General features: G+C 37.2%; 23 protein-coding genes, 3 long non-coding RNA genes and 8 pseudogenes across 39 annotated transcripts in view; 21 read left to right on the forward strand and 13 right to left on the reverse strand.

Moving 5' to 3' along the window:
* The first annotated feature begins 9,235 nt into the window (after positions 1–9,235).
* LOC136998554 (uncharacterized) lies at positions 9,236–10,964 on the forward strand (annotated as a pseudogene).
* Positions 10,965–11,412: 448 nt separating this feature from the next.
* On the forward strand, positions 11,413–17,270 carry LOC136998562 (uncharacterized). Its single transcript, XR_010889142.1, has 2 exons — positions 11,413–15,603; positions 15,683–17,270. It is a non-coding gene; the product is annotated as an uncharacterized lncRNA (long non-coding RNA).
* A 5,305-nt stretch (positions 17,271–22,575) lies between these two features.
* Positions 22,576–23,594, forward strand: LOC136999049 (uncharacterized). 2 transcript variants are annotated; one of them, XR_010889460.1, is made up of 4 exons: positions 22,576–22,773; positions 22,850–23,074; positions 23,150–23,231; positions 23,328–23,594. It is a non-coding gene; the product is annotated as an uncharacterized lncRNA (long non-coding RNA). The 2 variants fall into 2 exon arrangements; XR_010889459.1 differs by having other exon boundaries at positions 22,576–23,074.
* Positions 23,595–28,546: 4,952 nt separating this feature from the next.
* Positions 28,547–30,728, forward strand: LOC136999048 (uncharacterized). Its single transcript, XM_067352446.1, has one exon. The coding sequence runs from the start codon at positions 28,843–28,845 to the stop codon at positions 29,683–29,685; it is 843 nt and encodes a 280-aa protein (XP_067208547.1). The 5' UTR covers positions 28,547–28,842; the 3' UTR covers positions 29,686–30,728.
* Positions 30,729–31,649: 921 nt separating this feature from the next.
* Positions 31,650–33,627, reverse strand: LOC136998965 (uncharacterized). The gene has a single exon (XM_067352351.1). The coding sequence runs from the start codon at positions 33,108–33,110 to the stop codon at positions 31,650–31,652; it is 1,461 nt and encodes a 486-aa protein (XP_067208452.1). The 5' UTR covers positions 33,111–33,627.
* A 2,077-nt stretch (positions 33,628–35,704) lies between these two features.
* On the reverse strand, positions 35,705–42,138 carry LOC105668938 (uncharacterized). Its single transcript, XM_067352352.1, has 6 exons — positions 41,293–42,138; positions 39,626–41,144; positions 39,089–39,431; positions 38,362–38,976; positions 37,181–37,599; positions 35,705–36,189 (listed from the first exon to the last, which is right to left on the reverse strand). The coding sequence occupies exons 1-6, from the start codon at positions 42,136–42,138 to the stop codon at positions 35,705–35,707; spliced, it is 4,227 nt and encodes a 1,408-aa protein (XP_067208453.1).
* A 1,282-nt stretch (positions 42,139–43,420) lies between these two features.
* LOC105668945 (uncharacterized) lies at positions 43,421–48,316 on the forward strand. Its single transcript, XM_012361659.2, has 4 exons — positions 43,421–44,812; positions 45,044–45,434; positions 45,513–45,586; positions 45,662–48,316. Exons 1-4 carry the CDS (start codon positions 43,447–43,449, stop codon positions 45,994–45,996), a joined length of 2,166 nt encoding a protein of 721 aa, XP_012217082.2. The 5' UTR covers positions 43,421–43,446; the 3' UTR covers positions 45,997–48,316.
* Positions 48,317–49,854: 1,538 nt separating this feature from the next.
* On the reverse strand, positions 49,855–50,640 carry LOC136998966 (uncharacterized). Its single transcript, XM_067352353.1, has one exon. It carries the CDS (start codon positions 50,638–50,640, stop codon positions 49,855–49,857), a length of 786 nt encoding a protein of 261 aa, XP_067208454.1.
* Positions 50,641–72,520: 21,880 nt separating this feature from the next.
* LOC136998967 (uncharacterized) lies at positions 72,521–77,677 on the reverse strand. The gene has a single exon (XM_067352354.1). The coding sequence runs from the start codon at positions 77,675–77,677 to the stop codon at positions 72,521–72,523; it is 5,157 nt and encodes a 1,718-aa protein (XP_067208455.1).
* A 2,858-nt stretch (positions 77,678–80,535) lies between these two features.
* On the forward strand, positions 80,536–81,651 carry LOC136998510 (uncharacterized; annotated as a pseudogene).
* Positions 81,652–81,653: 2 nt separating this feature from the next.
* On the forward strand, positions 81,654–83,154 carry LOC136998511 (uncharacterized). The gene is made up of 2 exons (XR_010889078.1): positions 81,654–82,702; positions 82,780–83,154. It is a non-coding gene; the product is annotated as an uncharacterized lncRNA (long non-coding RNA).
* A 9,671-nt stretch (positions 83,155–92,825) lies between these two features.
* On the reverse strand, positions 92,826–98,527 carry LOC105680064 (uncharacterized). Its single transcript, XM_012380494.2, has 2 exons — positions 97,439–98,527; positions 92,826–97,365 (listed from the first exon to the last, which is right to left on the reverse strand). Exons 1-2 carry the CDS (start codon positions 97,567–97,569, stop codon positions 96,738–96,740), a joined length of 759 nt encoding a protein of 252 aa, XP_012235917.1. The 5' UTR covers positions 97,570–98,527; the 3' UTR covers positions 92,826–96,737.
* Positions 98,528–102,265: 3,738 nt separating this feature from the next.
* LOC105680063 (transmembrane protein 8B-like) lies at positions 102,266–333,120 on the reverse strand. Of its 5 annotated transcripts, none has more exons than XM_067352077.1 (13): positions 333,002–333,120; positions 325,183–325,354; positions 300,719–300,932; positions 265,070–265,197; positions 264,583–264,866; positions 247,594–247,847; positions 243,590–243,718; positions 181,366–181,568; positions 170,821–170,978; positions 140,476–140,699; positions 132,197–132,391; positions 112,202–112,336; positions 102,266–102,517 (listed from the first exon to the last, which is right to left on the reverse strand). In XM_067352077.1, the coding sequence occupies exons 1-13, from the start codon at positions 333,009–333,011 to the stop codon at positions 102,392–102,394; spliced, it is 2,232 nt and encodes a 743-aa protein (XP_067208178.1). In that variant the 5' UTR covers positions 333,012–333,120; the 3' UTR covers positions 102,266–102,391. The 5 variants fall into 5 exon arrangements, with proteins under 5 accessions (XP_067208178.1, XP_067208177.1, XP_067208179.1 ...); XM_067352076.1 differs by lacking the exon at positions 333,002–333,120 and adding an exon at positions 332,314–332,647; XM_067352078.1 differs by lacking the exons at positions 112,202–112,336; positions 333,002–333,120 and adding an exon at positions 332,314–332,649.
* On the forward strand, positions 191,775–194,494 carry LOC136998824 (general transcription factor II-I repeat domain-containing protein 2A-like; annotated as a pseudogene).
* Positions 244,413–246,815, forward strand: LOC136998827 (uncharacterized; annotated as a pseudogene).
* Positions 292,511–295,519, forward strand: LOC136996852 (translation machinery-associated protein 7 homolog). Of its 4 annotated transcripts, none has more exons than XM_067352085.1 (5): positions 293,425–293,703; positions 294,097–294,171; positions 294,306–294,376; positions 294,477–294,540; positions 294,740–295,519. In XM_067352085.1, the coding sequence occupies exon 5, from the start codon at positions 294,741–294,743 to the stop codon at positions 294,933–294,935; it is 195 nt and encodes a 64-aa protein (XP_067208186.1). In that variant the 5' UTR covers positions 293,425–293,703; positions 294,097–294,171; positions 294,306–294,376; positions 294,477–294,540; position 294,740; the 3' UTR covers positions 294,936–295,519. The 4 variants fall into 4 exon arrangements, with proteins under 4 accessions (XP_067208183.1, XP_067208184.1, XP_067208186.1 ...); XM_067352084.1 differs by having other exon boundaries at positions 293,426–293,703; positions 294,451–294,540; XM_067352082.1 differs by lacking the exon at positions 294,740–295,519 and having other exon boundaries at positions 292,511–293,703; positions 294,451–294,540.
* LOC136998826 (uncharacterized) lies at positions 312,229–313,664 on the forward strand (annotated as a pseudogene).
* A 4,443-nt stretch (positions 333,121–337,563) lies between the features above and the next one.
* On the forward strand, positions 337,564–344,576 carry crim (QVR superfamily protein crim). The gene is made up of 3 exons (XM_012368337.2): positions 337,564–337,784; positions 337,873–338,010; positions 338,135–344,576. Exons 1-3 carry the CDS (start codon positions 337,733–337,735, stop codon positions 338,413–338,415), a joined length of 471 nt encoding a protein of 156 aa, XP_012223760.1. The 5' UTR covers positions 337,564–337,732; the 3' UTR covers positions 338,416–344,576.
* Positions 344,577–354,975: 10,399 nt separating this feature from the next.
* Positions 354,976–359,637, forward strand: LOC136998825 (uncharacterized). The gene is made up of 9 exons (XM_067352081.1): positions 354,976–354,981; positions 355,280–355,388; positions 356,132–356,211; positions 356,375–356,915; positions 356,988–357,178; positions 357,680–357,712; positions 358,275–358,413; positions 358,536–358,695; positions 358,933–359,637. Exons 4-9 carry the CDS (start codon positions 356,769–356,771, stop codon positions 359,172–359,174), a joined length of 912 nt encoding a protein of 303 aa, XP_067208182.1. The 5' UTR covers positions 354,976–354,981; positions 355,280–355,388; positions 356,132–356,211; positions 356,375–356,768; the 3' UTR covers positions 359,175–359,637.
* Positions 359,638–377,841: 18,204 nt separating this feature from the next.
* On the forward strand, positions 377,842–386,077 carry LOC105672721 (putative nuclease HARBI1). Of its 4 annotated transcripts, XM_067352069.1 has the most exons (10): positions 377,842–378,321; positions 378,491–378,649; positions 378,871–378,891; positions 379,059–379,263; positions 379,339–379,432; positions 380,041–380,231; positions 380,317–380,452; positions 380,597–380,741; positions 380,839–381,028; positions 381,108–382,754. In XM_067352069.1, the coding sequence occupies exons 4-10, from the start codon at positions 379,094–379,096 to the stop codon at positions 381,292–381,294; spliced, it is 1,113 nt and encodes a 370-aa protein (XP_067208170.1). In that variant the 5' UTR covers positions 377,842–378,321; positions 378,491–378,649; positions 378,871–378,891; positions 379,059–379,093; the 3' UTR covers positions 381,295–382,754. The 4 variants fall into 4 exon arrangements, 3 of the variants coding, with proteins under 3 accessions (XP_067208170.1, XP_067208171.1, XP_067208172.1); XR_010889364.1 differs by lacking the exon at positions 381,108–382,754 and adding an exon at positions 382,761–383,381 and having other exon boundaries at positions 377,845–378,321; positions 378,871–379,263; positions 380,005–380,231; XM_067352070.1 differs by lacking the exon at positions 381,108–382,754 and adding an exon at positions 385,914–386,077 and having other exon boundaries at positions 377,848–378,321; positions 378,871–379,263.
* Positions 383,370–385,962, reverse strand: LOC105674175 (myb/SANT-like DNA-binding domain-containing protein 4). The gene is made up of 7 exons (XM_067352074.1): positions 385,711–385,962; positions 385,071–385,541; positions 384,920–385,000; positions 384,610–384,813; positions 384,418–384,535; positions 384,155–384,340; positions 383,370–384,077 (listed from the first exon to the last, which is right to left on the reverse strand). Exons 2-7 carry the CDS (start codon positions 385,176–385,178, stop codon positions 383,764–383,766), a joined length of 1,011 nt encoding a protein of 336 aa, XP_067208175.1. The 5' UTR covers positions 385,179–385,541; positions 385,711–385,962; the 3' UTR covers positions 383,370–383,763.
* Positions 386,078–387,836: 1,759 nt separating the features above from the next.
* Positions 387,837–426,634, forward strand: Papss (PAPS synthetase). 3 transcript variants are annotated; one of them, XM_067352066.1, is made up of 6 exons: positions 387,837–388,313; positions 398,320–399,123; positions 407,300–407,734; positions 414,331–414,540; positions 414,890–415,172; positions 415,277–416,941. In XM_067352066.1, the coding sequence occupies exons 1-6, from the start codon at positions 388,260–388,262 to the stop codon at positions 415,390–415,392; spliced, it is 1,902 nt and encodes a 633-aa protein (XP_067208167.1). In that variant the 5' UTR covers positions 387,837–388,259; the 3' UTR covers positions 415,393–416,941. The 3 variants fall into 3 exon arrangements, with proteins under 3 accessions (XP_067208167.1, XP_067208168.1, XP_012214841.1); XM_012359418.2 differs by lacking the exon at positions 415,277–416,941 and adding an exon at positions 426,519–426,634 and having other exon boundaries at positions 388,053–388,313; XM_067352067.1 differs by lacking the exon at positions 415,277–416,941 and having other exon boundaries at positions 387,840–388,313; positions 414,331–414,521; positions 414,890–415,055.
* On the reverse strand, positions 391,353–398,172 carry LOC136998662 (uncharacterized; annotated as a pseudogene).
* Positions 407,748–414,324, forward strand: LOC136998823 (histone-lysine N-methyltransferase SETMAR-like; annotated as a pseudogene).
* A 2,331-nt stretch (positions 426,635–428,965) lies between the features above and the next one.
* LOC105667570 (uncharacterized protein PF3D7_1120000-like) lies at positions 428,966–429,931 on the forward strand. Its single transcript, XM_067352355.1, has one exon. It carries the CDS (start codon positions 428,966–428,968, stop codon positions 429,929–429,931), a length of 966 nt encoding a protein of 321 aa, XP_067208456.1.
* Positions 429,932–430,518: 587 nt separating this feature from the next.
* LOC136998968 (uncharacterized) lies at positions 430,519–443,576 on the forward strand. The gene is made up of 4 exons (XM_067352356.1): positions 430,519–431,902; positions 432,008–432,239; positions 443,105–443,150; positions 443,268–443,576. The coding sequence occupies exons 1-4, from the start codon at positions 430,519–430,521 to the stop codon at positions 443,574–443,576; spliced, it is 1,971 nt and encodes a 656-aa protein (XP_067208457.1).
* A 7,136-nt stretch (positions 443,577–450,712) lies between these two features.
* On the reverse strand, positions 450,713–453,651 carry LOC136998969 (uncharacterized). The gene is made up of 3 exons (XM_067352357.1): positions 453,528–453,651; positions 451,376–451,939; positions 450,713–450,756 (listed from the first exon to the last, which is right to left on the reverse strand). Exons 1-3 carry the CDS (start codon positions 453,649–453,651, stop codon positions 450,713–450,715), a joined length of 732 nt encoding a protein of 243 aa, XP_067208458.1.
* LOC136998820 (uncharacterized) lies at positions 452,724–456,269 on the forward strand. Its single transcript, XM_067352073.1, has one exon. It carries the CDS (start codon positions 455,174–455,176, stop codon positions 456,266–456,268), a length of 1,095 nt encoding a protein of 364 aa, XP_067208174.1. The 5' UTR covers positions 452,724–455,173; the 3' UTR covers position 456,269.
* Positions 456,270–460,597: 4,328 nt separating this feature from the next.
* Positions 460,598–461,999, reverse strand: LOC105669052 (uncharacterized). Its single transcript, XM_012361791.2, has one exon. The coding sequence runs from the start codon at positions 461,697–461,699 to the stop codon at positions 460,626–460,628; it is 1,074 nt and encodes a 357-aa protein (XP_012217214.2). The 5' UTR covers positions 461,700–461,999; the 3' UTR covers positions 460,598–460,625.
* A 40,756-nt stretch (positions 462,000–502,755) lies between these two features.
* Positions 502,756–506,468, forward strand: LOC136998822 (uncharacterized). The gene is made up of 2 exons (XM_067352075.1): positions 502,756–505,048; positions 505,131–506,468. Exons 1-2 carry the CDS (start codon positions 504,936–504,938, stop codon positions 505,705–505,707), a joined length of 690 nt encoding a protein of 229 aa, XP_067208176.1. The 5' UTR covers positions 502,756–504,935; the 3' UTR covers positions 505,708–506,468.
* A 5,545-nt stretch (positions 506,469–512,013) lies between these two features.
* Positions 512,014–515,523, forward strand: LOC136998819 (uncharacterized). Its single transcript, XM_067352072.1, has one exon. It carries the CDS (start codon positions 512,962–512,964, stop codon positions 514,069–514,071), a length of 1,110 nt encoding a protein of 369 aa, XP_067208173.1. The 5' UTR covers positions 512,014–512,961; the 3' UTR covers positions 514,072–515,523.
* Positions 515,524–515,688: 165 nt separating this feature from the next.
* On the reverse strand, positions 515,689–517,623 carry LOC136998818 (uncharacterized). The gene has a single exon (XM_067352068.1). The coding sequence runs from the start codon at positions 517,160–517,162 to the stop codon at positions 515,807–515,809; it is 1,356 nt and encodes a 451-aa protein (XP_067208169.1). The 5' UTR covers positions 517,163–517,623; the 3' UTR covers positions 515,689–515,806.
* Positions 517,624–518,135: 512 nt separating this feature from the next.
* LOC136998821 (uncharacterized) lies at positions 518,136–519,182 on the reverse strand (annotated as a pseudogene).
* Positions 519,183–575,931: 56,749 nt separating this feature from the next.
* LOC136998970 (uncharacterized) overlaps positions 575,932–576,716 on the reverse strand; it is a 3,539-nt gene continuing 2,754 nt past the window's right edge. The window contains exon 7 of the mRNA XM_067352358.1: positions 575,932–576,716. This exon is cut by the window's right edge and continues 40 nt beyond it. Coding sequence (XP_067208459.1) covers positions 575,932–576,716 — 785 coding nt within the window.

Consider the following 576,716-nt stretch of genomic DNA (forward strand, 5'->3'; position numbering starts at 1 on the left):
TGATGTTAAAAAGAACTTATTGTAAATTAAGCTTTAACATAAAAATAAATAATGACATGTGCATGTTTTTTTATTGAAAATTTATTTTATATTGTCACGTCCCGGCACGGTGGCGGTAACACGTAGTGTTCGCACCTTTACACGAGACTCAATCGGTAAGATTCACAAACCGATGAAAAAAAGTAAAAGATCAGAGAAGAATGTGAAACACAATTGTTGTGTTTAATATAAAAATCGTAACCAAAACCCCTTTCTAATGGATAGCGAAATTGAATGAGAGATGGTAAGGGAAGCAGTATCGCATCAATATTTTGTTGCTCCTTACACGAACAGCGTATATGAACGATAATTAGGACCGTATTCTAATGAATAATAGATTCAAATAATAAATCGTAAGAAAAGCAGTATCGCATTGATATTTTGTTGCTCCTTACGCGAACAGCGTATATGAACGATAATTAGGACCGTATTCTAATGAATAATAGATTCAAATAATAAATCGTAAGGAAAGCAGTATCGCATTAATATTTTGTTGCGACTCTGCAAAACAACGTGTATAGTAATAATTAGGACTATATTTTAATGAATAATAAATTTAAATAAAGACGAATAATGAATCCGAGTAAGACCACAAGAATATGAATATGATAATAATACAGCAACGTAGTAAGAAATAGTAATCAACCATTGTGACTGACGTGTAATTATTTAAGTCTTATTATCACGCAGTTGAAATGAAAGAATCGCCTAATACCATTAGAATGCATCAAATATATGTTGACCGAAAATTTAAGAGAGTAACATTGGGTTTCGCTAATCATAAAAACTTTCTCCGTTTTCAGCGAGATTTTGCATATAATTAAGGTACCTGTCTTCGCATTCGTGACATTCGGAAATCGGTTGAATCAACGCGAGGTAGCGATGGCAAATAATGCAATGTAATCTTGGGCGGCAACGCCCGACGGATGCGTAATGCCTATCATTTAAAACTACAAATAAACTTTTATATTCAATCGGCTCGCTAGCGATGCATTTGTTGCAAAGACGTTCTTTTGCCGTAGGATTCACGAAGCTGGTTTCACGAACGCAACTAGCTAAGGAGTACCTATAAAGATATTCCAATCGAGGCGACCGACAAGCGTAACGTTTCCCCACACACATATCAATTATTTAGGGTTCGATTAATCAGACGGTTGATTTAATAAGCTGGTTATAACTAACGTACGTATTCCCGGGCCTCCGCCAAGTAGCACGCTGGTAGAATCGGGAAGATTAACAACACTTCGTCCTTCTCGAGTTAATTGATTTGTTAGGCTTATAAAATGATTGAGACACGCAAGACAGTGACGCACTGGAAAAGGTTGAGATACGTTCTGGCCACAAACATGACACTTTGCTAATGGAACTATAGAACCGATATTCAAATGATGTCCGAGGACGTGTTCGAAATCATTGCGCGTTGGTTCTGATAAGTCGTGATAACAATTGAGGCACAATATTGTGCCAGTATTTCTATTCAAGCACGCGTTATCCAAAATACAGTACACGAAACGACAATTACAATTCGAGTCTGAACGCGAAGATGTTACTTCGGTATCTGGCATTTTCTCTTGTTCAGATTTTGACTTTAAACCTTCCCATGCAAATGAATTTGGAACGGACTCACCAGTGTCGGCTTGTATGGTACCTGAAGCCAGTGATAACTCAATATAATTGTAAGGCGCCCGATCGGTTCCAGGATCGATCTTCCAATAGCAGGCTGATAGTCGTGTAGAGATGAATCTTTAGATGCGTCATTGTTGCTGGTTATCTTGCGGTCGAGGAATCACTGCACTAGAGTTATTTCGGCGCGACACGTCTTTACCTTTTATTGTTCGTTGGAATTTAAGGATCGCACGCTAAGTTGGAATAATGTTTAAGGATTTGAAATTAAAGATAAAATTCTCAAAGCAACCAAATAAATGTAATTATAAATGAAAATAAGAGTACATTGTTTAATAAATGAAATTACACTCAAATGAACTTATAAAATAAGAATTCTTACAAACATATAAGCACTTATGTTCTAGAAATGGAACGCGCAGTTCGCGGATTAAGTACTTGAACGTATAAAATTGATAAACCGAACTTAAACTAACCGTATTGATCTAGGACGAAACTAGAACTAGAATTAGACCGAGACTGAGTCAGAATTGAAACTGCGACTGCAAAAACTAACAACTTGACCGAAACTGATTCTCTGACTGAATATTGACGGCTTACTGAAAAATTGAATACTGACTGACTCGGCGGCCTCGCAGGGCCCGTATTTATACTCCTCTGGATCTTCAGAGACAAAGGTTTGTCCTATGCAATAGGACCGCACATGGATGTAATCACGCTTTTGAATATCGAATGTTCGAGGCATGGTTTATATAAAACTGCAGACGATACCCGAACCTAAGTTTTGAAAGTGGTATGGTTAACATAACCGTAGGTGATATCCGGACCTAAGTTTTGAGAGTGACGACAGATAATTTACAGTCGTACGCTCTGAAACGCAACAAGGGGTTTACGTTACGCAAAAGGTTTCGTGTTGCGCCTTTCTGGCGACATGTGTCGGGCGCTATTGATACAGCGAGCGATAATTCCAAGAGGTGATAAACTAGAAAGTTTAAAACAAAAATTTACGAGTGGAAATCTACTCGCTAAAATATGGGGACGTTACAATATACATCAATGTTACCCTACTAGCTCTGTGTTACCGACACTTTGTGCACATAGCATGGAACAGAACCAAACATTGTGCACATAGCATGGAACAGAACCAAACATTATGCACATAGCATGTTACCCACTAAAAAGTATCGTGTACATGGCTCAGTAGTTCAATGTGCACGTTTTGTGCACATAGAGGCGTCTTGAATTGTGGTTGCAGCTAAATCGGGGAGATGACCGCTCTCAGGCTTCTCTCTGCTTATACTGTGGCATTGAGCTCTATAACATACTGGAAACAGCCTTGAAGAAGTGGAGATGGTTCCATTAGACAAAAGAAAGAGCTATATTGCCGGGAGGATATATTGTCTGTCTTCGTCACAACGTTTTTGATTGGCTAGCAATTACAATACAGATTATTTGTATTATAAAACACAAACTAAAAACATTCTCTGAAAAATTCTATTTTTTTCTAAACTCGCACAGAATTTTTAATTATAAATATGAGATCTCTAAAAATTTAAATAAATAATATATAATACTATTACTACCATCAACCTTTTTAACGAATGAGATCACGGACAGCCATTAACTGCTACTAAGGCAAACGTTTTTAATAACGGTAGTAAACGTACAAGAAGACAGATGTACTTCAACTACTATTGTTATCCTTGTATCAAAAACTATACATTGACTCTTATAGGAAGGTTTTTTTCAGTACGTTATAAAGTTCAATGGTCGGTAGTGAGCCGGTAACAATACGGTAAGGGCCTATCCAGACAAACTTGCATAATCGCGTAAACATATGCATAAGGAAATTGAGTGGTCTATAAGCAAATGCATAAGGAAATGGACCAATCAATTTCCTTATGCATATGTTTATGCGACTATGCAAGTTTGTCTGGATAAGCCCTAACTCTTGAATCTGAATATAACAATACGGCAATGTCTGGTAACGTATGGAACAATGAGATAACTGGGCGCCACGCGCTGATATTCGCGCCATACGATAAAATCATATCATCGAATATACGGCTGCGATATACTCGGCAATTTTTCAATAATCGCTTGGTAAAGGAGCACGTTCTTTCTTTTACTTTGCAGCAACTTAAAAAGAGAAGAAAGTCATAATTAATTTAGACACCATTTAAAATAATACTTAATAATTAATATATTCTATGTAGAAGTAACAAGAATAGATAATATAAGATGTAGTATGAAATTGGAATCAAGTACAATATAATAATCAGTGCGAATTGACGACGGAATAAATGTAATAACTCGAGTTAAGAATATGAGGTTCTATCCTGGATGGGCACTGGTCTTGTATTTTAGATATTGCTGATCACGCAAGTACAGATAGATAATATGACAAGAAGAACATAGTGAAATTCTGTAATCGCGGTAACAAACCGTATTCGGTATATTGCGCGAAATAATCGCAGTATTTAAATAATGATTTACAAAACGTTACCGGGCACAATGTCAGCCATGGTACAATCGTCGTAGGATAATCTAAATAGTGTATAAATACAACCGTTATTATACCGAATCAATACAATTTCAAATATTATTGTTAACAATCCGCAATCTTAACGGTAACTCACGTCGATACGAATGATAACTACAGTAATTTCATAAGACATACAAAATCCGGTGGAGAAACGACAGTTTAGCAATACAACTCAAATTCGGAATCTTGATCAGAAATGATAGCTCATGCAAATTTCGTAATTACACACACAAAATAAAAAAATACGCAATATTTCCAATATTATATTTTAATATTTTATTACAAAACCAATTTTAAGCACGTTAATAATAATAATTGTGACTGTCGACGGTAGCTTTCCGGAGAGGACTCTAGAAAATCGAAATCCAGAGCCGGCTGGCCTCGCGCGGAAACGTCTTATCAAAAAACGGTGTTTGTAATTCCGTATTTTATTCGTATCCAAAATCTCATGCAAAATCGATAATTACAAAATTCGATCTCCAAATGTTTGAAGTATCTTCACAAGTAACAATTCGCGGATGCGCTTTTGAGACAACATTCTTAACCTTATTATCTACGTAGTTACCCGAGTGGTGACCTTACAGAAGTTCATTGCTCCAGATCCGTCGGGATTCTCCAATTAGGGCTGTACCTCTCGGTTAACTAGCTCGTCAAACAGTGAGTGTTCGGAGACCCACAGGAAGCATGTCGAGTCCTCACGCATAGATACGTGTATTCGGCTTATGAATTTCGTTAGATATCTGGCCCGCTTTGTTCGATCTTTCTATTGATTGCTAAAAGCGCCGATCTCCTCTTACGTCAATTCTCAAAATTATGTTTACCAACAATCGGTATCTTCTAGATTGTGATTCTTGTTGTATTTGGTCTAGTTTACCTGACTGGCCGGGCCGTGGTCAAACTGTCCGTTGTGGATTCGGCAAAGGTGGCAAGGTAGTTTACACTTAGCTATAACGGTTACGTTTCCTTTGGTATTGATTTCGAGACGTTCCTCTGACTTCGGTCCTCCGTTCCCATGTAACTGCAATAATTCAGGATTTATAGTCTGTTTCAATTGTTGCGATAACGTAGTGAGAAATTTAATACGTGACCTGCTCTTTGTTAAGTAGTTCTGGAGCCTCTTCTCATCGTCTTAGAGTATACGAAGTCCCCGGATATCTGTTCCTTACTTTCGGCAATTTAATACAGTATACGATGTTGACCGCACATTCTGGCGTTATCTTGTCTTATATCATTCATATTTGTGCTTTAAATACTCTAATAACGATACTTAATTTTCACTAGACTCAAATATCAAGATAAACACAAAACGAAATGCAAATCCGTCGAGGTGGAGAAATCGCTCCCTCTCAGAACCGAGGGTGCAATCCCATATTAACCCTTTTTGCTATTGCCTTTATGATGAGCGACGACGCGACGGAAAAGCGTCACGTCACAGTACCATTAGATATCGATCTGCTTTTAAATACAGATATAGTTTTACGCACAATAAAAAATAAAAACAGATCAATATCTGAAGATATCTTTATTATTGTGTAATATGTGCTTAAGCGCGTGATTTTGAAACAACTGAAGAAGATGCTGAAGTGACGGGCGAACTCCGATGCGAAAGCGCCATCATTTCGATGGTACTAAAAATGAAAATGACATAATTGGCGTAGCCTACAGACCTACGCCGCGTAGGTCCGTGTATACGCATTTGTTTGTAGTGGTAACTCACTACACTGACGTGTGGTCTGTATACGTGTGTTATCGGAAATTTGTAAACAAACGATGCTTGCGCTTGTTTTTTCGACTGAAATTTCCTCGCAAGGCTGCAATATAATGTCCGAGAAGACATAGGCGTATACAAGGTGTCAAATAAATACAAACTAAATATGACAAAATAATAAATGAAAAATATACATATAATACTATATATCACTGAAGAAAAATGTCATATACTTTTCTTATTTTTATCCTTATGTAGTAAATACAAAATAACTAATTAATCAATTAATTAATATATACATATACACATATATTGAATAAATAGTTATCTTTATTTTGTATTTTATATGATAATGACTGAAATAATGAGAGTATGTATCATTTTAGTTATATAAAATACAAAATAAAGATAACTATATTCAATATGTATATGTATGTATTAAATAATTAATTAACCAGTTGAGTGGTAGACTTTTCCGAAAGATTTGTGCCAAAAGTGGTATTCAGCCCAAATACTTATTTTATCTAGTAAATAATATTCCCAAAAAATGGAGGAGGTCGCCTCTCACTATATTTATTAAAAATTGTCAGCTCACAATAGATCGCCTCTGACAATATTTCTTACAATTTGCCAGCTCACAAATAAATCGTCTTTAGCTCTCTTTTTTCTAAACTGTCAGCTGACGTTAGATCGCCTCTGGCTTGTCTTATTCTATATTGCCAATCCACGAGAAAACTGCTTCTGGCTTGAAGACAAGAATAAGAATTCTCTAATGCTAGTCCACGAGAAAACCGCCTCTGGTTTGTCTTATTCTATATTGCCAGTCCACGGAAAACCGCCTCTGGCTTGAAGACAAGAATAAGAATTCTCTAATGCCAGTCCACGAGAAAACCGCCTCTGGCTTTTCTAATTCTAAATTGCCAGCCCACGAGAAAACCGCCTCTGGTTTTTGTAATGCTAAATTGCCAGCCCACGAGAAAACCGCCTCTGGCTTTTCTAATTCTAAATTGCCAGCCCACGAAAAAACCGCCTCTGGTTTGTCTTATTCTTTATTGTAAGATACTTTTATTACGTCATATGCTTTATACATATACAGGGTGTCCCATTATAAAACATCCACGCAAATTACTCCGAAGATAAGAGTGATAGCAAAAAATGACCTTAACAAACGTTGTAGGATTAAAAGGGGGCCAACTGAGGGTGACCTTGACTTTGACCTCGCAGTTTATTTTCAAGGTCATTTGAAAGTCAAAGTAATTTTTTAAATGGAAACCCCTATTTTTGATACCGGATTCAAAAAGAGCGGAAAATTTTACGTTAGAAATGATATTTAAAATTTTTTTGTGTGACCTTGAAAAGGTCAAATGAGGGTCAAATATTGAAAAACTGCTTGCTGATTGTTTATTTAAATTTATAGGCGAAATAAACGTTATAAAAGTACCTTAAACATACCAGTACTCTCAAATGTAGTCTCATCACTAAAAAGAACATCGTTGAAGAAATTTTCATCATCAGTAATTTGTTGCGTTGCCCATTGGCAAAATGTTATTCTCCGTCGATGATCTTCCTCAGTTAAAGCTTGATTTAAAGAAATGTGATAAGGATGATAACGCGCAAGTCGTAAATATCTACTGGCCGTAGATCTTGGAATGCCGATTGTTAACTCGATTTCGCGTAAACTGACGTGAACATTTAAATGTACCATGGCTAGAACAGCAATAAAGCGAGGATTATTTTCATAATCGTGTTCATTCAGTGTCCTCTTTCTTTGAACAAAAATTCCTTGTCGACCGCGTAGTTCAATGTCACGTATTATTGTATGATTAGGATGTTGTTTTTGAGGGAATTGAGCACGATATAGTCTTGCTGCCTCTCGATAGTTTTGTCGACATTCTCCTAAAATAAGAAGAATGTCAATAATTTTATTAGCAGTGTAGTCAGGCATTTTTTTAACGATAATAACGATCGCAAAAAAGAGTTTCAAATGTATGAGAACATTTGTCAACATACGACAAAATAAATTAGATGTCATTATATGTACATACTATCAAGCGACGGTCAATATTGGACGGTATTGGACGGTCAGGACAAGAATAAGAATAAGAGATTTCAGACTTACATATACACAACACATGTAAGTGAGGTACAATTTTTTAACAAGAAAAAATTTAATTTTTGTTGCCGGTATAAGTATGTACAATTTAAAAACAATTTTAAGAACGTTTATCAGTTAATCGATTTGCGCTCAAAATGCTTTAAACTCTTAAAATTTACGTCGGATACACCACTTTGAACTTCGATAATTCAAAAACGGCAATTGCTAATAATCCTTGTTTCTTTAAATGTTATTTCTAGCATTATCCTGCACTGTATCCTAGTTTTTTAAAAAAATCGAGCAAGTATTATTGTCGCTACGAATTGATAAATCACTTGAGCACACGTTTTTCCTATATCTTACGTGTTAAAAGCTATAACTTTAAAAATTGATGACTTAAATTCGGTATTGCTATTACCCTTATTTTCGGAGTAATTTGCGTGGTGGTTTTAAAGCTAAAGTAAGGTTAGCACATGTAAGCAACAGCTTTTGAGTGCTTGTTGAATATTTAATCTTGAATTGATCTATTCAAGGTCACACCAACAAACTTTAAAATATTTTTTTTGACGTAAAATTTTCCGCTCTTTTCGAATCTGGTGTCAAAAATAAGGGTTTATAAAAATCTCTCTGACCTTTAAATGACCTTGAAAATTGACCTCAAGGTCAAAATGGTCACGATCGTTGGCACATTTGAGCTTGATCTACCTGCTAAAAATACTTTTATAACGTTTATTTTGCCTATAAATTTAAATAAACAATCAGCAAGCAGTTTTTCAACATTTAACCCTCATTTGACCTTCTCAAGGTCACACAAAAAAAATTTAAATTATCATTTCTGACGTAAAATTTTCCGCTTTTTTTGAATCCGGTATCAAAAATAGGGGTTTCCATTTAAAAAATTTACTCTGACCTTCAAATGACCTTAAAAATCAACTGCGAGGTCAAAGTCAAGGTCACCCTAAGTTGGTCCCCTTTTAATCCTACAACGTTTGTTAAGGTCATTTTTTGCTATCACTCTTATCTTCGGAGTAATTTGCGTAGATGTTTTATAATGGGACACCCTGTATATACAGGGTGTCCCATTTAACTTGAGATAACTAAATATTTCGAAAAATAAGCATTGTACGAAAAAATGTCTCAAATAAACTTTTAATATTATCAAGTGGGACGTCTGCCTGTGTAAAAATTAACCCGCCCCCACCGCCCCTTGAAGGTGGGACGGGTGGCAACTTTGAAATTTCAAATAGGAACCTCTATTTTTTATTGCAGATTCGGATTCCTTAAAAAAAAATACGTAGGTTTTGTCCGAGACATTTTTTCGAATCGTGATAAATGGCGCTGTAATCAGTAAAAATTAGTTTTTGCCATTTTCTCTCACCATCGGGGTGCTTTATTTCGGTGAGTCCCCTCGCCTCTCACTATTCAATTACAATAAATGCTCGAAATGATGACCTTCCATTTCGATGCATTTATTAACTCGAGCTTGGAATGCTTGTACACATGTAGAAAGTGTATCTGGCGTTATTTGTGCGCAAGCATATCTAATACGTTCCACCATGTTTTCTCGAGTATTTGGTACTTCTGTATACACTTTTTCTTTAAGGTAACATAAAATTATTTCAACTTTCAAAATTATTTCAACTTTCTCCTCTAAAGATAAATAATCCATTATTTATTTGCTGAAATAAAGAACGCGTCCGTAAAAAAACAAGTAGCTAGCGTACGTATTACTGAAATTTACTTGACTTGAAATTTAAAGAATCCAGTTATTGAAGAATTGTTCTGACTTAATTTCTTTCATTTATTTTGTTTCTCCTTTTCAGTATTTTCAGTATTTCAGAAATTTACTACATATGTAGATGCCTCATAGTTTTGGTACGCTAGCTACTTGTTTTTTTACGGACGCGTTCTTTATTTCAGCAAATAAATAATGGATTATTTATCTTTAGAGGAGAAAGTTGAAATAATTTTGATTTATGGTGAGTCTGGAAGAAATATCGACGAAGCTGTTACCCTCTATGCTGACCGTTTCCCTGATAGGCCACGATCACGTGCTACTTTTTTTCGTTTGGTTAAACAATTTACTACCGAAGGAAATGTAACAGTTAAAAAAAAACCCGTAGAGCGACTGCCACGGGGGAAAACAATCAAATTGCTGTGCTAGCTGCAGTAGCCCATAACTCCCATGTCAGTCTTCGAGAGGTAATTCAGGAATTTCTCGTACTAGTGTTTCGAGAATCCTGATGCATCACAAATTCCATCCCTATCATATCTCAATGCATCAGGAACTTTATGGCGATGATTTTAATAATCGAGTGGTGTTTTGCAATTGGGCACTCACACTCAAATACAAAGAGACCCACAATTTTTTTATCGAGTAATGTTCTCCGACGAATCAACTTTCACGAACCATGGCAATGTTAATCGTCACAACATGCATTACTGGAGTGTGGAAAACCCACACTGGTTACGTGAAGTTGAGCATCAGCGTCCTTGGTTCGTTAACGTTTAGTACGGAATCATAGGTGACAAACTAATCGGTCCCGTATTTATTGAAGGTAAACATTGAACGGAGAAAAATACCGTAACTTATTGCAAGATGAACTACCGATTCTGTTGGAAGATGTACCTCTCGAAGTGCGACAGAACATGTGGTTCCAGTATGATGATTGTCCAGCACATTATTCAGCAATAGTACGAGAAGTGTTAAATCGTAATTACAATGATTGCTGAATCGGTAGAGGTGGTCCGGTAAATTGGCCTGCCAGATCGCCAGATTTACGTCACCAGATTTCTTTTTGTGGGGTTACCTTAAAGAAAAAGTGTATACAGAAGTACCAAATACTCGAGAAAACATGGTGGAACGTATTAGATATGCTTGCGCACAAATAACGCCAGATACACTTTCTACATGTGTACAAGCATTCCAAGCTCGAGTTAATAAATGCATCGAAATGGAAGGTCATCATTTCGAGCATTTATTGTAATTGAATAGTGAGAGGTGAGGGGACTCACCGAAATAAAGCACCCCGATGGTGAGAGAAAATGACAAAAACTAATTTTTACTGATTACAGCGCCATCTATCACGATTCGAAAAAATGTCTCGGACAAAACTTACGTATTTTTTTCCAAGGAATCCGAATCTGCAATAAAAAATGAGAGTTCCCATTTGAAATTTCAAAGTTGCTACCCGTCCCACCTCCAAGGGGCGGTGGGGGCGGGTTAATTTTTACACAGGCAGACGTCCCACTTGATAATATTAAAAGTTTATTTGGGACATTTTTTCGTACAATGCTTATTTTTCGAAATATTTAGTTGTCTCAAGTTAAATGGGACACCCTGTATATATATATATATATATATATATATATATATAAAATAGTTTGCTACTTACAAGTCCGATACAACGGACAGGCAGGGACGGTGCAATGCGTCATGAGACGATAGTAAACACTTGACAGTCTCATTATACGTTGCGCGTCCCTGCCTGCCCGTTGTACCGAACTCGTAAGTTGCTACCTATTTTCAATTATAACTCGAAAACTAAGCTTCGGAGAAAATTTTGTAAAAGGAAAAAGCGTCTCAGAATTCGCTCAAGAATATGGCATTGCAAGGACATCAGGTTATTTTGAATCATCCTGTATATATATATATATATATATATACAATATATATAATATATCCCACACAGCACACTTTATCCGGAAGATATCCCAAATTGTCCTAGATTTCCAAATGCAATCCCAGAGACAACTCAGTAAGTAATATCCAGGATATTTCAATAAAATATCGTGAGATGTTTTATTCAAAGCCAAGGAATATGGTAGAATATCCTTGCACTTATATATACATGCATCCTATTCCTATAGAAGAGACGTAGAAAAGACGTCCAGAGGTCATCCAGAGGACATTTTACGTTAGAGATATAAACATTATTTTCTAATTATTTAATAATTATATATTTTAATATCCATTAGTTATCACAGATAATAATTACTGATTGCTCATACAACTGTTATGTCGGCTGAATGCGCCCAATAGTATACGTAACGTAAACAATAAATTTTCAGTACTCTCAGGGCGATTTAAGCCACTAAATTGGTATGACTGCGAATTGATATGATGTTACTGAGCAAATACGACCGAGAAGAAAGCCTTGTGCAAAGAGACGAGCATTGGATATTGTGCGGATTAGTATAGTTTTGTTGTTAAGTGATATACAATTAGGGATAAGGAAGTTAAGGGATAGACGATCAAGCAGGTCAGGATTATTCGGACTGTTTTCGAAAGAAGTATTCTGTCCGTGCTTGTGAACAACGGCTAAAGCGATCCTTGTATACACGTGGCATACGGTAAGATTTCTATTACGTAGTACAGCGGCCATTTTATGCATTATTTGTTCTTGAATAAGCTCGTTTTCTTATTGTAATAACTTTTGTGATTTGTTATTTCTTACAAGGAAAGAGACCCAAGTGTCCTCCTTCAATTTTAACAAGCTTTAAATATATTGTAAAGTAGCTCAAAATAAGAAACACGTATTTTTTTTATGTGCTTTCTCGTACGTTTAGGGTTGAAACAATCCCTACAAGCTAAAACGGTTTTTTTGGTTTTGACTGAATATTGTCAAAACTGTAAGAGATATTGTTGCGACACCTTCGAAATTATCGAAACACTTCTTATTTTTTTGTTTCGCCGGAGCGGGTTTCTGGGGATGGTGTTGTAACGGTGCAGCCTGCAAGCTGCATCGTTACGGCTACGGACCGTCCATCGTCCGTAGCCCACCAAGGGCGCATCGCGCGCCGATAAAACTCTTGTCAAAACAACGGCGGTCAATCGCCGAAAACTCCCCACACCCGACCGTTCCGAAATTTCCGTTTTGTGGGGGGCTCGACGCCGAAACTGCCGATGCTTGCCGATTCGAGTCAGTCGGCTGCCAGTCGGGTATAAAACAGGCCCGGCTGTACGTCTTCTCACCAGATCCCGTTTGCTGCTAGACAGCGAACATCACTCTACGAGCGTCCTCGTCCAAACCGAGCATACTCGGATTCTATGCCTTTTCCAGCACACGAGTATCCTCGTGTACCGCCGAGCGTCCTTGGTATTCTTGCTCCTGCATACGAGTATATTCGTATACCCGCCGAGCGTACTTGGCTCCTCTAGGCCACCGAACTTCGTATTGCGGGCATTCCCGCGTACCTAACCGGGTCGCCGTTCTAAACTCCGCCTTCGTACGAGCGTTCTCGTACTCCCGCCGAGCGTAATCGGCAGCCTAAATCCTTATATCGCGTTTATTCGCCGGGACTTCAAACCGTAATCCGTCCGGCAGGCAAAACCACGTCGACCAATCCGCGCCGCCGAATAATCCGCATCGATCTACGATCGAACGGACTCGCGATACTCTACGAACGCACTCACCGACAAGCGCTCCGTCTTGTACCAATCGTTGCGACACGATCGCCCGCGCTTGCGCTCTCGCCGACCGCACCAGGACGCCTCATGTCATACTTTATAGTTTCGCATAAATAATTGTTCCACCGATGCCTAATGAATTATTTCACCGTCGCCTTGTAGTTGTTTCACCGTCGCCTTGTAGTTGTTTCACCGTCGCTTTTACATTTATTCCACGCTGTTTAAATAATTCTTTCGCCGTCACTTTCAATTTATTTACCATCGTCTTTATATTTATTTTCACGCCGCTTGTATACTTATTTCACGCCGCTTCAAGAGTTATTTCGCTGTCGCTTATTAATTATTTCACCGTAGTTATTCTACCGACCGCACCGATACTTTGTTACTATTTCACCGTCGCTATACTGATTTCACCGATACTTTTATATTTCTTTCACGCTGCTCAAATAATTATTCAGCCGTTGCTTAATAATCATTTCTCCATCTCTTGTATATTCTTTCGCATCACAATTTCACATCGCATGTACACACACAGTCATCAAACATACTTAATTGAATAAACACGTCTTCTGATTTATCATTAACCAAACGCATATTTTCTTTGACACACCCCCAACCGACCGAACCTGGATTCCGACGAGCTATACCGCGCTCGAAAAGCTCACACGGTTTCATGTTAAGAAAGAGTAATTCCACTGGACTGGCTTAACTGTTTTATTCACGCACACACCTTACACACCGAACCGTGGCTAGAAGGCTCTAATGAGTAATAGTCAGGCGGGGCTCGAAAATCGTGGTCTTCCCCTCCTAAATCACGTAATGCCCGCGCGCTTGATCACATGGCAGTGAAACGTTTGTAAACGAACTTGTGATTGGTCTTATGTGTGTCCAATATACTTGCCGGTTAGACGCAGCGTGATCACCGCCAAATTGTGCGAACACCTACCCGTGCCCGAACATACCGCCCGCCTCGTATCCGGAACGGTACGATAGGTATCGGAGAGTAGACACAGCATAAGCAGAGGCTCCAAGAAGCGAGATCACAATAAAGGTTCATATGAAGCGGAGCCTCGCGTTACCAATGGTTCACGCGGAGTCACAGTCCACAGGGAGACGACAAACCTGGGCGATAGGTTGCATGAATATCGAGTCCTTGGTCCTCACGCGCACCACGCGAATATATCCGTCACCACCCGGGTCAGCCGCAACAACTCTACCTAGGCTCCATTTGGAGGGCGGTAGCAAATTGTTGCGTAAGAGAACAAGCTCTCCGGGTTTAATAGTAGTATAGCAATGATGATTCTAACTCAGGGATCTGAGGGGGTGCGCGGGTGAAGAGGGGAGGGAAGAGGGGTATCAGATAACAGTGGAGGGGGTAATAACGTCATCGTTTTTGGAGGAGAGGGGGTAAATGTGGAGTGGTAGGGGTATCAGATTACAATAATTCCCGGAAGATAAGGATTGTTAATACAAATCGCAAGATAAGGATTCCCGGAAAAGATAAGGATTGTTTATTGGAAAGAGAACTGTTTATTGGTGCAGGTTTTTTTTTCTACACATCAAAGTAGAGCGCCATGTTGTCGGAATCATTATGTTTATAGTATGCAGGTTTGTGCAGATTTACGGATTGCGTCATTGCTGTATTTTAGAACAAAGAGGCAGCATTTGAGCGCCGTTTCTTAGAGGGTGTGATAATGATTGTTAATACAAATTGTAGGCATCGCCATGTTGCTAGATGCGTCATCGTGTTTGGAGGAGAGGAGGTAATTTTGGAATGGTGGGGAGTATCAGATCACAATAATTCTCGGAAGAGATAAGATAAGGATTGTTAATGCAAATATGAACCATCGATAGTTTTAATCAATGTCGTGTGCAACAAGCGGGTATATAAGGCCCGCGAAGAACGAGTGGTATAACAGTCAAAATGTTCATCGCACTCTCGGATGAACGCGATATTCTCAATTTAACAGCAGCGGAGTTAGAATTTGTGCCAAAGGTGATTTTATTAAGCAAGTTTGCTCGGTTCGTGGACCAAGTGTGGGAGAAACTTCCGGAACACGTAAGAGTGGACCCGGAAGTGCAGGGTTACCGTCGGTGCAAGAAACATCACAATCAACCGTGGCAGCGCGACCACATCGACGGACCCGCGCCATACGTTAAAGATTGCACTCTGTGCGAATTAGGTGAGAAAAATATCTCTAAAAATAGAAAGTGAGAAATATTCAGCGAGTAGATATTTAGGTGTATTGTAAAATGTTTCAGGATCACCACGATGCGACAGCCGAGGAGTCTCGTCGAACTCGCCAGGAAGGTCATAAACCAGAACGTCGCAAGCAGATACCTATTGAGTGATCTACCGCTTCCGGAGAAGTATATTCGACAATTGTATCAGACGTATGGTCGGGATCGCTTCGAAAAATTGTTATCAAAATGTAAGACGCAAATCGAGTACTTAGGCATCGTACAGTTGATGTGTTGTGTCGATGCCGACGAAATGTCGGAAATGTTTGTATGCGAATATTGAAATAAAAAATTTTTATATTTAAAATGTAAGTTTTTTTTTTTTATCATCATCCCGCTGTAGTAATATAAGAGAACGCGTCGATTGTACCGACTTATCGCGAGTCAAGTTACACCGTTGTAGCGGACCATTTAAATAAACAATTTCAAAAGTTTTATTAAAATAAACTTATTCATATTAAATAAAAATAATTTAAATTATTATATTCCTGTGCCTCATCTTATTCACTGACCTATCCTACCGCGAGATAAGCGACAGATCATATGTCACGAGGATCGTATAACTGAGGTGGAATAAAAGTCGTACGATATAAATCATTTTTTTCTTTTATTTACGACGAATGATATAGAGTGAAATAATTAAGTTATACATTTATTCTAAACACCAATAATATACTTCAAGTTTTCTTTTTAAGAGGATGCTGAAGTGACGGGCGAACTCCGACGCGAAAGCGCCATCATTTCGATGGTACTAAAAATGAAATGACATTATCGGCGCAGCCTACGGACCTATGCCGCGTAGGTCCGTGTGTACGCATTTGTTTGTAGTGGTGACTCACTACACTGACGTGTGGTCTGTGTACGTGTGTCATCGGAAGTTTGTAAACAAACGATGCTTGCGCTTGTTTCCTCGACTGAAATTTCGTCGCAAAGCTGCAATATAATGTCCGAGAAAACATAAGCGTATACAAGGTGTCAAATAAATACAAACTAAATATGACAAAATAATAAATAAAAAATATACATATAATACTATATATATCATTGAAGAAAAATGTCATATACTTTTCTTACTTTTATCCTTATGTAGTAAATACTAAATAACTAATTAATCAATTAATTAATATATACATATACACATATATTCAATAAATAGTTATCTTTATTTTGTATTTTATATGATAATGACTAAAATAATGAAAGTATATATTATTTCAGTTATATAAAATACAAAATAAAGATAACTATATTCAATATGTATATGTATGTATTCAATAATTAATTAACTTATTTATTTATTTTGTATTTGTTACATAAGAATAAAAATAGGAAAAGCATATAACATATTTTTCCAATTAGACATATAGTATTATACATACATTTTTCAAATAAAATATTTTATCATATCTAACTTATATCTATTAGACACCTTGTATAAGTCTATTTTGTCTCGTATGTACATCATTCAGCCATACGATAGAATTTCAATTGCGAGAAAAAAGGTTAAATGACCTTATAAATTATCTGATAAAATATAAACAGACCACACGTGCAGTAAATTGCTAACTAAAATAAATACGTATTTCTTCAAATCTGTCAGCTGACGTTAGATCGCCTATGACAATATTTCTTAAAATCTGCCAGTTCACGAATAAATTGTCTTTAGCTCTCTTTTTTCTAAACTGTCAGCTGACGTTAGATCGCCTCTGACTATATTTATTAAAAATTGTCAGCTCACGATAGATCGCCTCTGACAATATTTCTTACAATTTGCCAGTTCACGAATAAATCGTCTTTAGCTCTCTTTTTTCTAAACTGTCAGCTGACGTTAGATCGTCTGTGACAATATTTATTTAAAATTGTCAGCTCACGATAGATCGCCTCTGACAATATTTCTTACAATTTGCCAGTTCACGAATAAATCGTTTTTAGCTCTCTTTTTTCTAAACTGTCAGCTAACGTTAGATCGCCTCTGACTATATTTATTAAAAATTGTCAGCTCACGATAGATCGCCTCTGACAATATTTCTTACAATTTGCCAGTTCACGAATAAATCGTCTTTAGCTCTCTTTTTTCTAAACTGTCAGCTGACGTTAGATCGTCTGTGACAATATTTATTTAAAATTGTCAGCTCACGATAGATCGCCTCTGACAATATTTCTTACAATTTGCCAGTTCACGAATAAATCGTTTTTAGCTCTCTTTTTTCTAAACTGTCAGCTAACGTTAGATCGCCTCTGACTATATTTATTAAAAATTGTCAGCTCACGATAGATCGCCTCTGACAATATTTCTTACAATTTGCCAGTTCACGAATAAATCGTCTTTAGCTCTCTTTTTTCTAAACTGTCAGCTGACGTTAGATCGTCTGTGACAATATTTATTTAAAATTGTCAGCTCACGATAGATCGCCTCTGACAATATTTCTTACAATTTGCCAGTTCACGAATAAATCGTTTTTAGCTCTCTTTTTTCTAAACTGTCAGCTAACGTTAGATCGCCTCTGACTATATTTATTAAAAATTGTCAGCTCACAATAGATCGCCTCTGACAATATTTCTTACAATTTGCCAGTTCACGAATAAATCGTCTTTAGCTCTCTTTTTTCTAAACTGTCAGCTAACGTTAGATCGCCTGTGACAATATTTATTTAAAATTGTCAGCTCACGATAGATCGCCTCTGACAATATTTCTTACAATTTGCCAGTTCACGAATAAATCGTTTTTAGCTCTCTTTTTTCTAAACTGTCAGCTGACGTTAGATCGCCTCTGACTATATTTATTAAAAATTGTCAGCTCACGATAGATCGCCTCTGACAATATTTCTTACAATTTGCCAGTTCACGAATAAATCGTTTTTAGCTCTCTTTTTTCTAAACTGTCAGCTGACGTTAGATCGCCTCTGACTATATTTATTAAAAATTGTCAGCTCACAATAGATCGCCTTTGACAATATTTCTTACAATTTGCCAGTTCACGAATAAATCGTCTTTAGCTCTCTTTTTTCTAAACTGTCAGCTGACGTTAGATCGTCTGTGACAATATTTATTTAAAATTGTCAGCTCACGATAGATCGCCTCTGACAATATTTCTAACAATTTGCCAGTTCACGAATAAATCGTTTTTAGCTCTCTTTTTTCTAAACTGTCAGCTGACGTTAGATCGCCTCTGACTATATTTATTAAAAATTGTCAGCTCACAATAGATCGCTTCTGACAATATTTCTTACAATTTGCCAGTTCACGAATAAATCGTCTTTAGCTCTCTTTTTTCTAAACTGTCAGCTGACGTTAGATCGTCTGTGACAATATTTATTTAAAATTGTCAGCTCACGATAGATCGCCTCTGACAATATTTCTTACAATTTGCCAGTTCACGAATAAATCGCCTTTAGCTCTCTTTCTTCTAAACTGTCAGCTGACGTTAGATCGCCTCTGATTATATTTATTTAAAATTGTCAGCTCACGAAAGATCTCCTCTGGCTTGTCTTATTCTATATTGCCAGTCCACGACAAAGCCGCCTCTGGCTTGAAGACAAGAATAAGAATTTTCTTCTAATGCCAGTCCACGAGAAAACCGCCTCTGGCTTGTCTTATTCTATATTGCCAGTCCACGAGAAAACCGCCTTTGGCTTGTCTTATTCTATATTGCCAGTCCACGAGGAAACCGCCTCTGGCTTGAAGACAAGAATAAGAGTTTTCTAATGCCAGTCCACGAGAAAACCGCCTCTGGCTTGTCTTATTATATATTGCCAGTCCACGAGGAAACCGCCTCTGGCTTGAAGACAAGAATAAGAATTTTCTAATGCCAGTCCACGAGAAAACCGCCTCTGGCTTGTCTTATTATATATTGCCAGTCCACGAGGAAACCGCCTCTGGCTTGTCTTATTCTTTATTGTAAGATACTTTTATTACGTCATATGCTTTATGTATATATATATATATAATGTATATTATATGCTCCACATTATCTATATTTATATCAAAATATTTTTCTAAGAAATTGACATCATTTTGTATACTCTTTTTACAATAAATGTATATGATATATGCCATATTTTTTATTTCTAAAGCATGAAATATAAAGATATTTTTATTTTTTTGTGTCTATCATTTGTAAAAAAATTTTGATAAAAGAAACAACATTAATTTTGCGACTTGCAATAATCTGTTTCATTATATGCTTCTTTTAAATACTTACACTTAGCCTTATTTTATGTGATTAACTTGGTATTTAAAATACGTATCAAAATCGAAAATGTATTTCTATTACAGTAGAAACGAAACATTCTTGTCTTACAACAGAGAGAAATGGCAAAATATAATATTGTCTAAAGTACAGTCCAATAAAAACTGTTAAAATTGAACATTTTATAAAACCACTGTGATTCATGAAAAATCAGAATTATTATTTCAAAAATATAGATATATTTCGACTGTGTGTTTTAAACTGCACTACACATTCAAAATTCACAGAATAAATTTATTTCTGCAAAGTTGTGTATAATGTCAGTGGAAAAGTGATTTATTTGTTATTACATATACATGATATTTTACCATTCCTTTCTGGTGTAAGACTACAATGTTTTTTTTCTACTGAACTAGAAATTAATTTTATATTTTGATGTGTATTTTAGATACCAAGGAAAACGCATAAAATAAGGCTAGTTGTAAGTATTTAAAAGAAGTATATATTGAAACAGATAATTGCAAGTCACAAAATTAATGTTTTTTTTATCAAGATTTTTTTACAAATGATACATACAAGAAACTAAAAATACCTTTATATTTCATGCTTTATAAATAAGTTATATGACATATACATTTATTATAAAAATATATACAATATACAAAATGATATTCATATAAATGATATACAATATACAAGATGATATAAAAAGTTAATTTTACATAGATACTTTGATGTGAATATACATAATATGGAGCACAGAATATACATAATATATACACATAAAGCACATGAATAAAAGTATTTTGTAGAAATTAGAATATGAATGTATGTAATTAAATAATATAAATGTTTGCAAAAATGTTGCAAAATTTATGTATAATACATACACTTTTTTATCCTTCAGAGTGCCTTCAACCCATTTTTTTCAGCCGGGTTTCGTAGCACATAACACAAACACACACACACGCACAACTAACACACACATAACTAACCTAAAAGATTCTGTATATGACAGATAGCACTGAGAACTGTATAGCGCCTCTATCCCAAAATCTCGGAACTAATCTATAGCTCTTTTTTACCTTATTCTTTCTATATTGCACACATGCTTTACATAAATCTGGAAAAGGGTGGCGTTTTGAAAATAAGTCTCTAAGCTCTATTTTTTTGGTTTTCCATTATTGTTTCATACGCTCTTCTTCGGCACATGGTCTTGTTTTGCAGATTGAAGCAGTATAATTTTGATATAAAAGATATAATTCTTTGAGGTGACATTGTCGGTAAATTTTCAAAAATTTTTTTTATTTTTTGGTTTAAATTTGACCAACTGCCGAAAGATTAGCATATGTACTTTATTTACACCAAAGGATTTGTAATTCTATTAAAGCAATAAAAAACGCCACCCTTTTTAGAAAATTGAAGTTTCGGTCGGTAACAATATGACTTCAGCATCCTCTTAATACGAATTATCCGCGGTAAAATATAAATTTAATAGGAACTCTAATCTAAGCTTAATATGTAATTTAAGGATGGGAGGTGAAAGGAGAAAAAATCGCAATAAGATTAATATTAGCAAATTTTATTCATAATTTTGTAAAAGATGTTACATAGATAAAAAAAAAATTGTTTCAACTGAGCCTCTAACGCCTTTCACGATTACGAGGGGGAACGGGGGGAGGCGCTTGAGTCGTCCTCGGACGAGGCTCAACCACAGCTATCGGCTTGTGGTACACTCCGCAATCTTTACACTTCTCGTATTCGGAAGTTTTTCTATTCTGATCACGCTCCATTTTCTATACTTTTTTCTCCACCGCGTGCACACTTTGAACTGATAAATTTCTCTCTTCCGCACACCTTATATACAGCTCGACGCAAAAACGTCAATTTTGCTGTAGTAATAAACGTTAAAAGACGTTTGATAGATGTTAAAAGTGGTTTAAGTAATGTTGAAAAGATGTACAAAAGATGTTAAAAGTTGTACGTAAGACGTTCAACAATACGTTAAAAGATGTACGATAGACGTTCGATAGAGGTTCAAAGACGTACGATAGACGTTGAATAAATGGAAATATGATACGCTGGCCTATCGTCTATCGTCCTAGCGAAACCTTAGATCCACGATTACTGTTCCTCGAAAAGGAAATGCTACTGTCGAGCGAGTTATCTCGTCTTCGACATATTATTGTAAACTATAGTGGATATCGATACGAATGTTAGCTATCTGTGAACATAATTAGATTATAATAAGATTTAGCGGCATCTTTGATGTAAGGGTATATAAGCCGGGATTAATTATTGCATCGACGTATTAACTTCTCAAGGCTCGAGTGGAACGTAGGAAATCATCCGGGAGCTGGTTATTCGTTTTAAAAATGTCTAGTTTGCGGAAAATTATTGATTCGTGTTTGCGATTGGCGTGTAACTTAAACGGGCTATGCATCGATAATTATTTATCATCGTTATCCGACAACGACGATAATAATTATGCGGTATTCGCAAAGTTTGCGGGTGCGTGCCCTAGTGCGGTGCTCGCGATTTTATTCCGTTTGGGACATTTTTCGATTTATCTGCAGCTCTTGATTATTGCTGGCGAAATAATCGAGACAAGGCGAGCGTTCAACGACAACGAGGAAGAGGATGCGGGAGGCTATATCATCAGGCTGTCGAATTGCTATCATGGTGCGGTAAAAAATGGTAAGTTTCTATTTTTTGTATTATGAATATTAAAACAAAGTTTTAAAAAATTAAAATCATTTTTTTTTTTAGGAACGCTGCAACATTCAACACCTAAAAAAACCATGGTGGTGGAGGGTGTGGTGCGTGGTACGCGTCAAAACCGTGACGAGCGAGCTACTCGACGTCTCGGGGTAAGACGTCGAGCAGATACCTCGCCTGAGGCCGGACCCTCGTATAAGTCGCTGTATACATTATTTATATGAAATAACAGCATTGATTTTATATTAGGAAATTTTACAAAAAAAAATTTAATGTTTCAGCTCGCGCTCGAATTGTTCTAACGCCTGAGCTCGTCGATCTCGCGAGCGACGAATCGACGAGCTCACTTCGCGAGGAGGAGGAAGAGCAGGAAGAAGAATTACAGACTGAGGAAGAGGAATTACAGACTGAGGAAGAGGAATTACAGACTGAGGAAGAGGAGAGGTATTATGAAGGAGGGGATGAAGAAGGCTACGCGCAAGACGGATGGGGAATGGGTGACAGAGGTAAAAAAGATTGAAAATTTTTACAGTTACTTTTATGCTCAAATTTTATTTTTTTAAACAATAAAATTTTCACAGGATACAGCTCCCCTGTGATTTCTTACTCTCCCGATTACAATTATCAAACGGGGGAGTAAAGTAAAAAGAAGAAAATCGAGAGGTGAGTTGATTTAACACTACAAATTTTTCGATTTTATATTTTCATACTCAAATTTTTTTAATTAATTCATTAATTTTTAATTTTGACTTTTTGCAGTTCAAACAGGTGGTGGTGGAGAAAAAGAGTCGGAGGAAAACTTGGTCGGGCGAGGTTCCTGCGGCGCGCTTTCGAAGTCGTCGGTTTCGCCAGTCGATTCCTCGCGAGGAAAGAACGGAGGAAACAAGGCAAGCGGAGGGATATCGATGCGGCGGTGGTGGAAAGGCGTCGGAAGAACATTTTTATGCAATTGAAAAAATTCTGTTTGCTCAAATGTACATATATTTTTTTTTAGTTTTTTAATAAATATTATTTATATTAAATAAATTAATTTTTCATTTTTTTTACCAGACTCTTTCCCCATCCTATTCAACGTCCTATTTTACTGCGAGATAAGCGATAGACCATATTATATGGTGGATTATGTGATGGGTAAAAGGTGGAATAAAAGTCATACGAGTGTGATACACATCATTTTATTAGCATAAATCATAGTTGTTTTACACGTTTGTTACGCTCAAACCACCACTTGTACAATTTGCAAACATTCCGCATAGCGCAATGTCTCGTGTGATACGCGCAGCGCAAGGTTCCGATTACATCCAAGTTCGTCAGGCGTGCGATATCTTCGTAATCCGCATCTATTGTTTCAATCTCTACATCATCTTCCAAAATCTCGCACAACCACTTTTTCTTCTCGAGTCCTTTCACGTATATCAGAGACGGTTCCGTACCAATGGCATTGTTGATAAGACTTTTCATCTGACTGTACGAGACGTGTCCATCTTCCCATCGGAAACCGTGGTGGTGTATCCGTAACCAACACGCCAGCGATTTTTCCGATTTTGTCAACAGATACCACGGTACGTGTTCACGAAATACGTAATGAGATAGCGTTTCGCCATCTCGAAGTACCGCTACCTCTTTCACGATAAAAATGTTGTTGAACGCGTAACCTTGCAAGTCGACGAAAATTGGTACGTTCGACATCGTCGTCGACCGTCGGAAAACTGACGTTCCCATTCGCACACGTCTAATTTATAACTTTTCACACGAGTCTGCGCACAATGTTGTTCAGTGGATTATATTCGACCATTCGATCGTGTATAATGAGACAATAGGCGGTGGTGTTGGCCGGTATATTTTCCTTACAATCAAATTCTATTCGCACGTCAACGGTGGCGCTCTTGACAGAGTCGTTTTGTCGCGAACAATCTATGACTACGAACGGACCGGCTTTCGAGAATTCATCGATGTCCAAATACGTATCGTCCTGTCCATAATAGGCTTTGCGGAAACGTGCATACATATTGTACAGTATAGCGTATCGACTCTTGTCGAAATCCAAATTCATGTCGTCGTACGGATAAAAATCTGAATTCAGATGCAGTCTCACATTGGTGAGTTTACAAGCGTCAAATTGCGTAGCGTTTTCAGACAGTACGTTTTTTCGACCGGTTTGGAGAGCAAAGATTACGTATCGCGGTTTTTCCAATTGCGTCGCAGCTTTGACCGCCCAGGAATGCTTCGTTGTATTCTGCAGCAGAGGAAACTCGTACAGATCCCACGAACGGAAGCACACGCTCAGATATCTTCCGCTTTCCAAAGTTCGAAGAAGAGACAGCTTGTTGACTTCGCTCAGAGATACATGCGGCATTCGCCACTGTATCTTGAGTAGTTCGATCGTTGGATTCGTACCGACTCGTCCAACGAGAGAATTATTATCGTTGCGCGATCGTATCAATACAAGTTCGTGACGAGCGTTGATTACAATCCGTTTGTAGTCCTCGCAGAATCCTAAAAGAGTATTGAGCGGAACGCAAAAATTAAAGTTTCCATCGAGCAACGGATTTCCATCCGGATTCCACGATGCGTATTTCAGCGTCTTGCTCTTCTCCGTCGTCAGCGATACATAGTTTTTGATCGTGCTCGTTATTCCAACGTTTCTGTTACGATCGATTTCAACTTCGTCGAGCTCGTATCGCATTTCATCAAACATGAACGCGACACAATTATTTCCCATTATACACACGTTATCTCTATTCTCATCGACAGAAGTAACGAGTTTTCCTTCAACGTAGAGAAAACTCTCACACGGTAACGTGTACAAATCCTGTTGCTGTATCGGTATTCGTATCTCGTCGCTGTGTCCCAACGTCGTGTTAGCGTACGGATTGTACGTGTGCATCTCATATTTCACGATACGCTCGTCGAAGACGGGCTCGTCAGCGATGTCGAGTATATCCATCTCTTTAAACGTTTCTCACAACGAATCCCAACGATTTTAAAAAGTTTACGTTCGTCGTACTGAGCCTCTTGAATGGCGATGTTTTCCCAATTTTCGTTGTTCTCTCAATCACTCGCTGTTCGTTCAACACGAGCATTTCCTCGCACCACGTCGCCGCAAGTGCAGTCTGATGGTAATCTCCTCTCCGCGAAAATCGATCAATCGTCCGTCTTGATCCACCACACGCAAGGTGATATCGGTAACGCTCCTCGCGATGACCGGAAGGTAAATGATTTGCGCCGGTGTTTCCGAGACTTTATATCCCGGAGGCACGTTCGGTGAAAATTCGTGTATCGTGTGCACCGACCTGTCGTTGGCGTACGCACCCGTGGTTATGCTGCATTCCACTCGAATAATGTTTACGTTGACGATGTTTACCGAGGAATCTGATTCGTGCAACTTTCTCGGTTCCAGTATACGACCCGTCGAAAATCCAAACAGCGGTCCGATGGTATTCGGTTTGGCGAAATTTATTCGAAAAGCGCACATGATTTCACTCTTCATGGTATTAACGTTGGGACGAAGTGACAATGGATAATCTTGCTCTTCACTTTTTCCTCGTTTTTGCAGTTTCGCGCGTTTCAGATAAGAAGCAATGGCGTCCAATTCGTACGATCCTTCGGGAATTGTAATTTCTTCGTCATTGTCGTCGAAATAAAATTTATTGTTCGCTACCGTCACGTTCGGAATCGTGTTGTAGGTCTCCATCGTAGTTAGGCCGAGCTCGTAGTCCCCATCGCTCAAGTCTATCGGTGGAAAATAATCCACCGTGAGAACGCTGCTTTTACCGCTTAGAGTGAGCGTCAGCGACATTGCCGAGATTCCATCGACGACTGATGTCGATCGATGGCGGATCGATTTTTATATCTATTTTCTGGAGGAACAGGAGGCACAATTGTCCGCAGATCGTTTGATCGTACGTCTGGTAGACCGTGCGATTGTACGTTATCGTTGTATCGGTGTCTCCGAGGTAGCGTGTAAGCTCCTTCGGCGGTTGCAAATTGCCAAAGCTGTCAAAGTATACGGCGCGATCGCCTCTCTTGGCGTACGCCACCCAATGCGTGCCCGGCCCGTCGACATCGTCCAAATTCACGATACCGCTCTCATTTTTATGTATCTTGTCGGGTAAAGCGTTACGCATGTAGACACCTCGGAAATACGGTATTCGCATACGCTTCGCTATTTGTAACAACTGTAGATTGGTGGTGGCACCCGCGGGCATCTCTATCGTTTTTTCGACGTTTTTTTTTTCTCTTCAATCCTTTGCCCCGCTTGTACGGAGCGAGATAAATCCCCCGTCCTTCCATTGCTTTATTGTGACGTTTCGTCTCTTCGAGTTGTTGTCGCGCGGCCTTAGAGTCGTTCACCGCCTTTGCAACACCCGCCGCTCCACCGGCAAGCGAACCGATGACTCCCAAGAGCGGTAACAACGGTAACATACCACCGCGTTTCGCCGTCGGAAGCGTTCTCCTCTTGGTCTTCTTCTTCTTTCTCTTTGTCATACCTATCCCCAATTTCGTCTTTGCTTTCATAGCAGCCCATACGGCGGTAGCAGCAGCCCTCTCACCGAGAGTCGCGTCCGCAGCGGTGATCCGCACCAGTGTTCCGATTAGGGACCGGTTGTATGCGCATGTGCAGCTCTGCGCATGTGCGGTAATGGAGATCCAGTGCCGTTATATGTTGTGTGTTGACCGTATGACGGGACGTTTTGACATGAGGAGGTTAGGTGACTACAAATAAGTAATATTTATATATTTACAAGCATGGAATCTACGGAGCCAGCAGCTAAAAAACCAAGAAGTAGAAAATTTCAATCAATTTCAAAAAATTTTGAAATATTTTAAATGTAGGGGGGTAACGGTGCCTTGTTTAACTTGTATGAGACACTGTACTGACGCCGTATTGCCGCACATGCGTATACAACCGGTCCCTAATCGGAACACTGATCCGCACCCGCGCTTTATCGGCGAGAACGCGATCGGCTGCGTGGCGGTCCGCTGATTCGCGGTTTTGCGAGTACGCGATGTCGTGATCGCGACACGTCGCGTCCAACGGATTAATACCTCGATCCCCTCGCGCGAGTCGTTTCCGCAGACGAGTCCCCGGCCCGCAAAATTGGTAGCCGGGTATATGCAGCTCCAACGGTAGTCGATTTATCACACTGTTCAGTAAACCGGCACCCTTGTATCGTTTCATAGAGCGCGAATTCTAATGTATCGCGTGTAAATCATATTTCCAACTGAGGTGTGTTTCGACAGCGCTCACCTATAAATAGGAGGCGCGTATCGATCATTAACCAGTAGAATATCAAAGTTTGTCGGACGACAAAGTACAATGAATAACCGGGATAATAAGAAGGAACGGAAGGAGGTGAATGTCGCAAACGTGTATCGCTAATCGTGTGTTTGAAACAATATTTTTTTTTTCAGGATAATGTCTGAATCATGTATGGAAATAGAGATATTTTAGATCTAGCGACAAATATCCGAGCACCGCTCTTTCCAACAACCGATGCTGCGCACTCGTCGCGTAATAACAAGGATGAGAAAGAGTCTGGTAAAAAAAAATGAAATTTGTACAACAACCGTACACGATCCGTGTGAAAAACATGGATGATAAGACGCAAGGGGTTTGTGAGAAGGCGTGCAGACACGGTAAAATGCTGCCAAACACGATACGCGGTATCATTTACGGTCCCTCGAATTGCGGTAAAACCAATGTAATGATTAGTCTGCTGGAAAGTCCGAACGGTGTACGTTTCGAAAACGTGTACGTGTACTCGAAATCGTTGAATCAACCAAAGTATCGATATCTCGAAAGATTGCTCGGATCGATCGATGAAATCGGCTACTTTACATTCTTGGACAACAACACAATTGTACCGCACAGCGAGGCGTTACCGAATTCCGTATTCGTCTTCGACGATATAGCGTGCGACAAGCAGAATGCGATACGTGAGTACTTTGCTGTGGGTCAACATTCGAAGGTCGATTGTTTTTATCTATGCCAAACGTATGCAAAAATACCGAAACATCTCGTGCGCGACAACGCGAATTTACTCGTAATATTCAAGCAGGATGGAACAAACCTTAAGCACGTCTACAACGATCATGTGAATACGGACATGACGTACGAAGATTTCGGTACATTGTGTCACGCATGTTGGCAGCACAAGTACGGATTTTTAGTGATAGACAAGGATAGTGCGATTAACGATGGACGTTACAGACGTGGTTTTAACGAGTTTGCGGTACCGCGGAATGGTTAGTTGTTCTCGAGACGTTGACGATGACGCTCGACACGAAAGATATCGACGAGAGGGAGAAGATCGCGAAGGAAATCGCTCGTACGAGCGAGTCGATTCGCAAGAAGCATCGGACGTTGAAGACGGGTAGAGTGGAGCAAGAGGTGCAATTGGAGAAACGGTTGAAACCGATCGTAGAGCCGTTGAAACGAATCGTCGAGAACATCAAGGGTGACGATGATTCGGTTGACGATCTCGAGATTAAAAACGAACCGGACATCAAACGAAAGCGGACAAGCTCTGAGAAGAAGAAAATCAAGCGTACCTCGTTGACGACACCGATACAGACCCCATTGACGCCACCGATACAAGCCTCGACTCCGTTCCAGCAGCAAAAATTGGTGTTTGAAGCGCCGATAAATTTACCGATCGAAAACGTGTTCGAAACCACGGACCCGTCTTTCGCGACATCCGTGAGACAGACGATGCAAACGTCCGATGGTCGGGAAGCGCTGTACGGTCAAATGGGTCCGCTGGGCCAAGAGTACATCGGGGAGCTCTTGAGCGGTGACAAGAAGAGAGGGATCGACAACGTGTACGGCGTATACTTCAACGATGCGGGAACGTTTCTCGGAGACAAGGCCTTCGACATTGATAGAGACGACAATGTGATCGTGGACGGTGTGAAATACGCTGGCACACCCGGCCTGTTTGAATTAATATTCAAAAGACTTCCCGACGATACGCTGTGTACGGAGGCTGACAAACAAAAGTACAAGAGCATACTACTCGCTACTAACGCTCACAGACGCGGTCATAACGCGCATTTACCTGTTTTGGGAAACAAAGGACAAATACAAACATATCATCACACCTCTGATATCTAAGAAAGGTGGAGGTGTTGCACATCTCGACAAGAAAGGTGCGGGTCGCACGTTACCCAAGTGTAACGTACCACAGACCATGACTGTGACCGACAACGCGGTCGATTACGTGCACTGGGATGATCCGAACGAATTGGTGGATCGCCTTCGATTGCTGGACGCCTCCCGTCAGGCGGGAAACAACGCGCACGACAACGAGTTTCTCTCGATTATCGAGGAACTGCGCGAAGCTGGTCTGATTATAAATTGATCACAGCTTTTCAACTATCGCCAGTATTGCTCGTGTGATGCTACAGGAATGTCTATCAACAAATTCGGACTACAGCTAGGAGGAGGAAGCGCCAGGGTGACGAGACAGAGCGGCGGAGTCTCGAAGAATTACGTGCGCGAGAATTGTCTCTGCAAGGATGGTGAGGTTTTCAACGCCAAGTCGCGCGTGATCAGACATCTCGCCGACCCTGAAGCGGACACCGACGCCGTCAACAAGCTGCATCTGGATCATCACCTCAAGCTTATGAGCGATCGTGAGAATCGAAATCGTATGCTCTGTGAAAATTTTAAGCGAGAAGTACTTTCGAGACTCGAAGATTCGGAGAATACCGAGCGGACCTGGAAGAGAGACCACGACGATTACATCGAGACCAGATACGTGGCGTTGGAACGACAGATTCACGATCTGAGAGGTCTCCTCGACGAGAGTGTAGCGCGACTCGATGGAAAACTCGTCGATCGCGAGCGAGAGACGAAGAGTCTTGTCGAGCGAGAGATTCACAATCTTCGTAGAGCTGTGAGAAAAAATTTCATCGAATACTACGATGAGGCGATGAAGAAGAAGCAAAACGAATCGCAATGAGCGAGAAGGAAGCGGTGAGCCTGGAGAGGAGATCGCTCGTGGACGAGCTCCACGCACCGGCGAGAAGAAACTTTACGCGTAGGCCAGTCGTCGTGAAAGGATACGACGATTTGTGGCAGGCTGACATTGTCGAGATGAGACCGTACTCGCGATCCAACGGCGGCTGCAACTACATTCTAACCGTTATCGATGTGTTGAGCAAGTACGCGTGGGCTATGCCCTTAAAGACCAAAGGTGGAATCGAAACGTCCAAAGCATTTTCCGCGATATTTAGAGAGAGAATTCCGAAAAATTTGCAGACTGACCATGGAAAAGAATTTTACAACAGAGATTTCCAAAATCTTGTCAAGAAACACGGTATCAATCATTATTCGACATACTCGGTTATGAAGGCTTCGGTGGTGGAACGATTCAATCGCACGTTGAAGAACGAAATGTGGAAGTTTTTCACGCTCACGGGATCGTACAGGTGGATCGACGATTTACCGCGATTGGTCTCGGAATACAACGGTCGTAAACATCGTACGATCGGTATGCGCCCGATCGATGTCACTCCCGAGATCGCAAAGGAACTCTTGAGCACCGTGTACGGTAATATAAAAATTGCCGCGCCGGCGAAATTCAGGGTGGGTGATTCGGTGCGCGTGAGCAAATTCAAAACTGTATTCGAGAAAGGATACACACCGAATTGGTCGACGGAGGTGTTTAAGATCGCCACGGTGCAACGTACCAATCCTGTGACGTATCTGATTAAAGATTATCGCGGAGATCCGGTCGCGGGAGGCTTTTACGAGTACGAATTGCTCAAGACCGCACAACCCGACGTTTATCTCGTGGAGAAGGTGTTGCGCCGAAAGGACGATAAGGTGTTTGTAAAGTGGTTGGGATTCGACAATTCACATAATTCTTGGATAAATAAAGACGATGTATTGTAATAAACTATGTATATTTTACACTGTATTATAATAAACTATTATACATTTATATACAAAGGTGTTCTTTATTACTACTACTACAATATGTTACAATATATACATTTAAAACTAACAATGATAATAATACATAAAATATTAAACTATATAAATTAAACACTATGTATATTACTAAGCATTATTTACAATTGTATCTTGCGATGTCCCCATGGTAGAGTGTCGGTGGAACCGGATACGACGTGCCGCTTATCGTCGTACGGACTGAGAGTGAGCTTTGACTCCAACACGGTGTACACCTCGTGCATCTTTGAGCGGATGCACGATTGACGTCGCGTCAACTCGATTTCGGCGTTGAGGCACCGAGTGTAATCGTCGAACGTTATCGTTCTAGCGAAAACACTCTTTTTTACACCTTTAACCTTTTTGGTGTCTTTTTGACCGGTGACTCTCAACGCGTAAATCTTCGCTCTCAATCCGACAAATTCCGTCATGATCGCGCCGTTGTTCTCGTCTTTCATCAGACCGGGTACTTTCTTGTTGGCGCGCGGCATACCGTAAACGTTGTCCTCGGAGTAGTCGCTCGTGTCGAATTTGGATATATCGCGTTTCATATCCCGATACGCGTCCTCGCAGTGCAGAAGGTATATCAGACTGTCGGTATCGGTATACATAATTTTGCAATTGTCGCGGTAGAGAGGCGCCATGTACTCGTAGTGAAACTCGTACAAGCAGGTTTTGGATATGTCGAGGATGCACATACCCACGTAGATCGGCTTGTCGAATTTCACTTCGAGTTTTCGCAACTCTACGGCCATCAGATCCTCCGAGAACACGCTTCGGCTGTAAAAATTCGGTTTCGCGATCATAGCCTCCGCTCCGTACCGACCCTCCCACTGTGTAACGAGCCGTACATCCGTGTGATTTCGCACATTCTCCATGGTTTTGCCGAAAACCGCGTTGTTCATCAATTTGTACAAATTTTTTTCGAAATCATTTTTCGCCCGTGTCCGAAACTGTGTATTCAGTTCTATGTATCCGCGGAGCCATGGAGATTGCGCGAATTGCAGTACGCGGTGAATCTTTGCAATTCGCAGACCATGTCGCACGCATTGCTGTAGATTACGGTAGTGAATGACATAACGCTGCTTATCGTACAGCGTTGCGAGTAACTTGAGCTCCCGCTTGCCGGGCGGCTTATCGCGCGTCGGGCAGAACGGCAGGTCGGCGTGCGCGTCGTGAAGATTCACCGAATACTCGAGATCGATTTCCAGCACATAACCGGTAGCCGAATCGGATGCAACGGACATTACGTTAAAGTTTTCGACATCATCGACCCATCGAAATTTGGCGTAGGGCAACGGTTGACACATTGCCCAGCCGTACAAGTTGTTTACATCAAAGTACATTAAGTACGATGACGGTTCCGATGGGTCGTAGGATGGCATGTATTTGTTGTTGGCGGCGGCGTATCGGTTGGAGCATTGGCTGAGACCGCCGCGTATACCGCGCTCGACAAACAGTACCATATCGATGTCCGTGAGCAACTCGAATTTTACACGCGTGTACTTCATCATAGCGTCCCACGTGTATCCCGGTAGAGTGTAGTAATGAGCGGGATCTAAACCGTAACTTTTAATACACATGTTTCGGAAATTTTCGAAAATATCCGCCAACAAAAGAACGTCTGTTTTCAAATACAAATCGCTGTATTGACCTAGATCTTCGATCGAAAAAGTTTGCCAGACGTTTGTCGCGTGCGCGTAATCGCTCTCGGATACCGTTTCTCCGGTGAGCGAGCTGTAAAACGATTCGCGCGATGGTTTGTGTCCCGGAGCTTGTCGACGCTGTCGACGTACTCGTAGGGAAACACGCCTTTCCGAGTAAGCAGATTGAAATTTTCCGCGGATAAATGTTTGAATTCCGATCGTGAAATTTTTAATTCATCTACAGTTAAATAAGATGCCAATTTGTCGAGACTCGTACTGAGAAATCTGAACGAATCGATGAATCGTAATTTAATGCAAATTTTGGAATTTTGATCCTCGGTATCTTTAACATTTTTTGTAAATGAAATGTAACGTTCTTTCGTCAGCGGTAACAATTCGACGTAGCCTTCGAAAGCATTGGCAACGTCTTTGATTATAAAATGCGCGTCGTAACCGGATAAATTGTGAAATATCACCGGGATAACGTCGGAGTCTATGTAATTTAGATTGCACGACAAGTGCGCGGCACCGCGGTAACGCCCGATCAGATGACAATGATCGCGCACCCGCGTGTCATACGCTGTTAAGGGTTTCTCGCACACGTGACACGTTACGGCGCTACGGAATTTCTCCGATTCCTCCCGCGTAAGATCCGCCATGGGGACGACGGTGGTGCGGATCGCTTTCACGCGGTGCGTCAAATCGTGCAGTTCGTTGACGAACCACGCTGTGTAATCCTCACCGCGATATGACTTAAAACTAGAGAGTAAATTATCGTAAGCGCAACTTACATAATATCCTACGCTAAAGGCTCTGTGATGTTGGTAGGCGTAAGTAGTACCGTCCTGATCCTCCTTTTTCTCGAGCGTACATTCGAGATCGGCGTACACTACGAACGGAACCCGCTCCTTCCGATTGTAATTCCAGAACGTCAGCCACTTGTCCTCGCCGGGGAGAACGACGGCGCAGTCGTTCATTTTCCCGCAGTCGACGCTGTGGACTGACAACTTCTCCCGTGTATAAAAGTAGTGTAGACACCTGTAATAATTTATTTGATTAAAACTATGAAAAAAAAAAAAAATATTGATTTATTTTATACGCATCTTTTTACTTACCGATCGCAAATGTACTTTTTATTTGCGTGCTTGCTCAGTTGCGAGTTCACCAACCGCGACAAGTTTTTGATGCATACAAAGTGTGCATCGTTGTTTTTACACACGTAGAGCAGGTTGACGTGCTTCTCCTTTTTGTCATCGGCGAGCCGCAGAGAGACGATTTTTGAGTCTTCGGTGGTGAAGACGTTGACGGAGATGGCGTTTAGTTTCTCGAATTTTGTTATTTGCGGAAGCGTCATGGGGAACTCGATATCGCACAGGTTGAGCACCGTCGAGTAATGTGGGTATTCGATTGTTCTGTCTGAATTTTTTTCCGCAGGATACAAGGCTGCTACCACCGCCCACGCAAAGCACGCATTATCGTTTGATTTAACATTGACCACCGCCCTTTTTAGCATAATTTGCCACGGTAACTCGATGTGGCATCCCACGTGCAGAGGATTGAACTTGTTCACATTGACGGTGAGATTCAGGATACGCGACAACGCCCATCCGCTATCGCGTTCCTGAAACTCCTCCAGAGCCGCCAGAATATCATCCTCCACGTGCCGCGTGTACCACTCGTTGAGATCGGATGTGGGAAACAACTCGCAATTTTTGGTGGCGATGATCTTCACAGCAGTCTTGTCGCCCGCGACGAATTCCCCGTTGAACGCGGTGTTAATCTTGACGCTGTTGTGTTCCGCCATGACGCCCTGGATCCGCTCGATAACCGTATTTTTTACATTTTCAAAAAATTCACGAGGATCTATATAGTTTTGATTGATAATCGCACCGGTCAGCACACGGTTCCTAAACGCCGTCTCGATCTCCTTCCACGTGTAGCCCTTCTTCTCGTATCCACCGTATCCGGCACCGACGGGCACGAAACGCTCGTGTAGGGCGTCCCTCACACCCTCCAGACGCACAATTTGCGCCACCAGAGAGTTGACTACTCCGGTGCGTTGCCTCTTGCAACATTGTTCCTTGAGAGAATCGAGGTACTCGTTGCACTCGTAGTCCCATGGAAGGAACTCTCCCGTCGTTTTTATATTCGCTGCTCGTACGGTAAGATCGCGCTCCTTCTCCATTTTGAACAACTGTGATTAGTCGTTTTTTTCTCACTCGCTTTATATATACCCGTTTGTTGCACACGACACCAACTATAAGCATAACGATGATGCATTCCGACAACATGGCGCTGTCTACAATTTGTATTAACAATCCTTATCTTTTCTCTTCCGGGAATTATTGTAATATGATATCCTCACCACTCCGAATTTACCCCCTCTCCTCCAAACATGATGACGCAATTTAAACAGGCGCTCTACTTTGATGCGCGCGTTGTAGGATAAGTCGGTATAGCGGATAAGATGGCACGGAAAAATAATAAAAAATTTTAATTACAGTTGAAATAATATTTATTAATATGTATTGTTACAACTCCGCAAAGACCTGAGTCACCAGTTCACAATCAATTATATTATTCTTATCGAATAAATCGCTTTTGCGAATCGCCACGTGATCGGGGTCTTTCGCATTCCTCGCGATTTCTGAAAAGTGTGCGAACTTGACATCAACTGTACCGGTGATGTTGTTCAACGAATGATTGATACAGTCTACGCAATATTCAAGTGCAAACATGTTACACACGGTTCGGTTTGACATGATTAAACATAATGCTGATGTTGCCAGGCGCATTACTTTTAGGTTGTTCATTTTTCCAAAACTTAACGTGCAGTGTCCAACGGTCTGAGACGGTGCTTCGTCCGCATCATTCTTAAAGAAGCTGGCGATGATGCTCCGTTGATTCATGAGTTCTTTCCATACGTCGTATGATAGACGTAGCTCCTTGCCATGGTTGTCACCGAGAGCGATTTCCACACGGCTCGGCGTTGATTCCGATGTCGAGATATTTGTAACTGGTTTTTGTCAACGGGTATCTTCTAACCAAGATCCTAGATAATTCTTTTTCCATCTTTGACATATTACTTTTTTGTTTTCTGTGAAAAAATAAATTGTTAGTTTAAAAGTATAACAATTAAGTTTAAAGATGTAGCTAAAGAAACGACATACTCGTTGGGTAATTGCAGCTTCTTCGCACTCTGCTGTTTGTTGATCTGATTATTCACGGTTGACATGGTGCAAAACATCGTTGCTAGTAAACGTCACAGCGAACTAGTGATTTTCTCAATGATTTCGAACGACTGATGGTTCCTATTCTTTTTCACTTGCTTTATATACCCGCTTGTTGCATACAAAATTGATTAAAAATATCGATGGTTCATATTTGCATTAACAATCCTTATCTTATCTCTTCCGGGAATTATTGTGATCTGATACCCCCCACCATTCCAAAATTACCTCCTCTCCTCCAAACACGATGACGCATCTAGCAACATGGCGATGCCTACAATTTGTATTAACAATCATTATCACACCCTCTAAGAAACGGCGCTCAAATGCTGCCTCTTTGTTCTAAAATACAGCGATGACGCAATCCGTAAATCTGCACGAACCTGCATACTATAAACATAATAATTCCGACAACATGGCGCTCTACTTTGATGTGTAGAAAAAAAAACCTGCACCAATAAACAGTTCTCTTTCCAATAAACAATCCTTATCTTTTCCGGGAATCCTTATCTTGCGATTTGTATTAACAGTCCTTATCTTCCGAGAATTATTGTAATCTGATACCCCTACCACTCCACATTTATCCCCTCTCCTCCAAAAACGATGGCGTTATTACCCCCTCCACTGTTATCTGATACCCCTCTTCCCCTCTTCACCCGCGCACCCCCTCAGATCCCTGAGTTAGAATCATCATTGCTATACTACTTTTAATTTCAGGGTGCGCTCGAGTCCATTTTGTCCGTTGCTGAAAAGTGTGTAGATAATCACGGGACCAACTCTGCCAGAAGTGCTCGAGCATCGCTTGTACCCGTTGATATCTCGACAATCGATTCTCCTGGAGCTCGAGCACTGACTCCTCGGGAACGGCTGCCAATGGAGCTCCAATCAGGAAGTGTCCAGGGATCAACGTCGCGAAGTCTTCTAGATCAGCCGTGAGGGCGGAAATGGGTCTCGAGTTGAGACATGCCTCTATTTGGCAGAGAAGCGTCGCGAACTCGTCCGACGAGAGTGTATGATTACCGACAACCCGACGTAGGTGGTGTTTCATACTCTTTACGCCCGCCTCCCAAATACCACCGAAGTGAGGCGCCGCGGGGGGAATAAAGTGCCACGAAGTGCCATCGGTGGCTAATTGCGTTCCCAAATCTGAACTGTTGCGATACGGCGAAATGTCGTCGATAATTCTTTCTCTGTTCCTTGAAAATTGGTTCCATTATCGGAGTAGAGGTCGCTCGGAATGCCACGACGAGAGGCAAATCGCTTAAAGGCGGCAAGAAATGATTCCGTCGACAGATCGGTCGACTAATTCCAAATGAACGGCGCGTGTCGAGAGGCAAACAAAAACGGCGATGTAAGCCTTGTAGGCTTTCTGCCCTCGACCTTTGCGCGTAATAATGGCAAACGGGCCGGCATAATCGACACCCGTATGCAAAAACGGACGCGATGGCGAGATGCAAGACACCGGAAGATTGCCCATCAGTTGAATCGGGATAACTGCTCGCTGACGAATGCATGGAACGCAACGGTGTATCATCGATTTCACGAGGTTCCTCGCACCGACGATCCAATAATTTTGTCGAATGACGCGGAGAGTCAATTGGGGGCCTCCGTGTAGTATTTGCGCGTGAGCGTGACTGATAATCAACTCGCTGATTCGGTGTCGGGGTAGAATTACTGGGTGCTTCTCTGTGAAGGCAAGAAACGAGTTTTCCAGCCGCCCGCCTAGGCGTAACGTACCCTTATTATCAAGAAATGGCGTGAATTTGAGAAGTGGGCTCCTCGACGAAATCGGTCGGCCTCGTTCGAGCGCGTTTATTTCGGAAGCAAATGAATCGGCCTGGGCCTGTTTGCACCAGAAGTCTTTCGCAGCGTTAATTTCGGTGGCCGTAAGGCGGGAACTAGTCCCCGCTGTCAATATTGATCTTATCCGCACGCGGGCACTGAATCGGAGCACATACGCCGTAACTCGTAGTAAGCGAGTCCACGATGACATTCGATTAGGGAGATCGTTAAGCGCGAGTAGATTCGGCCTAACTTCGGCGTGCGTCACGACAGCTTTGCGATGTTCGGCCGCTATTTTGCGATCCAGCTCGCCCATCTCCTCGTGGATACGGCATGCTGAGATCGGCCATGATGTAGGTGATTCTCGCAGCCAGGTGGGGCCGGTCCACCACTTATCGAGAGATGGAAGTTCATTGGGAGCGATGCCGCGTGACGCAATATCTGCGGGATTTGAGCTTGTCGGTACGTGCTTCCATTCCGCCGCGGGGAGCGCGGTTTGAATTTCCGCAACCCGATTGGCCACAAATGTCGTCCACGTGGATGGGTGTTTCTTCAGCCACTCGAGAACGATAGTGGAGTCTGTCCAACAATATGTCGGAACGTTGATTAGTGGCATAGTCTTGGTAACGTAACGGAAGAGTCTGACGAGAAGCACGGCCGCGTTCAACTCCAATCTCGGGATGCTAAAGGTTTTAATAGGCGCTACCTTTGATTTCGCCGCAATGAGGACTACCTTAACGTCGGCGTTAAAGTAAGTAAGTAGTTCGCATATAAGCGACAGCTCCCATGGCCTTGAGTGAAGCGTCGGAAAAGCTATGTAGTTCTGTACTCGTCACTTGTCCAGTCCAGCGAGGAATTCGGATTTCGGCAAGAGTCGCGAGAGATCTGCAATAATTCTCCCACCTTTCGTTGAGGTCTTCGCGAAGATGATCGTCCCAGTCACATTTTCGTATCCATAGCTCCTGCATCAGTATTTTTGCGACGATGACTACAGGCGTAGCCCACCCTAGGAGATCGAAGACTCGTGCGATTGTAGAAAGCACGGACCGTTTAGTCGAAGCCGCAGAGGGCGGGAGCGAGACCTTGAATTTAAACGAGTCGTTTCGCGGGGACCACGAAATGCCGAGAACCTTGATGCTGGATTCCTCTTCTAGAGGGTACTTGCTTGTCACAGCTCGATCCTCCTGTGGTACGTCTTCGAGCATTGCGTCGTGGTTAGCGGCCCACTTCCGAAGACGGAAACCGCCTGCCGCGAGCAAATTGATTAATTGAACTCGCGTAGCATTCGCGGTTTCTATATCGTTCGCGCCAAAAAGTATGTCATCAACATAAGTCTCGTTGAGCAGAATCGAACGTGCGAAAGGAAAACGATCGCCCTCATCCCTGGCCAGTTGATGAAGTACCCTTATCGCGAGATAGGGCGCTGGAGCGGTACCGTACGTAACCGTACGTAAACGGTACGACTGAATTGCAGATTGCGGAGAAGATCTCCAGGTATTCGTTGATAATCCCTGTCCGCGGGGTGCATGAATATTTGGCGAAACATCTTCACGATGTCCAAAATGTAGACGAATTTATGTTGCCGCCATCTCATCAAGATGGTCGGTAAATTGGTCTGGAGTTTGGGTCCAACGAACAAGTGGTCGTTCAGCGACGTTTGGTTTGACGTGTTGCATGAAGCATTAAATACGACCCTGATTTTAGTCGTCAGGCCGTCCTTCTTCCTTACCGGGTAATGCGGAAGGTAGACAACGGAGGAGCATGATAGTTCCGTCGCGGGGATGAGCTCCATGTGGCCTAAATCTCGATATTTTTGGAGGAACGAGTTGTATTCAAGGACGAGATACGGGTCGCGAGAAAGTCGTCTTTCAAGTTTGCCGTAAAGGCACGAAGCGATTGACAATGATTCTCCGATCGGCGGAGGCGACTGCTTAAACGGAAAGCGGACGATATAGCGTCCACTCTCCTCCCGACTGTGAGTCGTGCGAAAATGCGTTTCGCAGCTTTCTTCATCGGCCGTGAGAATTGATTTCGAGGGAACCTCTTCTGTTTCCCAAAAACGCACGAGGAGTTTATCAAGATCCACAGACGTGCTGTTTACGGAGGCAGCACAAACTGACGCTTGCGCGTCTGTCTCGTTAACGGGACCGGTAACAATCCATCCGAAAATTGTGCATTGCGCAGTAGGACTGCCCAGTGGACCCTTGCGGAGTCCTTCTAATAATACAGCTCCGTATATGTCCGCTCCAATGAGAAGTTGAATCGACGAACGATCAGCGAGATCGCGTAAATGCGGCCACTTCGAGACGGAGCTTCTCTTAGAGGTACTGTATGAGGTGATTTTATTGAATACGTAGGCTGTCACCGGAAGCGATGGGTCATTCGATTTACACGACTCGACAGCGAGGTTGACCATGGATTTTGCGGTGCCCGAATATTGCTCTCCGAAGCACGTCACAGGCAGTGCCATACGTTGACGGGGCGTGCGGAGATTTTGGGCTAATGTTTCCGAGATGAACAAATGCGTTGATCCCTGATTGAGCAGAGCACGCACTCGTACCGTTCGGTCGTCGGGGGTACGCAATTTCACCCAGGCGGTGGCGAGTAATACCGTGGCATAATTCCTCGGCGCTCCTGTCGACGCAGTGAGAACCGATGGACCAGCAATTGGCTTGTTTACATCGGCAGTATTCGCGGAATTGTCCTCGGAATTCGCATTGGTTTCGAAACGCTTATTATCGCGGTGCAAAGACGTGTGGTGTGGCTTATCACATTTATAACATTTGCGCGAATTTGTACAAGCAGTGGTCGCATGACCAAGACGCAAACAATTGACGCAACATTTCAACTTCTTGACGAGAGCGAAACGCTGATCCGCATTCAAGGGAAAGAATTGTTTACACCGGAAGAGCAAATGGCTCTCAGAACAAGCAGGGCATTTTCGTGATTCATCGATCAGCTGTTTATTAGAAGTATGAACTCTCGCATTCAAACTACGCGATTTCACGGCTACGCTTTCGCTCGCGCCAAGAGGGCTCTCGTTATCGAGTTCTCGTATTCGCCTTGATATGAATTTCGAGAACGCGTCGTAAGTGGGAGGTTCATACGTGTCTCCTAACTCCATCTGCCACTCTTGACGTGTTCGAGTAGATTCGAGATTTCTTGACGAGAATGAATATCAGGAGATCATCCCACTTGTCGACCGGACGGCCTAAATTCGAGAGTGCATCTACCGACGATTTCACCACGTTGCGTAAATTGCGAAGCGCGCTAGCCGTCTCGTTCTTGAGAATTGGCAATTCCGCAATCGCGTGTAAGTGTGAATTGATTATCAAACGCGTCTTCGCAAATTCATCGGTTAATGCTTTCCACGCGGACTCGAAGTTACTCTCGGTTATTTTGAAATGGCGCAATAAAAGAGCAGCATTGCCTTTGAGACTCGCCTTTAAATGGTGTAATCGCATGACATTAGTTAATGACAGGTCATTTATAACCAACGATTCGAACATGTCGCGAAAATGCTCCCAGTCTAGTCGATCGCCGGAAAATTCGAGAAGCTCGATTCTGCGGAGTCTAGTCGCGGAGATATTTGCTATAGTCGAATTAATTGCACTAGCGTCTCCGGAGATGGTCCGAGAAGAAACTGCATGGTCCAGGGATCCGATGGCCTCGGTCATGTAATCGGAAGCCTCGAGGTATATTTCTTCCGCTCGGAAGAAAACATTGCGCGTGAAGTATTCGAGCTGCCCCTTATCCTCCTCGGAGGCAAAATGGAGTAGCTGGAAGTTGGTGTCCCGCAGCTCTCCCCACACCTTCTCCAAAGCAGCAAGCCGATTCTTCACCTTGGAAATCGTGAAATTGTTCACTCCAAGTTTTTTCAAATTGGGCAGGGCACGGGAAAGTTGCACGATGTTGGCGTCTTGCCTGGTGAGCAGATCGTCGAGCGACGACATTGTACCTAACTGCGTGAGAGTCGATAAGTGGTAGAATAATCAGGAGCAGCAATGTACACCCGGTACATTCACACGCGTGAATTGCCGGACTCCGTTTTGCGCGCGCAAGAGGAGAGGATCACGCGATCGGCAAGCACCGTTCTATTGATGGCTGATGTGCGTCGGCCCGATGTAAACACAGTTCAAGGCCGTGTTAATGTTAGAAAACGAAGAAGGCGATATCCCAAGACAACGAGCTGAATCCACTCTCGTATCAATGTTTGACGCGTGGCAAAAGGAATTTCACTTAATCACGCACGCACAAATAGTGGCACTGGAATTACGCCCTGAAATTATTAGAACGACTGCGATTAATATCGAGGTGTTAATTGTACTTGTTTCACTAATTTGTCCTTGTGTAATCCGCCCGCGATCCGGCTCGAAGGACCATAAAGTCGCGACACCTTCGAAATTATCGAAACACTTCTTATTTTTTTGTTTTGCCGGAGCGGGTTTCTGGGGATGGTGTTAAGAAAGAGTAATTCCACTGGACTGGCTTAACTGTTTTATTCACGCACACACCTTACACACCGAACCGTGGCTAGAAGGCTCTAATGAGTAAGGTAAATGTCCTTATTTGTGACCATGTCTCTATTTGTGACCACTCGTGGATTTTTATTAAAATAATTAGAAGTTTTAAGTAATTCATCCTTGAAAAGAATATTTATTATGTTTGGCGATTAATAAACTACAATTTGATATGGTTTCGTGATATTTCATCAATAAATATTCGTAAAAATATGAAATAAGGTGCTAGTGTCGCCATCGCAGTGACAGTCGAGTGTAAGTTGGTTGACACGTTAGTAGGTGAAGTGCTTGTCACAATACAGCGACAGCTTTGTTTACATCGTTGAAAAGAAATATTGAAGAACAATTTTGTGTAAGTATCACAGTGAATAATTAATAAATGTTGTACTATTAGTATATTTCGAAAAAGGTTAGTAGTTTTGAGTATATAAGCGAACATTACAAATAGGAACAATAAAACACGCATGTCTTTATTTGTGACCAGACTCAAGAAAACTAATTATAACAGTAGGTTAGGTTAGGTTACTTAGGGCCGACTTCTTTTTAGAACATCGGGATATGTTTTATATTGATTTGTAATGACTTACTTATTCAATTACTTAAGTATTAAGTAAATAATTTGTAATGTTTTTTATTATTTTGTGTGGAAATTATAATGAAATGTTTTTTTTCTATATTCGAATTTTAATGACATTAATGAGATTTTGAGTTTTTATTTTTAGATTGAAGTTTCCATTCAGCATGGGTAAAATTCGAAAAAAATGGTCAGACACACAACTCGAAAAAGCACTCGTTGACGTTCGTTCTGGAAAGTCAATAAATGCTATTAGTAAATCAAGTGGTATCCCTAAATCAACGCTAATAGCAAAATTAAAAGGACATCGACCAATTGGAAAGAGAACAGGTCCTCCAACTGTACTATCTGCTGAAGAAGAGGCAATAATAGTGCGTTGGATGCTTTATCTCAGTAAACGAGGCTTCCCAGTCACAAAAACACAACTGCTTTGTAATGTTGCTTGTTTAATCAAACAATTGGGTCGAGAAACACCGTTTGCTAATGGACAACCAGGACGTCACTGGTACGAAGCGTTTTTACGTCGGCATCAAGAAATTTCTATTCGCATAGCTCAAAACTTGCCTAAAAGTCGAGCGTCAGTAACAGAAGATATTCTGCGCGGTTGGTTCAAAGAAATCGAACAGCATTTAGTTAAGAACCAATTAATAGACATCGATGGAGCTCGGATATTTAATTGCGACGAATCTGCTTTCTATCTTTGTCCGAAAGGGGAACGTGTGCTGGTCAGAAAAGGAGATAAGGCAGTTTACAATTTCACACAAAACGACGAGAAGGAATGCTTGACAGTACTATTTATGACAAACGCTACGGGCGCATTGGTTTCTCCAATGATAGTTTTTCCATATGAGAGAATTCCTTATAGTGTTTCGCAAAGTGTACCAATTGATTGGAGTATTGGGAAGTCGGAAAACGGATGGATAACGGCCGAAATCTTCTATGAATACATAAGTAACATTTTTGAACCATGGTTGACAGCACATAACATCGAGAGACCGGTTATTCTGTATGTCGATGGGCACTTTTCTCACATGACGTTACCGGTTTCTCAGTTTTGTATGGATCATCAAATAGAACTTATTGCATTGTTCCCAAACGCAACACACCTTATTCAGCCGCTTGACGTTGCTCTGTTTCGGACGCTTAAATCGAGCTGGAGAGACTGCATAAATGATTGGCGAGTGCAAAATGAAAGGAATTTACGAAGAGAAGACTTTGGCCCACTCCTCAAAATCGCTATTGAACGCATAGAACTTCCAAAGGTGATGAGCAATGGTTTCAGGAAGTGTGGCCTTTTCCCGTTTTCAGCCGATGCACTTCAATACAATCAACTGTTGCAGAAAAAAAAGAATGACGCGATAGTAACTTCGACATCAGAACACAATGCTGAAAATCATTTATTATTTATTGAGAGTCACATTGATGAAAATTTATTGGGTATATTCAAATACGCTAATGAAATTGGAATCTATAACGGCACAGATGAAAACCTTGGCCTTTTCTATTTTTGGCAAAAAATTTTGAAATTAACAAGTAATTATTTTTAATTTTTAATTTAACTTTTTTTTTAACTTTTTAAATATACACGTATATTTTACTTTATACATCTTTATATATATTATCTTTACACACACACACACACACACACACACACACGCGCGCGCGCGCGCGCGCGCAAATTTAGTTAATCGCGTCTATCAGATTTCACTTTGAAATAAATTTATTTTTTAATTGTATTTTGCACTGTATTTTAAATTGCTTTAGAAGGAGGTCATTCTAGTATTCTAAATACTGAAGATTTCAATTCTACGGATGAAATTGGCATTCTTATCATGGGTGACCCAAATCAGAATCTTGATCTCAGCATTAATCATGAAACTTGTGCCTTACAATCTAGTTTCAATGTTGCATCCTATCAAATAGATAATTCAGAGCATCAAAGTCTGAAAGAAAAAGAAAATATTTTACCGCTAAAGAATCCTGAAGATAATTCGACGGACGAAGTACTTTTTCAAGAACATCCCAGGCTGACAGTTGATTTGACTGACAAAGCAAATGCGAGCCCGAACAATCTTCCGCAGATCGTAATGCAAAATGAAACGGTCACTGCAGGATGTTCACAATTCAACATTAATGAAGATACGACAATAAACAAGTAAATTTTATCAACTTTTTAGAACAATTATTTTCAATTGTTACATTCAATTAAAATAAAATCGTTCTATTTTTTCAGAGCAATTAATGCTAATGTTAATACCACTGGAGATATCCAATCAGTTTCAATGTCTGCTGTTGTTAATGACAATGGTACATATAAATACATATTAAGTATATTTTATTAAAAAATAGAATAGGAATTGTCTAATCTCTATTATTTTTCAGATTTCTTAGACGTTCCTTCTGATATCCCAGATGTTTTTAAAAAGGCTATATTTTGGCCCCGCAAAAACAATTCAGCAACGAAAAAACGTGCTGTAAAAGTCAAAATACCTTCAGTGGCCACTTCGTTGGCTTGGCAAGAATATCACCGAGAGAAAGAAATGGAGAAATGTCGACGTCAAAATGCAATCGAAGAGAGAAAAAGAAAACGGCAAGAAACAGCTGAGAAGAAAAGACAAGAAACAGAAGAGAAAAAAAGACAAAAAGTGTTGCAACAAGCTGAAAAAGCTGCCAAAAAAAATAATAGCTTAAACAGAAAAAATAAACGTGGGAAATAATGTGTGTGACGGCCGCCTGCGTAAAACAACACCTCCACAATGTGCATTATATTTAATATTAATATTAATATTGTTTTACAACAAATAAAAATAATTTCTTTGATACTTTATTTCATTAATGATGTTCTTCTCCAATTTATCTCTAAATGACGAGAAAATTAATCTGCCAGTCACTAAATGGTTAATAACCGGTACATTCAATTTGACGCACCGGTTAATGACCGGTACATGCGATCTAACGCACCGGTTAATAACCGGTACATTCGATCTGATGCACCGGTTACTAACCGGGACAGATGGCGGTCACTAATAAGGCCAAATTTAAATCATGCGGTCACTAATGCGTACATTTACATAGTCTGCAATTTTTTTTTTAATAAGTTTATTAAATTATATTTAGAGTTCGAGTAAAAGATTTTTCGATACAAAAATGATTATAATCTTGAGTTCGGTATAATTGTTTTTTATTTAAATTACTCTAGAGTACTTTTCTTTCTTATTAACTCATATGAAAATCTTACATGGTCACAAATAGGGACATTTACCTTATATTAAAAAAAAGTTTTTCTCACAAAAAACCTTTCCAAAAAAATTGTACTTTTAAAAAAAGTTATATATATTAAATAAAAATTTGCTACATATTCTGTCTATAAAAGAGGTGATATCAGAAAATGACGCCAAGTTTAAATAAAGAACCTTTCAAAAAAAGTTGCATGTATATCTAATTATTTATTTTAAAATGATATTTATGTTTATATCTAGTTAATTTTTCTTAAGTATACTTTTTAAAATAATTGCATCTGTATCTAGTTATTTTTTTTATATCTGTATCTAGTTAAATAAAAAAATTTTTCAAATTTAATTAAAATAAAAAAATATTACAAAATTTCGCAAAAAACTTGGCGCTGCTATAAAATAGCCTTAAAATATTATTATACATCTTAAAATATTATAGAGCAATGAAGGCTATTAAAATATTATTATACATCTTAAAATATTATAGAGCAATGAAGGCTATTTTATAGCAGCGCCAAGTTTTTTGCGAAATTTTGTAATATTTTTTTATTTTGATTAAATTTGAAAAATTTTTTTATTTAACTAGATACAGATATAAAAAAAATAACTAGATACAGATGCAATTATTTTAAAAAGTATACTTAAGAAGAATTAACTAGATATAAACATAAATATCATTTTTAAATAAATAATTAGATATACATGCAACTTTTTTTGAAAGGTTCTTTATTTAAACTTGGCGTCATTTTCTGATATCACCTCTTTTATAGACAGAATATGTAGCAAATTTTTATTTAATATATACAACTTTTTTTAAAAGTACAATTTTTTTGGAAAGGTTTTTTGTGAGAAAAACTTTTTTTTAATATAATATATTTTTGAAAGTACAGTTCTTTGAAAAGGTTTTTTATGAGAAAAACTTTTTTTAAAAAAACAATTTTTTGGAAAGATTTTTTTATGAGGAAAACTTTTTTTTAATATTTTATCTTGACCTCAATTGTATATATAAAATCACTAAGATGTATAATTATTTAGATAAAAAGGAACACTGAAGATGGTTGAATGATCAGCCGAAACGTTTGTTCAAACATTGGTTTAATAAAAAATATATATCAAGAAATACAATCTACTTGGGCTTGAGATCCTCCCACCACTATATCTATTTGAAAATTACAAGCCTAAACTTCAAGTTTATTAAATAAATAAAAATTATGAACTTGAACTAAAATTTCTTTATTCCAAATCAGCAGAACAGAATTTAATATTTGCAACGTCCATGAAAGATCAACAGAATGTGTATTTATTCAAATGTGTATTTATTAAAAAATATTGATTAGATACAATTATAATTGTATTTAATGGACGTTACAAATATTGATTTTTGTAATGTTTTTAAAATAACATTATTGCGATGTTTTAATTATATAATTAATATAAAATGTAACGTTCCAGATTTGCCATATGAACGTTACGGCAACAATGTTACATTTGAAACGTTTCTCGGACGCCGCATCTAGGTTCCTTAAACGTTTCAGGAACGTCGCAAATGTAACATCCCATATGTAACGTAAATGATGTAGGACATTTTGGGTTACCGACATGTTTCGTAGATGTTTCTGAGATATACCGGCAAACGTTACACTGCCACAATGTGACATTGTTGTAACATTTCTGAAACGTAATTTTGTTTAGTGGATTAATTACATAATGTCAATTAATCATGCTAATTATTACATTATTACTCATTTTCGTTGTTTCATAATACCGTAGGTGTAAAGGGGCGGAGGGGTGGTGGAGCCTCTCGACGGGGGGAAAGAAAGGGGGAAATGGCGTGAAGGGGTTACGCTAGGGGGGGGGGGGAGGGAGGGCTAGAAGGGGATGAATGAAGTCCGTTGGCAACGCCAAGTGTTTTTTGTATTTCTTATTAAATATTTTGTTATTTTAATTAAATTTTTAAAAATTTTGTATGTGCACTAAAAATAACATATCACTTACTTTCTAGAATCAAATTTTGATCAGTTTTATTTATACATTTTATGTATATTTTATGTACGTTTATTTTGAATTTGCACCTTGAATAATATATCAGTTACTTTTCATGTTGATAATATATTAAAAATTTAGATAATAATTAAAATATAAACATTTTGGAATGTCTTTTTTGGAACTTGGCCAGACTTTATCATTTATGAATTTTTGTGCTATATATATTATTATTATTTTTCCTCCTTATTTTTCCTCTCATCCTAAAAATATCATTTTATTGCTAAGAAAAGTAATTATTCGGCTTACTTTTCTTTTTTAAGTAACAATTATCTTTAATAAAGAATATTTTCTTGATAATAGTGTAACGGTTCGCCTTTCTCGACGCCGCGGATCTGCTCGCCGGAGTCAGGATTCGAGAGAAGGAGGGAAGCTTGATCGATCACTCCATGAAATATATTAAAGCTGCGTTTATTCAGTCAATTGTGGTGAAGAATACAAAGTGCGCTTCTGCGCGGACGTTCCCTCTTAAGGTCTATGGCGTTCACTTACACTAACGTTAACTACACTCTATATAATACAACCGCGTACCGGGAGAACCCTGGTTTTAGGAGAGGGAGCACCCGTCTCCTTTAGGACGGCCTAGCGCGCCGCGAGCCGGGAGAACCCTGGCTTCAGGGCGGGAGCACCCGGCCCTGTCGGTGGGACGTCGGAGAGACCGAACGCCGGGAGAGCCCTGGCAGCAGAGCGGGAGAACCCGGCCCTGTCGGCGGAAAATCGGAGATACCGAATACCGGGAGAAACCCTGGCAGCAGAGCGGGAGAACCCGGCCCTGTCGGCGGAAAGTCGGAGAGACCGAACGCCGGGAGAAACCCTGGCAGCAGAGCGGGAGAACCCGGCCCTGTCGGCGGAAAATCGGAGAGACCGAACGCCGGGAGAAACCCTGGCAGCAGAGCGGGAGAACCCGGCCCTGTCGGCGGAAAGTCGGAGCAGGTATATCTCGGGAGCACCCAGAGATGTGGTCTGGTCGGACACCGGATCGGGACAGGTCTCGTTATGCTGGCCGAGCCGGCTTATATACCCGGCTCGGGCCTCCCACCCGCGAGTATCGGTCGCGCAGTGGGAGCGGTCCCCACGCTGGGGCGTCGCATGGGCGCGAGCGCTCGTGGGCGTCATAGGCGTCGAGCCTACGTCTGGTCGGTCGCTAGGGACGATGAGTGGTAGGCGCATCGTCACATCACCCCCCCTCTTAGACTAACGCAAGAAATAGACTCTGGCTTAATGACTTGAATTTTCTGTGTTTATTATTTATATTTTTTTTTCTTAACCTAGGCTTACAATGTATTCCTTAACCTATGCTTAACCTAAGCGCTGTACGCTACGGGGACGGCCACGGCGGTCGAACCGGATGATCCACCGTCCGGTCGCGGTGAGGATCCGGTACTTCCGGCCGAGGATGGCGGTGAGGAACGGGACCTCGACCTCGGTGCCGTCGCCCAGTGTCACGGTCACCACTTGGGGCCCAGGTTGCCGGGGTCCCAGTCCGATAGACCTGGCGAGCGCGGGTTGGCCGGAACTGGCTGGTGGCAGGTCGGGCATGGCTGGCCCGGGCGTTGAGGCTGGTCTGGCCGGGACGGGGCGCCTGATGAGCCTGGGCGGAGGCCGACTGGGGCCGGTGGCGACGGGCGATGCGCCGGGCGTGGTAGACCCGGGTGCCGGAACGGCGGCCTTATCGGGGCCGGCAACAAAGGCCGGCGGTGAGTCGGGCGTGGCTGGCCCTGGCGGGTTACCTGGGCTGGCTTCGGTGGACGGCCGGGTGGGTTGTCGGCTGCGAACGGCGGTCGCGACGCACGACCGTCGCCTGGGCTTTGGCGGTGGTAGCGGGGCGAGGAGCAGGATCGCTTTTCGGCGGTTCTCCCGGTCCGAGCGTTGTACTGACGTCCCGGGTCGAGGCGGCCGAGAAACAGGTCGCTTCGGGGCATCGGGCGGCTTGGCTGCTGGCTCCGCCGTTGGCTGGGGGCTCGGGGTTGGTCGAGGCCCTGGCGTCGGCTGGGAATCCGGTGTGGTCTCGGTCTGACCGGACTCGCTCGCGCTGTCGGAGATTTCCCCGAATAGGGCGTCCGCTATTTGCTGTGCGTCGGACATAGCGAAGGATTACTAAAAGCTCTATTTCCGGGCGGCTTTATATAGGCAAGCTCGAAGGGGCCGGAGTGGGGATGGAATGCGGCACGTGTCGGTTCTCGGCCGGCGTGCCGACGCTGGGAAAGCGGCCGGGAGTGGGAGTCAGGAATGCGGGCAGTAGTTCGTCCGTACGGCAAGCGCGCCGGAGTCGGTACGGGGACTGTGTCCCTGACAGTGGTCGTGCCGTAGGGCGGGCGCGTCGGTCGGCGTGCTCGGCTATTCCCCCTCTCCGTCGGACGGTTCTTCCTCGTCTGTGGGCCCGGTTTTGAGGTCCTGCACGTGGACGTGACGGTACCATTTGCCCTGTGCGCCCCGCAGGTCGACGATAACGGGTGATAGGATCCTCCGTACCTCTAGGGGCCCGATGAACTTGGGCGCTAGCTTAGCGTTAAACGCTTCGCTTCGGTTGGAGAGCGGGCGGTCCCGCTTCCACACCCGGTCGCCCAGCTTTGGCCGCCAGTCGCGACGCCGGAGATTATAGTGGCGCTCCTGTCGCTGGAAGGCGCGGGCCAAGTGGATCCTGGCGACTTCGAAGGCCTCGTCGAGTTGTCGGCAGACGTCCTCCGGGCTCCTGGAGTTGGTCGGTATCCGGCGGTCGCGCGGATCCGGCCTGGCCAGTTCTCGGCCATGAGTAAGGAAGGCGGGCGTATATCCGGTGGCCTCGTGCCGCGCGGTGTTTACGGCGAATTGTAGAGCGTCGACATGTTCGTCCCAGTTTCGGTGCCGTTCCTGGACGTACTGCGCGATCATGGTCTTGATCGTCCGGTTGGCTCGTTCCACCGGATTGCAGTGCGGTGCGTACACCGGCGCGGTCTGGTGTCGTATCCCGAAGGAGTCGAGCATGGTCCGGAATTGTCGCGATGTGAATTGCGTTCCATTGTCTGATATGATGCGTTGCGGGCACCCGTGCCGGTAGATGACTCGCCTTGTAATTTCGCGGGCGAGAGTGGGAGCCGTGGCCTGTCGCAGGGGTACTAGCTCTATCCACTTGCTGAAACGGTCTTGGGCCGTCAGTAGCCAGGTGTGCCCTTTCGCAGACCGGGGTAGAGGACCCACCAAATCTACGGACACCTGTTGCCACGGCTCGGTGACGGGGGTGGCGTGTAGCCGTCCGGCTGGTCGTTGCTGCGGTGGCTTGTATGCCAAACAGGTGGGGCAGCGGCGGACATATCGCGCGACCTCCCGGAACATTCTCGGCCAATAATAGAGCGACGCGACGCGGGCGACTGTCTTGGCTACGCCCAGGTGTCCGGCCGTGGGATCATCGTGTAGGCGCCGCAGGAGGTCCTCCCTCTGGTCTCGGGGGACGCATTGTTTCCACTGGTCGGCGGCGGGTGCGTCGTGGAAATCCAGGCTGTGTAGCACGTGCCGGTACAGCTGTCCGTCGCGTATATCGTAATCAGGGTATTCTGCGGGCTGACTCTGCACCCGCAAGAGGAGTCGTCGGTACCACGGGCAGGCGGAACGTGGAGTAATTGCGCTGACCTGCGGCTCGCGTGACAGGGCGTCGGCCACCTGGTTCTGCGTCCCGCGCCGGTATCGTATACAGAAATCGAACTGCTGCAGTTCGAACAGCCAGCGGCCCAGTCGGCCGGTCGGGGCCTCTAATTGTTGCAGCCACTTGAGGGCCTGGTGGTCCGTGATGACGACGAACCGGTATCCCTCCAGGTATCCACGCATTCGACGAATGCCCCAAACTACGGCCAGGCACTCGAGCTCGGTGGCGCTGTAGTTACGCTCGGCGCCATTGAGAGTGCGGCTAGCGTAGGCAATCACCCGTTCTCCCTCTGCCAGCTGTTGGGTCAGAACGGCCCCGAGGCCGTGTGAGCTGGCGTCAGTTTGCAGTAGGAACGGTTTCGAGAAGTCGGGGCAGGCTAGCACGGGAGACGAAGTCAGCGCTGCCTTGAGCCGTCCGAACGCGAGGTCTTCCTCGGGCCCCCAAGACCATCGTACATTCTTCTTGGTGAGATGGGTCAGTGGTGCGGCGACCGTCGAGAAGTCCGGTATGAATCGCCGATACCACGAGGCCATCCCCAGAAACTGGCGGACCTTGCGGACTGTGGTGGGGGCAGGCCATCCGGTTATGGCGGCCACCTTGATCGGATCGGTGCGGACTCCATTTCGGTCGATGATATGACCAAGATAGCGCAGGCTCTCCCGTCCGAAGTGGCACTTGGCGGGATTAAGGCGGAGCTTGGCCTGGCGTAGGCGCCGGAAAACTTCGGCCAGGTGTTGTAGATGTTCCTCGAAGGTCCGGCTTGCGATCACGATGTCGTCCAAGTACACCAAGACGTGTGGTTCCAATTCCGGACCTAGGACGGAGTCGAGTAGCCGTTGGAAAGTAGCCGGTGCGGAGTGCAGGCCAAATGGCATAACTCGGAACTGGAACAATCCTTTTCCCGGGACCGTGAACGCGGTTGCTGGTCGGCTCTCTGGCGTGAGTGGAATCTGCCAGTACCCGCTCTTTAGATCTAGTGTGGACAGATACCGGGCCCCACGGAGTTTGTCCAGTGTTGCGGCAATATGTGGCAGCGGGTAGGCGTCTTTTACTGATGCGGCGTTGAGCTTGCGGAAATCGATGCAGAATCGGTGGGATCCGTCCCGCTTCCGTACGACCACAACCGGAGAGCTCCACGGGCTGTTGGACGGCTCAATTATGCCTTCGGCAAGCATGCTTTCGACCTCCCGATCGATAATAGCTTGCATGGCCGGGTTTCGGGGGCGATATCGCTGCTTGATGGGCGTCACGGGCTTGAGCCGTATATGGTGGGCCCCGCGATCGGTCGGCCCCTTGATGGCCTCAAAGCTCGGTAACTCGCGTTCTAGAAAGGTTCTCAGACGCGCCTCTTCTGATGGCGAGGCGTGGGTGCTGGCGGCCACCAGGCTGGTTGCTGCCGTGGTCGATGTCTCGGTTCGCGGAGGAGGAGGCAGAGTGATGCCCAGTTTTGCCCACAGATCGACACCGATCAGCATCGGACTACCCAGGCGGGGTAGTACCGCAAAGCGGTGAGTGTATGTGTTTCCTTGCACGGAGATGGGCAGGACTATAGTTTCGGTGATAGGGACGCTGGTCCCGTCGGCGAGATCGACCCGATCGGTCGCGGCTTCTAGGTGGTACGGGCTGCCTTCGCACAGGCGTACCGTTGCCTGATCGACGAACGAGAGTTCGGAACCTGAGTCCAGCAGCGCCCAGCGCGTATGTTGTAGAATCCGAACTCGGAGGTGCGGTCGGGGCTGGTACCTCATTCGGAGGCGGGCTGGGCGGCGGCCGCAACGTCCCCGGCCCGGCTGGCGTTTCCCGACGGTGGGTGACAATCGCGAGTCAGGACGCCATCCTTCCCGCAACGGGAACAAAACTTCTTAGCCGGCCGTCGGCAGTCCTGACGTGTATGCCCACGCTGCTTGCACCGCCAGCAACATTCATCCCGGCTGTAAGCGGCAGCCGCGGCGGTCTTGCAGCCGGGAGTTCCGGTCCGCTCGGTCCGACGGTGGTTTATGGCCTCCAACTGGGCGGCTCTGGTGCTTAGCTCGCCCACTGTGGTAGCGTCGGTCAGCTGAACGTACAGCTGGTACTCCGGGCCCATGTTTTCATGTAGTTGCTCTACTTGATCTCGCGCGGTGTAGCCCCCAGCCCGGCGCATCATGGTCAACAACGCCGTGGCGTAGGCCTGAAATGGCTCGTCCGGCCGTTGATAACGGCCTTGTATGTCCCGCCGGAGCCGGCGCTGGTAGCCCGGCGGCAAATAATGCCCGCGGAGCTGGTCGCAGAACTCCCTCCATGTGGTCCAGGTATCGCGGTTATTTCGATACCACAAGAGGGCGTCGCCTTTTAGCATTTCGGGCAACCCCAGCAACAGCTGATCGTCTCGGCACCCGTATCCTTGCCGCAACTCGTCTACGCGCTCGAGGAAGGCCAGCGGGTCCTTTCCGTCGAAGTGGAGCCCCCATTTCCTTATCTGGTTCATGACCTTTGCCGGGTCGGCCATGGGTGTTTCTACGACGGTGGACGGGCCGGGGTTTGTGCTAGCGGTGTCTAGCGGCATATTCCCGGATCCCGTGGCAACGCGGTTCTCAAACAGTGAGGGGTTCTGTGCCACAAATCGCCGCAGCCGCTTTCGCAATTCGTCGAGAGTTCCCTCGGTCGATAGTCCTTGCGCGGCTAGCTCCTCGATGGCCTCTCGCTTGGAGATATAGTCGATCCACCGTGGCATGGAGTCTTATGCCGATCGTAGCTTCCTCTAGTCAGGTCCCTGTTCGGGCGCCATGTAACGGTTCGCCTTTCTCGACGCCGCGGATCTGCTCGCCGGAGTCAGGATTCGAGAGAAGGAGGGAAGCTTGATCGATCACTCCATGAAATATATTAAAGCTGCGTTTATTCAGTCAATTGTGGTGAAGAATACAAAGTGCGCTTCTGCGCGGACGTTCCCTCTTAAGGTCTATGGCGTTCACTTACACTAACGTTAACTACACTCTATATAATACAACCGCGTACCGGGAGAACCCTGGTTTTAGGAGAGGGAGCACCCGTCTCCTTTAGGACGGCCTAGCGCGCCGCGAGCCGGGAGAACCCTGGCTTCAGGGCGGGAGCACCCGGCCCTGTCGGTGGGACGTCGGAGAGACCGAACGCCGGGAGAGCCCTGGCAGCAGAGCGGGAGAACCCGGCCCTGTCGGCGGAAAATCGGAGATACCGAATACCGGGAGAAACCCTGGCAGCAGAGCGGGAGAACCCGGCCCTGTCGGCGGAAAGTCGGAGAGACCGAACGCCGGGAGAAACCCTGGCAGCAGAGCGGGAGAACCCGGCCCTGTCGGCGGAAAATCGGAGAGACCGAACGCCGGGAGAAACCCTGGCAGCAGAGCGGGAGAACCCGGCCCTGTCGGCGGAAAGTCGGAGCAGGTATATCTCGGGAGCACCCAGAGATGTGGTCTGGTCGGACACCGGATCGGGACAGGTCTCGTTATGCTGGCCGAGCCGGCTTATATACCCGGCTCGGGCCTCCCACCCGCGAGTATCGGTCGCGCAGTGGGAGCGGTCCCCACGCTGGGGCGTCGCATGGGCGCGAGCGCTCGTGGGCGTCATAGGCGTCGAGCCTACGTCTGGTCGGTCGCTAGGGACGATGAGTGGTAGGCGCATCGTCACAATAGTCTTAAAAATATACTCATTACAAATTTTTGATAAACTCATTATCATACACTCAAAAGAAGTACCTAATTATTTTTTGGTGAAGAATATTATAAAATTGTATCGAAGAAAAGTCAGATTTGGTTAATTTAATAAGCAAATAGAATTTTTTTTTTAATTTAATATTCTTGATTAAAGTATTAAACTTACTGGGATCAAAATATATTTTGAATAAATTTGATGCTTATGATGAACTTACGATAGATTTGCGGATATATGAATTTATAAAATACTTGAAACAAGTAATATTTACTTAGATACAGTATGTATTTTTCTGTGTGTACATATTAAGCTTAGATTTAAAGTCATTATTATAATTTTTAATAATTCTTTTAATGTAACTCATTACATTTTATCACAGCTAATTTAAAATATATATTTCAAATGAATTTTTTTATAAAATATATTATAGCGCTTTTTCACCTTTCTCCCATCTTTAAGTTAGAAATAAATTTATGGTATACTATAGACAGTTAAAGATGTATAAAATGAAATCGTTAGGAATTATTCACCGAACTTAGGAGCGACTGCTCCAGCGGTAACTTGATGCGCGCGTTGTAGGATAAGTCAATATAGTGGATAAGATGAGACAGGAAAATAAAAAAGAAATTTTAATTACAATTGAAATAATATTTATTAATATGTAATACACAATTGTTACAACTCCGCAAAGACCCAAGTCACCAGTTCACAATTAATTATATTATTCTTATCGAATAAATCGTTTTTGCAAATTGCCACGTGATCGGGGTCCTTCGCATTTCTCGCGATTTCTGAAAAGTGTGCGAACTTGACATCAACCATACCGGTGACGTTGTTCAACGAATAATTGATGCAGTCTACACAATATTCAAGTGCAAACATGTTACACGCGGTTCGGCTTGACATAATTAAACATAATGCTGATGTTGCCAGGCGCATTACTTTTAAGTTGTTAATTTGTCCAAAACTTAACGTGCAGTGTCCAACGGTCTGAGACGATGCTTCGTCCACATCATTCTTAAAGAAGCTGGCGATGATGCCCCGTTGATTCATGAGTTCTTTCCATACGCCGCACAGTGGGGCGAAACCTTCAAAAATCGGTCAATGGGCGGAAAAAAAAAGTTACATAAATTTTTATTTTTAACATATTTTTATATTCTTTACACTTTAATCTATCTAAAAATATGTTTAGAGCATTTATTTTTATTGATATTTGTACTAATAATATTTAATGAATTTAGTATTTTGAAGAAATAGTGAATTTACTGTAGATTGTAGCTTGAGTTTAAGAACTCTCAGATTGAAAATAGACGAAAACTCTTGTCAAATTTCTATTACAACAAAATAAATATGTTCCAAAGATAACATAAATATTATTTTTATGTTGTCAAATAATTTATTATACATAATATATATATTTCAATACATGTAGTTAAAGAGAATTGAATTCAAATGTTTAAAGTACCAAAAAGTTTACGGTCCAAAACGGTCCAGACTGAAATATACGTTAATCTACAGGGCAAAGTATGTAATTTCTTAGCATATACGTTTTGTATCCCCCTTCATCCCCCTTTTGCAAAAAATTTCTAATTAATGTTAGTTCGATGCGGCTAGTAGCGCCTAACTGGTTCATTTTCTTTTAATGTTTTCAAATTTAATCGCGAAATTTGATGCAAATTACACTTTGTTTTAAATCATTGTTATGACTAACAATTTTATATTAAAAAAATAATAGAGAAAACAAAAGTTATTAATTTTTAAATAAATTTTTTTATAAAGTAAAAAAATTGTAAACTAATTGTACTGCATCAAATTTTTCTTTACGATAAAAATAATCATTTGTTGATTACTTCTCAACTCCTGCATTTTTTTTTATGTCTTCCATTGAGATTTTGAAATTTTCGGTCTAATAGACGGCATGCGCGATGATCTAAGAATTCAGTATCTCATCTGAATGAAAAAGAGAATTTCTTATTCAACCATGTTTCATCATTTTTATAGAACTTTTCAAAATGATATCTGCTTACTGTCTATTTTGATTGTAAATGTTTCAAGAAATTTAAAAATTTATATAGTAATTTAAATCGTAAAATTCTCCAAAACGTATGACATACACAAAACTTTATGTTTGGCTGTATCCATGGTATTATATCTCAGTAACAGTGCACAAATGGTTGATTCATGGAAGCGCTATAATAAAATATGCAATTGTACCAATAGATCAATTATCTGAAGATGCCCAAGAAGCGAATCACAAATATTTTCGAAATTATAGAGAAAATTATTCTCGAAAAATGTCTCGAAAAATGAATAACGAAGATATATTTACGAATCTGTTAATTGCTTCAGACTCAGTTGTTTCACATTTAAGGCGAATAATTGAACACAAAAAAAAGAACTATGTGACGATGCTAAGAATTTTTTAGATTTGACGAATTAGATTGTTATGAGTAAAATAATAAAGACACTTGACGGATACTCAGAAATGAAATTGATCATATACAATATTAGCCTTACTTAGTTATTCGGTTTCTTTTTCTTTTTTAAACATTGCTATTGTATTGTATTTTGTATATTGCTATTGTAAATTTTTGTGATTATTGTGATTTTATTTTATTTTATTGCAGTGCAAAATATTTGACTTATTATTAAATGTCAACTGCATGATTATTTAATTTGACAATAATAATTAAGTTATTATTAAATTATTTGATATTTTAGGAAGATTAAGTTGTTCAGAGATTGTTATTTTTCAACAAAAAAATTAATTACACTGTAATAAATTCTTTTTTTTTTTTTATTTAAGTGAAGGAATTTTGCTATATGTCGATAAAGCATTTATTAACTGTATAAATTATTTTAAGTGGGGCGAATACCTCTTTTCGCGGTCATTGACGTATAGTTTTAATATTTTTCAATTAAAAAACTTGAAATTTGGCATATATTAACTAAGAATAATATACTTCAAGTATGTAAACTAAAAAATCGATTTAATTATAATTAAAATAATTTATACAGTTAATAAATGCTTTATCGACATATAGCAAAATTCCTTCACTTAAATAAAAAAAAAAAAAGAATTTATTACAGTGTAATTAATTTTTTTTGTTGAAAAATAACAATCTCTGAACAACTTAATCTTCCTAAAATATCAAATAATTTAATAATAACTTAATTATTATTGTCAAATTAAATAATCATGCAGTTGACATTTAATAATAAGTCAAATATTTTGCACTGCAATAAAATAAAATAAAATCACAATAATCACAAAAATTTACAATAGCAATATACAAAATACAATACAATAGCAATGTTTAAAAAAGAAAAAGAAACCGAATAACTAAGTAAGGCTAATATTGTATATGATCAATTTCATTTCTGAGTATCCGTCAAGTGTCTTTATTATTTTACTCATAACAATCTAATTCGTCAAATCTAAAAAAATTCTTAGCATCGTCACATAGTTCTTTTTTTTGTGTTCAATTATTCGCCTTAAATGTGAAACAACTGAGTCTGAAGCAATTAACAGATTCGTAAATATATCTTCGTTATTCATTTTTCGAGATATTTTTCGAGAATAATTTTCTCTATAATTTCGAAAATATTTGTGATTCGCTTCTTGGGCATCTTCAGATAATTGATCTATTGGTACAATTGCATATTTTATTATAGCGCTTCCATGAATCAACCATTTGTGCACTGTTACTGAGATATAATACCATGGATACAGCCAAACATAAAGTTTTGTGTATGTCATACGTTTTGGAGAATTTTACGATTTAAATTACTACATAAATTTTTAAATTTCTTGAAACATTTACAATCAAAATAGACAGTAAGCAGATATCATTTTGAAAAGTTCTATAAAAATGATGAAACATGGTTGAATAAGAAATTCTCTTTTTCATTCAGATGAGATACTGAATTCTTAGATCATCGCGCATGCCGTCTATTAGACCGAAAATTTCAAAATCTCAATGGAAGACATAAAAAAAAATGCAGGAGTTGAGAAGTAATCAACAAATGATTATTTTTATCGTAAAGAAAAATTTGATGCAGTACAATTAGTTTACAATTTTTTTACTTTATAAAAAAATTTATTTAAAAATTAATAACTTTTGTTTTCTCTATTATTTTTTTAATATAAAATTGTTAGTCATAACAATGATTTAAAACAAAGTGTAATTTGCATCAAATTTCGCGATTAAATTTGAAAACATTAAAAGAAAATGAACCAGTTAGGCGCTACTAGCCGCATCGAACTAACATTAATTAGAAATTTTTTGCAAAAGGGGGATGAAGGGGGATACAAAACGTATATGCTAAGAAATTACATACTTTGCCCTGTAGATTAACGTATATTTCAGTCTGGACCGTTTTGGACCGTAAACTTTTTGGTACTTTAAACATTTGAATTCAATTCTCTTTAACTACATGTATTGAAATATATATATTATGTATAATAAATTATTTGACAACATAAAAATAATATTTATGTTATCTTTGGAACATATTTATTTTGTTGTAATAGAAATTTGACAAGAGTTTTCGTCTATTTTCAATCTGAGAGTTCTTAAACTCAAGCTACAATCTACAGTAAATTCACTATTTCTTCAAAATACTAAATTCATTAAATATTATTAGTACAAATATCAATAAAAATAAATGCTCTAAACATATTTTTAGATAGATTAAAGTGTAAAGAATATAAAAATATGTTAAAAATAAAAATTTATGTAACTTTTTTTTTCCGCCCATTGACCGATTTTTGAAGGTTTCGCCCCACTGTGCGGCGTTGAGACGTTGATTCCGATGTCGAGATACTTGTATCCAGTCTTCGTCAAATAGTATCTTCTACCCAAGATCCTAGATGATTCTTTTTCCACCTTTGGTGAATTACTTTTTTGTTTTCTGTGAAAAAAGAAATTGTGAGTTTAAAAGTATAACAATTAAGTTTAAAGATGTAGCTTAAGAAACAAGTCGACTTACTCATTGGATAATTTCAGCTTCTTCGCACCCTGCTGTTTGTTGATCTGATTATTCACGGTTGACATGGTGTAAAACATCGTTGCTAATAAACGTCACAGCGAACTAGTGATTATCTCAATGATTTCGAATGACTGATGGTTCCTATTCTTTTTCACTTGCTTTATATACCCGCACACGGCACTAAAAATAGCGATGACGGCTGCCTGTTGCTAAGGGCTTTTGTTCTAAAAATAGCGATGAGTAATCTGATACCAAACATTACCCCCTCCAATTCTAAAAAAAATAATTACCGCCTTTGTGTAACCTGATACTCCCCCTGTAACCTGACACCAAACATTACCCCCTCCAATTCTAAGAAAACATTACCCCTTCTCCTCCAAAACGACCCTCACCACTCAAAAATTACCCCCTCTCCTCCAAAACGATGACGTCATTACCTCCTCTCCTCCAAAATTATTCCCTCCCCCTCAAACTCTTTCCCTTTTCACTCGCACCCCCCTCATTGTTCGTGGGTTAGAACCCCCCTAGTATATCTACTTACAGTTCTTTGCTGAAACTCGACAGGCGCTTCACAAAAATCAAACGGTAATCGTACTGTTGGAAATATTCAGGAATTTTGTATAGAGAGAGGCGTGGTTCACTTAATGTAAAACGCAATAGTGCTTTTGTAAAAGTAAGTTTATTCTGCTCCAGAGAGAAGTTCACGCACTTCTTCTAGGCAGTAGAAAGAATAGAACAACAATATAATTGGATCCAGCGCTAGAAAGCGGTGGATCTTACGCGCAAAACCACTGCTTTACACTTATCTGTTTAATTACGGCTCGCTTGCAGCTGCAGTGCCTATGTACGCTCGGTTTTCCTATATGTATTCGCTGGTGCGCACACCTCGGCGGTCGATACGGAAAAGAGGTAGAGCGAACGCACTAAACGCTCCGAGTTTCGCTCCGAATCAACAGCGCCGCGAGTGGCTGCTAAGTTCAGTGCCGGCTAACCAAGGCGGAAATTACTTGATCTTTATATTCTAGTTCTGTATATTTCAGAACTTTATGTATATTTTGACATTTCCCTCTAATTTCTGCACTGGTTTGCCAGTAGCTGTTCTTTGAATTTGTTAAATTTGACGTTATTTAGTGGCTTTGTGAAGATGTCGGATAATTGTTTATTCGTAGGATAATATTTCAACTTCACTATGCCATTTTTGACTAGTTCATGTATGAACCTGAATTTAACATTGATTTGCTTTGATCGCTTGTTTATGACGCCGTTTTTTATTAACGCAATCGCACTCTGATTGTCTATATTTAATTCTATTGAGATTGTTTCATTTAGTAATTCTTCTAGCAGGGATTTTAGGTATAACAGTTCTTTACAGCACTCTGCTGCTGCAATATATTCAGCCTCGGTGCTCGACAGTGCAATCACGGGTTATTTCCTTGAGCATCAACCAATTGGTCCGCCTGCATACATTATAACGTAACCACTCGTGCTTTTTTCGGTGTCTCTAGCAAAGTCCGCATCACAGAACGCTTCCAGCAAATTGATTTTTTCTGTGTTTTTGTACATGATTCCTTGTTCAGTACTTCCTTTCAGGTATTTCAGTATATGCTTCAGGTCGGTAATGCGTTCTTGTGTCGGTTCTTCCACGTATCTGCTGCAGAAACCAACGTTGTACGCAATGTCTGGTCTCGTTTTAGTTGAGATGTATAGCAAGCTTCCTATTGTTTCTCTGTATGGGTATTCTTTGGTTTTGGGCTCCGTATTTTCTCTGTCTCCTTGTTGCATTGGTATTTTTGTTGGCTTGGCATTGTCCAGTCCACGTTGGAGAAGTACCTTTTTGATATATTCCTTCTGTGTCAGTTCTATCTTGTTTTTGTCTGTTGTGATTTCGAAGCCTACAAAAGCGGTAGGCTCTTCCATGACCGAGATCTTGAACTCCCTTTTGAGGTTTTTCAGTATTCCTTGGATTTCTGACGAGTCGTTTCCAATTATTATTCCGTCGTCAACGTAAATTCCTAGTGTCACTTCGCTGTTTCTTTTTGTGAAAATGCATTGTTCGCTTTTCATTTGTTGAAACTCTTCCTTCTTCAAGAAATCAGTGAATCTGACATTCCATCGAAGGGGCGCCTGTTTGAGGCCATACAGCGCTTTTTTTAGTTTAAATATCTTGTTTTTACAATTACACCCTTCTGGAGGGTACATATAGACTTTGTCTGTCAGGTCTCCATACAAGAAAACAGCTTTTATGTCAAAGGTCACCATTTTACAATTTTTCATAATTGCTACTGCGAACAGGCTTCTTAATGCAGTCGAGCTTATCACCGGACTATATGTTTCTAGGTAGTCTATTCCGTATTTCTGCTTGCATCCTTTTACCACGAGTCTTATTTTGTATCCATCTTGTTTAATTTTGAAGACCCATTTGCTATGCAGTGGTTTTTCGTTTTTTATTTTCCGAATGTCAAGTACATCCCAAGTTTTTTCACTCAGCGACTCCTTTTCTTCTTTTATCGCTTGTGACCACTTCGCCTTCTCTGTATCTGTGATTGCTTCTTTATACGTCAAATATACATAGTCACCGAACCTATCTCTTCTTACGTTACGGCTTCTTACGCAATCTTTTTGACCTTCTTGATGTGTTCTTCGCTTCTTTTTTTTGTTTCGCTTTCTTGGTCATCTTCTGTCAGAGTATTTTCTTCTGCATCTGTGTACTCTTCCTCTTCAGCAGTCTGCTCTGCGTTCTCTTCTATCTTGCTCTCTGTTTCATCGATGTCTTCTTCTTCGGTTTTCGGCAAGTTCAACGATCTTTTGTTTTTTGTTTGCAGCTCTCTTACTGTTTTTTTCCTTAAAGTTTACGTCTCTTGCTATTACTATTTTTCTTTTTTCTTTATCCCATAGTCTATATCCTACGGGCGCATATCCAACGAATATGTAATTTTTGCTTCTTTCTTCTAATTTTCTTAATGGCTTTAGTATTTTTGCAAAGGTTTCACATCCAAACAGTTGCAGATATTTCAAATTTGGTTCCTTGCCTTCCCACATTTCATATGGCGTAACTTCAAGTGAGTCAGTCGAGGATCGATTAAGTAAGTAGACTGCCGTGTAAAATGCTTCTCCCCACAGCTCCTTCTTCAGACCCGAGTCAAAGAGTAGAGCTCTTATTTTATCCATTAGTGTTCGGTTGAGCCTTTCCGCTTTCTCGTTTAATTGCGGTGTATACGGTACTGTTGTATTTAATTCGATCCCTTTACTTTCACACCAGGCATTTACTTTACTGTTAATGTATTTCTTCTCGTTGTCACATCTTAATTTGGAAACGCGCGAGTTCCAGCGCGCTTCCACCCTTTCTACGTATGCTTTTATTCTGTCGGATGCTTCGTCCTTAGTTTTTATTCGGAATGCCATGGTGTAATGTGTAAAGTCGTCCAGAAAAGTAATCACATATTTATTACCGTCCCAGGTCGGTGGATCAATCGGACCGCACAGATTCGTGTGAATAATCTGCAGCGGCCTGTCTGCCTTTCCTCTCGTGTTCTTAAATTTCTTTCTAGTTTGTTTTGCCTTTTGACAGGTTTCGCAAATTTTTTCCAGATCCTTATAATCCGTTGACTTCAGGTTGATTTCTTTGCTTATCTTTTGAAGCGTTTTCAGTCCATTGTCGCTGATATGTCCGAGTTTTCGATGCCATTGCATCACTGCACCGTTTGAACTTTTTGATAGGTACGATTAATTTTTGCTTGCTGTCCTCAGTTTCACCTTGTAAAGCCCATTCTCGGTTTTTTGTCCCTTTATTACTGTTTTGTCCTTGTAGCTAATTATCACTTTGTTTTTTTCAAACTGTACTTTTCCTCCACTTTCCGTGATAGCGTTCACTGACAATAGATTTGTGCTGAGTTCTGGAACGTACATCACTTCTTTGAGTTTGCAGTTTTCAAACTCTATAGATCCAGTTCCTTTTGCTATCATCGTCTTATTAGCTTTCGCTACTCTTATTGTAGTTTGTTTTTTTAATGTTTTTAAAGTACTCTTCACGATTGGTCATATTTGAAGTAGAACCTGAATCCACTATCCACACTTTTTCTGCCTGAGGTTCGGCTGCCATGAATGCTACCTTTGCTGTTTTTTCATTCTTGCTTTCTTTCTAAAAAAACAGTCTTTCTTCTCGTGATTGGTTTTTTTGCAGATGTCACATCTCTCTGTTTTAGAATTTTCGCTGCACGTTTTGGCAAAATATTTCTTTTTGTTGAACTTGAAGCAACGGGCTTCCTTTTCATTTTGGTGTGTCTTTGTTCTGCAGTCTTTTGCCGTGTGTTCTTGTTTGTTGCATTTGTGACACTTCCTGCTCGTGACCTTAAACGCAACCGCTTTTTCTTTCGAATGACTATCTTTGTTCCTCATCTCCTCCGCGATCAATCGGGCGGTCAAATTCTCTAAGGTTTTCTTTCCCAGCGGAGTCGAATCCCATGCGCTTGTAAAGTGTTTATATTCAGCAGGCAGAGTTGCTAGAATTTTACAGATAATTATTTGATCTTCGATTTTTGTGTCCATAGTATTGAATCTGAAAGTTATGTTTTTGAGTTTACTTATATATGACACTATATCAGTATTTTTGTCGCATGTCATACCGTAGAATGTCTGTAGCAGGCTGCACTTCTGTTGCTCGTTGTCCCTTTCGTATATTGTACAGATTTTCATCCACATCACATGTGTTGTTTTACAATTCATTATATGTTGCGTCCGCGTGTCAAAATCGACAGTCCGTGATCGCCCGAATAATAATAACTCGCACAAGAACGGAACACAATTATAATAGTAAAACACTTTAATAATCAAACAATGAAACACAACAACGTAACAATGTAACAAGAATTCGAGTATAATATGCCGGAGCTATCAGGTACGCGTCCGCACAATCTGACAGCTTGCATAAATCTGACAGTCCAAGAAAATCAATAATTTTATAAATATTAGCCAGCTTCCATGGTAACATAAACATTAATTTGTTTCTATGGTAATATTGACATAAAACATTTAATTTATTATAACTCTTTTATAAACTATCAAATAGTTTGTTAATCGATATTACTATAGCAACACGGCAAAGATAAACGGCACATAATTTAGGATACGCAACAATATGTAACAACGGTTTTCTGTCCACGGTAGTAGCTATTATCTTCTGTGCTTATGCATCTTTTTTTTCCATGCGTTGGTCCGTAGATTTTCTTCAGTCGCCGTATCTATTACTTCGAACAATTCGCTGGCCCGCAGCAATATGCCGATCTGAAATTTCCAGATTTGAAAGTTTTCTGTATTGGCCAATTTTTCTATATTGGCCGTGTCTTCCGTCACTGCTCTTGCCATTTTTACCTTTTTTAAGAAATTTTATTTTTTTCTATTCTTCTGATACAATTTACAATATGAGCTAAAGAAATAAATTTAGTACACAACAATACATTTATCAAAGGCAAATAAGGTTTCAATACACAGCTGATTATAAAAAAGGACAATAGGTTTCAATATACTATCCTTTTCAGAAAAAAAACAAATTAATTCCTTGAGACTATTTATTTAGTAAGTGCAGATAGAATTTCGATATATATCACTTGTTCAGCGGGAGAAAAGAAAGGACAATTCAGTATTTTAATGTTGTGGCGACTCACCGCCACACCGCTACACTGACGCGGCATAATACGCCGCGGCGCCGCTACGCGCCGCAGGCCTTCTACCGAGTTAAGAGTTTGCGGATACACCGCCAGGTTGCGCAGGCGGTGAAAAGCTTTCTCGCGATCAAGCATCGATCGAAGCGGTATAAAAGAGCTTCTCCGCAGATTTTTCTTCACTCACTCGCTTCAAGGCGAGCTCTTACTAAGGGCCCTTGAACGGAGTTACAGCTCTGCTTCGAAGAGCGCAACCAGCAAGTCTTCTCGACTTTTCACAGTGCCTGGGAAGGCACGGAAGCGAGAGACTCAGTCTCAGCTCTGACAGCACACCTCACGTAGGATGTGCATCTACGGTCAGCTGACGCACCAGCATCGCCGTCGCCACCACAGACTCTACAGCGGAAAACAATTCCCTTAGAGTTCTGTGCCCGGTTGATTCGGCCCCCACGGGACACTCACGTTCCAGGAGACATCCGAATGCGAAGGCCTCTCCCGCCTCGGCTCGCAGACTCACTGGCGCCACCGAGAGCCGGACGGTCGCAGCGCATGGCACAACGGAGACATACTCCACCGCAACGCAAACCTCGCCGCCTAGGGCTTACTCACAGAGCAACTACCATGCAGAGGACCGCTTCCCGTACGGAATACTTCCGACACATGGGAAAGGGATGCAACATGCACCCTCGCATGAATCGTTCTTTTGGGGACCCGATTCCAATCACGCAGACGCGGCCGGTAATATATTACCGCGCCTATCAACTTTTATTCAAAACTCGCGGCCTTACACTTTGCCGCGAATGCGCCGCTGGCGCACTCAAGCTACAAACACACCTGTACATACAGATAGCTCTCTGACAAAGAAATAAACACATTTCTACACAATTGATTCTATCTCACTTCTCACCAGTTCGAACACATCCTTTGGGCAATACACCCATAAATGTATTTATATTAGTTCAAGCATATAGCTTATTTCAATTAGAAGATAAATTCTCAACGAATAAATTTTCAGTAAATAAGTAGGAGCAAAACAACAACTAGGCAGTGAGTCGTTGATCGTCTAATGTTTTCCTTTCTCAGTCTATCCTCTTACTGACTTGTTTATTATATGACCTCTGGTTTTATGTACAGAACGCACGCAGAGTCACCGAGTCGTTACACTCGATTTTACTTTTACAATTTTGTATGTGGCTTTATATTCGAAATTCTATATTTTTGGGGTTTACTATCTTCTAAAGAAATTAAAAAGACTTATTTCCTTGTTCTTATTTGATTTATTACCCTTTTTTAATTATAGAATCGCTCAGAACATTCTGTCTCCTCCTTTTTATTCTTTTTCCAAATTCACTTTTCAGTTGCACAGTACGCAAGTGTTTAATCGCACGATTATTTCTTTTTAGTTTTACTAGTGTGCACTACTTTTATACTTCAACGACCGTTTTATCCTCGAGAAACTTTACTTTTAATTTTTTTAGTTTTCTTAATGTATTTCGCCGCGCACGACCTTGTGCTTTCTTAACCGTTTTTACTTTTAGTATCTGGTCGTTTTCCGTTTATCTTACTTGCACTTTTCACGTGTTACATTCGTGAGTACGCCTCTTTTATCTTTGTCAGACTAATAAATTTTTACTTATCTATTATAAACACACTGGGTCCATAACCTGTTGGAAATATTCAGGAATTTCGTGTAGAGAGGTATGGTTCACTTAATGTAAAACGCGATAATGCTTTTGTAAAAGTAAGTTTATTTTGTTCCAGAGAGAAGTTCACGCACTTCTTCTGGGCAGTAGAAAGAATAAAACAACAATATAATTGGATCCAGCGCTAGAAGGCGGTGGATCTAACGCGCAAAACTACTGCTTTACACTTATCTGTTTAATTACGGCTCGCTTGCAGCTGCAGTGCCTATGTACGCTCGGTTTTCCTATATGTATTCGCTGGTGTGCACACCTCGGCGGTCGGTACGGAAAAGAGGTAGAGCAAGCGGCTAAACGCTCCGAGATTCGCTCCGAATCAACAGCGCCGCGAGTGGCCGCTAATTTCAGTGTCGGCTAACCAAGGCAGAAATTACTTGATCTTTATATTCTAGCAGTTCTGTATATTTTAGAACTTTATGTATATTTTAATACGTACGAATTCATATTGATCATTTGGGGTCGCAAAAGAAAAAAATTTTGTATGCTTCGAGTGGATTTTGATGTGATGGAATCCATCCTTTAGATCCAATAAAGTAAAGACAGTTTTGTCAACTAACTTGGCCAGACAATCCTCGATGAGCGGAAAAGGAAACTTTTGTTTAATGACACAAACGTGATCATTGAGAGGACGCAAATCGACGCAAAAAAACGCATGGTTCCATTCTTTTTGCGGACGGGGACGACTTGCGCGCAATAAGAAGAAGTGCTTATTTTAACAATTTTTCGAGCTAACAAATTGTCGATTATCTCCCGAATTTGCAAACACTCCGATCACGCAAAACGTCGCGGTGCATACGCGTATGTCGACTCGTCTTTCAGCGCTACCTTAACAAAATAACGTCATTTACAAGAGGAATAGCCATATTTTCAACTTCTTTGCTGACGCCAATTTTGTTGATTTGCACCGAAATCCGTTTTAATATCGGATAACTCAGTGTCTTTTGCCGAGGACTCATCTTCGAGGACATCTGCCGACGCTACTTTATTAAATAACATTAACCTGCCGTCCAAATTTTTATTACATGGATTATAACAAAGATATTATTTTTTGCAATGAAATCACGACCAATAATAAAGTCGGCAAAGTGAGTATCGTTTTGAAAAACAAGCAAATCAGATAGATAGATAGATATTTATTTTGTTCCCCTCAGGGTTACAATCTTCTTTTCCTCTTCTATATACATTCAACCTACTTCTAACTTATTTTTAACTTAATCTAACTTACTCTAACTTATTCTATTTACACACTAACCTTAACCTATATCACGGGTATTCACGAGTATCTCATGCCTACCCCCTGTACACACACACACACGCATTATGGACTTCCGTTTCCTTTTGCATCTTTTACATCATTACATACTCTCTCTCTCTCTCTCTCTCTCTCTCTCTCTCTCTCTCTCTCTCTCTCTCTCTCTCTCTCTCTCTCTCTCTCTCTCTCTCTCTCTCTCTCTCTCTCTCTCTCTCTCTCTCTCTCTCTCTCTCTCTCTCTCTCTCTCTCTCTCTCTCTCTCTCTCTCTCTCTCTCTCTCTCTCTCTCTCTCTCTCTCTCTCTCTCTCTCTCTCTCTCTCTCTCTCTCTCTCTCTCTCTCTCTCTCTCTCTCTCTCTCTCTCTCTCTCTCTCTCTCTCTCTCTCTCTCTCTCTCTCTCTCTCTCTCTCTCTCTCTCTCTCTCTCTCTCTCTCTCTCTCTCTCTCTCTCTCTCTCTCTCTCTCTCTCTCTCTCTCTCTCTCTCTCTCTCTCTCTCTCTCCCTCTCTCCCCCCCTCTCCTTCTCTTCTCCTCCCTTTTCTCTTTCCTCTTCCCTTCCACCTCTCACTCTGTCCTTTTCTATCTCTCACATCCACCATTCCCCTTCTTCTTCCTCTCCCAGTATTCTTTCTACTACTTCCTGCCAACTTCTCGCTCCTTCCTCCCATTCTCTACATTCCTCCCAAATGTGCTCCCACAATTCTATCCCTCCTTCACATAACCTACACCTCCTTTTTTCCTCCTCCTCCCAATACTTCCCTTCTCTCGCCTCACTCCCCAATCTAAATCTCGCCACTCTCTTCCATCTACTTTCCCTCCACCCTTTTTTTAAATACCCCGATATTTCCTCCCCTTTTACCACTCCATACCACCTATTATACCTTGATTTTTCTATTCTTTCCCATCTTTCCTGTCTGTCTCTCTTTTTCCCTTCTTCTATTATCTCTTTCTCTTATTCCTCTCCCATATCTCTCTTTCTTTCCACTTCTTTCACCCCCATCCCCTTTTTCTCAAAATATTCCTTTCTTTCTCCCTCCCAATTTGATCCTATTTTTCCTTCCTTACTTCTCTGCTTTATTTCCTCCCAACATCTCGCTAACTCTCCTCCCTTACCTTCCCTCAATCTTCTCTCATACCTCCATGCTCTTATCCCGGCTCTTTTCCTCAACTTTTTTCTTTGCATTTCCTCCCTCACCATATACCCCGGCGTCCTACTCTCCACTCCTAATATCCATCTTAAATATCTTTGTCCTAATTTCTTCACTTCCTCCCTCTCTTTCCATCCTCAAATCTCCACCCCATATCCCATCACCATCCACACTAGCTTATCAAAATGCCATATCCTTCTTCCCCAGTCCCTTCCAAATCTTCTTTTCCCTATTCCCCACACCTGCCTCATAACCACCGCTGTTCTTCTCATCCTTTCTCTTATTTGTGCTTCCTGCCCCCCATTTCTCTGTATCATATATCCCAAGTATCTATATTCCTTTACCTCTCCTAGCTTTTTCCCTTTCCACCTCCAATCCTTTTTCCCTATTCTTCCTCTCCTCCTCCTAAACCTTAGGATTTTTGTCTTTTCTGTGTTCAGCACCAAATTTTTCCTGTCCAGATAACTTTCTAACCTCCCTATCATGCTTCTCATTTCATCTTCATTCTCCGCCAATAACACCATATCATCCGCGTACGACATTGTAAACACCCTACTATCTCCTAATCTTACCCCACCCCATTTCACCTTGCTCATCTCCTCCTCTAAATCTGCCATCAATATATTAAATAATAAGGGACTTAGCGGGCACTCCTGCCTCACCCCTTTCGCCGTCCAAAAGCATTCTCCTGTTCTCTCTCCTACCCTTACCCTGCTTTTAGTTTCTTCCATACCTTCCATAATTCTCTCTATTATCCCCTTTTCCTTCTTCTTTCCATATCCCCTCTCAGTACTTCTCTATCCACAGTATCAAACGCTGCTTTCAAATCCACAAACAATGCTACCATTTTCTCTCCTTTCCTTTCCAGCTGCCTATTTATTAAATAATTCAGTACATATAGATGATAATAACCTTATAGATTCGAAGATATTAAGGTGCTAATAGTTATTGAGACGCCCTGTATATTATCTATCGTTCCCATTCCTTTCCTGAAACCCGCTTGATTCGATGTTAAACTTTCCTTGTCTTTCATTTCCTCCCTTAACCTTTCTGCCAATATCACCATATATACTTTATATGCTGTTGGCATTAACGTCACTCCCCTGTAATCCTCTACTCTCACTCTCTCCCCTTTCTTAATTATCGGAATTATTTCTCTTTCTTTCCATACCTCCGGCCATCCTTCCCCTTTCCATATTCTCCTGCAAACACCCCATAGCCACTCCTCTACCTCCTCTCCTCCATATTTCCATACCTCTCCCGGTATTCCGTCCTTTCCTACCTCCTTCTTCTCCTTCAGATTTCTTATCGTCCTTTTCACCTCCTCTCTACTCAACTCTTCTCCTCCCCTCTCCTCTATCTCTTCCCTCTTCCTACCTCTTCCCTTCACCCTGCTTTCCACTCCTCCTAACATACCTTTTGATCGCGAGAGGACAATTAGCGAGAGAGTGAGGGACTGTTAGGATCGGAACTCCGAGACAAGCTCTGTCGACTGCCCGACAAAGAATCGAGATTCGTAAGAGCGACTACTACTGCGCGCTCCGTTCGCGCGCCTTATAAGCCTTGGCCCTTCCCTTGGTCTTCGAAAGGAATCTGTTAATTAAACAGAAGATAGCAATAACAGCGAGTATTGTTCTCGCTGTTTGCTCCAGCTCGAGCATGTTTACGCTCGCCGCTGTGTTATCGCAATGCGAAGGCCGGCTCTAGTTCTCATCGCGCGCGCGTCGGTTCGCAACGAGAGCGGGAAAGAGAGACACGGCCTCGCGCTCTATCTCCGTCGCTTGCTTTATCCCGAACATCCCGCCCGCCTCGCCCGAGTCGTTCCTTGGGCGACATGCTCATTCAACCGCTAACAGAAATAAACGAGATTTTATTAATTACATAGGGCAAATTAATATATAGACAGATATATACATAGTTGAGGAGACCGCTTGAAACGCTATTCAAGCGGTTCCTCGTCTACCTGGTCGTCGCAGACCGGTAGCAAGACAATTTTTACTATCGGCCGCTTGAATGTCGACGCTGCAGTCCGAACGGTGACCACGCGAATATGCCCATCCTCTCCGGGATGAATTTGCACGATGCGCGCGAGCGGCCAGCGCGTCGGCGGCGTATTCTCGTTCCGGATGAGGCACAGGCGTCCAACTCGGTAGTCGGCCACCCCCTTCAACCACTTCGGACGATGGACGAGGGAATGCAGGTATTCGCGTGACCAGCGCTCCCAGAAGTGATCGCGCATCCGCTGCAGAAGCTGCCAACGAGTCAGACGGTTGACAGGCAGCTCCGTCAGCGACGGCTCAGGCATGGCCGTCAACGGTCCGCCCACCAGAAAGTGGCCGGGCGTCAAAGCCGACAAGTCCTCAGGATCGTCGGACAACGCTTGGAGCGGACGAGAATTGAGGCAGGCTTCCACCTGAGCGAGGAGGGTGCTCATTTCCTCGAAGGTCAAAGTAGAGTCACCCAGGACTCGCCGCAGATGGTGCTTTAAGGATTTTACCGCGGCTTCCCAAATGCCGCCGAAGTGCGGCGCAGACGGAGGGTTAAATCTCCAACGAATTTGCTCCGTCGCCAGTTGTCCGACGATCCGGCGCAGTTCCTGGCTGCCCTCAGCGAAGAAGGCCCGCAACCGGGCGTCGGCACCGACAAAGTTTGTCCCGCAGTCACTTCGGATCGTGTGACACAGACCACGACGCGCCATAAATCGCCGCAAGGCCGCCAGGAACGCGTCGGTGGTGTAGTCCGACACCGCTTCGAGGTGGACCGCCCTGGTGGACAGACAAATAAAAACGGCAATAAATGCCTTGTAGGAGCGCTGGCCACGCCCCTTGCTTGTTCGCAGTTGAATGGGGCCGGCGTAGTCCACGCCAGTGTTGAGGAAAGGCTGTGCAGGAGTCACTCGATCCCGCGGCAGACTCCCCATCAGCTGTTGCGGAACGGCCGCCCGCCATCGCACACAGGTCACGCAACGGCGCAAACACCGCTTGACGACGGCTCTGCCGCGTGGAATCCAGTAGCGCTGACGGATCGCTCCAAGTGTCATCTGGACCCCGCCATGCAGTGAGCAGCGGTGGCTGGACTCCACCATCAGACGGACCAAGTGAGAGTCGCCAGGAAGGATGACCGGGTGTCGCTCATCGTAGGCCAGGAGCGAGTGCTTCAATCGGCCACCCACACGCATTAGGCCTTCAGCATCTAGAAAAGGACTCAAACGTAAGAGGGAGCTGGAAGTGGGCAGAGGTAAGTGTTGCAGAAGAGCTTTTAGGTCGGCCTTGTAAGCCCCAGCCTGGACTAGACGGATCCAGGTCAGCCTAGCCTCTTCCAGCTCATCGACAGTCAGTTCGCGTCCGGCGGCAGGTCTTCGATGAAGCCATCGACGACACCAGGCCGTCACTCGTAACAGCCGACGGAGCGACGAGAATCGTAGGAGCTCGTCAGGTTCCTCCACGGGAGCGGGCGCAGTCCTGGCCGCGTGGATTAAAGTTTTCGCCTCCGGCCAGCTGTCCTCGTCGGGCGTCGCCACGTCACAGGGCCATGTCGATGGAGCCGTCCGGAGCCACGGCGGCCCCTGCCACCAGAGAGGATGTTTCACCAGCTCTCCGGGCGACAATCCGCGAGAGGCGCAGTCGGCAGGATTCTCGAGTCCGGGCACGTGATGCCACAGCGCGTCCGGGACTCTGGTTTGGATATCCGCTACACGGTTGGCTACGAAGGTCTTCCATCGAGTTGGATGACCGCGTATCCATCCCAGAGCGACCGTGGAATCCGACCACAGGTGGATCGGAATCCGATTCAGGCCGAGCGTGGCACAGACTTGAGAGGTGAGCTTTGCCAGGAGAGAGGCGGCGCACAGCTCCAGCCGCGGCAGAGACACCGTCTTCAAAGGAGCGACCTTGGTCTTGGCTGATATCAAGCTCGTCCGCCAAGAGTCGCCGCAGCCGATCCTGATGTAGAGCACCGCAGCGTAGGCACGCTCGGATGCGTCGGCGAAGCCGTGCACCTCCGCATCGTCGACTGACGATGCGACGTCCAGCCAGCGCGGAACTCGAAGACACTCGAGTTGAGGGAGCTCCTCCGCGTAGGCATGCCACTGTCGTCCGGCAGCCTCGTCCAGCGGATCGTCCCAGTTCAGTCCCAGCAACCAAGTAGCCTGAAAGGAGATTTTGGCTCTCACGACCACAGGTGCCAGCCAGCCAAGAGGATCAAAGAGGCGTGCCGTGAACGAGAGCACCGATCTCTTTGTGACGTCGACCAGCGTAGCTTCCGGGACGGCGAAGGAAAACTCGTCAGTGGCTGGGTGCCACCGCAGACCGAGCGTTCCCTGAGTCTCGTGCGGTCGCCAATCCCGCAGTTCAAGCTGCATCCGATGCTCAGCAGGGACGCCAGCCAAAAGAACAGAATTGTTAGACGACCATTTGCGCAGGGGGAAGCCGCCCGTCATGCACAATCTGGCCAGCTGTCGCTGCAGCTCGCACGCCTCCTCCAAGGTAGAGGCGCCGGTCAAGACATCGTCCATGTAGACTTCCCCTCGAAGAGCTCGAGCTCCCAGGGGATAATTCTCCGCCTCGTCGTCGGCCAGCTGGCGGAGAGTGCGCATCGCCAGGAAGGGAGCGCACGCCAAACCGTATGTCACGGTATTTAGACGATATTCCGTCACCTCGTCTAAGGGATGGTATCGCCACAAGACTCGCTGAAGATCCCGGTCCTCAGGATGGACCAGAATTTGGCGATACATCTTTTCTACGTCCGAGGCCAAGACGTAGCGATGAAGTCGCCATTTCAAGAGAACGTCGGCGAGGGGAGGCAGCAGGTTCTGGCCCACCAGTAGACTCCGGTTGAGAGAATCGCCGGACGGAAGCGCAGTCGAGCCATTGAACACCACGCGAAGCTTCGTGGTGGAACTAGCCTCCCGCAGGACTCCGTGGTGAGGCAGGTAGCTCACACGATCTCCGGCAGCTATGTCAGCTCGCACCGGTGTCATGTGACCCAAGTCTTCATACTGCCTCATGAAGTCTACGTACATTTGACGCAGTCGGTCGTCTCGCGCAAATCGCTTTTCCGTGCCCGTCAGGACGCGGGAAGCGGCGCGCTTAGTAGCTGCTAAGTCGGGCAGAGGAGCAACTACTGGTAGCCGCACGATGTAACGACCGTCCGCTTGTCGTCTGTGTGAGCGTCGGAAGATATCCTCACACTCCTGCTCGGTGGGAGTGAGAGGAACAGGACCGGTTGGCAGTTCCTCCAGCTGCCAGAAGTTCCTCACCAGGCTGGCAAGGTCCTCTTCGATCCGGCATTGCATAGTCCGCGTGCGGTCGGGAGAATCAGCAGGGCCGACTGGCCCGGAGATTACCCATCCTAACGCAGTCTGTTGTGCTGCAGGCTGATCAGGCTCGCTCGTCCTCGCGCCAGTTCGGAGGAGGGAGCCGTAAATGTCGACTCCTAGGAGGATGTCTACAGACCCGGCTTCTAAGAAATCTGGGTCGGCGAGTGTGATGCCGTTCAGGTGTGGCCAGGCGGTCGGATCCGCTCGGAAACCGCTCTCGTACAACGTTATTCGCGGCAAGATCAACGCAGAGACCGACAACGACAAATCGCCTTCTCGAGGTGAGATCTGCAGGTCGACAAAACCGCGCGATACCCCGTTCCTCCTGCCGCAGACTCCGAAGACCGCGAAAGCCGACCGCGAGCGAGGCAATCGCAGACGCTGAATCAGTGACTCCGTCACCAACGACGTTTCCGATCCCGCGTCGACCAGTGCCCGCACGACGTGGTCGACACCGTGGCGATCTTTCACTCGAACGCGAGCAGTCTGCAGCAGCATTGACATTGCGATCTTCTTCGTTCTCACGAGATGAGTTTTTACAACCGCGACTGAGGCGTAGGCGTCGTGCAAGGTCGAATGATGACGCTCGTTGCACGACAGGCACGATTTTCGCGACGGACATTCGGTAAGCTTGTGCTTACCGAGGCAGTTCACGCACAATTCATTAGACGACGCGAATTGCTTTCGTTCGGCAGCCGTCTTGCTGAGATACGAATCGCACTGACGCACGTAGTGATCCTGGTTGCAGAGAAAGCAGCGGCCTCGCTGGCTTTCCTGCTTGCGCACCTGTAACGCGTTTTTCTGACGAGGAGTACTCGAGTTCGCTTTAGCTGAGCCAGCGTTGCTCTTCGGGGTAGTCAGCGACTCGAGGGTCCGCATCCTCTGGCCAACGAATACGAGCAGCTCGTCGAGGGACGGCGGTTCCATCGTCTTACTAAGCTGCGTTTCCCATTCCCGGCGTGACACCGAATCGAGAAGTTCCGTGATCAATTGGACACAAAGATCGTCACTACGCGTCAAGGGGCGACCGATCCCCTCTAAAGACCCGACGGTTGTCTGTACGCAATGATAGATTTTGCGGAGCTCAGCGGCTGACTCACCCTTCATTTTTGGCAGCGACAGGAGCCGCGAGATGTATGACCTCGCTAGGAGCCTCTTGTTCTCGTAATGCGTCTTCAATGCCCGCCAGGTACGCTCGAAGTTGGCGTCAGTCGTTGGCAGTTGGCGAGTAACCTGCTCCGCTTCCTCCTTCAGGCTGATTTTCAAATAGTGGAGCTTCTCAACCGGCGTGGCTGAACTGTTGCTAATCACCAGCGAAGAGAAGAGGTCACGAAATGCGGGCCAGTCCTCGTACTGGCCGGAGAACTGTGGTATGGAGATGCGAGGCAACTTCGGAGCGGCGGGAGCCGCTGCCGCGACGGCGGCAGCGGGCGCGACGTCGGCAGCGGGCGCGGCGACCGCCGCTTGGCCTGGACCACGCATCGCGCGGATATCGTCCAGATATTTGCCCTTTTGCGTGTGGTACGACATGTCGGCCTTGAACATCAAGTCCTTCGTCACATATTCGTGCTCGTAGAGGTCGTCTCCGTACTCCTGGAGCAGCCGCTCATGGCGAGTGACGAACTTGCTCCAGTAGCCCTCCAATGTCTGGAGGCGGGCTTCCAGGAGCCCGAGTGTTATGTTGGCTTCTCCAGACTTCCTCATGTTGTCGTAGGATCGAGAGAGAAGTCCAAAAAGGTCGTGCTGAGCCTGCACGAGGTCGTCCGACGGGCTACTCATGCCTATCTGGCAGGTGCGCTCACCGAAAGATCGTCGACGAACGTCACAGTCACGTCACCGCACTCACTCAAATTTTACCGGCACCGGCGACGCGGATATCCGGCTCGAAGGACCAGCTAATGATCGCGAGAGGACAATTAGCGAGAGAGTGAGGGACTGTTAGGATCGGAACTCCGAGACAAGCTCTGTCGACTGCCCGACAAAGAATCGAGATTCGTAAGAGCGACTACTACTGCGCGCTCCGTTCGCGCGCCTTATAAGCCTTGGCCCTTCCCTTGGTCTTCGAAAGGAATCTGTTAATTAAACAGAAGATAGCAATAACAGCGAGTATTGTTCTCGCTGTTTGCTCCAGCTCGAGCATGTTTACGCTCGCCGCTGTGTTATCGCAATGCGAAGGCCGGCTCTAGTTCTCATCGCGCGCGCGTCGGTTCGCAACGAGAGCGGGAAAGAGAGACACGGCCTCGCGCTCTATCTCCGTCGCTTGCTTTATCCCGAACACCTTTGAAATATTCTTCCCACTCCTCCATTTCTATCTCCTCGTTCACTCCCTTCCTTCTCTTTCTCTCTTTATTTATTATCTCCCATACATCCCCCTCTTTTTTTGCCTCCATCGCTCTTTTCTCCCACCTCCTATTTTCTTCTCTCTTCTTCTCTTCACACAATTCTTTGTAGTAACAAGCAAATCAATATTTCCGTTAAAATTCGGAAGAGATTCTAAGCAAATCTGTGTATTAATTGAACTGAGAATAGGAATTGGGTTACCGGAAACCGATTGGTAAGAAATAACAGGTTTAGTTAAAACAACACTTGAAAAATTAATTGGCAAGATTGGCGCTTATTGGCAAAATTATTATAACTTTTTTTCTACAGCACCTACAGTAAAAACAAGCATACTTTTCTTATGTAATTTGGGTATACGCTATCGATTGAGCCTATTATCAACTCAATCGGCCCAGCCGTTATTGAGATCCGATAATCTCGGCTCGTTTCAACTTTCGGACTCGCGTAAAGAGACACGGTCGGTCTTGCGCCTGCGTTGCGCGCTGCGCGTGAACTTGGCGTGAGACACTACCGTGTCTCTTGATCTGGGTGTACCACTCTATATGATTTCTACATTGCCATGCGCGATCTGAAATTTGAAGATAGAGATAAAATAGCTACACCATTACAATTAGCGATAAAGAAATATCCTGAAAAAGAAGCCTTTGGTCACATTTTTTAGACGGTAATCAGCGAGTGGTACACCTACAACTACGCCGATCAGACATATAAAGTATGTCATTCATGTGTCATGAAACATCGGGGAAGAACCAGATTGTGCATTACGAAAAAAAAACCGTTACAGATATGATTTACTAGTGCATGCAAAAAATCCGAACAAGTGGTGTCGCCTGTGTCTCTGTGCACAGCTGTTTTGGATCGACAAATGCGTTCACAGAGAAAACATTAACAAGCAAATTGAATTTGTGTTAGAAGTAAAAGATGATGAAATTTATTATTCCAACGAGTATATCACATGGTCAAAAGAATATGAATTAAAATAAACTGTTGAATTTATAAATAAATTTCATATATTTAGATGTAAATGTTACTGTTGTAAAACTGCTGAAATGTATAGAAATGAAAGATATTATAAATATTTAGGGTGTGAAGAAATGAGTAACACATCTAATAATTATGATATAAATAATTAATAAATATTATTTATCATTAAATTATTTTTTATTATTATTCTATCTTTCCTGTGCCTCGTCTTATTCACTGACCTATTCTACTGCGAGATAAGCGTGCGTCAGGTTATTACCGTTAATGATAGAAGAAAACGAGCGAATCAGTAACTATCATTCTCTCTTTTAATCGCAGTGAATAATACTTAGTAGTTTTATTATAGGTTCATAAATCTTTTAATCTTTTTCCTAATATACTTTATGTTTTCCTAATAACCGCGGTAATATATAAAATCAATAAAAAAAACTCTAATTTAAATCTAAATTTAATGTTTAAAATAAGAATGGGAGGAAGGTAAAAAAGCGTTATAATATATTTTATAAAAAATTTATTTGGAATATACTTTAAATTAGCTGTGGTAAAATGTAATGAGTTATATTAAAAGAATTATTAAACAAATTAAAAATTATAATAATGACTTTAAATTTAAGCTTAATATGTATTTTCAGAATGAGAGGAGGAAGAATAAATTGTAATAATATATAATTTAATACATAAAATTTATTCATGTTTCTTTTTCTAATACAAAGTGTGTGCGCGCGCGTGTGTGTGCGTGCGTGTGCGTATGTGTGTATACGCGCGTGCGTGTGCGTGTGCGTGATGTATAACAAAAAATAATATAAAAAATCTACAAGAAATAATATAATGTAAGCTTTTTATGATTTGTCGCTTACGTTGTCAGGAGGCATCACAGGGCGAAAATGTCTAAGAGCAGCAGTTATAAAAATGGAGTCTTTAAGGTAAATGTCCCAGTGGTTGAACGCATCCTAGTGTTTGAACGATGCAATAAATATTTATAATTATTAAGCTTTCTATACATAGTTACTAAATATATTAATATTTAAAATTTGCATTTTTTTAATATTTATTGAAAAGAACGAAGATTCAAAGAGAAAAAAAAAATTATAAGTAAGGAAAAAAATTATTTTTACTATGACTGTCTACTTTTATTCATGCTGTCAGCGATTTCTTAATAACTTAGCTAAGATATGCCGTTTACAATTTAAGCGTATATTTTCTATATAAATTATGCTTTTATCAAAAATTAAAGCTATTTCGATTCGTAAAACAATTTACTATTAAAGTAAACTTTTTATTTTATTAAATAAATTTATTTAAATATAATAAATTTAGTGTTTATTTACTAGTACTCAAAAATTTAATTTTGCCCAGTTATTGATCATTCGTTTATTTATCGGTACGATTACGTTAGAAACACTTGTACCAGTAGAATAGACGACAGCACACGTAAAAATAAGAGTGCTTACTTTTTGTTTTTATTGTAATTTTTCCGTAAGTATTTTTATTTTTTAAATAATCTATAATTAATTCAATAGTAAAACTTAATGACTAATATGTATTTATATCGTAATAATGAATGTATATGTAAAATATCATGATGACACACAAATAACCTCAAAATTGTATGTCAACATTCGTTTCATTTTTCGTTAACTTTTCTTATATTTAGATAATTTTGGAAGAATGCCGAAAGAAAAGAAAAAGAGACTTGAATATGGACAAGCAGATGTCAATGCTGCTTTAGAAGCAATAAAGACCGGTATGTCATTAGGAGTTGCTAGCATAAAATTCGGTGTGCCTAAAAGCACACTTTACATAAAAAATAAGGAAAAAGTCCCAGTTAAAGCTAAAATGGGTCCATCAACGTATTTAACAAATGAAGAAGAAAGTGGATTAGTTGATTAGATTTTTTTTTTGCTGAACGTGGATTTCCAATAACAAAAAACCAATTATTGGATAGTGTTCGACAACTTATTATTAAACTGGAAAGAAAAACACCTTTTACTAATGATAGACCCGGTAGACACTGGTACGAAGGATTTCTTCGTCGTCATCCTGAAATAACAACAAGAGTTGCTCAAAATTTAACACATACTCGCGCTTCAGTAACAGAAAAAGAATTACGTAATTGGTTCAATGAAGTCCATTCACACTTGATTAAATTAAATTTATTGAATATCCATCCTTCTAGAGTGTTCAACTGCGATGAAAGTGCATTTTTTTTATGTCCAAAAGCAGACCAGGTCATCGTTAAAAAAGGATCTAAATCTGTGTACAAGGTAATCAATGCAGACGAAAAAGAAAATCTTACTACTCTATTTATGGTAAATGCAGCAGGATCTATGGTTCCACCTATGATAATGTATTAGTATAAAAGAGTACCATACAGTGTATCCAGTGAGTTTCCAAAAGGCTGGCACATTGGATTATCAGAAAAAGGATGGATGACTGCAGAATCGTTTTATGAATACATTTTAAATTATTTTCATCCATGGCTTATAAAAAATAATATAGAATTTCCAGTCATTTTGTACGTCGACGGACATTCATCCCATTTGACGTTGCCAGTGGTTGAATTTTGTCGAAAAGCAAGAATCGAATTAATTGCATTATATCCTAATGCCACTCATATTTTACAACCATTAGATGTCGCTGCATTTTATCCACTTAAAAATGCATGGAAAGAAGCAATTAATAATTGGCGATTAGAAAATGGAGGTAAACGTTTGAGAAAAGAAAAATTTGTTCCATTGTTAAAAAAAGTACTAGATTCTATGAATTTAACAGAAACTATAAAAAATGGTTTTAAAGCTTGTTGTTTACTACCGTTTTCGGCTAACGCAGTAAACTATATTTTGAACAAAAATAAAAAAAATACACTGGACGAACAAGAAAGCAATGTCACAATTACTACTCTGAATAATGATCAAAAAGAATACCAAACACATTTACAATTTTTTGAACGGAATTTAGATAATAAAATATTACAAAGTTTCAAGACAGCGCTATTAAATGAATTAAACAATGTTGAAATTCAAAATGAAGGTCTTTTTTTATACTGGATAGCATTGAAAAATAAATCTGGTATATCTTAAGATTTTTCTATTATTAGAAATTTTATTTAGTAACTTTAATTAATATTTGATTAAATTTTTATACATTATTATTAAGTATATAAGATTGTAAATATGGTATCTTTATAATTAACTTAATATTCCTTTCAAAACTAATCAATTTAGGAGAAGAAATTATTATTGAAGAATATAAGGAAGCAGAAAATGTAGATTCTGGTTTAGGAAATAATAATGATATATTAATAGATTCAGATAGAGATATTAACTTTAGATATAATCATGCAACCAGACATAGGTTCTGAAACATTATTAAATGAAATTGGTGATATTTCTAATTTACATAATGAAGAAAATATAGAAACTTTCTCAGCACAAGCAATAAAAATTACTAATACTGATGTCTCGATAAATTGCGTACAAGGTTTGTAAATTTAAATTATATTATGTTATTTGGACTAATATATAGTAAGCATTTTTATCCACGTATTATTCTTTTAGAAATTCAGAACAATGGCGATTTAAATGACTCTATTAACAATATCAATATTAATTTTAATAATCATGATTCTACGCTTGATATTACTCCAGGATTAATTGAAAGTGAATCTGCTGTGCCAAGAGATATTCCATCTCCATTTAAAAATACTTTATTTTGGCCGAAATTGACTGAAAAGAAAAAAAATTGAAAGAAAAAATTCCAACGGTTGCCACTTCCGAGGAATGGTTACAATACCATTTGTATAAGGAAAATGAAAAAACCAAAAAGCAACAAGATATAGAAGAAAGGCGCAAGAAAAGAGAAGAAATAAGAGAGAAAAAAAAACAAGAAAGAGAACTAAAAAAGAACATTAAAAAAGCGAAAGAAAAAATAAATACAGAAAAAATTTATTATTAATTATAATGTTTTTATGCTAATTAGAATATATGTAATTGTAATAGGTTAAAAATAAATTTCTTTCAATATGTGCTCATAAAAAAGTCTTAATAATCATTTCTACAGTTATAATCTCATAATGTTCAAACATTGGGACAGCTTCGTTTAATAATAAGGACAAATGTGTTTTTACCGTCTAAACATTGGGACTTTTACATAGCTTAACATTTTATTATATTTTTGTATGATAAAATTAATTAAAACAATTGTTTCAATACTTTTTAAACAGTAAAGATATCAATTTACAAGATAAATAAAAATTCTTAAGAAAATTTCTTATTTTTGTATATTGAAAATATTAATAAGTGGATTAGTATTCTTAATCGTTCAATCACTGGAACATTTACCTTAATATCTCTTAAGTAAAACGACACGCGGTGTTCCTTGAATACAAAATGGCACACGTTGATCGACGAATATCGAATACCGTACAGCGGGCAAACGCACGAGAACAACATGCCTAAGTAGATGACCAATAATTGGTCCGAATTGCGAAAAGCGATCAGAGAAAGTTTTCTACTACTGACTCAAATGAACACCAAGTGCATTCTCTGCGAATACGCATTCATTTCTTTTTCTCTCGCGATATTCTAAACGCGAGACATCTATTACGCGAGCGCGCGTCGCTTCGGATACGCGTTGCTCCGAAGGCGCTGACGGCGTAGGTAGCGCTCTCAGCTGGAGCCGCACAATATACAGAGACCAAAAGGCTTACAATAACATGTAATAATATAGTAAAAGATATAATAAAAGATACATAATGATATAATACAATAAAAAAAAATCCGCTCGGCATCATCTGTAACAAAAAAGATTCTATTAATAATCTGTAAAATTAATTTTAAATGTGATACTCACTGGAAAAGATCGTCCACCGAAAGCGCATCCTGCACCACCATCATAAGTTGCGCAGTGCACGACGCCTCCTGTTGTAATTGTTGGAATAACGTCGTCAGGGTATTTATCCGGTGTAAAACCATCGCTAAGTTGTTGCGGACATCCCCTCTGAAAATAAAATATTTTATTTTAATATCTATAATAAACGTTGTTTTGAAATGTCAGAAAATAATGACTTGGAGGACAATCAGTCTATGTTTATCTTACAGAAAATATGTGGAAAGAAAAGAGTCAAAATTTGAAATTAAATATAAAATATGTACTGTTGCGCTTACTTCGGTGGCGGTAGGCGCTGCGTAAAGATTCGGGATTCGCCGTGCTGGTCAAGGGGGCTTTGGCTCGGAAAGTTTAGAATAATTATGCACTTCTGAATAGATAGAATAACTTTTATTCGATATCTTGTTATTACACTTGTCACCTCACTCACTCGGCGACCGTACTACTGCGATTACGCGTGTACGCGACGTGTCGTGCTTCGTCCGGAACCTTGCTGATAAAAACCCGCGGCGCCTTGTGTGCCGCCTTTATTTATACGGATCAGTATTCGAAACACAATGAGACTTGAACAATACCGGTCCATTGTATTACCAAAATGCTGATCTGTTTAACCTACTTTAGATGCAAGTGACACTCGGGCTTCTAAGAACGAGTGCTCGCGTCAGCGCCTAATTGTTTAATAATTAAATAATTTTTGTCACATGGTTCTCGAGAAGTGGCCTCGATTAATGGCCTTCTAAATGTTTATTATTGTTATTGCCTAATTAACCTATAATTATTACGTTGTGGTCTTTCGACACACAACAGTACTTACAAGGAGTATCGCATGGCTCCATGGCCCTCTCCCTCCACGTTGTAATGTATCTGGAATGATCCAGGCACATTACACTGCATCTCCTGCAGCGCCGATGTAAAGGCATGCATCGCTGTATCAAGCTGGATAGCCCTTTGATGGAGAATAAACAATAAATCATAGATTTCGTGCACCTCAACTTCGTATAACTATGCCATTGTAAAACTTCTTGAAACTGTTACACATCAACAGCACTGTATAGTCACGAGAAGACTTGTGACCATCCCAGCCTTCGACGCATTTTTTTATAATACAATACATCCCATAGATGTGTTGCAAATCTATGTGGCTACCTTACGGGGGTTATCTATTCAAAACTCATAATTTTTAATCTCGAAATATGATTCTTCTATAGAGGAGATATTCCATCATATCTAATGTGATAAAACTAATCTAATGTGTAAATTGTTTAAAGTTGTTCGATAGACGTGCCAAAGATGTATGATAGATGTTTGACAGATGTTTCATAGATCATAAACATTTGAGTAATAAAAATTTTTACTCATCCTATTGCGGATAAGCGGTAAATCATATGTCACGAGGAGAATCATGCAACGGCTAAAGATGAAATAGAAGTCATACGATATACATCATAATGATTCGATAAGTGTTTAAAGACGTTCAATAGTCGTTCAAAAGTTGTTTGATATATGTACAACAATGGTTCAATAGACGATCGATAGATGTTCGAAAGACGTGGAAAGTTGTTCGATAGATGTTCGAAAGACGTGGAAAGTTGTTCGATAGATGTTCAAAAATTGTTCGAAAGATGTTTAAAGTTGTTCGATAATGGTTCGATAGGTGTTCAAAGACGTACGATGGATGTTCAATAATTGTTCGAAAGATGTTTAAAGTCGTTCGATAATGGTTCGATAGACGATCGATAGACCATAGATGCATCTTTATCGTTTTTTCGACATTTTTTTTCCTCTGCGATACTCCTGTGCCTTGTTTGTACGGATCGAGATAAAGTCCGCATTCTTCCATAGCACGATTGTGACGTTTCATCTCTTCGAGTTGTCACTGCACAACCTTGGCGTCATTCATCGCCTTGGCGACACCCGCCGCTCCACCGGGCAGCGAGCCGATAACACCGAGAAGCGGTAACAGCGGTAGGATATCACCGCGTTTCACTACCGGGAACCGTCTCTTTTTCACCTTTTTCTTTATTTTTCCCTTCGCCATTTTCCATGCCCAATTTCGTCTTTGTTTTCATTATCGCCCAAACAGCGGTAGCAGCGGCCCTCTCTCCGAGAGTCGAGTTCTCAGCGGTGATACGTTTCCGCACTCTATCGGCAAGAACGTGATTGGTGACGTGTCGGTCTTTTAGTTTGCCGCTACACGAGTACGCAATGTCGTACGAGGACACGGCACACCGCGTCCTGCGGATTGATTCCTCGATCCCCTCGCACAAGTCGTTTCCGCAGACGAGTTCCCAGACCGCAAAATTGATAGTCGGGTATGTACACTTCGAACGAAAACGCGCTTATCGTGCGATTCAAAAATCCTCCACCCGCGAATTGCATAAAGCGCAATCTTTAACATATGGCGGGCCCGTCGATGTGGTCGCGCTGCCACGGTTGATTGTAATGCTTGAGATACGAACGATAACCTCGCACCTCCGGATCCGCTTTTAAATGTTCCGGAAGTTTCTCCCACAGACGTTCAACGCACTGACAAAAGTTTTGTAGAAGAATCACTTTCGGTATAAATCGCAGCTCCTCGGTTGATAAACGTAAAATATCGTCTGTCAGTACGAAAAACATTTTTCTAACTGAAGGATGTTCGAGCCGCACACACCTATAAATAGCATGCAAGCATCGAACGTTAAAGTAAAAATGAAGTTTGTCCGACAACTAAACACGATTTGTGTAAAAAACATGGACGATAAGACGCGGGTGGGAGAAGCTTGCGCATCCAAACACGGTCGAATGCTGCCAAGCATGATACGCGGTATCACTTGCGGCCCCTCGAATTGCGGTAAAACAAACGTAATGTTGAGTCTGTTGAAAAGTGTGTGTTTCGAAAACATGTACATGTATGTACTCGAAATCGTTATATCAGTCGAAATATCGATATCTCGAAAGATTGCTCGGACCGATCGAAGACATCAGTTACTTTACATTTTTGAATAATTGCTCCGTGATACCTCCGAGCGAGATGCTACCAAATTCTATATTTATTTTTGACAATATAACCTGCGACAAACAGGATGCGATTTGAGAGTGTTGAAAATATTCAAAGATTTCGAATAAAGAGGTATGGTTCACTGAATATAAAACGCGATAGTGCTTAAGAAAAGAGAATTTATTCTGCTCCAGAGAAAGTTTGCAGCTATAATATTTGGACAGAAAAATGAATTAAAATAACTTAATTACATCCAACAGTACAAGGCGGTGGAACCTTCATGCAAAAACGCTTTGTTTAACTTATCTGATATTTTACGGCTCGCTGGCAGCTGCAATGCCTAGAAACGCTCGCTTTTTATCGCTTGTATTCCTATCGGAATCGCTGTGTGCACACCTCGACGGTTGGTACGGAAAAGAGGCAGACTGTGCGGCTACACGTCCCGAGATTCGCTCCGATTCTCGCGAGAAGCCCCTAATTTCAGTGCCGGCTAACCAGGCGGAAATTACTCATTCTTTATGTATATTTTAACGATTTATGTATATTTTTAACAGAGAGTACTTTGCGATGGGTCGACATTCCAGAATCGATTGTTTCTATCTGTGTCAGACGTACGCGAAAATACCTAAACATCTTATACGCGACAACGCGAACCTGTTAATTTTATTCAAGCAGGATGGTACCAATTTTAAACATGTCTACAACGATTACGTAAATACGGACATAACGTACGAAGATTTTTGTACATTGTGTCGTGCATGTTGACAGCACAAATACGGTTTTATTGTAATAGACAAGGATAGTGCGATTGACGATAGACGTTACAGACATGGTTTTAACGAGTTTGCGATACCACGAAATGGTTAGTTGTTCTCGAACCGTCGACGATGATGCTTGACACGAAAGATATCGAAGAGCGTGAGAAGTTGGCGAAGGAGATTGCTCGTACGAGCGAATCGATTCGCAAGAAACATCGGACGTTGAAGACTGGAAGGATAGAGGAAATAGATTTGGAGAAGCATTTCAAGCCAGTCGTCGAACCGTTGAAACGAATCGTCGAGAACATCAAAGGTGACGATGATTCAGTTGTCATTGACGATCTCGAGATTAAAAACAAACCGGACATCAAACGAAAGCGGTCGAGCTCCGAGAAGAAAGTCAAGCGTACTTCGTTGACGACACCGATACAGACCCCGTTGACGTCACCGATACAGGTCTCGACTCCGCTCCAGCCGCAAAAATTGACGTTTAAAGCGGCAACAAATTTGCCGACCGAAAACGTGTTCGAAACCACGGACCCGTATTTCGTAACATTCGTGAGACAGACGATGCAAACGTCCGATGGTCGGGAAGCGCTACACAACCATTTAGTCCCGCTCGGGCGAGTGTACATCGGAGCCCTCTTGAGCGGTGATAACAATATTGATAATGTTTACAAAGTGTACTACAACGACAGGGGAACGTTGCTAGGAGACAAGCGTTTTGACATCGATAAAAATGATAACATAATTGTGAACAACCTTAAATACACTGGTACGCCGGTCTGTATGAATTAATATTCAAAAGACATTTCGATGATGGGGTGTACGGAGGATAATAAACAGAAATACAAGAGCATATTCTTGACGACAAACGCTCACAGACGCGATCATAATGTGCCTTAAAAATTTACCTGTTTGGAAAATAAAGAGCACAAATATAAAAATATTATTGCCTCTAATGAATCTCAACAAGAGAGGTGGAGGTGTAATGACTCGCGTTACCCAAGTGTAGCACGAGACGAAACGTGACACCGCAGACCAGGACCGTGACCAACAACGCGGTCGATTACGTGCACTGGGACGATCCGAACGATTATTGGATGCCTCCCATCAGGCGGGAAACAACGCGCACGACGAGTTTTTGTGGATAATCGAGGAACTGCGAGAAGCGGGTCTGATTATGAATTGATCACTGCTTTTTAATTATTGTCAGTACCGCTTGCGCAACACTACAGGAATGTCCATCAATAAGTTTGGAATACAGCTTGTAAAAAGCGATGCGAAGAGAGAAGAAGCGCGGTGGAGCGGTGGAGTCTCTAGAAATTACGTGCGAGAAAATAGTCTCTGCGTGGATGGTCAAGTTTTCAACGCCAAGTTGCGTATAATCAGACGTCCCGTCAGCCCCGAAGCCGACAGCGATGCCGTCAACAAGTTACACTTGGATCGTCGCTTCAAGACTATTATTGAAGACATGGAAATCGCATAAATGGAAATCGTTTACTTTGCGAAAATTGCAAACAGGAAGTGCGTTCGGCAATTCAAAATTTGGAGAATTGGAAAAAAGATATCAACGTTTACTTTGAAACTCAATTTGCAACGTTGCAAAAGAAAATTAATGATGTGAGGGTTCTCCTCAACGAGGATATATCGCAAATAAACAGAAAAATTGCTAAGGATAATGAGCAATTGATGAATCAAATAAAGCAAATGGTCGAGCAACAGATTATAGATGTTCATACCACTTTTTTTGCACAGTAATATTACGTAACTTTGTGAAATAAACGGAAAGAATGAAAAACGAGCTTGGAGAAAAGATTGCTTGTGAATAAACTTTACACACAAGCGAGAAGAAACTTTAAACGCAGACCTGTTGTTGTAAAAGAATACGACTTGTGGCAAGCCAACATAGTCGAGATGAGACCGTACTTGCGATCCAACAACGGCTACAACCACGTTCTAACCGTTATCGATGTGCTGAGCAAGTACGCATGGGCCATTCCGTTAAAAACCAAAGGCGGAATCGAAGCAAGCCAAGCGTTTTCCACGATATTTCGAGATAACGAGAGAACTCCGAAAAATTTGCAAACCGATCAAGGAAAAGAATTTTACAACGAAGATTTTCGGAAACTTGTCGAAAAACACGACATCAATCATTACTCAACGTATTCGATTATAAAGGCCGCGGTGGTGGAGCGATTCAACCGCACGCTAAAGAACGAGATGTGGAAATTTTTTACGCTTAATGGATCGTACAGATGAATCGACGATTTACAGCGATTAGTCTCATAATACAACAATCGTAACCATCGAACAATCGATATGCGGCCGATCAATGTCACTTCCGAGATCGCGAAGAGACTCTTGGCCACGATGTACAGCAGAGTAAAAATTGCCGCGCTAGCGAAATTCAAGGTGGACAATCCGGTGCGTGTCAGCAAATTCAAGACTATATTCGAGAAAGGCTACACGCCAAATTGATCTACAGAGGTATTTAAGATTGTCGCGGTGCAACGAACCAATCCCGTGACATATCTGATTAAGGATTTTCGCGGAAATCCAATCTCCGGGGGCTTTTACGAACACGAATTGCTCAAGACCACTCAACCCGATGTTTATCTCGTGGAGAAAGTGTTGCGTCAAAAGGATAATAAAGTGTTTGTAAAGTGGTTGGGATTCGATAATTCGCATAATTCGTGGATAAATAAAGACAATGTATTGTTAAAAAAAATTTATTACACGATAAACAATTATATATATACAATGGTGTTCTTTATTAAATATATAACATAAATACTAACACTAGTGTATAAACAATATATATGTACAATATAAATAATATATAAACTACACATAAACAATATAATAAATAATACTATGATAAATGAACAATACATAAATACTAACACTACATTTGTATCTTGTGCCCCCACGGCATAGTGTCAGTGGAATCGGATACGACGTACCGCTTATCATCGTACGGACTGAGCGCGAGCTTCGACTCCGACACGGTTTACACTTCGTGCATCTTTGAGCGGATATACGATTGACGCCGCGTTAGCTTGATTTCGTCGTTGAGACACCGAGTGTAATCGTCGAACATTATCGTTCTAGCGACTACAATTTTTTTTACACTTTTCACCTTTTTGGTGTCTGTTTGGTCGGTGACTCTTAACACGTACATTTTCGCCCTCAGTCCGACAAATTCCGTCATGATCGCGCCGTTGTTCTCATCCTTCACCAGACCCGGTACCTTTTTGTTCGCGCGCGGTATACCGTAAACGTTGTTCTCGGGGTAATCGCTCGTGTCAAATTTTGAAATGTTGCGTTTCACGTCGTGATATATGTTCCCGCATTATATAAAGTATATCCGACTGTCCGTGTCCGTGTACATAATTTTGCAGTTGTTACGATACAGAGGTGCCATGTACTCGTGAATGTACGTGAATGTACGTAGTTAAATTCGTACAAGCAGGTCTTGGATATGTCGAGGATACACATACCCACGTAGATCGGCTTGTCGAATTTCACTTCAAATTTCCGCAATTCTACGGCGATTAAATTCTCCAAGAACACGCTTCGACTGAAAGTTTGGACTGGCGATCATAGCCTCCGCTCCGTACCGACCCTCCCATCGCGTAATGAGCCGTACATCCGTATGATTTCGCACATTCTCCATAGTTTTGCCGAAAACCGCGTTGTTCATTAATTTGTACAAATTCTTCTCAAAATCGTTGATCGCGCATGTTCGAAATTTTATATTTAGTTCGATGTATCCTCGAAGCCATGGAGATTGCGCGAATTGCAGTACGCGGTAAATCTTTGTAATCTGCAAGCCGGGTTGAATACATTGCTGCAGGTAGTGGATGACGTATCGCTGCTTATCGCACAGCGTGGCGAGTAATTTGATCTCCCGCTTGCCGGGCGGCTTATCGCGCGTCGTAAAGATTCACCGGATACGTAAGACCGACTTCCAGCATATAACCGGTAGCCGAATCGGATGTTATGGACATTACGTCGAAATTCGCGACATCATCGACCCATGGAAATTTAGCGTAGGGCAAGATTGACACATTGCTTAGCCGTACAAGTTATTGACATTGAAGTACATAAGGTACGATGATGGTTTTGATAGATTGTAAAAGGGCATATATTTGTTGTTGGCGCGAGCGTATCTGTTGGAGCATTGGCTAAGACCACCGCGTATACCGCGCTCAACAAACAGAACCATGTCGATGTCTGTGAGCAACTCGAACTTTACGCGCTTTAACATAGCGTTTCATGTATATCCCGGTAAAGTGTAATACTGCGCGGGATCTAAACCGTAACTCTTTATAAATATGTTTTGGAAATTTTGAAAAATATCCGCCAACAAAAGAACATCCGTTTTTAGATACAAATCGCTGTACTGTCCAAGAGTATCGATCGAAAAAGTTTGCCAGACGTTTGTCGCGTGCACGTAATCGCTCTCGGATACTGTGTCACCGGTCAGCGAGCTGTAAAACGATTTGCGCGGTGGCAGGCGTGTCTCCCGAAGGATGTCGACGTTGTCGATGTACTCGTAGAGAAACACATCTTTCCGCGTAAGCAGATTAAAATTTTCTACGGATAAATTTGGAACGCGAAATTTTTAATTTGTCCGTTGTCAGATATGATGTCAATTTTTCCAGACTGGTGCCGAGAAATTTAAACGAATCTATAAACCGCAATTTGACGCAAATTTTGGAATTTTGATCTTCTGTATCTCTAACGTTTTTGGTGAATGAAATATATATTAAAAAAAAGTTTTCCTCATAAAAAAACCTTTCCAAAAAATTGTTTTTTTAAAAAAAGTTTTCCTCATAAAAAACCTTTTCAAAGAACTGTACTTTCAAAAATATATTATATTAAAAAAAAGTTTTTTTCACAAAAAACCTTTCCAAAAAAATTGTACTTTTAAAAAAAGTTGTATATATTAAATAAAAATTTGCTACATATTCTGTCTATAAAAGAGGTGATATCAGAAAATGACGCCAAGTTTAAATAAAGAACCTTTCAAAAAAAGTTGCATGTATATCTAATTATTTATTTAAAAATGATATTTATGTTTATATCTAGTTAATTCTTCTTAAGTATACTTTTTAAAATAATTGCATCTGTATCTAGTTATTTTTTTTATATCTGTATCTAGTTAAATAAAAAAATTTTTCAAATTTAATTAAAATAAAAAAATATTACAAAATTTCGCAAAAAACTTGGCGCTGCTATAAAATAGCCTTAAAATATTATTATACATCTTAAAATATTATAGAGCAATGAAGGCTATTTTATAGCAGCGCCAAGTTTTTTGCGAAATTTTGTAATATTTTTTTATTTTAATTAAATTTGAAAAATTTTTTTATTTAACTAGATACAGATATAAAAAAAATAACTAGATACAGATGCAATTATTTTAAAAAGTATACTTAAGAAGAATTAACTAGATATAAACATAAATATCATTTTTAAATAAATAATTAGATATACATGCAACTTTTTTTGAAAGGTTCTTTATTTAAACTTGGCGTCATTTTCTGATATCACCTCTTTTATAGACAGAATATGTAGCAAATTTTTATTTAATATATACAACTTTTTTTAAAAGTACAATTTTTTTGGAAAGGTTTTTTGTGAAAAAAACTTTTTTTTAATATAATATATTTTTGAAAGTACAGTTCTTTGAAAAGGTTTTTTATGAGGAAAACTTTTTTTAAAAAAACAATTTTTTGGAAAGGTTTTTTTATGAGGAAAACTTTTTTTTAATATAACAAGGCGTGTACTTGGCGCCCTTTTTTTACCTTTTTTTAAAAAAAAGGTTTTTTTGTGAGATATTTCTTTTTTTTAGTAAAAATAATTTTAATAAATATGATTCTTTTTTTTTTAGTAAAAATAATGGTAATAATATCCCACCATCACTCCCGTCATATTTTCAATACGACGATCCTCTTTTTGATTATAGAAATCTTAATTTATACAAACCTAATAATTTTTTTTTATATTTTACAACATGTTTTATAAGAAAATTATTAGTGATCATAAAAAGGGTATAAAAAACCATCTGTATTTCTAAGTTATTGCGTTTTTTTCATATATAAAAACAGATTACTTTTGATCAAATTTCTGTAAGAATGACAAAAACATCTTTAGCACCTCTAGGCTATTGTCTTTTTTTAATTAGCGTATCGTCAGCTTCAATCCAAGTGTTAGACATTTCTTCTCTATAAACATTACATACCTGCCGATTCCACCAATGTGCACAAAGTACACTTTCTGTCCACTAACTACAGAATACTAACAAGGGAACGTTCACAAGTGTCCCCTCCCCCGATTTGATTCTCCTTGAAATATGTTGTAAAACATACAATTTGAGGAGACACGTATTTTTTTATAGCGGCCCTAACTCAAATTTAAGGGATCAAACACTCCTTTGAAAAAAAAACGGTTTTTTTCTTTGTGTGTAACTATCGCCAAAACCGTAGGAGATAAAAAAATATTTCAAATAGAAGTTGTATGGCTTGTAATGGACTTTATAACTGTGTAGTTAAATTTTCAAAAAATGAAATTTTTTTAATTTATCCCCACCCCTTGTTATTATTTTTTCGAATTTCAAAATTTTTGTAATGACAAAAGTTGTAGCATTTTTTACGCTGAATTCAACCATATATGATTTTATTATGTTTTGAAATCACATCTTTCAAAAATGAGTCATCAGTATCACATTATATGCGTCGCGCTGCATGACCGTTTATACCGCACTTGTGTTGTGCATAGTCGCAAAATAAATATAAAAATGACATGTTATTATATATTTGAGAAAGAAAAGTTAACTAAAATTGTTGCTAAAGCATCTCTTTCACATTACACTCTTATAGATAATCGCTGCATTTCGTGCGCAGCGCGTTGTTATATGCAAGTTAGCTATCAGCGCATATTACACTTTGAAGTTTTGCTTGCAGTGACCACGGGAAAATAATTTATGAAGCGAAAACAGTGAATGAATCAATCTATTCAACATATATCTACCCTGACTCTACCTTCTTGGCCCGACTTGACTGAGAATGAAATAAAATATAAAATTCTGTACAGTTTACTCTTTTTCAATAATTTTAATATACTGTGATTCTACATGCTATTACATTCCACTAAATTACTACGATTTTTTTAAACTATGGTATATAAAATGTATATTATAAGTATAATTATAATATATATAAATAAGCTTATATATATATAAAAGCTTATTTATTGTATCAATATATTATAATTATACTTATAATATACATTTTATATTTCAAGATTTTATATACCATAGTTTAAAAAAATCGTAATAATTTAATAGAATGTAATAGTATGTAGAATATATCGCAGTATATTAAAATTATTGAAAAAGAGTATGTACAGAATTTTATTCATTGTCAGTCAAGTCGGGCCAAGAGAGTAGAGTCAGGGTGGATATATGTTGAATAGATTGATTCATTCACTGTTTTCGTTTCATAAATTATTTTCCCGTGGTCACTGCAAGCAAAACTTCAAAGTGTAATATGCGCTGATAGCTAACTTGTATATGACAACGCGTCGCATACGAAATGCAGCGATTATCTATAAGAGTGTAATGTGGAAGGGATGCTTTAGCAACAATTTTAGTTAACTTTTCTTCCTTAAATATATGATAACATGTCATTTTTATATTTATTTAACGACTATTGCGCAACACAAGTGCGGTATAAACAATGCGTCATGCAGCGCGACGCATATAATATGATACTGATGACTTATTTTTGAAAGATGCAATTTCGGAACATAATAAAATCATATATGGTTGAATTCAGCGTAAAAAATGCTACAACTTTTGTCATTACAAAAATTTTGAAATTCGAAAAAATAATACCAAGGGGTAAGAGTAAATAAAAAAAAATTACATTTTTTGAAAATCCAACTACACAGTTATAAAGCCCATTACAAGCCATACAACTTTTACTTGAAACATTTTTTTATATCTCCTACGGTTTTGGCGATAGTTACACACAAAGAAAAAACTTGTTTTTTTCAAAAGGGTGTTTCACCCTTTAAATTTGAGTTAGGGCCGCTATAAAAAAATACGTGTCTTCTCAAATTGTATGTTTTACAACATATTTCAAGGAGAATCAAATCGGGAGGGGACACTTGTGAACGTTCCCTTTAAGAGTGTTGTCAGCATGTGTGTTGCTACACTTCTGCACTTCAAGACGAGAAAAATTTTTTTTATAAAGAATACTATTATTTTGATATACACTATCTCTATTCGTCTCCACAACACGTTACATATACATTTTACGACCGATATTAATTATATCAATGTGATTAGTATCATCAAAGCTGCGAGCTGACAGGTCTGAGCGCCGCCATGTTGGAAAAGGACAGACATCTTTTAGAAAAAGAAAGGAAAGAAAAAAGACGCTCTTATGCGGGAATTGACATTTCACGGGATGTAGAAAAGGACAACCATGTCGCATTTTGATGCTTCTAGTTGACAAAGGAAAAACTTATATATTAGAGAAGGATGACGAACAGACGACGACGACCAAGACTTACATAGATTTCGGCATATTTCGACTTTGGCAAACTTTGGCAATTAATATATTTTTTTAGAAAGCATGTACAAAAAAAGTAAAGATACTTTTCTTATATAATTTGGGTATGCGCTATCGATTGAGCCTATTATAAATTCGATCGGTCCACGCATTATTGAGATATGAAAATCTCGACTCCTATCAGCTCATGTGCTCGCGTAAAGATACACGGTCGGTCTTGCGCTGCGCGTGAACTTGGCGCGAGACACTACCGTGTCTCTTGATATCGTTCTTTTGTTAACGGTAACAATTCGACGTTGCCTTCAGGCATTGACAACGTCTTTGATGATGAAATGCGCGTCGTACCCGGATAAATTGTGAAAAATTACTGGGATAATGTGGGAATCTTTGTAATTTAAATTACACGACGAGTGCGCGGGACCTCGGTAGCGCCCGGTGAGATGACAATGATCACGCACCCGCATATCCTCCGGTGTAAACGGTTTCTCGCACACGTGACAATTTACGGCGCTACGGAATTTCTCCGATTCCTTCCGTGTAAGATCCACCATGGGAACAGCGGTAAGGATCGCTTTCACGCAGCGTGCCAAATCGTGAAGTTCATTAACAAACCACGCTATGCAATCCTCACCGCGATAAGACTTAAAACTAAATAACGAGTTATCGTAAGCGCAACTTACATAGTATCCTACGCTAAACGCCTTGTGATGTTGGTAGGCATATGTGGTACGGTTTTGTCTCTCTTCCTTCTCCAGCGTGCATTCTAAATCGGCATACACCACAAACGGGAGCCGCTCCTTCCGGTTGTAGTTGCGGAATGTCAGCCATTTGTTGTCTTCGTTGGGAAGAATGACTGCGCATTCGTTCATCTTCCCGCAGTCGACGCTGTGGACCGACAATTTCTCCCTTGTATAAAAATAGTGTAGACACCTGTAATGATTTGTATGATTAAAACTATGAATAAAAATATTGATTTATTCTATACATGCGTTTTTTTACTTACCGATCGCAAATGTACTTTTTCTGTTTGTGCTTGCTCAATTGTGTGCCCACCAGCCGAGAAAGACCCTTGATGCACACAAAGTGTGCCTTGTTGTTTCTAGGCACGTACAGCAAGTTGACGTGCTTCTCCATCTTGTTGTCGGCGAGGCGCAGAGGGACGATCGAACGGCCTTTGGTGGTAAAGACATTGACGGAGATGGAGTTTAATTTTTCGAGCGTAAAGAGCCACAATGTAGGTTATTCGTGCGAAGGTTACAGCATATTCGTTTAAAATTATTATACATAATATACATTTACATTTACAAACTGCCTTACATCAGGCCTTCTTCAGTGTATGATAAGAAACGAAAAAATCGTAACATGTTGATTAAAAAGACAATATAATGTAGAAGAAATTTTCACAATCCATTTTAACAAAAGTGTTGTTCAGTACATAAAGACGTTAGGACTGTAATCAATATAATAAAATCCAATAAAAATTAATGTTATAAAAAGTAAGCTGACCGGAGATTGAAATGATTTATACATACTTGTAATGAAAACATGTAGAACGTAAGCTCATCCACGCAGAAGGAGCGAGGTGGAAGAGTAAAAAGATGTTAGACTTAAACAGTGTAATAGTTGAGATCTTAATGATCAGAATTAACTAAAGAAATTCCGCGTGATGATAGAAAAGTGAGGGGGAGGGGGAAGGAAAGGTATGGTGAAATGGAGGGGATAAAGGAATTAGTAAAGGAAAGGGAAAGCAATACATTTATAGAGGAAGAAATAAATTAATAATGGGGACATAAGCATCCGGTAAATGTTCTGTGTCATTTTGATTGTTAAGACCTGCATTTTGTCTTTTGATATAATAAAAACCATTTCAGAGATCATTCTTTTGCCATAAGAAAGTTCCCCGTCCAAAATCTTTACATTATCCCAGTCGAAATCATGGGAGGAATCAATTCTATGTTTAGAAATAACCAAAGGGGAATAGCTCTTTTTATTAATGTTGTTCTTATGTTCTTTAATTCTGATATTAAGCTGTCTTTTGGTCTGTCCCACATAAGTCTTATTGCAATCTCGACACGGAATCATATACACTACTTGACAATGGGAAAGTTTGTTTAAATTAATGTTGCCTGTTTTTATAAAGTGTGTTAAATTGTTCGGGATTGAGCAGGCTAATTTAAAGTTGAAGCTTCTAGCAATGGAGTTAAAATCTCTGTATATCAATGAAATGTAAGGAATAGTTAGAAAAGTCTTACAATCATTATTGTCAGAATCATTATTAAATTTGGTTTCTGTTAAATTATTGTCACTTATTTTGTTATGAATTAAAAACTTTAGCCTTTTTTGTATAATCGAGAAAATAAAACTTAATGGATAACAATTATTTAATAAGATATTAATTGCCGATATAAAATTTTTATTGTGGAATTTTGGGTGGAAGAGTAAAAAAATCCTATCGGTCAAACTTATAACGGTCACTTTTTTGTGCGAAATAGGATGGTGGGAATGAAAATTTAAATATCTTCCTGATGAAGTAGGTTTTTGAAACCAGTCAAAAATAATTCTGTTGTTTTCCAAGATCATGGTTACGTCAAGGAAGTTAATGCGATTATTTAATCCAATTTCAACTGTAAATTTTAGTCTATCATGATAAAAATTAAAAACGTCTATAGTGTGTGTTTGTGCTGGCGAAAAAAGATAAGAGCTTGTTCTGAGAAATATATTTATTTCTTCGTCAGAGTCTATGTACAGTTTTATTTGTGATTTAAGTGCGCCAATGGCGTGCTCACGGCAAAATGTAAGGTCGTGAGTTAGAATAAAAATTGGTGGGACTGGTAGGTGATTACCGGCCGCGACTTGGTGTAGAGCACAGGTCCTAAAAAGGACGGCTCAAACGAGGGTGCACGTTGCAACCCTTTCCCAAGCATCGGAGGTACTCCGTTTGGAAAGTGATCCTCTGTATGGCAACTGCTCTCCGAGCAAGCCCTAGGCGGCGAGGTTTGAGTGGCAATGGAGCGTGTCTCCGATGCGTGTCTCCTTGCACTGTGGCGGTCTCAGTTCTCGGTGGCGCAGTGCGTTCTGCGAACCGAGGAGAGAGAAGTCTCCGTACTCGGATGTCCCCTGGTGCGAGAGTGTCCCGTGGAGGCCGAGTCAACCGGATGCAGAACTCCAAGGGAATGAGTTTCCACTGTGGAGCCTGCAGCGGCAACGGCAATGCTGGTATGTCAGCGGGCCGCAGAGGAATATTCCTCGGTGAAGTGTGCGGCCGGAGCTGGGATTAGTTCCTTCGCTTTCGTGCCTTCCTAGGCACTGTGAGAAAGCTAAGAAAACTTGTAGCGAACTAATCGCTGGTTACGCTCTTTCGAAACAGAGCTACTACTCAAGTCAAGAGCCTTTGTGTAAAGCTCGCCTTGCAGCGAGTGAGTGAGGAAAGAATTGAATCGACGCTCTTTTATAGTGAGTCGATCGATTCTTTGCGAGATAGTTTTACACTGCCTGCATTATCTGGCGGTGTAGCCGTAAGCGTTGTGACGTGACGCTTTTCGAGCGCCGTTACAAGGGCGATAGCCCGGCCGAAGGAGCAAAGAGTCCTGGTGTTGCTCCTCGCGTGGAGAGAGCAACCCGCGAGACTTCACAACCTTTACGCGTTGTTTTATATGTCGTTCCCGTTTTATCTTGTTATTATCGTTTAAGTTGTAAGGCGAGACCCCGTGCGGGCGGCGTTGCGTATTTTGTGCCTTAGGGCGAAGATTCAGCATCGCCATGGAGACCGGACGCCGGAGGATCATCGACGGGTGTCACGCGTTAGTGACCCCACAGCAAAAGGTCAGGTACCGCGATTCCGTCGCCTCCGCCATTCAAACCCTATCGACTAACTCCGCTTTGGTTTTAGCCACAAACTCAGAGAAACTCAAGGAAACGCAGCAACGGACCTCGCCCGGCTGCAGACGGCTTCGAGGGCCCCGAAGATGCTGCACCCGGAAGGACCGGAGTATGGCTCGGCCAGCTTAACCAGTCTCTTCCGGGAATATCGAATCATCAACCCAATACCGACCGGATAATTTGAAGAAACCACAGAAAGCGGGGGGGGGGGGGGCTGGATGAACTGTGGGCGGTTCTCAGGGGCCCCCCTTTTTGGAAAATCGGCAGGATGCGCAAGAAGGCGATGCGGATTTGGAAGGACCTACGTGCAGAGCCGAGAGGAGTCACTGTTCGGTGTGCCGCAAGTGAGTGAGGACCAGCGCCAGGACTCAGCCCAACGACGCCGAAGACGCCGACTCGATGTAAGCCGCCTCTCGGGTAGCCGTAGAGTTCCGTCCGGTTATGGCTGGTAGCGTGAATCTGTTTTGTATTTAGTGTCTCTCACACGACTAACCGAGATTTTGATACCGTGAGCGCGTATTGACGCTCAATTACCGCATGTCCAGCTGGCTCCGGATATCGCGTAAAAGTCTCTTCGTCTTGCGTGAATTAAGCACCGACAGTTTCTTTCTCGTTGCCGTTTCGTTTGCCGTTTCGTTTCGTTACCGTACCGTCTTTCCGTTACCGTTTCTTTTTGTAGATACTGATTATTTGCTACCGTCTTTCTTACGATACCGTTTTGTTACCGTTTTGTCGCGTTATCACCGTACCGGAAGTACCGTGGGTGAATGTCCGCGGACGGATTTTGCTCGGGAACGTTCTCCGCGAGACCGCTGTTACCGCCAAGTTAACGTCTCGGCGAGAAACGTGAAAGCCCGCGAAAATAGCCGTTCCGCGACATCTCATTTCTGGCCGTTAGGCTACCGTCGTTCAAAGCGTATTTATTTGGCCTTCACCGGCCGTGTCGGATGGTCGTAATACAAGTCATTTGTTTTGCTGAATATCGTCGGATCAGCTGCGAATTATCGTGATCGCGTTTCCGAAATTTCATGTAGTTATCGAAATTTGTTCTTTTTACCGATTCATTGGGCGAATTGCCTTACTACCGCCGTATTAAACTATTTCCGCCGTATCGGCTCAGGCCGAACGATCTACTCATCTTTACCAAATCGTTGAAATACATTATTGTTAAATCTTACTTATTGAGTTGTCCTTGTGTTCACCTCTCACTCCAGATATCTAACGTCAAATAAAAGAACTGCGCCCCTCTGCCATATACTGAGCGGGGAGCGGCCGAGCGTTTTAGAGAACTGTTGAAGTTACCGATAGCCACCGACGCGGTGCAATTACTCGCACCTGGCGCCCATTTCCGGTTACCGATATCGCGTGAGTTACCTTGCTCCCGAATTTTGCGGAGTACCGCGAGTTACCGAATCAAGCATCTATTTCCGATACCGCGAGTTACCGAGTCGTGCATTTATTGCCGACGCCGCGTAGGTTATCTAACTCCCGAAAATCGTGGAGTACCGCGGCTACCGATTTCCATTGGGCGTGCTCCCTCGGATCTGGCGTGATTCCGAGGCTAGTTCACGTCGCAGCGTAGAGCTTGGCTGATGGCCTGCGGCGCGTAGCGGCGTCGCGGTGTACTACACCGCTTCGGTGCAGAGTTTATAAACATCATATTTCATGTAGTTTGGTATATATATGTAAAATTAACTAGTTAATAATTCTCTTTTTGAATGTTGTAATTTTAACTACAGATTTGTATTTTACAATTTCAAAAACACTAAAATGAGCATGAAACATTTAAAGTGTTATTACCCTTTCCCTCTCTCTACTCCTCTTCTCTTTTTTTCTCTTTTTTTTCCTCTCTCTCTTTTCCCTCCTCTTTTCTTCTTCTTTCCTCTCCCACTCTCGCTCATTTATTAAAGTAAATCCAAATGGGCAATATTTTTTGAATAATATAAAGAAGTTTTGAATATAAGTACGTCGGAGACGTTATATACGTATTTATTTATAATACAATATTTAACTAGGAGTAGAAGTTTTCCTGATCAATTATCGTAAACATAGTAATTTCATGTGATTCTTTCCAAGTCTATGCAAATGATGCACTATCAACATTGCATGAAGTACTTCTCAGTGATGTTTGTTTCGATCTTGTTAATGGCAGCAAAAATATTAATGATATTGCCATGACAATATGCCATATGCTGTGAACGTACTGTAACAAAATAAATGAAAAATAAGAATAGTAAAAAAAATTAAGCAAAAAGACATGTCAAAATGAAATAAAGCAGAAAATATGATTCGTTCGGAATCACTTTAATTTGAGAATTATTTATAAAGGATAATTCATGAACTGAATTAACATTAAAAGGATCCCAGAGTCGTTTGTTTTATTAAAAATACTATATTTTTTGGGCACAGTAATCTTTTTTTTGGTTATACAGAATTATATATTCTTTTCCAAGATTCTAAGTATATACATTAATATAATCTGCAAGGTATAAATTTTAAGCCAAGGAGGAAAAGAAATTAAAAATGTATATTTTTATTAACCAACTCTTACAAGGGGAGGACGCGGACTTCAGGTCACCGATTTCAAAGAAATTTTTATATGGTATAGTACTCTATCAGAAGAGTACTTTAGTAAAAGGATAGGGCGCAACGCTTAGCCGTTTTCGAGAAAAATCGATTTGAAGTTTATGGCGTCCCTTATATTCCGGTCCTGTTGGATCGGTTGTCGAGATGGCGGCGTAGCTCGGACACTTAGGCCCTAGGCTATCACGCTGTCGACCTGGGTTCGATCCCTGCCTATTATACTTTTTTTTTTATTTATTTTATTTATTCTAGCGAATATTTATTCATTATATTATTATAATTAAATAAAATTATTTTAATTAACAATTTTGGTTTTTTTTAATTTGCACTTTCACTACTATCATTTTAAAAAATAAAGTAAAAAAAACGTCTACGATTTAAATAATATTATAATTATTATTTAATACCGGAAATATTTTATTAATCATAATTTAATTTGGTATGTAGGAATATACGTTACAGAAGGGAAGTAGTCTGAAGGGGAGCTAAAAACTGTTAGCAGTTACCTGTTGTGAGAACATTAGGTATACAAATATTATGGTTGGAGCAATAAGTAACTCAACGAAGTTGAGTGAAAAATTACATACCAAATTAAATTATGATTAATAAAATATTTCCGGTATTAAATAATAATTATAATATTATTTAAATCGTAGACGTTTTTTTTACTTTATTTTTTATATGATAAAAGTAGTGAAAGTGCAAATTAAAAAAAAAACAAAATTGTTAATTAATATAAATTTATTTCATTATAATAATATAATGAACAAATATTCGCTAAAATAAATAAAATAAATAAAAAAAAAAAGTATAATAGGCAGGGATCGAATTCAGGTCGACAGCGTGATAACCCAGAGCCTAAGTGCCCGAGCTACACCGCCATCTCGGTAATCGACCCAACAGGACCGGAATATAAGGGACGCCATGAACTTCAAATCGATTTTTCTCGAAAACGGCTGAGCGTTGCGCCCTATCCTTTTACTAAAGTACTCTTCTGATAGAGTACTATACCATATAAAAATTTCTTTGAAATCGGTGACCCGAAGTCCGCGTCCTCTCCTTGTTAGTTCAATATAAAATTATTAGTTTGAACATACAAAACGGAGATGTTTACTAATACTAGATTATAAGAATGACATCAAACCTTTAGAATTGAGTTTAGATGTTTAGTATAAAAGATTACTATGTTTGAAAATTTACGGATATATGTGCATGCAAATTGAAGTAATAAGATAAAACAGAGTAATAGATTATTTGACAAATATAGCCATATAGGCACTGTACTAGAATATATGTTAGAAATAGTTGATATTTAATGTAACATTAACACTGTTCGTAAAGCTCTAACCTGTACATCGTACAGTGTACGTTACTTTGTATGTGTGCATGTGTGTGAAAATATATATTGTTTTATGTGCTGTGCAGTAGAAAAATAATGGGATAAAAAACTTGTCCCTCTTAAACTTGCAAAGAAAACATAGGTAAAGAAGTTAGTTGTTTTTTGATATTTGAAGGAATCGTTTCAAAAAAATATTAATTGATATTACTTTCTAATTGTCACCGAAATTCCTCCATTATCAATATGATTTTGAAACAATTCTCAAACAAATAAAGCTAGAGGCGATTTATTGTGAGCTAATAATTTTTAATAAATATAGTCAGAGACGATTTAATTTAAGCTGATCATTTTTAATGAATAATGCCAAAAGCGATCTAACCTGAGCTGGTCACTTTTAATAAATATATGCAGAGGCGATTTATCCGTAGGCTGGTATTTTTAATAAATATAGTCAGAGGCTCATAGACATTACATCGATGATATCAGTCTGATTTTTAGTTTTATCTAATAAATAGTGGCACTTTCACGTTGGAGTTCGTCACTCCAGGATCCCCTTAAGATAATTATTTACATGATGTCTATCACAATACTTTTTTGCACAATAAAGGATCTTACATGATTCTTATGAGGAAACTTTATGTTAGGTCAAATTGTCTGAATTTTTTATATGTTACAGTTTTTATGTCTCTAATCAAAAAATATGCCTTAATGGCAAAACCCTTTTACAATTTTTTAGTTTTAGACATTTAAAAATTTTTTCCGTAACATCCGTCTGCATGCTAACCTACGCAAGTTTGTCGTGCATACTCGTCTGTGCATACATATTTTTGTGTACATAGATGACTACGTTTGTGCATGTATGCTACTTTTATTAATGGAAGTTGGTACAATTACAATCGACCATCCCATTCCAGAGATGCCAACGTTACGGCATTGTTATTTGCGATGCTCAGCTGCTAGCTGGCACCATTGAGCTATATAACATACTGGAGAGAGCCTTGAAAGAGTGGGGTTCCACTGTGGAAAGAGAGAGTTTAATATTGCCGGATCTGTCTCATCCCCACCAATACACGATGTAGATGTGGAAAAAATACAGACATCCCCCGGCTATTATTGTTGTCCTTGGTCCGAAAACTACATATTGGCATATTGGCTCTTATAGAAAGGCTCTCTCCAGAGTATGTTACAGAGCTCAATAGCTAGCACCTTGTAACGACCAGTCGTAGAGTAGGTAAAAGAAAGTATTACTAATCATCCGGAAGTCATTATTTTCAGACAAAACATATGAGCTCCTTATTTCCCAAGTGGTGTAAATTCAATTTCTAAATTGCTGGGAAATCAATGTTTTGTGTTTGGGCTGCCAATTTGTTATTGTTTACTCCTCCAATTTTGTTCTGCTCCTAGCAGCTTATTCATGAAGTTGACATAAATGTGATCTTTAATTAATCCCAAATTATATCAAACACTAATTTATTATTAGTATATAATAAGTATAAAGTTTTACCAAAAAATCCGATGGTTTTATGGAAATTTCAGTGTATGTATAGTGTGAATGTGAGGAAATGTGTTGTATGATTCTGTTACGTCCTACATCCTACACGGTTCTTCTTTGCGCAACTTTCTCACGATCAGTCGGTAAAACTCAAAGAGATCCCCAATGGAAATTTGTCCGTTACATATCTTATAAAAAAAAAATATATATATATACAGGGTGTCAATTAAGTCCCGGGACGGCTAAATATTTTCTCATGTAAGGTATTTTTGAAAAAGGTCAAGGTCATTTCTGAAGTAATTTTCAACGAGGAATTCAACGGTGACCTTCAATTTGACCTTGAGCTTGACCTTCAAGGTCATTTCAAGGTTAGATTAGGTTTTTTAAATAAAAACCCCTATTTTTGATTCCAAAATCTAATAGCTGGTGTCAAGAGCTTTTCAAAACACTATAATGAAGTTATTTTTCATTAAGTACTTTTCGAGTTATGAGGCTTGTAAATTACAGTATTTTGACATAAAATACAAAATATCTTGTAAAACATTTAATTTTTGAGAATCTTACCTTAATACTTTTATGCATAAAATAATAAGACGAATCAATTGGTATAAAGAAAACACATAGTTGCTTTCACCTTGAAGGTCAAGCTCAAGGTCAAATTGAAGGTCACCGTTGAATTCCTCGTTGAAAATTACTTCAGAAATGACCTTGACCTTTTTCAAAAATACCTTACATGAGAAAATATTCAGCCGTCCCGGAACTTAATTGACACCCTGTATATCTTAATGAAAATTTGGCCTTTACAAGTAAAAATAAAACCATAAAACTCACTAAGATTATTTGAGACACATATCGAAATTTCCGATAAGATAAATTGTCCTTTGAGTTTCCGGCGATGATCACGTCCGCACCGATAAAATTTTATAGCGTCTACACTAAATACCACCACCAGGTATCTCGCCTTATTCCCGCCTATCCTTAAGTTCGATTTCCTATTGGAAATCTATCTTTATTACTTTCTTCCACCCTAAGATTTCCTCAAGGATCCAAAATCTTAAGGAATATCTCCCTTCCAAAACCAAAAAATCTGAGTATAAAAGGAAGGGACCCAGCAAGAGTCAGGCAGAGAGTTTTTAGCTAGAGAGCCAGCCAGTTAGTAGAGAGAGACTTTTAGTATTACCCGAACAGTTTGAATATTGGGACTTAGAAATAATTCATAACATTTTTTAAGTGACTGTAAGTGTTTGTAACAAAATAGATTTAGTAAAGTGTCTGTTAAAACAATTCGATCTCTTTTTTCGTGTACAACCTACACCCTACCTAACACCCAACCACCCAGTTATCTCTCTGAATCAGCACTCAGAACTATTTGCTCCGGTGCGGACCACCGCACGTTGTACTTGGTTTCTGTATCCCCGCTAAGCGTGGTGCGGACCACCGCACGCTTTTAGCCTGGAATTTTCGGATTGACAATATTATCCTTCATGCCCAAATCTAAGACGCGACGTGGGGGAGTAAAATACCGTGCGCGCCAATTACTTCTCCAGTACACGAGACCGGTTACGGAAGACAATTCAGAATACATCGGTGTTCAAAGAAATTATTTTGACTACGAATACGAGGATCTGTGCAACGCCTCCGATCAGTTTTCTCGGCGCGAAGGATATAACGCTCATCGGCCGTGGCCCTTCACTCTCATCCCTTTCAGCTGCAATCAGTCTCCGATCGACCCAGTGCGGATACCACTAACTGACCCCAGGAGAATCAAGTACACCTCAAGGCCGACTACACCTGGACTTTAGAATTGGAGATCTAAATACATTTCGAAGACATCCAAGTAGTAAGTCTAGTTTTCACAATCATCTCTCTCTCTCTCTCTCTCTCTCTCTCTCTCTCTCTCTCTCTCTCTCTCTCTCTCTCTAACACCTCTCCTTTTGAAAATTGCACGAGGTTCCGCCCTTCATAAAAAGAGTTAATTCTCTTGACCAGAAAAGGGGACCACAAACGATTGGTTGAGGCCTCTAACAGCGTAATATCGATCCTTACGATCGTTGACCTGTTCTCAGCCAAGGGAAATCGTTCGGCTCGCGCGGTCGCCTCCTCTTATACCGACCAGCGAGCAAACACCACAAATTCATACTTTTATTGTTGCATCCGTCCGTATACCTGACTCCGCCCCTTTCCCTCCAGGTTCTGACGTAACAATTCGTATGAATACAGTATATAAATGTGAGCGTGCAGCGCGAGAATGTATAATGCGAATGTGTGTGGTGATACGTCGGCGCAAACGTGTGCATGCGAGACGCTAGTGTTACAGCGCATGCATGCTGCATCGTTACAAACAAATTCCCTGACGATGTCTCCGATTTTGATAATATCTCAATTTTGACAAACGCAACTACAATAGAATATATACAGGGTGGTTATAAAGTAACTTTGCTATTTTTAAATAATTTCTAAATAGCTCATACGATTCTAATAAAATTTATCAGAAGTGTTCAGGGCACTAATAAGTTTTGTTTGAAATTAAAAAAAAAATTTTTTTTAATTTTCAAAAAATGTCATTTTTGAGCTATAATTATCGCTTTTTATTTGGCTTCTACGAATTCTGTGCTCTAATTCCAGATTGTATTTTTGCGACATTTTTATGTGACTTGTAAGATATTTTAATCTCTTTTTTCCTAAAAATAATTATTTTTATCAAGTTAACGTTATTTTTAACATGTAAAAGTTAACTTTTACGTTAAAAAACTTTTTTTTATTAGTTCTAACCAATTTGATAAGAGTTCTGAGTAGCGTTCCAAGAATTCTACAGAACAGTCTTATGACTTTTTTCTCTAAAACAATTGTTTTTCAAGTGAACGCTATTTTTAACTTTCAAAAGTCAACTTTTAAGAAAAAAATTTTTTTATAAGTTCTAGCCGATCTGATAAGAGTTCCGAGTAGTGTTCCCAGAGTTCTACAGAAAAGTCTTATGACTTTTTCCTGTAAAGTAATTATTTTTCAAGCTAACGCTATTTTTAACTTCCGAAAGTCAACTTTTAAGTAAAAAAGAATTTTTTTACTAGTTCTAGCCGATCTGATAATAGTTCTGAGTAGCGTTCCCAAAATTCTACAAAAAAGTCTTATGACTTTTTTTTCTAAAATAATTATTTTTCAAGCTAACGCTATTTTTAACTTTCAAAAATTAACTTTGGGGTAAAAAAAATTTTTTATTAGCTCTAGCCAATCTGATAAGAGTTCTGAATAGCATTCTTAGAGTTCTACAGAAAAGTCTTATGACTTTTTCCTGTAAAATAATTATTTTTCAATCTAACGCTATTTTCAACTTCCAAAGGTCAACTTTTAAGTAAAAAAGAATTTTTTATCAGTTCTCACCGATCTGATAAGAGTTCTGACTACCTCTGTGAAGTTGGCCCCCCATTTTTCAAAATTGAAAAAAATGATAAGAGTTCTGGATGCCCCCCGAGGAGTTCTAGAGTTCTCAGACCATTTTAGAAAGAGTTCTGCCATTTAAAGCAGTGCTCGGAATTAGTCTGAACATTTCAGCCGATTTCCGTGATATACGCCTCCTTTCCTCTCCTTACCGCGCGCGCCGCAGCCGCTAGGGCCAGCGCCGCCGAGCGTTAGGAGCGACACTATCTGATTATGAGTGGGTTCTTTTCCCTATTTATTAAAATTTTAAAAAATGTATTAAAATTTATTAAAAATAAATTTTTTATTTTTAAATTTATTAAGTGGAAATATTTCAATAGATTTCCACGTCACCCATGAGATACTAATGCTGACGCGTTTTTTTTTAAATGGTTTCCCCCGTAGACCTATTCCACTAAAGATAAAAATAAATTCTTAATTTAAAAAAAAATATATATGTAAAAGAGATTTTCTTAATTAGATTTTCTTAGCCTTTTATGTGAGAATGAACAATTGATGCAATAATGTAGATAAAAACCACTTTTTGAAAAACGTGTCAGTATTAGTACCTCATGGGTGACGTAGAAATCTATTGAAATATTTCCACTTAATAAATTTAAAAAAAAATTTATTTTTAATAAATTTTAATAAATTTTTTTAAATTTTAATAAATAGGGAGAAGAACCTACTCATAGAACCTAATCAGATAGTGCCGCTCCTAACGCTCGGCGGCGCTGGCCCTAGCGGCTGCGGCGCGCGCGGTAAGGAGAGGAAAGGAGGCGTATACCACGGAAATCGGCTGAAATGTTCAGACTAATTCCGAGCACTGATTTAAAGTAAAGAAAACATCATTTGAAAAACGGGTGGGCTAACTTCACGACACCCCCCATTATGTAAAAAATCCAAATTTTTTTATAGTTCTGAGTAGATTTCAAATAGTTCTATAGTTCTAGATAAGTTTCAAAAATAGTTCTGCTCGAAATACTACGTAAATTAAATTTGAAATTCTCGACTTAGAAAACGAAAAATAGCGAGAACTTGTTCAATTTTGATTTTAACGTTTCGAGCCTTAAGGATAATCATTAGAACTCGTGAGGGGCTATACAGAACTCTCAACAGAACTGCCGATTACCGAAAAAAAATTTTTTTTTCTTTAGGACTTAGAAATTTTTCGAATCCGAAACTTCAACCATCGAGAACTTTTTTATTTTGCCTCTGAGCGCTTCGAGTGTTAATAATTAACAATTTCTAACAAAAATTTTTCTCGATAACCGGCAGTTTTGTTGAGAGTTCTGGACGCCCCCCGAAGAGTTCTAGCGATAATTATTAACATTCGAAGCGCTCAGAGGCGAAATAAAAAAGTTCTCGATGATTGAAGTTTCGGATTCAAAAAATTTCTAACAAAAATTTTTCTCGATAACCGGCAGTTCTGTTGAGAGTTTTGGACGCCACCCCAAGAGTTCTAGCGATAATTATTAACAAAATACTGTAATTTACAAGCTTTATAACTCAAAAAGTACTTAATGAAAAATAACTTCATTATAATGTTTTGAAAAGCTCTTGACACCAGCTATTAGATTTTGGAATCAAAAATAGGGTGTTCTATTTAAAAAAACAAAGTTGACCTCCATATGACCTTGGCATGTATACCCTAAGTTAAACTAATGTCATCATCGGATGTCCCTCTCCAAACCCAACAACTTTGGTCTAAATCATTTTTCTTGAAAATGTCTCTTTGAAAAGTTATTCACGTGGGGTTTTTAAAATGGGACACCCTATATATCACTTTTTAATCAGCTTGACGAGAGTGTTCAATTAATGCAATTTTTAAATCATAAATTAAGGTACGAGATTTGGGGAACATTGTCTATGAGGACTTGGCGTTAGCCTTTATCTGAAAATGGCGGAGCCAATCAGTAATAGCACTATGTATTAGCAATAATCTTTTATCTACTCTAACCAGTCGTAAATGTACCAATTTGCCTTAATAAATAAAAGTAGCATACACGCACAAACATTCACAAAAGCATAAGGACATCTACAAACATGCATGTACATAAAAATACGCATATAGATGATCATAAAAGAATGGTAGAGTTTCACAGACGTATTTTCTGTATTTCTTACCTTATACAGTCATGACATCTCTTAATCGGAAGTGGATAATGTTCACATTTGATGTGCGTAATTCAAAGTTCCTCTATTTACACACCTTTGCTCACTCGGCACACATCCAAGCAATAGTCTAATTCTTGTCAGACTCAATCGAGCATGTTCAGTATGATGGCATCCACAGCACGGGTGATCCTTTCCTGAAGATCCCGGAATGATCGGAGCATTGAGGGTAAATTATGTCTTTCACGTACAGGATGTCTTTCACCCCACAGGAAGAAGTCACATGACGTTATGTCCAGGGACCGGGATGGTTACCATATGACAATTCTGACAGGAATTAGACTACCGCTTTGATGTGTGCCGGGTGACCAAAGTTACGCACATAGAGAGACTTTGAGTTACGCACATCAAACTTGGACATTTGCACTTCCGATTGTCAAACGTCATGACTGTATAAGATAAGAAATACAAAAAATATATGTCTGTGAAACTTCACCATTCTTTTATAAAGAATAACATCTTGTACAGACAGGTATGCACGACAAACTCACGTAGGCTTAGCATGCGAACAGATTTTATGAAAAAGACTTTTATATGCCTAAAATTTAAAAACTATACATACAAAAGTTTTGCCCATTAAGTTTTTTGATTAGAGACACAAGAACTATAACATATAAAAAATTCTGATAATTTGACCGACACTGTTTCCCCATAAAAATTGTGTGGTGTCCTATCTTACACTTTTATAAGATATACATATTTACATATTAAAATATTGGCATTTGTTATATGATTTTAAAAAAAATGTCTTTTTTCAATTCAAACCATGCAATTTTTGCATAGATTATTTTTTTATACCACTATTTTCACTCTACTACTTATTAGCTATTTAGATGGTTGTACTAAAATTGGACATTCTAAGTATATGACACAAATATACGTACGTAATAGTTTTCTTTTGTTTCAATAAAGGAATACAATAATATTCCTGCAATAGCAAAGAGCAAGCCTAATAATGTTTTTTGACTTGGTTTCTTACATTTTTTTAATCGAAAAATACGACAGACATGCGTGATAATCTGTAACAGAAAATTTTACCATTATCTCATCAATGAAATATTTTGTAAAGGATGGGTAGTAATAAGACCCCAAATCGGCTCCAAAATACTACTTTTTCTTAAATATGTGAAATTAATTTTCTTTCATATCTTGTTAGTAAATATAGAAGATATGGAGTCTTTGGAAATATCATACAAAAATATTTTTTTATTATATTTTAATACCATCTATTCAATATACGTCCTGAACTTAAGTCTGACCGTCAAAAACCACGAAAAATCATATTTTTTAAGTATTCGGTCGCAATTATTTTATACAGCGCATTCGTGTACCACAAAGATTTTTACACATGTAGTGCATAATTACATAAGACACAACATACGTAAAATTGATTGTAGTACTGCAATGCGTGGGTAGTAAAAGATAAACTTAAACAAAATCTACCCCACACTTACAGCACAAAATACGGTCTGTTTTATGTTTCTTTTTGCGAGTAATATTTGAAGAGAAAAGCTATCTTATTTACTTGGACGTCATTATTTAGTTATTTTATTGGTGTATCAACAATATTCCACTAGTGCAGTCTTGTTTAAGTAGTTACTTAAGGACAGAAAATGTCTAAATCATACTTTTGTTGCTGTTCAATCTCGTAAAACTGGTAAGCAATTAAAATCTTTAAGTGAAGTGCTTGAATATTTGACAATGCAAAATCCTGATTTTATGTTAATAACCGAATTTGTGGCAAATGTTATACAGAAGGTGTTAGAAATAAAAGAAAAAATACATCTTCATTCTAAGACACAGACGAAACCTGAAAAAGATTCTGCAGGGAGTTCTACCGAAAGTGTAGATGCTTATAAAGCCTATTGTAATTACTATTGTAATACTATAATACTAAACTTCATTATTTTTGTTTCAATATAATCTTTGAATCACCTTTTAATTCTTCTTTATTATATTTATAATATTGCCTAATAGAAATCACCATTATCACTGGTTGCTAAATATTTCAATACAACTTATACATTTATTAATGTTACTAGTAGTAATATCAATTTATAATAAAAACAACTGAGGCCGATTGAGACCCTTATCGTCACCCTTCTTTTAAGAAAGATTTCTAGTTTGGAAATTTCAAAAAATCGATTTTTTTTTTGCATTTTCTGAATCTTCTATGTATCTAATATATGTGTGTAAAGGAATTTTTCGAAATTTGAAAAATTTTTAGAAATACACGCTATTCAATGGATTAATAAAGGTAAAATCCGTGCGCTCGGAACTTTAAAACGCGATTTTCTCGAAACCATGTTTTCAGAACTGGTGGGCATAATATTTCTGAAAGTCAACCAATTCACTTTGGTTTTGTTTTGTTGTAAAGTAGATAGTTTGTGCTAATGCATGAAATTACCATTTTTTAATAGATTTATAACAACGAAAAAAGGACAAAAAATTGAATTCCAACTTTAAAGTGCTACCATTTTGTGAATTTTTAGCTTTTTTTTTAATTTTTTAAGTTCATGCACTAGATACTTTTATTAATTTTAAGAATATCTTTGGTTTTTTGTTTTGGAATCAATAATTATGGCCAACACGCCCATCGATTAACCAATTTCATTGAACGCTATTTTAGACAATCTGCGCGTCACACTTTTTTATAAAAATTGACTAACAAAATTTTTTTTTTATTAACACAATTTATAATATATTTCAATATATTATTTATAATATATTGTATATGAAATAAGTCGCAATTTGATGTTTCCTTTTATTTTTTTTTTTAATTCCCAAAAATTATTTATTTTTTGACTTTCTAATTTAAAAATCCTTCTTAAAAAATATTTCTGTATACACATACATATAATTATAATGTTTTTGGTAAATCTTCGAAAAACCCACCTATATGAAATAATGGATAAGAATACCCAATTCCTACGTATTTTGGACTCCTGAATACAAATCTGAAAAAATTTTTTGTCGATCGGATATATTTAGACCGCCATCTTGAAAAATACTTGTTTTTTATCGATATTTCCTAAAATATTAATTGTACAAAAAAAGTTGTCAGACAAAATATGAAGCTCGTGATACTGTATATAAAAAAGATCCTATACATAATAAATGTAAATTTAATACTTTAATCGCCATATTTAAAACTGATAAACAGGCCGGCTGAATCGGTCGATTGAAGCTCGCTTTGCGTGGAAAATTGTAAACCCATGTGGAACGCGTGGAAAGTGTATGCGTAGAGGCAGTGTGTTCTGTCCCCCTGCGGGGGGCACCACTATAATAAAAACCTAACCTAACCCTACTTACCTACCCTACTCTTGAGTTAATCTAATTGTAAGATTAGGTTAACCCAAGGATAGGGGTAAGTAAGTAGGTAGGGTTAGGTTAGATTTTTATTATAGTGGTGCCCCCCGCAGGGGGACGGAACACACTGCCTCCACGCATACACTTTCCACGCGTTCCACATAGGTTTACAATTTTCCACGCAAAGCGAGATTCAATCGACCGATTCAGGCGGCTTGTTTATTAGTTTTTTAAAATATGGTGACTAAAGTATTGTATTTACGTTTATTACGTATAGGGTCTTTTGTGTATACAATATCACGAGCTTCATATTTTGTCTGACTTTTTTTTGTACAATCAATATTTTAGAAAATATCGATAAAAAACAAGATTTTTTGCGTTTTTTTCGACTTACAAGTCCGAGCGCTATTTTTAAATTTTATATCTGTGTTTAGCAGGCAAAAATACGTAGGAATTGGGTATTCTTACCCATTATTTCATATAGGTGGATTTTCCGAAGGTTTACCAAAATTAAATAGTATTTATTCATAAAATTAAAAAACCATAAACATGAATGTTATAGAAAATATTAAGATTTAAAGTATAAGAAAAATTTGAATATTATGTAGAAAATTAATAAATGTGAAAGCAAAAGAAGATAAACAGTTGGTTATTAATCATAATTAGAGGTCAGACAAAAAATTAACAAACATATATGTTCGAATAATTCCAAACAGAAAAATGAGCTTTTAGTTCGGACAGTTCGAACATAAGCAGTACTATCGATCTGTACTATCAATTCGTAATATCGTAATTCGAAAGATTCGAATACATTAATGCCAATGTTACATAATATGTACATATCGATATTACCAAAGAGATTGAAAGAAGAGATGGTAGATAGGAATCTACTGCCATAGAGCCAGACGGAATTTAGTAAATAGGTAAGTGCAGTAGACAATATACAGGGTGAGGCATCGAAAACAAGCCACCTGAATAACTCGCCTGCTTTTGGCGATAGAAAACAATGCATCAGACCAATCTTGCTTGATTTTAAGACATAATTTTATGTCAATAGTTTTTTTGTGGATGGAAGTGTAAAAGTCAATTTTGTTTTTTTAAATAAAATGATATCTTTTTTACTTAGCTTCTAATAAAGCGTTTCAAGACGCATACAATGCCATGCGATACGGCCAACTTCAATAATTAATTAATTATTAACAGCGCTACAACTTTAATTGACATACGTCAATCTCTAACGCACGAGTCAGAAGTTGGCCATATTACAGGGCCGAAGTGAAAAGGTAGACGTCACCCGCAATATTTCAAGCCGATAAAACTCGTATAATATGTAAAATATTATACTTACATTAAATCATACATCGTTGTATTCTTTTCAAACAGCGCTACAACTTTTTTTACATCAAAATATCCACATTATTATAAAAAATTTATGCATACCTCTCCGTTTGTTAACACGGATAACTTTTGTAAGCAAAATATTATGCGCACAATAGAGTTCAGTTTGAACCATTTAATTTAATTTTGATATATATTTGTTATGGTCTTTTTTAATTTTAAAGATAAAAGGGGGTGACCATTTTTGGTGGGACACCCTATTTATATAAAACTTTGACCGTTTTGAGGCGAGAGAAGATGTTGTCCAATTTCGCTCAAATTTTACATATAGTTGCATATTCTGATTATGAGAGGCAACTTTTCCCCAAATTGTAAAGCGATATCTCAAAATTCGCTTTTTTTGCTCCACTCTAATATATTATACATGCGTTTCCTACTTTCTTTATTTGTATGTGATGTACTTCTGCCGTGAATGTATGTTACAAAAAAGAATCATCTTCTTTTACTGGCTTTAGTTTTTGCTAGTCATAATCCCTATTCGTCGTCTATTAATCTTTATCTTATCGTGCAATCCGTTCTTTGAGTAATGTTGCACGTTTTCAGTCGATTCTTATATTTTATTATTGCGCGTACATTGAGTTTTTTTGTTTACTTTAGAACTTTAACACGTTGAATGCCATTGGGGTCACTGATAACCGGCACTCGACTTGCCTGTGACGCCATGGAGGTTATCGGTAAGCGGTGATATCAGAATTAATTCAATACTAAAATAAAATGAAGATAATGTAAGATTTTTAATACTAATAATGTTATAACAATAATGTAAAGTAATAAATGCATCACGGAGCATTTAAACCAGCGCTCGGAATTAGTTGCACATTTCGGGCCGATTCCCGAGACGACGCCTCCTGTTCCCCCACTACCGCTCGGCCGTTGGCGGCCGAGCCGCCGATAGCTCTGGCGCAGGAGCGTTTTATATAAGAAATAGGCTGGGTTGTTGAGGCACCTCTCAGAAAATAGTAATATTTTCTTTGCTACATAAATAATGTTTATTTTCATTAATAATTAAATATATATACATTATGTATTAATAAAAATAAACATTATTTATGTAGTGAAAAAAATGTTACGATTTCCCGAAAGATGCCTAAACAATCCAGCCTATTTCTAATATAAAACGCTCCTGAGCCAGAGCTATCGGCGGCTCGGCCGCCAGCGGCCGAGCGGTAGTGGTGGAACAGGAGGCGTTGTCTCGGAAATCGGTCCGAAATGTGCAACTAATTCTGAGCGCTGATTTAAACAATTTTATTTTATATATGTATATACAGGTGCGGCAAAATTAAGTCCCCGATGTTGTTTTTTAATTTAAAGTTTTTAAATAGAAAATATTTTTAAAATTTTGTGAAAATTATTTACTGAGTCCGTTACAATTGTATTGGTCTAAGTTCGAAAGGTGATATCGGGCAAATAATCACCGCGAGCATTGATGCATTGTTCAGCTCTTTTCTGGTCCAACGTGGGTGGGCCGAACGTAAGGGTTCGGCGTTTGTACGCCAATGTCGTGCAGTCGGTGTCCCTTTACGGGGCACCGGTATGGGCCGATAAAGTCCTGGTCAGTCGGCGAATCCAAGCGATGGTTCATCGCCAACAGCGCCGGCTGGCCTCAAGGATCATTCGGTCCTACTGCACGACGTCGTTTATGGCGGCCACGGCCCTGGCGGGCCTCCTCCCGGTCGAGTTCTTAGCGAACTCGTACGCCGAGGTTTATCGGCGTACGAGGGACCCTGATCGCACCGGGAGTGCCCGTCTAAGACCAGGGGCCGTGGAAAAAATCAGGAGGAATGCCCGTCGCAGAGCTATATCCCAATAGCAGGAGGCCATTGCGGATTCTGCGACGGGTAGATGGACTACCCACGCCATCCAGCCCTGTCTGCCGGAATGGGTAGACAGGCGAGGACGAGGACTCGAGTTCCACCTGACACAGGTACTCACCGGGCATGGTTGCTTCAGTGACTACCTGTGCAGGATTGGTAGGGAGCATACGACGGGATGCCACAACTGTGCGGCCGGTCGGGACTCGGCGCAGCACACCCTCACCGAGTGTGAGGCTTGGACGGAGGAGCGCCGAGCCCTGACCGCAGTGGTGGGAGAGGACCTCTCCCTTCCGGCATTGGTTCAAGCAATGCTGAAGGGAGAGGATAAGTGGAAGGCCGCCTCCGATTTCTGCGGCGCTGTAATGCTGCAAAAAGAGGAGGCGGAACGAATCAGAAGAGGGGAGGCGGTGGAGGTGGACAGCACTCCACCATCCTCCCCACCTCCCCCCCCTTCGCAGAGAAGAACGGGAGGTAACGGCGGCGGGGGTACTCCCCCGACCGCAACGCGGCGGAGAAGAAGAATAATCTCCCGTCGCCGTATACCAGCCCTACGCAGGGACTGATAGGAGTAGGGGTCTCTCAGAAAGTGGTAAGGAAACTTGCCACCACCACCATCACAATCTGAGAGACCCCTGGGGACTTACATCCCAAGAAAGGGATATCCCCATGCATGCATAGAGAGGCTGGGTGAATTCCCCCCTCTCCCCCCCAGCGGGGGCCAACCGTGAGCGGGGGTCCCGGCCCCCCACACACAAACCAGGGAGGGCGGGGGGAGACTGAGGTAGCCCAGTCTTCCCCACTAATAATAATAAGAGATGAAACAGAGGGGTGGGAGAGAGAAGTTATCTCTCTCCCCCCTGGGAAGAGACCGAACAACGGTCAAACCCGAGAGGGGGTGAGATGAATGCCGCTGGCGATGCCTCACCCCCTCTCAATACGGGTTAGGATGGCTACCGGCGGGGGTTTTAGTGAGTATACCCAGGGACACCTTCCCTGGGAACTCCCACATAACCCTCGGGTTCTCCCCCGAAGCCTGAGGGTATCCATAAAGGGTTCCCCCGCCTTACCAAAAAAAAAAAAAAAAAAAAGAAAGCTCTTCTCTGGTCATTTTCCATGACTTTGCGCAGCGTCTCAATGGTAATTTGTGCAATTTCTGCACAAATGTTGACTTTCAAGGCGTCAAGAGTGCGTGGGCAATTGATGTACACTTTACTTTTTAGATAGCCCCACAAAAAGAAGTCTCGTGCAGTCAAATCCGGCGATCTGGGCGGCTACGCAATATCACCATTTTTCGAGATGGATATATATATATATATATATATATATATATATATATATATATATATATATATATATATATATATATATACACCCAGTCAGCAAAGTTTGTTTAAATAGATATTACCAAAATCTGCTACAAATTTTTGTTAGCAGAAAAACTGCAGATTGTATACAAAACCTGTTACATTAGATGATGATAGCAGAATGTCAGCAGGAATGTTACAAAACTTGCTGACATAATTTGACAGCAGATCAGTAGCAGAAACCGAATAGGATTTGCTCGGAATTATTACAGCAGATTGGTGGCAGAAACCGAGCAGGATCTGCGCAGTGCAATTTGATATTGTTTGCCGCTATGCGGCGTGTTTCTTCATATATAAATTCGTACTCAAAATTCATCTACAGTGCATATAAAGTGTGGCCAGTGGCTTAATGAAGCTTATCAGTTTAATACAATAATCTGATACAATCCCCATAAGAGATTCAGAATATTAAACTGATTTTTGAAATTGAAAATGCGCTGCGAGTTGACCCGATATTGCAGTAATTTCGGGATTTCGCCTAATAAATTTATTAAAACATAAGTATTTTTTTTTGTCCCAATAAAACAAATATATATTATATACTTTGCATACCTCATTTACTACTTTTAATAAGTGAAACAAGAAATGTAAAATTGTAATGAAGCATTTAAATGTCGCTATTCTATTTAAATTGTGACGGCAGGTTCTGCTCGATTTCTGTCGCCAATCTGCTGTCAACCTATGTCGACAGATTCTGCCGACAAAACACGAGCTTAATGCGGACACAGATGGCATCGTATTTGCTGCCAAGTTCTGAGCAAATCTGCTCGCAAACTGCCAGCAGGCTGTTAACATTTTGTTGACTGGGCATATACTCAGTTTTAATCATGGACTCTACGAATTGCAAAAATTTTCCACTAACTATTTTGTCACTTGGTGGATGAAAAAATTTCTTAATCTCTGACTCTTCCATGGTTTTACTTTTCTGGACTTAAAGATTCTTCTTGTAACAAGTATGTATAAAAATTCAACTAATCACAATCTATCACAACTAATCTATTACAAGTAACCACAATCAATACTAATCACAATTGTACTAATTACACTGAGAGAAAAGTATTTGGTATTTGCGACTATAATTGCATAGTAAAATAATTATAGTTGGAATTCTTATTTTTATAGTTATTATTGCTATAATACCTTAAAAATAACCTAATATTCATGGTTCTGGCAATTAACGTAACAATTTTACTATAAATTATAATAATTTGAAATGTTAATATAGTAAAATTGAAACGGTACGTTGGTTTACGCGGAATAACTCGTCGGAGTCAGGAGTTCGGTCGGTTGGGGGCACGCAAAAGAATGCTCGGATGAAATGATAAGAACAAAATAATAAAATAAAAGAAGGTTTATTTCTCAAATGATAAAGTCTATGATATACAACCGTGTGGATACGGAACGTTTAATATGTCTGTTTGAACGAGTGTTATAATTTATCTCGGCGGTGTGAACGATGTGTAACGGTGGTCGTACAGTGACGAGAAAGCGTCAGCGCAAGCGCGGGGGCCGCAGTTGTCTCTAGACGACTGCGAGCGCGTAGATCGATACGTTCGAGCGGCGTCGGTGATCGATCGACTGATCGATAGCTCGGGCGCGTGCGCGGTGATTCGATGATCGCTGTCGATTCGATTGTTCGCGATTGCCTGCCGGATATGAGGACCCGATTTGAAAGGATGAAGACGGGAGCGAGGACGCGCGTATTGCTCGCGCCCTGCAATGACTGGTGATCTGACGTGGAGCCGAGTATTCCCGGCGGTATACGGGTATGCCCGTATGTAAGAACGAAGCCGAGTGCGCTCGGTAATATACGAGTATGCTCGTATGCGAGGATCGAGGCCGAGTACTCTCGGTAACGTGCGAGTATGCTCGCACGAACGAACGGAGGACGGTTCCTGATGGCCGAGTATGCTCGGCAGGAATACGAGTATTCTCGTATCGAGATCTAGAGCTGAGTATGCTCAGCGGGGATACGGGTGTGCCCGTAACGTGTGGAAGCGGTTCCTGGGGCCGAGTATGCTCGGTCGGTGCACGAGTATGCTCGTGCTCGTGGGGCTGCTGGTCATAGACTTCGAGTATTCTCGAAGGATTACGAGTGCTCTCGCAATAGGATGTTCACTGGCGAGCAGTGAACGGGATCTGGTAAGAAAGCGTACAGCAGGGCCTCTTTTATACCCGGCTGTCGCCCGACTGGCGAAGGATCGGCAAACATCGGCGGTTTAGCCGGCGGACCCCCACCTGGTAAATTTCGAAACGGTCGGGTGTGGGGGACCGTCCGGCGATTGACCGTCGGTGTTTACATGATACGTTTTATCGGCGCGCGATGCGCCCTTTTTGGCTACGGACGATGTTCGGTCCGTAGCCGTGACGATGCATGCTGCATCGTTACAAAATATTAAGTAACAAATAGAAATAAAATAACTATTTTATGTAATAATCGCAATCACAATTATGGTAAATATGACTATTCTCTTCACATCCGCTTTACTATTTATTGGTAATAATAAAAGTAATTAAACAAAAATAATAATAAGTAACTAAAAATAGTAATAATAAGTAACTAAAAAATAAGTAAGAAAAGATTATTAAAAGCATAGTATAGTAGCATAATATAGTAAACTATATTAATGGCTTGTTTGACTATATTTCTAACTACACATTTACTAAAAATATATAAAAGCATACAAGAAATAGCTATAAATTATTTATGCACAGTGCATTCAACCATAGTGACAGTATATTTTACTATATTTATAAATAACCATTTACTAATTGTATTATTATATTTGCTACATTTATAAATTATCATTTTCCTGAAAAAAACTGAAAAAGATAAGAATCATCAAATTATCTATAAATTATCAAAAAAGTTACACATTTAAAATATTAAATTAATTAATAATTTAAAATATATTATTATACACTTATTGTTAGAATAAAAATTATAGGATTAAGATTTTCCAGTTTAAAAATTCACGAATTTTACACAAACAGTCGTAACTTTCCGAAAAATCGTAGACTAATGTTTTAGTTCTTCTTAAAGTCTCAACTTTATGCTTATATGATAATCATCCTCAAAGATAATTTATTACTGAGTGGCAGTGCATTCTTTAAATGAGAATTTGTTTATTTCTGTTGAATTTCATAATTAATATCTATACGGTTATCCGTCTATTTATTTAAATATCAAATCTACACTTAATATGACAAATCCCATGACAATTTTGTTCCTTTCCTTATGCATATGTTTATGCGACTATGCAAGTTTGTCTGGATAGGCCCTAATTCTTACAATTAATACAACCGTATATAGAACATTAAATTAACTGTTAAATTAGTTACTAGTTACCATAAATATGTAACTAAGTTAAGTTACAGTTATAGATGAAGAAAAAGGAACGAAGTTAAGTTAGAGTTACCGAAAAAAAATAACTGTAACTGTAACTTTGTTACAAGTAACTAGTTACTTCCCAACCCTGTATAAAAGTACAATGTCAAATTTTGTTGAAGAAAAATTAGAAGCATGAGGTCTTCCAGAATACATTGATAAATTTAAAGGTTATTATTTTATTTTTATCAATATAAGACATAATGATATTATGTTGTATTTTTACTTGTTTAGATGAACAAATTGATGAGGAAGCTTTTTTACATATGCCTGAATCTATGGTAAAGGAGTTAATTCCTACAATCGGAAAACGGTTTTGTTTCCTTCAAAATCAAAAATATTGCTTCAAAGAAAAAATTGCTTTAAAGTAAAATTGAAAATTCAGATTTGGTAAGATAATTAACAAATTTTTTAAAACATTGCAGAATTAAGTAAAAATGTATTTGTTATGTTTTATATTTTATAATTAATAAACAATTCAACAATTCTTATATTTACTTTAAAAATCCTAAAAAAACTTCTGAAATACTAAATTATTTTTTCTATATTTTACTAGGTTAAATTGAATTGAATATTTTCTTTTTAACATATTATAAATTTTTTATTTTTTATTTAATTTATTGAAATATTTCTGAATATTATTTTATTATTTTATTATTTTAGGAAATCGCAAATAAATTGGAAAGAAATAAATCTGAGGATGCGATTAGTACAGCGAGTAGTTCTTCGATAAGCTCATATCAAGATTATGGAAAGGTATATATTTTATATAAATTTTGTAGTAATATTCTTTTCATTTTTATATGTTTTTGAGTAAGCTGATTTATATAAAAATGGATACTTTTTTTAACTATTTGTGAATCTAAGAACTGAATTATAAGACATTAAAGTTAGAGTATAAAAGGATTTTTTATTCTACATAGCCAAAAAAAGTATAGTACTTTTAAATGAAATCGGTAAAACAGACGACTCCAGCATTTTCTTAATTTCGATAAAAAAAAAAAAACGAGCGTATGAAGTACAATTTATGTGAAGATACATTAGAAAACTTTTTAAACAAAAGAGTTTTTTAATGTAGGTATTTTATTTTATAATTTATCTTTAAATATAACATTCAGTTTTGTAAATTTTTTTCTTTTATGTTCCATAAACAGTTATAAAGGATATTTTAGAAATTATGTTTTACAAACTATAGTTCTATTTAATTTATTTTTTAAATACTATAACAAAAAATATATTGAAGGATATATATGAAAAAAGAAATATATTTTGTGTGTAAACATAAAATACATAAATGCTCATCAAAAAAATGACTTACTTATTTTTACATTCTTCCCCACATTATATTATTATGTGTATAATAAAATAACCATATCATATGAATGGTTATTTTATTGTACATAACAATAGTCTCAATTAGTTATTAGGAAATTGTTTTAACTATAATAATATCTTATTGTTTTAACTATATTAATATGATCGAATCTTTCTCAATAAAATATGTGAATGAACACTTTTTCTATAATTGAGTAAACTTTATAAATTACAATTGTTGGAACCATATGCAATGTAGATCTAATTACATATAAAAAGTTTAATACTACTATTAATATAAGTGCGATTTATTACTATGACATATGGTTTCTTGAACTTTCAATTATGGTCGCAATTATCATATTTATAACACGACTTACTATATAAAAATTACAGGTTATAGTGTATACAACCATGTATATGGTTGCATGAATGCATATTAAAGTTATGACAACAATAATATAGTATTGAGTCAGCTATAATTCGCATTGTTAAAATAACTATAAAAATGTGGTTGTCACCTTTACAGACTATAAATTATAGTGAAATTATGGTAATTGTAACTATTTTGTTCTCTCAGTGGCACAATCGGTATTATACTTATACGGTTTAAATGTTTACAGTGCTAACTAACAATGGTGAAATAAAAAAATATTTTTTGGAGATTACTTCACGTTAGGAACATTTTGCGTATATCATATTCTTCCTTTGTAAAGCGTATCGACACATTGTTAAACGTTATTATATTTATTTTGTAATTGACATTGATGAAAGCCTAATATATGTAGATCGAAACGTTTGTGTCTATTGAGTTTATGATAAAATATATTTGCTATAACAACTAGTAACGGTTCTTTTTGGCTTATTCACCTAATATGAAAAGAATTTAGTCTCCAACAACTCTTTATAACTTTCACCGGTAACGGTCCCTTCAAAAAATTGCAGATAGACTCCTTTTACAGAAATTGTAGTCCACGCGAAGACTTTTTGGAGGTAAAGAGGAACGGCAATCGACACTTTCGAATTTTTTTTTTATGTCTACGATCATTCAAAGTGTCATACATACTAAAATTATTAATAATCCTGCAAAAAAATATCAAAAAATGAGTAAAATCTCAGATCATCAGCATAATGTGTAGGGTAAATTAGGTTATGACGCAATTCCAGGGAGAAAGCATATCTTCTGAGTATAATTTCGCTTGAAACTTTTTTAGATCAATATTTACTACGGAATTCACGATACGCCTCAATATAGTTTTTGCCTCTACTATAGAAACACTCGATAAGAAACACTTTTTCTTCGATGCTTAGCGCGTTCATTCTGATATTTATAAACTGGCTTGTACAATGGCTCAAATAAAATCGACGGGTCTCAAGTACCAGAATCTAATTAGTTAAATGACCGCCGAAATTGAGGAGGAGAAATATAAAAAATATCGAAATGAGGAGTTTACTTTCAACACAATCCTAATGGTAATCCTGTATAACAAAATTTTATGGAGATCTGATTGGTAAGACATATAAAGTTTGCGAGGCATTCAACGTGTTAATAAAGTTTTTTCATTGTGTGACTTTTTTACTAAAAACTTTCTCCTATCACGCAATCTTGCTCAAGAAGGAGAAATAAAAGAAAAATGGTTAAAAATTGCAAGGTTTAAATTAAAAACATATTATATAATAAGAGAGCAGATACCGAAAAAGAACAAAAGTAATGCAGGCTATGTGGAAACAAGATTAAATCGTAACAGCACGTATAGAAGGAATGCAAGAACTGGAAACGAGAAAAAGATCGCTAGCAAAAGAGGGTATATAACATGCTAAGTGAAGAAGAAAGAGAGTTTATTAAGGGAATTAAAAAAATTGAAGATATTAAAAAAAATCAAGCAAAGAAGAATCAAGAAAAGGCGTATACATAAAAAAAAATACAAGAGGAGAACAAGAGAAAAAAAGAATTATGTGAAAAAGGGATGCGTACGCGCGCACGCATAGCGTTTTATTTTAATTTTTGAATTAAAGTATCTGCAAAACAAAACTTTTCATAAATAGATGTTGTAAATAAATGCTATAGGATTTCAAATGAGCTACTCAATGCTATCATTTTTAACTTATTCAAGAACTGATAATTTAGCTGAAAAGTCAATTTTTTTTAAATAGATCATAGTACTTTTCATTGCAGATCGTTTTATCAACATTTCCATCGCAAACTACATAAAATCCTTATCTTCGAAAATATTATACAGGCTCAGATAGCAAATTGTGGACAAGCTGTAACTCCAGATTTACTCCGTGATGCGTAGAACAGTATAATTAATAATTAATAATTTCTCAATTTTTGATTAAATATAAACTTATAATAAATGAAAAATTAATAAAAACTACTCAAATTCGCAATTATTGATCAAAATAAATGGAATCTAAAATCTTAATTATCAATAACAATATTTTATGCGGACATATCTCGAGCAATTAATTGCCTTATAACATATAGAAATTAATTTCTCAAATACATATATATTAGTTGTACTTGTTAAATTATAACATTTTGAAAGATGAAAAGGTAATTCTAATTATGAACCTTTTCGATCTAAAAAACTATTTTTGTCTATATTTACTCAATAAATGCTGGCTTTGTAAACTTCACTATATGTAATTACGTATGACGATTGTGACACAGTGCTTGTAGTTCGAGCCGTGTTGTAAATGAACAATTTATAAAGTTCAACAGTCTAAAAATTTATTAATATAAGCATATTTCAAAACAAGGTTCCAAAAAGATATTTCTTTTGGAGGAAAGCTGATGCATGTAAAAGAAACGAATGCAATATAAGATAGATACACAAGAAAACGGACACAAAGTTCGAAATGTCTTGCCATGTGTGTAAATAACAATCCTAAATGAAATAATATAATACAATTATAAATCTCATTTTGCTCTTAAAGCACTGGTCGATATGAAACTTTGCTTTGCGTGAAAAGTTGAATAATTTGGACTGTGTCCATTTCTAACTTCCACGTGTCCGTTTTCTCATGTGTCTCACTTACACTGTATTCATTTCGTTCACATTGTTGTGTTAAATTCTATGCGGACCCTCCTTTCTTTTTTTAAATATCAATTATATAACAAATTAAAGAGAAAAGATTAATTAAAGAGAGAAAGAATTTTTTTTCTTCAATTGTCTCATAACTAATACAGAATTGAGATATTCATATCTTATATTACACTGATTAATTATAAAGCTGCAGAGATTAATTGTAGTATAATTGGTTTAATAATTTCAGCCTAATGTTCCCACCACTTCTCGGATAAACGATCGTCATTTCTTGTCATTTGAGGATCCAAACAATGATTTTTCAAGGTCTATTCAAGTGTCGTTTGAGGGCCAAAATCGACACTTTTTTAATACCCTCCTTTGCGCAATCAGACATGTACATCACCAAGGTTGGGAAAGTTATTTTATAAAAGTAACTCGTTACCGTTACCGTTCTTTTTTCTAAAAAGTAACTCGTTATCGTTGCTCGTTACTAATTTTAAAAAGGAACTCGTTACCGTTACCGTTACTCAAAAAGTAACGAATCGTTACAATTTCCGTTACTTTTTTTATATACAATACAAATTTTATGCACAATTTTTCTAATACGAGATTAAATTAAACATTACAAATTTATAGTAAACATTAAAAATTTTTAAACATTATTTTTCATTAAAATAACAAAAATAATATAATTTTAATAATGATATTGCTATTAATATAAAGTGTAATAATTTTAATAATATATAATAAAAGTAATAATTTTGATAATAAGATATTTTAAATAACAAAAAATTTTTAATAAGTTGTAAACAAGCTTTCTTAAAAATTTTTAGATGCTATAAATATAAATTAAAAAGTTTTCTTATTGTTAGTTTTTCTATAAATTCGTAGATATATAAAGTAAATTTGAAAAATGTAACGATAAAAGTAACTGTTAAATTCGTTACTCGTTATCGAAAAATGTAACAAAGTTACTTTTTTCGTTACAAAAAAAAATTTGTAACGCCGTTACCGTTACAATTACCAAAAAAAAGTAATTGTAACGGTAATGGCGTTACAAGTAACGCGTTACTTCCCAACCCTGTAACATCACATAGTAATGAAGGTATCTTCGTATATCAATTTGTTTTTATTTTTAATTGTACACACGGGGACAGGAATATCTTCTCACATGAAGTTACATGTGTCTCGTTGGACATGTCAGGCATACCGGACATGCGTGCTTCACCTCTCAATATTCGTGCATTATAACTGTAGATATTCGAAAAACGGCAACGCCGTCTCAGAGCGGGAAAATGTAATTGACAGTTCATAGTTTGACGTATCCGTTTTCCGAATATCTACAGTTGTAATGCACGAATATTGAGAGGTGAAGCACGCATGGTCCGGTATGCCTGACATGTCCGACGAGACGCGTATAATTTCATGTGAGAAGACATTCCTGTCCCCGGAATAAAGTTCCGAATAGGTGAAACGCCCGATTTTTTTGAAACTGCACTATTTTATGTATTTTGGTGCGCTGATTACGAATATGATAATAAAAATTGCCGACAAGGTCATTTTCAAGGTCAAAACTCCAAAAAAAGTGAAAAAATATCACTTTTTTGAGATTATTTTGAGAAATATTGATGTAACAAAAAAATGTCTCAAATAAAAGTTGTAGTTCTTGTAAAAATACATTATTTATGTTCTATGCATTTTTTGTGTAAAACTGATAATTTTCGAGAAAATTGACGTTAAAGATTAAAAACTTTGGTAAACAGGTAGGTTTTAGCTTGCATGCGCATGCCATTCAAGAATGTAGCGGCGTGTGTGCGTATACAATTTATGTATATTTATTAAATCTTTGCCTTGCTAAAAATCTAATGAGTCTACAATATACTAAAAATACTAGATACTGAAAAGATTAGCAAGACCCCAACGCAAGGTGTGTGCGCGCAGAAAATTTATATGAATTAAATCTTTACCTTACTAAAAGTATGATGAGTCTACTAAATATACTAAAAATTTTAAATACAGGAAAGATTAGCAAGACCCCTACGCAAGGTAGAGAGCATATTGTGTTTGAAAGTTATTTTCAACTTCTATAATAGACACTAGCTATGTAATAGGCGGGGAAAGAGGCTCCGCCCCTCCCCCCTGCACCCCTCTCTCCGCCTACACCTATTTCCCCTTCGGGGGGCTCCGCCCCCCGAACCCCCCGTGTTTCATCCTACTTACCAAAGTTTTTAATCTTTAACGTCAATTTTCTCGAAAACTATCAGTTTTACACAAAAAATGCATAGGACATAAATGATGTATTTTTACAAAAACTACAACTTTTATTTGAAACTTTTTTTTGTTACATCAATATTTCTTGAAATAATCTCAAAAAAGTGATATTTTTTCACTTTTTCTGACCTTGTTTTGACCTTGAAAATGACCTAGTCGGCGATTTTCATTATCATATTCGTAATCAGCGCACCAAACTACATAAAATAGTGGAGTTTCAAAACAATCGGGCGTTTTACCTATTCGGAACTGCACCCTACTATACAATATACCGTGCCCGAGCGAACAAATTTGAAGCAATTTGAATGATCTTTAAAAAAACTTTTTATTTTAAAACTATTATAACCTTGACATTTTAATATTAGAATTTTCATCTCATAATTATCTCAAAAATGTGTCACTACCATACAGTGCGTTTGATATGAAACACCCTTATAATAAATTTCATAGTGAGTAAGTTTTGAAAATTATTTGAACGGATAATTTTTATAATAATAAATTGCTTGAAGAATTTTTAAAAACACTATTCACTGCCATTTTTTATTATAAAAAATTGACTTCTAATTTAGATTGTTAGTTTTTAGTTCAAATATGAAATTAAAATGGTACTATTGATACTCTCTTATAAAATAAGAAAACTTGTACTTTTTATTTGAAATATTTTATTGCGGGACACCTTGTTTTGCAGATATTTTGACTCAAAAGTTAAAATAAGACACTTTGTGTATACATGCATATTTATTTTTCTTATTTTCTTATCCCTTTTGAAAAGGTTTTGTGATATTAAAAAACAAAATATAAGTATTAATAGCCATATACTGTATACGACCAGCATTATTGATTGTAAGATTAGTGAACATTATAAATATTATAAATATTATAAATTAAATTAGCTAAACACAAATAACACATATAATAGGAAAGGCTCATATATGATAACCAGGGTTCGGAAAGTTATTATGTAAAAGTATCTAGTTAAAGTTACAGTTCTTTTCACTGAAAAAGAACTAGTTACAGTTACAAGTTACCGACTCTGAAAAGTAACACGTTACAGTTATAGTTACTCAAAAAGTAACGAGTCGTTACTTTTTAGTTACTTTTTTGCAATAAATGTGCACTACTATTTTAAATATAAGAATCTTACATTTCAAGATTTATTAACTTATTATATACTATATAGGTACTTAATTTTGTGTCATATTATTTTATATGTCATAAATCACAATTGTTTTAAACTTAAAATAAAAATACATTTAAAATATTAAATTAATAAATCATTTAAAATAAATCATTATACACTTAGAATAAAAATAATAGGATTAAGATTTTTTAGTTTAAAAATTCTCGAATTTCACACAAACAGTCGTAACTTTCCGAAAAATCGTAGACTAATGTTTCAGTTCTTCTTAAAATCTCAACTTTATGCTTATATGATAATAATCCTCAAAGATAATTTATTACTGGGTGGCAGTGCATTCTTTAAATGAAAATTTGTTTATTTTTGTTGAATTTCATAATTATATCTATACGTTTATCCGTCTATTTATTTAACAAATATCGAATCTACACTTAATTATGACACTTTAATATGACAAATTCTATGACAATTTTGTTCCTTTCCTTATGCATATGTTTATGCGACTATGCAAGTTTGTCTAGATAGGCCCTAATTCTTACAATTAATACAACCGTATATAGAATATTAAATTAACTGTTAAATTAGTTACTAGTTACCATAAATGTGTAACTAAGTTAAGTTACAGTTATAGATAAAGAAAAAGGAACGAAGTTAAGTTATAGTTACCAAAAAAAAATAACTGTAACTGTAACTTCGTTACAAGTAACGAGTTACTTCCCAACCCTGATGATAACTATCAAATAATATAATAGAAAGGCATTGAGAGCCGTCGCGGGATGTTAGTGCGAAATTATTTAATTTTTCTTAAAGAAATTAATTTATTAGTCTACGTGAGACAGTTAAATTTGTACACCGATCTCTGATTCGAGATACTTAGAGTGTTTAGTACGAAAAGTTAAGTACATTGTTCTCACATATGGAGAATCATTATGTACTGATAGGAATTATTGGAAAGAAAGGAAGAGAGAGAAAAAATATCAGGGCGCGAGTGGCTAAGCCGGGAATTGAACCCGGGTCTTCCGCTTGCCGGGCGAATGTTCTGACCACTAAACTACTAAATTAGCTAACTTTTAATCTATACGGTGCGCTAATTAAATAACGAGACTGCATGTGTCCTGTATCTAGTATTAACGTAAAAGGTCAAAATAGTACATGATTAGATCTGCTAAAGTGTACTCTTTTCAAAAAGTGTAAAATGAAACTTCCAATCAATAGTTTGTGCTTTACAGAAAAAGTAATAGTAGTTTTGTGCATGTTGTCAGAAAATTGAAAGTGGAGCAAAAAGTAATTATCAAATTTTATTATAAATTGAGAAAAAGTGCTACAGAAACAGTTATGAGAAAGTTTTATGAGGAGGTTTTGAAGAGGTTGTGGGATTAAATTCATCGGATACGACGCAAAATGCAATTGTTCGTTATTGTTCAATGAACCCGCACATTTTGCCGTAAACATCAAACACTTTTTAACAAAAATATCGATTTCAATCATCGAATATCTCTCATATTCTCCGGATTTGGCTCTCGTAGTTTACTTATGTTCTCCAAAATAAAAAAAACTATGAAAGGAACGCGATGTGGGACGATAAAGGACATATAAGATGCAATGACCAACCAGCTAAAAGCGATACTAAAAGAGAGGTTCCAGCAGTGTTTTGAAAGAAAACTTGTATTAAAGATGTAAACAGTGTGTAATTATTAGAAATGATTATTTCAAAAATATATAATCATATTTTACTGTTTGATAACATTCCTTTGTAGTAGCGTCAGTCTTGTTAATTAATTAGCACACCGTGTATGTAAATTTATTGGTACGGCATTTATCAAAATTTTAAAAGTTATATTATGATCTTACCGGTATAACAACACCCATCAATAGCGGTATCAATATACTGATCAAACCTGTTCTATCAATTTGCACACTAATAGTGATTACAAACACTCCCATTATGTGGCATAATGGTATAAAATCAGTCGATAACTCCGCCATTGCTACTAACGTCATCCAAAATGCCAAAATACTGGAGAAAAAGTCACTGTACTGCAAGATCTATAGGAAAGAAAAATATTATATTAAAAAGAAGTCATAATATGTTGTAAAAAATTAATCACCAATTTTATTAATTAAATAATTTATGTTAATATTAAATTGTCATAATTTTTTTAATCAAAAACTTTAATATAATATTTAGATAATTATTAATAATTATGCAGTCAGGTTTAATTATTTTGATCTTGACATATATGTATGTTATTAAAGTCATAATCCTGAGTAGCAAAAAAATATTTTAGCCATCGCTCATTGTTTATTAAAATGTTATTAATAAATAAAATAAGCAAATTAATTAATTAATTATTCCTGTTATTTTTCTTGTTTAGGAATTTTGAAGGAAAATCGTCATACTGTTGTAATGTGGCTTGCTGTTCTTAAACATAGATGCAGGCATATCTCTGAAAAGTTATTTATTCCGAATAATGCTTTATCAGATTAGTTTTTTTTTGAAAAAAAGACCTTCGCTCACGCTTTTAATTAATTTATTTATTTGAATTGCTAATTTTACTTGTTAATAACATTTTAATAAACAATGAACGCGCGCAACAGCTGAAATCTTTTCTTTGTTACTTAAAATTATGACTTTGATAACATATCAAGAACAAGACAATTAGATCTAACTGTGTAATTCTAAATTAATTACCAAAACTTGGTATTAATTTCTATATTATAATTTATATAACAAAATTAATTTTGATTTAATAAAATGAACTTATTGTTAATATTAAAATTTAAATTTTATGTGGAATATTAGTATACAGGATGGATCACGCAACTGGGCCGCAGTCCTAACACCTATTCTGTTAAAGAAAAACGATAGAGGCAAAAGTGAAAAATGACATAACAAAACATATTTTTCTATCAATTCATTTTTTTCGTAAATGCCACAATACACCGAAAAAGTGCAATTGCATTTTTTAAATAAAATTATATTTTTTTGCATAAATAAGTTTTTCAAAATTTCTGTGTATAAAAATATTAGCTTAAAAAATAAATATTTGACACAATATTTTAAATTTTTAAATGAGGTTATGCTTTATTCAAGGTGATATTCAAATTGTAATGTTTCATCGTGTGTAACATAACAAACATTTTGTGATTAATTCCTTTATGCTGTTTATTACAGCATCAAAATGATCACTATTTACATTTAAACAATTTATTATCTCAAAGATAAAGTATATTTATATCCGTTTATTTCCATTGATGATTAAAAGAACAATTAGACTAAATTATTTAAACGTAAATAGTAATCATCTTGATGCTGCGATAAAGAGCATTAAAAAATAGATCACAAAATGTTTTGTTGTATAAAACCAATATGTTCTTTATTAATTTGACACAATGTACTGAATTTACTGAACTTTATTTTTTTTTGCCTGGATTATACGTGTACATGAACCTTCCTTTTGTCATAGAGTAAAAGAAAAAGTAGAAATGTGTAAAAAACTAAAAGTTATAATAAAAATAATGGTGCTCTTCGGAGAGCTCATCTATTTTACTGACTGTTTTAATTCAAATGTAAAAAATAAAACAAAGAACAAATCACTAATCATATTCAACATGTTTGTTATGTCACGGTGGAACATTTGAATAAAAAAAATCACCTTAAATAAAAAATATATTTTACTCAAAAATTTTTAATATCTCGTGAAATATTAATTTTTCAAGCACTTTACTCTAATACACAGAATATTTAAAAGAACATATTTATGCAAAAAAATATACAATTTTATTTTCAAAAAAGATGCAATTGCACTTTTCCGGTACAATACTGCACTTACAAAAAAAAAAAAATTGATAAAAAAAAAATAAGTCTTTTTATGTCATTCAACTTTTACTTCTACCATTTTTTTCTATTCCCAATAAAACAAAAATTCAATAAAAGTGCTAGAACCCGGCTCAGTTACCCAATGGATCACTCTGTACACCAGGGCTCGGAATTATTTCATCTTTTCGGCCGATTCTCATGGTATACGCTTCCTTTCCTCTCCTTACCGCGCGCGCGGCAGCCGCTAGCAGTGTAGCCAGATTTGGCCCGGTTTTTCGCACATGCGCGACGTGACAAACGCAGTGAGTGCTTGAATGTAGTAAAAAGGTATGCTATATGGTACCCGTTCATTCTAAAAAATTATTTTCAGAAAAATCAATAAAAAAATTAAGTATATTTACATATATTTATATTTACATATCTCTATATGTTAAAAATGCAATTATAAAATGTAGAATAATTATGTGTAATATATTTTAAAAGATAAGCTAAGATATATATGAAAAATGGAAACTAAAAAAAGGGTAGAGGATATTAAAATAATAATTTTAACACATTTTTATATAAATAAAAATAAATATTTTATTTAGCACAATTTGTAAAGAATGCCAACATTTGTTGCAAGGGTAAGGAAAAGTGCTCAAAATCTTATCAGTATTCATGAAACAAAATATATTTTAGAGAATTTACAAACAATATCTAATAATATAAAATTATGACAAAAAATATATTAATGCATTTATAAACATTTATAAACTAAAAATATTACTAATATTCTAAAATTTAAAAGAAACTTTGCTTAATGCATTTTATAATAAAATTAAAATAAAACATTTTTTTAAATAATTTCAATTTCAAACAATAAGTAACCTAGATAATTTTCACAGAACATAATAATACAACAAAAATATTTTATCATAAAAATAAATTATAAATATAATTAAACATAAATACAAGAATATATCTTATATAGTATTATATGCAAACATTATATATTGTATACAGAGTGTCCCGCGAGACTTGTCTCACCGGAAACAGGGAGGTAGATGGGATCGAAATAAATATAAAAGTCCTTTACTGTTTTACGATATTTGCAATAATAAACAAGATATTAATTTTTACATTTGGACTAATGAGAGCGCGTCGAGAGAAGCGCTCCAGCCGCTCGAGGTCTAGCCCGGCCTAGTCTATCATACATTGGCTGCGAGCGGTGCGTTGGAGAGGCAAGAGGGGAAACGCGCTGTGGCTCGGCGCCCGACTCACGTCTTGCCGCACCGCGTTAAGCGTTTCGCGTCTATGCCGCTACGCACAATGTATGATAGATTAAGCCGGGCTAGACTTCGAGCGGCTGGAGCGCTTCTCTCGACGCGCTCTCATTAGTCCAAATGTAAAAATTAATATCTCGTTTATTATTGCGAATATCGTAAAACGGTAAAGGACTTTTATATTTATTTCGATTCCATCAACCTCCCTGTTCCCGGTGGAACAAGTCTCGCGGGACACTCTGTATATATATATACAGGGTATCCGACAATTGCTGAATCACCTCTCGGGTGTAGGTAGAGCGGGTTAAATCGAGTAGAAAAGTCCTCTACCGTTTTGCAATTTTCGCAATAATTAATGAGAAATTAATTAAAGAAGATCGGCCAATTTCCGCGAGTCTAAGCGCGCAGAGAGAAGAGACAACCCACTGTTACGTGGTCGCTAGGACGCAAGGATCTAGCGTTCAGCACCGCTCGTATGTTGCCGTTGTCAATTGTACAGCGCTCCTCCCAACGCTTCATCGCGTGCCTAGTAACCAAATAACAGTGGACTGTTACAGATAACTGTACCGCCACGGGTATCTTCTCGTTGCGCACTTAAACTCGCGCGAATTGGCCGATATTTTTTAACTAATTCCCCATTAATTATTGCGAAAATCGCAAAATGGTAGAGGACTTTTCTACTCGGTTTAACCCGCTCTACCTATACCCGAGAGGTGATTCAGCAATTGTCGGACACCCTGTATATATACAAGGTGTTTTATTTAAATCTAGCCAGGCGAATATTTCAAACGCTGTTGAGTTTAGAGAAAAATGTTTCAGACAAAAGTTGTAAGGTTCGGAAGGGGTCACAAGATGGTGGACTTGAGTTTTTGATGAAGGTAAAATTGAAGGTCATATGAAGGTCAACTTTGTTTTTTTTAACTAAATGTAGTATTTTTCATTGCATATTCTGAAAGAACATAAAATTCTGCATTAAAATTGTTTGACACGTTTTTCATGAAAATCCATAATTTTTGAGGAAATTTAGCAAATTTAGCAACCCCGAAAGTGAGAGGCAAGGGGACTCACGTAAATCAAGCACCCCGATGGAATCAGATTTTCGTCACGTCCACGCCGTTGATTCCGGGTAACTCTAAGAACGAGAAATGTTCATGAACATGTACAAATTGATGCATGATTCTCTTTACAAAAAACAAACGTTTTTTCTTTAATTGCTAATATTCCTCAAAAATTATGGATTTTCATGAAAAACGTGTCAGACAATTTTAATGCAGAATTTTATGTTTTTTCAGAATATGCAATAAAAAATACTACATTTCATTTAAAAAAACAAAGTTGACCTTTATATGACCTTCAATTTTACCTTCATCAAAAACTCAAGCTCACCATCTTGTGTCCCCCTCCAAACCCTACAACTTTTGTCTGAAACATTTTTCTCTAAACTCAACAGCGTTTGAAATATTCGCCTGGCTAGATTAAAATGAAACACTCTGTATATACCATATACAGGGTGGGCCATTTTAATCCATCCACGCAAATAATTCCGTAAGTAAGCCAAATACAAAAAAATGGTTCAGACAAAAGTTGTTCAGGACAATGGGAGTCACCTATTTGTGCTAATGACTTTGACCTTGAAGTCAATTTTCAAGGTTATTTGAAGGTCAGAGTTATTTTTTTAAATGGAAACCCCTATTTTTGATTCCAAAATCTAATAGCTGGTGTCAAGAGCTTTTCAAAACACTATAATAAAGTTATTTTTTATTAAGTACTTTTCGAGTTATAAGGCTTGTAAATTACAGTATTTTGACATAAAATACAAAATATCTTGTAAAACATTCAATTTTTGGGAATCTTACCTTAATATTTTTATGCATAAAATAATGTGACGAATCAATTGGTATAAAGAAAACACATTGGTTTTAAAAAAAAGTATGCAGCTGCATGTTGCAAACTACATATTTTTTCTTGAAAGCAACTATGTGTTTTCTTTATACCAATTGATTCGTCTCATTATTTTATGCATAAAAGTATTAAGGTAAGATTCCCAAAAATTAAATGTTTTACAAAATATTTTGTATTTTATGTCAAAATACTGTAATTTACAAGCCTCATAACTCGAAAAGTACTTAATAAAAAATAACTTTATTTTAGTGTTTTGAAAAGCTCTTGACACCAGCTATTAGATTTTGGAATCAAAAATAGGGGTTTTCATTTAAAAAAATAACTGTGACCTTTAAATAACCTTGAAAATTGACTTTAAGGTCAAAATCACTAGCACAAATAGGTGACCCCCATTGTCCTGAACAACTTTTGTCTGAACTATTTTATGTATTTGGCTTACTTACGGAGTTATTTGCGTGGATGGATTAAAATAGCCCAATATATACAGGGTGTTTTATAATGTCCGTGCCAACGCTCGTGTACGAATAGAGTGCGGTAAACTGAATAGAAAAGTCCTTTACCGTTTTGCAATTTTCGCAATAGTAATTGAGATATTAATTAAAAGGAATTGACGAATAATCGCGCGTTGATCGCGGCTAGATCGTAGGCTGTACGCTCTAGGCGTGACAGCAATGAGAATCGCATGGCAACAAAAAATAACAACGCATATCACTCCTGCTCTCGCTACGTGTTATTTTTCGTTGCCATGCGATCCTCGTTGTTATCACGTTTAGAGTGTACAGCCCACGATCTAGCTACGCGCAACGCGCGATTATTCGTCAATCCCTTTTAATTAATATCTCAATTATTATTGCGAAAATTGCAAAACGGTAAAGGACTTTTTTATTCAGTTTACCGCACTCTATTCGCACACGAGCGTTGGCACGAACATTATGAAACACCCTGTATATATATACAATATATATACATACAAGGTGTCCCAGACTTACCGTATTACCCGTTAATGGCAGATTCCTGAGGTCATTTGGAGACGAAAATCTTAATACCAAAATGTCGAGGCTACTATAGTATTTGAATGGGAAAGGTTTAAAGTTTACCAATCAGCTTGTCAGAATTGGGAAGCTAATTGGTAAACTTTAAACCTTTCCCATTCAAATACTATAGTAGCCTCGACATTTTGGTATTAAGATTTTCGTCTCCAAATGACCTCAGGAATCTGCCATTAACGGGTAATACGGTAAGTCTGGGACACCCTGTATATATATATATATATATATATGTATTTGACGAATTAATTGCTGATTGTTAATAAATAATTTATAAATTAATATTTTACGTGACTGAAACAGCGCATTAAAATAATTGAAAAAATTCAATGAGTATTTTAAAAATAACAAATAGGCCTTAATCGAATCATTATTTAATTGCGTTAAAATAATTTCTGCCGATTATAAATTATCTCCGACTACAGCTAACATAAAATAACTTCTTAAAACCTCCCAGTTATCCAGAAGTCTTGTAACACATTTATGTAATATAAGTCATCGCGTGTTGGATAATTTAAGTATTTTATTTCTTTCAACATTAAAAAAATCTTGAAATTTACTTAATATTGCGCATTTCTTTGCACTGCCCGAAACATAAGTAGCAACTCCTCTAATTAAATTTTTGCAACATTGCGGTAATTTTTCACAGGCTTTACTAGCAATAATCGCGGATGTGTGACATATGCAATTTAATAAAACTACATTAGATATTTCAGATTTTAAATGCGAGAAAAAGGAATTATTGCATCCTGTCATTACTGATGCATTGTCGCTTGATATACCAACAATATTTTTTAATGGAATTTCTTTATTTTCCAAAAACGTTTTAAAAGTTTTGAAAATGTTATTCGCAGTACAATCTGTGCCATCTAATGATAATAATTCTAATAACTGCGTTTTTACTTTTTTATTTAAGGGCGAAAAATATTGAACAAGTACACACATTAGTTTCGTATCAGAAACATCTGTACTTTCGTCGATTAAAATAGAAAATGCACGCGTTTGCAAAATTTGAACAATTTTTTCAACTTTGCGTTTGGCAAGGACTTCTTTTACGATGTTAATGCACTTAGTTCGACCCAGTGAAAGATGTTGCACAATTTCAGGCTCAATACATCAGGCTACATACATCTTTTAATAAAGGAATTAAATGATCAACTGTATTAAAAGCGACATTATGCTCCGCAAAAAATGCTGCTAATTTTATCTCCGCGTGTTTTACTTTATCTTTATGGCAAATTTCTACGGGTGTTACTACATTTGATTTGAGGCTTTGACTTTGACGATTGACTTTTTCAATATGTAAGTTTGTTTTGCAAGATCTGATGGTCTTGTTACATGCAATACAAAAAGCCTTGTTCTTTTCCGAATGGGAAGCCAACCATCCTTTAAAAATATTTTCCTTTAACCAAGCAAAATTAAAATTTTTTCCCGTTTTTTAATGGCTTCTTTTCCACTATCTACGTCCATATTGCACAAATTATTGCACAAATAATATTATAACTTACCTGTTTATTGCAATACGTCCCAATTAATTTTAACGATGCTAACCTATACTGGTCACTGATGTCAAGCTGCAGACGGGGCTCATACTGATGTCTGCCCGCCAAAATTTTGGCGCCCTTTACGTTGCGCATGTGTGTATACATCCTTGTATTTTCGCCGCACCTCGCATGCTCGAAAAACCGGGCCAAATTTGGCTGCACTGGCCGCTAGGACCAGCGCCGCCGAGCGTTAGGAGTGGCACTATCCGATAAATGTTGAGTTCTTCTCCCTTGATCGTTAAAAGTTAAAAAAATTTATTAAAAATATTTTTTTTATTTTTAAATTTATTATGTAGAAATATTTCAATAGATTTCCACGTCACCCATGAAGTACTATTGCTATTGAAGAAAAAATATTTTTAATTAATTTTTTTAATATTAATCGGATAGCGCCGCTCCTAACGGTCGGCGGCGCTGGCCCTAGCGGCTGCTGCACGCGCGGTAAGGAGAGCGAAGAGGCGTATACCACTAGAATCGGCCGAAAAGATGAAATAATTCCGAGCTGTACACAATACAGATTTATTTAAAAATAAAGAAAATTTCAATGACGTACTTCATACTTTACAATGCAGAATTGTCCATTTTGATCACAAGCATGATAAAGGGATGAAATCAACATGGTAGTTAAATACACCAATCCTTCTGCATACAATTTTCGTTTTATGGTCATACATATAGCTGGTATGAAAAAAGCATTGCTAAAAATGAGGAATATGGTGCTCATGAAAGAGAAAATGGCAGGACTAGTAACATCAGTGCAATCCCATCCTGTGTAACCTGAGTAATTAGAATGTGAACAATTTGAAAAGTTGTAAATTTTATAACTTTACTCAAGTATCAAAGTCTCTACAATAATAAATTTGAAAAAAAACGGAGTAGCGTGTTTTATTCTAAAAATAAAAATTTTCTTAGTATTCAAAATAAATTTAATTGCTAATTTATGTAAATTATATTAACTTTTAAAATGTTTTTTATGTTAATCTTTGTGATATCGATAAAGAAAATTGTGCCAACAACAAAAAATTATCTTATCAAGAAATTATTATAAGTATCGCCTTTCGATTTTGATTGCAAAAGAGTTGCAGGGCAACTAAAAATAAAAAATACATGTTTTCTTCAATATACTTTTTTGCACGTTTAAAGATTGTGGTAAAAATAAAGCAAAAACATAATTTCCATATTCATTTATTAATTCATTTATTAATAAAAAAAATGATGCTATTTATTGTGCTGATTAAAAATGCTTCCGCGGTATTTATCAGGTAATATTTTTGACATGTATTCCAATTAGATGAATTCATAGTCGCAGTAAGTATAGACTGCTTATGTCGTTCGGAGAGTGTCGCACTGACAAAAATGTTCTGTTCGATTCAACAAATTGTCTATTCAATTTTCGACGAAACAGACAGATTCAATCTATCAGATTCTAGTTGAATCTACCAGAATCTTATTGCATTAATAGAAATTCTGGTAGATTCAACCAGAATTTGTTTTGTTGAAAATCGAACAGATGGTTTGTTGAGTCAAACAGAACATTCTCATTGTCAGTGTGAGAATTTAGAAAAAGAAAGGAAGCTTTGAACAGAATCGTTTTCTCCCTCACATATAAAAAGAAGGTGGTAATATAAGAAAGTAATAGGGGTAAAGTAATGGAATAAATACGTGTATGTGGATAGTAGTCATGCTCCCTCACCTCTATATGTTACCCCTCTTAACCGAGTTGAAAAAAGATAGCGATTTTGTTGAAATATTGCATTCTCTTTCTAAATTTGTACGCCTATCGCCTAGGCGTAGAAATAAGGAATGAGCAGTTTATACTTATTACGTTTATGGATGAATCGATTGCCAATCAATTTTTCAAAGCTCTCTCGCTCGCAAACCACCCAAGAAATGTGTATTTCTCTCTCAAGTTATAAAATACAAAAACATTTTTTTTTACATATTACAGTAGTACTCGTTTGGATATTGTCAAGTAAGGACGTGCTCCGCTCCGCTCCGCAAGATAATAACAGAGTCAAAAGAAAAACATTTACACCGCGTGTGTATGTATATCTTACGTACAGCGTGCGGTGTAAATTAATACGTGTGATGGACAATGTTAACAGTAAGACAACATCTCAAAAAAAGATGACGCAATTCTTGATATCGACAACTTTAGTTGAGCAGCAGCTAATGCACCAAAACCTCTTTGCTGAAAATGCACAGAGATCTCAAAACAAACAAGCATTGTACAATGCGTGGTTCCAGTCAGAAAATGCAAGGAAGAATTTTGAAACAACAGTTAAGCTGTTGCAAAGTGAAATCTTTGCTCTTAAAATACAAATAACCAATCTAAACTCGAACACGAAAGATAACACTGCTGCTATTACATACGAAACAGACGAAAAAGAATTCGCCCGCGAAACAGAATGGGTACGCGTGAAACAAAGCGAGAAAAAGTCAAAGCGCGTGGGCGCTCCGAAACCCACGCACTCATCAGAAAAACAGTCAGCATTCAGCCGGATGCATGATAAAGTGTTGCCAAATCCCTCACAAGTACAACATAAAAATGTGAGTAAACCACCGCCAATCATAATAGAAAATATGACGAATTATCTACAGATGCTCAATGCATTTGCAAATGCAAATATCCCAGTAGATTGCTATCAGAGTAAGATATTTAACAATAGCAAAATTAAAATAAATGCAACCAATGCAGAAGTATACCGCACAATCACCGCACTCCTAAATAAGTGTGATGCCCAATGGCACTCGTTCAAAGATAAACAAACACGAGACATTAGAGTAATGATCAAAGACTTGCATCATTCTTTCGATCCAATCGACATCATAAACCACCTCAACCAAAGAGGATTGAAAGCAAAAAATGCCACAAACAAACAAAAATGGTTCACGGCAGAACAGAAACAGGATTGTAAAGTTAAAGGACTGCAGGAAGTGGTCCCACTAAACATGTTCATCGTGTCATTCGACCGAGAAACGGACATTGGTAAAATATATGACATCAAATCAATGATGAACTGTAAGGTGCAAATAGTACCATTGCAAAAAAATAAAAGTATACCACAGTGTAAACGTTGCCAAGAATACGGCCACACTCACAACTTCTGTCACAAAACACCAAGGTGTGTGAAGTGCAGAAAACAACATCTCACGCGGGACTGCAATAAACGGACACACGCTGAACCAAAATGAATGCACTGCGGAGAAAACCACCCTGCAAGCTATCGCAGTTGCGCAGTCTACAAAGATCTTCTAAAATTCAGAAATAATTCTGGCAAGATTCAAACGCAATCAGTGCTTCAAACTCGTCAGAAAAAAAAACAAGGTAAACTCATCCTCACAGCCGAACATGTTCTCAAAACAAGCAGCAAATACAAACAAAGCAACAGCTTCAAAGTCAAACCGACAGACATATAGTCAGATAACAGCGGGAAACAACCAAACTCGATCGAAACGATGTTGCAGCAGATAATGCAGCGACTCTACAGACTTGAAACTAACATCACTAATGCCTGATTTCTTACGCATTATGAAATGGAATGCGAACGGATTGCTGCAACACAAGGATGAGTTGCAAGCAATTTTAAGCACTGAAAACATCGACATCTGTCTGATATCCAAAACCCACTTTACAAGTGAATCACATATTAAATTTCGAAACTATGTAATATATCACATCATTAATCCTCTGCCAATGCGGGTCGCGGTGGAAGTGCTGTTATAATTAGAGTGTGATGTCCCGACAATGGTAAAATTCAAAAAACAGAACATTATTAAAGAAATCTGTACAAGTCCATCTAAAATTCATCCAAAGAGCAAGATTGAAGTTATGATTAGTGTTAACTGTATTATTAGTTATAAAAATATTAATTATACTATAGCTATAAGAATACTGCATAATTGAACAATGCATTGAACAAATAAGTGAAGAGATAAGAATAAAATAAGCAAAGGTTACCAGACACCCATCTTATCCGTCGGCTATCTTCTATAAACGAAAACGAGCTGCATATCAACTTCCAGCCAAACGATATTCCAACGTATCAAGAAGCCGATGTGACGATTAAAAATCTATGCGATACTCTCGAGGGCCTACTCCCCACCACAAGAGGACCAACGTACACCATCGCTCGTGAGACAGTTCTCTTCCAGCAGACTCACTGTTAGGTCATATTAAATTCTACATACTATTTTTCTCTGCATTGTTCAGTTGAAAACACTGAGTTATTTGGTTTATATTTAGCAGTGTTTTATCTGCATTATTAAGACGTATCTATAAGGCTTTGTTCCTAATTAAAATTAGGTAAGCTAATTTAATCTATTTTATTTAATTTTATTCATATCCTTTTCATACGATAGATTGTTACCTCCTGTATCCCTAGTAAACTCGGTGAATGCAGGGTGACTAAAAAATAAGGAGACATTTCAAATTTCGCGCTAATAGTCGATATTACAGAATTCTCTACACACGTCTAGTGACCAGACGTAACAGAGACAACATAAAACACTATGAAGAAGAAAAGTTTGCGACTCGTGATCAAGCCACATCCGTAACGATTGTGACAAACACTTACTGTAAGTGCAATATACTGCCCACCGCGTTATAACATCTACGCAGATCAGTACTTAGAACTCTTCGAGAAATTAAATGGTCGATTCATCATTGGGGGTAATTTTAACACGAAACACACTCACAGGGGGATCTAAACTAATCACGTCAAAAGGGCACCAGCTGTATCAAGCTGCTATGGACTATGGGTGTGACTTCGTGTCTACTGATAAGCCCACATACTGGCCAACCGACCCAAACAAGATGCCAGACCTGATTGACTTCTTTGTCGTCAAAAACGTCTCAGCAAATTACATAAAAATTAATGAAGGTTACGATCTGAACTCTGATTCACCAATTTTACTAACGATCAGTGACCATATTATAATAAAAGACCAGAATCCTGTTCTGATAAATAAGCACACGGACTGGGAATACTACAACTTTCTTCTGGAGAATAACATTAACTTGAGTGTCCCACTCAAAACAATCGATCAATTAGAAGATGAAGTGTACAAATTCACTACAGCCATTCAGGATGCAGCGTGGAAAAGTACATCTATCATAAAAAGAAAACTCAAAGGACTCAACTTCCTAAAAGAAATCAAAGATATATGATTGCTAAAAAACGCAAACTAAGAAGGCGCTGGCACCAATCACGTGCGCCACAAGACAAAACAAACCTAAATAGGATCACACAACAACTAACTAAAGAGATTAGAGCATTGAAAAATTCCTCAATCAACAACTTTCTTACCGATTTGACTGCAGATAACAGTACGGAATACTCTCTGTGGAAAGCAACGAAGCATCTGAAACGCCCTATCACACAGGTACTTCCGATCCAAAAAGCCGATAGAATGTGGGCTCGCAACAACGATAAAGCAGAAACTTTCGCGGAACACCTCTAATGCAGGTTCCAACCTAATCCAGATTCAGACGAACTACCTGAACTCAGATCAAACGACTACGAGGACACAATTCCACTGGTCACACCAAAAGAAGTTGCTGAAGAAATTCGCACAAACCTCAATCAGAAGAAAGCACCTGGCTTTGATATGAGCACAGGTACAATACTCAAGAAAATCCAAAGAAAAGCTTTAGTAAAACTAACTACGCTAATTAATGCTTCAATCCGATTAAAACACGTACCAGCATCCTGGAAAGTATCAGAAGTAATCATGATACCAAAACCTGGTAAAAATCACAGCGAAGTAGACATGTATAGGCCCTAATCATATCGGCCAATTGCACTTCTACCAATCATGTCGAAGTTATTTGAGAAACTGTTTTTAAAGCGTCTCAAGCTAGTCATCGAAAAATATCAACTCGTGTCATCTCACCAGTTTGGATTTTGCAACAAGCATTCAACTATTGACCAGGTTCACAGAATAATCGATGTCATAGAAAAATCTCTCAAACATAAAAAAAGTATGCTCTGCAATCTTCTTGGACATAACACAGGCGTTCGACCGAGTGTGGCATGATGGCCTGCTGCACAAATTAAAGTTAATCCTCCTTGATCCGTATTATCAAGTTCTCAAGTCGTACTTAAATGAGCAAAAATTTCATATTAAACACGAAGATGCGCACTCAGAACTAAAAGAAATCCGAGCCGGTGTACCACAGGAAAGTGTTTTGGGACCGGTCCTGTATTTACTTTATATCAATGACGTACCAAAAACACCAAACTGTACGATTGCTACATTTGCTGACGACACCGCTATGATGACAGCAGGAAACTCAATCAAAGAATCAACAACAAAACTGCAACGAACGTTGATAATATCGCCACCTGGACACGTAAATGGCGCATCAAACTCAATAAAACGAAATCTACGTACATCAATTTCACCAACAAAAAGATTGATCAGCGACCAATCTTTATCAATGGTGTACGGATACAGCCTGCCAATACAGCAAAGCACCTCGGAATGACACTTGATGCCAAACTTTGATGGAAGGCACACATCAAAAAGAAACAAGAGGAACTGCAACTGAAATTTCGAAAAATGTACTGGCTGCTCGGACGTCGATCTGAATTGTCAATGTACAACAAGCTGCTTCCGTATAAACAAGTATTGCGACCTGTATGGACATATGGTGTCCAATTATGGAGATATGCTAAAAAATGCAACATTGATGTAATCCAGCGCTTTCAGAACAAAGTGTTAAGATGCATGGTCAATGCGTCATAGTATGCACGCAACAACGACATCCATCGTGAACTTGGTATGGAAACAATCGCATCCATCATTGCGAGATATGCTATCTCACACGAAAATCGCCTTCAGCATCATGTCAACGAAAAAGCGTCCAGGCTCCTGAATGTGCGAAATTTAACTAGACGACTGAAGCGGACTAAACCGTTCGAGCTAGCCAAGCTGTCCGACAACTAAGAAATCCAATGGGAGAAACTTAGCTTTACACGATTCTTAATATCTTACTGTCAAATTAAAACAGATCGTTAGTTCATATGAACTAGTATTTGTACCAGGAAGTGCTACAAATAAAGCATTTATTAAAAAAAATTTCAATAAATTTCAATGAAAAATAAATGTGTGAAAAATTGGAAAGCCGTAATCAACCAATTTTTAATTTATTTAAGTTAATTTCAATTTTAGTTCCAATCTCTTTTTTAATACATTACTGACTCACGGATTCTACACTATAAATGATATCTGATTCAATTTATGGTTAAGATGATAGATGCGCAACTTACCCTCCTTTATCAACTGAACATATTGGTTATACTGTGATAATAATTTCACGCGCACGAATCAATAGTGTGGTGCAAGGTGTAAGAAATGTGTCAGCTGAGAAGTCACATGCAGAAATATTATATAAGCAAGCTAAAAAATAAAGAACAAGTAAGATGGGCATCAATAAATGCGCGAATTGAGAAGCTTATAGTAAGAAAGAATTATCCCAGCAAACACAGACTATAGCCATTATATGACATAGGTCCGTTTCTACCAACTTTATCTAAACGATAGTTTAGCAAACCCTCGGTTAAACCTGAATCCGAGTTTAAACCAAAGTTAATGCTGATTGGTTTCTATCACGATTACATCGAGAACGATTAATTAAACCTATATTATATGTCTCATAACTCTGAAATTATTTAAAGACAAAACGCTGATTGGTTTAATATTAGAAACCCTAAAACTAGAATCTTCAATCTAATATTGATTCTTATCTCTATCAAAAGTATGAAACTATTGATATTATTGACATTAAATTGACTTCTATTATTGACTATTATTGAGTTCTTAAATCACGTTGCTGGCAACGGCCAAGTACAAGTTATTTTGAGCATATAAAATAATATTTTAACTTTAATAATGAGTAATATAAGTAATAAACGTAAACGAGTGTTAAATTTTTCAACAGCATAAAAAAATATTTTGATCGATTTAATTTTCAAATATAAAAATGTGATAGAAAACAAGAAGTCTGACATAGTAACTTCAAAAGACAAAGAAAAATATTAGAAAATAATAGAAAATTTGTTTAATAGTATGTCCTCAACCGAGTTTAGAACATCAGAGAGTTTAAAAAATTGCTGGGACAATGTAAAAAACAATCAGAAAATTTTTTGCGGATGAAAAAATTCGGTTGTATAAATGTATGATGCACAGGTAATACTTTTATCTTATGCCTTTTGTGGAATATTACACATTATCTGTTATAAACATAATTTGAGTAATGCTAAATAGTTATATAATATTATGCTACGTTTTAATTTCAATATTTTTTTAATTAATATTCAAATAATAATTCTGATAATATAATTTAATTGTTATTTAATCAAATATCAAAATATATTTCTTAATATAATTGTTATAAGAAATGATCCAATAGCATAAATACGTAGTGTTAATAATAATTGCTTCATAGGAAATACTGCATTATTTCTAAGAAATATACAGGGTGTTTCAGATCAAACGCAGGTCCTTGAAGGGGTGGATAGATCTCGATAACGTGAGTAAAAAATGTCTGTACAAGAAAATTGTAAGGTCAATAGTTTTTGAATAAAATGCATTTGAAGTTAACCAATCACGGGGTTCGCATTTCGCGCTGTCAGGAGCAGCGCGGCATGAATCATTTTCGTTTGCAATACATTCTGCCACATCAATTACATATTGTTTAGAAATTATTATTAACACTATCATATTAGTAAACATTAAAATAAAACTCAATTGTTTTAAACAATCGCTTGTGTATAAGAAATAAATTCTCCTGACGGCGCGAAATGCGAACCCCGTGATTAGTTAACTTCAAATGCATTTTATTTAAAAACTATTGACCTCATAATTTTCTTGTACGGACATTTTTTACTCATGTTATCGAGATCTATTCACCCCTTCAAGGACCTGCGTTTGATCTGAAACACCCTGTATATATATATATATATATATATATAATATAACTTCTAATTATAATTATAAAATAATACTAAAGAATTTACTTATTTGTCAAAAATTCTAACTCTTCTCTAATGTTGAAAATTCATGTTTCCATCCGTAATTTATTGCTTAATAGATGGCTTTTATCTTCCCTTCTTCTTGTAACTTTTCCTTCTTTTGTTTTAACACGCTTTCTGTAAGTGCGTGCGCTCAAATATCCGCTATCTACGTTGTTTGCTTTTCTGTATTCTGAGTTGTTTTTTTTATGTACTTCTTATGTTTATATTCAAATATATACTCATTATTCGTATCTCTTAGTCAATATCAACCTTTTACCAAACAAATCCAAACAGATTATAAGACTTAGGTGCTCATTAAGAAACAATTAGAGACGCGTAGTATTTTGAGGTTAAGAGGATTAACGACGGTAGTCTAACAAAACACAAAAATGACCGACAAAAATTCATTGAAAGATATTCGAGTAACTAAGCTTACAAAAGCAACGTATGGTCGTTGGAAAATCGAAATCCGTGATGTTCTTGAGAGTTATCGAATTTGGGATATCACTACTGGAAAAACGATGAAGCCAAGCGAAGTGAGATCTGAGGATGATATCGTTACCAATGTGAGAGAAATTGATGACTGGAAGGCAAAGGACAGCAAGGCACGGTCTGTTATTCGATCGACTCTAGACGACACTACATTTGATCAGGCATGCGACTGTGAGACGTAATGAAAAGACATAACGCAGACATAATGAAAAGAATCAAAGCGTTCTATGAACCGAAGACATTAAATGCTTTACTGGAATTGCTACGTGAGTTCTTTATTTATTCGCAGAAATCTGATGATACGGTTGGTACGTTTGCGACAGGACTAAAAGTTATCGCACGTAAAATTGAAGCTCTAGAACCAGAAAATTTTGGAAATAAGTTTAATAAAAAACTTTTAATGACAAAGATTCTAGGTTGCCTACCGAAGGATTTCGACAGTTTCGTGACAAGCTGGTCCATTTTATGGGAGAATCCCAGTTGCGCACAGAATAAATCGGACACAGCAAATTAATGAATCGGACACAGTGTCAATTAGACACAATAGAAGACGGACATAAGATGGTTGCATTCGGACACATAACAATCGGACACAATAGAAGACGGACATAAGATGGTTGCATTCGGACACATAACAATCGGACACAATAGGAAACAGACACAGTAACAATCGGACACATTGAAAATTGGACACAGTGCCAATCGGACACAGTAACAAATGGACACATGATGGTTGCTATCTTACAAAGTGCCAATCGGACACAGTAACAAATGGACACACGATAATGGTAATCGGACACGTAACAATTGGACACAATAAGAAACGGACACACTGTAGTTGGAATCGGACACAGTGCCAATCGGACACAATGGTAATCGGGCACAATGGCAATCGGACATATTGAAAATCGGACACAATAGAAAATGGCCACACGATGGTTGCAATTGGACACATGATAATCGGACACAACAGGAAACAGACACACGGTAGTTGCAATCGGACACATGCTCCATGACAGTTTTCCTAACTCTAAAAACGTTACTATAACGACTTTAATTTGTTGATTTTTCGCTTTCTTTCTATATAATATGTTGTGGGTCCAGAGAACCACAACCAATTATTAATTAATAAAATATATATATTAATAAAATATAATTATATAAGAATAGTTATTACATATCTGATTACGATATCAGATAAGAACGCTGATGATTCAGTGTGTTTCCGGCCCATGCGAGACACCGGAGAATCGCGCAGCGTAAATGAAAACCAAATTCGTTCTTAACGCGACAATGCTGACAAACTATTGGATTTCGTCAGCAAGTTCGATCAAAAAGACTTTCAAAACTGCAATCAATTGCAGTTTCGCGACTATAAAATCGCCGTCGTGATCTCGCGACGGCGGGTCGAAAACTAACAGTTAAACGGAACGGACGTATGTCCGTCGGGACCACAAATTAAGAAGATCGCGAATTATAACGAATCGCTAAAGCGAATAAGAGTAACTTGAGGCTCCGTGATACTAAACTAAGGCAAGGATTCCTGACGGAACTTAGTTTATCTATTAGCAAGGGAACTTGTAATAAATTAAGAGACCAATAAATATACGTAAGATTGTTTTTATTAAAAAGAACAACTAAGAATTATTTCCCGGCCTAACTCCTCGGCAGATCCCGAACCCGTGCCCTATTACCAAGGGCACAACAAATATTTCTGTATATAAAATCTTCTCTGTTTTAAGAATCTAATAAAATTAAATAAACATAGTTGAATATCATCGAATCATGTATTTGATTCATAAACATTATACTTAGTGTTACTCTGCGCTAAATTTGAACATTGGATTTGCATTAAACCTCGCTTTGTGTAGAAACCCGTAAACCCATGTTGAACCTCGCTTTGTTTGAAATTTCACGCGTAGGCGGCGGAGGACTTCACTCCTACGGGGCGAAGCCTCTCCCCCGCGTAAAGCAAATAACAAATCCTCCTCAGGTTATACCTAACAAGGTAAACCTAACAAGGTTAACCAAGGTTCACAAATAAGTCGTAAACTCATGTGGAACCTCGCTTTGCGTGAAAAGTGTATGCATAGAAAGAAAGAAAGCGAAAAATCAAAAGATTAAAGTCGTTGTAGTAACGTTTTTAGGGTTAGGAAAACTGTCACGGAGCATGTGTCCGATTGCAACTACCGTGTGTCTGTTTCCTGTTGTGTCCGATTATCATGTGTCCAATTGCAACCATCGTGTGTCCATTTGTTATTGTGTCCGATTGGAACTGTGTCCGATTTTCAATGTGTCCGATTGTTACTGTGTCCGTTTCCTATTGTGTCCGATTGCAACCATCTTGTGTCCGATTGACACTGTGTCCGATTCATTCAATTTGCTGTGTCAGACTTATTCTGTGCGCAACTGGGACTCACTCCATTTTATCGGATCAAATGTCCCTAGAACTTTTCTTGGAGAAACTTGCTAATGCAGAAAGAAACATTGAAGGACGATTGGATGACGTATCAAATGAAGCTTTCAAATCGCAGTCTAAGTCAACGTATGATCAAGCAATGAAGACTGTTGGAAAGAAATTTAAAGGCAAGTGTCATAAGTATGGTAAGATGGGACATATGAAGCGAGATTGTAAGTCGAAATCAGACAAGTCGGAGAAACTGGAAAAATCAGATTCACGGAAAGGATCTAAAGAATCGAAAGATGTAGAAGCTGAACAAGGATTATCCGTATTATCTGTTTTTAAATCAAAGAATGATGGATGTATCATCGCAGATTCTGGCGCAAGTGTTCATCTTACTGGTAATATTGAATAATTCTCGTCACTTCGAAAGGTTAGTGTGCCAGTAATATTGAATATTGCCGATGATAAAACGTTGAAAGCGACTCATGTTGGTAATATCCAAATTGAAAAGTCAGTTAATGGCAGAGAGTGGGAGAAACGAATGTGGGAATCCGTATACTACTGCGAAAATATGAGTAGCAAATCACTTTTCTCAACGACGTTTATGAAGAAAACGAAAAGTTATGGATTTTACCATGGAACTGGAATTATGCGACTAATGGATGGACAAAAAACGGTACTTGGTGGCAGGAGAATCAACAACCAGTATGTTCCTTTTATTCGTGTTGTGCACCATCAGCTTCTGTAAAGATTGCTCGATCGATTGAATTATGGTACCAGCGTCTTGGTCAGTGACAACGTAATACAAGCAATGGCGAAGAATAACCTCGTTGATGGCCTGGAAGTAATTCTAAAGAAAAGAGATGATTGTGATTCTTGTTATTTAGAAAAACAGACAATCAGTCCACATCTCACTCGAGAAAAACGTGAATGCTTAGCCGGTCAACGTTTTCATTCAGATGTTTGTCATGTTGGAGTCATATCGTGGAATAAATGCAAGTACTTTCTGACATTAAAAGACGAGGCATCTGGTTATCGCAGAGTTTTCTTTATGAAATCAAAGGAAGTCTCGAAAATTCTAAAGAAATTTTTTCTAGAAGCAAAAAAAAACTGGAAGGAAAGCTATTTCATTGAAAACTGATAATGGAACTGAATACATAAATGATAAGGTAAAGGAAGTTCTCAAGGAAATGGGAATTACACACGAGTTGTCGCCACCCAACGTGAAACAATGTAATGGTATGGCTGAACGAGAGAATCGTACACTATGTGATACTGCTCGATTTCTATTATTTAACACTGACATCTCAAAGATAGATCGTCATTTGTTATGGACAGAAGCCGTCAGAACGGCAGCATATCTTCGTAATCGTGTGCCAAATCGAAGAATTACTCTTACAACTCCGTATGTGAATGGTATGGAAAGAAACCAAATGTAACTCACTTGAGAGTCTTTGAAGCAAAAGCTTTTGTTCGTATTCCCGATTCAATGAGACACAAGATAGATCCCAAGGCAAAAAAGACGATATTTGTTGGATATGATTGTTATATTAACAAGGTATATCGAGTTTTTGACCTTGAGAAGAAGATTATGGAAAGAGTAGCAGATGTCACAATAAAAGATGTAACGAATACAATTAAAGAAGTTCTTTTTTCTTTACCGTCTGAAGAGCAAGAGAGGGAACTTAAAGAATCACTTAATAAAAAGTATCAAGTCAAAGATGGTACAACAGAATCTAAAAATGATTTTATGGACGCAGAATTTGATGATGATTTGGACGAGGAAGAGGATGTAATTCAAATTTCACCTGAGTCACAGAAAAAAAGAGGACGACCACCAGGGTCACGATGCTATCAAAAGTCAGTTCCCCCAACGGATCGAGTGTTACGAGATAGGTCGAACGGCTCATATTGCTGCAATGAAAGTGTCATTGGATCCAGTTTCATATAAAGATGCAGTTTTAAAAGATAATTCTGTTCTCTGGAAGCAAGCAATGAACGATGAGATGTCGTCTTTACTTCAGAATCGAACATGGAAATTTTAAATCTTTACCAGATGGACATCCTGTAGTTTTGGGTTTTTAAATCAAAGTTGCAGTCGGATGGTACAATCAAGCGTCACAAGGCAAGACTGGTTGCTCGAAGTTTCAGTCAAACTCAGGGTATAGATTACTTTGAGACTTTTTCGCCTGTGGTACGTTACGAGTCGGTGAGAGCAATTTTAGCTGTAGTTGCTAAACACGACATGGAACTGACGCAATTTGATATAAAGACAGCTTTCCTGAATAGTCCTCTTGAACAAGATATCTACATGCAGCAACCGGAAGGATATGAAGATGGATCAAATCGTATTTGCTATTTGAAGGGCCTTTATGGGCTTAAACAAACACCCCGAAACTGGAATAGTAGATTCAACGAGTTTGTCACATCTCATGGTCTTAGACAATCAGAAGCCGACCCATGTGTCTTTGTGAAAGGTACTAACACAAATGATTGGATAATACTATTTTTATATGTTGATGACGGTCTAATAGCATGCAAACGAAAGGAAACAATGAATACTTTTGTTTCCTCGCTGATTTCGGAATTTGAAGTTACGTGTTATACATCGACGTGCTACGTTAAAATGGAAATAACTCGAAATCGAAAGACAGGAACGCTCTGCATCAATCAACAGGAATATATTTCTCGTATGTTGCATCGTTTTGGAATGGAGGACTGCAAACCTGTGAAGTCCCCAATGGATTCGTCTATTGAGTTGACTGAATTCAATGAAGAGAAAAGTAAGGAGAAAAGTTTCCCTTTGAGAAGCAATCGGCTGTTTAAATTACATTGCCACAATATCAAGACCAGATATTTCATATGCCGTAAGCATGCTTGTTCGATATTCAAATAATCCACAAGAACTTCATTGGAAGGCAGCAAAGCGTGTCATGAAGTATCTTAAAGGCACGATGGATGTTTCATTATACTTTCATTGGAAGTCATCAGATGAATTGATTGGATTTTGTAATTCCGATTATGCTGGTGAACTAAAAGAGAGAAAATCAACATCTGGATATATATTCCTGCTCCATGGTGGACCGATCGTTTGGTCATCGAGTCTGCAACGAAATACTGCTCTCTCGTCATCGGAGACAGAATACATGTCGATTTCAGAAGCGTTGAAGGAACTTCTCTGGCTACGATCACTCTTTAAATCCTTCGGCTTGAAGCAGATGAAACCAACTGAGTTGAAAGTAGACAACCAAGCTGCCATAACAATGTCAAAGAATCCTGAGTTCCATAAGAGAACTAAACATATCGGAGTTCGATTTCATCAGATCAGACAATATCAGATCAGGCAAATAGAGATGACGTCGAGAACAAGAGGAAGTGTTGAAAATTCATGTTTTCCTCCGTAATCTATTGCTTAATAGATGGCTTTGTTCTTCCCTTCTTCTTGTAACTTTTCCTTCTTTTGTTTTAACACGCTCTCTGTAAGTGCGTGCGCTCAGATATCCGCTATCTACGTTTTTTGCTTTTCTGTATTCTGAGTTGTTCTTTTTATGTACTTCTTATGTTTATATTTAAATATATACTCATTATTCATATCTCTTAGTCAATATCAATCTTTCACCAAACAAATCCAAACATCTAATATGTTCCAATATTAATTATACCAAACCTTTACTTAATCTAAATCGCATTTTAAATTTGACGTCATCTAATGTTTCAAAATAATTAACTCGTTGTTTAAATCTTTTTCTTCTTCGTTCAAATTGTTCAATATTTTCATCATCAGAATCTGAGGACCACAAAGGATTAAAATACGCTATCATATCAACAAAATAATAAATATTATTTTTTACAATTATTTTTAACGTATCTGTAACGTGTCAAACACTGTCAATGAGTGTTGAGTTTGAGTTTTGACAAGATAATATCCAATAAAGGTCAGGATACATATTTGATGATATGATATATAGAAATAAAAATAGAGTATTGCTAGTAACATTTCTTAAAACCGACGTTTAACTCAAACTCGGTTTATAGATATCTAAACGCCGTTAAATAATTGGTAGAAACCAATATTCAGGTTAAGTTAAAATAACCGAATGTCACTAAGTTTTAATTTCTTAAACCACGTTGGTTGAAACGGCCCATAGGAGTAACATCTGTAACTTTGTGATATAACAGATGTTACACCCTATTTATGTTGTATTTATATAATCTATCTTTATTTATACAATGTAGTGTAATTTTATAATTATTATATTGCTTCCTTATTCATTAGTTATAATAAAATGATTACAATATGATTTCAATATATCATTTTTCGCGGCAGCTATAATCTTCGATTAAATGAGCGGAGATGACGCTGTGTTACCTAAAAAAAGCGAAGGAAGAGTAATTCGTTAGTTGCCATGATTAGTTGCTCGCAGTTGGTGCAAGAATCGTATGTGATAACTTTTCTTATCACTGTGCAATAAATATGTGTATAATATAACTACAAATGTGCATTTGTGGATAATCTCAAGTCATTCATCATCTCAATGTATTGTGTGTATTGTGTGTTAATCAAACAAACGTCCGAAATACTGAAAAAAGACAGCAATCGAAAAAAAGATCGTATTAAACCGCGTAAGTATTTTAATTGTAAAAAGCCGGAATATTTTGTCGTTAAGTGTCATGCCAAAAACAAATTTAAAGAATCGGATATCGTTGATACTAATTGTAAGCCTAAAACAGTTTCAGCGCTTCCAGTGATATAAATAAAGCAGACTGGTACATAAATTTTTGTGCTTCTACACACATAAAAAAATAGTCATTCCATGTTTATTAAAAAATTATTAACCAAAGAAATTACCAAAATAGAACATATTTTTTGGACACCATGTACATTTGGTAGAATTTTTTTTTTTTGGGTGGTTTTTCGAGTATAAGGGTGTCTTCCGACGCATGTATCAGATCGATCTCTTTTGTATGTCGTGTGAGGGCCTCGGAACTTTCTCTGTGCAGAAGGAAAAGAGCGACAAATCATTTTTAACTTGGCGAGAATTGTTTAAGTGATTTTGAGGGTGGTTTTTCGGGTATAAGGGTGTCTTCCGACGCATGTATCGGATTGGTCTTTTTTGAACTTTGTTTGTGGGTCTCGAAACTTCCTCCCTGCAAAAGGAGAAGAGCGACAAATCATTTTTTAAAAATTGCTCCAGGAACGTTCCAAACTTCAACCAGCTATTTTTGAGTTATGTCATTATTGCAGTAAATGAGCGATATGTCAAGCTCAAGATGATCAAACCTGACTGTGTTATTCTAAACATTTACCGAAACAATATAGATATGGGGATAGAATTGAATCTTGGAAACATATGTAGAAGAAATGCAAAAACTGAAAGTGGAGAAAAACAAGTGACAGAAGAGGATAAATAAAATTTTAAGTAAAAATGGGAATAAGAAAGATAGAGTTAAAAAAGAAGTTTGGAGTAATTAAAGGAAATAAAAAATTATAAAATAAATCAAAATACAAAAAAAATTTTTTTTTAATACCAAAAAAGGGAAGAAAAACAAGGGAAAAGGGGGAGGGAGTGAAAGAAAGAATGTGTAAAAAAAATAAAAAAGAAAATGATAAAAAACAATGAGAGCTAAAAACATACAATAATAGCGAGTGAGTGAACAAGAGAGAAAGAGAGAAAGCGGAAAAAAAAGAGGTAAAAAGAAGTAAAGGGAAGGGAGAGAAAGAAATAGGTAGCGACAGAAGAGAGAAAAGGACAAAAAGAGGATGGAGAAAGGTGATTGGAGCAATATCGTGCGGTTCAAGCGTGATTTACAATTAGATGCATGTAGTGCGAATTTGCGACTTAATTTTCAAAAATAAGATTTCAATATTATACATATATATGAATAAATTTAAGATAAAAAATACTTTTTAATTTTTATCATTACAAAGATTCTGAAATTTGCAAAATAATAATAAATAGTGAGAACATACTGGGGTATAGAATATATAAAATATAACATTCTTGGAGAATTTAGATGTATCCTGTAGAAACAGCATCAAATATCATAAAACTTTTATTTAAAATATTTTTTATGCACTTCATATTTTTAATAAAGTTTGCACAAAATACATTGCATCCAGTTGGAAAGTTTTGACCTCTAAACGTGCGTAAAAGCAAACTTAAAAAAATACGTTTCTTATTTTTAGTTACTCTACAAATCTATTTAAAATTTGATGAGATCAGAAAATGACATTAAATGTCGTCTATATTTTAGGAAAACGCGTTCTAATATAATACTAAAGATCGCCGAATAAGAGCATATCCGCCCAGCCTACCGCCGAACACAAGCGCGCGGCGAGGTATGTACAACCGCCTAGCGATCACGGTCGCTAGGCGCGCGTGGAGTTGTTTACTACAAGCGGCAAAGCCCGTTCTAAGATATGATTGTTTCCCGTTTTTTTATTGTATCTCGCCGCGCGCTTGCATTCGGCGGTAGGCTGGGCGGATATGCGCTTATTCGGCGATCTTTAATAATTAATAACTCGTTAACTGTTGCCAAAATTGCAAAATGGTACAGGACTTTTCGACTCAATTTAGTCTGTTCTACCTGCTCACGAGCGCTTTGTCAAAATTTTAGGGACACCTTGTACATACAGGGTGTATAAAAAGTACCGAAACCCCAGAATATCTCGAAAAATATAAGTTTTATAAAAAAATGTTTTAGATAAAAGTTGTAGGATTTAAAAAGATCTATTTACTGATCTTATCAGTTTGACCTTAGGTGGAGACACTTCGGAGATTTGAAAGTCATCTTCATTTTTTAAATAGAACCATCCTAATTTTTTTATATAAATTGATTCCTCTCAATATTCGGCGTAAAAAGTTATAGGAGTAAGATGGCCAAAAATTGAATAGTTTACGAGATATTTTATACTTTAATTTGACATAATTTTACATAAACTATGAAATATCTCGTTAAATATTCATTTTTCAATTATTTTACCTTAACACTTTAATGCACAAAATAATGAGAGGAATCAATTGATGTGAAAAAAACACATAGTTGTCTTTCAGAAAAAATATGTAGCTAAAGTGTTCATATCATATTTTTTCTTAAAGATAACTAACAAGGGAAGGACGCGGACTTCGGGTCACCGATTTCAAAGAAATTTTTATATGGTATAGTACTCTATCAGAAGAGTACTTCAGTGAAAGGATAGGGCGCAACGCTTAGCCGTTTTCGAGAAAAATCGATTTGAAGTTTATGGCGTCCCTTATATTTCGGTCCTGTTGGATCGTTTGTCGAGATGGCGGCGTAGCTCGGGCACTTAGGCCCTAGGTTATCACGCTGTCGACCTGGGTTCGATCCCTGCCTATTATACTTTTTTTTTCATTTATTTTATTTATTCTAGCGAATATTTATTCATTATATTATTATAATTAAATAAAATTATTTTAATTAACAATTTTGTTTTTTTTTTAATTTGCACTTTCACTATTATCATATAAAAAATAAAGTAAAAAAAACGTCTACGATTTAAATAATATTATAATTATTATTTAATACCAGAAATATTTTATTAATCATAATTTAATTTGATGTGTAGGAATATACGTTACAGAAGGGAAGTAGTCTGAAGGGGAGCTAAAAACTGTTAGCAGTTACCTGATGTGACAACATTAGGTATACAAATATTATGGTGGGAGTAATAAGTAACTCAACGAAGTTGAGGGAAAATTTCATACCAAATTAAATTATGATTAATAAAATATTTCTGGTATTAAATAATAATTATAATATTATTTAAATCGTAGATGTTTTTTTTACTTTATTTTTTATATGATAGAAGTAGTAAAAGTGCAAATTAAAAAAAAAACAAAATTGTTAATTAAAATAAATTAATTTTATTATAATAATATAATGAATAAATATTCGCTAGAATAAATAAAATAAATGAAAAAAAAAGTAAAATAGGCAGGGATCGAACCCAGGTCGACAGCGTGATAGCCCAGAGCCTAAGTGCCCGAGCTACGCCGCCATCTCGACAATCAATCCAACAGGACCGAAATATAAGGGACGCCATAAACTTCAAATTTTTCTCGAAAACGGCTGAACGTTGCGCCCTATCCTTTTACTAAAGTACTCTTCTGATAGAGTACTATATCATATAAAAATTTCTTTAAAATCGGTGACCCGAAGTCCGCGTTCTCCCCTTGTAAGTGTTTTTTTTACACTAATTGATTTCTTTCATTATTTTGTGCATAAAAGTGTTGAAGTAAGATAATTAAAATATGAATATTTAACGACTTTCATAGTTTGTGTAAAATTATATCTAATTAAAGTATAAAATATATATATCTCGTAAACTATTCAATTTTTGGCCATCCTACCTTTATAACTTTTTATGTCAAATATTGCGAGAAATTGGTTTATATAAAAAATTAGGATAATTTCATTTTAAAAAATAAAAATAACCTTCAAATTTTTAAAACGTCTTCACTTAAAGTCAAACTAATAAGATCAGTAAATAGATTTCTTTAAATCCTACAACTTTTATCTGAAACATTTTTTTATAAAACTTATATTTTTCGAGATATTCTGGAGTTTCGGTACTTTTTATACACTCTGTATATACAAGGTATTTGCTGAATCACCGCTCGGGTACAGGTACAGCGGGTTAAACCGAGTAGAAAAGTCCCCTACTGTTTTGCAATTTTCACAATAATTAATGAGAAATTAATTAAAGAAGATCGGCCACTTTGCGCATTTCTAAGCGCGCGATGAGAAGAGATAGCCCACTGTTACGTGGTTGCTAGGACGTAAGAATCTAGCGTTATGCACCGCTCGTATGTTGCCGTTGTCATTTGTAGAGCGCTCTTCTTAACACTTCATTGCGCGCCTAGTAACCAAATAACAGTGGGCTGTACCGCCACGAGTCTCTTTTCGCCGCGTTCTTAAACTCGCGTGAATTGGCCGATATTTTTTAACTAATTCCTCATTAATTATTGCAAAAATCGCAAAATGATAGAGGACTTTTCTTTTCGGTTTAACCCGCTCTATCTACCTACCTACCAGGGTTGGGAAGTAACTCGTTACTTGTAACGAAATTACAGTTACAGTTTTTTTTTTCGGTAACTATAATTTAACTTCGTTCCTTTTTCTTCATCTATAACTGTAACTTAACTTAGTTACACATTTATGGTAACTAGTAACTAATTTAACAGTTAATTTAATATTCTATATACGGTTGTATTAATTGTAAGAATTAGGGCCTATCCAGACAAACTTGCATAGTCGCATAAACATATGCATAAGGAAAGGAACAAAACTGTCATAGAATTTGTCATATTAAGTGTAGATTCGATATTTGTTAAATAAATAGACGGATAAACGTATAGATATAATTATAAAATTTAACAAAAATAAACAAATTTTCATTTAAAAAATGCACTGTCACCCAGTAATAAATTATCTTTGAGGATTATTATCATATAAGCATAAAGTTGAGATTTTAAGAAGAACTGAAACATTAGTCTACGATTTTTCGAAAAGTTACGACTGTTTGTGTGAAATTCGTGAATTTTTAAACTAAAAAATCTTAATCCTATTATTTTTATTCTAAGTGTATAATAATTTATTTTAAATGATTTATTAATTTAATATTTTAAATGTATTTTTATTTTAAGTTTAAAACAATTGTGATTTATGACATATAAAATAATATAACACAAAATTAAGTACCTATATAGTATATAATAAGTTAAGAAATCTTGAAATGTAAGATTTTTATATTTAAAATAGTAGTGCACATTTATTGCAAAAAAGTAACTGAAAAATAACGACTCGTTACTTTTTGAGTAACTATAACTGTAACGTGTTACTTTTCAGAGTCGGTAACTTGTAACTGTAACTAGTTGTTTTTTTAGTGAAAAGAACTGTAACTTTAACTAGATACTTTTACAAAATAACTTTCCCAACCCTGCTACCTACCTACACCCGAGAGGTAATTCAGCAATTACCGGACATCCTATGTATACAGTACCGTCAGAAAGTTTATATTATATTATAAATTAATAAAAAAGTATTATACAAATGTAAATTTTGTGTTCCTACATTAGTATTAAGAATTTTTGTATTATATTAATTAATTGTATTGTATTAATTATAATATATTAATTTAATACTAATATATTATATAGCATTAAATTAGTATATTATAAACAAAATAACGAAAATAATGACGATTTCTTAGTTTTTGAGTAACGGTAACGATAACGAGTTACTTTTTAAAATCGGTAATGAATAACGGTAACGAGTTACTTTTCAGAGGAAGTAACGGTAACGGTAACGAGTTACTTTATAAAATAACGTTGCCAACTTTGGTTCTATCTATCTGCGATAATAAAGGATCATGATAGCTATTTTCAAGAAAATAAAATATAAGTTTTTTTATTTATACAGTGATACAAAAATATATTTTTCAAATTTTTTATAGTTTATTCACTTGTTATAAACTTATGTATTACAGAAAATAGAATATTTTTAGTTTTTTTGCAATATCGTGTTTTTTTTACCTTGTTCAAAAACTTTTCGACGGTATACTGCAATATTGCATATACCGCAATATTGCATATACCGGATAATTCATTTTAATCTTAATAGGCAAATATTTCGAAAATATGCAATTTTACAAAAAAATTTTTGGGTGAAAGTTGTATGTTATAGAGGGGGACGTACAATGGTGACCCTGATTTGACCTTGTGACGTCTACTCAAGGTTAGGTCAAGGTCAATCTAATTTTTTCAAATAAAAACCCCTATTTTTTATTGCAAATTTATTTACAAATTGAGCTAATCCAAATGAACATTATGGGCGTAATGCCTTAAGGATGTGTTCGAACTGGTGAGAAACTTGTGAGAACCAATTTGTCGGAAAATATATATTTTATTTTCTTCGTCAGAGAAGTATGTACAGTTGTGTTTGGAGCTTGAGTGCACCAGTGGCGCATTCGCGGCAAAGTGTAAGGCCGCGAGTTTAGAATACAAATTGACGGGCGCGGTAAGATATTACCGGCCGCGTCTGCGTGATTTGAATCGGGTCCTAAAAAGGACGATTCTTGCGAGGGTGTATGTTGCATCCCTTTCCCATGTGTCGGAAGTATTCCGTGCGGGAAGTGATCCTCTGCATGGTAGTTGCTCTGTGAGCAAGCCTTAGGCGGCGAGGTTTGCGTTGCGATGGAGTATGTCTCCGATGTGCCATGCGCTGCGACCATCCGGCTCTCGGCGGCGCAAGAGGGTCTGCGAGCCGAGAAGAGAGAGGCCTTCGTATTCGCATGTCCCCTGGTACGTGAGTGTCCTGTGGGGGCCGAGTCAACCGGGCACAGAACTCTAGGAGAATTCATTTCCACTGTAGAGTCTGTGGTGCCGACGGCGATACTGGTGCGTCAGCTGACCGTAGATGCACATCCCTCCGTGAGGTGTGCGGTCGGAGCTGGAACTGAATCTTTCGCTTCCGTGCCTTCCCAGGCACTGTGAAAAGTCGAGAAGACTTGCTGGTTGCGCTCTTTGAAGCAGAGTTGTGACTCCGTTCAAGGGCCCTTTGTTAAGAGCTCGCCTTGAAGCGAGTGAGTGACGAAAAGCTTGTGTCGACGCTCTTTTATATTGCGTTGCTCGATTCTCGATCGCGAGAGAGCCTTACACCGCCTGCGCAACCTGGTGGTGTATCTGCAGGCTCAGAACACGGCAGAGGCCCTGCGGCGCGTAGCGGCGCCGCGGCGTACTAGGCCGCTTCAGTGCAGCGGTGTAGCGGTATGCCGCCACAAACATTTTTGGTATGTAATAATTTTTTATAAAATCAATAATTTTTTAGATATTTGGATTCAAAAAATAAAAAATTATACAATCGACTCTTGACTGTGTAAACCGCTCTTGACGCTATCCAGGATCAACGACGTGAACGTGGCGGTAATTTGATCCCTTTTCGGATGTTTGATTTTCCTTGCCTTTTACGTTGGGCTTCGCCTTCTACATTACACTTGTTTGATTCTGCCTGAAATTTTTTTAACAATGTTTTATTTTGCGACGAATCAACTTTTCAGAACATCGGAGAATTGAATCGTCACAATTGTCATTATTATTCAGATGTTAATCCGTTTTGGGTTCATTGATTCTGGATACCGCCAACAGACACAGTGCAGTTTTCCATTTTTTGAACTCGAGTGTCTCGAAAACTATTGATTTTATAAAAAAATAATCAAAACATCAAAAATGTTTATTTAGATTAGCTCAATCTGCAAATGCAATGAAAAATAAGAGTTTCTATTTAAAAAAATTAAATTAACCTTGACCTGACCTTGAATAGACGTTACAAGGTCAAACTAGGGTATCATCATTGTACGTTCCCCTCTATAACATATAACTTTCATCCAAAAAGTTTTTTTCTTTAAATTACATATTTTCGAAATATTTACCTGTTAAGATTAAAATAAATCATCTGGTATAATAGTTTAGAGATTTGTAGAAATATTTGTTTTATTTTACAAGCTTTACAATTATACGAGGGTTGGATATAAAGTAGTGGCAACACTGTCACCACTTTGCGTATGAGCAAGTGAGGGCAATTCTGTTTTTAATACTAGTAGTGTGAAATTGTTGCTGTTTCACATATAAAATTACAACTGTATACGTCTTAGAAAGGAACGAGTACAAAGCGATAAAATAATGTTGTCAAATCGTCCTAAAGAAATATTTTTTAAGGTAGAACAAAGTGTATCAAACGTGGGTCGAGGCGCATGGAAGGAACTCTACAGAATATTCATCACGATCAATGATTGAATCAACTCGATGTGATGATCTTGGGTATCAGGCCGACTTGAACATGCTGCATCCTCCACTCTATCGCGACCTCGGCGAAATTCTGTCACTCATAGTGCCACCGTTCAATATGGTAATACTTGATCACCACATGCTTCCTGAAGATCTTTATAACATTCTGTAGCGTTCCCTCTACGCGCCACCTCAATTTTGATCCATGCACGTTGTTCTACCTTCGAAAACATCTTTTTAGGGCGGTCTTGTTCGACATCGCTATTTTATCGCTTTACTCGTTCGTTTCTAAGATGTGCACAATTGCAACTTTGTACATAAAACAGCAACAACTTCATGCTACAACCCAGTAAACATTCGATATCCTATGTATATATGAAATATCCATGTGAAAAAAACGTACTGTATATACTATGTACATACATATGATATACGCTGATATAGATACATTTGTGGATATACATAAGATATCTTATAGATATACATTGAATGTATATTCGACCGAGATCGCTGCCTGTATATACATAGAATATACCTCGTGTACATTTCATGTATATACATTGTGACGTGACGCTTTTGGAGCGCCGTCACAAGGGCAATAGCCCGGCCGAGGGAGCAAAGGGTCCTGGAGTTGCTCCTCGCTTTGAAAGAGCAATTTGCGAGACTCCACTCTTTCGCCTGTATTATTTCGCATTTCGTTTCCGTTATGTCGATATCGTTATTTAAGTTGTAAAGCGAGACCCCGTGTGGGCGGCGTTGCGTATTTTGTGCCTCAGGGCGAAGATGACACCAACCGAAAGACCGGACGCCGGGGGATCGTCAACGAGTGTCACACGCTAGTGACCCCGCAGCAGAAAAGGTCAAGTACCGCAACCTCGTCGCCTCCGCCATCCCAAGACATAAAGACTAACTCCGAATTGCTTTCAGCCGCCAACAACAACGTAACGCAGCAGCGGACCTCGCCCAGCTGCAGACGGCGCCAAAAACTCCGCGGATGCTGCATCCGGAAGGGCCGGAGTATGGCCCGGCCAGCCTAACCAGTTCTTTCCGGAATTATCAATGCGATACGAACCGGCTGACTTGAAGAAACCGCAGAAAGCGAGGGGGGGGGGGCGCCCTGGATGAACTGTGGGCGGTTCTCAGGGGCCCCCCTTTTTGGAAAATCGGCAGGATGCGCGGAAAGGCGACGCGGGATTCGAGAGACCAACGGACAGAGCAGAGAAGATTCACTGTTCGGTGTGTCGTGCATTAGTGAGGACCAGCTCCAGAGCGCTCCCGACGACGCCGACGACGCCGAAGACGCCGAAGACTGTAAGCCGCCTCTCGGGTAGCCGTAGAGTTCCGTCCGGTTATGGCTGGTAGCGTGAGTCCAAACTCTGTGTAAAGTCTCTCACACGACTAACCGCGACTTTGCTACCGTGAGCGCACTTTTGGCTCTCAGTTACCGCATATCCAGCCGGCTCCGGATATCGCGTTCGAGGTCTCTCTATCTTGCACGAGTTAACACCGACAGTCTCTCTTTTGTTTGTTACCGTTTCAAGTATCGTTCCGTCTCGTTACCGTATTACCGTACCGGCTTTCTGTTACCGTCTTGTTTTTTTAGTACCGTCTGTTGCTACTGTTTCTTAACGTTACCGTCTCTTGCCGTTTTTGCAGTAATTGAATGCTAAGAATTATCGCGATTCCACGTCTGCAAACGGATTTTGCGCGGGAACGTTCTCCGCGAGACTGCTGTTACCGCCACTTTAGCGTCTTTGCGAGAAACGAACAAAATCCGCGAAAATAGCCGCTCCGCGACATAGCATTTCTGACTGGTAGATAACCGTCGTTTTGAATCATATTTATTTGGCCTTCTTCGACCTCGTTGAGTGGCCGTTGTATGTACGGTCGATTGTGCTGAGTATCGTCGGGTCAGCTGCCGTTTTCCGTTCGCGTTTCGAAGTTCCGTACCGTATCAAAGTTTATTTTATCTTACGTTACCGACTTACGAGCGAATTACCTTACTACCGCCGTACTAACTATCTCTGCCGTATTGGTTCAGGCCAAATCATAGCTATTCATCTTTTACCCTTGTTAACTAATTTTGAAATACATTATTGTTAAATCTTGATTATTGAGTTGTCCTTGTGTTCGCCTGTCACTCCAGACTCTCAACGTAAAGTAAAAAAACTACGCCCCTCTGCCATATACTGAGCGGGGAGCGGTCGGACATATTATAAGAATTATCTAAGTTACCGTTACCGCGGTGCGATTACACGCACCTGGCGCCCATTTCCGGTTACCGATATCGCGTGAGTTACCTTGCTCCCGAATTGCATGGAGTACCGCGAGTTACCGAAATCGTGCATTTATTGCCGATATTGCGTGAGTTATCTTGCTCCCGAATTGCGTGGAGTACCGCGAGTTACCGAATCGTGCAGTTATTGCCGATACCGCGCGAGTTACCTAGCTCTCGAATTACGTGGAGTATCGCGAGTTACCGAATCGAGCATTATTTGCCGATACCGCGAGTTACCGAGTCGTGCGTTTACCGCCGACAACGCGTAAGTTACCTAGCTCCCGAAGAACGTGGAGTACCGCGGGCTACCGACTTTCATTGGGCGTGCTCCCTCGGATCTTGCGTGATTCCGAGGCTAGTTCACGTCGCAACATCAAACGTATATTGTACATACGATATACGCTGAAGTAGATACATTTATGGATATACATAGGATATCGTATGGATATACATACAATGTATATTCGAACGAGATCGCTGCCTGTATATACATAGAATATACCTCGTGTACATTCCATGTATATACATGGAACCAAGGTTGGGAAAGTTACTTTATAAAAGTAACTCGTTACCGTTACCGTTCTTTTTTCTAAAAAGCAACTCCTTATCGTTACTCCTTACCAATTTTAAAAAGGAACTCGTTACCGTTGCCGTTACTCAAAAAGTAACGAATTGTTACAATTTCCGTTACTTTTTTTATATATAATACAAATTTTATGCACAATTTTTCTAATACAAGATTAAATTAAACACTACAAATTTACAGTAAACATTAAAAATTTTTAAACACTTTTTCATTAAAGTAACAAAAATGATATAATTTTAATAATGATATCGCTATTAATATAAAGTGTAATAATTTTAATAATATATAATAAAAGTAATAATTTTGATAATAAGATATTTTAAATAAGAAAAATTTTTAAAATAAGTTGTAAACCAGCTTTTTTAAAAATTTTTAGATGCTGTAAATATAAATTAAAAAGTTTTCTTATTGTTAGTTTTTCTATAAATTCGTAGATATATAGAATAAATTTGAAAAATGTAACGATAAAAATAACTTTAAATTCGTTACTTGTTACCGAAAAATGTAAAAAAGTTACTTTTTTCGTTACAAAAAAAATTTGTAACGCCGTTACCGTTACAGTTACCGAAAAAAAGTAATTATAACGGTAACGGCGTTACAAGTAACGCGTTACTTCCCAACCCTGCATGTAACATACATATGTATATACGATATACGCTGATGTAGGTACATATATGGATATACATAGAATGTATATTTGAACGAGATCGCTGCTTGTACATACATAGAATATACCTCGTGTACATTCCATGTGTATATAATACATGTAACGTACATACATATGATATACGCTGATATAGGTACATTTATGGATGTACATAAGATATCGTATGGATATACATAGAATCAATCATTAGTTCGTTCGCTTGCCGCTATGTGACGCATTATACGCTATCTATCTCGTATTTAAGTTTTAATCATGAAAACTATATAAAACTTGCAAAAGGCGGGTAATAATATTGAAGTCTTCAATTTGAAGATGTAATAACTTTTTCTATCAGTTTAATATCTGAATCCCAACACAGAGAATTTAGATAAACTGATTGTTCAAAAATTGGGTACATAAATATCCAAATGAATGAAAATTGTTTATTATTAAAAAACGTACTGTATATACTATGTACATACATAGAATGTACCTCATGTACATGCCACGAATGTGTATTGCACATCCTCGGAATATATCCTATGTACATACTGCGAACGTGCACTGCACATCCTCGGAATATACCCCATGTATATACCACGAATGTACACTGCATATCTTTGGAATATACCTATGTATGTACTATGGACATCCTATGTACATACATGTGGTAATTATTTCACATACATAGGATATGCGCTTTATATACTTTTCACATTCTCTGTATATACATAGAATATACAATATACATATATGTATATACATAGGACGTACATAGAATGTCCTAATGTTCATTGGGCTTTGTGTGACTCGGCGATTTCATCGAAACTTTGCACACTTGTAGAGTAGGCAAAAATAATAGACACGTATTTTTTTATATTGGCAATGGTGCAACTTTAAGGGTGAAAACTACCCCTAAAAGAAGTGAAAAATTATCGTTTCTTGTAACATTATGTTAATAAATATTGATGTAACAAAGAAATGTTTCGAATAAAAGTTATAACTCTTGAAAAAATATATCATTTATGTTCTATGCATTTTTTGCATAGAACCAATATTTTTTGAAAAAAAAATAAGATAATGCATTATAAAGTGTATGCGTGGAGGCATTGTGTTCCGTCCTCCTGCGGCGGCTCCACCATCAAAAACCTATACACATAGATTTGGGTTGAAACCTCGCTTTGCGTGGAAAGTTGCAAATCCATGTAGAGCCTCGCTTCCCGTTGTAAAGTGTATATGTGGATGCTGTGAGTTCCCCTTCCGGAGGTAGAGGGGGGAACCCACTGCATAGTGCGGAAAGAGTGTTTTTTTTATTATCTTATGTTTTTCCAAAAATATTAGTTTTATGCAAAAAATGCATAGGACATAACTAATGTATTTTTTTCAAGAGCTATAACTTTTATTCGAAACATTTCTTTGTTACATCAATATTTATAAAGATAATGTTACAAAAAACGATAATTTTTCACTTCTTTTAGGGGTAGTTTTCACCCTTAAAGTTGCATCATTGCCGATATAAAAAAATACGTGTCTATTATTTTTGCCTACTCTACAAGTGTGCAAAGTTTCGATGAAATCGGCGAGTCACACAAAGGTAGGGTTACTCGTAAGTAATTCCGCACAAAAATTCAAATGGGGAATTTAAGAGATATAACAAATTAAAGTTTCACAATAAAGTTTGTATACGCTGTAATAATCTGTTATTATTTGATTAAAAAAGTTTGTTTACAACTTTCATGCGTAGAAAGCCCCTGCACTCCCACCCCCAAAAACTCTAACCTAAACCAAATCTAATTCTGATTAGTTAATTAAAATTAGGGTTAAGTTAGAGAGAGAGAGAGAGAGAGAGAGAGGTTAGGTTAGGTTAGATTAAAATTTGTGGAGGGGTGCAGGAGAAGGGGCTTCTCAGATTAAAGCAAAGTACCCTAACAGCAGAGACAGAAATCTCTATTACTTTAATTGTGGGCAAGCAGGGCATAGGATAGGACCGTATCCCAATAAAGTCCACTGCCCTGTATGTCAGGATTGGGATCTGCCCTCAGACCACTTTATGATGACCCGGCTTGCCCTCCCGCCCCCTTTACGAGTCCCTCTGTTGAGGTACAGCTGCGCCCCTCCATCGTCCACGCGTAAAAGTTGTAAACAGAAAATCTAATAACTTATTGATCTACTTATTGACTATCCTCAACAAGGCTTAGAAACTCGTGTAGTCGAAAGCTGTTAACAAACTACGAGAAATACGTAAAACCGACTGTTAATAAAATATCTATGACTGTGACTGTCTTTTAAAAAACAAAAATTTTTTGTTTACATTCTTTAGCAGATTAGTACGGCGTACACAAACTTTTATTCGTAATAGCAGTTTATAACACCTAAAGAGCATTAAAATTGTGAAATTTTAATTTGTTATATCTTTCAAACCAATGCCGTCTCTCACTTGGGAAAAAATTGGTGAAGTTTGACCTAATATGCATATTTACCAAAGATAAAATTAGTAGCATTATATTTATTTAGCAGTATCACATATAAAAGCTTATACAAGATATACTATTTTAATTTTTTTGCACAATTATTTGCGTAATTAAAAATCATCCAAAAAATTAAAATTTAAATCAAAATTACGCTATACTATTTATAAAAACATTAAGTTATATTAATGATATTACCTTCAAAACAGTTGCACGTTGCATAATGAAGAATGTTCTTCTGAATTTCTTGGCACACACCATGATTACCGCAAAGATTATGGTTAAAAAGCATACACTTTCCGGTACTTATTTTCAGTAGTATTGAAATTTCCTTGAGATGGCAGTGAACAGGTTTACTATATTAAACATACAATCAAATTCTTCTAAAATTCTTCAAATTATTTCATCAGAGGTAAGCAAAATCTTATTTGTTATTATTAAACTTTTTTTTTATTTTATTATTTTTAATAGTGTGTGTAATAATTCTGCACATGTGCAGAATAAGTCTTTTACACCAAATTAGTTTAAAAATAAGAACATAATAAACAAAAAGTATCATGGTTTATTAAACCTTTTAACATTTTTTAAATTATTAAACAATTAATATTTTTAAAATTCTTAAAATTTGATATTTTTTATTTTTTTTTTTTGCATTTTTCTTAAATAGTTCGTCTTATTTTGAGAAGCACAAAAAAATTACAAAATTTATAGAGTTTATGAAATTTATAGAATTATATGTATATTTCATAAATCTTTTTTTAAATGTTCTTAAATGTATCTGAATATTGTTCATATAAAAACGAATTTATATATTCAGCAATTCAATTTTTGGTCACTGTTCACACTAGATTACATCTCACTGATTTTTCTGCCGCTGAGATGTTGTAGAGAAGATTTCTGTGAATAAATTTCTGCAAGAACTTTGAGAGGAACGACGCTGGTTGCAGAGATGTAATAAAATAAAGATTCTAATTGAAAGTATCATAAATATTAAGAACAATTAAGTTTGTGTACGCTATTCTAATCTGTTTATCGTCTTCTAACCAGAAAGTTTTTATTTACAACCACAACATTTTAATCACCACGTAGGCGAGGGATATAACAAATTAAATTTTGACAGTTTAATGTTTTCTCCTAGGTATACAATACATGCGTTTACACATTTTTCAATCACCACATGAGCGAAAGAAGAGTGAAACCTTTCTTTCTGCAACTCCATCCCGAAAGGATTAACCTAATCCAACCCATCTCCGAGAAGTGCGGTATCAATCGAAATAAATAACTGATAACACAAGGTAGCGGTGACCCTGCCTTGTCACAATAGAGCAAGATAAGACCAGGGCCAGATGGGCCCTGGATTGAGGTGCCTGGTCATCGCAGGCGCAGGCGGACCAGGGGTGTCCGGGAAATAATACTGAGTAGTTCCTTGAACACCCCCACAAGGCCAAGGAAGGTCACCGGTGGGGTCTTAGTGGGTGGCCGTCCGAGACGGTAAGATCAAAATCTTTAAGTCGAATGCACAAGACCATAAAACTGCGAGATACAAAAATAATAAACAGTACAGGAACATTAAGGAGCTGGAAAACGCTGTAAGACATGAATGGAATAAAATCGGTACTAGAACATTACAAAAATTAGTTTGTAGTGTGGAGAACAGAATATTTAAGGTGATTAAGCGTAATGGTGGAAGTACTAAGTACTAATATTACAATTGTTATATTTTTTATAATAATTTAATAGACTGTTCCTATGCAAATTTCGTCACTTTCTTTGTATATTTAACTACTATGTTTTCTTTATAAAAAATAAAACGATTTCTCTTGTACTTAATATTCCCGGACAAATCCCACATAATCCGCGGTTCTCCCCCCGGGAACCGTGGGTATCTTTGGAAGATTTCCCCATCTAAAAAAAAATTCCTTTTCTCGGGTGCTCCGGCGGGAGGAATAACCCCAGGACAACAAAGGACCGTAGAGATAATTCGTCGGCAAGCCCGGAATCGAGCACTCAGGGCCTGGCAGATCCATCTGACCCGAATACTTCGGGCTGAAGGACCATCGAGGCCATCCAGCCCTGTCTGCCCGAATGGATAGACAGAGGGAGAGGCGGACTAACATTCCGCCTGACACAAGTGTTCACCGGGCATGACTGCTTCGGCGAGTACCTGTGCAGGATAGGAAAAGAGCGCACGGCACAGTGCTACCACTGTACGGCTGGTCGGGACTCGGCGCAGCATACCCTAAAGGTATGCCCTGCCTGAGAAGAAGAGCGCCGAGCCCTGACCGTAGTGGTGAGAAGGGACCTCTCCTTTCCAACATTGGTCGCAACCATGCTTGGTGGAAAAAAATTATTGAAAAGCTGCCTCCTCCTTTTGCGAGTATCTCTAAAAAAGAGGAGGTAGAAAGGGAGAGAAGAGGTGAGATAATCCCCCTTCTGAAGATAGGGAGGGGGAGGTGCCTCTGTCATGCAAAAAACCGAAGCATCTCTCAGCGCATTTGCACATATCATAACGTCAATAGAGGGGAAGCGGGCAAGTTTGCCACTCCCCTCCTAAAACGAAGGTATGGATGAAGGAATCAGCAATCCCTCATCCCACAGAAGAGTCTCGGAGGGAGGATATTCCTCCCTCCTTGAGGCTGGGGGGTTGAGGTCTCACAATCAGACGGGAGTCTGGACGGGGGTCTCAAATGGAGGGAGCTCTCAACACAAGTTGGGAAGTGGGTGCACCCACTTGTGCACCAAGGGAGATCTATTGGTGAGCCTGGGGTGTTCGCGAAGAATACTGTTGGCTGTTCCTTGAACACCCCAACTAAAGGCTCGGGTTTGGTCATTGGTGGGGTTTTAGAATAGTCGGTAGAAATCCCACATAATCTATGGACCCTCCCCCGTGTTGCGCCTGTGCTTTTCTCCGCTGATGCTGTGTGTTACAGCTGACGGACCGATCGATATTATCGATCGGTCCAATGCCATATGGCATTTGTAAATAACAAAAGTTTTTCTTATTTGTTGTCAAGACGATATCGATTAACGGTTTAAAGGGTCTCTATGACAGTTTGTAAACAAGCTGTCATATGTCAGATCTTCGGTAGCTGTCTGCTCGGGCGGACGTATACGACAGCTCCGATCTTTCAATCTTATTTTCGGTTATTTATTGTATGAGTTACTGTTGAGTTACTGTTTATAATTAAAGTGTTCTCTCTTATAAAGTGTTGTGTTGTTTAACTTATTTTCCGCGAGTTCCGTTGACGCGTGTGATTCCGTTCTGCAGGTGCAACACCCGGGAATCCATAGGTACTTTTTAAAGGTTTCCTAATCTATAAAAAAAAAGGTTCCTTCCCTCAGGTATAGCGCAGATGTGCTACGCAGATGACACATTGGTGTTCACCTGGGGAAGTAATTGACAAGAGGTGATTCTCCACAACCGAGACCTTATGGTTCCACGGGCCTCGGCGGAAAGACAAACCACCCCAGTCCTGGATAAAGGTGGATGAGTCCTGGGTCTGGGTAAGCGACTGGATTAAGTATCTGGAGCTCAGTATCCTGGACTGTTGCTAGCTCTTTAGAGAGCACTTCGACCGCTTGACTCCTCGGTAAAAAAAACGGCGAATACGTTGGGTCATCTCATCCCAAATATAGGGGGGGGCCAAAAGACAGGGTCCGCCGCTTGTACCGGGGGGTGGTCCATTCCATGGCCCTATACGGGACCCGATGTTGGCGGGCGACCTGATGACTGACTGCCACAACAGGTAGTTGCTGCGGAGCGTGATGAAGCGGTTATCTATTAGAGTTGCCAAGGAATACAGGACCATCTCTTACGAGGCAGTGAGTATTCTGGTGGGGATGCTTCCCCCGTATCTCCTAGCGAAGATGTATGCGACCAGCGCAGGAATCTCCGTCAGGGCGGAGAGAGCGTGGAGAATCTCGCTAGGAAAACCGAGGTATTGAGACGCCTGGCCCGGCAATCCTTATTGCTGCGTTGGCAGCAGAAGCTGGTGAAACTTCCATCCAGCTCGGAGCAACGAATTGTCGGAACTGTTCTGCCATGCTTCAAAGCATGGAAGCCCACCTACCGCTTGACGCAGGTGTTCACTGGGTACGATTGCTTCGGTGAGTACCTGTGTCAAATTGGGAGGGAGCGGAAGATCATCTGTCATCACTGCGGAAGGGGTCCGGACTCGGTACAACATACCCTAAAGGTGTACCCAGCTTAGGCCAATAAGCGCCGTGTCCTGAATGAGATAATCGGAGGGGACCTCTCTCTGCCCACTGTTGTATGGGCGATGCTCGAAGGAAAGAAGCCCTGGAAAACAGTTGCCTCATTCTGTGAGAAAGTCATGTCGCAGAAGCAAACAGCGATGAGGGACAAACAGCGAGGAATGAATCCCTCCCGGATCTCTAGTCGCAGAATAGAAGAGAGAACCTGCGGGGGGTGAGAGCCCGGGAATCTTTTTCAGAACGGTTTGGAGAGGGGAATGGTGGAAGGTGTACTATCTCTCCCATTCCCTTCTCACGGTACGGACGGGAGAGACCGCTCGCACCACTCTATTATTAGGTAAGAAAGGCTAGGGTGGTTCAAGCCACACCGAGCCACCTGGGTGTTTGAGGCCGCTGAGGCAGCAGCAAACATCTGCTGTTGGCCCAGGGTAGGAGGTGGCTGTGTGTTGTGGCTGCATCCCAACACCCGAAAGATGATATACAGGATGATTCAAAATAACCTGATGTCCTTGCAATGCCATATTCTTAAGCAAATTCTGAGACGATTTTTCCTTTTACAAAATTTTGTCTAAAGCTTAGTTTTCGAGTTATAATTGAAAATAGTTTGCTACTTACGAGTCCAATACAACGGACAGGCAGGGACGGGCAATGCGTCATAAGACGACAGTAAACACTTGACAGTCTCATTATACATTGCGCGTCCCTGCCTGCCCGTTGTACCGAACTCGTAAGTTGCTACCTATTTTCAATTATAACTCGAAAACTAAGCTTCGGACAAAATTTTGTAAAAGGAAAAATCGTCTCAGAATTCGCTCACGAATATGGCATTGCAAGGACATCAGGTTATTTTGAATCAACCTGTAGAGAGAGAATAAAATAAAATTCTCTTTTCTCTTTCGAGGATGGCTTTGACGTAGAAGGGACACTGGTCGATTTCTTACTTAGTACCGAGTATCCAGTGTCCTTTCTTAAGACACGCCAAGAGAGGCCACGACGGGGTTTTAGTGGGTAAGAATCCCACACTCCCTCGGGGAATCCTGAGCTTTGATTGAGCCGAATAGCGGCCTCATCCGAATAGAGGCCCAGGACGATGATCCGGAGGACTTTTTGAAGGTTTCCCCGTCTCAAAAAAAAGGTTTGGTTAAGTTAATCCTTTCGGGGTGGAGACTCTGCATCTCCCCCGCCCATGCGGTGATTAATAAATGTGTATGTACTATATACTGTAGGTTCAATTCAAAATAAATTTAATTTGTTATATTTCTGCAACCAATACTGTCCTTCACAAAGTTCTTGCGAGGATTTACTCAGAAAAACTTCCTCTACGTATACATATTTTAGCATATTTCAACAGCAGAAGAAACGGTGAGATGTAACCTAATGTGAATAATTACCCAATTTTTTTCAGTTTACTTTTGACTTGCTTGTAGTTAAATATATTTGCTTATAGCTAAATGTAACTTATATTATTTTGTTAATTTTATACAGGGTGACCCACATCGTACAAAAATGGCACATTCTTGATTTATTTTGACATGAAAATCCTAACCAAAATGTCGATGCTATAATAGGTTTTAACAGAGAAGCATTTAAGAAAATGCTGGAGTCTGACAAACTTTGACGCGAAAGCGCCATCATTTCGATAGAACTAAAAATGAGATTGATATTATCGACGTAGCGGACCTACACCACGTAAGTTTATAAAAAATTACCAGCCTACGGATAAATCGCCTCTGGCATTATTTATTCTAAATTGTCAGCTCACGTTAGATCGCCTCTGACTTCATTTATAAAAAATTGTCAGCTTACGGATAAATCGCCTCTGGCATTATTTATTCTAAATTGTCAGCTTACGTTAGATCGTCTCTGACTTCACTTATAAAAATTTGCCAGCTGACGTTAGATCTCGCCTCTGACTATATTTATTAAAACTTCAGTCCACGAGTAGATTGCCTTTGGCTTTACTTATTTGGCAATTGTTTCAAAATCATATTGATAATAAAGACTCTTATTGATAAATAGAAAGTAATATTAATTGAAAACAATTTTAACACATATAAAGGAATGGCTCAAATGATAACAATCAATTAATATAATAGAAAGGCATAGAGAGCCGTCGCGGGATGTTAGTGCGAAATTATAATTTTTCTTAAAGAAATTAATTTGTTAGTCTACGTGAGACAGTTAAATTTGTACACCGATCTCTGGTTCGAGATACTTAAAGTGTACGAAAATTTTAGTACATTGTTCTCACATATGGAGAATCAGTATGTACTGATAGGAATTATTAGATATTAACTGACATTGAAACAATTCCAAAATTACAAAAAACAATAACTGACCTTTTTAGCATTTTTAGTGTCTGTTGACATATATACTGCACAGCACAAACACTGGACACTATATAAATATTTTCATATAAAAGCACATGCGCAAAAAAAAACGTACACTGTATAAAAAAAGTGTACTACGGAAAATGTCTTTTTTTTATTAGAGTATTTTACGTGCTATTAACCGTATTATTATTTTTCAGTTTTTTTGACAGATACGGAAAGTGTCAACGTTACAACAGGTTAAACGGCAAACGCGGCTTATACGCATACAGTTGAGTATTCGTGTATGTATGCTATGTAGCGCCTCTTTGATATTATCCGGGAACTAATTTCTTGCTGTTTTTTCGTCTGTTATACCGATACCGGACGCGCACGTATATAGATAATCGGACAGAAATATCTTTTACATTAGACTTTTCAGCCCAATTTTAATGGTTCCATGACATTCTATTCTGCAATCCGCAATTTGGGATGTACTTATTCAGCGTCTTAAAATTGCTGAATTTTTATAAAAAACGAAAATAGATAGCCCTATATAATATGTTATCCTAAGAGCAGAATAGAAATTAATTTTGTAATTAATTTTTTTCCGAATAAAGTCGAGCACTCCGATTTTGTGTACACTTTAATCCTGCAAGAAGATTTACAATTCTATGCAACCAACAAAAAGATATTTTTGTGCAAAAAAATATAATATTTGGCCGGTAAAACAGACCACTCTAGCATTCTTTTTAAATTTGCCAATTAAGAGGATGCTGAAGTACTACTTTACCGACCTGTTTTTTCAATTTTCTAAAAAATATTGCTTTTTTTATTGCTTTGATAGAATTACAAATTCTTTTGTGTAAATAAAGTACACATGCTAATCTTTTGGCTGCTGGTCAAATTTAAAAAAAAAAAAAAAAAATTTTTAAATTTACTTACAATCTCACCTCAAAGAATTATACCTTTTATATCAAAATTATACTGCTTTAATCTGCAAAACAAGACCAGGAGCTGAAGAAAAACGTAATAATGGAAACAATGAAACAATAATGGAAAACCAAAAAAATAGAGCTTAGAGACTTATTTTTAAAAAGCCATACTTTTTCAGATTTATGCAAAGCATGCGTGCAATATAGAAAGAATAAGATAAAAAAGAGCTATAGATTAGTTCCGGGATTTTGGGATAGAGGCGCTATACAGTTCTCAGTGCTATCTGTCATATACATCAGAATCTTTTAGGTTAGTTATGTGTGTGTTAGTTGTGTGTGTGTGTGTGTGTATGTGTTATGTGCTACAAAACCTGGCTGAAAAAATGGGTTGAAGGCACTCTGAAGGATAAAAAAGTGTATGTATTATACATAAATTTTGCAATATTTTTGCAAACATTTACATTATTTAGTTACATACATTCATATTCTAATTTCTGTAAAATACTTTTATTCATGTGCTTCATGTGTATATATTATGTATATTATGTGCTTCATATTATGTATGTATATTCACATCAAAGTATCTATGTAAAAAGTTAATACCATTTTGTATATTGTATATATTTTTATAATAAATGTATATGTCATATGTCATATAACTTCCCAGTAAGCAAGAAACATTAAATCAATGTTTTAAAATATTAATTTTATGTAAATTTTTATAATATTTAGATATAATGTATACATATTTTAAATATATTATTTTATAATATAGTTTTCTTAAATATCAGAGAAATATTTTTAAAACATTATTTAAAATTTTGTTTACAATGTTATTTTAACACTTCTATTTGCTGCAAGTTCAACATAGTTACAATAGTTTTAATTTGATGAAATCTTATGTTTAAAATAACATTATAATGATAAAGATTTTGTGTTGTTATAATGTTTTTTTTATATTATTTTAATATTAAATTTATAAGAAAGAAATATTATAAAACTATTTTATAGAATTATATAAAGTGAAAATAATCGATATTAATATTTATGTAACTAACATTAAGTTTGCAGATAAATAATGTCAAAATTCTTTGCGAGAGAAAGCCTTATTATATATAACTATTTCTATCCTCAATGGGAGCTTTCCATGGGTGTTTTCCAACAAGTCACACAGATGACACAGTGTGACACTGTGTTCAACACGAACTATTCCAACAGTGACACCATGTTACACTGCTCGACACAATAAAAAGCTAAGTACAAGCGTGTAAAATGTCCCAGTGTTACCAACATTTTAAGAAATCTTATAATTTTAAATGATGGTAATACTTTTGATTATAACCTATAAATGTAATAATACAACGATACGAGAGAGCGAGAATACAAGATTGCAAATTGTGAAACTCTATCTCTATAGATTTAATCTCAATAGATCATATTTTGGAAGTTAATGGTAAAATAAAACATTAAAAAATACAATAAAAAATATGCAATACAAATTTTATTACTTATTATTATCAATAAAACATTTGTTACATATTTTATTATATTTTTCAGAATTCACGTGCAAACATTGTAACAACGCAATTGCTTCATTGGATCATTTTGCTAACATTACTGCTTATTGAAGTATCACTATCACTATCACTTATCTCAGCAGTTCCAGTCAAAGTAAATATAACCTTACGATTCATCATCTGCAATTCACATAAAAGTAAAATTAAAACAAAATTTAATCAAAATATATCCTCATTCAAAATTTGGTTAACTATAAAAATTAATTACAATAATTTTTTGTTATTACAATAATGTCAATCTCTTCTAATTTCGTTGTTACAATAATTACAATAAAGTCAATCCCTCCTAGTAATAAAAATAGAGAATTATAATGCCCTTTACTGAGATTTTCAGAAATTAGATTTACACTTTATCGGTCCAACAAAAGTTTCACACGGTGTAACACAGTGCAATTTAGCGTGTTATAGTTGGAAAACACCCCATCATCAGGAGACACAGATCGACTGTGTGACACGGTCAAACACCGTGCTTAGATACTTGATGGAACGCGTTTAGTTCTAAACTAGACCGCTAAAGTCTGCTTATGTCTTCCCATGATATCTAGTAAGTTCATTTAATTGAAAAATTGGCGTACCAGGAGCATATTGGCATATTTAAAGTACGTACAAATCAACATAACCATCATTTATTATTGTTTACGATCGCGATAAGTATAAATATATTTTGCAAATGGATAAAATGAAAATTCTCTAGAATACCATCCCAAAAATTGGCAGCCATGAACTAGACTCTGTGTTCAACTATGCTCTTCTGCTGTGTCGAACCGTGCCGTGGCGTGTCATTGTTGGAAAGCACCGTGTCTGACACCGTGTCGATGTGTGTCGCCTAAATGCGACAAAAAATGTATTAAAATTTATTAAAAATAAATTTTTTATTTTTAAATTTATTAAGTGGAAATATTTCAATAGATTTCTATGTCACCCATGAGGTACTAATACTGACACGTTTTTCAAAAAGTGGTTTTTATCTACATTATTGCATCAATTGTTCATTCTCATAAAAGGCCAAGAAAATCTAATTAAGAAAATCTCTTTTATATATATTTTTTTTTAAATTAAGAATTTATTTTTATCTTTAGTGGAATAGGTCTACGGGGGAAACCACTTAAAAAAAAAACGCGTCAGCATTAGTATCTCATGGGTGACGTGGAAATCTATTGAAATATTTCCACTTAATAAATTTAAAAATAAAAAATTTATTTTTAATAAATTTTAATACATTTTTTTTAATTTTAATAAATAGGGAGAAGAACCCACTCATAATCAGATAGTGTCGCTCCTAACGCTCGGCGGCGCTGGCCCTAGCGGCTGCGGCGCGCGCGGTAAGGAGAGGAAAGGAGGCGTATACCACGGAAATCGGCTGAAATGTTCAGACTAATTCCGAGCACTGTTCTATATAATATTGTGCCTAAGCGCGCGAATTTGGAGCAATTTAATTTTTTATTTAAAAACTATTATACCCGCAAAATTGAATATTAGGATTATTATCTCAAAATGATCTCAAGAATATACTATTTCAGTACAATATAACATTTACATTTGATCTAAAATACCCTATACATAACTTACGATTAGATATAATTATAATATAAATAATAGAAGTGCACAATAAATATGAAATAGCAGAGAAAAAAGTTATTTCTATATTTTATCATATGCATTTTACGTTTAAAACTTTTAGAGTTGCAAGAGAGTTATATTACTTACCCATCATAATAACAAGTCGCATAAGTAATAATATACCATGTATCCGGTTGAGGATACGCTATTAATAATTTTGCATTGTGTTTGTCTAACGAAGACAAGTTCATCGACAGAGTTCCGTTTTGACAAGAATGATGATTTCTCAATTTGGGTATACGCCCTTTCTGAATGCACAATGTTACCAAAATCGATTGTTTCGAAGGCAGCTAAAGATTATAAAGAAAAGTGCATGTTAATAAAATGTCTCACAATCAGTTTACTCAAATTGTTTTTTTTTTTTTTTTTTTTCATCAAATATGAATTTTTGAACCTGATCTAAAAAATTTTAATTATTGAATTGCTCATGCCCTTTCAGATAGTCTTTTTTTTATTTTTAATGTAAACTAAAACTATAATCAAAGAAATCCAATTTTTTCATAAAATATATTTTTATTGCAAATTTTAATTCTATGTAAAAATTAAAAAATTTTAATATAAAGCACTTGTATCCTAGAATTATATATATTATATATTTTATCTTTAAAATGACCTACAAGTTTATAAATGATATAAACTTTACTTCTTTCTCCTAAAAATAATTCTCAAGCACTAAAAACAAATTTTATTTATTACAAGATACATACGAAACTGTATGCTCTTTTGAATGGTTTATGTTTATTTTTAACTTCCGGTCAAGATCTAAAATAAGCTCTAAACTAAAAATCGATATTTTTTAAATAAAATGCAAAATATTTGTTGCAGATTCGGATTATATACAAAAAATGAAGCTTATAAGTACATTTATTTTTAAACGTGCGATAAAGCATAAAAAAATGTGTTTCTTATTTTTAGTTGTTTTACAACATATTCAAATTCCATCAAAATCGAAGGAAAACACAGTTAGTTATTAAATAACTTTTTTGTTAAATATAAATATCCTATATCAAAATTTCTTAATTTTTTACATAGAATCAGAATCTGCAGTAAAAATATTTTATTTAAAATACTTAATTTCTGATCACATTTTCAATTTACATAAAAAGTTAAGAATGACACTATTTAAAAAGCGCAAATAATTTAATAGTCTAAATTTTTTAATCAGATTCAAAAGTTTATATACAAAAAAAAAAGAAGTAATTTAGATGGTTTCGGGCAATCTATATGGGTATCCCACAGGGTGTCCCATTTTATTTTAAACAGTCTAATATCTGGAAATCACGGGATTTTAGAAAAAAATGTTTTGTACAAAAGTTTTATGATTTCGAGAGGAACATAAGGGTGCCATTGGTTTGTCCTTAAATAGTCGTTTGAAAACGTGCAGGTCACCTTCAATTTCTTAAATGGAAACCATTTTTCATTGCATATATTTGTAGATTACCTCCAGAGCTTTTCAAAATACTATGATAAAATATTTTTTTATTAAGCACTTTTCGAGTTATGAGGCTTGAAATTTACAGTATCGCCGGCATTGGGTCACTTGGATGCAACATTCCAGAATCGGTGGATTGGTCGCAGAGGTCCGGTCTCCTGACCTTCTAATGCCCGATTCCACCAACGTAGATTAACTTTATTCTCGGTTCAAGTTACTCTTCATCTTTTTCTAGTTTCAAGAATTAGAAAAAGGTGAAGAGTAAGTTGAACCGAGATTAAAGTTAATTTACATTGGTGAAAATGGGCATAAGTCATCTAATTTGATCTCCCCAGACTCTTTTCTGTGGGGATTTCTCAAAGACGTTGTCTACCGCGAACGACCAACGACGACGGCCAACATGATGAACCGCATCGTGGCTGAAGAAGAATTTCTGCATATACTCTGCAGAATACAGAGCCGAATTTTAACAGGCGAGTTCGATTCTATATCGAGCAGAACAGCAATAACTTCGAACAGTTGCTGTAAGATACGCGGTTAAAGAGCAGTTTGGAGTCAAAAAATATTGCAGAAGTGACGAGCCTTGAAGTCCGCGTCTCCATCTGCGGACGAACGCGACACACATGCACGCACGCACGCACACACAATACAGCACAGTGGGATAGGAGACCCGAAAAACTGGCCAAAAGTCGAGTTTAAAATTTACTTCAAACAATGTTTCTATGTCATAAGAATACCTCAGAGAACATATAAATGAACTGTGTAATAAGGTTCCGGTTTCAAAGAACAGCCGCTTGATTACAAAAAGCAGATGATAACTTCAGACCTGTCTTTAAAATAAAAACATTAAAACTAGTAATATATACTTTATAAATTAAATGTTTAAAAATGGAATTGGTTTTAAAAATAAACAAATAATAATGCTATACATTTATTCACTCTAAATATTTGCACTACTTTGTGTGGTGGAACTATTTACGCGAATATTTCTGATTTATATGATATATTATAACAGTACCGAAAAAAATTAATTCCGAGACCGCACGAGCCGGCACGATGGATTTTTATTGATTAAAACTCAATAAAAATCCATCGTGCCGGCTCGTGCGGTCTCGGAATTAATTTTTTTCGGTACTGTTTTGTTTGTATGAATGTGATTAATGAGAGCAAATTGCTACATTTTGCTACTTTTGCTCGTTACTAAAAATACGTACTTGTTTTCCCGCTACTAGCGCGCTTCATGTTGTCGTACCTCATGAACTCCTTTTGAACATGATGAGAATAATTGGGTATAATTTTCTTTGCCGGTAGGAGTGTAAGAATTAAAACTTTTAGATAACAAGAACACAATATTGCTTGATAAAAAAAAAAAAAAATTTATTTATGGATACGAGAAATCGAATACTCGGCGAAGGATCGCGTTGATGGTAAAGGCTTTTGCACTTCGCTGACCGCTCGATAGATTCCCATGTGGGAATTTTATACATCAGACTAGTATTAGATACTGGTGAGATACAGATCCAGTACCGAAAAACGAGTTTTACGTTTCGGTACTGGCATAGTACAAAACCAGTATTAAAATAACAATGGTTTAGTACTAACCCATTATCTAAATCAGTATTGAATAATGGTACTGAAATGGTACACTGCCAGTAAATTTACGGTACTGTATCTGTACAAAAATTAGTAAAAGAAAATGTCAAATTACAGTACCGAAACGGTATACTGCCGGTAAATTCAAGGTACTGTGCCCGTACTGGAATTGGCAAAAGAAGAGCGTTGAATGCCAGTACCGAAATGGTACAATGCCGGTAAATTTTTTAGCACTAAAATTGGCAAAAGAAGAACATCGAATACTTAGTATACATCATAGGAGGCAGTGTCAAAGAGTATAACCGTTGTATATTTTAATGTGACAGAAAGTGAAACTATATAATACTGTTACTATATTTAATACTGTTACTGTATTGGGGATTGGTATTGATTTTTAGTACTGTTATGTTGAGAATCGGTACTGATTTAATACCGTAACAATAATGGAAATCGGTACTGCAGCAATACTGGAATTCTGTACCAAAGTAGTACTGTAATTCGAGTCTTGGTTCAATTTTATTATCCCAGTATTTCTCTAGTATCACATCAGTACTGGCATCTAGTGACGCGCCAATACTCAGTACCAGAAATCGGTACTGGGCCATTATCTCGCCGGTAGTCATTTCCCACATGGGTTGTCACGCTGCACGGAAGTTTTTTGATGATCAGCATTAACTATTAACAAATCTGCACATCAATGTTCACTAAGTCGTCTCTTTTTTCTACTGAAAGTAATTTCAAAATAATTCATAATGAATTAAATTGAAAAATTTAATAATCGCGAAATACTGAATATTCTGAGCAGATGCGGTTCCTGAAACTGATGATGTTTAGGAAGTTATCACCTATATATTGGGGAAATTGAATGTACAAGAATATGATGTGGATATTAAATGGATAAATCAGGTAAAAACTGTAATAAGGCTGCAAAAAAACATCCTCGATTCGTGAGGGTAAGGCAAAGAGCGGTAGTAATTTTTTACAAGTTGGAATTTTTTCTCAAAATTTTATCGAATGTTTACTTTCAAGTTAGTCATATTGGATCCATCGTCTGTAATTTCAAAAATGGTTATATCAAATTCGTAATCAGCGACCCCGAAAACCTTATATCGATAAATAATTTCACAGTTTTAAACAAAATTAACTTTTGACGGACTCTTGACCAGTTCTTCGGGACTCTTATCCCACTGTGCACAGATGTAAATCAGACCGTGCAACCTCCATGCGGTACACCTTGGGTAATGCTAATGCCGGCGGTACTGTAAACTTCAAGTCTCATAACTCGAAAAGTGTTTAATGAAAAAATACTTTATCATAATGTTTTGAAAAGCTTTCAAGGTAAGCTACAAGAATATGCAATGAAAAATGAGGGTTTTTATTTAAAAAATTAAAAGTGACCTTTACGTGATCTTCAAACGACTATCCAAGAACAAATCAATGGCATCATCTTATGTCCACCTCGAAGTCATAAAACTTTTGTACGAAACATTTTTTTTAAATCCCGAGATTTCCAGATATTTAACTGTTTAAAATAAAATAGGACATCCTGTATAACATATTTTTATACATTTTACATAAAATAAAATACAAAGTCGTGAAATAAAAGACTAAGAGTCACAGTAAAATGTACGTGACAATATACAATGTCATTATTAAATTGTTTAAACGTTTTGATTTGGCATCAGACCATCCTCAGTGAACTTTAACGATACTAAGACAAATAAGCGCTAAGTAAAAATAACTTACAGACAATTTGCATTCTCTCCGTTGTTATAAGTATAAATGTTACTTAACGTAAAAAACTGAACTTAAAACTGAAAAAAAATATAAAGAAAAAAAACACTGATGTAAAACGCAAAAATTAGTAATTAAAATAAAATAAATTATAATAATATACATACATAACCGTGAACAGAATCTTATTATCTTTTCAACAGCAAATCATGTCGAGGAGCTGTCACCTCTTTTATTATTAAAAACAGAAAGGACATATGTCGAAAGATAGACCCAAGAAACTTATTCGCTCATATAAGAAGGGAAGGAAAAGAAGACAAAATTGGTACGTAAACTACTACAAAGTAAGAAACAAATGAAGAACCGGAACGTATGCATCTGTATCACAGAAATCTCTGCTTACTTAATGCAGAAGTTTGACGCTAAATATGCATTATTTTTAAGATAATTTCCTTTCCGTAAGACGGTTTTTCGTCTAAAATTGTTATGTTTTTCCAATCAAATTTGTGATTGGAGTCTAAGCGGTGGCTGGATGGAGACACAAATCTTTTATTAATTAATTAAGATATTACAATTTTTCGACTCGAATTATTCAAAATAAATAATGACAAACAAGCTTCAGAGTCAGAGCTAGTTAGACATGCTCTATTTATTACTTTATATCACATAACCAATAATTAGACGTTTCGACCATTCGGATGTGGTCATCTTCAGTACAATACTAAGTATTGTATTTCTTTTATTAATGTCAGCACGATGTCCTTTAATTCTGGTTTTAAGTTATCTCTTAGTTTGTCCCACATATGTAACCTGATAAATCTTATAAACTACATCACAATGGGACATCTTGTCAAGTTGATCTTTACCTGTTTTTATATATTTTCTGAGAGAACGAGAACTGGAATACGCCATTCTAAAATCATGCTTTCCAATCAACCTTGAGAACTTCTAAGAAACGGATTTTACATAAGAAATCATGAAAATTTATAATTTGTTTTTTTTTTTTTTTTTTGAGTGCTGGAAAGTAATTCTTGTGCCAATATAAAACACACTTGTCGGAAAAATGAGGGCACAAATTATTAGAACATGTGATTGCGACGATCATACATATGTCTCATGTAGATGCGCGTTGGCGATTGATGGCTCTCTCTGTTGTATGCGACCGTGGTGAGCTCATCGGCAAAGGAATAAAAAATCGTACAGATATACAAAAAGCTAACTGCAATAGAATTAATTACCCTGATAGCCACCTGTCTGTGTTGTTGCTGCCACGTTGCTGAAAACAAAGGGCATTAGTTTTCAGCAAATTTAGAACAAGGTGTGTGAGTCATTTGCCTCTGGTATAATATCACATGAATTCAGCATGTGTTGCTGTCAAGTTGCTATGTGTTTGCTGTCAATGGTTTATCGTTGTACATAAATAGCAAAATGACAGCAAGTTGCCAACAACATATGCCGAGTCATAAATTTCAGCAAAAATTCAACAGCGTGTCGAAAACAGTTAAATATATTTTTTGCATCCTTACTCTTTTCAAACATATAAAATAATAAGTAAATAAATCCTCCCATACAGCACACAAAGATTGCATACACATTGCATCAATCTTTCATCGCAATGTTACAATATTGCAAATTTACTGCAAAATATTGTTGCATCATTGCTGTGGGATTGCAGCAACGTTAAAATATCCGCCTTTAGGAAGATTGTAACGAAATATTACAGTAATATTGCAATGTAATAAATTTGCAATAATGCATTGTTATTGCAATCTTAGAATAATGTTGTATATATTTTTATTTATTCGGATATTTTATTTGTCCGATTTCTGAACAATCAGTTCAATATCTGAATTCCCTGTGTTAGGGTCGTATCAGAAAAATTTTACTGCTAAAAATAGTTACTAAGGTCTTTGATCTTACTAGCCACTCTTTGGAAGTTTTATATCATCATGACTAAAACTTAAATACGAGATAGATTTTACAACGCGCGTCGCATAGCGGTAAACGAACGAACTACCCAGAGAGAAATACAGGTCGAAGAAACGTCTAAGAGACATCGTCTACAGACATCTATTAGATGTCTATTAGACGTTTCTTCGACCTGTATTTCTCCCTGAGTAGCGATTACCGAATATTGCTCTTGTAATGTTTTTGCAATGTTGCTGTCACATTCTCATGAAATATTACAATTCAATGTTCCAATAATCTCTCAACAATATTACATTGCAACTTGTAAGATTGTAACATTGCTGTAATGTAAATGCAATGTTTTGTGCTGTATGGGTTTCTTTTTGTTATCACCAGAAAGAAGAATTTACTTATTTATTATTTTACATATCTATTATATATATATACAGGGTATCCCATTTAACTTAAGACAACTAAATATTTCGAAAAATAAGCATTGTACGAAAAAATGTCCCAAATAAACTTTTAATATTATCAAGGGGGACGTCTGCCTGTGTAAAAATTAATCCGCCCCCACCGCCTTTTGGGGGTGGGGCGGGTGGCAACTTTGAAATTTCAAATGGGAACCTCCATTTTTTATTGCAGATTCGGATTTCTTGGAAAAAAATACGTAAGTTTTGTCCGAGACATTTTTTCGAATCGTGATAGATGGCGCTGTAAGTAAAAATTAGTTTTTGTCATTTTCTCTCACTATCGGGGTGCTTTATTTCGGTGAGTCCCCTCGCCTCTCACTATTCAATTACAATAAATGCTCGAAATGATGACCTTCCATTTCGATGCATTTATTAACTCGAGCTTGGAATGCTTGTACACATGTAGAAAGTGTATCTGGCGTTATTTGTGCGCAAGCATATCTAATACGTTCCACCATGTTTTCTCGAGTATTTGGTACTTCTGTATACACTTTTTTTTTAAGGTAACATAAAATTATTTCAACTTTCAAAATTATTTCAACTTTCTCCTCTAAAGATAAATAATCCATTATTTATTTGCTGAAATAAAGAACGCGTCCGTAAAAAAACAAGTAGCTAGCATACGTATTACTGAAATTTACTTGACTTGAAATTTACAGAATCCAGTTATTGAAGAATTGTTCTGACTTAGATACACTTTCTACATGTGTACAAGCATTCTAAGCTCGAGTTAATAAATGCATCGAAATGGAAGGTCATCATTTCGAGCATTTATTGTAGCTGAATAGTGAGAGGCGAGGGGATTCACCGAAATAAAGCACCCCGATGGTGAGAGAAAATGGCAAAAACTAATTTTCACTGATTACAGCGCCATCTATCACGATTCGAAAAAATGTCTCGGACAAAACTTACGTATTTTTTTCCAAAGAATCCAAATCTGCAATAAAAAAATGGAGGTTCTCATTTGAAATTTCAAAGTTGCCACCCGCCCCACCTCCAAGGGGCGGTGGGGGCGGGTTAATTTTTACACAGGCAGACGTTCCCCTTGATAATATTAAAAGTTTATTTGGGACATTTTTTCGTACAATGCTTATTTTTCGAAATATTTAGTTGTCTCAAGTTAAATGGGACACCCTGTATATACCTTGCCGCAAATATTTATAGGTAAAGCTGTGTTAATTTGCCACAAGTATCGTCGATGTATCACTTATTTATTTATTAAATTGCACGCACTCGCGCAAACACACATACACACATACACAAAGATAGGCCATTTCGACATTTTATATTGGTTACAAGACACAATTAACATATTTAAATAGTTTTTAACAAATTAATATATTTAAATAGTTTTTAACAAATATACGACAAAAGCACAGACATCATTATCTTTTTCTATCACCGTCATGTTACTCTTATGTTGTCGAGAATGAATGACAAAGCAAAATGTTTTCCATGAATAGAAGTCATTTTGTTGGCAACAAAATGAGCAACAGTTGTTCTCCGTCTGCTCTGAATCTGCTGACACGAAATGTTTCAAATCTGCTCCCGTGTTGTTGAATACGTATGACTATGCATTACGTTTTTAACAAATATACAGCAACTAGTCGAAAATTCATGCTCAGCATTAAGTTGCATGATTTTGCAAAACATGCTTGGCTATCAGGGTAGTTATAGAATTAATTTAACGAATTCTAATTTGATCGCAAGCACGTAGTTTATTTCTTTTTTCCTTTTTATAATAATCATTATTTCTTTGCAAAAGCTCAGAGTCAGAATAACATTTTTATTTGTACAGAGACATGTCTTGTGTGTGATGTCGACACACCAGTTTAGCAGTTTTGTTTTCTTTAAAAATAAAATTACTTGTTTATTTACTAAAATACTGCGACTAATTTATTTTCTAACATTGAGTTGTCTTCACTCTCTCATTCTCATTTCTATAAAAGAACCGTCTCAGTCGACTATTAATGATGTTAATGAAAAAAAATGAAGGACGAAAGATACTCATTAAAATAACCTGAATAATAAATTCAAAATTCTTCTGATAAAACTGAGAATGTGAAATGGATAGAATTCTGTTTACCAATCCGAAAATGGTACCTCGTTTCTGAGATACTGGATGATAAGAATGAAAGGTCAAATATCTTTTGGAGAATGTACGTTTATGGAACCAGTCAAAGATAAAATTGTCTTATTTAACAATATCCGTGACACCGAGAAAGTTAAGTCAATCCGCACAATTTGTATTGTAAACTGTAATCTATTGTGGAAAGAATTAAACACCTCAAGTGTGTGATTGAATTGCTTAAAAGGAGTAGCTAGAATGTCATCTACATATCTGAAATAAAAAGGTAAAATAAAAGATAACATTTTAATTGCTCTCTCTTTTATGTCTTACAATACTAAATCAGCAATGACTAGGGATAATGAGGAGCCCATAAAAGTTTCAAAGACTTGTTCATATTTGCGATTTGTTGAGAAATATATTCCATTTATAGTCTCCATTCTCACTTGTTTCTTTGGCGCGTTTACACATACATGCTTTACTTTTATTCAATGGTGTAAGATTTCGATCGAATCTCGCGGAATTGTCCTCAACTTCGACTCGACTTTGTGTAATTTCTTTAATTAATAAATTGTCTTGAAAGAAATGTATCAACAGCTTATTAATTCAAACGAAAACTACCGTTAAAACGAAATGACCTTGTTAACTAACTGTGTGTAAATAGTAGTTGATCGTTACGGCCCGATTTAATAAATAGTTCGACAGGATGAAACTTCAAATAAAGTTTAACACTGAGTTTAAGAAAACTGATAACTTTATAATTTCAACTATTGAGTACAGATCACAAGAAATTAGACTAAGTTCAAATGCGTTTAATATCGACCCGATTGTCTCTCTATGTTTAATCGGAATTGCGACTTGTTCTGTTGGTTCGGCGATAGAGAGTGATTTTTGGTTCACTCTCATCGATAAGCTGAGCTTTTTGGAACTTTCTCGAAATAATGGGAAAGCTCCCCGCTTTCTATAATCGCAGAGCGGGAGCGCGCCCGCGCAGAATCGATTCTCGCTCCCGTCAGCTGACGGTCGAAATTCGGCAGCCACGAGCTGGCGCCGCCTGACGGTCGATCTCGGCGCAATCTTACAATGGCTTACGTGGCGTCTTTCGTTACGTCCCACCATATCTCATTGTCAGTCTAAAAACAGATAGCACGGCGACATCTTTTATATCGTTCACAAATAAAACATAACCTATCCTATTCGCACTTAATTGTTTTAGCTGTGTTATAAAACCCCTACACCAGAGGTGCGCAACTGGCGGCCCGCGAGCCGGATCCGGCCCGCCAAGCTTTCGATTCCGGCCCGCGACGTTCCAGGTTGATCAACAATTGCATTAAGGACAAACGAATTTTTTTACCAAAATATTAATCTTATTTAAAATACTTTAATTATGAAATGTAACTGTAAACAAAAATTAAATAACTGAAAATGTTTTTAAATCTTCAGAAATCGATGATAATTTGATCTAAACAAATTTAGGCTTTTTATTGTTTCCTTGATTCAATTAAAACAGTGCTTGGATTTAGTTGTACATTTCGGGCCGATTCCCGAGACAACGCCTTGTGTTCCTTCACTACCGCCCGGTCGCTGGCGATCAAGCTGCCGATAACCCCCTCCTCGCCAGCGGCTGGGCGGTAATGAAGGGCGAGGAGGGAGCTATCGGCAGCTCGATCGCCAGCGACCGGGCGGTAGTGGGAGAACACGAAGTATTATCTCAGGAATTGGCCCGAAATGTGTGACTCTTTGAAATGATAGTTTAAGCAGTTTGAAATTCCCAATATAGGTAATGGGCTGCATTTAAAATTTACTGATCAGAATAAACTGAATTATTAGTGCATCGAGCGAAATAGGTTTCTCATTTGTAAAAATAATTTTGGATTTTAATTTGGTCTTCAATAAAAAACAACTGACTTTGTCTTTTTTTACGATGTCTTAACCAAAGCGCCGAAAAGTCGATTCCGAAAACAGGGTGTTTCAAACTAAATGGACAGAAAAATTTTTTTTTTTTTTTTTTCCCATAGTAATGCAAAACCAACATGTTTGATTTGCAACGAGACAGTTGCTGTGTGCAAGGCAACAAATATAAGTCGCCATTATGAAACAAAGCATTTAAAAAAATATGAAAAAAATTTTCCAAAAGGTTCTTCTCTTAGAAATAAAAAAATTAATGTCCTTCGTAAATCATTTGAGGGCTCTCAAAATGTAATAAAAAGCTTAATATCTGAACAGGAAAAATGTGTTGAAGCATCTCTGCGAGTAGCATGGAAATTGGCTAAATATATGGTACCCTTTTTACATTCTGAGATAGTCAAAGAATGCTTAATAGAAGTTGCAGATACTTTTTTTGAAAGTAAAAAAGAAGTTGCGGAGAAGTTTCGTAAAATTCCTTTGTCTCGTGACACTACGACTCGTAAGACCGAAATTTGCGCAAAACCAGTGAAAATATATTGGCCGATTTGGCTGAAGCCGAATTTTTCTCGCTCGCTATGGACGAATCTACAGATATATCTGATGTAGCGCAAATATCTATTTTTGTTCGTTATGTTGTGAATAACAGTTATAAAGAGGAACTCTTGACATTATTGCCATTGCATGATCGCACAACTGGTCAAATACTGTTTGAACGTTTTCAAGAATTTATGAATAAGAATAATCTCTCATATCAAAAACTTCTTTCTGTAGCCACCGATGGTGCGCCATCAATGATTGGAAAAATAAACGGTTTTGTAACACTTTTAAAGAAAATTAATCCTAAAATAATAACATTGCACTGCATAATTCACCAAAGGGTTCTTTGCGCAAAACTTTCGGGTGACTTTAAAGATATCATAAATACAGTTATGAAAATTGTCAATTATTTGAGATCTCACTCAACATTACAACATTGTTTACTCCGAACTTTTCTCGAAGAATGCAATTCAGAATATACAGACCTTCTTTTGCATAACGATGTTCGCTGGTTAAGCAAAGGAAATGTAATTAAAAGATTATTAACTCTGCTAAGTGAAGTTACAGATTTCCTTGAAAGTAGAAATACAAAAACTGCTATCGAACATTTTGAGTTTCTTCGCAATACGAATAATATTGCTACGTTATGCTTTTTGGGCGAGATATTCTCACACATCAATGATCTTAATCTAGCCTCACAAGGAAAAGAAAAACTAATTTGTAATATGTGGGAAAAAATCAAAGCATTTCAAAGAAAGTTGAAATTATTTGAGGATGACTTAAATTCTAGCGAGCTGATTCATTTTTCCTTATTAAAAGCACATTTTAATAACAGTTCTAAAGAAAGTCAACAGTTGGAGATATATCAGCGCTTTATGAAAGATTTACAAATCGAATTTACTTCCAGGTTTACTGACTTTCATCAAATTGACGACTTATTAAGAGCAATGCAGAGTCCATTCAGTCTTGAAACAAATGGTAATTGGGTTAATGTGGCAGCTCAACAGTTCGATGTTGAAAAGGCAAAATTTCAATTGGAAATGATTGAATTTCAAGAAAATAATTTTCTGCGAGAAAAATTCGCTGAAACTAATATTGCAAAATTTTGGACAGAGATACTACCTGAACAATCTTATCCAACTCTCAAAAGAATGGGATACTTCACTATGCACATTGTTTGGATCGACATATGTTTGTGAAACAGCATTTTCTAAAATGAATATAATAAAAAACAAATTTCGAAGTCGAATGAGTGATGATCACCTCCAAGAATGTATGCTAGCAGCTAATACGAGTTACCTACCTGATTTCAAAAAACCTGCTAAAGTTGGAAAAGCGCAATTTTCACATTAAAAATACATTTAATAACTAAAACAACTAGCCTCAACTTTTCGATCTTGGCTTTATTAAAAATAACAAAAAATAATAAACAAAGATAACAAAAAATTAAAAAAGCAAATAAAAATTTAAAAAAGAAAAAAATAAAAAAAAATAAAAAATTAAAAATTAAAAATAAAAAAAAATTAAAAATAAAAAAAAGCAAAAAAGGGGTTCAATTCTACCTCACCTCCACGCGGTGATCCCTGGGTAAAGCAAAGAAGGCAAAAAAATAAACTTTAATTTTATAGAGCTGTGGCCCGCGAGTTATTCTCAAATTTCAAATTTGGCTCGCTGTAAAATTTAGTTGCGCATCCCTGCCCTACACGATTATTGAATTTAAGTAAAAAAAAAAGTAGAGCTTAATACAAGCTGGATATCTATTAAAAATTCTTCTCTTGGAATAGAAGTAGAAAAATAGTTCTATCTTCTTGAAATGCTGTAGATTTCATTATTATTCTAGTTGCTGTTTCTAGTTGCAGTTCAATAACATACTTGAATGTTTAACTTTTTCTACAATACATTACAATAGATTACAGTTTACAATAGAAATTGGTGAGGATAATTGACTTAACTTCTTTGATGTCATGATATTATTAAACAAGACAATTTTATCTTCGACTATAATTCTATAAACCTAAATTCTCCAGAAAATATTTGAATTTTATATATTTTATTTATATTTGAATTTTTATATCATCCAGTATCTCAGAAACGAGACATCATGTTTGGATTAGTAAACAGAATTCTGTTCACTTGTTATCCTCAGTTTCATCAAAAAAATTTCGAATTTATCATTCTTTTGAATAATGGATATCCTTTGTCCTTCATTTTTTTATCATTAATAATAGACTGAGAGATTCTTTTATAGAAATAAGAATAAGAGTGAAGACAATTCAAAAAAGCAAATAAATTTTTCATGGTTCTCTATGTGAAATCCGTTTTTCAGAAATTCTGAAGGGTGGTTGGAAAGTATAATTTTGAAATGACGCAATCCAATTCTCATTTAGGAAATTTATAAAAACAGATAAAGATCAACTTGACAAGATATTCCATTGTGATATGGTTTATAAGATTTGTGAGGTTACATATGTGTAGGACAAACTAAAAAATAACTTAAAAGCATAATTAAAGGACATTGTGCTGATAATAATAAAAGATTTGTGTCTCTATCTAATCACCGCTTAGACTCCAATCATGAATTTGGTTGGAAAAACATAACAATTTGGAACCGTTCTACGGAAAAAAAATTACCTCCGAAATGGTGCATATTAAGCGTCAAAACTCTGCATTAAATAAGCAGAAAGCTCTGTAGTACAGAACTTTTATTATCCAGTTGGCAAAATGCTAGCAATATGACAGCAGTATGCTAGTAGATCTAATCATAAATTTACAGCAGATTCAGCCTTACTGCGTCCTCATTAAGCTTTGTTTCTGCCAGCACGATGTATTAACACAATGTAACAGCAGACACGCAACAGAATTCGAGCATGATCTGCCATCACAACGGAACAGCAAAAACGCAGCAAAAATCGAACATAATCTGCCGTTACGATATGTCAGCAGAAACATGGTAAAAACGAAGCAGGGCCTGCTATAGCAAAAATTAATAAAATGTTTTAAAATGTAAGCCGGAGATCAAACTCGGATCTTTCGCTTGCCAGGCAAATGTTCTTATCACTAAGCTATTTATACTTAAAAACTAATATTAGTATGCGTTCTTAAGAGGGGTAACTACTTTACAGGATCGAAAAAAGTCGATTTTTTTTTCATAAATCGATAGTACTATTCGAGAATATGTTCCTAAAATTTTAGAGCGAAATTCGAAGTCCTTCGGTGGATTCAGCACTTATAACGGGAGCGCGGCGCACAGGTATACGGGTACACCGAAAACTTTAAACGGTTTTTCTCGAAATCTGTTTTTTGCATTTTCTTCAATTTTGTGTACACGATTAAAAAAAATTATTTGACCAATCGACTTTTTATAAAGCTCGTTAGTTAAATAATGGCCAACTCTCCTCGATGAACCTAAAAAGTTAAAAAAAAAATCAATATTAACAATTTCTTTTTTGCATAAACAAATGGACGCTACCTACCTACCTAAAAATCGTAACTTTTTTTTCAAAGTTGCACAAAATTTTAATTTTTATATTTTTTTTTAATTTTATAGGTTTATTTAGGATAAAATTACATGAAAATTTTTTTTCTATTTCTGGCCAGAATTAAAGTCCCGACGATGTACATAAAACGGTAACTCCGATGGCGAAGCGCAAAATTAAATGTTTATTTATTTATCATTAATAATACATTTTTGTATACAAAAAATTTAAATAAACTCTTTAATAGTTGTATTAAAATGTGCAAAAAGTTTTAAAACGATAAACATTATTCTTCCTTTTAAAAAAAATTACAAAAAATCACCTTTTTTTGGCCTCATAAAGTAGGTTCCCCCTTAAGACGTTTACGTTATTTATCGTTTAAATATCATACCAGGCTGCGTTCCAATACTCTACTCTAGTCAACTCACAGAACCCGCAGTGATGGGAGGTAGAGTAAGCCAAAGTAAGTTACTTTTCTGAACAGATTTAGAACGGAAAAGATAATAACATGATATTTGGTGCGAGTACAATTGTGTTTTTCAGAGTTCAAAAAAATAAAAGTTACAATTCTATTAAACAACGTGAATCATGAAATATTAAAAAGTGCCTTAGATATACTGTGCAATAGATATACTGCATTTTATAATAAATATTTTATTTTATAATTAGAATGATGAAAGTAAATACGTTTAATTACAAGTTACATATATTTGTATAAATATACATAAAATTAATATTTCTACCAGCCGCACACAGATATGAAAAAATAAAATTTCATGAAATGTATTATTAATATATTAATTAATACTGCTAAAACAAGAGAGTAAATTAATACAAGCTAACATTTTGCTTATTAACATCTATAACCAAATATTAAAATACAATTACAATATTACAATTACTATATTAAACGCAACATTTTAAAATACTGTTGAAAATATTATTTTCACAAATTTGGCTGGTGGAAATATTAATTTTATGTATATGTATATAGATACTTGTACTAGTTACTTGTAATTAAATGTATTTACTTTTATCTTCCTAATTCTGAAATAAAATATTTATTATAAAATACATAAAAAATATTTATTGATAATAAATACATTTATTTTACTTAATAAATATTGTATTAAAATGTTTTAAATAATTCCTTTATTAAATTATTAAATATTTTTTGCTATTTTCCATATAGCACAAAACGTCCTGGAGATATCTTATGGATATCCCGATGTCCTGAAAATTGTCTCAAAATATCCTGAGAATATCTAGGATGTCCCCAAGACGTTTTGTGTTATGTGGATTATGTGACATGTTCTATTACTCAGAGAGAAATACAGGTCGAAGAAACGTCTATTAGATGTCTATTAGATATTTCTTCGACCTTTATTTCTACCTGGGTATTATTTGTTAATATACATTATATTATATATTAATTTAGAAATTTTGCAATTTCTTGTTTTATTTTTTATTTTTTGTATTACATTAATAACAATTTGTTTTGCATAATTTCTATTAAATCTTATTTATTTTAGATTTAGCAATACGTTGAAAAAATAGAAAAAACGAAGCAAAGGAGCAAGAGTGAGAAGAAAGTTCAAATGGCAATACTGTATGTACACTGCCCGACAATGATTCGTCTCCATTTCCTCGAGGCGGAGGGGGGGGGCGTAGGATGTGGGGACTTGTGACTTAATTCCGTGTCCCACTTTCTATAGACGTGTCGGGATAGAGATCGAAGCACTCGTGGTCAAGAACAACTTATTTATTACGTTGACTGTACAGGACGAAAGTCAAGATTGTAGTCATAGTGATTGTGTGTTTTCTCGCTTGGTAGAGCTGCGCTCATGGCGTACAAATATGGCGGACATAAATTCCCCATATACTCCCCCCCCCCCCTCCCCGAGTGTCAACGAGTTTTAGAGAAATTATGTTAATACATGCTTGATGTTTCTACAGCTATGGTTACACATGTTTTTCTTAATACTAGGTATACATGCATTTTTAACGGAATAGTCTTATAATTGACTTATAGTAATGATATACTTAAATACTAGGAATATAATTTTCTTTGGTTTAATATTATAAAGCAAATGTGACCTTTTTTGGTCGCGCGTAGGTTTTTAACGCTGCATGAGGATCTTTGGACGGAATAGACGCTGAGGTTTTATCCGCTAATAAGTCGCTGAAGTTATCAGGTACAAAGTACGCTGGTTTTAAATTCTCTACAGATACACTTCGTTTGGTGCCGTTTACATCTATATCAAAAATGCGGTCGGAAACGCGCTCAATGACACGATGCGGACCAGTGTAGGGGCGTTCAAGCGATTTTTTTGTACCTCCTACACGAAGGAATACATGCGTACACGTGTGCATGTCTTTGAAAAAGAATGCACGCTTTTTGTGTTTGTGGTGTACTGGTACAGGTTTTACTTTGCGCATGTGTTCGCGAAATTCTTCAATGAATACATGAGAGTCAGGAGTGAAATCGTCGGAAAGAACAAATTCCCCCGGAACACGTAGAGTTGTCCCGTAAATGTATTCGGCCGGGGATGCGCCGGTATCAAGACGGACTTGAGTGCGTAGACCTAATAACATAGTCAAAAGCACTCGTGACCCAAGATCTGTAGAGAGAAGGTTACCTCAGGCAAACCGGTTGTGGGCGAGGGACGATGAAGTAAGGGGGGAGCTAGAAACAGCTTGTGGGCGAGGGGCGACGAAGGAAGGGGAGAGCATGATGATCTCATCGGCTAACAGTAGCTGTCTCTCTCGCACGCTTTAGTGTTTTCACTCTCGCTCCTTTAATATAGAAATGCTTTGAGTTTTTATCGAAAAAATACTTTTATTTTGTAAAATATTGATAGCACTGGAAATTGCGTAATAAAAATTGAAAAGTAAATTAGAAAGGCGCTATAAATTACATATATTGCAAATTATAGCGCTAGATATTTAACGTTTATAATGTTAAATATCGCTGCAACAGATGCATTTGTGATACAAATTGCTTTGTACTCGTATTTAGACTGTAATATCAATGAAAATAAAATATAATTTGGGGATATACACAAAACACATCATTTGTAAAGTAGTAAAATAAAAGAAAAAATAGTACATATTTAAAAATTATTTTTAAAATAATATTTACTGTTTATATGCATTATTTACAAAAGAAATACTATAAAGAAATTTATTTTTTATATTTAATTGTGAAAACCTCAAAAATTGTCAAGAAATTGTAACTGAAATTCATAAATATAAGTACAATTCTAGGATAATATAAAAAGCACCATACACAACTTTATTATGACACAAACTTAAATAATGAAATTGTAATATATGTTTTAATATTGCAAATGTGAATATTTATATGATAAAATTTACAAAGTGTTAACAATTTTCAAATATTTGCTAATAAAATATTATTGAAATGTTTCTGTTGAAATCTTAAAATAATTCTTTAAAACAAATATGATGGGGTATATATTAGGGATCATTAAATATGCGGCAACATTGTGATTATAAAATTTTATAAGTATCTATAATAAGTATAATAAATATAATAAGTATATAAGTATAATAATAAAATTTTTATAAGTATCTATAATAATAAAAATACATATATATATATGTTGTATTAATCTGTTAATATAAAAAAATTATTAATTAATTTAACGCAAATAAATTTCTTTATATTAACAGATTAATACAACATATATATATATGTATTTTTATTATTATAAATACTTATAAAAATTTTATTATTATACTTATATACTTATTATATTTATTATACTTATTATAGATACTTATAAAATTTTATAATCACAATGTTGCCGCATATTTAATGATCCCTAATATATACCCCATCATATTTGTTTTAAAGAATTATTTTAAGATTTCAACAGAAACATTTCAATAATATTTTATTAGCAAATATTTGAAAATTGTTAACACTTTGTAAATTTTATCATATAAATATTCACATTTGCAATATTAAAACATATATTACAATTTCATTATTTAAGTTTGTGTCATAATAAAGTTGTGTATGATGCTTTTTATATTATCCTAGAATTGTACTTATATTTATGAATTTCAGTTACAATTTCTTGACAATTTTTGAGGTTTTCACAATTAAATATAAAAAATAAATTTCTTTATAGTATTTCTTTTGTAAATAATGCATATAAACAGTAAATATTATTTTAAAAATAATTTTTAAATATGTACTATTTTTTCTTTTATTTTACTACTTTACAAATGATGTTTTTTGTGTATATCCCCAAATTATATTTTATTTTCATTGATATTACAGTCTAAATACGAGTACAAAGCAATTTGTATCACAAATGCATCTGTTGCAGCGATATTTAACATTATAAACGTTAAATATCTAGCGCTATAATTTGCAATATATGTAATTTATAGCGCCTTTCTAATTTACTTTTCAATTTTTATTACGCAATTTCCAGTGCTATCAATATTTTACAAAATAAAAGTATTTTTTCGATAAAAACTCAAAGCATTTCTATATTAAAGGAGCGAGAGAGAAAACACTAAAGCGTGCGAGAGAGACAGCTACTGTTAGCCGATGAGATCATCATTGCCCCTCTTGCCGCGCGTCCCTCTTTGCGCGTGAGGTAACCTTCTCTCTATAGATCTTGCTCGTGACCAATCTGCGTCTGTGTGACACATAATTGCGGCTTTAAGACTTCGATGCCACCGTTCGATCATGCCATTAGAGGCAAGGTGGTAGTGCGAATTCGCTGACAGCCAATAAACTGGAGAAGTGCTGTGAAGAGTTGCGATTCAAATTGGCTCCCTTGATCGGTGGTTAAAGTTTTTGGAGCTCCGAAATTTGCGATCCAATTATCGTAGAACGCTCGCGCGATTGATACGGCGTCGATTTCTTTTAACGGAATTGCTACAGGCTAACGCGAAAATCGATCGATGAGAGTTAAGCAGTATTTGTAGCTGTTTGAGATTGGTAGCGGGCTTATGATGTCCATATGGACATGCTCGAAACGACCGTCTGGCGTGACAAATTGTTCAGGAGTGAGTTGAACGTGACGCGAGATTTTCGATTGTTGACAATCTAAACAATTTATGCACCATTTTGCGATGTCGCGATGCATGTTAGGCCATACGTAGCGTTGGCGTATAACACGATCTGTGACTTTGGCATTCGGATGAGCCGCGTCGTGAAACATGTGAAAAACGCGTTTGCGTAAGGATACGGGAATGTAAAGACGGATTGTCTCTCCGGTTATTTCGCAATGAAGGGTGGTGTGCGTAGGGCTGCATTGGATGCGTTTTAAAACAAGTGGATAATTCGGAGTTTCACGTATGGTTTGAAGTTTGTCGTCGCGCTCTTGCTGTTCTGCAAGTTCATTTAACTCGATTTCTACGGGTAAACGGATGGTTTTGACGCGGGACAGTGAGTCGGCTACCACATTCTCGTTTCCCGAAAGATATGCGATACATGTTGTGAATTGCAAGATGAATGAGAGTTGTTTTTGCTGGCGAGGCGAGGCTTTCTCAGAGCGCTGCATGAACGCATAAATAAACGGTTTATGATCCGTCAAGATTTTAAAGCTGCGACCATCCAGAAAGTATCGAAAATATTTTATAGCTTTTATAAATCACGGTTAGTTCCCGATCATAAGCGCTGTAATTCGTTGTGACGGGCTAAATTTGCGTGAAAAGAACGCGAGGGGTTTCCAAGCATTATCGAGATGCTGCTCGAGAGCTGCTCCCATAGCGAAGTCAGAAGCATCAGTGACTAGGCGTGTTTCAGCCGTGTCATCTGGATGGGAAAGCATGGTCGCCTTGGCGAGATCTTTTTTACATTTTTGGAATGCCTCTTCGGCGATTGGTGTCCATGTGATAACGCGTCTGTCATTTTTTCGCGACTTGTGGAGATACTCGTTGAGTGGTGCTTGCACGCTGGCTGCCTCACGCCGGCTTTAACGATAGAAATTGACGAGACCTAATAAACGGCGCAATTCAATAACTACGCGATCGGGGAAATACGGAGATGGCTTTGATCTTGTCAGAATCAGGTTGGCATCCTTCACTATTAACTGTATGACCGAGGAATTGTAGTTCCGATTTGCCGAAAAGACACTTGTCGATGTTAAGGCGCAGATGAGATTCTTTTAGTCGCTGAAATACTGTACGTAGATGTTTTTCGTGCTTTTTTAGTGTTGTCGACGCAATGAGAATGTCGTCGATAAACGCGAACACAAATTCTAGATCGCCCAGTACGCGAAAAATCTGTCGTTGAAAGGTTTGACTAGCATTTCTGAGGCCAAAGGTCATGAATTTATACTCAAAGAGTCCGAATGGCGTAATGACAGCCGTCTTAGAGATATCTTCGGGCGCAACTGGAATTTGATGGTAAGCTTGATAGAGCTTAGAGAAGATAGTTTTTCCACAAAGTTGGAAGCGCAATCGTGTACGTGTGGCACAGGAAACTTGTCCGGAACCGTTACCGCGTTTAGTCGACGATAATCGCCGCAAATTTTGTACGATCCATCTTTTTTAGGAACCATGTGGATTGGACCACGGACTGCATGGTCTGTAAATACAGAGTTCAACTAATCGCTTAAATTCGGCTTTGGCCGCTTTTAATTTATCGAGCGCTAGTCTTCTGGGACGCTCTGCCACCGGTGGGCCTGTCGTGATAATGTGATAATACACATCGCTTTTACCGATCGGGACCATTTGTTCAAGACCTGTGATTTCTGGGAATTTGGTTAAAATATGCGCGAATTGTGTGGCAGGTTTGATTACGCTAACAGCGAATACTGGAACTGGTTTGACGGTTCCTGTGGTGAAGGTGTTAAATTGTGAATCAATAAGTCTCTGATTTCTAAGATCGGGTAAGAGACCATAATGCTTGATCAGATCGGCCCCGATGATTGGGTACGGAACTGACGCTACACAAAAATTCCACGTAAGTGAACGAATGCCGAGGTGCGTTTGGAACGATTCACCGTAAGTGTTAATTCGCGTGTCATTCGCCGCGTAAAGTTTGAGATTACTGGGTGGCTTGCTTGCTGCGTTGCCTATTGACAGTAATACAATGTCCGCACCGGTGTCAATGAGAAACGTTTCCGCCGTGACGCGATCACGAACGTGGAGGCGAACGCTTGATTGCCGACCTGCTACACTCGCCTCCATGGTAGCAGATCGCTCTACCCCCCCCCCCCCACCCCCCGAGGCGGCATTGGTTTTAGACCACGAACAGGAAAATTTGTCGGTGCCTTTGCATGCTCGCGCTTTGTCGCCGAAAGTTCGATGCGACCAACACACATTCGGACGTCTACTCGTAGAGCGCTTACGGCTCCTGTCCGGTCCGAATCTCTATCTTGCGATCTACTTGATCGTTTAATGACCGAGAGAGCCGCGAGCTCCGTAGCGAGTTTTTTCTTGATTTTGCTCTCAAAGTCAGAGGAATGTGATTCTTTAGTGGTGGCGACGGCTAAGCATCTCGAAGAATCATCTACTGTCTCGGCTACCTTGTCGGCCATTTTGGCAAGCTTGTTTAAGTCCGTAATCTCTGAAGTCGCGAGGATGCTTCTAGTCTGCTACGGTAGATATTCAAAAAAGATTGCCTTTAAAACTGTCATCGCAGCGTTTATCGGGATTTAGATTACGTAATCTACTAAGAATTTGCGAGGGTTTTTCGGACGTCAAGACTTGTCCTTTTAGTAATTTACGAAGTTGGCTCTCGGCCGATGCTGAAAAATTCTCAATTATTCTCTCCTTGAGCTTGTAACGTGACATTTTTGAGGTCCGTCACAAGGGCGAGAAAGCTCGATCGAGGAGGGAAATTTGAGGTCGGAAACCCCACCGCGGGGGGCGACGACCTCTCCCTCTTAATTCTCTTTTTGAGCGTTGTAGCGAATTGCGCGAGTCGTGGTGAGTGGCCAAACTCCCATATTGTGATTGAGGTGGAGCAGCCTTCGTGGGACCTGCGAGGGACTCAGCAGGCAGGACGACGGAGGCCCGGACGGCGTGCAGACAAATCCAGAATAAGGGCAAGTAGAAATACCCTTGCTTGTATAATTCGATTCCAGACACAGTCGCTACCGCAGATACCGTTTCAGATTCGGAGCATATCGAGGCCGGTGAACGCACCGAGAGAGATGACGCCCGAGAGGGAAGCGCGCTCTCACACGCCAAAGACCCGGGGTGGAGTACCCGAAAAAGGAGTTGTCGTAACGAGCCAGGAAAGCAGAATCAGGTCGGAACCTGGCCAGTTCCCGGCCGATTCAGAGAAGGTTCGGATCCGGAAACGGAAAAGGCCGCGAAGGACGTTAACGGCAGCTGCCAGAAGAGAGAGACCGGGGTCACCTCGGAAAAGCGTCACCGAGGGCCGATATATCGAGGAGCGACGCGAGCATCGAGAGATCTAGGAAACATCGAAGGATCAAGAATCGCTAATCGATAGCGAGGATCTACATGCGCAGGACGATGCGCGGAATGTCACCGCTGTCCGGCGAGCCTCGCGGTCGTCACTGTTCGGCGAGTCGGCAACCTGATAGGAACCTCGAGGACCACAACGGGCGTACCGACGATTTGTAAGGCCACCACTTCGACTTCGCGGTAAGAGCGGTATCAGTAGGCGGCCCGAGCCTCGCAGAAATAAGAACCCGCATATTTGGCGTAAAGGGTATAGCATATACCGAGATGTCTCGCGGTATCGTGCGAGGTTAGATTTAGGCCGGGCCCCGCTGACTACCGCTTTTGTAGAATAAGATTTCACCATACTTTTTCCCCTCGGGAATGCCGAGCCGACAGTCGTTTTGCGTTAAGTAATGCCTTTCGTGCGTAATAATTTCGCGTCGATTCATGTAATAGTGTACCGAGCGTAAGAGCTCCTTGAAGTTAGCCTGTCGCGTATCTCTCACCTCGACCTTTTGTCGAGCGTTAATATTAAGAACAGTTAAGAATCGTGTAAGGGAAGAATTGCGTTGTATGCTAACTATTATAAAGAGAGATTAAAGTAGAGTGAATTGTAACGACCGTACCTAATGAGAAGTATAGAACTTGTACGTCGAATATATTATACCGCGTGAGACAGAAGTACGCGGATTTCCGCGAGTCAAATATCAAAATCATAGCGCCTCACCGAGGTAATTTATGTCTCCGCTCCGCGGGATTGTTAAGACGCCTATCACCCGGCGTCAACCTCACTTGATTATTCAATTATCAACATCACCTAATTACACTAATTAAATGTTATTTGTTACCAATTAATGTGTTCTTAATAACCATCTATTTCAGACTCCTCTCTCCAAATCGGTATTTAGCATCTCTAAAGAACCCCTCTGCCATTTGTAGAGCGGGCTAGTCGCGCTTATCGCCGTTACTCATTAATAAAAATATGAACTCTAACGTATTCGTTTGTGCGGCGCGTTAATCCGCGCCTGGCGCCCAACTATAAGTATTGCAGTAATTATTAAAATCCATTAAATAGAGCAACGAGGTTTGACACGCTTATCGGCGGGTGAACTTCTGCCCGACGGAAAAATCGTCGCAAGCTTTGTGTGTGGTTCGGACGGGTCGGGTTCTGCAATGAGATCACGGCAACACGCTATCGCTTCCGCATCCAATGACATAATTACATAATGGGCTTTTGTTTTTTCATCTGTTATGCGTGCGGTTGCAAAAGTCGCTTCGACTTGAATGAACCATGTCATGGGATCGCTAATGAGAAATGGCGGAATTTTCGAAACCCGGTACGAATCTACATGCGCGACGTTTACGCTGGCCTGGCTTTGCGCTTTTTGCAATTCCGTCTGTAAATTGGCCAGTTGCTCTTGCAACTGTTCTACCGTGGGAGATTCCATGTTACCTTAGTTTTAACACCATAACAATAGCGCACGCACGCGGACACTAACACTGTGTCGATTCTTACTTAAGCCGCGTTCGTATGAAGCGAGTACGCGCTGGCTGTGGAACGAGCCTTAACGCCGTAGAACTGCACTTTCTTTGCTACGCGATAGTGAAAAACGAACGATTTCCAAATGGCGTTAATGCGCAAAAATGTCCGGTAAACGATCTGTTCGCTGCCGATCGGTGTACTTGAAACGCTCTTTGCCGATGCCGATGCCCCGGTGACGATGCTCTAGGCACCGGTGGCGTGGAATTCTTGTATCGCTGTCCTTGGCCCCGCGTGCTGGACGCCTCCTCCAGGGAAGTCCTTGGCTAAGTCTTTCAGCACCGTCGCGCTGTGCGCTTGGTGCCAGGAATGCCGGTGTCCAGATGCTTACAATGGCCGTGATTACGGTGAAGCTGCGTGTCCTTTATTTGACCCACGAGCTGGATCGCTTGAATCTTGCAAACTTCTCGCCCCGAATCACATCGGGGTCAATGTGGGGACTTGTGACTTAATTCTGTGTCCCACTTTCTATAGACGTGTCGGGATAGAGATCGAAGCACTTGTGGTCAAGAACAACTTATTTATTACGTTGACTGTACAGAACGAAAGTCAAGATCGTAGTCGTAATGATTGTGTATTTTCTCGCTTGGTAGAACTGCGCTCATGGCGTACAAATATGGCGGACAGAAATTCCCCACAAGGAGTTTGCCCATGGCGCCATCAAACGGTAGCGGCCGACTGGCGCGGGCTTATCGACCTAATTATCGATCACCGAAATATACTATGTTAAATAAGCAATAAAGAACAACGCGCGCACCATTTATCACAAAGTTCATTAAAAGTAATATGAAATTAAAAATAACATTTAAATAATATTGAATTACAGAATATAGTATTTACTTAAAATACTATGCTAAATTTTATGTACTTTTTTCTCTTATTGCATATATAATTATAAATTCACGATTATATATAAATATTTTTAATTTTAAGAGATAATCCATTCGTTTATCTCTTCCCATCTCCTTATATTGAACTATTTACTTTTGTTATGTTTGCACATTTCTATGAATAATACAATTGAATATGTAAATGTGTATTATATCTACTATATACTCCAGAACTCGGCGTTAGTTGCACATTTCGGCTCGATTCTTGAGACGACGCCTCCCGCTCTCCCACTACCACCCGGCCGCTGGCAGCCAAGCCGCCGATAGCTCTGGCTCAGAAGCGTTTTATATTAGAAATAGGCTGGATTGTTTAGGCATCTCTCAGGAAATCGTAACATTTTCTTCACTACATAAATAATGTTTATTTTCATTAATGATTAAATTTATATATTGTTGCGCCCGTACTTTTCGCCGCTGATGCTGTGTGTTCGGTCACTAGAAAGTTGAAGCTAAATGGCATATGTTAATAATCTTTCTTATATTCGTTGTCAAGACAACGAATATTGATTAGCGGTTTAAAGGGTCTCTATGACAGTTTATAAACAAACAGTCATATGTCAGATCTTGGATAGCTGTCTGCTTGGGCGGACGTTTATGACAGCTCCGATCTTTGAATTGTATTATCAGTTACTTATTATTGAGTTCTGTGTTTATTATTAAAGTGTTTATTTTCATAAAAAGTGTTGGTTTATTTGTGCAAACTATGCGACTCGTTTCGGAAACGTAACATTTTGGGGGCTCGTCCGGGATAGCTCGTCCCTAAAAAATGATTTCGAGATCGGAAAGTGGAGTGGAAACGGGAAGAGTGACGCCAATGTCGAAAAGGATGACAAGGAGCATGACAAAGGACAAAAATCCCAACCAGCAAACAATAATGAGACAAAGGAAACTGTGGCAGCGCACGTAGCAACGGAAAGGCCTGTACAGCGTATATTGCCCACGGCAATAGTAATGATCACTGGCAAGGATGGACAAACGCATCGATGCAGTACTCTTTTAGATTCTGGCTCTCAATCCAATTTCATGACGATGAACTTATGCAATAAATTGGGTCTCCACACCGTTAAGACCGATATAATAGTTGCTGGTTTGAATCAATCAAAGACTAAGGTTTTAGAAACCGCGACAGCAACGATTGAATCGATACACACTGAGACTACGGTCAATGACTCCGCTTTGTCCTTTGGGAGAGACGACTTCCTCAGAAGCAACAGCGTTACAGATCGCCTTGCGAGAAATTAAACATCTACACGCCGAGCGCTTGCGACAGGAGGAGGGATACCGCACTGAACGCTTGCAACAGCAGGAAGAATTCCAGGAACAGCTACTACGACGTGAAGAGATGTTGCACAGAATGGAAGAACAGCTGAGGAATATCCAGGAATCTCAGCTAAGTCGTACAGATATAAGAGATACTAGTAGTAGAAATTTAGATAGGGCAACGGGTAGTAATGAAAGTAATTTAGAAAATTCAATCGCAAAAGAGTTAGGGTTTAAGTTAAAACCGGATAATTTTGACGGGACGGTACCGTTACGTGAATTTTTTTCTCAATTTGATTTGATCGCGAGTGCTAATCGATGGACAGATTCGGCTAAGACAGTTGCATTAGTGTCATGTTTACGTGAAAAAACTCGTTCGGTTTTGGAATGTGTCACTGATATAGAAAATTTGGAATTTAATGAATTAAAATCGAGATTGGAGCTTCGCTTTGGAGAAAGTCAACTCGCACAATCGTATTATTCGCAATTTACAAACCGTCGGCAGAAATTCGGTGAAGATGAAGCAACTTTGGGGTCTGATATCGAACGATTGTCACAATTAGTTTATCCGGAATGTACTCATCAAGTTCGCGAAAAGATTGCATGTGCCCAATTTATTTCTGTCGTCTTTATCAGTCTTTATCAGTCGTCTATATCAGATCGTTTTATTAAACGAACATTACAATTGGAGGGAGTTTCTTCATTAGAAGTTGCAATTCAAAAAGCTAAAGCGGTAAAAAAAATTCAGGAAAACAGTTTTAATAGACAAGAGTGGAATTTAAACAAAAAGAAATTTCAGAAAAAAAAGCAATTTAATTCTGAAAAGAAAGATGACCAGGAAAGAAAAAATTTTAGATTTCAAAAAGATAAAGTTAAAAAGGACTGCTGGCAATGTGGTAGTATAGGACATTTTCGTGCGAACTGCTCCGCGCTAAAACAGAAGTCCGAGGAAAACTAGGCTTACAAGGGGAGGACGCGGACTTCGGGTCACCGATTTCAAAGAAATTTTTATATGGTATAGTACTCTATCAGAAGAGTACTTCAGTAAAAGGATAGGGCGCAACGCTCAGCCGTTTTTGAGAAAAATCGATTTGAAGTTTATGGCGTATCTTATATTCCGGTCCTGTTGGATTAATTGTCGAGATGGCGGCGTAGCTCGGACACTTAGGCTCTGAGCTATCACGCTGTCGACCTGGGTTCGATCCCTGTCTATTATACTTTTTTTTCATTTATTTTATTTATTCTAGCGAATATTTATTCATTATATTATTATAATGAAATAAATTAATTTTAATTAACAATTTTGTTTTTTTTTTAATTTGCACTTTCACTACTTCTATCATATAAAAAATAAAGTAAAAAAAACGTCTACGATTTAAATAATATTATAATTATTATTTAATACCAGAAATATTTTATTAATTATAATTTAATTTGGTATGTAATTTTTCACTCAACTTCGTTGAGTTACTTATTGCTCCAACCATAATATTTGTATACCTAATGTTTTCACATCAGGTAACTGCTAACAGTTTTTAGCTCTCCTTCAGACTACTTCTCTTCTGTAACGTATATTCCTACACACCAAATTAAATTATGATTAATAAAATATTTCTGGTATTAAATAATAATTATAATATTATTTAAATCGTAGACGTTTTTTTTACTTTATTTTTTATATGATAGTAGTAAAAGTGCAAATTAAAAAAAAAACAAAATTGTTAATTAAAATAATTTTATTTAATTATAATAATATAATGAATAAATATTCGCTAGAATAAATAAAATAAATGAAAAAAAAAAGTATAATAGGCAGGGATCGAACCCAGGTCGACAGCGTGATAGCCCAGGACCTAAGTGCCCGAGCTACGCCGCCATCTCGACAACCAATCTAACAGGACCGGAATATAAGGGACGCCATAAACTTCAAATCGATTTTTCTCGAAAACGGCTAAGCGTTGCGCCCTATCCTTTTACTCAAGTATTCTTCTGATAGAGTACTATACCATATAAAAATTTCTTTGAAATCGGTGACCCGAAGTCCGCGTCCTCCCCTTGTTAGTCGAATTAGTCGGGGCGAATTCGACAAAGAGATACGGGGCCCCAAAAGGATTAAATATTTTAAGTTGTATAAATTGTAAAAAGGATGAATATAAAAACAAAATGTTTTGTGTAAAAGGATTTGTTAATAAGAAAAATTGCATTTTTAAAATTGATACAGGCTCTGATGTGACATTGATTAAAGAAAATTTTGTTAATTTTCCTGTTCAACGGGTTTTAACTAAAACTTCATTGAACTTAAGGTATCCTACGGGAGAAAAAGTTCCTGTTAAAGAAAAAGTAGAAATTTTGGTTGAAATAGGGGGTTTTTCAATAAAATTGTCTGCTTTTGTTGTTGTAGATATGGTTGAGGATTGTTTGTTAGGAATCGATTTTCTATCGGAGATTAAATTTGACACATTTTGTGATTCTTTCTTTAAAAATTTTCCTTGTAAAGAAAAAAAGACTCTAGTTTGTTCTCGTGTTGCAGATTTTATGATGGAAATTCCTTCTTTCTTGAGAGAGCTTTTTGAAAAAAAGACAGAAGAATTAGAGAAAGTAAAAAAAAATCAATTTGCTCAATTTTTAGTGGAATTTCAGGAAGTTTTCGCAGAAGATATTGTCGCGGGAAATTGTAATGAAGTTGAACATAAGATTGAAGTGAAAGATTCCAATTCTATTAAACAAGTTCCTCGGCGTATTCTTTTTCATTTTCGTAGGAAAGTTGATAAGATTATTAAAGAAATGAAACAACAGGGAGTTATAGAAGAATCACAAAGTCCGTGGGTTTCTCCCGCGGTCTTAGTAAAAAAAAAAAATGGTTCGATTAGATTTTGTGTTGATTATAGGAAGTTGAATGCAGTAATTGTCAAAGATTCTTTTCCTTTGCCTCGAATAGATGATATACTAGATCGGTTGTCTGGAAATTCATAGTTTTCCACTTTGGACCTTAAAAGTGGATATTGGCAAGTAAAAATACGTCCTGAGGACAAAGAGAAAACAGCTTTTTCGGTAGGAAATAAATTGTGGCAATTCAGAGTAATGCCTTTCGGTCTTTGCAATGCTCCGGCAACTTTTGAACGTCTTATGGAAAGTGTGTTTCGTCAATTAATAAATAAAGATTGTTTAGTTTATTTAGATGACGTAATTATTTTCAGTCAAGATTTCGATGGATTACTTGGACGATTAAAAAAGATTTTTCTTCGACTTCGCTCTTCTAATTTAAAATTAAATCCTAAAAAATGTTCTTTCTTGAAGAAAGAAATTAAGTATTTAGGAGATGTTGTTTCCGAAAAAGGGATTTCGACTGATGAAGAAAAGATATCTTCTGTAAAAAATTGGCCTATTCCTCGAACTAAGAAACAAATCAGGAGTTTTCTTGGATTTTGTTCTTATTACAAAAAGTTCGTCAAAGGATTTTCTTTAGTAGCTAAACCATTATTTGTATTAACGGAAAATTCATCAACATTTATTTGGACTTTATTTGAACGTTTAGTCACTTCTCCTATTCTTTCTTTTCCAAATGAGGTTGGACAATTCATTCTTGATTCAGATGCTTCTAATCACGGTATTGGTGCGGTTTTATCTCAAATTCAAGATGAAAAAGAGAAGGTTATAGCTTATTTTAGTAAGGTTTTAAGTAAATTTGAAAGAAATTATTGTGTTACACGGAGAGAATTACTCGCTGTTGTTGATTCACTTAAATCTTTTCATCATTATTTATATGGTAAGAAATTTATTATCAGAACTAACTATATTTCTTTACGATGGCTTTTGTCTTTTAAGAATTTGGAAGGACAATTAGCGCGTTGGTTAGAACAAATGCAGCAATATGATTTTGAGATTATTCATCGAAAAGGAAATTTGCATGGAAATGCTGATGGGTTGTCTAGACGGCCTTGTGAAAAAATTAATTGTAATTATTGTTTCAAAACAGAGATTAGAGAAGAAAAAGAAGTTGGGCGAATTATTTTTGAATCTGAAACAATAAATTGGAGAGAAGAACAATTAAAAGATTCAGCTATAGTTAAGATACTTTGTGGAAAGGAAGAAGATCGTCGACCTCTTTTGCAAGAAATTGTTTCTGAAGATTCTTCAGCCAAGGTCTATTGGACTCAATGGAATTCTCTTTTAGTTAAAAATGGAATTTTATATAGAAATTAGAAGACGCCTATTTGAAAAATTCTGTTTTGCAAATGATTGTTCCCCGAGTAAAGATTGGTCAAATTTTGAAAGAAGCTCACGATTCTTTTTCAGGAGGACATTTTGGAATAAATAAAACCCTTGATAGAATTAGAAAACGATTTTATTGGGCAACATGTAAGGCTGATGTCAAAAATTGGTGTAGGACTCGTAAGATTTGCGTGTCAAAAAGAGGCCCTTCGGAAAAAGGAAAGTCGGAATTTCAGATTTATAACACTGGTTCTCCGTTTGAAAGACTTCAAATGGACATTCTTGGTCCATTTCCGTCTTCTTCTTTAGGGAATAAATATCTATTGGTTGTAGTTGATTGCTTTATTGGATGGGTAGAAGCTTTTCCTTTAAAAAATTTCAGGACTAGAACTGTTGCTGAGGTTTTTGTAAATCAATTTGTTTCTAGATTCGGTGTGCCTTCAGAACTTCATACTGATCAGGGAAGAAATTTTGATTCTCGTCTTTTCTTTGAATTATCTCAATTATTAGGAATTAAGAAGACAAGAACTACTCCATTGCATCCGCAATCTAATGGAATGGTAGAGCGTCAGCATCAAACAATTTTAAATTATTTAGCAAAATTTGTTTCAACAAATCAACGTGATTGGGATCAATGGATAGGAATGTGTTTATTGGCTCTTAGATCAGCCAGACATGAGTCTGTTAAAATTTCTCCAGCAGAAATGTGTTTCGGTAGAGACTTAAAGTTACCATTAGATCTTCTTCGTGGAAATCCTCCCCAAGAGTCTATATATTCCAGAGAAAATTATGTTTCTCAATTAAAAGAAAAATTGAATTGTATTCACAAAGAAACTAGAGGACATTTAGATATTAGGTCTGCTAAAATTAAAGCTCTTTATGATCAAAATGCTCGTCAATTATCGTTTGATGTAGGACAGAAAGTTTGGTTGTACAATCCTCAAAGATTTTTAGGAAGAACACCTAAATTACAAAGCAATTGGGAGAGACCTTATAAAGTTGTAAAAAAATTAAATAATGTAGTCTATTGTATTAGAAAATCCAGTAAATATAAAAATAAAGTAGTTCATCTAGATAGATTAGCTCCCTATTATGAAAGACAAATTTTGGAATAAATAAATTTTTATAATTTTGAGTCTAAAGTTAACAATTTTCTTTCTATTTTCAAGTTACTCGTTTTATTTTGTGTTCAGTTACAGTGAACATAGAAGATTCTTGAAGGAAGGAATTAAGAACACCAGAAAAGCATGGCGGTGAATTTTGTTCTCAATGAAGATTGCCTCGTTCACGATTTTTGACCGTGGTTTTCCCGTGGGACGGAGGGCAAATGCCGAGGCAAAGACTTAAGGAGTCCTCAGAGACGTTGGGTCCACGGAAGTTATTCCCCCCCTTGTCTGAAAATTAAGAAGTCGATGGGAAGTCAAGCCCGGTAACTTGCATGAAGTGCGAGGTAGAGCGAGGAAACATTCCCTGGAATCGACAGCTTGAGGATTGGAGATATTCGTTCGGAAAATCTGTTGCAGCAGCTCAGAGAAGAACAAAGGAATATCTCAGTCCTAAAGAAAAAGATTCAAGAATGATTGTCGGGACGACAATCTTGAAGAAGAGGAGCAGTGTTGCGCCCGTACTTTTCGTCGCTGATGCTGTGTGTTCGGTCACTAGAAAGTTGAAGCTAAATGGCATAGACAACGAATATTGATTAGCGGTTTAAAGAGTCTCTATGACAGTTTATAAACAAACTGTCATATGTCAGATCTTGGATAGCTGTCTGTTCGGGCGGACGTTTATGACAGCTCCGATCTTTGAATTGTATTATCGGTTACTTATTATTGAGTTCTGTGTTTATTATTAAAGTGTTTATTTTCATAAAAAGTGTTGGTTTATTTGTGCAAACTGTGCGACGCGTTTCGGAAACGTAACAATATATTATGTATTAATGGCGTCGTGAAGGTCATGTCAAGGTCGACTTAAATTTTTTAAATGGGAACCCTTACTTTTTATTTCTTATTCTTATAACTGACGTCAAGGCGTTTTCGAAACACTGGTTACAAACCCTTTTTAGTTGAGATCTTTCTGAGTTATGAGACTTCAAAATTTAAATACCGCTGGCGTTAGCATTACCCAAGATGTACCGCGTGGAGATCGCACGGTCGGATTTACATGGACAAGGGGACTCACTTTCATCAAACTCCCTTGTGTACTTATAACTGCAACAGATTTATAAATAATAAGGTCTGGTCAAGTTCCAAAAAAGACACTCCAATATGTTTATATTTTAATAATTATCTAAATTTTTAATATATTACCAACATGAAAAGTAACTGATATATTATTCAAGATGCAAATTCAAAATAAACATACATAAAATATACATAAAATGTATAAATAAAACTGATCAAAATTTGATTCTAGAAAGTAAGTGATATGTTATTTTTAGTGCATATACAAAATTTTTAAAAATTTAATTAAAATAAAATATTTATTAAAAAATTCAAAAAAACTTGGCGCTGCCAACGGGTTTCGCCCATCCCCTTCGAGCCCCCCTGTCCCCAGTGCAGCCCTTCGCGCCATCTCCCCCCCCCCCCTCCGTCGAGGGACTTCATCACTCCTCCGCCCCTCTTTACACCTCAAAGTATTATGAAACAATGAAAATGAGTAATAATGTAATAATTAGCATGATTAATTGACATCATGTAATTAATTGACATTATGTAAGTTAACATGTTGTTCGGTGTAGCTTTGGTTCGACTGCCCCATTGATATAAAGCCATGGATAGCTGATATGAAATATCTTTAGCTTCATATCACAGTTTCGTTAAAATTTTTACAAAATATGCGAAATAAAATAATGATATCAAATCAAAGATATGTTAAACATAAAATAATTTAGTTAGAACATTTGAAATGACACTTATTATGTTTCACATAACGTAACTGATATCAAACGCAAGACTTATGTAATTAGTTATTTTCTAATATTACCAATAAAACATCTGTTTCACATGACGTAAATGCAATATAAAACACAAGACATGTTATAAAATAATTTAGTTAATATGTTTTTTTAATATGTAATTAAGTTAATATAAAAATGTACAGAAATATACGGAATTAATTATGTGACAAAATTTAAATTATTTTTCAATTATTTTTCTACATTTCGGATGTAACATTTATATTAATTTAATAACATATTAACTAAATTATTTTACATTATAAGTTTTGCGACTGGATCGACGTCGACGTCGATGAGAGGTTCTTCGTTCATTAATACCAATAAAATTTTATTACATGGCAGTTTATTTGTTAATAAAATATTAACAAAGATATAAAGGATATAATTTTCTTTTTCATACTTTTTCACACTTTTCGAGTTATTTTATACCTTAATCTGACATATTTCGATATAAAATATAAAATATCTCTGAAAATATTAAGTTATGGATAATCTTACCGTCCCAATAAATATTAGGACATTTTATGTACATCCTATGTATATACATATATGTATATACATATGTATATACATAATGGATGTACATAAGGATGTACATAAAATGTCCTAATATTTATTGGGACGGTAAGATTATCCATAACTTAATATTTTCAGAGATATTTTATATTTTATATCGAAATATGTCAGATTAAGGTATAAAATAACTCGAAAAGTGTGAAAAAGTATGAAAAAGAAAATTACATATATATATGTACGTATATATGTACATATATATATGTACGTGAGCCGTATATTATGAGGACCGACACTAACACATATATTTTTTCGAATACATAGGTATACATCAACATGTAGATGAGTGTATCACTGGAATTTTATATATACATATTTAGTTTTTCGAAATATTAAGCATTTTTGTCTTCATACAGTGATCGTATAAACCGAGGACCGATAGTTTATTTTATTATAAAACACAATTATGTTTCCCAATTTAAAATATTCCTCTATACATAGTATCTTTAGTACAAATTAGTGCTTCTGACTACAAAATTAACTAAATGTACATTATTACAAGTAAAATATCGTCAAAAGTATAAAAATTTTACATAATGTTTATTGTGAGGTCCAACATATTATCACTATATTCATTTTAACTATTTTCCAATCACATTTATGATAATCCACGTAAGTATGATATCATCCCATTCTGCGTATAACCTTTTATGCTTTCTTTACTCTTCTCTATTTTACCTGTAATCTTTTATTTTTCCTTCTTGCCTATTCTTTTAGTCTGCTACCTTTATTCTACTCTCTCTTTTCACTGTGCTATGTTATTATTGGCGTCTATATAATATATTTCTATAGTTATTGATACTCGTAAAATATACAATTTCCATACATACATGAGCATACTTTATTGCTTCCCCTGCCCTACTTTGTTCTGAATTTCATATGTTTTATTTTTCACCACATTTCGGCATGTCGCAAATGTGAAAATAATAAAAGAGAAATCTAAAGAAATAAAAAACTTGAAAATAAATATAAATTCAAGTAAATTCGCAAAATTTGGAAATTTGCAAAACTAATATTCTAACTTTATTAATTCAATCCATAACTCGATAACCGGGAGTACTTCCAAAAAAGTATCACCTCCAATTTGGCTGATATTCAACCTAAATACTTATTTTATCTAGTAAATAATATTCCCAAATGGATTTTTGGTGCAAATACCCCCTCCGCCCCCCATACCCGTCTCAAAGGTAAAACTGTGTTTGTTAATTATTTTAAAAAGTATTCATTGTTTATTGTCAAAAAAATGAAGCTCATAAAAAGCTCTACAAATAAGATCCTATTTTATATACATATAATATAATACATATTTTACCTAACTCCAATATTTTAGTCGTTATTATCAAAAAACGTAGAAATTTGTAAACCCATGTGGAAACCTCGCTTCGCGTGTATGCGTGGAGGCAGTGGATCCATCCCCCCCCCCCCTTCGGAGATTTTTACAAGTTTTTTTGATAATAACGACTAAAATATTGGAGTTAGGTAAAATATGTATAGGACCTTATTTGTAGAACTCTGTGTTCAGAAAAAGTGTTCAGACAAGATAATTGAAAAATGAATTTAACGAGATTTAACGAGATATTTCATAGTTTGTGTAAAATTATGTCTAATTAAACGTATAAAATATCTCGTGAACTATTCAATTTTTAGCTATCTTTATAACTTTTTACGCCGAATATTGCGAGGAATCGATTTATATAAAAAAATTAGGGTGGTTCCATTTAAAAAAATAAAGATGACCTTTAAATCTCAGAAGCGTCTCCACTTAAGATTAAACTAATAGGATCAATAAATAGATATTTTTAAATCATACAACTTTTATCTGAAATATTTTTTTATAAAACTTATATTTTTCGAAATATTCTGGGGTTCCGGTACTTTTTATACACTCTGTATATCGGCCTATCGTAAGAGGACCGGGAGATTTTTTAATTTTGCGTTAGAACGATGATAGATAACGATTCGCAGTATAAGACCTTTCGATAAGCAAACTTGTCGAACTGTGGAAAAAATACTATCAATAATTAATTAAATAAATCGTTATCTCAAGCCATTTAGGCGTAAATTAGGAAAAGAACTATATTTTAATATATATCAATCTATCGTATAGTAAGAGGACTAATATGTTTTTTTGTATTTTGCAGTAAAATTATGACATATTGCGATTTGCAGGATAAGATCATTCAATTGGAAATTCTTCAAACTATCAAAAAAAGTTTATCGTATAAATCGTTGTCTCAAACCGATTAGGTATGAATTAGCAAAAGAACAATATTTTAATATATGTATATTTATTTACCGTATGATAAGAGGACCGGTATGTTTTTTTTTGCACTTTGCAGTAAAATGATGGCAGATTGCGATTCGCAAAATAAGATCATTCAACTGGAAATTTCTCAAATTATAAAAAAAATATATCTTTTAAATCGCTATCTCAAGCCGTTTAGGCATGAATTAGAAAAAAAAACTGTATTTTAACATACAGGATGTCCCATTTTGAACTAGCCAGTCGAATATCTCGAAAACTGAACCCGGCAGACAAAAATGTTTTAGATAAAATTTATAGAGTTTTGAGGGAGAAAAAAGAGAGATGGTGACCATGAATTTTAACTACGGTCATTCGTCAAGGTCATATATAAAGGTCATCTTTATTTTTTAAAATAGATTACCCTGATTTTTTTATATAAATCGATTCTTTGCAATATTCGGCGTAAAAAGTTATAAGTGTAGAATGGCCAAAAATTGAATACTTTACGAGATATTTTATACTTTAATTTGACATAATTTTACAAACTATGAAATATTTCGTTAAATATTCATTCTTAGATTGTAAGATAATTGAAAAATGAATATTTAACGAGATATTTCATAGTTTGTAAAATTATGTCAAATTAAAGTATAAAATATCTCGTAAAGTATTCAAATTTTGGCCATTCTACACTTATAACTTTTTACGCCGAATATTGCAAAGAATCGATTTATAAAAAAATCAGGGTAATCCATTTTAAAAAATAAAGATGACCTTTATATGACCTTGACGAATGACCGTAGTTAAAATTCATGGTCACCATCTCTCTTTTTTCTCCCTCAAAACTCTATAAATTTTATGTAAAACATTTTTGTCTGCCGGGCTCAGTTTTCAAGATATTTGACTGGCTAATTCAAAATGGGCCACCCTGTATATCGCATCATAAGATAATCGATATATTTTTTTACATTTTGCATTTCGATCGATAATTTCTACAGCTATGAACGGGGTATTATTCCGGAAATTTCAAGTCGTAAATTAAAAGAAAAAACTATACTTTAATATACAGGGTGTCCCATTTTAAAAACCCCACGTGAATAACTTTTCAGAGAGACATTTTCAAGAAAAATAATTTAAACCAAAGTTGTAGGGGTCATTGGGGGCCATAATGATGGTGATTTTGAGTTTGACCTTGGAGTCGGTTTTGAAGATTATTTGGGGGTCAACTTGAGTTTTTTAAATGGAACACCCTATTTTTGATTCCAAAATCTAATAGCTGCTGTCAAGAGCTTTTCAAAACACTATAATGAAGTTATTTTTTATTAAATACTTTTCGAGTTGAGGCTTGTAAATTACAATATTTTGACATAAAATATAAAATATCTTGTAAAACATTCAGTTTTTGAGTATGTTGCCTCAATACTTTTATGCACCAAATAATGAGACAAATGAATTGGTATAAAGAAAACACATTGGTTTTAAAAAAAAAGTATGCAGTTGCATGTTGCAAATTACATATTATTTCTTGAAAGCAACTATGTATTTTCTTTATACCAATTGATTTGTCTCATTATTTTATGCACAAAAGTATTAAGATAAGATTCCCGAAAATTGAATGTTTTACAAGATATTTTGTATTTTATGTCAAAATGCTGTAACTTTCAAGCCTCATAACTTAATGAAAAACTTAATAAAAAGTACTTAATGAAAAATAACTTTATTATAGTGTTTTGAAAAGCTCTTGACACCAGCTATTAGATTTCGGAATCAAAAATAGGGTGTTCCATTTAAAAAACTCAAGTTGACCCCCAAATAACCTTCAAAATCGACTCCAAGTTCAAACTCAAAGTCACCAACTTATGGCCCCCAATGACCCCTACAACTTTGGTCTAAATTATTTTTCTTGAAAATGTCTCTCTGAAAAGTTATTCACGTGGGGTTTTTAAAATGGGACACCCTGTATATTGACACAAATCATAAGAAATTTAATTAGATGTGTGTGTGTGTGCGTGTGTGTGTGTGTGTGTGTGTGTGTGGTCCTCACAATATACAGAACATATAAATTAAGAGGTCCTCATAATGCATGTTTCGTATAATTACAAGGATGGTACTCATAATGTACGAAAGTCGGTATAGAAATTATGAGATCCGGTCTACATAATATACGTTGCGTATAAAATATTAGGACGACCATCCTCATAATGACGTTTGGTCTACATCAGCGCTCGGAATTAGTTGCACATTTCGGGCCGATTCTGGAGACGACGCCTCCTGTCCCCCCACCACCGGCCGGCCGCTGGCGGCCGAGCCGCCGATAGCTCTGGTTCAGGAGCGTTTTATATTAGAAATAGGCTGGATTGTTTAGGCATTTCTCAGGAAATCGTAACATTTTCTTCACTACATAAATAATGTTTATTTTCATTAATACATAATATATATATATTTAATTATTAATGAAAATAAACATTATTTATGTAGCAAAGAAAATATTACTATTTTTTGAGAGGTGCCTCAACAACCGAGCCTATTTCTTATATAAAACGCTCCTGCGCCAGAGCTATCGGCGGCTCGACCGCCAGCGGCCGGGCGGTAGTGGGGGAACAGGAGGCGTCGTCTCTTAAATTGGCCCGAAATGTGCAACTAATTCCGAGCGCTGGTCTACATAATGTACAGTTCTTCAATGAAAATGTCCTCACAATATACGTTCCACATACATATATTGTATATTCTATGTATATACAGAGAATGTGAAAAGTATATAAAGCGCATATCCTATGTATGTGAAATAATTACCACATGTATGTACATAGGATGTCCATAGTACATACATAGGTATATTCCAAAGATATGCAGTGTACATTCGTGATATATACATGGGGTATATTCCGAGGATGTGCAGTGCATGTTTGCAATATGTACATAGGATATATTCCGAGGATGTGCAATACACATTCGTGGCATGTACATGAGGTACATTCTATGTATGTACATAGTATATACAGTACGTTTTTTAATAATAAACAATTTTCATTCATTCGGATATTTATCTACCCAATTTTTGAACAATCAGTTTATCTAAATTCCCTGTGTTGGGATTCAGATATTAAACTGATAGGAAAAGTTATTACATCTTCAAATTAAAGACTTCAATATTATTACCCGCCTTTTGCAAGTTTTATATAGTTTTTATGATTAAAACTTAAATACGAGATAGATAGCGTATAATGCGTCACATAGCGGCAAGCGAACGAACTAATGACTGATTCTATGTATATCCACACGATATCTTACGTATATCCATAAATGTACCTATATCAGCGTATATTGTATATATGTATGTTACATGCAGGGTTGGGAAGTGATGCGTTACTTGTAACGCCGTTACCGTTACAATTACTTTTTTTGGGTAACTGTAACGGTAACGGCGTTACAAATTTTTTTTGTAACGAAAAAAGTAACTTTGTTACATTTTTCGGTAACGAGTAGCAAATTTAACAGTTATTTTTATCGTTACATTTTTCAAATTTACTCTATATATCTACAAATTTATAGAAAACTATAAATAAGAAACTAACAATAAGAAAACTTTTTAATTTATATTTACAGCATCTAAAAATTTTTAAAAAAGCTGGTTTACAACTTATTAAAAATTTTTCTTATTTTAAATATCTTATTATCAAAATTATTACTTTTATTATATATTATTAAAATTATTACACTTTATATTAATAGCGATATCATTATTAAAATTATATCATTTTTGTTACTTTAATGAAAAATAATGTTCAAAAATTTTTAATGTTTACTGTAAATTTGTAGTGTTTAATTTAATCTTGTATTAGAAAAATTATGCATAAAATTTGTATTATATATATAAAAGTAACGGAAATTGTAACTATTCGTTACTTTTTGAGTAACGGTAACGAGTGTCTTTTTAAAATTGGTAACGAGTAACGATAACGAGTTACTTTTATAAAGTAACTTTCCCAACCTTGGTTACATGTATATACATAGAATGTACACGAGGTATATTCTATGTATATACAGGCAGCGATCTCGTTCGAATATACTGTTGCGCCCGCGAACGGTGTTTCTGTCTCAATCGGCACGCACGAAAAAAAAAACACTTCTTAAAACACAACAGAAACTTTATTTCACTCAACACTGAACAGAATAACACAGAACAATCCCGTTTAAACCGTACACCACTGAGCTAGCAGAAACGCGTCCACACTTTTCTGCAGCTCCCGAAAATCTGACATCTGTCTCCTTGTTTACATTCTTTTAGCAACAACTTGTTTATTTATAATATCCTAGTAACTGTTAAACATTTACTATTTCTTAGCAACTATCCTCTTTTATTAATTCCGTAAATCAATATATCGATCGCGGTTCTATCAGCTGTCAAACGCGATATCGGGCGACAAAAATCAAAACCGCGAGGACGCAACAATACATTGTATGTATATCCATACGATATCCTATGTATATCCATAAATGTATCTACCTCAATGTATATCGTATGTATGTACGTTACATGTATATACATGGAATGTACACGAGGTATATTCTATGTATATACAGGCAGCGATCTCGTACGAATATACATTCTATGTATATCTATAAGATATCTTATGTATATCCACAAATGTATCTACATCAGCATATATCATATGTATGTACATAGTATATACAGTACATTTTTTTCACATTATGGATATTTCATGTATATACATAGGATATCGAATGTTTACTGGTAATACTTTTATGAATAGAATAATGAGAATCAAGTGGTATAAAGAAAACGCATAATTGTAAAAAAAAGTACATTGTAAATTATATACATTTTCTTAAAAATAATAATGCGTTTTTTTTACACAAATTGATTCGTTTCATTATTCTGCGCATAAAAATTACGGTAAGATTATTGATAACTAAATATTTAAAGAGATTTTAGATTTTATATCAATATATGTCCCCCCCCCTCTCTCTCTCTCTCTCTCTCTCTCTCTCTCTCTCTCTCTCTCTCTCTCTCTCTCCCTCTCTCTCTCCCTCTCTTTTTCTCTCTCTCTCTCGTGTTTACGAAAGGAGGATGTTAAATATAGGTCGATTTTGGCCCATGGTGTGGAACCAAAACTACAAATGATTTCTTATAGATTTCATACCGTAGAATCACGTGGTAAAGTTTGTTTTCCTCTAGACACCGGGAAAAGTACGGAAAAATTAAAAAAAGACCATGAAAAATGAAATTTCCCGAGCTGGTTGAAGCTTGGAACATTCCTGCAGCGATTTTAAAAAAATAATTTGTCGCTCTTGTCCTTTTGCAGGGAGGAAGTTCTGAGGTCCTCACATGACATACAAAAAAGACCGATCTGATATATGCGTCGGAAGACACCCTTTTCCCCGAAAAACCACCCCCAAAATCACTTAAACGATTCTCGCCAAGCTAGAAATGATTTGTCGCTCTTCTCCTTTTGCATAGAGGAAGTTCTGAGGCCTTCACATGACATACAAAAAAGACCGATCCGATACATGCGTCGGAAGACACCCTTAGCTTGGCGAGAATCGTTTAAGTGATTTTGGGGGTGGTTTTTCGGGTATAACGGTGTCTTCCAACGCATGTATCGGATTGGTTTTTTTGTATGTCATGTGAGGGCCTCAAAACTTCCTCTATGCAAAAGGAGAAGAACGACAAATCATTTCTAGCTTGGCGAGAATCGTTTAAGTGATTTTGAGGATGGTTTTTCGGGTATAAGGGTGTCTTCCGACGCATATATCGGATCGGTCTTTTTTGTATGTCATGTGAGGGCCTCAGAACTTCCTCCCTGCAAAAGGACAAGAGCGACAAATCATTTTTTTTAAATCGCTGCAAAAATGTTCCAAGCTTCAACTAACTCGGGAAATTCCTTTTTTCATGGTCTTTTTTCAATTTTTCCGTACTTTCCTCAGTGTCTAGAGGAAAACAAACTTTACCACGTGATTCTACGGTATGAAATCTATAAGAAATCATTTGTAGTTTTGGTTCCACACCATGGACCAAAATCGACCTATATTTAACATCCTCCTTTCCGTAGTGCAACTTAAGAAAGTCGAATTCGTCGACTCTTGGCACCTGGTGCGAAAAATTCCCGTAGCACAACTCCCGAAAGTCGAATTCGTCGACCCTTGGTACCTAGTGCGAGAAATTCACGTAGCGCAACTCGGGGTAGTCGAATTCGTCGACTCTTGGAATCTGGTGCGAAAAATTCCCGTAGTGCAACTCCCGAAAGTCGAATTCGTCGACCTTTGGCACCTGGTGCGAAAAATTCCCGTAGCGCAACTCGCGAAAGTCGAATTCGTCGACCCTTGACACCTGGCGCAAAGAATTCCCGTAGCGCAACTCGGGAAAGTCGAAATCGTCGACTCTTGGCACCTGGTGCGAGAAATTTTCGTAAATTTTAATGATAATGATAATACCCTGGGCCTCACAAATTCTTTATCCGCCCCTGCAGACAGAGGAGAAGAATAACGACGTTTCTTAATTTTTGCATTACCTACATCACTTTTTGACCGCTTGTATCTCCGAAACGGCTGGACCACAATTTTAATTTTTTTTGGTTCAAATTACTCGTGGCGATGCCACCTTTAAGGATATGCTATGTGTTTTTTTTTTAATTTTTTATATTTTAGTTGCTACAAACCCCCGAAAAGTCGACTTTGAGGGCGCAGGATAAGAGACTTAGTGTCATTTTTTATACTTGGCCGGAGACACTTCTCCTGACTTACAAGTAACACTACCCAAATGTAAATCACCGATTTTGATAATTTTTGAATATGTTGTAGTAGACGTAAAAATAAGACATACGTTTTTTTTTTATCGGCGGAAAACCATATTTACACCCCTTTACACCCCTTTAAATTTATGGGTATCGATTTAATTGTTTTGTATATAAGGATTTAGTATTTTTGGCCCGAACCAAATAAAATAGTTGCATCATCAAGAGATATGAAAAATGGAAAATTTTCGACTCGGTTCGATCATTTTTAGGGGGTAAACCACCCCCTGTATTTGAAACAAAAATTTTAAAAATGCCCAGATAATTGCAAATTTTATTCAAAAATTTTGAAAAAAATATATGTTACACTCGCATCCAAAACAAAAGTGAGACTGTTTGAGGATTTAAGAGTGATCACCCTTTTATCGAATTTCTTACGTAACATTTAAATTTATTCCGAAATAATGGTAAACAGTTTCATTTATCGTCAAATTAATTAATATTTACAAATTATAGTCTGATCAACCCTTCAATTCTATAAGGGGTGAGGAAAAACCTACCCTTAATAAGAGTAAGAAACCAGGATCGCGGCTCTTAGCATTACCCAGGATCACGACGGGGACGTGGCCGCGTGGATCCCATTTTATTTTATTTTTTTGGTTTTTTTGGTTTTTTGTTTTTTTTATTTGTTTATTGTTTTGTAATTTTTTTGTGTTTTTATTTGTATGTTGTTTTTTAATTTTTATATTTGCATTTTAACAATTAAAAAAAATTAAATTAATTAAACGTTACATTATAACTAACTTTAGTAATATTAATTAATGGCTATTCTTTATAGTCTTTACAATAATGAGGGACGCTTTGATTGCTGGGATCAAAAAAATGAGTAAAACATATATAATGTGTACACCAAGCGCACCTAATTAAAGCATTATCTTCACAATACTTGCAAGATGTATCACAATTTTCAAAACAGTATCGGACAGGAGTCTTGCATTTAGGTGGTTTTTCTTGAATATACCCACTTTTATACCATGCATATTTAAACATGTTTACAAACCTGGCTGAAGAAAACTGGTTATGAATCAGCGACTGAAGTTTTAATACATTGTTTCTTGCATGTAAATTGACATCAAAGCCATACAAAATTACCAGATCTGAAAAATGTTTTAAAAAATTTTTCCATGGTCTGAATCCATAAACATCTAGGGGTTGAATCATACCAGTTGTCCCAGCAGGAATTGTAAAAATATTGACATCTTTGCCTTCTAGACAAACGTTGTCAAAATTTTTCTTTGTTTGTCCTGTCCACGAATCTAAACATAAAACCGATTGTTTATCAACCACAGATAAGTAAATATCTTTGTACCATTGAACTGCCAGGTCAGATGATAATTTCCCAGATTTTGAAGGTACTACGACAATATTTTCTGCTTTATATATGTTCATTTCAACAACAGGTCCAAACTGCCCACCCGTTTCTTGTAAAACAATAAATAAAGGCGACTTGAGTAATCCACTAGCTGATACAATCGGTTGTATGGTATAGCTATGTGTTAATGAATTCTTCGATTGTGTTAAACATTCAACTTTTGCTGTTCCTTTGAAAGATAATGTTCGTCCTGCATGTGATTCATAATTAAAACCAGACTGATCTGAATTATAAACATTGTCAGCTCCTAATAATGAGATTTGCTCCCTAATTTTGGATACAAATTGATTTGCTTCTTGTACTAAATCATCTTTCTTTGATAAGAGCGTTTGGGTAGTGAATTTATTAATTTTTCTGGATACGATTCCGTGTTTTATTTTAAAATTGTGAATCCACTTTGATGAAGCCGAGAAACTTTCTTCTTTGAAATATGAATGCCTCCGTCGCCAGGCGAGCGCTCCTCACTCCTTAGCTCGCGGCTTTTGTTTACATGAGATGCTCCGGGGCCCATTTCTCACATTCACATTCACATCCTGCAGTCCATATTTCAAAGAAGAAAGTTTCTCGGACAATCGCGTTGATCGTTAAGGGTTTCAACGGTGTTCTAATCTCGATTAAATTAATTTAAAAATCAGTAAACACCTTAAGCTCACCAATTACGTATTTTTATACCGAATACGTATACAAAAAAATGACGATGAATGTAAGAAACATTTTAAAATTGTTACAAGAAGCTTTTAATTATTCACAATATAATATTGATTCAGCTATTAATGATGATGAGAGAGCTTTTGCGTCACAATTGGAGAATATAATTAAAGACTCCATTGATTTTGCCTTGATATTTGAAAGTTATACTACTTTATGTTACGAAGATAATACTGCGCTTCCTGAAATCCATGCAATTGAAGAAGATTTCCAAGATGATTATAACGCTATTATTAATGATAATAAAAAAGTTAAAAACATGATAGATTTCGAATATAAAGAAAAAGCTGTTCAATATTGGCATTCTGGTACATAAAAAAATTTAAAATTTGAATGTGTACAAAGTAAATTTAAAAAAGTTCAAAATATTACAATGTTATATAGATGGGAAAAGCAAGTAAAAGAAGGTGGCACAAGAAACGAGAAATTATTGGAAATTAGCAAATATGTCATGAAACAGTTTCAAAATGCACATTTGAAGTCAATACCAATTCATGATATTGATATTAAGAGATGGGCTTTAAATGCAAGAAATGAAGTACAACTACCTCGAGAATTTTTCACGGCTTCATCAAAGTGGATTCACAATTTTAAAATAAAACACGGAATCGTATCCAGAAAAATTAATAAATTCACTACCCAAACGCTCTTATCAAAGAAAGATGATTTAGTACAAGAAGCAAATCAATTTGTATCCAAAATTAGGGAGCAAATCTCATTATTAGGAGCTGACAATGTTTATAATTCAGATCAGTCTGGTTTTAATTATGAATCACATGCAGGACGAACATTATCTTTCAAAGGAACAGCAAAAGTTGAATGTTTAACACAATCGAAGAATTCATTAACACATAGCTATACCATACAACCGATTGTATCAGCTAGTGGATTACTCAAGTCGCCTTTATTTATTGTTTTACAAGAAACGGGTGGGCAGTTTGGACCTGTTGTTGAAATGAACATATATAAAGCAGAAAATATTGTCGTAGTACCTTCAAAATCTGGGAAATTATCATCTGACCTGGCAGTTCAATGGTACAAAGATATTTACTTATCTGTGGTTGATAAACAATCGGTTTTATGTTTAGATTCGTGGACAGGACAAACAAAGAAAAATTTTGACAACGTTTGTCTAGAAGGCAAAGATGTCAATATTTTTACAATTCCTGCTGGGACAACTGGTATGATTCAACCCCTAGATGTTTATGGATTCAGACCATGGAAAAATTTTTTAAAACATTTTTCAGATCTGGTAATTTTGTATGGCTTTGATGTCAATTTACATGCAAGAAACAATGTATTAAAACTTCAGTCGCTGATTCATAACCAGTTTTCTTCAGCCAGGTTTGTAAACATGTTTAAATATGCATGGTATAAAAGTGGGTATATTCAAGAAAAACCACCTAAATGCAAGACTCCTGTCCGATACTGTTTTGAAAATTGTGATACATCTTGCAAGTATTGTGAAGATAATGCTTTAATTAGGTGCGCTTGGTGTACACATTATATATGTTTTACTCATTTTTTTGATCCCAGCAATCAAAGCGTCCCTCATTATTGTAAAGACTATAAAGAATAGCCATTAATTAATATTACTAAAGTTAGTTATAATGTAACGTTTAATTAATTTAATTTTTTTTAATTGTTAAAATGCAAATATAAAAATTAAAAAACAACATACAAATAAAAACACAAAAAAATTACAAAACAATAAACAAATAAAAAAAACAAAAAACCAAAAAAACCAAAAAAATAAAATAAAATGGGATCCACGCGGCCACGTCCCCGTCGTGATCCTGGGTAATGCTAAGAGCCGCGATCCTGGTTTCTTACTCTTATTAAGGGTAGGTTTTTCCTCACCCCTTATAGAATTGAAGGGTTGATCAGACTATAATTTGTAAATATTAATTAATTTGACGATAAATGAAACTGTTTACCATTATTTCGGAATAAATTTAAATGTTACGTAAGAAATTCGATAAAAGGGTGATCACTCTTAAATCCTCAAACAGTCTCACTTTTGTTTTGGATGCGAGTGTAACATATATTTTTTTTCAAAATTTTTGAATAAAATTTGCAATTATCTGGGCATTTTTAAAATTTTTGTTTCAAATACAGGGGGTGGTTTACCCCCTAAAAATGATCGAACCGAGTCGAAAATTTTCCATTTTTCATATCTCTTGATGATGCAACTATTTTATTTGGTTCGGGCCAAAAATACTAAATCCTTATATACAAAACAATTAAATCGATACCCATAAATTTAAAGGGGTGTAAAGGGGTGTAAATATGGTTTTCCGCCGATAAAAAAAAATACGTATGTCTTATTTTTACGTCTACTACAACATATTCAAAAATTATCAAAATCGGTGATTTACATTTGGGTAGTGTTACTTGTTAGTAGTGTCATTTTTTGAACTTGGCCCGAGACACTACCGCGTCTCCTGATATACAGTGGCGTACAAAAATTTTGAACCAAATTGTCTTTTTAAGATATATTATAAGATACTGAATTGCTCTAAAAATTAATCATGTAAAATAGTTGACATAACAATTATACGAATAGTAATGCAGTAAAAAAATTTTTAAATTACATATTTTCTATTTATTTCTTCAAATATAATATTGATTTGCGTTCAAAAGTATTGAGCCACATTCTTGTTGCGATCTTATAAGCGCGGTATCTTATAAGAAATATAAACAAACCGCATTTGCTTTACCTATATTTCAGTCTATTGCCTACCGCGATGCCGAAACACACAAACCTTCAGTCACGCGAAGTCGTAATTAACCTTTCTCAACAAGGAAAGGTTTTTCGCGAAATTGCTAATTCTTTATTAATTGATAAAAGAACAGTGAATAGGATTATTGCTAAATATAAGTTGACGAACTCTCTAGCTGATAAACCACGAAGCGGTAGACCTCGTAAAACTACAAAGCGCGTTGATAAAATGGTTAAAAGAAAGTCGATAGCAGATGTTAAAAAAACTGCTATGGATATTTCTTGAGAACTACGAGAAGAAAATCTTGCTGATGTTAGTCGGAGTACAGTATCTCGACGTCTGAAGGAAGTGGGACTTATAGGACGAGCTGGTGTTAAAAAACAATTAATTAGTACAAAAAATAAAAAGGCTCAATTAGATTTTGCAAGAAAATATGAACATTGGACTGAAGTTGATTGGCGAAAAGTACTTTTTTCTGACGAGTCAAAGTTTCAGTTATTCGGAAGTGACGGTAGAAAGTACGTACGACGTCCGACAGACACAAGATACAACTCAAGAAATCAAATTCCTACCGTAAAATATGGTGGAGGTAACGTGATTAAAATGTTTGGCTCAAAACTTTTGCACGCCACTGTGTATATATATATGGGGCATTCTGTATGAAGTGATCCAACTAAATTTTCAAAGTTTTATCATTTGGTTCGTCACGTCCAACTTTAAACATCGATAAATTTTAGTAAATTGCTCCGATTTTAAGAAGTAAATAGTGGTTTTAAAAGATCTTTTTACGCCCTTCAAGTTTATAAAGTCAGCTTTTTCAAAAAGTTAAAATTTATTTAAAATTTTTGAAGAACAAAATAAAAATTGTTTTTTCTCAAATTTCGACATCTTCGATTTTTTTCAAAATATCTTTAAAAAAAAGTAGAAATCTTCCGCTTTAAAACGAGACCAAGTTCAAAATGGGCAGATTTTTTGTTCTTAAGATATAATCCGTTTAGGACCAAGCGCGTCATCCATGGTGCAGCTCACGCGCTGTTGCAACTTTCGTAACTAAGGAGCGCAATATTATTTATTTTTTCTATTTCATTTGTTTATAATAAAATGTCGTGCTCCTTAGTTTTTACAAAAGTTGCAACTAAATGATAGCACTGCAAAAAAATTGAATACTGCATTAAATTAGTGGAATATCATATTATAATTATTAGTGACTGATTTTCTGATTTGATTTATGTGATCTCTTTGAGTATTATATTAGGAGTTCTTTGATTACATTGTAAGTTTAGCATTTACTTTCGGTTCCACTCCACTTTGAATTTCGACTTGAATTAATTTGATTTTTATTTTAGCACGTCCTTGGATTCTGAGTTTTATACATTTTTGTTAAATAAGTCATAGTCATAGTCATAGTCAGTCATAGTCATAGTCATAGTATAAGTCATTTACTAACCAAAACAAAAGAGTCAAAATATATCGTTAATAAAAACAAGGTGGAATTTAAAAAACAAGAATTATATTAATTAACTTATATTTGCTTTTGATTTTTACATTTTTTTTTTACCTTTATTTTAGGAAAAGCATCATTCTCTGTTGCTGAGGAATATCTTTTAAATTTGAGCGTTTTGTCATCAGCAGGAATAACACTGTGATATTTTTGTGTCTGTGGCACTGTCATTGCTTTCGTAAATCTATTTTTCAGCACTTCAGCTGTCACCAATTGATCTGCTTTAGAACTAAAAAAAATGATAGTTTTATTCAAATTTTTTTTTGCCCATTGACATAAAGCTTTAGGAGTTAAAATAAGATTTTTTGCTGATACTTGTAGACTAGCTCGTGCGGCAAGTCTTTTTAAGTTTCTATCCATCTATTCTATCACATGGACCTTTGCCGTGAGCTGTGGCATGAAAATGCCATTCTGCAGCAATATCAAAATTGTTTTTGTGTGAAAGTAGATTAATAAAATTGTACTTGTTTTTAAAATGTTGAGCAGCACCGTCTGTAAAGTAAAATATTTTTGTTGGAGTAAAGTTTTCCTTTAAATAAGTAATAATTATTTTTTGAAACTCATAGACAGCGGTCGTATCGTGCTTTAAACTGTCGGACAAAATGGCAATACTGCGGTGTTTTAGCTCTTTCTGTTCTTTATAATACAAGACTACGGTGAAAATTGAGCACTGATTGTTGTTCCAGTGAAATGATTGCGCTGCATTCTAAACGACAAATGCATAATTTTCCGCAAAGTCAAACTGCACTATAAACTAATTTTCTATTAAATTTTTTTTTAATTTAGTTAGAAATGATGACTGTGCTTTTGCCACAAAATCATGCGGTTTAAGTTTTATCAAAAAATTACAGAATTGTTCAAGAAAATCTTCAATGTCAGCTACTTCAGTTTTCAAAGTACTTCTGTCCGTTTGCTGCCAAACTTGAAACTCCACTTTTTCAATAAAATGGTCTTCTAACATTATTTTCAAATAATTTTTAATATTTTCTTCATTAGGACATAATTCACATTCTCCAAGGTGGCATGAAGAAGAAGGGACATTGCACATAATACATTTTAGACAGTCGTAATAAGTTTTTAAAGGTAGTTTGGTATTCTTAGTTATTTTCTCTAGTTTGATCGCATCCAACATGAGATTAACGTTCTCATGGTGCACACACACACAAACAGTATGTGTTCCGCTGCTTCCAGCAAGTACACACTGACGTGGCCTAAGTTCAGCGAATTTTGAAAAGCCAATTTTTATATCAGAATATTGCATCTTAAATTTTGCATATAATTCAGAAATATTGCATAGCACTAGTCTCTTTTGAATGCGTTCACAGGATCCGTCTTCTTTCTTCACTGAAACGAAATCTTTCATTCCAGGCAGTAGCCTACTGTTTTCATCGTCTTCATAAAATGCTTTAACAATAGATTCTGTTTCAACAGATAGTTTTCTTCCTCCTATTTTTGAATTTGGTAAAGTTAAAATTCCATGTTTAGATACTAATTCTTTCGTTTTTCGAGCCTGACGTTCAGAAGTGCCAAATTTGATTGCTAATTTCTTTCGGCTCCATGATGTGGGTGCAAGAGTGAGAAGTAACAGTTTCTCCGAACTACTTGCAGATTTCCGAAACTTATTCTTAAGTTGCTCCAGGATTTGAACAGCTGTTATATGATACTTGTTGTCACATTGCAAATTTGGTTTTTTTAATGCTGGAGGTAACGAAAAATCTAAATCAAAATCTTTTACATCTTCTGTATTATCAATGAAATCGAAAGCTTTATGCAAAATATCGTGGTTGTCAATATCAATGTTCACAGCTTGTGTATGATTCACTGATTGTAAGACAGGGAGTTTTTGAAACGTCTGTAATTCTTTTCTACAAGATGTGCACAATTTTGCATTTACTGGATCATTGCCTGGAAGCTTTAAGAGAGAAGGTTTAGAAATGTTTCTTAAATCTCAGATCCTTTTCCATAACCTTTTTTTTTAAAGGATTAAAGCATTGATCAGCCCAGGCTTTTATCTGTGTTGCCATAATTGCACTATGACTTATTTAACAAAAATGTATAAAACTCAGAATCCAAGGACGTGCTAAAATAAAAATCAAATTAATTCAAGTCGAAATTCAAAGTGGAGTGGAACCGAAAGTAAATGCTAAACTTACAATGTAATCAAAGAACTCCTAATATAATACTCAAAGAGATCACATAAATCAAATCAGAAAATCAGTCACTAATAATTATAATATGATATTCCACTAATTTAATGCAGTATTCATTTTTATAGCAGTGCTATCATTTAGTTGCAACTTTTGTAAAAACTAAGGAGCACGACATTTTATTATAAACAAATGAAATAGAAAAAATAAATAATATTGCGCTCCTTAGTTACGAAAGTTGCAACAGCGCGTGAGCTGCACTATGGATGACGCGCTTAGTCCTAAAACGGATTATATCTTAAGAACAAAAAATCTGCCCATTTTGAACTTGGTCTCGTTTTAAAGCGGAAGATTTCTACTTTTTTTTAGATATTTTGAAAAAAATCTAAGATGTCGAAATTTGAGAAGAAACCATTTTTATTTTGTTTTTCAAACATTTTAAATAAATTTTAACTTTTTGAAAAAGCTGACTTTATAAACTTAAAGGGCGTAAAAAGATCTTTTAAAACCACTATTTACTTCTTAAAATCGGAGCAATTTACTAAAATTTATCGATGTTTAAAGTTGGACGTGACGAACCAAATGATAAAACTTTGAAAATTTAGTTGGATCACTTCATACAGAATGCCCCATATATATATATATGAGAAAACACATAGTTGTAAGAAAAAATATGTAATTTGCAACATGCAACTGCATACTTTTTTTTTAAACCAATGTGTTTTCTTTATACCAATTCATTTGTCTCGTTATTTTATGCATAAAAGTATTAAGGTAACATTCTCAAAAACTGAATGTTTTACAAGATATTTAATATTTTATGTCAAAATACTGTAATTTACAAGCCTCATAACTCGAAAAGTACTTAATGAAAAATAACTTCATTATAGTGTTTTGAAAAGCTCTTGACACCAGCTATTAGATTTTGGAATCAAAAACAGAATGTTCCATTTAAAAAAACAAAGTTGACCTCCATATGACCTTGGCATGTACACTCTAGGTTAAACCAATGTCATCATCGGATGTCTCCCTCCAAACCCAACAACTTTTGTCTGGGTCATTTTCTTTGAAAATCACTTCCTTCAAAGTTATTCGGGGTGCCCACTTAAAATGGGACATCCTGTATTGTAGGGATGAAAATGACAATAGACACAGGTTTTTAGGAATATATATATATATATCTTTAATCGTTCGCAGGGTACTAGGATCTTTCTTCGACTGACTTTGCGCTCGTCGAGAGTCTTTGTTATATACGCGTGCATCAAAGTTTCCGCCGAATCTAATAATAATCACTATCAACAACCGATAGCTAACATAATAGTCCTTTATAATATGCCGACAACGAAAACAACTCGCGCGGTAGACTTTCGTGTGGCGTTTGTATCTCTTTTCAAAAGAAAATCCTACAGCTCGTCCATCTTAACGCAATGACCGTCTCGGTCATATAAGGTAAATGTCCCTATTTGTGACCATGTAAGATTTTCATATGAGTTAATAAGAAAGAAAAGTACTTTAGAGTAATTTAAATAAAAAAAACAATTATACCGAACTCAAGATTAATCATTTTTGTATCGAAAAATCTTTTACTCGAACTCTAAATATAATTTAATAAACTTATTAAAAAAAAAATTGCAGACTATGTAAATGTACGCACTAGTGACCGCATGATTTAAATTTGGCCTTATTAGTAACCGCCATCTGTCCCGGTTAGTAACCGGTGCATCAGATCGAATGTACCGGTTATTAACCGGTGCGTTAGATCGCATGTACCGGTCATTAACCGGTGCGTCAAATTGAATGTACCGGTTATTAACCATTTAGTGACTGGCAGATTAATTTTCTTGAGTCTGGTCACAAATAAAGACATGCGTGTTTTATTGTTCCTATTTGTAATGTTCGCTTATATATTCAAAACTACTAACCTTTTTCGAAATATACTAATAGTACAACATTTATTAATCATTTACTGTGATACTTACACAAAATTGTTCTTCAATATTTCTTTTTAACGACGTAAACAAAGCTGTCGCTGTATTGTGACAAGCACTTCACCTACTAACGTGTCAACCAACTTGCACTCGATTGCCACTGCGATGGCGACACTAGCACCTTATTTCATATTTTTACGAATATTTATTGATCAAATATCACGAAACCATATCAAATTGTAGCTTATTAATCGCCAAACATAATAAATATTCTTTTCAAGGATGAATTACTTAAAACTTCTAATTATTTTAATAAAAATCCACGAGTGGTCACAAATAGAGACATGGTCACAAATAAGGACATTTACCTTATGTACTTAATTCTAGATTATAAACTAAACGTAAACTAGAGGTTACATACGCTTACAATTATTCTTTACATTATAATGGACAAACTTAGGACTAATCGCGTATCTAGGCTTTCATTCGGTCGGTAGGCACTATACCATTGTACGGTGTCTGTGTAACTTGGAAGCCGGAAATATCAACTACGACATAGCGATCCGTATCTAAAACTAGGCGTACAATATAGGGCGCATTTAACTTAGGAATCAGTTTTTTATTAGTTCTAATATTGGTATTCACTATCATTTTATAATTGCCAATATCATATGTTGTTGCTTTCTTACGAGATCGATCGTAAGCCTTCTCGCTCGCAGCCTGATTTTTCATAATTCCGTAATCTTATTGCTGAAGAAACATCGCCCACCGTGCTATTCGCGGATTGACAATTTGTTTACTGAGGGTAAGGCGAAAACTATCGCAATGTGTGATGATTTTAAATTTAATACCTAACAAGTACACATAAAATCTTTTAATCGCGTATACGACTACAGCTAAGCACTTTAGCTCGAAGCTGTGGTATTTTGATTCGGCGGACGTCGTCCGATGGCTAAAATATGCTACCGGCCTAAACTGTCCTCCATCTTGTCTTTGCAACAAGATAGCGCCAAACCCGCTTGCATCACAATGCAATTCTGTCGTCACGGTAGGGCAATAAATAGCTAATATTGGCTTATTGGACAAATGAGCTTTCAACATCTCATACGCGTTATTTTCTTCCGCACCGAATTTAAACACGGCGTTTTTCTTCAACAATTCGTATAAAGGTTTAACTACAATTGAGAATCTTGAAATAAACCTTCGGAAATAGCTTGGAAGTCCTATGAAACGCTGAACTTCTTTTGTATTACGCGAAATGGAATAATTAATAACAGATTCGACATTTTCCGTACTCGGTTGAATACCGTCTTCGCTAATTAAATAGCCAAGATATGTAATCTGGTTGCGTAAAAATAAACATTTGTCTGTAGGAATCTGAGTTTATGCTTCTGTGCGATTTTAAAAACTTCTCGCAAAATATCAAGATGTTCCTTCATTTTCTCGGTGGCTACAAGAATATTATCCATGTATATTAAAACTTTACCTTTTATTGAAACCGTGTCAGCTTTTCGGGCGCGGTATAGCTCGCCGGAATCCAGGATCGTTCGGTTGGAGGTACGCCAAGAAGAACTCGAGTTTGTGAGAGATGATAATAAATTAATGTGTTTATTGAAAGAATAAGCTTAATGACTGTGTGTGCATGCGATGTGTGATTGGTACAAATGTAGTATGCAAATTGTATGATTGCGGTGCGAAATTTGTATAAATGTACTGTGTATACAAATGCGTGAGTGAATAAAGGCGACGTATGATTGGCACAAATGTAGTATGCAAAGTGTATAATTGCTGGAAGATATAACGGTGATGTATGATTCGTTTATGCGTGACGTGAGCGTCTTGGTGCGATCGGCGGAACGATTAGCGCAGGCGCGTACGATCGAGTCGTAACGGTTGGTACGACGGAGCGCCTTTCGGCGGGTGCGTTCGTAGAAGTGTCGCGAGTCCGTTCGATAGCCGATCGATACGGGTCGCTCGGCGGCGCGGATTGGTTGACGCGGTTTTGCCTGCCGGATGGATTTTAACTTGAAATCCCGGCGCACGGAAACGCGATATTAGGATTGGGAAGCCGAATACGCTCGGCGGGTACACGAGAACGCTCGTATCAGAGGCTTGAAGCCGAGTACGCTCGGCGGGAGTACGAGAACGCTCATACGAAGGCGGATTCAGAGCAGCGATCCGGCTGGGTACATGGGAATGCCCGTGCACGAAGATCGGTGCCTGGAGGAACCGAGTACGCTCGGCAGGAGTACGAGAACGCTTGTACGCAAAGGAAAGATTACCGAGAACGCTCGGCGGTACATGAGAACGCTCGTGTGTCTGGAAAAAGGCATAGAAGCCGAGTGTGCTCGGCGGACTACAAGAACGCTCGCAGAAGGATGTTCGCTGTCTAGCAACGAACAGGATCTGGTGAATAGACGTACAGCCGGGCCTCTTTTATACCCGGCTGGCGGCCGATTGACTTCGGATCGGTAAGCATCGGCGGTTTCGGCGGCGGGCCCCCACTAAACGGAATTTCGGAACGGTCGGATGTGGAGGTCCGTTCGGCGATTGACCGCCGTTGTTTATGTCAAAGTTTTATCGGCGCTCGATGCGCCCTTGGTGGGCTACGGACGATGGACGGTCCATAGCCGATCCATGCAGCTTGCGGGCTGCACCGTTACACCATTATCATAGGCTTATCTATAGTTAAATCTAATCTTGTAGTCGTATCGATATTTAAATCTAACCCGTCAAACAATCGGTCGGCGCAATCTATATGCATGATTTGATCGATGAAATCATTCGCGTTTTTCGATGAGTCGGTCTGGTTCTGCAAAATTTTAAGTGTTTGTTCAATTACTACCTTTACCGCCGGATCGGAAGTAAAATCTCTGCCTAATAACGCAGTACCGTTTATCGTCCTATCTGGCACAACGAAAAATTGAATCCTGATATCAACGTTGTTTACTTTAATGTCTTTTTCGAAAATACCTAATATTTCGATTTGAATCATTGATGCCATTAAATCGGAAGTCATCTTTCGCGACGGGAGTGCGACAATTAACAGGCACGTAGTCCGGTTTGATTAAGCTTATCGGTGACCTGGTATCGATAATCACTGTACAAGAAAATAGGTCCGTATTACCTTTGTTATGCAAAACAGTATAAGATACGGGTACCGTAAATGGCTCGATTCCGACAGACGGTTGAGTGAGATTCATTTCAACCGACGCCTTACTTGATTCTTCCGCCGAGTCACTAGCTCGATCGTCCACAACTTTGTTCGTAGCACCACGCGGTTTCGTACAATTTGCCATACGATGTCCCTTCTCCTTGCAGTTGAAACACCTCAATCCTCTCGACGTTAGGTTCAGTTCGGTACGCTCAGATGTAGCCAGTTTCGTCTCTTTCTTAGGCCTCTGCTGGCTGGTTCCCACGGAATTTCGTTCGGTTTTCATCTGGCTTCTCAAAGTAACGTTCTCGAACGCTTCTACTAAGTCAGCCGCATCTTTGAATCGTTGTAGCCTTGCTTGGTCACGTAACCATGGATCGGGTACTCCGTCGATAACTGTTACGTGACGCTTTTCGAGCGCCGTCACAAGGGCGATAGCCCGGCCGAGGGAGCAAAGAGTCCTGGTGTTGCTCCTCGCGTGGAGACAGCAACCCGCGAGACTCCACAATCTTTGCGCGTTGTTTGTATTGTCATTCCCGTTTTATGTCGTTAATATCGTTTTTTAAGTTGTAAGGCGAGACCCCGTGCGGGCGGCGTTGCGTGTTTTGTGCCTCAGGGCGAAGATGCAGCATCGCCAGGAAGACCGGACGCCGGGGGATCATCGACGGGTGTCACGCGTTAGTGACCCCACAGCAAAAGGTCAGGTACCGCGATTCCGTCGCCTCCGCCATCCAAGCCCTATCTAACTCCGCTCTGGTTTTAGCCAAAATCAAAGAAGCGCAGAGACACGCAGCAGCGGACCTTGCCCGGCTGCAGACGGCTTCGAGGGCCCCGAAGATGCTGCACTCGGAAGGACCGGAGTATGGCCCGGCCAGCCTAACCAGTCTCTTCCGGAAACATCGACTCATCGACACGCTAGCGGCCGAAGGATTTGAGAAAACCACAGTGAGCGGGGGGGGGGGGCGCCCTGGATGAACTGTGGGCGGTTCTCAGAGGCCCCCCTTTTCGGAAAATCGGCAGGATGCGCAGGAAGGCGACGCGGATTTGGAAAGGACCTAGATGCAGAGCCGAGAAGAGCCACTGTTCGGTGTACCGCAAGTGCGCGAGGACGACATCCAGGACTCAGCCCGACGACACCGAAGACGCCGAAGACGTCCACTCATTGTAAGCCGCCTCTCGGGTAGCCGTAGAGTTCCGTCCGGTGATGGCTGGTAGCGTGAGTTCGTTTTATATGTAGTGTCTCTCACACCATTAACCGTAGTTTTTGATACCGTGAGCGCTTAATTACGCTCAATTACCGCATGTCCAGCCGGCTCCGGATATCGCGTAACAGTCTCTCCGTCTTGCGAGAATTAAGCGCCGACAGTCTCTTCTCGTTGCCGTTTCGTTTGCCGTTCGTTTTGTTACCGTACCGTCCTACCGTTACCGTTTCTTTTGAAGATACCGCTTTCTACCGTCTTTCCGTTACCTTCTCTTATTGAAAATACCGATGGTTACCGTCTTTCTGACGATATCGTTTGTTACCGTTTTTTTGTCGCGTTATCACCGTACCGGAAGTACTGTGGGTGAGTGTCCGCGGGCGGATTTTGGTTCGGGAACGTTCTCCGCAAGATTGCTGTTACCGCAAAGTTAGCGTCTCGGCGAGAAGCGTGAGAGCCCGCGAAAAATAGCTGACCCGCGACATATCATTTCTGGCCGTTAGGCTACCGTCGTTTAAAGTGTATTTATTTGACCCTCACCGGCCGTATCGGATGATCGAAATATAAGTCCTTCGTTGGCTGTATATAGTCGGATCCGCGGCAAATTATCGTGATCGCGTTCCCGAGATTTTATGTAGGCATCGAACTCTATTCTTGTTACCGAAGTATAGGGCGAAGAGCCCTACCATCGTATCAACCTATTTACGCCGTATCGGCTCCGGCCGAATAGTTTAAGCATCTTTACCCTTGTAACCAAATCACTGAAATACATCATTGTCAAATTTTAATTATTGAGTTGTCCTTGCGTTAGCCTCTCACTCCAGATATCTAACGTTAAATGAAAGAACTGCGCCCCTCTGTCATATACTGAGCGGGAGCGGCCGAGCAATTTTGAGAACTGTAAAGTTACCGATACCGCGGTGCGATTACTCGCACCTGGCGCTCATTTCCGGTTACCGATTTCGCGAGTTACCTTGCTCCTGAATTTCGTGGAGTACCGCGAGTTACCGAATCGTGCAGTTATTGCCGATTTCGCGAGTTACCTTGCTCCCGACGAGCGTGGAGTACCGCGAGTTACCGAATCAAGCATCTGTTTCCGATACCGTAAGTTACCGAATCGAGCATTTATTGCCGATCCCGCGAGTTACCGATTTCCATTGGGCGTGCTCCCTCGGATCTGGCGTGATTCCGAGGCTAGTTCACGTCGCATAACATAATCGATAATTTGATCTGCTTCTATCGATCTCCGATTTGCAATGATTATTTTGTCATGGTATTACTCATTAAAAGTTTTTCCCGTTTCCACGTTCGTCGTTCGAATTCTTTTCTCAGGGCCAATTTATTCGACCGATGATCGAACATTCGTCTTATCTCTTCTAAAAGATCTGTTGCACTTAACGTGATGTGTTCGGACTTAGAGTGAAACCAATTCAAGGCTTTTCCTTTTAATCTCGAACTAATTAACATCCTCATAGCGTTGTCGTCGAGATTATATGCGTCTCGCAGCAGTTCGACTTGCGGCTTCCAATTCCGGAAAGCGTTACTCGAATTCATTCAGCAGATCCTTGAGTCCCTTCACGTTGTTGGTCCCACTCTCACTTATGACAGGGCTTCTAACACTGGCAACCGACGTATCGGCCCTCAGCTCGACTTCGCGTCTTACTAACTCAAGTTCACGCCGAAGCAGATCTCTTTCGCGTCTAATGAGTTCGAACTCGCGGTTTACGACAGAGTCTTCCTCACGCGTCACACTTCTTTGCATTTCTGCGTTTGTAACGTCGTCGAGATCTTGTGGTCCTTCTGCACTGGTGTCCTGACGCTCATCCTCCCACATACCCGGGTCGTTTTCCTTCAGCCGCAATATTAAATCGGTCTTGTTATCCGTTGTTGGAAGGTTCCTTTCTCGCAGAAATTCCTTCAATTGCGCGATACTGCAGGCCGAAGGATTCATTACGTTCACTATTTTATCGACAATCACGAACAGAATCACTAATGATTCACATTATTATACAATCCCACAGCGACACTATCTTTAACGCTCGCGGTCTCGAGCAATTTAACACACAGCACGTTTGCTCACCTCGTACCACACAGCAAACGGTTACTCGCAAGGTATTAATTCGTCGCGTACTTGCTTTCACGCAGAGAACAATTGTTCCTCGTACACGTAACACAGGACGCGTTTTTCTTAGGGCACGCGTATTCCACTTCTGAAACTGTGGGTATAAAAATGACGATAGACACAGGTTTTTAGGAATATATATATACAGGGTGAGGCAAAAGTATGGAAACCCCCGAATAAGTTTTGAGGAAGGCATTTTACGAAAAAATGTTAAATACAAAAGTTTTAGGAAATTTCTCTGGCTTTTCAATGGTGACCTTGGATTTGACCTTGACCGTGACCTTGAAGGTCATTTGAAGGTCAGAGTAATTTTTTTAAATGAAAACCTCTATTTTTTATTCCAAAATCTAATAGCTGGTGTCAAGAGCTTTTCAAAACACTATAATGAAGTTATTTTTCATTAAGTACTTTTCGAGTTATGAGGCTTGTAAATTACAGTATTTTGACATAAAATACAAAATATCTTGTAAAACATTCAATTTTTGGGAATCTTACCTTAATACTTTTATGCATAAAATAATGAGACGAATCAATTGGTATAAAGAAAACACATAGTTGCTTTCAAGAAAAAATATGTAGTTTGCAACATGCAACTGCATACTTTTTTTTAAAACCAATGTGTTTTCTTTATACCAATTAATTCGTCTCATTATTTTAAGCATAAAAGTATTAAGGTAAAATTCCCAAAAATTGAATGTTTTACAAGATATTTTGTATTTTATGTCAAAATACTGTAATTTACAAGCCTCATAACTCGAAAAGTACTTAATGAAAAATAACTTCATTATAGTGTTTTGAAAAGCTCTTGACACCAGCTATTAGATTTTGGAATAAAAAATAGGGGTTTCCATTTAAAAAAATTACTCTGACCTTCAAATGACCTTCAAGGTCACGGTCAAGGTCAAATCCAAGGTCACCATTGAAAAGCCAGAGAAATTTCCTAAAACTTTTGTTTTTAACATTTTTTCGTAAAATGCCTTCCTCAAAACTTATTCGAGGGTTTCCATACTTTTGCCTCACCCTGTATATATTCCTATATATATATATATATATATATATATATATATATATATATTCCTGGTACCCTACGGACAATTAAAGATATATATATCTTTAATTGTCCGTAAGGTACCAGGATCTTTCCTCGACTGACTTTGCGCTCATTGAGAGTCTCGGTTATATACGCGTGCATCAAAGTTGCCGCCGAATCTAATAATAATCACTATCAACAACCGATAGCTAACATAATAGTCCTTTTATATAATATGCCGACGACGAAAACAACTCGCGCGTAGGCTTTCGTGCGGCGTTTGTATTTTTTTTCAAAAAAAAATCCTACAATATATAGATATATACAATATATATTTGTTGAGATACTTCTGAAACATCTTGTATATAAAAATTAATAAAAAATTTATAATTGTTTACCTTGTCTATTTCCAAATGTACACTAACATCCAGTGTGCCACCAATATCTATTAATGGCAAAATATCAAATTGCGTCATTACAGGGATTGAACCGATTAGCACTAATCGTGAACTTAACCATTCTTTTTCCTAAAATATATGATATGTTAATGATATACATACAAGGTAATTCTTGTAAGCGTACTCATTAAATATTTGGGAAAGGACGCATTTTCGTCAAAAATGTTTTAAATAAAATTTTTTTAGCCTTGAAGGGGCCATTAAAAACTGCTTTATTTGTTTGATCTTTGGAAAAGCATTAAGGTTATACCAAGGTCACCACCTTGGTTTCCTTAAATGAAAACTATACTTTTTATGATATATTTTTGCAGCGGATATCGAGATGTTTTCGAAACACTGGTTACAAACTTTTTGATGAAAACTTCCTGAGTTATGAGTTCTCAAAGTTTAAGTACCATCGCATTACTTAAAATATACCACGCAAAGGTTGCCCGATTAAGGCAAAAAGGAAGAAAACATTTCTAAAGGAATAAATACTTGGAGGCAGTGATAAAATCGTCTTATGTTGTTTTTTTGTTGTCAGCACTCTCTTCCTTTCTGCCCGTACGGTAACGTTGAAAACAATTGTGGCGAACACAATTGTGGCGAACACTGTCCATCATAAGAACACGCTGCACTCAACAGTCTACCCCACGCGGCAAGCTGAACGCAGTTCCCGCATCTATCGCTTTTAGATTTTTTTATGAGAAACGATAAAGAATATTATTTTCGTAAAAGAACCGACGACTAGAGAAGACATAATTGAACGAATCATTCCCAGCAAACCATATAATGTATCATATCTGTAATATTACAAGTAATATTATATGTACAGGTAAAAGATACATTCATGTATAGCTCTATGTTAGCAACTTTAGACATTACATATATGTATCAGATCTTTATATTATGTGATGTAACATGTACATATACAGAGTCCACCACCAAAATCCGGACAAATTTAAATTTGAATTTCCTGTTTTATTTGACTTCGGCGGTAAGTCGTTATTGACGTTCAGGTAAGTCAGATGTTTGTAGTAAACGCGCCTGACTTCAAAATGTCCGAGCAGATAAGATCGAGTGCGGAGTATAACCGAAGAGCGGCGATAATAGAAGGCCTTCGCGCTGGGCGTTCGCAAACCGAAATTATTCGGTTTTTCGGATACCCGAGATCGACCGTATATGACGTTGCGGCTAAATATTTGGCTTCGGAGACATCCGAAAAAGGTTCTGCAAATCCGACGAGAAAGAGCCATTCGAAAGAAAAGTCGGTAAGGACTCCAGCAATTATCGAAAAGGCTCAAGAGCTCATCTCAGAAGACCCAGGGCTGTCTCTGACGAAATTGGCAATAACATTAGGTGTGAGTAACACTACAATGCGTTGAATTGCTGAAGAGGACCTACGTTTCAAGTCCTATGTCATAAAAGTTCGACAAATGCTCTCTCAGACACTCAAGATGAACAGAGTTGCTCGCAGTAATTTGCTTCTGTGTTCTTTGAAAAACGAAGCTGCGGGACGCATGAAGTTTTTTTCGGGCGAGAAAATTTTTTCTGTCGATGCCAAGGTGAACCGGAGGAATGACCGTTGGCTCGCCCACGACCCCGACGATCTCCCCATAGCTAGGACGAAGTTTCCAGCCTCTGTTCACGGCGTCATCTCCAGTGAGGGTCACGTCATGCCGCCCATTTCTTTCAAAAGAACGAAACCATCACAAAAGAGGTTTATTTACGCGTTTTAATGAAAGTAGTGAAGCCGTGGATAGATACAGTGACCGCCGGGAGACCGTACGTCTTCCAGTAGGACGGCGTGCCGGCGCACACGAGTCACTTAGTTCAAAACTGGCTGTCGGATAATATGGACATGTTTCGGTCCAAGGAATTTTGGCCTCCCAACAGTCCAGATTTGAATCCGTTGGATTACTACGTGTGGAGCGTCATTGAACGAGTGACCAACAAGTCGAGACATCCCAACATAACATCTCTCCAGGCCGCTATCGAGGCGGCATTCGCCAATATGGACAAGGACGTGTTGCAGAGAGCGTGCCAGCGCTTTAGGATGAGGATCGAAGCAATCATCGAAGCAAAAGGGGATTATATAGAGTAATTTTACTCTAAAAGGATACCACTAGTGATGTACAAAAATTTTTTTTGTAATTTTTACATTCTGACGAATAGAATGTTGTTTAAACATATTGTTCATTTTGTCCGGATTTTGGTGGCGGACCCTGCATTTTACATATCTTAATATTGAACAATATAACATATACGTATATCATATATATTTTTAAACAAGTTTGTAATATGTATGCTACACCTTTATTATAATATACAGTTTTCGGAATTAGCTTGAGTGCCTTTAATAACCTAGATGGTTATTTAGCATAAAACGTCCTTGTTCTTGTTGAACTCTCTTGATATTATCAAACAATTTCTTGACGGACTTGTACGTAAATCTCAATCAAAGGACTATCAATTTTTTCTTTTTGATCAATTGCTATACACAAAATGGCCACTGATTGCCAAACTCTCGTGTCCGAGTATAACAGAATTAGGGCAAGTACGAACACTACGAGAATAAAAGTGAAGATGGCTGATTCAATGAGTATAATGACACGTGACTCGCGCATACGCGTTGCGAAACAAAATATTATATTGGTTACGTATCTGTAATAACATTACAAAGACGTATTTGTAAGATAACATTTGTGATATTATTAAGAAATACAGAATGTTACATAAGTGATATGTATCAAGAGTAATATAATACATACGCCATATTACTATTTAAGAGAAATGTTATAAGTTATATACATAATTATAGAAATATTACTTTGTTCTCTAAATGTGCTCTTGGAATTATGTAACAGATACATATTGGTTTGCTGGGTTAATGCTTGCAGACTAATTTTTAGGAACGTCTTGAGATACCAATCGTCGTTAAATACCAATCGTAAATTTGAAAAATGATTGCATCATTGCCTTGAGGTAGAAAGGAATGTTTTCGAATATTTGAGAAATTAAAAATCTTTAAAAAATTTAATTAAATTTATGCTCTGCGCACGCATGCACGCACATATATGAGGTGTAAATTAGGCAACCTCCGCGTAGTACACCTTGAGTAATACTAAAACCGGTAATACTTAAATTTTGTGGACTCATAACTCGGGAAATACTCATCGAAAAAAGATTTGTAACTAGTGTTTCGAAAACGTCTCGATATCTACAGCTACAAAAATATGTCACAAGAAAATATAGGTTTCCATTTAAGAAAATTAACCTTAGCGTAACTTTAACACCTTCTTCCAAGGTCAAACAAACAGTAGTTTTTAATGGCCCCCTCAGGGCCAAACAAATTTTATCTGAAACATTTTTCACGGAAATGCGTCCTTTCCAAGATATTCAATGAATACATTCACGAGAATCACTCTGTATACAGACTAAATATAAATATTGATAAAGATATCCAATTACAAGCAATAACATAAAGTTAAATTTCATTGCTTCAATAGTACAAGATATACATTACCGTCCAAAAGTTTGGGCGCAATTTAAAATTGCTAAGTCTCATATATTTCAAAAGTAATTTAAGCGATGCTAGTATAATTTTCGTGTAAAAGAATAACAATAAAACTGCTTTTTAATATATTACATTTAATTAGAGAAAACCCAAAAAGGAATCATAGTTTATTAATGTCTATCTTGGTTCTGGCATCCAAAAATAGATCTAAATGTAGCTCTTCTTTTACACTTTTTTATATCTATACCGTCCGACTTTGACGAATATTGTTCCACCATACGCAAAATTTAAACATATAGTGCATTAAACATTGCATTAAATGCTATCTCTGATGCCTCTAAATTTTTGGCCATATTATATGTATAACGTAATTTAGTATTATATTTCTTAATTTTAAAGTCTAAAAACTTATTTGTGGTATTTTCTTTAATATTTTGGTAAATATTACCTGTAAGAGATAGGTAGCTGAAAATGTCTCTGCGTGTTTAACACGAACCAATTGATGTCTTGGCATACATGAATTATCAGTCTCATGTTCCTCATTTCTCCGATAAAATATTTTGTTATAAGATCTACTAATATTGTTCCCTTTATAATACCATTTATATTCATTAATATTTAATTCCCTTGCTGAATTAAGACTCAATGCAGTATCGGTGGATTCTCTCATAAAAGATTTATTAGTCAATCTAATTGGACATTCTGAAATAGTAATTCCTTTATTTACTCCACTTTATCTTCGTTGATATACAGGGTGACAGAAACAACCTAATGTCCTAGAAATGTCATATTCTTGAACGATTTCTAAGACGATTTTTCCTTTTACAAAATTTTATTTGAAGCTTAATTTTTGAGTTATAATTGAAAATAGTTCGCTACGCATGCACGCACGCACGCACACACGCAAGTAGGTCTGGTACAGTCTGGTATAGGGGATACAGTCAGAAACGCGCAACGCATCATGAAACTGTTAAGTGTTACGTTAATCTTATGATGTGTTGTACCATCTCTGTCTGCATACAAATATGCACTTTAATCTGGGTACTCTTAGTTTTAAATCCCGCATATCAGAGATAGTGTATCAATCTTTGATATGTAGTGAATAGGTATATGATATGACAAAAAAAATAAAAAATTTCAGTAGGAAAATATTTCGATCATAATAGTGCTCAATTTTAAATAAAGTTCTAAAATATTTTAATATTAAGATAAAAATGAAAGTATTTTTAGTCAAATTTATAAGACTGAAAAGAGAAAAAAGAAAAACATATCAATTTGACTTTAAGTTTATTCTTGAAAATTACACGAAAATCGTCGTAAATGTTTTTTAAGTAGAAACTTTGAACTTTTATCATAAATTTTTATATCTGGTTTCAAAATGTATAAAATACAAAATGTATAATTAAATTTTTTTATTAGGAATTTCCTAAGATATTTTGCATTTTATAATATCTATTATAAAATCTATTTTGTAATATTATCATAATTGGTTTCTTTCATGACGTTACATATAAAAATATTAAAGAAAGATTATAGAAAAATTAATACTTTACAAGATATTTCATATTTTATATCAACAAATATTACAAAATCCAAAACATCTCAGGAAGTTCTTAATAAAACAGGATTTAATCAAACTATTATATTTTAAAAATAATTTCAATGTCAGCGACGAGAATCTGTAATAAAATTTAAAGGGGTATTCTCGCTTTTAGACTCCAAAAAATCGATTTTTTTTGCATTTTTTAATACTTTGAACCTTTTAGAATATATTTTTATTTGTTTTACGGCGATTTGAGTTCTCAAATTGGTCTAGAAAGTCGATAAACGCATGCGCGTCACGCAGGTATACGACCGCTCGAACGACTGACCCTTACTCTTCCAAATCTTTTGTCAAAGTGTTCTCTACAAATCTTATGTGTGTGAGTGTCCAAGAAGACTAAGGCAAACAAAAAAGAATCAGTCTGTTGCTGAAGCGTGTAGCTAACAGTCTGGTCTCGAATAGTCATCTGTTTACAAAATAATTTGCAAAGATGTGGCGACATTCACTAGAACGTAAAGGAAAGAAAGATAAGCCTGTTCATCAAGAAAGAACTGTAAAAAGAAAATTTGCAGACAATCATTTTACTAATGAAGAGAGCACTTCCTTTACGAGCACGTCTGCAGAAAAATTGAAAAAGAAAAAAGAGTGCGATATTCATATTAATCAAACTATCGGCTACTGCATATTAAATTTGGTACGCTTGGCAATGCGCTCAAGTTTCGGGAATTCAAACATTTACAACCTCTATTAAATAATAAAATTTTAGAAAATCTCTTCTAATATATTAGAAGAGCATTAAGAGCCGTCGCAGGATGTTAGTGCAAAAATTTTTAATTTTTCTTAAAGAAATTAATAAATTAGTCTATATGAGACAGTTAAATTGTACACTGATCTCAGATCGAGATACTTAGAGTGTACGAAAATTTAAGTACATTGTTCTCACATATGGAGAATCATAATGTACTAAAAGGAATTATTGGAAAGAAAGGAAGAGAGAGAAAAAATATCAGAGCGCGAGTGGCTAAGCCAGGAATTGAACCCGGGTCTTCCGCTTGCCGGGCAAATGTTCTGATCACTAAACTACTCAGACCCTACGCTTCTAACATTTATCTCTCCTAGATTAGGAAATAAACAATTTAACTGTCTCATGTAGACTAATTTATTAATTTCTTTAAGAAAAATTAAAAATTTTTGCACTAACATCCTACGACGGCTCTCAATTTTTTAACTTGGCTATAGTTCAGTCAAGAACTACAAGTGTATAGTGTGTGACGTGACGCTTTTCGAGCGCCGTCACAAGGGCGATAGCCCGGCCGAGGGAGCAAAGAGTCCTGGTGTTGCTCCTCGCGTGGAGAGAGCAACCCGCGAGACTCCACAATCTTTGCGCGTTGTTTGTATTGTCATTCCCGTTTTATGTCGTTAATATCGTTTTTTAAGTTGTAAGGCGAGACCCCGTGCGGGCGGCGTTGCGTGTTTTGTGCCTCAGGGCGAAGATGCAGCATCGCCAGGAAGACCGGACGCCGGGGGATCATCGACGGGTGTCACGCGTTAGTGACCCCACAGCAAAAGGTCAGGTACCGCGATTCCGTCGCCTCCGCCATCCAAGCCCTATCTAACTCCGCTCTGGTTTTAGCCAAAATCAAAGAAGCGCAGAGACACGCAGCAGCGGACCTTGCCCGGCTGCAGACGGCTTCGAGGGCCCCGAAGATGCTGCACTCGGAAGGACCGGAGTATGGCCCGGCCAGCCTAACCAGTCTCTTCCGAAAACATCGACTCATCGACACGCTAGCGGCCGAAGGATTTGAGAAAACCACAGTGAGCGGGGGGGGGGGGGGCGCCCTGGATGAACTGTGGGCGGTTCTCAGAGGCCCCCCTTTTCGGAAAATCGGCAGGATGCGCAGGAAGGCGACGCGGATTTGGAAAGGACCTAGATGCAGAGCCGAGAAGAGCCACTGTTCGGTGTGCCGCAAGTGCGCGAGGACGACATCCAGGACTCAGCCCGACGACACCGAAGACGCCGAAGACGTCCACTCATTGTAAGCCGCCTCTCGGGTAGCCGTAGAGTTCCGTCCGGTGATGGCTGATAGCGTGAGTTCGTTTTATATGTAGTGTCTCTCACACCATTAACCGTAGTTTTTGATACCGTGAGCGCTTAATTACGCTCAATTACCGCATGTCCAGCCGGCTCCGGATATCGCGTAACAGTCTCTCCGTCTTGCGAGAATTAAGCGCCGACATTCTCTTCTCGTTGCCGTTTCGTTTGCCGTTCGTTTTGTTACCGTACCGTCCTACCGTTACCGTTTCTTTTGAAGATACCGCTTTCTACCGTCTTTTCGTTACCTTCTCTTATTGAAAATACCGATGGTTACCGTCTTTCTGGCGATATCGTTTGTTACCGTTTTTTTGTCGCGTTATCACCGTACCGGAAGTACCGTGGGTGAGTGTCCGCGGGCGGATTTTGGTTCGGGAACGTTCTCCGCGAGATTGCGGTTACCGTAAAGTTAGCGTCTCGGCGAGAAACGGGAAAGCCCGCGAAAAATAGCCGTTCCGCGGCATCTCATTTCTGGCCGTTAGGCTACCGTCGTTTAAAGTATATTTATTTGGCCTTCACCGGCCGTATTGGATGATCAAAATATAAGTCCTTCGTTGGCTGTATATAGTCGGATCAGCGGCGAATTATCGTGATCGCGTTCCCGAGATTTTATGTAGGCATCGAACTCTATTCTTGTTACCGAATTTATAGGGCGAAGGGCCCTACCATCTTATCAACCTATTTCGGCGGAAATAGCCGTATCGGCTCCAGCCGAATAGTTTAAGCATCTTTACCCTTGTAACCAAATCACTGAAATACATCATTGTTAAATTTTAATTATTGAGTTGTCCTTGCGTTAGCCTCTCACTCCAGATATCTAACGTTAAACAAAAGAACTGCGCCCCTCTGCCATATACTGAGCGGGGAGCGGCCGAGCAATTTTGAGAACTGTTAAAGTTACCGATACCGCGGTGCGATTACTCGCACCTGGCGCCCATTTCCGGTTACCGTTATCGCGTGAGTTACCTTGCTCCCGAATTTTGTGGAGTACCGCAAGTTACCGAATCGTGCGGTTATTGCCGATTTCGCGAGTTACCTTGCTCCCGACGAGCGTGGAGTACCGCGAGTTATCGAATCGTGCAGTTACTGCCGATTTCGCGAGTTACCTTGCTCCCGACGAGCGTGGAGTACCGCGAGTTACCGAATCGAGCATCTATTTCCGATACCGTAAGTTACCGAATCGAGCATTTATTGCCGATACCGCGAGTTACTGATTTCCATTGGGCGTGCTCCCTCGGATCTGGCGTGATTCCGAGGCTAGTTCACGTCGCAAGTGTTGTCTGATCAAACTCCACGATTCTTTTCTTTTTGAATAAAGTACGACGTTAAATGCCAGACCTAGTAAACGGCCTAACAAAATTTTTAAAAAAGGAATATTTTAACGCCGGAGCTGCTTTCCTCACGAGACATCACGAGCTCGAACCTTCTCACAGAAAAAAGTAGCAGGTGGCATCAATATTTCAGACAATCTTGGCCACTCAGTATGCCTATCGGCGCCAAGAAAGTCGTAAAAGTCGAAACTCTGCTGTAGCTGGAGTCCTCAGCTGACTCCAGATCTTTAAAAGTGAGATAAAACTGACACCGGCTAGCCCATACCCATGGATTCCAACTACGTGAACTCTATCTAATAGATAGAGTTGTACTGAGTAATGATCAAGCAATAACCGCAATCGAACGCCGAGAAGGCGTGACACTTGACACGGCGCACGTGTTCAGTAGGTCTGGGAAACCATTATATCTGGGAAATGCATTAGCCATACTCTCCACGCGACTTCAGGAGCATGCGACAGTCATAAACTGTCAAATTTATTAGATCAGTGACCCAAGGCCCTATGAACTTGTATACACCGATTCTCAACCAAAAAGCCTGGAATCGGGGCAAGCATTTCTATAGACCACCCATTATTTTATCTTATGGTCTAAAGCAGAGCTCGGAATTATTTCATCTTTTTGGCCGATTCTCATAGTATACGCCTCCTTTCCTCTTCTTACCGCGCGCGCGGCAGCCGCTAGGGCCAGCGCCGCCGAACGTTAGGAACGGCGCTATCCAATTAATATTAAAAAAATTTATTAAAATATTTTTTTCCTCAATAACAATAGTACCTCATGAGTAACGTGGAAATTTATTGAAATATTTCCACATAATAAAAAAAGATAAAAATAGGTCGATTTTGGCCTATGGTATGGAACCAAAACTACAAACGGTTTCTTATAGATTTTATACCGTAGAATCACGTGTCACGTGATAAAGTTCGTTTTCCTCTAGACAGCGGGAAAAGTACGGAAAAATTGAAAAAAAGACCATAAAAAATGCAAAAATGCATGCAAAGTTATTTATTAACAGAAAATTATTTTGCAAATCTTGTGAAAAAGGAAAACTTAAACAAAAAATCATCAATGTTTTATAATATTCAAGAATAGTAATTAAATGATTTTCCAAAACTCGAAATGGAGAACTTAGAGTTATATGCTTGTGGAACTTTCCAAATCAAAATAACTGTTCAATATTAGAAAGATCATGTACGTGAAACAGGTAATTTTGTATTTGAAATCACAAAACCGTTGACTGATATAAATTATCATTGGTATAATATTGACCTACACAGAAAGGATGCCCTCTTATTGCGAGTTCAAGTTCGTTCTCGTCACTCGAATTCTATTAAGTACTTTGTTTACGTCTTAATTAATAAAAGCCTTTCTAGCATTTCATCAATCGTAGGTCACGCTTGTACATGCAAAGTCGGAAAAGTGATAGGATGTTGTTCTCATGTTATATTGATAATATGGTATTTTGGAAATATTTAAACACAATACAGCTACCAGCGTTTAGTTTTTCATCCATTTTTGAAAATGATTGGTCATCCGATTCAGATGATAATGAAGTTACTGAGTCTGACTGAATGTCTACATATGATATTATTACTTTTAATCGGCTCTTTTCAGAGCTAAATGATGTGCAAAAACTGCTCAGGCAATCTCCTCGTGATGGCACATCTCACATCGGATAACGCTAATGCCGACGGTGAAGAAACATTTGATTAGAAGATCAAATACTTTTATCAGAACACACACACACGCACGCACGCACACACAAAAAGCTGTGGACGCATGTGTTAACTCAAGTACATCCATAAGTACATGCGTTTTTTATACGGAAAATTGCATTTTTTATGGTCTTTTTTTCAATTTTTCCGTACTTTTCCCGCTGTCTAGAGGAAAACGGACTTTACCACGTGATTCTACGGTATAAAATCTATAAGAAATTATTTGTAGTTTTGGTTCCACACCATGGGCCAAAATCGACCAATTTTTAACATCCTTCTTTAAAAATAAAAAAAATATTTTTAATACATTTTTTAACTTTTAATGATCAAGGGAGAAGAATCTAACATTCATCAGATAGCGCCGCTTTGAACGCTTGGCGGCGCTGGCTCTAGCGGCTGCCGCGCGCGCGGTAAGGAGAGGAAAGGAGGCGTATGCCACGAGAATCGGCCGAAAAGATGAAATAATTCCGAGCTCTGGTCTAAAGTCTACGTCCATCTAGATCTTAAGGCACCTAGATGCATCTCACCGATGTTAATTAATACCAACCGGATTATGCCACATCAAAAACCCACACCCATCGTATATGGACCCGAAACGACGCTACTTCTTATTCGTTAGAGCCCCTCTTTCTTATCTCTATCACAAGTAAAATAATTATCTAATACTAACCCTATTAGTCGAAAGTGACGCCATCCTCCCCCGCATTAAAAATCTTCTAAAACTAATTCCTATTCGACCCCCGCCTCGAAAATCTAAGATTTTTCAAATCTTCCAAATGGATCCACCCCAAGAAAAGGGTATAAAAACCGGTGTTTTAGTCGCTCCGACACACTCATTTTTATAACAGTTTCTGCCACCTTCCTTCACAATTTTTTTAGTAGTTCGGGCCGCGAATCGGAGAGTAAAACTAGTCGCGAATCGTGCCGTCAAGTGAAACTTAGCCGCGACCGAGTAGTGCATCTCCAAAAGAGGGTCCGTCTCCTACACGACATCAACTTTCAGCAGGGCGCCCACTTCACAAGTGACCTGAAAACTACTCAAGTTCAACATTTAAATCGGAACGACTATCCTTCTCTCTCCGTAAAAAGTAAGTCAGTTCATTCCTTCTTTATTTTTTTATTTTTTGTTCTCTCTGCCTCTCCCTTTTCACCAGTATTTTATTATTATTATTATTTGCCCTGTCCTCATTCTTTTCAATTTTTCGTTATTAGTGAAAATTAAAAATTCGGCGCGACCCGTTTCCGGAGATCGTCGGGCCCGTTCTCGAGTGGATATCTTTATTTACACGTTGTTTTTGGTCACTCTTGTCTCTCCATATTTTAGATAAAAAATATTTTTAATACATTTTTTAACTTTTAATGATCAAGGGAGAAGAATCTAACATTCATCAGATAGCGCCGCTTTGAACGCTTGGCGGCACTGGCTCTAGCGGCTGCCGCGCGCGCGGTAAGGAGAGGAAAGGAGGCGTATGCCACGAGAATCGGCCAACGCGACGAGGGTTTCCGCAAGACCCACTAGAAATAGGCAGATTCAGTCACCTTTTATCTCGCGTACAACACGAACCACACACATGCAAACAGATCCACCGCCAACATTACAACTCATTCCTCAGGAACCTCCTCAGCCTTTCCCCGTGTTCGATCTTCGACCACCTTCTCTTCCCAGGTTTATCTCTCCGATTCTCGAAGAGCTCCTGAAATACAGACTCCCTTCACCTGTCCGTTTTTATCCTCCTACTGTAGAAGCTCTACTGGAGGAGTTCCCGGATAACAATCCAAATTTTGATAATATTTCCGTCAACTCTGAAGCCACTACAATCGAATACATCGAGCCTCCTCCCTATCTTCCTCACTCTGTATTCACAAGGTTTGACTTCTTAAATTTAGTCCTCTCTCCTGAGGAATGAAACACACGCACACGCACACGCACACGCACACACACGCACACACACACACACACACACACACACACTTGCTATTGTAAATACACTGTGACGTGACGCTTTCCATCGCGCCCGTCACAAGGGCACTAGCCCGGCCGAAGGGGGCGGAATTTGGAGTTGCGTCCTTCCGGTCGAGGAGGGAGCGATTTCTCCCGCTTCGACGGGTCTTGCGTTTTTATTTAATTGTTATAATCTACCGACAAACTTAGGATTTTAGCGTTAGGGTGTATGGCCAATTTATCGTTTTGTGTAACTAACGTCAAGAAGAAGCGAACGCCGTGGGATTTCGAAAGATGACCTTGACAGTAAAGAGGAAGCCCGGAAAACATACGAAACCAAGGTCATGTATCGAGTCTCGCGTTGAACATTGTCATAGTAGCAGTTACCGATCCTCCAACTTTGCAGGACCGAGGTTACGGGGAAGCCCCGACAAGGTCCAGATAGAGGGAGCACGGCAGTGCAACCGGATGCCGAAAGACGTTGCCGCCATCACCGAGAGTCCAAACAGACGGTCGATGTAGCCGTGGCCTGGCCAGCCGGGCAGATCGAACCGGAGGACGGCAAATTCAGAGGCCCTTATTTTGAAGTATCGGCCGTTGGCGAGCAAGAAGGCAAGGATAAACAAATGAAGAATAAACAATTGACAAGGTCGGAGCTGTTTACGATCGACAGGCGACTCAAGGAAAAATTATAAACAGAGTGCGCTGACCAATGCGTGGAGACTCGACATGGGCCAGGGGAACCTCAGAGAAACCACTGTTCGACGAGCCAGCAATCGGGAGGGAGCAGCTCCAGAGGAGGGTCCCGACGAGCGTAGCCGTACCGTCTTTGTAAGGCCATCACCCAGGGTAGATATAATTTTGTAATACCGGCCAAAGCGGACGTCACCGACACATTCAATTACCGCTAAAGTACCGTGATTATTCTTGAGTATCGAAATAAGAAGTGCCGATATCGCTTCCCGTGAATTTCTGAGTCGGAGGTTAGCTGGCCCCGGTTACCGTGTTACCGTAGCTTTCTTCGAGGCGCTGAGCCGTCCAAGCGCTCGTAGTCCGAGAAACACTTATATCGTTACCGTCTCCGTCTTACCGGAGTTATCAGTTATCGTTTGCCGGATTATATTGTTACTGTCTTCGTCTTACCGGAGTTATCAGTTACCTGTTACCGTATGTTACCATTGTCTTGAGAAGATACCGTTTGATAAAGTTGATAGAGAATTCGAGTCGTGGAATTTGCGTGGAGTGCAGTGCCGTTTTGCAGCGAGAGTTTGAATTCGGCCTTGGGGCGTAACGATCAACTCGTCGCGGAAACTTGAGTGCCTCTATCGAAATTACCGTTGAGAGTACCTTTTTGTCGGCTACCGAAATTCATGTATTACCGTTGGTACGGATTTGACCTTGGAACGTCGTCTCTGGGCGAGATTCCGGATTCACGCCTTTAGAGAAATTGGACGTCTCTGGCAGGACTCTCTCTGTCTCCGTGTCTTTCGGTGTTACCGTTTTGGGGCCTGTCCTGGAGCGTCGTTTCTTGGCGGAATCTCGGAGGTCGCAGTTTTGGGAGGAGACTGGAGCGTGTCTAGCAAATCTATTACCGTATCATTCATCGTAACGTTTTTCTGAATAATGTTTTGCGTATCGTTCCGATTGCCGCTTCTGATTGTCGTTTTGCGTTCCGATCATCGTGTTTAAATATCGTTGTGCGTAACGTTTTCGGCGTTAACGGCGTTAACGTACCGTTTTGCGTATCGTTCCCGGAGTATCTTTTGGAGTGCCGCTTTGATTGCCGATTCTAAGTATCGTTTTGCGTATCGTTTCCGAATATCGTTTTGAGTATCGTTTCGACTGTAGTCTTCGAGTACCGTTTCTCGAGTGTCGTTCTTGGATACCGTCTAGAGTAACGTCTTTGGAAGTATCGTTCTTGGTTATCGCTTTTGAGTATTGTTTTCTGTGATGCCTGTTTGGCGAATATGATGTTTTGATTTGCGTGTGATACCGACTTTCTTAAAGAGATTCTAAAGCTTGTTCAACTCTGTTAATTCACGATTCTATAATAATAAGTGTTATTAACTTTTATTGTTAAACGTGGTGTTTTTCTGACGACATCTCCTCTCCAGAATCTCCAATAGAAATCAAAAGAACTACGCCCCTCTGCCATATACTGAGCGGGGAGCGGCCGGACATATTAAAAGAATTATTGAAGTTACCGTTACCGTGGTGCGATTATACGCACCTGGCGCCCATTTCCGGATACCGATACCGCGAGTTACCGAGTCGTGCATTTACTGCCGACACCGCGTAAGTTACCTAACTCCCGAAGATCGTGGAGTACCGCGGTTACCAATTTCCATTGGGCGTGCTCCCTCGGATCTGGCGTGATTCCGAGGCTAGGACGTCGCAACACACACGCCATATATATAAATACATATATATGGGGCATTCTTTCTCAACTTTACACCCATGCTGCCCATTTTCTATTTGATCTAAAAATTTTTGAAAAAATCTTAAAATTTACAGAAAAATGTAAGCTTTCCAATGGCGCGTGGCAAAATTATCAAATTCAATTGGATCAAACTTAAAATTTCAGAAAACCGAAAAAAATAATAAAAACGGTAATTATTCAAGTGTAGCGATTATTCATTCGACGTTTTTCTCTTCCAATTAACACTTTCGAGTACTCTGTTTATCTGTGCACTGTCACATAAGTCTAAACTAAAATGACGGATCCAATATGGCCGCTAAAAATTTAAAAAATTTAAGAAATTAACGGATTTTTGTAAAACTTAATACCAAAGAGTTTTTCTGTATGCTGAATACAAATCTCAAATCGGATTTTGAAAATTCAAAATGACGGATCTAATACGATCACCAAAAATATTGGAAAATTTAAGAAGTTAACGAATTTTTATAAAACTTGGTATCAGGAGTATATTTGGGACGCAGATTTTAAAATTTCATCATTAAATTCGTATTTATCGACCTATTTGGTCTAAAGATTATCGAAAAACTATTAAAATTTATAACAAAATTCAAGTCCTCCATGGGAGCGTGGCAAAATTATCAAATTCAATTAGATCATTATTTTTTTTTCTGAGCCTAGTCAAAAAAGTTTTATAAAATCAGATCGTGAAATCCATTTTGTACACATTCGAGAGAGTTTCTTTACCGCGATATTATCGCCATTCATTACAACATTTTAACATTAAAAAAACGTTTCATTGTGATTCCGTAAATTTCTAAACACTTTAATATTTGGATTTGTATATCCGACTCCCATGGTTCTGGGCTTTTTTGTGCTTTGAGCGTTTCTCTGAGGTTTTCTTCGAACAGTTCTTTTCAGAGCTACTTTTAACCGTTCTTTTAGGACTGCTCTCAGAACAATACTACAGAAAATTCTATTATCTGTACTATTTTTGATCGTGAATCTTAGAATTTGATTTTGAATATGTCCAGTATACACGGTGATAGATGTTGCAATCCCTACAATGTGGAAGGGAAAGATCTTCGACGCATTTCGAGTGTTATTAAACAATTATTCCCAAAATTTCCAGATAATGCTAAAATTTGTGCAGCATGTAGGAAAATAAAATATCCTCGCATAAATGAAGATACGCACGTCTCCTCGAGTCTTGATAAAACGTTTGATAATTGTACTCATGATACTAAACAGAATATTTCTGTATCTTCCGGTGCATCTTCATTATCTTTCAGTGGAATTAAATGCAACATAAAATTACAAAGAGAGATTGAGTTGGAAGATATGTTGAGTGGATTGAAAGAAAAATTTTCCACTCTTGAAATTAATGATCCTTTGAGATTGACGATTTTGACTGTAGTACCAGATCCATGGAGTCTAAGTCAAATTTCTCGAGAATTCAACTGTTCTAGGTATTTTGCAAAAAAAGCTAGAGAATTGAAAGCATCTAAGGGCGTTTTAGCAGAAACAACTGCTAAGAGTGGTAAACCATTGCCGGAAAGTACTGTTACACGAATTAAAGATTTTTACAATAGTGACGAAAATAGCAGAATCATGCCAGGTATGAAAGATATGGTTTCAGTAAAAAATGACGAGGGCAGAGATTTGATTCAGAAACGTCTTCTCCTTTCAGACTTAAGAGGTCTTTATGATATTTATAGTAAATGCCATCCTGACTGTCATGTTAGTTTTAGTAAATTTGCCCAACTCCGACCAAAACATTGTATACTTGCTGGTGCGAATGGTACGCATTCGGTCTGTGTCTGTACGATACATCAAAATTGCAAATTGATGATTGACTCTGTCAATTTAAATAATCTTACTAAAGATTCCAATATGATTTTACATAATTATAAAGATTGCTTACGCCAAATCGTGTGCAAAAATCCTAATGAAAATTGTTATATTGGTGAATGCAGTAAATGTCCTGGTATTATTGAACTAAAAAAACATTTAAAAGAACTCATAGATGAGAAAGGTATTCACCACATACAGTTCAGTGTCTGGACAACAACTGACAGATCAACTTTTCAGACGCAAATTCTTCCGTCGTCGGAATTTGTCGATGAATTTTGTGACAAATTTATCATTCTAAAACCTCATTCTTTCATTGCAAAAAAACAATCTCGATTCTATCAGGAAAGAAAAAAGAATTTAAAAAAAGGTGAAGTTCTTGCAGTATTAGATTTTTCTGAGAATTACAAGTATGTTGTGCAAGATGCATCGCAGGCGTTCCATTTTAATAATTCACAATGTACTGTCTTTCCTGTCGTGTGTTACTATAAAAAAGAGTTAGAACTTGAACACAAAAGTTTTATTTTTTTGTCGGATAGTACACTTCATGACACAGCTGCTGTATATACTGTACAAAAGATGCTGATTCCTGAATTGAAAATAATAATTCCTGAGCTAAGAAGAGTAATCTACTTTAGCGATGGGGCAAAACAGCATTTTAAAAATAAATATCAGATGATGAATCTAATGCATCACGAAGAGAATTTTGGTGTTGCAGCGGAATAGAACTATCATGCCACTGCACATGGTAAAGGTGCTTCAGACGGTGTAGGTGCTGTGTTCAAAAGGGAAGCTATGCGAGCTAGCCTCCTTAGTAAACCGAACAATGCCATTCTTTCATTCAAGAAACTTGTTGACTGGGCTCAAAAAAATTCTAAAAGTATTAGTATACTGTCATATAATGACAAAGAGCACAAAAAAACAAAAAGATTTTTGAAAAAACGATTTGATGTAGCTCCACCAGTTCCAGAGATTCTGAGAAATCACTGTTTCGTCCCAATCAACAAAGAAATGGTGATTAAGAGATATTCCAATGCTGGTAATAGTTCGACTTTTTTATATCAAGATTTCAAAAAGTAGGGGGTAAGAGCTCAGGCGACATCAGAATCAGAGGTATCTCTAGTATCAAGTTTTATGGTATAAAAATCTGTCAATTTCCTAAATTTTCAATATTTTTGGTCTTTATATTAGATTCGACATTTTCAGTTTACGAAATCCGACTTAAGATTTGTATTTAGCTGGCCGTAAAACTCTCTGTTCAAATTTTATAAAACTCCCTTATTTTTAAAAATTTTTTAAATTTTTAGTTGCCATATTAGATCCGCCATTTTGAATTTTCGAAATGCGACTTCAGATTCGTTATTAGCAACCCGAAAAAGTCCCTGATACCAAGTATTATAAAAATTCGTTAATTTCTAAAAATTTTCAAAATGTTTTGGTGGCCATATTGGATCCGCCATTTTGTATTTTCGAAAGATAACTTTAGACTCGTATACAGTAACCCGAAAAACCCCTTGATATCAAGTTTTATAAAAATCAGTTAATTTCTTAAATTTTTTAAATTTTTGGCGGCTATATTGGATCCGTCATTTTAGTTTAGACTCATGTGACAGTGCACAGATAAACAGAGTACTCGAAAGTGTTAATTGGAAGAGAAAAACGTCGAATGAATAATTGCTACACTTGAATAATTACCATTTTTATTATTTTTTTTCGGTTTTCTGAAATTTTAAGTATGATCCAATTGAATTTGATAATTTTGCTACGCGCCATTGGAAAGCTTACATTTTTCTGTAAATTTTAAGATTTTTTCAAAAATTTTTGGATCAAATAGAAAATGGGCAGCATGGGTGTAAAGTTGAGAAAGAATGCCCCATATATATATATTACATTAGTTATAATTAAATGTTAAGCTTCACTTGTACTCAAACCAAAGTTAAGATTAAAAGTTAAGCATCACTTGTACTCAAATCAAAGTTAAGATTAAATGTTAAGCTTTACTTGTACTCAAACCAAAGATTATGATTAAATTTTTAGCTATTATTAATTAAAATTCTGCTTTTATTTATTTAATTAGACCCTCCTCGTTTGTTCCTCACTTCCCTTTCGAATTTTGCGCAAAGGTTCCGTCCCGGGTAAAAGGGATTCGATTCCTTAACCCAAAAGGGAACCAACGAGCGGTTGACTTGTCGACGGAGTAAAACAACTCTTCCAGTCGCTGACCCGTCGCTAGTTCTAATAAGCCGTTCGGCTCGTGCGATCAGGCCCGCCTATATTGATCGCCGAGTCCAAGAAAATTCTTCTATCAGGACGTAACAATAGATTAAGAATCTTTTTAAATTTTTTGTTTCAGATAATTTTTGTGCCTTAAATTGTGGCGACCATAAGCCGATGTTTTTTTGACACGTCTATATGGACACGCCCATAACTTTTAAAAAACTTTTTTATATTTATAAAAATTTGTAAAGAACATACAAATATAGAAGAATAAATGTACCAAGTTACAAAATTATAACTTTTATACTTTTTCCAAAAAAAATTCCTAAAAAAGGCGTCTAAAATGGTACCAAAAGCGAGAATACCCCCTTAAGGATTTCTACTTAAAAAATTCAGAATAGTTTTAACATTTCAGAAGCCAATCCAAAATTAAACTGATACCTATTTTTGTCTTTAAAGGTTTACAATCTTTATCTAAAATTTTTTTTGTATTTGCATTCAATTCCGAGAATTTTACGTGTATCAAATTGATGAAAATTGTGGAATTATTATTTCAATAATTTGCATATTTGTATTTTGTATTTATTTATCAGGTTGGCAAGAAAGTCATGTCGTTTTTCACCGATAGATGAGTGTATTGGTCATTAAACTCAATTAACTTCACTCCAAACCCTATAATCTTTATACCATTTGACAGCTGACATTTCAAGCTTTTTTTTAAAAAAAAAATCGTCATTTAATAAAGAATTATTTGTTTGGCATCGAGTTAAAGATGGAAAATCGAAAAGAGCATTTCCGTCATATTTTACTTTTATTTCCAAAAAGGAAAAAACGCTGTGCAAGCCCGTCAAAAGTTATGTACTGTATATGGTGAACAAGCCTTGACAAAGTGTCATCCCAGTGTCGTCGCCAGTGTCATCGTTGGTTCTCTCGCTTTCGTTCAGAAGATTTTTCTGTAAAAGATGCACCACGATCAGGCCGGCCAATTGAGATCAATGACGACAAAATAAAAACTTTAATTGAATCCAACCGTCATTATACGACATGGGAGATCGCTAAAAAGCTAAATGTATCACATACAAGCATTGAAAACCATTTAAAACAGCCGTACCGTTTAACAGCCTCATCAGAATCAAATTTTTTTCCGTTCAAAGAATTTTGTAAGGAACGAAATAAGTGATAGTCTGATGGTGCCAGATCAGGGGAATATGGGAGATAACACATCCCATCCAAGCTGCAACAATTTCTGGCGAGTGACTAAAGATGTATGTGATCTAGCATTGTCGTGTTGAAAAACAACACCTTTACGGTTCATCAGTTCTGGGCGCTTCTGTTTGATTGCTTCGTGTAATTTATCCAATTGACGACAATACAATTCCGAATTAATCGTTTGGTTACGTTTAAGGAGCTTGAAAAACCCGATACCCTTATAATTCCACCAAACAGATAGCAAAATCTTCCTTTGATGAATGTCTGCTTTAGAGGTGCTTTGTGGCGACTCATTACGCTTGCTCTACGATTTTTTTCGTTTCACATAGTCGTAAACAATCCATTTTTTATCCCCAGTTAACATTCGTTTCAAAAACGGATCGTTTTGCTCACATTTAAGAAGGGAATCGCTGATATTGATGCGTTTGGTGAGATGAATTTCTTTGAGCTCATGTGGAATCCAAATATCGAGTTTGTTGATATATCCAAGCTGTTTTAAATGGTTTTCAATGCTTGTATGTGATACATTCAGCTTTTCAGCGATCTCCCATGTCGTATAATGACGGTTGGATTCAATTAAAGTTTTTATTTTGTCGTCATCGATCTCAATTGGCCTGATCGTGGTGCATCTTTTACAGAAAAATCTCCTGAACGAAAGCGAGCAAACTAACGCTGACACTGGCGTTTTGTCAAGGCTTGTTCACCATACACAGTACATAACTTTTGACGGGCTTGCACAGCGTTTTTTCCTTTTTGGAAATAAAAGTAAAATATGACGGAAATGCTCTTTTCCATCTTTAACTCGATGCCAAACAAATAATTCTTTATTGAATAACGATTTCTTTTTTTAAAGAAAGCTTGAAATGTAGATCAATTTTTCGCCGATAAGGACCAGAAGTTTTATGAGGCCGGAATCATAAAGCTAATAGAAAGATGGCTAAAAGTCATTGAATTAAACGGACAATATATCACTGAATAGTTTTTGCTTTGTATGAAAAAATCACCTTTTATTTACATAGAAAAAAAACGACATGATTTTCTTGCCAACCTGATATTTATTTTTTTAGATATAGATTAATATATAGATTAAGATTAAAAATAAATAAAATTTCTTGGAAATTACCTGAAACTTGAACCTTGACGTTAAATTCTATAACGCTGCTTGAGACAATCAATAAATAGTAATAGCTATCTTCATAAGGAGAAAATTCTGTGAAAGTGTAACTAGCATTTGTGGTCAGATTTTTGAATTCCATGGGATGAGAATAGTTAAATATTGGTAAAATACGTCCTTTTAAAGATATAGCTTCGATACAAGGCTTGCGAATATCGTACAAGTTGTGTAACACAAAAGTGCAATTCCAGACTGATAAACGGAAGTTCCATATTCCTGACGGAATATATATTCTAAAAAAAATAATTTATGTCAATGTTTTAAATTTTGATATGTAGGGACAAAAAATAGTACAATATATCTTTTCAGCATCATTTCTGTTCTTGCTTAATTAGGTTCTTACAAAATTTTTAAATAAATAAATCAAATCGTATATGTATGAGAATCTGAATGAATTAAGTTCACAGATATATTTTTCTTTAAATAACAATCTTACTTGTAATATGATTCCCTTGCACTTGTCCGCAATATCATCTTATAACCAACGGAAATACTCTCGATATTATCTTTTTGTGACCATAATGCTATTGTACCTATACTGTATTGACATTTGTGTCCGAAACCCTGAAATATAAGTTGCAAGAAAAGAGTCATCACAAACATGTGCATTCGCCTTGAAGAGGTTATTTGGGTCAATAGAGGCCATATCGAACATGTAATACTGTGAAATAAATTTGGAAGGATATCACATTTTATACCTAAAATTTCAATCTTATTCGGTGTAAAATAAAGTTGTAATTAAAAATTAAAATGTATCAACTATTCGTGTGATATCCTATATTATTATTTAATTTTAATATTTAATTATTAACTTTACTAGTTCTTTATTTTAATTATAATTTATCATTAGTTTCGATTAAATTTATTAAATTTTAAGTTTAGTTTTAAATTAAGTAAAACTATCGAATAGAAAACCAATGACTTTGATATATACCCACACGGAACATAATATCCAATGGACGTCCATATAATCTCCATAACTCCATACTACATCTATCTCTACGATAGATATTGGATAGGTTTCTATTAGAAATCCATATTATTTCCATGATAAATGACGATATAAATCCACCATAAATGTCTATTAGACATCTGTTATCGATGTTTGATAGAAGTATCAGTATCCATAGTAATGAATATTGTTAGGGCATCGTCGATGTCAAACGTTTCGGCTGATCATTCAGCCATCTTTAGTGCTAACGTTACAAATCTATTTAGTAGAAAGATTGTGGTTTCAATTCGTCATTAATAAAATTATTTGGAAGTAAAGTCACAAATGTGATTGCGAGATAGTCTTGTTTATGTAGGTGTTAACAGAATGTCACGACTGTGAGACAGTCGAGAACATGGTGACATTCTGTTAACACCTATATAAACAAGACTATCTCGCAATCATATTTGTGTCTTTACTTCCAAATAATTTTATTAATGACGAATTGAAACTACAATCCATCAAAGCTCTATGAAATATCTGTGGAACATCTATGATTGCTCCATATGATATCTATGAATATATTTAATAGATGTCGAATGGAGGTATGTAATGCGGAACTGTGGATGTCTAGTAGACATCTATAGGAGATTACATAGACATCTAATAGAGGTTTCGAATCTCCATGATAACATCTAGCGGATATCCATTAAAGCTTTTTCTTCCGTGTGGGTATTATCATAGTCCTGATTGTGAGTAACAAAAAAAAGATTTTAGCCGTCGGCTATTATTTATTAAAAAGATATTAACAAAAAAGTTTATTAAATGTACATAGTATCAAAAAATTATGTTCTATTCAATATTAGACATCTAATAGAGGTTTCGAATCTCCATGATGGACATCTAGTGGATATCCATTAAAGCTTTTTGTTCCGTGTGGGTATTATCATAGTCCTGATTGTGAGTAACAAAAAAAAGATTTTAGCCGTCGGCTATTATTTATTAAAAAGATATTAACAAAAAAGTTTATTGAATAGAACATAATTTTTTGATACTATGTACATTTAATAAAACGTACCCTTAGCATATTTATTTATTTTTTTTTTTTTTAATTTAAAATATTGGTTCCTTTATTCGTTCCCTGAATACAAGCGATTCATGCGCATTTATATTATTTACCTAATGCCCTTTTATTAAAAAAATAATATATAATATATCTCTTTCATTTTATACTTTCGGTATTGCTCTATATTGTCTTTCTTTTATTTCTTTCACTTTCTTCTTTCTAGCACTTTGTTCATCCATTCTATACCTTTTCCCTCGGCATATTTATTTATTAGGTAACCAAAAAAAAAACTTTTGCCGTTTCTTGTTAGTCAGAATTGTTTATAGTCAATCATGACTAGTTGTGCATTTTTTTCACTGTAAAATACATACCACATTTTATTCAATTACTGCATTTAAAGTTGTAAAGTTCAAATTAAATAAATATTTTAACGCTTTAAAATGTCTATTTGCATGAGCATGATTCGTGTTTATTTATTGTACAAGTTTAAATTTGGATCTAGAGTGTCAGAAGCTTGCCGAAAAATTTCGACTGCATTTGAAAAAGATGCAATAAAGGAAAGAACCGTTCGGCATTTTCAAAAATTTGCAGGAGATAAATCTCTAAAAAATGCTTCTCGATCAAAGAGATCGACAGCTCTGAATAATAACAAATTAAAAGTAGCAATCGAGACAAATTCGAAATTAACGTGCCGTTTCTATTCGAAAAAAACCTGCAATTTTATTCAATGTAAATGATGTAACCAGATTATATATATTTACATCAGTTTTTAAACAATTTCGAGAAATATGACTATGGAAAAACAGAAAAAACTTTTTTGGTTACCTAATATACAGGGTGATTTATTTTAATCTTAACAATTAAATATTTCAAAAAGAAGCCATTTTATAGAAAACGTTTCTAATAAAAGTTACTTGGTTTTGTGAAGGACATATGATGATAATCTTGATTTGATTTTGGATGAAGATCATGAGATTATTTCAAGGTCTTCATTTTTTTAAATGGGAACCTGTATTTTTTATAGCTTTTGCAGTTTCTTGGACAAAAAAAAAAAACTTTTTGTCTGAAAAAATTGTTTCATAGATCGCTTATTTTTTGAGTTATTTAACTTTAAAATTTCAAAATCTTAGATGTTAATTTTAAATGTTAATCCATTGGAGTACTTGATTATCGTGAGTCCCCTTTCCTCTCATGTTCGGGGTAACTTCAAGTTTTTTGTTGATTTAAAATATTGCCCAACTTACTTACAGAGTAGTCCTTCATGTTGGCTGAATTTGTTGACATAATAGTAAATAACATATCCTTAATATATCCCAACAAAAAGAAATAGGGTCTGTCCCCCGGCCACGCATTCACTTTATCATGTTGAAATAAATCAATTTGCTAAGAATACATTTTATTAAATAAACATGGTATCAGAAAATTACGTTCCATTCAGTAAATTTCTTTTGTAAATAATTTTTTAATAAACACAATAATCGACGGCTAAAACTTTTTAAAACATTACTCTGGGTAATGTTCTAAAAATTTTAGCCAGTCAGCAAAATGTTAGCAGCCTGCCGTTTGTGAGCAGATTCAAGCAGAATTGGCATATTGCGGCAGATTGGCATCAACTGCGTCCGCATTAAGCTTGTGTTTTGCCGGCAGAACCTGTCAACATAAGCTGACAGCAAATTGTCGGCAGAAATCGAGCAGGACTTGGTTTCTACCGCCAATCTACTGTGATAATTCCGAGCAAATCCTGCTCGGTTTCTGCTACTAATCTGCTGTCAAATTATATCAGCAGGTTTTGTAACATTTCTGCTGACATTCTGCTATCATCATCTAATGTAACAGGTTTTATATACAATCTGTAGGCTTTCTGCTGACAAAAAATTGTTTGGATAAATCTGTTCGAACAGACTTTGCTGCTCGAACAGACTGAGGAGCTTGATAACATCAAGAGATCAAGATTATTGACAAGTGATCCCCTATTTAACAATTTTACCTTAAATTATTAATTTCAATTTTTAATTTATGAATGTATCAAAACCCAATTTTGTTTCTGATTTATTTTAATCTATTATTTTTATCTTACAGTTTAGTCACCCAACAATAAAAATGTAAACATAGAAATGTTTCGATATACGATATACTTCAACTTTCCGAATATGGTATACGAGAAGGAGTCAAAAAGTAACCTTAATATAGCAATAAAAAGAGACTGTAAATATTGTTATGCCCGCACCGCTAAATCGTTGCCCGGAGATGCGCTTGTTCGTGAAATCGTGTTGCATGAGCCGCAAGTGGATTGAAGAGCGTTGCCTAGTTACCGATAAGCAAGGTGACAGGAGAGAGTTGTACCTGATCCTTAGCGTCAGGAGAACGTGACACGAGTGTTCACTTACTTTTACTGATATTTATTATAGTTCTGTGTTCCGGTGTTGTATCAATTAAAGCAGAGTTTCTTAACCAGTTGAGTGGTAATGTATCATATATGTACAAAAAAAAGTGCCAAACGTGATAATGTATCATATATGTACATTTTTAAATAACTCCAATAATTTTTAACAGATTTGCATAAAACTTGATATTCTAAGGTTTTTTGGACTGCTGAATTCGAATCTGATGTCAAAATTGCAAAATTCAAAATGGCGGATCTAATATGGCGACTGTTAATTGTTAAAACGACTAAAATATTGAAGTTAAGTAAAATATGTATAAGATCTTATTTGTAGAGCTTTTTATGAGCTTTATTTTTTGTTTGACAACTTTTTCCGTACAATGAATACTTTCTGAAATAATTAACAAAAACAGTTTTACCTTCGAACTTTTGAGGGGGGCTGGCGGGCGGAGGGGGAATTTGCGCCAAAAATCCATTTGGGAATATTATTTACTAGATAAAATAAATATTTTGGCTGAATATAAGCCAAATTGGAGGTGATAGCTTTTCGGAAATCCACCCCCCTTTTTTGATCCACCTCCACTTTTGACTGGAAGATCGTAGTAAACATTTTCAAAAATCATTGTTCTCGTCTTGAAACGCTTTTTTAAATGAGTCCCCACTTGACCCATAGTGCCATTTAACATTTTCCACCCTTATTCTGTCCCCCCCCCCCCTTCGCCCCGCAGGGCGTGAGGAGGATCCATACCCATTCCGAAAAGTTACTTTTTCGAAAACTTTGAACCCATGTTTCACCGTTTTTCGATATTTTAACTTTTGACTCTTACCACTTTTGGCACAAATCTTTCGGAAAAGTCTACCACTGAACTGGTTAAAAACCTGTGTGCTTATTTTTCGCGTGCGCGCTTTCGCAAGTGACACCTGCGAGAGTAACATTTTGGGGGCTCAGCCGGGATAAGATTGGATAGTACAGTCAAACGATGGTCATAGTTCATTCGTCGAAGAGAACACGCTCCCAGACTCTGATAGTGATAACTGAGTCGAAAACTCTGTGCGCGATCCTACAGGAACTTGAGCAGCTTCGAGAAGAGAAGAAAACAGAACAGTGCTGCAAGATCGAGCATCTTGCAACAGAGCAACATGAGGGGAACGGCCCATCATGCGGGCACTACATAAGCGAGAATCGCACGTCACGCGTCTGTGTGCGTAGTATACTATACTTTGTGTCGTTCCTGCATTTTGTTGCAAAATTGTAAAATTATTTTTTATTTTTCTATTGACAATAGAAATCAGTATTTTTTTCATAGCAAATCAGTATTTTTTTCTACAATTATTATATGTTATTATTATGTCGCACCAGCGCGCGATAAATGCTACGTACGATAAATGCTAAGAAGCAGTGCCGGTTTTACCACTAGGCATTATAGGCAATTGCCTAGGAGCGCTACGAGACAAGGGAGCGCCCATCCGTCGCTAAAAACAATGAACGATTTAAACAAAATGCAAAATGAAACAAGTTTTCTTTATGTGGGAATTGATGAAATAGTTTTTACAAAAACCGTCGAAAAAACATGTTGAAAGTGACAAGTAAAGTAAAAATAATTTCCAAATTTAATTACAAATATTTAACTAAACGTAAAGAGTTTATTAGTGTTTTAAATAAAATAATTAGTTGCTAATTAGTTGCGTGCTTTCTTCGAATTTTAGGGTTATATTGGGTTTGCCACGAAAATAATTTGCATAATACAAAAATGTACAAAAAACCAAGTAGAGCACTGCACCAAAAACTCGAAAAAGAAAAGGACGAAAAGCAGCAGCAACTTTAAAAAAAATTCCAAGATTATGCACATTTTTTCAATCAGTTTCGTCGACTTTCCCCTCGCCCTCTAGTGACGGTATTAATGTTAATATAGATAACACTACTCAGCTTACAGAGGCAGAGATACAGCAGAGTATGTCTAATGAAGATTGCAATAACGTTGTAGTTAAAACTGAAGTTAAAGTATAAATCAATTCTCTAGAAATAAGTCTAGTAAATGAAGAATGTACAAAAGAGGACAATGCCAATTCTAATCTCAATAATAAAATATTTGACTCTGATCCAAGTAAGTGGGACCCAACATCTGATTCTAATATAGATGTAATTATTAGAAATTTGCTACCGCCGCAAAATTTTCATGAATTAAACGTAAATATTTCCAAGCGTACATATGAAAAAACTAGTCGATACATTACAAGAAATATATTATATAAGACTCACATCAGCAGTACTGAAATAAAACGAGAATGGATTATTTATTGAAACTCTAACGGAATGATTTATTGCATACCTTGCTTATTACCTTCAAAAACAACAAATACTTTCACAAGTGGTTTCAATGTCTGGAAAAATCCATTTAGGGTGAGTGAACATGAACGTTCCATTGAACATCATACCAATGTGAAAAATTTTATTTCAAGAAGCACTGTTCTTGATAAAATTGATACAGCACTACATCAGCAATATTCAAGTCAATGTGAATACTGGAAATCAATTCTTCACCGAGTTGTTGACGTAATCAAATTTCTCGCTACCCGTGGCCTAGCTTTTCGAGGAAGTCATGAAGTTTTTGGGTCTCAAAACAATGGAAACTATTTAGGGATCCTTGAATTATTGGCAGTATATGATCCATTTCTAAGCGAACATATTATACGATACGGCAATAAAGGAAGGGTAACTTGATTTTCTTATTTATCGAAAGACATATGCAATGAAGTTGTGCATCTAATGACAAAAAAGATATTGGAAAGTATTCTTGACCAAATTAGAGTTGCCAAATATTATTCAGTAATAATTGATTCTACAGCGGATATCACTCATGTTGACCAACTGACGGGGGTTATTTGTCACGTTCTTCCGAATGGTACTCCCGTAAAAAGATTTATCAAATTTATTGCTAATGCAGGTCATAAAGCTGAGGATATGGAAAAAGAAATATTTGATTTGTTTGAAGAATTGAACATAAATATTTCTAACTGCAGAGGACAATCTTATGATAATGCAAGAAATATGTTCGGAATTTATTCAGGCTTACAGGCTAGAATTAAAAAGCGAAACGATTTGGCTTTATATATTCCTTGCGCTGCACATTCACTAAACTTGGTAGGGGTTTCAGCAACAAAATGTTGCTTAAATGCAACATTATATTTCATGTTTCTTGAACAGATATATGTGTTTCTATCTAATTTAACTGGAAGATGGGATAAACTCAAAAAGAAAATCGAGGAAAGTGGTGGTAGTAAAGTTTTGCCCAAAGGATTATCTGTGACAAGATGGTCAGCACGAGCAAGTGCATGCAAAGCTCGTAGAAAAAATTGTTCAAATTTTCGAAATACGCTGGAAGAAATTGCAACTGATCAAACTGAAAAACACGACGAGAGTCAAAGCAGATAGCTTAGTAAAGAAGTTTGGAAATAGGTTTCATGACTGTTGGGACAAAATAATAAATAGGTTTGACAAAACTAGCAAAATTCTACAAATTGTAGATATAGATTTGAAAATAGTAGAAAAATTACTTGAAGGTCTAAAAACTTTTATAGAAAAGTTCTAAGAGAAAATTTTGATGATTACGAGGAAAAGGGGAAAATTCTTTCGAAAGCACTGATTACAAGTAAAGTAAAAAAAGAAGCAGAAAAAGAAAGCTTTAGTTTGACAAAAAAAAGAATACCGTCGATACCGATACCGAGACAAACTTAAACGCAAAGACTGATATGAGAGTTAACACATTCAATGTAATTTTAGACCAATTGGTGCAAGAACTGAACCATCGACTTGGAGCCTACAGGGAAATTGAAAAGAGGTTTGGACTTTTAAAAAAACTGAAAAATTTAAGTCATGAAGAAGTACAACAAAAAGCTAAACATCTGCAATCAATTTATAATTCGAATATTGAGGACGATTTTCCAACTGAATGTTCGCATTTTAAAGAATTTTTATCACATGATATTCCGTTAACTTCCATCGCAAGTACATTGCAGTATATGTGCAAAAAAGGAATAATTTCCACGTTTCCAAATATTGACCTTGCCCTTAGAATTTTTTTGAGCATTGCGGTAACAAGCTGCAGTGCCGAAATATCGATTTTTCTTTTAAAACGTATTAAGACTGCTCTCAGAAATTCGCTTGGCGAAGAAAGGCTTGGTGCGTTGCCTTTATTAAATTTTAATAATGACTTGGTCACGTCTATTTCATTTGACGATATAATTAAAGATTTTGCATCTTTAAAATCGCGCAAACACGATTTTTAATTTTTTTATTTTGTTTTGTTGCAATATTTTTTTTTACTAATACCAAAGAAACGTTCCAAAGAATTAATATTATTTTATTAATTTTGATTTATATTTTTTTTTTTCATATTTTATTTCTTTGCTCTTGTTTGTTTACGAAGTGAATAAAATTAATTTAAATTCTCCCGGCACCAAAAGTCTGATTCGGCAGCGGGCTCGATGAGCTCAACCTAACGGTAGAAGAGCAGGGCGAAGAGCTGCATACGCGAGATAACAAGTTAAGGTTAAACAAACACAACAGAGTACACGAAAGAAATAATATACTAGCATTTGCAAAATAAAAAAAATTAATGATAGCAGATTTATTAGAAATGCTCGATAATAATAAAAAAAATTAATTAATAATAATTAATAAATTCCATTATATGTATTATTTGTGTTTAAAAAAAAATTAATTTAAAAATTTTAATATGATTTTCACTTAAATGATACCTTCCCACCTTAAATTAAAAAATACAGTTCACCGAAATTTTGCCTAGGGACGAACTGATTCTAAAACCGGCACTGCTAAGAAGCCAAGTGTTTTTAATCGAGTAATGCGAGTCACTTGAATATTAAAGATTCCGTATTCGAAACCTGCGTCTTGCAACTTTTTGTTTCTTTTTTCCGCATTTCTTTTTAACGCACAATCTAATGCACAATGAAGTAATTAAATAATTTTTTTTGCTAAAAAATACTTTATATTTATTAAAAATATTCGTATATGTTAAATTAATAACTGTAGAAAAAAATATTGATTTGCCATGACTTGCCAATAAAAAAATAATTTTACAATTTTACAACAAAATGCAAGTTTTACATATACCAAGATTATTAATAAATATAAAATAATACTTTTTTGTCGAAAACATTATTTAATAATTTGATTGATTACTGTTAGAAACTGATGCAAAAAAAGTTGCAAAAAGCAATTTTCAAACACGATATCTTCTAGCCACTTGTCTTACCCGTTTAGTCACGCATGCTACTTGGCATTTACCTCTTTCAACTGGAAAGAAAGATTTATTAATAGTTAATTAGTAATAATTAATAGTGGCCTTCCACGCCACCTATGAGGTGCCACTAGCGCGCTAGATTCTTTTAAAGTGGATCTTTGCCTGTAGCTCTGTTATACCACATTTTCAAAGTAATAGTTTTTCCAAAAAAATGAATTTTTATCGAGAAAATAAATTTAATTCAGAGAAAAAAGAAAGTTCTGATAAGAAAAAATAGTACTCATGTAAAGGACCCCGCACAAACCTTATGGAAAGTGGAAGCCAGACTATGTATGTGAATGTGCGTGGCTGTGTATGTACAGGGTGTTGCATATACATATTGGACAGTACGACGGGTTGCGCGGCAGACTTTGCAGGGATAGGAGCGGTTCAATGGGTAATGACAGCATATACTGTGATGTCCCGACAATGATAAAATTCAAAAAACAGAACATTATTAAAGAGATCTGTACAAGTCCATCTAAAATTCATCTAAAGAGCAAGATTGAAGTTATAATTATAAGTATTAATTATATTATTAGTTATAAGAATATTAGTTATAAGAATATTAGTTATAAGAATATTAATCATAAGAATACTGCGTAATTGAACAATGCATTGAACAAATAAGTGAAGGGATAAGAATAACATAAGCAAAGGCTGACGAAATAATTTCACGGGAGATTAAGAGGCAACAACGAAAGCAAGTCGGCTTCGTCCAAAAAGGTTACCAGACACCCACCTTATCCGCCGGCTATCTACTATAAACAAAAACGAGCTGCATATCAACTTCCAGCCAAACGATATTCCAACGTATCAAGAAGCCGATGTGACGATTAAAAATCTATGCGATACTCTCGAGGGCCTACTCCCCACCACAAGAGGACCAACGTACATCATCGCTCGCGCAACAGTTGTCTTCCATCAGTCTCACTGTTAAGTCAGATTGAATTCTATATACTATTTCTCTGCATTGTCCAGTTGAAATCACTGAATTATCCAGTTCATATTTAGCAGTGTATAATATCTACATTATTAAGTTGTAACGTGCAGTTTATAATATCTGCATTATTAAGTTGTATCGTGCAGTTTATAATATCTGCATTATTCAGTTGTACTTATAAGGCTTTGCTACTAATTACAATTAGGTGAGTTGACATAATCTATTTTTTATTTTATTTTATTCGTTTCCTTTCACACGATAGATCATTACCTCCTGTATCCTTAGTAAACCCGATGAATGCAGGGTGACTAAAAATAAGAAGGCATTTCAAATTTCGCGCTAATAGTCGATATTACAGAATTCTCTACACGTCTAGTGACCAGACGTAACAATATCATCATAACTTATTGATCGAGTTAATCGTGCGCATTTTTACTAATTTTGAATTTACAGTGTTTAAATTATGACGGACTTGAATAATCGTTGCGATTATTATTAGAGAAGCTACAACACATTAAAGATGAAAAATTAAATTTTAGAAAGTTAACACGTTAAAAGAAACAAATATGATACAATAAAATTTCTTTCTTTACCGTTTTACTTTTCGCGCGTGTTAGCGTTGTAAATTTCGATAGAATTTTTAGATTCAGAAGAAATGAAAAAGAAAAGACATGTTGACTGCAACTCCGTACTGTATTGCACTCTGGAATCAGTTTCTGAAAAAGTTGAGTCAATCTGAAACGCAGCATAGTAATCGTAATTTATTCGACGACGGCCGATGAATGATACGACCGACATTTTCGAAATAGAACAATATATCCGTTATAAAAAATCGCTAGCAAAACTAATTCAGATCTTGATCTCGAAAGTTTGGAATGTTTTAAGAGTATTAATCACCAACGTTAATTGATGTAGACAGAAGATGACATTGTTTATTTCGAAGATGCAAAATACAAATATTAAGCGTATAAGAAAGTATTTCAATCGAAAACTTTATATTTGTATAAAAATTATTTATTGAAAATTATTTATTTTTATAAGAAATGTTTGAAATATCCGCCAGACTCTTCTAAACACAATGCGACCCTTCGCATAAAACTTTGTCGCACTGTATCTAAAATGGCAGGTGTAATGTTACGACTTCCTGCTCTAATTTTTTCAATTAATTCTTCTCAATTGCGTGGTAGTGTCTGATACACCTGATCTCATATGTAGCCCCATGCAAAAAAATCCATGGGTGTGAGATCAGGTGATCGCGGTAGCCACTCGTGGAAATCTGTGGATGCCTATTCATCTGTGTGCAAATCGCTGATTTAAAACACCACAAGCAAAAATGGAAGTGTGAGCTGGATGGCCATCTTGCTGGAAGATAATTTGGTCTGGCGGGATATTCAGTTGGACATCTTTAATAAATTTAGCAGTGTTTCTTCCAGAAATTGTGAATATACTTCTGCCGTAACATTCACATTTTGAGGAAAAAAAATGTGGCCCAATAATTTGATTGTCCACAATCCCCATCCAAACATTGATACTAAATGTTACCTTTTGCGTTGTGTGTCTTTTGAAATAATGTCAAAATGAAAGAATGCCATACTACATTGTCTTTGTCAGCCTCTGTGCTCCACGTTTTTCTCTTTTCGCGTTGAAATAAATGCGTATCTGACAAAAGACTATCGGTATGCCTAGTTGATGTTAGCGAAAATTGACGTCAATAGTGCAACCAACAATGCCGCGTCCTCGTTACACTAACGAAGAATTAGCACAAATGTTGCTAATTTATGGCGAATGCCATACAAATGAAAGGAGGGCGGCAGCTCTGTACGCTAATCGTTATCCAGATAAGCGGCAGCCAACACATTCATTTTTTGGTGTTTTATTTCGTCGACTTTGTCTGAACGGCACTCTTCACGAGTCAACACGTTCACGAAACGTACGCCAACGCGAAGAAGGAATAGTGAATCAAGTAAGAGAGACTGTTTCAGCAAATCCGCACACTAGTACCAGGTGTACTGCGCGTGAGCTGAATATAAACCATACCAAGGTGCATAGAATAATAAAGAAAAATATAGAATAGCATCCTTTTAAAAAACATACGACACAAAAATTATTTCCCCAAGATCTACCTCGCCGAGAAAGATTTTATGATTCAATCTTAGATAAAGTAAGTTCAATAATTTAATAAATTATTATTTTTATATCATGCGAATCATACCTTATGAAGCCTGCGTGATAGACAACGTTTATCTAAGTTTATCTCACACACATACATATATATATATATATATATATATAACTATTATTGTATACTTTTACCACAGGTTGACATAGACAATATTGTGAATGATCACTTTTTAAAAAGAATCTTGTGGACGGATGAATGTACTTTCCGAAATGACGGTCGTATCAATCGCCACAACAAACATCACTATGCGGAAGAAAATCCCCATTGCCGAAAAGAAACGCATGTCCAGAGAAAATTTAGTATCAATGTTTGGATGGGGATTGTGGACAATCAAATTATTGGGCCACATTTTTTTCCTCAAAATGTGAATGTTACGGCAGAAGTATATTCATAATTTCTGGAAGAAACACTGCCAAATTTATTAAATGATATCCAACTGAATATTCCGCCAAACTAAATTATCTTCTAGCAAGACGGCCATCCAACTCACACTTCCATTCTTGCTCGTGGTGTTTTAAATCAACGATTTGCACACAGATGAATAGGCATCCACAGCGATTTCCACGAGTGGCCACCGCGATCACCTGATCTCACACCCATGGATTTTTTTGCATGGGGCTACATACGAGATCAGGTGTATCAGACACTACCACGCAATTGAGAAGAATTAATTGAAAAAATTAGAGCAGCAAGTCGCAACATTACATCTGCCATTTTAGATACAGTGCGACAAAGTTTTATGCGAAGGGTCGCATTGTGTTTAGAAGAGTCTGGCGGATATTTCAAACATTTCTTATAAAAATAAATAATTTTCAATAAATAATTTTTATACAAATATAAAGTTTTTGACTGAAATACTTTCTTATACGCTTAATATTTGTATTCCGCATCTTCGAAATAAACAATGTCATCTTCTGTCTACATCAATTAACGTTGGTGATTAATACTCTTAAAACATTAAAAACTTTCGAGATCAGGATCTGAATTAGTTTTGCTAGTGATTTTTTTTAACGGATATATTGTTCTATTTCGAAAATGTCGTTCGTATCATTCATCGGCCGTCGTCGAATAAATTACGATTACTATGCTGCGTTTCAGATTGACTCAACTTTTTCAGAAACTGATTCCAGAGTGCAATACGGTACAGTACGGAGTTGCAGTCGACATGTCTTTTCTTTTTCATTTCTTCTGAATCTAAAAATTCTATCGAAATTTACAACGCTAACACGTGTGAAAAGTAAAGCGGTAAAGAAAGAAATTTTATTGTATCATATTTGTTTCTTTTAACGTGTTAACTTTCTAAAATTTAATTTTTCATCTTTAATGTGTTTTAGTTTCTCTAGTAATAATCGCAACGATTATTCAAGTCCGTCATAATTGAAACACTGTAAACTCAAAATTAGTAAAAATGCGCACGATCAACTCGATCAATAAGTTATGATGGTATATGCCCAATAAACATTAGGACATTCTATGTACGTCCTATGTATATACATATATGTATATTATATATTCTATGTATATACAGAGAATGTGAAAAGTATATAAAGCGCATATCCTATGTATGTGAAATAATTACCACATTACATACATAGGATGTCCACAGTACATACATAAGTATATTCCAAAGATATGCAGTGTACATTCGTGGTATATACATGGGGTATATTCCGAGGATGTGCAGTGCACGTTTGCAATATGTACATAGGATATATTCCGAGGATATACAATACACATTTGTGGCATGTACATGAGGTACATTCTATGTATGTACATGTATATACAGTACGTTTTTTTCACATTATGGATATTCCATGTATATACATAGGATATCGAATGTTTACTGGGTAATAAACAATTTTCATTTCGGATATTTATCTACCCAATTTTTGAACAATCAGTTTATCTAAATTCCCTGTGTTGGGATTCAGATATTAAACTGATAGAAAAAGTTATTACATCTTCAATATTATTACCCGCCTTTTGCAAGTTTTATATAATTCTCATGATTAAAACTTAAATACGAGATAGATAGCGCATAATGCGTCACATAGCGACAAGCGAACAAACTAATGACTGATTCTATGTATATCCATACGATATCCTATGTATATCCATAAATATACCTATATCAGCGTATATTATATGTATGTACGTTACATGTATTATATACACATGGAATGTACACGAGGTATATTCTATGTATGTACAGGCAGCGATCTCGTTCAAATATACATTCTATGTATATCCATAAATGTACCTACATCAGCGTATATCATATATATGTATGTTACATGCAGGGTTGGGAAGTAATGCGTTACTTGTAACGCCGTTACCGTTACAATTACTTTTTTTCGGTAACTGTAACGGTAACGGCGTTACAAATTTTTTTTGTAACGAAAAAAGTAACTTTAACTTCAAAAACCTACTTCATCTGGGAGATATCTAAATTTTTATTCCCACCACCCCATTTCACATAAAAAGGGGTCTATCATAAGTCTGACTGACAGAATCTTTTTACTTTCCCACCCAAAATTCCATAAAAAAAATTTTACATCGGCTATTAACATACTTTTAAATAATTGTTATCCGTTAAGTTTTACTTATTATGTTGTCCACCAAAGATTAAAGTTCTTAACACACAATAAAAAAATTGACAATATTTTAATAGCAGTAGATTCTGACAATGATCCTGATGAGAATGATTCGAAGTCTTTTTTAACTATTCTTTACATCTCATCCATTTTTAAAGACTTTAATTCTATCGCGAGAACTTTTAATTTTAAACTAGCTTGCTAAATTCCAAATAACCTAAAATGCTTTATTAAAACAGGGAAAAACAATTTAAACAAATTTGCACACTGCTAAGTGGTTTATATGATTCCATGTCGTGACTGTAATATGACTTATGTTGGACAAACCAAAAGACAGCTTAACACTAGGTTAAAAGAACATAAGAATAACATTAATAAAAAAAGCTGTTCTCCTTCAGTCATATCTAGGCATAGGTTGGATTCCTCCCACGATTTTGATTGGGATAAAGTAAAGACACTTGACGGGGAACCTTCCTATCAAAAAAGATTAATCTCTGAAATGGTTTTTATCAAAAGGCAAAACGCAGGCCTTAACAATCAGAACGACACGGATCATTTACCTGAGGCATACCTCCCCATTATTAATTTATTTCCTCCTTTATAAATAATACCTTTCCTTCCCTTTCCTTCTATCTATCCTATTATACTCCCACCTTCTCTCCTTCCTTACTTATTTTTCCCCTCTCCACTCCCCCCTTCCTCCCATACTTTCACTCATGAATCTTTATAATTTCTAATGTATATCTCTCTTACTAAGAGCATGACTTTAAAAATGATAAGACTATCCGGTTTTCTGTTTTCCACCTCGTCCTCTCTACTTGGACCAGCGCTTTAACATGATTTCAATTCAAGTATGTATATCACAGTTCTCAATTTCCGGTCCACTTATTTCTTATTTTTATAATTTTTTTTTTTTTTTTTTTATTATTCACATATTTCATTGCATTTATTGTAGTTCTGATTTTTTCTACTAAACCACAGTCGGATGAAAAGGATGTTTTTTATGTCTTCCACATCTTTCACACTGTCTTGAATTTTGCGAGCGAATTTTCTGTCTTATTTGTATTTTTACTATTATACACTGAGGAAGATCTGATGGCAGGTCGAAACGTTTGATGTAAACAATTTAATGAATATATCTTAACCTTTGCACGACTAACCAGCATTATGGCTCTTTACGCTCCTATTGATTTTAATTGATTTTAATAATCTACTGAGCCTTATATATTATTTAATTTTAAAAGTAACTTTGTTACATTTTTCGGTAACGAGTAACGAATTTAACAGTTATTTTTATCGTTACATTTTTCAAATTTATTCTATATATCTACGAATTTATAGAAAAACTAGCAATAAGAAAACTTTTTAATTTATATTTACAGCATCTAAAAATTTTTAAAAAAGCTGGTTTACAACTTATTCAAATTTTTCTTATTTAAAATATCTTATTATCAAAATTATTACTTTTATTATATATTATTAAACTTATTACACTTTATATTAATATCATTATTATCGATATCATTATTAAAATTATATCATTTTTGCTACTTTAATGAAAAATAATGTTTAAAAATTTTTAATGTTTACTGTAAATTTGTAGTGTTTAATTTAATCTTGTATTAGAAAAATTGTGCATAAAATTTGTATTACATATAAAAAAAGTAACGGAAATTGTAACTATTCGTTACTTTTTTTTCGAGTAAAGGCAACGGTAACGAGTTTCTTTTTAAAATTGGTAACGAGTAACGATAACGAGTTACTTTTTAGAAAAAAGAACGGTAACGATAACGAGTTACTTTTATAAAGTAACTTTCCCAACCTTGGTTACATGTATATACATGGAATGTACACGAGGTATATTCTATGTATATACAGGCAGCGATCTCGTTCGAATATACATTGTATGTATATCCATACGATATCTTATGTATATCCATAAATGTATCTACCTCAGCGTATATCGTATGTATATACGTTTGATGTATGTATATACATGAAATGTACACGAGGTATATTCTATGTATATACAGGCAGCGATCTCGGTTGAATATACATTCTATGTATATCTATAAGATATCTTATGTATATCCACAAATGTATCTACATCAGCGTATATCATATGTATGTCCATAGTATATACAGTGCATTTTTTTCACATTATGGATATTTCATGTATATACATAGAATATCGAATGTTTACTGGGTGCTGTCATTACCCATTGAGCCGCGCCTATCCCAAAGTCTGCCGCGCAACCCGTCGTACTGCTCAATATGTATATGCAACACCCTATACGTGTGTGGGGGGGGGGATATGGGCGTGTGTGAGTGAGTGTGTTCGCACGCACACATCCACTCATACATACAGACACACACACGCAGGCACACACTCACACACATACGTACATACACAGACACACATAGTCTGGCATTATATCATGGCTATGTCATCACGGCATAGTAAAAGTTTAGGACTTCAAACATCTCTAGACAAAATACTATTGATTTTCAAACTTTCTTCCCTATTGAGATTTTTGATCGGGACACCAAGAACTATAACATACTGCAATTTCAGCGAATTTTACCGGGGGCCACTTTCCATAAGGTTTGTGTGGGATCCTTTTAAGCCAAAGTAAAATCAGACGAAAGAGTGTTGACAGTGTGATAAAATAGGACAGCTTCCGAGCTGAATGTCCGACTTTGATTAAGGAAAAATCAACAAACTAAAGTTTGTTGAACTAAACGGGGCCGGTTCGACAAAAGGAAAAGGGACCTCGGAAAGAAAATTCAGATTAAATTAAGTTCAAAAAGAAAATTTTTATTTCGATGATTAACCACATAAATGGTAGACTACGTAAATTTAGAATTGATACGGGTTCCGATGTTTCTATTTTAAGTAAAAGAATGGTGGATGCAAATTTTGAATATTAAAGGAAAAGTAAAAGAAGGAAGGTCTATAAAGGCCGATTCTGGCCTCCTGCAAATTTTGTCCAAACTCATGAAAATCTATATCTTAAGGTCAATTATATTCAATTTGAGTGATTCCAGCTCAAACGGAAATATTTAGTGCAGTAGAGTTATCATATTTACTTCGGAAATCAATAGTTTGAACACCTGATATTGTATCAAAAGCTCATAGCAGTCGTATTGGAAAATGATCTGAATCATTCTGGAATGGCAGAGTTATCTCAATTCTCTTTGCATTTGATGCCGACGCTCTTACACATTAGAATTCAAACAATACGTGCCAATAAATCCCAAAAAAATAATCAATATTTGACTTTTTGTATAAACTATCATAAATAGCGGGTAGATACTCCTCTGCAATCCCGGTAGAGGATAGATCTACTTCAGGGAAGCGCCCCTGCCTACGCGAGCTCTGCCTCTCTCCACTCTCCTAGTCCCCCCTCTAAAGGAGGGGGGCAAGTCCTAACCTTATCTCCGTACACTCACCCACTTATCCTTCAGAAATCCTATTCAACACGGAAAAAAGTGGGAACCTACCATGGACCTACTGGACGGCGCGTAAAGTACGTTTTAGGGAGAGAGGGGTGTAAGCTAAGAGGCAGGAGGTAAGAAAGCTATTTTCACGTCTTCTGACATCAATATGGCGACGCATATACGGGAATGTAGCAACTTGTTAACGTCACGGCAATATCCTGGTTAGGTTAGGTTATGATTTATTTCGTGCGTGGTTTATTGTTTATTGTATGTTTATAATAATAATTTACAAATATATCTTATATGAAAATGCCAGATTGCATTGTAACTGGTTGCAATAACCGATCAACACAAGTGCGCAAAACAAAAAGACAGTTAGAATTGGAAAAAACTATTCGCATCACATTTCACAAGTAAGTAATATTTATGATTTTAATTAAATATTTTAAATAATTAAAAGAAAGTAACATTACTGATTGTGATACTAATAGCGTATGGGTGTAAGTGTAAATGCATATACATATATGTTATTAATGAAACTGACAGTGCTAACATCGACAATTGTATGTAAAATTTTCAGATTACCAAACAATGAAGAAAGAAGAAAAATATGGATAGACAACTTGCAATTGGATCAATGCAAACTTCATGAAGGATGCCGTGTATGCTCACAACATTTTGGAGAAGAGATGTTTGATAGAACATCTGCGAGTGGCCGTGTTTGATTAAAAGAAAATGCAGCTCCACTTGTCAGTTATTTTATTTCAATTTTTAAATTTATTGTATCAAAACACTTTCAAAAATAATCAATATAATATATTTGTTTACAGAGCAAGGAAACTATTTTGAATATAACAGACAAAGCTGTTTCAATTGCGAGAAAGAGAATATTTGTAGATGTGATGGAGGAAAGTAAACCAAATCATCAAATTATTTCCAATTCTCCACTTACGATCAAGTAAAGTAAAATATACTTAACATATTAATGACATTAATAATTAATATGTATTATATATTTATAACTAATGTGATTAATTTTTTATAGAATCCGAAGAAATCCAACAACCTTTGACACCACCAAAAGTGCCTAAACTTTATGTGGATTGCGCAACATCTGTATCTCCTAGATTTATCGAAAATTCACCAGGAAAAGTATTTCTACGCAAAGTATTAGAAAATCATAAAAAAGAATGCAGCAAGAAAATCAACGCACTGCAGCAAGCAAAACGACGAAAGGACCATCAGATTAGTCAGATGCAGCAAATCATCTCAGAACTGAGGAAGAAGAAATTCGTGCCATGTGAGCAGTTACAAGTGTTGGACGATTTGAGTAGGTGCAATGCTGATTTATTGAAACGACAATATTGCAAGTTCCAAAACAAAGCTTTGCCTAGACAATATAGACCGGAATTGAGACGTTTCGCTATAACATTGCATTACTACTCTCCTCGTGCTTATTCATATGTGCGACAAAAATTTAATACCTGCTTACCGCATCCGAAAACTATCTCAAAATGGTATAAATCTGTTAATGGAAAGCCAGGATTCAATACAGAAGCATTAGAAAGCATTTCAAAACATGTAAAATCTGTAGATTATATACTTTTCGGAGCGCTTATTTTTGATGAAATGACTATTCGTCAACATGTCGAGTTTAACGGAACAAAATTTTGTGGATATATTGACTTAGGTCCAGATATTGAAACGGACAATACTAGTATAGCTAAAGATGCGTTAGTTTTTCTAGTAAATGCTATAAATGGATGTTGGAAAATACCTATTGCCTATTTTTTGATTGCTTCTATAAATGCAGAGCAAAAACAAAATCTTGTCTTGCAAGCTCTTTCTCTATTGCATGATTGTGGAATTAAGATAGTATCTATAACATTTGATGGAGCTCCCACTAATTTACAAATGTGCAAACAATTAGGATGCTCATTTGAATTACCATTTTTTCAGACGTACTTCCAACATCCAATTTTAACTGAAAAGGTTGTTGTATTTTTGGACGCGTGTCATGATCTCAAATTGGTGAGAAATGCATTGGCTGACATGAAAGTTTTAATGGATCATGACGGAAATTTGATTGAATGGAAGTATTTCTTATTACTTGAGGAACTGCAGCGCCAGGAAGGTTTACATTTAGAGAATAAGCTTAAAAATAATCATGTAAATTATAGAAATCATAAAATTAAGGTAAAGCTGGCCGTTCAATTATTTAGTCGATCTGTTGCCGATGCTTTACATTTATGTGAATGTGATTTAAAATTGCCAGTATTTAAACATGCAGCAGCAACGATCAAATTAATACGAATAATTAACGATTTGTTCGACATATTAAATTCAAAAAATATCAAACAACCCGGTTTAAAAAGTGCAATACATTCTACTAATTTTGCGACCATACAAGAAGTTCTAGATAATGGGTTCGATTATATTACAAAATTAAAGTTATCTAACGGCCAATTAGTTATTACAAGTCCGAGAAAAACCGGTTTTCTAGGATTTCTTATTTGTATTAAAAGCATTCAACATTTGTATAAGTCTTTGTGTCAAGAGAAAACGGTCTTATCATGTATCCCCGCCTACAAGTTCAGTCAAGACCATCTTGAACTCTTGTTTGGTTGCATCCGATATCATGGAGATTGTAACAATAATCCAACCACGCGACAATTAAAAATAATTTTCAAGAAATTGTTAGTGAATGCGGAAGTAAAGGAGTCTACAACAGGCAACTGCCTGCCATTTCAAAATGTTAATATTTTACATGTGTCGAGCAGCTCGGAAAAAATTCTTAATATAACTACCCCGCATGCGCACATGATTGGCATTGCAGATGAATCGGTTATCACCGATCATTCGTATTTGCCGAACATGGGAATAAGTGAATTATCAGAGCAAATTATTGTTTATGTAGCAGGATTTGTTGTAAGACACTTAAGAAAAAAAATATTATGTGAAGATTGTTTGAATGCATTAATTAGTGATAATATAATTTTATATAGCAGCATGATTTCAATAAAAAATCGTGACAGTTTGATTTATCCGTCTAAGGATGTAATTACAATTTGCCGAAAGTCTGAAGTGGTCATCCGATGTGCTCTCCGCGAAAGTGGTGGAAAAAAGTTGTTGAAAAAATTTTCACCTACATATTTGTTGAACATGGTTCTTAACAACTTCACAACACATCATTGTTTTAAGAATTGGATGACCACTGCAACAACCAAACTGATTTTTCTAATCATTCTGCACATTTGATACGAGCAACGGGCAAAAATTTGGAAGCAAATATAATAAGTATATAACGATAAGGTTGTATTATATCGGAAGTACAATCATTGAAAATAATTCCGAACGTCAAAAATTTAATAAATTAATTTTGTTTAAAGGACAGTAAAACTGTAAAAATTATATTTTATTTTAATTAGAATTTACTTTCATTAGAATTAGTGTAATACAATTCTCATGTATAAAGCTAATTGTAATTGTATATAATTAGCATTTAATACACTTTTATTTATAATAAATAAAATATTGATATAATCTATATCTATAAATTTGTTCCTTTGCTTATTTGTTTTTTATTTTTTACAAGCTGTTAAGCATATATAAGCATTCAGAAAAATAAACAAATTAAAGTACATAAATAGAAAATTTATTTGAAAATTATAGTTTTCTCTTTTAATTTTCCTATTGTGAAAATCTCAATTTCGAAATGCAATAATATACGAAGGTACTTTATTATTATTATTCACAAAACACTTACTTTTTAACGCATATTTTTTTGTTGTATTTATTATTTTAATTAAATTGTTTATTAATGTTATACTCTATTAATATATTTAATATATTTTACATTTGTAACTCAATTTTACTTAAAAGTGTATATTAAACAATACAATTATTGAATATCGAGTTTGTAATTATGAATTGATTAGTTGTATATTTTATCATTTTGACAAATATTTTTAAAATTTGTACTAAATCACAATAAATTTAGGTAAATACAATTTTGTCTAAGTTCACGTTTTACGAGCGACATATTGATGTGCGCCCGTGGTAGTAGACACTACCTTCCTCCTTCCTCTCAGCTTACAACCCCGCAGCAAAACGCGCCGTCCAGTAGGTCCATGGAACCTACCGTGTTAATTTCTCCCAAGAAAACCACGACAGAGGACGATGATAGGAGATAATATGTTATGCGATCCGATTAGCAATCGGCGCTGCGGTTCCAGGGCTGCATGTGTGAAATGGACTACTGGCCATAAGGAATGTAACAACCGGGTTCTTTATGGAAAATATGCAACCGGTTCACATCACCAATCAACCATAATAAAAATATACACATGGAATGTTGGGAGCCTCAATAGAGCAGGGAAACTCCACATCCTGGAGAAAACCATAAATAATTTGCCTCTTATCGGGATATCGGAGGGCCATTAGAGAGAAAGCGGACATTTTGAGTCCACTAATGGCAACCGTATAATATGCTCAAGCAATCAAAAGAAATCATCAAATAAAGTCGCCATAATTGTCAATAAACAAATCAAAGAAGCTGTCCTGGGATATAAATTAGTTAATGATCGAATCCTCGCAGTTAAAATAAACGGCCTTAAATATAATCCAGATTTATGCCTCAATTGCACAATCGTCAGAAGAGGATATAGAAAGCTTCTATGGCAAGCTAAGTGATACTATCGAGAAAGTCCCAAATAGAAAATTCCTTCTCATAATGGGCGATTTCAACACGAAAATAGGGTCCACAACTGATGACAATTATGCGAGGGCAGTGAAGGGCAGGTACGGTCTCGGCGAAACGAACGCGAGAGGTGAAAGGCTAATGGAATTTTGTGCGGAAAACAATTTGTTCATATCAAACAGCAATTTTCAACATCATAAACGCCGACTGTACACATGGCAATCACCGGATGGATTTACAAGAAATCAAATTGATTACATACTCGTAAGAAATCGCTGGAAAACATCGGTGAGCGACGTAAAAATATATCCAGGGATGGATTGTGGAAGCAATTATAATGCCCTCGTAGCAAAAGTCTGCCTCAAACTGAAAAAGTCAAAAAAACCATATCAGAAAAAAAATAGATGGAACCTTGACAGTAACCCAAACTATATTACCCAAGTCATCAATAATTTGCAACAAATCTCGGAGGATAAAAAATCTCAAGCGTCGGCAAAAAAACTATGGAAAACTAAAGTAAAGATAGCAATAGAACCAGCTGCCAACAAATGTCCCAAATCAACCAAGGAAACCGTGGATCACACAGGACACGTGGCAGCTAATAAAACAAAGACAAGAAATTAAAGCAAAAGGACTACAAGATAATCAGACATACGACAATTTGACGCGAGCAATCAATCAAGCAACGTCCAGAGACAAAAACAATTATATAATAGCAACGTGTAGAGAAATAGAAGACTCCATTCCGACAAAAATGAGTCCAAAGATTTGTTCTCCAAGGTCAAAAAATTAACTAATGTCTTTAAATCTAAAGCACTCCCTATCAAAGATGAAGCAGGCAACATTCTGACCACAAAACCGGAAATAATAGAGAGATGGCACCAATATTGTAGCAAACTAATAAAAGGAGAAAATCAAGCAGACCTTATAAACTCGGCTGAAATGGAACCCTCGATCCTAAGAACAGAAATAGAAGTCACCATGAACAAGCTCAAAAACCATAAGTCAGCGGGATCCGATGCTATAGTCTCTGAGATGTTAAAAACTACAGGAGAGCCAGGTATCAGTACACTTTACACTATATGCAACAAAATATGGGAAACAGGAGACTGGCCAAAAGATTGGACTGAATCCATATATATCACTTCACAAGAAGGGCTCACAGGAAAAATGTGAGAACTACAAAACTGTCGCCCTCATATCTCATACTAGCAAAATTCTCCTACACATCATCCAGGAAAAACTGAAACAGTATCTGCTCCCCCAAATACCCGAGAAACAAGTGGACTTTATGCCAGAACGAGGAATGAGAGAATTTATAAAGGTGAGACAAATAATCGAAAAATGTTATGAGTACAATGTACCAGTAATACTCTGCTTCTTAGACTATACCAAAGCCTTTGATAATGTAAAATGGGATCAATTTTGGCACATACTAACTGAAATGGGAACACCACACCACCTTATTTATCTCATCCAAAGACTGCACACTTCAAACTGCGCATACGTGAGAGTCGACAACGAACTCTCAAAAGAGTTCCAAGTAGGCAAAAGGGTTAAACAAGGCTACATACTATCACCAATCTTATTCAACATATACAACGAATGGATCATCAGAAAGGCGACAGAAGAATGGAGGGGAGGAGTATCTGTGGGCGGCAAAAAAATCTCCAATCTCAGATATGCCAATGACACCACAATACTAGCAAACTCAAAAGAAGAAATGGCCGAACTCCTCTTCCGCATTGAAGAGGCTAGCGCAGAGATAGGCCTTCAGCTTAATAAAACTAAATGCGCCTTGTTAGTGATCAATCGGGCAAACACATTACCCTAAAACTTTAGCATCATCCAGGACATACAGATCAAAACAGAGGTCACGTACCTGGGTACCCGCATTTCAAATCAAGAGATAGCAAGGGAGAAACAAAAAAAAGATTGGCTGTGTCAAAAACAGCGCTGGGCGGACTTACTAGAATCTGGAAGGACCATGAAATTTCCAAAACAACAAAGAAAAGATTAGTAGAAAGTTTAATCTTCTCCATCACTACATATGGGTCTGAAACATGGATAGTTAAGACCGCAAGTCGCAAAAAAATAGAAGCATTCGAAATGACATGCTATAGAAGAATGCTCCGTATACCCTGAACAGCTCATAGAACCAATAACTTCATTCTTAGAAAACTAAAAATTGACACAAATAACCGACTCCCATCGACCATCCAAAAGCGCATAATAAAATTCTTTGGCCATATAATTCGCAAGGATGGCATAGAAAAACTGATGATTCAGGGCAAGGTGGATGGCAAAAGAAAAAGAGGACACTCATCCAACAGATTTATCGACCAAGTGGCCAAACTCATACAACTGCCAATTCCAGAAATGATGAGGCGAGCAGAAGATAGAGGAGCTTGGCGAGCCCTGACAATCGCCTAGCTGCAAAGTGGTCACGACGTTCGGAATCGAACTATGAGAAGAAGAAGAAGTATAAACTATCAGCAAATAGGGGAGAGAGGGAGGGAGGGAGATAGGGGAGAGAGGGAGGGAGGGAGATAGGGGAGAGAGGGAGGGAAGGAAAGGAGGAGAGAGGGAGAGAGGGAGAGAGAGAGAGCGCTTTAAACAAAAACACTATTTGTGTAGATATTTGGTATTATACGTTTTTAAAAAAATCATACAGTTCTCTACGAGATCATTTTTTATGGGTTAATTATTGTGCCATAATGTCATGTTGAGATTATAGTTCTCAAATCTCGAATTATGATTTTTTGAAAGGTTTTTCGATACAACATCAGGTATTCAAAATGTTGATTTTCGAAGTAAATATGGTAACACCACCGCACTAAATATCTCCATTTGAGCTGGAATCACTCAAATTGAATATAATTGACCTCAAGATATAGATTTTCATGCGTTTGGACAAAATTTGCAGTGGGCCAGAATCGGCCCTTATAGACCCTCCTCCTTTATCCTACATGGAAAGCGGTTCCGATTAATTCTCGAACAACCGCGGGTAGAATTAGGAAAATATTTATTGGATTTGTCTTTGTTTATTGCAAAAATCAATGACGATTGCATTTTAAGAATCGATTTCTTATCAGAAACTAACGTGAAAAAGAGTCTTCGATCCGCATTAGGGTATTATTTTCTAAAAAAGAGTTAGTTTTTGTGCACGCTTATATAGATTTTCAAGCAAACAAAGTTTCCTACTTTTCTTTTGGAATTATTTGAACGAGATTCAGAGAATTTAAATTCTGCTTAGAAAAAAATATTTGTTAGAGTTTTACAAAATTTTCAGGATATTTTCTCTGAGGAGATTATCGCAGCAAGTTGTAATTTTATAGAACAAAATTGACGTGAGTGATTCACATCCTATTAAACAAATGTCATGTTGGATTCATTTAAAATCTGAAGTTAATGAGATACTTAAAGAAATGGAAAAACAGGTTGTGATGAAGAAGTCACAGAGTCTTTGGATGTCATCTGCAGTAATGGTCTGAAAAGATGAACCACTTCGGTTGTGTAAATTATCGAAAAATTAATTCTGTGACAGTGAAATATTCTTGTCCGTTATCTCGGATTGACGATACGATTAATCAATTATCAGAAACTCTTGGTTTACCACTCTAGATTTTAAGAGTGAATATTGGCAAGTAAAAATTCGTCCAGAAGATAGGGAAAAAACGACTTTTTCGATTGATTTGTGGCAATTTACTGTTATACCTTTCGGATTATGTAATGCTTCTGCTACGTTCGAGCGATTAATGAAACAAGTTTTAAATAATTTACTATCAAAAATTTATTTGGTTTATTTGGATGATGTGATTATTTTTGAAAAAACTTTCGAAGAGATGCAGCGGTTAGAAATTGTATTTCTTCGTATCAGAGCAGCTTATCTAACACTTAATCCGAAGAAGTGTTCATTTTTTTTAAATTCAGTGAAATATTTAGATCATGTGATTTCTAGTGAAAGGGTCACTACTGACCCAGAAAAAATAGCTGCTGTAAAAAATTGGTCGATTCCTTAGAATAGGAAACAATTGCGCAATTTCTTAGGATTCTGCTCGTACAGGAAATTTATTAAAGAATTCTCTTTTCTTACTAAACCTTTAGTTATTCTAACAGAAAATCAAACAAAATTTGAGTGGATGTCGCAATGTCAATCAATTTTATTCTTTCCAACAAAGGAAGGAGAATTTATTTTGGATACAGACGCTTTAAATCATGGTATTATCTCAGAGGCAGAGTGAAGTAAAGAAAGTTATCGCTTATTTTAATAGAGTTTTAAATAAAGCAAAAAAAAATTATTGTGTGACTCTTCGTGAATTATTAGCGATAGTTGATTCTATAAAGAATTTTCATCGTTATTTGAGCCCTCTTATTCAAAAAGATTAATCTCAGAAATGGTCTTTATAAATGGTCTTTATAAAAGACAAACTGTAGGCCTTAACAATCAAAACGACACGGATCATTTACTTGATGCCTATCTCCCTATTATTAATTTATTTCCTCTTTTATAAAATACTTTTCCTTCCTTTTCCTCTATCTATTTCTTTTACCCCCACCTTTTCTCCTTCCCTACTTACTCTTTTTCCCTCTCCCTCTCCCCCCTCCTTTCCTACCTTTACTCTGAATTTTAGAATTTCTCTATCAAATTACAATCACTAAGATCTCAACGTTCAATAAGTAAAAACTATCTGTTCTTCACTTTTCCACCTCGTTCCTTCTACGTGGACGAGTGCTTTACCATCATGAACTTAATACAAGTATGTGTGTATCATTTCTCAATCTCCGGTCCATTTATTTTTATTTAATTTGAACTTTTATTGTATTTTATTGCATTTATTGCAGTCCTAACTATTTTATTACCGAACAACAATTTGGTTGAAAAAGATTATTAATACGTCTTCCACATCTTTTGTAATTATTGCGAACTTTACTTTTTAATAATGTACACTGAAGAAGGCCTGATGTCAGGCAGAAACGTTTGATGTAAACAATTTTAAACGAATATATTGGGTGTATTCGGGCAGCTCGCTACCGCGCTATCAATGCTAACGCTACTAGCTCCGTTCACGGAGCCAAGATAGCGCTAATGAATGCGAGCTCCGTGAACAGCAATAGCATAGCGTGGTAGCGTGCGTCTGCTAATAAAAATGGAACAAGGGGTGCGTTCGGGGAGACGCTATTAGCGCTATTTAGCGCTACGAACTGTTCGCGGAGCTAGATAGTAGCGCTAGCAAACGCTATCATGACGTCATCAATGGTGGTGTGTGACGTCATAACTGCGCGCTATCAACGCTATTCCTTCCGAGGTAGTGTGTTGGTAGCGTTAGCGTTTACGAGCTCCGGGAACGCTGTAAATTGTGTAAAATTGTCTAACCATTATTTGAAATCTATTGAACGGCAGCGATATATTAATATTTATTACATATGTACAATGGATAATTCCATCGAAATAACTCTAAAAGATGCTGAAATTGAAGAAGAGTTCAAGTTACGACTTTCACCGACTAGTGCTTTTAAAGCAGAAACCGGTAAGTATTTCTACGTAACTATTAGGTTATGGTTGTTTGATGATTGTGATTTTACTTATTTGTTTTAGTATTATTATTCTTATTTTTAGTTTTTTTTATATAATTGTATACATATTTTTATATAATTTTATATAGTTGTAATTAATTTAATATATGGGGTTTTGGCTTTTATCACAATGTTAATTTAATTTTAAAATATTAATCCTTTATCTTTTTTGTCATTTTCTGCAAATCTATTTTGTAACTTTTAATGCATACATTACAAATATTTTTATGTAGACAAAATATATCATAAAGTAGCTATGCAATAAGTAGGAAAAATAACGAAATTGTCATTATAAGTTACAGAATAAAGAGAACGTTTTTTATGTGCTTTAATTATTTTACATGCAGATTTGAATTTTGCGACTACATTATTGAATGTTGCACGTCAAGGTGCATGCTTTGGTCAAAACAGTGCATGTTCTGGTAAGAATTGTTTTAACAATCGTCACTCATAGTAATAATATAGTTTATATCTATTGCTTGATGCATGTATGAAACAATCTGTGCTAACTATATCTGTCTTTCTTTGTATTAAAAAAAAAATGATTATTTTTTAGAAACTGAGCATATGCAGACTACAATATCATATGATACTCCGTTGGAGGAAGCATCTGGTTACCAGATTCTGGTATGTGATTAATTTAATTTCTTCTTGACATTGTAAGGTAATTTGGTAATTAATTATATGTATTGTTTTTGTAGATGATATATATATGTTACCTTCTCAGGAACAATCTCAAAGAGAAACGAAAGAGGAAATGAGAGAAGATCCATTGTTTGAAAACAAAGAAAGTAAGGAAATTTTACAATATGAATTGTAATCATTTTAAATTTTATTTTTATGTTTGTTTGTTAAGCAATTTATCTAATTATTTTCTGTTTTGTTAGAGGTTATATTGATTTAATATGTTATATTCATTGTTAAAAATATGTATTTTTCTTAAGCAATTATTATTTATTTGTAATATCTGACCATTTTTATGTATTTTAGAATGTCTGGTTGGGATGGAGGTAAAAAGAAGCCCTTGAAGGCACCAAAGAAGGAATCGAAAGTTTTAGATGATCAGGATGTAGCATTTAAACAAAAGCAGAAGGAACAGCAAAAAGCATTAGCAGAAGCAGCGAAGAAAGCCAGTCAAAAAGGCCCATTAGTTACTGGTGGTATAAAGAAATCTGGAAAGAAATGATCTCATGTAGCAGTGGGTGAAATTTGTGATTTACTGTGCACATGATGATTACAACAATAATTATGGATTGATTAATTGTTATATAAGACAACTTTTTTTTATGGTTTTTAATTTTGAGAAATCTTTAAACTTGTAAATAAAAATTATGTATGTATTTTGTGTTAAATTTTTATAAAACCGATATTAATTGAATTGTATTGAATTTGTATGTATATTAATTAATATACAGGACTTATATTTCACAGTAATTACAAAGAAAAATTCAAAATTCATAAAACAATATCAATCCACATTTAGAATATGTCAGTTTTTGATGTTAAATACTATTGATATTAAACTGTTACATTCTCAATATAATTATATGTTGTAATTATGTCATCTATTATGTGATTCTTTTTAGGATTTTGAAAAGGATTTGTGTAGTGTAAAATGATATTTTATTCAATATGTGCGCGTTTAATGTATTATTACATTTGCTAAAGGACTTGTCTTGAAAGTTACAGTTTTATATGAAATGCCAAATTAACTCTCATATTCAATGTATTGATATGCAACATAAAAATAAAAACAATGTATCTTTTATACTTCTATGTGTCATATTATATAAAATCAACAGTATTAAAACTGCAATAATTTTATGTGAAATTTATAAAAACTTTATTTTATAATAATTTTAATTTTTCAGTTTAGTTTTCTTATAAAGAAGATTTTTGTTTTATTCTAAAAAGTAATTTAGATTAAAAGATTTATCATCATATAATTGATTAAAAATTGAAATATAAATATAAAATATAATATATTGCAAGCGTTTTAGAAATCAATTTTATCAGTTAGATTCTAACTGATAAGGTACGAATATATGTGGCTTTATCTGTTATTGGAGATTTTTATTTTTATAAATTGTAATCATTTTAAATTTTATTTTTATACACTTATTTTTTTTCGATTGCTAAGCAACTGTAGCTGTTTTAACGCACGCTACCACGCTACGCTATTGCTGTTCACGCAGCTCGCATTCGCTAGTGCTATCTTGGCTTCGTGAACAGAGCTAGTAGCGTTAGCGTTGATAGTGCGGTAGCGAGCTCCCCGAACGCACTCAAGATCGTAAAAAAAGCAATATTAACAGCAGTAGCACTTATAATACAAGAATTAATAGATTCATCGTCTAGCAGTAATGATGGTAAAGATTTAAAAATAATAGAATAGAGTATGAATGTAAGAAAACATGTACCATGTATCAACATTAAAAATTAAAATATCGGCATTTCTCACATTTTCCGTTGAATTATTAGATGAATGTTTGTAATAAAATTAGGTGTTATTATTTTCAACACGTTAAATGCTGGACAAAAGATCCAGTCCAATTATAAATCTTTTGTCCAATATTAAACTAGTTGGAAATAATAACACCTAATTTTGTTACAAACATTCATCTGATAATTCAACGGAAAATGTGAGAAATGCCGATATTTTAATTTTTAATGCTGAGACATGGTACATGTTTTCTTACATTTATACTTTATTCTATAATTTTTCATTCTTCACCATCATTACTCTCAGACGATGAATCTATTAATTCTTGCATTATAAGTGCTACTGCTGTTAATATTGCTTTTTTACGATCTTGTTCCATTTTTATTAGCAGAAGCGCGCTACCACGCTATGCTATTGCTATTCACGGAGCTCGCAAACGCTAACGCTACCAACACACTACCTCGGAAGGAATAGCGTTGATAGCGCGCAGTTATGACGTATCACACTACCATTAATGACGTCATAATTGCGTTTGGTAGCACTACCAGCTAGCTCCGTGAACAGTCGATAGCGCTAAATAGCGCTAATAGCGTCTCCCCGAACGCACCCATTATAACCTTCGCACGAAGAACTAGCATTGTGGCTCTTTACGCTCCTACTGATTTTATTTGGTCAATCACTAGAGCCTTATATATTAATTAATTGATATTTATTTATTTACCAATTTTATATTTATTACGCAAGGAGAAAAATAAAGAAAACATATATTTTTCTTATGCTCCAGTATATTATACTATATTTGATAGTATATATTTTTCTTCATTGAAACATATAGTATTATATTATGTATATTTTTCAAACATTATTTTGTCATATTTAGTTTGTCATATTTAGTTCATATTAATTTGACCTTGTACCTGCCTATTTCGTCTCATACATTATATTGCAGCCTTGCAACGGAATTTCGGTCGAGGAAAGAAACGCGAGCGTCGGTTGTTTACAAATTATCCGACACATATATACAGACCAAATGTCAGTGTAGTGAGTTACTAACCAAACAAATACGTACGGATATTACGCCAATAATATCAATATCACTTTTAGTTCCATCGAAATAATGGCGCTATCGCGTCGGAGTTTGTCAGGCACTCCAAAATTCTTTTAAGGTTACTTTTTGATCCGCTTGTATATGCATGTATGAGTTTTATATCGGATTTAATGTTATTAAGCGATTTTTTTCTTTTACTAAAAGATATATATATAATATGAATACAAATACACTCTGCACTAAAATTAGGGGATCACTTTTTTTGCAAAATAAAGGCCACTGCCCGATCGCGCGCTTATTGGCCAATCTTTTTTAATTAATTACTCGAAATTTTACGTGGTTGTTTGTAAAATGGTATAGAACTTTTTTGTTTAGAATAACGAAATCTACTTGTATCTTTTCGGTGAGACACTTTATGACAGACACCCTGTATATATGATATTCATATATATATATATATATATATATATGAAATTTGATGATTTTATTCCAAATTTTAAGTGTACCGCTTTTTTGGGAGTGAGTGTGTGTGTGTGTGTGTATAATATAATATAATATATATATATATATATATATCGTCGAGTTATTCGCATTTGAAGTAAAAAAACTGTCTTTTTCTTCAAATGCGAATAACTCGGCGAAAAATTATCGTATCAAGATAAAAAAAAAGCATTTTAAAGAGAAGACTGTACTTTTATATGTTTTTTATCTCAATGAGCTACAATTTTTTGTTTATGCCGTGCATCGTCGCAAACTCGAACCATTATTATCGCTTTGTCATCCGTCATTTGCAATAAATTTATCTCGCAACATTGAAATAAATCGATTCTTAAAGTAGAGATTCCAAGCTTTATGTTCATATTTTATAGACCTTCCTATCTTCATTATTTACGAAGTTATCGTCATTTGAAATTTGATGATTTTATTCCAAATTTTAAGTGTACCGCTTTTTTTGGGAGTGAGTGTATATATATATATATATATATATATATATATATATATATTTTTTTTGTGGATCTTCCTGGTAGTGTAATCTTACAGTATTTAATGGTCCAACATGTGTTAAATGTAAACACACCATTAGTTTTAAAATCTATCATCGTTCGTTAGAAACAACATGAGTTTTTTTGCAAAGCGTTCAAACAACCTACTTTATTATTTTTGAAAGGTTTCCCAAGCTTTTTTGGGTAAATAAGCTTTTTTCATGAATGTATAAACTTTCAAAATGATAACTGCATAGGTTTTAAAAATGTCCGTTCACGGCCAAAATTGGCCATTTTTAAACTCCCTCCTTTCGTTTATTGCGTTGTAAAGCATAGACTTTTCTCTTCAATTTGCTTTTTTAGGAATAATTCTGATTTTTTTTCACCAAGTTATTCAGTAGCAAAACAAAAACCGTCCTAAACACTTTGACCGCCTATAAAAACCGAACCAATCATCGTACACCATTTTAAAAAAAAGCAATCAAAAGCTAAAAATCTGCCCTGTAAAAAGCATTTATTTTGACGGCACAATATTCATTTTAAAATTCGGTTAAAAATTGCATTTTTTCCGTTGTTCATTTAACTTGATGTAACTTTACGAAAAATGATCAAAACGATAAAAACTCAACGGCAGAGCAAATTTAAAGAGCAGATTCTTCCGATTAAAATAAGCCCGTGGTTACGATTTCTTTTCGCTATGTCTGATATATTCGAATCGGCCACAGTGGAAAAAAAAATTGTGGGATCACTTTGTTCTTACCTTAGAACATATATACTGGAAGGGGCATAGCCTATCTAAATACACATAACAAAAGTGTCCCCTACATCTATCTATCCTTGTCTGTACGAAATCGGTCAATGCGCTTGCGCGAATGAATAACCGCTTAAATTGAAAGTAGAAAGATTTAAAATAGGTGGAAGGCATTTGAAAATTTGATTATAACAATTTATTCTTTAAGTTATTATAATATAATTGCAATATATTATAAATTATATATAATAATATGTAGTAATATGTAATAATAGTCTTGCAAAATAAAATATAAAAATAATGATGCACATAACCAAAAACAAATACTGTAATGAACAATAATTATATACAGGATGTACAGGATGAACTAAAATAAGATAACAAACTTTGAGGAGCGAGACCAAACATAAAAAAAAATTTGACATCAACATATGTCCGTCAAACCCACTGTTACTGATATAAAATATATATTATTAATAAAAAATAAAAAAGTAATATTTATTATTATGTAATATTCTCGCTCCTCTAAAGTTTGTTATCTTATTTTAATTATATCTTGTATATATAGTAACTAGTACAATCAAAATTATTATAATAAATAATAAAAAAAATATTTAAAAACTTCATTGATGTTTAAATAGTATTAGTTTTGTATACTTTTTTATGATTATTTTTTTAGACTTGATTATATTGGAAGGCTTGTCATAGATAAGCTTGTCTATGTTGTCATCACACCCATCAACATAATCGACGCATGCGTATTGCAATAAAATGTACAGACAAGGATAGATAGATGTTGAGGACAACGGCAAGTCAGCTATGCCCCTTCCAGTATATATGTTCTAAGGTTCTTACACATTGGAAGGAAGTAGGTGGCGCTCTATTAATTTTTTTGTGCCCGCTATTTTTTCTTATCATCACTGAATTGTTTCAACACAAAATTCAGTAATAAAAAATGTTTGCCTATGTTTTTCCTACAAAAAAGACTCATTGTCAGTTCATTTTTTGCATATCTTCACCAGGTTTCGAGTCACTGTTTAAGTTGTCCTATACCCCAAGTGTCGTCGGTATTCTAATCACACTACCCTGTGCTACCCGGCGACACTGAGTACTGCAATTACACTGCATCTTCTTTGATTTTCACCAAATCTTTCGTTTCTGGCAATTTTAAACAAAACGGTTTTTTTCAAAACCATTTTTTTTTTGCTGTTAAATGTTTTTTACAGGGCAGACTTTTAGCTTTTGATTGCTTTTTTTAAAAATGATATACGATGATTGGTTCGGCTTTTATAGGCGGTCAAAGTGTTTAGGACGGTTTTTCCTTTGCTACTGAATAACTCGATGAAAAAAAATCGTGGAATCATTCCTAAAAAAGCAAATTGAAGAGGAAAGTCTATGTTTTACAACGCAATAAACAAAATTTTGTTCCGATTTGTTTTGTACTCTGTGTGCTTTGCCAAATTTGAAGAAAAATTTTGCAATTTGTCGGGAGCCGCTTTTTAATATCATAACTTTGAAACCAATAACCAATTTTTTAAATCTGCAAAAAGATTCTGAAGGTTGAAACTTTAAAATGCTTTTCGTGTCATCAAAATCGGATCATTTTCAACAAAGTTATAACCAGTTGAAAATGGCCTTTATTTTGCAGAAAAAAAAGTGATCCTCTAATTTTGGTGCGGAGTGTATATTTGTAATAACAATAATAGTAATTATTGGTCATATTATTAAGAGGATAGAATTATTGTACCTGTTGTTGTATCCTCTCGTTCCAATAAGACATATAAGCTGCTACGAACCAATCACCGGACTGCGGTCCATAAATCGGAACAATGGTTGCGTTATTTTGTTCGTAAATTGTAGTAGCAGTGACTATGATACTATCATCATGTGTAACATACATATTTGTTAAAAACGTTCTGTTATTTGTAGATATTATTGGATAACTACCAAATTTCAAGTGTCTGAAAGTTAATTCAAAGGTTTAAGTATATTTTAAGTATATTTTTCTGCATTTTTAAATTAAAATAATTGATCCCGAGTCGAAATTTAAAACCTACTATAAACCTCATACATGGTTATTTGTGCCTCTAATAATGTTCCTTGACCTACAAGTTCTATCTTGAAAGTGTTATGTCTTTTTTTGACCTTTCTTTAATCTTGTTGTCCTAGAAAACCCTTATTTTTATTGATGTTAAATATACAATTCCTACTTTCGTTCTTACAACTCTTACCTCTTTTGAATCTCCAAATCTTATCGAAATTTCTAGCAATAAAAATATTAATATTCAATCTATAATTGAGTTCAATTTCTATTATTTCAGATTAATATAATAAATGTTATAATATAAATAATAACAAATAAATAGTAAAAAATATTTTTAAAAATTAAGTGCAACTCAGTATTATATTTAGTATTATAAATAACTAAAAATTTATTCGAATAAACAAAAAACAATTAAAATTTTATTTAATATTTTATTACATATTTGATCTATAATTCGAAATTATTTAATATTCTATTACCACATTTACTTTATTTGTATTTAATGCATATCTTAATTTCAATAAACGCAATACATTAATTATGTAATTTACTTAACTGCAGATAGATATGTAAGAGATAAGTGAATATTATTTATATAATATTTGCTTATAGTAGCCTATTTACAGTTAAGCAAATTATAATAATTAATATATTGTTTATTAAAATCAAGATCCATACGTTACATGCAAGTAGAGTATATGAGATAATAGATTATTAAGTAATTTTGAATATTTATTTTCTAGAAATACATATTTATAGAACCTGGAGCCTTTTTAGAGGTTCTCAGTAGGTACTCTTTTGAGCTTCCACATGGAAAAAACGGCAATAAGTAACAATTTTTAGTATCAAAGGAGGGCAATAGCCAATGTAATGTTATATCTATATATATGAATTAAAGCTTACATTGGTTCTCCAAATTCAACAAAACTTGTAGGTTTAATCTAGGCTAAAAATTTCGACTCGGGATTTTAATTCAATTTTATTATCCAATTATAAACGTTTAGCATAATACAGACAGGCTTGATATACTGGGTGTCGTAAACGTATTCATTAAATATTTCGGAAAGGACGCATTATTTCGCTTTGGAAAAAAGTATACTATGTATGTACATCAACACTGTAGATTCAATACATTAAAACTATTTTCAACCCCCAAAAATTACCTCTTGAGGTTTTTTTGTGATGGTACTACATCTATTTCAATATTTTTTAAATGGGAAGAATATGTTTTAATTTAGGATTCAAATTCTACGCAAAGAAATAAGATATTTTTACTCTTGTTATTTTTTTCAAATCCCTTTAAATTGTTTAGTTATAGAAGGTTTTCTACAAATTTTGAACTTCACAAAATGCAGTATAATTCCGGCACTAACTTAGATAATTAACTTCTAAAAAAAGATTCGAAAAATGCATGTCAAGAATTTCTAATGTAGGGCTCGGAATTATTTCATCTTTTCTGGCCGATTCTAGTGGTATACGCCTCCTTTCTTCTCCTTATCGCGCGCGCGGCAGCCGCTAGGGCCAACGCCGTCGAGCGTTAGAAGCGGCGCTATCCGATTAATGTTAAAAAATTTATTAAAAATATTTTTTTCCTCAATAGCAATAGTACCTCATCGGTGACGTGGAAATCTATTGAAATATTTCCACATAATAAATTTAAAAATAAAAAAAGTATTTTTAATAAATTTTTTTAACTTTTAATGATCAAGGGAGAAGAACCCAACATTTATCGGATAGTGCCGCTCCTAACGCTCGGCGGCGCTGGTCCTAACGGCTGCCGCGCGCGCGGTAAAGAGAGGAAAGGAGGCGTATACCACAAGAATCGGCCAAAAAGATGAAATAATTCCGAGCTTTGGTCTAATGGTTGGTTACAACAGACCCTTTTCAATTATCAGCCCATAGCTTAAATGTGTTTCATTAACTAAGGAAAACCTAGCACTACGTTGCCCCTAGCACTGCTTACGCCAAGACTACAAACTAAACACTTCTCTCTTATTTTGCCCTAATTAATTGTTGTGAACCACCGCTAGAAAACTCTTGACATGCACTTTACACATCATTTTTTAGAATTTAATTATTCCAATTAGTGCCGAAGTTACACCATATTTTGTAAAGTTCAAAATTTTAAAACCTTCTATAATAAAAAAATTCGGGGAAATTTGAAAAAAATGCCAAGAATAAAAAAGTCTTGTATTTTTACGTAAAATTTTAATTCTAAGTCAAAACATATCCTTCCCATTTAAAAATACCGAGATAGGAATAGCACCCCTCCCCTTCCAAATACCCCCAAGAAGTAATTTTTAGAGATTATAGTTTATGGGGAAAATAGTTTTATTGTAATCTATGGTATCGATATAAATAACATAATTTTTTTCCCGAAGTAAAATAATGCATCCTTTCCGAGATATTCAATGAGTACGAGAGACACTTTGTACGACCTTGATATACAGTGAGTGGTAAAAGTTACGGAACGGCCAATTATTTCAGCAAATATTAATTTATTAGAAAAATATTTTAAACAAAAAGAGTAGGGTTTAAAGAAATCTATTAGCTGATGATATTTATTTAACCTTGGGATGATCTTGAAAAGCGTGGTCAAGGTCAACATAAAAATCTTAAACGAAAACCCCTATTTTTTATTACATATTCTTATAGCTGAAGTCGAGACCTTTCCAAAACACTATAATAAAGTATTTTTTTTTATTAAGTACTTTTTGAGTTATAAGACTTGAAAAAAAAATATGTAATTTGCAACATGCAGCTGCATACTTTTTTTTTAAACAACTATGTGTTTTCTTTACACGAATTGATTTGTCTCATTATTCTGTGCATAAAAGTATTAAGATAAGATTACCAAAAATTGAATGTTTTACAAGATATTTTGTATTTTATGTCAAAATACTGTAACTTTCAAGTCTTATAACTGGAAAAGTGTTTATATATAGTGAAAAAATATTTTATTAAAGTGTTTTGAAAACGTCTCGACTTCAGCTACAAAAATATGTAATAAAAAATTGAGGTTTCCATTAAAGATTTTTATGTTGACCTTGACCGGACTTTTCAAGGTCATTCTAAGGTCAAATAAATATCATCAGCTAATAATTTCTTTAAACCCTACTCTTTTTGTTTGAAACATTTTTCCAATAAATCAATATTTTCTGAGATAATTGGTCGTTCCGGAACTTTTCCCACTCACTGTATGTTATCATTGATTAATGTTCTAAAGATTTTAATCAATCCTCGTTACTTATTAATAAATTATCAAATACGGAAATTTATAAAATCTAACATAATTTTTAGACGCCATGTACATTTATTACAACATACTTTTTGTAAATTTTTTTATTTAAATGGTAATTTTTTAAAAATGGTAAATGGTATATTAAATGCGTGCTGATTAGCCGTCATTCATTGTTTATTAAAAAGTTATTAACACTCAATCTTTCTTCAAGAGGTAAGAGTTGAGTAGGATTAGAATTTTTTCGCGGAGGAAGTGTATTGGGAGGAACAGAGCCCTTTCCTCACCCACGCGTTCAATTTACTACATTTAAATAATAATTTAAATTTTAATAATTCTGCGAAGAGTACGTTTAGATAAATGTACATGTTGTCCGAAAATTATATTCTATTTTGTAAACTTCTTAAGATCATAACTTTTTAATAAATAACGTTTGTCGGTTTTAAACCTTTAGAACATTATCTTCAGAACATCAGGACTATGACTTTGATGGCATATGTCAAAATCAAGACGATCGAACCTAACTTTGTTATTTTAAACATTTACCCTATACAGAGTGAGCTATTTTAATCCATCCACGCAAATAACTCCGTAAGTAAGCCAATACAGAAAAATGGTTCAGACAAAAGTTGTTCAGGACAATGGGGGTCACCTATTTGTGTTAGTGACTTTGACCTTGAAGTCAATTTTCAAGGTCATTTAAAGGTCAGAGTTATTTTTTTAAATGGAAACCTCTATTTTTGATTCCAAAATCTAATAGCTGGTGTCAAGAGCTTTTCAAAACACTATAATAAAGTTATTTTTCATTAAGTACTTTTCGAGTTATGAGGCTTGTAAATTACAGTATTTTGACATAAAATACAAAATATCTTGTAAAACATTCAATTTTTGGGAATCTTACCTTAATACTTTTATGCATAAAATAATGAGACGAATCAATTGGTATAAAGAAAACACATAGTTGCTTTCAAGAAAAAATATGTAATTTGCAACATGCAACTGCATACTTTTTTTTAAAACCAATGTGTTTTCTTTATACCAATTAATTCGTCTCATTATTTTATGCATAAAAGTATTAAGATAAGATTCCCAAAAATTAAATGTTTTACAAGATATTTTGTATTTTATGTCAAAATACTGTAATTTACAAGCCTCATAACTCGAAAAGTACTTAATAAAAAATAACTTCATTATAGTGTTTTGAAAAGCTCTTGACACCAGCTATTAAATTTTGGAATCAAAAATAGGGGTTTCCATTTTAAAAAATACCTCTGACCTTCAAATAACCTTGAAAATTGACTTCAAGGTCAAAGTAACTAACACAAATAGATGACCACTATTGTCCTGAACAACTTTTGTCTGACCCATTTTTCTGTATTTGGCTTACTTACGGAGTTATTTGCGTGGATGGATTAAAATGGCCCACCCTGTATATTCACCCATGTAGCAAACGGTCATTATCTGACATTTTTTTGTTGTCCTAATTACTATAATCGGTTATTATGAGGACAAAATAATGTTAGTTATTGACCACTTACTATTTGGGTACATACAAATTATTCTATTGTAGTATAAAATATATACAAGAATTTTAGTCTTTCATTTTTTCAATTTTTGAGTTCATTTTCATCATATATAAAGAATAATTCAATCATCGAAATATTTGCTATTATTGTCTATTATCTACTACTTTTCAAGCAATTTTCTAATTCCATTACAAAAAATGATAGCAGTTTGTAATGATAAATTCATCCATTTTAGGATCTCCACTACATCTCAAAAATTCTGTCTAATCAAAGCATTTTGAATTGATCAAAACAAGTGTAATTTGAAAGCATCAACTTTGATGAATATATTGCATGCGGAGAACTTTCCAATCCAAATTGAAGATTGCCCTTTAAATCGCAGAAGCAACATGTGGCTTAGTATTATCATACAGCAAAACAACCGTCTGGCAATTTTGTCCAGTAAATGATCTTTTCTGCTCGATTTCTTTGGTCAAACTGTTCATTGACAAGCATAGCACGCTATAGTAACTGTTTCGCCCGATTTGAATAATTCATAATAGGACATACCCTTCATATCCCACTATATATACAGAAGAATTTTCTTAGAATAGATGTTTAGTTTTTTGCCATTGATATCGATGGTTAGCCTGGAACTATAATTTAGTTTTCGTCATTAGTTACATTTTTCTACAAAAAGAACATTCTTTTGTTGTTTGACGAGCAGCAAAATGCATATGTTGAGTCACCAAGCTATGCTGTTTTTAAAGAATTCATGCGCAACTCATTTTCCAAGATTTTGAATCTTTTCCATTTTATGCAATTGTCTGAAAGCTATTTGATCAACTCGAAGCTGTTCTGCGAATTTCTCTTGTGTCCACGCTGCGTCCAATAATTTTTATAAATTTTTGGTTTTTTATTTTTTATGATTCTTTAGAATGTGGCCACTAACATCAAAATTCAACCATTTTTAAAATGTCTAAACCTAATATTTCCAAGTATTGTAGGACACAAGTTTTTTCACTTCAAGAATAATATAAATCGATTCGCATGCTTTAATGACGTTTTTCCTTATTAAAACTCGTACTGAATGCAATGTTAAATATACAATAGCTTTTCATAAATCATCTTATTTACAACTAAATTGTGAAGTTATATTTATTATTCTCTCATGTTATAATGATATTTTGAAGACTACTCAGACAACAGACATGTTTTTCAGATGTTTTAGATATTTTTCAGACTTTTAAAACATTCCAAGTAGCAAACGGTCATTATTTAACTGTTTGCTATTTTTGACATTACGTTATTTTGTCGTCATAATAACTAATTATTACATCATGATTAATAATTAAAATGACAAAAAACACGAAATAATAACCACTTGCTACTTAAGATGCGTGTTGTCTGGATAATATCACAGATTTCTATATATAATAATACTAGACTGCTATCTTCTTATAAGCAACGTGACATGGCGTTATTTACAAGTCAGCAGTTTTAAGCAACATATACTATAGTACTCTTGTAAAAGATTGGTTAAAAACACTGTCTGTCACTAATACTAATATGTACAATCTTATTTGTGTAACTGATTTGCAAATAACTGCCGGTCACGTTTTATCATTGAACATTGAACTATATACCATACTGGAACCATGGAGGACCTGAAGAGAGCATTAGGTAATGGAGACAATGCTTGGTAGTGTAACGGATGTGACGAAATACAGGCCACTTTTCGCACAGATTTAACGCATGGTGCGCTATCGTCGGGCAGAAAAACTAATATGGCTGCCTTCATGTATTGACACTTGACACATGAGTGAACCCAAATTGACTTTAGGTCTGTTTTTTTTTAACTGAACTGGCTGCACTAGTTCAGAGTTTATCTTTTTCCCTCTACATTGAAAGAAGAAAGATAAACTCTGAACTAGCAGCCAGTGCAGCCAGTTCAGCTAAAAAAAACAGACCTTTTATATTGTAATTATTTTAAAAAATGGGTAGTTGCAAAATTTGTGGTCGATCAAAATCGAAATCCAAATATATATCTATAACTTTTCACATGTAAGTAAATAAAATTAACAATGCTTTGGAAACGCTGCTTTCAGATGCCTTTTTTATGCTTATGTAGAGCGTTATGTTCTAAACAAATGATTTGACGTTTAAAAATGATAAAACTTTGTAACAAAATATTCCTTCAGGTTTCCAAAGATCCGGAAAGACGGAAGAAATGGATACAATTTGTTGATCACCCAGATTGGGAACCAACAAATTACGCCTATAACCATTTCAAAATTTCCCGCCCAGAATTTTGCTTCCGGTACATAGGCCATCGCGGTTAACGCTCGATCGTCTAATGCTCTCTCCAGGTCCTCCATGACTGGAACACATACAGCCCTCCACTCGAGAAAACGATCAGATAAAGAGAACTGAACCAACCCGGCTCTCTCTTTAGTAGCAGCAAAACACGTGATCGTGATAGTTAGTTAGACAAAGCAAGTACAGTTCCCGTTGCTATCCCGCTGATCGGGGGCAAACAAAGGCGTACATTTCAGTATGGTATACAGTTCAATGCGTTTTAAATCAGAGATGGGAATTAGTTGCAACTTTCGGCTCGATTTTCGTAACTGACGCCCCCTCCTTGCCGCTCGCATGTTAACAACGAGTCGCCTAAAGCGTATAATACGCGTGGATACGTGCGAATTTCTTCATTGTATAATATTAGGTGTGTTCTTTAGGTCTGTTTTTTATAGCTGAACTGGCTGCACTAGTTCAGAGTTTATCTTTCTCCTTCCAATGTGGAGGGAAAAAGATAAACTCTGAACTAGTACAGCCAGTTCAGCTATAAAGAACAGACCTTTTATAGCTGAACTGGCTGCACTAGTTCAGAGTTTATCTTTCTCCTTCCAATGTGGAGGGAAAAGATAAACTCTGAACTAGTGCAGCCAGTTCAGCTATAAAGAGCAGACCAATTGTCAATCGAGTGTGGCCTAGTTTACATCCCGGTAAAAAATTTCTCATACATAATTAGACAAAAATAGTACATATCTAATTATACAAAATTATATACCGAATTTGTCCATACATAAATAGATACACCTATATATAAATGAATATGAATATATATATTTATATATGATTATATAAAGGTGTGTATGAGTAAATATACATTTTCTTATTTTATTTTGTTGTGTTTTTATTGCGCAAACATAAAGTACATAATCATACATACATCACATCATATATATGTATATACTCATACAGCACACAAAGATTGCATACACATTGCATCAATCTTTCATCGCAATGTTGCAATATTGCAAATTCACTGCAAAATGTTGTTGCATTATTGCTGTGGGATTGCAGCAACGTTAAAATGTCCGCTTTTAGGAAGATTGTAACGAAAGATTACAGTAATATTGCAATGTAATGAATTTGCAATAATGCATTGTTATTGCAATCTTAGAATAATGTTGCATATATTTTTATTTATTCGGACATTTATCTGTCCGATTTTTGAACAATCAGTTCAATATCTAAATTCCCTGTGTTGAGGTCGTATCAGAAAAATTAAACTGATAAAAATAATTACTATGTCTTTAATCTTACTAGCCACTCTTTGCAAGTTTCATATAATCATCATGACTAAAACTTAAATACGAGATAGATTTTGCAACGCGCGTCGCATAGCGGTAAACGAACGAACTAGTGATTACCGAATATTGCTATTGCAATGTTACTGGAATGTTGCTGTCACATTCTCATGAAATATTATAATTACAGGTTGCAATAATGTCTCAACAATATTACATTGCAACTTGCAAGATTGTAACATTGCTGCAATGTAATTGCAATGTTTTGTGCTGTATGGGCAGTAAGAGTGACTTGATGAGGTCCTTTCTTAAAAATCTCTTCTTTAAATACCCCAAGCACTAATTTTCAAACTATTTGTATCACTCATAAAATGTATTTATATCTCATGTTATTTATTTTTCTCATATTATTTAGAAATACAAAAAATAACATATATCTCTTATAAATGTAAAATAGTGTTTTTTTATTTTATTTTGTTTATGTTTTTCTTTTGCATGCACGCGCGCGATAAGAAAAAGGTATAGAAACTTTTAGAAAAGTAAAATATTTCTAAATCAAGGCATTAAGTGAAATTAAGGAAAAAGTGACATAATTAGCCAGAATTTCTCGTTTATACCGGGTGTTTTAGACCACCCTTCCCACCCGTCCCACTCTTTTAAAACGTAGGGATGTGCTTGTACAAAAAAATGGCTTAGACGAAATTTGCATGATTTCGAGGGATCTATCTGATGGTGACCTTGACTTTGACCTCGCAGTTGATTTTCAAGGTCATTTGAAGGTCAGAGTTATTTTTTTAAATGAAAACCCCTATTTTTAATTCCAAAATCTAATAGCTGGTGTCAAGAGCTTTTCAAAACACTATAATGAAGTTATTTTTTATTAAGTACTTTTCGAGTTATGAGGCTTGTAAATTACAGTATTTTGACATAAAATACAAAATATCTTGTAAAACATTCAATTTTTGGGAATCTTACTTTAATACTTTTATGCATAAAATAATGAGACGAATCAATTGGTATAAAGAAAACACAGTTGCTTTCAAGAAAAAGTATGCAGTTGCATGTTGCAAACTACATATTTTTTCTTGAAAGCAACTATGTGTTTTCTTTATACCAATTGATTCGTCTCATTATTTTATGCATAAAAGTATTAAGGTAAGATTCCCAAAAATTGAATGTTTTACAAGATATTTTGTATTTTATGTCAAAATACTGTAATTTACAAGCCTCATAACTCGAAAAGTACTTAATGAAAAATAACTTCATTATAGTGTTTTGAAAAGCTCTTGACACCAACTATTAGATTTTGGAATCAAAAATAGGGGTTTTCATTTAAAAAAATAACTCTGACCTTCAAATAACCTTGAAAATCAACTGCGAGGTCAAAGTCAAGGTCACCATCAGATAGATCCCTCGAAATCATGCAAATTTCGTCTGAGCCATTTTTTTGTACAAGCACATCCCTACGTTTTAAAAGGGTGGGACGGGTGGTCTGAAACACCCGGTATAAAATCATATACAATTGCGTATGACTATATCTGAAATTTGCTTCTTACTTATATATGTTTATACATGATGCAAGACTTATACATAATCATATATTAGACTAACAGAGATTCATATATAATTATATATAAAATATTGTGGACATTATATATAAGTATGTATAAAAAGTACTTACATGTAATTCTATACTGCAATCGCTCCATTTATATATATATATATATATAACGTTTTATATTTCGTCATGTATAATTATACATATTTTTACACAATTGTGTAAAATATTGTATAACTCTATTAAATGTTACATGTATATATATGAGAAATTTTTTACCGGGATCGTGCACTTGATACGCGTATCAGGTACTATATTCGTACCAAATTCGTACTAAATATTTAGTACGTATGATGTAAACGCTGCTGAATCAACTTGGTACGAGCGTATCAAGTAGGAGTATCGTACTAAACTGATACGCGTATCAAATGATACAAATGACGACGTAAACGCACAAAACGCATTTTGAAGGGAATCTGGCATTGAGCATAACCTCAATTAAAACCAGTATTATCATTAACCTTTGATCTCTTTCAAACGATATTATATTAAAATGTCTTGTAGAAAAGGAGTAAATTGGGGAGATTATTTATCGTAATCATGCTTTTTCGACTATATTATAAATTTTGAAATATATAAAACCTGGCCATACACTTTTGCATACTATTATTATTCATATTTTCTCGTCTTTATTCAAATAAATAATACACTCCACTTACAAAACAAGAATAAACTCAAGCAAATTGCAATTCCAAATACCACCACTAGGAGGCAATCGACATGAATTAAATTCGTATTACTTTTTTCTCTTACGTACGTTCGATGTAAACGCATCCGTACTAAAGCATTGGTGCGCATCAAACTTAATACGCGTACCAACGTTTTGACGATATAAACTAGGCCTGTATTATTTTAACATATATTATTTTAATATATATTGCGAAAGCAAATTACATATAAATTAATATCACAATTTGATATGATTGCAATAATAAAAAGTTTTAGATAAAATGTTACAAAAACTTTAATTGTTACAAAATATACAGAGTGTCTGAGACCACCCATATACCTCTTTTATAACGGAGAGAAGTGGTTTTCATCAAAAACCCGAAAAATTCTAATAAATAAATCGGGTACGCTCTATCAAATGGTGATATTCTCAACTTTCGGTTTCAACCAGAAGTAGGCTATCCAGATCGGAAGTCGATTTTTCAAATGGCACGTGATATTTTTTATTAGAGATTCGGATTCTACGTGAAAAAATACGAAACTGTTGTCCTTCTTGTTTTCTTATTTATTTACATTTGTTTGTAGGATAATCGATTATTTTTTTCATCAAGCGTTGAGTGCTGATGATCAAAATGCAAGTCTTGCATCAAAGACTTGCATTTTGCAATTGGATAAGACAGCAACCACAAAATTTTCACTTCCAAATTTTATTTTCTGACAAATCTACATTTATAAGTGATGAATCTATCAGTACATCGAATTGTTGTTATTGATCAACAGTTAATCCTCACTGGATGAGAAAAATGGATCATCAACATGTTTGGAAAATGAATGTTTGGTGCGGGATTACTGGAAATCATATTGTCGGTCCTATTTTCTTTGAAGAAAATCTAAACGGTAATAGATATTTAGCTTTGATAGAGACAGATCTTCCTATCTTATTAGAAAATCTTCCTCTGCGATTGCGTCTGGACATGTAATTATTCCAACAAGATGGATGCCCGTCGCATACATCGAGAGTGCAGTACTAAACATGATGTTTCCCAACAAGTGGATAAGCAAATATGGTCCGATAAATTATCCACCCTGATCATCGGACCTGACTGTCTTTGATTATTATCTATGGGGAAGGTGAAAGATTTGATATAGCGCGAACGACCAACGACAAGAAACGATATGATTGGTAGAATGAGAAAAGCAATTCAATCATTGGATGGAAATTCTTCGAGCGACCAATTGTTTTCAAAGCAGAATAGATGCTTGCATTGCAGAGAACGATGCTCATTTTGAACACTTCTCATAAACAACCATATTTTTTCATCCAGAAACGTACGCGTGTGCAAGCGCGCATACACAAGCAGAGCGAAGAAGGTTTGGAGTCGCAAAATACCATGGAAGTGACGAGCCGTAGGGTCCTGATAACCTACTTCCGGTTAAAACTGGAAGTTGAGAATATCACCATTAGATAGAGCGTATCTGATTTACTTATTAAAATTTTCAGATTTTTTATGAAAACCACTTCCCTCCGTTATAAAAGGGGTGTACGGTTGGTCTCACAATCAGACACTCTGTATATGATAATTAATTAATAATACGGACAACATAATTTTAATTATTAATAAAATATGTAAAATATTTTTTTTTTAATTTTAACTCTTTCAGGACGGGGTTTATAAAAAAAATTTTTTTTATTCAAAATGATGATTTTAGTAAATAACAATGCACTAAAAGTTTGTTTTTGTGTGATAATCCTCAAAACAATCACTTACACAGAGTCCGATGTTACATTCTTTACATTCAAATCTAGATCTTTTGTTCGTTAATTTTTTCGCTCCTGTAGTATAAACAATACATTTTAGTGCCCTGTTGGATGATTTTCATATTTTTCAATATAAGAAGGAAAGTGTCTAGCTGTCAAACGTAAAGGATTAGATAATCGAGGTCTACCAATTACAAATTTACGCTTTGAACCATGTTTTTCAATTAAAGAAATGAATTTTTTTTTTTTTTTACTATTCTTAATCAAATTTTTATCTTTTCTCAACAATAACAATAAATAAAGAAAATTTTTTCGAATTCTATTAAATAACTATATAAGCGAACGCGACCCTAAAAAGTCGAAAATTGCAAGTATGATGGAAATGGCATACATGACATATATCAAAATGTAGAGCCTAAAATCCTGATTAAAATAATACTTTATTCATTAAAGAATATTAATCCGTTCTCGAGATATTCGAGTTACTATATATAGTACGCCCGTCCTGAACCGGTTAATGAGAGAGGAAAAAATGCAGAGAATACTTAGGAGAGTATGATCTCATTGCATTTATGATACGGACATTCCTGAGACTGACAAGAAAGATACTCCCCTCGCCGATTTTAATAATTTTCTAATATGTTATAGTTGATTAAAATGCAGGGTGTCCGGTAATTGCTGAGTCACCTCTCGGGTGCAGGTAGAGCGAGTTAAACTGAGTAGAAAAGTCCTCTATCGTCTTGCGATTTTCGCAATAATTAATGAGAAATTAATTAAAGAAGATCGGCCAATTTGCGCGAGTCTAAGCGCGCGGCGAGAAGAGACAGCCCGTTGTTACGTGGTCGCTAGGACGCAAGGATCTAGCGTTACACACCGCTCGTATGTGCCGTTGTCATTTGTAGAGTGCTCCTCCCAATTTATCGCACGCCTAGTAACCAAATAACAGTAGGCTGTATCACTACGGGTCTCTTCTCGCCGCGCTCTTAAACTCGCGCGAATAGGCCAATATTTTTTAATTAATTCCTCATTAATTATTGCGAAAATTGCAAAATGATAGAGGACTTTTCTATTCGGTTTAAACCGCTCTACCTACACCCGAGAGGTGATTCAGCAATTATCGGACACCCTGTATAAGAAAGACGTATTTTTTTTATTGGCGGAAAAAATTTTTAGGAGGGTAAAACAGCCCTCCCAAAGTAAAAGGTGTCAAGTGCCGATTTGGTTGTTTCATATAGAAGAATGCAATTTTTTTGAACAAATCCAATTGGAAAATATGTGTCATGAGAAGGGATAAAAAACACAATTTGGTCGATTCGATTAATCCATTTTAGGTAGTAAACCACCCCTATGAATTTCAAAAAACCCACCCAACGCGGCTAAATCAAGCCGAAAAATCTGGAAAAAATATATGTTACACATTAATGCAAAGTAAGTTTAGACGTGTTTTTGCAATTTTCCAAAAAATCAAATTTTGGGAGGATGTTACTTTTAAACACATTTTATCTCGTTTACACAGAAAGATGTAATTTTCGCGCACAAAACTCATTAAAAATGATATGCCACAGACAAATAGGTCTATAATTATACGGTTCCACATGGGTTTGCAACTTTCCGCGCAAAGCAAGGTCCCAGTAAACATTCGATATCCTATATACATACATGAAATATCTATAATATGAAAAAAATGTACTGTATATACCATGTACATATGATATACGCTGATGTAGATACATTTGTGGATACACATAAGATATCTTATACATATACATAAAATGTATATTTGAACGAGATAGCTGCCTATATATACATAGAATATACCTCGTGTACATTTCATGTATATACATCAAACGTATATACATACGATATACATTCAGGTAGATACATTTATGGATATACATAGAATATCGTATGGATATACATAGAATCAGTCATTAGTTCGTTCACTTGTCGCTATGTGACGCATTATATGCGCTATCTATCTCGTATTTAAGTTTTAATCATGGGAATTATATAAAACTTGCAAAAGGCGGGTAATAATATTGAAGATGTAATAACTTTTTCTATCAGTTTAATATCTGAATCCCAACACAGGGAATTTAGATAAACTGATTGTTCAAAAATTGGGTATATAAATATCCGAATAAATGAAAATTGTTTATTACCCAGTAAACATTCGATATCCTATGTATACATATACATGGAATATCCATAATGTGAAAAAAACGTACTGTATATACTATGTACATACATAGAATGTACCTCATGTACATGCCACGAATGTGTATTGCACATCCTCGGAATATATTCTATGTACATACTGCAAACGTGCACTGCAAACTGCACATTCTCGGAATATACCCCATATATATACAACGAATGTACACTGCATATCTTTGGAATATATCTATATATGTACTATGGACATCCTATGTACATACATGTGGTAATTATTTCACATATATAGGATATGCGCTTTATATACTTTTCACATTCTCTGTATATACATAGAGTATACAATATACATATATGTATATACATAGGACGTACATAGAATGTTCTAATGTTTATTGGGGTCTACCTCCATCATGCTTTCGATGCGAAACAAAGTCTATAATTATATAGTTTATTCGGTGAAGTTAATAGAAGTAACGTTTTAATGTTAGAAAAACAATCACGAAGCTTGTGTCCGATTGCAACCACCATCCGTTTTTTACTGTGTCCGATTGGACCTGTGTCCAGTGCTGCAAGATCGAGCATCCTGCAACAGAGCAACATGAGGGAAACGGCTCCCACCCATGCGGGCACTACACAAGCAAGAACCGCACGCGTCTGTGTGCGCACGCGTCTATATGCGTAGCATACTATATTTTGTGTCATTTCCCCAGCCTGCGACAAATGCTACGTACGATAAATGCTAAGAAGCCAAGCGTTTTTAATCGAGTAAGGCGAGTCGCTTGAATATTAGAGATTCCGTGTTCGAGACCTGCATCTTGCAACTTGTTTTTTCTTTTTCCCGCATTTCTTTCTAACGCACAAGTAAATAATTAAATATAAATGCTAAAAACCAAGTGTTTTTAATCGAGTAAGGCGAGTTGCTTGAATATTAGAAATTCCGTGTTCGAGACCTGCATCTTGCAACTTTTTTTTTCTTTTTCCCGTATTTCTTTCTAACGCACAATCTAATACAAATCAAATAAATAATTAAATAATTTTTTTTGCTAAAAAATATTTTATATTTATTAAAATCTTTCCGGTTTGCGGGTGAGTAGAAGGTTGTATGACTGTTTAGCGTTCTATAGCTTAGAATCGTTTTTGCCTAAATCTGGCCCTTAGGAGGGCCGCTTTATTTATAGATTACGGCCTAGCTAACTAAAGGCTCTCCTCCGAATAAAGGAAGGGCCTTACACTTTATACCTGACGATTTTGTCTGCCTAATAACTCTAACATAACCTATACACCGGCCACCACTGGATCTGTGTTCTGCGGACAGGCGGCAGGAGCCGCGCAGGCGCACTTCACTCGGAAAAGACCGAAGAGCGCCGCCATAGAGCGGGCTTTATGTATTACATAACAGATCTTAACTATAGAGGACCAATCCAATCAAGAATATCAAAAACAAGATACATCATCACGAATACTAGGATGGCAAAAGGCACAAAACAAAAAAAAGTCAAGAAATAGTCCAGATACACCTACTAGAAAAAAACAGACCCAGATTAAAGACTATTGGCTAAATAAATCAATAAGCACAAGCAACATCTACGAAAAGCTGAATGTCGAGGAAGCTCAAGAGACAGACGCTAAGAACGATAACACATCGGCGAAAACCCAACAGATCAAATCCCCTCCTATCTTTATAGATGGAGTAGAAAACATCATGCCACTAAAGATAGTGCTTGACGAAATAGCAAAAGATCAATACGAACTAAAGTTATTGAAAAACAATCAGGTCAAGATACGACCACTTACATCATTAAAGTATTATCCCATAATAGAAGCGCTCAAACAAAAGGGAAGTCAAGGTTTCACTTATCAATGCAAAAATGACAAAAAGTTCAAAGTAGTATTAAGAAATATGCACCCGTCAACGGACATAAAAGAATTCAAAACAGAAATCGAAAGCTACAATCATACAGTTATAAAGATAACAAATATTCAAGAAAATAGAATCAAGAAATTGTTATCACTATTCTTCATTGAATTGCAACAAAAAAATAATAACAAAGATATTTACGAGATAAAAAATCTATTAAATACTATAATTACCTTTGAACAACCATATAAAAAAAGAGATATTACACAATGCACAAGATGCCAAGCATACGGGCATACAAAAAATTACTGCTTCAGAGGCCCAAAATGTGTTAAATGTGCAGAAAAACACCTGACCAGTGACTGTCCTAAAAAACAGATGTTTAACGAAGTGAAGTGCTGTAACTGCGGAGGAAACCATTCCGCAAGTTACAAAGGTTGTGAGATCCGTAAGCAACTGCAGCAAAAACTATTTCCTAAATTAAGGGAAAAAGTAGAAATAGAACCAAATGTAAGATCAGACCTAAGGACCGACAACCAAAGCAGAAACGTTGCAAGATTAACACAATCAAATATAAGCTATGCTCAAACACTAAAGAAAAATATTTTTACACATCAATCAAGTTCAGAAAACAACGATATTAACAATAATTATGACCAATCAATAGCAATACAAACCACTTCCGGACAACAAAATAAATTGAAAAAAATGATGATGCTCCTAATGGGAAAAATAGATACAATGCTAAATCTAATGACTGCCCTGATCATAAAAATGAAATAATAACTGGCACACTAAAAATCGGAGTCTGGAACGCTAACAAGCTTGCCCAAAGGAGTAAAGAACTTAAATACTTCTTGTCTGAACACAATATAGACGTTATGCTCATCTCAGAAACGCACTTCACGAAAAAAAGTCACTTTAAAATTCCAAACTACACAACTTATGACACACAACATCCGGACAGCACAGCACATGGTGGTGCTGCCTTAATTATTAAATCAGTGATAAAGCATCACGAAAACGTAAACTACTCCCAGGACTATCTGCAATCAACAAGTGTTACAATAGAAGACTAGATAGGACCCATCACATTAGCAGCTATATACTGTCCGCCGAAACACGCAATTAAACAAGAATATTATACCAGTTATTTTAAAACTCTAGGTCACAGGTTTATCGCTGGTGGTGACTATAACGCGAAACATCCTTGGTGGGGGTCTAGATCTTCGGTACCTAACCCAAAAGGAAAACAATTATACCTATCAATGTTACAAAACAATTTACACTCGGTTACTACAAGCAAACCTATTTACTGGCCTGCTGATCGTAGAAAAACGCCGGATGTTATAGACTTCTGCATTGTGAAAGGTATAGTTACGAATTATTTCCAAGCAGAATCATGCTATGATCTAACATCAGATCACTTTCCAATAATAATTACAGTTAGTACAGGTATAGTAAATATAGAACAACCTCCAACTTTATTTAACGCAAAAACAAACTGGAGATTATTCAGAGACCTTTTAGGTGAACAAATATCTTGCAAGATATCGCTTAAAACTAAAGAAGACTTAGAAATGGCAATAAATAATCTTAACACTAAAATACAAAAAGCAGCTTGGGAATCAACTCCCTTTGTGTACAACTCCAGGAACACAACACATTGCTCACTAAATATTAAACTCAAAATTGCAGAGAAAAGAAAACTGCGTAAAGTATGGCAAAATTTAAGATCACCGCAGGATAAAGCAAAGCTGGAAAACAACTTAAGAAACTGATAAATAAGGTACAAAATAAAGCGATTGAAGAGTTTCTCGCGGGATTTACTCCCACAGAAGCGACGGACTACTCATTATGGAAAGTCACAAAGAAGCTAAAAAAGAACAATAAACAACTAATTCCACCGTTAAGACAAGATAACGGAAAATGGGCAAGAACCAACGTAGAAAAAATCAAGCTATTCTCCGAACATTTTAAAAAAGTATTTGAACCTTATTCTCAAGAAATATCAGAAGAAGAAAATAGGGAAATAATGAGTTATCTCGAGTCACCGACACAAATGGACTCCCTCATTTAAAAGATAAAAGTAGGAAAAATGCAAAATATAATACGTAATTTAAAAAATAGTAAAGCGCTAGGGTTCGACCTGATTACAGGCAAAATCTTAAAAGAACTACCACAGAAAGCAGTAAGACTGATAACCATTATCTATAATGCTATTATAAGGCTAAACCACTTCCCGGCGCTATGGAAGGTAGCTCAGATCATACTTATACTAAAACCAGGAAAAAAATCTGAAGAACCAACCTCGTATAGATCAATAAGTTTACTTGCAGTGTTATCAAAGGTCTTTGAAAAACTCATGCTAATTAGAATTAAACCTGTACTAATAAGTAAAAAAATCATCCCTGAACATCAATTCGGGTTTAGAGAACACCACGCAACAACTGAACAGGTGCATAGAGTCGTTAGAAAAATTAATAATGTCCTGGAGAATAAAGAGTATTGTTCAGCGGTGTTCCTGGACATTACCCAAGCTTTTGATAAAGTCTGGCACCCAGGATTACTTTACAAAATCAAAAAACAACTACCACACTATTACCTTTTACTTAAATCATATCTAACAGATAGATATTTTACAATAAAACTTTAAGATGAACACTCGGAAATACAACCTATTAGATCTGAAGTCTCACAAGGTAGTGTTCTCGGACCCTTGTTATACCTGATCTTCACCGCCGACTTACCAACTACGGAACAAACTCTAACGGGAACATTTGCGGACAACACAACTATCTTAGCATCACATAGTAATCCTAAGGAAGCGTCGAGGATTCTTCAGGAAAATATCTCTAAAATACAAATCTGGCTCAAAACATGACGAATTAAGGCTAATGAAAATAAATCGGTGCATGTTACATTTACACTGAACAAAGACTCATGTCCGTCGATAAAGTTAAATAATACCGAGATACCTCAAGCAGATTCAGCGAAATACTTAGGAATTCACCTAGACCGAAGACTTACATGGAAGACACATATATGGCAAAAAAGGAAGCAGTTGGGCAGCAAGCTCAGAAACATATACTGGTTACTTGCCCGGAAGTCAAAACTCTCAATGTATAACAAAGTACTCCTGTACAAAACAATTATCATGCCTATATGGACATACGGCATTCAATTATGGGGCTCTGCCTCAAATTCAAACAGAAATATTGGAGAGGTTCCAATCTAAAACTCTAAGAATAATAGTAGAATAATAGTAGCCCCGTGGTTCGTATCAAACGAAATTATCAGGCGTGATCTGAATATAGAAACTGTTAAAAAAGTAATAGTAAATTACGCCTCAAAATACGCCTTAAGATTGAACGCACATCCAAACCAACTTGCGAATAAGCTGCTAACTGAAACTGAGGACAAACGAAGACTTAAGAGGCATAAGCCTTAGATTCAACAAATAAACACAACTAAGTAGATAGAAAATTAGCAAAATCTGGAGTTAAAATAATTGTGTATATGAAGGAATGTATTTCGCAGGGAATACTCCTACACGTTATTAAACAATAAAATAAAAAATTTACTTAATGTCATACAAAGACAGATTGTAAATTCGCTTGGAGTCAATAAAAAAAAAAAAAAAAAAATTAATAAAAATATTTGTATATGTTGAATTAATAACTGTAAAAAAAAATATTGATTTGCTATGACTTGTCAATAGAAAAATAAAAAATAATTTCACAATTTTGCAACAAAATGCAAGTTTAACATATGTCAAGATTATTAATAAATATAAAATAATACTTTTTTGTCGAAAACGTTATTTAATAATTTAATTGATTACTGTTAGAAACTGATGTGCAAAAAAAGTTGCAAGATGCAGGTCTCGAACACGGAATCTCTAATATTCAAGCGACTCACCTGACTCGATTAAAAACGCTTGGCTTCTTAGCATTTATCGTACGTAGCATTTGTCGCAGGCTGGGGAAGTGACACAAAATATAGTATGCTACGCATACAGACACGTGCGCACACGGACGCGTGACGTGCGGTTCCCGCTTGTGTAGTGCCCGCATGGTGGGAACATGTTGCAGAATGCTCGATCTTGCAGCACTGCCTATGTCCAATTCATTTAACCTACTGTGTTTAATTTATTCTATACACAACTGAGACTCACTCGTCAAAACTGTTACTAACGTGGAAAAAGACGAACTTTCCCAGATTATGAGAACGTTTGCCAGAAACTTGCCCGGGAAACTTCGAACTACCCAATAAACATTAGGACATTCTATGTACGTCCTATGTATATACATATATTATATATATATTGTATATTCTATGTATATACAAAAAATGTGAAAAGTATATAAAGCGCATATCCTATGTATGTGAAATAATTACCACATGTATGTACATAGGATGTCCATAGTACATACATAGGTATATTCTAAAGATATGCAGTGTACATTCGTGGTATATACATGGGGTGTATTCCGAGGATATGCAGTGCACGTTCGCAGTATGTACATAGGATATATTCCGAGGATGTGCAATACACATTCGTGGCATGTACGTGAGGTACATTCTATGTATGTACATAGTATACAGTACGTTTCTTAATAATAAACAATTTTCATTTATTTGGATACTTATCTACCCAATTTTTGAACAATCAGTTTATCTAAATTCCCTGTGTTGGAATTCAAATATTAAACTAATAAAAAAAGTTATTACATCTTCAAATTGAAGACTTCAATATTATTACCCGCCTTTTGCAAGTTTTATATAGTTTTCATGATTAAAACTTAAATACGAGATAGATAGCGCATAATGCGTCATATAGCGGCAAGCGAACGAACTAATGACTGATTCTATGTAAGTCCATAAATGTACCTACATCAGCGTATAACGTATGTATGTACGTTACATGTATTATATACACATGGAATGTACACAAGGTATATTCTATGTATACACAGGCAGCGATCTCGTTCGAATATACATACATTCTATGTATATCTATAAGATATCTTATACATCCTATGTATATCCACAAATGTATCTACATCAGCGTATATCATATGTATGTACATAGTATATACAGTACATTTTTTTCACATTATTGATATTTCATGTATATACATAGGATATCGAATGTTTACTGGGTATAGTTTAAAAAAGTAAGAAATTGTAGCATGTTAGCAGTCTAGTATTATATAGAAATCTGTGTGGGGTAATGTCAAAACTTTAAAACAAAAGAGCGGGAATATATTTTGATGTTTTCTAGAGCGGAGAAGAAAAAAAAGACTAAAATTCTTGTATATACCTAATACTTTTTAGTGTTAAGGATAAATAGAATAACAAAAATCGATCTATAAAAAAAACATATCACTGCAAAAAAAAATGCAAAATTGTGTACAAGTAATATCATCGATTAACTGATTTTGTATTATTAGTTTTATGTATATAAATAATCAACCCAGCAAACACAAAACATTGCAACAATATTGCAATATTGCTGTAACGTTGCTCCAATGTTGCAACGTTGCCGCAATGTTGCTGCAATGTTCTGTGTTTACTGGGAAATAACACCATAAAAAAATGTTTATGTTTATATTATTTTATAGAAGGACAAAATGACAGAATGACAAAAAAATTATTTTTTTCATTATGTAAAAAAATAATTTTTAAAGTAATTTTGATTCTAAATTTTTTTTTTATAAAGAAACATTGGTAAAAAGTAGCGATTTATGTCCCCGGAGCGGCTCTTTTAAAATTTACATTCTCTTGTGTTTTGATATCGGCTAAACGGATGGACTTCCGAAAAGCTATCACCTCCGATTTGGCTGATATTTAGCCTAAATACTTATTTTATCTAGTAAATAATATTCCCAAATGGATTTTTGGCGCAAATGCCCCCTCCACCTCCCAGCCCGCCTCAAAGGTAAAACTATTTTTGTTAATTATTTCAGAAAGTATTTATTGTATGGAAAAAGTTGTCAAACAAAAAATTAAGCTCATTAAAAGCTCTACAAATAAGGTTCTATACATATTTTACCTAACTTCAATATTTTAGTCGTTATTATCAAAACACTTGTAAAAGTCCCCGTAGGAGAGGCGGACACACTGCCTCCACGCATACATTTTCTACGCCAAGCGAGGTTCCACATGGGTTTACGAATTTCTACGCAAAGCGAGATTCAATCCAAACCCTATGTGTATAGTTTGTTGATAGTAAAGCCCCCCGCAGGGGGGCAAAACACACTGCCTCCAGATTTCTGATAATAACGACTAAAATATTGAAGTTAGGTAAAATATGTATAGGACCTTATTTATAGAGCTTTTTATGAGCTTCATTTTTTGTTTGATAACTTTTTTTGTACAATGAATACTTTCTGAAATAATTAACAAAAACAGCTTTACCTTTAAGGGGGGCTGGGGGGAAAGAGGCATTTGCGCCAAAAATCTATTTGGGAATATTATTTACTAGATAAAATAAGTATTTAGGTTGAAAATCAGCCAAATCGGAGATAATAGCTTTTCGAAAGTTTATCCGGCTGCTCATTTCTGAAAGTTAAAATTGTCTAAACCCCGGAAAAAAATCCTCAAATTCATTATTCTTTGCAGATTGTGATCTTACGTATATAGAATACGATGTTTTGCATTAGGATTACGTTAGGATTACTCATTATTAAATGTAATTTACAGATGCTGCTTTATGACAAAAAGAATAAAAGAGAGATTTGCAATTTTACAACAAATGAACAGAAGCGACACAGAAACTCAAAAGTTTTTGATAACTGTTAAATACACTTTCCAACATAACTGGAGAAATACTCTGAATGCATTATTGAATATTCTCTTTCAACTTATCAGTGTTGATAGCAGTTGGTAGTAGTTCCCTCACGGGACGCTTAAAAAGCCCCCCCCCCCAAACTCCACAGCGCTGTACTGCTCGTGCAGCTTGTCAATGCCAACGCTCTCTTTACTTTGCCCGCTATACTTCTCCTATGCGCAGATCGAACCTATTCTCTCGCTGGACGGAGTATAGAATATATATACACTGTCCAGCGAGAGAATATACTTCTTTCTGCGCATAGGAGAAGCATAGCGGCCAAAGTGGGGAGAGCGTTAGCATTGACAAGCTGCACGAGCAGTACAGTCATGTGGAGTGAGGGGGCTCTCTAAGCGTTCCGTGAGGGGAAACCTGCGCGAAACGGACGAGTTTTCGTCCGAGCCGGGTATATTCTTTCGCTGGACGGAGTATAGAAACATAAGATTACATTCCATAAAGTGATGAATTTAAAAATTTTCTTCGGGATTTAGACAATTTTAACCTTTAGAAAAGAATTTAGCAAATGTCAAAACATAAAAGAATGTAGATTTTGAAGAAACTCCAGAGGCAGAAATCGCTATTTTTTATCCATCTTTCTTTTTTATAAGAAATCTAATATCATTTTCTTTCTCTTTCAAAATTATATAATTATCTTAGAATTTAATGACTATTAAAAAAAGAATATATTAAATCAAAGTTACTTTATTTGAAGACAAACATTTGATTATCACTGTAATTTCGTTCTAAGTGGTGTCACACTTTTAAAACTTAAAAGTCACTTTTATGTTTGAAAAGTATTATATTATATTTAAATAATATAGTTTTGTAATAGAATAGTATAGTATTATAATATATGAAATTATATATAGTAATGTAGTTTTATAGAATAAGAAAATATAAAAAATAATTATTTTTACATATAAACTTTCCGTGGTTGGCATATAGGATTATCCATGAATGCAGCAAATTGCCATGTAGCTTGTTCTACTTCTTTTGGAACAGTATAATGAAACATCGCTACATCAGAATAGCTTTTGAACGAGTGAAGTCGATCTTCCTGACTTGCTTGTGGTACTATGCAGAAATTCACTGAAAAAGAATAAATTGTGACATTTATTACAAAACATACACTACCAGTCAAAAGTTTAAAACCACTTGAAATTTGCTTAGAAATTAAAATAAAAGAATACACTACGATAAATAACAAAATTATGTATATTTTTATATAATGGTCAAAATCGATAATAACGTTTCTGATATCATAGATTTCTACGAGAGATTTTTTATCATATAGGACATTGCCTATTTTGGGCCATTCGTGAATAGTAATAGAACTATATTATTAAAATAAAACTCACAGTCTTCAAAACTATAGAAGATAGGGGGATGGATCGTAAGATCCATGTTCCGTATTTTTGAAAGCTATTTTCGAGTCTTTTAAGATACATTATTTTTTATTTCCAGTCGTCGATTAAAAAATTTTATTATTTATTATGAAAAAGTGTAACGACTTCTCAGTAATTACACAGTAATTCTTTTGCGAGGACTTGCCCTTTCAAGGACTACGATTATTCATTTTTTATTCTCCCAAATATTCTCTTTTATTAATTAGTGTATGACTACGTTTATACGGCGCTTCTAATCCGATTTAATAACATCCACAGTTATAACTACTAACGGAAAATGGCGTACAAACACCACTTTATGCGGGTGTTATAGCACTGTTACGCTACGTGTATTCACAAAGAGATGTAGATTTATAAATCCGATTTTTAAAAAACGTGTAAATGGTATATTATATACAGGGCTGGGCAAAATACATCATTAAAATATTTAAAATACAAAATACAAAATACTGTCAATCTTAGTATTTGAATTACAAAATACAAAATACTTTTAGTTTTTACAAAAATACAAAATACAAAATACTTCCAAATCTTATTTGAAATACAAAATACTTCTTTGAAATACAAAATATTTTTTAATTATAATAATATATAAACTTCGCTATAAAAATATTGCGATAGCATTAAAGCTGTGAAAAAAAATTATGCTATCTATACTGATTGTTAAATAGAATAATAACTAAATATAATTGAGTACAGTACAATAATTCTAACTACAGAGTAAACATTCGATATCCTATGTATATACATGAAATATCCATAATGTGAAACAAAATGTACTGTATATACTATGTACATACATACGATATACGCTGAGGTAGATACATTTGTGGATATACACAAGATATCTTATAGATATACATAGAATGTATATTCGAACAAGATCGCTGCCTGTATATACATAGAATATATCTCGTGTACATTCCATGTATATACATGCAACGTACATACATACGATATACGCTGATGTAGGTACATTTATGGATATACATAGGATATCGTATGGATATACATAGGGCGATATTCATAGTCCGTTCTTATATTCAAAATCAAAACTTAAATACGAGATAGATAGCGCATAATGCGTCACATAGCGGCAAGCAAACGAACTAATGACTGATTCTATGGCCGGTATTCATAGTCCGTTCTTATATTCAAGATTGTCTTAAGCACGGACTTATATTTGCTCTCTTCGTCACACATAGATTGTGTCTGACGAAGAGAGCGAATATAAGTTTGTGCTTAAGACAATCTTGAATATAAGAACGGACTATGAATACCGGCCATAGAATCAGTCATTAGTTCGTTTGCTTGCCGCTATGTGACGCATTATGCGCTATCTATCTCGTATTTAAGTTTTAATCATGAGATTATAAAAACTTGCACAAGGCGGGTAATAATATTGAAGATGTAATAACTTTTTCTATCAGTTTAATATCTGAATTCCAACACAAGGAATTTAGATAAACTGATTGTTCAAAAATTGGGTAGATAAATATCAAAAATGAAAATTGTTTATTACCCAGTAAACATTCGATATCCTATGTATATACATGGAATATCCATAATGTGAAAAAAACGTACTGTATTTACTATGTACATACATAGAATGTACCTCATGTACATGCCACGAATGTGTATTGCACATCCTCAGAATATATCCTATGTACATATTGCGAACGTGCACTGCACATCCTCGAAATATACCCCATGTATATACCACGAATGTACACTGCATATCTTTGGAATATATCTATGTATGTACTATGGACATCCTATGTACATACATGTGGTAATTATTTCAGATACATAGGATATGCGGTTTATATACTTTTCACATTCTCTGTATATACATAAAATATACAATATACATATATGTATATACATAGGACGTACATAGAATGTCCTAATGTTTATTGGGTATAACCTTGGCAACGCCACGTAAGGTCAAATTGTTCAGGACATTAGATTAGATTTTTTTAACACTACAATTTTTGTCTACATTTTTTGTAAAATGTTCTGTTTCTGAAATATTAAGACTATTTTGAGACTTTTTGAACACCCTATATACAGAGTGTCTCATGTAAACATACTTATTGAATTTCTCGGAAAAGACGCATTATTTTGCTTTGGGAAAAAAATTATACTATGTATATCGATACCGTAAATTACAATAAAATTATTTTCAACCTGCAAAAATTGCTTGGGAGTTTTTTGTGGGAGTGCTATTCCTATCTTGATATCATAGGAATGATGAAAATCCTCATAATAAAATAAAGATATGATGTATTTTATTTAGCAATATTAAAAACGCAATAAACAAGCAAATAGAGTTAGAGCTGTGTTTTAAGTGCTCGAAATCTTTAATCAAAGTACAGTACGAAATACAGTTTTGTTGCATTGGTTTTGGCCATCTTCAGTGTACAAAAAATCAAAGTCTACTTAATTGGCAATTATACAATTAATCGCACACACAAATTACTTAAATATAAAGTATAAAGCTTGATTGAATCTAAATGCATCTTGTTTTTTATGAAACTGCGGTGAAACCAAAGTTGTCATATTGATTAGTCAATTAAAAGAAAAACTGTAAATATGAGATATATCGTTATAAAAGAGTTAAGAATTATAGATCAATGTCAACATAATAAAATTAAAAAATCAACGCACAAAACAAGTATTGAGCGGTTCATGCTAATGGATAGTATTATGTTATTTTAAAGAAATCCATCAGCTGTAAAACAATAATTTAAATAGAGTCTAAACTAAATTCTCTATTCTGTAACTTTTAACGCTGTCGTTATCACTGCGAATTTTTTGTATCGTGTAATAGCTGCGTAATTATACATAACGACATCGTTAAAAATTACAGAATAAATAAATAAATAAACTCCTAAGTCTATATGAATATGTGTCAAGTATAAAATATAATAAAACGTACCTAAACTCAAATCTTTCAAGAAGCATATCCTACATGATGTTAGAAAAAGGAAAATAAATAAATTACAAATAACAAATATAAAAGTCAAAGTAAAAGAAAGGAACGAAGAAGTTAGGTAGAGGAGATTTTTGTTAAAAAGTGGGAAACATCCTGAGTACTGGAAAATAATTATATAAAATAAACTTTGATTTTTTGTACACTGAGGATGGCCAAAACCAATACTCCAAAACTGTCTGTACTGTACTTTGATTAAAGATTTCGAATACTTAAAAAACAGCGCGCGCGCGCTCTCTCTCTCTCTCTCTCTCTCTCTCTCTCTCTCTCTCTCTCTCTCTCTCTCTCTCTCTCTCTCTCTCTCTCTCTCTCTCTCTCTCTCTCTCTCTCTCTCTCTCTCTCTCTCTCTCTCTCTCTCTCTCTCTCTCTCTCTCTCTCTCTCTCTCTCTCTCTCTCTCTCTCTCTCTCTCTCTCTCTCTCTCTCTCTCTCTCTCTCTCTCTCTCTCTCTCTCTCTCTCTCTCTCTCTCTCTCTCTCTCTCTCTCTCTCCCCCTCCTCTCCCTCTCTCTCCTCTCCCTCTCTCTCTCTCCTTCTCCCCCCTTCCCCTCTCTCTCCCTCCCTCTCCCCCTCCCCCTCCCTCTCCCTCCCCCCTCTCCCTCTCTCTCTCTCTCTCTCTATTTGCTTGTTTATTGCATTTTTAATATTAATTAACAAAAGAGCCCACAATTAATTCGAATTTTTTATATTAATTTAGCAGTTGTCATTTTGACCTTGGCGATCGCCCTGAAGATCAGATCAAGATCATATAAACTTTTTTAAATAGAACTCCCTATTTTTCGTTACAGAATGTTAAAGCCGTTGTTAAGTCGATTTCAAAATGGTACATGACATTGGTGTTTGATAATAAATTATGCAATCAGTTAGCTGTTGAAGAGTTAAGATACCGCCGGCATAACGCAATCCAAATTATGTAACTTTGTCTGACTGGTGTATGTGTTTATTTGTTTGTGTATGTTATGGGTGTGTTTGTGGTTTTTTTTATAAGATGTAAATAACATATCAAAGTCTTTTTTACAAGATGTAAATGTCTTTATATTTGTGCATGTATGTTATTTTTATTTTTTAATAAAAATTATTGCATGCTTATGGCAGGCTGCGCCACTTCAAGAGCGCTAATGCTACGACACTGATATTCTCAGCGCTTGGCCGCTAGCCGCCTTTCATTAATAAACTATATATATTTAAATGAAGTTACTGCTCCTGGAGTAGAGCAGTCTGTTGTAAGCGCACATCAATTTTTATTAAAAAATAAAAGTAACATACACGTACAAACATAAAAACATTTACATCTTATGAGAAAGACTTTTAAATGTCTATCCCAAAAACTATCCATATTAAGATTTTGTATCCATTGAGTTTTTTGATCGAAAACAAAAACTATACCATATCAAAAATTCTGACAATTTGACAAAACACGGTTATTGATAAGATGCGGAATCCTTTAAGGAATTCCAAAATTCAAAAAAGTATATTAAAAACTTTAAAAAAAATTGTTATTTGTGCAAAATGGAATCTATAAATTACAATATTACTAATGATTATAATTATACTATAAGTTTTAAATTTTGTACACTATGTCTGTCACGACATATATTTATATTAGCATATATTTATATTTTATCCATGTAACATTTCCTAACCTTATAAGACATTACTTGTAATTTAATTATTTTATTACTAAAAAACATTATTTTAACTCTATTTTACTCTACAAAATATAGAGCAACAATATTAACTGTTAAAATCTTATATGAATGAAAAACAGTCAAATAATTACTTCCATTAAAATTTTCAATGAGATCGATATTATAAGTGTCCAAATTATCCATCTTATCCAAATTTTAATATATTAAAGAAATCTTTTTGTATAAAAGTTTTTCTTGACAAGTTTAGAAGCGCTAGATTTTGTGTGTGTTTGCATGTGCGCGCGCGCGCGCGCGCGCGCGCGCGTGTGTGTGTGTGTGTGTGTGTGTGTATGTAATAATGTTTATATCATGATTGTGTCATCTTGTTCGTTCTCGAACGAATATAAATATAAATTATTATCGGATGCATTTATAAAAATTAACAAAAAATTAATAAACGTAAAGTTTTTTATCGCATACTTGTTTATCAGATCATTTGTGTGAATGCAATGGAATACTGTATAGTTAACGAAATACTATTAGTTTATAACCTTTAACCCTCTATAACATCATGTAACTCTGAAGTCACATATCTATGTATTTATATTTTTAAGTCTTATTTCACTTTTTACCACTGTTTACTGTTGCATTTTACTATTTTATTGTCACAAGACAGTCTATTTACAGAAATTATTAGTTTCTATTTTCCCAAATAGACATTGAGTAACATCTTGCATACATAATTACAGCATTTTTAATATTAAAATTGTAGCATATTTACCTAAAGGTTCGCATTGGATATTAATTTTGTCAACATATTACGGTAATCATTAAATGCTGTCAAAATGATATTTTCAACAAATTGAAAGTATTATACCATACAACTAATCCAATAAAGTTTGTCTGGAAATATGACAACATAATAGCAGCATTTAATTACAATTAAAATTAATCATTATTGTATACTGTTACAATTATATTATAAGCGGATTGAATTTTTTAATTTAATATTCAGCATTACCATCTATCTGGCTTACATCTTTGGTGCTTACTTCATGTGTCAATAATGTTGTTTTTTTTTTCATTGTTTCAATAAGCAAAAACAACATTGTATAACAAAGATGAGGACAAATATATGAATTTTTCATATATTTTTACATTGGTAATAATTTTAGTACTATTTTTATATAACATAGCTATGTGGCTTTCTTGTTACATTAGATTATAATAATAAAATATTGAGTATATTTCATTCAGTATGTTTTCCTTTCTCTTTTTTTGTTCTATATTTCAGGCCTAAATATGTAATCACAAGTATTTTATAAGAAGTCAAGAGCAACTAAGAGGAGAAATATTAGTTACAAATCAGATAATTTTTTTGCAAATTCTGATTCAAATAAAAAATAACCTTATTCAAATAATAAATAATATTATTCCCTTGACACTATATAAATATTATTGATAGCGGCATTAAAAATCTCTGCTAATCATTCTTTATTAATGGAAGGAAGTATAATATAAAATAAATACTATGTCAAAACAAACAATTTCTTAGAAAACCATCTTATAAAAAAAATTCTTCAACTCTCTTATGGCAAGACATTCTTTCTGAACGCTCTGAAGAATCTTACTCTTCTATTCTCTATTTAAACGCAAATTATTTTATGAACTTCCATACTGAGTAAGGACACGTTCTACGTAAGATACACATATACAAGTGTTGTCCCCCATTATTCATTGTGACTTCAGAGTTATAAACTATTTTTTTTATAATAAAATATTTATAAATTAAAAATTAATTATTAATTTCTGTTCCAAGAGCAATCTTTGTCATTGTTTTAAACACAAAAAATGGGTTATAGAGGATTAAGAAACACTTTAAAAAAGTTGTTTCTTATTTTTTAACACTGTCACTTAATATCAGTTGATATATTTGTTTTTGCATTTGACTAAAGTATCTTACAAAATCTCACGCAAGTTGATAAATTTAATGATATATTTAATTTTTATTGAATAAACATACTTTGAAAAAGAATGAACAAAATATTCAAGAAAATGGAAAATTGATGAAATGTTGAGCAATGTATCAAAAAACATATTGAAATCATGGCACAGACGTATATAGTTTGTATAAAATAAAAACACACTACAAAAATATACAGCAATTTAATCTCTTAAAACTGTTCTTAAAAGTACACAGAAATGACAGGACGAGTCCGAAATGATTTTGGAGACCTCATGTGGGAAAAATGCAAAACTGTCCAATATAATTCTACTAAACTCTATACAAACTAGAAAGCGTCTTTCCATATAAGCGTGGCGTAAACGAGCGGTTAGACAAAGAAAGGCAGTAGCATTGTTTTGTCTTTTTTCTTCGCAGGTTTATAAAAAACTTTTATTTTTAATATATATATATATATATATATATGTATAAAGTATACATGAGTATACACATGTATAGAGTTCAGTGAAGAGAGCTTATAACAGAAAAAGACAAAACCATCCAAATGCTCTCTTTGTCTGACCGCATCTTGAGCAGCACGGCGCTTTCCAAAGCATCGATCATGTAATTTTTCCCTAGGAACGGAAACATGAAAAATGAAAACTATTATATGAATTTGACAATGCTCTGCGTCGAATTTACGTGAAATTTTCACTTCGTTTACTAGTGACACCAAAGCGTTTTTCATTGCAGTGAAACGTATACGTACCGTATGGCATGTATGGTGTCCCTCGCTGGCAACGATAACAGTATGTGAAACAACTGAAGACGTCTCACGCTTATAATAAAATTATTAATTACGCATATTCGATATTCAGTATACATATATAAGGTCTGTTCTTTATAGCTGAACTGGCTGCACTAGTTCAGAGTTTATCTTTCTCCTTCCAATGTGGAGAGAAAAAGATAAACTCTGAACTAGTACAGCCAGTTCAGCTATTAAGAACAGACCTATAGTTCAATGTATGTTGTAGAGCTTGGAATCGATTGTATATAACTATTTAGCATTACTCAAATTATGTTCATAGCAGATAATATGTAATATTCCACAAAAGGTATAAGATAAAAATATTACCTGTATATCATACATTTATGCAACCAAATTTTTTCATCGGCAAAAATTTTCTGGTTTTTTTCTTCAATTATCCCAGCAATTTTTTTAACTCTCTAATGGCTTAGTTTACACCGATTGTTTAGTACGCGTACCAAGTACTAAAGCAGCTTCTTTGATTGGTGTAGATTTTACACTAAACGATTTATACTTATCAGAGAAGCAGATTTAGTATTTGGTACGTGTACTAAACAATTGGTGTAAATTAAGCCAATGTTCTAAATTTGGTCGGGGACATACTATTAAACAAATTTTCTATTATTTTCCAATATTTTTCTTTGTCTTTTGAAGTTAGTATGTCAGACTTTTTGTTTTCTATCACATTTTTATATTTGAAAATTAAATCAATCAAAATACTTTTTTCTGCTGTTGAAAAATTTAACACTCGTTTATTACTTATATTACTCATTATTAAGGTTAAAATATTATTTTATATGCACAAAATAACTTATACTGGGCCATTTCCAGCAACGTGATTTAAAAATTCAATAATAATCAATAATAAAAGTCAATTTAAAGTAAATTATATCAATAGTTTTATATTTTCGATTAGGGATCAGAATCAATATCAGACTGGATACTCTAGTTTTGGGGTTTCTAATATTAGACCAATCAGCCTTCTGTCTTCAAGTAATTTCAGAGTTATGAGACATATAGTATAGGTTTAATTAATCGTTCTCGATGTAGTCGTGGTAAAAATCAATCAGCATTACCTTTGGTTTAAACTCAGGTTCAGGTTTAACTGAAGGTTTGTTAAACTGCCGATTAGGTAAAGTTGGTAGAAACAAGCCTAAAGCCTTGTGTCCACGATGCTAGAACTCAATCCGAGATCTCGGTCCGAGTCCTCGAACAATAATATTTATACTTGGCTGAATATAGTTAGCGTTGTAATCGAGTTACGATTCTTTACGATGATTTTCTGATCTATGTTATATTGCCAAGTTGGTTTATAGATATCATCAAGTGATGCACTGCTTGATTTCGAATGTTTTATTTTATTTAGATGGTCCAGATATTGTGATCTTAAATTATTAATTTTTTTTTTGCAATTTCAGTTGTTAGTGGTTGTCCTGTTAATTCTTTGTACTGATTACAGATTATCTGTAAAGCTTGATCTTGTTTCATACGATTATGATAATCAACACTTTTTGTAACATATAAACAAGAATGTTGTTGATATAACATTAATAAAATTTTAACATTTTCTTTATTATCCATTTTTTATTATAAAAGAAGTTTTTTCTGAAAATCAATTTTATATATTATTATACTTTTCTTGAAAAATAATATGTATATATAGGTTATAATATATTTTTAATGTCTAATTTAATCTGCATTAAAACTAATAATAACTACTTATGTAAATCTTATTAATTATTAATTTTATTAATTTATTTTATTTAAGAATTATATTTCTCTTATTTTTTCAATTCTATAATTACTTACTAAAATATTATTTATATTGTTCACAGTATCTCGTATTACTATAAATATCTTATATTTTGTCTTGACAGATAGTAAAAGAAACTAGTAAAATCTAATAACTCGCAATAACTCGTACCGAAAAATGGGACGCAACGCATTTTTTCGTTTGAGCTTCTTATTCGAGTTTTGCATCCAAATTTAGTGTGTACATGATCCGAGTTCTAGTAACTTTCCCTCAGTCCGAGATCTCGGACCGAGTTCTAGTATCGTGGACACAAGGCTTAAGTCTATGGCTATGCATAATATATTTTAAAATAAATTTTAAATAATATATAAAATATATTTAAAAATTTTTATTTTTTTTTTTTTTTTATTTACTTTCCCTATACTTGAATTTTTTAAATAATTTGATAAAAAAAATATTAAACATAAAAATTTTTTTAATATGCACTATTTAGACATGTAATGTAAAAAATCTTTGTTAATATCTTTAAAATGTTTATTTTTTAATTTTATTGTGTAAATAAAAAATAACACAAATATTAAAATTTGAATATAGGCAGAAGTTGACAGGAGTTGATTGGTTCACCAAAAAATAATGAACCAATCAAAAGTGACTGTTTCATGTCGTAACTCTGATTAGAGGGTCTCCAAACACACTGTAGGGATTGCACTACTATTATGTTCAGATGGCAGATTAGTAACTCAATAATTCGATGTGATAAGCCAATAAATGTTCATATTTCTTCTGTGATATATATACACGTAGGTATAATAATCAGATATACCAGTGCTCGGAATTATTTCATCTTTTCAGCCGATTCTTGTGGTATACACCTCCTTTCCTCTCTTTACCGCGCGCGCGGCAGCCGCTAGGGCCAGCGCCGTCAAGCATTAGGAGCGGCGCTATCTGATTAATGTTAAAAAATTTATAAAAGATATTTTTTTCCTTAATAGCAATAGTACTTTTATGGGTAACGTGGAAATCTATTGAAATATTTCCACATAATAAATTTAAAAATAAAAAAAATATTTTTAATAAATTTTTTTAACTTTTAATAGTCAAGGGAGAAGAACCCAACATTTCTCGGATAGCGCCGCTCCTAACGCTCGGTGGCGCTGGCCCTAGCTAAGATCTATAGAGAGAAGGTTACCTCAGTAAAACCGGTTAAGGGCGAGGGACGATGAAGTAAGGGGGGAGCTAGAAACAGCTTGATGGCGAGGAGCGATGAAGGAAGGGAGGAGCTAGAAACAGCTTGATGGCGAGGGGTAATGAAGGAAGGGGAGAGCATGATGATCTCATCGACAAACAGTAGTTGTCTGAGATAGCTTCTGTTCGCCGATGAGATCATCATTGCCCCTCTTGCCGCTCGCCCCTCTCTGCATTTGCCCCTCTTGCCGCTCGTCCCTCTCTGCATTTTCCCCTCTTGCCGCTCGTCCCTCTTTGCGCATGAGGTAACCTTCTCTCTATAGATCTTGGGCCCTTGCGGCTGTCGCGCGCGCGGTGAAGAGAGGAAAGGAGGCGTATACCACGAGAATCGGCTGAAAAGATGAAATAATTCCGAGCACTGAGATACACGGTAGGAATAATAATAATAACTACGTTGTTGTTATGTGTTCTTGTTGATAATAATAATTGCTTGACTCTCGTTAGAGTTCGAGAGTCTTCGAGAGTGAGTTCGAGAGATCGATAATCTAGTTACATGCTAATGGCCGGAGCACAGACTTTTGCATAAAGCATAACGCATAAGCATAAGGAAATTGATTGGTCCATTTCCTTATGCATTTGCTTATGCTTATATATAGACCAATCAATTTTCTTATGCTTATGCGTTATGCTTTATGTAAAAGCTTGTGCTCTCGGCTTAAGTCTATTGGCCGGAGCACAGACTTTTGCATAAAGCATAACGCATAAGCATAAGGAAATTGATTGGTCCATTTCCTTATGCATTTGCTTATGCTTATATATAGACCAATCAATTTCCTTATGCTTATGCGTTATGCTTTATGTAAAAGCTTGTGCTCTCGGCTATATGGTTGGATATGTATGTAATCCTACAACACCCAAAAAACAGCACCATCTGACGTCATTTCTGCTAGCAAGAATGCTTCAGTGGTTGCGTTCCGTTTTGCGCATAGCCCGCATCGTTCGCATCGCTAATGCTTAGCGCATTGGCTGCGTTTCGTTTCATTATGCGCATGATACATGCTTTGAAACGGAACGATATTGAACGCATTAGAAGCGGAAAATCAAAATTGATTCCACAATAAATTGCGCTATCAATGTGACAATGTTTTTAATTGATGAAATGGGTGACAGTAATAGTAGTGAATCATCAATGACTCTTCCATTATGACTCTTCCTATTTTGACACTTTTTACAATATCGCTATCAATTGCCATATGCAATTACGCAATCGCATGGAACGCATAAGCCGAGAGCACAAGCTTTTACATAAAGCATAACGCATAAGCATAAGGAAATTGATTGGTCTATATATAAGCATAAGCAAATGCATAAGGAAATGGACCAATCAATTTCCTTATGCTTATGCGTTATGCTTTATGCAAAAGTCTGTGCTCCGGCCAATAAGCTGCTGCAACTCAAACTTGAGGTAGCTGATGCGTGTATTATGCCCTGCAGGTGGTGGGGATCTAGGGAATTCTAAGCGCGTTTCATGCGCGCATTGAGTGAAACGGAACGTTTTCTATGTAATTCGTGCGCATAATGTGCGAAACGGAACGCAACCAGTGTACACTTGTTGCACTAGTACAGAAAGTTCAGCTACAAAGAATAAACCTAAAGTGTGTGAAGTTGTCTGAAATAGGTTTTATTTTATTTGTAAACAAAATTGTTTATATTAGCAAACGTTACATAAATATAAATATCTCACTAGACTAACAATGAGAAAGATTTTGTACACACTTTTTTCCTTGATGATTTTGGCGAGTCAAGGTATATTACTTTACTTTGATATAAAAGGGCGTGGTTGAATCATTTCAGGTTAGGATATCACTTTGAAATAATAATATTCTAATTACAGGCAATAGTACCTTATACTGTTATAGATGTAACAGTAATCATCCTGGATGTGGAACACCTTTAAATTGGTTGTGGTATTGGGGAGAAACCTGTCCAGAATACGATGATAAATGCGTGAAAATAATTGAACGAAAAGGAGGTGATTATTAGTTCATTTATTACGGGATCAAATATCATGGTCATGTTGTAAAATCTTGAGATGTTGTAAAAATATCTACATATAATAGTATTTACATATATATAATAATTATAAATTTTTTTAGCCGAAACTATCATTACACGTGAATGTCTAAGCGCTGTACGTAGTTTTAGGACAGATATTCCTGCAGATCATTATGAGGGTTGCAGACCTGCTGCTAAAGATGTACGATTAGGACATTATGTCAATAATAGTATCCATCAATTAGATATTCATCGTGATTATTATGATGAAGTCACTTGGTGCTTTTGTTACTTTGATCATAGATGCAATAATGCAGAGAATATTACTCTTTCAATAATGCTTATAACTTTAGGACTTGCTGTACAATATTTTACATCTTAAGACTGTTATACGATATCTTATATCATGTTTTTTACTTGAGTGTATAGCACTTCAAATGTTTTAAAGAAGAAACAAAATTTTACACATTTAAAGATAAACTAGAACAATACAGGCGCGCACTACGCACGCGCACTTATAATAATTTAATAATTATGAAATTACATATTTTAATAAAATTTTGTATAATTTTAAATAACCGTCAAAATAACCTTTGCTCTCAAACTATCAAACTGTCAGAATAATCGCGATAACCAATCAGCGTCGCGGAAAAGCGACGACAATAAATTTCGATATATGCGCGAGTAATCGACTTTACATGTTTTTTTTAAGAGTGAAATATCATCATTTTTTAAATAGATTTTACAACGTAAGATTAATATAGCAAAATTCTCGCAATTTTTAAGTATTCTTTTAAATCCATTGAAAGAAAGTATTACTTTAGTCTTTTTATCTCTAAATGTATTACTTCTACATTACTAGATAATATTACTTTTACATTAATAGATATTAACAAATTCTTCGGCTAATTTAAAGATAAAATTCTTTATTAAAATATTGAGATTATGACACTTTTTAAGTGAAGTCCGGAATTTAACGAACACAGCAATAGGAACAAGACAGACAGTATAAGCTGGACAGCCAACAAACACAAGAAGAAACAGACATATAAATGCTACAAACAGGCACAGAAGGAAATGGAAACATAGAAATTGCAAATGGACACAATTTTAATAATATCTTGCTTTATATGTGAGTAGCAAATCCATAATAGAATTATAGATCTCATTTTTTACTTAAAACACTGGTCAATATGCGATGGTTTCTCACTTTATGTGGGAAATTGGACAATTTAAACTGTGTCTGTTTTTAATCTATGTGTGTCCATTTTTTCTTGCGTTTGTTTGCAATCTTTATATGTCCATTTCTTTTTGTATTTCTTTGGAATGGAAACAAACTTACACTGTGTCTCGTTCATATTGCTGTGTGTGTTAAATCTCATCTGTATCTCTTATACTTATAGATAAAAAATTTTAATATTAACAAATTATAGAGTTTAAAACTAAAATATGGTTTTTCAAAAATAAACTGATAGAAAAAGCAATAAGAATTAAAAATGTGGTTGTCAGAGTGCAAAAATTATTGACTATTATAAATTAATACGTAAAAAAATATTTCATTAACTGTATTCTGACATGCACTTGGCAGTACTGAGCATAGCAGTTGGTGAGTTCGTTTTTTGCTACATTAATTGTTTTTTTCTATGTTATCTAAATCTATTTTTTTTTCATGTTCTGTCAAACTAAATATCGATTCACAAATTGTAGCCAAAACGTTTTTTTGTATTAGGTGTGTGAATTAATTTGGTGTCTTTAATTTTACTTATTGCTAGTAACTCGTAAAATTATTTATTTTTCTGTTCTAATATGGTTTTAAGAAATTGTAAATTATGATCACTAAATACTAATACAGCAAAATAAATTATACAATCTCAAAAACCAGCAATAAGTACGATGACCATGGATAAAACGGATGTATCAGGCACTGCATTCCTTTTGCACTTTAATTTAAAAAAAAATACTGCTGAAGTTGTCAATATGATTTGTACGGGGCCGATATGATTTGGAGAAGGCTCTTGTATCATAAAACATGCAAGAAATGCAAATCAAAGCAATCAAAGATTTCGTAAAGAAAACTATAATTTGAATGATGAACCACGTTCAACCAAACAAATTTAAAGATGAGAAATTGCAATTCAAATAAGACTCCACACAAATTCAAAAAGAATTTTCTGAGCAGTTAGGAATGATCCATGAAATCATTTTCTTTTTTTGTAATTTTTTCACAAAACTTTTTTCACAAAAAAGAGACCGAGTTAATTTACACATTTAATATAAGTTATTAATTTATAATGGTTAATCGTTCTTGTGTTCCGAAAACCATGCTTCTGGTTCTTATTGTTTTCTTTATCACCGTTAATAAATTAAAGTTTAGATGCTGAAATATAGTACAACATGATGATAAAAGCATTCATATTAATTTTTTTCTAACATTGACATTGAAGACAAGGTGTCCCGCATTGAGCACATTGTACGGTAATGGCACATTCCTGAATCATTTTCAGATGAAAATTTTAATACTAAATGACTACGACAATTCTGATATCAAAATGTTGAGGCTATAATTTTTAAATGGGAAACATTTAGTTGATCAATCAAGTTGCTCCAGTTCGCGCGCTTAGGCACATCGCACAGAAATGAAGATATATTCAGATTAGTTTTCCATTTAAAAATTATTATAGCCACATTTTGATATTAGGATTGTCATTTCAAAATAATTTCTGCAATGTGCTATTACAGTGCACGGTGCACCCAAAGTGTGACATCCTCTATATAAATAATAATTACTATATGTGTATGTACATATCTTAATAGTAAATATCTATTATTCATAACATTTATGTAAAAATATTGATGTGATATTATTATCCGATACATATAAAACAAGCTGTCATATGACATACTTTTACTGATTTGTTGTTTTAAGTTTCCACATATGATAAAGTTTGTTACAATAATATTTGTAAAATAAATATTTTATAAGTTTTTTTTTAATAATTATGTTAATATTTTGATATTTTACAATATTTTTTTTATACATAATATAAATAATTATAACATTAGTCAAAAAATTAATTGTCAAAAGCTTTATAGTAATAAATAAAAAATCGTAAATTCTGAACTTAGTAATAACATAATAGCTTGTTTTTTATGTGTTATTTAATAATATTTTATACATATTTTTATAAAAAGTTTATTTGCGGTATGAATTGTAAGTATGAATAAGATCTTATTATTGATTTTATCAAAATTTGCATCTTGAAATCGAAGAAACGAAATTTATTATATTAAAAAAAACTTGCTTTTGTTTCTTTATTATTTTATTATATTATTTTTAAACGCGATGGATCAACATTATCCTATACGGTACAGAAAGATTTCAGGAACATTGCAAAAATATTTTATTGCAATATTGCAACATTGCACAGAAATTACGAAATTTTCAATTAACTTTATATGAATTATGTATCACAGTTAATAATATATGAGACTAATTTGTAAAACTTTTTTTAATATTTTTTAAGGTAAATCTAACAAGTCGTGTCACTAACATATTATATTATATGAATATTATTAATACATGTTTGCATAAATGGTATAAATTTATATTAATGTATAAGACATTTAGTAATTATTTATAATTAGAGAGCCACCTTCAATTTTAATAATTTTTATATATGTTATCAAGGTCATTATTGAATACTACCCATACAGCACAAAACATTGCATTTACATTGCAGCAATGTTACAATCTTGCAAGTTGCAATGTAATATTGTTGAGAGATTATTGGAACATTGAATTGTAATATTTCATGAGAATGTGACAGCAACATTGTAAAAACATTACAAGAGCAATATTCGGTAATCGCTATCCAGGGAGAAATACAGGTCGAAGAAACGTCTATAGACATTGTCTATAGATGTCTATTAGATGTCTATTAGACGTTTCTTTGACCTGTATTTCTCCCTGGATAGTTCGTTTACCGTTATGCGACGCGCGTTGCAAAATCTATTTCGTATTTAAGTTTTAGTCATGATGATATAAAACTTCCAAAGAGTGACTAGTAAGGTTAAAGACCTTAGTAATTATTTTTATCAGTTAAATTTTTCTGATACGACCCTAACACAGGGAATTCAGATATTGAACTAATTGTTCAGAAATCGGACAGATAAATGTCCGAATAAATAAAATTATATACAACATTATTCTAAGATTGTAATAACAATGCATTATTGCAAATTCATTACATTGCAATATTACTGTAATATTTCGTTACAATCTTTTTAAAGGTGGACACTTTAACGTTGTTGCAGTCCCACAGCAATGATGCAACAACATTTTGCAGTAAATTTGCAATATTGCAACATTGCGAAAGATTGATGCAATGTGTATGCAATTTTTGTGTGCTGTATGGGTATGAAGGTTTTAGCTGGCGTTCGTTGTTTATTAAAAAGTTATAAACAAAATAAGTCACGAATTACACGTAATTTTCGGACACATTTAGAAGTAGGGTGCAGAGGGAAAGACTCCGCCCCACTCTCGCATTTAATTTACTATACGTAAATAAACGTAATTGTGAAAATGCTCTGAATATCGAAATAAACAATTACATATTTATTTTTTGGCATCAATGTCTCGTCGTATCACTTGCATTTTAAATAAATAATTAAGAATTAATATAGAATCTTCATTATAGTAAATGTATTGTCAAATGAAGGACTTCATGTAACATGTTGAAGCTACGAATTCGCATCAAAAACCGTGTGTCTGACAATACGTATATAACACAAACAAGAAGAAAACTTTTATTACAACAGTGTAATGAGTTTTCATTGAAATTTCTAAGCTGGAGCAATACGAAAAATTACTTCTGTATCTCTTATTTATGAATAAGTCCTTATTGGCATTCGAAAATTAGGTGTAATTTGTGAAACTTATTTTAACAACATAGAAGCAAATTATCCTTCGATTTATTGATTTCAATAAGAAAGGTAAACAAAAACAATCTACTCTCAGGAAACAATATAATATGAAAACGTATAGTGTACAGATAGACATAGTGTCAGAAAATTACGTGCTATTCATTAAACTTATTTTATTAACAGCTTTTTAATAAACAGCGAGTGCCGGCTAAAACTTTCACAACATTTCTCAGCGTAATAACCTTAATAATATACACTACGCGTGTAAATTAAAGGATAGAAAATTTCGGGTCGATTTTTGGGTGTTTTCTGACCGGCTGTATCTCCGCGAACAATAGACGAAAAAAATTATTTTAAAAAAGCGTTTTGAAGCTTGAATCTTCTAGTTTCTGAATCTTCGAAGAAAACTCCTGTATCATCATTTTTAACTGAGTTATCCTTTATTGAACGGATCAATCCGAAAATAAAAAAATTTCCCCAAATTGGGCAACGTGTACGGACCAGAAAAATTTTTTTTATTAAAAACCGATTCCATGACGTTAAAGCTTATACAATTCTCAACAATTTGTTTTTTTAGTGAGTGCTGTACGATTTTTTTTGACCGAGTTATTGGCGGTTAAAGCAAAATTCGTACTTTCAACTTTAAACATCCGTAGCTCCTGAACAAATTGTCGTACGACATCGACTATGGGTTTTTTGGAAAGTTCAAAGTCTCCCCTATAAGACGCTCTTTTTAGAATTTTGATCCGACATTTTTTTTATTTTGACATATTGACTGCAAAAACATGTTAAAAATCGCGTTTTTCTCTTTTTCCATTCACCTGGGCGCCACTTCGTGAAAAATGATTAAAACCCCTGAGTGTCCACGTTTTTTTTTTAGTTAAAGGTATGCCCAGTAACCGCGTCAAATCTCGAGAGCGCTGGATTTTTCTTTCCCCAATTTGGGGAAATTTTTTTCATTTCCGGATTGGTCCGTTCAATGAAAGATAACTCACAATCAGTTAAAAACGATGATATGGGAGTTTTCTGCGAAAATTCAGAAACTAGAAGATTCAAGCTTCAAAACGCTTTCAAACGCTCAAAGCTTTTTTAAAAGATTTTTTTCGTCCATTTTTCGCGGAGATACAGTCGCTCAGAAAACACCCAAAAATCGACCCAAAATTTTCTATCCCTTAATTTTGACGCGTAGTGTATATAAAATTATTGAAATCGAAGGTGAGTTCCTAATTGTGATAATTATCAAAAATATTTTACCAAACAACCCAAATAGACCCAAATAGATAAGTTGAATATTAAATGAAAAAATTCAATCAATATAATGATATAATTATAACAACATTTAATGATTATCAATTTTATTTATAATTAAATGCTGTTATTATGTTGTCACATTTTTAGACAAATTTATTAGATAAGTTGTATACCAACAAGTTTTTATCTGGAAAGTTTATATATCGCAAAGCCGTCCATTAATATAATAGATAAGAACTAATTATATATATGTAATGACAATTTTGTTTTTAACGTTTTATATTACTTTTATATATTTTTTTATATCAATTTACTTTATAAAAAATGTATAAATATATACTATTATAATAAATATATTTTTAATAGATATATTAATTATTTCTCTATTATCTATTCTCTATCATATTAACAATGTAATCTACAAGATTTGCTATCAATAGGGAAGAGGAAAGAGTATATTAATGACATGACTTATAAATCGTTATTGACAAGCGATGGAATCCTCCTATGAGCTTATAAGTTGCCCAAAATTCACAAGCCGGGGTGCCACCTGCGATTAATAGTCTTATCTATCAATAGTACTTTTTACACACTTGCTACATTCTTTCACAAAATTATATACAATAGCTTACCAATATCAGAAAGTAACATTGAAAATAGTTTTCAATTGGTACAAAAGTTAAGCAAGATTAAAATCAATGGGGATAATCAACTGATTTTGTTAGATGTAATCTCTATGTTCACAAATATTCTCATTGATTCAGCGATTGAAAGCATATCAAAAAGGTGGAGATTGATTTCAGAGATACATCTATCCCGAGGAACGAATTTCTTCTTACGGGGGTACGCCTAGTTTTGTGTGAGTTTAACTTTTTTAGATTCAACAATAAAATTTATAAACAGATTTTTGGGACTCCCATGGGCTCTCCCCTGTCGCCATTAATTGCTGATTTGGTTCTCCAAAATATTGAGAGAAATGCGATTGTAAGTTTACCATTTACATTACCTTTTTATTATAGGTATGTGGATGACATAGTTTTAGCCGCTCCAACCAATTCCATAGATGTCATTTTTAAAATTTTTAATTCTTTTTATGATAGACTAAAATTTACTTTAGAAATTGGTGCTTTCAATCGTATTAATTTTCTGGATGTCACCATAATAATAGAAAAAGGGAAATTATTTTCGATAGGTTCCAGAAACCTACATACTTCCTCAAGGAGATATTTAAATTATTTTTCTCATCACCCCATTTCCCATAAGAGAAGCACAATTTTGGGCCTGATAGACAGAATGTTCTTATTCTCCCATCCAAAATTCCACCATAAGAATATAAAATTAATTATATTTGTAGGATTATAGATATGTTTATTTAATAAAATATAGAGTACAGTTAATCACAGGATACATCGTGATCTTTTCCTTACAGAAGATCGCTCGAGACTGTCTTTTCACTCATTTCTGTACGCACTTTTATACCCTGACGAGTAGTAACATAAGAGAAAATCGACATTGTTTGTCGCGGACTGCCAAAAGAGTCATCTACTTATAATTATGTCGATAGATACCGCGACCGGAAACATAAAAGGAATAAAAGAAATAAAACATTAGACGACGGATCGATCTGTCGGCAGCGGATCAATAGATCCCACATATTTTGTTGAATAACAGATATCTATTACATTTTATTTTTTCGACTTTGCATAATAGGCTTAGGTTTGTTTTATAATAAAATTAATAATAATGACAATAAATTAAGCTACTAGAACCGGAGCCAGTTGACATTGTTCATTTATTAAATTATATTATTAACAACCCAGCTGTATAAATGTTTCGATCATTTTTCGTGATCATCTTCAGTGTGACTCATTCTTCAACTGTTTAGAAAGTAACAGGTATAGTTACCAAAATAAATTCTTATAAATTTAAAAAATGTTTTACACATATTGAAGCTTGCGTATTAAAATAATTAATAAAAACAATTGATAAAGCTCAATAATTTTGTTTTTATTAATTATTTTAATACGCAAGCTTCAATATGTGTAAAACATTTTTTGAATTTATAAGAATTTATTTTGGTAACTACCTAGTCAGTAAAGTCTGTACGAACAGATATTGCCAAACGTCTGCTGCAAATTTTTGTCAGCAGAAAGACTGCAGATTGTATATACAAAACCTGTTACATCAGATGATGATAGCAGAATGTCAGCAGAAATGTTACAAAACCTGCTGACATAATTTGACAGCAGATCAGTAGCAGAAACCGAGCAGGATTTATTCGGAATTATTACAGCAGATTGGCGGCAGAAACCGAGCAGGACCTGTGAAACGCAGTTTGATGTCAGATTGACGGCAGAGATCGAGCAGGATCTGTGCAACGCAGTTTTATATCAGATTGACGGCAGAAATCGAGCAAAATCTGCGCAGTGCAATTTGATGTTGTTTGCCGCTATGCAGCGTGTTTCTTCAAATATAAACTCATACTCAAGATTCATCCACAATGCATATAAAGTGTGGCCGCTGGCTTAATTAAGCTTATCAGTTTAATATAATAATCTGATACAATTCCCATAGGAGATTCAGAATACTAAACTGATTTTTGAAATTGAAAATCCGCCGCGAGTTGATCCGATATTGCAGTGATTTCGGGATTTAGCCTAATAAATTTATTAAAACATAAGTATTTTTTTGTCCCAATAAAGCAAATATATATTACATACTTTGCATACCTCATTTACTACTTTTAATAAGCGAAACGAGAAATATAAAATTGTAATGAAGCATTTAAATGCCGCTATTTCATTTAAATTGTGACGACAGGTTCTGCTCGATTTCTGCCGACAATCTGCTGTCAACCTATGTTGACAGGTTCTGCCGACAGAACACGAGCTTAATGCGGACACAGATGGCACCGTATCTGCTGCCAAGTTCTGAGCGAATCTGCTCGCAAACTGTCGACAGGCTGCTAACATTTTGTTGACTGGGTATACCTGTTCAATACTTGTTCAATACTTTCTAAACAGTTGAAGAATGAGTCACACTGAAGATGATCACGAAAAATGATCGAAACGTTTATACAGCTGGGTCGTTAATAATATAATTTAATAAATGAGCAATGTCAACTGGCTCCGGCTCTAGTAGCTTAATTTATTTTCATTATTTGAATGATACCAAAGAGCCAAATCAATAATTTTGTTTTTGAAAATTAATAATCTCATAATGGTATTTCTAACAATAATGACTCTGAGAAAAAAAACAAAAAAAATAAAATTAAGTTCTTAACTGTACCATACATTAAGTCGATTTCCAAAGATTTTAGTTCGATTTCAAGAAACTTGGACTTAAGAATAGCATTCTCAATCTCAAATAATTAAAAAAAATTGTTTAGAACAAAGAAGGATATTTTAGATATAGAATCACATAGTAGTGTCGCATACATGATTTTATGTTTGGACTGCGAGAATTAAAGAACACAAAATGGATATTAATAAAAGAAGTGGTTTTCCGTCAGTAATTTCTTGACATCGAATGAATTCTCCCACGAATTTGATTGAGATAATGCTAGAATTTTGGACGAAGAGCCTTCTTATAAAAAAAGATTAATTTCAAAGATGATTTTTATTAAAAGACAAAACATGGGGTTAAACAGTCAAAATAATACTGACATTTTATCAGAGTCTTACCTCCTGATTTTAACTTATTATCTCCCCTGTAATTTAAAATCTTTTTCCTCCAGTTCTTATCTCCCTAATTGCTTACTAACTCTCCCCCACTCCTTATTATCTTTCCTTCCACTCTTTTTTAATTCCCCATCGCATTTGATGTTTAGTTGTAGCGTCGACATTAACAATCTAACTATTAAACCAACAAGTTATTTTCTCATTCTCTTCCATCTCTTATTTGAAAAAACGCAGTAAGAGCAATATTGTGGACTATATCAATTATGTACAACTTTTATAATTTTTATTTTGCAAAAAAGGAATATTAATATAACAATAATGTTTTTTAATTTCTTTCAGTTTTAACGCTAACTTTTTCATTATTCCTACAACTTTTTCATTATTCCTACAACAAATCTTGCGTTTAAATTATATTTGCTTTAAACCATATCTTATTGTAAATTTTCAGTATGCGTTTTTATATGTATCTTAATTATTTGACACTGAGGATAGCCTGATGACAGGTTGAAATGTATAAGCAGTAAAAAGACATAAGCAGTAAGTAAAGTCGATCAAGCAATAAGGCAATAAACACACAGTAGCAAATCGAAAATGTGAATTTGCTTATTTTTTATGTCTTACTATTTGTTTTTATATGTGCTACTGGTCTAATACTATTTTCTTGTAATCTTTTTTAGACATGTATAATATTATGATAAGAAAGCAGGACACATTAAAAAAAACTTCTTTTTTTCGAAATTGGGAAAAATAAATCATGTATTTCAATATTACTCCCTCCCTTAATCAGTTCAGTGGTAATGTATCATATATGTACAAAAAAAAGTGCCAAACGTGGTAATGTATCATACTCAGATAGCCAAGCGTGATTAATCATATTAAGAGGATGCTTAAGTCCTACTTTATCGACCGGTATTTTCAATTCTCTGGAAAGTATGGCATTTTTTATTGCTTTGATAGAATTACAAATCCTTTGGTGTAAGTAAAGTACACATGCTAATCTTTCGGCAGATAGTGAAATTTAGACCAAAAAATAAAAAAAATTTTAGAAAATTTATCGACAATGTCACCTCAAAGAATTATATCTTTTATATCAAAATTATACTGCTTCAATCTGCAAAACAAGGGTGTGTGCCGAAGAAGAGCGTATGAAACAATAATGGAAAACCAAAAAAATAGAGCTTAGAGACTTATTTTCAAAATGCCATACTTTTCCAGATTTATGCAAAGCATACGTGCAATATAGAAGAATAAGGTAAAAAAGAGCTATAGATTAGTTCCGGGATTTTGAGATAGAGGCGCTATACAGTTCTCAGTGCTATCTGTCATATACATCAGAATCTTTTAGGTTAGTTATGTGTGTGTTAGTTGTGTGTGTGTGTGTGTGTGTGTGTGTGTGTGTGTGTTTGTGTTTGTGTTATGTGCTATGAAACCCGGCTGAAAAAAATGGATTGAAGGCACTCTGAAGGATAAAGTGTATGTATTACACATAAATTTTGCAACATTTTTGCAAACATTCACATTATTTAGTTACATACATTCATATTCTAATTTCTGTAAAATACTTTTATTTATGTGCTTTATGTGTATATATTATGTGTATTATGTGCTCCATATTATACATATTCACATCAAAGTATCTATGTAAAAAATTAATGTCATTTTGTATATTGTTATAATAAATGTATATGTCATATAACTTATATTATATATTATTTATATGACGAATGACATATATCATTTAACACATATACATTATATATATATAAAGCATATGACGTAATAAAAATATCTTACAATAAAGAATAAGACAAGCCAGAGGCGGTTTTCTCGTGGACTGGCAATACAGAATAAGACAAGCCAGAGGCGGTTTTCTCGTGGACTGGCAATTTAGAATTACAAAAGCCAAAGACGATCTAACGTCAGCTAACAATTTTTAATAAATATAGTCAGAGGCGATCCAACGTCAGCTGACAGTTTAGAAAAAAAAGAGCTAAAGACGATTTATTCGTGAACTGGCAGATTTTAAGAAATATTATCAGAGGCAATCTAACGTCAGCTAACAATTTTTAATAAATATTGTCAGAGGTGATCCAACGTCAGCTGACAGTTTAGAAAAAAGAGAGCTAAAGACGATTTATTCGTGAACTGGCAGATTTTAAGAAATATTGTCAGAGGCGATCTAACGTCAGCTAACAATTTTTAATAAATATTGTCAGAGGCGATCCAACGTCAGCTGACCGTTTAGAAAAAAGAGAGCTAAAGAGGATTTATTCGTGAACTGAGATTTTAAGAAATATTGTCAGAGGCGATCTAACGTTAGCTAACAATTTTTAATAAATATTGTCAGAGGCGATCTAACGTCAGCTAACAATTTTTAAGAAATATAGTCAGAGGCGATCTAACGTCAGCTGACAGTTTAGAAAAAAAAGAGCTAAAAACGATTTATTCGTGAACTGACAGATTTTAAGAAATATTGTTAGAGGCGATCTAATGTCAGCTAACAATTTTTAATAAATATTGTCAGAGGCGATCTAACGTCAGCTGACCGTTTAGAAAAAGAGAGCTAAAGACGATTTATTCGTGAACTGGCAGATTTTAAGAAATACGTATTTCTTTTAGTTAGTAATTTACTACACTTGTGGTCTGTTTTTGTTTTATCGAATAATCTATAAGGTTATTTCATCTTTTTTCTCGCTATTAAAATTCTATCGTATGGCTGTATGATGTACATACGAGACGAAATAGACTTATACAAGGTGTCTAATAGATATAAATTAGATATGATAAAATCTTTTATTTGAAAAATGTATGTATAATATTATATATCTAATTGGAAAAAAATGTTATATGCTTTCCCTATTTTTATTCTTATGTAATTAATACAAAATAAATAAATAAGTTAATTATTCAATACATACATATATATATTGAATATAGTTGTCTTTATTTTGTATTTTATATAACTGAAATGATATATACTCTAATTATTTCAGTTATTATCATATAAAATATAAAATAAAGATAATTATTTATTTAATATATGTGTATATGTATATATTAATTAATTGATTAATTAGTTATTTTGTATTTGCTACATAAGGATAAAAATAAGAAAAGTGTGTGACATTTTTCTTCAGTGATATATATAGTATTTTATGTATATTTTTATTTATTATTTTGTCATATTTAGTTTATATTTATTTGACACCTTGTATACGCCTATGTTTTCTCGGACAGTATATTGCAGCCTTGCGACGAAATTTCAGTCGAGGAAACAAGCGCAAGCATCGTTTGTTTACAAACTTCCGATGACACACGTACACAGACCACACGTCAGTGTAGTGAGTTACCACTACAAACAAATGCGTACACACGGACCTACGCGGCGTAGGCTACGCCGATAATGTCATTTCATTTTTAGTACCATCGAAATGATGGCGCTTTCGCGTCGGAGTTTGCCCGTCACTTTAGCATCCTCTTAAACAAACTAATGCATTGCATATGTTGTTATACATTTATTGTACATTTGCTAACATCAGAACAGATCCACAATATTAAATACAGCAACATGAGTACTTATATATTATACAATTAGTTGACGAAATTTTGAGTGCAAATAGTCAGCAAACTGGAACAATATGTTATCAGTTACATGACAACAACTAATGATGTTATTTTTTCCACAACATCATAATGGCACCAATACAAATATAATGATTCGTATTCGTTGTCATACATAATTCCTACATATTGTTAAGTTTTTCAATCATAATTGTCGTCAACATTAGCATACATATTATAAAATTGTACTTTAAATACGTTTATAAGCTACATAACTTAAATGCCAATAAAAATATATTGCAAAATTTTGCTATTTAAATATATATGTATTGGCATCTAATTTATGTAGCTTATAACTCGCTGGTCCCGCCAAAAATTTCGCGCCCATTATATCTCATGCATCATTGGTAGCCGTTGTTTTAACCGCGCATGGTGCATATGCGAGGGAAATCGACTAATATTGACAATCGCCAATCGTCATATTGATGCGCGATTGTGCGCAATGCGCAATGATAAATGGCACATAGCATGCGTTAGAGACACACATGCTTCACATGTGTTTCCAAAAATTATATTTCTTGTGTGCGAAACTTCAAAGCATAGATTTAAAAAATAGACTGCGCAATCTTATGGACGAGCTATCACCAAAATCGAAGGATAGACATACTCCGTAAGTAGTGGTAGTGCTCTCTCTTTCCTGTTTTACGTGTAATTGTGGATCACCGATCGATTGCTCTCGGCAATGCCGAGTCGGCATCGGCCATTATAGGCCATTATAAGCCGTTGTATTGTTCTAAGTGAACATTCTAAGTGAACATATATGAGTGTTTTATTGAGAAAAAGCAACATTGTATAATGTAAGTCGAATTTCTTATTATATTTTTAATCTGTTAAATTATTTAATTATTTGTTTTTTACATATATATTTAAAGGTTTATAACCTCCCATGTATTTTGTAACATCTCAACTATTATTTATTTGTGATAAAAATTGAAAGCACCTTAATAAAAAAATTGACATTTCATGATTAGCTGACTAATTTTTCTTAGATTTTTATGTATTTATAAACATTTTATATGCGTTACATGTTAAATATGTATGCTTATACTTCTAAGACTTTGCTATTACATAAGTTTTTATGTGTTTATCATTTTTACATATTATTTATATTTACTTGCCTTATTTATTCTACAATAATAATTAATATTAGATTTTAATTATTTAATCCTTATATACATTATACATTTAAAATTGCTATTGCTCTTTGCTAATTTCTTATTGTATTAATATTTTTTATATGTTACAGATAACAGAGTTTTTCAAGCACTTTTTTAAGAAAAAAAAGCTGTTAAAAGCGAAAGCATTTATTGGAAACCAAATTTATTGGCAAAAGCATTTTTATTGGAAACCAAAATTATATACTATAACGTGTAAGTATTTTTTATTATAATTTTTTATTACAATTTCTGACATTACTTTTCACGTTATTCTTTTCTACAGAATAGTACTATACGTATTACTTATATATTTTAATTTCTCAGATGTTTGAGTTTTAACATTTTATAGATGTTGTATAGATTTAGTTAAATAAAAAATGATTTTCAAATAATATTTTGTAAGATATTATACTATTTGGAAATATATATTCTTATAAATATTTATGTAGCTTTGTTATAACATGCATATAATAGTCTAATATTATCATCACTTTCTTTTTTTTTTTTGTAAAGTTTTTTTGAGATTTTTTAAAGTTTTTTTAGAATTATTGACTTGTAATATTTTATATGGGTCACCTGTATTAAATCTTAGTTATTCAATCATTTTTTATATATTATAAATTGCTCTTTGCTAATTTTTTATTATTTTCATATTTTTTACAGATAATAGTAAAACTTTGAACACTACATTTTTAGTGAGAGTATATTTTTTTAAGACAACAATACACTGCGACATATAAGTTTGTCATTTTATTTTATTACAATTTCTTTAATTACTTAATTATTAATATTTTTTTTGTTGCTAAAGTAACATAATTTGTGTTTATATTGTTGATATAGTTAATAATTTGTGCTTTATTTGTGTAATAGTTGATAGTTTTATAATTTATTTTTTATTTGGCATTGTTGAAATGAGTTCTTCTTTTAAAACACGAAATTTCAAAATGTTACGTGGTCGGAAATCAATGTATAAGTTATTACCACGTCAACGTACACGCATATTAAACTTGTTACAACAAAATAATCAAAGGGATAATAATATGCGACTAGATAATCCACGGGCTCTGATTGATAATTGTGTAGCATTAGACAATTCTTATATTGATAAAATGTCTAATGTTCAAGAACAACACAGTGAACTTTCTTCTATTGTTAATGACGAATTTAATCAACTTTCTTCTGTTGTCAATGGACAGTTTAGTGAACTTTCTTCTTCTGTTCCAATGAATGTTAATAATTTCTATTCCAAAAGGAACATTTTACCTGAAAGTGATTGCAATTCAAATACAAAAATTAATAATTTTCATGTGTTTCAAACATCTCTTGCAGAAGCTTTTATACAAGGCAATCTTACACACACACAAGGCAATATTATTTTAAAAACATTACGATCACTACCATGTCTTTCATATCTTCCAAAAGATTCACGGACATTATTACACACTCCGCGCAAAGGCCCTATCATATCTAAAATTAAGCCTGGTGAATATTTACATATAGGATTCGCAAAGGCTCTTCTTAGAATTTTACAAAAGACACAACCAAACTTAATTCCAGATGTACTTCAAGTAGATTGGAGTACTGACGGGGCCAAATTGAATAAATCGGGCAATATGCAAATTTGGCCGATTCAATGTTCCATAAGTAACATTGCTAATTCTACACCTGAAGTTGTAGGAATATATAAAGGGCCAAAAAAACCATATAGTGTTGATCTTTTTCTTAATTAGTTCATAGAAGATGTACTGCAAGTTGTTGATAATGGTATTTTCTTTCTTCAAAAACAAATTCCAGTAATATTGCGAGCTTTCATTGCAGATGCACCTGCACGTTCATGGATATTAAATCATTTTGGACATACTTCTAGTAATCCGTGTTCCAAATGTAAAGTTGTTGGTACTCGATACAAAGATCAAATAATCTTTATAGGCACAAATCATCATTTACGAACGGATGATGAATATGCTCAACTCATTGATGAAGATCATTACAAAGGACCAAGTCCACTAAATCATTTATCAATGGGTATGGTTTCACAAGTACCCTTTGAATATATGCATTTGATTTGTATAGGTGTCGTCAAAAAGTTGTTGACTGCATGGGTTACTGGGAAATATGGGAAAAAAATGAAATTATGTGGTCAAAATCAAGATATAATTTCAAAAAGACTTCAACATCTTGCTTCGTATTGTCCACGAGAATTTGCAAGAAAACCGAGATCATTGTTTGATTATAAGGATTATAAAGCGTCTGAAGGTCGTCAATTTCTTTTGTATACTGGGCCAATAGTTTTGGAAAATATTATGGAAAAGCAAGGTTATATGCATTTTCTACTTTTGCATGCAGCAATACGTGCACTGTGTCACCCAGCAATTTCGCAAACATTCTTACTTTTTGGAAAACTTGCTCTTGAAACATTTGTGAAAAAGTCTTCTGAATTTTATGAACACACTTTCCTCTCATATAATGTTCATGCATTGCTACATTTAACAAAAGATGTAGAACGGCTAGGTCCTCTTGATTCTTTTTCAGCCTTTCCTTTTGAAAATAATATTTCGTTTTTTAGAAAGTATTATAGAAAACCTCATCGTCCTCTCCAACAATTTTTCTATAGGCAATCCGAGAGGGAAAGACAAGAAAAACTTAAACCAGTATGTGATGCTGATAAGATTAAATTTTTTGGAAAACATAATGAGGGACCTTTGCCTTTGGAATTTTCTGAAGTTGGTATTTCTCAATATAAAAAGTTACGGAATAAGTACATCTTTATAAATGTCGACTCTTTAGGTGTTGTGTTTTTTGTGATTCATCAGTGTGTATTATACATAATATTTTAGAAAAGAGAAGTTTACATTATTTAGTAATTACAAAATTTGGAATCGTCGAAGATTTTTATGACGTTGGTATCTCTTCTTCCTTAATCGGTGTATTAAAATGTTCTGGATTGTGTAATAATTTTAATATTGTTTCTATGTTTGTTTCTATGTATTGTTTAATGAAGTGAAGGCTAAATGTTATTTGACACCATGTTGGGCAATTAACGATGGTGAGGGTTCAGATCCTAGTATTATTGAGACTAATGAGCCTATGGATAGAAAATATATTGTTTCGATTCTTCTATAATCGTAATATGTACCATTATTTTGTGTATTCTTTTTTCTTTCTTTTGTTTCTTATAGTTTAAGTTTCCTTGTTTTATTTTCTAACATTTTCTTTATGATGCATTTGTATAGTACATTGATGTACTTATTTGGACGTATTTGGAGACATCTTTATATGATCTTTGCATGCAGGATTTGATTGTTAATATTGTTTTCATTTTTCGACGTATAGTTTATATGTGTTACAAACTGCATACTTCTACAGTACTTTATTTTAGGATGAATTTTACGTACTTTTTTAAGTTGTTTTAGACATATTAATGTATTTAATGGTTGCATATATTGCTGTCAAAATGGACAATAAGAGCGAAAAAGAAATTCAAAAGAGGCCTCGGAAACGTGCTAATTTCATATTAAATACGCATCGAACAGGACTATCAAAACGGTAAATACATACATACATCCATATTGGTTTACATCTTCAATATATTAATGATATTTAATGTTGATTAACAATATTAATGTATTTTTTTAATAAAATAAAATAATTTATCGTAAAATAATAGTAAGTAACGTTTAATTATAATAAAGAAAATTTTTATTTATAGCTTAGGTCATCCTTCTCGTCCGATTGTACGGCCTAAAAAATATGTGACCACTTCATCGTCAGATAAAGAGAAATCGATTAAAAGAATTCGAAAGTATAAAAATAATCAATCAGAACAAACTATTGAAATTGCAAATGATATTAATCAAATAAGAAAAGAACTAAGCAATAATAAGGAAAACGAAGCCAGAAGAGACAATGTCTTCATTGAACATGCGTCTCCTGCAATCTTTAATAGTTCTTTACGATTAAATCCAAATCTAAATCTAGTTTTGCAAGTAGATAGACTGCCAAATGTTACTTATGAACAATATTTAGATAATAATGTAGTGCATGAAAAGACGTATACTGAATTATTAACACGAAGCAGTTCATCAAGTTGTAATAAGTATACAATGGAAACTACATCTTTCCCTCGTTCCGCTGCAAATTCATATCCGTATGAGTCTCATACTAATAGCATTTCTAACGAAAAATCTGTTCCAACTTCTTTCCATAAACGTTCTTCTCAAACTCAGCGATATGAAGTACCCTATTACCAGGTATAATATTACAATTTTAATAAACAGTTTAAGTAAAATTCAAATTTTTAAAATAAATATTTTATATAACAGGAACAACCTTTTCGACTAATATTTACTTACGAGAACAACAATCTTGATCAAAGCCAAGTAGGATACAATCACAGTGAAGTAGAACGCAATCTTCATGAGAACCAAACAGAATACAATTTCTGTCAGAGCCAAGCAGGATACAATCACGATCAGAACCAAGCAGAAAATAGATCACGAGATAAAGAAGTAGGGTATGTAATTATTATACACATTTAAAGCATGCAATTATATATAATAAATGTTTTATATACAAATAATGTAATTTAAAAATTTTCATGTTATAGTCTGTACAAAAAGTTGGATAATGTTATTTCAAAAGAAGACTTTTAGTAAGTTTATTTTGTTTTTAAAATACATTTTTTTTTACTTTTAAAGGGCTTTTTAATCAGTTTTGAAGTCAATCTTTTAATTAGCTCTTATTATTTTTTCAGTAAGAATTTAATAAAAAAATTGCGTAATATAAAAAATATAATTGATATAATATTAAATACTATCAAAAAGTGACAGAAATAATAAACAGGATTAATTTTTTTTTAAATAAAAATGTTTATTTTTATATTACACGTATTATTTATAGTATCGTCTATCAAAAGCTCATGAAAAAATTTGTTTGTAATAATTATTTTATATTTTAATTATAAACAATTACGTTCACATTTATAATTGTAATATTTATTTTTAAATTGTTTTAGATTTCTACGCGAGGAAATGAATAAACATTATCAGTGAGTAAATATTTGAAAATAATTATATGAGATGATGTTATTTAATAAGTAATATCATTTGATGCTTTATCAAAGAAGGCTTCAACTATTATAAATTTTGTAATAAGTTTCTAAAAATTTTATGTACACAATATTCCAAAACTATTGGATAATCTTTTGATGGTTGAATCTTTAGGAAATTCTAAAACAATAATTAATAATTTTAATATAAAAATATCGAATAGTAATAGTTTTTAAACGGAAAATTGTTATATTTTACAAATAAGGATTGAAAATGATAAAAATATCCTATATTTATTTAATATTTAAATATCAACATTTATGTCATTTGTCATTGCGCCGTGCCTTAGTACGCGAAACTTCCGCCTTGTCATTCATGAAATATAATTATTTCTAGTAGAAAAACTATTATAGTTTTGACAATTTTTATATTACATTTTATATTAATTTATAAAGTTATTAAAGGATTACTTGGTGGTTTAAAAACATTCTATATATTGTAAATTATGAAATAAGCACTATATGTAAAATATCAAATAATTATTATACACTATGTTTACAGAACTATAAATGAAAAATTAGACAAATTATTACGCAAACGAATAAACATTATGCCTTTTAAGCCATCTTCATTTCCGCTGCAATCGATTCAACAAGTGGAAGATTTCAATAATATTACAGATGAAGAATACGAAAATGGGGTAAATTTTCCACAAATTTATAAAACATGGAATAATTACAAAACAAAAATATAAATTTTCTGTAATAATAACAAAACTAATATAAAAATTTTTTTTCTAATTTACAATTGATTTTATTTCAGGTCGAGTATTTACATTTTGTAGGCGGCTTTACTCTACACGATGCAATAAAATATTGCATGAAAGAGGCAATAACTGATGATGCAATTCAACATTACTCAGCTTGGGGAGAGCGCGGAAATCTTCCATTGTTTGAAACTAAATTAATTAAAGCAATATATGGTAAGTTTTTTTGGCTTAATATAATGTATTGCATGTATAGTATTAAGTTGTTATAAAAAATAAATTGTAATTTGATTGCTTGCATTGATTAATCTTTTAAAACATACATTTTATTACGCACACACATTTATACATACATAGACTCTATATTAGAAAAAAGTTATCTTGTCTAAAATATATACAGAATATTTTATTTTATACAATAAATTGCGAATTAATGTTATTTCTAATTTACAGATGCTGTATGCAGGAATTCACATTTTGGAAAACCATTGCGTGACGAATTTTTCCGAGAAGTAGGAGAGGCAGTACGTTTTGGAAAACAAAGAAATCGCAATGTAACAAAAAAAATGAGCGAAAGAGGAAGAGGACAACGACAGAGATTGCGACATGCAGCAGATAACAACTTGTTTGGCGAAATAGTAGAAGACAATGCAATCGATAATACAGACGATGCAAATGATCTAGAAAATAATTAATTATTATACTATCAAAACTACTGTGCTCAGCTGCCTCCCGATTGTTATCACTTTAACGTCAAGATTGATTTCGATAACCGTGATTTTGACGGACAAATGTTGCTCTCGCTGGACGCCAAGGTCAGAAAACTGCAGTGCAAAGGCTATACCCGATATATTACGGACAATCGCATTGAATCTGCGCTTAGAACTTTATTGAATTTACTCGTTATACTGATCTGTTCCATTTCCCTGCTATTGTGTTCGCGAGCGATATATAGAGCACAGTTGCTGAAGTTTGAGACGATTAACTTCTTTAAGAAAACGTACGGCACGACGCTGAGTACTGTACAGTTGTACTTTCAAAACTAAAAAAAAAATATTGTATTGCTTATTTATAACTATCTATTATTTGTAAAAAAAAATAAAAAATAAAACGTATTAAATGTATTTAAAAAAAAAAATAAAATTTTTTAAATTAAAATTATACATATATTTATTAAACACAAGCTAACAGTAACACAATATCGATGATACACTATTTCACTTAATAATGTAATTAATATATATATTTATATGTACACTCAACAACAAAAATGCCACAACGCATGAATTTATGCATATATATAAATTCTTGTGTTGAGCCATTTCTGTTGTTGAGTGTACATAAATATATATATTAGTTATTAGTTACATTATTAAATGAAAAAGTATAACATTGATATTGTCTTACTGTTAGCTTGTGTTCATTGAAGATAAAAATCCTGTAAAATTGCCGTTAATGTTATCAAAGTGCTGTCAATCGAGGATAACAAATTGATGACAACGAGTTGTCGTCATGTTGCTGTCGAATTTTTTATTTGCACATAACATATCGGTGTTAACATGTTGCCATTAATTTGTTGTTCTTAGAATTAGAAATCATGTGAGTTCAACTCGATAAGCATAATGTTGTCGCACCTTGTCCCTAGCTTTCCAAAATTAGTTGCTGTAACGGTTGTCGACAACATGATTGCAAAATCAGAACATTTGGCTATCTGGGTATATGTACATTTTTAAATAACTCTAATAATTTTCAACAGATTTGCATAAAACTTGATATTGTAAGGTTTTTTGGGCTGCTGAATTCAAATCTGATGTCAAAATTGCAAAATTAAAAATGGCGGATCCAATATAGCGACTATTAATTGTTTAAATAATTATAATAATAAACCAATAATTTCTAGCATATTCGTATAGTACTTGGTACACGAAAGCTTTCTTCAAATGTCGAAATAAAGAATTCTTTTTCGCCTCCATCATTAGCTGGTTAAATATTTTAACGACCCCCCATATTTTAGTTTACACGATCTAAGGTCTGTTTTTTTTATAGCTGAACTGGCTGCACTAGTTCAGAGTTTATCTTTCTCCTTCCAATGTGGAGGGAAAAAGATAAACTCTGAACTAGTACAGCCAGTTCAGCTATAAAGAACAGACCTCATAACTTTTGATTGGAAGATCGTAGTAAACATTTTCAAAAATCATTGTTCTCGTCTTGGAAAGCTCTTTCAAATAAGTTCCCATTCGTCCTAGTGCCATTTAATTTAATATTTTTCACCCTTATTCTACCCCCCCCCCCTCCCCCCCCCAGGGCGTGGGGGACGATCCACATCTATTCCGAAAAGTAGCTTTTTCGAAAACTTTGAACCTGTGTTTCACCGTTTTTCGATATTTTAACTTTTGACTCTTACCACTTTTGACACAAACTCTTCGAAAAAATCTACCACTGAACTGGTTAATAAAGAAAGAAAATAAAGGAAGAGATGAATAAACAAAGAAATACATTAATTAATTAAGTGGATGAATGTCAGTGAGAGACTAGTTTATCTTGACCTGCGGAAAATAAAATAAGTAACACTAAAAAAAAAAACAATATTTTTATGTGCCGGTGTATAAATGTATATTATTATATGCAAATAAAATTAACTTACACATAACATATCTGTTGATATAGAATGTGAACAATAATATCGCCCACTGGGGGGTGCGTTCCGATATACACTGTCAGTACTGAAAATCTATAATATATGTAGCGTAAACTATAGATTTGCAGTACTGACAGTGAATTTCAGCAGAGAGAAGACTGAGAGTGGACATGCCCGCATTTTTCGTGTTCTGTGGGCTAGCGCCTCTATGTGCACAAAACGTGCACATTGAACTACGTAGCCAATGTCCACGAATCCCGTAGGTAATGTCCACGATCTTTTGAGTCTCTTCCGTGCTATGTCCACGACTTTTTGGTTCCGATATGTGCTATATCTACAAAGTGTCGGTAATGCATACTTGTAAAACATGATTATATATATCAATCAGATTTGAAATATAAATACACACGTATTGTAAATACATGTATTGTAGCATTTATTTTTGCATTTATAGTTTATTTAGCAAAAGATCAGTTATTTTCAATAACCTGTGTAATTTGAAAATGTACATTTAAATTATTTTAATAAATTACTTCTATAATTTTGTGTGTGTGTGTGTGTGTGTGTGTGTGTGTGTGTGTGTGTGTGTGTGTGTGTGTGTGAGCGTGTGTAAATAAAATGTTGCATTTTTGTCAATATTTAAAGAGATGATAAACTCTTATAGATATTTCATACAGTAATGACCAATAACTTATTTTGAATAGTAAAAGCCAGGGTTGGGCGTTTACACGTAAACTATAATAGATGCACGAATGCAAGCTAAACAGTAAAAACAATCTTTTCATCTATAATTTGAGAAGACTATAGTTATGAACCGTCACAAGAAAGTGTGCAAATTGTAATCTTGAATTTTAGAGTACAATTTACGAAAAATTACGATATAATGTAAAATGAACAAAGATATACATTTTTAATTAATAATCTAACACATATAAAGGAAAGGCTCAAATGATAGCTATTACATAATATAATAGAAGGGCATTGAGAGCCGTCGCGGGATGTTAGTGCGGAATTTTAATTTAAAAAAAAAAAATTAATTTATTAGTCTACGTGAGACAGTTAACTTTGTACACCGATTTCTGGTTCGAGATACTTAAAGTGTATGAAAATTTTAGTACATTGTTCTCACATATGGAGAATTAGTATGTACTGATAGGAATTATTAGAAAGAAAGGAAGAGAGAAAAAATATCAGGGCGCGAGTGGCTGGGCCGGGAAGCTTTCCCGGTTTAGCCACTCGCGCCCTAATATTTTTGCTCTCTTCCTTTCTTTCTAATAATTCCTATCAGTACATACTTAATCAATAGACCATGTTATTTCATAATCGGAATATGATGCTATTATTTTTCCATCGCAATACAAATATTTATGTTTTCTTAACAAGCTTGCCAATCTTTTTACCAAATGTGGAAAATCAAATAATGCGTAATATTTTTTTTCATTATGTATAAAATATGTCTTATCTGAGTGCACACCAAATTGAGCATAAACGCTTTGATTAGATGGACCTTGATCGCACGTTATAAGTCGTACATCAGCACCCGTTTTGCTCAATCTATCTAAGCATTCTTTCATTAAAATCACTATTTCTTCCGCTTTCATACATTTTCCTGGGAGAAAATATGCTAGCGGTTGACGCCATGGATGAAGCGCATTTATACTATCCACACAAAATACAAATACGCATTTTGTCCTTTCACTTTTCCTTCCTAAAGGCCCAAGATCAACGAGACCTTCTATTTGATCCAGACTAAATGAGTATTCTTCATATGATTTTATATACATTTCATCCCATTTTAAAGCACAAACTCTTTATTCTACAGGCAACTTTGAAATTTTTTCCTACAATTTGCGGAATATAACATCACAAAATCCTGGCATTATATTAAATTCTTCGTGCCATCTTCTAATAGTTCGTGCTGCAGGAAAATTGCAACCTACCTTTCGTAAACGACGCAATGCAGATGCCGAATAAAAAGCTGTTTCAAAAGAATTTTTTCTTTCTCTGTATATGCCGCATGTGGAGTATGGAGTTGTTAATTAATCATTGCTTTTGCAACGGGATGCAGATTTTGTTCATTAATTAAATTTTGTATTTTCTTTTTGTTATTTTTTTAATTTATTTTTTTCTTAGGTACTTGGCGACGTTGTAAACGCAATTTTAAACGCTTTATAGTCTGCCGCAAACGAATATTTTCACGTTTTAAACTTTTAATTATCTTTTCTGGATTATATTCTTTTTCACAATTTTGTCATTAACAGATCACACTTATCAATGTTTTCATATCTTACAGGTTCTAAATGCATCCATTCTGTAATATCTTCCTCTTCTAATAATTTGTCAAAATTTAATTTTGCTGGAAGATAAGTTTGTTTGAATCGATCTAATAATTGCTTATTTATTTTATCATTATGATCGATATTAAATGATGTTCCTGCAATTGCGTTATTATATGTATTTCCTACTTCTTCCATTTCTTTTATTTGATTTTGTTCTTTTTTTGCTCTTTGCATCTCTCCTATTTCCATAGCTGCCTCAGATTTTTCTTCTAAATTTATCAAATCATTAAATCAAATTGGCACAGCATCGCGTTTTAATGTTTTCTTGCCTTCTCCCTTAAATGAGTTAGCATTAAATGATCTGCACACAGACCAGCACGACGAAATGAATTGACAGTCCATTTTTCTAATTTAATATTCCCTAAAATAAAGTAATGAAAAACGATTGACAAATAGTAAATATTTTGAAAGTACTTTCAAAACATAATTATTTTATTTTTAAATAATAAATGAGATAATAATTGAGGGCGCGGATCAAAGAACTCGCTCTGCGCTCAAATCGTGTAAAAGTATTGTCTAAACGTCTCAGAGCATGAAAATTTTGAAAGTCGCAAAATTAATTTTTTTTTAAATATAGACTTGTAGAGAACGACGAGACGGAACTTTTTTCTTTTTGCAGTTTTTTGTTTGATGCTTATTTTTAATAATAAAAATAAAAAACTGAAAAATTTTTATCCCCAAATTCAATAAGATTTTAAGATATAAATCGTCGTAATTTGGCCAAATTTTATTGAAATTGTTTGAAATTTGGTATACGCATGCAGTATAGTCTAGCGATGCCTACAAAACAATAAAGAAGCTAAAAATCGCCTATTGTTTAATAATAATTAATTGCAAATTGAGGCCAATCGGTAACCATGTTTTTTTAGTTTCGCCGACAAAAAATATCGAAGGAACTTGAAATTTAGAACAACTTCCAGTGATACATTTGTTTCTCACCACTGAAGGAAGATTTCTGGAAATTTTCAGATCGATTCATTGAAAATTTGCGGAAATATGCATTTTATAAGAAAACATGCGACGCCAGCAATGATAGCTTCGTGAGCGCTGAGCACCATCAGGCAGCGTACTCGTCGTTCGGTTTTCCAGGACTCGATTTTATAATAATTTTTTACAACTTTAACTATTGTTATTTGTTAAATTACTATCGTCCTAAAAACCGCGTCTCTAGAGTGTATGTGAAATATTTCGAAATAATAATAATAAAAGTATTTAATTAAGAAACCGTATAAATAATAGTTCATCATTTTGATATTTCGTGGGAAGTGAGCGATTGTTCAAATGTATAACCATTAAAAAATCATTATAAAATCGAGTCCTGGAAATCCGAACGGTGAGTACGCTGCCTGATAGTGCTCAGCGCTCACAAAGCTATCATTGCCGGTGTCGCATGTTTTCTTATAAAATGCATATTTCCGCAAATTTTCAATGAATCAATCTGAAAATTTCCAGAAATCTTCCTTCAGTAGTGAGGAACAAATGTATCACTGGAAGTTGTTATAAATTTCAAATTCCCTCGATACTTTTTGTCGGCGAAACTAAAAAAACGTGGTTACCGATTGGCCTCAATTTGCAATTAATTATTATTAAACAATAGGCGATTTTCAGCTTCTTTATTTTTTTGTAGACATCGCTAGACTATACTGCATGCGTATACCAAATTTCAAACAATTTTAATAAAATTTGATTAAATTACGACGATTTATATCTTAAAATCTTATTGAATTTGGGGGATAAAAATTTTTCAGTTTTTTATTTTTATTATTAAAAATAAGCATCGAACAAAAAAACTGCAAATAGAAAAAAGTTCCGTCTCGTCGATCTCTACAAGTCTATATTTAAAAAAATTAATGTTGCGACTTTCAAAATTTTTATGCTCTGGGACGTTTGGACAATACTTTTACAGGATTTCAAGCGCTGGGCGAATTCTTTGATCCGGGCCGTCAATTCTATCTATCTGTTACGCTCGGTCGACCCGCTGAACTTATTTTTAGCCGAGCGCGCGTCACACAGGTACAGCGTTTCGTGTGTGCGTGAGATGTGCTTGGGCTCGAAATCCCGCTGATCTTATCCGCACGCGCTTATATTGTACTTTATTTAACTATTCTTTAATGTTTTTTTTATAAACTTCTTATATCAAAAAGTTTAATTTTTTGTGAAATCTTTACATATTCAGCAAGCACTAAAATACATATTGATGCGCGAAAGATGCCGAGATCATCTCTCTATTGCGCAATATATAATTACCAGGAAAATATCAGAATAACAAAAGTCTTAATTTATTTTATCCATAAATTCGTAATACGTTCTTTAGTCTATTAAAAATCAAATATGAAATAACTTTGCTCCACAAGATATCAAAACTCGAATTAAGAGTATCATTTTTAAATCATTTTGTAAAGTAATTTAAGATTGCTACTTTTACTTATACATTCGACAGCAAAATTAAAGTATTACTCATTCTGCTCTCTAAAAATAGGCAAATTTTGAAAGAGTGTAACTTTGTCAAAAATGATCATAATGAAATATTTCATATTCAAATTTTAAATTTGAAATCTTTACTTTTCAGATTGGTACTTTATTAAACAAGTTATTGATTTTTTACGAAACTATACGGATACAAATAAAGAATGCAAAATGCGTTAAATTTCAAAATTTTTGTATGAACTTTGCAAAGTTCCATGACATAAATTAAAAATCGCACACAAATGCGGTTTATAGCTTTTGAAAGTGTTAATATTGAAGCAAAAATGATTTTTTTTACTTTAACATTGAATAATTTGTTGAAAAAATTGCACAACGTTCAAACGAATAAATTAAAGGTAAAGATTCACGCTTTCAAATAATGTAAACCGCATTTGTATGCGATTTATAAATCACGCATTGGAACTTCTCAAAGTAAAAAATTTTAAAATTTAACGCATTTCTATTTATATTTGATGTAGCTTTGTAAAAAATCAATACGTCATTTACTAAAATACCGATCTCAAAAGTAAAGCTTTCAAGTTGTAAAATGCTTTTCAGAACATTTTATTATGCCTACTTTTGACGAAGTTATAAATTCTCTTGAAATTTGGAAGGCAGAACGGGTGATGCTTTAATTTTGCTGTTAAATATGTATACATCAACACATTATCATTGGATATATTTATATCATTTAAAGAAACATTTCTTATTTTTATAAACACGATTTCAAAAATATGCAAAAGTATGCTTTTAAAAATTAACTTATAAACAAAACTTACCACTGTTGCGTATCCATAATTTTTGTCTTGCATCTTGCTTTGATGGAAATCTAAATAAATGTGAACCTGTAGTATATTGTCCGTTACGACAGTTTTTATAAGCACATTTATCATAAATTGTTTCCATTGTCCACTGATTATTTATTATACTTTATTTAATAAATGTTAAATATGTTTCATAAACTTTTAAAATATAAAACTAAAAAACTATATAAATTAAAGGATAAAGTTCCGATTAGCAGAACCCTCCGATTTTTTTGAAACTACACTATTTTTTGTATTTTTGCACGTTGATTACGAATATGATAATGAAAATCGCCGACAAGGTCATTTCAAGGTCAAAACATTAAAAAACTAAAAAAATATTACTTTTTTAACATTATTTCAATAAATATTGACGTAACAAACAAATGTTTCAAATAAAAGTTGTAGTTCTTGTAAAAATACATTATTTATGTTCTATGCATTTTTTGTGTAAAACTGATAATTTTCGAGAAAATTGACGTTAAAGATTAAAAACTTTGGTAAACAGGTAGGCCTTAGCTTGCATGCGCATGCCGTTCAAGAATGTAGCGGCGTGTGTGCGTATACAATTTATGTATATTTATTAAATCTTTGTCTTCCTAAAAATCTAATGAATCTACAATATACTAAAAATACTAGATACTGAAAAGATTAGCAAGACCCCAACGCAAGGTGCGCGCAGAAAGTTTATATGAATTAAATCTTCGCCTTACTAAAAGTATGAGTCTACAATATACTAAAAATATTAAATACTAAAAAGATTAGCAAGACCCCTACGCAAGGTGAAGAGCATATTGTGTTTGAAAGTTATTTTAAACTTCTATAATAGTGCTATATAGACTAGCCATGTAATAGGCGGGGGGAGGGGCAGAGCCTCTCCCCCCTGCACCCCCCTCCCCGCCTGCGCCTTCTGCCCCCCCCCCAACCCTCCTTTTTTCGTCCCCCCGAACCACCCCTACCTGTTTACCAAAGTTTTTAATCTTTAACGTCAATTTTCTCGAAAATTATCAGTTTTACACAAAAAATGCATAGAACATAAATAATGTATTTTTACAAGAACTGCAACTTTTATTTGAAACATTTGTTTGTTACGTCAATATTTCTCGAAATAATCTCAAAAAAGTAATATTTTTTCACTTTTTCTGACTTTGTTTTGACCTTGAAAATGACCTAGTCGGCAATTTTCATTATCATATTCGTAATCAGCGCGCCAAACTACATAAAATAGTGGAGTTTCAAAAAAATCGGAGGGTTCCGCTAATCGGAACTCCACCCAAATTAAATAACAATTAAACAGAAATAAAAGAAAATATAAAAACGATATTTTATAAAACGATAATATTGCAAAATGAGAAATGTGAAACGAAGCTGCACGATAACACACAGACTTTCCGTTGCACACTGACTATGAGCGTAGCGTATTTATCTCAATTTTTACCGAGATGCTCGCTGTTTACTTGTTTTGCTAGGACAGTGCTCGGAATTTGTTGAACATTTCAGCCGATTTCCTCGGTATACCCCTTTTTTTGTCTCCATACCGCGCTTGCTGCAGCCGCTAGGGTCAACGCCGCCGAGCGTTAGGAGCGGCACTATTTAATTATGAGTGGATTCTTCTCCCTATTTATTAAAATTTTAAAAAATTTATTAAAATTTATTAAAAATAAATTTATTATTAAATTTATTAAGTGAAAATATTTTAATAGATTTCCACGTCACCCATGAGGTACTAATGCTGACGCGTTTTTTTAAAAGTGGTTTTTCCAGTAGGTCCGCTCCACTGAAGATAGCAGCCTAGCGGCTGCAGCGAGCGCGGTGTGGAGAAGAAAGAAGGCGTATACCGCGGAAATCGGCAGAAATGTTCAACAAATTCCAAGAACTGTGCTAGGAGATTGTTTTATAAAACTATAATCTCTCTCAGGACTCTCAGGTCGATGATATATACAGGGTGATTCAGAACAACCCAGGTGTCCTTGCACAGACGTATTCCTGAGTTAATTCTGAGACGATTTTTCCTTTACAAAAATTTTGTCCGCAGCTTATTTTTCAAGTTATAAAAGAAAAAAGTTATCAAATCACGGGACGAATACAGAAGATAGGCAGGAGCGGCGCAACTCCATTCGACACGGGTGATTACGAGACGCACGTTGCGATCAAACACACGTGATGAAACACGCGCCATACACACACACACACACACACACACACACACACACACTCTCTCTCTCTCTCTCTCTCTCTCTCTCTCGCTCACTCACTTACCTTTTACAAATTCGACGTCTTTATTCTGTTTGACAGATGAATAATTTTACCGGGGATAAGCAATAAAAATTCACACAGCACTTGACATGCAACAAATCCATACCGAGATTTATAAGACATACATTTTTTTTCGTATCACGTATCGAATTTACTCACGTAAATGAATGATTTATAAATCGATTCATTACTATTAATCACTGCCGAATAATCATATTTCGCTTACTTTTATTAAGAAAAAAGTACACACTACATGCAATTACGTAATACATGTAATTACGCGCGTGTTTCATCACGTGTGTTTGATCGCAACGTGCGTCCCGTAATCACCCGTGTCGAATAAAGTTGCGCCGCTCCTGCTTATCTTCTGTATTCGTCCCGTGATTTGATAACTTTTTTCTTTTATAACTTGAAAAATAAGTTGCGGACAAAATTTTTGTAAAGGAAAAATCGTCTCAGAATTAACTCAGGAATACGTCTGTGCAAGGACACCTGGGTTGTTCTGAATCACCCTGTATATACTGTGAGTCACAAAATTATTCGCTCAGTCGAGAATGCAACAAAGATGAATGAAATAATGAGACAACAAAGGACTTTTTGAAATTATTTAATTTGGAAATACATAATTTACAGTTTAATATAACAGAATTGTAAAAAAATTTGGAACATTGTGGTTTATAATTACAGAAAAACATAACAATTCTTTACAATAACAATTCTTTACACGTTTCCACGTCACAAAATTATTCGCTTATTTTGTAGAAATTATTATTTTAATAAAATTTATACTTAGTGGGATACCCTTTTTGTTTTATAGCTTCGGCAAGTTTTTTTGGCATCGATCCTACTATTTTTTTCAAATAATCGCTGTCTATTTTTTACCATTCCTTTTGTAATCTATTTTGCAACTCAGTTTTGCTTGTAATAGAATGTTTGCGAATTTTTTCCGTAGTACTCTTCGAACTGTTTCGTGGGAAACTTCTTTTTTAGAGAAATTTTGAAGAAGTGAGTTTATTTGGGGAGCACTTATCTTCGGATTTTCTTTAACTTTCCTAACTACAAACGCTCTTCTGAGGAATTTAATAATTTCTTTCTATCACGGCCTGTTTTATTTTCTATTTGTCCTTCTTCTTCGTATCGTTTAATAACGTATCGCACCGTCAAATAACTTTTACAAACAATACTTCCAATTTCTCTTAAAGATTTACTATTTTTTCAATAAAAAATAATTAATTTCCTAACTTCAAGATTTGTTTCTTTGCTTTTTCTGCCCATGATAATGAATTATTGAAACGAGAAGTTATAAATGGAAATCGATGCTTACTGAATGCTTTTCTGTTATACTGACTATCTTAAGCAACAATCAGAAACAAATACCCATCGAAGTTAGTAGACTGCATTTGTTTTAGTCGGTTCATAGCGTGAGCGAATAATTTTGTGACGTGAAATCGTGTAAAGAATTGTTATGACCTGCTTTTCTATAATTATAAACCACAATGTTTCAAATGTTTTTTACGATTCTGTTATATTGAACTGTAAATTATGAATTTCCAAATTAAAAAATTTTGAAAGTCCTTTGTTGTCTCATTATTTCATTCATTTTTGTTGCATATTTTTATTTATCAATCTTTTATAAATAACATTTTTTAAATAATTTTTGACAATATCTGATTTATAAAGGATTGGTAAATACACAATTTTTAAAAAGAGCAATTTTTAGGGTAGTCATATTTTAAAAAATAAACAAGTATTCGATCCGACCAATATAGTTTCAAGTTTTATGACACGGTTTTTTTCAATTGATATAAAATATTTGTTTTAGAAAAAATTAAAGTCTTCCAGAACAAGCGCACAAAATTTTGTGTATGTGTAGTGTTAAGAATATAGAATTAGATTTTAAAACTTAATTGTTAAATGAAACTTTGTGCGGTGCACACTTGCTTGCGGCAGTTCATGACTATAATCCTCTCAAATTATAAATAAAAAGATTATTTTTACTGTCTAGCTTGCATTCGTGTTTAATATGTATTTTTACATCTATTATAGTTTACGTGTAAACGCCCAACCCTGGCTTTTACTATTCAAAATAAGTTATTGGTCATTATTGTATGAAATATCTATAAGAGTTTATCATCTCTTTAAATATTGACAAAAATGCAACATTTTATTTACACACGCGCACGCACACACACACACACACACACACACACACACACACACACAAAATTATAGAAGTAATTTATTAAAATAATTTAAATGTACATTTTCAAATTACACAGGTTATTGAAAATAACTGATCTTTTGCTAAATAAACTGTAAATGCAAAAATAAATGCTACAATACATGTATTTACAATACGTGTGTATTTATATTTCAAATCTGATTGATATACATAATCATGTTTTACAAGTATGCATTACCGACACTTTGTAGATATAGCACATATCGGAACCAAAAAGTCGTGGACATAGCACGGAAGAGACTCAAAAGATTGTGGACATTACCTACGGGATTCGTGGACATTGGCTACGTAGTTCAATGTGCACGTTTTGTGCACATAGAGGCGCTAGCCCACAGAAACACGAAAAATGCGGGCATGTCCACTCTCAGTCTTCTCTCTGATTTCAGAACAGCCTGGGTTTTTAAATGGCTGCTGTTTGTGTTGATCAATACACTATTCGTAACACCGGTCGCGCTTCTCTGAGCGTAACGATACAGGCAACGTTCCGAAATTTACTGCCAGTACTGTAGCGGGATTCGTAATCCTAACGATGTCGTTATGATATCGTTGCGCAGCTATTACATAATACAAAAAACCTGCGCAACGATACCATAACCACACTCGTTAGGCCGAATTCCCACTGAGCGTGTCACGCGTCGCGTTATCCATCGCGTCACGAATTAACCAATCAAGACATCCCATTTTATTGCATCATTTGCCGCGCGCATAAAATGGGATATTTTGATTGGTTAATTCGTGACACGACGGATGACGCCGACGCGTGATGCGCTCAGTGGGAATTTGGCCTTAAGGTTATCAGAATCCCGCTACAGGAAATCTATAATTTACGTTACGTATATTGTAGATTTTCAGTACTGACAGTAAATTTCGGAACGCAGCCATATAGGACTCTAGTAGCAACCTACCCGGACGAAAGTCCCTAGCGGAGAAGAGAGCGCTACCCATTGAGTTCTATAACATACTGGAGCGAGCCTTTCAGGAGTGGGGATGTCTCCATCGGTCGAAAAAGACAGATAGATTTACGTGAGGCTAGTCTTCCTTGTCCAGCGTATGTTCTCAGCATAACGTAAAAAGAGACAGAAATCCTCACATTGCTATATGTGTTCTTTTCTAAATCGCGGACGCAGTTTTCTTTGTTCGGGATAGGAAGGCTCGCTCCAGTACGTTATAGAACTTAATGGCGCTACCCAAGATCTATAGAGAGAAGGTTACCTCATGCGCAAAAAGGGACGAGCGGCAAGAGGGGCAAATGCAGAGAGGGACAAGCGGCAAGAGGGGCAAATGCAGAGAGGGGCGAGCGGCAAGAGGGGCAATGATGATCTCATCGGCGAACAGAAGCTATCTCAGACAGCTACTGTTTGTCGATGAGATCATCATGATCTCCCCTTCCTTCATCGCCCCTTGCCATCAAGCTGTTTCTAGCTCCTCCCTTCCTTCATCGCTCCTCGCCATCAAGCTGTTTCTAGCTCCCCCTTACTTCATCGTCCCTCGCCCTCAACCGGTTTTACTGAGGTAACCTTCTCTCTATAGATCTTGAGCGCTACCGACGGTTAGAACCGAAAAGATTTGTGATAATGTAGAGAGGCTCAGCGAAAACTAAGGTACTATCAGAGAGAAACCTGAAAGAGGCTACGCTGCCGTTTTCCGTACGACGCTTTCTCTAGGCCGTACGCTAGTGACGCACGTCCATTTTTGGCCGGCTTAGGAACTAAATAGCCACGTCCATTTTCCATGCCGATAAAAAAGTCATGTTTATTTTCAGTGTCGATGAAAGAGCTGCATCCATTTTCAATGTCGGTAAAAGAATAACATCTACTTTCAATGCCGATAAAAAGTTGATTGTATCCGAGCTACAGCCACAATTTATTAAACAGAAATACATTCCGCATATAGATATGTGTGTTATATACTTTGTTAGCAGTGATTTTTTTATTGAAGCATAATAATATACGTCTTATAATTATTTGTTATTAATAAAGAATTTTATGATGTATATTATATCAAAAAGATTGTATTTCCAAAAATATATTATAAAAAAATCTTTTTAAAAAAATTATATATATTTATTATAAAAAACCTTTCCAAAAAAATTGTACTTTTAAAAAAAGTTGTATATATTAAATAAAAATTTGCTACATATTCTGTCTATAAAAGAGGTGATATCAGAAAATGACGCCAAGTTTAAATAAAGAACCTTTCAAAAAAAGTTGCATGTATATCTAATTATTTATTTAAAAATGATATTTATGTTTATATCTAGTTAATTCTTTTTAAGTATACTTTTTAAAATAATTGCATTTGTATCTAGTTATTTTTTTTATATCTGTATCTAGTTAAATAAAAAAATTTTTCAAATTTAATCAAAATAAAAAAATATTACAAAATTTTGCAAAAAACTTGGCGCTGCTATAAAATAGCCTTAAAATATTATTATACATCTTAAAATATTATAGAGCAATGAAGGCTATTTTATAGCAGCGCCAAGTTTTTTGCGAAATTTTGTAATATTTTTTTATTTTGATTAAATTTGAAAAATTTTTTTATTTAACTAGATACAGATATAAAAAAAATAACTAGATACAAATGCAATTATTTTAAAAAGTATACTTAAAAAGAATTAACTAGATATAAACATAAATATCATTTTTAAATAAATAATTAGATATACATGCAACTTTTTTTGAAAGGTTCTTTATTTAAACTTGGCGTCATTTTCTGATATCACCTCTTTTATAGACAGAATATGTAGCAAATTTTTATTTAATATATACAACTTTTTTTAAAAGTACAATTTTTTTGGAAAGGTTTTTTATAATAAATATATATAATTTTTTTAAAAAGATTTTTTTATAATATATTTTTGGAAATACAATCTTTTTGAAAAGTTTTTTATGATATATACAACTTTTTTTGGAAAGGTTTTTTGTGAGAAAAACTTTTTTTTAATATAATATATTTTTGAAAGTACAGTTCTTTGAAAAGGTTTTTTATGAGGAAAACTTTTTAAAAAAAAAACAATTTTTTGGAAAGGTTTTTTTATGAGGAAAACTTTTTTTTAATATAACAAGGCGTGTACTTGGCGCCCTTTTTTTACCTTTTTTAAAAAAAAGGTTTTTTTGTGAGATATCATTTCTTTTTTTTAGTAAAAATAATTTTAATAAATATGATTCTTTTTTTTTAGTAAAAATAATGGTAATAATATCCCACCATCACTCCCGTCATATTTTCAATACGACAATCCTCTTTTTGATTATAGAAATCTTAATTTATACAAACCTAATAATTTTTTTTTATATTTTACAACATGTTTTATAAGAAAATTATTAGTGATCATAAAAAGGGTATAAAAAACCATTTGTATTTCTAAGTTATTGCGTTTTTTCATATATAAAAACAGATTACTTTTGATCAAATTTCTGTAAGAATGACAAAAACATCTTTAGCACCTCTAGGCCATTGTCTTTTTTTAATTAGCGTATCGTCAGCTTCAATCCAAGTGTTAGACATTTCTTCTCTATAAACATTACATACCTGCCGATTCCACCAATGTGCACAAAGTACACTTTCTGTCCACTAACTACAGAATACTAACAAGGGAACGTTCACAAGTGTCCCCTCCCCCGATTTGATTTTCCTTGAAATATGTTGTAAAACATACAATTTGAGGAGACACGTATTTTTTTATAGCGGCCCTAACTCAAATTTAAGGGATCAAACACTCCTTTGAAAAAAAAACGATTTTTTTCTTTGTGTGTAACTATCGCCAAAACCGTAGGAGATAAAAAAATATTTCAAATAGAAGTTGTATGGCTTGTAATGGACTTTATAACTGTGTAGTTAAATTTTCAAAAAATGAAATTTTTTTTAATTTACCCCCACCCCTTGTTATTATTTTTTTAAATTTCAAAATTTTTGTAATGACAAAAGTTGTAGCATTTTTTACGCTGAATTCAACCATATATGATTTTATTATGTTTCGAAATCACATCTTTCAAAAATGAGTCATCAGTATCACATTATATGCGTCGCGCTGCATGACCGTTTATACCGCACTTGTGTTGTGCATAGTCGCAAAACAAATATAAAAATGACATGTTATTATATATTTGAGAAAGAAAAGTTAACTAAAATTGTTGCTAAAGCATCTCTTTCACATTACACTCTTATAGATAATCGCTGCATTTCGTGCGCAGCGCGTTGTTATATGCAAGTTAGCTATCAGCGCATATTACACTTTGAAGTTTTGCTTGCAGTGACCACGGGAAAATAATTTATGAAACGAAAACAGTGAATGAATCAATCTATTCAACATATATCTACCCTGACTCTACCTTCTTGGCCCGACTTGACTGAGAATGAAATAAAATATAAAATTCTGTACAGTTTACTCTTTTTCAATAATTTTAATATACTGTGATTCTACATGCTATTACATTCCACTAAATTACTACGATTTTTTTAAACTATGGTATATAAAATGTATATTATAAGTATAATTATAATATATATAAATAAGCTTATATATATATAAAAGCTTATTTATTGTATCAATATATTATAATTATACTTATAATATACATTTTATATTTCAAGATTTTATATACCATAGTTTAAAAAAATCGTAATAATTTAATAGAATGTAGTAGTATGTAGAATATATCGCAGTATATTAAAATTATTGAAAAAGAGTATGTACAGAATTTTATTCATTGTCAGTCAAGTCGGGCCAAGAGAGTAGAGTCAGGGTGGATATATGTTGAATAGATTGTGATTCATTCACTGTTTTCGTTTCATAAATTATTTTCCCGTGGTCACTGCAAGCAAAACTTCAAAGTGTAATATGCGCTGATAGCTAACTTGTATATGACAACGCGCTGCATACGAAATGCAGCGATTATCTATAAGAGTGTAATGTGGAAGGGATGCTTTAGCAACAATTTTAGTTAACTTTTCTTCCTTAAATATATGATAACATGTCATTTTTATATTTATTTAACGACTATTGCGCAACACAAGTGCGGTATAAACAATGCGTCATGCAGCGCGACGCATATAATATGATACTGATGACTTATTTTTGAAAGATGCGATTTCGGAACATAATAAAATCATATATGGTTGAATTTAGCGTAAAAAATGCTACAACTTTTGTCATTACAAAAATTTTGAAATTCGAAAAAATAATACCAAGGGGTAAGAGTAAATTAAAAAAAATTACATTTTTGAAAATCCAACTACACAGTTATAAAGCCCATTACAAGCCATACAACTTCTACTTGAAACATTTTTTTATATCTCCTACGGTTTTGGCGATAGTTACACACAAAGAAAAAACTCGTTTTCTTCAAAAGGGTGTTTCACCCTTTAAATTTGAGTTAGGGCCGCTATAAAAAAATACGTGTCTTCTCAAATTGTATGTTTTACAACATATTTCAAGGAGAATCAAATCGGGAGGGGACACTTGTGAACGTTCCCTTTAAGAGTGTTGTCAGCATGTGTGTTGCTACACTTCTGCACTTCAAGACGAGAAAAATTTTTTTTATAAAGAATACTATTATTTTGATATACACTATCTCTATTCGTCTCCACAACACGTTACATATACATTTTACGACCGATATTAATTATATCAATGTGATTAGTGTCATCAAAGCTGCGAGCTGACAGGTCTGAGCGCCGCCATGTTGAAAAAGGACAGACATCTTTTAGAAAAAGAAAGGAAAGAAAAAAGACGCTCTTATGCGGGAATTGACATTTCACGGGATGTAGAAAAGGACAACCATGTCGCATTTTGATGCTTCTAGTTGACAAAGGAAAAACTTATATATTAGAGAAGGATGACGAACAGACGACGACGACCAAGCTTACATAGATTTCGGCATATTTCGACTTTGGCAAACTTTGGCAAACTTTGGCAATTAATATAGTTTTTTAGAAAGCATGTACAAAAAAAGTAAAGATACTTTTATTATGTAAATCGCATGTGCTCTATCGATTGAGCCTATTATAAATTCGATCGGTCCACGCATTATTGAGATATGAAAATCTCGACTCCTATCAGCTCATGTGCTCGCGTAAAGATACACGGTCGGTCTTGCGCTGCGCGTGAACTTGGCGCGAGACACTACCGTGTCTCTTGATAAATAAATGCAAATGCCAACGTAAGCGCGCGCCGCGCGGCTTCTCAGCGCCATCAGCGCACCTAACGTCAGAAATCGGAACATGGACATTTTAGCTGGACATTTTTATCGTACTATTTTAGACATTTCGACTTTGGACTATTATAACTTTTTTTCTACAGCACCAACAGTAAAAACAAGCATACTTTTCTTATGTAATTTGGGTATGCGCTATCGATTGAGCCCAACAACAACTCAATCGGCCCAGCCGTTATTGAGATCCGATAATCTCGGCTCGTCTCAACTTTCGGGCTCGCGTAAAGATACACGGTCGGTCTTGCGCTGCGCGTGAACTTGGCGCGAGACACTACCGTGTCTCTTGATGATGTTTATGTATAAGATCTTTTTATAATACAAAATATATAAATAAATTTTATACCTATATAACAATACATTAAATTTTATTTGATTAAACAAAATTTTATGTATGTATAATAAAATACATATTACATAATGGACGTGGCTATTTAGTTCCTAAGCCGGCCAAAAATGGACGTGCGTTACTAGCGTACGGCCTAGAGAAAGCGTCGTACGGAAAACGACAGCGTGGCCTCTCTCGGGTTTCTCTCTGGTAATATAAAACGTGAGTATTCTCACGTCTGCTCACGTTTCCGCCATTTTTGTTCCATTCCTCCACTCCTTGCCTTCTCGCCTTTGTCACTGAGCTGAGAAGCTTGTGATGATTAGGTTATGGCTTCTAAGCTGCTCGAACTCTGTGTTTACGTGTATTTTGATTATCCGACTGTGAACAAAAAAAAGATACAAAATGCCTTGCTGCGTTGCGGTCAATTGTACCAATAGAACAGAAAAAGGCGCTCGATTATTTTTGTTTCCTGCGGATAATGTTCGTCGACAGCAATGGATACGTAATCTCTGCAGAGAGTCTTGGACACCAACCAAATCATCGTGCCTCTGTAAAGTAAGTTTATTCTCTTATATTTCCAATTTACGTAGCTTTTTCTGTTTGTTTAGAATCATGGATCGTTTTTTAAAGTGTAGTTTAGATTTGTCACCGTTTGAAATTACATAAATATGAATAACTGTAATCAATAAGGACATTTATCTTATAAGCAGTTTTTTTATTTCAGAAACATTTTGAAGAATCACAGTTTGAGACTGGTCGAGCAGATAATTGGCGAAAATTAAAACCAAACGCCATACCAACACTTTTTGATATACCTGATCCACCTGGAATGAATAAAAATGAAACAGATGAACCAAATACAAATGCCACTGCTGAGAAAGACGTAAGTTTCTATGATACATTACAGTAAGGTAAAAGAGATGATATATTAATTTGTTTGTTTATTTATTTATTTATTATTATTATATTTATGGGCGTGACTAATACTCTTGTACACATCGTACGAGTGATTAAATATAAACATAAGATTAATGAAAAAATGTACATCTTTCTCAGCAGTGGCATTTGTATTTGGTTCATCTGTTTCATTTTTATTTATTGCAGGTGGATCAGGGCATCGATCATGTAATTTTTCCCCTAGATGAAAAGCACAAAAAGTGAAAATTTTCACGTGAATTCGACAGTTTTACAATCACGCAACTTTTGCTTGTCATAAAAAGTGAACTAATTCACGCGAAACATTTCGGCATGTAACGAGGTACTTAAAATGTGAAAGTTTGGTTTCTTTTCAGTAATCTATCTAGAATCAATCTAGAAAGCAATAAAAATGGATGTTGCTTTGTGGTTTATTGCTGTAAATTGTGTAAATGAAGACGATGAACGGAAACAGGAACGAGAAAGACAGGAACGGCGGAAAATAGGTATTATAAGAAAACGTCTACGCGATACGTCAGATCCTTTCGATTTGTCAGAAACACAATTTCGTTTCTTATACAGGTAAGCGATACATTGAATATTTTACATTTTTTTCAGTGATTTTTAATAAGTAATTAATTATTAAAAACTTTTCAGGTTATCAAGACAAGCAACTCGCATTCTGTGTGAAAATTTAAGACAATGGATTCAGCCCGGAATAAGATCAACTGCCATTTTAACAGAGCTGAAAGTATGTATACCTCCTTTTTTATTCTCAAATAATTTTAAAATTATCTATTTGCATGCTTTGTTAGGCAATATATATCTCTGTCCTATGTGCAATACGTATCTCTGTATATACAGGATGGGCCATTTTAATCTATGCACCCAAATTTCTCCGTAAATAAGCCAAATACAGAAAAATGGTTCAGACAAAAGTTGTTCAGGACAATGGGGGTCACCTGAACAACTTTTGTCTGAACCATTTTTCTGTATTTGGCTTACTTACGGAGAAATTTGGGTGCATAGATTAAAATGGCCCACCCTGTATGTCACTGTTATCCTTGTAGTCTTATTAAAACCTAAGGCCCTAAGCAGAATGGTTGTCTTGCAAGACTTCAGACACAAGACAGACTTTAAGACACGTAACGCACAATACTGTCTTGTGTCTGGAGTCTTACAAGACAACCATTCTGCTTAGGGTCTTATAAGGAACAATTGAAGCATCGAAACAACATATGACAAATTAAACAATAATAGTGAAATTCAAAATTAATTCTTTTAACTTGTGAGGCTTCTACTTTATATGTAAATTTGCTATAGATCAGTGATCAGTAAAAAATGAATCAATATGTGCAGATTCTGGCAGTATTGAATTTTATGGCATCTGGATCCTATCAGAGGCGTGTTGGACAAGATTTCTTGACGTGTATGAGCCAATCTGTTTTTAGTGGAATCTTGCACTTGGTAGTTACTGCGCTGAATAATCATATGCCAGAATGGATAAAATATCCAACCGAAAGACAAGAAATAGAGATAATAAAGCGTCAGTAAGTACATTAAAAGATTAAGTTATATATGTGTGAAAAACAATTATAGGAACTATTTTATTATATTGGATATATATAAACACAGATATTGGGATAATGCAAGATTTCCAGGAGTCACTGGGGCAATTGATGGAACGCATATTGCAATCTGGCCCCCACAGAAGGAAAGAGAGCATTTATTTATTAACAGAAAGCTTTATCACTCTTTGAATGTTATGTTGGTAAGTATTACAAGTAATGTAAATGTATTCATATATTCGTTGCACGTAAATGTAAATATATATATGTATATACTGTATATACTGCATATACTGCATATATTGTATGAATATTAATTGTTAATTATGTGATAAACATATGTGAAGGTAAGCGACTATTTTGGCAAAATTTTGTATGTAAGTACTGCTCATGGTGGTCGAACCCATGACGCACGAGTATGGGCTTCTTCTGCATTATCCGTTCATTTGGAGGAACGATTTCGGAATGGTGAAACTGGTACATGGTTATTAGGTAATAACGATTATATATAATACTTTTTTCTGTTTTTATCGTATTGTATAATGAAATTGAAATATACGAAGCTAACATGTTTCTTTTTTGTGTATAGGTGATTCAGGATATCCGACATTGCCGTACTTAATGACACCAAAACTCAACCAAGAACCTGCAACACCTTCGGCACTATATACAGAGGCACACGTGAAAGCTCGATGTCGAAAGATGTATTGGTGTATTAAAAGGACGGTGGCGATGCCTAAGAAAAGAAAGAGCACTCCATTACAAACCAGAGTTTGCAGGTACATACGTTTCATATTTCGTAGCAAACGAAAATAGACTGAAATAGATAAAATTCAATTCATTTTAATTTGAATTTAGATTCTTCATCCCTGCAAATGAATTTAAAGGAATGGACTGTGGAAAAAATAAATTCTTTATTATCCATTTTTGTTTGCTGGGTTTTTTTGTATGTTATATATATAATTATATTATATATATATTTATAACGTTTGTAACGATGCAGCCCGCTGCATCGTTACGGCTACGGACCGTACATCGTCCGTAGCCCACCAAGGGCGCATCGCGCGCCGATAAATTTCGCATCAAAAACAGCGGCGGTCAACCGCCGAAAATCCCCCACACCCGACCGTTCCGAAATTCCGTATTGTGGGGGACTCGCCGCCGAAACCGCCGATGCTTGCCGATTCGAAATCATTCGGCCGCCAGCCGGGTATAAAAGAGGCCCGGCTGAACGTCTTCTCACCAGACTCCGTTCGCTGATCGACAGCGAACAAACCTGCTACGAGTGTCCTCGTAGTCCCGACCGAGCATACTCGGACTCTATGCCTTTACCAGCACACGAGAATCCTCGTGTACCGCCGAGCGTCCTCGGTATTCTTTGATTCCAGGATACGAATATATTCGTATACCCGCCAAGCGTACTTGGTTCCTCCAGGCCACCGAACTCTGTATTGCGGGCATTTCCGCATACCTAGCCAGGTCGCTATTCTAAATTCCGTCTTCGTACGAGCATCCTCGTACTCCCGCCGAACGTAATCGGCAGCCTAAGTCCGCACACCGCGTTTATTCGCCGGGATTTCATAACGATAATCCGTCCGGCAAGCAACACCGCGCCGACCAATCCGCGCCGCCGAATAGTCCGCATCGATCTACGATCGAACAGACTCGCGATACTACGAACGCACTCACCGACGAGCGCTCCGTCTCGTACCAACCGTTGCGACACGATCGCCGCGCTTGCGCTCTCGCCGACCGCACCAGGACGCCTCACGTCATACTAAATAATTATTCCACCGTCGCCTCAAATAATTATTTCATTATTACGATACGCCGCATTGACTTTCACGTATACTTCGCATTTATTTTACGCCGCCTTAAATAATTATTTCGCCGCCGCTCGAATAATTATTTCATTTTGCCGATATCTTGCATGTATTTCCACGTGCTTTCGCTCGTATATTTTGCGCCGCTTTAAAATAATTATTTCACCATTGCTTAAATAATTATTTCGCCTTTGCCGATATCTTGCATTTATTTTCACGTTGCTTTCACTTATATTTTGCGCCGCTTTAAAATAATTATTCCACCGTTGCTCAAATAATTATTTTACCAGTAACGAAACTCCGCATTTATCTTCGCGCTACTCTGTATTCGTTTCACGCCACTTTAACAGAACTATTTCGCTATCACTTGTTAATTACTTCACCGATATTTGGCTAATTTATATACTATTTCAAATTCATCTTACGCACGCTTCGCATGTATGCACGAGCATTGTAGCAGATCATTCGAGGCAAATCGTATCAACATCTTTCTCAATAAACACTGTTTCATTATTTTTTCTGATACACAAGTATTTGGTTTATTTGACATACCCCCAACCGACCGAACCTGGATTCCGGCGAGCTAATCCGCGTCCGCCGAAGCTCACACGGTTTCACGTTGAATACATAATGTCACGTATACAAATATTTATTTTGATATTAAGTGTATTATTTTAATTTGTTACAGCTCTGATTGTAAACGCTGTTTGTGTTTTGCACAATTATACAAAGCATTTTAATGTGCCTGATCCTGATATTTTTTTGGACGATATCGATATAGAAGATGAAGTACCCCGTGAAGAAAATGCACATCTTACAGGAAATGAAATTCGTGAAAATATCATTCGCCGATATTTTACACAGTGAAAAATGTATTCAAGTAAAGCAGTCATTTCTCGATCATAAATTTTCATTTAACTTTATCTTGCTGGAATCTTTCTAATGTCTTCTTCGTGTACCTGCATACGAATTTAGTATACAATTTAATAATTTAGATTTCTTTACAATATAATTTCTTAAACGCTTCTAGACTTTTATACAAAATAAGATGAAAATATATCAAACAGATATTTATAGATATAGACATGACATAAATTGGGATAAAGAAAAGGTAAAAAAAAATATTAAAGGTTGAGAGATACTAATAGTAATTTGTTTTGAGCCAAAATTTTGTACATCTATATTTCTGAATAATATAATGTTAAAGAGTTAATTAACTTAGCACAATCCTGTAGAGATATAAAAATGTTTTTTTATTCTTTCTGTATATACTTTTGGTTACAAATAAATGTAAACATTTGTAAATAAAGACTTTTTTATTTATGAAGTATTCAATCATCCGATAACAATATCACATGGCATTTATATGATTACAGTATTACTAAACTACTATCCGTATACTTTTTTCTTTATCATATTTGGCTTACATCACATTTGATTTGTATCACATTTTCATAATCTTATAAAATAATATAATACTTAATACAAATATTTAAAATAAAATATAAACTTTATGTTGATAATTTTAATAGTCTTATAAAGCAATGCAATACTTAATATTAAAACAAAATATTAGCTTTATGTCGATATTTCATAGTAAAAAAAAATATTAACTTTATATATAATTTAAATAATCTTATAATAATTTTACGATAATTTTAATAATCTTATAATTTTATCTTATCCTTGCATTAGTTTTTAGTCTCAAAGTAATTGTCACTCATAGCATTAAAATCCTTTATCTCATTCAAAATCTCTTTTTGGACGGCAAGTAATTCCTTTTGTACTGTAAGCTCTTCTTTTTTTATTTTCATCTTTTCTTGCTGAAGCTGTAACATTTGTAATGTCATGTTTGTCATTGTCGGTGGCAAATCCTGGTCGGTGTTTGGCGGTTTTCCAGGCAATTTTGCAACCTTCTTGCAAACTTTCTTAATTTTTGATGGTCTAATTTCGACGTTTTCCTTTTCTTCTACAATTTCTGTTTCTGTAGCAGAATTTGAAGTATCTAAAATGAAATAAAATGAAATGATAAAGTGCTGAAATAAAATCATAGAGAAGAAGCTTATGTATTATTATTATTACCATGTATATACTGCAGAATCTCAGGAAATTGACTATTATTTACATCTTGTACATTTAAATGCAATGATCTGTTGTTTGATGGTTCTTCAACTACCTTCATGCTGATTTTCTTAATCTTTGATAGTCTCATTCCGACGTTTTTCTTTTCTTCTACAATTTCTGTTTCTGTACTAGAATCTGAACTATCTAAAATGAAATGAAATGAAGCGATAAAGTGCTGAAGTAAAATCGTAGAAAAGAAGCTTATGTATTATTATTATTACCATGTATATGCTGCAGAATCTCGGGAAATTGACTATCATCTACATCTTGTTGTACATTTACATGCGATGGCTTGTTTGAAGTTTTTGCAACTTCTTTTGATTTGACCGGATAACTTATCTGTGTATAATAAATATAACAGTAAATACAAGGGAATAGTGCAAATTTATGAAATAAAAAAACTGTACGTATACCATTGAATTTAGATTCGTTTTAGTAATTAGTCCTCCTTCTGGTATATTCGGCATACCAGCTGCTTCTGGAGTCAATATAGCCAATAGTTTTTGCTCCAAGTCGGAAATATTAATAGCTACTGCAGGTCCTCTGCCCGTTCCTTGCATGTGTGCTCTTTTCTTGCTTTCTTTCTTTAGGACATTCATTTTCCAGTCATTCCAGCACTGTATAACAAATATACATATGCAATATTAAAAATATGAGGCAGACAAATGTAGGAGATAAAAATATATTGCGTAAATATTATTTATAATTTTTCAACTAGCTAACCTTTTTCCATTCCGCTGAAGTTTTCATTGGTCCTTGTCCGGAACTATTTACAGTTTCAGCTACTTCTTCCCATAAACTTTTCTGTAAATTTAGATTTTTGTACATAAATAATATTTATTATTTAAGAAAGGCAAAAAAAATTAATATTTACCAGTGCTGAACGGCTCTCCGCATCACGAGAAACTCTTCCTCGTACAACATCAATATGTTTAGACATAAAGTCTAATAAGATTTCTTTCTGTTTATATGTCACATTCATTATTTTTTAATTTTTACACAACCCAGCAAAGCACGTGGCAGAAAATATAAGTCGATAATACATTGAATGTATATTGACAGTCGGCTGCGTCGTTTTGGCGAGTTTTCATCAGTTACAACTGAATTCGCTTCTAGTGATTTCACTTTTATTCGATGCTCTTACAAAATCACGAAATGAAATGTGTGGAAAAGTTAAAATTTTCACGTGAGATCGCAACATACAATAAGTGAAAAGTGAAACTTTTCACTTGAAATTACATGATCGATGCCCAGGTATATCGAAAAGTGTTGGTATGGCGTTTGGTTTTAATTTTCGCCAATTATCTGCTCGACCAGTCTCAAACTGTGATTCTTCAAAATGTTTCTGAAATAAAAAAACTGCTTATAAGATAAATGTTCTTATTGATTACAGTTATTCATATTTATGTAATTTCAAACGGTGACAAATCTAAACTACATTTTAAAAAACAATCCATGATTCTAAACAAACAGAAAAAGCTACGTAAATCGGAAATTTAAGAGAATAAACTTACTTCACAGAGGCGCGATGATTGATTGGTGATGAGTAATTAATGAATTTGATTGGTGTCCAAGACTCTCTGCGGAGATTACGTATCCATTGCTGTCGACGAACATCATCCGCAGGAAATGCAAATACTCGAACACCTTTTTCCGTTCTATTGGTACAATTGACCGCAACGCAGCAAGGCATTTTGTATCTTTTTTTTGTTCACAGTCGGATTATCAAAATACACGTAAACACAGAGTTCGAGCAGCTTAGAAGCCATAACCTAATCATTATAAACTTCTCAGCTCAGCGATAGAAGCAAGAGAGCAAGGAATGGGGGAATGAAACAAAAATGGCGGAGACGTGAGCAGACATGAGAATACTTACATCTTTAGTGCTCTACGAAAACGTTCGAGAACGTTCTTTCTCGGACGATTAACTAGATAAAAAATATATGTGAATTGATTGCGGGTTGTCTCCTGATATACGCGATTATAATAAATATCGAGTGCAATAAAGTTATTGTATTATTAGACAAGATATATATATATATATATATATATATATATATATATATATATGTTTAAGTGTTATGAATAAAAAGGTTGTGTAATTTCTTTTGATCATTTCCCGCGCACACTGTCATCAACAATAACTACGTTTACACGACTTCGATTTACGCCGAAGTTATAACATCGATGTTATAACTACTGATGTTAGATGCCGTGTAAACGCTATTTTACGATGAAGTAACTACATCGATGTAATAACTTTGTCATAAAATAGCGTTTACACGGCATCTAACGTTAGTAGTTATAACATCGACGTTATAACTTTGACGTAAATCGGGCCGTGTAAACGTAATCAGTAATTTTATCATGTGGCAAGGGTTAAGGCCTATCCAGACAAACTTGCATAGGTGCATATGCATCTATGTAAATTTGTCTGGATAGGTCCATAGGGCTGTCGCACACAAAATGGCATTACTGCATGTGCATAGTATAAGACCGTCTCGATCAATGAGCATCTAGCATAAAGGCGCCATATTGATATGCTATGCTATGTAAATCAATATGGCGCTTTTATGCTAGATGCTCATTGGTCGAGACGGCCTTATGCTAAGCATATGCAGTTAAGCCATTTTGGGTGCATTTGTTTATGCAGCGGTTAGCGCATTCACTGCGTTTATCATCTGCTAGTCACGTTACTTAATTTACCGAACGCACACCTGCGTGAATGGCTGCGTGAATGGATTTAAAAGCATTGGCGAAGTTGCATTACGTTGTGTATGTACAAAATTTTGCGAAAATAATAAAGACTGAATCAAAACATTCTTAAATTGAGAGTTCTCTGATCCTTTTTCTATATCAGCTGTAGACGAAGTCATTACATGGTTAGGAACTATTGCAGCAGAACTTGTACCTGAGATACATTTATAAAAACAAATCCCAAAACATTACAAAATTTGTTTATAGAAAATTCAGACAGTTTAGAATTTTATGTGTTTAGATTTTCAATCTACATTCAATACGTGTGCATTTTTAGGTTAATTTGATTGTAAATACGAATATTGTAAACTTTAAAAAATTTTTCCATTATATAATACTTACCTTGGATTATTTTTACTTTTGCGGGATCGATTTCGAGGAGTTGTTCTACCCCTTTTTGATTTTTTACTTTAATAAAATTTATTTTCACATTTTAATTAATCAATGTGGATGCGGATAATTAAGCTAGATTTGCAATGGGTGTATTCGTTTACGCAGTACTGCAAGCAGAGCATCCAGAGCAGGACCTCCGAAGTACCTGCGCAGATGAGATACATCCCTGCGTAAACGAACGACAAACTGCGCTGCAGTCGTTTTTGCAGGCGGAGTAAACAAACGACATCTGCGGCAGTAACTGCATAAACGAATGCACCCTTTGTGTACGATGGCCTTTACAAGATTTGTTCGCGTCGCATGCCCCAACATGCTCCTACTCGCTTCAATATGCTCCAATCTATAGTATTACGTTACGTATACTATAGATTGGAGCGTATTGGAGCGAGTAAGAGCATGTTAGAGCATGCAACGCGAACAAACCTCTAGTTTCCACCAAAGCACCTAGTCCGGCGTAGAACCGAATTTAAGTCGATGGAATGCGATAGACTACGCTCATTTCACTCCCGCTTCGATCCACAAATACTTTACTTCTAATGGAAACAGCACACTAAATTTGTTTCACACCGAAAGGTACGTTTCACTTGGCGATCGCAACGCTTGTGGAATCATTTTATCTTTGTTTTTCATCGAAAGTTAAAGAAAGATAGATAATGTTCACGAGCGTTGCGATCACCAAGTGGAACTCAGCCGAAGTAGAATTGAATTGAAGACTTCGGTGGAAACTAGACCACTGTTGAAAATAGTCACCTTCTCTCTTATTATTTTATCTATGGCCACTGTCAGGTGACGCGTGCTTTGCATCGTTTTCGTTGTGTATTCGTGCGGTCAGTAAACTGCCGTCAGTTAATATGAGTAGTTAGTTTTAATCGTGTCCGTCGTGATTGCCACGTATATATTTGTAACTGCAGTCATGTCATCGAGCTATGAAGATGTTATATCACCGCCGAATAAAAAATTTATGACGGTATGTATATCACATGATATTGTTTCCGTCGCACAGCATCAATTTAAATAATATAAGATATAATATAAATAATATAAAAAGACAAGATAATTATTTGCCTTTATGTACGTATGTTACTGCATAATAGGTTGTATCATATGAAATTGCTAGTATTCGACCAGTTAACAATTAACCTTTGTAAAGTTAATGTAGAGTATATTTTTGGTTATGTTATTAATTTATAAAAGAATTGTGTTCTTCAATTTTCTTTTTGATAAGCGAGTTATTTTTGTAATTGTTAGTTTTTTTCCACAAAAATAAATAATATCTAAAAAACACAGATAAACAATATTTACCAAAAAATTGCGAATTTTTATATAAATTTTAATTAGAAAATAGTGCAAATAACAATAAAATAGAAACATTTAATCAGTCTTTAAGTAAGATTCTGTTAGTGAAAGAATTACTTAATAATTATTGAAATAACTCGAAAATAAATGAAACAGTAATTGCAGAATTTAAACGATTGTACAATTTATAGTAAAAACATCAAATGTTAAAATTTTTTTTAACTGTATACATTATAACGTTATTATTGTAGTGGACGTTGAGGGATTTCCAAAACATTATAATAAAATACTTTTTTGTTTAATATTTTTGTAGTTATAAATCATGATAATTTTTATACATAGTGATTGATTTAAGGTGGTTCCAACAATTTCTCACTTAATTAATCAAGATTTATTCAAAATTAAAAAAAATAAATGTATGCACTGTTATATATATATATATAGGCAATATTTCAAACTTTTTTTAGAATTTTTTACCACATCGTTATTAAAATATCATTTATTTAACAATTTATTTATTCAATAGTTTTCATAGATTAATCAGACAAAAGTTGCATAATTTTGTTTAATTATAGGAAAACTATTTTCAAAATATTGACATAAAATTGAATATAATTATATAAACATCTATGAATATATACAAATATATTTTTTATAACATATTCATATCTATTTATATAAATATGTTATAAATTATATAAATAAATATAAATATGTTATAATTCGTTTTAAATATGTTAAATCGTATTTAAATTTTGCAAACATTTACCACGTTGTTGAATAATCTTTATAACGAAAACGACAACTCTTGATATCTTGTATAAGGAGCAGAAAGACTCAGCAAGAAGTAGCAACTAGATTTCAAGATTACGTCGACATTGTTTACATATTATCTACGTAATGTTTACACTGATTTTTTTCAAGACAATATATAAACTATATGAATTATCTTAAAAAATTATCTTGTGTTATCAAGTTAAATACATTTAATTTAAATATTAATTGAGAGGTTCAGAGAAACAGTGGATCAAGTCCATTTTGTTAATTGTTAGAAAATTAATTCTAAAGTTAAAGTTGTTCTAATTGTGTGCAACATATACACTGTTTTTAATAGGTGTTATAGTTTCTTTTAATTTTAACTTAAACATTTGCATTCACTTTTAAATCATTCAGTGATAAGTGTTCAGTTTTTTCTAATTTATACATGGATTTAAAAAAGGACTTAACTTCACTTTTTCTCTGAATCCCTCAATATAAAAATATTTAATGTCCGTAATAGAGAAATATTTTAATAAACAATGATATTGCATCAAATTTTTATTGTAGCAGATTTGATAGGTTTTTGAATAAAAAACTAATCTTTAATTATTGATCTTTATTTATTGCTTTATTTATTTAAATATAACTGACATAAAGATTTTATATAAAACAAAAAAAATATAAAAAAACAATTTCACATAAATAATTATATGATTTTTCCACTTTTCTAGGATGTCAGTCTTCTTATTAAACAAAAATAAAATAAACTAAAAATAACAATTTTGTCATAATTTTGTTGTTTTTAAATTATAAACCTGAAATATTTAAAATATATATAACAGTTGGGTCATATAAATTTTAATTTATTTTATTGAAATAAACTAAATAAATTTTTCAAGTTTTATATGAATTTAATGTAGAACTTTAAATAGAATTTCTTAGTAATTATTTGAAATATTTGAATCAATAATTTTATGAGTATAATATATATGTAACAGTTTTCTGGTCTGGATCTTTTATGTGTTTATTGTATAAAGTTTTAAAGATTCGAGTTTCCTCTTCAGATTTTTGAAGATTAGCTATCTCTTTTGTATCCAAAATTTCTAAAAAAAAGTAAGTACTAATTCTACTCAATTACTTAGTTTACAATGTTTCTTTTGTATCATTATAATACTTCGGAGACAAATAATATACAGCAAATATACGGCAAATATTAAGTGCCATTTTTTTTCAATGTTCTATCATAGGTTCTATCATAGGTTGAAAATTCTAAAATTCTAAAATTTTTAAAGATGAAGTTAACCAAAGATATGCCATATTTGCAACTGATGACTCACATTTTTGTGCAAAATTAATTAAATTACATATTGAATCAAAATTGAATATTATCTTTGACTTCGTCTATGAGTTCATCATACACGATAAATATCGTATTCTTTACTACTGTTTTCATTATTTTAAATCGATCATCAATTATTAATCTTTTCATATATTGAATGTTTTTTCAAAAGATAGGCATAGGAATCTCGATATGTATACCAACGAGTATCACAAGGAGTTATTATCTTTGTACTTCCTATATTAAGTAAAGCTTTTTCGAACAATGAATGTTTAAATTCTTTCGAAATAAGTTGAACACACTTTATTAAGGGTCTCATTCATAACGTCTTTTGCAAGCAAATGTGCAGTATGACTACTGCAATTGCTATACCAAATTTCAATATTTTTGTCCATTCTCTACATAGCTGCAACATTATCTGACACTACTGTATACATTGTTGTCTTCACTAGCGGATCCTGATGTCGATAACGGGGGGGGGGGGGGGGGATTCGACCTGCTTTAACGTTTAATGCATTTTTTTACCAAGATTCTTGAAATAGCAAAATTGATTTTTTTTAACTTGGAAGGGGGGGGGTACCCCCCCCCCCCCAGGATCTGCCAGTGGTTGACTTATATAAATTTTTTATTATTTGAATAAATTTATTTACAATATTGATTAGCTTTCTACTTATCTCACTTTCTTTATTAACATCCTAGACATTGAGAAATGCGGCCGATCCTTTAGCATTGTGTAACATAGTTTTACAACAGTTTTTGTATTGTTAGATGTATTTTTTCAACTATGTATAAGTAGCACAGATTCAGGATTTATCAATTCTTTTGATAATTTTAAACATTGTTCATATTTCTTTTCTAACAAAGTTATTGACAGGGTTTTGTGTCCTGGTAAATATTAGGTGTTAAACTTAGTTTCCGTCATTTTTCGTCTCACAAAATTTATTTATTAGAGAGTAAAATACACTACGCGTCAAAATTAAGGGATAGAAAATTTCGAGTCGATTTTTGGGTGTTTTTTGAGCGGCTGTATCTCCGCGAAAATTGGACGAAAAAAATCTTTAAAAAAAGCGTTTAGAAGCTTGAATCCTCTAGTTTCTGAATTTTCGAAGAAAATTCCCGTATTATCATTTTTAACTGAGTTATCCTCCATTGAATGGATCAATCCGGAAATGAAAAAATTTCCCCAAATTGGGCAACGTGCACGGACCAGAAAAATTTTTTTTATGAAAAACCGATTCCACGACGTTAAAGCTCATGCAATTCTCAACAATTTGTTTTTTTAGTGAATGCTGTGCGATTTTTTTTGACCGAGTTATTGGCGGTTAAAGCAAAATTCGTACTTTCAATTTTAAACATTCGTAGCTCCGGAACAAATTGTCGTACGACATCCACTATGGGCTTTTTGGAAAGTTCAAAGTCTCTCCTATAAGACGCTCTTTTTAGAATTTTGGTCCGACATTTTTTTATTTCGACATATCGACTGCAAAAACGTGTTAAAAATCGCGTTTTTCTCTTTTTCCATTCACCTGGGCGCCACGTCTTGAAAAATGATTGAAACCCCTGAGTGTCCATGTTTTTTTTTTAGTTAAAGGTATGCCCAGTAATCACGCAAAATCCCGAGAGCGCTGGATTTTTCTTTCCAAGTGTTCTGAAGCTCGTAAGTTACGTTAACCCAAACGGACATTTTTTCGTGGCTTTTTTCAGCGGCTGTTTTTGCTACTAAACCGGTCCGGAAAAAATTCTAAAACAATCATTTCTGACGTAAATTTTATTGAATTTTCAGAATCTGTCTTCAGAATTTTTCCAAAATGCAATTCGGAAAAGTTACGTTTGTTTATTTAAAAAAAACCCGATTTTTTTACTTCAACATTTTTTTCAATCGATATTTTTGCATCGAAATCGGATGACGGGAAATAAAAATCTTGTGTCTATGGACCTTAAACTTCAAAATGTATGGGTGAGTATTTTGAAATAAAAAGATGGCAACGTCCAATATGGCGGTCCAAAGTCATTAATGTTACACTTTTTCCGATTATTCCGAGCACAATTTCTTTTGATGAATTTCGAATAAAAATGGGTCTACTGAGGTTTTCTGGGTTGCTAATTACAATTTTTTTATCAGATTTCCCAAATTCAAGATGGCGGATCTAACATGGCGGACGGAATAAGAATTTTGAGAATTTCCGTCCGCCATGTTGGATCCGCCATCTTAAATTCGAGAAATATGATAAGAGATTTGTAATCAGCGATCCTAAAAACCCCTATATACAAATTTGTATAAAAATTGAACTATTTTGAGAATTTTCGTCTGTCATCTTGAATTCGGGAAATCTGATAACAGATTCGTAACCAGCGATCCAAACAACCCCTATATACAAATTTTTATAAAAATTGAACAATTTTGAGAATTTTCGTCCATCATGTTGGATTCGCCATCTTAAATTCGGGAAATCTGATAAGAAAATTGTAATTAGCGACCCAGAAAACCTCAGTAGACCCATTTTTATTCGAAATTCATCAAAAGAAATTGTGCTCGGAATAATCGGAAAAAGTGTAACATTAATGACTTTGGACCGCCATATTGGACGTTGCCATCTTTTTATTTCAAAATACTCACCCATACATTTTGAAGCTTAGGGTCCATGGACACAAGATTTTTACTTCCCAGAGATATCGTCATCCGATTTCGATGCGAAAATATCGATTGAAAAAAATGTAGTAAAAAAATCGGGTTTTTTTTAAAATAAATAAACATAACTTTTTCGGATCGCATTTTGGAAAAATTCTGAAGACAGATTCTGAAAGTTTAATAAATTTTACGTCAGAAATGATTGTTTTAGAATTTTTCTGGACCGGTTTAATAGAAAAAACAGCCGCTGAAAAAAGCCACGAAAAAACGTCCGTTTGGGCCTTAATGTAACTTGGTTAACGTAACTTACGAACTTCAGAACACTAGGAAAGAAAAATCCAGCGCTCTGGGGATTTTGCGTGGTTACTGGGCATACCTTTAACTAAAAAAAAAACGTGGACATTCAAGGGTTTCAATCATTTTTCAAGACGTAGCGCCCAGGTGAATAAAAAAAGAGAAAAACGCAATTTTTAACACGTTTTTACAGTTGATATGTCGAAATAAAAAAAATGTCGGATCAAAATTTTTCTAAAAAGAGCGTCTTATAGAAGAGACTTTAAGCTTTCCAAAAAGCCCATGGTGGATGTCGTACGACAATTTGTTCCGGAGCTACGGATGTTTAAAATTGAAAGTACGAATTTTGCTTTAACCGCCAATAACTCGGTCAAAAAAAATCGCACAACATTCACTAAAAAAGCAAATTGTTGAGAATTGTATGAGCTTTAACGTCGTGGAATCGGTTTTCGATAAAAAAAATTTTTTCTGGTCCGTGCACGTTGCCCAATTTGGGAAAATTTTTTTATTTCCGGATTGATCCATTTAATGGAGGATAACTCAGTTAAAAATGATGATACGGGAGTTTTCTTCGAAAATTCAGAAACTAGAGGATTCAAGCTTCAAAACACTTTTTTTAAAGATTTTTTTCGTCCATTTTTTGCGGAGATACAGCCGCTCAAAAAACATCCAAAAATCGACCCGAAATTTTCTATCCCTTAATTTTGACGCGTAGTGTAAATACATTAATCAAAATATTTTCCCTTATTTTCTATGACTTTTGCTCATCTTTCTGCAGGAGACTAATTTCGCGACGATAAAATGCACTATTTTTCGAAGCAAACCATTCATCCACTCACTTCTGAATTTCTTCATAACTGGAAAAGTGTGTGTCTCTGAGCGCGTGTTGCATCGATCGGAAAAGGTGATAATCCGATGGAGCCAAGTCTGGAGAATACGCTAGGTGTGGAAGAACTTCTCATTTGAGCTCCAAAAGCGTGTCTCACGATTTTTGCAACATGCGATCGCGCATTGTCGTGCAAAAGGATCACTTTGCGTCGATTACTAGCTACGGATGGCCTTTTTTGCATCAATGCATTATTCAATTGATGCAGTTGTTGTCAGTAGCGAGTAACAGTTTGATTTGGACAGCTTTGCAACAGCTCATAGTAAAGCACACCTTCTTGGTCTCACCAAACACACAGCAGAGCCTTATGTCCATGAATATTTCGTTTTGGTGTCGAAGTGGATGGTTGCCCGGGATCCACCCATGATTTTCTTCGTTTGGGATTATCGAAGTAGATCCACTTTTCATCTCCGGTTACAATACGTCACAAAAAACTCTTTATGTTGCTTGGCAAGCAAAGAAGTTGCGATGGACAAACGGTTTAAGATGGCATTTTTGGACAACTAATGTGGCAGCCATTTTCCTTCCTTATGAATTTTTCCGAGGGCATGTAAGCGTTTGCAAACAGCCATTTAAGTAACATCTAACACTTTCGATAATTCTAAAAGCGTTTGAGATGGATTTTTATCCAGTAAAGCTTGAAGTTCGGCATCCTCAAACTTTTTTGACTGTCCTGAACGTTTTTTGTTTTCCACGCTAGAATCACCACTTCGAAAACGTTGAAACCACTCTATACACGTTGTTTTTGATGGAGCTTCTTCACCATAAGTCTCGGACAGTAAGCAATGCGTTTCAGCTGCAGTTTTCTTCATGTCGAAATAGTGGAGAAGTACATGTCGAAAAAATACTTTATTACGATTCATTTTTCATCGATTAAAAAATTTCTCTGTTTACACAATAATCAATCTTTGCACACTAAATTGTATTGACCAATGTTTATTCTTCATAAAACAAGCAACTTCAAACATCAAAATTTATTTTGTCTGTAGCTAGCACCATCTACTTGTGAGAAACGGAAACTAAGTTTAACACCTAATATAATGTAAGCTGGTCGAGGAATTTTAACAAAGTTTTTAAAATGGTCAGATTTTACAACATTAAAAGGAATATTACATCCAAAGAAAAAGCTGCTCAGTTTTGTATAGATTTCATTTATCTCTTCATCTAAAACTTTATAAATTTATTTAATGATTCTTTCTTTTTTTGTGTTTTATTAAAGACAAAATTTGTGAAAGTACATATATAGTTATTTCAATCCAGAACTAATGTAAATATTGAGTCATCTTTCTTTACAAAGTATCTCTTTTCAATTGTTTTTTTTTTATTGATTTTATTATCTTTACTTTTATTTATATTTGTAATATCGCTGATCTGTACATATATAATTATTATTGAAATATAAATATTCTAAGGTACTATAAATTAATATAAACATTAACAAAAAGATAAGAAATTATATGCACATATTTTTTTTGAACATTCTGTTCCAAAATTTTCTAAACTAATTTAAAAAATACATTCTTTAATAATTAAATATTTATTTTTATATTATTCGAATACGTTACAATATCAGCATCAATACATTTGTAACATTACACAATTTTCCTAAATAATGCTAAATATCCTTCTCAACTTTCAAAAAGAGCATCTTAATTTGTTGAGAATGTCTGGAATTAAACTTATATAATGTACTATTTATTTATCAATTATAGTTTGAAAAATTACCCGTTTTATTTATCCGACTTATTATCTAACCTAACTTGTGATTTTTTATTTATAAAAGTAAAAGTAAAAGGCACTTGTTTTGATTATACTATATTATGTTCAAGAAACTGAGATTACACCTAGAAATTAAAATTCTACTAAAGATTTCAAGGAAGAATAGCAAAAGATTGATTATACAAAACATTCTGAAAAATTGTATATTCTATATAACAACGCTCGGAATTAGTTGCACATTTCGAGCCGATTCAGGAGACGACGCCTCCTGTTCCCCCACTACCGCCCGGCCACTGGCGGCCGAGCCGCCGATAGCTCTGACTCAGGAGCGTTTTATATTAGAAATAGGCTGAATTGTTTAGGCATCTCTCAGGAAATCGTAACATTTTCTTCACTACATAAATGTTTATTTTCATTAATACATAATATATATATATTTAATTATTAATAAAAATAAACATTATTTATGTAGCGAAGAAAATATTACTATGTTCTGAGAGGTGCCTCAACAACCCAGCCTATTTCTTATATAAAACGCTCCTGAGCCAGAGCTATCGGCGGCTTGGCCGCCAGCGGCCGGGCGGTAGTGGGGAAACAGAAGGCGTCGTCTCGGGAATCGGCCCGAAATGTGCAACTAATTCCGAGCGCTGCTATATAAGAACATTCTATATAAGATATATTCTATATAAGAAATATATTGATACACACAAAGAATATATATTTTAAATGTATAATAAAATTTTTAATTATTGAAAGAAAAATGTAATGAATAGGTAAATCAGAGAATTTTAACAAAATTTTTAAAGTAATCAATTGAAACCGATCTATCTATCTGATTACCCTACAAACTTTGTTAAGATTTCTTAACCATTCTAAAATATCTTTGATACAGATTGTGTATTAATATAATTAATATAATACCTAAATCTTTGTGTTATTTTTATTAGAAAAAGATTTTCATCAGAAAATTAGATATAACTATTTGGTCTTTTTTTGAATACTATTTTTTTAACTAGTATTGTTGATTTCGTCTCTTTCAATTTCATTAGATATAAATTCTTTTAGTTTTAGCTGATAAACGTTATTGATTATTGTTGAATTACAATTGGACTAAAAAACTTTGTCTTAACGATTTTTATTGGACTTTTGCAACAATACTGAGTTAAAAAAAACATAAAATATGCGATTTTTTATGTGTTTTCTTAAACTCGATTTTTTATTAGAAAAAGTAGAGCTAAAAAATAATAACAGCATTCGAAAGGGCAAACTTTCAGCTTTCCAACGGTTTTTTTGCGGAGTGCTATACATTAATTTTTTACAAGTAATAAGTGATCAAAGTCAAAACAATTATTTTTCTTCAAACCTCGATAACTCAGTAAATAAAAATCGCACAGTATTTGCGCTACTCAAATTAAAGAAAAAAAATTTCGCTACAGGATGCAAGTAACAGAAATTCTCCACGATTTTTTACACGCCAGGTATAACGCAGTAAAATCACATTAAAAAGTTTTATTTTGATAGATTGAACTTTATTATCATCGTGAATCACGGTGTTGTTGTGTAAAAAAGAAGATAATTAAAATCCGTAAAAGGCATTTGAAAGAAAAAATTTCAAGCTTTAAAATACTTTGTTTGGGATTAAAATATGATGATTTTTCACAGTGTTACAATGCTTTGAATATTACTTTTTTAAGCAATTTTTTTTATTCCTTAATTAATGTGAACAGTGTAGATTTAAAGCTTTAAAATGCTTTTTTAGAAAGTTGATAAGACTTTTTGTTACAAAGTTACAGCTGTTTGAAAATTACCTTTATTTCAACGAAAATTAAGTGATTCTTTAATTTTTTGGAAAAAATTAATATACCGCATATGTCTTTTAAACTTTCATTTTTTAATGCTTGCATCTTTTTGGTATTTTTTTTCCTTTTATATTTGCATTTCTCTTTCTCTCGGTCTCACTCTCCTTTTCTTTCTCTTTTTTTTTCTTCTTTCCCCCGTTTTTCTTTTTTTTACAATTTTTAAAATTTGTAAAATTTTTAAAATTTTTTCAGACTTGTGCTAATGTGTCAGAGCAAGCGCATCATGTATCAAGAGCAAAACGAGGACAAGCAATTGGCAATATTCGTGGCTTTCGAGGTTGCACAGTATGGTTGACCGGACTCTCAGGTGCTGGCAAGACGTCTATTTCGTTTCAGGTGGAAGCTATTTTAGTGAATCACGGTATTCCTGCATATGGCCTAGACGGCGACAACGTTAGAAGCGGTCTGAACTGCAATCTGACTTTTAGCAAACAAGATAGAAAAGAAAACATTAGAAGAGTAGCTGAAGTGGCAAAACTTTTTGCCGATAGCGGACAGATTTGTCTCTGTAGCTTTGTATCGCCTTTCGAAGAAGATAGACAGATGGCGAAGCAAGTTCATAGAGATGCTGACTTGCCTTTCTTTGAAGTATTCGTAGATACACCTTTGCAAGTTTGTGAAGCTCGTGACACTAAAGGGCTGTACAAAAAAGCCCGACAAGGCGCCATTAAAGGCTTCACCGGTATTGATCAAATGTACGAGAGACCCACAAATCCTGATTTAATTGTCAAGACTGAAAATTGTACTCCTGAAGAATCCGCTTTAACTGTTATTGAATTTTTAAAAAAACATCACATCATTCCACAATTTGAAAAACCTACGAGCCTGATCAGAGAACTCTTTGTATCAGATTCTAGGCTGACTTCTGCGAAATTAGAAGCAGAAACTCTGCAGTGCGTGGAAATTAGTGAACTTGATGTTCAATGGGTGCAAGTTTTGGCAGAAGGATGGGCGACACCATTAACAGGTTTCATGAGAGAGCATCAGTATCTCCAGGTATACATAACCAAGAAGTTTAGAGATAGAAGACCAAACTTTTAGAGTGGGTGTGAACCAAAAAGCGTTCACAACTGTGGTCGATGCCGTGTACAAAGAATCTTTGCGCACGCAAATGTTTTTTAAGCGTATAGGATTACTCGTTGTTACTTCCCTTAACTTATAAATAAGAGAAATTCATCAGCTTTAGAGACATCTAACGGCGAAATTTTTGGCTCATTTGGATGTATGAACAAAAGATAAGAATTTGGTCTCCTGTCTCTAGTCTTCTTGATATTAACTATACTTACATTCTGAAAATTTAGTTTGAAAATTATAAGTTAAATGGATAAAAGAGAGTGTGTTAAACATATGTCGATTTTTTTCCCTCCGAACAATATCTAAAAAATCTATATTTTGTTGCAGTTTTTGGCTTTCTGAATTCGATTTTAATACAAATTTTCTATTTTATCTCATATAAAATAATCCAGATTAAATAATTTTATACTAACTAAATATATAATATAATTTTGTACTGAACAATTTAATTGAACGATTATATTGATGATTATATAATATATAATATATTGATGATTATATTATAATCATCAATATAATCGTTCAATTAAATTGTTCAGTACAAAATTATATTATATATTTAGTTAGTGTAAAATTATTTAATCTGGATTATTTATAAAAATAAATATAGAATAATTTTCTTTAACTAATTAAAAAATATAGAATGTAGGGAAGAAACAATTAATTATTTTAAAACTACTTTCGCTAACAAATGAATCATTTTTAAAAATCTTTGATAAAGATACAGGTAAATGAATCTTAGAAAGGAATCGACTGTAATATAATAAAATAATCAAATAACTATATCAAATAACTATTGTTACATGAGAGCAATAGCCAACTATTCGACGTCCTACTTTGCACCCACAAGAGTGTATAGTGATTGAATTCTTGTCCTAGATTGAACACCTAGAATTCTTGTTGAATAAAACAGAAGTGTGATATTTGATAGAATTAGAATATCGAGATCGTATTTATACCTTTAATAATAAACTTGCATCTAAATCTAAATCAATATTATATTTTTTATAATTAATTGTAGCTGTTTTTTTCTATACTTGATATAAAAATCTCCAGCTTTAGCAATGTGATCGGCATCTAATTCTGTTTGTCATTTTAAGTTGATATACAAGATGATTTAAAATAACCTGATGTCCTTGAAATGTCATATTCTTGAGCGAATTCTGAGATGACTTTTCCTTTTACAAACTTTTGTCCAAAGTTTAGTTTCGAGTTATAATTAAAGTTAACTACTTACGAGTCCGTGCTGCAGACTTGTGTCGTATCATCGTATCGTATCATGATTGCGTATCATGATCAGCCAAGTGTGGACGGGGTGCCATATCGTGTTTGCGTATCGTATCTGCATATCAAAATGATACGCAGATACGATACGACCATAATTCACTTGAAGTCGGTATTTTGCCGAAACGTCAAAGAAATGATACGTGATACGGATATAATTAGTCTGGACGCGTTATCTAGATCTTATTCTGATCCTGCTCCGATCTTGTCTCCATCTGACAACATAGCATCGCTCGTTTTATTTGTGTTGTGTTGTGCGGTTGCTTCATGTCACTTTTGGTCACAATGGAGTGATCACAAGAAAAAGTGATTGAATTAATAGATTTATATAAAGAAAACAGCATTCTTTGGAATCCAACAAATCCGCATCATTTTAATCGGTTAAAAACATTATGCATGGGAGGAAATCGCGCGTGAGATTGGAAGATTGGTCGCATTGCAAAAAGAAAATAAAATATCTTCTTTCTGCTTTAAGAAGAGAGAAATTGAAGATTAAAAAGAACATGAAAACGGGAAAAGGTAAGTATTTGAAAAACGCAAATTTTTTTGGTAAGAAATAATTTTAGAGGAGGAATTGGTTTCGATTTCCCAGTTCAATGACATTATTCCATTCACTTTGTCATTTCGATCATTGTTTATGACTCTTTTCAAGACGTTAACAAAATATAATAATATAATATAATAATAGTCTATAATTATGTTATCAATACCAAATGTAAATTAAATTAATAAGTACTTAATATAAATCATAATAACAATATTCAAAAATTGACTCTTTCGATTAATCCAATAATTACAATTTATTATTAAGCTGATATAGAGCCAAGAGCAGAGCCTTAGTGCCTCGAACTTTATGTTTACAGTAAAAAACTTAAAAACAAATGTTTCGGCCTTGAGTTTAAGCCATCTTCAGTGTAGAGTGTGTAGACGATTGTTGATATTTCTTTGGTATATTAAAATGAAATCAGTCGAAATAAAATGAGTCGAAATTGAAAGGCTATCGCTTATTTGGACTGATTAAAACCAACAGATTTGAGAACCATGTATTACATTTAATTGAATTAGAATTAATAGAATTAAGTTGCGTTTAATTTTAATGATTTATTGCGTGTTTTTTATTTTAATTTTATTTTAATTGCGTTTAATTTTATTTTAACATTAAAATAAAATTGAACGCAACTTAATTATATCGATTCTAATTCAGTTAAATGCAATACATGATTTTCAAATCTGTTGGTTCCAATCAGTCGAAATAAGCGACAGCCTTTTTATTTCAACTTATTTTATTTCGACTGATTTCATTTTAATGTACCAAAGAAATATCGATCGACAATCGTCTACACTGAAGATGGCCTAAACTCATGGCCAAAACACTTGTTTTTAAGTTTATATAAGCTTAATAATAAATTAAGGTTATATCAGCTTAATAATAAATTGTAATTAATATAAATCATTGTTTTATCGGGTGCAGTTCCGAATAGGTTCCGAAACGCCCGATTGTTTTGAAACTGCACTATTTTATGTAGTTTGGCGCGCTGATTACGAATATGATAATAAAAATCGCCGACTAGGTCATTTTCAAGGTCAAAACAAGGTCAGAAAAAGTGAAAAAATATCACTTTTTTGAGATTATTTCGAGAAATATTGATGTAACAAAAAAAAGTTTCAAATAAAAGTTGTAGTTTTTGTAAAAGTACATCATTTATGTCCTATGCATTTTTTGTGTAAAACTGATAGTTTTCGAGAAAATTGACGTTAAAGATTAAAAACTTTGGTAAGTAGGATGAAACACGGGGGGTTCGGGGGGCGGAGCCCCCCGAGGGGGAAATGGGTGCAGGCGGGGAGGGGGGTGCAGGGGGGAGGGGCGGAGCCTCTCCCCCCGCCTATTACATAGCTAGTGTCTATTATAGAAGTTGAAAATAACTTTCAAACACAATATGCTCTCTACCTTGCGTAGGGGTCTTGCTAATCTTTTCAGTATCAAATATTTTTAGTATATTGTAGACTCATCATACCTTTAGTAAGGCGAAGATTTAATTCATATAAACTTTCTGTACGCACACACCTTGCGTTGGGGTCTTGCTAATCTTTCCTGTATTTGAAATTTTTAGTATATAGTAGACTCATCATACTTTTAGTAAGGCAAAGATTTAATTCATATAAACTTTCTGCGCGCACACACCTTGCGTTGGGGTCTTGCTAATCTTTTCAGTATCTAGTATTTTTAGTATATTGTAGACTCATTAGATTTTTAGCAAGGCAAAGATTTAATAAATATACATAAATTGGATACGCACACACGCCGCTACATTCTTGAACGGCATGCGCATGCAAGCTAAGGCCTACCTGTTTACCAAAGTTTTTAATCTTTAACGTAAATTTTCTCGAAAATTATTAGTTTTACACAAAAAATGCATAGAACATAATGTATTTTTACAAGAACTACAACTTTTATTTGAGACATTTTTTCGTTACATCAATATTTCTCGAAATAATCTCAAAAAAATGATATTTTTCACTTTTTTTTGAGTTTGTCCTTGAAAATGACCTTGTCGGCGATTTTCATTATCATATTCGTAATCAGCGCGCCAAAATACATAAAATAGTGCAGTTTCAAAAAAATCGGGCGTTTTACCTATTCGGAACTTTATCCGTTTTATCTTACTGTGTAGGCGAAAAGATTTATTATATAAGATAGTTGACAAATATTTGCTATTGATAACATATTAAATGCATAATATACTGGGTGTTTCATTTTAATCTAGCCAGGCGAATATTTCAAACGCTGTTGAGTTTAGAGAACAATGTTTCAGACAAAAGTTGTAGGGTTCGGAGGGGGACACAAGATGGTGGGCTTGAGTTTTTGATGAAGGTAAAATTGAAGGTCATATGAAGGTCAACTTTGTTTTTTTAAATGAAATGTAGTATTTTTTATTGCATATTCTGAAAGAACATAAAATTCTGCATTAAAATTGTCTGACACGTTTTTCATGAAAATCCATAATTTTTGAGGAATTTTAGCAATTAAAGAAAAAATGTGTTTTTTGTAAAGAGAATCATGCATCAATTTGTACATGTTCATGAACATTTCGCGTTCTTAGAGTTACCCGGAATCAACGGCGTGGACGTGACGAAAATCTGATTCCATCGGGGTGCTTGATTTACGTGAGTCCCCTTGCCTCTCACTTTTGGGGTTGCTAAATTTGCTAAATTTTCTCAAAATTATCGGTTACAGAATATGGAGTACCACAGGGATCTGTATTAGGATCTTTGTTTATATTAGGTCCTTGAATAAGTTCTCGCTGTTTCTTAAAAGATGGCGTAGCGGCACTCTGTGCATGGAATTTCGTACGGAAACGCATCAGCTAAGTAGTACTATATGTAACCTCAAATTCTAGTAGATACAGTTTACCACAGTGTCAACCACGTGTTTAATTACCTATTGCGAAAATGTCTACTTTTGTGCCAAATAAAGTGTTTTTGCGGGGAATTTTATTGCACTGCTTTATTCAAAAGAAATCTGCAGCTGAAGCACACAGAATTCTTGTTGAAACATATGGTGACAATGCTCTGTCGAATACGACATGCAGAGACTGGTTTAGGCGCTTTAAAAATAATGACTTTGACCTTGAAGATAAAGAACGTTCTGGAGCACCGACAAAGTTTGAAGACGAAGAATTGGAGGCATTGCTTGATCTAGATCCATGTCAGACGCTAGTAGAGCTCGGGAAAACATTGCAAGTAGATGCGTCAACAGTTTCAAAACGTTTAAAAGCGTTAGGAATGATCCAAAAGTCATTTTGTTACATGACAATGCTCGGCCACATGTGGCAAAACCAGTCAAAACTTACCTGGAAACGCTTCAATGGGAAGTTCTACCTCACCCGCCGTATTCACCGGACATAGCCCCCTCGGATTACCACTTGTTTCGGTCGATGGCGCATGGTTTGAGCGAGCAGCGCTTCCATTCTTTCGAAGAAACCGAAAAATGGGTCGATTCATGGATTGCGTCAAAAGATGAATCGTTTTTTCGACGGGGGATTCAATTACTGCCAGAAAGATGGGAGAAAGTGGTCTCTAATGATGGACAATACTTTGAGTAAAGTTATTGTAAGCCTTATATTTTAAATTAATGTTTTTTTTTAACAAAAAAAACAGCGAGAACTTATTCAAGGTCCTAATAGTATATATAAATGATATAATCAAAGTCTCTCCAAAAGGATGCAGTATAAAAATGTTTGCAGATGATACATTAATATATGTAATTGGAGAAAGTAGTGCGGAAATAGAGAGGAAAATGAATATGGCATTTATTATAACAGAAGATTGGATGAATAGAAATAAATTAAAAATAAATGCAGGAGAAACGAGATTTATGATAGTCGGAAGTATAAGAAAAGAACTGAAAGGCAACACTACATTGAAATGTTTGGATGGAACCGAGATAGAGCGTGTGGAAATAATGAAATATCTAGGCATAATTATTGATGATAGATTACGATTTAAGGACCACTGTGATTATATGCTAAAGAAAATAGGAAAGAAAAACGAGTTTTCTAAATAGAATAAGTAATTTTATATCGATATACAGGGTGTCCCGTAAAGATCGTAACAACACTTAGGAGTATATTCCTGAGATAATTCTGAGCAAAAATCTTAATACCAAAATACTCAGGGTGTAATGGTTTTTGAATTAGAAGCATTTAAAGTTAGCGAATAAAATAGCCTGAAATTCGCGCGCTCAGGTGTGTACAATGTACAGTGATAAAAGCGACATTGACTACCGTACCGATTCCGTTGTCGAGCTCTTCAAGTTACCGTCTATTTATTACTGCTACCGCTCTGGTTACCGTACCCCTCTCTGGTTATCGCTGTTACCGCCCTGTTTACCGAATCGTGCACTCGCTGCCGATATCGCGCAAGTTACCTAGCTCCTGAATTACGTGGAGTACCGTGTGTTACCGATTCAATTGGGCGTGCTTCCTCGGACGTGGCGTGCCCGAGGAAAGTTCAACGTCGCAGCATATCATACGACAAAAATTTTGGCTGCTTGACAGTCGAAATCAAATACGCAAAATTGTTGGTTTTTGTATGCGCTGTTTTCGGTTTAACGCTGACTCCGTCGAGTATAAAATGGGTGATCTGCCTAAGGCTCGGGTGCAAGACGCATTCCTCTTCTTTAGCACTGGGGTCGATTTCTGTGGGTCCTTTTACGTAAAAGAGAAAAAACATAGGAATTGAAACAAAATTAAGGTCTACGTGTGCGTTTTCGTGTGCATGGCGATAAAGGCGGTACACTTAGAAGTAGTGAGCGATCTTACTACTGATGGGTTTTTAGCGGCGTTTAGGCGCTTTGCAGCAAGACGAGGCATTCCGAAATATATCTATTCCGATAACGCAACAAATTTCGTTGGTGCGAATAATCACCTGAAAGAATTATATGCGCTTTTCAATTTCGACGAGCATAAGAATCAAATAAATCGATTTTCAATTGAACACCACATTACGTGGCATTTTATTCCACTCATCGCTCCACCGAAATGTGCGACAAAATAATATTAAGCAAATACAAAATTATCGGTATTCTCCAACATGGATTACACGCTGCACACTATTGTGATATGTTAGTAATTTGTCGTAAATATAAGCAAAATGTTAATCGTACGCTCGAATATACAAACCTTTACAAATTATTATTTTATTTGCTTTACTTTGTGTATTATTTTCTTTTATTTTTTATATAGAATAACACTGTAGTATTTATTAAGCAAACAAAAAAATAAGTAGTAAGACAAGTATTTCTCCAAAATTTTGTCATAAATTATTAATATTACACACAATCATAGAAATATTTACAATTTACGTATCTATAGTTTTATATTTGTGTTTTATTATAATGTTTAATACTATACTTATATTTTTTGTGCAGTCAATTTAATCGCAATTGTATGCTCTTTAATATTTGAAAAATGTATTAAAAATTTCAATAAAATATTTTGTTTATACATGATAAACATTTTTCAGAACGTTTTTGATGTACAGTGAAGAAAAATGTTATCAAATAAACAATTATTGAGTACATTATTTACATTCATACAGTACAGAATAGTTATAGAAACATTAGAATATCTTATTATTAGGGTGAGTCAAATAAAAACTTTAAATATTTTTTTTCTCACAATTTATTGAACAAAAGTGATCCACATCTGTATGTTTCTAGCTTTCATTATGTTCATGCACTGTCGAGGAGAGTTTGTCACAGAACTCACGCCGTTTCGGAATTTCCTAATCCATTCGTACACTTGCTTGAAGTGACAGACATACATTATTATACTGCAACTTCATTCGATGGTAAATTTCAATAAATTTCACGCCTTCACTACTCAAAAACGGCGTGAATTCTGACTCTCCTTGACGGTGCATAAGTGGCTGTGCACGCGACCAAAAGAATTTTTCTCTACAGGAATCCATATACTTTGCGCACTAAGCACTGGAGGACTTATATTGAACGCAATAAAGACTACACAGAAAAATTATAAAGACCACTTTTGTTCAATAAATTATAAGAAAAAAAGTATTTAAAGTTTTTTATTTGACTCATTGACTCTAATAGATGCAACATTGCAAACACATAATACAATAATGTAGCAATATTGGTAATTATGTAAAAATGCTTTTTATCGCCTTTTGATCGATTTTAAAACGAATAATATTAATTTAAACATACGAGATGTACGATATTTGAATTTAAAAAATTTATACCTACAAAGTTAAATAATGTTAATTAACGTATTACAATTTAATTTCATTTAAGGCTCAACATCTACGATGTCTACTTATAGACGGCAAAGAAGTAAATCAATCAGTGCCAATCGTCCTCGCGATAAGTACAGCAGATAAAAATCGTCTAGAAAACTCTTCCGCAGTGGCTCTAAGACATAAAGATAAAATTCTAGCAATTTTACGAAGACCAGAATTCTATTATCATCGAAAAGAAGAACGTTGCAGTTGGCAGTTTGGAACTAATAACTTGGAACATCCTTATGTGAAGATTATTTATGATTCTGGAGATTGGTTGATGGGTGGCGATCTTGAAGTTTTGGAGAAAATCAAATGGCACGACGGACTTGATAAATATCGACTTACACCGAACGAAATCCGTGTCAGATGCCAGAAAATGAAGGCCGATGCTCTATTTGCTTTCCAATTGAGAAATCCTATTCACAATGGACATGCATTGCTCATGCAGGTACGTAATTTGTTTTAAAAAACAAATTTAATCTAATTTTAATGAATTTTTTTACTTATAAATTTTCTTTTCCTTTTTTTTCTTTTTTTCTACATTTTCTTTTTTCTTTTCTGTATTTTTTTTTATCTTACTCTTCTTTTTCAGTTTTTTCTTTATCTTTCTTTTTTTTCTTTTCTCTTTTTCTTTTTTTATTTTAAATGTGGTTTTTTTAGGACACAGTCTTATTTTTTCGTCTTTTTTTACGCTTTTTTTATTTGCTTTATTTTTTTATTTTTTTACTATTAAGTTATAACTCGTAAAAGATTTGTTTTTCTTTTTTTTTTTTTTTAATTCCATCTCATCACAATCTTTTTATTATTCTTTCTAGTATAGATATCTACATTTTTTGAAAATACATACAATTGACAATACATATTATTCTCTTTTAAAACTTCTTTTTTAAAAATAAAATACTAGAATAAAATTATTTAGATTACTTAAAGTACTAAAAAAGTAAAGTTTTTTTAAAAACGAAAGGATTTGAAGAGAATATACTGTGTCACATTTTATAAATTGTTGGGTTTAAGAGTATTTATTTTAATAATATAAGAAGCCTTACACGCGTCCGTCGTCGCACAACTAGCGTTACCACACACAATAAAGAAGAAGACAAGTGAGAGAGGAGGGGAAGAATAAAACAAAAGGAACTCTAATACAACAGCCTATCGCTGCCCACTTCCTCACCTCACAGTCGCGCGAGAGTTTAAATTCTAAATTATTTCAACACTCTCCAGAATTCAACTCTCTCACTCTCACATTTATACTGTCTCTCAGATGTGCAAATCGAACACGCGCCAAGGGTTTTGTCAATATATCAACCATCTGATCCTCGCTTTTAACATATGTTACACATATGATATTTTTCTCGCACATTTCGCGTATAAAACAATATCTAACATGAACATGTTTTGTTCTCTTATGGAACTCTGGATTCTTAACAAGCCTTATTGCGCTCTGATTGTCAATTCGCAGTTCGATTCAATATCATCTAATAATTTTTTGTAACCACACGATATCTTTCGCTGTTTCACTCGCCGCTATAAACTCAGACTCAGTGGTACTTAGAGCAACACAATCCTGTCTATGTGAAGACCAGATTATTGGTCCCCCAGCTAGAAAACTCATACAACCACTTGTTGACTTTTGTATTGCAGGATCTCCGGCATAATCAGCGTCGCTATAACTCACTGGCATGTCATACCCCCTTTTTCGATACATTATGCCTACGTTTTTCGTTCCCGATAAATAACGCAAAATTTTCTTCACTGCATTCCAACATTCTTCATTGTAGTTTGACAAGAACCGACTTACAAAACTCACAGCAAATGCAATGTCAGGTCGACTAACAACTGCTACAAACATTATCGATCCCACTACCTCACGATATGGAACTTTAGGTAAATTATATGGAACTTTAGCTAAATCATTTGAATCTTTGCTGTGAATATTGTCTATCGAAGTTTTATCGATCGGCACACTCACACTCTTGCATTCATTCATTCTAAATTTATCCAACATCTTCTCAATGTATTTTTCCTGATTTATAAACAAGATTCCATTCTTAAAGTCTCTATATATTTGCATCCCGCAGAAATTGCTCGCATCCAGAATTTTTATAGTCACAAATTCACTTAAGGCTTTAATCGTGTAATCTATCGTGTCATTATCTTTCGATAAAATTAAACCATCATCCACATACAGAGCCAATATCACCGCACTGCCTTTAACGTAACCATTGAATATGCATGGATCTGCTTGACTTTTCACAAACTTAAAACTGTATAAAAATTTGTTGAATGTCTCGTTCCAACATCTTGATGCCTGTTTCAGCCCATAAAGCGATTTCTCCAACTTCAGAACATAATCCTCTTCGTCGTTGTTGATCCTGAGACCTTCCGGAATTCTCATGAAGATATTCTCCTTCAGCCTACCATTCAAAAAGGCCGTTTTTACATCGAATTGTACCAATTCGAGGTCGTACTGTGCCACCATCGCCAACAGTACCCGTAATGAGTCGTAACGCATCACTGGTGAGAATGTCTCATGGTAGTCCACTCCCTGTGTCTGCGTGAAACCTCGTGCAACAAGACGAGCCTTATAGCGTCGACCGTCCTTAAGATATTGGATCTTAAACACCCACTTGGATGTAATTGCTTTCTGCCCACTATCCTTCACGACCTTTCATGTTCCATTTTCTTCATGTGCAAGTAGCTCCTCTTTCACTGCTCTCTCCCATTTTGCACAGTCTGGCCCTGTCATCGCTTCAACAAATGTTCTCGGTTTTTCTATCGCTGCCCAGGATGCTTTATAGCGAATCGGTGGTCTGCGCTCACGTTGCGAACGCCTCAGTTCCTCATTCGCTTCTTCCTCGATCACGGGCTTACGTGCTCTTTTATCCTGTTCGTCTTTTTCGATCATTGAGAGCCTCTTTGACACAACTGCTTCTTGAACTTCTTGTTCCACCACAGGAGTGACTTCTTCTTCAATGGGAATCTTTACTTGCACTTCCTCGCTTTTCTTTTTGTCGTTTAATGGAACATCTTTCTCATGTATCGTCACATCTTTTGATTCCTTGATACTTCTTGTCATTGGCAGATACACCCTCACGTTCCCTGATTCGTCTTGGAATCCTACAAAAATTCCCTTTTGTACTTTTGAGTCAAATTTCTTACGAAACATACCTGGAACATGCATGTACGCATCAGAGCCGAACGTCTTTAGTTTTGATAGATCTGGTTTCTTTCCCGTCCACATCTCGTAAGGTGACACATCTCTATCCTTTCGATTAATAATGCGATTGAGGATGTATACTGCATAAGCTGTAGTCTCTGCCCACTGAATCTTCGGTAGACTTTTTACATGGAGAAGAGTACGTGCGCACTCAACAATCGTTCGGTTATCACGCTCCGCCTTCCCGTTTTGCTCTGGAGTAAACGGTGCTGTCAGCTCATGTTCAATACCCTTTTTTTCCAAGTATCTTTTCATCTCATTATTCACATATTTGCGACCTCGGTCCGTTCGAACTTTCGATCACTTTTATCGATCTCTCAAAGCGATTTCGCACAGCGGTTTCAAATATTTTGAATTTCTCGAACACATCAGACTTATTTTGCATAAAACAAATCACACGAAAGTCAGTAGCATCGTCCTTAAAATTTACCAACGCGAACGACCGATTGACTCAACCTCTATTGGCCCCACTACATCACTGTGAATGAGCTCACCCGGTTTCGTATCACGTCCATCTTTGATCGACTTATACGTTTTTCGATGCATTTTTCCCATTTGACACGGTTCAGAAAAGAATGACTTCACATTCCCGATATCAACCGATGGCAGCAGTCTGTGTTTCATCATCCTTTCGATAGTTCCAACGTTTACATGCCCAAGTCTTTCATGTAAAACTCTTAAGTCTGAACTACACTCCGCAGTATTTGCCTCACAGCAGGGTACAGTTTTAAATGCTAAGCGATACACGTTATTTGAAGACCTCACGCCCTCAGCAACTTTGTTGTTATTGTGCATTAGTTCCACTCTCTCTTTCGTAAGAATTACTCGTATACCTTTGCCTGTTAACAGTCCCGCAGACAAAAGATTCCTACGTAAAGTCGGCACATAGAACACATTATCGATGCGAGCTTTCTCATATTTTCCGTCAACGCACTTCACTATCTCGACGTATCCGCATCCCTTCGCAGGACAAACTCCATCATTGCCAACTTTTATACTCTTATCCGTGCCTTCTTGGCACGGATCTCTAATCCACTCTCGACGGAATGTGGAATGTAGTAATGCACAACTGTCCAAGAATCATGTGTCATCCCATGCCAAATCACCATGATCAAACATGGCCGGAAACGCGAACGCACACGCTGCACCAGAGCCACCAGACGTATTACCGGAAGCGCCGCCATTTTCACTCGACTTACTCTTCTGTTTCGTCGGACACTGCCATGCAAAATGTCCTTTCTTGTCGCACCGGAAACACTTCATATTTCCCTTCTCGGGTTTCTTGGTCTGTTTACTCTTGCTTCCGCCTTTATTTTCCGTATTGCCCTTTGCGCTCTTCGTTGGATTAACCACTATAGCTGCTAGTTCCTCACTAATCTGTTCCTCCTTGAGTATATTTTTCTCTTCTTGTAATAATTTGTCAAGCAAATTCGAAATGGTCTGCGCATTTTCCGGAACATTGGCCCACGTGGTTTTAAATGCGCGATATTTCGAGGGCAACGTCGATGTAATTTTAGCTCTGATCGTATCATCATCGATGTCCTTTCCTATGTCACGTAGCCGGAAAGCGCGATTTTGCACACGCGCCACATGCTGCGCCATTGTGCAGCCCGGTTCCATTGCGTATCCATGGAAATCTTCTAACAACGACACCTTGTTTGTCGATGATCGCTGCTCGTGGATTGTCGACAGCTTTCTCCACATATCATGAGCGGTATCACATACAGTCAGATATTCCATCTGTATCTCGTTACACGCTGTGATTATGAGAAATCGTGCCTTCGCGTCCCTCTTCTTTCACGCCACACGCTCAGCATTTCTCACCGCTGCATCCGCATCCATAGCCTCTTCAGGAAGCGTCTCACTTCCCTCGACAATCCTCATTAAATCGTGTAGTCAAATAATGTTTTTATTTGAAATTTCCATGGTTGGAAATTTGTACCATCGAATTTCACGATGTTTCGCAGAGAAATCTCCTCACTAGCCATTTTTCACTTGACCACGCTTCTCAGGCAACTCAAAAGAAAAAGTTTTAATGTTCACACAAAATATCACTTAAACTATTATTATGTACTTATGCGTACTCTGGGCCCATAACCTGTTGGGTTTAAGAGTATTCATTTTAATAATATAAGAAGCCTTACATGCGTCCGTCGTCACACAATTAGCGTTACACACACAATAAAGAACAAGACAAGTGAGAGAGGAGGGGAAGAATAAAACAAAAGGAACTCTAATACAACAGCCTATTGCTGCCCACTTTCTCACCTTACAATCGCGCGAGAGTTAAAATTCTAAATTATTTCAACATAAATTACTCAATAAACACAAACTAACAGTAACATAACATCAATCGGGGGCAGTCTAAAAAGTTCGCGGAGCGACATCTGTAAGTCAATAGTAGAGTTTTAAATTTTAATTGGCTGTACAACTTCACTCTTCATATGAACCTATGTGAAGTGCGAAATCCATCTGTCAATTGATTCTTTACTTACAAGCCATTCAAAGTTGACGTGTCAGTGTATTTTTTAAAATGAAAAATTTGAAACATTGTGCTATAATAGAATTCTTTGTTAAGAAAGGTTTAATTTGTACTGAAATGTGTTAAGAGAATTTGCTCCTTCAAAAACAATGATTTGCAAGTGGGTACTTGAGTTTCAATGTGGTCATACAAACATCGAAGACTATCCCCGCAGTGGACGCCCAAAAAGTGTTACAACACTGGAAATTGTTCAACAAATTTATTACATGATATTGGATGACCGGCGAATAAAAGTGCGTGAGATTGCTGAGGCATGGACATCTCAAAAGAACATGTAGGTTATATTTTACACGAAAAATTGCATATGAAAAAGTTTAGTGCAAGATGGGTGTTGCATCTGCTAAGAATTGATGAGAAACGGAATCGAATGCGAATTTCTCAAGAGTGTTTGGATCGTTTTAAGAAAAACAAAGCTCATTTTGTGCGTAGATTTATAACTATAGATGAAACATGGATTCATCATTTCACACCAGAGACAAAACAGCAATCGATGCAGTGGACAGAAGCCGGTTGTTCTGCACCGAAGAAAGCAAAAATGGTTCCAACGGCGGGAAAGATTATGGCGTCTGTTTTTTGGGATGCAAAAGGCATTTTAATGATTGATTATCTTAGAAAGATAAAACAATAACCAGAGAGTATTATGCAAAAGTTTTGGACCAACTGGGTAAAAAAATTCGTGAGAAAAGACCCGGTTTGATGAAGAAAAAAATCATTTTTCACCAAGGCAACGCACCTGCTCACAAAAGTGTTTTAGCAGTGGGAAAAATCAACGAATTAAAATATGAATTGTTGGAACATCCACCTTATTCACCAGATTTGACTCTTTCCGACTTCCACCTGTTTCCAAAACTGAAAAACTTCTTCGCTAGTAAGCATTTTTCGTCCAATAAAGAAGTGATTGCAACCGTAGACGAGTATTTTGCAGACCTTCAGCAAAGTCATTTCAGGGATGGGATACATTTATTAGAGAAGCGCTGGACTAAGTGTATTGAAGTTAAAGAAGATTATGTTGAAAAATAAAGCCATTTCTAGAACTATAACTTGTTTTTTTTATTTCCGCTCCGCGAACTTTTCAGACTGCCCTCGTAATTTCTCACTCAACAATGTAATTGTAATATAACTTGCCTTGTACATAAGAATTATATAGTTGAGTGGTAAATTATAACATTAATGTTATGTTACTGTTACTTTGTGTTTGTTGGGTATATGTTAGTTAATAAATTACATGTTATCGGATATCAGGATAATTAAATATATTATTTATTGCTATTTTTTACAAATATAGGATACAAGGAAACGATTACTTGAGGAGCGAGGTTTCAAAAACCCTGTGTTGCTGTTGCATCCATTGGGTGGCTGGACAAAAGATGACGATGTACCCCTAACTATTAGGATGCTACAGCATAAAGCTATTCTAGATGAAGGCATATTGGATGCTAAATCCACGCTGCTGGCCATCTTTCCCAGCCCGATGATGTATGCTGGACCAATCGAGGTCTAAAAGATTCTACAAGAGTTTTATAAACTTTAGTTATTAACTTTTATTTTTTATCTTATATTTAATAAATTTAATAATTTGTTTCTAATCTTATTGTTAGTCTTAAGCGGTTTGGTCGTAGAGTAATTCATATTATTTATTATTTTTACTTTAACATTATTAACATTATTTTTATTTTTAAAATATGATTAACATATGATTTTTAAAATATATGAACTATCTTAATTTTATTTCTAACTTTAAGTTTTAGCTTTGATTTTAAGTTTAACTGTTGTTGTAACTTTGTATTTTCTATTTATACATTAGTTGAATTATACAAGTATCAACAAGTGCAATCATCTTGCAGGTGCAATGGCATGCAAAAGCCAGAATGAACGCTGGCGCCAACTTTTACATTGTAGGCAGAGATCCTGCAGGTATCATGCACCCCAACAAAAATGCCACACCCGATGGCAATCTATATGATCCCACTCATGGTGCCAAGGTGCTCTCCATAGCTCGAGGTCTTCATAATCTCGAAATAATCCCATTCAAGATGGCCGCTTACGATACACGGAATGGCAAGATGACGTTTTTTGAACCTGAACGAAAACAAGATTTCGAATTTATTTCGGGGACAAAAATGCGCGGTGAGTGAAATACATAAATTTCTGTTTTTTATTATTAAATTAAATAAAGTAAGAAGAATATTAATAAACAATTGATAAATTGATAAACGTTTATAATAACACAGACTCGAACATCTTGAATTTGACATATTGTACATTCCGCAAGAAAAGTGACACAAGTCAAAATTTTTCGAATTTTGTTTTATATGATTGTGTTCTAAATACATCGGCTTTCAGGTAAAGTGATAAAAGTTGAATTCAAATGCTTTCCGCATGAATCCGCTATATTTAATACTGCCGTAAATAATTAATTTTTAAATTATTTTTTAGCAAGCATGTGAAATTATTTTCCATAAAATAGTTTGTTTCAGACGATTTATAATTTGCGGCAGAATTTGAGATAAAAACCAATTCATAATATTAATAGGAAACGTTATTATTAACGCAGTCCCTTCTTTCTTCTCTCCTGAACAATTTGATATTTTTGACTTGTGTCACTTTTCTTACGGGTGTGCGACATGTTGTCAAAACCATAGGCCTGAGTAATGTTTTAAAAATTTTAACCGTTACTCGCTGCTTATTAAAAAATTTATTAACTAAAAATTTTACAAAATAGAACATAATTTTTGGAAATACAAATAATATTAAAAATACAAATAATATTAGTTTATTGCTCTTCCTTAATTAAATTAAAAATTGTTTTAATATATAAAGCCAATAGAGCAAGAGCTGGATCGATTTGCTCAAAAATTCCTTTTTTTGTTATAAATTTATACAGATGTTTCGGCCAAGATACGTGGCCATCTTCAGTGTAATACAAAAAATATATAAAATTTAGTACATGATTAGAGAAGCGTTGGTAATATTTTTTGACTAAGGAAACGCATCCTGTTAATATGAAAAAAAGAACAACCAAATTAGGGGTATTCTCACGGCTCAAACAAATTATTGAAAAAATTCTGTGTATAAATACCTCTGATAATACGTGTAGTACAATATTTGTGGTTAGTAAAATTATATACGTGTGAAGCCACGGACCGTCTAACTTGCAAAATTAGAAAAACAAACCAAATTATAAGAAATTATAAAAATTAGTTAAAACAAGTAAAAGACATGAAAACATAAAAAAAAAAAAAATAATAAATTAATTTTGAATATCTATACCTTGAACGGTTCGTCACGACTATGTAAAAGAAATTAAAACTGTGACATGTGTCCACGGCTGTGAGTGGGACTCGACTGGTAAAGATATAGGATGGAAAGGAAAGAGGGGATAGGTTATAGACGAAAACTACAGGGTGGGGAATTTCTTGAGTATTGGAAGATATGTATCCGGTAATAATTCTGTGTCCTCCTGTTTGTTCAGTCCTGTATTCTGTCTTTTTATATGTAGCATTTCGGAAGTTAATCTTTTACTGTAACAAGGTTCTCTGTCTAATATATCAATTTCGTCTCATTTGAAGTCATGATTAAAATCCATTCTGTGGCACGAAATTACTAAGGGAGAGCCTGATTTTTTATTGATATCCGTTCTGTGTTCTTTTATTCTAGTCCGTAATTGTCTTTTTGTCTGTCCTACGTACGTAGCGTCACAGTCTCGACAAGAAATCTTATAGACAATTTCACACTGGTTCATCCTATCTAGAGAGTCTTTTCCAGTTTTTATAAATTTGTTTAATTTATTGTTGTACGAAAAGGCCAACATACAATCGTTATTTTTTTAAATTTGAACAAATTGTTCCGATAAATTTTTAACATATGGCACAGTAAAAATCTTTCTTTTGTTATTATTATTCGTATTTGCGTTGTTATTGTCTTTTTTGTTAAAAATCTTGTGTATATGAAATTTTATTCTATTTTTAATAGTTAAGAAAATAAAATCTAAAGGGTAACTATTGTTTAATAAAATAGTTATTATGTCTTCTAAATTCTTTTGTTGAAATTGTGGATGGGATAACATTAGTACCCTATCAACCATGCCAATAATAACGCCTTTTTTGTGTGTTAAAGGGTGGTGTGAATGGAAATTTAAATATTTTCCCGAGTATGTAGATTTGTGAAAAATGTCAAAAATAATGTTCGAGTTGTCATTAATAATTAAAACGTTGAGAAAATTAATCTGATTTTTATTACTAACTTCCAGTGTGAATTGTAATCTTGGATGTACAGAATTGAAGATGGAAAAAGTTTCATTTATAAGGTCGTTAGGGACTGCAATAAGGATGTCGTCAACATATCTGTAATAAAAAGACGGAGTGCATGGTAAATGTTCTATGGCTAAACATTCTAAGTCTTGCAAAATAATATCCGCTATGATGGGGGATAATGAAGAGCCCATTGGTGTACCAAAAACTTGTTTGTACATTTTATTATTCAACTTAAAAAACGTGGAATTTAGAATGAGAGAGATACCCATAACCAGTTCATTGAGTGGTATGGAAGTATGACCCTTTATCTGACTCCGCCGTTTTTTTATGCTATCGGCCGTATTTTCAATCGGTACATTGGTGAACAAAGAAACAACATCTAGTGAAGCAATGATAGTATCAGGATTGATATGTTTTCTATTAAGTTTTTTGACTAAGCTAAAACTGTTTTATATATAACTGTTTGGTTTTTTTAAACTATTGTACAGTAATTCATGTATGTATTTGGCTAAATTGTAAATAGGGCTGTTAATAGAAGAAACTATTAGTCTCAGTGGAAAACCAGTTTTGTGTATCTTTGGTAGACCATAAGCTCTCGGTAAAATCCCGTCAGTTTTTAATAAATATGTAACGGTGCAGTCCGCAAGCTGCATCGTTACGGCTACGGACCGTCCATCGTCCGTAGCCCACCAAGGGCGCATCGAGCGCCGATAAAACTCTTGTCAAAACAACGGCGGTCAATCGCCGAAAACCCCCCACACCCGACCGTTCCGAAATTTCCGTTTTGTGGGGGGCCCGCCGCCGAAACCGCCGATGCTTGTCGATTCGAGTCAGTCGGCTGCCAGCCGGGTATAAAACAGGCCCGGTTGTACGTCTTCTCACCAGACCCCGTTCGCTGCTAGACAGCGAACATCACTCTACGAGCGTCCTCGTAGTCCAAACCGAGCATACTCGGATTCTATGCCTTTTCCAGCACACGAGTATCCTCGTGTACCGCCGAGCGTCCTCGGTATTCTTGCTCCTGCATACGAGTATATTCGTATACCCGCCGAGCGTACTTGGCTCCTCTAGGCCACCGAACTTTGTATTGCGGACATTCCCGCGTACCTAGCCGGGTCGCCGTTCTAAACTCCGCCTTCGTACGAGCGTCCTCGTACTCCTGCCGAGCGTAATCGGCAGCCTAAATCCTTATATCGCGTTTATTCGCCGGGATTTCAAACCGTAATCCGTCCGGCAGGCAAAACCACGTCGACCAATTCGCGCCGCCGAATAATCCGCATCGATCTACGATCGAACGGACTCGCGATACTCTATGAACGCACTCACTGACAAGCGCTCCGTCTTGTACCAACCGTTGCGACACGATCGCCCGCGCTTGCGCTCTCGCCGACCGCACCAGGACGCCTCACGTCATACTTTATAGTTTCGCATAAATAATTGTTCCACCGATGCCTAAAGAATTATTTCACCGTCGCCTTGTAGTTGTTTCACCGTCGCCTTTACATTTATTCCACGCTGTTTAAATAATTCTTTCGCCGTCACTCTCAATTTATTTACCGTCGTCTTTATATTTATTTTCACGCCGCTTGTATACTTATTTCACGCCGCTTGTATACTTATTTCACGCCGCTTCAAGAATTATTTCGCTGTCGTTTATTTAATTATTTCACCGTGGTTATTCTACCGACCGCACCGATACCTTGTTACTATTTCACCGTCGCTATACTGATTTCACCGATACTTTTATATTTCTTTCACGCTGCTCAAATAATTATTCAGCCGTTGCTTAATAATCATTTCTCCATCTCTTGTATATTTTTTTGCATCACAATTTCACATCGCATGTACATACACAGTCATCAAACATACTTAATTGAATAAACACGTCTTCTGATTTATCATTAACCAAACGCATATTTTTTTTGACACACCCCCAACCGACCGAACCTGGATTCCGACGAGCTATACCGCGCTCGAAAAGCTCACACGGTTTCAAATAAAAATGTGTGCTTATCGATATAGCCCCTTCCCTTCCATCTTAAAAGTAGAGTCCGCACGTTTTCGGTTAATTTTCTGGTTGGGTCCCTCTCAACTACGTGATAAGTTTCTGTGTCTGAAAGACACAGAAACATAATTTTTGAACACCATGTACATAATTTTTGGACACCATGTACATATATTATAACGTATTCTTAACAGATTTTTAAATTTAAATATATTAAATTAAATGCGTGAGTTTTAGCAATTACTCATTGTTTATTAAAAACTTATTAGCAATCAAAACAAGACGAATAAACGAGCCCTTATTAATTAACTCCAACAATGTTAAAGCCTTAGGGTAAGGAGTTTTGCATGATGATGGTGCCACAAATTCTTTATTAAATTTTCAATTCTAGAATATCCATAAGTTTCGGCCGTAAAATTCAACCATCTTTAGTAGAATTTTTATCGATAACATAACGACGTTGAAATATTAATTTAATCTTATCAAAATAGAATCAAAAAGCTAAAAAAACGAGTTATAAAAAATAAAAAATAAACGAAAAAATTAACAAGTTAAACAGTTTAACAAAATAAGAAAACATTGAAACATACTTGAAACTGACTCCAACGGCAAATACAAAAAAATTTCAATATGTGTAGATACAAATAGTCAGAAGTAGAAAAAATGTCTGCAAGCTAGCAAGGCATAGAAACAAATAAAAGGAGAAAGGCAAGGAGGGAAGCTATGAACAGGAAGAAAACATGGAAAAGAAGAGGGGGGTAAAGTCTACATCATAAAGGGTAAAAGGTTTACAATCGGGAAATATGAATAAGAGAGAAGTTCAGTATCTCCTTGTTTATTTAATCCATTTCTTTATCTCTTGTGGCGGCTCACCGCCACACCGCTACACTGACGCGGCATAATACGCCGCGGCGCCGCTACGCGCCGCAGGCCTTCTACCGAGTTATGAACTTGCGGATACACCGCTAGGTTGCGCAGGCGGTGAAGAGCTTTCTCGCGATCAAGCTTTGATCGAAGCAATATAAAAGAGCTTCTCCGCAGATCTTTCCTCACTCACTCGCTTCAAGGCGAGCTCTCTCCAAGGGCCCTTGATCTGAGTCATACTCTGCTTTAGCAGAACTTAACCAGAGGCAAATTGTCTCGCAGTTTTTCTCACGCTGCCTTGCAAGGCACGTAAAAGGAAAACAGAGTCCCAGCATCGGCCGCACATTTCAACTAAGCGGCCCGCTGATACTTTAGTACCGCCGTCACCTCCTCAGACTCTAGCGTGGAAGCTAATTCCACTAGAGTTCTGCGTCCGGTTGACTCGGCCACCAAGGGACACTCTAGTACCAGGTGACATCCGAATTCAGAGACCTCTCTCTCCTCGGTACACGGAGCATTCCGTAATACCAAGAGCCGAGACGGTAGCAACCACCGGCACACCGGAAACTCGTTCCGTGGCGATCCAAACTTCGCCGCCTAGAGCCTGCTCAGAGAGCAGTTGTCAGACGGAAGACCACTTTCCGAACGGAGTTCCACCGACGCCGGGAAAGGGGGTACAACGAGCGGATTCAATTGAACTGTCCTTTTTAGGACCCGTTCAGTATACCAAGACGTGGCCGGTAATTTCTTACCGCGCCCGTCAATTTTTCTTTTAATTTTTGGTCTTACACCTTTGCCGAGAAAGCGCCTCTGGCGCAATCAATTAATTTAAACACAACTCAAACTTGTACATATACTCATTCTCTGACGAAAAAAATAAATTTATATTTTTCTAACAAATTGGTTCTCTTAAAACTTTCAACCGAGTCGAACAAATCCTTTGGGCAATACGCCCATATCTCTTAATATCCATTTAATATCTACCATCTCCGAAATTAATTTTTTAGGCTCGATCCACACTATCGGTCCGCTCACGCTCCGTTCTCAGTCCGATCAAAGTTTCTGTCTTTGTATTCTTTTAAAGGATTGTTGCTGGAGCGAGAGCGGAGCGAGATAGAAACCGGATAGAAACTTAAATGTTACCCATAGTGTGGATCCGTACGTTATAAACAATGGAAGAATATTTGACAGGACAGTTTCTGTCCGCTCTCGCTTCGCTCTCGCTCCAGCAACGATCCTTCAAAAGAATACAAAAAAGACAGAAACTTTGATCGGACTGAGAGCGGAGCGTGAGCGGGCCGATAGTGTGGATCGGGCCTTATTGTAGGACTGTTTGTCGTCTAAAATTCTGACTTTCCCAGTCTGATTTTCCCAGTCAAAATTATGATTCTTCTCTATTCTATAGATAGAAACTACTGTTGGAAAGGTAATTATTAATGTTTATTTGATATTCGATTCTTGTTCTTAATTTTCTTTATGTTTGGATACAGACTAATCCCCCCCCCTCTATGTTTTTTTCCTACTCCCCTGTTCCCTTCCATGTCTCACTTCTCTTCTTATTTGTTTCTATGCTATTTGTTGTGTATAGAGAAAAATCCAGAACGGCGGACTTATGTTAGATGTTTTTTTTACTTACCCAGGGAGAAATACAGGTTGAAGTAACGTCTAATAGACATCTAATAAACGCCTATAAACGTCTAATAAATATCTAATAGACGTTTCTTCGACCTGCATTTCTCCCTGGGTATGCGACTTGATGGCCTCAAAGCCCGTTTTGGTTTCTATGGGTTCTATGACTCTTTCCAGAGAGCTTTCTTGTGATGCGTGTGGTACCTCAGTAGGCATGGCTTCTTGATACAACTCTTGTTATAAGTGCTCTGGTTCTTCTAGCAATGCCTGCTGAATTGGTCTCTTTAATCTATAAAGGAGAAGTATTATTAACTATTGAATCTCTATCAAAGATTACGCAGATAGTTTCTGATAGTTTCGCTGGTGTTTTCTCGCCTATGGCACAAATTTGATTTACATGTCTTTTCCATATTCGTTCATCATCTAATTGAATTTTAAAATGTTCCTATTTGCTTTATGATTTTTCTAAACATCTATTTATCATTACCTATGTAGTTTCTACAACTCACTTTCCTCTCTACTTCGAAAACAATAGGCGCTTGCTTACTTCCTATTTGCGTTAATTTTCTGTAGTAGTAAATCTAATTGTAAGATTAATTTTCTCGTGAACATTAATTCCGCTGACGATTTCTTAATTGCAAGGTGGCTCGTATTTCGATACTGTATGAATATCTGTTGTACCATTACGTGTACGTTTAATGAGTCGCTTCGCATACGATGTAATAAATTTTTGAGTTTCGACAAATCTTTCCATTTGATGCTTTTTGTTAATTGGTTATACGGTGCTGTAAACCTTTGCGTAATTTTATTTACTTTTAAGAATAACGTAAATTCGGTCGAGGTAAAAATTTTCACGTTATCAGAGACAAAATATTTTGGGATTTCAAACATGTTTTTGTGTAGTGTAGTATCCTTGAAAATACGCATTTCAGGCCATTTCGTGTATGAATTGACCAAAATAAAAAAGTAGATCTCTGGCTAAATTTTTCATTCTAACTACACAGAAATGTCCTATATGTAATTCTTGTAATATTTTGTTACGTAGTGACTGAGGAATAACTGCTCTATGACCTCTAAGAATTATTCCATTCTGTAGTGTAAATTCTCGTGTGTTTATTTGAAAGTTATCGTATTTTTCTAGTTTCCTTCTGGATGCTAATGATTCGTATAATTTTGAAAGTTTCGTGTCTTTTACTATTGCTATCCAAGTCTGTAATTGTAATAGACAATGTTTCGATAGTATTTAATTGAAAAACATCGACAAGGTCATAGTTTGTACGATTAATGTTTATAGGAAGACGTGATAGATAATCCGCGTTTGCATGCAATTCTGATTTTTTATATTTAATTCAGTAATTGAATCCTTGTAAAAACAAAGCATAATGTTACATTCTTACAGCATTAAAAACGGGAAAGCTTTTGTGCGGAACAAAGATTTGAGATAATGGACGATGATCTGTTATTAATGTAAAATACCTGCCGTGTAAATATTGATAGAATTTCTTTATATCGAAAATAATAGCATAAACTTCTTTATCTATTTAAAAATATGATTTCTGTGTATCATAAAGGGTTTGTGATGCATACTGTATGACTCGTTCGGTGCCATCTGAATAGATGTGCGATAGTGCGCCTACTCCGTAGGGGCTTACATCTGTAGTTAATGTAAACGGTAACTTGAGGGGGTGAACTAGGCTATTTAGGATTTGTGAATGCTTTCTTTGCTGCTTGAAAACTTTTTTCACAATTCTTAGATCAACCAAAAGCAGTATTTTTATGTAATAAATTATTTAAAGGATATAATATTGAGTTGAGATATGGAACGAAGGGACCATAATAATTAATCATCTCAAAAAAACTACGTACTTCAAATATGTTTCGTGATTTTTGCACTTTGTTTATAGCTTCAATTTTATCTTTTATGCTTTGTGTAATCCGTTTCTGTCAATTATGTAGTCACAATAATTAATTTTGTCCGTAAGAAATTCGCTTATCTAGATTAATTCTAATATTATATTTTTGTAAATATTTGAACGTTGCTTCCAGCTTTTGTAAATGATCATTGATATCTCTTCCCGCAACATGTATGTCATTTAAAAATATAATTACATCTGAGATATCTTTTAGAATACTTTCGATAACCGTTTGCCAGATTACGGGTGCTGAAGCAATTCCGTACATCAGACGGTTACTATTGTCAACAAACCAATATCTGAATCTCTCATGAAAATGTTCTAACCTTTCTCTGCAAAGTGTGATATCCATTACATCCTTTATAGCGATATGTAATTGCAGTTGGGTCTTTTTTTCGATTCTTGCATTTACGACCTGAATAAAAACTTCATATTTTTATTTTTTATTGTATTATTCATCTAAGTTTTATACACTTTTTATTTAGTTGTAATGCTGCATCTCTTTCTTTTATAGTATCTTACTTTTACTTATTGACTTTTTTATCAAAATAAACTACACTTGACAAAGATTTCACGCTTGCCAATGGATAGTTTTTTTGTTCATGATAATTGGTATCTCAAGACGTAAGCCGAGAAATAGGGCATTACATAAACGGTTTAATATCAACAAACCCGATTTCGTTCGTTTTTTGCTGATTATGATTTATCATATTGTGTCTCCGATTTTATTCATTGTATCATCACATGGAATTTTACAACTATTATTTTTAAATTCTAATTTAAAAATATAGTGAAATGAGAAAGGGATCAAGAGCCGGCGCTGGATGTAAGTGCTTCTTAAATCTTGCTTATTCAAATAAGTTGTGTAAACGTCCAGCGTCGGCTCTTGATCCTCTTCTCATGTCACTATATTATTAATTATATTGTGAGCCTTTAAACAATTCTTATCTAATTTAAAAATTTAATTTTGATTTACAATTGGTAATTATACTGAGGTCTTATAATTGACTGAGACATTTGTAAATATTTTTTTTAATATACAGTTACAAGGAAAAATTAAAAAGGGACGTTGAAAGAATCAAACTCTTTAATACTACTTACAGAACTGAAATGTAGGTTATTTTCTAAATAATTTTTTTTCAACTTTTATACATTTAGTTCATCCTTTTTAAATTTTTATATTTTTTTCTAGAAAAAATTTTTTGTTCTTATGCATAGGTAATTTTATACCGCATTTTATGATATTTTGTTTAAATAAAACTTCTGTTTTTTGAATTTTTTGGTTCAAAAAATGAAAATTATTTGATGCTAAATTGCGATTACATGATGGACAGTTCAAAAACTCAAATTCTAGATCCTGAATACAAGATTTATTTTGTTAGTAATGATCGTATGAGAATAGTAATCGTATGAGATCAAGTGTTGTCTTAGAGCAGAAGCGTACTTTAAAAGTTTTCTACATTTATTGAATTTAATTTTTAATTTTTGCTCTCTCAATAATTCACAGAAGCAATAATTATTTAATGTTTCTTTTTCAAAAATCTTCCGTAAAATTAACTAAAAATATCTTTTATATTCCAAAAAACTGTCATTACCCCATCCTTCTTAGCTGTATGCTTTTTATCGCAAATAGATAATCGATCTTTCTTGTTGTGGTTAATTCATAGATTTTACTGAGCCTCGCACCTCTTGCCATGTTACTGCTGTATTTAACGAAAAATCTCAAGTTTTACTCTTTCAGAACTTAAAAAACAAATCACAGCTCGCATATTTTTTTTTCTACAATTACATAATGGAGTATTTATTTTAAATGAGATAATTACAAGAACACAAAAGCTTAACACAAAATCAAGGTTGGGAAAGTTATTTTGTAAAAGTATCTAGTTAAAGTTACAGTTTTTTTCACTGAAAAAACAACTAGTTACAGTTACAAGTTATCGACTCTGAAAAATAACACGTTACAGTTATAGTTACTCAAAGAGTAACGAGTCGTTACTTTTCAGTTACTTTTTTGTAATAAATGTGCATTACTATTTTAAATATAAGAATCTTACATTTCAAAATTTATTAACTTATTATATACTACATAAGTACTTAATTTTGTGTTATATTATTGTATATGTAATAAATCACAATTGTTTTTAACTTAAAATAAAAATACATTTAAAATATTAAATTAATTGCATATATGATATGCAATGGACCAACCAATTTCCTTATGCGTATGTTTATGCAACTATGCAAGTTTGTTTGGATAGGCCTTAATTCTTACAATTAATACAACCGTATATAGAATATTAAATTAACTGTTAAATTAGTTACTGGTTACCATAAATGTGTAACTAAGTTAAGTTACAGTTATAGATGAAGAAAAAGGAACGAAGTTAAGTTATAGTTACCGAAAAAAAATAACTGTAACTGTAACTTCGTTACAAGTAACGAATTACTTCCCAACCCTGCACAAAATTATTACTTTATCATAATAATTATGATTAATATAACATAATTGTATATGATTAATTATAATCATACTTTTATATAAAAAAAAGTTGTGTAAAAATTATATATACTGTGAAACGTGATACATAATACTGGATATAATATTGGATATAATACTGGGATTAATACTAGATTATTGGAAGAATTTATAAAATTGTAAAGTTTTTTTAGAACATTTTTTAAAGCTTTCATAATTGATATTTTATATATAACGATCCAAATAGTCAAATTGCTAACATTTGCTAACATTGGTAACATTTTGCTTATTGGAGATCCAGCACTATAGTTTATTAACTGTTTCTGCTTACAGAATTAGCGAAGACAGGACAAAATCCTCCAGATGGCTTCATGGCATCCAAAGCGTGGCAAGTTCTCGTGCAATACTATCAAAATTTAGATAAGGAGTAAACATACTTTTGTCTTTTTTCTCTTCTCTTTTTTTTCTCCTCTTGCTGTTTCCTTTCCTTTTTTTACTCTCATTCTTCTTTTTATTATTCTTTTTTTCTATTCTTCTTTCCTTCTTTCTACTTTTCCTCTTTTTAATTTATTTTTCCTTATTCGAAGAGTTCATCAATGCAGATTTGACATTGTGAAAAACCATCATAATTTTTAAAAATTTCTATAAAAATTGAATGAAATAAAAGTAAAAGAAAGAAGAAGATAGGGAGGAGAGAAAAAAAACTGTTTTAGGAGTAGATAGAAAAAAAAATTAAAATCTCGTAAAACTGAAAATCGGTAGAAAATGACTGGTGATGTCATACAGTGCAGATAACACGCATGCTTAAAGACGTCTAAAAATGCCGTCTTTTGGGCGTCTTTCAAATGTTTTTAAGACATGCGTGTTGTCTGGGGAAATAGTATCATAAAATGTATAAAATCATATATAGTATATCACATTTTTTATCCCAGGATATCTTTAAATAAATTATTTTCTTTCTGCAGATTTTTTAATCAAGACTTATTAATGGATAGCAAAAGTTTACTCCTAAGACAAAATTTTGAAGAATAATTTATTTACAAATTCATTCATTTACAAATGAATTATTCTTTAAAACTTTAATCTAAAATGTAATCACAAAATAAGATTAAAAGAGCTTAAAGGACCAACGCTAGATCTTGGTGCAAAACAGCACTAAGATATTCATACACTATATACACTATATTCTGTCAGAATATAGCTGTTTCGCACTAACAATAAGACCTAGCGTTGGCTCTTTAAGCTCTTTTAAATTTATTTATTGTGATTTTTCAATCGGTAGAGCCTTATTAACTTTATTTTAAAATGCAATCATTAAAATTTTTATTATTAAAAAATTGAAAAATTGTGGAAAAGAATGTTTTTCTTTTATCTAATTTTTGATAAGAAAATATTGACTTAAAGTTAGACAAAGAATTTATAGATTAAAGAAAATGAGAATAATGTAAAAATACTTTATATAAAAAAATAAAAACATTGTCGGTTTTTTTTATACCGAGAGATAAAATGAGAAGTTATATTGTTATTAAGAAAGGATATTATAAGTCATAAAGATATGTGGTCACATTTTCATAAAGGAAGAAAGAAAAGAAAAATAACACTAATAGGTACGTAATATTGTATATGCATAATACACATAAGGCATATGCTAGACCTGGTAGACTATCAAGCACAGGATTTAGTGGAATGGATCTTTTACGAAGTTGTGTATATTTGCAATTTAAATTTTATCTTATTGTTAAACAAATATGTGGCTTATTAGATATGTAATACATGATATATAATATACCCTTACGGAAAATAAGTATTAAGCTCTCAATACTTACAATTAGTATTGGTCAATACTTTTTGGGGGAATACTTAGTATTGATGAATACTTAGTAAGTACTAGTATTGACGAATACTTAGTACTAGTATTGACGAATACATAGTACTAGTATTGACGAATACTTATTATTGCAACTTTTTATACACATTGGGGTCCATAAATACCTGGACTGATTTTTTTACGACAATACTAGTGGCGCGATTTATTAATCAATATTTGAACCATGTTATGGTTCAAGTCCCTTAGCGACCTTTGTGTGAAGTTTCAGCTCTGTATGATCAGTTGACGCAGAGAACGAGTGGTTTGTGTAAACAGTATTTTAGGTAGTGTCACAAATTGCAAAATGTATGTGTGTAAGGAATAACGTTGCGATAAAATTTTGTTTTAAAGCCGCTATTTCGGCGACTGAAAATTTGTCAATGCTACAAAAGACTTATGGGGCTAATGCTTTAAAACGTACAGTGGTGTTTGAGTGGTACGGTCGTTTTTACAATAGTAGAAAATCGGTAGAAGACGATAAACACTATGGTCGTCCAGTGAGGACTTCTGTTTCCGGTGCGATAGAGTGCGACACGTGGCGTGGAGAGAAATTTTTGGAGTGACGTGGGAAGCGAGAGGAGAGTGAAAGGAGGAGTGAGAGCGAGTGGAGGAGAGAGTGGAGGTGAGAGAGAGTGGGTGTGAGTGGGGGGAGCGCAGGGTGTGAAAGAGAGAAAGGGAAAGGGCAAGGGAAAAGAAGTTATATAGATAGGCATAGAACATAGGATATAGAGACGGACACGATCGGGATTAGGAGAAAGAGCGAGGAGCACATAGAAGATAGAAGGTAATAGGTGAGGGTGATAGGTGGCGACATAGCGGGATGGAAAGGAAATTGGAATTGGAAATGGAAGAGAGATTAAGAGAAGCGAGAGGGGGGAGAGTTAGACGCGGAAGTTATGGGTGTATAGAGGAGATGTGGAAGAGGAAGAGGGAAGAGGCATGGGAAAAGGGGGAAGAGGAGGAGAAAGGCATATTTAGTAAAAGTAAGAAGATAACGAGGTCACCGGGGAAAGAAGAGGGAAAGAAAGAAGGAGAGCAGAAGGGGATAGAGAAGGGAGAGGAGGAGATGAGGAAATGGAAAAGGGAGATGGAGGGGGTAATGAAGGAGGTGATGAGGATGGGGTTGGAGGAGTGGAAGGAAGAAATGAGACAGATGAAGGAAGAAGTGAAGGAGGGAATATTAGACATAAGGAAGGAAATGAAGGAGATTAGAGATAAGGAGGAGGGGTGGAGGGAGGAGAGGGAGGAAATGAAAAGGCATATAAAGGGATTGGAAAGGAGAATAGAAGAGATAGAGAGAGACGGAGAGAATGAGAGGGAAGGAGGAAGGAAAGAAGGGAAGGGAGAAGGAGGAAAAATAGAAATAAGAATAAAAGAGATAGAAAGGAGGATGGAAAGGAAAGAGAGGGAAGAGAGGAGAAGGAATTTGGTAATAAAAGGAATAGAGGTAAGGGAAGGGAAAAGGAAAGAAGCGGTAGAAGAATTAATGAAGGTTATAGAAGCGAAGGTAAAGATAGAAGAGATATGGAGGATAGCGGAGGATAGAGAAAAAGGAAGAGAGATAGTGGGGATAAGGCTGGAGAATGATGAGAAAAGGAAGGAGATATGGGAGAGAAAGAAAATGCTTAAGGGTAGAAAGGAAAGAATAGTAGAGGACTGGACATGGAAAGAAAGGAGGATGAGATGGAAATTGGAGGAGATAGCCAGGGAAGAGGAAAGGAAAGGGAAAAGTGTATGGATAGGATATGGGAGAGTAAGAATAAATGGGCAATGGTGGAAGTGGGATGAGGAGGAGGAGGTGCTAAGAGACGGGAAAGGGTGCACAAAAGTAGGGGGGCAGGGGGAAGGGAGATTGGGGAGGGAGGGAAGCATGGGATAGAAGAGAGAAGGGAAAGGGACGGAAAGGTGAGGCGAGAGGACGGGAGGGAAAGGGAGTGGAGAATAGCCTTCTGGAATGTGGCAGGGGTGGGAAATAAGGATAAAGAATTCTGGGAGGGACTAAAAAAATGGGAGGTAATAGTACTGATAGAAACATGGATGGACAAAAAAGGGTGGGAAAGGGTGAAAGAAAAGTTACCAAGAGGATACGAGTGGGGAGTACAAATGGCGGAAAGAAAAAATAAAAAAGGAAGGGCGATGGGAGGGATGGTAATGGGGATAAGAAAAGAGATGTTGGACAAAGGGAGGAAAATAGTAACGGAGAGAGAAGGGATAATAGTGGGAAGGATAAACAAAGGAAAACATAAATGGAGGGTGGTGGGGGTATACGTTAATGGGAATATGGAGGAGATGTTACAGAGCATGGAACAGTGGGTAGGGAAGAAGGAGGTAGAAGTGAGTACAATAATTGGGGGGGACTTTAATGCGAGAACAGGGGAGGAGGGAGGAGGTATAGAGATAGGGAAAGAGGGAGAGGAAGGAGGAGGGAAGGGGGAGGGAAGGAGAAGGAAATCGAAGGATAGGAAGATGAATAGGGAGGGGAAGGTGATGGTGGAGTTCTTGGAGGAAAGAGGATGGGGAATACTGAATGGATGCATAGAGGGTGAGGAGGAGGGGGAGTACACGTTCACAGGAGGAAAAGGGAATACGGTAATAGACTACGTAATAGCAGATGAGGATACGAGGGGGAAGATAAAAAGGCTAAGGATAGGAGACAACATAGAGTCAGACCACCAGCCAGTGGAGGTATGGGTTAAGGGAGAGGGACAAAGACAAAAAAGGAAGAGGAACGAGAGTAGGGAAAAAGGAAAAATATGGAGAGGAGTATGGAATGAGGAGGGGTGTAAAAAGTTCAAACAAAGGATGGAAGGGTTAAAATCGGGGGAAGAAGAAATGAGGGTAGAATGGGAAGGGATGGAGAGGAAGATGAAAGAGGCGATAAAGGAAGTGGAGCGGGACGTGGGGAAAGAGGAGGGGAAGAGGAGGGGATGGTGGGACAGAGAATGTGAGGAAAAGAAGAAGGAGGCAAGAAGGGAGTTAAGAGGATGGAGAAGAAAAGGAGGAGAAGGGAAAGAGTATAAAGAGAAGAAGAAGGAATATAAGGAAACGTGTGAAAGGAAAAAGAAAGAGGAAAATGAAAGATGGGAAAAAAGAGCAAGGGAAGTAAAAAGGGAGAATGAGGTATGGGAAATAATAAATAGAGAAAGGAAAAGAAGAACTAGGATAAATGATGGGATAGGAATGGAGGAGTGGAAAGAGTACTTTATGAGGCTACTGGGAGGGACAGAAGGAAAAGTAGTAAAGGGGGGAGAAAGGAAGAAAGAAGGGGAGGGAGAGGAGGAAGAAGAGATCAGCAGAAAGGAAATAAAGGAGGCGATAAAAAAACTAAGAAATGGGAAGGCAATGGGAGTGGACGGGATACCAGGAGAAGCATGGAAATATGGAGGGGAAGAAGTGGAAGAGTGGGTCTGGAGCTGGTGTAACAGGGTATGGAGGGGGGAGGGATGGCCGGAGAGATGGAAGGAGGGAGTAGTGGTGCCGATCAGAAAGAAAGGAGAGGGAGAGAAAGTGGAAGATTACAGAGGGGTGACATTAATGAGTTCATGTTACAAGATATATACAATAACGTTGGCAGAGAGGCTAAGGAGGGAAGTGGAAGAAAAGGGAATAGTACCACAGAGTCAGACAGGTTTCAGAGAAGGGATGGGGACATTAGACAATATATATGTTTTAAATTATTTAGTGAACAGACAGCTGGGAAAAAAGAAAGGAAAAATGACGGCGCTGTTTATAGATTTAAAGGCAGCATTCGACTCGGTGGATAGGGGAATATTAGTGGGGGCAATGAGAGAGAGAGGGGTAAGGGAAGGGTTGGTGGAAAGAGTGGAGGAGGTGTTGAAGGAGACGAAAAGTAAAGTAAGGGTAGGAGGGGAGGAGGGGGGGAACTTTTGGACGGCGAGAGGAGTGAGGCAGGGGTGCCCATTGAGCCCACTAATCTTTAATGTAATGTTAGCAGATATAGAGGAGGAAATGGGGAAAGTGAAATGGGGAGGAGTAAAGTTAAGAGGGCGCAAGATATACTCCTTAGCATATGCAGACGACATGGTTTTGATAGCAGAGGAGGAGGAGGAGATGAAGGGCATGATGGAAAGGTTAGAAAGATATTTGGACAGGAAGAATTTAGAGCTGAACACCGAAAAGACGAAGATCATGAGGTTTAGAAAGGGGGAGGGAGATGGAGGAAAAAGGTATGGAGATGGAAAGGGAAGATAATTGAGGAGGTGAAGGAGTTTAGATATCTGGGATACATAATACAGAGAAACGGAGGGCAGGGGGCACAGATCAGGGAGAGGGTGAGAAAAGCGACAACGGTGATGGGGCAGGTATGGGGGATAGGGAAAAGAAGATTCGGGAAGGATTGGGGGAGAAGGTTATGGTTATTTGATAAATTGGTATGGACGGTGATGGGGTATGGGGTAGAGATATGGGGGTGGAAGGAGAGAGAGGAAATGGAAAGGGCAGAGGAGAGATATTTAAGATGGGTACTGGGAGTAGAGGCAAGGACGCCAGGATACTTGGTGAGAGAGGAACTACAAAGGGAGAAACTAAGGGGAAGAGCGGGAAGGAGGGCGTGGGGGTTTGAAAAAAGATTAGATGAGGGGAGGGGAAGTGAGATAGCGAGGGAATGTAGGGAGGAGATGAAAGAGAGATTCAAAGAGGGAAGAGTGAGATCGGAATGGGAGGAAGAAAGGAGGAAGTTCTTAGAGGAAAGGGAGATATCAATTGAGGAGGTGGAGAAGAAGAAAGAGAAGGGAGAGGCGAGGTATGAGGAATTAGAGAGGAGGGACAAGGAGAAACAGAGAAAGGAAAGAAGGGAAAAGATAAGTGAATCGAGGTTTAGTAGATGGTACAAGGAAGTAAAAGGGGAAGGGATACCGGATTATCTAAAAAAAGGATGGGGTGAAAGCAGATGGAAGAGAGTGGCAAGATTCAGGTTGGGGAATGAAGTAAGGGAGGGAAGGTACTGGGAGGAGGAGGAAAAAAGGAGATGCAGATTATGTGGAGGAGAGAGGGAAACATGGGAACACGTATGGGAGGAGTGTAGAGAGTGGAAGGAAGGAGGAGGAAGCTGGCAGGAGGCGGTAGGCTGGGTATTAGGAGAGGAGGGAGAAGGGGAACGGTGGATGAAAAAGATAGAGAGAGAAAGAAAGGGGAAGGAGGAAAGGGAAGGAAATATGGAGGAGGAAGAGAGAATGTGTGAAGGAGAGAGAGATGCATGAAAGAAAAAAGGAAAGAGAGAGAGAGGAAAAAGGAAAGAGAGAGAGAAAAAGGGAGAGAGAGAGAGAGAGAGAGAGAAAGAGAGAGAGAGAGAGTGAGAGAGTGAGAGAGAGAAAGAGAGAGAGAGAGAGGGAGGGAGAAGGGGCGAAGTAGTTGGACATAAAAGATGTACAAAGCAATGGAAACGGAAGTCCCAGAGGCGAGATGTGTGTGTGTATAGGTAGGGGAGGAGGAGGGTGGGCACATATGGCTCACGCTCCTGCTCCAAAAGGCGGTTAGGTTAAGATAGGATTAAGGATAGACTAAGTATAGACTAAGTATAGATGTAAGGAAATGTATGGTGAGAAGAAAAGCTTGTAACCCTAAGGGGAACAATAAATTATTCATTCATTCATTCATTCACTATGGTCGTCCAGTGTCGACTCGCACGGAATCGACTGATAAATCGCACCACTAGTATTGTCGTAAAAATATCAGTCCGGGTATTTATGGACCGCACTGTATATAGTAGACTGCAATAGTATTCGTCAATACTTAACCTCCCTTAATACTTAAGTATTGACGAATACTAGTCTCTAATACTTATAATAATATTCATCAATATTGACTGTCAATACTCAGTATTCATCAATACTTAACTCACTCAATATTTTAGTATTGACCAATACTGACTCTTAATACTCAGTATTACAACCTACCTGAATACTAAGTATTACAATCTCAATACTAAGTATTGAGCCTCGATACTTATTTTCCGTGAGGGTAATATATCCAGATAGACATTTGTTGGCATTTTGCGTACATAATTACAGCATTTTTAATATTAAAATTGTAGAATATTTACACAAAGGAGCTTCTGCATTGAATATTAATTTTGTTGATACGTTATTGTAGTCATAATTAAATGCTGTCAAAATGACAACATATTAACATATGTATTAACATGTATTAAATAAATTGATAAATTTTTAATAAATTGAAAGTATTATGCCATACAACCCATTTAATAGTTTGTCTAGAAATATAACAATAATAGCAGCATTTAATTGCAATTGAAATTGATCATTATCGTATGCTGTTACTATTATATTATATTATTATACACGAATTGAATTTTTCTATTTAATGTTCAATCTATCTGGGTATATCAATCTGTAATATATGAAACGATATATGTATAGGTATACATGGGCATAGCCAGAATTTTATTTAGGGGGGGGGGGGGCAAAAATTTATATATATAATATATCTTGAGACAAATGTTATTATTATTTTAAATAGATTTATTAGATTTATCTTAAAAAAAAAAATACTTATTAGAATATTTATACTAAAGCCAGATCTTCGATAAATCTTCTCAGTACTTCTTCTTAGTTTCTTCCTTTTTTCAAGCACTATTTTTCTGTGTACACTTAACATGCATAGACCATTGAAGCGGTTCTCTGACATTGTTGACCGCAACTAAGTTTTCACCCTTCTGTATCCAATGTACTGAAGGATCTTTTAATAGTACTTGTTGTGCACAGTTGGGCTAAAGAAATGTGCAAAGCATGTTTCGTTGCTGGGAAGAAAGTCTCTTTTACCACTTCTGGTAGTTCTAATTCCTTTAGTTCTTCTTTTTTAATTTTTTTATCCCTCCAGAGGCTGTACTACAGTTCAGCTTTATTGAGAAAATTGTTTAAATTGTAATAATCGGAACAACTTTGTGCGGTTTTCCTAAAATCTTTTAATGTCATGCCCAACATAATACAAGGGTGCAGTAATAATAGTGAGAAAGTCGGTAAGTTCTCATCGGAAAATCACTGCTCCAGTGAAGTTATTAAAGCATCTAAGTAAGGGATAAATAGCGACCTTTTCCAGAATTCGGCAGAAGTTGATACTTAAGGATTTGAACGGTGCTGTTATCGCCCTACGATCTTTGGCAGTTGTAAATCTACTCCAATGTTCTGAGCAGTTATGTTAGCGGCAGCTAGAAGATCTTGGCTTACGGCGTCCACAGTTTTGCGGTGATTTTTCACGATAGCTAGTATTCTTTTTATATGATTCGTACATTGTAACATGTCTATACTTTTTGACTGTAAAGCATTTATCACAGGTTCCAGCAGCGTGGAATACTTTGCTATGAGACCGACACAGATAATGAATTCAGACTTTGTCGCAGCACAATGCAGCTGAAAAGCAACTTTTCTGGTGATAGTGTTGCCATCCTTTGATAGTCTTTCTAGTCCTTGAACGATGCTCACAAAATGTTCTTTGAATATGGCGATACTTTTGTATTTCTGAGACCAACGTGTCTCACAAAAAGGTAAGATGTTTAGGGCATATTTCGTGGAACAGATTCACGAAAGAAATTAATTATGTCCTTCACTGTTGAAATCGCGTTTCGTATTTCTGGGATACAATTCACATCGTTCACTACTAGGTTCAGTTTCTGGCTAGCACAGTGAAAGAAAATAGGGCTTTTTTATACTTCTCCCGCAAAATTTTTTGAACGTTACCGTCCTTCCCTGCCATAGTTGGACACCCATCGTAACCCTGTCCGACATACTTGTCTGCATTAAGATCTTTGTTTTGCAGAAAGTTGTCTATTGCAGTAGCTATAGTTTTAGTGTCCATGGCAGCCAATTCCACAAACTCGAGAAATTTCTCACGAACAACCATTTTTTCTTCGTCAAAAAATCGAATATTAATTGACTTCTTTCCTGATATATTACTGGTCTCATCAGCCACTATGCTATAGGCATAAGCCTTTTTTACGTCGCTAATGACTCATTATTTTATCTTTTATAACTCCCACAAATAACAATTAGTTCATTTTGAATTTGCAAAGACATATAGATGGCATTTTTTTCAATATGTTGCTTTAAATTTTGATCACCAGCTTCAATTCTCAATTAAATTAAGTCTTCGAAAACATCTTGATGTTGTTCTTTACCCCTCAAAGACAAGTCATGTGTACTACAAAACATTATAGTCGAAATGATTGATGTCATGATTTTTCTATTCTCTTCTACTTTTTTCTTATGCGCAGAAATCATCATGACATCTACAGGTATACCCTCCATGAAGCTTTTTGCTTTTGTGACTGCTGTTTTGTGACACTGAGTTGAGACATGATCTTTGCAGAATTCATGTCTTTGTAACGAGTAAAAGGCTTGATGATGAATGAACCCAAAACGCCTTATAGTTGGTGGAAACAGCACACAGTACAAGCACAGTGCGCCTTTAGTCGTTTTGAATATGCAAGCCAAGGGGCATAGGTCTGCAGCCAACTGCTTAAATTTTCGTTTGAAATGAGTGGCATCTTCAGTAAAGTTGTAGCTTTTTGGAAGTGTCCAGCAGCGTTTAAAAATTTCCATTTTTTGGAATGCTGTCATAAGGGAAGATCGTCCGACCCATTTGCCTAGGTCATTATCACAACAGTTCTCAAGTTCAAATTCATCACATGATAATAATAATGATGAAGGCCCAACTTGAGGTTCAGAAGAGGTGATAAGTGTGGCTTCCTTTTCGTCCTTAATCCCACTTTCATCACTGTTTTTTTCTCGACGTTTCTGGGTCACTAAAATTACGAATTATAAGTACATTTTATATATATAGGCTATATATTATTTCAAGTTTAATTTATAGGTGCATACTTTGTCAGAAAATAGACTGTGACTTTATTAAATACATTATATTAAATACATGACATTAATCGACGCAATTAGTATCAGAAATTGTGAAAGTATAGGACACGTTTCACTCAAATGGTTTCAGGCACAAAACATAATAGATAAAAAAATATATAATTAAAGATGATATCTGTAATATCGAAGATGCCATGAAAAACTTACCTTAAAAAAATCTTCTAATATCTATTTTCAAGTTTAGACCTAATACATTCAACCACAAGGGCAGAGCTTCATAGATACAGCTACAGTAACCACATGCAAGTGGAATAACTAGACGACTAACTGACGAAGTGTAGTGGATTATAAGCATACATCAAGGTTAGATCAAGGTTATAAGCGCTACCACATCACTTCGTGAATGTTCGAAAAATGTCACCATCGTGGCATTTCATTTTCAGTGACACGTGTCTCTGAAATATTATAAAGATCCTTCATTCGGGAAACTTTCGGGCTTTCCGTGCGCGCATCTGGAATATTCTACATCCTTCCTATGTGACTAAATTATCTCAAAATCATTGCAGGCAATTACATGTGGTGGTCAATTGCTAATTAATTAAACTTTTATTATTATTATTATTATTTTAATATATACATTAATTTTCAGCATTGTTAAAACTTTATCATCGGTTTTAATTGCAGAACATGTACTTTAGCTTTATTTGTAAAATCTAGATTGTAATGCATCAGGTACATTTCTTACATTTATAACTTTCATAATTATTTCTTCTCTGCGACGGGGGGCAGCGGGGGCGCTCTCTCTCTCTCTCTCTCTCTCTCTCTCTCTCTCTCTCTCTCTCTCTCTCTCTCTCTCTCTCTCTCTCTCTCTCTCTCTCTCTCTCTCTCTCTCTCTCTCTCTCTCTCTCTCTCTCTCTCTCTCTCTCTCTCTCTCTCTCTCTCTCTCTCTCTCTCTCTCTCTCTCTCTCTCTCTCTCTCTCTCTCTCTCTCTCTCTCTCTCTCTCCCTCTCTCTCTCTCTCTCTCTCTCTCTCTCTCTCTCTCTCTCTCTCTCTCTCTCTCTCTCTCTCTCTCTCTCTCTCTCTCTCTCTCTCCCCCCCCCCCCCCCTCTTTCTCTCTCTCTCCCCCCCCTCTCTCTCTCCTCTCTCTCTCTCTCCTCTCTCTCTCTCTCCTCTCTCTCTCTCTCCTCTCTCTCGCTCGCTCGCTCGCTCTCTCTCTCGCTCTCTCGCTCTCGCTCTCTCTCTTTCTCTCTCTCTCTATATATATATTTATATCTAGATGGGTAAAAAAACTAATTTTTCAAAAATATGTTTAGTTGAAAGTACTATTTTTGGAGGATATTCTCTGAAATTTTTGTTCAACAATTCCCAAAAATAATGAGTTACAGTTTATCGAAACTAGCTAGAAATAAACAACGGCATATACGTTGATCAATGAACGTGTTTTTCTCGAGACAAAATTTTCAAAATCGGTACCAGGAATATTTTAGATTAATAAATCGATTTAGCTGAAATGTTGCAGTTATTCTAAAAATAATTATTTAGTACTTGTCATAAGTAGTATAACTAAGCGGATTTTAACCCAGAAGTAATGAGGGGAGTGCGAGAAATGAGGGGTAGAGGGGTATCAAATTACACAAGTTTTTGAGTAGGGGCAAGAAGGGGGGGGGAGGTATCAGGTTTCACGTTCGTAGTTACAAAAAGCGTATAGGTAGCAGGTGTAGGGAATTTTTATTATGTTAACATTTTTTCAAAGATATCAAAGTAAAGATATTACAGTACATTTTTGCAAAAATATTTTCGGCGCCATTTTGCGCCGTTGTCGGATTATAGATTATGTAAATTTTAACAGCTACTTTAACATTTAAAGCGCCATTTTATGCCGTTGCCAGATTTATGGATTACGTCATCGTTATTTTTAATTAATTAGTGTCGTGAGTAAAAAGCCTTTAGTAAAAATAATAGGCAGGTATATAAAGTTTGCAAAAAAATATGAATTATCACAGTCGTTCGGAATGGAGACGAAACGTGATCTTGCCGATCATGCAGCAAACATCAAAACTTTGGAGAACTGGATAAACTCATGTCAGCATTGCTATAGTGTGTGTGTTAATCCAATGTGGAAACAAATGGAAAATGAGATGAGAATAAATAAAATTAAAAAAAGAATTTTGAATGGTTCCCCCATAAATGTCAAAAGACTGATATGTAAGATCTATAGTGCGGATATACTTTTAACAAATATGGAGATAGAATATATTTAATATATAAAAGCTATGCGAGTTGTTTTTGCATCTAGCATCTATGCAAGATATATGGAACAGATGCATTTAAAAACCGGGGATCGGTATTTATGCGCACATATTGACCAACATCAACTGTAACTTTTGAGAGACAGGGAAATCGGGACATGGAACACCTTTGTACAAAATCATGCTAGGATGTCCAGATTAGAAGATTACGAGATTAGGCATTCAGAATACACTCGGACATCTTGGAAAGAAATGTTTGATTATTTTTGCGGTAAGAAAATATAAAAGTAATATCTATAAATCTCATTTTTTAATCTATGCAATTCCTTTTTATTTGTTACAAATGCTGCTGGTCAGAGTAAACAAAAGAAAAAATAATTTTAATATATTGTAACTTTTTTATATAATATATTTATAAATGTAAACTTATATCGAATTATAAATATGTTAGTAATTTAAATTTTGTATATTTAATTACCTTTCTTATCCCTAGCGATAACTTAATTTATCTTTTTATACTCTGTCCAGAGAGTAGTTTCGGATCGAACGAAAACTCATCCGTTTGGTGCAGGTTACTCCACACGGAATGCATAGAAAGCCCCTCTACAGGACTGTACTGCTCGAACAGCTTGTTAATACCGACGCTCACCCCACTTTGCTCGCTATGCGCAGACCGAAACTACTTTCTCGCTGGACAGAGTATAGTTATGATGATGAGTTTGCAATTATTAATTTGTTATTGTAATTGCTTAAACTAAAGTGTATCGTGTAATATGGTGGAGTGTTATTCCTCAGGAAGATGGATTAAATTTAAGGAATCATAACCAGTAAATACGTGATTAGGAAGATCCACCAGTGGAGAAGGTTCTATGTATTCTACTAGTAGCGTCGGATAGAACAGAAATATTATCGAAGTCGGGATCATCGTCAGAGAATTCATTTAGTAGTTCGTCAGTGAAGGGGTAGGAATTGGCTGGTGTCGGTGGTCGAAACTCTTGAATCTCCGACAATTCGTCAAATATTTCTAGAATGGATGAAATCGTTTCCGTCAGGGAAGTTGGCCTTTATTCAGCGATGGGCTGAGGTTGAGGAGGTTTCTAAGGAATAATCAGTGGATCTGTTTGTGTGTATGAAGAATGTGTAACTGGACACGATCGGTCGTGTATAGTTCCGCTTGGTAGATCTGGCGGACACTTAGTGCGTATTTGGCGTACAGAGAGAGGAGAACAGTGAGTGTAATGTAGTGGAACAAGAACTGCTCCCTTTGAGCTCGATTCCGTCGGTTTTTGACGATGGCCCATGCGGATCGTTCAGTTCTCACTAATAATGAGACTGTTTTGAGTGATTAAAAAACGAAGAAAAAAAAATTGAAAAGACCGAAAATAAAGTGGATGACAACCGAGAAGAGGAAAAAGGGGGGAAAAATATAAAAACTGAATTAACTTGCTTACTAGCTGGAAATTCGATCTACAGGAAATGGGGCCATGAAAAGATCGCTCTTCTTGTGACTGGAAGTGATGCACTCGTTCGCGACTAACAAAAATTTCCTTTTTTTTTGAGCTTTCAAGGTCCATCTTTTTATATCAACATCATGAATTATAAGTCCTGCTTAAATAGCTACAATAAATTTATCGTGAGTAACTTTGGAAATATGGGATAATTTTTCAAAACGATTTCCACCTAACTGTAACTGTTCTTCCTATCGTCTCAATTGACGTTCAGATGATATTCTTTTAAATTGGTGTTGTACTGACTTGAAAGAACGATGTTTACTGTTGGTATTTCTATTAGACCTCTAATTCCACCAGTATTCAACAGCTCGCCTTTTGTAAGAAACATCAAAATTCGTCATCACGGCATTGCTGACTGTGAGAATTAAAATTATCTTCACTCCATGTCTCATCTTCTTCAATTATTTCAAAAGTATGCAATTTATGGGGTTCTTCATAATCAAGCGATGTTTCTTCTGTCACTCCCAGTCCGTTGAATTGATAAATATTATCAAATAATAACTTTTGAATATTTTCTTTTAGTTCTATCTCGGCTTTATTTATCGGCGATTCCATAAAATACATAGTAGTTATTGATGCTAGTAAAAGTCTAGCAACATTAAGTGGATTGATAATCATTTTAATTGACAATTGTTTTCGCAAAAATGAAACTTATGAAAAAAAGTTTGGAGACACGATTTCAGCAAGTTCTTTTCACAGAGTGTGAACGTTAGCCTTTTGTACGCATTTATATCTTCCATTCACACCTGTTCTTCTTAACTTAAGATTAAATAATAAAATCTTTTCGTTTGAGATCACGTCTCTCAAGCGTGATGTTTTCAAATTAATATTATTTTTACGTCCTGGATGAGGAAAGCCATTGGAGGAACGCAACAGCTGGTTTAAAATCACTAGTCAGGTTTCTATGGGCCTGACCTAATGATCTGAACGGTTTGTATATGTTCTAAAAATCGGGTCAATGACTGCAAGGTTGCTCTTACTCCGATATTCGGATACCGTTCAGTGGTTCCCTTTTTGGTCTGAGATAGAGATCTCAATGACTAGGGCGGAACCAGTGCAAGCCACGAAAGGAAAATGATTCAGGAGAAATCTGTCAAAGAAAATTTAAAGCGAAAGGTTTTTTGATTAAGAAAAAATCATATTTAATGAAACTAAAATGGTTAATTCGAGATATATTAATGAAAACTAAATTATATAATAATACAATAAGTTTTAATAATAATACTAACAAGGGACCATCTTACTTTGTCCAAGTTGAAATAAAAAGCGACTATTACCAATGGATTAGATATATTTCGAAACGAAATTGTGCTGAATATTAATTCCCACCGTGCACCAGGATCCGAGTAATCGGATTCCACAGAAGCTGTAACTGTAACTTTCAAGCCTCATAACTCGAAAAGTACTTAAGGAAAATTACTTAATTTATAGTGTTTTGGAAAGCTCTCGAGGTAAGCTACAGGAATATGCAATAAAAAATGGGGGCCCCTAGTAAAAAATTTTAAGATGATCTTTACGTGATCTTGATAACGTTATTCAAAATCATATTAATATTGCTATGTAATGCGTCACTTAAAACCCTACAACTTTTGTATGGAAAAGTGTTAAGTCTCGATATATGCGGAGGAAAGAAGGTTCGCGAGATCTAAGAAGCCTTGCTCGTAATCAATATCGTTTATTCGTTAACACTGAGTATACAATGTAAAATCCGCGTGATCAAAACGGAAGCCATTCTCGAATTGCCTCTTGCGCCCCTGGCGTCAGTCACGCGCGAGCCCTGGGGGCATGTTTGCTGGAGGCGCACTCTACATGCCTCAATAAAAAGTTTTTTTGAAAATGCATATTTTTTGAAATATTAAGTGATATATTAATTTTTTTAAATATTATAATAATTCAATATTTTTTGTGCACTCTATATGTGATCATAGATATATGAGGGAATTTTCTACAGTTTTTCTCGGGAACTGTTTTTTTCTACATTAATTGATTTCTCTTATTATTTTGTGTCTCATTAGTAGTTATACTATGATGATTCTAACCCAGGGGCAATGAGGGGGGTGCGGGTGAAGAGGGGAAGAGGGGTATCGGATAACAGTGGAGGGGGTAATAACGTCATCATTTTTGGAGGAGAGGGGGTAAATGTGGAGTGGTAGGGGTATCAGATTACAATAATTTCCGGAAGATAAGGATTGTTAATACAAATCGCGAAATAAGGATTCCCGGAAAAGATAAGGATTGTTTATTGGAAAGAGAACTGTTTACATCCTATGGTTTTTTTTTTCTACACATCAAAGTAGAGCGCCATGTTGTCGGAATCATTATGTTTATAGTATGCAGGTTTGTGCAGATTTACGGATTGCGTCATCGCTGTATTTTAGAACAAAGAGGCAGCATTTGAGCGCCGTTTCTTAGAGGGTGTGATAATGATTGTTAATACAAATTGTAGGCATCGCCATGTTGCTAGATGCGTCATCGTGTTTGGAGGAGAGGAGGTAATTTTGGAATGGTGGGGGGTATCAGATCACAATAATTCCCGGAAGAGATAAGATAAGGATTGTTAATGCAAATATGAGCCATCGATAGTTTTAATCAATGTCGTGTGCAACAAGCGGGTATATAAGGTCCATCATGACCAAGTCGAGGTAACAGTCGAAATGTTCATCGCGCTATTGGACGAACGTGACATTCTGAGCTTGTCCGCGGAGCAATTAAAAATCGTGCCGAAAGTGATTCTTATAAAAAACTTTGCTCGGTTTGTGGATTACGTGTGGGATAGGCTACCGGATCATTTAAGAGCGGATCCGGAAGTGCAAGGTTATCGTCGGTGCTCGTTGCACTACAACCAGTCGTGGCAGCGTGACCACATCGACGGGCCCCCACCGTACAGGAAAGATTGCACTTTGTGCAAACTGAAATAGGTAAAGTACACATTTTTAAAATATCTTTAATACACATTTTTCGAATGTGTAATAACTAATTGGATATTTTTATTTTAATAATTTTTATTTATTACAGAGATGGAAGACAGTCTCGCCTTACGAGAGGAAAATCTGAGTACTCTCACAGATTGGTTAACAACATGTCGGGGATGTAGAAGGAAGTATAAAAGCAGTGAGGAAATAATTGAAAAGTATACAACATTTCCTGCATTCATTAAACCATATATTCCGGATACTATATTTCGCCATCAATTTATCGAATGGACGAGTGAAATTGACGACAGTGTACTAGAAGACTCCGAGGAGGAATTTTCGGTGTTTTTGAGAGAATCTATCCTACCGATATTGATGCAAAAGTTGTGCTTGTTATGTGCTCAGGATAGTCTAAAATCAACGATGTCTTCAAGCTACTATAACTATATACATTATACGATACCGAAGCGGTATAGATCCGCGATACTTGAAAAAATTAGAAAAATGCATCCGGAGAAGGTGCCGACAGCGATACATTCGCACAAAGTACACACACCTCCTCAACATCAAACATCGATCGTACACATTTTGCAGAACCGGGAGAACGGAGTATGCAACACCTCGGTGCAAGAAAAGAATGAACAATGTTTTTGTAGAACCGGGATAACGGGGTATACAACACTGAACCATGTATGCGGAATTAATTATTTTTAATAAATATTATTTATCAATAAAATAATTTGAATTATTATTCCTGTGCCTCATCTTATTCACCGACCTAGCCTACTGCGAGATAAGCGCGTGTCATGTTACACTACATGATAGAAGGAAACGAGCGAACCAGTGACTATCATTTTTTTTTTCTTTTAATTGTGGCGAATAATATAGAGTGAATTATTTAAGTTATGCATTTATTCTAAACACCAATAATATACTTATGTTTTCTTCTTAATACAAATTATCCGCGGTAAAAATATAAATTTAATAGGAACTCTAATCTAAACTTAATATGTAATTTAAGGATGGTAGGTGAAAGGAGAAAAAATCGCAATAAGATTAGTATTAACAAATTTTATTCATATTTTTTTTTTCATCTATACATCTTTTACAAAAAAAAAAAAAAATTGTTTCAACCGAGCCTTTAACGCCTTTCACGATTACGAGGAGGGACGGGAGGCGCTTGAGTCGTTCTCGGACGAGGCTCGACCACAGCTATCGGCTTGTGGTACACTCCGCAATCCTTACACTTCTCGTATTCGGAATTTTTTCTATTCTGATCACGCTCCATTTTTCTATACTTTTTTCTCCACCGCGTGCACACTTTGGACTGATAAATTTCTCTCTTCCGCACACCTTGTAACGGTGCGGCTCCCCGTATGGGAGCGGTTAGCGCGGTTAAGCTCGCCGGTGCCAGGATTCGGAATGCGGAACGGGTGAGACTCCAAATAAGTAGGCGCGGTTAGTCGTAAACTATGATATATTTTAGCTTTCTTATGTACAATATATACAGGGTGTTCTGCCGTCGGACTTGGTTCGGCCAAGCTAGGCGAAAGAATAGCGGTAAACGCAAGATACCCAGAATAGGGGTAAGCGCAAAGTAACGAATACAAAGAATAGCGGTAAACGCAAGATACCGTAACGAAAATAAGGAATAGCGGTAAGCGTAAGATGCAAAGTAACGAATACAAAGAATAGTGGTAACCGCAAGATACCATAACGAAAGTAAGGAATAGCGGTAGGCGCAAGATGCAAAGTAACGAATACAAAGAATAGCGGTAAACGCAAGATACCGTAACGAAAATAAGGAATAGCGGTAAGCGTAAGATACCAAGAATAGTGGTAAGCGCAAAGTAACGAATACAAAGAATAGCGGTAAACGCAAGGTACCGTACAGAATAGCGGTAAGCCAGGTATAGCGGTAAGCGCACGCGGTCGGAGGCCGGGAGCACCCGGCTGAGTCAGGGAGCGCCCTGGCTCGGGTACGGAAATCGGTCGGGAACCGGGAGCACCCGGTGGAGTCAGGGAGCGCCCTGGCTCGTATACGGAGATCGGTCGGGAACCGGGAGCACCCGGTAGAGTCAGGGAGCGCCCTGGCTCGTATAGGATTGGCTTCGAGGTGTCACGCTCGAAGCCGGACGGGACTGTCCCGGTCTCGGCCGAGACCGGCCTTTTATACCCGTCACGGTGATCCCCACCCGTGACGGGCTCCCACCTAGCCGCCGTTCGGACCGGGTTCGGTCTCCGAACTGGCGGTCCGTAGGGATGACGCCTTAAGGCGTCGTCACAACCTTATATACAGCTCGACGCAAAAACGTCAATTTCGCTGTAGTAATAAACGTTAAAAGACGTTTGATAGATGTTAAAAGTGGTTTAAGTAATGTTGAAAAGATGTACAAAAGATGTTAAAAGTTGTACGTAAGACGTTCAACAATACGTTAAAAGATGTACGATAGACGTTCGATAGATGTTAAAAGTAGTTCGATTGATGTTCAAAGACGTACGATAGATGTTCGAAGACGTACAATAGACGTTCAATAGATGTTAAAAGTTGTACGTAAGACGTTCAACAATACGTTAAAAGATGTACGATAGACGTTCGATAGAGGTTCAAAGATGTACGATAGACGTTCAAAGATGTACAAGAGGCGTACGATAGACGTTCAATAGATGTTAAAAGTAGTTCGATTGACGTTCAAAGACGTTTGATATACGTTCAATAAATGTCTGAAAGATGTACGAGATAAGCGATAGACCATATTATATGGTGGATTATGTGATGGGTAAAAGGTGGAATAAAAGTCATACGAGTGTGATACACATCATTTTATTAGCATAAATCATAGTTGTTTTACACGTTTGTTACGCTCAAACCACCACTTGTACAATTTGCAAACATTCCGCATAGCGCAATGTCTCGTGTGATACGCGCAGCGCAAGGTTCCGATTACATCCAAGTTCGTCAGGCGTGCGATATCTTCGTAATCCGCATCTATTGTTTCAATCTCTACATCATCTTCCAAAATCTCGCACAGCCACTTTTTCTTCTCGAGTCCTTTCACGTATATCAGAGGCGGTTCCGTACCAATAGCATTGTTGATAAGACTTTTCATCTGACTGTACGAGACGTGTCCATCTTCCCATCGGAAGCCGTGGTGGTGTATCCGTAACCAACACGCCAGCGATTTTTCCGATTTTGTTAACAAATACCACGGTACGTGTTCACGAAATACGTAATCTCAAAAAATAACCTTTTCAAAAAAAAAAGGTAAAAAAAAAGGCGCCAAGTACACGCTCTTGTCACAACCAAAACAAAACAGTATTGTTTTACATTTAAAAAAAATTGCCGTATATATTAAACCTATCAAAAAACCAGTCGTATATATTACCCTTTCAAAAAAAGCTGTCGTACATATTAAAACCTTTCAACAAGTAATGCTGTTGTGTATATTAAAACTATAAAAAAATATGATATCAGGAAATGACGCAAGTGGGATTAAAGAACTATGAAAAAAGTTGTACACTATTTCTATAAAACTCTTCTATAAAACTTTTGTACATAAAGCTGTCGTATATATTAAAAAAAAAATCTAAAAGAATGCTGTCGTACATATATTATTATATTGCATACTATATTTCACCATATTTTACATATACTATACTATATATATTATATATATTATTACATATACTATACGATATATATTATTTATAATATTACATATACTATATATATTATAACAAATTAAACTCATAAATAAAAAAAATAAAAAAAATATTAAAAAAATAAAAATATTTTAGCAAAAAAAATTTTTAAATATTAAAAAAATTTAATTAAAATAAAAAAATATTTATTAAAAAACGCAAAAAAACTTGGCGTTGCTACACCTCAAAATATTATAAAGCAAAAAAATTCGTAATAATATAACAATTGACGATTAATTGACATAATGTAATAAGTTGACATCATGTAAGTTAACATGTAGTTTACTGTAGCAACGCCAAGTTTTTTTGCGTTTTTTAATAAATATTTTTTTATTTTAATTAAATTTTTTTAATATTTAAAAATTTTTTTTGCTAAAATATTTTTATTTTTTTAATATTTTTTTATTTTTTTAATTATGAGTTTAATTTGTTATAATATATATAGTATATGTAATATTATAAATAATATATATCGTATAGTATATGTAATAATATATATAATATATATAGTATAGTATATGTAAAATATGGTGAAATATAGTATGCAATATAATAATATATGTACGACAGCATTTTTTTAGATTTTTTTTTAATATATACGACAGCTTTATGTACAAAAGTTTTATAGAAGAGTTTTATAGAAATAGTGTACAACTTTTTTCATAGTTCTTTAATCCCACTTGCGTCATTTCCTGATATCATATTTTTTTATAGTTTTAATATACACAACAGCATTACTTGTTGAAAGGTTTTAATATGTACGACAGCTTTTTTTGAAAGGGTAATATATACGACTGGTTTTTTGATAGGTTTAATATATACGGCAATTTTTTTTAAATGTAAAACAATACTGTTTTGGTTTGGTTGTGACAAGAGCGTGTACTTGGCGCCTTTTTTTTTACCTTTTTTTTTTGAAAAGGTTATTTTTTGAGTTATTATTTCTTTTTTTTTAGTAATTTGTTTTGATTGTGACAAGAGCGTGTACTTGGCACCTTTATTTTACCTTTTTTTTTACAAAAGGTAATTGATAGATATTTTTTTTTTAATGATATATATACGACAGTGTTTTTTAAAGCTAAAATAATGAAATATCAGTTAGATTTTGCTAAAGACGGCCCATTATCACCCCAGTCGTACTTTCAGTATACAGCATACGACGGTCCTCTTTAATTAATTAAGTTACAAAAATACAAAATTCTGTAAGTATCATATTGTTTCTAGGCCATTGTGTTTTTCTAATTGAAGCATCATCAGCTTCAATCCAATCATTTTCTTCTCTATGCAGGGTGTCCCATTTAACTTGAGACAACTAAATATTTCGAAAAATAAGCATTGTACGAAAAAATGTCCCAAATAAATTTTTAATATTATCAAGGGGGACGTCTGGCTGTATAAAAATTAACCCGCCCCCACCGCCTCTTGGGGGTGGGGCGGGTGGCAACTTTGAAATTTCAAATAAGAACCTCCATTTTTTTATTACAGATTCGGATTCCTCGGAAACAAATACGTAAGTTTTGTCCGAGACATTTCTTCGAATCGTGATAGATGGCGCTGTAATCAGTGAAAATTAGTTTTTGCCATTTTCTCTCACCATCGGGGTGCTTTATTTCGGTGAGTCCCCTCGCCTCTCACTATTCAATTACAATAAATGCTCGAAATGATGACTTTCCATTTTGATGCATTTATTAACTCGAGCTTGGAATGCTTGTACACATGTAGAAAGTGTATCTGGCGTTATTTGTGCGCAAGCATATCTAATACGTTCCACCATGTTTTCTCGAGTATTTGGTATTTTTGTATACTCTTTTTCTTTAAGGTAAAATTATTTCAACTTTCAAAATTATTTCAACTTTCTTCTCTAAAGATAAATAATCCATTATTTATTTAATAATGGCTGAAATAAAGAACGCGTCCGTAAAAAAACAAGTAGCTAGCGTACCAAAACTATGAGGCATCTACAAATGTAGTAAATTTCTGAAATACTGAAAATACTGAAAAGGAGAAACAAAATAAATGAAAGAAATTAAGTCAGAACAATTCTTCAATAACTGGATTCTTTAAATTTCAAGTCAAGTAAATTTCAGTAATACGTACGCTAGCTACTTGTTTTTTTACGGACGCGTTCTTTATGTCAGTAAATAAATAATGGATTATTTATCTTTAGAGAAGAAAGTTGAAATAATTTTATGTTACCTTAAAGAGAAAGTGTATACAAAAGTACCAAATACTCGAGAAAACATGGTGGAACGTCTTAGATATGCTTGCGCACAAATAACGCCAGATACACTTTCTACATGTGTACAAGCATTCCAAGCTCGAGTTAATAAATGCATCGAAATGGAAAGTCATCATTTCGAGCATTTATTGTAATTGAATAGTGAGAGGCGAGGGGACTCACCGAAATAAAGCACCCCGATGGTGAGAGAAAATGGCAAAAACTAATTTTCACTGATTACAGCGCCATCTATCACGATTCGAAAAAATGTCTCGGACAAAACTTACGTATTTTTTTCCAAGAAATTCGAATCTGCAATAAAAAATAAGGGTTCCTATTTAAAATTTCAAAGTTGCCACCCGCCCCACCCCCAAGGAGCGGTGGCGGCAGGTTAATTTTTACACAGGCAGACGTCCCCCTTGATAATATTAAAAGTTTATTTGGGACATTTTTTCGTACAATGCTTATTTTTCGAAATATTTAGTTGTCTCAAGTTAAATGGGACACCCTGTATATATTACGTTTATAATTATCTATTTCATTTAGTCTCTATTAGGCCTTGACCTATTATCATCTCTTTCAGTTTAATAAATAATTTAATTATAGTTGGTATAAATAGAATTACAAACTCGTATTACATAGTTAAATTCAATTTGCAATTTATAAGTGGCATTCAAAAACGATATTCAAATACATTGAGTACATGAGTTAGATAATTAATTAAATATGTTAGTACGTATTATTCATTTGATTAGTTATTTAAAAACAATATACTACATATAATTATTTTTAACATGTTCACAATTTATACTGACAATGAAAAATAGAAACTAGCAGATATTACATTATATTACCACGATTTGGCCGTTCTGCACGTGCGCGACGTCTGTAGCTTGCGTACGGGATATATGTATAGGTACAACGCTTGCGCACAACGCACAGAGTCTGCTCTAAAGTGAGAAACAAATATCATCCGCACCGTAATATTTTTCGAAACTCTCAAGCACAATCAGCAATGTAGGAGTATTACACATATTTTATTTCACACACGTATACCGCTGTGTGGCCAGATTTGAGACACAAACAGCAGCAGCAGCAGCAGGAATGAAAAGATTACCGCATATATGCGCAAGTCACATTGTACATGTGAGCTCCGCGCTTCGCATGTACATGGCTTGCGCATGCGTTGCCGGCGATACATGCCGATATGTGTACATCTGAGATACTAGCCATCTATCGGCAAGAATTTATAAAGTACATCCCAGACGACTGAAATAATTTTCATAGTTTTCATGACATTTCGACTTTAAACTTTAATATCTTTATTTATACAGCATATAGAGCAAAAACAAGCATACTTTTATTATATATTTTGGGTAAGCGCTATCGATTGAGCCTATTTTTAAATCGATCGACTCAGGCATTACTGAGATCCGATAATCTCGGCTCGTCTCAACTTTCGGTCTCGCGTAAAGATACACGGTCGGTCTTGCGCTGCGCGTGAACTTGGCGCGAGACACTGCCGTGTCTCTTGATGAGATAACGTTTCGCCATCGCGAAGTACCGCTACCTCTTTCACGATAAAAATGTTGTTGAACGCGTAACCTTGCAGATCGACGAAAATTGGTACGTCAGACATCATCGTCGACCGTCGGAAAACTGACATGTCCGCGTACGCATCTCCAATTTATAAAAAAAAAAAATCATACGAGTCTGCGCACAATGTTGTTCAGCGGATTATATTCGACCATTCGATCGTGTATAATGAGACAATAGGCGGTGGTGTTAGCCGGTATATTTTCCTTACAATCAAATTCTATTCGCACGTCAACGGTGGCGCTCTTGATAGAGTCGTTTTGTCGCGAACAATCTATGACTACGAACGGACCGGCTTTCGAGAATTCATCGATGTCCAAATACGTATCGTCCTGTCCATAATAAGCTTTGCGGAAACGCGCATACATATTGTACAGTATAGCGTATCGATTTCTGTCGAAATCCAAATTCATGTCGTCGTACGGATAAAAATCTGAATTCAGATGCAGTCTCACATTGGTGAGTTTACAAGCGTCAAATTGCGTAGCGTTTTTAGACAGTACGTTTTTTCGACCGGTTTGGAGAGCAAAGATTACGTATCGCGGTTTTTCCAATTGCGTCGCAGCTTTGACCGCCCAGGAATGCTTGGTCGTGTTTTGCAGCAGAGGAAACTCGTACAGATCCCACGAACGGAAGCACACGCTCAGATATCGTCCGCTTTCCAAAGTTCGAAGAAAAGACAGCTTGTTGACTTCGCTCAGAGATACGTGAGGCATTCGCCACTGTATCTTGAGTAGCTCGATCGTCGGATTCGCACCGGCTCGTCCTACGAGACAATTGTTATCGTTGCGCGATCGTATCAATACAAGTTCGTGACGAGCGTTGATTACAATCCGTTTGTAGTCCTCGCAGAATCCTAAAAGAGTATTGAGCGGAACGCAAAAATTAAAGTTTCCATCGAGCAACGGATTTCCATCCGGTTTCCACGATGCGTATTTCAGCGTCTTGCTCTTCTCCGTCGTCAGCGATACATAGTTTTTGATCGTGCTCGTTATTCCAACGTTTCTGTTACGATCGATTTCAACTCCGTCGAGCTCGTATCGCATTTCATCAAACATGAACGCGACACAATTATTTCCCATTATACACACGTTATCTCTATTCTCATCGGCAGAAGTAACGAGTTTTCCTTCAACGTAGAGAAAACTCTCACACGGTAACGTGTACAAATCCTGTTGCTGTATCGGTATTCGTATCTCGTCGCTGTGTCCCAACGTCGTGTTAGCGTACGGATTGTACGTGTGCATCTCATATTTCACGATACGCTCGTCGAAGACGGGCTCGTCAGCGATGTCGAGTATATCCATCTCTTTAAACGTTTCTCACAACGAATCCCAACGATTTTAAAAAGTTTACGTTCGTCGTACTGAGCCTCTTGAATGGCGATGTTTTCCCAATTTTCGTTGTTCTCTCAATCACTCGCTGTTCGTTCAACACGAGCATTTCCTCGCACCACGTCGCCGCAAGTGCAGTCTGATGGTAATCTCCTCTCCGCGAAAATCGATCAATCGTCCGTCTTGATCCACCACACGCAAGGTGATATCGGTAACGCTCCTCGCGATGACCGGAAGGTAAATGATTTGCGCCGGTGTTTCCGAGACTTTATATCCCGGAGACACGTTCGGTGAAAATTCGTGTATCGTGTGCACCGACCTGTCGTTGGCGTACGCACCCGTGGTTATGCTGCATTCCACTCGAATAATGTTTACGTTGACGATGTTTACCGAGGAATCTGATTCGTGCAACTTTCTCGGTTCCAGTATACGACCCGTCGAAAATCCAAACAGCGGTCCGATGGTATTCGGTTTGGCGAAATTTATTCGAAAAGCGCACATGATTTCACTCTTCATGGTATTAACGTTGGGACGAAGTGACAATGGATAATCTTGCTCTTCACTTTTTCCTCGTTTTTGCAGTATCGCGCGTTTCAGATAAGAAGCAATGGCGTCCAATTCGTACGATCCTTCGGGAATTGTAATTTCTTCGTCATTGTCGTCGAAATAAAATTTATTGTTCGCTACCGTCACGTTCGGAATCGTGTTGTAGGTCTCCATCGTGGTTAGGCCGAGCTCGTAGTCTCCATCGCTCAAGTCTATCGGTGGAAAATAATCCACCGTGAGAACGCTGCTTTTACCGCTTAGAGTGAGCGTCAGCGACATTGCCGAGATTCCATCGACGACTGATGTCGATCGATGGCGGATCGATTTTTATATTTATTTTCTGGAGGAACAGGAGGCACAATTGTCCGCAGATCGTTTGATCGTACGTCTGGTAGACCGTGCGATTGTACGTTATCGTTGTATCGGTGTCTCCGAGGTAGCGTGTAAGCTCCTTCGGCGGTTGCAAATTGCCAAAGCTGTCAAAGTATACGGCGCGATCGCCTCTCTTGGCGTACGCCACCCAATGCGTGCCCGGCCCGTCGACATCGTCCAAATTCACGATACCGCTCTCATTTTTATGTATCTTGTCGGGTAAAGCGTTACGCATGTAGACACCTCGGAAATACGGTATTCGCATACGCTTCGCTATTCGTGACAACTGTAGATTGGTGGTGGCACCCGTGGGCATCTCTATCGTTTTTTCAACGTTTTTTTTTTCTCTTCAATCCTTTGCCCCGCTTGTACGGAGCGAGATAAATCCCCCGTCCTTCCATTGCTTTATTGTGACGTTTCGTCTCTTCGAGTTGTCGTCGCGCGGCCTTAGAGTCGTTCACCGCTTTTGCAACACCCGCCGCTCCACCGGCAAGCGAACCGATGACTCCCAAGAGCGGTAACAACGGTAACATACCACCGCGTTTCGCCGTCGGAAGCGTTCTCCTCTTGGTCTTCTTCTTCTTTCTCTTTGTCATACCCATCCCCAATTTCGTCTTTGCTTTCATAGCAGCCCATACGGCGGTAGCAGCAGCCCTCTCACCGAGAGTCGCGTCCGCAGCGGTGATCCGCACCCGCGCTTTATCGGCGAGAACGCGATCGGCTGCGTGGCGGTCCGCTGATTCGCGGTTTTGCGAGTACGCGATGTCGTGATCGCGACACGCCGCGTCCAACGGATTGATACCTCGATCCCCTCGCGCGAGTCGTTTCCGCAGACGAGTCCCCGGCCCGCAAAATTGGTAGCCGGGTATATGCAGCTCCAACGGTAGTCGATTTATCACACTGTTCAGTAAACCGGCACCCTTGTATCGTTTCATAGAGCGCGAATTCTAACGTATCGCGTGTAAATCATATTTCCAACTGAGGTGTGTTTCGACAGCGCTCACCTATAAATAGGAGGCGCGTATCGATCATTAACCAGTACCGCTCTTTCCAACAACCGATGCTGCGCACTCGTCGCGTAATAACAAGGATGAGAAAGAGTCTGGTAAAAAAAAAATGAAATTTGTACAACAACTGTACACGATCCGTGTGAAAAACATGGATGATAAGACGCAAGGGGTTTGTGAGAAGGCGTGCAGACACGGTAAAATGCTGCCAAACACGATACGCGGTATCATTTGCGGTCCCTCGAATTGCGGTAAAACCAATGTAATGATTAGTCTGCTGGAAAGTCCGAACGGTGTACGTTTCGAAAACGTGTACGTGTACTCGAAATCGTTGAATCAACCAAAGTATCGATATCTCGAAAGATTGCTCGGATCGATCGATGAAATCGGCTACTTTACATTCTCGGACAACAACACAATTGTACCGCACAGCGAGGCGTTACCGAATTCCGTATTCGTCTTCGACGATATAGCGTGCGACAAGCAGAATGCGATACGTGAGTACTTTGCTATGGGTCGACATTCGAAGGTCGATTGTTTTTATCTATGCCAAACGTATGCAAAAATACCGAAACATCTCGTGCGCGACAACGCGAATTTACTCGTAATATTCAAGCAGGATGGAACAAACCTTAAGCACGTCTACAACGATCATGTGAATACGGACATGACGTACGAAGATTTCGGTACATTGTGTTACGCATGTTGGCAGCACAAGTACGGATTTTTAGTGATAGACAAGGATAGTGCGATTAACGATGGACGTTACAGACGTGGTTTTAACGAGTTTGCGGTACCGCGGAATGGTTAGTTGTTCTCGAGACGTTGACGATGACGCTTGACACGAAAGATATCGACGAGAGGGAGAAGATCGCGAAGGAAATCGCTCGTACGAGCGAGTCGATTCGCAAGAAGCATCGGACGTTGAAGACGGGTAGAGTGGAGCAAGAGGTGCAATTGGAGAAACGGTTGAAACCGATCGTAGAGCCGTTGAAACGAATCGTCGAGAACATCAAGGGTGACGATGATTCGGTTGACGATCTCGAGATTAAAAACGAACCGGACATCAAACGAAAGCGGACAAGCTCTGAGAAGAAGAAGAAAATCAAGCGTACCTCGTTGACGACACCGATACAGACCCCATTGACGCCACCGATACAAGCCTCGACTCCGTTCCAGCCGCAAAAATTGGTGTTTGAAGCGCCGACATATTTACCGACCGAAAACGTGTTCGAAACCACGGACCCGTCTTTCGTAACATCCGTGAGACAGACGATGCAAACGTCCGATGGTCGGGAAGCTCTGTACGGCCAAATGGGTCCGCTGGGTCAAGAGTACATCGGGGAGCTCTTGAGCGGTGACAAGAAGAGAGGAATCGACAACGTGTACGGTGTATACTTTAACGATGCGGGAACGTTTCTCGGAGACAAGGTCTTCGACATTGATAAAGACGACAATGTGATCGTGGACGGTGTGAAATACGCTGGCACACCCGGCCTGTTTGAATTAATATTCAAAAGACTTCCCGACGATACGCTGTGTACGGAGGATGACAAACAAAAGTACAAGAGCATACTACTCGCTACTAACGCTCACAGACGCGGTCATAACGCGCATTTACCTGTTTTGGGAAACAAAGGATACAAATACAAACATATCATCACACCTCTGATATCTAAGAAAGGTGGAGGTGTTGCACATCTCGACAAGAGAGGTGTGGGTCGCACGTTACCCAAGTGTAACGTACCACAGACCATGACTGTGACCGACAACGCGGTCGATTACGTGCACTGGGATGATCCGAACGAATTGGTGGATCGCCTTCGATTGCTGGACGCCTCCCGTCAGGCGGGAAACAACGCGCATGATAACGAGTTTCTCTCGATTATCGAGGAACTGCGCGAAGCCGGTCTGATTATAAATTAATCACAGCTTTTCAACTATCGCCAGTATTGCTCGTGTGATGCTACAGGAATGTCTATCAACAAATTCGGACTACAGTTAGGAGGAGGAAGCGTCAGGGTGACGAGACAGAGCGGCGGAGTCTCGAAGAATTACGTGCGCGAGAATTGTCTCTGCAAGGATGGTGAGGTTTTCAACGCCAAGTCACGCGTAATTAGACATCTCGCCGACCCTGAAGCGGACACCGACGCTGTCAACAAGCTGCATCTGGATCATCACCTCAAGCTTATGAGCGATCGTGCGAATCGAGATCGTATGCTCCATGAAAATTTTAAGCGAGAAGTACTTTCGCGACTCGAAGATTCGGAGAATACCGAGCGGACCTGGAAGAGGGACCACGACGATTACATCGAGACCAAATACGTGGCGTTGGAACGACAGATTCACGATCTGAGAGGTCTCCTCGACGAGAGTGTGGCGCTACTCGATGGAAGAGCACAACTTTTGCATCAATATCGGTAGGATAGATTCTTTCAAAAACACCGAAAATTCCTCCTCGGAGTCTTCTAGTACACTGTCGTAACAAGCTGCAAAAATTTCATCGAATACTACGATGATGCGATGAAGAAGAAGAAGCAAAACGAATCACAATGAGCAAGAAGGAAGCGGTGAGCCTGGAGAGGAGATCGCTCGTGGACGAGCTCCACGCACCGGCGAGAAGAAACTTTACGCGTCGGCCAGTCGTCGTGAAAGGATACGACGATTTGTGGCAGGCTGACATTGTCGAGATGAGACCGTACTCGCGATCCAACGGCGGCTGCAACTACATTCTAACCGTTATCGATGTGCTGAGCAAGTACGCGTGGGCCGTGCCCTTAAAGACCAAAGGTGGAATCGAAACGTCCAAAGCATTTTCCGCGATATTTAGGGAGAGAATTCCGAAAAACTTGCAGACCGACCATGGAAAAGAATTTTACAACAGAGATTTCCAAAATCTTGTCAAGAAACACGGCATCAATCATTATTCGACATACTCGGTCATGAAGGCTTCGGTGGTAGAACGATTCAATCGCACGTTGAAGAACGAAATGTGGAAGTTTTTTACGCTCGCGGGATCGTACAAGTGGATCGACGATTTACCGCGATTGGTCTCGGAATACAACGGTCGTAAACATCGTACGATCGGTATGCGTCCGATCGATGTCACTCCCGCGATCGCAAAGGGACTCTTGAACACCGTGTACAGTAACATAAAAATTGCCGCACCGGCGAAATTCAGGGTGGGTGATTCGGTGCGCGTGAGCAAATTCAAAACTGTATTCGAGAAAGGATACACGCCGAATTGGTCGACGGAGGTGTTTAAGATCGCCACGGTGCAACGTACCAATCCTGTGACGTATCTGATTAAAGATTATCGCGGAGATCAGGTCGCGGGAGGCTTTTACGAGCACGAATTGCTCAAGACCGCTCAACCCGACGTTTATCTCGTGGAGAAGGTGTTGCGCCGAAAGGACGATAAGGTGTTTGTAAAGTGGTTGGGATTCGACAATTCGCACAACTCTTGGATAAATAAAGACGATGTATTGTAATAAACTGTGTATATTTTACATTGTATTATAATAAACTATTATACATATATATACAATGGTGTTCTTTATTACTACAATATGTTACAATATATACATTTAAAAAACTAATAACAATAATACATAAAATATTAAACTATATAAATTACTACGCATTATTTACAAATGTATCTCGCGATGTCCCCATGGTAGAGTGTCGGTGGAACCGGATACGACGTGCCGCTTATCGTCGTACGGACTGAGCGCGAGCTTCGACTCCGACACGGTGTACACCTCGTGCAACTTTGAGCGGATGCACGATTGACGCCGCGTCAGCTCGATTTCGGCGTTGAGACACCGAGTGTAATCGTCGAACGTTATCGTTCTAGCGACTACACTCTTTTTTACACCTTTAACCTTTTTGGTGTCTTTTTGACCGGTGACTCTCAACGCGTACATCTTCGCTCTCAGTCCGACAAATTCCGTCATGATCGCGCCGTTGTTCTCGTCTTTCATCAGACCGGGTACTTTCTTGTTGGCGCGCGGCATACCGTAAACGTTGTCCTCGGAGTAGTCACTCGTGTCGAATTTGGATATATCGCGTTTCATATCCCGATACGCGTCCTCGCAGTGCAGAAGGTATATCAGACTGTCGGTATCGGTATACATAATTTTGCAATTGTCGCGGTAGAGAGGCGCCATGTACTCGTAGTAGAACTCGTACAAGCAGGTCTTGGATATGTCGAGGATGCACATACCCACGTAGATCGGCTTGTCGAATTTCACTTCGAGTTTTCGCAACTCTACGGCAATCAGATTCTCCGAGAACACGCTTCGGCTGTAGAAATTCGGTTTCGCGATCATAGCCTCCGCTCCGTACCGTCCCTCCCACTGTGTAACGAGTCGTACATCCGTGTGATTTCGCACATTCTTCATAGTTTTGCCGAAAACCGCGTTGTTCATCAATTTGTATAAATTTTTCTCGAAATCGTTTGTCGCCCGTGTCCGAAACTGTGTATTTAGTTCTATGTATCCGCGGAGCCATGGAGATTGCGCGAATTGCAGTACGCGGTGAATCTTTGCAATTCGCAGACCGTGTTGCACGCATTGCTGCAGATTACGGTAGTGGATGACATAACGCTGCTTATCGCACAGCGTGGCGAGTAATTTGATCTCCCGCTTGCCGGGCGGCTTATCGCGCGTCGGGCAGAACGGCAGATCGGAGTGCGCGTCGTGAAGATTCACCGGGTACTCGAGATCGACTTCCAGCACATAACCGGTAGCCGAATCGGATGCAACGGACATTACGTTAAAGTTTTCGACATCATCGACCCATTGAAATTTGGCGTAGGGCAAACGGTTGACACATCGCCCAGCCGTACAAGTTGTTTACATCATAGTACATTAGGTACGACGACGGTTCCGATAGGTCGTAGGATGGCATGTATTTGTTGTTGGCGGCGGCGTATCGGTTGGAGCATTGGCTGAGACCGCCGCGTATACCGCGCTCGACAAACAGCACCATATCGATGTCCGTGAGCAACTCGAATTTTACGCGCGTGTACTTCATCATAGCGTCCCACGTGTATCCCGGTAGAGTGTAGTAATGAGCGGGATCTAAACCGTAACTCTTTATAGACATGTTTCGAAAATTTTGAAAAATATCCGCCAACAAAAGAACGTCTGTTTTCAAATACAAATCGCTGTATTGGCCTAGATCTTCGATTGAAAATGTTTGCCAGACGTTTGTCGCGTGCGCGTAATCGCTCTCGGATACCGTTTCTCCGGTGAGCGAGCTGTAAAACGATTCGCGCGATGGCAGGCTTGTGTCCCGGAGCTTGTCGACGCTGTCAACGTACTCGTAGGGAAACACACCTTTCCGAGTAAGCAAATTGAAATGTTCCGCGGATAAATGATTGAATTCCGATCGTGTAATCTTTAATTTATCTATAGTTAAATATGATGCCAATTTGTCGAGACTTGTACTGAGAAATTTAAACGAATCAATAAACCGTAATTTTATACACAATTTTGATTTTTGATCCATGGTATCTTTAACATTTTTTGTAAAAGAAATGTATCGCTCTTTCGTCAGCGGTAACAATTCGACGTTGCCTTCAAAGGCATTGGCAACGTCTTTAATAATGAAATGCGCGTCGTAACCGGATAAATTGTGAAATATCACCGGGATAACGTGGGAGTCTTTGTAATTTAGATTGCACGACGAGTGCGCGGCACCGCGGTAACGCCCGGTGAGATGACAATGATCGCGCACCCGCGTATCGTCCGGTGTAAACGGTTTCTCGCACACGTGGCACGTCGCGGTGCTACGGAATTTTTCCGATTCCTCCCGCGTAAGATCCACCATGGGGACGACGGTGGTGAGGATCGCTTTCACACGGCGCGCCAAATCGTGAAGTTCGTTGACGAACCACGCCACGCAATCCTCACCGCGATACGACTTAAAACTAGATAAAGAATTATCGTACGTGCAACTTACATAAAATCCTACGCTATAGGCTCTGTGATGTTGGTAGGCGTAAGTAGTACCGTCCTGATCCACCTTTTTCTCGAGCGTACATTCGAGATCGGCGTACACTACGAACGGGAGCCGCTCCTTTCGATTGTAATTCCGGAACGTCAGCCACTCGTCGTCCTCGCTGGGGAGAACGACGGCGCAGTCGTTCATTTTCCCGCAGTCGACGCTGTGCGCCGATAATTTCTCCCGTGTATAAAAGTAGTGTAGACACCTGTAATAATTTGTATGATTAATACTGTGAATAAAGTTTCGAATTATTCTATAAATGTGTTTTTACTTACCGATCGCAAATGTACTTTTTATTTGCGTGCTTGCTCAGTTGTGAGCTCACCAACCGCGACAAGTTTTTGATGTATACAAAGTGTGCATTATTGTTTTTACACACGTAGAGCAGGTTGACGTGCTTCTCCTTTTTGTCGTCGGCGAGCCGCAGAGGGACGATTTTTGAGTCTTCGGTAGTGAAGACGTTGACGGAGATGGCGTTTAGTTTCTCAAATTTTGTTATTTGCGGAAGCGTCATGGGGAACTCGATGCCGCACAGGTTGAGCACCGTCGAGTAATGTGGGTATTCTATCGTTCTTTCCGGATGTTTTTCCGCTGGATATAAAGCGGCTACGACTGCCCACGCAAAGCATGCATTATCGTTTGATTTAACATTGACTACCGCCCTTTTCAGCATAATTTTCCGCGGTAACTCGATGTTGCATCCCGCGCGCAGAGGATTGAACTTGTTCACATTGACGGTGAGATTCAGGATACGCGACAACGTCCATCCACTATCGCGTTCCTGAAACTCCTCCAGGGATGTCAAGATGGTGTCAACCACATGCCTCGTGTACCATTCTTGTAGATCAGATGTTGGAAAGAGCTCGCAGTTCTTCGTGGCGATGGTCTTCACGGCAGTCTTGTCGCCCGCGACGAATTCCCCGTTGAACGCGGTGTTAATCTTGACGCTGTTGTGTTCCACCATGACGCCCTGGATCCGCTCGATAACCGTATTTCTCACGTTTTTCAAAAATTCATGAGGATCGATGTAGTTTTGATTGATAATCGCACCGGTCAGCACACGGTTCCTAAACGCCGTCTCGATCTCCTTCCACGTGTAGCCCTTCTTCTCGTATCCACCGTATCCAGCACCGATGGGTACGAAACGCTCGTGCAGGGCGTCCCTCACACCCTCCAGACGCGCAATTTGCGCCACCAGAGAGTTGACTACTCCGGTGCGTTGCCTCTTGCGACATTGTTCCTTGAGAGAATCGAGGTACTCGTTGCACTCGTAGTCCCATGGAAGGAACTCTCCCGTCGTTTTGATATTCGCTGCTCGTACGGTAAGATCGCGCTCCTTCTCCATTGCGAATGATTTTGAAGATTCATATTTTTCTCACTCGCTTTATATACCCGTTTGTTACACACGACACTAACTATAAGCATAACGATGGTTCATGTTTGCATTAACAATCCTTATCTTCCGGGAATTATTGTGATCTGATACCCCCTACCATTCCAAAATTACCCCCTCTCCTCCAAACATGATGACGCATCTAGCAACATGGCGATGCCTACAATTTGTATTAACAATCCTTATCACACCCTCTAAGAAACGGCGCTCAAATGCTACCTCTTTGTTCTAAAATACAGCGATGACGCGATTTAAACAAACACTCTACTTTGATGCGCGCGTTGTAGGATAAGTCGGTATAGCGGATAGGGTGAGAAAGGTATATAGTCGAGATAATAAAAAATAATTTAATTGAAATAATATTTATTAAACAGATGCATCTAATAAATACATTATGATGGTGAAAATATTTTAACAATAAAGTATGTGATATGCTAGAATTATTGCGATCCAAAGACCTGAGCTAACAGCTCACAATCGATTATATCATTCTTATCGAACGATTCGCTCTCACGTATCACCGCGATGGGATCCTTCGCACCGCTCGCGATTTTTCGAAAGTGTGTGAACTTGATGTCGACCATACTAGTGACGTTGTTCAACGATTGAACGATACGATCCACACAATACTCGAGAGCGATCATGTTATATATGGTGTTGTGTGACATTGCTAAACACACCGTTGATGTTTCCAGACGCAGCACTTTTAGATTATTTATCTTTCCAAACCGTAGCGTGACATGTTCGATGGTTTGAGATGATGCATGTGCTTTGTCTTCATCATTGTTAAAGAAATGGTGGATGGCATGTCGTTGATCCAGGAGGATCTTCCACATGTTGTATGTAAAATGTATCTCTCTGCCATGGTTGTCACCGAGAGCGATTTCTATGTGGCTCGGCGTAGAAATATTGATTCCGATATCCAGATATTTATAGCCGGTTTTTGTCAACGGGTATCTTCTAGCTAAAATTCTGGGAGGCGTGATCATGCTTCTTGGTGAATTACTTAGTGAATTACTTTTATTTCTGTGGATAAAAGCTTGCGTGAGTTCAAAGTGTAACAATGGCGGTGAGTTTAAAAGTGCAAATAGTAAGAGAGTCAACTTACACGTTGGGTAATTGCAGCTTCTTCGCACTCTGCTGTTCGTTGATCTGATTATTCACGGTTGACATGGTGCAAAACATCGTTGCTAGTAAACGTCACAGCGAACTAATGATTTTCACAATGATTTCGAACGACTGATGGTTCCCTATTTTTTTTCACATGCTTTATATACCCGCTTGTTGCACACGACACTGATTAAAACTATCGATTTGTATTAACAATCCTCATCTTATCTCTTCCGGGAATTATTTTGTTGCATACAAAATTGAAATCTAACAACATGGCGCCGAAAAATGTTGACGTGGCTGCCTGTTGCTATGGGCTTTTGTTCTAAAATACAGCGATGACGCAATCCGTAAACCTGCACGAACCTACATACTATAAACATTGCGATTCCAACAACATGGCGCTCTACTTTGATGTGTAGAAAAAAAAACCATAGGATGTAAACAGTTCTCTTTCCAATAAACAATCCTTATCTTTTCCGGGAATCCTTATTTCGCGATTTGTATTAACAATCCTTATCTTCCGGAAATTATTGTAATCTGATACCCCTACCACTCCACATTTACCCCCTCTCCTCCAAAAATGATGACGTTATTACCCCCTCCACTGTTATCCGATACCCCTCTTCCCCTCTTCACCCGCACCCCCCTCATTGCCCCTGGGTTAGAATCATCATAGTATAACTACTCTCATTATAAAAGTGTTGAGGTAACATAATTGAAAAATGAATATTTAACGAGATATTTCATAGTTTATATAAAATTATGTCAAATTAAAGTATAAAATATTTCGTGAACTATTCAATTTTTGGCCATCTTACCTCTACAACTTTTTATGCCGAATATTGCGAGGAATCGATTGATATAAAAAAATTAGGATGGTTCCATTAAAAAAAATTAAGGTGACTTTGACTTTTTACCTAAAAAAGAACTTTTGCAAATTTTTAATATTGCAATTTGTAGTCGATTGAAAACTGACTAACTTTTATTCAAAACAATTTTTTGTCAGATCATTGGAATTGCCGGAAAAATCGTGATCACAGTTACGTGGGACACCCTGTATGTGTGTACGTGTGTATGTGTGAATGTATGTGGAGTCTACTTTTCTGGAGGAAGGTAATTGTTTATATGGGGAAGGAGCAGGAAGAGTGTAGGTGATTGGGTTGGGGAAGCATAAGGTAGTGTTGCGGAATGTCGGAGGGTGGATGCGTTAAAGAAATCCGGATCGAGGGAAAAGTTTATTTCGTCATGGATGGATCCGATGGATGCGTTTGGGGAAAGGAGATTAGCATAATTCGGGTCAACTTCCAGGATATCGGGATAATGTTGATCAATGACTGCATTTAGAGGATCTTCTTGTGGTTCTGGAGGTCAGGGAAACCGTGAGGGAGATCTAGGCGAGTCTGTAGATAAGGAGTCGGTTTGTGAATGCGCGTGGGGAGAAATTAACGGTCTAGATCAGGGCTCGGAATTATTTCATCTTTTCGGCCGATTCTAGTGGTATACGCCTCCTTTCCTCTCCTTACCGCGCACGCGGCAGCCGCTAAGGTCAGCGCCGCCGAGCGTTAGAAGCGGCGCTATCCGATAAATGTTGGGTTCTTCTTCCTTGATCATTAAAAATTAAAAAAATTTATTTAAAAAACTTCCGCGTCACCCATGAGATACTATTGCTATTGAAGAAAAAAATAAAAAAATTTTAAGGTCTACCCAAGATTTTGTCTTAGAGTGCCCGATGGGCGTCAACGAGTGTATCGTCGTTCTAGAGAACGGTTTGCTCAATCCGCGCCATGAAAATGAGAGAGAATTTTAATAGTGGATCCATTATGGTTTGGGTCGGAATATCGGCAGACGCTCATACAGACCTCCACTTTTTTGAGCGGAATATGGATTCGCATGTTTATATTGAAGACGTTATCATTCCGTACATTGTGCCTTACAAGGAATTTATTGGAGACAACTTTTTATTGATGCAGGATAACGCGAGACCACACGTCACACGAATAGTGACCAATTTTTTAAATGAAATAAACATTGAACGAATGGTGTGGCCTGCCATGAGTCCGGATATGAATCCTATAGAGTATTTATTGGACATACTGAAACGCAGAATTCAAAAACATAATGCTCAAACGTTAGCAGCACTCCGCAATGCTTTGCAAGAGGAATGGAATAATTTGAGACAGGAAAAAATAACAAATTTGATTAACAGTATGCCCCAACGAATACAAGAATTGCTAAATGCGAGAGGAGGCAATACGCATTACTAAACACACGCACGCACGCATGCACGCAAGCACGTACACACACACATACACACACACACACGCGCGCGCGCAGGATCACATACCTGCCACGTCCACGCCGTTGATCCTGCGTAACGCCAAGAGCAGGACACATGCATGCATACGTATACGTACGCACTCGCACAAGAATTTAAATCCAACTGTCTACCTTCACGTGCATCGAAAAATAAAAAAGTTTTAAGATTTAAAGTTTACACTTTAATTTCCTTCTTGAAATGTTTTCCCCGATAATTTGTTTCTAAATTGCAATTTTACAAAAAAAGTCCATTTTGTAACATTTTTTTCAAAACGTTGTAACTATATCAAAAAAGATCGCAAAAAAATTTTAAAAATATGAATTTGTTAGGAAATAAATGAGCTTAAAATTGTACGCACATTATTGTACCCGGCAGTGGACTCCTTTGAGCAATGCAATAATTTAAACAAAACAATTTGTTTCCCATTTCTTAAAGTCTATCTTTAACGTCCGTCATTTTGTAAAACATTTTGTGTAACTCAATTTTTATTTTTTTGGTTGTTAAGAGAAATGTTCAAGCTTTAATTTGCGATTTTTTTCATCCTAATACGATGATTTTTTGCTGAGTTATTGCTATTCAAAAATGTTCAAAAATTGTGCTAAAGTTTGGTGGCCCATTTTTTTTGCGGGTGAGTGTATCTTCTAGCTTATTTATGTGTGTAAGCGTTGTGTTTAATATTTTTATTTGTGTTTTCGCGGCGTGTGGTGTTATTTGTTCGTTATTCTTTATCAAATGTAATTGTTCGTTAATATATTTCTCGTCATCTGCGTCCATGGTTCCAAATTGAGTTTTAGTGATACTACCTATTCCGTCAATTAATCCGCGTCGTCTGTTGGAAGGTTTTTTATAAATAGTATTTATTTGTTTGATTGATTCTGTCAATTGGTTAATGTTCTTTTCGATTATCAGCTTCATGTTTCGGCATGGTTGTTCTGTAGATTTATTATTAATTTTGTTGCAAATTTTATTCATATCTTGTATATTTTCCTTAATACGTTTAAATTTTATATTTATTGCCGTAATATCTAATTTTATTACTAGTTTCCAGTTTGTTTCAATGAGATTTAATTCTCCTATCTGTTCGTAATATAGCCCTGGTTCTCGTGAAAAGTATTCTATCTTGACTGGGGATATCGTTTCGGCTCCCTTGATTAATTCATTCTCCAGTATAGCATACCTAAAAGTTTTATGCTACGTGTTATATTATATCAGTAGTGTAGGGTGTTAAGATAATTTTTTATATGTGCGTGTTTTGCATTTCGTCCTTTCGAAGGGTTTTATGATTTTCGCGAGTGCTACTGTGCGTCAGTTCTCGTTCAGCGTCCGTTTAGTCGTGATGGAGTTCGAAAATATTATAGTAATGTTGCGTAACGGTGAGCGGATTGTGATTAGAAAGCCTTTTTCAACGGCCGAACTATTGGAGGAGGTCGTTCCGGTTATTGGTAGGAGCTTGGAGGAGCGTTCCTCTTTTCGCCAAGCAAGGGCAGTTCTTTGCCGCGAACTGATAGCGGGGTTGTATTGTGCTGTAGTTCGACAGTTTCGGCGTTTTAGCCGTCGTCGCCGTCGTGTGAGCATCCTGGAGTGGCGACGTGCGATGTTAGCCGTCCTTGAAACTACATGTATCCTGAACAGGGCGCATTGGCTCCAGGAGGAGGCGAGTGAGAATGAGGAGTATCCTGATTCTTCATAATGTGGTAAGTGTGATTCAATTTTCAATAAAATGCTTCATGCGGTTTGCATGCACCAGCATTGTTTTTCGCCCCTTTTTAATAATGTAGTTAACACTTGATTTTTTCTCGATTACTACGTAAGGTCCTGTCCATAGTGCGTCGAGTTTTTTCGAGCGTTCTCGTCTTAGTGTTTCGTCGTATAATAATATTTTATCTCCTGCTTTAAATGTGCTTACTTGAGTCTTTTTATTATAATAATCTTTAGCTTTAATCATTTTCTCCTTTAAGTTTTCCTTTGTCACTTGGTGTGCGGTTCTTAATTTTTCTCTTAATTTTGCGGCGTGAAACCGTGTGAGCTTCGGCGGACGCGGAGTAGCTCGCCGGAATCCAGGTTCGGTCGGTTGGGGGTATGTCAACGAAATAAAATGCTCGTTTATAACCAAAGTAAAGAAACAGTGTTTATTGAGAAAGATGTTGATATGATTTGTTTCGAATGATCTGCTTTAATGCTCGTGTGTACATACGAAGCGTGTGCGGATTGAATTCGAAAGAGTATACAAGGTAGCAAAATATCGGTGCGATCGGTATATTAACAACGGTGAAAGAATTAATAAGTGACAGCGAAATAATTCTTTAAAGCGGCGTGAAATAAATACAAAGCAGCGTAAAAATAAAGGTGAAGTATCGGTAATAGCGAAATAATTATTTGAGCACGGTGAAATAATTATTTAAAAGCGGTGTAAAATAAATGCGAAGTATCGGCAATAGCGGAATAATTATTTGAGCACACGGTGAAATAATTATTTAAAAAGCGGTGTAAAATAAATGCGAAGTATCGGCAATAGCGGAATAATTATTTGAGCACGGTGGAATAATTATTTAAAAAGCGGTGTAAAATAAATGCGAAGTATCGGCAATAGCGAAATAATTATTTGAGCACGGTGAAATAATTATTTAAAAGCGGTGTAGAATAAGGCGAAGTATTGGCAATAGCGAAATAATTATTTGAGCACGGTGAAATAATTATTTAAAGCGAAACTATAAAGTATGACGTGAGGCGTCCTGGTGCGGTCGGCGAGAGCGCAAGCGCGGGCGATCGTGTCGCAACGGTTGGTACAAGACGGAGCGCTTGTCGGTGAGTGCGTTCGTAACGGTATCGCGAGTCTGTTCGATCGTAGATCGATGCGGACTATTCGGCGGCGCGGATTGGTCGACGCGGTTTTTGTCTGCCGGATGGATTACAATTTTGAAATCCCGGCGAATAAACGCGGTATAAGGACTTAGGCTGCCGATTACGCTCGGCGGGAGTACGAGGATGCTCGTACGAAGGCGGAATTTCAGAACGGCGACTTAGCTAGGTACGCGGAAATGTCCGCAATACGAAGTTCGGTGGCCTAGAGGAGCCAAGTACGCTCGGCGGGTATACGAATATGTTCGTATGCGGGAGTCAAGAATACCGAGGACGCTCGGCGGTACACGAGGATACTCGTGTGCTGGAACAGGTATAAAAAACCGAGTATGCTCGGTTTGGGACTACGAGGACACTCGTAGAGGGATGTTCGCTGTCTATCAGCGAACGGAGTCTGGTCAGAAGACGTACAGCCGGGCCTCTTTTATACCCGGCTGGCAGCCGAATGGTTTCGAATCGGCAAGCATCGGCGGTTTCGGCGGCGAGTCCCCCACAAAACGGAATTTCGGAACGGTCGGGTGTGGGGGATTTTCGGCGGTTGACCGCCGTTGTTTCGATAAGAAATTTATCGGCGCTCGATGCGCCCTTGGTGGGCTACGGACGATGGACGGTCCGTAGCCGTAACGATGCAGCTTGCGGGCTGCACCGTTACAGGCGTAATTATCGTACGTATAGCTAGTCTTCGGTGGATAGGTCAATGCTGTCGGAAGCGTTGCTTGATGTCCGTATATTAATTCGTACGGAGTATAGGTTGTCGCGGTGCGCGGTGTTGTATTATACGTGAACATCGCGTAAGGTATCCACTCGTCCCAATCTGTTTGATCGGAATTAATATAATGTCGTAAATACTCTGCTAAAGTTCTATGTGATCGTTCGAGTGCTCCGTTGCTTTCCGGATGGTATGCAGTTGTTTGTATTTTTTCTATTTTTAGTAATTTGCATACGTTTTTAAATATTTCGCTTACAAAGTTGGTATCTTGGTCTGTTAAAATTTTTTCGGGTATTCCGTATTCTAATATTATTTTTGTCACAAATTCTTTAGCTATTGTATTAGCTTCTTGATTAGTGATTGGTATGGCTTTACTAAATTTAGTCAGATTATCTTGGAAAGTTAGAATATATTTATTTCCATTATTAGTAATCGTCAGTGGCCCTACAATATCGAGAGCGCATTTTTTGAAAGGTTTCTTTGGCGTATCAGTGATTATTAACGGTGCTTTTGTTCGACGTGATAATTTATTCTTCTGACATAAGCCACATTTAGCTATATAATTTTCAACATCTTTTATTAGTCTTTTCCAATTATGCTTTAAGCGAATGCGATTAATTGTTTTTTCTTTTTCTTGATGCCCTCCTATAGGTGCATCGTGATATTCGTAAAGTATGCGTCGTTTTTCTTCTTTGCTATATATTTTAAGTGTATCGTTATTTTCTTCTTTTTGGATAGTAAAAATTTTTTCGGCCACATTGCGACTTAATGCGTCTGCATTTGTATTAGATTTCCCTGATTTATGAATGATTTCGTAATCGTATTCTTCTAACTTTAATCTCTAACGGATTAATCTTGATCTCGGATCGGTTACATTAAATAACCATACGAGTGGTTTATGATCGGTAACTATTTTGAATTTAGTCCCGTACAAGTATGGTCGGAAATGTTTTACTGCCCATACTATAGCTAATAATTCTTTTTCTGTTGTATTATAATTTTGCTCAGCTCGAGAGAGTATTCGGCTGGCGTATGCTATAGGACGGTCGTGTCCTATCAGGCCTTGTGATAGTATAGCTCCCAAGGCGTAATCTGATGCGTCGGTAGTTAATACAAATTCTTCGTTAAAGTCCGGATATTTAAGAATTGGTGCTGTTATTAACTTTTCTCTAAGGATATCAAACGCGGTTTGTTGCTCGTTTGTCCATTCAAATTTTATTTCCTTTTTCGTCAATTTGGTTAGCGGTTTAGCGATCTTTGAAGAATCTTCAATAAATCTTTGATAATATCTTGCGAGTCCGATAAAAAATTGTATGTCTTTTACTTCCGGCGGAAAATTTTTTACCGCCTTTAATTTTTCTAGATCAGGCATGATCCCATCCTCGGTTATAACATGCCTCAGATAAGTAACTTCCTTCCTAAGGAACTCCTATTTATCGGGTTGTAATTTTAGATTGTTGGTTCTTATTCTTTGCAACACGTCTTCTAATCTACGGTTGTGCTTTTGTAGACTGGTTCCGTACATTACTATGTCATCGAGATATACTAGGCACTTTATTCCTTGTACACCTGTTAGAACTGTATTCATTAGACGTTGAAAAGTTGCGGACGCGTTTTTTAATCCAAAAGGCATTCTATTAAATTCATAGTGCCCATGTGGTGTAGAGAATGCAGTTTTCTCTTTATCTTTGCCGGCCATTGATATTTGGTGATACCCTGACGTTAAGTCTAACGTCGAAAAATATTTCGAATTTCCTAATTGATTGAGTATATCTGTAATGTTAGGTAATGGGAATGAATCTCCGATTGTTAGATTGTTTAGTTTTCGGAAATCTACGACTACACGTAATTTTGCCTTTCCTGAGGCGTCTGTCTTCTTCGGCACTACTAGCAATGGAGCATTCCATTGACTATTGCTCGGCTGAATAATTTTATTTTTTAACATTTCTTGCACTTGTCGATTTACCTCCGTCTTATGTTTCTCGGGCAGGCGGTAGAGTCTTGTGTTAACCGGTGCTGGATCGGCACGCGTCGCGATCTCATGTTTCGCGGCCGCGGTAGCCGTCAGTGGTTCTCCTTCTAGATGAAATACATCATTGAAATCTTCGCAAATTTTCGCAGTGTTTTTGTATTTTTTAATAAATATTTTGTTATTTTAATTAAATTTTTTAAAATTTTGTATGTGCACTAAGAATAACATATCACTTACTTTCTAGAATCAAATTTTAATCAGTTTTATTTATACATTTTATGTATATTTTATGTATGTTTATTTTGAATTTGCACCTTGAATAATATATCAGTTACTTTTCATGTTGGTAATATATTAAAAATTTAGATAATTATTAAAATATAAACATATTGGAGTGTCTTTTTTGGAACTTGGCCAGATCTTATTATTTATAAATTTTTGTGCTTCGATATATTAGAAATGTTCCGGAATCGATCCGAGGACGTTTTGCTGCATTTCATGCAGAGTTGATTGAAAACGGCTCATGGTATTGATTAGAATGACAGTCCTTTCAGTTATTATCACTATCAATGTCCCGATTTGTTCTGTTTCCACAATTATACAATTCTATTTATGTTACGTCCTGACTTGGAGAAGTCAGGGGAGGATCGTAACAGCTTGGTATCACCAGTCAAATTTCTGACTTAGTGACCCGAACGGTTTGCTTATATGAATCTGAAAAACGAGTTAAAACGACTGAATGAAGGTTGCTCTTACTCCGTTATTCAGTGTTGCCGTTCGGATGGTTCCCTTTTTGGTCTGAGATAGTGATTTCAATTACTAGAAAACCAATGCAAATTCTAAGAAAGGAACACAAACGAGATTTTGGTAAAAATTAAAACGAAAGGTTTAATGTAAAATTTAAATTATATTTAATAAAAAGCATAATTTCTTAATCTTATTGATACAATAAGATTATGATTACATTGTTTAAAGACTAAATTTGTCATATTAATTAAACTTCTAAATTTACAATGGATAAAATTAAGTCAGAATTAATATTAATTACTAGATATATGCGTAGGTATTTATTACAAAAATATATGGCTGATAACTAGTGTTAACAATTTTGTACAATTTTGTACAATTACATGTGTGCGTGGTATGAGAGTCGGTTACGTTGCATCCTCGGGAGGCAAACGGTTATTTATGTGGGAAATATATAAAAAGAGTGTAGGTGATAGTCGAGAAGAACAAAATACAGGGGAATGTCGGCGGGTAGGGGCGTCGTAAAAATCAGGATTGGAAAATTCGTTTTGGAGAAGATTTATTATGTCATGTGTAAGATTAATTGTTGGGATCCTTTTCTTTTACACATAAACTGTTTATTTATTCATATATATATTAAGATAAAAATACATGTTTTACATTTCTTTACTCTCTTAACTTTTATAAAGAACACAGAACAGAATATTATATAAGATAGGATACTCGCTACGCTCTTCCTCGCTTAAGATCCTAATAGATGGCGTTCCATCATCTATTTCCTTAATATAAATGTACATACTCATATTTCAACACGCCTCCTTACATTTATATTAACTTCCTTTTATAATATCAAATTACTTAATGTTTAACATACTTCTAAACTTTTCAAATTTGTCTTTACTCAATGGCTTAGTAAGTAAATCAGCAATATTTTGTTCAGTATCGACTTTTACAACATCAATAACACCTTTCATATAATTTTCATTCACAAAATGATAATGGACTTCTATAAATTTAGAATTCTTTGTGAAGTTTCCATATTTTGCAATACTTAATGCTCCTGAATTATCCTCAAATATTTTAATAGGCTTTTTAATATAAAAGTCAAAATTCTCTAAAATATCTTTTATGAATTTTATCTCGCTTACAGCCTCTGATAACGCTACATATTCAGCAGAAGTAGAAGACTTTGTTACACTTCCTTGTTTTCGAGATTTCCAAAATATTACATTACCAAAAAGCCTTACTATATAACCTGTCGTCGATTTTCTGTCTTCACTATCACCTGCCCAGTCTGCGTCTACATAACAATCAAGAATCTCTGTATTTGTATTTCTCTTATAAATTAACTTTAAGTCTTTTGTTAAGTATAAATATTTTAACACTCTCAACGCATACTTGTAATGAGTTACATTATAACAATTCTGAAATCTACTTAAATAGTTAACGCTAAAACTTATGTCGGGCCTGGTTCCTGAACTGATATATAAAAGTGCTCCAATTATATTTCTATATTGCATATCATTAGATACAACATCTTCTCGTTCTAATTTTAAGTTAGTTTCCATCGGTGTTTTATATAACTTTGAATTTTCGATTTGGTATTTTCTAGCTAGTGATTCAATATAAGATTTCTGATCTAGAGTCATAACATTTCTTTCATAATCATACTCAATGTTAATTCCTAGATAGTGTTTAACTTCACCCATATCTTTCATTCTAAATCTATTTGACAACAATTTCTTAATTTCAACTATTTTCTTTTTGTTTTCACAGCAGATCAATAAATCATCGACAAATATAATCAAATATATTATATCATCGTCACTAGTTAACACATATAAACAATAGTCATATTTACTACGCTTAAATCCTAGTTTCTTCAAAAATTCATCAAAACACTCATACCATGCTCTCGGACTTTCTCGCAAACCATACAGCGCTTTTTCCAGTTTACAAACTTTGTTTGAACCATCTTCATAACCTCTTGGTTGTTTAACATAAATTTCTGATAAAACTTTACCATTTAAAAATGCTGTTTCCACATCCATTTGTTCTATAATTAAACCCTTTTGGCAACAATATGACAATAAAATTTTTAGTGTTTGCATTTTAGCCACTGGTGAATAAATATCATCTACTACTTCCTTTTGTTGAAAACCTCTTACAACCAATCTAGCTTTAAAATTATTTTCGGATTTCTTTGTATATACCCATTTTACATCTAAGACTTTCTTATTCTTTGGCTGATCGACTAAATTCCAAGTTTTATTTTTACTTAGACAATTAAACTCTTTATTCATTGCTTGCTTCCAAAATTCAGATTCATCACAATTCATTGCCTCCTCAAAATTATTCGGGCTATCTGCACTACAATAATTAATATAGATACAGTTATTGTAAACATAGTTTTCATCATACCTAGTGGGCATTTTCTTTTTTCTACTTGACTTCCTTAATCCTTGAACCTGATCATCATTTTGTTTTTGCTCTGCATCCGACTCATTTCCATCTTCGTTTAATTTTAATTCCTGTTCATCCGTTTCTGAACAATCTTCTAAATTTTTATCACCTGTTACAGAATCACTTGAATTTTCACATTCATCAAGACCTATACATCTTATATCATTTTCTACTATATCTACATGTCTAGCAACCACAATTCTATTATTAATTAAAACTCTATACCCAACTTCATTATAGCCTAACAGAATTCCCAAGTCAGCTTTTCTATCCCATTTTGAAATTCTATTTTGTTCTGGTACACGTACAAAGACCCTACTACCATACATACGAAGATATTTTGCACTCGGTTTCTTACCGAACAATATTTCATAAGGTGTCTTTCTTTCTATAGTATTAGCTAGTGTTCTATTTTTGAGATAAGCTGCTGCTAAAACTGCCTCTGGCCAGAATCTGACATTTACTTTTGCTTCTGCTAATAAACATCTGGCTATGTCCATAATTGATCTATTATATCTTTCGGCTGTTCCATTTAATTCATGTACATACGGTGGACACTTATCTATAAAAATTCCCTTTTCTCTGACTAGCTGATAAATATTTCTATTTAAATATTCTTTCCCATTATCACATCTCAGTTTTTTTATAGTTTTCCCAGTTTTATTTTCTACCTCATTTATGTATTCTATTAAACACTTATAAACTTCATCTTTGGATTTTATTGCAAAAACTTTGGCTGCTTTACTGTAATCATCAATAAAAGTAATAAAGTATTTTTCACCATTCATACCTAGATTTCTATGAGGTCCATTTAAATCAGTATGAACAATTTCTAAAATTTCTTTGGCTTGAGTTCTATTATTCTCAAAAGGCAAATTGTGCATCTTGTTTTCTATACATATTTTGCATTTCATATATTCAGTGCCTATCTCACTAGGTATACCATCTAACAGTTGATTTTTGCATAAAGTAGTTAAATAATTAAAATTTACATGGCCTAATATACGATGCCATTTTTCTTTTATACTTATGTTACCGACTTTATTATGACTGCTCATTACGTTAACCTCTGATTCATTACACGGGAAACTTGTCATTTTGTATAGCCTACCTTCCTTCCATGCTATTGCAAGAAGTCTATTAAATTTATCATAAATCTTTGAGTTATTACCTGCTGATATAATTGTATTTCTTTCTGTTACCTGAGAATAACTAATTAAATTTTGTTTCATTTCTTTTACATAAAATACATTCAATAATGTTACCTTTCTTTTTCTATTATAAATTGGAAATAAAGTATTTACTTTTCCTACTTTCGTTGCTTTCAATATTCGACCATCTCCAACTTTAACGTTAATTGGTTCGTTCAATGTTTTACATTCGCTAAAATAATTTTCATTATTAATTATATGATCAGTGCACCCACTGTCTAAAAGCCAATGTATTTGATTGCTTTCCTTAACCTCTCTATTCAACGAGTTCACTTCAACTATAGTGTGGAATACTCCTCCACCAGCTGCTTCTTGTCCGTTCTGGTCTCGTTGCCAGTGATGCCCTCCACCACGTGAAGTATGATGTCCTCCGCGGCCGTTGCCACGCCTATGGTAACCGCCACCGCGCCACGTGCCTCGCTGCTGACCCCTTCCGCGCATGCTGCCACGGTGTGGTCCTCGCCATGAACCCTTGCTGCTCTCCGTACAGTTCTTCTTATAATGTCCAAACTTTCCACAATTGAAGCATCCTTGATCCTTCGGATCTCTCCATTCCCGATTTTGTTTAGACTCCGTAACAAATGCATTAGATTTAGAATTTGTACTTTCACTTTCTTTGTTTTTTAGTTCAAGCATTTTTATCTTGCTTTTCACATATTCCACAGTTTGATCTTCTGTCTTGAGTGTATCGATCAAATATCCTACGTAACTGTAAGATTCCGGCAGCGTTCTTAACATATAATTCAGTTTTTCCTTTTCTTCTACCTTTGCACCTGCCGCCTTCAGTTTATTTATGGATTTTTCAAAGTCACTAAAAAAGGTTGCGGAATCACTGTAGTCTTTTAGCTTTATTTTTTCTAACTTATTTCTTAACACAATCTGCAAAGCCGTTGACTCTTTCAAGTACATCTCGTCGAACTTCTTAATTATTTCGTACGCTGTTTCTTTATCACTTACAAATTCCAACTGTTTATTCGTAATTGCACTATAGATGTAATTTATGGCTTTCAAATTATTTTGTTCCCAGTCCTCAGCATTGTCTGTTCTTATCATTTCTCTTGTAATTACCATTTCACACTTTTTCATTTTTAAGTACATCGTGATCCTCTTCTTCCAACTGCCATAATCTTCACCGTCAAACACTGGTATTCCATGACTTTCGGCCATTTTTATCATTTTTTTCTTTATTATTATCTACTCGAGACTTCTAATATTTTTTCTTTTAACTTAACCACGGACCTCTGCTACCATGTAAGATTAATTGTTGGGATCCTTTTCTTTTACACATAAACTGTTTATTTATTCATATATATATTAAGATAAAAATACATGTTTTACATTTCTTTACTCTCTTAACTTTTATAAAGAACACAGAACAGAATATTATATAAGATAGGATACTCGCTACGCTCTTCCTCGCTTAAGATCCTAATAGATGGCGTCCCATCATCTATTTCCTTAATATAAATGTACATACTCATATTTCAACATCATGGATGGATTTAGGTATGGAGGCGCTTGGAGAAAGCAGATTGAGGTAATCAGGCTCGATTTCGGGGACATTGAAAATTGGTTGAGGAAAAATTACTGAATGAGGAGGTTCTACGAGTGGTTCCGGTGGGAATGGGGATTGTGAGCGGGATCTTGATGTGTCGATATGAATTGGATCTGTCTGTGTATGTATGCTTCATGTAAGTGATGTGGAAAACGACGATTAGGCCAATGGAGGCGATTAATCCTAAAATCTTAGGTATGGTGATGCGAGCGATGTTAATCCGGTGAGCAATATAAAATTGGTTATATCTTGAATCGCTCGAGATTGAGTCGGGCGCGAAGGGTGAGCGGATTGAGAGGTTGAGTTCAAGTTATAGTTCACTAAAATACAAAAAAAAGGAAAAACTGAGACCCGTTGTGTAACGTGAGTGGGGGTGTAAACAATTTTCAGGATAGAGAGACTTATTGGTTGATGATTCTCGTGGCTCTCGAATGTTAACGCAACAGTGATTGATGCAGGCAGGTTCCAGGAAAGCGAAATTAGCAGTTGTTACAGGTGGCTGATGGTAGTTGCGCAAATAAATTGCACAATATGGTCACAGAAAGTTCCATAGGATGTTAACACTTCGTTTTTTACAAATAATGATTCCAACTGAGTTTTAATAAAATAAAGCATTAACCCCGCATACACTGAGTTCTAATGATATTAGTGATCTTGAAAAGGGCTGACACGGGTTTTTATAATTGTTACCCCTCTTCTACATCCCCACTTAATAATTTCTGGCGTTGGTCTAATGGAAAAGTTAATTGGTCTTTTTGGTCTCGGTAGGACGTAAGATGCTAACATTTAGAAAAATCTATGAATTCTATTGGTGATTCGTGAGTCTGATAGGGTGGTTTTTTAATAGTTTTTATGCAGTGTAATTTGGTTGACAAATTTATGACTGTCTGCGTGTTTGAAAATGTTTGGACAATACAGATAACGTAACGCGAAATACTCGATCTGGCAAACACTTGACCGGTGTCGACTTTTCCGACTAAAATTGTTTATACCCATGCGAGAAAAATTCTTTTGTTGGACTTATGATTTGCTTGGTTTTAATATTCAGAGCTGCAGGAAATGCTGCGGGATTAAGCTGCGGTGATTAAACATTTAATTTATGATGTCAGTTCTGTGAATGGTTTAGATGGTTTTAAATATTGTTTCTGTAAGTTAAATGATAATTTTTTATTTCTTTATCAGAGGCAGCGTGAAAGAATTTAATTCTGAGAAGCTTTGTTATAACCTGTATCGGTATCATTCAAACAATTTAAAATTTATTATTTCTCGCGTTTACCAGATACGGTTTCGTTTCGAATGAAATATAAACTCGCGGGAAAAAAAAGAATCGTGAAGTCCTATTAGGACATAACATTAAAAAAAAACGCGAAACTATCACACGTAAACTCTCGTAAACGGCAGGAGATTTGTGACCGTCTAAACCTCCGATGCATTTTTATATTCTTCGATCACTAAAATGTTTTAAAAATCTGTGTGTTCATCCTATGGGAGATATCTTTTTTTCTTAACTTAGCATATGACTAAAGATATATTTAATAAAATTAATAAACGCGCACTAACACACAATATACGAAAGAGCATCGTTAGCACACGTCTTAAATTATATTTATATTATATAATCTTCATCTACAAAATGTAACATAATACCGATTCATTTTTTAAAAGGAATAAAAAGTCCATTATCTTTAATATCATCCAAGTAGTTCGATAAACGTTTTGATAGTGATTGATTGAGATTCGTTTAATAAATGTCGAAAGATGTTCGATAGTAATTTAATAGATGTTCAAAGTCGTTCGAAAGTCTTTCGAAAGATGTTTAATAGATGTTTAAAGTCATTCAATGGTTGAAAATCGTTCAATGCTATTAAAATAGTCGTTCGAAAGATGTTTAAAGTCGTTCGAAAGTTGTTCGAAAGATGTTTGTTTGATAGACGTTAAAAGATGTTCGATAGTGGTTCGATAAATATTCAATAATGGTTGAAAGAATGTTCTTACAAATAATGAAAAATCTATTTCTATTATAAGTTTTACTTCGGCAAACCGCGTTACTACTATGCGTGACTATGCTAAGCTGCGTGCTATGCTAAGCTATAAGTCAAATTACATGTCAGGAGGAGGATCAAGTAACTGATGCATATCATATAATGGATGAAAGGTGAATTAAACATTATATACAAGATAATCTTATTATTTTATTTGTAATTGTAATATACTTTTTTGTTAATATAAAGCGTAATACAATTTATTTAATACATTTGTTACGCTTAAACCACCTGTACAGGCTCAAAGAAACATATTACAGCTTGCGCCTAAATTACTAGCGATGACACTTGCGAGATATTTGCTAATTCGTAGTAGGCAACGCCTCCTTGAGGGTCTGTCGGCAGCGAGCCATTGAATGTAACACAGAATAATAAAAAGTTGTAAGAGTACGCTTTCCGTGTTGAATTTTAATATAATCCAAATCTGGTGGCACTTCCTCAAGGAAATGGCCGCATTCTATCTGCCAAAACTTTGAAAGGAGAGACAAAACAAGCCGAAGTTAGAAGCGGGAAGAACAATTTATGATCCTTCGAGCCGAATTTATAAACAAGGAAATGACTAGATAGTTGAAATAAAGGCATTACTACATATACGGTAAGCGTGCTCATTGTGTACTCATTCGATGATATTGAGAATAAGTTAAGAGAGTAATTAATATTGAACAATTAATGGACGCTGACTAAACGACTAGCGAATAATGGGCATTTGCATGTGATTACGAGCCGAGTATTTGGTAATTTCTAAAGGTTATTATTAAAGTACAAATAATTGATCAGAGAATTTGTTAAAATATTTAGAAGTTAGAACATTGAATTATATATGGTGACTTACTAAACCTAATTAGAAAGTAAAAGTTGTATAGGTAAATTCAAATAGAACCAGTTGGTAGTGCGTTGGTGCAAAAATGATCAATAATCAAAGATCAAATAGCAAGGTTTAGATCTTTTCTGGAGAATTATAGCAAATCTCGACCTTGGTCAGTTGACGCTTAGCAAAACTTAGAGTCAATATTTTCCAACTATTTCGAAATATTTTTGATGATATCCAAGCACAAATAAAGGTAATAGAGAACGTTGCGGCTGACCTGTTAGAAAGAAATTTATTTGAAGACGCGTATTTTGAATTCGTGTCAAGGGGTGAGTGGATATATTACCGCGTCAGCGATAAGCTAACAAGCCGAATGATGTAGCATTAAACTCGATGTATGTAATAAAACTATCGACTATTAATTTACCCACATTTGATGATAGCTATGATATATGGTTGTGTTTTATATGATAACTTGAAAGCAATTATACATGATAACGATGAGGTTAAGCCTGAAAAATCCTCCAAAAATTGCAGTATTTAAGGTTTTGCTTAAAGAGAGATGTTGCACAAATTATAGAATCACTGTCGATATCCGTCAACAATTATGAAATTGCGTGGACATTGATCAAGGAGCGTTCAAAGTCGAGGTTTAATAATAAGCGTATCATGATACAAAATCATGTGCGATTATTGTTTGAGTTATCGAGTATGATGCGAGAATCCCTGATATGTTTGCGATCGTTCATTGATAATGCGTTGAATCATATACGAGTGCTTAATGCGAAGAATTTTTGCGTTTGGGTTACTACAAAAATCTCGATGGTTAAGACGAAGCATTTGTGTTTTAATTGTTTGCGTGCTGATCACTCAACTAATGTTCGTAAATGTAGGCCCTGTCTGAAATGTAAGCGTTGCCATAACGAGTTATTACATCCTTCTAAAGCACGACTGCCATCTAGCGTGAGTTCGGAGTTTCCCGTCCAGAGGCTGAAAATGTGCAGGCAACCAAGAGTTTGCAAGCAATAGCTACTTTGCACGTGCTTTTATCTCCTGCCTCGATAAAAATATTTGATAGATTTGGTAAGACACATAAATACAAGATCTTGTTGGACTCTGGCTCGCAATCAAACTTTATTACGATATCATTAGTAAAAATTGAAATTGCGAAGAAAGGAAGTTAACGTGCAATATCTGGATTTGGTCAAACCCTTATACATCTTAAATATGCAATAGACGCAAAAATACAATACAATGATGATCGCTTTAATTTAAAACTTACATTTATAGCGATAAAAAAGATTACGAAATGTTTACCTGTTAAATATATTGATAAAAATAAGTTTAATATACACCGCGCAACATAGAATTGACGGATCGAGAGTTTCGCAAATCTTTGAGAATAACTGCGCTTATTGGAGCAAAGGCCTTTTTTCATCTGTTATGTGCTGATCAAGCTAAACTTAGGAAAACTTCTGTTGTATTGTAAAAGACCAGGGCTTGGCTGGGTTGTTAGAGGTAGAATATACGATTATGATCGAACTAATAGCACAGTTTGTAATCTATCTTTTGATAAGCTTTTGTTGCAAATGGCTAAATTTTGGAGCTTAGAGAAAATGCCTGATATAAAGTATTTATGTGATGAAGAAAGAGCCTGTGCACATTTCAAGGTATTTATTGTTAGAGATGAGAAATGAGACTGCGTCAGAATACCGTTTAATGAAAATCTACACAGAAATCTAGGCAAATGATATTTAACCGAAAAGCGATTGTATGCGACTGAACGACGGCTGTCTCTAGATGAATCGCATCAAGCTGAATATTCACGTTTTCGCGAATATATAGAATAGGGACGCTTCATGGCGGATTCTGAAGACGCGAAAGAAGGTTAATTTCATGCCGCATTATACCGTGGTAAAGCGCGAAAGTCTTACTACAAAGTTAAAAATGATTTTTGATGCATCGACTAAGACTAGCATTTCATTGAATGTTCCGATGACAGATCCGGTACTGTAGAATGATATATTTTCTATAATCACACGATTTCGATTACATTCCTATGTACAAACTGCGGATGTTGAAAAAATGTTCAAGCAAGTTCGGATGCATCTTGAAGACACTAAGTCTCAAAGGATATTATGGCGCAAAAATCCTAGACAACCAATCAAGATATATAACCTTCAAACCGTAACATATGATACAGCAACTGGGACATTTCTTGTGACTCGATGTTTGCATCAATTGGCTATTGATAAGGAACATGCATTTCCATTGGCATCAAGGATATTAAAAAGGGATTTTTATGTTGATCTTTTCACTGGGACTGACAACCTATAAGGAGACTCTTCGGCTTTGTAATGAGTTGATTTGGCTCCATAGAAGTGGATTTTGTCTGTGGCAGTGAGCTTCATGATAATAAGTTGATCGATGATCTTGATGAGCAGTCCAGTGGAGCATTTTTGTTTCGATGGCAAGGATACTATGAAGACTTTGGGAATTCATTGGAGACGCAGAGATGACACTATTGCCTACGTTATGAATACGTACGTGGATAAGGATCAACGAGTTACCAAACGAATACTGCTATCACAGATTGCGGCAATCTTTGACCCGCTGGGATTGTTGGGGCTAATTATAATGAAGGCCAAGATCATTATGCAGCGTCTTTGGAAGCTCAATCTTAAATGGGATGAAACCATTCCTGTGGATATAATCACTCTGGGGAACGAATATAAAACACACTTAAAGAAATGGGTTGTTTCAGCCTCCCGAGAAAAATAATCCTTGATGCACGTTGCAGCTTGCAATTACACGGATTTTGTGACGCGAGTGAGAAGATATATAGTGCATGTATGTATTTGCACTCGATGAACGATGGATTGTTATATGATCAGACTTGCGTGCGCCAAATCATGAGTAGTTCCGTTAAGAAAGGTCTTTACCAAGGCTGGAGTTGTGCGCTACGGTGTTGCTGGTAAATTTATATGTGGTTGTCAACAAAGCATTAATTCAAGAATTTAAGAAAACTTGTTTTTGGTTCTACTATTGCCATTCATTGGATATACTCGTCACCTGGCTGAAAACATTTGTAGTAAACAGGGTAGCTCAAATACAGACTGCCTCGGAGAGGACATCGTGGAGACATGTTCCATGTGAGCATAATCTTGCTGACACACTATCTCAAGGCCAGCTTCGGCCAGCAACGGAATCGTTCAAAATATGTTATGGTTAAGTGGACCTGAATGACTGGTGAAGGACGAAGACACATGGCCTATCAATTTAATAGAAAGGATTGAGGTACCGGAACTAAAATCAATTATCAATTTGAGGCGAAATTACATCGGACATCATTGAGCGGTTCTCATCGTTAACTACTTTGAGAAGAGTTATTGCACATTGCTTACGATTTGCACATAATAGTCGGGATAAGGAGAAGCGCATTGGATTTATCAAGACCATCGAGTTGCAGGGAGCGATAAACTCTATAATTTGTTTAGTTCAGATAAGTGCGTTCAACGAAAAAATAGGCGATTTGCGTAAGCGTCGAATATTGCAATCGAAAAGTAGATTATTGCCATTAAATCCGTTCTTGGACAATTTAAGAAAGATTTAGATGTAATTGGAACTTTGCGTTGCGGATATCACACGAAACATTGTACTATACAAAATGTATGAAAATTGTATCATACAAATGGTAGTTTGAGCAAAAAACATGTTAAACAAATTCTATTGTACTTTATATCAATAAAATGATGTGTATTGCAATCATATGGTTTTTTTATTTACTTATACATTTGTCTCGTGAATATGCATCGATTACTTGATTCTCTTCATGAGGCGTAGTAGGTAATTTAATCTACGTACCGCTTATCGCAAGCATAGCAGTAACACTTGCGAAGTCAATTTTATAATAGAAATAAATTTTTATAAGAATTTTTTGTAAGAACATTGTTGCGGGTCTTTCCGATCGCAACCGTAAGTTCGAGATCTGCTTGGAGAACGGGACGTAATGCTTAGAGGTGTGGAATAACTGGACGCAAACTTTGACTCGAACAATTTATTTTATTACTCACAAACTGCCAGGTCAGTGTTAGAGTTTCGTGAGCCATGTACGGACACGGGGAAACGAGACGGAGTATTCGCGTATCGTAAACTGAATCCGTCGCGGCTTGCGCGCGACTGTATTTATACGAATCGGCAATCAAGAGTTTTGTAATATTACTGATATGTTATTGTTGATATTTCTCGGATTGCTGATTCGTGTCACCTTGAATCCGAGGTTGGTCTCTGCAGCCTCATCGTTATTCTTTATTTGCTAAATAATTTTTTCTTAGTATTTTATTCTGGTATTTAACTTAATTAGCCTTATAGCGACACGTTGTGTGTTACGACACACAACATCCCTCCCCCGCGAATGGAAGGAAATGTAGGTACGGAGTTTCCGTGCGGAGTAGGCGGTGCGAGTGTATAGTTTTACGATTAGTTCTTGTTCTACCGTCTACCTATTCTTTCGCAATAGTCTTTCTTTTTCGTAATAATATTGTTGCTCCTATGCCTAGTGCCAATATAATAATCACAATGGCAAGCAAACTTGTGACCACAGGATACAAAGTCAAGGGTTGAATAATTTTCCCCTCTGTTAACTGGTCGTCTACTTCTCTTATTTTTTCTCCCAAATCTAAATTAATTCCTTTGAGTTTTGTATCATCTTTTTCAATTTTAACAGTTCGATTCCCATGCCCGTTTCACCATTAGTCATACCTTCTATTTTTCCCGTTAGATTAAAACGTGGTATATATGCCTGAATGTTCGGGCCTTCTATTATTGTTCCTGTGTTCAGGGTCATGTTCTTCGCAATTATTTTACAATTATTTAATAGAGTTATTCTACCTGTTCGTGTGATTTTGGTCTGTATTTCCTTATGGTTTAAACAAGTAATTATTACGTCTTGTTCGCTATTAGTCGAATATAACCAAGAATTTTCCTTTGTTAATGCTATCCAAATAGTTTGGTTAAAACTTACATACTTATTTCCGCAGATTGCCCTTTTTGTCAAACCTACATACAATTGTACTTCACATAACGCTTGAGGGTTAATATTATATATCGGACTATCCGATTTACATATATATTTCTTGTCTATCTCAATACATTTTTCTAAGTTTTCTTCGCTTATCGTTAGATATACGGATAATTCTAGATTTACAGCAAACAATTGTTGGTTAATCTCGGTAAATACAAATATCTTGCGTTGGTCAGGGACAGGTAAAGGTATGGCTTTTATTAACCTATATTTCGGATATGTTACAAGTGGCAATTTCAACGTTACAAATATAGTCTCATTCTTAACATACGAGTTTACACTTGTAATTTTTTCAAACGTTGACCAATCACTTACATCTAGCTTGAGAGGAAAATACGTTCCGCGTGGTAAATACGGCGCAGCAGCCCGCATTTCGGCGAAAATTCGTTCGACGGGTAATAGACTCGGATTCAACATTCCATGCGACGCCTGCGTTAAGAAATCATACACATTTTGAATATCTCTGTTGGAATTTGCTAACATTCTGTCGAGTAACGCACAGTACTCGTTGATTTCCTCACGTTTGATGATTAATAAAGTACCATTATAAATGCGCGCGTCTAAGTCGTACAACAATTCGTTATTTTCGTCGATCGTCTTTTCCAAATCGCTTGTGTGCGCTATTGTAGAGTTTAATATTTTTAATTGATGCCTCGTGATATGATTAAAAGTACTCTCGCTATTTTACAACAGTGTTAATTGCTCGTTGATGCGTTTCTCATCTCCGGCATCCATAGTGCCGAATAAATATTTCGCTACCCTTCCTATCCCGTCAATTAGACCGCGTTTCTTCTCGTTCGGATTTCCGTAAACTCTTTTTAGTTTCTTCAATAATGCTGCTACTCTAACTTCGTCTTTTCTAATTAATCGTAGTAAATTCGCGAACTGACTCTTTTCTGCTCGTGCGGAGTGTATCATGTTCTTTGCGCTTTCTGCTAATTCTAGCCATTCTTGTACACGAATATGTCGTTTTCCTAATGCCGAAATATCTACAGTTATTACGAACTTCCAATATGATTCGATGACGTTAATCTCACCTACTTCTTCAAAGTATATTCCTGGTTCGTGTGAAAATCTTTCTATCTCCACGACTAAATTCGTCTCGGTTTTCATTGCTGACGTCAGAGTTCCAAGAAATAATATAATGCACCTACAGAATGAACTTTTCTTTAACTGGTGTCGTCATAACTTATTTTACTGCTTAATACATATATTCTGTCGTATTTTTATTCCCCTTTTTTTAGTTTTCTATAAATAATTTTAGACGGTTCGCATGCACCGTCATCTCTTTCCTCCCCTTTTTAATAGTATAGTTTACTTCTGAATTCCTTTTTACTATTACGTATGGCCCGCACCATAACGTTTCTAATTTCTTTGAACGTCCTCGTCGTAACGTTTCATCATATAATAACACTTTATCACCTTCCTGGAAGTTTACTTGATTAGCCCGTTTATCGTAATACCGTTTAGCTTTTACTTTCTCTTCGTGCGCATTGCTCTTGGCAATCTTATGGGCTGTTCGTAATTTTTCCCTTAACTCGGACACGTAGTTGTCGTAAGTATATGTAAGCCTAGGCGGTTGTGCTAATGCTGTAGGCAGAGTTGCGCGATGTCCAAAAATTAACTCAAACGGTGTATATCCTGTCACCGTGTGGGGAGTGGTGTTATACGTGAACATAGCGTACGGCAACCACTCATCCCAGTCCGTTTGACCTTCATTCACGTAATGTCGCTAATATTCAGCTAAAGTTCGATGCGATCGCTTCAGCGCACCGTTACTTTGTGGATGATAAGCGCTAGTCCTGATTTTGTTAATTTTTAACAATTTACAAGTGTCCTTAAGTACACTGCTCATAAAATTGGTCCCTTGGTCTGTTAGAACTTTTTCAGGTATCCCGTATTCTAGCACGATCCCTGTAACGAACTCTTTCGCTACGACTTCAGCACCTTGATTCGCTATAGGTATCGCCTTACTATATTTGGTAAGATGATCCTAGAATGTTAATACGTATTTATTTCCATTGTCTGTAACGGTTAGCGGTCCGACAATGTCCAAAGCGCATTTTTCGAACGGTTGGCTAGGTGTATCTGTAATCACCATCGGCGCTTTGTTGTGTTTACTTAGTTTATTCTTTTGGCACTGTTTGCATTTAGATATGTAGTCTTCTACATCTCGTGTAAGGCCTCTCCAATTATGTGTTTATCGTTCGCTGTAGACCCTGATGCCCCCCTATCGGCGCATCATGATATTCATACATTATCTGTCTTTTTTCTTCTTCCGTATACTTCTTGATTTCGTTTTTGTCATCCTCTTCGCTTCTACTTCCTTCTTTTGCTTCGTCATCATCATTCTTTCTGTCTTTGTTTATCGCGGATACTGTCTGCGCGACATTGCGACTCAGCGCATCGGCATTAACATTGCTTTTTCCCGCCTTGTACACGATTTCATAAGTGTACTCCTCTAGCTTCAACCTCCATCTGATCAATCGCGAACCCGGATCGTTTACATTAAATAACCATGTTAACGGTTGATGATCCGTGATTATTGTAAACTTAATTCCGTATACGGACGGTCTAAAATGCTTTACCGCCCACACTATAGCTAGCAACTCCTTTTCTGTCGTACTGTAATTTTGCTCAGCTCGATTGAGTGTTCGACTTGCGTAGGCTATTGGACGATCCTGTCCTATTTTCCCCTGAGAAAGTATAGCTCCTACAGCAAAGTCTGAAGCATCTGTTGTAACTATAAATTCCTTGCTGAAATCCGGATACTGAAGTACCGGTGCTGTAACTAGTTTTTCTTTTAATATATCAAAAGCATGTTGCTGTTCCGCGGTCCACTCGAATTTCACGTCCTTTTTCATCGATTTAGTGAGTGGTTTAGCGATTCCGGAGAAATTCTCGATGAACCTCCGATAATATCCAGCTAATCCGATAAACGCTTGGATATCTTTTGTTTTGTTCGGCGTAGGGAAGTCTTGTACAGCCTTGATTTTTCCCGCATCAGGCATTATTCCGTTCTCAGTATTAATGTGCCCCAGATACGTCACTTCTTTTCTCAGAAATTCGCACTTGTCCGGTTGCAATTTCAAATTGCTTGCACGAATTCTGTCTAATACTTCTTCTAGCCGCCGATTATGTTTGGTTAAACTAGCTCTATAAATTATAATATCGTTTAAATAAACTAAGCATTTTATGCCCTGCAATCCAGCCAGTATGGTATTCATCAAACGCTGAAATGTCGCTGGCGCATTCTTCAATCCGAAGGGCATCCTGTTAAACTCGTAATGCCCATATGGTATCGAGAATGCCGTTTTTTTTTTATCTTCCTCTACCATTGGTATCTGGTGATAACCAGAAGCCAAATCTAAGGTCGTGAAGTATTTCGAGCTTCCTAATTGATCCAGGATATCTGTAATATTAGGTAAAGGAAAGGAATCTCCTATAGTTAAATTGTTTACTTTTCGGAAATCTACTACGACCCTCATTTTCGGTTTCCCCGAAGCGTCCATTTTCTTTGGCACCACTAGGAGAGGTGCGTTCCATTGGCTCGTACTTGGGCGTACGATTTTATTTCTTAGCATTTCTCTCACTTGTCTGTTCACTTCCTCCTTATGCTTCTCCGGCAACCGGTACGGTCGCGTGTTGGCGGGCGCCGTCCCCGGACGCGTCGCGATCTCGTGTTTCATCGCCACGGTATGAGTCAGCGGTTCTCCCTCTATATGAAAGATATCGCTGTACTCTTCACAAATCTTTGTTATTGTCTTTTGCTCTTCCTTGTTCAAATGTTTAATTCTTAATGCGTTTCTTATTTTCTTCAAACGAGACATTGGCTTATCTGTTGCCTTGTTAACTTCAGTATTAAATACTTGAATTTCTGTTTCCGCTTCTAACGGTGTTAACTCTACGTGTGGAGTCTGTATATCTACCGGCTTATCGGTAGTGTTGATTACGCTTATGACACAACCGTAATCTTGAGCAGTCGTCACGCAACCTCTTATGATAACTCCCGGCTGCATTTCCAATGCATGCACTATGCCTGTCATATTTTTATTTGTAGTGGCGGATATTATGGTCTCACTTCGTGACTTCAATGTGACTGGTCTGCACGGAAATAGTTTAAATTTGGTGTCCCCTATCGTTAGTCGCTTAGTGGGGTAATCCCATTTTATCACGTGCTTTTTAAGGAAATCAACTCCTAATATTCCTTCATGACTTATCGGAAAATTGTCCTTTACCACATGCATTTTACGTGTAATAACTTGCCCTTTCAATAGTACGTGAGCCATTATCGTGCCCAACGTTTCGGCCTTCTGTCCAGTAGCGCCTATTATCATTATGTTTTCATCGTAAACTAAAGTTTCTTCTCTTAAAGTTTTCAATTTAACTAAAGTTATTGCAGCTCCTGTATCTACGAGCATAACTGCCCCTGCTGCTCGAATTTCTTGCATAGGTACTGCTATTAAGTCTAGATTAAGTTCGGCCTGTGCATATTCGCCTACTGATGCTATCTGCAATGTTTTTGCGGGTCGTGTTGCTTTTATGTTTGCCTCCTCTCCTTCGCCTTGCTTGGCGTTTTTCTTCGTTCGGGCGTCGTCCTTGTCTGGCCTTCCATGCAATGACCAACAGGTATCTTGATTGTGCCCCGATTTTTTGCAATGTTTACAAAATACGTTCATCATGTTGACCTTCTGGCCGCTAGCTCTCGGTAATTGATATCGGTTATTATAATTATGAAAGCGTCCTACTCTGCAATCACGCCCTTCATGACCCAATTTGCCGCATTTGATACATTTTAGTATCTTTTCTCTTGCACCGTTACTATTACTGAATTTGTTATTATTCCTATTTTTGGAATACGGACTTTGCAATTTTTCTTCAGCCGTCACTATCGCAATCGCCTCTTGTAGCGTTTTGTAATTGCATGCGCGTACTATAGTTTTGATGCTTTCGTTTAATCCGATTTGGTAGTTTTGTAGCGCTAAGTTTTGTATAGTGGTCTTTATTGTATTTTTCTCCATGACCGTGAGATTTTTTCCATCGATCATCGCTTCGTAAAGTTCATCGCGAGCTGATCTTCCCGTGTACCGAAAGCTTGGGCGTTCTCTCCATACTTCTGCTTTAGCGTGTTAAATTCAATTTGCAAGTGCGTTATACTCTTATGAGTTGTATATCCTGCTTCTATTTCTCGTTTTAATTGCACGAACGTTTGAATATCTCTTGTTTGAAAATCGAGCAAGACCTTTCCCTTTAACTTAGTGCACAGTATCGCCTTTAGCAACTGTAATTCTTTCAAAGGGTCTATACTTTCCACCGCGTAAGTACTCGCGCTGAGGAACTCTTGTATTTTAGCCTGTGACGTTCCGTCAATCTCTGGGATTAAGCTTCGCGCTTCTTTTAATTGCATATACCCATTCATGGCTATCGGCCTATTTCATATATCCGACATACCCCGTCCGTATGCTACATCCGCGTTATCAGTTACACGCCTAGTAGTCAGTGGTACGTTCAATTCTCGTTGGCCCGGCATAGCTAAGAGCCGTTGCTGCCACTCTTGCTGTTGCCCCCGTACGTTTTCTATTTGTTCGTGGAATTGCTCTTGCATTCCGGTCAACTGTTGTCTTATTTCGCGCACAAAGTCCATCATGGTATCTGTTAGCTCTGAGTTTCGCGTCACGTCTTCAATTTTTGCCCCTGCGTTTTGCGTCATTTCTTTTCTTAGTAACTCAATATCCCGGTCGATTTCTGACTCGGTAGTCTTGGGTAATTCTTGATCGTTATTCATTTTTACTTCAGTGCGGAACTCGTCTGGGTCGAAAACGCAACTATCATAAGATGTGAGTGCGAACTCACTGTATTCCGATACGTGACTCGGAGTTCTACTTGGCAGATGCCTACTTTGTCGCGGTTTTTTGTCCTCGCGAGTAGCTTTCAAAGCCCTGTCGAGCCCTAGCAATGTACGATCGCGCTCAACGGTTTTTCCGAAATGGTATCTGTGTTCGCGTCCCCGGTACTTTGCTTCTTATTTCCAGTTTTCTTTCCTGTCGTCTTGCTACGTTGTTCGCTTACGCTCAACGCTCGTTGATCTTGGTTGCGGATCAACCGAGATTGGTTTGGTTGGGATTCTATGATTACGCGCTTTTCCTCTCCGTTCGCGGAGCTATCTAACGCCTCACTACTTCGGTCGTCGTTCAACCAAAATTGGAAGCCTAATTTCTCTCGTTTCCCGGACATTCGCTTTTCCTAATATTATTTCTTATTACTGATTTACATTAAGCCGCTCGCTCGCATGATGCACGCTGCTGGTTAGCTGATCCGTTGTTGTGAGGTAGGTCGTGATCCTTGCCTGTCGTCGTCCTCTCGGGTTACGCTGGCTCAGCTTGGTCGTTGCTCCGCCAGGCACATTTCCGCTGCTTTGTTGTCCGGACTGTCGTCGCCTCGTGAATCCAGGCGATTTTCCACACTGCCTTCTTACCTCACTTTTATAGCTCCAAGTGATAGATTCTCTCAGTGGTCCCTCTGTTACCACTGCCGATTCCCGATTATCGGGTGTCCAGAATGAACTTCGGTAATTGCGGATCCCACCGCTGCCACCAAATTTATGTTGCGGGTCTTTCCGATCGCAACCGTAAGTTCGAGATCCGCTTGGGGAACGGGACGTAATGCTTAGAGGTGTGGAATAACTGAACGCAAACCTTGACTCGAACAATTTATTTTATCACTCACAAACTGCCAGGTCAGTGTTAGAGATTGAGCCGTGTACGGACACGGGGAAACAAGACGGAGTATTCGCGTATCGTAAACTGAATCCGTCGCGGCTTGCGCGCGACTGCATTTATACGAATCGGCAATCAAGAGTTTTGTAATATTACTGATATGTTATTGTTGATATTTCTCGGATTGCTGATTCGTGTCACCTTGAATCCGAGGTTGGTCTCTGCAGCCTCATCGTTATTCTTTATTTGCTAAATAATTTTTTCTTAGTATTTTATTCTGGTATTTAACTTAATTAGCCTTATAGCGACACGTTGTATGTTACGACACACAACAACATCTTTTCAACCTCATTCAAACATCGAACGGCTATCGAACATTTATCAAACATCTATTGAATTACTTTGAACATCTATTGAACGGCTATCGAATATCTTTCAAACCTCAATTAACCACTATTAAACTATCATAAACCGCTATATAATAGCTATTGAACTGAATTAAATTGATGATATTAAATGTAACGTGTTATTTTTTATTACTTATAAAAAACTAATATTAAACATGTTTTTTTACATGAGGATTATGTCGTGTATTATGAATATAATTTAAGACATCGCATGTGCACTTGTTGCTAATGATGCGTTTTTGGCCACAACTGATTAGAGATATTCAGAATGGCACGCCTTTCACAGTTATAATAGATATATTTAACCATCAATTTCAGAGAAGTGCTGTAGCGCATTTCTATTGTATAGCTACATCGATTTTTAACACACCTTAAAAATGCGTAGTTATAAGAACGATTTGGGGGACTGAATAGTCAAATAACTGTTTGCGTTCATTCAATGACAATTATATCTTGATTAAAAGTGAAGTAATAAGGATATCTTGGAAGGATACGTTGAGATGTGTCAGGTTGTATTCACACGCGCGCACGGCATTATTAATGAGCAACGTCAAATAATTCTCACACAATCGGTACGCTGTTTACATATAGTCAGGGAGGGAATCCAAGAGAACAGCCCGAGGTCTTTCCGGATTTAGTTTCATTGTGAGGGAGAGGAGAAAATACGAAAAAGATTGTAAATATTTTTTTCTTTAATTAATTTTTGAAGCTTATTATTGCGTTATATTTTACATTTTTTTTATTATGATGCTTTTATGTAAACATACAGAGGGAGTAAAATGTAGAACGTTAAAATGTCATTTTTACGTTTTAAGTTAAATATATTATATTATTCTCTTTTAGCTTTTTATTTACATCAGCGCTCGGAATTAGTTGCACATTTCGGGCCGATTCCCGAGACGACGCCTCCTGTTCCCCCACTACCGCCCAACGGCTGGCGACCAAGCCGCCGATAGCTCTGGCTTAAGAGCGTTTTATATTAGAAATAGGCTGGGTTGTTCAGGCATCTCTCAGGAAATCGTAACATTTTCTTTGCTACATAAATAATGTTTATTTTCATTAATACATAATATATGTAAAGAAAATCCCGACACACTTATATTTGTGTCAAACCTTTCTTTAAAATTTAAATCTGCCGCGGGACCGACAGAGCTTTACTTATCGGCGAAGTAGCAGACACTGAATGAGAAAGGAACTGATAGGGGGAGAGAGATAAAGATTTAAGAGAAAAAGACACGTGTTGTGAAAGTGCGACGGATTGATAAGTTAAACTTGGAAAGAGGAATAACATACCTGAAATAGAGGCTGTAAATGTTGTTTCTTCTGTTTTACAGGTATGAATTCATAAAGAAACGACTTTGTACATAATGTAAATAAACCTCTTCTGTTTTACAGTGAAACACATCACCGTCTTTATTTTCGACATACCCCAGAATTTTGACAAGAGATATAAAGAACATATTAGAAAACAACATTTTTGCGAATAATTCAAAAAATGGATAGACTAAGGTTCGATTTTAAAATGAGAGGAGCGTTAGATGGAAAAACATCAATACTGTGTACTAACCTCACTAGGCACACCAGATGGACGTACTTTTAGCATTCCAGATGAGCATCAGAATACAAATCTACACAAGGAATTGATAACATCGCAAGTATTCGGTAAAATAAAAAACACATTGAAAAAAAGGAATCAATTTAGAAAAGTGTGGATTACCTTATCGGAAAATTTAGCAAGAGTCTACTTGGATGAAGAAGGAAATCTACAATTTGAAGAACAGTACTTGGAAGAAATTACGGAAAAAGAAGTGGAAAAAGCTACAGCAAGCACTCCAGATGAAACAATCAAGAAATTATTGGAAAAAGTTTTAGAAGATAAACAACAAAAATCTGAAATCCAGAATTTGAACAAAATAGCAAAAGATTTTATGATTGATAAATTTGATGGGAAAAACTCAAATGCCAGCCAGTGGATAAATGAATTTGAAAAAAAATGTGGACGTTGTATGATAGAAAAAGACAGGAAAAAAATTGAGATTTTGAAGTTTTTCCTTGAAAGATCGGGTGCAGACTGGTATACCTGCATGATTTTAAAATTCACAGTAGAATCAGAATGGAGCAAGTGGAAAAAAAACTTTGGTGAAACATTTGGAAATAAAGGATGGTCTCCAATCAGATATGCTTTTACATTTAGATACCAAACAGGCTCTCTGCTTGATTATGCTCTGAAGAAAGAAAAATTATTACTACAAATAAGGAAGACAATGGACACAGAAACATTAATAGATCTTATCGTAATAGGTCTACTAAATTATGTGTCGGGCAAGATTGACAGAGAAAGTTTAACAGAAACTGAAGAGCTCTATAATGAGATAAGTAAACTGGAACATCTTGTTGGAAGGAGTAACATCGAAAAAAAAGGAAAGATTTACTCTGAGAATAAATAAAAAAAATTTGAAGAAAGAAAACCATGCAAAATTTGCGAAAATACAAATAAAGGTAAACGTTACCATCCTGAAGAAAGTTGCTGGTTCAGAGAAAAAGGTGAAAAGAACAAGAAAACAGAACAACTGAAGACTGTGAATAATTCAGAGATAGAAATTGAACTAAATCAAGTAAATCCAAAAAACTAGAAGTATCGCCATTAATAGAAATCAAATTACTATTGAATGACACTTTGGAAGTTGCCGGAATTTATGACTCAGGCTCAAATGTGTCATTAATTAATGCAAAATTATTGAAGATAAAACGAAACGATGGGAACGACGCGCAAATGGTAAACTTGAGAACTATTAATGGTGTTTAGAAGACAAAAGGAATGGTTACTTTGAAAACTAAAATTTTCAACATTGAGAAGAACATGAGTATCTTTGTTGTGGACGATGAAAACTTCAATTATGATTTTCTCATTGGTTTAGACTGCATAAAAAATTTTAAATTAAGCAAAAATGAAAATCTAGAAATAATACAGAGTAAAGATCCAGACTTAAGTGAAAATATCTCGAATAGAGAGAATAAAAAGGTCAATATTCCTGAATTGTCAGGAGACTTAAATAAAGAAACAAATACCCAGAAAAAAAAATAAAATACTATGGAGATTCCCCAAACATTGTAGATTCGGATAAAGCAAATGTCAAGATTCCTGATGTATTAGGTGACAAACAAGAAGAAGAAAAGTATTTATATTCTAAAATATTAAAACAAGGAAAATGTGAAGTAAACTTAAATGAGCATATAAATACTAATGAATTCGAAATCTCCATAAATCATTTAGATTTATACCAACAATCTGAAATTGATAAAGTGATAGGTAAATATAAATCCATATTTGCTAAAGATAAATACGATATTGGCACTATAAGAGATTACGAGGCGCATATTGACCTAATGGTAGATAAATACTGCGGTAAACGTCCTTACAGGTGCACGATCGAAGATAGGAAGGAAATAGAAAGTCAAATAGGAAAACTGTTAAAAAAGGGTCTGATTGAACAATCATATAGCCCATTTGCCGCCCCAGTCACCTTAGCATACAAAAAAGAAGAGGATAGAAAATCAAGATTATGCATTGATTTTAGGGAACTGAACAAAATTGTAGTCCCCCAAGCACAACCTTTTCCACTGATTGAAGATCTAATGGTGAAAACAGTAAACTGCAAATATTTTACAACATTAGACATTAATTCAGCATTTTGGTCAATCCCCCTGAGGATTCAAGATAGACACAAAACTGCGTTCGTAACACAGGAAGGTCATTTTCAGTGGACTTGCCTTCCATTTGGACTGAAAACATCGCCAGCAATTTTCCAGAGAATATTAAGCAACATAATAAGAAAACACAAACTTGCAGATTTTGCAGTGAATTTTATAGATGATATCATGATATTTTCAAAAACTTTTGCAGAACATATAACACACCTATCAAAACTGCTGGGGGCAATCCGGAAGAAAGGTTTTAGACTGAAATTTTCAAAATGCACATTTGCAAATAACCAAGCAAAATATTTAGGTCACATAATAGAGAATAATTCAGTAAAACCATTAAAAGATTACTTAATTGCAGTGAAAAATTTCCCAGTGCCGGTAACAAGAAAGAATGTTCGTCAATTTTTAGGGAAAATAAATTTCCACCACAAATTTATACCACATATGGCAATCACACTTGAACCATTACATAACCTGTTGAGGAAAGATGTGAAATTCAATTGGTCAAAAGAATGCCAAGAATCTTTCGATGAGATAAAATCACGGCTGTGTTCTGAACCAGTTTTAAAAATATTTGACCCGGATGTTCCAATTGATATTTATACAGACGCATGCCTCATAGGAGTGGGGGCGGTGCTAAAACAAAAGGATAAGAATGGAGTTAGTAAACCAGTGGCTTACTTTTCAAAAAAACTAACCGAAGCCCAAAAGAGAAAAAAAGCGATATACCTGGAATGTTTAGCTATTAAAGAAGCCGTGAAATACTGGCAACATTGGCTCATGGGAAAAGAATTCATAGTATACTCTGATCATAAACCCTTGGAAAACATGAACTTAAAAGCGAAAATGGATGAAGAACTCGGCGATTTGACATACTATTTATCCCAATATAATTTTACAGTTAAATACAACCCAGGAAAATCAAACCAGGAAGCAGACTGTCTGAGTAGAAATCCGGTTTTACAACCGTATGAGAATACAGATGAATTTTTGAAAATAGTAAACCTAATCAATCTCGAAGACATACAAAAGGATCAAAACACAAATCTAGATCAAAGAAAGAAAAAAAACAAATTAATATTGAAAAATGGAGTTTACTACACAAAAACTAAAAGAAAAGAAAAAATCATGTTATCAGAAGAGCTAAGTAAAAAACTGATAGAAGATGTACATAAAACCTACTGCCATTTGGGAAGAACTCAAATGAGAAATAAAATAACACCATTTTATACAGCAATAAATCTTATTGACAACATAAAAAAGATCTGTGACTCTTGTGGAATTTGCATAAAAAACAAGACAAGAAGAAAATCTAAATATGGGTTCATGTCACACTTAGGTCCAGCAAGATACCCTTTTGAAATTGTATCTATTGATACTGTCGGAGGCTTTGGTGGATCTCGATCAATAAAAAAATATTTACATCTTTTAGTCGACCATTTTACGAGATATGCATATATTTTAACATCAAAAAATCAAAACTCCAATAACTTTATTAAACTGATCAAAAATGTGACACAAAGTTACAAAATCGACATGGTATTAACAGATCAATACCCGGGAATAAATTCAAAAGAATTTAAAGAATTTCTAAAACAAGAAAACATCAAAATAGTGTTCACCGCTGTTGATGCACCATTTTCAAATGGTCTAAATGAAAGGCTAAACCAAACACTGGTTAATAAAATACGATGCAAAATTAATGAAAATGAAAAAAAGGTTGCGTGGACAACTATTGCACAAAAATGTGTAGAAGCTTATAACAAAACAGAACACACGATCACAAAATTCGCCCCAAAATACCTATTGGAAGGCGAAAACGTAAATATTCTACCACATGAACTAAAATCTACGTGTACCAATGAAGATTTGAAGAAAGACAGAAAATTAGCTAGGAAAAATACAATGCAGTCCCACGACTATAACAAGAAAAAATTTGATCGGCATAGGAAAGAACTATAACTGAAGGTTGGAGACCAAGTGTATGTGGAAAATGGAAACCGACTGAATAGAAGAAAACTAGATGAATTGAGAGTTGGACCATACAAGATAACACAGAAAATTTCAAATTCAATTTATGAAGTCGATACTGGACACAAGAAGACAGAATCGAATCATTTCCACATTACAAAACTAATTCCAGTGGGTGATGGTTCTGGAACAATCACACAACACAGTGCATAATTGTTTCTCCCTGGAGGGGGAGATGTAAAGAAAATCCCGATACACTTATACTTGTGTCAAACCTTTCTTTAAAATTTAAATCTGCCGCGGGACCGACAGAGCTTTACTTATCGGCGAAGTAGCAGACACTAAATGGGAAAGGAACTGATAGGGGGAGAGAGATAAAGATTTAAGAGAAAAAGACACGTGTTGTGAAGGTGCGACGGATTGATAAGTTAAACTTGGAAAGAGGAATAACATACCTGAAATAGAGGCTGTAAATGTTGTTTCTTCTGTTTTACAGGTATGAATTCATAAAGAAACGACTTTGTACATAATGTAAATAAACCTCTTCTGTTTTACAGTGAAACACATCACCGTCTTTATTTTCGACATACCCCAGAATTTTGACAAGAGATATAAAGAACATATTAGATATATATACATATATTTAATTATTAAGGAAAATAAACATTATTTATGTAGCGAAGAAAATATTATTATTTTCTGAGAGGTGCCTCAACAATCCAGCCTATTTCTTATATAAAACGCTCATGAGCCAGAGCTATCGGCGGCTCGGCTGCCAACGGCCGGGCGGTAGTGGAAGAACAAAAGGCGTCGTCTCGGGAATCGGCCCGAAATGTGCAACTAATTCCGAGCGCTGATTTACATATATGTGGAATACATTAATTATTATAATTTTGAATTTTTACCAATAAACTGTTTTATCACAAAGAATCTACTGTAAGCCAAATAATAAATATGAATACATTATTCGAGGAATTGTTGGGTGTTATGCTGAAGCGGTAGATGACGGTGATAAACACGGCGCTCGCAATAGAGAGAGACGGGGAAAAGAAGGAATAATTGTAAGTAATGAATTTTTATTTACTTTTCGAGATATATTTATATTAGTACTATTATTAATGAATTTTTATTGATTTGTTACAAATGGTGGAGAAAGCGGAATTATAACTTTTAAGATATTTTTTTATATCTATATTATACATAAATGTAACTAAATAATAATATTTAGTGAAAAATTGAAATATTAGTGTCCTTTTGTCCTATCTTTTTTTTATATTTTATTAATTTAATAATTATATTGATTAAAGTATTATGGTTATTAAAATTGAGTTTTGATTTTATTTTTTCCTTCTCTTAAACTCGAGACCTTTGTGCCCAATGTCAGACGATCCATCAGATCTATCATTATTGATGCCAGGCCATTTCTTGATCGGCCAATCGTTAATCAATATTCCTGAGCCCGAGGTACAAGAAGTCGCTCCAAATCGATTATCACGATACGAGTATCTTATACAACTTAAACAACATTTTTGGGCGCGCTGGAGTCGAGAATATTGACGCAACTCCAACAACGAGTCAAATGGAACAAACGCAATTCAAATGTAGTCTCTCCTGGAATGCTGGTATTGATCAAGGATGATAATTTACCACCTTTGCAGTGACGAATGGGTCGTGTTGAGGTAATGTTGAGGTACATCTAGGAAAGGATAATTTGGTGCGAGTTGTAAGCATAAAAACTTCCAACGGTATCATTAAGCGCTTATTGCCAAAGATATGTATCTTGCCCATTGAAGAAGGCGAAAATTAAGTTAACAACATATTAGCAATTTTACTCATATTATCTAGTATTGTTTAAGTTTAGTATCTACGTTATAAAACCAAAGAGTTATGCGCATTAATGTAAATGGACTCTTTTTATTTATTATAATGTATTTGCCTTTTTAAATATGAAACATGCACTTCTTTTATTTTAACTTATTTTCATCTTAACTTGCAGTGCAATAGATTTAAGTTGATTTATAATATAAGCTAGCTTTACGCGATCGATACTTCTGTTGAAAGTCAGAGCTTTCAAGGGGGTCGGTATGTTTAAGCAATAGTCTGTTTTACACTGCATTTAGGATTAGATTATTTGATATTGTACGCTTATAGCGCACTCTCTTTTTCAAAGGAGGAAATAATATGTTGTAATGCCGTCTCTCTCTCTCTGGCGGAGCGCGGTGTGTGCGACACATAAAAACGACACAAGTGTAAGCCAGCAATAAAGGTCTACAAATACTACAGTTTTATATAAATTCTATTATCAAAATTACACGGACACAACATTCCCAACAAATATAGTTTGCCCTTTGTTATTGACTATGCTTAAGGAATATGAAATACTCGTTACTGCCATCGAAACGTTAAACTAATAAAGTAGATTTGTTTTTTGTCAAAAACAGGACGAGGAATCCAAACAGAAAATGCATGGGAATAAAAAAAATAGAAATGAACCATCCTCTGTTGCCTTTAGTGCATTCTATGGAAAATCAAACTCTTCAAATTAGGCATGAGGATAGCAGAAGGGTAAGACTAAATTTCCTTACAAATGTCATAACTGTGGAATTGTCGGCCATGCTAGGAAAGATTGCAGAAAAGGACTCAAACCTACTGAAAATTAAAAGCAAGCCAACGCAGCAGAGACAAAAAAACAGGAAAAAAAAGCCATCGTGTTTCTAGCTGGAAATACAATTGATGAATCAGCGGCATCTGTTTGGTATCTTGATTCTGGGTCAAGTGAATACTTGGTACGCGAAGAGACTAATGTGCGGAACATGAAGCCTTTGATAAAGCCTTCGTCCATTCAAGTTGTGAAAACAAAGCAGTATTTGACAGCTATCCAAAGAGGTGATGTACATGCAGTTTTGAAAGGTAATAATTCACGCCATATAATAATCAAAGGAGCATTAATTGCATCAGACTTGGCATTTAATTCGCTAAGTGTACGCCGTTTGGAAGAAAATGGTTTCTCAATACTGTTTAAGAATAAAATGGGAATTATCATTATGAAGAATGGAAAGGAAATAGCGACAGCTAAGAGACATCACATTATGTGTCAACTCCAGCTGGAAATTCCTGCTGAACAACGTAAAATTGCTAATGGTTGTAAAATTATGGATGACACAGAACTATGGCATAGGCGTTTAGGACATTTGAGTTACAATTCCATGGATATGTTGAAAAATCAAGTGGAAGGAATGAGTGTGAAGACTTCTACAAAGAACAAAAGCTCTTGTCCAATATGTGTTGAAAGAAAACAAACAAAGCAACTTCATCCAGAACCAGGAAGCGAGTCACTCGATCATTGAAACTTATGCATAGTGATGTCATGTGACCTATCAAATCAAAATCATATAATGGCAAAAAGTATGTGTTAACTATAATTGACGATTACACGCATTTCACTGTCGTGTACCTGTTGAAGGAAAAGTCACAAGTTTTCTGGACACGTTTTCTGAAGAAAAATATTGCAATGGCTACTGCGTATTTCAACAATCAGAAGATAAATCATTTCAGAAGTGACAACGGCAGAGAATACATATGCACAGAAATCCAGAAATACTTTGAAGCGGAAGGAATCGAACACGAGTTTACGATACGATACACCGGAATAAAACGGAGTAGCTGAACGCATGAACAACTATTTTAGAAAGAGCTAGATGTATGTTGTTGTCTACAAATTTATCTAAAATTTATTGGACTGAAGCAATATTGTCAGCTGTCTTATCAATAGAAGTCCAACGTGTGCACTCACTGGAAAAGTTCTTGCGGAATTATGGCACGGAAGCATTCTTAATTTGAGCAAGCTCCGTATTTTCGGATATGTAGCTTATTTACACATTCCAAACAAATTGGTTAAAAGTAAATTTCATCTTAGGAATCAAAGATGCCTAATGATGAGGTATTGTAAGAACGGGTGTCGCTTGTTGTCCATTGAAGACAAGAAGATTATTCTTGGACATAATGTCATATTTGATGAAAACAAGACAAAGTTCTCAGATACAGACAATAACTACACGGAACCTGAAGAAGAGGAACTGATCATCATTTAGGAAGATGAAATTATAGAAGAAACTTTCAATGACACTGAAAGTAGCGATATTGATGATGTTCAAATGAAGAATCCTACGGAAAATTCAGATTCTCAAAACGTAATAGAAGGAATTAGGAGAAACCAAAGAGAAAAACGGCGACCAAAATATTTGGAAGAATATACCGCTTTTGCACTTGGATCAATGTTATTTTTAACAGAAGAAATAACATTAGCTGCTGCTGTAGAATCATATGTTGAAAATGTATTAAAGACCTATGCAGATATTATAAACAAAGAAGACAAAGAAGTCTGGTATAAAACGGTAAATGAAGAAATAGCATCACTTGAAGAAAAAGGAAAATTGAAACTTACCAAACTTCCTCTTAGAAGAAAAGCCATCAATTGCAAATAAGTTTTTAAAGTAAAATGTAACGAAAATAGAGAAGTGGAACGACATAAAGCCAGATTAGTAGCAAAAGGATGCTCTCAAAAGAAAGGTTTTGATTATAATGAGACGTATGCAACGTAACACGTCTGATCACTGTATGAGTTTTGCTGTCAATAATCAACAAAAGAAATTTGCATGCCTTTCAACTTGACATATCAAACGTTTTTCTAAATGGAGAATTGCATGAAGAGATTTATATGAGACACTCTGAAGGTTTTGAAAAGGGATCAGATTTAGTTTGCAGACTTCTTTAACCTCTGTATGAATTGAAGCAAGCTTCAAGGTAGTGGAACATAAAGTTTGACGATTTGGTAAAACTAGGATTCTACGATCTAAAATCTTCTAGAAATCTAGGATTCAAACAGTGTGCTAGTTTATATATTTATGAAACTGATCAATCGATCGTTTATTTATTGCTATATGTAGACGATTCTATTATTGCAGGAAATGACCTTAGAGATATTGTCAATGTGAAGAAATCGCTGATGAGTGAATTCAGGATGAGAGATCTTGGAGAACTGAAGCATTTTCTGGGAATCAAAATTTATGTTAATTCAACTGGTATGTTTTTAAGCCAAAGTGTGTATTTGAAGTCACTTCTCGAAAGATTTGGCATGACGGATTGCAAGTCAAGCAAGTCAAGCAAGTCTCAATCAAAACATCAATGCAGCCCAAGCAAATTCAAGATAATAAAAGTGAATGCATCATTGATAAAAAGCTTTATAGAGATGTAAGGAATATTTGTCGTGTGGCGGATGATAGGATGGCGAAACACTTCTTGACTTTAAATTTATTAAAATACGTATTAAGACACTCTTTTGCACTCACGCTCGATCGCACGCACGCTTGATTGCACGCACACTTTCATCTGTCTCCGCGACTTCCGCCTCGGCGCTACGCGGGGCAGCAATCCGCAGGGCGCGCAAATTAAAATTTCTTTCTTTTTTTTTATTTTGCCTCACAGAGAGTTGATAGAGTGTTTGATGTATATAATGCTGACTATAAGGCCGGATTTAAGTTCTGCTGTCATTTCTCTAAATTCCAAAATAATACTACTGATAATGAGTGGATTGGACTGAAACGGATTCTTAGATATATTCAAGGAACTATTAATTATGGATTATTTTTTCCAAAAAACATTGAAGTGCTATTAGTCTGCTATGTTAACTCAGATTTTGCAGAAGATCCTGTTGACAGAAAATCAACATCAAGATACTTATTTGAAGTATATGGACTAAATATGTCTTGAACCACAAGAAAACAGACCAGAGTATCCCAGTTTTTCACCGAAGCAGAGTATATTGCTCTAGGAACTGCATCCACTGAATGAGTTTGTTCAAAGAATCTCTGCTGTGATTTAGAGAGCAAAATTAATATTCTTGTAAGCATCTATAAAGATAATCAATCGTGCATTAAGCTGCTAGAAAAGTGGGAACACAAAAGATTGAAACATGTAGATAAAATACCACTTATGTAGAGATTTAGTGCAAAAGGGACTGGTTGTAGTAAAATATTTACTGTCCGAAGAACAAAAGGCTGATATTCTAACAAAACCGCTTGTTGGAGAAAAGTTTGTTAAACTGTGCAAAAGTCTTGAACTAAAGAAAATGTAATATTTTTGGTTTGTATTGAAACTATGCACTTAAATTAATATAAGCTAGTTAGTAAATGTCAATGCAATGTTATCTAATTTTTAAATTTTCAATAAAATGTTTAATGCGGTTTGTATGTACTAATATTGTTTTTCGTCCTTTTTTAAATTCGTCCTTTGTGTAATTAACATTTGATTTTTTCCCGATTATTACGTACGGTCCTGTCCATAGCGCGTCGAGTTTTTTCGACCGTCCTCGTCTTAGTGTTTTGACATATAATAATACTTTATCTCCTGCTTTAAATGTGCTTACGTGGGCCTTTTTGTCGTATTGTTTAGCTTTAATAGTAGTATAGCTAGGCGGGTTCTAACCCAAGAGCAATGAGGGGGGGTGCGGGGAAAGAGGGAAAGAAGGGGTATCGGATTATGCTGCGTCAGCACTTTTGGAGGGGAGGGAGGTATCAGATTATGCTGCGTCAGCACTTTTGAAGGGGGGGGGGGATTGGATTACGCTGCGTCAGCACTTTTGGAGGGGGGGGGGGTATCAGATTACGCTGCGTCAGCACTTTTGGAGGGGGTATTGGATTACGCTGCGTCAGCACTTTTGGAGGGGAGGGGGTATCAGATTACGCTGCGTCAGCACTTTTGGAGGGGGTATTGGATTACGCTGCGTCAGCACTTCTGGAGGGGGGTATTGGATTACGCTGCGTCAGCACTTCTGGAGGGGGGTATTGGATTACGCTGCGTCAGCACTTCTGGAGGGGGGTATTGGATTACGCTGCGTCAGCACTTCTGGAGGGGGGTATTGGATTACGCTGCGTCAGCACTTCTGGAGGGGGTATTGGATTACGCTGCGTCAGCACTTCTGGAGGGGGTATCGGATTACGCTGCGTCAACACTTTGGAGGGGTATTGGATTACGCTGCGTCAGCACTTTGGAGGAGTTATCGGATTACAGCTCTTTGAGGGGAAGAGGTATCAGCACATATTTTATAGATTACGTCATCACTTTTTAGAATTTGCAGGCGCCATTTTGCGTCGTCAGCACTTTCAGCACCATTTTGCGTTGTTACAAGAATGATATTATCACTATTTTTAGCAGCAGTCACGTCAGCATTTTTTTGACACTATTGTTGCCAGATTTCAATGTTTTAATCAGCACTTTTAATAGTGCCGTGTGCAAAAGCCCATAGCAACAGGCAGCCACGTCAACATTTTGGGCGCCATTGTTGCCAGATTTCAATGTTTTAATCAGCATTGTCAGCATTTTTAATTAGTGTCGTGTGCAAAAAGCGGGTATAAAAAGCTCGCAAAAATACAAATACAAATTGTCACAGTTATCTGAAATCATTTGGACAATCACTACTTTGCTGCAACGCCTCACCTGAATTATAACAACGATGTTTTGTACTGTACAGCAGACAACTGTACAGCAGACAACTGTGAGTAATCTGACCAACAAACAGCAAGGTGTGGAGACCTTCGCAAAGAAGCGGAAATATTCGCCCAACGAGTAAGTTGGCTCTCTTACTATTTGCACTTTTAAACTCACCGCCATTGTTACACTTTGAACTCACGCAAGTTTTTTTCCACAGAAATGGAAGTAATTCGCCAAGCGTCGATAGAAGCATGATCACACCTCCCAGAATTTTGGCTAGAAGATACCCGTTGACAAAAACCAGTCACAAATATCTCGACATCGGAATCAACGTTTCAACGCCGAGCCGTGTGGAAATCGCTCTCGGTGACAACCATGGCAAGGAGTTATGTCTATCATACGGCGTATGGAAAGAACTCGTGAATCAACGGGGCATCATCGCCAGCTTCTTTAAGAATGATGTGGACGAAGCACCACCTCAGACCGTTGGACACTGCACGTTAAGTTTTGGAAAAATTAACAACCTAAAAGTAATGCGCCTAGCAACATCAGCGTTATGTTTAATCATGTCAAGCCAAACCGTGTGTAATATGTTTGCACTCGAATATTGTGTAGACTGCATCAATCATTCGTTGAACAACGTTACCGGTATGGTTGATGTCAAGTTCGCGCACTTTTCAGAAATCGTGAGCGGTGTGAAGGATCCCATCGCAGCGATACGTGACGGCAAATTATTTAATAAGAACGATATAATCGATTGCGAACTGTTAGCACAAATCTTTAGATTGCGATAATTTTTAGCGTATGCTTTATTGTTTCATTGTCATAATATATTTTAAGTGTATCTGTTTAATAAATATTATTCCAATTATAATTTAAAATTATTTTGTATTATCCCGACTGTGTCTTTCCCATCCTATCCACTATACTGACCTATCCTACAGCGCGCGAGTCAAGTTACACCGTAGTAATGAGGGAACCGTTTAAATAAATATACAATTTGAAAAGTTTTATTAAAATAAACTTATTTATATTAAATAAAATAATAATAAATTAATAAAACTAAGGCTATTATAATTAATAAATTATTAAATTTGAGATTACAATGTTGAACAATATAGAAGTTATGTTACACTGACCTACCTTACATGAGATAAGCGAGCGTGTTAGGTTACCGCTGAGAATGAAAGAAAGGAAGGAGTAAACGAGTGATTATATTTTAAATTATTTTTTTTTATTATCCTGACTCCCCATACACTACGAAAAAGTTTAGAGTATCCTACAATTTTTAGATAATTTTAATTAACTTTACGCACTAACATTGTAAATATATGTAATTTTTAAATTATTTTTCTTAAACTTTATCCAAATACGTACATTTACAAATAAGTATCGATATTTTAAATAAAATAATTGTATCTGTGAGAAAAATATAATTTTATTGTAAAAATTATAAGGTATTCCAAACTTTTGAGCGGTAGTGTATATCGTTCCTATGCCTTGACATATCTTACTGCGTGACCATTTACCGCTCGGGATAGGAGAAGGAAAGAAATGAGGGGACAATAAGAATAAGAATATTAAAAGTTTATAATATTAATAATTTATTTTTCTAACAATGTATATTGTATATATAGTAATATATATAGTAATAATACATGTTCTCTATATGCTAACATTACACAGGAATAAAAATATGTAAATTTAAGTGTAAGACATAATAAATCATTTAATAAAAAAATATTGAAATAATAAATTATAAAAATATAATAGAAAACATTATAATATAAAAAATCTGCTGGATATTATCATCTGTAACAAAGAAAATAAAAAATTATTAATAAAACGATTTCTATAAATAAAAGAAAAAAAACTGTAATACCTACAATTAAATGGAGAAGTCTGTAGATAACACAGCCATTACAGCACTCAATACATCGTTCGTGCTGATTGTATCTTGCTCCATCTGCTGGAACAGTGTGATCATGACATTTATTTGTGTCATCACCGTTGCCAAGTTATTCCTGACATCAGCTCTGGAAACAAATCATAAAATACACAATTAAAAAATGAATTTATAAGTTATAAGAATTGTACATGTGTATGAGTGACATAAAATGAGTATGTAATAAGAAAGTTACTTACATTGAAAGTATTATTGCCCCATGCTCATTTCCTTCTATGTTGTACGTGATCCGGAAGGAATCCGGAACATTTTGCTGCATCTCCTGCACCGATGTTTGAAAACGATGCATCACGTCCGTCAATGATCTAGCCCTTTCAGCTACAACTGTAGCCAATGCCAAAATTTGACCGATTTCGACGTTGTAGAATTCCATTTTTCAAACTCTCTTGATTCACTCACAAACTGTACGTGGAGACTTGTGACGGTCCTAGCCTCCGATGCATTTTTATACCCACATCTTTAACATGTGTTACAAATCTATGTGTCCATCCTACGGGGGTTATCTTTTCCAATCTCAGCATAAAATAAAAGATATAGTTAAATATAACGCAGAGAGAGACTCTTAATGTCTAACGTAATCTCAAAATGTAACATAATATTAATTCTTTTTGAGAAGGAATATAACACATTGCATGTATTGCAATCTATATGGTTACTCTACGGGGAGTTATATTTTCAAACTCAGCATAAAATAACAAAGGCATACACTCTTAATTTCTCACGCAATCTCGAAATGTAATTCTTCTCTCTCGAAGAACATTCTAGAGGAATATTTCATCATATGTAATTTGATAGATGTCCCAAAGATGTACGATAGACGTACGAGAGATGTTCAATAAACGTTCGATAGACGTACGAGAGATGTTCAATAGATGTTCAATAGATGTTCGATAGACGTTCAATAGACGTTCGATAGACGTACGAGAGACGTACAAGAGACGTTCGATAGACGTTCAATAGACGTTCAATAGACATTCGATAGACGTACAAGAGACGTACAAGAGATGTTCGATAGACGTTCGATAGACGTTCGACAGACGTTGAAAGACGTTCGATAGATGTTTGATAGACGTACGAGAGATGTTCAATAGACGTTCGATAGACGTACGAGAAATGTTCAATAGATGTTCGATAGACGTACGAGAGATGTTCAATAGACGTTCGATAGACGTACGAGAGACGTACAAGAAACGTTCGATAGACGTTCAATAGACGTTCAATAGACGTTCGATAGACGTACAAGAGACGTACAAGAGATGTTCGATAGACGTTCGATAGACGTACGAGAAATGTTCAATAGATGTTCGATAGACGTACGAGAGATGTTCAATAGACGTTTGATAGACGTTCGATAGATGTTGAAAGGCGTTTGATAGATGTTGAAAGATGTTCGATAGACGTACGAGAGACGTACAAGAGACGTTCGATAAACGTTCGATAGACGTTCGATAGATGTTGAAAGACGTTTGATAGACGTACGAGAGACGTTCGATAGATGTTCAATAAATGTCTGAAAGATGTTTCGATAGATATTCTTACAATTAATAATTTATTATGTCTCGTGAGATAAGCGACAGATGATATTACATATCACATAAATGTTCTTACGTATAATCTATTATATGTCGCGGGATAAGCGATTTATCATGTTACACGGAGGATCATGTAACGGGTAAAAGACGAAATAAAAGTCGTACGAATGCAATATACATCATTTTATTAACATAAATCATAGTTGTTTTACATGTTTGTTACGCTCAAACCACCACTTGTACAATTTGCAAACATTCTGCATAGCGCAATGTCTCGTGTGATATCCACAACGCAAGGTTCCGATTACATCTAAATTATTCAGACGCGTAATATCCTCATAATCCACATCGATCGTTTCGATCTCTACATCATCTTCCAAAATTTCACACAACCACTTCTTCTTCTCGAGTCCTTTTACATATATTAGAGGCGGTTCCGTACCAATGGCTCTATTGATAAGGCTTTTCACCTGATTATATGAAACGTGTCCATCTTCCCATCGAAAGCCGTGATGGTGTATTCGTAACCAACACACCAACGATTTTTCCGATTTTATCAACAAATTCCATGGTACGGGTTCACGAAATACGTAATGAGATAACGTTTCGCCATCTCAAAGTACCGCTGCTTCTTTCACAATAAAAATGTTGTTGAACGCGTAACCTTGCAAATCGACGAAAATTGATACGTCAGACATCGTTGTCAATCATCGGAAAACTAACGTTCCCATTCGCACACGACAAATTTATAACTTTTTATACGAGTCTGCGCACAACGTTATTTAACGGATTATATTCAACCATTCGATCGTGTATAATGAGACAATAGGCGGTGGTGTTTGTCGGTATATTTTCTTTACAATCAAATTCTATTCGCACGTCAACGATGGCGCTCTTGACAGAGTCGTTTTGCCGCGAACAATCTATGACTATGAACGGACCGGCTTTCAAGAATTCATCAATATCCAAATACGTATTATCGAATCCGTAATAAGCTTTGCGGAAACGCGCATACATGTTGTACAGTATAGCGTATCAATTCCTGTTGAAATCCAAGTTCATGTCATCGTACGGATAAAAATCTGAATTTAGATGCAGTCTTACATTGGTGAGTTTACAAGCATCAAATTGAGCAGTGTTTTCAGAGAGCACATTTTTTCGACCGGTTTGGAGAGCAAAGATTACGTATCGTGGTTTTTCCAATTGTGTCGCGGCTTTGACTGCCCAGGAATGCTTGGTTTTGTTTTGCAGCATGGGAAATTCATACAGATCCCACGAACGGAAACACATACTCAAATATCTTCCGCTTTCCAAAGTTCGAAGAAGAGACAGCTTGTTGACTTCGCTCAGAACTACGTGTGGCATCCGCCACTGTATCTTGAGTAGTTCAATCATTGGATTCGTACCAGCTCGTGCGATTAGACAATTGTTATCGTTGCGCGAGCGTATCAATACAAGTTCGTGACGCGCGTTGATTACAATCCGCTTGTAATCCTCGCAGAATCCCAAAAGAGTATTGAGCGAATGCAAAAATTAAAGTATCCATCGATCAACGGATATCCATTCGGATTCCACGATGCGTATTTCAGCGTCTTGCTCTTCTCCGTCGTCAGCGATATATAGTTTTTGATCGTGCTCGTTATTCCAACGTTTCTGTTACGATCAATTTCAACTCCGTCGAGCTCGTATCGCATTTCATCAAACATGAACGCGACACAATTATTTCCCATTATACACACGTTATCTCTAGCCTCATCAGTAGGATTCGTAATGAGTTTTCCTTCAATGTAAAGAAAACTCTCACACGGCAACATGTACAAATCCTGTTGCTGTATAGGTATTCGTATCTCATCGCTGTGTCCCAACGTCGTGTTAGCGTACGGATTGTACGTGTGCATCTCATATTTCACGATGCGTTCGTCAAAAACAGGCTCGTCAGCAATGTGTATATGAGTATATCCATCTCTTTAAGCGTTTCTCACAGCAAATCCCAATGATTTTAAAAAGTTTATACTCGATGTATTCAGCTTCTTGATTGGTGATTTTTTCTCAATTTTCGTTGTTTTCTCAATCATTCGCTGTTCTCTCTCGTTCGTACCTTCTTCTCGGTTCCAGTATACGAGCTGTCGAAAATTCCAACAATGGTCCAATGGTATTTGGTTTAGAGAAATTTATCCGAAAAGCGCACTTGATTTCATTCTTCATAGTATTAACATTGGGACGAAGTGACAATGGATAATCATCATTATCATCACTTTTTTCTCGTTTTTGTAAAATTGCACGTTTCAGATATGCATCGATGGCGTCCATTTTGTACGATCCTTCAGGAATTGTAATTTCCTCATCATTGTCGTCAAAGTAAAATTTGTTGTTTGTCAACGTCACGTTGGGTATCGTGTTGTAGGTCTCCAATGTGATTAAGCCGAGTTCGTATTCTCCATCGCTCAAATCTATCGGTGGAAAATAGTCCACCGTGAGGAGGCTGCTCTTGCCGCTAAGTGTGAGTGTCAGCGACATGATTCTAGTGACGACTGACGTCGATCAACGATGGGTTAATTCTTAAATCCATTTCTCGAAGGAACAATAGGCACAATTGTCCGCAGATTGTTTGACTGTACGTCTGATAAGCCGTGCGATTGTATGTTATCGTTGTATCAATGCCGAGATAGCGTACAATTTCCTTCGGTGGTTGCAAATTACCAAAACTGTCAAAGTACATGGCGCGATCACCTCTCTTGGCGTACGCCACCCAATGCGTGCCCGGTCCATCGGCATCATCCAAATTTACGATACCACTCTCGTTTCGATGTATCTTGTGCGGTAAAGCGTTACGCATGTAGACGCCTCGGAAATACGGTATTCGCATACGTATCACCATTTGCATCAACTGTAAATTGGTGGTGGTACTCGCGGGCATTTTTATCTTCTTTTTGACGTTTTTTTTTTTTTTTCTGTGAGACTCCTTTGCCTTGTTTGTATGGAGCGAGATAAAGTCCGCGTCCTTCCATAGCGCGATTATGACGTTGCGTTTCTTCGAGTTGTCGCTGCGCAGCTTTGGCGTCATTCACCGCCTTTGCGACACCTGCCGCTCCACCGGCCAGCGAACCGATAACTCCAAGAAGCGGTAACAATGGTAAGATACCACCACGTTTCGCTACCGGGAGCAGTTACTTTTTCACTTTTTTCTTTATTTTTCGTTTCGCCATTCCCATACCCGATTTCGTCTTTGCTTTCATCGCCGCCCAAACAGCGGTAGCAGCAGTTCTCTCTCCGAGAGTCGAGTTCTTAGCGATGATACGTTTCCACACTCTACCGGCGAAAACGTGATCGGCGACGTGTCGATCCGCTAGTTTGTCGCTACGTGAGTACGCAATGTCGTGATCGCGGCACGCCGCGTCCAGCGGATTGATTCCTCGATCCCCTCGTTTGAGCCGTTTCCGCAGATGAGTTCCCGGACCGCAAAATTGATACCCGGGTATGTGTAGTTCGAACGTGTTTATCACGCGATTCATGAATTGCATAAAGCGCAATCTTTAACATACGGCGCGGGTCCGTCAATGTGATCACCTTGTTGATTGTAATGCTTGAGACACCGACGATAACCTTGCACTTCCTGATCCTCCGTTAAATGTTCAGGAAGTTTCTGCCACAGTTGCTCCACGTACCGACCAAATTCTAGCAGAAGAATCACTTTCGGTATAAATCGCAACTCCTCGACCGTCAAAAGTAAAATATTGTCCGCCAGTACGAAAAACATTTTTCCAACTGAAAAATGTTCGAATCGCGCGCACCTATAAATAGCTGATATCCGTCGAACGTCAACCAGTAAAAATGAAGTTTGTCCGACAACCGTACACGATTCGTGTAAAAAACATGGACGATAAGATGCGAGTGGGAGGGGCTTGTGCATCCAGACACGGTCAAATGCTACCAAACACGATACGCGGTATCATTTGTGGCCCCTCGAATTGCGGTAAAACAAACGTAATGTTGAGTCTGTTGGAAAGTCCGCACGGTGTGTGCTTTGAAAACGTATACGTGTACTTAAAATCATTACAGCAGCCGAAATATCAGTATCTCGAAAGATTGTTCGGATTGATTGATGATATCGGTTACTTTACATTCTCGGATAATTGTACTGTGATACCTCCGAGCGAGGCGCTATCAAATTCTATATTTATTTTTGATGACATAGCCTGCGATAAGCAGGATGCGATACGGGAATACTTTGCAATGGGTCGTCATTCCAAAGTCGATTGCTTCTATCTGTGTCAAACGTACGTGAAGATACCTAAACATCTTGTACGCGACAACGCGAACCTGTTGATCTTATTCAAGCAGGATGGTACCAACCTTAAACATATCTACAACGAGCATGTAAATACGGACATGACGTATGAAGATTTCGGTACATTGTGTCGCGCATGTTGGCAACACAAGTACGGCTTCCTTGTGATAGACAAGGATAGTGCGCTTGGTGATGGACGATACAGACATGGTTTTAACGAGTTTGCGGTACCACAGAGTGGTTAGTTGTTCTCGAAACGTCGATGATGACGCTCGACACGAAAGATATCGAGGAGCGGGAAAGGTTAGTGAAGGAGATTGCTCATACGAGCAAATCGATCCGCAAGAAGCATCGGGCGTTGAAGACTGGAAGGATGGTGGAGGAGGCGGATTTGGAGAAGCATTTTAAACCAATTGTCGAACCGTTGAAACAAATCGCTGAGAACATTGGCGGTGACGATGATTCGGTTATCACGGATGCAACGGTTACACCAAATTTTGATATTGAGGTTATGGATGAATTGAACTACAACGACAAACGGAAGCAGTTGAGCAGCGAGAAAAAGAGCAAGCGAATGCGATCGAATATTTCATCACCAATACGGACCTCGACTCCGCTCCAACCGCGAAAATTGACATTTAAATCACCAACAAATTTATCAACTAAAAGCGTGTTCGAAACAACGAACCCATCTTTTGTAACATCTGTGAGACGGACGATGCAAACATCCGATGGCCGAGAAGCGTTGTACGGTCAACTAGGCCCGCTGGGGCAAGAGTACATCGGAGCGCTCTTGAGCGGTGATAAGAAGACGGATCAAGTTTACGGAGTGTACTTTAACAATGAGGGTACACAGCTTGGGGACAAGCGCTTTGACATCGATAAAAATGATAACATAATTGTGGACAGTGTGATATACGCGGGTACGCCCGGTCTGTTTGAATTGATATTTAAAAGAATTCCCGACGATGCTATATATACGGAGGATGACAAACAAAAATACAGGAGCATACTTTTGGCGACCAATGCTCACAGACGCGGTCATAACATGCTTTTACCGGTTTTGGGAAATAAAGGATACAAGTATAAAAATATCATTGCACCTCTAATGTGTCTCAACAAGAGAGGTGGAGGTGTGATGACTCGTCACAATATCGTATTACCCGAGTGTAGCACGATACGAAACGTTACACCGCAGACCATGACCGTGACCAACAAAGCGGTCGATTATGTGCACTGGGATGATCCGAATGAATTGGTCGATCGTCTTCGATTATTAGATGCCTCCCGTCAGGCGGGAAACAACGCTCATGACAACGAGTTTCTATCAATAATCGAGGAATTGCGTGAAGCAGGTCTGATTATAAATTGAGCACCACCTTTCAACTAATGTCAGTATCGCTTGTGCAATGCTGCAGGAATGTCTATCAATAAGTTTGGAATACAGCTTGTAAAAAACGACGCAAAGAGAAGAGAAGCTCGGTGGAGCGGTGGAGTCTTTAGAAATTACGTACGTGAAAATTGTCTCTGCGTGGATGGCGAAGTTTTCAACGCCAAGTTACGTAAAATTAGACGTCTCGCTAGCCCCGAAGCCGATAGCGATGCTGTGAACAAGCAACACTTGGATCATCGCTTCAAGACTATTAGTAACGACATGGACAATCGTATAAATAGAAATCGTTTACTTTGTGAAAATTCCAAGCGGGAAGTGCTTTTAAAACTTAAAAATTTGGAGATTACTGTACAGAACTGGAGGAAGGATAGCAACGTTTACATTCACACAAAATTTGAAACGTTGCAAAAGCAAATTACAGATCTGCGGGCTTACATCAATGAGGATATATCCAAAACCAACAGAAAAATTGCTGCGGATAACGTGGAATTGATGAATCAGATGAAGCAAATGATTAATCAAGAGATTAAAGATCTTCATAGTGTTTAAAAAAATAATATTATGCATCTTCATGAAATAATAAAGAACGAACTGAAAGAATCAAAATGAAAAATATTAGTTTGGAGAAAAGAGTGCTCGTGAATGAACTCCACGCACCAGCGAGAAGAAACTTTAAACGTAGATCTGTTGTTGTAAAAGGATACGATGACTTGTGGCAAGCTGACGTAGTCGAGATGAGACTGTAATCGCGATTTAACAGCGGCTACAAGTACATTCTAACCGTCATCGATGTGTTGGGTAAACACGCATGGGCCATCCCGCTAAAGACCAAAGGTGGAATCGAAGCGACAGAGGCGTTTTCCACGATATTTCGAGATTTCAAAAGAACTCCGAAAAATTTGCAAACCGACCGAGGAAAAGAATTTTACAACGGAGATTTTCGGAAACTTGTCGAGAAACATGACATCAATCATTACTCGACACACTCAATTATGAAGGCCTCGGTCGTGGAACGATTCAACCGCACGCTAAAGAACGAGATGTGGAAAGTTTTTACGCTCAATGGATTATATAGATGGATCGATGATTTACCGCGATTAGTCTTGGAATACAATAATCGTAAACATCGAACTATTGGCATGCGACCGATCGATGTCACTCCTGCGATCGCATAGAGACTTTTATCCACGGTGTACAGTAGAATAAAGATTGCCGCGTCAGCGAAATTTAAGGCGGGCGATCCGGTGCGCGTCAGCAAATTCAAGACTATATTCGAGAAAGGGTACACGCCAAATTGGTCTACGGAGGTATTTAAGATTGTCGTGGTGCAACGAACCAATCCCGTGACATATCTGATTAAAGATTCTCGCGGAATTCCGATCTCCGGAGGATTGTACAAACACGAATTGCTCAAGACCGCTCAACCCGATGTTTATCTCGTGGAGAAGGTGTTGCGTCGAAAGGATGATGAGGTGTTTGTAAAATGGTTAGGATTCGATTCCTCGCACAACTCTTGGATAAATAAAAACAATGTATTGTAATAAAAATATATTTATTGTACAATAAACAATTATATACATGTACTGCAATGGTATTATTTATTAAATAATATATAAACTATACATAAATATTAACACTAGTGTATAAACAATATAAATAATATAATGTATAAACTATATACAACATAATAATAAACTATACATAAATACTAATACTACAATTGTATCTTATAATGTCCCCACGGTAGAGTGTCAGTGGAACCGGCTACGATGTAGCGCTTATCATCGTACGGACTGAGCGCGAGCTTCGACTCTGACACGGTGTACACTTCGTGCATCTTTGATCGGATACACGATTGACGCCGCATCAGCTCGATATCATCGTTGAGGCATCGAGTGTAATCGTCGAACGTTATAGTTCTGGCAACTACACTCTTTTTTACACTTTTGACCTTTTTGGTGTCTTTTTGGCCGGTGACTCTCAACGCGTACATTTTCGCCCTCAATCCGACAAATTCCGTCATGATCACGCCGTTGTTCTGATCCTTCATCAGACCCGGTATCTTCTTGTTCGCACGCGGTATACCGTAAACGTTGTCCTCGGAGTAATCGCTCGTATCAAATTTTGAAAGATCGCGTTTCATATCGTAATATACGTTCTCGCATTGTAGAAAGTATATCAGACTGTCTGTGTCGGTGTACATAATTTTACAATTGTCGCGGTATAAAGGCGCCATGTACTCGTAGTGAAACTCGTACAAGCAGGTTTTGGATATGTCGAGGGTACACATACCCACGTAGATCATCTTGTCGAATTTCACTTCGAGTTTCCGCAATTCTACGGCGATTAGATTCTCCGAGAACACGCTTTGGCTATGAAAATTTGGTTTGGCGATCATAGCCTCCGCTCCGTATCGTCCCTCCCACTGTGTAACGAGCCGTACATCCATATGATTTCGCACATACTCCATAGTTTTGCCAAATACTGCGTTGTTCATCAATTTGTATAAATTTTTCTCGAATTCATTGCTCGCGAGTGTCCGAAATTGTGTATTTAATTCGATATATCCTCGAAGCCATGGAGATTGCGCGAATTGCAATATTCGATGAATCTTTGTAATCTGCAACCCGTGTCGAATACATTGTTGCAGGTTACGGTAGTGGATGACGTATCGCTGCTTATCGCACAGCGTAGCGAGTAACTTGACCTCCCGCTTGCCGGGTGGCTTATCACGCGTTGGGCAGAACGGTAAGTCAGTGTGCGCGTCGTGAAGGTTCATCGGATACGCAAGGTCGACTTCCAACACATAACCGGTAGCCGAATCGGATGTTACGGACATTACATCAAAGCTCGCGACATTTTCGACCCACTGAAAATCGGCAACGGGTAACGGCAAGGGTAACGGTTGACACATTGCCCAGCCGTACAAGTTGTTTACATCAAAGTATATGAGGTACGATGATGGTTTCAATGGATCATACGATGGCATGTATTTATTATTTGCGCGAGCGTATCTGTTGGAGCATTGGCTAAGACCGCCGCGTATACCGCGTTCAACGAACATGACCATATCGATGTCTGTGAGTAATTCAAACTTGATGCCTGTGTGCTTCAATATGGCGTCCCACGTATATCCCGGTAATGTGTAATACTGAGCGGGATCTAAACCGTAACTTTTGATACACGTGTTTCGGAAATTTTGAAAAATATCCGCCAACAAAAGAACGTCTGTTTTTAAATATAAATCACTGTATTAACCTAAAGTTTCAATCGAAAAAGTTTGCCAAACATTTGTCGCGTGCGCATAATCGCTCTCGGATACCGTTTCACCAGTCAACGAACTGTAAAATGATTCGCGCGGAGGTAGGCAAGTCTCCCGGAGCTTGTCGACGCTGTTGACATACTCGTAGGGAAACACACCTTTGCGCGTAAGAAGATTGAAATTTTCCGCAGATAAATAACTAAATTCGGAACGTGAAATTTTTAATTCATCTATTGTCAGATAAGATGCCAATTTTTCGAGACTGGTGCCGAGAAATCTAAACGAATCTATAAAACATAATTTGACGCAAATTTTGGAATTTTTATCCTCTGTATCTTTAACATTTTTTGTAAAAGAAATGTATCGCTCTTTTGTCAGCGGCAGTAAATCAATGTTGCCTTTAAAGGCGTTAGCCACATCTTTAATAATGAAATGCGCGTCGTAACCGGATAAATTGTGAAATATTACGGGGATAACGTGGGAGTCTTTGTAATTTAGATTGCACGACGAGTGCGCGGGACCTCGGTAACGTCCGGTCAGATGACAATGATCGCGCACCTGCGTATCTTCCGGTGCAAACGGTTTTTCACACACGTGGCAAATAACAGCGCTATGAAATTTTTCCGATTCCTCCCGCGTAAGATCCGCCATGGGAACGATGGTGGTTAGGATTGCTTTCACACGGCGCGCCAAATCGTGGAGTTCGTTGACGAACCACGCTATGCAATCCTCACCGCGATAAGACTTAAAACTAGATAATGAATTATCATATGTACAACGTACATAATATCCTACGCTAAACGCCTTGTGATGTTGGTAGGCGTAGGTTGTATGATCCTGTCCCTCCTTCTTCTCAAGCGTGCATTCTAAATCGGCATACACTACGAACGGGAGCCGCTCCTTCCGGTTGTAGTTGCGGAACGTCAGTCACTTGTTGTCTTCGTTGGAAAGAATGACGGCACAGTTGTTCATCTTCCCACAGTCGACGGTATGGACTGACAATTTCTCGCTCGTCCGAAAGTAGTGTAGACACCTGTAGTAATTCGTATAATTAATACTGTGAATAAAATTTGAATTATTCTATAAATGTGTTTTTACTTACCGATCACAAATGTACTTTTTACGTTTTTCCTTGCTCAGTTGCGAGCTGACCAACCGCGATAAATCCTTGATATATACAAAGTGTGCCTCGTTGTTTCCAGACACGTAGAGCAGGTTGACATGCTTCTCTTTTTTATCATCGGTGAGACGCAGAGGAATGATCGAACGGCCTCGGTTGTGAATACGTTTACGGATATGGTGTTCAATTTTTCAAATTTTGAAATTTGCGGAAGCGTCATGGGGAACTCGATACCACACAGATTCAGTACCGTTGAATAGTGTGGGTATTTGATTGTTCTTTCCGGGTGTTTTGCCGCTGGATGTAAAGCGGCGATGACTGCCCACGCGAAACATGCATTGTCCATCAATTGCACGTTGACCACTGCCCTTTTGAGCATAATTTCCCGCGGTAACTTGATGTGGCATCCTGCGTGCAGAGGATTAAACTTGTTGACGTTGATGGTGAGGTCCAAGATATGTGATAACGCCCATCCGCTGTCACGTTCTTGAAATTCCTCCAGAGACGTCAGGATGGCGTCAACCACATGCTTCGTGTACCACTCGCGTACCACGTTTAGATCAGATGTGGGAAATAGCTCACGGTTTTTTGTGGCGATGGTCTTTACGGCAGTCGTGTCACCTGCGATAAATTCCCCGTTGAACATGAAGTTGATCTTGACACTACCATGTTCCACCATGACGCTGTGGATCCGCTCGATGATTGTACTTCTTATTTGTTCCAAAAATTGACAAGGTTCGATATAGACCGAATTAATAACTGCGCCGGTTAATATACGGTTTCTGAAGGCCGTCTCGATTTCTTTCCAGGTGAATCCTTTCTTTGCTCTATATCCAGCACCGATGGGCACGAATCGCTCATGCAGGGTGTTCCTTACACCCTCCAGACGTGTTATTTGCGCCACCAAAGAATTTATTAGTCCGATGCGTTGTTTCTTGCGACATTTTTCCCTCAATATATTGAGGTACTCGTCACACTTGTAGTCCCATGAGAGAAACTCTCCCAATGTTTTAATGTTTGCAGCTCGAACGGTGAGATCACGCTCCATCTCCATTTTGAACAACTGTGATAATTTGTATTTTTCGCAAGCTTTTTATACCCGCTTTTTGCACATGACACTAATTAAAATGCTGACAATGCTGATTAAAACATTGAAATCTGGCAACAATGGCGCCCAAAATGCTGACGTGGCTGCCTGTTGCTATGGGCTTTTGCACACGGCACTATTAAAAGTGCTGATTAAAACATTGAAATCTGGCAACAATGGTGTCAAAAAAATGTTGACGTGACTGCTGCTAAAAATAGTGATGATATCATTCTTGTAACAACGCAAAATGGTGCTCAAAATACTGACGGCGCAAAATGGCGCCTGCAAATTCTAAGAAAAGTGATGACGTAATCCGTAAAATATGTGCTAATACCTTTTCCCCTCAAAGAGCTGTAATATCCGATAATCCCTCCAAAGTGCTGACGCAGCGTAATCCAATACCCCTCCAAAGTGTTGACGCAGCGTAATCCGATACCCCCTCCAGAAGTGCTGACGCAGCGTAATCCAATAGCCCCTTCAGAAGTGCTGACGCAGCGTAATACAATACCCCCCTCCAGAAGTGCTGACGCAGCGTAATCTGATACCCCCCTCCCCTCCAAAAGTACTGATACAGCGTAATCCAATACCCCCCTCCCCTCCAAAAGTGCTGACGCAGCGTAATCTGATACCCCCCTCCCCTCCAAAGTGCTGACGCAGCGTAATCTGATACCCCCTCTTCCCCCGCACCCCCCCCCTCATTGCTCCTGAGTTAGAACCCGCCTAGCTATACTACTTTTAATCTTTTCTTCTTTTAAATTTTTTTTTTGCCATTTGATACGCGACTCGCAATTTCTTCTTTAAGGGGCTACATACACCTAGAAATTTTGAAAAAATGCATTTTTTGTTTTTTGCATATTCGAAAAGTATAAGGTCTTGAGAATATCGCCTGCAAGTTTCAAAGTAATGCCTTGAAAATTGTCGGAGATATAGCGAAAAAGGTCTAAGCGCGTATCAACGTTTTTATCGGAATATCGAACTTTAAACGCGTTTTTCTCGAAACCATGTTTTCAAAACGTGTACCAGAAATATCTCAGAAACGGCTGGACCGATTTACTTGAAATTTGGAGGGCTTAATTTACACAAAAAAGGGCAGTCTTTATCGTGGCGGATTTTTTTTAAAGCCCTTATTTTTTTTGCAGCTAAAAGAATGACCGATTTTTACCCTAAAAATCACTGTTTTTATTTAAACGGCCGCCATTTTGTCAAAAATCAATATTTTAAAAATCGGCTACGATAAAAACTAAATAATTTTATACAGTTTAAGAAAATTCTAGTCTGGTTTATTTCAAACAAGTTCTATACGAGCTGTATCTGGTACCGCAAAGCACCTTTTTTCAACATGGTCTTGCGCCGAGGACAATATTTTCGCCATTTTCAAATATTTCTATTTCAAATTTATTCTGAAACATGTTGTAACAACGTACTTTAAAGTAAAAAAACCTAGGATTAATTACATAGGGGGACATTAAGGGGGCATATACACCTAAAGGGGTAAAAAAAAATCGATTTTTTAACATATGTTAAAAGTATGATGTTTTAAGAATGTTTTTGTAAAGTTTTAAGTCGATCCGACGAAAAATAAAAAAGTTACACGAAATTATAGTCGAGTAAGTTCGAGCGCGCTGAGCGCGTCAAACAAATGGTCGTATCTGTGACCAAATAGTACAGGTTTACGCAGATAGAAGAGTCGTTCTTTCTATTCATTATATTCACCAATAGGAAGCCTTAAAGCCTTGTATTTAAAAATACGCACGGTCGATTTAGTAATAGTTCTTGCCTGGACGAGTAACTCAGAAACTCAAAACGTGAGCAACGAAAATGGGAAAAGAGGATTAAAAAGGTTCTAGAGAACGTCGATTTTCGGAAAATTTTCGAAAATCAAGACCTAAAAAACATATACCTCCAAAAAATCGATATAAGGCTGAGCAAGAAGGAGAAAGTTACAGTGCGTCTGCCAAAAAATTAAAAACATCGAGTGATATTGTTGTGCCGGAAGAAAATATAATCCAGTATCGTATTTTAAATTTTATAACAGTCTTTACAGCTATATTAGAATGTGTTTCTTGTAAAATCTGTGCAAAAGTTAATTTTAAAGTAGATAGCACTCGAGGTCTCGGCTTCAAAATATTAGTATTATGTGAATCGTGCCAGCCAGCATCAATTCCATCATGTCCTTACATTCACTCTTTATACGAAATCAACAGACGTTTTATATTTGTAACGAGACTATTAGGCATTGGATTGAAAGATTGTCAAAAATTTTGTGGTCTGGATATGCCACCATTCGTCGCACAACATACATGTGACATATTATTAAAAAATATACACGAAAGTACTAAATCCGTCTGCGAATTATTTTTACGAAACGCCGTTAAATAAGAAATTAAAAAAACTAGTGAAATAAAAAATTGTAAGAATCCTAGAGGATTAACTGTTTCCGGAGATGGTACTTGGAAGAAACGTGGACTCACATCGTTGTTCGGAATTGCTTCTGTAATTGGATATTACATTGGAAAAGTACTTGATGTTGTTATCAAAAGTTCATATTGTAAAATGTGTAAATATTGGAATAAAAAGCAAGACACTGCTAAATATCTGCAATAGAAGACAGAACACGACTCACGATGCATAGCGAATCATAAGGGATCGGCCGGAAAAATGGAAGTCGACGTTATGAAAGAAATCTTTTCACGATCTGAGGACGACGTTAAATATATAAATTATATTGAAGATGGCAATTCGAAAACTTATACAGAAATTATCAATTCAACGCTTTACGGAGAAGACACTATTATTAATAAAAAAGAAAGAAAGGAAGATACTTTATTGGAACGATGTGTTGGTGGTTACACAAAATAATAATGAAAGTCTCCACAATGTTATTTGGAAAATTGCACCGAAACATACGTACAGCGACGCTATTACAGTCGAATTAGCTGCTTACATTACCGTTTGTATGTTTAATGAAGGTGCACGAACATTATTACAAATGCTTCGTGCAATCTGAGTAAAAGTAGGCCCGTACGCACATGCATATGTTACTGCAGACGAAGACCGCATATTTCAGGAGACGCGCGCGCTAAGCAACACAAGAGAAAAGAGAATACATTGCAGACAAAACCAAAACGATTTTTTGGAAGCATCCATTTCAGCAGAGGGTTTGCTTTATGGCCCTGGAGTAGATGATTCAATGTAAGTGTAAAATTTTTAATATTTTTGTAGTGAAATCTGAATGTAAAACTTTAAACGCGTTTTTCTCGAAATGTGGTTTTCAAAACGCCTGACCACTATATTTTGAAAATGGCTTGACCGATTAATTTACAATTTTATACGTTTTTTCTAAATGATTATGTTAACTATAGGTTATAAAATAATACAGACACTTCTGTATAACTGATATGTTTATTATACATACACCCGATAGCAGCACGTGATTATAGTAATCAGTAGCGGACTGATTAATGTTTTAGAACACAAAAAAAGAATACGTGAAACAATACTGCTAGATTAGATAAACGTACACCAGAAAAGGTAAAGCGAAAGAAAAGTAAGTCAATAGTTTTACAACCACTAAATAAAATAATAGAACGCCCTCTATATAGAGTTACTCAGTATGGTTACTAATAGATCTGAGCGCGCCACGCTTAATTCTAACACTCCCACTCGTGTAGCGATTCAGATCAGTAAGTCCCATTTTGCAGATCAGCATTTCGAATCGAGCCTTTGAAAGTCCCTTGGTTAGTGCGTCCGCAATGTTGTCCTCCGTCTTGATGTATTTAATCTCCAGTTCCTTGGATTTTATTTGCTCACGGATATAGTGATAACGTACCCGAATGTGTTTGGTTTTACGATGAAATGCATGATTTTTGGATAGACTGATGGCTCCCTGATTGTCGCAATGCAAGGTAATGGCATTTGCTTGTTTCTCCTCAAGATCTTCTAGAATGCATTTCAACCAGCTTGCTTCCTGAGATGCAGAGCATGCAGATATGTATTCTGCTTCAACGGTAGAGAGGGCCACAATGCTCTGTCTTCTTGATGCCCATGATACAGGTCCACCACCCAGCATATAGATGTAGCCGCTGGTAGAACGACTCTTGTCCTCATCTCCTGCGTAATCGCTGTCGCAGAAACCAACTAATTTTGAGTTTTCGCCATTTTGATACACAATGCTATATTTTCTTGTTCCTTTAAGATAGCGGAGCACTCGTTTCAGTGCTATCCAGTGTGATTGTTGTGGATTTTCCACAAATCTACTTAGAAGATTTACGGCGTATGCGATATCTGGTCTGGTTAGGTTGGCTGCAAATTGTAGTGATCCAATAAGTTCTCTGTATGGTATTTTTCTTGATACTTCTGGATACGGCGAATTCATTTCTTTGCTTAATTTTTCATTGTTATCTAAAGGCGTTGACATTTCCTTAGCATCTTGCATGCCAAATTTCACGAGCATCCTGTTGATATACGTTTCTTGGTGCAGGGCGATCGACCCATTTTCATGCTGTTCGATTTCATATCCGACAAAGTAAGTCAGATCGTTTGTTTTGATTTCAAACTCGGATTTCATTTTATTCATTATCTTGTCCAGCACACTTGGATCTTCACACAGCAGTAGGCCGTCGTCAACATAGAGTATCAGATAAAATTTGTGTCCTCTCTCTCTTCCTATAAATAAGCAGTCGTCGGCTTTTGATGATTCCATGTTGAATGTTTTTAGAAATGTGACGAATCGCTTATTCCAACAATGTGGTGACTGCTTAAGGCCATATAGTGATTTGAGACATTTTACGATTTTGTTTCTGCCCCATGGTCCTTCTGGAAGCTGTAGCCAAATATCTTCATCCAGTGTGCCGTACAGGAAGGCAGTTTTCACGTCAAATTGTTTAATGTACATCTTTTCAAGTGCTGCTTTTGCTAGCATAATCCGTACAGTCTCATGACGAACGACTGGTGCATAAATTTCCTGATAGTCGATGCCTTCTGTTTGTCGGAAACCTCTGGCTACAAGTCTAGCCTTGTACCGTGGTGCCTTCTGTGGAATGAATTTTAGTTTTAGAAGCCATTTGCAATCAATCACCCGATGGTCCTTTGGCTTTTCTGAATCTATCCAGGTACCGTTTTTTTCGTGGGCTTCGGCTTCCTCTTTAACCGCGGCTTCCCACTTATTTCGATCATCGCTCTTCATTGCCTCGTCATAGGTGATGCTTTCACAATCGTCGACTAGATAGGCTTCATACCGATTTACAGCTTTTCTTTCTTCCGGCTTGCGAAGTTTCTTGCGGTAATTGCTTTCACTTGTTGTTTCTTCTTGGCTTTTCTCTTCTGTTTCCTCGTTGTTTTCATCTGATACTTCGTTATCTTCTGTTTGTTGTTGATCCGTTTTTTTCTTAGTGTTCACCTGAATAACAGCAAATTTATTGTCGCTCGTTTGTATTTCAGTATCAAATTTTACATTTTTAGAGAAGAAGAACTTTTTAGTTTGTTCGTCGTATAATTTGAAATTATCACTCAAACCTTGATAACCGACAAATAGCGCTTTTCTTGCTTTAGCATCCCATTTCTTTCGATTTGTCGATGGTATGTGAGCGTAGACTGTGCTTCCGAAGACATGAAGATTATTAAGATCCGGTCTTTTATCTGTCCATAATTCGTATGCGGTTTTGTTTCCTGTTTTCTTTGTTATCGTCCTGTTTAGCAGTTGAGCAGCTGTTTTCACTGCTTCTGGCCATAAAAACCGTTTTACTTGTTTACCGTACATCATGGACCTTCCTGCTTCAACGATTGTCCGAATGTCTCTTTCTGCCATGCCATTTTGTTCTGGCGTATATGGCGCCGATGTTTCATGCACTATTCCTCGTTTCTTTAAGAATGTCTGAAACTCTTTATTGGTGTACTCTGTACCGTTGTCGCTTCGTAGGATTTTCATATCTTTTCCGAATCTATTCCGTAGTTCGTTGGCGAATTCAATAAATTTGGGCAGTACATCACTCTTTTGTCTTAGACAGTAGACTGTTCGATATCCGGATGTATCGTCCTTGAAAACGACGAACCATTTTTCGCCGTATAAGCCTTCTACCTCCATTGGTCCACATACATCGGAGTGAATCTTCTCTCCTACTTTATAAATGTGCCTTCCTTCTTTCTTGTAGATGGTTCGATGTTGTTTACCGTAGTTGCAGGCTTCACAGTCAAAATCTACATCTTCCTTGATGTCTAGACCAAATGCAGCATTTTCCTTGGCCATCTTGCGAAGAGTGTCAGGACAGACATGACCTAGTTTTTCATGCCAATCTCGTATTGTTGATATTTCAGCCAACATTGCTTGACTTTGCTTTATCACCTTGAATATCATTTTATAGTGATTATTGTCTCGAATGCCAATCATTCTTACCTCATCATTAGTGTTGATAATCTTAACTCCTTTTGAATTTCCTATCCATCTGAATCCGTTGTCAGCACATTTTCGAAAAGAGAATAGATTTCTTTTTAGTTCCGGTACATAGAGCACTTCCTCCAGATGCCCTTTTAACCATTGTCCATTAATGAATCTTTGGATGCTTACTGTACCTTTTCCTTTTACTTGCAATGGTGCATTCCTATTAGCTGTAGTAACTCCTTGATGATTATTCAGTTCTTCAAACGTCGTGAAATTGTGTCTGTAATTTGTCATATGACAAGATGCGCCCGAGTCTCCTATCCACTCTGTGCCCAATGAATTTTCTTTGAAGGTAGTTACTTCTCTTGCTTCGAATACTGTGTCGTTCTTCAATTCGTCAAGTTTATCCTCTGTGGCATTGGCCATGAAGGCCTCGTCAGTGCCTTGTTCTTCGTTTTTCTTTCTTCCAGATGACTGGCTTTTAGAATTTTTCTTGTAGTTATAATTTTGCTGATTAATTTTAAATTTGAAGCAATTAACCTTTTTGTGGCCAGCCTTTTTACAATAAAAACATATAATGCCTGCGTCTTCTTTTTCCTTTGGCACATGCTTATTCTTAAGAGATGCATTTAGTTTCCTGCGACTATATTTTTCAGCAGCAGTCATCGCAACTGAGTCCGTTTCCGTCTTATTAATTAATGACTCTTCTGCAGACAGTTCAGATGTCAAGTTTGTAAGTGTCTTCGGTTTTTACTTTAGATCTCCATGCTGTAAGAAATTTGCTATACTTATGCGTTGGTAGTCCATTTAAGATTTTGGCGATTAACATACCTTCAGAAATTACTTCTCCCACTGCTTCTAGCGAGTATTTGATATTCTTCATTTCACTTACGTAGTCCATGACTGATTGCTCATCTTGTAATTTACATTCTAAAAGTCTGTTTTGCAGTTCTGTAACTCGAGCATCACTTCTTCTTTCAAAAATATTCAGAAGCTCAATCCAAATAGTGTGAGACGTCTCTGCTGTCATTACCTGCTTGAAGATATTATCATCCATTGAGTTTACAATAATACTCATTGCCTCGACATCATCTTCGTCCCAATCAGCCGCTTCCTCTTGTTTGTTTGGCCTTTTCCTTTCTCCACTAGTTATTGACCACAGTTTCTTAGATTTTAATAATAGTGTAACTCGTTTCTTCCAATACAAAAAGTTACTACCGTCTAGCTTCTCAATCTTTATTATATTTGTGTTGTCCGCCATTCTTACTTTATATTTCCTTAATTCCGTTCACGCTCTATCGAAAATGGACTTTTCAACGAAAGTACCTTAACACGAGAAATGTATTATAACACACGTTCCTATGGCGCAGTGGAAGCGTGCTGGGCCCATAACCTGTTAACTATAGGTTATAAAATAATACAGACACTTCTGTATAACTGATATGTTTATTATACATACACCCGATAGCAGCACGTGATTATAGTAATCAGTAGCGGACTGATTAATGTTTTAGAACACAAAAAAAGAATACGTGAAACAATACTGCTAGATTAGATAAACGTACACCAGAAAAGGTAAAGCGAAAGAAAAGTAAGTCAATAGTTTTACAACCACTAAATAAAATAATAGAACGCCCTCTATATAGAGTTACTCAGTATGGTTACTAATAGATCTGAGCGCGCCACGCTTAATTCTAACAGATTAAAAACTACTTCACTACGTAGGATTTTTTTTATGATGCTTCCTTTTTTTTTCACAGCCAAAAAACGAGCAGGATTTAGAGTGAAAAATCACTATGTTGACTGTTCGCTATGGATGTGTTCAGGAAACAAAACCGTTGTAAAACCGTTGTATGATTGCTTACTGAGCGAAAAACTGTTTTTTCTGAACGCTCTGTTCAGAACCGTCTTTTAAACAGGTTATAATGTAAATTAAATTAAGAAATAGCTGCCGTATATATAATACAATTATGGACAGAAACATATTAAATATATTGGCAGAATTATTAGATGATGATAATAATATTATTATCATTCATTTAATGAGATATTTGATAAATTTACAAGAGCAACTTCAAGATATACATCTTATAAAAGGTGGTGTGCGTCCAAAAAATGAAGATTATTATGAAATTACAGTTCCATTACATAATGCTGCTATATTTAACCAGTTGAGTGGTAATATATCATATATGTACAAAAAAAAGTGGCAAACGTGGTAATGTATCATATATGTACATTTCTAAATAACTCCACTAATTTTCAACAGATTTGTACAAAACTTGATATCCTAAGGTTTTTTGGGCTGCTGAATTCGAATCTGTTGTAAAAATTGCAAAATTCAAAATGGCGGATCCAATATGGCGACTGTTAATTGTTAAAACGGCTAAAATATTAGAGCTAGGTAAAATATGTATAAGACCTTATTTGTAGAGCTTTTTATGAGCTTCATTTTTTGTTTGACAACTTTTTCCGTACAATAAATACTTTCTGAAATAATTAACAAAAACAGTTTTATTTTTGAACCTTTGAGGGGGGCTGGGAGGCATTTGCGTCAAAAATCTATTTGGGAATATTATTTACTAGATAAAATAAGTATTTAGGCTGAATATAAACCAAATCGGAGGTGATAGCTTTTCGGAAGTCCACCCCCCTTTTTTGATCCACCTCCACTTTTGACTGGAAAGTCGTAGCAAACATTTTCAAAAATCATTGTTTTTGTCTTGAAACGCCCTTTCAAATGATCCCCACTTGACCCATAGTGCCATTTAACATTTTCCACCCCTATTCTGCCCCTTCCCCACCCCAGGGCGTGGAGGGGGGAATCCACACCCATTCCGAAAAGTTGCTTTTTTGAAAACTTTGAACCCATGTTTCACCGTTTTTCGATATTTTAACTTTTGGCTCTTACCACTTTTGGCACAAATCTTTCGGAAAAGTCTACCACTCAACTGATTAAAGAACATTTTAGGATGTTTCCAGCAGCTGTAGATGTAAGTAAATATATGAGGCTTGATACAAGAAGTGTCTAAGTTATTTCTTCCCATAACCTTAATCATATTTAAGCTTTAATGAAGGTTATGAAAAAAGGATTTAGGGTTGATTTTTTCAACTTCTTGGTAGATTTACCCGTCAGTTACCTTTTAATAAATATCAATAATCCTTACTCAGTGGTATAGATACCGAGTAAAATTATTGTTGTTACCAAGAAATAATTTTACTCGATATTCCAGCCATCAAATAAGGATTACTGATGTTTATTAATAAATAACTGACGGGTAAACCTACCAAGAAGTTGGAACAACCTACACAACCCACATATCCAAAAGACGTTCAGAAGACATCCCAAAGATATCTTTGAGAGATACGATATCTTTGGGATGTATCCCGAACGTCCTCCAGATATGCGTGCTGTGTGAAAACCGGCCCTTAAACATTTTTTGTACCAAGCCACAGATATTAAAAATGTAAGATAATATAAACTAAAAAATAATGTTATCTATTAATATTGTCACAGGAATTAGAAAATATTATTGGCAATATTATAATGAGAAACGAAAATAATCCAATATATTTACGAAAAAAATTTTATTTACTGTTTGGATTTTGGCGAAACAGGAAAGCTATCTTTCTACAGGAGATAGATTTGGGTTAGCCAAAAGTACAGGATATAATATATTGAAAGAGATTGTTAGTGTATTAATTCAGTTATTGCCTAATTACATTAAATGGCTAAACAGAATAAGATGCAATTCTTCATCTATTGTAAGTAATAAATAATATTTATTAGATAGTAATATTTAAATTATATTTGCAAATTATAAAATATTTTTTAAAATACTTCTTTTTTTTATTTCTATCAATTGTTACGTCCTGAGTTGGAGGATGGTAACAGTCGCGTATCGCCGGTCAGCTTTCAAGGGTCCGACCCAGTGGCCCGAACGGACCTGTGTGAAGTTAGCACCGCACTTTTTGAAATTTATATTTTTCTTAATTGTGTTGCATTGAGCTGCATTTGTGCCGAATTGTGCCGTAAACCACAACTCAATCACGTGAAGCATATTTGAGAAAAACGGAAAAAACGAAATTTGCGCTAGCCTCGCACTTTTCGAATTTCGTATGTTTTTTAATTATGCTGCATTGTGCTAATTTCTTTTGCATTTTTCTTTCATCAGTTGTCTTATTCAATATAGAACTAAATATAGAACGATGGCAGAATCACCAAACATCTATAGCGTGAAGGGGAGTATACAGTCAACGACGCCAGTCAAAAGTTGAAGATTAGATTTCTCTACTTCCTCCCACTCTCACACGCGTTCTTCGCACGCTATAGTAGAGTCTAGCGATTCGTAGTGTCGTCATTCGTTTGTCAACTTATTAGAGACTTAACCGTAGACTACGAGCAACATACACAGCACGTTTGTCCACCTCGCATTAAAATAGCTCAATTCTTTAATGAAATAAAATACGTTTAGAGATTATATTCCATATTTGCAGATTCTTATAATTTTAAACATGGCATCAGTAGATATATTAGAGAAACTTTTATGTCCTAAATATAGATGTATTTTGGATGAAGCTGGAAAGCCAGTAAGCCCAAAATTTATGATATATAAGGAAGTGAGTTCTTTATTAGAGAGCAAAATAAAACCAAAATATATTTACATCATTCTATTGCAAAATACATAGATACAAATTACATGATAAACTTTTAAATTATCATAATATAGATAAACCTGTCAATACTATAAGTAATATGTCCACTGATAAGGAATTTTCCACTCTTCTTATTCATTGTCCACAGATAAAAAATTAAAATATGATATCGATATACCTTTGAAAACTTGGCATGATATAGATTGTGAGTCGATAATTTATAAATCTAAAGAAAAAGAACAAAGAAAATATAATACTTTACGACGTCGTAAATGGACAAATGCAGTTTTTGAACTTATAAATAAAGTTAACTGAACTGAATCTGATTGTATAACTCGAGGGGGAGGGGAGGAATGTATACAATAAAAGAAAGAAAATTTTGATAGAGGGACTTACTGGTTGGAGATTGTCGCGAAGTCTCGGAAGTCCACGTAGCGCTAATTGATTTAGGCTGGGAGAGGGGCCTCTGGCTCCGAAAGCAAAATCAGCGGTTTTTCTCGGTTGTTGCTACTGATGGTAGTTGCACGTTTAACTGGCACAGTTTGGTTCACACTTTATGTTCTTTCTTTTAGCGATTTTTGCAAAACTGAGTGTTAACAGCTTTTTTTAGATATATACGACAGGTTTTTTGGAAAGGTTCTAAATATGTACAATTTTTTTGACAGGTAAAGCAATACTATTTTGTTTTGGTTGTGACAAGAGCGTGTACTTGGCTTATATAGAACATGAAATAATTGTACGATCTGTTGTGCCCCTTTTTGAGGGCACGGATTCGGGATCTGCCGCTAAGGAGTTAGGCCGGGGATTCGGAATTCATTAGACTGTTTTTTGTTGAATAAAAAACATAGTTTCCATATATTTCTTGGTTGCTTGATTTTTACAAGTTTTCTTCTTTTAACAATTAAACTAAGTTCCGTTCCAGGAATCTTTATCTTAGCTTAGTTTTCACGGAGCCTCAGGTTACACTTATTTGTTAGCTATTTGTTACGATCCGCGATCTTCTTGATTCGTGTCCCAACGGACATATGTCCGTCCCGTTTGGTTGTTAATTTTTGACCCGTCGTCGGGGTCTCGCGACGGCGATTCTATAATCGCAAAACTGCAATTTTGTAGTTTTGAAGGTCTTTCGATCGAACGTGCTGATGAATTTTTGGTAGTTTGTCAGCGTTCTTACGTTAGGAACGAATTAGGTTTCGATTTACGTTGCACGATTCTCCGGTGTCTCGTACGAGCCGGAAATGCATCGCTGAATCGTCAGCGTTCTTATATGATATTATGTAATATATATTCTTATACTATTTTATTAATTAAAAATTGGTTGTGGTTTTCTAGATCCACAACATCCTCCTCCCGTTGAGAAAAGAAAACGAGGAGATACGAGTTTTCGTAACCTTGAGATTCCGTTTTTTATTTATTCTAAAATGGACTTCGCTTTTTCCATAGTCTTACACCCAATATAATCGCAAGTAATATGGCAATTACAACAGCTATGCTACTTGTTGTCATAGGATAAATAAATGTTCGTTCTGTGAATGGATTTTAAATTGCTGCTCACATCTTTATTTATTTCTTCAAGTTTATTACTGAGGTCCATTAGTTCTTTTGGATCTTGTATGATCTTCTTGAATTTTAGTCCTTGCAATGGACTTTTCTCATTTTGTATACTCTGGTTTTTACTAAATGTTAAATTGAAATTCGGTAAATAAGTTTGTATATTCGCGGTTTGCTAAGATTTTTTCGTTTTTATTGTCATATCTGTTGCAATTGCCTTACAATTTTTTTTTAAAGTTATTTTCCCTGTTCACTTAATTATTACATCAGTTTCTTTATTGTTTTTACAATGTATATATATATTTGTTGTTCCTTAAGTGTAGAGTACAGCCACATGTTTGGCGTTCTTAATGCTATCCATAATGTTTGATTATTCTTAATGTAACGCTTATCGCAATTATCCGTATTTTTTATTATGTGTGAGTACGCTTGTATTTCGCAAAGAGAATTTGTGTTTATAGTATAAGGCTATAAGGTTTGCATAAGTATGTATTGTGTATATTGATACATTTATCTAAATTTTCCTTTGTTATGGTTATATATGTCGGTCCATCTGTACTTATCGCGATTATATACTGATTTACTTCAGTGAAAACAAAAATATTGTCATGGTCATGTACTGGTAAAGGAATTATTTTTATTATTTTATATTTGGGGAATGTTATTAAAGGGAAACGTAGTATCGTATAAATATTTGTATTATTATAATACGCGCTTGCGGTAATTAATTTTCTGATAATGTTCCATTCTTCTGTTTTAAGTCCAAAGGGAAATTGTGTTCCTTGAGGCAAATGAGGTGTTGCTTCTTTTAATTCGGAAATTATTTTTTCTACTGGTGTTATTTTTGGATTTAATATTCCGTTTTGTTTTTACAATGTATATATATTTGTTGTTCCTTAAGTGTAGAGTACAGCCACATGTTTGGCGTTCTTAATGCTATCCATAATGTTTGATTATTCTTATATGTGTTAGAAAGTCAATAATATCTTGAACATCTCGTTGGAGATCAGTTAAAATTGTATTTATTATTAGGAAGTGTTCTATTATGTCTTCTCGTTTAATTTCATCCGCGATTTGATTGTAAATATATTTTGTAGCGTTCTTAATAATTCGTGATTGTATTCTAATGTATCTTCTAGTTTATTTATGTGTGTAAGCGTTGTGTTTAATATTTTTATTTGTGTTTTCGCGGCGTGTTGTGTCATCTGTTCGTTATTCTTTATCAAATTTAATTGTTCGTTAATGTATTTCTCGTCATCTGCATCCATGGTTCCAAATAGAGTTTTTGCGATACTTCCTATGCCGTCAATTAATCCGCGTCGTTTGTCGGAAGGTTTTTTATAGATATTATTTATTTGTTTTATGGATTCTGTTAATTGGTTAATATTTTTTTCTATTATCAAATTCATGTTTCAGCATGGTTGTTCTGTAGTTTTATTAATTTCGTTGTAAATATCATTCGTATCTTGTATATTTTCTTTAATACGTTTAAATTTTATATTTATTGCTGTAATATCTAGTTTTATTACTAGTTTCCAGTTTGTTTCAATGAGGTTTAATTTTCCTATCTGTTCGTAATATAGCCCTGACTCTTGTGAGAAGTATTCTATCTTGACTGGGGATATCGTTTCGGTTCTCACCTTGATTAATTCGTACTCTAGTATAGTGTACCTGGAAGTTTTATGCTACGTGTTATATTATATCAGTATAGGGTTTTAAGATAATTTTTTATATGCGCTTGCTCTGCATTTTGTCTTTTGGGAGGGTTTTATGATTCTTGCGAGTGCTACTGTGCGTCAGTTGTTATTCAGCGTTAGTCTAAGGATGGAGTTTAAAAATTTAATAATAATGTTGCAGACCGGCGAATGCATAGTGGTTCGAAGGTCCTTTTCAACGGCCGAATTACTGGAGGAGATAGTCCCAGTATTCGTTAGGAGTTCGGAGGAGCGTATAGCTATTCGCCGGGCTAGGGCGGTTCTTTGCCGTCAATTAATAGCGGGGTTGTGTCGTGTGGTTTTACGGCAGTTCAGGCGTTTTAGCCGTCGTCGTCGCCGTATGAGAAGTCTAGAGTGGCGGCGTGCTATGTTAATTATTGCGAAAGCTACTTGTATCCTTAATCGGATCTCATGGCTAACGGAGGAGGAAAGTGAGAACGAGGAGTATCCCGATTCTCCATAGCAAGGTAAGTGTGTTTTAATTTTTAATAAAATTTTTGATGCGGTTTGCATGTACCAGCATTGTCTTTCGCCTCTTTTTAATAATGTAATTAACGCTTGATTTTTTCTCGATTACTACGTAAGGTCCTGTCCATAGCGCGTCGAGTTTTTTCGAGCGTTCTCGTTTTAGTATTCCGTCGTATAATAGTATTTTATCTTCTGCTTTGAATGTGCTTACGTGGGCCTTTTTATCATAGTAATTTTTAGTTTATCTTTTTCTCTTTTAAATTTTTTTTGCCACTTGGTGTGCGGCTCGCAATTTTTCTCTTAATTCTGCGGCGTAATTATCGTACGTATAGCTAGTCTTCGGTGGATAGGTCATGGATGTCGAAAGCGTCGCTGATGTCCGTAAATTAGTTCGGAACTAATTAAACTAATACGGAGTATAGGTTGTCGCGGTGTGCGGTGTTGTATTGTACGTAAACATCGCGTAAGGTATCCACTCGTCCTAATCTGTTTGACCGGAATTAATATAATGTCGTAAATACTCTGCTAAAGTTCTATGTGATCGTTCGAGTGCTCCGTTGCTTTCCGGATGGTATCCAGTTGTTTGTATTTTTTCTATCTTTAGTAATTTGCATACGTTTTTAAATATTTCGCTTACGAAGTTGGTATTTTGGTCAGTCAAAATTTTTTCTGGTATTCCGTATTCTAATATTATTTTCGTCACAAATTCTTTAGCTATTGTGTTAGCTTCTTGATTAGTGATTGGCTTTACTAAATTTAGTCAAATTATCTTAGAAAGTTCGAATATATTTATTTCCATTATTAGTAATCGTCAGTGGCCCTACAATATCGAGAGCGCATTTTTCGAAAGGTTTATTTGGCGTATCTGTGATTATTAACGATGCTTTTGTTCGATGTGATAATTTAGTCTTCTGACATAAGCTACATTTAGCTATATAATCTTCAACATCTTTGATTAGTCCCTTCCAATTATGTTTTAAGCGTATGCGATTTATTGTTCTTTCTGTTCCCTGATGCCTTCCTACAGGCGCATCGTGATATTCGTAGAGTATACGTCGTTTTTCCTTTTCGCTATATATTTTGGTTGTATTGTTATCCTCTTCCTTTTGGAAAGTAAAAATTTTTTTGGCCACATTGCGACTTGATGCGTCTGCATTTGAATTAGATTTCCCTGATTTATGGATTATTTCGTAGTCGTATTCTTCTAATTTTAATCTCCAACGGATTAATCTTGATCCAGGATCGGTTACATTAAATAACCATACGAGTGGTTTATGATCGGTAACTATTTTGAATTTAGTTCCGTATAAATATGGTCGGAAATGTTTTACTGCTCATACTATAGCTAGCAATTCCTTTTCCGTTGTATTATAATTCTGCTCAGCTTGTAAGAGTATTCAGCTGGCGTATGCTATAGGACGATCGTGTCCTATCAGGCCTTGTGATAATATAGATCCCAAGGCGTAATCTGATGCGTCGGTAGTTAATACGAATTCTTTATTAAAGTCCGGATATTTAAGGATTGGTGCCGTTATTAATTTTTCTTTAAGAATATCAGACGCGGTTTGTTGTTCGTTTGTCCATTCAAATTTTATCTCTTTTTTTGTCAATTTAGTTAGTGGTTTAGCAATCTCTGAAAAATCTTTATAAATCTTCGATAATATTCTGTGAGTCCAATGAAATATTGTATGAGTAGTATAGCTATGGCGGTTCTAACCCATGGGGCAATAAAGAGGGTGCGGGAAAAGAGGGGAAGCGGGGGTATCGGATTACGCTGCGTCAGCAATTTCGGAAGGGAGGGGGTATCAGATTACAGCACTTTGGAGGGGAGGGGTATCAGGTTACACACGTTTACAGTTGTAAAAGCGCAACATCGGCACTTTTTTGCGATGTGGGTATCAGATTACATAAAGGGGAGGGATATCAGATTACAAGAGATTAGAGGGGACCACATATTTTACGGATTACGTCATCACTTTTCTTAGAATTTGCAGGCGCTATTTTGCGCCGTCAGTATTTTGAGCACCATTTTGCGTTGTTACAAGAATGATATCATCACTATTTTTAGCAACAGCCACGTCAACATTTTGGGTGCCATTGTTGCCAGATTTCTATATATTTAATCAGCACTTTTAATAGTGCCGTGTCAAAAACCCATAGCAATAGGCAGCCACGTCAGCATTTTTGCCATTGTCAGATTTCAATGTTTTAAATAACATTGTCAGCATTTTTTAATTAGTGTCGTGTGCAACAAGCGGGTATAAAAAACTCGCGAAAAATACAAATTATCACAGTTATCCGAAATTATTTGGACAATCACTACATCGCTGCAATGCTTCATCTGAATTATAGCAACGATGTTTTCTACCGTACAACAGACAACTATGAGTAATTTGGCCAACAAACAGCAGGGTGTAGAGACCTTTGCGAAGAAGCGGAAATACTCGCCCAACGTGTAAGTTAACTCTCTTACTATTTACATTTTTAAACTCACTGCTATTGTTACACTTTTGAACTCACACAAGCTTTTATCCACAGAAATAAAAGTAATTCGCCAAGTATCGATAGAAGCATGATCACGCCTCCTAGAATTTTGGCTAGAAGATACCCGTTGACGAAAACCGGCTATAAATATCTGGATATCGGAATCAATGTTTTTACGCCGAGCCACATAGAAATCGCTCTCGGTGACAACCATGGCAAAGAAATACATTTTACATACAACATGTGGAAGATCCTCCTGAACCAACGACACGCCATCCACCATTTCTTTAACAATGATGAGGACAAAGCACACGCATCGTCTCAAACCATCGAACATGTCACGCTACGGTTTGGAAAGATAAACAATCTAAAAGTACTGCGTCTGTGTAACGGTGCAGCCTGCAAGCTGCATCGTTACGGCTACGGACCGTCCATCGTCCGTAGCCCACCAAGGGCGCATCGCGCGCCGATAAAACTCTTGTCAAAACAACGGCGGTCAATCGCCGAAAACCCCCCACACCCGACCGTTCCGAAATTTCCGTTTTGTGGGGGGCTCGCCGCCGAAACCGCCGATCAGAGCTGCCAGTTTTTCCCGGAGAACTCCACACGTACACAACCGAGACCCGCTGACGTCACGTGTCCGTGTGCGCTCGGCTGTCGATTGGTAGAAGTGAGCGGACCTATGTCTTGTATCTCCTTCCCACCAAGCCTAGTATCAAACCGGTTTTGACGCTCGCATCATTTCTTCTGCCAAGCGTTGGCAGTAAAAATGCTTTCCCAAATTTCGCTCCACGCGACTAAGTCGACTAGCGGCGTGTTGCTTTCGCTCGACGCGATATTTTTTCTGAGATTTACAGTCTTTTATGAAATATATATCATATTCATATTAATACAATATTTTAACATTATGTATTTGCAGAATATGATTTTTCACGTTAATGTATAAAATAAGAATAAAGTAATAAAAATTATATATCGCAATATATAAACAAAACAAGTAACATTTCTACAATTTTAGTAGAAAAACATTTTTCCTATTAAAACATATTAACACGAGTTAATTGCGATAAAAATAAGCATTAAACATATTTAATATATTATTAATTTATTTATATGTTCCAATTTTACACATTAACGTGAAAAATCACATTATAAATGCATAATATCTTTTGTAAATAGCAAGATACATTGAGAATTAAAGGAAAAAATTGATTGAAAATAAAAGAAACATGTTTTTACTTAAAAAATATTTATGACTATCTTATTTAACACAAAAGTAATCTGGACAAAGCATACCAATGTGATTATACATCGGATAGTTTAGTATTTTAATTTTATTTTAACCATTTTAATATAGTGGTCTTCCGCACCACCCAAGAGGTGGATCTTCGCCAGGAACCTTATTGTACCACTTTTCATTTTTCTTTATACATTACCTTTATATAGATATGGTGTCGTTTGCAGACAAGATACTTATCATACACTTGTCGGTCATAAATGTGGTGTCATTTGTAGACAAGATACTTGTTACATATCGTTTACAAGTGTGTTCTTTGTGGACATATTAATGAAATTTTATTTATCTTAATTAAAAATGATAAGGGTCAACAAATAATAAAATTATAAAAGGAAAGGAGCAATAGGAATCAAAACGCTAGATTTTAGTGCGAACGAACTTGTATTGAGTTATAATAACATCAGTATAAACAGACATTTCATAGCCTGTCATCAGGCTATCCTTAGTGTGGAATAAATAAAATACATATGAAAACGCACGCTGATTTACATTAAGATCTGAGTTAAAACAAATATAATTTAGACGCAAGATTTGTTGTAAAATTAATAAAAAAAGTTAGTTTTAACATTGATATAATCAATGTTAGCTCGTCGGTTTTACAAATAAAAGCTCGTCGGTTTTACAAATAAAAGATAGAAGAAAAAAATTAAAAATTGAAAATTTGTCAAAAATTTTATAAAAAAAGTTAATTAAAATAAAATAAAATAATAAAATTAATTAAAATCATTCAATATTCGAGATCAACAAGTTAAAGAAAAGTTAGTCAATAAAAAAATAATAAAATAAAATAAAATAAAATTTACAAAATTTATGTTAAGATATATAATAGTTTTTTATTATTGTATGACCTCTTCCCCGACTGCCTCTTCTGTTCCCCCGGCCACCTCTGTTGTTTTGGCCTCCTCTTCTTCTTGTTATTCCAGAAGGACCTGGTCTAACATGATTGTCATATTGTAAATTTCGCCGAGCGTACCACCGTGCACGCGACCAACCACCTCCTCTTCTTTTTTTTCTAAAAATAAACACATTTATAGATTAATAATTTAAAACAATTATGCATATGAATAAATCATTTAGTTACAAAAAAGTAAATAAATATCAATATATATGAAAGAAGCTAATGGAGCCACCGCTGGTTGTTAGTGCGAATTTTTTTATCTCTTATATTTTTTCTCCCGTTTTCCTTCCTTTCAAATAACTTGCTTACTTTAATCATACATTCCGATTCTTGAATAATAAGATCGATGTATGCAATTCTCGTACACTTTAGTGTCTCGAATCTGAGATCAGTGTACATTTTAATGTCTCAATGCAGACGAATCAAGTTTCTATACAAAACATAAAAAACTTCGCACTAACAACCAACGGTGGCTCCATTAACCTCTTTCATATATATTGATATTTATTTATTTTTTTGTAACTAAATGATTTATTCATATGCATAATTGTTTTAAATTATTAATCTATAAATGTGTTTATTTTTAGAAAAAAAAGAAGAGGAGGTGGTTGGTCGCGTGCACGGTGGTACGCTCGGCGAAATTTACAATATGACAATCATGTTAGACCAGGTCCTTCTGGAATAACAAGAAGAAGAGGAGGCCAAAACAACAGAGGTGGCCGGGGGAACAGAAGAGACAGTCGGGGAAGAGGTCATACAATAATAAAAAACTATTATATATCTTAACATAAATTTTGTAAAATTTATTTTATTTTATTTTATTATTTTTTTATTGACTAACTTTTCTTTAACTTGTTGATCTCGAATAATGAATGATTTTAATTAATTTTATTATTTTATTTTATTTTAATTAACTTTTTTTATAAAATTTTTGACAAATTTTCAATTTTTAATTTTTTTCTTCTATCTTTTATTTGTAAAACCGACGAGCTTTTATTTGTAAAACCGACGAGCTAACATTGATTATATCAATGTTAAAACTAACTTTTTTTATTAATTTTACAACAAATCTTACGTCTAAATTATATTTGTTTTAACTCAGATCTTAATGTAAATCAGCGTGCGTTTTCATATGTATTTTATTTATTCCACACTAAGGATAGCCTGATGACAGGCTATGAAATGTCTGTTTATACTGATGTTATTATAACTCAATACAAGTTCGTTCGCACTAAAATCTAGCGTTTTGATTCCTATTGCTCCTTTCCTTTTATAATTTTATTATTTGTTGACCCTTATCATTTTTAATTAAGATAAATAAAATTTCATTAATATGTCCACAAAGAACACACTTGTAAACGATATGTAACAAGTATCTTGTCTACAAATGACACCACATTTATGACCGACAAGTGTATGATAAGTATCTTGTCTGCAAACGACACCATATCTATATAAAGGTAATGTATAAAGAAAAATGAAAAGTGGTACAATAAGGTTCCTGGCGAAGATCCACCTCTTGGGTGGTGCGGAAGACCACTATATTAAAATGGTTAAAATAAAATTAAAATACTAAACTATCCGATGTATAATCACATTGGTATGCTTTGTCCAGATTACTTTTGTGTTAAATAAGATAGTCATAAATATTTTTTAAGTAAAAACATGTTTCTTTTATTTTCAATCAATTTTTTCCTTTAATTCTCAATGTATCTTGCTATTTACAAAAGATATTATGCATTTATAATGTGATTTTTCACGTTAATGTGTAAAATTGGAACATATAAATAAATTAATAATATATTAAATATGTTTAAAGCTTATTTTTATTGCAATTAACTCATGTTAATATGTTTTAATAGGAAAAACGTTTTTCTACTAAAATTGTAGAAATGTTACTTGTTTTGTTTATATATTGCGATATATAATTTTTATTACTTTATTCTTATTTTATACATTAACGTGAAAAATCATATTCTGCAAATACATAATGTTAAAATATTGTATTAATATGAATATGATATATATTTCATAAAAGACTGTAAATCTCAGAAAAAATATCGCGTCGAGCGATAGCAACACGCCGCTAGTCGACTTAGTCGCGTGGAGCGAAATTCGGGAAAGCATTTTTGCTGCCAACGCTTGGTAGAAGAAATGGTGCGAGCGTCAAAACCGGTTTGATGCTAGGTTTGGTGGGAAGGAGATACAAGACATAGGTTCACTCACTTCTACCAATCGACAGCCGAGCGCACACGGACACGTGACGTCAGCGAGTCTCGGTTGTGTGCGTGTGGAGCTCTCCGGGGAAAACTGGCAGCTCTGGGTCGCATGCCGGTGCGCGCAGTTAATGATTTTTTTCCCAAGAATCCAACATCAAAAAAGTGAAGAAGTGTCGACTTTCTCAGCAAGAAAAAGAGTGTTAGAAATTTGAGACGTCGTTTTAATATGATACTTTTAATTCAATCATCGATTTTTACATCAATCTTCGCTTGGTAAGTACAGTCGAACATCTATTTTCTAAACTCATTCTTTCTAGAAAATTCTACTTTCTACAAAATATTCTCCACTTTTTGTAAAAAATTGTTTTAATCTTTTCATTATCAGACACGCCAATAGTAATACCAAAGAATATAACTCTGACAATAGTGCCGCTGAAGAAGGCGAATCGAGTGACAACTGTGCGGAAGAGACACAGAAAAAATTGGATCTTGGTGCTTAAATAATATAAAATTTTCTGTTGAATCAATTATTAAATATATTTTTTTAATATTGTAAACTGCGTGCCGAAACGCAATCATGAGCATTAAAATAAACGTTTTTTAAAATGCTTTTTGAAAATGTTTTTCAAATTATTTTAAAAACATTTTTTTAAACATTTCTTCCTGATTAATTTAACGTTTAAAAAACATTTTCTGCAAATCTCAAAAAAACGTTCCTTTAATGTTTAATAAATATTTTCTTCAAATCTTTAAAAAACGTTTTTATAACATTAAAGAAACATTTTTATCAACGTTAAAATAAGCTTTTTTTAATTAAAAAAAAGGGACTTATCCCATTATTTTTAACGCTTTTGGAAACGTTTTTAAAAATGTTTCTTGAATGATTTTAAAAACATTTTTTAAACACTTTTCCTGCTTGGGATATGACATACAAAATGCAATATTAGCTTGAACCTCATGCATGTACTCATATGTCATTCTTTTGTGCACTTTTATGGATATCATGACATGTCTGCGTTCTGAGCAGCATATGAGCCCGCATCTGTGTCTATTCTTGTCCTCATGTTTGTGAGATATATGAGTACAATATGATCTCAAAATGCATACATTTTCCTATCTAGGTAATAGAAGACAGATTGGGCCGAAATGCTATTTATCGCAGTGAAATAATAAGTCTAATATTTATTAATATTACAAAGCATTTTTTAAAAAAGGGTTACATTTTGGAATGAAATAGAGAACTTATGTTTGGAGAGAGAAAGAGAGAGAGAAAGAGAAAGAGAGAGAGAGAGAGAGAGAGAGAGAGAGAGAGAGAGAGAGAGAATTGCAATAAATTGTTTGTAAAAGATTTTTATGTTTTACTTTAAATAATAAATTTAAATGATAAATATTTGTAATATAATTAATAATATTTCAAAATAATTTTAGATTAAACAATTGACTCGTTTAACTTGCAAAGATTTGAGATCTTCATGTTTGAGTGTTATCAAGCAAACATTATCAAATGAAGTGGCAAATCATTATAGCTGGTACGGTGCTAAAAAGAAAAAAAATTTTTCCAAATTGCATCTATGTAAAGTAATTATGTGTAAATAAAATATTGAAAAATTATCCTTTTTTATATTTCAATTACACATTACAGTTGTTTACATATTTTACTTATTACACATTACGTATTCGTTAATAAATATTTCTCCTGATTTATAAGAAATAAATTAAAATTAAATAATATAGGAAAAATGCTTTTTTTGCAGCTGTAATTCAAAAATTGCATCCCAATGCAACAGATGCAGAAATTTCTGCTCCATTGAAAGTATGGTTTGCTCACGCAAAGGAACGCCTAACAAGAAAAACAGAAAATAACGATTAAATATTACATCTATATTTTCTTTTTTTGTAAAAATCTTGAAGCAAAGTGGAAATCGCCGATTTTTTTTTTAATTTTATGATGCTGAAACAAAAAGGAATAATATTTTTCGTTTGATCTCATTTGATTCTCTCTTATTATCTGAAAGGATTATCTCTTTAATTATCTGAAGGATCTTAGAACATGCAATTTACATATCGTAAAGTAATCTCCTTAGAAATAATCTCCTTAAAAAGTTCTTATCGCGATCCTGGCATCTGAAATAAAGAATTATATATGTAACATATAAAAGATTATATACGTAATATATAAAATTAAAATAAAATAAAAATTTATAAAATTTAAACAGCATAAGTTTGTTTTTTTTTTTTTTTGTTTGTTTGTTTGTTTAGATTTGAGGGCCAGAAGGCCCCCCCCCCCCCGGGACGAGGAAATCTTCAAAAGACACACTCCCGTCGTGCACTGAGGATTGCTAGCCCTCAGCCTGACGGGAGGTAGTGTCGGATTCACAGCCTGTCCTAACCTTGGTCAGAAACAGACTGTGCCTACCGACTAAAACCTCGTCCCAGACAAATCCATCGTGCAACGCCATGTTAGGTGAGGGTCAGGGATTACGAACTAGCGCATGACGCCTTCCCCTCCCCTAGGCTGATCCTGATGACAGAATCCTGAACCCCAGTGGTCCGGTGTTGGTCCGGACTTTCATAGCCCCGTTACCGCCTTCACGGGCCTTATCAGGGCCCTAGATTGAGGTGGGCCTAGCCAAATGGACTAAGACCCACACACCTACTTCTCCTTCGGAAAACAGGGATGGGGCGACTGATGGAGGCTAATCCTCATCCTCTTCTTCTTCTTCTTTCCCTCGGAATTCGATACCCCATCTCCAATTCCAACCCCATTTCTGGGGGCAGAAGAGGGGGACGTTGGGGTCGAACATTTCCCTTCACTTCCACATACACTATTCCTCCGAGGAGGAATTGGGGGACACATCTCACTCCCCGCCCTATGGCCCGAAGGACATCCACTCAGGGCACATAAAGGGCAGTGTGGTCTCGCCCCACAAACCCTCGCTGTATGGCCTTCCATGCCACAGCGATAACAGCAGCGGGCTCGATCCACACTGGAGGGGCACTGCCACTGTAGGTGTCCATGGCCCAGGCACTTAAAGCACTGTGCTTCCCTGCTCCTAAGGAGTTCAACTTTCACCGGGGCCCATCCTACCTTCACATGGCCCGCATCTGCAAGCTTCTCAGCCGCATCCTCGGGGCATTGGGCCCAGACCGTGTTGAGGCCCGCTCGTCCCATGGTCCGGGTCTCCCCAACCCTTATGTCGTCCTCATTGCAACCACCCGTAAGGGAGATTGCACCGACGATCTCTTTTCTGGAGGTCGAGTCCTCCAGACCAACAAGTCGGATGTTACTCCTCCTTGAAAGTCTGGAGACCCTAACCCCTTCCGGTAGATCCCTCGTTGCCTCGCGGATCCTGGATACCAGGTCATCCGCCTTCTCTCTGGAGTCCTTGCCGGGGATCTCCATGAGGATTCCTCCTTTCCTCGTCCTCCTCATCTTGAGGGTCTTGAGTCCTAGATCCTCTAATTGGATCCTCTCCTTTGCCATCCTCATAGCATCCGCATAAGTGCCTGAGGGAGATATAATCTCCACTACGGCACCATTCGAGGTCCTCTTCCTTTTTCCAGCGCTGGATGAACCACTCGAAGAGAGCTGGATCTTTTGCATCCCCCTTTCCTTTTGAATGGTAGTAGAAAGGGTTAAAGGAGGCCTTTGTAGCCCCTGGCCCCTCTCACGTCCATCTTTCTTCCCCACTGTGGTCCACTTTGTGGGCGGTTCTGCCTCCAGCGAAGGGAGGTCGGGCCATCCGCCTAGTGGATCCGATCCCGATGGATCCTCTTTCTCTCTCAAGAGAGAGAGGGGAATTCCTGGGACATTCATCCCCTTCCTCTTCTTGTCAGTCCTGTTTCCTCTCGTGGCCTCATCACGAACTCGGATAGGAGCGGTACGTCCGCCCATCTCGAGTCGCGCGATACGGTCCTCCATCCTTCCAAGGGACTCGATCAAGGAGGCCAACTTTTGGCTGACCTCCGTGACTATCCCCAGTTCCGCATCATCCCTGCCCAAAGAATGATGTTGAACTTCCTCCTTTTCCTTGTCCGCTGTGGGGTCAGACAATGGATCGGACTCATCCGAAGCAACATACCTCTCAGAGGACACCTCTGAGAACATTTCCATTGTCGGAGGCATAGGTTTCTCCACAGGGGAATTCTCCAGGCTCCGACACCTAACCCTAAGAGCGCGGTTCTCGCTTTCCACCTCCTTTACTTTCCTTGAAAGGGACTCCACGAGAGCCCTCTGTTCCACATAGTCCTTTTGGATGGCAAAACAACGCTCACGCCAAAAGTCCAACTTTTCTTCCATATTGATCATAGTTAGATCTCCATCCCTCTTAGGTGGTCGCGACTCAGCAAACTCCTCAGAAGAGGAGTCACACAAAGTCACCACCACATTAGCTTTGCCTATTTCCTCCTCCTCTAGACCTGAGTGGCCCCCACATCCACCTACAATCCGGATGGGGGTATGGTCTGCCTTGCACGGTGAATCACTCACCAAAGAACCATAGGAATATGGTCTATCCGCTTCACGTAGAGACTTAATTGCTCTTTTAACCCTTTCTTCTTTTTTTAGGTCCCGACCCAGCAGATGGACGCTAGCAGCCAGGACAACACACACATTCAGGTAAGTATCCCGAACCCATTTATTTACAGGAACCAAACACAATACCTCCTCCACGATGAAGGACCATACCCGTAAGATGACCTCAGCCATATTCCGTCTCGTTGTATGGAGCGTGGAACCTTTTTTCTGACCTCAAAAGGTCCCAGGCCCTATCGGAATTACATATACAAGTTCCTTTACCGCACTTTAGTCTGTCTGTTATAAAACAGAAGGTCCAACACAGATCAGCCACTATGTCTTGAAACTGTCCCGGACAACAGCGCACCAATCTTTCCGCGTACTTAAACAGCGAAAACGCTGACCCGATCACCATATTAACCTCGAGGCTCGGCGAACACCCCAAAGTTAGCCCGTCGTACGATGACGACGCAGCAGAGGCCGGGACAGGACCTCTACTACGCCGGTCCCTGGGGGTCCCTTTTTTTTTTTTTTTTTTTTTTTATTCGGGAGGGGCAAGCCCCTCTCCGGAGATGGGGAATCTTCTAAAAGACACCCTCTGGCGTGCAATGGGAACATCCCTGCCAGAGGGTAGTGTTGGATTCGTCCGGAGGAGTGGTCTGCGACACCACTGCTCCCCCGGACGCCTACCAACTAAACCCCACCCCCGTTAATGTGCCGTCAGCTGCCGTTGTGGGGGGATGCTGGGAATCGCTAATCGGCATACGTCCAGCAATCCCCCCCGGCGGCCGGTTTCCCGGCGCAAAAATCATTGTGGGGAGAACATAAGTTCTCCCCCCCCCTCTCGGCGGTACTCAGCTCCGGGCCGAGACCCGGCGGTCTACACTGCGGGCGGCCCGCGTCCATACGCCGCGCCATAACCGCCCGCAGGGGACCAAAATCTTCGGGTCGGTCAGCAGACCGACCCGTGGGTCTCACTCCCAGGCCCGTCCATTGCCCGGCCTAGATCGGACCGGGCCTGGGGGGACCCAAACCAAATTTAGCTCTCTTCCTCCGGACTTATGGGCAGGAGGCGCTAAGCGCATAGTTCCCGCCGTCCGAAGGAGGGAGCTCCTCTAAAAATGGAGTGGGGGTTCGGGACAGGGGCAAGCCCCCACCCCTCTCCCCCGCTCGTCTTTTCGGTATGGGGGGCAAAATGCCCCCCCAGAATTTTTTACTGCTCCGCCTCCTCCGGGCACAGCAGCGGGGCGCGTAGACCGCGACATCCCACCACCCGGAGGAGGGAGCTCCTCTTAAATGGAGCAGAGGTTCGGGACAGGGGCAAGCCCCCACCCCTCTCCCCCGCTTGTCTCCTCAGTGAGAGGGGCGCAATGCCCCCCCAAAATCATCATTTGCCTGTCGGGGGGAGCCTACGGTGTCCCGTCTGACACTCCCCCCCCCCCGGGCAGGGTACCTCCTTTTCATACTCCATCTCCTCCGGGCACGGCGGCGGGGCGCGTAGACCGTGACATCCCGCCACCCGGAGGAGGGATCTCCTCTTAACTGGAGCAAGAATTCAGGGTAGGGACAGGCCCTCTCCCTTCTTTCCCGCTCCGCACCCCAAAATGGGCGGGGTTTCACCCCCGTCCCAATTACTCCCTCTTACTTCCCTCTGGTCCCGACTCCTTCAGGAATGTCCAGAGGGAGGCGAGGGCAAGCCCGGGGCGGGTCGTGTTGGGGGAACTAGTCCACCTGCCACGCCCACCCCCGGTCGTACTCATAAATTGGAGGTGAGGGGGTGGACAAACTCCACTTCCCCTCCTCTCTCCTCCTCCGCGCAAAAGCCGCGGACCACCTTCTCCTCTCCGCCGTCTCCCTGTTCCTTACCCCTTTAAGGGTGCCCAGGGAAGGCGGCAACTCCTCCCTTACTTGGGAGAGAGGGGAAACCCCCTTCCCTCTTCCACCGTCCGCTTATTGTTGGTGGGTCCCCCCGCGTCAGACAACGCCTGGGGGGCTTTCCCACTCCGTCCTATTCCCCCCGCGGCAGTGGCCGGGCCCACACTCAAGAGTGCAGCCACTTTACCTTCACCGCGGGGGGAGTTCCCTCCTGTAAATGGAGGGGGGGACAAAGAGAAACTCCTCTCCCCCTACCCCCCCCACCAAATCACCTGAGACCAAGGTCTCTAAGGAGACCTGGGCAGAGGTCGGGTACAGGCCCCATCTGGGCCCTCCCTTCCTTTTCCCGCTCCTTCCTCCTTTCACCGGGGTGGGGGTGAGACCTGGGCCTTGCATGGCCCCTCTCTTCCCAGCCCCGGCATTCTCCTTCCCCTCCACTTTTAGGGGGAACCTGGGGGGGGTGGTGCTGTTATCCCCCCCTTCTGTTTCTTCTTGAGGGATTCCAATGGGGGGGCTGGTCCCCGCCCCTTCCCTCTCCTTCTTATTTGCCATCCCCTTCTAGGGGGGACGGTCGGGCAGGTGCGGCCACCAATCCGGTAAGCCGCAAACCTGCCCTCCTCCATACAGGCCGGGCAGCTTGCCTTTGACTGCGGGCATGCCCGAGCCTGGTGATTGGCCCCCCCGCAGTGGAAGCAGCTGTGGCTGCGTTCCACCGACGAGGGGCACCACCTCCTTACATGCCCCCGCCGGAGGCATTTATAACATCGAGGGGGGAAGGTTAATGCTCCCTTCTCCCCTTTCTCCTCCTTACAAGCGGATTGTATCCCCTCATTCCTTCGGGTCTGCGTACAGGCATCGCGGATGCCTGCAGCAGACCCCCTCGTTATTTCGGGGGAACGGGGTTCGGGGCCCCTTCCCCCGGGGCCTCTGCCCCCTCTTAATCGCGTGGGCGTGAGCCCAGCTTTTCTCTTGGCCTGCGCCCAGGCATTATTCATGCCTGGCGCAGGCTCTTGCTTCATTTTAGAGGAGGAGGCGGGTGTCCTTTTACCTCTGGGGCCTATACCCCCTCCCTCCTGCACAATTGCGCGTCCTCCGCGGATCTCTTCAATGACTTTGAGGAGAGCCCGTAATAGCTTGTGGGCTTTAGCCCACAAGTCCCCTTCCGCGGTAGCACTATTATCCAGGGCGCCCGCGTGGCACGCCCTGGATGGCCCGTCGCACGATGACGACAGGGGGAGCACCGGACCCGGATACCTCCCTCGCCGGCCTCTGGGGGTCCGAATCCTCTGAGGCGGTAAAAAAGTCCTCCTTGTCGTCATTGTATTTTCATCTTAGTATTTTGTTAACAGAGTTGTCATCTCCGGGTTTTTTATCGTGATTTTCCTTCCACTAGGACGGTTGTCGACCAGAACTTACGAGTCCGTCCTGCCCGGGTCTTTTTATAGAGGTTATTCCTCCCTCGTAGCCCGTGTATGCAACAATGCATACACCGGCCCCCGGCACCAGACTTGGGGTTACGGTATACTGCGACTTATGTACTGTGGGGTTGCGCAACTCGCCCACAGGGATCGTTCAGACCACACATTTTTATCGTCTCTGTGATCATTCAGCCTTCGGCACGATACCTCCCATCTTGGCTTGAGACACCATCCTTGTCGTCCCGGACCCATACACACAAATCGGCGCGCACGCCTCACGGACCCCCGAAGAAGCGACTGGCCCGCTCGGTGCACGCAACCGAGTCTGAGGGAGAACCCCCCCCCCCTGCCCACCCGCCCGCATGAAGCCCAACATGCGGCGGCTCACGCGCGGCGACACGCCCCGAAAGCGCGTCCCCGGAAGGAGCTCCGATCCCGCAATGGAATACGGATTCCCCCGAGGAACGCGTCCCGACCCGGCCGCCGACACCCTCACCACCACATGCCAGCCCATAAATGGACCAAAGGTCCCCACCCAGGCGGGCGTGGATGAGGATGAATGAATGTGTATGTGTGCTTGAATGATGTATGCGTGTGCGTGATTGATGAATGAATGTGTGTGTGTATGCAGGACGGGAAACGGCATCCCACGCATCGCTGATGCTACAATGCGCGGGCGCCCCCCGCCGAATGCATGCGTGGCCCTCGACTTCCGAGCAGCTTCGCATCAGCGAAGGCGCCCAGACAGTACGGGGGCCAAGTGTGTATGTGTAATGTATGTGTGTGTGTGCATGAATGTGAGGCACGGGGAGAGACGACCCCCGGCCGAGCACGCAGAGTCCGGGAACGACTGGGGGAGAGAGCTTGCGCACCTCCCCCCCATCCTCCTATGGTTTGATATCGGAGTTTTCCTTCTCCTAGGCCGACTGCCCACACAGGGCTAACGAGCTCGGCCTGCCCGGGTCTTTTTATAGAGGTTTTACCACCCTCGCGGCCCATCCTAGCTAAGCTAGCACCGGCCCCCGGCCCCATTAACTGGGGTTACGGTGTGAGTCGCCACGCCCCCCCACGTGCCATGGGGGGCTCGACCGTTATGCCGGAACACCGGCGTACTAACGAGGCTGGTCAGGCCCCGGATTTTTTCTCGAGGTTTACTCCTCTATCCTGGTGGAGTGAATAACACCCCTAACGGATCCAGGCATCCGGGCGATTGAAGTCAGGGCCGCCAACCCCTACCGGCTAACCGGGACAAGTCCCATACGAGGTAGCCGGACCCCGGGTTCCCCCCAGCGGGGGAACTGTGCGCTCTTAGCACCGTGGAACGACCCCAGCGGGCCATCCCCCGGTGAGCCCTCTCACCACGACAAGGTGGCGCACAACGAGAGGGTCCCTGGGGGTCCTTTTTTTTTTTTTTTTTTTTGTTCTGGGAGGGGCAAGCCCCTCCCCGGGGGTGGGGAATCTTCCAAAGACACCCTCTGGCGTGCAATGGGAACATCCCTGCCAGAGGGTAGTGTTGGATTCGTCCGGAGGAGTAGTCTGCTACACCACCAGTTCCTCCGGACGCCTACCAACTAAACCCCACCCCCGTTGATTTGCCGTCAGCGGCCGTTATGGGGGGGAGGCTGGGAACCGCAAACGCATACATCCAGCCATCCCCCCCGGCATGCCGGTTTCCCGGCACAAAACCTGTTGTGGGGAGAACAAAGTTCTCCCCCCCCCCCTCGACGCTACACACATCTTCGGGTCACGACCCGGTGGTCCACACTGCGGGCGGCTCGCGTCTGTACGTCGCGCCATAACCGCCCGCAGGGGACCAAAAACCTTCGGTTCGGTCCTAAAGGGGCCGACCCGTGGGTCTCACTCCCAGGCCCGTTTGTTTCTCGATCAAGATCGAGCCGGGCCTGGGGGGACCTAACTTAAATTTAGCTCCCCTCCTCCGGACTTGTGAGCGGGGGGGCGCAAAGCGCATAATTCCGCCGTCCGAAGGAGGGAGCTCCTCTAGAGTAGGGCGAAGGAGTGTGTCCGGGGCAAGCCCCCTCCACATCTCCCTTCGCCCCTCTCCTTAATATGAAGGGCATGCCCTTCCTACTCCGTGCCCTTTCTGCTTCTTAGCCCCGGTTTGCCCGGTGGTGGCCTTGAAGCAGAAAGGGCCCGGACTTTCGTGGGCATCTGTAGGGGAGGACTAGTCTCCTCCCCCCCAGCCCCTCTCGGCCTCTTCTCCGCCGGGGTGCGGGAGGGCCCAGCGGCCCCGTCCAATCTCTCCAACCTCAAAATCATCCTCCTGGCACTGGCCCCACTGGGACCAGGCACAGGAGATCCTCTCTCCGGAGTCCCCCCTTCCTCCGGGGAGGCGGGGCCCGGACCGGTTGGCTCGGTAACCCCGCCCCCAGGGGGGGAAGCTATATTGCCCCTTTCTGGAGGAGCCCTGGGCGCAGGGGGGATCGGAGGACATTTCTCCGACCCCGCCCTGTGGTCCGCCTTCCTGCCCGCGGTGGCACAGATGGGGCAGTGGGCCGGGCGCTCACAGTTGGCCCCTCTGTGCCCCGCCTCCCCGCACTGAAAGCAGAGGGAGGCCCGGTCCTCTCTGGACGGGCACCTCCGCTGTGTGTGCCCACGCGCAAGGCAGCGGAAGCAGCGGGCCGGTCTGTCCTTCAACAGCTCCGCCCGTACGGAGAACCACGTTCCCACGGTGATCCTCCCTGCCTCCGCTACCTTGACGATTGCCCTTGCCGGGCCTTGCACCCACACTGTACGCAATCTGCGCACAGCGGGGCGCAGCGGGCCCACTCGAATCTCCGATTCGGAGCATCCGCCCTTGACAGCAACTGCCTGGCGGATCTCCTCCTCGGAGATCGATTCCTCCACTCCCCTGAGGCGGAGGTCGAGGCGTTTGGTCGGCCTCGTGACCCCGATGCCCTCATAATCCTCCCCGAGGGCCATCCGGAGGACCGTGGTTAGTCGGTCCGCCTTTGCCTCCGCCTCCGGCCCCCCCCCTGGTATCTCCAGTAGAAGGCCCCCACCACCGTGAGCTCCCCTGGCACTGATCTTATCAATGCCAAGGTCGCTCAGATTTATTTTCCGCCTCGCGGCGGCCAATGCTCCGGAGAGATTCTCCCGTCCCGTCAGCATGACCGCCGCGGAGCGAGGGAGGCGTTTCCTCGCCTCCTTGGACCGGCTCTTGGGTGCCGCCTCCCTGGGGGCCACCCTCTGCTGAGCCTGTCTAACCCGGCTCGAGAGAGTGGGGTGACCAGGTCCCACCCCCTTTTTCCCCGCCCTCCTCTTCTTCCCGGCGACGGCAGTCCACTCGTTGGAACCTACCGCCGCCGGGGTGATGCTCCCTTCCATGGGAGAGCCCGTGGCGATGGCGGGAGACCCCGGTGTGAGCTGGGGAACGTCCCCACTCCCCCGAGGGACCGCCATCCCGTTTCTCTCCTTCCTCTTCCTCTTCTTCCTCCCCCCGCTATCCCGAACTACCCCCCCAGTGGGGGGCATTCAAGGGCGGGAAGAGGCAGGGGCCGGAGGAGGGGGGGGCATTGCTACCCTCTCCTCCAGTCCCCTCAATCGCTCGCCGAACCCACGAAGGGTGTCGGCAATCCCCGCCAGGCTCGCCGCAATCTGCGGGTCCCCCGACGGGGGGGGGCGGGGGGACCAAGCCCCGCCCCCGTCCTTCTCTGCCATGGCGTTTCCCCCTGCCGGGCCAGGGCTAGGGGGAAGTTCCACCCCCACCAGTGAGACCGGCCCCTCCCCAGCGCGGAGGTTTGCAGCCTCCGCCTGTAATTTGCGGACCCGGCGCCGGAGACGGTCATTTTCTGACCTCTGGGACTCCATGTCCCTCTCCAGCGCCGTGACCCGCTCGCGCCAATAGCCGGGGTCCCCGCCCTCAGAGGCCCGCCCGGCCAGCGTCCGAACGGCCTCCCTGAGGACGTAAACCCCGAATTTCAGCTTGCCACTGAGCTCGCCCTTTAGCCCAGTGGCCCGCTGGCGCACTTCCTCCATGGAGAGGAGCACTCCGTCGATGCTCATGAGCATTTCTTCGGAGGTGCCCCTCTCCATCCGACAGATCGTCTCGTCTGCCCTCCTCTTTTGTGGGCCGGTGAACGCCGGCGGCACTACCTCCGGCAGGGAGATTCCCCCAGCCGTGCTACCGGCTGCGGACAGCGCGGCGCCCTCCGCCGCACTGTCCGCCGTCGATGCCCCAACCGTGGTCCCGGCATACTCCCCGTCCGAGTCGGTGTCGGACGGTATCTGCGGGGGGGGTCTAAGGGGGCCCGACCCGTCCTTGCGGGGCCTGCCACGCCCTTTGCGGAGTAACCGCCGCCTATCTTCTGCCTCTCCTCGCGGAGGCCTTGCCCGTACCTGTCCCGGCCTGGGGGGAGGGAGTTGCGTCCCCTCAGGGGGTCCCTCACCCCTTCTCCCCAATAGTTCCTCCAACGGGAGGCCCTCCACCATGGTTCGGGAGTCATCCCTCCCCACTTCCATCTCCTCTGCACAGGAGACACCACCGATAGCCATCTCTACCGCGGGGCTCGGATTCAACTCCGCGGCAGGCCCTTCGTCAGATGACGACGCGGTGGGGGCAGGGACTATACCCCCTTCCGCGCCGGCAGCTGGGTTACCGACCCCCTGCTGCGGTAAATTCGTTTCTCCATCTGACATGCCGATCATATTATTAATTTGTTCACAGAGTTATTTTCTCCGGGTGTATTTATCGTGGTTTTCCTTCCACTAGGACGGTTGTCGACCAAGACTAACGAGCCCGTCCTGCCCGGATCTTTTTATAGAGGTTGTATCACCCTCGCAGCCCGTGCAAGCGCCATGCTTGCACCGGCCCCTGGCCCCATAAACTGGGGTTACGGTATGAGTCTCCACGCCCCCCCCTCGTGCAATGGGGGGCACGACCGTTATGCCGGAGCACCGGCGTGCTAACGAGGCTGGTCAGGCCCCGGATTTTTCTCGAGGTTTACTCCTCTATCCCGGGGGTGTGTTTTCCAAAAACGCACCTATCGAGTCCGGGCACCCGGGGGTTTGGAATCAGAGTCCCCGTCTCCTACCAGCGATTGGGATAGTACCCTGACGAAGTCGCTGGACTCCGCACGGCCCCTCCCAAACGAGGGAACCGCGACCCTACAGGGGGGTGGGCAGGTGAGAGAGGTCGCTAACTCCCCCACCCCCCCCAACCCTACCTCGACGCCCCCATAGCGCCCGGGCGCGAAGGACGCGGTCTGGCTCGACCACCCCCTCGGCCCCTCCTTCTGCTCGCCAGGGCGGAGGCCGAACCCCCCTCGCCCCGCCTCTCCCTCTCGGCCTCCTCCTTCCGGGACATGACCGTCTCACAGAAGGAGGAGACCGCCTCCCAAACCCCCTCCCCCTCCAGCATTCCCCTAATTAGGGAGGGGAGGGAGAGGTCTTCGCCAACCACCTCAACCAGGACTCGACGCTCCTCAGCCCACGCCGAGCAAACCTCGAGCGTGTGCTGCGCCGAGTCCAGGCTGGCCGCACAGTGGTGGCACCGCGTGGTGTGTTCCTTACCGATTCTGCACAGGTAGTCACCGAAGCAACCATGCCCGGTGAAAACCTGCGCCACTCGGAAGGAGATGCCTCCTCCCCTCCTGTCTACCCACTCCTGTAGACAGGGCTGGATGGCCCTGACGGTCCATAATCCCGGAGAGCCCGGAGTGTTGTGTTCGCCCAGTCTGTGTTTCCACTTCCTGAGCGCCCACCTCCGGGCCCTGGCCTTCTCTTTTGCCACCTCCCTGGAGATGTTCTCGGGGGAAATGCCGCTCCGCCCGACCTCTATCGCGCACCGATAAGCCTCGGCACGCGACTCAGCGACCAGGTCGAACGGGAGCACCCCCGCCAGGGCTGTGGCCGCCACATACGACACCGTCCGGTAGCACCGAGCAACTCTGATGGCCATGCGCCTGTCTGCCCTTTTAACGATGGACAGGGCGCGTTTATTGGCCATCAGGTCTTCCGCCCAAATCGGTGCCCCATAAAGGGACACCGACCGGACGGTGTTCGCGTATAAGTGCCTGACTTTGGCACTTGAACCGCCAAGGTTGGGCAGGAGGCGACTCAACGCGTTTGCCATCCTGTCCACTCTGGGAGCGAGGGCAGTAAAATGCTGCGTGAACTCCCAGAGTCCATCCAGGGTGAGGCCAAGGTACTTCATCTTGGACCCCACAGGGATACGGGACCCTCCGACCTTGATGACTGTCGGGGGTGGCCTCCCATCTGCCTTCCTATGGAAGAACAGTGCCTCTGTCTTCAAGGGAGCCACCTCTAATCCTAGGCCCCGTATTGCACACACCACGCTGGCCACGGCTACGTTTACTGCAGCCGCGGCCTCTCGCCAATCCTCCCCCCGTGCCATGACTAAGGTATCGTCCGCATAGCACACGATGTCACAGCCCGGAGGGAGGGCCGTCCGGAGCACCACATCGTACCCGAGATTCCACAGCGTCGGGCCCAGAACAGACCCCTGTGGAACCCCGCGGTACATCCTCCTTTCGCACACCGCGCCGTTGCAGTTCTTATATGCAAATGACCTGTCCCTAAGGTAGTCCCAGAGGACTGCCCGGAGGTATGGGGGCAGCTGAAAGTAGTCAAAGGCTGCCCCCAGACAGTCCCAGGGGAGGGAGTTAAAGGCGTTCACTATATCGAGCGAAACCGCCATCCCCACCTCCCCCCCCTCCAGCGCGGCATCCGAGAAGGAGCGCACGTGACGTATGGCGTCAACCGTGCCGCGTCCCTCCCGGAAGCCGTACTGCTTCTCACTCAAAGTGGGACCACCCTGGGACAGGTGCTGGACGAGGCGCCCAACGATGATTCGCTCAAAGAGCTTTCCTGCCTCGTCCAGCAAGCATATCGGCCGGTATGCGGAGGGATGCTCCGTCGGCTTACCATCCTTGTGGAGGAGGACCAGATTGGCCCTCCTCCACCGCGAGGGGAAAGTGCCGGATCTGAGGCAGGCGGTGAAAAGCCGCCCCATCCGGTCACTCAGCACCCTCGCTGCCAGGGCCCAGGCCCTGCCGGGTATTCCGTCGGGTCCTGGTGCTTTAGCAGCACCACCAAGCCTAGCCCGCACTGCGGTCATCTCGTCCACCGAGACTGCCGGTTCCTCGGGCCACGCCTCCCCGATCGTGGGGGGAGGGATGTTGATCTCCCCCACGGGGAACAACGTGTCTATTACGTTCCCGAGGATTGCCGGCTTTAGTCTCTCCGCAGTGGGGGGCGCCCTCGGTCTCAGCTTCCTGAGTACCAGCTTAAAGGGTCGCCCCCACGGATCCCGGTCCAGGGTGGAGGTCAGCTCCTCCCAAGCCCTGGCTTTCTCCTTCCTGATGGCGGCTCGCAGGGCGTTTCGTGCGGCACGAAACCCCTCAAGAGCTTCCGTCGTTCTGGTGTGGTCCCCCCTTCTGCGCACGCGCAGGAATGTCCGCCTGGCGGCCGAGGAGGAACGCCTAAGATCGGCGATCTCCTCGGTTCACCAGTACATCGCCCTACCGGGGGACCATTTGGACCGCGGCATAGACGCTTCACACGCGTCTTCCACTACGCCTACGATCCTCGTGGCCTCTTCATCCAGGTCCACGACCTGGCCGGATGGTATTGGCCAGGTTTCCACCAGAACGACCGCCATCAGGATGTCCTCATTTAATTTCCTGAGGACCCATCCTCTGTGGGTGTTACGCCGACGACGGCTGAGCTGTCCGGTGGGGGTGGTCGAGGCCTCGATCACAATATACTTGTGATCTGACCCCGAGTCAAGGTCTTCGTCCACCCACCAACCAGTGACCCTGCGCGCGGCCGACGGGGAAGCCCACGTGAGATCCACGATGGACTCCCCTCGGGTACGCACGCAGGTGCTCCTCGAACCCGTGTTTAAAAGACACAGGCCGAGTGCCGCCGCCCAGTCCACCATCTCCCCTCCCCTCTTGTCGGTATGCGGGGAACCCCACAGCGTGGACCACGCGTTGAAGTCCCCCGCAACTACTGTGGGCCGGGGGAGGCATCTGCGTATGCAGTCCCCCAGCTCCGACAAGAAGATCTTAAAGGAGGGGAGTTTCCACCTAGGTGGGGCGTAACACCCCAGCACCGCCCATTCTCCCCACTCTACCGCGACAAATCCGCACCCGTCTCCTATCTTGGAGCACGGGCGCGGCACCGCGGATGGTCGCCACGCTATGGCAACCCCCTCCCCCGAGGCGTCCATAAACCAGTTGGGGTGGTCTCTCTGGATCCAATACGGCTCCGAGACCACACCCAACTCGAACCCACCCTCCGCCATGGTCTGGTTGAAAAGATCCTGACCCACGGCGGAGTGGTTCACGTTCGCCTGGAGGATCCTGGTAGGAGGGAATATCCCTACTCAGGACCCCCCGAGACGTGCCCATCGTCGCTCTCCTCCTCCGCTCCTAACGTTGCCGCTGCCGCTGCTGTGGCTTCGCTGAGCCTCCGCACCCTCTCCAATCCCTGTCCAACCGACAACCCGGCTGTGCACAGCAGGAGAGATGAAGACTCCGTCAGCGGTCTAACCACCGCAGTCTCTCAGGCAGGCGCGCTAACCAAAGCCATTCCGGATGCAACTTCCTCCTCCCTGGCCACTTCAGCGGAAACGGGCGCGGGTTCCAAAGCCGCGCCCGCCGCTCTCCTCTCCTCCTCCGTCACGCCTTCAGGGTTGGGCGCGGGGGCCCATTCCGCGCCCAATAACTCCTTCTCCCCTCCCCTTAATTGAGCAGAGGTGGGTGTGGGTGCCAAAGCCACCCCCACTTGCCCTTCTTCTTCCACCTCCATATTGGTGGGAGTGGCAGGAGCGGTCGCGGGGGCCAAGGCCGCTTCCGTCCTGTCCTCCTCCTCCCTCACCTTCCTCCCCGCTGATCCGGTTGACCCGGGTGCGGCTACTGATACCGAGACCGCGCCCGCAGTAGCCCTCCCTCTCGACCTTCCCCAGTTCTTGGGGGCCTTGCAGGCAGGGCCCCCCACTCTATGCGTGTGGGGGAGCCCCTTATCCCTGCACACAGGGCAGCTCACGGGGTTTTCGCAGTTTCTGGCGACATGCCCCGCAGAGCCGCACCTGTAACAGGTATCGGTCCTATCCGCCGCGCTCGTACATTTGGCCCGCACATGGCCCGTCTCCATACATTTGAAGCACTGCAAGGGCCTCTCGTCCAACAAGGACACCCTTGCAATGCTCCATCCAACCTTCATGCCACCCCTCTCCGCGGCCTTAATTGCCGCGTTGAGGGGGCACCGCACCCAGGTCACCCCCAGTCCATTTTCCATGGGGGAGGGCCGAACAGGTCCAACCTTGACCTCCGATGGGGGGCATCCTCCTACACTACTCACGGCCTCAGCGACCTCATCCGGCTCAATCGAGTCCATGAGGCCGCTGATCCGCAGCTCCCCCATCTTAAAGGGTCTCACAACCCTAACCCCCTCTTTTCCCAGGAATGTCCTTTTTAGGGCCGCGGCCAGGGCATCAGCCTTCTTCTCGCTATCCGGGCCCGGGACTTCCAGGCGGGTGGCTCCCGTCCTGGCTATCCCTGGCTTCAGATGCGAGATCCCCAACTCCTCCAGGCTGATCCTGTCCCTCGCTTCCCTTAGGATCCGGGTATAGTCCCCCAGCGAACACGTGACGGTGATCGCCGCCGTGCTGGGGGGCCTCCGGACCTTTCGGGTCTTCGCAGGGGCGGTTTGGGCCGGGCCCTTCCTTTCCTTTTGCCCTCTCTGTGGGGCTGTCCCCGCCTTTTTCTCCCTCCCCGCCACCAAGGCGTAATTTTGGTTGGCGGGAGGAGGGTCAGGTACCCTCTTTGGTGGTTGTTGCTGTTGCTGCTGCTGCTGCTGCTGCTGCCCATACCGTTGCCGCCGCGGCTGTGGGGGGGGAGTCCTCCCCTCCTGTTCCGCCGGCGGTTCCGCTTGGGTCACAGCCCATCCTCCCCCGTTCCGACTCGGACGTGGGGTTCCTATGAAGGGGGCGGTGGAAGGAGGGGGATCGGCTTCGGCCTTTTCTCCCCTCTCGCCCCTCCCCCTCCCCTCCTTCGGGGGGGGGGGGAACCCCTTTCCCGCTGTTGCGGCCGGGGGTGGTACCAGCCCCAGCCTCTCGATGATCACCGGCACGAGCTCCTCAATGAGCTTCGGCAATCTTTTTCGAATCTCCTCCTCCCCCACAACGGTGGGGGCAGGAGGAGCACTTCCTCTGTTTCTGTTTCTTCTTCTGGGTTCCTCCGCCGCCCGGTCCCGCTCGGACGGTCGGGAGGACCCTTTCCCATCCTCAAACCTGACCCCCCTCCCCATCCCGCCCAATGCCGGGCTGATGGGGGGCGGCCCCACAGCTGCGGCAGGGTCAGTGGGAGGAGGGGGCTGAGGAGGGGGAGGGATCTTTTTCCTCAAGTCATCCACCTGTTCCTGCAACCTCTTATTCTCCTGCTGGAGGGTCAGCACCTCCTTCCGGAGGGCCCTATATTCCTCCAGGAGGTTTTTTTCAGGTGTTGCCCTGCCCCTCCTCCTGATCTTCGTCGGCCTTGTGTCGGCGCCACTGCTGCCCGCCCCGTCCTCAACCGGGGATGCAGTTCCCCCTCCGGGTTCTCCCATTCTTTTTCCCCTCGGGGTTCCGTATACGGAGTTGGAATCTCCTTCCGGAGAGGAGAACGTATCACTCCCCCTCCTTTTGGTTTTGATGGGGGTGGACACGCCTCTCGCCCCCATCATCCTCCAGCCCGCTCCCATCATGTTAGCGCTCTGGTTGCCTGGCCTCGCATCCTGTCCAGCCTTTTCACTCTCTGTCCTTAACCCACTCATGACCTCTTGCATGCCAGTGTTGTCGTTGTTTAGTCCGTCCTTGGTGTTTGTCTTTTTTGTATTTATTTTATTCTCCATACTGTTCCCACGAAAATGGTAGGAAGTATGGGTCCGTCCCGGCAGAGCCTCCTTACCGGGATAAGGCGACTAAAATACTGTGGGGTTGCGCCAGGTGCCCCACAGGGATCGTTTGCGACCGCACATTTTTAGAGTCTCTGCGGCCATTCAGCCCTCGGCACGATGCCTTCCACCTTGGCTTGAGACTTCCGCGCTACTGCACCGGACTCGACACACCAATCGGCGCGCACGCCTCACGGGCCCCCAAAAAGAAACTGACCCGCTCGGCGCACGCCACCGACCGGCCAGCGGGGAGACCCGCCCCGCCACCCGCCCGCATGAGGCCCGACATGCGGCGGATCCAGCACGACGGAATGCCCCGAAAGCGCGCCCCCGGGTAGAAAGCGGGACACTCCCCCGGGGAACGCGTCCCGACGCAGCCGCCGCCCCCTCACCACCAACATGCCGGCCCACCGAAGCAGACCACAGGTCCCCACCCGAGCGGGCGTGAATGGTATGAGTTGTGTGTGTGTGTATGAAGCGTGTATGTGTATGAATGTGAGTGGATGTGTGTGTGTATGCAGCACGGGAAGCGGCACCCCACGCATCACCACGATGCGCGGGGGCCCCCCGCCGAATGCATGCATGGCCCCCGACTTCCGAGCATCTTTGCATAAGCGAAGGCGCCCAGACAGTACGGGGGCCAGGAGTGTGTGTGTATGTATGAGTGTGTGTGTGTATATGGTCGCGCGAGCCGGGGAAGGACGACCCCCGGCCGAATGCGACGAGCCCAGGTACAGCCGGGAAGGAGAGCAGCGCACCTCCCCCCCGCCAATCCTGTGGTTTGATTTTGGAGTGTCCGTCTCCTAGGCCGACTGCCCACACAGGGCTAACAAGCTCGGCCTGCCCGGGTCTTTTTATAGAGGTTTTACCACCCTCGCGGCCCATCCTAGTTAAGCTAGCACCGGCCCCCGGCCCCATAACTGGGGTTACGGTGTGAGTCGCCACGCCCCCCCACGTGCCATGGGAGGCTCGACCGTTATGCCGGAGCACCGGCGTGCTAACGAGGCTGGTCAGGCCCCGGATTTTTTCTCGAGGTTTACTCCTCTATCCTGGTGGAGTGAATAACACTCCTAACGGATCCAGGCATCCGGGCGATTGAAGTCAGGGCCGCCAACCCCTACCGGCTAATCGGGACAAGTCCCATACGGGGTAGCCGGACCCCAAGTTTCCCCCAGCGGGGGAACTGTGCGCTCTTAGCACCGTGGAACGACCCCAGCGGGCCATCCCCCGGTGAGCCCTCTCACCACGACAAGGTGGCGCACAACGAGAGGGGTCCCTGGGGGTCCTTTTTTTTTTTTTTTTTTTTTTGTTCTGGGAGGGGCAAGCCCCTCCCCGGGGGTGGGGAATCTTCTAAAAGACACCCTCTGGCGTGCAATGGGAAATCCCTGCCAGAGGGTAGTGTTGGATTCGTCCGGCGGAGTGGTCTGCGACACCACTGCTCCCCCGGACGCCTACCAACTAAACCCCACCCCCGTTGATGTGCCGTCAGCAGTCATATGGGGGGAGGCTGGGAACCGCAAACGCATACATCCAGCCATCCCCCCTGACGAGCCGGTTTCCCGGCACAAAAAATCATGGGGAGAACATAAGTTCTCCCCCCCCCTCTGCGCTGCTCCACTCCGGGCCGGGGCCCGGCGGTCCACACTGCGGGCGGCCCGCGTCCTTATGCCGCGCCATAACCGCCCACAGGGGACCAGAATCTTCGGGTCGGTCGCAACGGCCGACCCGTTGGTCTCACTCCCAGGCCCGTACGATGCCCTACCTAGATCGGGCCGGGCCTGGGGGGACCTAATAGTTAGTGGCTCTCACTTCCTCCGGGCTTTGTGGTGGGAGCGCCTAAGCGCATATTCCCACCGTCCGGAGGAGGGAGCCCACGCCGAAAATCGAGCGATGATGTGGGGCAAGGGCACGCCCCTACCCCTTTCTCGCTCAGCTCCTGTGTTGGGGGGCTCATTGCCCCCCCTAAAACCTTTGGTGGCTCGCACTTCCTCCGGCGGGAGGCGTTAAGCGCCTTAACCCGCCATCCGGAGGAGGGAGCCCACTCCTCCAATGGAGCGGTGGTGAGGGGCAGGGGCTAGCCCCCACCCCCCACCCCTTCGCTCTTTTCCTAAATCGGGAGGCATAATGCCCCCCTTTAAACTCACCAATAGGGGTGGGAAGAGGGCAGGCCCTCATCCCCCCCAACCTCCTCAAAGCGGGCGGGGTTTTGTCCCCGTCCTGTCGTCCATTACGTGGCAAGGGGGGGGCCGCCCGCCCGTCCGCCACCCCGCCCCCCCAGGCCGGGCCCCCCTTTCTAGCTCCAGCCCCGCCTCACCCCAGGGCCGCACGTGGGGCTCCACCGGATTCCCCGGGGCCGTCGCATGTCTTCTAACGACGGTCCCCCGGCGAGCACATCCCACTTCCCGGGGGGCGGGAGCCCCTGCTGCGAGGAGCCGAGGATGGGGGGCCGGGGCAGCAGCACCGCGGCAGCCCCCCCCGCCACTCTCCACGAGAGGGGGGGTCATTGGTTGCCCCCCCCTCTTTACTCCTCTAAAGCGAACGCAAGAGGGGTGAGGTACCGGGAAAAGGGCATATCCCCTAACCCCCCCACCCCTCTGCATCCTTCCTCCCCACACCACCCTTATTTTCCCCCACTATTGGGGGGGGGTGCTGCCGTCGCCGGGGACATTGTTCCCGCGACTCCACCTCCGTGAGAGGAGGGTTGGTGGGCGGGAGAAGGGGGGAACCCCCCCTCCTCCTTAACTCTCGCCCCCCCCCCTCTCGATCCTCCCTCCCCCTCCACTTTCCCCCGATCCTGGGGAAGGAGAGCCACTCGCCGCTTTTGGAGGCGGCCGCAGGGGCACCGGTTCGTATTCCGGCGGCATTAACTCCGCCGTGAGTCCCCAGTGCGGAAATGCCTGGGCCGTCTCCGCGGCCCATCTCTTTAGCACTCCGGTCCCCTCCCTATTGTTGGGACCGGAGTACCAAACGTCCACTATGGGGTCCACCCATCCCGGGTTTAGACGCCCCAAGTTGATGTGGTCGGCGTCGAGGCCAGCCTCGCCCCACATCCACCGCAACCTCTTACGGAACTCCCGGAAGGATGGAGGGGGGCACTCCGCCCCCCCCGGTCCGGAACTCCCCCTCCTTTTTCCCCTCCACCGGAAGATGACAACTCTGGGGACGGTGCAGTCCTCGCAGTCACACCGCTCCCCATGTGCATCCCCCGGCGGCGGGCCACCTTCATCCTGGGGGGAGGCGACCCCTACATCCTTCGCCTCCACCCCCATTTTCCCTCCTCTGTTAGAGGGTGGGCAATTACCCTCCCTCCCGGCCTCTCCCTTCGGCCCTTCACTCCTCCCCACAGTCCCCTCCTTCCGGAGGGGTTGGGCGGGGCTGTTACCCCCCTCCTCCCTTCCCTCCTTGGGGAGGGGAGGGGTGGGAGGGGCGGCCCCATCTATTCTCCTCATCACCGGGACCAGCTCCATCCCCCCCCTCCTCAAGTCCTCTGCCCGAATTGGGGGGGGCCTCGAGCTCCCCCCATCAGGCCGACCCTTTCCCTCCTTCCCCGGGGTGGGGATGGGACCCAGGCCTCTCTTGGCCCCCCCACCCCCAGCCCCGGCTTCCATCCTCCGTGCAGGGGTGGGGCAGAGCGAAGGGCCCCCAGTGGCCCCTCTCTCCCCATCTCCTGTCTCCTCCCTTACCACCACCCCTCCACCCTCCCCCTCCTGAGAGGGTTGAGGGGGTTGGGGGGGGCCAGTACGTCCGTCCCCCCTTCCCTTCTTGGGGAGGGGAGGGGTGGGAGGAGTAATCCCGTGAACTTGCTTCACCGGGACCTCCCCCCCCGGTCCTTCTGCCTGCATTTGGGGGGGCCCAGAGCTCCCCCCCACAGGCAGGTCCCTTCCCTCCTTTCCCGGGGCGGAGATGGGGCCCAGGTCTTTCCTGGCCCTCCCACCTCCAGCCCCGGCTACCTCCATCCTTCTCACAGGGGTGGGGCAGAGTGGGAGGTTCTCAGTAACCCCCCTCCCCCCATCCCCCGCCACCTCCTTTACGGGTGAGGGAATCGGCTTCTCCCCGGCCTCCTTCGCCGGAGCGCCCCAGGGGACCGTCCCCCACCCGTCATCCGCCTCCATTGCCTGGGGTGGATCGGGAGAGAGGGCGACAACGGGGATAGGACCATCCCCCCCCCTCTCCCCGCCCCCCAGGGCTTTATCCTCCTTATCTCCCCCCATTGGGGGCACCGCGGGGGGTACGGCGGTTTTCCCCCCTCGGTTTCCTCCAATCAGGGGCACAGATGAGGGGGCTGGTCTCCCCCTCGCCCCTCTTCCTCCCCTTTTCCTTCGTCCCACTCTAGGTGGGACGACCGGGCAGCTGCGGCCACCTATTCGGTGGGCCGCACTCCTGCCCTCCTCCGCACAGGCCGGGCAGCTCGCCTTACGTTGCGAGCATGCCCGGGCCATGTGCTCGGCGCCCCCGCAGTGGAGGCAGCAACCGCTGCGCTCCACCGCTGAGGGGCACCTCCACCTTTCGTGCCCCCTACGGAGGCACTTGAAACATCGAAGGGGGAGGGTGGAGTCACCCTTCCCCCCTTTTTCCTCCTGACGGGCGGGCTGCGGCCCCCCCTTCCTCCATGTCTGTGTCCAGGCATCGATTTTGCCTGGCGCGGACACCCCCACCGTTTTGGAGGAGGGGGGCTTAGCACCCCTCCCTCCGGGATTTCCACCCCCTCCTTGCAGCACATCTGTGCGCCCTCCGCGGATCTCCTCGATCACCACGAGGAGAATCCGCAATATTCTGTAGGCCTCCGCCCACAGTTCTCCATCCGCGGTAGCCATGTTGTTCAGGGCGCCCGCGTGGCACGCCCTGAACAGCCCGTCGAATGATGACGACAGGGGGGGCACCGGGACTGGATACCCCCCTCGCCGGCCTCTGGGGGTCCGACTCCCCTGAGGCGGTACAAAAGTCCTCTCTGTCGTCATTATTTTTATCATAAATTGTAATTTTTTAACAGAGTTTTCTTCTCCGGGTTTTTTATCGTGGTTTTCCTTCCACTAGGACGGTTGTCGACCAGAACTATCGAGCCCGTCCTGCCCGGATCTTTTTATAGAGGTTGTTCCACCCTCGTAGCCCGTGTATGCAACCGTGCATACACCGGCCCCCGGCCCCAAGCTTGGGGTTACGGTATACTGCGACTTATGTACTGTGGGGTTGCGCAACTCACCCACAGGGATCGTTCGGACCACACATTTTTACCGTCTCTGTGGTCATTCAGCCTTCGGCACGATACCTTCCACCTTGGCTTGAGACTCCATCCTCGTCGTCCCGGACTCATACACACGAATCGGCGCGCACGCCTCACGGGCCCCCTAAAAGCGACCGGCCCGCTCGGCGCACGCCACCGACCGGCCGGAGGGAGAGCCCCCCCCGCCCACCCGCCCGCATGAAGCCCGACATGCGGCGGCTCACGCACGGCGGCACGCCCCGAAAGCGCGCCCCCGAAAGGAGCTCCAATCCCGCAGTGGAATGTGGATTCCCCCGAGGAACGCGTCCCGGCACGGCCGCCGACACCCTCACCACCACATGCCAGCCCTTTAACGGACCAAAGGTCCCCACCCGGGCGGGCGTGAATGGGAATGAATGGATGTATGTGTGAGGTATGAATGTGAGAGTGTATGATTATGGATGAGTGTGTGTATGTGTGTATGCAAGGCGGGAAGTGGCAACCCACGCATCACCTCGGTGCGCAGGTGCCCCCCGCTGATGCATGCATGACCCCCGACTTCCGAGCATCTTCGCAGCAGCGAAGGCGCCCAGAGAGTACGGGGGCCAAGTGTGTGCGTGTGCGTGAATGTGTGTAAATATGGGCATGAAGCACGGGGAGGGACGACCCCCGGCCGAGCATGCAAAGTCCGGGAACGACTGGGGGAAGAGCTTACGCACCTCCCCCCCATCCACCCACGGTTTGATATCGGAGTTTTCCTTCTCCTAGGCCGACTGCCCACACAGGGCTAACGAGCTCGGCCTGCCCGGGTCTTTTTATAGAGGTTTTACCACCCTCGCGGCCCGTCCTAGCTAAGCTAGCACCGGCCCCCGGCCCCATTAACTGGGGTTACGGTGTGTGTCGCCACGCCCCCCCACGTGCCATGGGGGGCTCGACCGTTATGCCGAAACATCGGCGTGCTAACGAGGCTGGTCAGGCCCCGGATTTTTTCTCGAGGTTTACTCCTCTATCCCGGTGGAGTGAATAACACTCCTAACGGATCCGGGCCTCCGGGCGATTGAAGTCAGGGCCGCCAACCCCTACCGGCGAATCGGGCAAAAACCCTTGGGAGGTCGCCGGACCCCCTTTCCCCCCATTGGGGAAGTGTGTGCTCCCACTATCCCCGCAGAAGGAAACGCGCGCTCTTAGCACCCGCACCACCAGCAACCTAGTGGCACGGGTGAGCCCCCTCACCACGTCAAGGTGGCGCACGACGAGGGGGTCCCTGGGGGTCCTAAACAGCATAAGTTAACTTAACCTAACCTTTTTTTTTTTTTTTTGTTTCGAGGACCTGACAGTTTCCCTCTGAGGTCTCCTCGAGTGTGGAAATCTTCAAAAGACCATTCCCGTCGTGCAAGGGCTGAGAATTGCATCCCCTCAGCCTGACGGGAAATAGTGTCGGATTCACAGCCTGACCGACTTTTGTCGAGATCAGACTGTGCCTACCGACTAAAACCACCCCCGACGAAATCCACATGCGTCGCCATATTAATAAGAGTCCAGGGCTTACGGACTAGCGCATATCTCCTGTCGTCTCACGTAGGCTGATCCTTAACAGGATACGGCTCCCATACGGGCAGGTATTCGTCCCGCCTTCTTTCACTCAAATACCACCTTCACGGACCGGTAAAAGTCCTGTATTGAGACGGGTCTGGGCCTAACCGGTTAAGCTGGGACCAAGACCCACTCACCTTTCTCGAGCTCTTCTGAGGGGGAGGGGAGACAGACATCTCAAACCCTCGTCCTCTTCTTCCTTTGGATACTCAGAGCCCCCCCTCCGAGTCCGACCCCATCTCTGGGGACGACAGCAGAGGTAGACGCTTTGGTCGCGTAATATCTGCCCTATTCACGCACTTCCCGCGCATTTTGTCCCTCAAAGGAGGGATTGGGGGGCATGTCTCACTTCCCGACCTATGGCCCAAAGGACGTCCACTCAGGGCACATAAAGAGCAGTGCGGCTTCGCCCCACAGATCCTCGCTGTATGGCCCTCCCTGCCGTAGCGATAACAACAACGAGCCCGATCCACACTAGAAGGGCATCGTCGTTGTAGGTGTCCACGTCCCAAGCACTTGAAGCACTGGGCTTCTCTACTCCTAAGATGCTCAACACACACCTGAGCCCATCCTACCTTTACATGGCCCGCATCCGCAAGCTTCTCAGCCGCATCCGCGGGGCATTAGACACAGACCAAGTTGGGGCCCACGCGTCTCTTGGTCTGAATCTCCCTAACCTTGATCTCGTCAAGAGCGCATCCTTCCCCCCAGGGAGATCGCGTCTACTATGTCCTTTCGAGAACTAAAGTCCTCCAGGCCAACGAGTCGGATATGACTTCTCCTCGAGAGCCTGGAGACCCTGACTCCACCTGACAGGTCTCGCGTCGCAACACGGATCCTAGATACCAGGACATCCGCCCTCTCTCTGGAATCCGGACCGGGGACTTTCAGGAGGATTCCTCCCTTCATTGTCTTCCTCATCTTGAAGGCCTTGAGGTCAAGATCTTCAAGTCGAACTCTTTCCTTAGCTGTTTTTAGGACCTCTGCATAGGTGCCAGAAGGAGAGTAAATCTCAACAACAGCATTCCGTGAAGTCCTCTTCCTATCCTTGGTGTTGGGGAAGCCACTTATGAAGGGCTGGTACTCCCGCATCTTCTTTATCCCATTGGTGGGGGTGAGAGGGGTTGAAGGAGGCCTCTATGGCTCTTTGTCCCTCCTTCCTCCATCTTCCTTCTCCTCCCTGACCCATTTTTTGGGCGGTTCTGCCTCCGATAGAGGGAGGTCGGGCCATCCACCTTTTGGGTTAAGTCCCGAGAGGTCCTCCTCCTCCATTGGAGGAGAGAGGAGGACCTCCGGAGCTTCCAATTCCTTCCTCTTCCTAATCCCATCTGCAACGCGAACCGTAACAGGAGCGACATGTCCGCCCTGCTCGAGTCGCGCGATGCGATCCTCCATCTTTTTTATGGATTCATCTATAGAGACCAACAATTTTCTGGCCTCCATTGAGATCCTAAGTCCCTCGTCCTCCTTGCCCACAGGATTCTGAGGGACATCCTCATTCTCAAGATCCGATGTGGAGTCAAATGGTGGTTCAGATTTAACCAAGTCTTCGAAACCATCGAAAGACACCACCATTCCATCATCCAATATCGGGATTGGATCCCCATAAGGTTCCTCCGATTCCCGACATCTATCCCTTAAAAGGTGGATTTCCCTCTCCGCCTCGTCCCTCTTCTTTGAGAGTTCCTCAATTTGGGCCGAGTACCGCGCACTGTCCTTTTCAAGGACATTAATCCGCGCGCGCCACCGCCTTACCTCATCCTCTCTGTATGTCTTATCAAAGATTCCTTCTCTAGTAGATGAGGGTGAGTCGGAAATCTCCTCTCCCAAGGAGTCCAGCATCACTACCCGAACAGTCACCTCATCATCCTTTCCCTTAGAATCAGGGGGAGGGGGGTTCCCACTTCCTTTCCCGTCATAAATGAGGGAATCATCCTCCCCACGGGGGATGATCCCAAGGTCATCATAAGAATATGATAATCCCTCTTCCCTTAGGGACTTCTTTGCCCTATTAACACACTCTCTATTTTTCAGGTCCCCAGCCAGCAGATGATCGCTTGCCACCAGGACAACACACATATCAAGGTAAATGAACTTTAACCTTCTTTTTTCCAGGAATCATATCTTGAGATCCGTCAATTACGGTCCATGCTCGTGTAACGGCAGCAGCCATTCTCTTCCTCGTGATGTGGAGCGTGCTTTCTCCAACCCTCGCATATTCGGACTTTAACAGGTCCCAGATCCTGATAGGACTGCAAATGCAGTTCTCTTCTCCGCACTTTAACCACTCTGTAATAACACAAAGTGCTCGGTACAAGTTCGACACAAATCCGAGTATTGACCCGGATAATGTCGCGACAAAACATCCACATAATCATACAGCGTGTACGCTGACCCGATCACATTATTAACCACAAGGCTCGGTGAACACCCTGTGGTTAGCCCGACGCTGGATGACGACGCAGCAGAAGCCGGGACAGGACCTCCACTACGCCGGTCCCTGGGGATCCGAATCCCCTGAGACGGTAAGCCTTCCTCTTGTTTATTTGACATACCCATAAAAATAAACTGATTTGTTAACAGTGTGTTCTTCACCAGATTTTATTTCAGAGTTTTTCCTCTCTTAGACCGACTGCCTACCCAAGGCTTACGAGCTCGGTCTACCCGGGCCTTTTTACAGAGGTTTTTCCTCCCTCGCAGCTCGTGATAGTGCCACCACACTATCACCGGCCCCCGACCCCACAAACTGGGGTTACGGTGTGTGACACTATCGCCCCCCCCCCCTCGTGCAATAGGGGCTCAACCGTTATGCCGGAGTACCGGCGTGCTAACGAGGCTGGTCAGGCCCCGGCTTTTTTATCGAGGTAAGCTCCTCTATCCTGGAGGTGTGTTTTTCAAAAACACACCTATCGAGTCCGGGCGATTGAAGTCAGGGCCGCCAACCCCTTCCAGCTAATCGGGACAAGTCCCTTGAGGGCAGTGATGCGATATTTCCCACAGCGGTCCCGGCTCCGCTGCCTCACACAACCTTACAGAAGCGCTACGTCACGTATCCGTGTGAGCTCGGCCGTTCAACCAATGGAAGAGAGCGAACGCTCCCTTCCACCGAGCCGACACAACAGACGATAAATGCATGCTACTTGCATGTTAAAAGCAAGCGTTACTGATTCAGAAAAGAAATTCTGAGGCGAGTGGCTGGAATATTAGAGATCACCTGTTCGAAACCTGCTTCGTGCAACTTTTTTTTCTTTTTTCCACATTTGTTTCTAACATAGTAAATTATTAGATAATATTTTTTTGCCCAAAAAAATAATATTTTCTATTTATTATTAATATTCGCATATATTAAACTAACAATTTTAGAAATAATACAGATCTGCTATTGTTAATAGAAAAATGAAGTTATTTTACAATGTTGCAACAAAGTGCTAATTTAACATATGCGAATATTTTTAATAAAGATAAAATAATTTTTTTTAGCCAAAAACATTATCTAATAATTTACTTAAAATAAATATCAAAAAAGGAAAAAAAGTTACAAAATCACAGTTTTCAAACACGAGATTTTTAATATTCTTGCCATTCGCCTTACTCGTTTAGCCATGCTTGTTATTTTACATTTATCAACATAAAAGATTACACGCCTGCAAAGCTTTTAATTATTTATTTTAAACTACTGCATATTAGCAAGAGTTACTGCAGTAACTACATTTACATGTACTGTGGAGATTAGTGGAGGAACACAGTAGCATATTAAAACTGCAGTCAAATAGATGTAGATTGGTAATTTTATTAATACTATTAATAAGTAGTGGTCTTCCGCATCACCTTTGAGGTTCCACTTATGGCGCGTTCGATTTTTTTTTAAGTGGATCGTCGCCTGGAGCCCTATTGTACCACTTTTTTTTACCCTGTTATTTACAGGTTAAAATAATTTACAGTAGTTGACACTGTATTTTTGTATCTATATACTTACTGTACTTTGTATACTCACTGTACTTGTACTTTTGCGCGTTGCGCGTATATTGGCGAGTTGGAAAAATTACTTACTTTATAATTTTTTATAAATACAAAATATATTTTGTATTTATTATGCCTGCAATGCTATCAAGAGTAATGAGAAATACAAGGTGTCCCATTTTAAACAATCCACTCAAATATCTCAGAAACACCGAGTTAAATAATAAAATTTTTTAAATAAAAGTTGTAGGATTTGGAGAGGGAAAAAATATAGGGATATTTGTTTGACCTTGGATGGAAGCGCTTCTGAGATTTGAAGGTCATTTTTATTTTTTTAAATGGAACCACTTTAATTTTTTTATATAAATCGATTTCTCATAATATTTGTCGTAAAAAGTTATAAAACTAGGATGGCCGAAAATTGAATGGTTTACAAGATATTTTATACTTTAATTTGACATAATTTTACATAAACTATAAAATATCTCGTTAAATATTCATTTTTCAATTATCTTACTTCAACACTTTTATGCACAAAATAATGAGAGGAATCAATTGGTATAAAAAAACACATAGTTGTCTTTAAGAAAAAATCTAGCAGAGCTATATTTAAGCTATATTTAGCAGATATAATATAATATACTTTCTTCTTAAATATATATACTTTTTTCTTAAAGTCAACTATGTATTTTTTTACACCAATTGATTCCTCTCATTATTTTGTGCATAAAAGTGTTGAAGTAAGATAATTGAAAAATTAATATTTAACGAGATATTTTATAGTTTATGTAAGTATGTGGTTTCATTTAAAAAAATAAAAATGACCTTCAAATCTCAGAAGCGCTTCCATCCAAGGTCAAACAAATATCCCTATATTTTTTCCCTCTTCAAATCCTACAACTTTTATTTAAAAAATTTTATTATTTAACTCGGTGTTTCTGAGATATTTGAGTGGATTGTTTAAAATGGGACACCTTGTATTTCTCATTACTCTTGATAGCATTGCAGGCATAATAAATACAAAATATATTTTGTATTTATAAAAAATTATAAAGTAAGTAATTTTCCCAACTCGCCAATATACGCGCAACGCGCAAAAGTACAAGTACAGTGAGTATACAAAGTACAGTAAGTATATAGATACAAAAATACAGTGTCAACTACTGTAAATTATTTTAACCTGTAAATAACAGGTGTAAAAAAAGTGGTACAATAGGGCTCCAGGCGACGATCCACTTAAAAAAAAATCGAACGCGCCATAAGTGGAACCTCAAAGGTGGTGCGGAAGACCACTACTTATTAATAGTATTAATAAAATTACCAATCTACATCTATTTGACTGCAGTTTTAATATGCTACTGTGTTCCTCCACTAATCTCCACAGTACATGTATATGTAGTTACTGCAGTAACTCTTGCTAATATGCAGTAGTTTAAAATAAATAATTAAAAGCTTTGCAGGCGTGTAATCTTTTATGTTGATAAATGTAAAATAACAAGCATGGCTAAACGAGTAAGGCGAATGGCAAGAATATTAAAAATCTCGTGTTTGAAAACTGTGATTTTGTAACTTTTTTTCCTTTTTTGATATTTATTTTAAGTAAATTATTAGATAATGTTTTTGGCTAAAAAAAATTATTTTATCTTTATTAAAAATATTCGCATATGTTAAATTAGCACTTTGTTGCAACATTGTAAAATAACTTCATTTTTCTATTAACAATAGCAGATCTGTATTATTTCTAAAATTGTTAGTTTAATATATGCGAATATTAATAATAAATAGAAAATATTATTTTTTTGGGCAAAAAAATATTATCTAATAATTTACTATGTTAGAAACAAATGTGGAAAAAAGAAAAAAAAGTTGCACGAAGCAGGTTTCGAACAGGTGATCTCTAATATTCCAGCCACTCGCCTCAGAATTTCTTTTCTGAATCAGAAACGCTTGCTTTTAACATGCAAGTAGCATGCATTTATCGTCTGTTGTGTCGGCTCGGTGGAAGGGAGCGTTCGCTCTCTTTCATTGGTTGAACGGCCGAGCTCACACGGATACGTGACGTAGCGCTTCTGTAAGGTTGTGTGAGGCAGCGGAGCCGGGACCGCTGTGGGAAATATCGCATCACTGCTTGAGGGGTAGCCGGACCCCCGTTCCCTCCTAAGAAGGAACTGTGCGCTCTTAGCACCGCAGAAACACCTTTTCAGGTATTCCCACGGTGAGCCCTCTCACCACGACAAGGTGGCGCACAACGAGAGGGATATAGGAGGGTGCCCGAAGGCAATTTCCCTGAGGGTTTAATGGTAAACCTACAACCTTGAGTGACGACAGAGTCGTCCCAATCCTGAGGAGTTTTTCCAATCATGGGAACTCCCGTGAAACCCAGGTTTTTTCACAGAGTTTTCCTTCTCCGGGACGTTTTGTTTTCCCTTCTCCGGGTCGTTACTCCGGTCGTCGGGCGCTATAGGCTGCGTAGCTACCTTCGCTACATGTACCGGGTTGTCCACTTTCGGAGGCAACTTGTTAGGGGAGCCGCCCTCACACTCCCGGACGATCTTTGTTAAGCCTGGATCCCGGCCAGCTGGTTATTTCCATTTGAGACTTTTCATCAGGAGGTATCTCAAACCCCCGGTTGTTTAACGAGGTTTTCCTTTCTCGGGACGATCTTTGTTTAGCCTGGATCCCGGCCAGCTGGTTATTTCCAGTTGGAACTTTTCATCAGGAGGTATCTCAAACCCCCGGTTGTTTAACGAGGTTTTCTTTTCTCGGGACGATCTTTGTTTAGCCTGGATCCCGGCCAGCTGGTTATTTCCATTTGGGACTTTTCATCAGGAGGTGTCCTCAAACCCCCAGTTGTTTAACGAGGTTTTCCTTCCTCGGGATGATCTTTGTTAAGCCTGGATCCCGGCCAGCTGGTTATTCCTATTTGAGACTTTTCATCAGGAGGTATTCTCAAACTTCCGGTTTCTAACGAGGTTTTCCTTCCTCGGGACGATCTTTGTTAAGCCTGGATCCTGGTCAGCTGGTTATTCCCATTTGAGACTTTTCATCAGAAGGTATTCTCAAACCCCCGGTTTTTTAACGAGGTGTCCTTCCTCGGGACGATCTTTGTTAAGCCTGGATCCCGGCCAGCTGGTTATTCCCATTTGAGACTTTTCATCAAGAGGTATCTCAAACCCCCGGTTTTTGTAACAAGGTTTTCCTTCCTCGGCTTGTTAGGGCATGCAGGCTGGCGGAGGAGAAAGGGGAGAGGGTAAGAAGGAAGAGGGAAAAGTAAAGGAAAAGGAGACAGTCTACAAAGGCCCATTTTGAGGTTTTCCCCCTCAGTTTTTTTTCAGAGTTGTACTTCTCTGGCCAAATTTTAGGTCATAAGGTACAAATTAACGCAAGTATATATTTCTATTCTATCTTTTTCATTGGATGTCAAACACAGAATAAAACATGTATTAACATGTATGTTAACGTGACATTCTATGTTCGATATCCGCTAGAAAATAAATATAGAATGACACGTTTTTACATTGTTAAATGAAATGCATTCAAAGATAAGGTAGAAAAATAAAAGCTGATAAATCGTATATTTTTCAACTTGTAAAAATATTTGATATTTCTAAAGGCCTGTGTCCACGATGCAAGAAATTGGTCCAAGCTCTTGGTCCGAGAAATGTATAGCCAATTAAATTGAAGTTCTTATGGAAAAACAGCAAGTTGATTGGTTACACATTTCTTAAAGCAATCCAACCATTTTGGGCCAAGAACTCGAACCAATTTCTTGCATCGTGGACACGGGCTTTAATATATACAGATCTGGAAAATTGAGAAATAATGAATTTATTCATATATTTTCATATATTTTCATTTCTGTTCTCAACTTTTCTGAAAAGTGTGCCAATTCATATAAAAAATCTTAAAATTTTCTGAAAAAGTTATAAAATTTTTGTAAAAAATCTGAAAATTTTTATGAAAAATTCTGAGAATATTTTTCACCAGGGAACCCAGTGTGACACATTTCTATCATTAATTTTCTCTTTTTTAAATGTATAATAGCGTGGAATTTCAATATATAAATATTGTCTTGCTTCTTCATCACGCAAATTTAATGAAAAATAATCGATTAACATAGTAACCTGGCTTAATGCAGAAGTTATTGTGTCTTCATTAGATTCATTTTCAATTATAATATTTTGTTCATTAGGAAGATGGACTGGTAAACGCATTATAGTATGGCTTTTATCTTGTAACTTCTTACCAAGGATACGCCAACAGGCTTCTACAGGTCCAACATAACGAGAGTTCGATATAATTGTGTATCTCATCATGATCAATAATTACATTTTCTGTTATTGGTTCAATGGTTATAGCAGCAACATCGTGCCCTTTATAAATATATTTATATAGATATTTAACCGATTTGATACTTGAAACTACTTCAACATTAATATGACAATTAAATATAATCGATAAAGTAGGACAATATGGAACAACATAACGATTATCAACTATATAACTACCAGGACGTTTAAAATTTTTACCATTGTTTCGTCGACAATAATACTTTGAGAGATATTTGCAATTGCTCGATGATATCTGTTAAAATTAATTTTTCTAAAATTTTTAAATAATGTACGTATAAATAATAACAAAAAGATAGCAGATAATTTCAGCATTAACGATTTTGTGCTTTGATTTATGTTATAACATTTTTTTTTACATTGGCTGGATAGCTTAATATTAAAACGGTTTCAGCATTAAATAGTTAAAATAGTAAATAGAGTATCAAATTATAATTATTAGCTCAATATTAAGCTATCCAAACAATGTAAAAAAAAATATTATACATAAGTCAAAGCACAATGGATAGGCATTTAATGATTTAATCTGTTTTGCTTTCTTTCTTTTACATTTATTTTCGGACTTGACTGACATTACAACGTAAGTACTTGCTCGACTCCACTCAACTTCCTCTCTTGGCGCTTGCGTCCACTTTCGTTTTACAAAATAATATAGGCGCGAAATTAAAACATTTGAAAGTAGCAGTAACATACCGCGCGCCTTGATAGATTCTGACTATCAAAATAAATAAAGTGGGTGATTAACAAATGTTGGAACAAATAAATTTTCTTGAAATCAAATAGTAACGTGACATAAATGTCTAACTCGAATTAACAAAAATGTAACACTGTTAAGAGTGAGTACTACATATGATTAAACTAAACTGTTAAAATATAAGCTACTTCTTTTGAGTATTAGCATCTTCGGTAGGTAGTATAGCTAATTTGGCAGCTGCTCTTTTGAATGAACCATTTGCAGTCTTAATTGTCGCTGTTCGAACAATGCCGTCGAGGCCTGGAAATATCTCTTCGACTCTTCCAATCATCCATTTCAAGGGGGGTAGCCCATCCTCGCGACAAACCACCAATTGTCCAATTCGGAGCGCTGGACCACGATTTGATTGCCATTTCGTTCGATTGTGAAGCTGGAGCAAATATTCGGATGACCAGCGCTTCCAAAAATGCTGCCTTATTTGCTCAAGGTGTTGCCATCGCGACAAGCGATTTGTCTTTAGGAAAGTTATGTCGGGCTCAGGATAGGACGTTATTGCCTCGCTTATAAGGAAGTGTCCTGCTGAAACATAACTCAAATCATTGGGATCTGAAGATACAGGAATTAAAGGTCTCGAATTAAGAATAGATTCTATTTGAATCGCCAAAGTTGAAGCCTCCTCGAAGGTAAGCGCCACATTAGCGGCGACCTTGTAGAAATGCCTCTTAAAGGCCTTCACCGTGGCCTCCCAAAGCCCTCCAAAATGAGGAGCTCGCGGGGGGATGAAATGCCACTTGATCTGGTCCATCGCTGTCTCATCCTTGATTTTGCTTTGATGTTCCTCTTTATTGAATAGATTTCTAAGTTTCTCTAGTTCACGGTTAGCACCAACAAAATTGGTACCGTTGTCCGAAAAGACATCCGAAGGCTTACCTCTTCGTCCAATAAATCTTTTAAATGCGTTGAGAAATG

Source organism: Linepithema humile, chromosome 3, assembly GCF_040581485.1.
Source record: "Linepithema humile isolate Giens D197 chromosome 3, Lhum_UNIL_v1.0, whole genome shotgun sequence".
In the NCBI taxonomy this organism is placed as follows: Eukaryota; Metazoa; Arthropoda; class Insecta; order Hymenoptera; family Formicidae; genus Linepithema; species Linepithema humile.

Coding starts and splice junctions, on each gene's coding strand:
- LOC136998819 (XM_067352072.1), top strand. CDS start 512,962: ATGATGACGCTCGACACGAAAGATATCGAGGAGCGGGAAAGGTTAGTG.
- LOC105668938 (XM_067352352.1), bottom strand. CDS start 42,138: ATGTCGTCGCTCGACGATCTGCTCACCAGGCAAGACGCCAACATCGTG. Junction 39,432..39,625: donor TACCGTTTACGTACGGTTAC/GTACGGTACCGC, acceptor TGCTCGCGGCAG/GCGGTTTCCGTCTTCGGAAG. Junction 38,977..39,088: donor CGCGAAGACCTCAACGAAAG/GTGGGAGAATTA, acceptor GCTTCACTCAAG/GCCATGGGAGCTGTCGCTTA.
- LOC105669052 (XM_012361791.2), bottom strand. CDS start 461,699: ATGGAGAAGGAGCGCGATCTTACCGTACGAGCAGCGAATATCAAAACG.
- LOC105680064 (XM_012380494.2), bottom strand. CDS start 97,569: ATGGAGAAGCACGTCAACTTGCTGTACGTGCCTAGAAACAACAAGGCA. Junction 97,366..97,438: donor AAAAAGTACATTTGCGATCG/GTAAGTAAAAAA, acceptor AAATCATTACAG/GTGTCTACACTATTTTTATA.
- LOC136998822 (XM_067352075.1), top strand. CDS start 504,936: ATGTTTTGTACTGTACAGCAGACAACTGTACAGCAGACAACTGTGAGT. Junction 505,049..505,130: donor CGGAAATATTCGCCCAACGA/GTAAGTTGGCTC, acceptor TTTTTTCCACAG/AAATGGAAGTAATTCGCCAA.
- LOC105667570 (XM_067352355.1), top strand. CDS start 428,966: ATGTGGAAGAGGAAGAGGGAAGAGGCATGGGAAAAGGGGGAAGAGGAG.
- LOC136998968 (XM_067352356.1), top strand. CDS start 430,519: ATGAATAGGGAGGGGAAGGTGATGGTGGAGTTCTTGGAGGAAAGAGGA. Junction 432,240..443,104: donor GAGGGAGATGGAGGAAAAAG/GTATGGAGATGG, acceptor TACAAATTGTAG/GCATCGCCATGTTGCTAGAT. Junction 443,151..443,267: donor TCGTGTTTGGAGGAGAGGAG/GTAATTTTGGAA, acceptor GTGTGCAACAAG/CGGGTATATAAGGTCCATCA.
- LOC136999048 (XM_067352446.1), top strand. CDS start 28,843: ATGACGCTCGACACGAAAGATATCGACGAGAGGGAGAAGATCGCGAAG.
- LOC105680063 (XM_067352076.1), bottom strand. CDS start 332,398: ATGATTTCAATATGTTTTTTGATACATTGCTCAACATTTCATCAATTT. Junction 264,867..265,069: donor GCAAGGGAATCATATTACAA/GTAAGATTGTTA, acceptor TATTTTTTTTAG/AATATATATTCCGTCAGGAA. Junction 181,569..243,589: donor TACATTTGGAAATAGACAAG/GTAAACAATTAT, acceptor TATAATCTTTAG/CTGCCTTCGAAACAATCGAT.
- LOC105674175 (XM_067352074.1), bottom strand. CDS start 385,178: ATGAATGTGACATATAAACAGAAAGAAATCTTATTAGACTTTATGTCT. Junction 385,001..385,070: donor CGGAGAGCCGTTCAGCACTG/GTAAATATTAAT, acceptor CTAAATTTACAG/AAAAGTTTATGGGAAGAAGT. Junction 384,814..384,919: donor CTTCAGCGGAATGGAAAAAG/GTTAGCTAGTTG, acceptor TTTGTTATACAG/TGCTGGAATGACTGGAAAAT.
- LOC136998820 (XM_067352073.1), top strand. CDS start 455,174: ATGACGCTTGACACGAAAGATATCGACGAGAGGGAGAAGATCGCGAAG.
- LOC136996852 (XM_067352082.1), top strand. CDS start 293,418: ATGACGTCATCAATGGTGGTGTGTGACGTCATAACTGCGCGCTATCAA. Junction 293,704..294,096: donor TGCTTTTAAAGCAGAAACCG/GTAAGTATTTCT, acceptor TTTTACATGCAG/ATTTGAATTTTGCGACTACA. Junction 294,172..294,305: donor TCAAAACAGTGCATGTTCTG/GTAAGAATTGTT, acceptor ATTATTTTTTAG/AAACTGAGCATATGCAGACT.
- LOC136998818 (XM_067352068.1), bottom strand. CDS start 517,162: ATGGTCATGTTCGTTGAACGCGGTATACGCGGCGGTCTTAGCCAATGC.
- LOC136998967 (XM_067352354.1), bottom strand. CDS start 77,677: ATGAGTAGCCCGTCGGACGACCTCGTGCAGGCTCAGCACGACCTTTTT.
- LOC136998825 (XM_067352081.1), top strand. CDS start 356,769: ATGGAAACTACATCTTTCCCTCGTTCCGCTGCAAATTCATATCCGTAT. Junction 357,713..358,274: donor GAAATGAATAAACATTATCA/GTGAGTAAATAT, acceptor CTATGTTTACAG/AACTATAAATGAAAAATTAG. Junction 358,414..358,535: donor ATGAAGAATACGAAAATGGG/GTAAATTTTCCA, acceptor ATTTTATTTCAG/GTCGAGTATTTACATTTTGT.
- LOC105672721 (XM_067352069.1), top strand. CDS start 379,094: ATGGATGTTGCTTTGTGGTTTATTGCTGTAAATTGTGTAAATGAAGAC. Junction 380,742..380,838: donor AACTGGTACATGGTTATTAG/GTAATAACGATT, acceptor TTTTGTGTATAG/GTGATTCAGGATATCCGACA. Junction 381,029..381,107: donor TTACAAACCAGAGTTTGCAG/GTACATACGTTT, acceptor ATTTGAATTTAG/ATTCTTCATCCCTGCAAATG.
- Papss (XM_067352066.1), top strand. CDS start 388,260: ATGTCATCGAGCTATGAAGATGTTATATCACCGCCGAATAAAAAATTT. Junction 399,124..407,299: donor GAGAGCATCAGTATCTCCAG/GTATACATAACC, acceptor ATTTCATTTAAG/GCTCAACATCTACGATGTCT. Junction 415,173..415,276: donor TTCGGGGACAAAAATGCGCG/GTGAGTGAAATA, acceptor ATAATAACACAG/ACTCGAACATCTTGAATTTG.
- LOC136998965 (XM_067352351.1), bottom strand. CDS start 33,110: ATGTGTATTAAAAGTTACGGTTTAGATCCCGCTCATTACTACACTCTA.
- LOC105668945 (XM_012361659.2), top strand. CDS start 43,447: ATGGGTAAAATTCGAAAAAAATGGTCAGACACACAACTCGAAAAAGCA. Junction 44,813..45,043: donor AAAAATTTTGAAATTAACAA/GTAATTATTTTT, acceptor AAATTGCTTTAG/AAGGAGGTCATTCTAGTATT. Junction 45,587..45,661: donor TGCTGTTGTTAATGACAATG/GTACATATAAAT, acceptor ATTATTTTTCAG/ATTTCTTAGACGTTCCTTCT.
- LOC136998969 (XM_067352357.1), bottom strand. CDS start 453,651: ATGCCCACGGGTGCCACCACCAATCTACAGTTGTCACGAATAGCGAAG. Junction 451,940..453,527: donor GATACATAAAAATGAGAGCG/GTATCGTGAATT, acceptor ATACTCTTTTAG/GATTCTGCGAGGACTACAAA. Junction 450,757..451,375: donor CGATGAATTCTCGAAAGCCG/GTCCGTTCGTAG, acceptor AAATTATTTCAG/TCGTCTGGGATGTACTTTAT.
- crim (XM_012368337.2), top strand. CDS start 337,733: ATGAGAAAGATTTTGTACACACTTTTTTCCTTGATGATTTTGGCGAGT. Junction 337,785..337,872: donor GATGATTTTGGCGAGTCAAG/GTATATTACTTT, acceptor TTCTAATTACAG/GCAATAGTACCTTATACTGT. Junction 338,011..338,134: donor AATAATTGAACGAAAAGGAG/GTGATTATTAGT, acceptor AAATTTTTTTAG/CCGAAACTATCATTACACGT.
- LOC136998966 (XM_067352353.1), bottom strand. CDS start 50,640: ATGTCCGACGCACAGCAAATAGCGGACGCCCTATTCGGGGAAATCTCC.